Source organism: Canis lupus, chromosome 3 (assembly GCF_003254725.2).
Source record: "Canis lupus dingo isolate Sandy chromosome 3, ASM325472v2, whole genome shotgun sequence".
Lineage (NCBI taxonomy): Eukaryota > Metazoa > Chordata > Mammalia > Carnivora > Canidae > Canis > Canis lupus.
Window position 1 is genome coordinate 63,530,545 of NC_064245.1, and position 576,716 is coordinate 64,107,260.

General features: G+C 40.2%; 1 protein-coding gene and 3 long non-coding RNA genes across 15 annotated transcripts; 2 read left to right on the forward strand and 2 right to left on the reverse strand.

Moving 5' to 3' along the window:
* Positions 1–55,222: 55,222 nt before the first annotated feature.
* On the reverse strand, positions 55,223–61,745 carry LOC112653231 (uncharacterized). Its single transcript, XR_003131982.3, has 3 exons — positions 61,658–61,745; positions 61,269–61,440; positions 55,223–55,563 (listed from the first exon to the last, which is right to left on the reverse strand). It is a non-coding gene; the product is annotated as an uncharacterized LOC112653231 (long non-coding RNA).
* Positions 61,746–65,524: 3,779 nt separating this feature from the next.
* On the forward strand, positions 65,525–441,538 carry LDB2 (LIM domain binding 2). 11 transcript variants are annotated; one of them, XM_025437959.3, is made up of 9 exons: positions 65,525–66,051; positions 204,053–204,155; positions 358,110–358,282; positions 365,467–365,589; positions 368,246–368,329; positions 430,849–430,972; positions 434,363–434,514; positions 437,053–437,195; positions 440,054–440,191. In XM_025437959.3, the coding sequence occupies exons 1-8, from the start codon at positions 65,920–65,922 to the stop codon at positions 437,155–437,157; spliced, it is 996 nt and encodes a 331-aa protein (XP_025293744.1). In that variant the 5' UTR covers positions 65,525–65,919; the 3' UTR covers positions 437,158–437,195; positions 440,054–440,191. The 11 variants fall into 11 exon arrangements, with proteins under 11 accessions (XP_025293744.1, XP_025293743.1, XP_025293747.1 ...); XM_025437958.3 differs by lacking the exon at positions 440,054–440,191 and adding an exon at positions 439,791–440,047; XM_025437962.3 differs by lacking the exon at positions 440,054–440,191 and adding an exon at positions 439,791–440,047 and having other exon boundaries at positions 434,363–434,508.
* LOC112653690 (uncharacterized) lies at positions 86,611–103,377 on the reverse strand. 2 transcript variants are annotated; one of them, XR_003132378.3, is made up of 4 exons: positions 103,166–103,377; positions 97,717–98,126; positions 96,372–96,512; positions 86,611–86,739 (listed from the first exon to the last, which is right to left on the reverse strand). It is a non-coding gene; the product is annotated as an uncharacterized LOC112653690 (long non-coding RNA). The 2 variants fall into 2 exon arrangements; XR_003132377.3 differs by lacking the exon at positions 86,611–86,739 and adding an exon at positions 91,006–96,201.
* A 100,177-nt stretch (positions 441,539–541,715) lies between the features above and the next one.
* On the forward strand, positions 541,716–563,588 carry LOC112653846 (uncharacterized). Its single transcript, XR_003132573.2, has 2 exons — positions 541,716–541,860; positions 563,382–563,588. It is a non-coding gene; the product is annotated as an uncharacterized LOC112653846 (long non-coding RNA).
* The last annotated feature ends 13,128 nt before the right edge of the window (positions 563,589–576,716 follow it).

Genomic DNA, 576,716 nt, shown 5'->3' on the forward strand with positions numbered 1-576,716 from the left:
ACTGTTGTGCCGTTAGCTTTGCTGCTACCACATGCTGTGTCATGCAGGGCACTGAGGTTGTGTTTAAGAGCCCACAGACCTGGGTTCAAATCCCAGCTCTGCCCATATCTTGCCATGTGACCTTGGGCAAGCCATATAATCTCCCTGTGACTCAGTTTTTCTTTTTGTAAAGAAAAAGGGCTCCCAAAGCATAGGGCTGTTGGGAGAATTAGAGCAGTAGCAGGCACAGGGTTAGTGCAATAGGTAAGTTAGCTGGTGTTCCATCTGTCCCTGCCCCCAGGCAGGAAGGCCAGAGCTCAGAAAACTATTTCCAGGATTCAGATGTGGCAACTGAAGCTTACAGAGAACCGTGCCTATCCAAATGCAGAGCTCAGGAGCTGTGGGACTGGAGCAAGGACTCACAACATTCTGACCACTTTCAAGGTTCACTCTATACCTGTGACTTAGATGCTGATTTAAGTTTATATATCTTTGATGTAAATGAAGGTCCCAAATCAGACTTTGTATTGAACCAAAATTTCTACCAAGTTGGGCTTTTTTTGGCGAGGGGTGGGGGGGAATCTCCACTTTCAGAAGGATAGACTTTCCTAAGAGCCTAGGATGGTGAGAAAAAGGAATTTGGAGGTAGATAGATACATGGTAGGTGTTGTGTAGCAAATAGCCTTGGTGGCCTCAAGCACAATACCAGGCAGGCTACCCCATAGGTGGCAGAACAAGAAGGCTCATAGACCAAAGTGAGATACTTGAGTCCGTTTATTTGATCAATGTTAAAAACTTCTGCAAAATGCAATAGAAAGTAGAAGGTACAGTTTAGCACACTTAGGATAGGGTACAGTGGGGTAGATTCTGGGTTAGTCCATTTTCATATATCCTCCCTTTCCCCACCCATGCCCGCCCCTTCCACCAGTCTTCCCCACTGGCAGTGTGATGTGGGGAATTAGAACCGAGGTTTGGTGAGGGATGTGGCCGAAGGAAGCCCCTTGCTCTATTGGAGACATCTGGGGAGGGTGGCAAGTATGACTGGATACCAGCTGTAGGGGGCCCATCATCTGTTGAACACCTGCAGGTTTTATCTGTATTTCTTGGGCAGAGCCCACCCAGAACCAGAATGAAAACACAGTGGATACTGCCAGTGGGAGCAAGTGTGTGTGTGTGTCCTGGAGTGGGGTGGGGAGACATGAATTATCAGCCTACTGCTGCTGGTAGGTACCTTATGACTGGATCATTCCATCCAGAAACACTCTTGATTGTTCCCTTAATTTCATTTACATTTAACACACGTATATTCTAGTTGCTTTATCAACATGCCTCATGAGCTACTTGCTTCTGTACTTGGTTTCTATTTTTTATACCAAAAAAAAAAAACTTTTAAATAAATCAAGCAAGCATACTTTATATCAGATAAGTCACTTAGGTTTCCCAAATCACAGGATTGATGAGAGGAGCCAATGAAATAGACATAAAAGTGTCAATGAGAGAAAAGTGTTATACAAACACCGATTTTTAGACCTGTAGCCGTGGATGTGGTGTAGGACATTGGACAAGACGCTAGCACTTTCTGAGTGGCAGTTTTGCCATCTGTAAAATGTGGATATTCATGCCTCACAGATCATGGTGAGGATGAAGCTACCCGGTTGTGGGAGAAAGCTCCCAACCCACTGGGTGGCACAAGGAAGGAGACTAATGACCATTAGCGTTCATCCTTTCCTGCTTTCCTTTTGTCTCCTACAATTAAATCACGGGGTCAAAATTGAACAAAACGTTACTACACTGAAGTTCTTTTAAAAGGAATCAAGGGATCCCTGGGTGGCGCAGCGGTTTGGCGCCTGCCTTTGGCCCAGGGCGCGATCCTGGAGACCCGGATCGAATCCCACGTCGGGCTCCCGATGCATGGAGCCTGCTTCTCCCTCTGCCTGTGTCTCTGTCTCTCTCTCTCTGTGTGACTATCATAAATAAATAAAAAATTAAAAAAAAATAAAAAATAAAAGGAATCAAAAACAGGGGTGCCTGGGTGGCTTCATGGTTGAGCATCCAGCTGTTGGTATCGGTTCAGGTCATGATCTCAGGGTCCTGAGACTGAGTCAGGATTGCTCTGCGCTCAGCAAGGGGTCTGCTGGAGATGCTCTCTCTCTCTCCCCCCTGCCCTTCCCCCTCCACACACTCTCTCTCTCTAAAATAAATGAATAAAATATTAAAAAATAAAAATAGAAATAAATAAAAAGAAACAAAATATCCAATTCGACTCTTGGGATTGAGTTAATGTCAACCAGCAAACTCACACATTTTTATGGAGCACTTTCTGTGTCACTTCATAAGCTAGCAGCCTGCCAGTGTCCCATAGTTTGATTGCAGAGGAAGGGATCCCTATGCGTCTATTCATCTCTGTCTTTCTTTTTATCTATCTATCTATCTATCTATCTATCCATCCATCCATCTTCTATCTAGATATATCTTAGTTAAAATGTACACATTACTCATTGATTTATTCAATAAATATATTTTAAGCATTGTATTGCTTTGCTAGAGCTGCCATAAAAATACCCCAGAGCTGCCATAGCAAAATACCCCAAGTGATTTAAACAATAGAAATTTGTTCTCTCACAATTTTGAAGGCTAGAAGTCTAAGATCAAGGTGTCAGCAGGGTTTCTTCCTTCTAAGGTCTCTCTCTTTAGTGCCCAGGAAGCTTGCTACTCCCTGTGTCTTCACACAGTCTTCCCTCTATACATGTCTGTGTCCTAATCTCTTCCTATAAGGACCAGTCAGATTGTTTTAGAGCTTAATCTAATGAACTTAGTTTTCCTTAATTAATTCTTTAAAGACTATCTCCAAATACCAGTCACCTTCTGAGTGACTGGGGGTTAGGATTTCAATGTACAAATTTTGCAGGGGACACAATTCAGCCCATCACAAGCCTCTACTACATGTCAGACCACTGTCCTAAGATGCTAGAGACACAACAGTGAATGACAAAAGTGGGGAGAGGTGATTATTAGTAATAACTAACGATAAGAAGGGAGAGAGAAGGAGGGTTGCATTCTTGGAGGTCTCCTTGACTGACAGGAGACACTCTTGCCAGGTGTTACACCTCTGAGCCACGTGGTCCTGCAGCTGGCTTTCTTGTAGCCTGTCCTCCACCCTCTCAAGGGGCTATAAGTCCTCCCCTCTCTGCTTCCTGATAAAGCTTTATCATCTCATCTCATTGTGCTGTAATTTTTAAAAAATATATTTCTGACTCTCCTCCTGATTGTGTGTTCTCTAAGAATAGAAATGTAATTTTATTCCCCAAGCTGGTTCAGAGCCTAGCCCAGTGCCTGATGTATAGAAGATGCTCAATAAATGTTTGATGAATAAATGAATAAAATGGGAGCAGGCTCTGCTCGGCAGGCTTTGCAGTCAGGGGCCTGTGGGATCAGGCTATGGGTGAGACAGAATTTTAATCAGCAGCGGAAAATTCAAGAATCGGAGACATCTAAAGGCGGCTCGTCTGACTTCCCTGCCATCAGCTGCAGGGTTTCTGAAAGGCAAAGAAGGATAAAAAATTTTGTGGGTTGGTTAAAATAAAAATCCGAAGAGGGAAAGTTTTATTTTAGTTTTTAATTGTGAGCCTTTCTGCGAGAATTGTGGAAGGAAACCTCTGCTTACCTGCAAATGTAAGTCTGAAACTGTGATTTATCATTTTTTTAATCTTAAAAGTGCAAGGCAGGAGGTAAGCATGGTGGGGGAGAGGTTAAGATTGGGATATTGGGAGGATAATGAAAAGTAATATTTATTTTGCTCTGACATGCCTGGCACATTGCTCAACTTGTTACAAACATGATCCGATTTCATCCTCATGTCAACAGACAAGAAGCTTTCACTTCAAATATAGGAAAACTGCTCAGAGGGTGGAAGAAACCAGCTCCAGGACACACAGCATTTCTGTCTCAGTGTCAGGATGCACCCCGGGCCCTCCTGACCCTCCATGCCCCTGCTTTGGACCTCTCTACCTAGATCATCTTTCTCCTGAGAAGTCTCCGTTGCCTTCTCTCAACCCTTGAATTCTTTCCTCACCAAAATTCTGCAACTAGACTACTTCACTTGAGCTTTGCACTGTGATTCTGCATTTAAGTCAAACTCTGGTGCTCAGGGATTCTGAGTCAAATGAACAAACCTTGAAGCTCAGCAGTGGAGCTAAGAGGTAATTTTCATTTTGTTTCCCCAGTTTTTATCTTTGCAGAGCTTGGGATTCAGTACTGACGGAAAAAACCAAAGCAATTAACTCTCAAGAAATCACAGTGCCAAATTTTGCTACGTGAAAGGACAATGTAGAATCTTTCTCTGATAGTATGGTCCCCATCTCAGCCTCGGCTGCTATAACAAAATGCCATGGTTTGGGTGGCTCAAACAATGGACATTTCTTTCTAATTATTCTGGATGCTGAAAAGTCCAAGATCAATGTCCTGGATGATTTGGTTCCTGGTGACAACTCTCTTCCAGAAGGCTGCCTTCTTGCAGACTTTGGTCCTCACATGATGGAAAGAGAGAGCTGTGGTCTCTCTTCCTTGTCCATTAAGGACATTAATCACATCATGGGAGCCCCACCCACATGACCTCATCTAAACCTAATTACCTCCCAGAGGACCAGTCTTCAAATAACATCACAACGGGGATTAGGACTTCAACATTCCAATTGTGAGGAGACACAAACATTCAGTCCCCAACAATTCCTTCGGCTGATTTTAGATAACTTAATCTGGATCTTTGTTTACTGAAAAAGAAAAGAAAAAAAATAAATAAAAAGGAAAGAAAGAAAGAATGAAATAAAATAAAATCTGTCGTGATCCATAGAAAGCTCATCAAGGTGAACGGGAGACAGAGACGATCTGGGCCTGAGATGAAGAACTATTTTGATGGGTTTGCAATCTGATAGGAGGAAACACAAATTTGGTAGCTCAGTTTCACGAAAGGTTTTGACTACAAGCTGAATGCCTACTTCTCCTTGAGCAGCCTGATCTGTATTGATACCACCTCAGGAGCATCTTTCTTCTACTACATTATTTGTGTTGTGAGGTGAAAAAATAAATATTTGATGGAAGAGACTCACTTACCCAAGTTAGGTTTCCTAAAGTGATTTCTCTTCTTGAGGTGCTCCTTGGCATCCCAGTGAATGTAATCACTTGGAGTGTTTATGAAGGTTGGAGCACCCATCTGTAAAAAAAATGCCCAACTCTGTCACCCTATGTGTGAATCCTATCCATGTGCAATATTGCCAATAAAGGAAAATCATATTTTAAAAAAGAACATGCAGGGGCACTTGGGTGGCTCTGTAGGTTGAGCGTCTGATTCTTGATTTCTGCTCAGGTCATGATCTCAGGGTCATGAGATGGAACCCCAAGTCAGACTGTGTGCTCAATGGGAAGTCAGTTTGGGATTCTCTCTCTCCCTCTCCCTCTGCTCCCCCCGTCCCCATGCACTCTCTAAACATATAAATAAAACCTTAAAAAAATAAAATAAGAACATCTAAAGGCAGTTCTGATTAGAAATGTAGGGCTATTTTCTGTGCAGATATGGAAAAAAAGTGGTATTCGTTCGGCAATTATTTTTCACTTGGTTTAAAATTTTACCTTGTTCACAGAAGAGAACTACTTCCTAGTCTCATCCTCCCAAGTTTATACTCTGTGCTCCTTCAACAAATCCAATATGATGAGTGTCAGGAATGGTGACCTTATCAGGGAAATAGAGAGAGGGTGCTGCATGCACACAATAGAGCCACGTCCCTATGTAAGGTTTTTTTTTTTTTTTTTAAGATTTTATTTATTTATTCATGAGAGACACACACAGAGAGAAGCAGAGACACAGGCAGAGGGAGAAGCAGGCTCCCTGCAGGGAGCTGGATGTGGGACTCGATTATGGAACTCCAGGATCACACCCTGAGCCAAAGGCAGACGCTAACTGCTGAGCCACCCAGACATCCCCGTATGTAAGGTTTAAATATCACTGGATGTTGAGCTAGATATGGGTTGCTAAACTCTCAGCCACGATGCTGGAATCAGATTGTTTGTTTTGGATTTCAGAATTATTGAAGGTTTAGAAAGGTAACTCAGTGCATATACATTGGATATATCCAAGATACCCAAGGCAGAAGCTATGGGGGGCACTCAGTATTCCAGCATTATTATTTCTGAAGGAAAATATACTAGTAAACATACCAAGTGGGATAAAGACCATAAGTAACCGTTAGGTTTTGCAGCCTTCATGAATTTTGAAGAAACCTTCCTATTTCGGGTATTTTGGGTTTCAGAATTCCAAAGAAGGGATCATGAAGCTGTAGTGTATAGTTAAAAGAGGGTACAGGCTTTATAATCTCATTTTCAGGCCATCAACTGTCTTGGAGAAGAAAATCCTCCGGAGAAATCCTGGGTAAAGTCTTTCTAAGACTTCCTCTCCCCATCATAACTTGCCTCAATGAAGCACACCAGGAATTTGTTCAATTTTGATTCAGTGTTAGAGAAATCTCTCTTCTGCCTCCCCACTCCTTACCCTATTTCCTTCCTTGGTTTGGAATCATAGAGATTTTAGAGTGGGGGTGAGGTGGGGCAGATGAGTGGGTTTTCTGTTTTGTTTTGTTTTTAGCTTTATTGTTCTTTATTCCTTTTACAGAAGTCATATAAATGCCTGGAAAAATCGGATACAAAAACAAGAAAAAGGGTTTTAAGCTCCTGACCACCCAAAGATACTGTCAACAACTTGCTATGTATCTTTCCAGATTTTTATTTTTCTAAGTGTTTAGCAGTCTTTTTCAGCAAAATGAATAAATACTATGCACAATTCTGTAACAGAGGATGTTTAGAAAAAGCAACACTGTACACATGTGGTATCTATTTTCGGCAGGCAGAAATTAAGAACAGAAACATCTGTAATCCCACTGTTAATATTTTGGGATGGGGCTTTAAAAAAGTATTTTACATTTTGTTTAGGATTTGTGTTAACTTTGTGGGCTTCAGAACCCCACTCAGAACCTCAAAATGGAGCTGTGGATGCCCAGATCTTTGGCTTCTTCTTTTTTTATTTTTTTAAGATTTTTTTTTTTTTTAAGATTTTATTCCTTTATTCATGAGAGACACAGAGAGAGGCAGAGACATAGGCAGAGGGAGAAGCAGGCTTCCTGAGGGGAACCTGATATGGAACTTGATCTCAGGACCCCCGGAACACGACCTGGACCAAAGGCAGACACTCAACCACTGAGCCACCCAGGTGTCCCCAGCTTCCTCTTTATAATGTGACATGCAGACTAGAGAGAAAATATCATGAAATATTAGAGCTGGAAAGAAATGGAGAGATGAGGCTGAATGGGCAACCCTCTCATTTGACAAAATCCTTGGGGCCAGTGGGTGGTTCACTCCTAAAAGTCAGCAATGTTGGGTCCCAATGCTTGGGGTCTATGCCAGCTACCTTATTGGGTAAATCATTTACCTCCTCGGAGCTTCAGCTTCATGACCTGAAATGGGGTCATACCCACACCTACTTCATAGGGCATCGTAAGGGAGAAGTGAGCTGACACACTCGGAGGGCTAAGCATAGAGCATGGCGGCTGCTCATGAGAGCGTGGTGAGTTTAGCTCTGCTTGCTGATGGCAGAACTGGAAGAGGGACTCAGACTTCTTTACTCCCAGCCTAGGGCTCTTTCCCTAACACTATCCAGGGAGTCCTGGGGGAGTAGTCTCTGAGGGATGGGCTTCCTGAACCATGAGGTGGTGGGAAGGGGTGAAGATCAGGAGAGAACAAGCTGGTTATGCTCACCCTCTCTCTTCCTTTAGAATAATCATTGCTGGGGCGAGCTGCTGCGGGAACAACTTTCCTTTTATAACTGAAAGCTGAACCATAAGTGGAAGGCCATGTACCTCATGGCTGTCTCAATAGCAGAATGGAGAGGTGTGTGGCCGGTGATGCATGGTAATGGAGTATGGTTCTGGAAGGGAGTCATTGTGGAGGGTGCAAGGACATCCATGAGGCAGGTACCTGCCCCACAAAAACAGTCTTTCTGCCTAAATATGGCTAGACTTTTTATTAAATTAAAATGAAATCTGCAAAGTGTAGTCACATGCTAGGCAATAATGTATAGATTTCCTCATTAGTGCATGAACACTGGAGTTTAATATCAACTTGCTACTTGAAAGATGTAAAAAAACAACAAAATTTGGCTTAAGCTTGATTACCAAAGAAGTAGACATGGAACATTAACACAGATATGTCTGGCTGGAGGAAATATTAACTGCCCTTGGTGTTTCAAGCCACACACACTCACACATACACGCATGCCTATATGCACTCATGCACGTGCACACACACAGAGTTACGCATGTGCAAAACATACGCACACTCATACATAGGCACACACATGCACCCTTGCATGTACACATACACAAACACACACAGACACATATTCTCTTAAATTTCTTGGTGACCTGGTGAATTAGCAAATCGGTGGGCTCATGATATATGATTTATTGATCATGTGATCCCTTTTCTTTGCTGAAAATCCTTCCATTGTAAGATCCATCATCTTATTTCTATTATTTTTTAAAGAGAAGCTGTCACAAAAGACAAGCTGTGTTTGCGGCAATCAGCCCTGTCTCCTAATCATATTTACTATTAGATTTCAGGAAATCTTAAATGTTCTTTTAACTTGGAGGATTCAAAGCACCCAAGCCTCTTGGAAGACTATGATATATAACCTTAATTTACTTAAAAGAAAACCCTAATAGGGTCCAATAATTTGTGGCCTGATACTAATTTTTATGCAACACTGGGATGGCCATTCATCCTTTTCCCCAGGGAAGTTCTGGGGTGAAGGTGCCATGCCCCTCTAAATCACAAATGGAATTAGCCTGCAAGCTGGAATGGTATTTTTGAAAGAACAAAAATTCCACACCATTTCTCTTCATTGCAGTCGTTGTTCAGAGGAGCCTGCTTGGTGATCCCTGGGGAGTAGAGAAAAGAATTTGGGGTTTAAATATAGTTTGGCATCAGTAAAAAGAGCAAAAGGAATCTAAGACTCAACTTTGGTTTATTAAAGAATTGGGGAGGAGCTGGAAACAGAGGAAAGAAGGGAGAGACTGAACTTATTTACCTATTTGAAGAAATGCCATCCACATTTAAAGAATCAAACCTATTTTATCCCTTTTATAGGAATTAATCCATGAGGGCTTCAGGAATTCCCTTCTTGGGTGTGTCTTCTTGACACATTTGGAGTGCATGCTAGCACAAATGGATAATTTATGAGAAAACCCCAAAATGGAAAAATAGAAAAGCCCAGACCATGCAGCCTTAACAGTGTCTCAAACTTCCATGAATCAAATCTGAAATGGACATAGGAAAATATTTCTTTTCCCCTTTGAAAGAATGAACACACACACGCACACACACATACACACACACACACGCACAAACCTACTTTGTCCTTTACCAGGAGAGGAAGAAATCGCATTAAGACTAAATTTCAGGTCCTTCCAAATGGGAACCAGGAACCCAGACCCACGCCGTGTGCACTCCTGTGCTGTTGTTTTAAATGCCCCACTGTGCCTCCATGATCTGGGTTCACGCCTGCCTTTTGGAGACGTGCACGCACATCTAATCCAGCGGTACAAAGCTGCCCAAGCCCTACCCCCAGGAGGCTCTGAGCTTCTGGCAGAATTTCAGCTTCTCTGAATAAGATGGAAATTTATTAGGAGGAAATTATTCTGGTGTCTTCAGAAATACAACATTCCTGATAAAAATCTTGCTCCTGACAGCAGACTAACAAGATACATTTGTTAGCGGTTTCTGTTCCCAGGAATCCATGGTGAATGCACTGCCCTTTTATAGCACCGTTTGAGGGAGATGCATGCAGTGACAGACATGATTCAAGTTTTTCATTTCGCAAACATTTGAGTTGGATGTTACGTGCCATGCACTCTACTGAATGCACTCTACCTGCCCTGCACTCTTTGAAGAGAGGCAGTGTGGTGAAGCATGCTCATCTCATCAGCACCATTTCCTGAGCACCTACTAAGTGCCAGCAATTGTATCATTTACAGGCAATACTAGGTGGCCTAGTTCCTACAACAGGGGATCACTCCCTTATCAGTCTTGGATAGGTCACTCCATCTCTTGATCTCAAGGTCCATTTCTGTAAAATGAGGACTGGAATAACTATTTCACGTGTGTGTGTGTGTGTGTGTGTGTGTGTGTACGTATTAAATGAGATTTGTAAAGCATTTTACACAGTGCTGGCACATAGATAGGTACACAATTGTAGGTGCAGAACAAATAATCACTATTTTAAGTGTTTATTGTTAAGATACAACTTTCGGGGCAGCCCGGGTGGCTCAGTGGTTTAGCGCCGCCTTCAGCCCAGGGCCTGATCCTGGAGACCCGGGATCGAGTCACGTCGGGCTCCCTGCATGGAGCCTGCTTCTCCCTCTGCCTGTGTCTCTGCCTCTCTCTCTCTCTGTCTTTCATGAATAAATGAATAAAAATCTTAAAAAAAAATACAACTTTTGTCTTTAGAAAACTCAGAACCTAATAGAAAAAAAGATAGCTGCAGATACTGGAAATCAGGCCACAGGGCCTTTGCATAGGCTCTATGTCCCTGACTCATATACATGTCAAACTCACATAGAAGCATGTATGCACTTTACTTACCAGATCACCTCTTTGAAAGCTGAGCTCCTATTTATTTCAGGAAATGTTGTTATAAGTTACTTTTCTGATTTTCTAATTAATTGTGTATCAGAAGCAGCAATTAAGAAAGGCTAGAGCAAAAAAAAAAAAAGAAAGAAAGAAAGGCTAGAGCTTGCTAGAAGCAAGCACAGAAGCAGCAGCATGGAGGTGTCCTAAGTCATCTAGAGAGCAAAGAAAGAGATGGAACAATTATAATAATCTAGCTAAAGAGTTCAGATAGCATAGATGTGCAGGAGGGTGGGGATTGAAATAGAGATTGATAGTCTTATATTACACCTCAATACATTACCACATTTAAGAAATGGATGTTACTTTATACAGTTATTTATGACCCTCAGTTACCAAAAGAAGATGAAGAAGAAGAAGAAGAAGAAGAAGAAGAAGAAGAAGAAGAAGAAGAAGACAACTCAAATCTGTTTAGAGTGGTGTATTGAAGAAAACTGGGAATATATGATTTTCTAAGAAAAACCTAAGAGCAAATGATAAGATGTTGAACTTTTGGCACTTTACAAGGAAGCTTCGATATCTGGACAATTGGCTGATATGCTTTTCTCATTATCTACTCTGCAAGAAAAATAAGATCTCACGGCTTTTGAGGAAGAAATAGATCCCTGATTTGAGTAGAGTTTACCACATTGCATAATTGTCTTTCTTCTTTTTTTCTTTCTTTTTTTTTTTTTGAAGGGATACTTTGATTTATTAGTGAGTAAATAACCTACTATACTGAGTCTAAATTGTTTTAATTGGTTTTCAAAATACTTTAGTATCTGTCCTCTTCAAACTATATCTTTTCTTCCACAACACACTGAGTAATTGCAAGGAAGAGAAAGGATGTGTGCTTCTACTAAGTTAGAGTTAACAGAACCTTCTAAATAATTTCTGTAAATATGAAACATAGTTACTGAATTGTTTAGGATCATGTGTTGGTTTTCTGTTGCTGTTGTAACAGATGAATACAAACTTCCTGGTTAAAACAACACAAATTTATTGTCTGATAGTTCTGGAGGTCAGAAGTCTGAAATTAGTTTCACTGGCTAAAAGTCAAGATGTTGGTTGGGCTATTTCTGCATGAAGGTTCTGAGGGGAGGATCTGTTTCCTTGCCCATCCCTAGCGTCCAGCAGCCTTCTGCATTCCTTGTCTCTGGGCCTCTCCTTCCATCTTCAATGCCAGCAGCATGGCCTTATTACCTCTCTATTTCTCCTATTCCTTCCCTTGTCACATAATCTTTGCCTTTTCTGTAGTTAAATCTACCTCTACTTCCCTCTTACAAGGACTCTTGTGTGTGTGTGTGTGTGTGTGTGTGTGTGTGTGTTAATTTTAAAGAATTTATTTATTTATTTATTTATTTATTTATTTATTTATTTATTTATTTGACAGAGATTGAAAGAGAAAGAGAGGGATGCCTGGGTGGCTCAGTGGTTAAGAGTCTGCCTTTGGCTCCTGTCATGATCTTGGGGTTAGGGACCCTGCAGGGACCCTGCTTCTCCCTCTGCCTATGTCTGTCTCTCGCTCTGTGTCTCTCATGAATAAATAAATAAAAATCTTTAAAAGAGAAAGAGAGCGTGAACAAGCAGGGGGAGAAGCAGGTAGAGACAGAGAGAGAGAGAGAGAGAAGCAGGTTCCCCACTGAGCAAGGAGCCCGATGTAGGACTCAATCTCAGGACCTTGGGATCATGACCTGAGCCAAAGACAGGTGCTTAACTGACTGAGCCACACAGATGCCTTTTATAAGGACACTTGTGATGACATTTAGGGTCCACCTGAAAAATCCAGAATAATCTCCTGATATCAAGAGCCTCAACTTTATCATATCTGCAAAGTCCTTTTGCCATGTAAGATGATATTACCAAGTTCCAGGGATTAAGAATTTGTTATCTCTGGGGACCCTTGTTCAGCCTACCACCGATCATAAAGAATCATTGGTAGGGGGAAGACTTCTTCCCCACCTGATCTGACTTCCCCATATCACCTTGATCTCATTCTGCCCTCTATCCCCTTTCTAGCTGAAGAGGAGAAGTGATTTAATCTGGTTGGTAATTATGAAAGGACAAAGAGTCATCCTTGTATCAGCCTGCCCCATGCAGTAGTCTTAGCCTTAAAAGCTGTGTCCCAAGGCTGGGGGGTTGGGGGAGGCTGGAACCTCTAATATGAACTCCATTAGTAGTGATAATGTCATTTATGGCCTTAATTTCATTACTGTTTTGTCATATATCACAATTGATGTAGGCCTTAGGTAAAGAAGAGAGATGCTCTGTCCAGGAGAAACCCTATAGTAACACATGCTTCTTATTACAATTAGAATGATACACATTTCATAAAATAGATTTCATAATCTTTCTCCTTAGAGATAACAGCTATGAATACTTTGATGTACATAATTGAAAGTCTTATGTATATTTAAATAATTATATATACATTATCTTCCTTTTTCCACTGAATAATATATCATGATTATCTGTTCATGTCACTATATATATAGATCTGTTTCATACTTTTCAACAGAGGCATCCCATTGTGTAAATTAACCCTGATTTATTACACTAACCACTTGATCTGTAAGGATGCACCCAAGTGTCTACTATTATAAACAATGGTAGAGTCAGTTTGCTTTCATAGTTCCCAGGAAACTTTGGGGATGACAGCAATATCTATCTCAAAGCATTTTTTTTTTTTTTGGAATTCAAATAGTTAATGAGTGTAAAATGCTAATCACTGGTAGATAATTCAATAGATAGCTATTATTTACTATTGTTTTTATTATTATTTTCATTATGACTACGAAGCATCTATTCACATGATTTTATTGACCTCTTTGGATGATTTCTTAGAAATAAAATTACTAGATCAAAGACTATTCACATTTAAATTTTGATTCATATTGCCAAATCTCCCTCTGGTATGTGATATTGTGTCTCCATGCCCCTTCATGAATACTAGGCAATTTCCAATATTTGAAGTCTAATTAGGTAAGATATATATTGCATTGTTTTAATTTCTATTTACTTGATTAATACTGAGATGACATTCTTTTTATGACCTTTTTCATTTATTCACTTATTTAAGATAGGCATTTAAAAAAAAACGAAATCTCTTTTTTCTTGTTGATCTGTAGAAGCTTTTTATATATAAAATTTTTCTTATTCTTTCTAGCTCATCTATTTTACAAATATTTTCTCACACCTTTTCTTTAGTCATCAAACCTTGTTTATATTTTCAACACTTCTAAAGCATCAACACTCTATAATGGCACATTCCTAGAAATTGTATAGTAATAGGAATATTCTGAATAATATTTTAACAACCAGTAAGTAATTCAAGTAAATGTTGAGTTACTATACCTCCAAGAGTGAATGGATAGTCTCTTTTCATTCATAAACGATAAGAAACAAGTTAGGAGATAGATTTTCTTAATTTTTGATTAACCCACTAACTTATTGGCTAGTGAGAACTAGTAAACAACAAAATTAATGAAGAACAGGGCAGGCCTGGTGGCTCAGCGGTTTGAGCGCCACTTTCGGTCCAGGGAGTGATCCTGCAGATCCGGGATCGGGTCCCACATCGGGCTCCCTGCGTGGAGCTTGCTTCTCCCTCTGCCTGTGTCTCTGCCTCTCTCTCTCTCTGTGTCTCTCATGAATAAATAAATAAAATATAACAAAAACAAAATTAATGGAGTACAGCAAGCACATACTAAAGAGGAAATTTAGAAATAATCATACTTAGATAATAATTTTTTCTCATAGATATATGTGCTTATTGGAGTGTTTTTATTTGGGATATTTCAAGTAAATATCTTGAAATCTGTATCTGTCTATATCTAGCTAGCTTTCTTTAGAGCTCTTATATCCTTTTTATTTATTTAATTTATTTATTTATTTTAAAATATTTTGTTTATTTGAGAGAGAGAGCACAAGAAAGTTACAAGTGGGAGGAGCAGCAGAGGGAGAGGGAGAAGTAGGCTCCTCATGGAATAGGGGGCCTGATATGGGGCTCAATCCCAGGAACCTGAGGACCATGACCTGAGCTGAAGGCAGACACTTAACAGAGTCACCCAGGTGCCCCTCTTATATAATTTTTAATATTCGTATTATGAATTTATTCAGTTAGCATTTGTTAAGTTTATAAAACTAGGCTTATGAGGCAGCCCGGGTGGCTCAGTGGTTTAGCGCCACCTTCAGCCCAGGGCATGATCCTGGAGACCTGGGATCGAGTCCCACATCAGGCTCCCTGCATGGAGCCTGCTTCTTCCTCTTCCTGTGTCTCTGCCTCTCTGTGTGTGTGTCTCTCATGAATAAATAAATAAAATCTTTAAAAAATAAAATAAAACTAGCCTTATATTTGTAACATATAGTTTTTCACAGTGTAGTGGGTTGAATTGAGCCCTGGATTTCCCAGTTTCTTCAACCACAAATACCTTCCTTTCCCTGGTTCTCTCATGGTATGTCATTTCCTCCTCCACATCCCCCCACCAACACCCCGGCATTACGTGATTTTATTATCTTCTGTCATGCATCAGAGTGACTCCTAGTAGATTGCAAACTTCTTGAGGGCAGGTGGTTATCCTGTTCACTAAGTATCTCCACAAAGCCTAGGACAGTGATTTGCTCATGCAAAGGGCTCATTAAGATTGTTCTCATTGGAGGGGTGCCTGACTGATTCAGTTGGAAGAGCATGCAACTCGTGATCTTGAAGTTGTGAGTTTGAGCCCCACATGGGGTTTAGAGATCACTTAAATAAATAACAAACTTAAAAAAAGAGTATTCGTATTGGGTGAGCTGAAGATCATATGTCAGGTTCTGTTGTTAGCTGTGTGACTCTTCAAAAGTCACTTAATACTTAAGTTCTTGATCTGTGAAATAGATGGTTCAAGATAGAGGACAGATGGGCCAATGGTGTCATTTGTCCTGCCAAAGCCAATGATGTATAGTGGCTTCTTGGAGTGAAAGATGCAGAATAGACAAACACTGGCAGAGAAAGAGACTGTCATTGACTACCACTGTCTACCATGGGGACAGCTGAGGAAAACAACAAGCCATGGTTCCTCTTCAGTGGGCTAGAACAACTCTATGGTTCTTTCTAGCTGGATAAGTGTACATTTTAATGTATCTGCTTATTAATCACTCAACTCCTTCCCTTTTATTTGAAACATACCGAGCATATAGCATTATTCAAATTGAAAGTAGCTTTTTTCCCTCCTTACTATTCCGAAACTCAGAGGGATTTACAGCCTGTGGAAAGTTGCCCATTTAAAGCCAGTGACACCAGATGGTCCCCAACCAAATATATAATTACTTCTGACTTGAGCTAACAAACCAAGCAATGAGCTCATGAAAAGGTAATCGTGAGGCATTTGTGATTTTGACAACTTTAAAAATGACTTTGGTTTTTTAGCAAATAAATAACTTTGGAATTTTTATCAATAAAATGGGGCTATGATTTTGTTGTAGACTCAAAATGCATTTAATCTAAAAGAATATTTTAAAATACCCATAAATCTACCACCCAAAGATAACTTGCTATTAAGTGTTTCTGCTGCCATTTCAGACTTTTTTCTACCGTGAATGTTACATGTAAGTAAATGTAGGTGCTGAAACAAAACCGGAATCACAGCATACATTCTATTTCTTAATCTTTTTTTCCTAATGATATATAATGAACATCATTCTATCATTCCGTCAATAAAAATGTATCTTTTAAATTATTTTAAATGCATTGCACAGTATTCCATAGTATTATGTTGGAGCTTTGAGAATACCCATAAAATAGCCCCATCCTTGCTACCTGAGTTCTGAACTATTTGAGATATTACTCTCACCTCCATCCTCGATGAGGCTGATATTGGACATAGCAGCAAATAGCTGCAGACTGGTGAATTTTCTAACATGGAACCTTATAGTTATATAATCTCCTACCCAGCCCCAGGCAGTGTTGGGCAGGCAGGTCCTGCTCCTATGAAGGACCCCCTATGGGCATCTCATTCCCAAGAGACTGGAGAGAGGAACTGACTAAGCATGCCCAGTTTTCTCTTCCAAACTCACCCATTAGAAAAGTTAATCCTTCTTTCCTATGGAAGAGTAAGAAGGGTAGTGGAGACAGATAGAGATGACTGTGCTAGTGGACCTTCCTCCACATCAAAGGAAGCATCAGAAATGGAGAAGAAGCTCCCTCAAGGTATGGATGCAGCAGAATTTATGTACCGTCTTCGTGGGATATTTGGCTTATTTCCAATCATTCCATTAGATCACAGATGATTTTGTCTGGACATGATTATTGCTCCCCACAGGTACAGAAAGGGATGCTTGGTGAAGTTCCCTGCCTTACCTGGAAATACATGATCAAGGCTGGACCTGCACTTTAAATTCAAGTTCTCCTGACTACAAAGTCCAAAATCCCACAACTCCAAGCCGACTCTGAGATTACCCAGGCCAGTCCTCAGGCAGCTTTGGGAAAGTCTTGGTAGTAGTGTGGAACTTGCTGGGTCTTAACTACAGAGACAGAACAACCAGAAGATTACTCAAGGGTCTGTAAAACAAATGTGTGATGATCTGGTGCAGACCAAGTGTTTAAATGTGGCAGGTGAATGATCCCAGCGGAATGATATTAGGAAGGCAAGATTTTACGAAGAAGGAACTTGTGCTCTGTGCTGCCAACCTTTGTAAACACCCATGTCTGTCCTTGAAGCTTCTCTCTAAAGGACTGCCCCACTTCACTTCAACTGACAGTGACCATGCCTTACCTTCACTTCCTAGAATATGACAAGAGAAATTACAGACATGTGTCTTTAGAGCCCAAGTCCCAGAGGCTTTTTATTGGAGACTTTGTCATAAACTATAAAGTAGAGAAAGCAGCGCCCAGGTGTCAGTGATGAAATTCAAATGGCAGGGGTTGGCAGCCTTCTTCATATACCACAAGTCTGATCTGAAGATGGATGTTTCATTGACAGCAGGCACTTCTGGTGTGTCACATCCCACACTAACAGATCACTCTCGTTTTCTGGTTTCTGGCTTAATGGTCTGCCGTATGTAAGTAGTTTTTTCTTCTCTTTGTATCTCAAAGCCCTGCTATTCACTGTGCCTTGAGATATAGTCATGATCTTGCTTTTTTGTTAAACGTATGATGTACTTCCTTTAGCTGGGTCCTGCTAAGATTCTGTAGATAATATTTTGCCCAAGCATTGCTGCATTGCTTGAGCTGGTTTGTTTGGAAGCAAGTCTTTTTTTTTTTTTTTTTGTATTTATTTGACAGAAAGAGAGAGAGAGAGAGAGAGAGCAAGCACAAGCAAGGGAATTGGGAGAGAGAGAAGCAGGCTCCTGCTGAGTAGGGAGCCTGACTTGGGGCTCAATTCCAGGATACAAGGACCATGACCTGAGCCAAAGGCAGATGTTTAACCAACTGAGCCACCCAGGCCCCCCTGGTAACAAGTCTTGATTCAATGCTGACGGTTTGATTCAAGGAGAAAAACAAGACTGCCCAATAGAAACTGGAAGCAGATGGGTATGAATAGGCAGAGGGGAGCTCTGGTTCAGAAGAGACTGCAGGCAGACACAAAGGAGAAATGGAGCAGGGCCACAGGAGTGGAAATGCCAGAGAACTCATTCATCCCACTATTTATTCCTTCTAGCCTGTAGGCAAGGTGCTTAGCATGTGGGAGGCTCTGTATGAGGAACTGCTTTGTGTAATGTGCTTGGATGATGAAAAAAGGAACAAAACATATTCCCTGTTCTCAAAGGGCTTAAAAATGAGGCATGTATACAGCTATAAAGTGAAACAACCTGTGATACGCGTGTAAGGGGACCGCTTGTCTAGATGTGAATTTGTATCTTGTTTTCACTTTACTTTCCCTCCTCCCAGAGTTTCCTGAACCCTCTATATACTCTCTTGCCCCAGGGAAAGGTTCTATTGAAGAGAGAAAAGTAGCCTGCAGGCCATGTATTGGCCAATGCTGCCTTAGATGATCTGTGTCTTTGGGGATGAGTCTAAGCCTCGTTAACCTCTTAAATTATCTGACTCATGTTTAGTTTTAACAATATTTATTTAAGCCCCACCTTAAAGCCTCATTATTATTGCAGTAGTTGTCACTGGTGTTGCCCCCATTTAAGAGAGGAGTAAACTGAGGCCCAGAGTTTAAGAAACATGTCCCAGGTCTCACTGCTAAATTAGTAGCAGAAATGGGATTTAAATCCCATATTTATCTCCATTCCAACCACTTTCCTTGGATAAAAGTCTTGGATGATGGTACTGCAACCATTTCCTTGCATTTGCTCAAGAATCAGTCCAGCTACTGTTCAAAGTATGAGGACTCCATAACCTGAGGAATTGAGTAACTCACTGAGGGCTCAGCACTGAGCAAAGGGAAGGCCAGGCAGGTGTAGTGAAAATAAGATGATTAATTGGTCTGGAGTTGGGTCTCACCTCCATCTTTAATTACTGTGTAATTTTGGATCAGTAATATCCCCCTCTGGTCTCATGCTCTTCCCTTTTACGATGAGGACATTGATGTGACAAATTCAGATCTCTGCCTGGTGAAAGTGCATTGAAAAGAAAGTTTAAATCCATTCTATAAGAAGAAAGAAGAACTGCAATTCTTAAATGTAGACTTTTGAAGGCTGGATGAGCATAAGGCTTCAGGGTTACAAAGGACACATTCCTTTAAATATGTATTTGCTAATTTGTATTTTTTCGGGAGCCTGGTACCTAGAGCAGTGCCCAATATGTAACGCATTTCCTTACTGACTGACCACAGTTTGTATTGTAGGAGCTGAGATTTAAGTCACATTAAAAAAAAAAAAAGTGGCTCATATTAAACTTAAATATCAAATTAGATATTGGAGGAAAATCAGGAATCTCTGGTCTACTGATTCTAAAAATTAGACAAATGTTCATCCATTTTGATCACTAAAATAATTGTTTCCTGAAGTATATTTTATGATGTACTTGTCTTCAAGGTCTTATGTGATGAAAAGGTTTATGTTCATATAAGTTTAGTGAATATTCATTCATGTCATACCTCTTGTTAGAGATTCAGTATATACATTAACACATCAAAGGCCCTGAGAAGTCCTGCAATAAATAAATCCATTTAATTTCATCTAAAATTTCCCACCATCACCTGCTTTTCTCTAAAAAGGTGATATTTAAATGCAGATTAAGCTGCAGTTATTTTTTTTGTTCAAATGATCTTGATTACTGGAATGCACATTTTTAGAATATGTGAACAAAAATTTTAAAACCTGAGAAAATTAAAAAATCAAGTACTCTTTACACAAATGGAATAAAAAATAAAGTACTCTTTATTTACACAAATGGAATACATTTCTTGAAGCACTAAATTAAATATAGTTAATCCAGGAAAAAGAAAAATGGATTACATAATTCCCAAAAGTCCTATTTGTTGCTATAACATTTAGGCATTATAAGTGCAAGGCTACCCCTTCCTCTTAAATATTTTGAGATAAATCTGTCATTTTACTTGATTTTAATTTAATTTTTAATACTTGATTTTAATTTTTAAATGGTCAACATTTTAAAAACAATATTTGGAATTCTATTGTTAGGTTCAAAAATTTGTTTACTGCTCCTTTGCGGTCATTTTCCTGCTTTCATAGAGCAACTTTATAATCTAGGGACATCAAATTGCTTTTAAAGATATATTACTTCCTTCCTCTGGAAAAATAGTATTAGACAATGTTAAAGATAAAGGATTTAAGTCCATATATTCTCAGAAACTTCTACTTTCTAAGGAGGGTGATCTTTTGAGCTGAGAAAAATGAAGATAAATCTGTCTATAGATATATATAGTAATATTCTATAAATTGAAGTATTACCCAAATATTAAGATGAGTCACTGTTATATTAATCTAGAAAGTTGGTGGTCCTAGACATATATAAGATGAGATTCTTTCATGTATAATTTCTAAGCACTCAGAATAACAAAGCTTATGATTCCAAATTTCATGTTCTTTCAAACCTACTGAAACATTTCCCCTCCATATCATCTCAAATTTTTCTTTTCTTTTCTTTTCTTTTCTTTTCTTTTCTTTTCTTTTCTTTTCTTTTCTTTTCTTTTCTTTCTTTTCTTTTCTTTCTTTTCTTTTCTTTCTTTTCTTTTCTTTCTTTTTTAAGATTTTATTTATTTATTCATGAGAGACACAGAGAGTGAGAAGCAGAGACATAGGCAGAGGGAGAAGCAGGCTCCATGCTGGGAGCCTGATGCGGGACTCGATCCTGGGACTCCAGGAACACATCCTGGACTAAAGGCAGGTGCTAAACCACTGAGCCACCCAAGGATCCCTCAAATTTTGCTTAACTGCTGATGCTCTACCATCTAAGAAGTCCTGTCTTCCCCAATTCTCAAATTATACCCACAGTTGACTCTAAAGGGTTTTGATGTTAGCAAAAGTAGTATCTCCAGCTCCATGTCTAAAGCTGAACATATCATCTGTTCCAAGGAATTTGCTTCTTTATAAGTAAGTTGCACCACTATTCACCAGGAATTCGTTATTCACCCACTGTTTACCCAAGCCAGCTTTCTGAACAAATCTTTGATTCCTTTATAGCCCTTGCCAACCCCAATGAATCAGTTAGCTAGTAATATCTCCCAAATCTGTTTATTTGATTCCATTCATTTACAGATTGAAACATGTCTCCCTAAAAAACATGTGTTCAGATCTTAAACCTCAGTACTTGTGAATGTAAGCCTTTTCTTTGCAGATACAATCAATTAAGATGAAGTCATTTTGGATTACGGTGGGCCGTAATCCAATACTGGTGTTTTTATAAAAAGAGAGAAATTGGGATGCCTGGGTGGCTCAGTCAATTAAGCATCTGCCTTTGGCTCAGGTCATGAACCCAGGGTCCTGGGATCAAGTCCTGCATCAGGCTCCCTGATCAGCAAGGAGTCTGGTTCTCCTTCTCCCTCAGCCTTTCCCTCTACCAGCCAAGGAACACCGAAGATTGCAGCCAACCACTGAAAGCCAAGCAGAGGTAAGGAACATCCTCCCCTAGAGCCTTCAGAGAGACAGAAGAATGGCTTTGACAGTTTCTTATTTCATACACCTAGCCTCCAGAATTGTGAGAGAATATATTTCTGTTGTCTTAAGCCACAAAGCATGTGATGTGTTATGGCAGCCCTAGGAAACTAATACGCATGCCAGGATTATTTTCCTGGTTCAGGGTCCCATCAGCTCTTGCCCGGGTGGCTGACTACAAATGCTGCCTGTAGATCTGCTTGCTCCCACCCTGCCTCTCAGCTTCCCAACCAAGTTCCATTTTGTATTTGGCACCTGAATGATCCCACTAGGACCCATGCAGGTCCTGTTCCTTTCTGGGTTAAAATTCAGTGCTCTGGGGGATCCCTGGGTGGCGCAGCGGTTTGGCGCCTGCCTTTGACCCAGGGCGCGATCCTGGGGACCCGGGATTGAATCCCACGTCAGGCTCCCAGTGCATGGAGCCTGCTTCTCCCTCTGCCTGTCTCTGCTTCTCTCTCTCTCTCTCCCTCTCTGTGTGTGTGACTATCATAAATAAATAAAAATTAAAAAAAAAAATTCAGTGCTCTGAAGATAAAGCCTCCACACTTTTTGACAAAGCTTCTCAGCTTTCTGCCTCTCTAACTTAGCTCACTCTCCATCCTTGGCTTACGTGACCTGTCCACTCCCCTGATTGAGGGCAGTTGTCTTCTTGTGATATTAGAATCACCAATTTGCTTGTTTCTCTTCACTTAGACAAGAGACTCTGAAGAGAAGTCCTGGGTCAGTCTTTATCACTGCTGCTTTCCTGGTCACAGCACACGCAGACATGTAAATGCTCACTATATTAACTAATGCATCACTGCCTGGGTAGAGCTGTAGAAACGGAGGCTTGGTGTTTTGCACGAAGTCTCAGGGTAAATGTCATGGAATCACTAGCATTATACTAATCCTAGAGTAGCCTGTATTTGTTGCCAGGACTGGAACATCTTCACAACAGTTCTTCAAGGGGGATTCCTTTATTATTCACCTTTGCAGGTGGAGCAACTAAGGCACAAGAAGGTTAAAAGACCTGCCTCCTGTCATACCACTAGACAGTCATTGGACCCAGGTAGTCTGACTTCACACCTCACACTTGACTTAGCTCCATTTTCCCAAGATTCTTTGGGTCAAATATTCAAATCTGTTTTGGACCATGTTATTAGAAGGTTATGTGCCTTTATTTTTGTTTTCTGAGTATACAGTCACTATGCAGTGCAAAGAAACAGGCATTGTCCATATACCTTCTGCACAATGCTATACTGAAGCCTAGATAACAGAGTTCAAAGTCTGACTTTATCTTTACTCAGTATCATTAAGTATCTGCCATGCCCTCCAGCATTATGACAGAGACTGGACAAACAGACATGAGCACCACCAGGCTTGGGTTCAGGAGCTCACAGTTGGATAGGGGAGATAAGCAAATAAAAAATATTGTAGTTCAGTGTGATTAATACAGCTGGGGATTCATATCCATGGTAAAGAGGTAGTCCTGGGTGGGTGGGTGGGTGGGGCTAGGCTAGTTCAATCTGGGGAAAGGGAGCAGAGGAAAAGCTTCTGGCTGTTGAGTTGTGAAAGATGGAAGAATGTTTCCCACTGGGAAAGGGCAAAGACTTGGGAGATAGTACAATGTTTTCTTTTTCTTTTGTTACTATTCTAAGCAGTTTAGTAATATCAGGACAGAACAAAGAAGGTAGAGAACAAACCAAGGGAAAAAGGCTGGAGCCAGGAAATAATGAGATATCAATATTGTTCTATGAAACCTGGATTTGACCATGGCAGTGACATAAGTACTGAAAAATTTAATGAAGAGGAGATTCACAGAGATTTGCTTTAAAAAAAATCATGTAGGTAGTCTTTTCACATTATAAAAAGTGTGTTATATTTATATTACATGTACATATGTGTATTTTTTCTGTGCCTGCATTTTCATGTGGTTATTTATATGTATACACGTATACCTGTACCTCCACTATTATTCAGTTGAACTATATGGTATTGCCATTTTTATATATCAAAAAATGGTCCAATATCACAATCTCACAGTTGGACCTATGATTTATAGTGTGGTGGACAGATTGTACAGTCAAAAGCTTTAGGTATGGGGATCCCTGGGTGGCGCAGCGGTTTGGCGCCTGCCTTTGGCCCAGGGCATGATCCTGGAGATCCGGGATCGAATCCCACGTCGGGCTCCCGGTGCATGGAGCCTGCTTCTCCCTCTGCCTATGTCTCTGCCTCTCTCTCTCTCTGTGACTATCATAAGTAAATTTAAAAAAAAAAAATTAAAAAAAAAAAAAAAAAAAAAGCTTTAGGTATGAATCTCATTGTCTTGGTTTGAGTTCCCTAGAACCAGACCCTGATACATGACTCAAAGTCAAGGAGTTTATTCAGCAAGTGAAGGACATGCTAGCTGGGGGATGTGACACAGACATAAGAAGGCCAGCAAAGGGTATATTACCAAGCCAGCTACAGCCAAGGGCAGGAAAAGCTTGATCTCACTGTGGAAATGTGGAAATGTAGATACTCTTCTCAGAGGTTTTATACCCAAAGGCAAGGGGCTGAGGTATTTATATACCTACTCTCATCAGTAATTGGTTGAGGGCTGCTCCCCAGGTTGGTGGGGGATGGAGGTTGTTAATTTCAGGTACTTCTTGCGGAAAGACAGGTAAAGTGACTTTCCAAGCTTCAAAGAAAGCCCCCCCACCCCCACCAAGAATGAGGCTCAGATATTGGCAGTTGGAAGTCGGCCAGGCTGCATTAAAATGGAGAGGCCCAAGGGACGCGGTCCATCACGCCCATCCTTACCTGTTAACAGCTAAACAGCTCTGACCTGGTACCTTACCTTAATTTCTCAAGGCTCATTTTTCTTACGAGCAAAATGAGGATAATAACTATTTCACTTGGTTTTATAGGCTGAATTTTGTCCCCCCTCCCCCAATTCGTAATGTGACTGTATTTGGAAATAGGGTTTTTGAAGACGGAATTAAATTAAAATGAGAACACATGTGGAGGAGGTCTTTAATCTGATATGACTGCCATCCTTCTAAGAAGAGATTAGGAACTCAGACACACGCAGAGGAGTGACCACATGAAGGTACCAGGGGAAGACCGCCATCAACAAATCAGAAGAAAGACCTTAAAGAAATGAAACCTGCTGACACCTTGGTTTCAGACTTCCAGACTCGAGAATTATGAGAAATTTATTTCTGTTGTTTAAATCCTCTGGCCTGCGATACTTTGTTGTTGCAGCTCCTAGTGCGCCAGGGGATGATGAATATATTTTACTAATCATTTACTGTGATCTAGACAAATACTACTAATATGGTATATTTCAAGTTCATAAACACCAAAATATATAGCCATCTCAAAATTCAAGAAACAATTTCACTTCTCCCTTGGCCCTTCTCATGACTGAGCTTTCTACTCCCGGAGAAGTCTGATAGTTAAGTTGTGTGAACTGAGAACACTGAACTCCATGAGCTTTTAGAATTGGGAAGTAAGTTATGCCCATCCACAGTGTTCCTTCTAGTCAAATACAGCCCACTTATCGCTGATAATATTTCTGCTTCTTCATCCAAGGAGGAGGTCAGGGGCAGGGTCACTTGGGTGGCCTATAGAGAAAGCCAGCACTGTTTCCATGGTGTCGCACTAAGAATTCTGGATTGCTACCAAAGTAAGAGAAGTTCAGACCTCAAGGATGACTGACTGCTCTGCATTGATGCCTAAGCAAAGCCAAATTCAGGTTTCTCAGGGTGATCATAAAGATTCCTGAACCACAGGTTTACCACTGGCAGGAAGACCAGGTAGGTGTGTCCTTCCACCTTAAAATACCTCCCTTCCTAATGTCTGAAATCCCACCATTACCAACACAATCCTTTGTGTTAGGTATTTTCTCTCTTTCTTTAAATGGGAGTATAATTATATAGGGTAAAATACACAGATCTGAAGTAGAATTTGATGGGTTTTGACAAATGCATACACCTGGGTAATCAATAGCCCACGCAAAATAATAGAACAATTCTGCCCCCCCAGAAAGTTTCCTCCTACCTTTTTCCATTCATCTTCCCCCGACAACCATTGTTTTCATTTTTATACCTGCAGATCAATTTTGCCCAATCTCAGAATTCTTAACAAAACCATACAATATATATTCTTTAGTGTCAGGCTTTTTAAATTGAACACAGTGTTTTCAAGATTCATTGATGTTGCCATATGTCACAGTAGTTTGTTCTTTTTAATGCTGAGTAATATTCCATAGCCTCATATGTTAACCATTTCTCTGTTTTCCTGTTGGTGGACATTTGAAGTTTTTTCATTTCATTTTATTTTTTGCTATAATGTATAAAGCTGCCATGAACTTTCTTACACAAGTCCTTCTGTGGACACATGGTTTCATTTCCTCAGGGAAAGTTAATTGGAATGATGCTTTACAAAAGAAGGTATACAAATGCCCAATAAACACATATGAAGATGTTCAACATGGATAGTCATCAAAGAAATGCAAATTAAAATCACTGTGAGATACCACTACATTTTGTTAGCATGTCTACATTTTAGAAACACTGTTAGAATGGGCAAATTAACCTGGAAAGAGTGTTCTCTTAAGTTTGTAATGTTTTTATTATGAAAGTTTGAAATACACAATAGTAGAAAGATAGTGTAATGAACTATCATGTACCCATTCCACAGATTCAACAATTATCAAGAGTTTGCCGTAATTACTCTGTCATTTTTCAACAACAACCAAGTATCCAATTCTCCAACACCAACTGAGTGACTTACAACTCAATTCAATTCTAATACTAATTGGAGTAAGCACAGATGCCCAAAAGTCAAGGGCTCAGTCCCATAGGATTACCTTCACTTCAGATGCCAGAACAGATGGGGTCCCCAGGTTACCTGCACTTCTGCCTAGCTAACTACAAATCTGAGCATTCCCAGGCTACCTCCCCCAGATTTGATAACTCAATAGAATGGCAAACAGAACTGAAAAAAAAAAAAACAACCCTGCTATGTTTATGATTATCCTTTTAGGATAATGGATACAGCTCAGGAACAGCCAAAGGGAAGAGATGCACAGGATAAACTATGGTAGCAGGGTGGCTCAGAGTTTCCATATGGCCTCTCCAGGTGTACCACTCTCCTAACACAGCAATGTGTTCACCAATCCAGAAGATTCTCCGAACTCTGTTTCTTTAGGATTTTTATATGGGGTTTCATTCATCATACAGATGCAGTTGATTGAATCGTTAACCATTGGTGATTGAACTCAGTTTACAGTCCCTTTTCCCCTCTCTAAAGTTGGGAGTGGGGCTGAAAGTTCTAATCCTCTAATTCATATAGTTGGTTCTTCTGGTGACCAGCCCCCATCCTGAAGCTATCTAGGGATACCATCATGAAGCATCTCAGTAGCATAAACTCAGGTAAGGCTGATAGAGCTTTCTTTTGTGTAGAACAAAAGACAGTCCTATCACTCAGGAAATTCCCAGAATGTTAGAAGAACTTGTCCATAAATAGAAGACAAAGACCAAATATATATATATATATATATTTGTATATTTGTATATATATGTATATATTTGTATATAAATATACAAATAAGGCATAGTTGGAGTACACAGTACTATATATATATATATATATATATATATATTCCAACTATGCCTTATTTGTATATTTATCAATTGTTCTATTGATTTATTTTATTTTATTTTTAAGATTTTATTTATTTACTCATGACAGACACACAGAGAGAGAGAGAGAGAGAGAGAGAGAGATAGAGGCAGAGACACAGGCAGAGGGAGTAGCAGGCTCCATGCAAGGAGCCTGACGTAGGACTTGATCCCCGGTCTCCAGGATCACACCCCGGGCTGAAGGTGGCGCTAAACCTCTGGGCCACAAGGGCTGCCCATATTTATTTATTTTAAAGAGAATCCTTTTTATCACATAATTTTACCTTTAAGTAAGGACATTTCACATGCAACCAAAATATTTTCATACTTAGTGAACAATAATAACTAAATATCTCCCTACTCAATAATAACAATAACTTAATATCTCCCTACTCAGAATTCCTAACCATCACAAAATATCTTATAATAGGTTTACACATTGCATCTGGTTGCATTTTTAAACTTTTTTTTTTTTTTCTAGGAGAGTCCCCCTCCTAGCTTCCTTTTTATCCATGCCATTGACTTATTAAAGAAACCAGGTCAGCTGCCCAAAGAATCCACATTATGTTTGTTTCCTGATAGTATCATGTTACTTGTTTCTCAATCTCTGTTTTTTCTCCAAACAAGAAGTTTGATCTAAAAGACTCAGGATTTTGTGCAATACTTTTAAAGCAAGGATGTTTATAGATGGTATCATTTTTGGGGGAAAGCATTTTATTTTAATTTTAATTTTTTTTAGGGTTTACCATGCTTTTTAGTTCTGGAAATTGCAACAGTAAATACCATATGTCATAGCCTTGCCATTAGAGATCTTACAGCCTCTTGGGGGAGAAAGGTATTGTGGAAGAAGAAAAATAATTTCCCCTCTACCCTTCCAGGTTCTTAGCTGAGACATTTCTGCAATAAAAAGACAGATTAGCAGAAGAAAAACAAATAAGTTTCATAACTTGTTTACCTCCTATATACATGGAGATATGTAGGAAAAGCAGTAAGTGTCTGAAATAGTCCAAGGCATCACAGGTAAAAATTATCTTCAACTAAAGCAAAAGCAATATGTTTTGGATTGGGGCACCACTTATGAGAGGTTACCAGAAAGCACAGTAAACAAAGGTATGATTGTAATGAAGATTTAAGTCCTTGCATTCTGCATTGGTAAGAGTTTCTAGAGATTTGGCCACCCCCTCTTTCTGGTATAGTAAGGGAGGCAACCTACAAATGGAGATTTTCATAATACGTGTACATCTCTCTTAAAAAGGTAACTTTTTTTTTTGGTTATTGGAGTTTCCCGTGTCCATAGTTTCTTAAAAACAATCAGATTAGGAATCCCTGGGTGGCGCAGTGGTTTAGCGCCTGCTTTTGGCCCAGGGCGCGATCCTGGAGACACAGGACCGAATCCCACGTCGGGCTCCCGGTGCATGGAGCCTGCTTCTCCCTCTGCCTATGTCTCTGCCTCTCTCTCTCTCTCTCTCTCTCTGTGTGTGTGTGACTATCATAATAAATAAAAATTAAAAAAAAACAATCAGATTAAAATAATCCTTATCCCAAAATGGTGTATTTTGAGGTGACAAATTCTGATCCCCTCTAGCATGTAAACCAATCAATATAATAATAAAAGGGCCATAGAGGATTGGGTGTGGATATAAATTCTGAAGAGGCATCAAAGCTGCATGAGGAAGTGATAAATGAGCTGAATCTGGAGGGAAATGCAGGATTTGCTAGTCAAAGGAAAGAGTGTAGAGAAGTACCTTCTTTTTCCTGGACTGCTGAGTGATGTATCAGTCCCAGCTGCCTGATGTCCAGCCATGGATGACTTCCTCAAGCCTTTTTTGCATACTAATGATTGGAAGAGTAACTGTATCACATACATCAAGGGAATCAATAAATGAATGGCAGGTCCCCAGTTCTGGAAGACTATCAGAGTGATTCAAAGAAAGAAAGAAAAAAAATACTGGTTGGAAATGCTAGAGCAGAGAGAGGACAGCCAAATGTCACCTCACCTGATTCATCCTTGGCTGAAGATGGGAGTCCAGAGGCCAGATGTGAGACCATTGCAAAATATTGACTTCCACCTCTTATGCATACACAATCCCATCAAGGTGGCACTTAAGTACCTCTTTTTTTTTTTTTTAATTCCCAAGTAATTTTAATACAACTGAATTTGAAATGTAGAGGAAGGGGTAGAAAAACTGCCCAAACCAAGAACTTTTCCTCTTCTATTTTATGTTTGGTAGCTGAGGTCTGTGAATTAAACTAACAAAACATAGATTAATGGGAGAAAAGGTTAATTTTACATGCATGTGGAGACTTCACAGAACAGAAGTAAAACACCAAAGAAGTGGTTAGACCCAGGGGTTTTTATATACCATCTTAACAAAGAGTAATAAAACCTGGAGAAGACAATAGGTAAAGGAAAGTAGAGATTGGGACTAAGAAAGTAAGGTAAATAAGAGTTAATCAGTAAGATTTGTTATGCAGATTGAAGTCCTCCCAGATGGTAAGAACCATCTCCTGAGAGGAGAACACCTTTACAAATGAAGTTGTCTTTCATAAAAAGGAATTTTATGTTCTGCTTTTAGGCAGAAAGAGAGCAGAGAGCTCCTCCTGTGTTTGCTGTTTCTTCACTGCCTTTAGCTCAAAATAAGCCTAATGCTAAAGCCTAATATTTTGGGATGACATATTCTGATCCCTTTCACAAACAAGGGAGCGAACACAAGAAAGGAAAAATCAAGCTAGATGGGCAGATAAGGAGGGTGTGGGCCAAGGTTAAGACAGACAGAAAACTTCTCAGGAGCTTAGTAGGAGTTAGGGGAGGAGGCCTATCTATTTTTGAACAGAATTCGCTTCATAGGTCACACATGATTACAGAGATGTGACTGCTATGGCAGTGAAGAGATCCTAGATGGCCAAAGCAACTGAGAAAGAATCAGATTTGCTGCATGGTATTGGCCAGCATTGACCTAGAGACCAGACCAGGTGTCAATGTGAGTGTTCAGAAGCACCTAACTAAAGAGGAAGGCATTGAATTAGTCTCTTGGAGTCCTCTGTCATCAACAGTCCTGGTACCCCTTAGTGTAGAGCTCTGGCTGTACATTCAGAGTTTGCGTGGAATTTTTAGTAGGCAACAAAGAGCCTGTGTTCTGTAGGAAAGTAAATGATTAAAAACAAACAAATAAAAAAACAGCCTAAGCTTCAATCTTCCAGGAGTTTAGGACACTCAGTGAGGAAACATTTACCAAGTATGAAGTGGGAGTATGGCTTCTGTTGGACTCTACTGAAGCAAGAGGTGTGCTGTTTCCCTGAGAGACTGAGGATACCATATGTTGGTATTATGAACTCCAAAGGGTATTTTTCCAAGAACATAAACTTTTATCAGTAAACTAAGTGGGTGTTAGCAGAAACAATTGTGAAGTATAAGTTGTTCACAGACAACTATTTACAAAGGCCAGTAAAATCAAATACACACACACACACACACACACACACACACACACATATATATGTATATATATATTTGACTTTTACTGGCCTTTGTAAAGGAGATAAATATATATATTTATCTCCAGTGATATATATATATACACATATAGACTATATATATATATATACACATACATATAGACTATATATATATGACTATATATATATATATCACTGGAACTAGTTTCACTTCATTTGCAAAATCACTCAGGGAAACATTATGATCTTTGATTATTAGAATAACCAAATGTTATTAAACACCTCTTTTATGCTTCTCTACTCATTAATTTTTTCCACGCATATTTCACTAACATACTACATAACTTATTCCTTTAATGTGTATTGCTTACTATCTTTCTCCTCTTGCTAAAAGATGAGCTTAGTGTCTGTGTTTAGCAACTGTCCCAATTCCTAGCCCAGAGCCTTGCACCGAGTAGGTGGTAGAAATGACTTATTGAATGCATGAGTGAAGGGTGATGGATGCTGGGTTTCTGGGGATCAGAATTTATCCTTAATGTAATAGATCACATTACAAAATAGGGTAGAGGGATCCCTGGGTGGCGCAGCGGTTAAGCGCCTGCCTTTGGCCCAGGGCACGATCCTGGAGACCCGGGATCGAATCCCACATCAGGCTCTCGGTGCATGGAGCCTGCTTCTCCCTCTGCCTATGTCTCTGCCTCTCTCTTTCTCTCTGTGACTATCATAAAAAAAAAATTAATTAAAAAAATAAAAAATAAAAACAAAAACAAAAACAAAATAGGGTAGGGCAGGGAGTCTGGGTGGCCCAGTGGTTGAGCATCTGCTTTTGGATCAGGTTGTGATCCCGGGGTCCCAGGATGGAGTTCTGCATCAGGTTCCCCAGAGGGAGCCTGCTTCTCCTCCTGTCTATATCTCTGCCTCTCTCAATGGGTCTCTCATGAATAAGTAAATGAAATCTTAAAAAAAAAAAACACAAAAACAAAAACCACACACACCACACACAACAAAATGGGGTAAGGCTTGATTTAGAAGTCCAAATTGCAATTTATGAATTAATGCAATCCTTTCTGGGTAAGTAGAAAAGACCAGAAGTTTGTTGTACAGGGAGCAGTGGGTAGGTTCTTTCAGAGAACAAATCAACGCCAGAAGTCAACATGGTGAACAAAATCACAGAATAGTTCCATTCTTTTAGGCTATGTTCATCTAGCTGGGATACTGCAAACATAGATGTAGGGGCAAGGGATGGATTTTTCTATTTAGATCGTTGGAACTAGTTTCACTTCATTTGCAAAATCACTCAGGGAAACATTATGATCTTTGATTATTAGAATAACCATGTTAGAACTGAAGAAACAGATTTACTTGAGGCTATAGATTGTTACCATCTCAACAACAGTGACCTAGTTTCTCAGGGCTAGCACACAGAAGATGCTATGTTCTTTTTTTTTATTTTTTTTTTAATTTTTATTTATTTATGATAGTCACAGAGAGAGAGAGAGAGAGGCAGAGACATAGGCAGAGGGAGAAGCAGGCTCCATGCAGGGAGCCCGACGTGGGATTCGATCCCAGGTCTCCAGGATCGCGCCCTGGGCCAAAGGCAGGTGCCAAACCGCTGCGCCACCCAGGGATCCCAGAAGATGCTATGTTCTTAAGTGAAACCTAAGAACTTGTCCCTAGTTCATAAACAGAAGGGTCAAGATTTGAACTAGGTCCATTCTTTTTCCACTGCTCAGGCTGATGATAGTCATGATCATTGAAATTTCCTGAGTGTTATCTATGTGCCAGGTACTGTTTTAAGTACTTTGTATTTTATAACTGAAGTTCCAGATGAGAAGGCATTGAGTCCAGGCTGCTTTCTTCAACACAAGTCTGTGTGTTGTTACATTTGCATTTTAGTATCTCTCAGATTTGTGTTTGTACAGGGAAACACTATTCAGAAGTTTTATCTTGCCTTAAACAATTGGTATTCAATTTATTAAAGTTACAGATTCACAAAACTTAGGTCTTCCTTAGGATTTTAGTTTCATCTTGTAAATTTATGCTTCACTTATAAATCTGACAAATGTTAGCAATGATGATGTTGACTATTTTATTATTTTATTTTGGAAAGTATCAAATATACACAAAAATAGAGTGAATAATATAATAAATCCACATGTATTTTTCACTCAGTTTCAATGATTATCAACTAATGGCCAATTTATTTCATTTGTACTTCCACCCATTTGCTCTCTGTTATTATAATGATCTAATCTTCATTATCATATCATTTCAGCCATAAATACATCCATGTGTGTGTTAAAAAGGTAAGAACTCTTTTTAAAACATAACCCTATTTCATTACTATACATAAAAAAATAGCTATAAGCTAGCAATATCAAGTTTCTAGCCTTATTCAAATTTCCCATTGTCTCATAAATGCCCCCTTTTCAAAAACATTTTTTTGTTTGAATGAGAATTCAACAAGGTCTATCTATTGTGATTGTTCGATGGGTGTTTTAAGTTTATTTTAATTTACAGCTTGTTTCTCTCCCCCTTTTTCCTACAGTTTGTTTATATTGAAGAAAACAGATCATTTATTTCATAGTCCATCCTTCACTGTAATAAAATTGACATTTGACATAATTACTCAACTTCATTGTTTCTCAATGCAACTACAATAATCTCCAAATAATGTCATAAACAATATGATTACTTTAAAAAGTGTACACACATTTGTTGGGGGGCAGTTCTTTTTGTCCTTAAGGTAATATCCCACTAGGAATAAAATATCAACTCACTGTTGTTCATAATGGCTTGATTTTCTTTTTCTCTTGTGGATTTGACACAAACTGAACTCTCAGCGAAGTTCACCTGTTTTGTCTTACATTTTATTAAAAAATGAAAATTCAACTGAGTAAATCTGATGACCTAATTGGCTTTGTCCAGCAATTCATGAATTGGGCAGCATCCCATCTAGCAAGCAGAAAGAGACTGGGGAGCTGTACGGAATGAAAGACTTAGGCAGAAATGGGTTGAGACAAGGAAGTTACTAGTTAAAGAAAAGAATTGTTTCAGGCAAGGGTCTTTTCCTTTGTGGGGGGAAGGGCAGGAGTCTATCTTGCTGATCACCTCACTAATGCTAATGAGGAAATTCCAGATTGATTGGGTAAAAGGTCACATTCTTGCAATTAAGTCTTGGTTTGTTGTCATAGGGGCAAGTGACCCCATCATGGGCCTGTTGTTTCTTTTCTTTTTTAAACACTTTCTATTGTCAGTAATTGATAATTTAAAATTAAATTTTGTTTTAAAGTAGGTAAATAATTTGAATGATTTGAGAATCAAACCTATAAAACCAATGTCCCATAGGTACCCATTTTCTTTTGATTTTATGGTTTATCTTCTAAAGGGATTCAAAATGAGCTTCCCCAAAATGTGCCATTTGGCATGTGGATTACTTTGAACTGAAATTAATCAAAGTCCAAAACACTTAGGAAGATGTTTTACCTCCTCCTTAACTGCCCAAAAGAATTTAGATAGAGGGGCTGGTCTAGAAGAGAATTATCACTAGGGATAATTACAAAGAATATGGGTTAGGTGTGCTAAGGCAGGGGTAGGCTCAGCAGAACCTGGAGAGCCAATTCCTCTCTGTGTCCCATTGTCTCTGCATGACATAACAAGCATTTGTTTACCAAACCTCTGCTCTTCCTAGCTACTTATAAATTGTTTTTCTCTCCTTTAAAGTCGCAGACCCCTAATCCCTTCTCTTTACCTCAGAATGGCATATAAGCTTCAATCGCCTGATTATTTAAGGGACTCACATTCTTATAAGGCTCTGAGATTTATATAATTAAATTTGTTTTTCTTCTATTTATCTGTTTTTTGTCAATTTAATCCACAGACCAGGTAAAAGAATCTAGAAAGGGAGAGGACAATATTCTTTTCCCCTACACTTTTATCCTTTGCTTTTTATTAATTTAAGCAGGTATGAACTTCTACTCATACTCCCTTTACTTAAAAATAGCACATTGTTGAAGCACCTGGGTGGCTCAGTTGGTTAAGCATCTGACTCTTGATTTCAGCTTAGGTCATGACCTCAAGGTTGTGTAATACTCCACAGTTAGCAGGGAGTCTGCTTGAGGTTTGTCTCTCTCCCTATGCCCCTCCCTGCCATGCCCTCTCTCTCTCTCTCATAAATCCTTAAAAAAATAACACACTATTCACATTTTTCTTACCTTGCTTTTTTCATATCACATTTCCCAGATATCAATCTATAGTAGTATAGGTAGTGCTATTCCTTATTCTTCTACAGAGCCTCATGTTACAACATTGTGTGACTGTATCAGAATTTATTCACCAATCCCTTGTTGATGGGCATTTGGGTCATTTCCATGTTTTCGCTATTATAATTAACACTGAAGTTAATAATCTTGAAATTGTAGTCCTGTCTTCCTACCTTTCTTTCTGTCTTTTGCCAGTGTATCTTTAAGATGTATTCCTAGAAGTGGAATTGCTAACTCAAAGCTTAAATGAACATACGATTTTGTCAGGTATTGTCAAATTCCCTTCTATAAAAATTGTGCCATTTTTCACTTCATAAACTATATGAAACTACCACCTTGCTTAAAGAAGCCTTGTCCACAGGATTTTTGTCAAACTAATAAATTCAAATTTGCTCCCTAATAGATAAGAAATGACATCTCAATCTGAAGCAGATTACCTTATTATGACTAAAATTGAGCAACTATTCATATGATTAAGTTGTCTAAAATTTTTTTGTGTGTGAACCATTTGTTTATTCTCTGGTCTGCTTTCCATAAAATTGTAGTTATTTAAAAATTTTTTTGAAGCTTTATATGTGTTAAGGATATTTACTGACACAATTTATTGTTATATAAGGAGCTAAGGTTTTTGCCAGTTTGGCTTTTATCCTTTTTTGTTTATGATATCTTTTCCTATGCACAAGTTTCTTTTTTTATATATACAGTTTATTTTTTCTTATAGTTCTTCTGAATTTTGAATAATAAGGAAACATTTTCTAACACTAAGTTCTAGTATAAATTCACTCATGTTTTTTCTAGTACTTTGTTCTAATTTTTTTTACACTTAAATATCATCCATTTGGAATTTCTCCTGGAGTGTGGTATAAGAAATAGATATCTTTTTATCTTTTTCATATTACTACCCAGTTATCCCTATGTTACTTCTCAAAAAGTTGATTCTCCACTGATTTGAAAAGATACTTTTATTATATACTAAATTTGCTATTGTAATTTTATCTGTCTTTTTTGAGGAGGGGCAGAGGGAGAAGAGGAGGAATCTTAAATAGGCTCTCTCCCCAACATGGAACCAGACATGGGGCTCGATCCCACAACCCTGAGATCATGACCTGAGCCAAAATCAAGAGTCAGATACTTTACTGCATGAGTCATCCAAGTACCCTTTTAATTGTGTCTGTATTGTTTGATCTTCAGTTCCATTGGTTTGCCTGTCTTCAGGCATCAGTATTGCATGTTAGATTTACAAAAGCTTGGTAGTGTGTTTTAGTCTCTGAGGGGACTACACTCTCTCCAAATTCTTTTCTTCTAGGGTTTTTCTGGCTAAGCTTGCTTATTTAAACTTTCAAATGAATTTTGTAATCCACATGTTTAGCTTGGAAAAAAAACAAAACATCAGCTGTGATTCTCATTAGGATTGCACTATATTTATAAGTTAACTTAGGAAAAATTGGCATCTCTGTCCAAGAACATGGGTGACTTTCTTTTGTTTAAATCTACTTTTTGGGTCTTGCAGGAATTTTCTTTGACATATGAATATATATGGATTATAGAAAATTATGTTATAGTAGTTAATATTATATGCATTTTCTATTTTGTCATATTAACAAATATAAAACTTACATATACAACCTTAGCAACAGGGCCAGAGACTTCCACTAAAATAAGAAGCATGAAATCCACTGCTATGTAACATTTTGTTGGAAATGTATTAGTCATTGCAAATATTACATAGCAATGGATTCCATGAGCATCTGTGTATAAAAATGGTGGACGTCACTCTTCTCACTACTAATTTTGTGGCTTTGGTGTTAAGGTTATATATGTAACTTTTTATATGTCAAGGAAATATCCATCAGTTCTATTTTATTGTTTTATTTTTACATAAGGGTGTTAAATCCATAAATGGATTTTGGTAGATGCCCTTTTTGCATCTCTGGAAATAATCATCTAATTTTTCTCCTTAGGTCTATTAGTTTGATGAATTATATACATACAACTCCTAATATTGAAACACTTTTATATTCCTCAAAAAATGAACACTTTTTGTATTTAATTGAAGTACAGTCAATACGTAATGTTACATCAGTTTCAGGTGTGCAACCTAGAGATTTGACAATTATATACATTACTCAGTGCTCACTATGGTAAGTGTACTTACCCTCTGCCACCAAAGTTATTACAATGTTATTGACTATGTTCCCTATGCTGTGCTTTTCATCCCCATGACTTATTTATTTTGTAACTGGAATCTTATACCTCTTAATCTCCTTCTATTTTACTCATCCCCTAATCTCCCTCCTTTCTGACAACCACCAGTTCTCTGTATTTATGGATTTTTATTATTTTCTTTCTTTTGTTTTTTAGCTTCCAAATATAGGTGAATTCATATGATATTTGTCTTTCTCTGTTTAATTTATTTCACTTAGCATATTACTGCTTAGATTCATTGATATTTTTGTGAATAGTCAGTTTTCTTTCCTGTTTTTATGGTTGGGTAATATTCTATTGTGTATATATACCACATCTCCTTTATCCATTCATCTATCAATGAACACTTAGGATGTTTGAATATCTGGACCCTTTTTAAAAAAATTTTATGGGATCCCTGGGTGGCGCAGAGGTTTGGCACCTGCCTTTGGCCCAGGGCGCGATCCTGGAGACCTGGGATCAAATCCCACGTAGGGCTCCTGGTGCATGGAGCCTGCTTCTCCCTCTGCCTGTGTCTCTGCCTCTCTCTCTCTCTCACTGTGTGCCTATCATAAAGAAAAAAAGAAAAAAAAGAAAAAAAAAGAAGAAAAAAATTTTATTTATTTATTTGAGAGAGAGGGAGGGAGCTAGAGAGAAAGCACAAGCAAGAGAAAAGCAGAGGGAGAGGGAGAAGCAGACTTTCCACTGAGCAGGAAGCCTGATGTGGGGCTTGATTCCAGGACCCGGGATCATGACCTGAGCCAAGGGTAGATGCTTAAACAATGGCCACCCAGGAGCCCCTTGTACACATGGTTTTAATGTGTATGTTTTTAGTGGCCTTTTCGCTCTTTTTTATTTTTTTAGAGATAGAGAAGATGGAGTAAGAGGGGGAGCGGCAGAGGGAAGATTAAGAATCTTAAGCAGGCTCCATGCCCAGGGCAGAGCCTGATACAAGGCTTGATCTCATGACCCTGAGATCATGACCTGAGCTGAAATCAAGAATTGGATGGTCCACCAACTAAGCCCCCCAGAAACCCCTATTTGCTCATATTTTATTGAAGACTTTAATGTGATTAGTCCATAGTTTTCTTTTCCTGAGGGGTACAATTTTACCAACAGTTAGTATCAATATATTTACTTTATAAAATGCATTTAGGATTTTTCCTTATTTTTAGAATATTTAACCCTTAATATCACTACGATTGAAAAATATATATTTATTAAGAAGCACTTTTACTATTCCAACTGACTAAGTTTGCCTAGCCATTAAGGAAGGCAGATAGCATCTCAAGTTAACTATATAAGAGACTTTGCCTATGAGTGAGGGTTGAAGCTGTAGATAGCTATGTGTCAGACTTTCAGAGCTATTTTTTCTCATTTTAGAAGATTGGATAGCACATAATAAGTGCTCAAAACTGTTAGAAAATTTTTAAAAATTGTTAGACATTATAAGATGGACAAAGGAACATAAGTCTAATGAAAATCATGAATCTGAAAACAAAATCAGTACACAAATCTAAAATATTTGAAACTGGGATTCTGGAAAATCCTGGGTGTATAGTTATGGCATTAATAGACTCCCCAAAGTTTAATTGACTAACATTTGCCTCATAAGGAGAAAAGAAGCAAAAATAAATGAACTAACATTGAGAGTATTTACTAAGTGTGAAGCTCTGTGCCAAGAGCTTGATATTAGGAATTTAAACTAAAAATCTGTGGGGGTAGTTATAAGTTATTAACACTATTTTTAGGTGAAATACTAAGGCTTAGGGTTGCTAAGTAACTTAAAAACTAACTTTCTGGGATCCCTGGGTGGCTCAGCGGTTTAGCGCCTGCCTTTGGCCCAGGGCGAGATCCTGGAGGCCTGGGATCGAGTCCCATATCAGGCTCCCGGCATGGAGCCTGCTTCTCCCTCTGCCTGTGTCTCTGCCTCTCTCTGTGTGTCTTTCATGAATGAATAAATAAATAAAATCTTTTTTAAAAAAATTAAAAAGAAAACCTAACTTTCTAATTCATAAGTTTAGGAAGTGACCAAGAAAAAGTTGAAAGGGAACTGGACATTTGGTTACAGAGCCTAACTTATCAACTATTGCATAAGAAACTTCAGCAGTTCTAAAATTATTGGGGTAGTATATATCAGTGGAAAATTTAGAAAACAAAAATGAGAAGAAAGGAAATGAAAATCTGAAATCGCATCATTTAAGAAAATAAGTTTTGAATATATCCTTCTAGAACTTTTCCTGTGTAAATTCATTCATATAAATATGCATATACACATTTTTTTTAGCAAAAGTGGGAATGTTATACACAACATTTTATTAACTTTTTTTGGTTTAATAATATGTGGGGACTTTCTGAGTTTTCGAAATTCTGCCTTTTTCATTTTAATAACAGAATTTTCCTTCTGGCTCAGATGTGACCATGTGCATACTTGGGCATCTTTTTTGTAGACAGTGATGGTTGGGCTTGATTTCTCTGCCATTGCTTCTTAAGGGGTTGTACATATTTTATAAGTAAGAGCAAAAGGGTTGAGAACAGATGGCTAAAGCAGGACCTGGCAGATGTAGGTGGTCAATAAATGTTTGCTAATTGAATTAAAGAATTCATGATGAATTACATTAAAAAAATGTAAATGCAATCACTACATCCTTTCAGCAAATTATGAGGGATGCAGGTCATACACTGGCAAGTTCAAAATAAGAAAATATGGAGATGAGCAATTAACATGAAAAATACTTAATCTCACTCATATTCAAAGAAATGTCAATTATTATAAACACTTAAGTGCAAAATTGTTGTGTGTATGCAGTATACATTTTGTACAGATAAATTACCTCCCAAAAGGGCAGTACACATTTATATTCTCCTCCACTAACAATGGCTGTTTCTCCACATCCATGATCACTTTGGATCTTTTTTGTTTGTTTCATTAATGTAATAGTAAAAAAAAAAAAATCTACGTAGGGTTTCATCTTCTTGATTATAAGTGTGGGTGAATGTCTTTCTGCATTGTTGGGGATACATTTTTTCATTCTCCTCTTCTAGGTTCTTTGGCTGGTCTAATAATTAAACTGATCAAAGATTAACAGGGAAAAACAAATTTAATTTCATATGTATGAGAGCCCCAAACAAACATGAGATGCAAAGGCAGTCAGGCAATTGAAGCCTATATGCCACACTGAGCTAAGGAATAGGAAAAGGGCTGGGGCCTCCACGGGATGGAGGATAAATTACAGGAAGATAAAAAGAGTAGATGTTTGCCTAGTCCTGTAGGTAAGTCATATAGAAGTTATCTCCAGTAGTATCTCTCTTTCTGGGCCACGCCCTCTATCTAAATTCTCTTAGTCAGTTAAGAGAGAGGTAAAGTTTTTCTTGAGTCTGCTAGGTCTTTTTTTTGAGTCTGCTAGGTCTTGACTGCTTTCAACTCAAAAAAAAATTTCATATTATGAATTTAATTTAATTTATTAAATTAATTTAATTTATTTATGATAGTCACACAGAGAGAGAGAGAGAGGCAGAGACACAGGCAGAGGGAGAAGCAGGCTCCATGCACCGGGAGCCCGACGTGGGATTCGATCCCGGGTCTCCAGGATCGCGCCATGGGCCAAAGGCAGGCGCTAAACCGCTGCGCCATCCAGGGATCCCCCCCCCCAAATTTTTTTTTAAAGATTTTATTTATTTATTCACGAGAGACACACAGAGAGAGGCTGAGTCTCAGGAAGAGGGAGAAGCAAGCTCCATGCAAGGAGCCTGAAGTGGGACTTGATCCCTGTACTCTGGGATCACACCCTGCCTAATTGCTGAGCCACCCATACATCCCGCTTTCAACTCAAATTAATCCACATGCCAAAGTGGCACGTTTTGGCATGGTATATCCTGCTCCCCTTCAATACTCTTTGGTTATCCATACTGGTTGAATTGTTTGTGGATATCTCATGTTCATTTTCCGTGTCACTGTTTTCTTTTTCTTATTAGTTTGTACAATTAAAAAAGTTAAGGTTCTTAATCCTTAGTCATTTGTTTTGCAAATATTTCCACCAGATATTTCATTCATCTTTTATCTTGGTCTGCTGTGCCATAGGAACATCATGTTTTTATTGCCAGATTGTCACTCCTTTCTTAATTACCTTCTTGGCCTTGTGCTTAACTTTAAAATATCTTTTCCATTGAGATTATTCCCTTCCATTGTGGTATTATAAGAATATTCCCTTTAAATATTATCTCTAGGTTTCTTTACATGAAGCTCTTTACTCTGCCTGGAATTTTTTTTTTTTTTTTTTTTGCATATGGTGTCAATACAGGATCTCTAGCAAATTGTCCTCTCAGTGCTGGAATATAGAGTGAAAAGAACACCACAGTTAATTATATCTATCTGCTATGGATGTTGCATGGGAGAATGGGAGGATCGATTCATTTTTTTTAAAGATTTTTTTTTTAATTTTTATTTATTTATGATAGTCACAGAGAGAGAGAGAGAGGCAGAGACACAGGCAGAGGGAGTAGCAGGCTCCATGCACCGGGAGCCCGATGTGGGATTCGATCCTGAATCTCCAGGATCACGCCCTGGGCCAAAGGCAGGCGCCAAACCGCTGCGCCACCCAGGGATCCCGGATCGATTCATTAATAAATGCACATGGAGCCCCTTCCTACCCTTTGGCTCACATGTCTTCAAGCGCCAGGAATGCAGAACTGAACAATACAAGCATGGAGCTGCCATTGAAGTGGCAAAAGAAATAACTTCATATAATGATAAATACGAAAAAATGTGAAGTAGTGATGAGTGCCGTGAAAAACTAATGAAAAATAGGGCAATGTGATGAAAAGGGGTTTCCTTAGTTGGGGTAGTTAGGAAAGACTTTTTTTTTAATTAATTAATTAATTTATGATAGACATAGAGAGAGAGAGGCAGAGACACAGGAGGAGGGAGAAGCAGGCTCCATGCCGGGAGCCCGACGTGGGACTCGATCCCGGGACTCCAGGATCGCGTCTGGGGCCAAAGGCAGGCGCTAAACCACTGAGCCATCCAGGGATCCGCAGAAAAACTTCTCTGAAGAGGTTATATTTGAGCAGAAACCTGAGTGATGAGCAGAAGCTAGGTGTAAAGAATCTCAGGGAAGAAAACTTTGGAAAGTGAAAAGCAAGTACAAAGTATTCAATGTTGATACTAGCCAGGAATATTTGAAGTCAGAATGAAGGCGGAAGTATTGGGAGGAGGAAAAGAGAAGGTGGTCGAGGTAAGCAGAGTCCAAATGGTGCTTGGCTTTATAGAGCTTGGTAAAAAAAAAAGGGGGGGGTTATTCTAAATGATGGGGAGACACTGGAAGATTTTTAACAAGGGCACCCTCTGGTGTGATCTTCAATTTGCATCTGTATACCTGCCATCCTGGAAGCTGCCACTAGAGGGAGGCAGGGGGAGGTGGGGTAGTCACCACTCAAGCTCCCCAGTTCCCATCCTTCCCCATGGAAATTCACCTTCCATTAGGGCATTACCTACGTAGAGAGGAAGAAATGACCAGGAGGGGAACAGAGTGTGTGTGATTAGGAAAGAGGCCAAGAACTTTGTCTAATTAAAGAAAAAAATTTTGAGTTAAACAGATCTTTATAGATACATTTCTGAGATTGTTTTTTTCATAGCAACTAAAGAAAGATGCATCCTTGGGACTGACCAGATAGGTGGTTCCTGGTGGCCATGCAAACCTCACAAGGTGCCAGAGACTCTGGTGACTTTTTCAGGATGTAGGGCCCTTTAGCAAGTTTAGGAGTTTGATGTTTTATCAGTGCTCCCAAGGCAGTAGTGATAGAGGCTGAACTATTTCAGTCACTGTAGAGAGACTGGCATCTACAAACCAGGATAGTCTTATGCCAGATTACAACGAGGAACCCCCACCCCCGGCCAGGCAGGTATGCCCTTGTACATTGTTCCTCTAATAAAACAAAACTGGAAGTGAAACCTTTGCCAGCCACATTGTTTAGTGAACAGAGTATATATAAAAGAGTGTAGATATTTAATGGTATCTGCCTCTGATTTTCACAGGTAGCTGCTAGGTCAACATGAATTTGGCAGTGGTGCAGGGGGTGCTTTTCTGCTGGCAGTTCTTGAATGAGCATAACCAGCATTTGCCTTATTGGCTCTCTTGGTTGCAGGTGGCACTCAGCTTGGCACTTCTGAGAGCATATGTTGGCATAACACGAGTGAATTTTAATTGTGGTGCAGTTTCCCACTAACTCTGTGATCTTGGGCAAGTGATGAGCTATCTGAGCTTTACATCCCTATCTCTATAAGGGGATGATGGGATAATAGTGTCCACTTCCTAAAATTGTTGTAGGACTGACTAAATGAGAACAACGCAACACTTGTCACAGGGCCAGCTTGTGGCAAACACTGCAAAATGGTGGCTTTCATCCTGGGATCAATGCCCCTTTTTGATTTACAGTCTTTCCTTATATATACTCAACTAATCTGTTGGATTATGTTTTCATTGTTCAATTCTAAATGGTCAATCATATTCCAGATATGGGGTGGGTAGGTCACTTTCTCTTTAATAACTATATACTGATTATATACCATCCTACAGAGCCACCATCCCCTTCCCCTTGGTTCAACATCTAGCTTCCAAAGCAGGAACCCTTGGGCCACTACCACCATCATCTTCCAAAACTCCACATCCCCTGGATCTTGGGTATTTATTCAATTTCACCATTACCTTGAGCAGAATCCTATAAATAGCATAAATGGATGGGTCAAATTTTCTTACAGGAAATGCATTGGAAAGAAAAATGTGTAATCAAATTAGGTTCCAGTAGATGACATGCTTATTTTTAAAACTACTGAAACTCACGCATCACAATTCACATATAGCAAAATAATTAGGATTATGTCTTAGATTTTAACATAGCAGAAGGTCAAACAAAAGAGCTGATATGAAGACTTTAATGGCAAAAGAGATGTCTTCACCACATTAGGTTCAGAAGAAGGTTCCTTGCAAGAGAATGTGATCTAAGATCTGAGTCACTGACCACATTGACTACTGCAGCTTGACACATTGTGGAATTCTAAGACATTGTTGCCATTTATGTGGTGACTATATGAGGTATTGAAATTCTAACTTGTCTTTAAAAATATATAGTTATAATAAGTACTCTAAAGCCAAGATTAAAGTTACTCAGTGATTGGGAGACACATGGTAACCCATAACATCCTAGAACTGGAAAAGTGAAGATGACCACGAGTTTTCTTTTTAAATAAAGCAAAGACATGAGTCTCTGCCTGTGTCTGCCTCTTTCTCTCTCTGTGTCTGTCATGAATAAATAAATAAAATCTTTAAAAAACAAAACAAAACACCATAAGACAACTCTTAGCATTTTCCAGAAATAATCACTAGGAGATATACAGATGTAGATAATAGATATAGATCCCATTTACAACCCTGTCAGGCAAGAAGAGTGGATGTTGCAAATGAAGTCTGAAAGAAGTCTGTTGGATAATTTTCTCTCACCTCTGGAAGATCGAGTTTTTGTTCTATTTAGGCCTTCAACTGATTGGATGAGGCCCACCCACCTAATGAAAGACAATCTGCTTTATTCGAAGTCCACTAACTTAGTGATAATCTCATCCAAACACACCCTTGCAGAAACACCCAGAATAATGTTTGACCAAATATTTGGGTATCCCATGGCCTAGTCAAACTGACACATGAAGTTAATGATCACAGCAACCTACCTGTAGAGCGTGTCTTTAGGTGAGAACACACACTCAGCTTAGGCGACATGATGGTTTCATCAAAGAAAGATGTTTCTGTAAGCACTAAATTTAGGGATGTGCTGAATAGAAGGGCAAGAGCAAACGTCCCTTTAGGCCACAGCAGACATACTGAAAATCTTGGAATTTGTTTCTTCAACTGTAAAAGGAACATAAAGATATTGTGCCTGTCCTCCTTCTCTGGTTTTTGGCCAGATCAATTTGGAATCATTACACATCTGAGAGCACATTTTAGAAGGATGTTGGCAACCTAGAATGAAAGGTAGGTTGGTAATGATAGTGTTGAATTCAACCACTGCAGACATTACTTGTCTGTACACACAGTAGGACCTCAGATAACTGCAGAGTGAGTTTCTGTTGATGAGAATAGCTTACGCAAAAGCATAGGAACTGCAAGCACAGTTTGGAGCAGAAGGTATGGTTTGAGGACTCTACAGAGCAAGGTCTCTAACACAGACTTGGGCAAGAGGACCCAGTGGGCACAGGAAAATCATAGTACAAATTCTACTGGTAGATATAACTTTTTTTATATAGAAAACATTTTATACTTACAGAAAAGTTGCAAAGATAGTACAGAGACTTCTATGTGCTTCACCCAGCTTCACCTTCTATTGTATCTTACGTGATCATATTGCAATGATCTGAGCCAGGAAACTAACCCTGAGACAGTACCATCAACTAACCCACAGACTGAATTTGAATTTTGATTTTTTTAACATCTTTTTTCTAGTCCTGGATCTAATTTAGGATTCTACATTGATTTCATTGCCATGTTTACTTAGTCTTGTCCAATCTAGAAGAGTTCCTCAGTCTTTGTTTTTCATCTTTGAAGGTTACTGGTCACTTATTTTGTAGAATGGCCCTCAGTTTGGATTTGTCTGATGTTTTCTTATGATTTGACTGAGGTCATGCATTTTTGGCAAGAACTTCACAGGAGTGATGTGCCCTTCTCAGTACATCATATTGTATTGCATGTACATGATGCCAACATGTCTTGTTACTGGTGTTATGAACTCTGATCACCTGATTGAGATGGCATTTGTTAGGTCCACTGTAGAGTTATTAATTTTGTTTCAGCAATGATAAAGTTTAATGGAGAGAGAGTTTGAAACTATGCATATAGCATATTCTCATAGTACCTTAGCCCACTAAGATTAGCATGCACCAGTAGCCCCTTTCTGCAACAATAATTATTGTGGTATTTGCCTAATAGTGATTTTTTAATTTTATCAGAATATAAGAGAGGAGTTTAGGTTTATTAATATTTAATTGGATTTTCACTGTTGCTTTTGTTGGGTCTATAAATCAAGATACATATATAGGGTTTAAAAAGAATAAACTGCAGATCTGCCCAATTCCAAATTTGATATTATCAAGAAAGCTATTTAAAATATGAGTTTTTATGCCCATTATCAATAATCATAAACTTTTTCTTGGGTACATATTGCATGTATGAACTTTTTCTTTTTTTTTTTTTTTCTAATTTTTATTTATTTATGATAGTCACACACACAGAGAGAGAGAGAGAGGCAGAGACACAGGCAGAGGGAGAAGCAGGCTCCATGCACCGGGAGCCCGACGTGGGATTCGATCCCGGGTCTCCAGGATCGCGCCCTGGGTCAAAGGCAGGCGCCAAACCGCTGCGCCACCCAGGGATCCCGTATGAACTTTTTCAACGTAGTTTTTCAGTCCTGACAACTATGATAATCAACTATATAAATAAATTATACTTAAAACCTAGTTTTGGGGGTGCCTGGGTGGCTCAGTGGTTGAGCATCTGCCTTTGGCTCAGGGCATGATCCCAGGGTCCTGGGATTGAGTCCTGCATCTGCATCGGGCTCCCTGCAGGGAGCCTGCTTTTCCCTCTGCCTATGTCTCTGCCTCTCTGTCTGTGTCTCTCATGAATAAATAAAATCTTTAAAAAAAACCCACAAAAAACAAAAATCTAGTTTTTAAATACTATATCCCTGTGTTAAACTATGATTCACCAAAACCTATTGTTATTACTAAGCATTTATCTATGATAACTTTAGTAAGATTTCTCCCAAATTGTCATTCATAGTGTTTCATTTTTATCTAATCTTTTAAAACTCCTACACTGGGGGTAGGACATTTTTTGTAGTTATTCATGGAATTTGTTTTCCTAATTAGGATGTATAAGCAGATGATTTTAGAGTCTGTTTTTTTTGGTTTTTTTTGAATAAGTAAAATTTCAAAAATGTTTCCAAAAGTTGCTAGCTTTTTTCATTTTTTCCTTTAAAAATCCTATATTATTTACTGACACATCATTTACTAAAACAAAGATCATCTCAATACTGAAAAGATAAGAGGACATAATCTTAAAGTACAACCCTTAAATGGAATACATGTAGCTTCACTTAAAACATATGTGATAATCTTTCTTACTGTTCACTGGGGAAGCTTTCTAGAAGATCCTAATATTATAGTTGAATTGTATGCCTCCTTGAGAAAGATAAGTTGAAGTCCTAACCCCCAATACCTTAGAAAGTAACCTTAGAAATACTGTCATTACAAATATAATTAGTTAAATAAAGATGAGGTCCTTAATCCAATGTAATTGGATCCTTATAAGAGGACAGCCACAGGGAGACAGAGGCACAAGGGGAGAACACCATGTGAAGACAAAGATTAGAGAGATGCATTTACAAGCCAAACAACACCTGGGGTTATAGAAACTAGGAGAGAGACAGGAAGGAGACATATCTTCGAAGCTTCAGAGCACTCTGCACAGAAGCCAATATTGTCTATAACTTGCTTTTGGATTTCTAGCCTCCAGAATTCTGTGTGTGTGTAATATACTATAAATAGAATTTTTATATATTTATGTATAAATGCATGCACATATAGTATGCATCCCTAGGAAACAAATGTATTCAATAATTAGCAATATTTTGGGAGAATCTGGGTTATACTATATTGTGAAAATTCCATACAGGGTTTATATTTCTTTGACCCTTAGAAGATTTCTGAACAGAGATGTGGTCAGTCAGATTTGAGCTTTACCAAAATTATTTGGGCAGTGAAGTATAGATTAGATTACAAAATGAGGTACTTAAAAGTGGAGAGCGTGGTCAGAAGATGACTGCAAAAATTTGCATAGAAGGTGTCAACAACCCAGCCATGAAAAAGGTCCCTGAGAAGGAACAGATAGTCTCAAGATTAGAGAAATAATGGAGATTTTTTTTTAATAACAAAAATTTCATACTCATAATTGTCAGAATGTTTATTGAATAGGAAAGAAGTTTTAATATTGTTCAAAAGCCTTAAAATTGGTTCTGCCTTTAGAACTTAGAATCCCATTCATGGGAATCTCTCCCATGGTGGTCACAAAAGTGCATCTCTCAGGTCTCTGAATGCCAGGAGCATAATTGACTGACATCCCAGCTGCTGCTCTCTGAAATCCACCATTGCTGCCCAGCTGAGGCCACTGTTGCCATGGGCTGCTGCAGCCAATGGCTGAACTCAACAGGGATACGTAGGCAGGATGCTCCTGCAAGAAAATAAGGGACTCTTCTGATGGGTAACTTTGGTTTGACTACTCCCCATTAGACTTCTGCCATTTTCTTAAAAGTGCATGTCTGGTTAAGACTCTTCTACCCAACATTCCTCCCTTCCATTCTCTTTTGTAGGGGTTAGATCTGCATCATGATGCCAGCCTCTCCAGGTCCCTTCCCATTTTCCCTCAGGCACTTCCCCTAATAATTCTCTTGCATTTCTAATTCTGTCTTGTGTCTGCCTCTCAGAAAACCTGGCCTAAGCTATCTCTAAAGGAAGTATTAAGAGATGGTGCTGGAAACTTCAAATGAATATTCATCACAGTTTTTTTCAAAAGAGCAAAAAAATTGGAAATTTCCTAAAAATCTAACAACAGGAACATGGTCATATCAGTTGTGGTATATGACCCCCTAAACTAGAATATCATGCAGTTATTTAAAACTATGTTTTTAAGATTAATGATAAGAGAGAATTGTTTCATTTATATATATATATATGTAAAATATTAAGTAAAACTGTATAAAAAGTTAAATGTAATTTTATCACAATCATATTTAAAAATAGTCTATGTATGCATAAACTAGGAAGAAATATGCCAAAATGTTGGTGATTATTTTCCTGGGTGATAAAATTTCCTCTTAAAAAAAAAAAAGATTTTTTATTTATTCAGTTAAGACAGAGATACAGAGAGAGAAAGCTTGCACACAAGCAGGGGGACAGGTAGAAGGAGAAGTGGACTCCCACTGAGCTGGGAGCCCAACTCAGGCCTCCATCTTAGGACCTGGCGATCCTAGGACCTGACGTGAACCAAAGGCAGGCACTTAACCATCTAAGCCACCCAGGCACCTGAGAATTTCGCTTGTCTTTTAATTTTTAAAAATTTTATAACAATTATTACTATAATTATAAATGGAAAACCACTTCACAAATAGACTGTTCCTTCAGTTTTACTTAAATATGACAAATAAAATATATAGTATATCTATTTTATTGCTTCTCTGTTTCTCTATTTTATTGCTTACATTTTCAAGTGCTCTCTCACTTAATTCCTTTTTGCAACTCTTGACTAGTTCTTGTGTAGCTCTCTCAGGGAAAGGGTGTTGGCATTTCAGAAGAAACAAGTCAATAAAAGAGTGTGGTATGGTGATCCCAAGAAGAAATGACCCGTAGAGTCATGTTCACTGTTATGGGAAGACTTCCTAGTTCTCAGGGACTGAAATGAATTACTCTGCACTCCCAATGTCCTCAGCTTTCATCCTGACCACTCAGCAATCTTCACTGCAAATCACATTCTAGGTACACACATTATCTTGTAAGTACCTCGAGGGCGTGCATTTTGTGTCACTCTCAATACTTAGTATCAGGTTCCAACCATCTGACTATGGTCTGGATCATCGAATTGAATTATCTATCACCAATAAAGCAACCTACATTTTTTCTTAACCAATGGTACCAAAAATAGTATTTAAATGAAAAGATATATTGTTTTCACATCACTTCTGTTATTTCATACCAGAATCTGTATGTGGATAGTCTTTGATGTGAATATGCTTTGTAATTCTTCAGGATTCTGGAGTTTCTAATCACTTAATGGTGATCTATTCTTCTATGATTTTGCATATTCCACTCTCTTGGCCTTGAATGCTATACAACTTTCTTTCTTTCTTTCTTTCTTTCTTTCTTTCTTTCTTTCTTTCTTTCTTTCTTTCTTTCTTCTTTCTTTCTTTCTTTTTCTTTTTTTTCAACTTTCATGTTTACACCTGATGATGGACTACTGCTGTGCATGCCCAACTTTATGGTGTGGTGGGCCAGGTAAAACCCAGTTGATGATGGGTAGCTCAGGTCAGAAGAGAAAACTTGGTGGCCTATGGTTAAGCCTTCAGTTTCTATTAAGGTCCCATAGCAGGTCAAGAGCTGTTTTGCAAAAGGAGAGTAGTTATTCACAGAAGATGGCAAGGCTTGGTTTAATATTCCTAAGGCCTGTGCTATGATTCACCTACAGGAATGCCAAAGGCTCCAAATTGCATTCCTGTCTGCCACTGCCATTCCAAGCACCATTGGATCTGCTGATTACATGCCCCAAATGACAGAGCAGCTTGCATGGTATCTCTAAAGGAGGATCTATTGTAAAGCTCTCTTTTGTTCGGGGACCTAGTCAAAACTATCAGCTTTTAGAGTTACTTGGTAAAAAAAAAAAAAAAAAGAGTTACTTGGTAAATGGGCCAGAGTAAGAGTAATAAAGAATATGTTGCCTCCCAAATCCAAAGATCCCGCTAAGTACTGTGCCTCTTTTTTTTTTTTTTTTTAAAGGATTTTATTTATTTATTTGAGGAAGAGGGAGAAGCAGACTCCCAACTGAGCAGGGAGCCCAAGGTGGGGCTCTGAAGCCAAGACCCTGGGATTATGACCCAAACTGAAAACAGACACTTAACTGACTGAGCCACCCAGGCATCCCATTGTTCCTCTTTTTATAGCAGATGCAACAGTTTATCTTCACATGTCCTATACCATCGAACCCTTAGAAATCTAACTGTAATAGAAGGCCCCTGAATTTTTTGGATTTATTTCCCATCTTACATGAAAATGTTTTACCAATAAGTCTAACCTAGTTGTCACTTCTTATTCACTAGGACCAATCAGCATAATGTTATCAATATAATGGACCAATGTATGTGGTATAGAAGGGAAAGGTGATGGAGATCCCTATGAACTAAATTATGACACAGGAAAAAAAAATATGACACAGGGCTGGAGAGCTGATATACATCTGAGGTAGGACAGTGAAGGTGCCTTGCTGGCCATGTCACTTGACAGCAAACTGTTTCTGATGGTCTTTATTGATTGGTATAGAGAAAAAAACCATTTGCCAGATCAATAGTGCATAATTACCAGGCGATGTGTTAATTTGCTCAAGCAATGCAACTATATCTAATACAGCAGCTGCAATTGGAGTCACCACCTGATTAAACTTACAATAATCCACTGTCATTCTCCAAGATCCATCTGTCTTCTGCACAGGCCAAATATGCAAGTTGAATGGGGATGCACCATTGAAGACAGATGCACCATCCCTGCATCTTTCAAGTCCTTGATGGTGGCACCAATCTCTACACTCCCTCTAGGAATGCAGTTTTGCTTTTGTTTTTACTACTTTCCTAGATAGAGGCGGTTCTAGTGACTTCCACTTTACCTGTTCCACCACAATAGTCCTCACTCCACAGGTGAGGGAACCAATGTGGGGATTCAACCCGTTACTGAGTATGTCTGTTCCAGTTATGCATCAGAACTGGGGAACTAATCACAGAATGGCCCAGATGCCCAGTGGCCCACCATGAGAGGGACCCAAGCTAAACCTCCATTGATCACCTGTACTCCATAAACCCCCTGCTCTGACTGGTCAACCATGGTGATGTTTTGGGTCTCCTGGAATCAGTGTCAATTCAGAGCCAGGGGCCAGTAGTCCCCAAAAAGTCTGATTATTTTCTTTTCCCCAATGCACAGATAGATACAGACAGAAGGCCATTGTTTCCTTTGGGAGGAGGTTGAGAGAAAGATAAATGGTGTAAAATTTTGACAGGGTACTGTGATCCTTCTTCAAAGGGACCCAGCCTTCCTCTCATTCAAGGGCAACATTGGTGAGTAGGTCTTCAATGACAAATCCACTCCCGATCTCTTTACGCCTTTGAATTCCTCCATCTACAATGAAACAAGCAGGTCCAGCATTTTCAGCTTCTTCACTGTGGATTCCTTTTTGCTCCGTGTTTCACTAAGAAACCAAAATCTCTTTTGTTCCGGGACCTAGAGCCCTTTCTAACTCCTCAAGCAGCAGCCTTAAATGAAGAATCTCTTCTTAGTGAGCCCAGTTTGTTCTGATCCAATTTTCTGTTCCTTCCATCACTATCCCATACCCTTAATATCTATTCTTACACATGTTCCTCAGATTTCTGCCAGCATAAATTGGAAAACTTGAGCAATTCTTTTGCAGTTGAGTGTGTGTCCTCATCAGTCATGCTTTGTACCTCACTTTAAGGGCCTTCTGGGACCTGAGTCTAGTTATAGGTCTAGAAACAAAGAGGAGTAGTGAGTGGGTTGGTTTTAAGGAGAATCGGTGTTGTGCATAATAACTGACTCAAGGGAGGCCATTCCTATTTCCTTAGATGACACATATTAATCCCCCAGAACAAGGGAAAAGCAGCTCACATTGGGAGTGGAGATACCTATTTCACTAATAAAGAAGATTTATCCAGAATTTAGGGGCTCAATGTCCCCAGCCTCATCTGAGTTCTAGATATCTTTATTCCAACTTCCAGGATTCCATTCATCCCCAGTCAATGTCCTCACTTCAAAACAAACACACTACAAGCTGGGGCATTCACCCACGATACAACTCAACAGGTCACAGGATAAGATCCCAACTTTGGTTTGCAGCAGTCCCAGCCCTGTGGCTATAGAAAATCAAGAACACCCACAGAAGCTTTCAGGTCATTTATTCAGTGCTAGAGCTAAGAATTTGAATCTCTTAGCTCTTCCTTTTTTTCCCCCACTTTGATCAGTGACATTAGGAGCAACCAATCAACCCTATTGTTAGTTTGACAGAAATGTTTAATAGTATCATATACACAGTCATTTAGATCATTGCTTCTTATAAGTGGGTTATTAGGAGTATTCACTGATAATATTGTGTGTATCTCCATTGCAAAGTCATGCCTTGGATTGTCAGTGCTCTCTTTACTATCATAAATAGAGTCATTAACATATTTAAATCTAATCAGAGAACCTATTCTGGAAACCATAATTCAGGAACTTATCCTTAAAACTCTTCCTCTAGAACCACTCTCAGTTCCAAAATCTATGTTAGTCCCATTCTCCAGAGAAATAGAACCAGTAGGATATTTATTTCTATCTCTCTGTCTCTAACTCTATATGAAACTTATTAAAAGGAATTGACTCACATGATTACAGAGCTGACAAGTCCCGAGATCTATGGGTCATTCAGCAAGCTCAAGACCCAGAAAGCCATTGTTTTAGTTCCAGTCTGAAGCCTGACTTGAGATCTAGAAAGAGCCAATTCAGATCCAATTCAAAGGCAGGAAAAATTCTTCTTTAACTTGTGGGAGGGTCAAGTTTTTTTCTTTTTAGACCTTCAACTGATTAGATGAGGCCCATCCACACTGGGGAGGGCAATTTACTCTATTCAAGTGTTAATCTCATCCAGAAACACCTTCACAGCCATAACCAGAATAATACCTGACCAAATATCTGAGCATACTGCTGCTCAATCAAGTTGATACATGAAATTAACCATCACAGTCCCCAACTCTTGCCTAGTATCTGATACGTCATGATGCCAACAGATGTTTATTCAATTGAACTGAGCATACAGGGCATTGTGTGTATAAAATATTGATCCATTTTGAAATTAGGCTGTAACTAATAAGACATCTCACAACATATATGTTTTGAAATATTTGGTACTATCAGTAAACGCATCCAGACTTCGCTTGTCACGATGTGCTAAGTACAAGAGATCATGTGGGTGCTAGTTTCTATTCAGAGGTCTCAGGGCCTCTTGGTCCAGTTAATGAGTCAGAGAAAAGTTGAAATGTGGATTGGGGAGTTGGGGAAGGCTCCTTAAGAAAGTGACATTTCCATCCATGCCTGAAGAATGACTATTGGGCCATTGTTTTTCTGCAATTGTGAGAAATCGGAAACGAGCTAGGGATCTGTCAACTCCAAAACTATACATCACACAATGGATGCTCTTCTACCAGTTCCTAGTGGGGGTATGACAGCTGAGGGGCCTCACAGAGATGAGTTGCTGGGTCTTCTCATAGTGTATGCATGGAGAAAACCAGGTGTGTTTCACATTTTTCTTCATACTGTGAAGTATTATGTAAAACTTCTTTCACAGGTATGAATCTTGCTGGTGGACTAGATCCATCTAAGTCATTTATAGGGCAGTTTGGCAAAGTGCACAACTAAAGGTTTACCAAGCACATAACCTTTGCCTTAAAATGAGTTTACTTTTAGAATTCTGTTGTGATAAATGTGGATGTACCAAAAGATATAGATCGCCACACAAAAAAGGGTAACCGTGTGAGGTGATGGATGTGTTAATTAGCTTGATTGTGGGAAACATTTCACAGCATGTATATATATCAAATCATCACATTGTACACCCTAAGTAGATATGATTTTTATTGGTCAATTATCCTAAATAAATCTGGGGAAAAGGATAGGATAATATTCATTCAAGAATTGTTGTATTAGAAAAAAAAAGAATGGTATTAGAGAAAAATTGGAAATCATGCAAATATCAACTCTAGGGGACAGTTCAATCAGTTACGGTCGATTCATGGAAGGAAATCCTCCACAGGTCTTAAAAACGATGTGCAGAGAACATGGTAATGACAATCCACTTGGGAAATAAGCAGATAAAAGCAAAAAGTGGACTGATAAAGCAGTGGGTAAATGATAAGTCCTTAGCAAATGGTAGGAACACTAAGTGCAGTTTTCAGGAACATGGGAGTTTCTTTAAGTTACCTTAGCTATTAAATACTTCAAAGCCTATGGCAAATGACAGGGGGAACCTGGCCAGTTCTAGAAAATGTACCATTATGTGCAGTTATTTTCCAAAATAAATTGTTTGATCTTGGATTAGGATAGGGCTTTTATGAAAGAAACACACACACGCACATCCGATGTCAGTTTCAATAATAGAAGGACTCAGAAGTCAATTCCGAGCAGGCACAGGCGTCTGGGCTCCTTTGTTCGCGAATGATTGTCCAGGTCCGAGTTGTGCCATCGAAGTTCATCCTTGGCAGGCTTAGGAGACTGTGCAGCCCCGCAGTCTTTCCTCCAGCTTTCAGCCTGTCTGCTGGAGTCCTGAGGTCTGCAGCCTATCTGCACTGTGAAGCTCTGTGAAGCTCCCAGGGAAGGAGAGGGAGGCAGGGGACTGAAATCCAGATGAGTGAAGCTAGTTCCAGCAGGTTTGGGTGGGGGGAGGACAGCCCTGAAAGTAAGGTGGGGTGAAACAGAGCAGGAGAAAAAAGTGAGATCTCAGATCATAGCTTTCAGTATGTTAGAAAATAAAAAATTGTGTAACAGTGAGAGATTTAGCTAGCACAGGCTACCATTTATCCATTTGTGAAATATTTACCATCCATTTTATTTTGTACAAACACAGCTTGGTGGTGTGATACAGGTGCACATGTGTTTGTGATTTGGGGAGAGGGTGCCATATAAAGATTAGTAAGATACAGAACTGGCCTTCAGGGATCTTACCCATAATTTCAGAACGAGGACCATATTCTGTGTATGGTAGCTCCTTCATGCAGAGAAGGAAAGATATCTAACTCAGCAGGGGCATGGTGAAAGATAATTTTATGTAAAGCACCAAAGTCTACATTTGCATGGCAATTAGTAGGCAATCAGTAAACGATGCTATTATTATTATTGTTATTACTCTTATTAGTACAAGAAGAGACAACACACAGGGTCTCTTTGCACTGCCTTCCAGCTCACATTGTTTTGAGCTAAGCAGGCATCTTTTTTTTCTTTTTCTTTTTCTTTTTTTTTTTTTTGCAGGCATCTTTGTGCTTGGATATCAGTAGCTTTGCCTACCAGACCCATTTTCCGTCTATTAAAGTTCCGGGGCTACTGTACCACACACTGGGTGACTTAAATGATCAGAAATGCATTCTTTGAGAGTTCTAGAGGACAGGGTCATGCTCCCTCTGAAGGCTCTAGCAAAGAATCCTTTCTTGCTTCTTAGCTTCTGGTGGTTTCTGTCAGAATCCTTGGTGCTCCTTGGCCTAGAATGGCATCACTGCAGTTTCTGCCTCCCTCTTCACATGCCTTCCCTCTCTGCGTCTCTGTGTCTCCAGCCTAATCCAATAAGATCTCATTTTAACTTGACTATATCCATGAAGACTTCATTTACAAATAAGGTCACATTTACAGGTTTTGAGGATTAGGACTTGTTAGGGTTATACATTTTGGGTGGACATAGTTTAACCCAATATTCCTCCCTTCTGCTAAGGACCCAGCCATTCAGTCAGGCCCCCAGGTTTAGAAGGATGAACTCTGGCTCAGGCTGGAAAGGAACAGGTGACCTAAGACTGACCACTCTTTTGGCCACAACGATTGGTTTAGATGTGGGTATTTATGTCCAAACCAGGCAGTGAGAGTGAACACTGACGTTTTTATTGGTACTCTCATGGAGGAAACTTCTCTCTTGGCTAGGCTAATTTGGACAGATAAAGGCTCAGTCCTGCCTGTGGTCACATGTGGACAAAGCCTGTCTGTCATTGAATGAGGAAAGCTTGTGTAGTTTAATGTGGGCCCCTGGATCTTATTGTAACTGAACTCAGATCTTTCAACTTTTTTCAATGACGTAAGCCAATAAATTCACGTTTTTTTTCTTCTTTGCTTATGGCATTGAGAGTAAGTTTTCTTTTACTTGTAAACAAAAGAGTCACAAATGATACCTTGTATCCTCTCATTTATATTTTTGTTTCTTCATGACAATACGTGTTGCATGTCTATGTGGCCATATACTAGGAAAGGTCCGTTCTCTGTTCTTGAGCATCTCATGACCTAGTGTGGAGATAGACAAAGGTTGTGGACCATATTGGTTGGCAGCATCAACAGAGAGAAGTCGGACTGCCTGGGTCCAGCTCCCATCCCACCAATTACCAGCTGGGTAACCTGGGGCAAATTATGAAGCCTCTGTGTGCTTATGCTTCCTCATCTGTAAAATAGGAACAACAATAGTCTTTATCTAATGGGATTGTTGTAAGGATTAAATGAGTTAATCTTTACAAAGTGCTTAGAACAATGCCTGACATTTCATAACAGCTATATCAGAGATTAGTTATTGTTATTAAGTGTTCTTCCTTGATTCCCATAATGGCCCTATGACGTTAGGATTATTACCTCCATTTTACAAATAAAGAAACTAAAACTAACTTCAGTCCTACAGGAATTGTGTGGAATTCAGTTCACCCAATGGGAAAGTGACAAAACTAGATCCAGAGTGCAGTGTCTTTGACACTTGGCCACATGGTCTCTTGTGGGTTGGAAACCGATTACAGACATCTCAATAGCAGCTCTGAGATCTCTTGGACATTGAACTATTCATGACAACAAAGGCCCTGATAGATAACTTGATCCTGGGAAGGGGGTCTCTGAAGTCATAAAATTTGCCCATTGTTTTACTCAGTACTTAGCATGATACCTGACTTGTAATAAGTACTTAATACATAGTTTCTGGATGAATAAATGAATGAATGAGTAAGAGCTTTCATGCATCCTTATTAAATGGAGAGCCTGGCCTGGAATTAGGGAATGCAAATTGCTAGGATGGCTCTCTTGGGATTCATTCTGATAACTTTTCATCCATTTATTTTACAAAAATATACTGAACACCCACATGTGCCAGGCAGCGCATTAAATTCTGAGTGTGAATGGGTGGATAAAACTAACACATCATGCACACTCATAGAATTTACAAGCTCATAGTGAACAGGCAACATACAAGCAAATAGCAAATGCAGACCTGATTACAAATAGTGATCAGTGGTAAAGACTGAACCAACAGAATTCAGAGTTAGAAAGCAAGGGATCAGGGATGGGTTTTTAGATTGTTTGGCTATGGATGACCACTTCAGAGAGGTGACATCTTGAGCTGAGACTGAAGGCTAAGGAGGACATAGTCATGCTGAGGACAAAGAGAGAAGGGTTTCTAGAATCTAGAGGAATGAGTTTGATGTGTACTGGGAATGAAGTGGTAAGAGAGTCATGAGAAGAAATCAAGGTATGGATGTGGCTGGAAGGGTAGGGCCAGATCGTACAGAGTCTGAAGGGGGAGGGTCCAGCACACAGTAAGCCCTCAGCGAATACTTCTGGAGTGATGAAATAAATGTTGGATGGTCCAGGCTGTGGGCTGGATTTTACAGTTAATACTTGAGAAGTGAGTTGTTTTCAGTGGCTACTGCCTTCCTTAGTCATTACAATTACTTATTAGATTTGGTTTAGTCAAGAGGACATTAGAGAATGACAGTGAACACCACAAGAAAGGAAACCCAATATGTCTTCAAAACTGCAGGGTGGAGACAGATTTTCAAGCTCTTGGCACAGTCAGCAATGCCCTCCTCAACCACAGACTAACTCCATTTATAAGTTTTAAATGCCTGAGCCATGATGACTGGTACCAATGAGAAGATGGCCTTTAGGGATCCCACAAAGTCATCAGTCATTTTAATTCTAGGTGAGAGCCAAGAGCAACAAGAGCCTCTATTCTGGGTCTTCTGTCCGAGATGTTTCAGAGAGAAGTTTCTGAGCAAATGTATGTTAGGGATGCCTTTGAGTGAAACCAAGTTCCCAAAGCAGAGTTTAATCCTTGGGTCTAAGTCCGATCTATTGTCCTCATGTCTGCAAGTCATCTTGCTCAAACAAAGCACTTATCTTGTCGTTTTCTGACTCCCTGGTGCCCATGCAATAAACTGTACTTTCCTTAAAATGGTATTTCAGTCTTCCAGAATTGAGCTTCAACAGCTTCTTACTGTTTACTTTCTCAAAGTTTCTTGACTTTGCTTGATTTCAAACAGGTTCACTTCCATGGTGTCTCCTCGGCTTGGCAGGACCTTTCTCAGACTTTCATGTCTATCTCTCTGACAAATCTGTTGAGTTAAACACAAATGCCATCTCTCCTCTGAGAAGCCTTCCTTGGTTTAAGTATTTTGAATGAATCCCTCCTTCCTTGGAGGCTCTTTGTAGATTAGCATTTCATTTATAAGTTTGAAGATGTCTACCATATTATGCCTTAGGAAAGGCATGCCTTAGGTTTTTTTTCTTTCATACCTCTACTGTTAATTCCTTCTTCCTTATCCCAACCTGTCTATTAAGTTTCACAGTGTCGCTTTTACATTTATTTCTGAGATTGGGGAATCCCTGTCACCTCCTCTTATAATAACAGTATTGTGAACACTTACTAAATGCCAAACGTTCTTCCAGTCAATTGACATGTAATAACTTACTTAATTCTCAAAAGAACCAGAGGATTGTTATTTGCCTCATTTTACAGAATAGAAAACTGTGCCACAGAGAGGTTAAGGGCCCAAGGTCACACAGCTATATATGCAGAATTCAAGATTCAAGCCAAGTCAGTGAGGCTCCAAAGTTCATCCCCTAAAAGATTATTCAAGGCTGCTTCTCTAACATAAAGACACTGGAGTTGGGGATTGGTTCTGTGTTTATTGTTCTTGTAGCTATATGCTCGGCACCTGGCACAGTACTTAGTACAGTGTAAGAGTTGAATATATACTTGTCATCAAAGAAGGAAGCACACATTCATATATCTCTAAGTCACCTGAAAACAGAGATCATATCTATAGAAATCACTTCTATATCTTTGGTTGTCTTTATCCCCCTGCCACATCTCAGGTGTATTTTGCACATGTATGTTAGCTGGATACTTATAGGATGAAGGGGCAGAAAGAAATAGGGCACAGCAATAGGAAGGAGAGCCAAGAGGGGAACTGAAGAATGGTAAGAAAACTAGCCTTCTGAAGCAAACAGAGCTTGTAGAGAATTGGAGAGAGTGCAATTGAATAGATTTTAAAAAGGACAATGATTTTAATACCTGAAGGGATCAGTCAGGTAAATGGAAATTAGGGACATCGGCTGGAGAGGGCCATCGAGTGAGGAGGCACAAGTGCTAATTGTCAGGTCCCACTGCATGCCGCCGTGCAGGCGGGGATGCAGCCGAAGGTTGCCAGAGCTTATGATTTTTCAAGACAAGATGAAAATCTGGATTTTATTTATTTATTTATTTATTTATTTATTTATTTATTTATTTAGATTTTATTTACTTATTCATGAGAGACACAGAGAGAGGCAGAGACACAAGCAGGCTCCATGCACGGAGCCCGACATGGGACTCAATCCCGGGTCTCTAGGATTATGCCCTAGGCTGAAGGCAGCGCTAAATCGCTGAGCCACCAGGCTGCCTGAAAATCTGGATTTCATATGAACTTCTTTATTTTTGGAAACTGTTGGCAAGTATTTCAAATTAAAGGAAAAATAAACATTCTGTGGGTTAAGCCTAGTGTGACTATAGCAAGATGAGGTCCCAAGTGTAAAGGTCATGCCAACTTTAAGTCACCTCGAAAGTCTGTGTGAGGACTTTTGGAGCCTATTTAACACTCACCATACAAAATTATATGTAAACTCATGGCTCAGTCTTTGGGGGAAATAGAACTGTGACACCAGGGGTTAGGCTTGTACATTCTTCTATGGTATACAAACATTGCTTATTGAATTTCCCTATGGTTTCCCAAAGGAATTGATTTGCAGCCTTAAAATGAGCGTGTCATTTCTCTCACTTATCATCCTCAGCCCTGGGCCAGAATAAAATGAGTCATAGTTGGTCCCTCAAGAAATAGGGAAGTGACAAAACCAACCAGGTGACCTAATTGTGCAAAGCGTTAAAGACCTAACTGTGCAATTTTAGGAGTATGTTCTGGAAGATTTGGGACAGTAAGAAAAGTGGGAGTAACTTGGCAAGGCTTCAGGGAGAATGGGTAGAAATGGGGGCAGGGGACAATGAATGCCTGAAATTAAGAAGGACAAAGAATAAAATCCAGGTAATGGGACACACTTCATCCTCTTGTCTTCTCTTCCATTTAATTAGGTGTGTATGGTTTGAGCACCTACTGTGGGCTTGGTACCATGCTGGCCACTGGGGTCGAAGAACAGAGATGCCGCCAATGATGAAGATGGACCTGGGCTTCCAGCAGCAAAATGCATTAGAATCTTGTCCCTATCACTTATTAGTTGTATGCCCTTGAAGAAGTTTCATAGCATCTTGAAGCACCAGGTTCCATATCTGTAAAATGGGGAGAGTGGTTGAATCAATCACATAGGTTTATGGTGAGATCAGTAAAGAATATTTGTGTAAACCACTCAGCACAGTGCCTCCCACATAGGGCAGCAGCAGTTAGCACATTTACATGTAAATTCTCCAATGGAAGAATACAGAAGATATAGTGCTGACCCAAATGGGGACATTATTTTCCATCTCTTGCTTTTATTTGCAGCAGTACCTATGCACCTCTTCTCCCTGGATTTGCTTTCTGCAGTTTCAATTACGAGCCGTCAGCTGTGAGCCAGAAGCAGATGCTCCTCCTCCTGACGAATGGTCAGCACATCATGGTAGGCCAGCACTACGTCACAATGCCTATGTCATTCGCCTACTTTCCTCTCATCATACAGAGGCTTTATCATCTCACATCATCACAAGAGGTGTGAGTACAGTACAGTAAGATATTTTGAGAGGAGACCATAGTCACATGACTTTTATTACAGTATATTGTTATAATCGTTCTATTTTATTATTATTGTTGTTCATCTCTTACTGTGCCTAATTTATGAATTAAACTTTATCAGAGATATGTACATGTAGGAAAAAACATAGCATATATATATATATGTTTGGTACTACCGGCAGTTTCAGGCATCCCCTGGGGGGTCTTAGAACGTACCCCCTCGGATGAGGGGGAACTACTGTATTCCCTTCATAGCAGACACTACAAATTTTTTTAAAGATTTTATTTATTTATTCATGAGAGACACACAGAGAGAGGCAGACATAGGAAGAAGCAGGCTCCCTGTGTGGAGCCTAATGTGGAACTCGATCCCAGGCCCCTGGGACCACGACCTGAGCCAAAAGCAGACGCTCAACCATTGAGCCACCCAGGTGCCCCAGCACACACTACCATTTGAAATTATGTTTCCAGAGTCTTTTTAGTTCTCCTATGTGGTCTCCCCTCTTACTGTCAGTGACTTGCAAGGGGCAGAAAGGCAGGGAGCCTGTCTACTATCCACCTTCGCCTCCCAATGTTCCCTAGCACCCAAGCATATATTAGGTTACCAATAAACATGACATATATATATATTTTTTAAAGATTTTATTTATTTATTTATTTATTCATGAGAGACACACAGAGAGAGGCAGAGACATAGAGGGAGAAGCAGGCTCCCTGCAGGAAGCCCGATATGGGACTCCATCCCTGATCCCGGGATCACGCCCTGGGCCAAAGGCAGACGCTTAACCGCTGAGCCACCTAGGCATCCCTGATATATTTTTTTAAGATTTTATTTATTCAAGATATATATATATATATATATATATATAGAGAGAGAGAGAGAGAGAGAGAGAGGGGCAGAGACACAGGCAGAGGGAGAAGCAGGCTCCATGCAGGGAGCCTGATGTGGGGCTCCATCCGGGGTCTCCAGGATCACGCCCTGGGCTGAAGGCGGTGCTAAACCGCTGAGCCAACCGGGCTGCCAAGCATGATATTTTTTGAGAACTTATATGTGTGGGTTCTAATACATCATAGTGCGTTATCTCATCTAATCCTTTACAACAGTCTTTGGATTGTTACTCTCTTTGTCTCCAGTTTAAAAATGGGGTGGCCGAATTACAGAGAGGTGGAGTCACTGACTCAAGCTCTTAGGGCAGAAAAGTGGCAGAAGCAGGGTTGGAAAGTGCTCTGGCCAGTGATATGGTCCATGCCCCTTTCTACTGTGAATGGAATATCTGTGGAATAAATGAATTAGTGAAGGAAGAATGAAACGATTCAGAGGAGAGGAGACAATTTAATTGGATAGATAAATGAGTAGGAGTTGCAAGGAAACAAGGGATAAAAGTACAAATGTGTGCATGCATGAATCAAGATTGTAACTGTAGGAAGACCAGGTACAACAAACAAGCAAGCAAGTAAATGGTGTGTATGTGTGTGATAGAGACAGAGAGCGAGAACGAGAGCGAGAGTGTAGGTCTTAAGGAGCCCTGTGTGCCAAGCTAAGGAGCACGGACGTTTTTTTACTTGGGGCAGGGAAACACTGAAGGGAAAATATGGGGCAAGAGCAGGTTTTCTTTTCGGCAGTCAACATTCCGATTATAACAAGGATGAATCACAAGTTAGAAAAGAATTGTGGATCTGAGCAGGGAGGCCAGTTTGGAGACTCTGGAAGTAGCAGAGATGAAAAACTATGTGGCCCAAGCATTATAAACTTTCAGATATTTCTGAATTTGGAGTCTTTAGGTATGAACAGGAAGCAATATTTCCAATGATAACTTGGAATGGCCTGCAAGAATTAATGAGAGTAAAATTTAACCTTATTAGAAAGGAGTTCCCTAAATGGATTTTTGAGCTTTTCCTTTTTTTTTTGGATCAATATTGGGCTGTACATGCCTGCTAGGTGTTACTTTGCTTCTTCCGAAACAGCCACGTAAACACAAACTCGGGCAGGCACTAAACTCTTGGAGCGTCTTTTAGTTTGGGAATCTAAACACAAGGAGCCGTTAGATTTTGCAGTGGCCATCATTCCAAAACATAAATCAAGCCAAATTTGTTTGAAATGCTGTCTTTAGAAGGTTGTGTGTTTTGACAAACCTTGCAGCAAATTTAGTCCAGCTTTTGGATTTGTAATGAAACCTGAAACCAAGCATGCTGGCTTGCCCTGGGGTCTTCGTGAACAAGTTCCAAGCAGCCTTAGTGTAATGCCTCCCCTAATCTCATCCTGGCAAGGGACATTACTGTGTTGGGTTGCACTGGAAGTTTGGGGTGGACTCTGCAAACATTTCATACAATCACAGAATAGGACTGATCAAGACAACAATTTGGGGGTATTTCTCCTCCTGAGTATTCTTAAGAGTGTAAATTACAGAATTAGCAATACCTTATCCCCTGTTGGCTAGTGACTTGGAGATACCCCAAGCCATGATTGGGGCAGAAAGTTAATTAATCTGCTTATTAAAAAGAAGAAATGTCTCATTTGCATGCATTTACATTCAGGTCTTGCACGCAACACCCTTTTTGGTGGTCTCTGCTTCCTTTTCGTAATACCACAGACCTAGCTAGGTATTAGCTCAATACATTTACATTTTCCGTGTCTGGGCTTTGTTTAAGGGTATATGTCTGGTTATCATTGGTTCCAGTAGAATTTGATTGTCATATAGATCATTTAATTCCCTGTAGAGACCCTTACCCCTCCCTAAGCCTTGCAGATTTACTTCCCGTTATCATATACCTCAGTTGCAAAAAGATTTATGTTCTTGACCAATCTTGTAAAATAAAGACCTTGCCTCCATCAGAGTTGGACATGTTATTTGGGGATGAGCCATTCAATTATCTGCAATTTCCTACTCAACTGAATTTTCCATGGTCATTTTTGTGGGTGTTCTCTCCTTCTTGCTTTTCCTATCTCATTCGGAGGTTGGCTTTGGGAGTAGCTTTTTGCTTGTTTGTTTTTGTTTTTGTTTCTTTCCAAGAAGGAAAAAAAAACAAAAAACAACAACAACAAAAAGCCACTGCCCCATGGATGTAACTGAGGCATTCCACCTTCCAAATGATTGTTTTTACCTGAAAATGCTTCCGTAACCTGAACCCAGGCCCCCTTTAAACCTGCCCCAGTGAAGCCTTTGGAGAAGAGGGGGAGAGGCTGGGAAGAGGGTTGATGGGGAGGGGGTGAAATGCGAGGGTGAGGAGGGGGCGAAATGCAAAGGCTGGAACAAGCCCTTAGAACAACAGCAAGTAAAACCAAAACTATAGAGGGAGATGAGCGCTTGGGAAATCTTGGCATGCGAGTGAGTCGCCGGCTCTGATACGGGGGACCAGGGTGCGGTGTTGCTGTATTTTGTAGCAATCACATTTCTGATACATTACAACCGTGTGGCTGTCAGGGGTGAGTGGCTCAGGCAGCGGTTAAACCACCTATATGCTAACAAGCTCAGCAATCAGGTTGTGAGGGGTCCTGGCTGGAGGAAAAAAATTAAAACCAAGCCTTAGACTTCTGTCAGACTGTGAGGAGAATTGTATTTTTGAACTAGTCTACAGTGTGGACAGGAAATGACCTCTCCACAAACTGCTTCTTTAAAAACAAGCAGTGGTGCCTAAAGCTATCCAGCTTCTCTCTCTCTCTCTCTCTCTCTCTCTCCCCCTCTCATTCTCTCCCTCCCTCCCTCCTTCCCTCCCTTCCTCCCTACCAACCTCCCTCCCTCCCTCCCTGAAGCTCCTGCTCTCTCCCTCTCCCTCCTCTCCCGTGCTCCCTCCCTCCTCCCTCCCTCCCTCCCTCCCGCTCTCCCTCTCCTCTCCTGCTATAGAGGGCTCCAACAGCAGTTCCCAGCCAGTGTGTTCAGCCTGCCTGCCTGCCCGCCTCTGTGTGTGTGTGTGTGTGAGTGTGTGTGTGTGTGTGTGAGCGTGTGCGTGCGTCTACTTTGTACTGTGAGGAACACAGCCCATGTGCTCTGCATGGACGTTACTGATACTCTGTTTAGCTTGATTTTCGACAAGCAGGCAAGATGTCCAGCACACCACATGACCCCTTCTATTCTTCTCCTTTCGGCCCATTTTATAGGAGACATACACCCTACATGGTACAGCCAGAGTACCGAATCTATGAGATGAACAAGAGACTGCAGTCTCGCACAGAGGTAAGTACTCCAACCTCGGGTGTGTGTGTGTGTGTGTGTGTGTGTGTGTGTTTGTATTTTTTTTTTTTTTTTTAAACTGTGCATGGGCTTTTCCTGGGTCGCTGGCTGAATTCTGCGGGAAGTGTCCCACTAGATACTACCGCGGACGTGGAAACGAGCGCCAGGATGAATCCAGTAGTTTGGACGCTGGCTTTCCAGGCGCAGCAACTCTTGGAGCTGGGGACAGTTTCTGCCGGAATCTTGAAATAGACAGCCCGGCACTTGATTCGCCTGCCGGGTCTCCAGAAATGCTGGTTCTTCCCCAACTCTGGGGCTTGCAGGCTCGGAAGTCGGTCCCGCTGGCGTTTCGTGAGATACAATTCCAAGGGATCTGGGGGATCATTTGCATCTGGCAAAAGAGATTTTTTTTTTTTTTCCCACAAATCCCCGAGGAAGTCTGCTTTGACCTGCATTTGCTTTTCAAAGTCAGCAAAATCGAGGTGGAGGGGGCAGCGGGGTAACCCCATACACTTTTCAGAACTAGCCCTGGAGGGACACATTGTTTGTGTATTTCCGTGTGAAATTCAGAAACCAGTTGCTCGGGGCAAGGGGGTTCTCCACTTTCTCTGATCGCTGATGGGAGTGTCTCCCCAGAAGCTCTACCTTCCTTCGGAGCTGGCTCTGCATTCAAGTCAGCTCGAGTTTTGCATATTTGTAATCCTGTGCCTGAGAGAGGGAGCGAGCCTCTGCCTCCCCGGCCAGCAACTCTGGGAGCTGAGAGGAGAACAGGACTTTCAGAACTTTGTAAATGCAAAACTCCAGACTGCCTCCTGCAATTTAAATATTTAATGCCAGTTGACTTTTTCTCTGTGCTAGCTGGGCTGGCAGGTCTTGCTGCCGGGCTGTCCCTTTGCCTGCAAGTGGGGGCTTTGTGCTGAAGTGTTCTGAGCAGGAGTTAGTTGTAGGTGCACCAAAGTCACTTGAGGAAGTAGAAATCGCTGGGAATCCCGTCTCCTCTGCCAGAGTGCAAATACCCAGAGGGTTGATGGCAAAGAGCTTTGGGGAAATAGCTTTGCTGGAATTTTAGATTGGAGACTGACTCTCAGCTCTGGAAGGGGGACTCAAATCAATGTTGTATGATAAAATAAAACATACTTGCCTAAATTGTCAACAGAGCCAGGAGAATTCAGGACGCTTGATGTATTTAATACAGCTAACAAGATGTGACCTGCTTTCTGATTGGCTAACTGCTGGACAAGGACTGATTTTTCTTTTTTTTTAAACTGGGTTGTCTTTAGCACTGCTATTTTCTTTATATATTCATACATCATAGAAGTTAAATATCATTGATGATACCGTTGCTCTTCTCAGAAGCCCGTAGCTTTCACAGAAGTGTGAAACCCTGTTTTGCTTAGGGCGCTGACCTGTTGGCAGTAAACGATATTCCTGTGTTTTGTCGTGTGTGTTGCAAGGTTGTATATTTCATTCAGTGTTTTTGGAACTATCTGTTGGATTCTTAAATTCTTGCATAAACTATTGGTTGTCATAGCCTGCTTATCAGAATTAGGGAGATAGGAAATGTCTTGTACTTCAGATGCACATTAATTGCCATACAAATTTGGAGTTCAAGGGGTCTTAAAAATATACTTGGTTGAAAACTGGAGAACGAGGGCCATTAAGGCTTGGTTCTTGAGCAGGATTTAAAAATAACCTGCGTCCAGCTTAGGTTTTAGAAAGTTTCTGAGAAGTTGTGGAATGAGGTTTTGCTGCCATCCTCCTTGGTTAGGAGAACAGGCAGTTTTCCTTGATATCTGTGCTCCCTTGTGCTCCAAAATTATCACTTGGCCAGTTCAGAGCTAGGTTATCTGGGGCGCTTCCCTGTCCTGGCCCTTACGAAAATCTGCAGATGCAGAAAGATCCCACATTTGTTTCCCATTTGAGAGAAAAACCTTCGAAAAGTTCCTCATTTGTAGTATGTCTCTTAAAAAATGTCACATTATCTTTTGTGAGAGCTGAACTCAAGAACTCCTATCTTTTGGATTATGGGGTATTACTTTTAAAGATTTTCCTCTGAGTAGAAAAAAACAGCTTCATAGCCAAGAAACAGGAGAGGAAAGCTTGCTGTGACAAATCTTAAAGATTTTTTTAAAACCTCTCTGACCATGACAAAAAAGTACTGTGAACAGTTTTCTGGTATGTTCTAGAGTCAGCCCCGAACATTACCCCCCTTAATTAGATCTTTTTTACAATTATCCAAATAATTGCCCTGACACTTCTTTTCTCTTTGCCAAGCAGTAAAAGATGTCATGAACCCAAAGGCCATCAATTTGTTTTCATTTCATATGAAAAAAAGGAGAGAATAAAATAATTTCTCCTAAGATATTTAAATATAACATTAGGTATTACATTTTGGTCACAGTTTGTAATTGGAAAAGAAAATGTTTAGATAAAAAAAAAAAACTTTTCATGAGAAAGTTAGATTGTGCCTTCACCGAACTATGTTTATTGATGATGAAGTTGTTCTGAATCCTAGAGACGGTTGAAACAAAATATAATAATACCCAGCAAGAGTTACCAGGTTATTCACACACAAAATCAAATAGATTGTTGAGTGACTCTTGCAACTTAACCAATGCATTCAATCTTTTTGGCAAGAGAGACTCACCTTTTTCTCCTCTGTCTTCTGGTTGTTGATCCTATATTACATGGTATTATTTCATTGATTCCTAACAACACACACACACACACACACACACACACACACACACACACAATTTGAGTAAGACTCTCAAGTCCCCATTCCTTTTTTTTTTTTTTTTAAGATTTTATTTATTTATTCATGAGAGAGAGAAAGAGAAGCAGAGACACAGGCAGAGGGAGAAGCAGGCTCCATGTAGGGAGCCCTACGTGGGACTTGATCCTGGGTCTCTAGGATCATGACCTGGGCTGAAGCCACCCGAGCTGCCCCCCCCCCCCCATTCCTTTTTGAACATAGACTTGGCTAGGAAGAAATCATAGTAAATCAATGTTGATGAGTAAATTATAATCAAGTTCATTGAAATTTCCTAGAAACCTCATTCTTTATGGAAAGGAAAGAAAGTGGTAAAGAACCATGGGGTTTACCTATCCTTCCATAGCTAACCCTCCCTCCCCCAGGCATTCTGTCCTGTGATTGGTGCATTTCTTCTAATTAAATCAAATCAAAGTCCTTCCGAAACTGGGTAGTGAGAGTTTAAAGAGTTTTGGATTGGGAGGTAATCCTGTTCCTTTCTTGTTTCTGTCACTTCCTAAAACTATTTGGCATAGATCATGGTTCCTCATTTGAAAATGGTTCCTCATTTGAAAATTACCTTGTGGTACCCCTAAAATTCTCCAAAATTTCAAATGCTACAAAAGTCCTGGGTTTGGTTTTCTTTTGTACGAGAAAGTATTGTGAACCCAGCATGAAGAGCACAGACATTTATTTGCTCATGGTATTCAGTTCAAACTCACAAACAGTACTGAAAACAATGAAGTCATGGTGGAGAAAAAGCTGAAGGCAGAGACTCTGCCAATCTTGTTTTAAAGTAGTGCTCGGAGCTCCCAGTTCCTGGGACAAAATAGGTACTCAGTAAACATTTGTTAACTTGCCAGTCAATGAGTCAGTAGGTGGAAGAGGAGAGAGTTTGAGAACCATGTCACTGGAATTAGCACCTTTCCCCAGAAACACAATCCTAGTGCCTCTGGGGTCCTGCTATGCCCTGAAGCTGCTTTGGGAATCTGCCTCCCATTCCCCTAAAAGTGTTCATGTGGGGACATTCTCCACCTTTATTTTACCATGATGTGACTTAGGTGCCTAATCTTTGTGGCAAAGGAAACCAAATGTCTAAGAGATTATAGAGCCTTTTAAAAGGAATATGAATGTATCACAGAGCAAACCAAAACAACACAAAATATGTTTTAAATGCTATTGGGAAATAAAATTTATTTGCAACGTCAGAATCTCAGTGGAATTTCATAAAGAAATATGTGGGTGTACTCCCCCGCCTCCCCGGCTTTAAATGAAATTAAGAGAAACTCTTTGAGCTTTGCGTCACTGTTGGTCACTATAATTCCCAGGCAGTAGGAAGGGGGTGACATTTATGTTGTGTGTGTTACCATGATTTACCCGACGTCTTCCAAAATTCTCCTATTTGCATGGTCTTGCTGTCCCAGATGTATTTGGGAAGAACACAACTGCCCAATTATATAGTTAGTTTAGCATTGCTCACAGAGTGCAGTCGGATAGGCTAGAAAAAACATGGTCTGCAGATACCAGAATTTGTTCTGTAAAAAGCTTCAGTATTCACAAAAAGCAGTATTTTTTTCACTTCCTGAGGTCTGTGAAATGAAAATATAGGTAAAATATGGGACACATCATAGTGACCTCCGTTTTTAGTGAAAGGATTTCACTGATGTTGGATTACTATAGAATTTAAGAAAGTTTATCAAGTTGCAAAAAATCTTCATTCTCGTAGATTAACTTTCTGTACCTTTTTTTCTCAAGTGACCCAACATGTCTCCATTGCAATAAAGCTGTTTTAAAGTATATATATATTTTTTCTGCTGGTAATACACTAATTTTAATAAAGTACCACAAACTCCAGGAAAGTGTGGGTTCCATTATGCATTTCTTCTGTTTCGAGTTTTTTTTTTATTTTTTCCTTTTATCAACATTACACATCCCACTCCAAAAGAGAAAACTATGATTACAATTGGAAGCCACACACACAAGGTTTTTATTAGAATTACAGTTTTTGGTTTTGCAGGATTTAATATGAACGTGAAAAATGTTTGAAGACCTTGAAATTTAAATCTGCTGCTTGCACCCCTCCCTGCTCAACTCTCAAGCTCCCTGGGGAGGGCGTGGGAGGGGGTGGGGGGTTCTCATTCTTCTCTTTCAGTTACATTTTTATATACTTCAGGCCCAGGGTTTCACGTTGTAACATCATGTTTATTCATGGGTAGCTTAGTATCCTTGATGTTCAGACGGAGTCTAGTTAAAATGAGATTAGGTATTTTGGATAGGTGGAAAAACATGAGAAATGCTTTGTGATAACTTGGATTTTTTTTTTCCTAGAAATTTAGAAAGAAAAATGCTGCTGTTACTCTGCCTCATATGAATGATTTTCAGTGTTAAACCAGAACTTTCCAAGTTTTTCCGAAGGGGGTTGTGCGGAGTGGGGGGAGGGGGTATTGGTAGTGGTAAGGAAAGCTGTTTTGAAAATGTTAAATGAAACCAAAAGTGCAGTTTTAAAAATGAGAACTTCCAAACTCTTTTATTTTTCAAAATCTCTACATGACTTCAGAAAACAAATCGCAGGACTCTTGTACTGATTTTATTTTCCTGACATCTTTCTTCCCCACTATGTTCTTACTATGGGAACTGTTTTTAATTAAAAATTGCTGCAAACTAACTATTAGTAGGAGGCCAAGAAGGAAAAAAAAAAATCTCTCAACTCACAGTCAACACAGATTCTTATCAGTCTAAAATCAATGCACATTTAAATTTCACCCTTTCTGGTGTGTAAATTATGATATAGGATTTAAAACCGTATGCATTTTTTATGCATTTAGCTTTTTGTTTGGGTTTCAGAAAGAAATTAATTTAAATTGTATGGAGAACAGGGCTATAAATCTCCTTTTATTACATTTGTCCACATTAACTCATTTTTCATGAGGAACACAGAACACCTCCTTTCTGAACAAGCAAACAAAACATAAAACAAACAACCTCAAATATCCAACTTTATCCATTGTCAAGAACAAGAGTCATAAATTTATTTGGATTTGGTTGGTGGGTCTCAAAATACAATTGATCTGGGAAAACAGTCTCTTTTTAAAAGTGTCAGAAAACAGAGCTTTAACAAATGTTCAGTTGATGTAGATATTACATATACCTTTGTCATTATCTGACAAAGATATTGCTTGCCTGGTTTCTTTCCTTCTTTCCTTCTTTCTTTCTTTTTTTTCTTTCTTTCTCAGTTCAAGCCTAGAATTTTTTTTTAAACTTAAATTGTAGAAGCATGAACCTGGACATAGGCAACTATTAATACATAAAACAAAATCCAATTATTTCTTCAAGAATTGCCATATTTCAGGCAATGACAATACCAGAGGCTGGAAATACAGAGATGATTAGAACATTTTCTGTCCTCTAGAAGCTTACAATTTGGTAATGAAGGAAGACATACAAACTTGGTCTTACAATGAGGTGCCATGAGAGATTAATACGTGGTGTATTATGGGTGTGTCCACGTACTGAGGGGTAAATGCCCTTCTGAAAGGTGGTCAGAGACAGTAGCTCCATCTGTGGGCTGCTTACTATGTGTTGAGCACTGTGCTGAGTGCTTTCTGTACGTCAGCTCACGGAAGCCTCATAATCACCTCTGGAGGTGGGTGCTCTGATTGCAGTTTTACTGAGGAAACAAAGGGTTAAGGAAATTGTCCAAGGTCACACAACATGCTAGTTGAGTTTTAGTGGTTGTGCTGTTAATTTCTGTGCTCTAGCACCTCTCTTGAGAGAAGTACTAGCTAGGATTCTAGTTTCACCTGTGGAAACTTATTTGGTGAACAAATTCATTTTTTTTCTCCCTAAAACAGGTTGACTTTTGCAGTGGTTGGAAAGGTGACCTCATCTATCTGACTTGATTTGACTATTTGTCTCTCAGGTCTCTGACTGATTTTCAAAAGACACCATGTGAAATTTCTAAGGATGGTGCAAAGAGCTAGACAATATACCCTGGTTATTGAGAAAAGAACCGAAATGACACTCCCTCTAGAAGAATGAGTGTCTTCAATATTCACTGAAGTGATATTCTCTGAAGAGTCACTGGACTGATTGTAGGATACTATGCATAATCATCTAAAAGTTTACTTTTTTACTTAGAAATATTTAGGTTTCCATCCAGGGCTTGGCTCTTCTCAGGCATGCTCTGTGGAAGATGGTGTTTTGTCTTAAACAATGAAATATTAGGAGATTAAATTAGGATTAGGCTTTGGGATGACCTTGGCTTCCTTTGCAGGTACTCATTGAACAATCTTAGGGAAAATAGAGGCATACAGGGCTTCCTGCTCACCAGTTTGATCCTCTTCTAAGAGGCAATCTCCACCCTCTGTGTCTCTGCCTTTCTTTGTGGGAGGTGATGTCCCCTACCTACACGTGTAGCCTACTTCAGGTTCCAGTGAGGCCCTTGCCTTTATAGTAAATGCTTACCAATTTTTGAACATAGGATGGATTTCCTCATTTGATCTACCCCACACCTGAGATGCTTGCATTCTGGTTGTCCTTTAACAGATACCAGAAAAGTGAAGCCCAGAGACATGTAGACTGAGTCCATACCTGGGCATCTCTGGGGGCCACATCTTCTGACTCCCCACTTCAATGTTCTCTTCCAAAGCATGTGTGTGGTACAGGCCCCTTGCACTCCTTTAGAGGTCCTGACTTGCCCTCACTTTGCCACCACTTTTGACTTACCTAATTTGAAGTTTTAGTCTTCCAACTAAAAACAGAAGGCACAGGGTTAAAGATTTTTGACAGACCCCTCTGAAGAAGAGGGAGCTACTCTGTTCTGGTGACATCACAACCCCATCCTCTCTTTTCCGGGTTAGGATGGTTTCCTAACTGCCCTCCCTGTTCCCTCTCTTCATCTTAAAATCTATTCCCCATGAGCAGCCAAAGTGATATATTTTTTTTTTTCAAAGTGATATTTTTGAAGCATAAATTGGATCACATCACTTTTTAGTGTTCCCTTATGCCCAGAATAAGCTCCTTGCTTTAACTGTAAGAATGGATTGATCTGCTCCTTCCTGAGATCCAGTCTTATCTCCTTCCACATGTTCTGCAGACTCCAGCTACAAGGAGCATCTTTGGATCTAATAACTCTCCGAGCTTGTCCATATTTCAACACCTTTGCCCTCAGCGGTGGGATGGATATACAGATTCCTCTATAATAACCCATACAAGTATTAGAAGATCTAATTTGAATTAGAATTTGACATGGTGTCGGTTTTATTTGCAGGTAATCAATTAAATATCCCAAAGAAGGTAATGACAATGAAGGGTGAGAGTCCCAGCACTTAGGAGATCCTCTCCTGACCAGCTTAAATGTCCCCTTCACAGAGTAGTTTTCCTGGATCACCTCAATTAAAATGACCTTCCTTAATCCCATTCACTTTCTATCACATGTCCCGATAATTCCTGATAATTTTCTTCATAGAAACGGTAGCAAACTGATATTTTCTTGCTTCTAGTTTATTTCTTAAATATCTGCTTGTTCCCTGTGGAGTATGAGCTGTGTGGACACTGGATCTTGAATCTCACCAAAGAATCTGTGAGCCTAATAGCCCGGTGAGTGCTCACTGATAGAATGCTCAGCCAGACTTGCAGGGGGAAAAAAAAAAAAAAAAAAAAGAAGGCTGGAATGAGAAGAAAGGGTTGACCTGAGAATTTTGCTTTCTGGGTGTTATGAATCTGTTGGGAGTCTCCTGACTTCTGATTAAAAATATTTACACTTATCCTAGTGTTTTTTCTCACTTGATATATCTACCACTTCTCTCTCTTTGGGTATGCCAAGGGGCTCACAGCCATGAATTAGGATATGAATCGTGAGTGTAACTTATATTTCCTGGAGCACTTTGCACTTTGGGAAAGGGCTTTCAGGGCCATTAATTAGCTATTTGAAGTGATTTACACAACAGAAAATATGGAAATTTATGTTAGTACGTGATGTTGTGGTTTATAATAAATTTGTGTTTGCTAACTGTAGTGTGAGACAGAGATGCTCTCCCCAGTTGGATTGTGTTTGTGTATGTGTGCACCTTCTAGGTAGGAAATATGCACAGTATTTCCACCAGTGCTTTTTTCCTTTGGAGCAAAAAGAGTGACGTCCCTGGAACGTAAAGATCTGAACGGAAGTATGACCTATAACAAGTCAGATCTGGATCCAAACCCTGGCTTGCCTCTTGCTTGTTCTGTGATCTTAGGGAAGTTTCTTAACTTTTCTGTTTGTTTTCTTGGCTTGAGTTTTAGCTTGGGAGATGAATGGCTAATGGATGTAAAATGCCTGGTATAGGGGCGCCTGGGTGGCTCAGTTGGTTAAGCGTCTGCCTTCTGCTCAGGTTGTGATCCCAGGGTCCTGGGATGGAGCCTTGCACTGGGCTCCCTACTCTACCAGGAGCCTGCTTCTCTCTCTCCTTCTGTCTGCTGCTCCCCTTGCTTGTGTTCTCACTCTATCAAATAAATTCAAAAAGATCTTAAAAAAAAAAAAAACCTGGTACAGTAACCTCCCCACTCTCCCACTGCAGTTTTGCTTTGCTTAGTTTTGGTTCCATGCAGTCAACCGTAGTCCAGGAGCAGATGATCCTCCTTCTGCTATATTGTTAGAAGGTCAATAGCAGGCTAACGCTACATAGCAATGCCAGTGTCATTCACCTCACCTTGCCTCATCACATAGCCATTTTATCATCTTATATATCCCCGGAAGAAGGGTGACTGCAGTACAGCAGATATTTTAAGAGAGAGACTTCATTCACCTAACTTTTGTTATAGCGTATTGTTATAATTATTTTATTATTAGTTATTGTTGTTAATCCCTTACTGTGCCCAATTTATAACTTACACTTTATCCTAGGGGTGTATGATGGGAGAAAACATAGTACATATAGGGTTTGGTACTCTCCATGGTTTCAGGCATCCACTGGGGGTCTTGGAATGCATTTTTCACAGATAAGGGGGGATTTCTGTGTATAGTAAGTGCTCAATGAATGGGAACTAAGATGAGGATGGTGATGATGATTTGAGGCCCCTATTCTCTATCCTATCAGCAAATTAAGTCGCATAAGTAATGTAAGGCTGCTTGGTATCCTGAAAATATCTTTACAAATTAAAAAAAATTTTTTTTTACAAATACTTTTTACATAGTTTGTACTAGCACATTGCAATCTAATGGACAAAACTTGTAATGATGTTGTAAGACTTATCTATTCCATGTTCTTATATAAGATAATGCCATCAGGATTTTTCACTGTTATATAGTAGTGCTGACATAATAATCTTATACCTTCTTGTGGCCATGATCTCCCCGTACATCCAGGTTATAATGATCTCTGAGATATACCTATAGTTAAGGACTAAGAATTGACCAATGTGTGGGACACACGCACTCCATTCTGTTGGGAGAAAGCTGTGTTCAGGGTTTGCTCCTGCTAAGGTCAGCGGAGAGAACAGAACGTCGAAATATTCTCTGGTACTAGCAGCACCTTTGCAGGGCCACCTAATGGGGGCCCCAGGGAGGGCCGAGGAGCACACACCTGCTGTCCTTGACTGGCCATTTCGTCTAAAGAGGCGCACTTCTCAATATGTGGCTCTGCACAGACTTCTTCAAGGGAGCTGTGTCAGCACTGGTCGGAAGGAAGCCTGAAGCACCACCTGCGTGTCTGGACTGCTAACAGCCCTGCCAATTGATCCACTGTGACACCTTGTGGCTTACTCCTTAACACAGTGAAACTGCACTCGCGTGGAAGTGGTGGTGCCCTGAATGGTGCCATGCGGTATCGTGCTGGCCAGAGGGATCACGTTGATGGGTAGGAAAGCTGCCTCCTTCCGCTTTCCTTAGAGATGCACCTGGGTGTTAGTGTGCTCATTTGTCCCATTAATTTCAGTGTAGGGCTTCCTTGATTTTTCATTATTGAATTCTTTAAATTACACATACCTTCCTACACTTCATCTCTTTGACCAGGTCATTGGTGATTTTTATTTAGAGTTCCACGTTAATAATTTTTTTATCAGTCTTTCTAGTCAAGTATCTTGCGTCACTCAAACATTAAATAGTTTGCATATATATGTGTGTGTGTGTGTATATGTGTATATATATATATATTTTTTTTCTTTTTTGGAGAGGGTAGTGCTTGTTAAATTTTGCTCCCCAATATGGGTCATTTCTAAGGACTCATGAAGATTTTATCTTGAGACTGAAAATTATGTTGACAAGCAAAAGCTAGTCAACAAGGCGAACCATTCATTCGATGGTACACACATACACAAGTCTTCTTTTTTTTTTTTCACAAGTCTTCTTATACCTTCTAATTTTAGTCATGATTATGCTGCAATTGGTTAAAATTTCTTGCTTGAAATTGAAATTAGGCAGTTGGTACATATCTCCTACCTTTGAAAGGTTTTGATGGAGAATATTTAATGGAGCCTACCATTCTCAAATTGACTGAATCCTAGAATTTCAGAGCTGGAATAGACACGAGAGGTCATCAAGTCCAAGCTTCTGATTTTGGAAGTTCAGAAACCAGACACAGGTGGGACTTATCTGGACCTTGAAGTGCTGCTAAATGGTCTCAGGTTTTGTAAATCATAACACTTGTTGCCTGGTAATAACCAGGGATTGGCCAAATTAAACACTCTTACCAACCACTAATTTGTTCTTCAATCTTGCAAAAATGTCTGTTTCAAACCATTTTCTCCTTTTCCAGTTTTCTGGTTGCCCTAAAATAGTATCAGTCTTTAGTATCATGCTACTGATATTGAAAAACACAACACTAACCTACCTTGTTTTAGAATGTGTGATTGCTTTCTTTGCCAATTTATTTAAAATTAAATTGTGTGTGCTTTATAATATATATTTAAATTTTCTGATTTTAAAAACATGATACATCATCAATATGGAGTATTTATAAAATACAACAATGTGCAAAGAAGTAAATACAAATTTTCTCTAATTCTACTATGCAAAAAATTGCTTTTAACATATTAGTGTATAAATGTAATATACACAAGTATATACGTCAACTTTTTCATGTCTGGGAGCATTCTGAACACTCTTTTGAATGTAGCTCTTTTAACTAAAATTATGAGTGTTTCACCATGCTCTTAAGCCTTTTAAAAATATATTTTGAGTTGTCTGAATTCTTTATACTTATGCTTATGTTTTAAAAATTAATACCATATAAATATTTTAAAAATTATCTGGCTCCTTTGTACCATGATTTAAACTCAAAGAATTAGTATTTTTAATAATCAAGCTAATCTCCCAGTAAGATGGGATGCTGGTACTAAGGATTTAGCTATGGTGACTATTATGATTACTGTTAGCATCTAATACTAGGCAGAAATCTTCACCGAGGGTTCCCTGTCTCCTTTTAAGGATTTCCCCTCCCATTTGAGGACAGATGTTTTTCCCCCCTTGTTTTTCTTTCTCTTGTATTATTTCTGAGTCAAGAGGCAGCTGGCATGCAACCTTGTGCAAGGTCCATAAATCAAAAGATTTTTTGCACAATTTATACTGGGAAGAAGGAGCTTGAATTAATGTTAAGAGTTAGTGTTGATCTAGAACCAGTAGGTTGAGCTATAGCAAGTTAATTTATGACACTGTTTGAAGGACATATATTCGATTCAAGGAGAAAAGTGAAATCTCAAAAAGTGAGCTATGTCATGAGTTGTATGCAATGTTATCTTATTTTCTCCATTGGATCGAAGAGATCCTTGGGGTCAGGTACTATCTTATTCATGTTTGTATCCTTCGTGATAATTTACATTCTCTGTTCCAATAGTGGTCTTTTTTTTTTTTAAAGGCACATTTCACAGAGGCAGACATTTTGTAACTAGATTCTGAGTTCTCACTGTTTTAATATGGGTAATATGCATTTTATAGATAAGCTTCATACACATATGCTTCTATGAAAATGTTGTGGTGTGCAGTATTGTCCCCTACTACAGCACTAGCATTAAATGATTAACTTCTGGAGTCATGCAGATTTATTTTTCTTACTATTTGTATGACCTTGAGTGAATTAATTTACCCCTTCTTGTCTCAGTTGCCTTCTTGGGTAATGTAGGAGTGATGATAGAAACGAAGTCTTTGGGTTTTTATGAGGACTGAATGAGATCATTCTTATAAAGTAGTTAGCATAGTGCCTGTCCCCTAGAAGTGTTAACCACTGTTATCATGGCTTGTTTGTTCCGTGGATATTGAGCATCTACCTTATGTGGTCATACTGGTCTAGAGATGAAGAGGGTGTCATCCCCGTGGTGAAGGAGCTAGTGAGAGCACAGTAAGGATTTATGGGAAGGAGGGTGTTGAGGGATGAGTGTGGGGTCTGCCAGTCTGAGAAGGATGATGGGAAGGTGGTTTTTGGCAGAAGGAATGGCACATGCAAAGACACTGAGCCTTGAAATGTGTCTGTTTGATGAAGGTGAGGATTTTAGAATGACTGGGGCTTATGGTCTGGGGAGTCTGTTCATTATATGCAGGTGGGGTTGGCGAAGGTAGGAGATAAGCCTGGAGAGGAAGGGGGGAAACAGATGATGAAGGTTTTGGTATGCCACTCCAGGACCTTTGGTCTTCATCTTTCAGAGACTATCTATTGGACTTACCATGGTGACTACAAACAGGGCCCTGATGTGATTGGTTAGTTTCTCTGTGCTTTGGTTTCCTCATTTGGAAAATGATACAAAAGTAGTTCCCCTCTCACACGATTGTTTTGAGGAATTTAATGAGGTAAGGTTTGTAAGCCCTTAGACCAGCACCTCAGACATAGTAGGGATTAAATCAATATTAGCATCTACTGTACTGGACAAAGGGAATTGATAAAAGATAGTTTTTTGCCTGGGTGGGGTGTGTGTGTGTGTGTGTGTGTGTGTGTGTGTGTGTAACAATTTGATCTGCTTTTGGGCAAGATCACTCTGGTCACTTTGTGGAGAGGAACAAGCCGTCTGTCTTGGAGCATATTTGTCTGCTGAGAGAAAGGAATCGGTGAATGGGGAGATGCACAAAGGAAAAATCACACACAGTTACTGGCTGACTGAGCTATTTTTAGCCTAGTGTGTCTGAAGCAAAGGATGGATTTTCATGGCATTTTTTTTTAAAGATGCAAAATTACCGTAAGCCAGAGTTATGTAACTTGCCCAGGGACACTTTAATTGTCCACCAGTGAGGCCCATGATGTGGTTCATGAAACTTTTAGCAGTCATTTTTAGAGGATGGGTCCCCAGGGTCTCCAGCCTGACTTTTTTTCCTGCTTTGCCAGAAACGGGAAACCGGAAGTAATGGCCTATGCCTTCTGGGAAAAACCTCCTTACATGGTAGCCAGCCTGGCACCAGGACCCCATAGTGATGTGACAGTGAGTCAAGTGAAAAGGCAGAGTGGGGAGAAAGAAGACAGAGTTGAAATCCTACCCTATCCCGGACATGTAACGTGAGTCTCAGAGACTCAGTTTCCAAAGTGGCAGATTGAGAACAACACTACATCAACATCAGGGACATCTTGAACACTAAGTGGGACCATGGAGGTAAATTGGCAAGATTGGGATGGTATCTGGTAGCGACCCTTCCCTTCCCAACATGGTGCTTCATGTGATGTCACAGGTCCACAGGCTTGGTGTATTTTAGGGGTGGGTTTCCCATAACTCTTCTCTCTAAACATGAGCCTATGGCTTTGGATAAATCTTTCTTTTTTCCTGAGCCTGTATCCTCTCCCAACAGCTCCGGTGTAGATGAGATGTGAATGGCAAGGTTCTCTCATTGGTCCCAGAGTCTCTGATTCCCAATAGATGGACTGTTTGCTTCTGTTTTTAAGCTACCACATTAAAAATAAAATCAGGCTAAATAATGTGTTATTGACTCCCTGTCAAGTCTCCTGTTCTTTTTCTCCCATCCTCATTGGTGAAGGGAACTTGCTGAGTCACAGCGTCTTGCTTTTCCACACCAACTGGCTGGAGCTGGAGAGCCATGCTTCTCCCAATGCTCTGTGCACCATTGTCTTAAAACCTGCACATGAAAGAAGGTTCGGGGATTGTTTTTTCTGGTCATCGTAAAAGAACTTCGAAATGCAAATGCAGGATGTACTGAAATTACAGAGATCAGTGGGTGCCCTGTACTGTCAGGTTTTTTTTTTTTTTTAAGAAAGGTTAAAATTCATCTGAACCAAGACTAGAAAATAAGCTTAAGGTGTTAGGTTATTCTGAAAAGACTGTTAATGCCTGTTGGCTAAGTGCATTAAACTGCTTTGAAATGATCACTTGTGTGTACTATTTTAAAACCTGCTTGCTGGGATGGTGATTTAAACCTGTTTTTTTCTGGACTCAAAACTTCGCATTTGTCTGTTGAAAAAAATACTGTATTTGAGATAAATAAATATTAAAATATAGTTTATTATATTTCCAGGCATTTGTCTGTAAGGAAAATATGTCAAGACACTTATAGTTAGAAACTGAAATCTCTGCCTTAATTCACTCCATCGTATTTCCAAAGAGCCTAACCATATATATAGTATTACTAGGTCTCCAGAGACCTCCTTGAAGGGATACCAGATACTCATGGTATAACAGGAGAGTGGGAGGTGGGGAGAAAATGGTGGGGAATGGTTTCCAGTCCTAATTCTATATTTCCTGTGATTTTTTTTTTTTTTAATGGAAGCAGGGGAAAAGGAGAGACGAAAGAATGCTGTTACTTTTATGACAGCTTTGATTCTAGACTATTAAAGAAGTAGCATTTACTGTGGCACCCTGGAGTTTCTATGGTGGGATTGCATGGCTTATTCATATCTCAATAACTTATTGAGCTTTTTTATTATGTGCTTGGTGATGGGGGATGACAAGCAAGCCCTGCCCTCAGGATGCTCATCGCCTAGTGGGGAAGACAGCCGGCTAAATAGATACTTTTGGTGAAAGGTGACCAGAATTCTGATAGGCAAGACTAGGCTGTGGAGAGCAGTGAGGATGGACATCATCCTAGCAGAAAGTAGTATTGGGACACACACACACGTACATATGCACATGCACATAAGTGCACATACCCATACATGTGCACATTTCACACTCTAAGTTGCTTATCATATGTAGTAAATTGTGACCCAAATATTCATATTTTTAATCTAGGGCACTCCTAACTTTTTGACAATGCTGCTTATCTGGTGATCTTTAGAGGTATTAAGCTGCTTAAACATCCAAACCCAGGGAGATAAAGCCGTGAAGTATTAAAGTGATGGCTGCAGCATTAAAGTGATGGCTGCAGCATTAAAGTGATGATTGCAAGGAGGCCCTCTAAACCTCAGATGAGGGAGAGAAAGAAGGCAACCTCTCTAAGCCTACTTCAAAAGCCAAGATATAGCAAAAATAGTCCTTTTGTTTTTCCTTGGCCTTGAGATATTGTTTGTGTGTAGGGTAGAAAACTTCATCCTTACCACGATGCTGATTGTAGTAATTTTCATGAAACTTCTAAACTTCTAAGTTGTTACTTAATGAATCTAAAAAAACAAAAACAAAAACAAAAAAAACCTCTTCCAGCTATGTTATCTAGTTAGACAATGCTGAGAAAAATTGAGGAAGAAAAAGATCATGTGAAACCTTGAATGGTTAGGAATCCCTAAAACTGAAGGCAGGGATTTATTGTTTTTTCTTTTTTTCTTTTATTTATTTATTTATGATAGTCACACACAGAGAGAGAGAGAGAGAGAGGCAGAGACACAGGCAGAGGGAGAAGCAGGCTCCATGCACCGGGAGCCCGACATGGGATTCAATCCTGGGTCTCCAGGATCGCGCCCTGGGCCAAAGGCAGGCGCTAAACCACTGAGCCACCCAGGGATCCCAAGGCAGGGATTTAATAAGAGTAAAGCAGAATCTCAGAATGCAAGAGCAGGAACAATGGAAATCACAGTGAACATTTACTGAGTGTTTTGCTGCATGCCAATCTCATAGCTAAGTGTCTCAATTAAGTCACATACCAATAGTAGTATTGGTAATATTATTAGGTACTAATAACAGTACTACTAGGGAGTATTATTACCTCCATTTTTCCCGCAAGGACACAGAGGCTTTAAGAGGTTTAGTAATAAGCACAGGGTTTCACAGCAAGCAAGAATCCCACTGTGGCTGCACTCAAATTCAGGGTTAATCTTCACTCTTTAATTCTACTGACTCTCCAGATAGTGCTCCACTTTACAGATGAAGAAACTGAGGCCCAGAGAAGTTACACAGGCCTGTGGTCACACCGGGAAGAGCCTTTTTCATTGGTTGATGATTTTGTCTTCAGTTCCTAAGTGGGAACCAGCCTGTGTACACTGAGAATCCTCTGTGAGTGTCACATCACTATGAATGTCATATCACTGTGGCCTTCTTGAGGTCACGGACCACGCTTGGCTCATCTTTGTGTCAGTGCTATAGAATGCAGAGCCAAGTGCAGAAGAAATGCTTTAGACTGAATGAAGAATATGAGAGAAGTAGCAGGCTTGGAATTTTTTTTTTTTTTTTTTTTTTTCAGGCTTGGAATTTTGAACATAAGTAACTGTAGACTCCACCCAGCACAAGCTTGTCTGTCTTTCCAGGCATAGCAGCCTATAGGATATGTTTAAGTGAATTAGTAAAAGGTGCTCCCTCTAGGTGAGCCTACAAAGGGAAAGCTTTCTGGTTTTCCTGGCAGGGACAAGCTCCATAGGACTTTGTGAAATATTTTGGATTTCAGCCTCCTCTTCCTATTCTCTTGGCCAGCTGTCTTTTTGCAGTGTGAAAACTGCTCAACTGTACAAGGAGGCCTGTTTTTATTTAACTTAATCATTCAGAATCTAATACAGGACCTGGAATCTGTCTGATAGTCACTAAATATCGATTGAACACATGAAACATTTTAAAGAAGTGCTAAGTTGTCTTCTGGCCATATAATGCAATAACTACAGTAGAGTGTTTGGGCTGTGTGTTGTGGAGGAGGTTGGTGTTGAATTGGTTCTATAAGGAATTATAGGCTTGGGATTTGTTGGAGGAAGAAGAAGGGAATCCGATTTGGAAGGGACAGAGGACTAAGATGCCACCAGGCAAACAGATGAGGGGCTGGAATTGGATATGGGTGGCTGACCTCAGCTCAGAGAAGTCTCTGCAGGTGTGAAGGCAATTGCACATCTGAAAGCGGTACCAGTCTCATCCATCCCATGCTTGATCACCATGTCCCCAGAATGCAGTGTGAATGGGGCTTCATGGACTTGTTTAATTTACTTCTTGTTTCTGAGGGAGACACCCTACCTTCTCTGCCCACTCAAAGTTCTACGTAGAAACAGAACTACTAGGATGTCTCTCTCTCTGTCTCTGTCTTTATCTCTATCTATCTAGGAAGACATTAATTATTATAAAGTATTGGCTCATTTGATTATGGAGGCTGAGAAGTCCCATGATCTGTCATCTGCAAACTGGGGATTCAGGAAAGCTGGTGGTGTGGTTTGAAGACTGGAGAGCTGGAGGGCCGATGGCGTAGATTCCAGTTGGAGGTCTGAAGGCTTGGGAACCAGGAGCCCCGAAGGTGGGAGAAGGTCATTATTCTAGCTCAATGAGTCAGGCAGTCTATCAGGCCTTCCTCTGCCTTTTTGTTCTATTCAGGCTCTCAACCAATCGGATGATATCCACTCACACTGCAGAGGGCATCTGCTTTATTCGGTTTACCAATTGAAATGCCAGTTTTGGGGCCCCTGGGTGGCTCAGCGGTTGAGGGGCTGCCTTCGGCTCAGGGTGTGATCCCGGGATCCGGGTTGGAGTCCCACATCTGGCTCCCTGTGAGGAGCCTGCTTCTCCTTCTGCCTGTGTCTCTGCCTCTCTCTCTGCGTCTCTCATGAATAAATAAATAAAACCTTAAAAAAAAATGAAATGCCAGTCTTTTCTAGAAGTGCTTCACGAACACATCCAGAAATAATGTTTAACCAGATAATCTGGTATTCCATGGCCTGGTCAAGTTAACACATAGAATGAACCATCACACTTTTCTCTGCTAAATGTTTGTTTTTTCAGCTGTAAAACAGTGTGGTTTGGGAGGTACTTGAAAATTTAGCTGAAGAGTTTAGATTTGACTCTGTAATAATAGGAACCATAGCATGTTCTTGAGCAGATCCCTTAAAATCTTATTGATTCTCTCATTCAGTGCATTTATGTTGAGTAGGGGCCAAGTGTTTAGCATACAGTGATACAGAAAAACAGACATGGGCCTTTCTTGTAGGATACAACCAAGTAGGAAAGGTATATAGCAAGTACATAATCATATTAATTAACATATAGTTATAATGGATAAAATGCACTATATAACACAGTGTGATAAATGCACCAGAGAAATCAAGCATATTTCTGTAAAGCATAGCATAAAGAAATCTATGTTGGTGGAAGCAGAGATCAGGAAAGCCTTCTTTGAGAAAGTGAAGTTTTAGCTGTAATTTAAAGAACAAAAGAGATTTAACTAGAAAAATGGGATTTAGAGCACCAAGTTGGCATTTTAAAAGAGGAACAGCAGGTGCTAAGGTCCTGTGGTAGTTGAGGGCCAGGTTGTCTGGAGGAGATGTAAGATGCAATCTGAAGCTAAAGATACATGCTGGGGCCACTTCATTTTTGACTGTGATTGGACCATGTTAAGGAGTTTGGCTTAAAAAAAAAAACTTACTAATGGGAAGTGTACTCCTTTTGGTGGGGTTTAAAAGTGGATATAATATACATTACTCAGGCTGCTGAGTGGAGAATGTTTTGGAAGGACTTAATAGCAGATGCAAGAAGACAAGGAAAAGATGACAGTGCATTGGGTCACCTGGAGAGGGGACAGATGAGCATGGATGGGACAGTGCTTGGTGTGATGGATTGGCTGTGGATGGTGTGGAGTAGAAGAGGTCTCTAGGCTGGGATAGGAGTAGGAACTCTTCTCGGGTTTCATCTCTACCTAGTCTTATCAACAGTGTGTACTTATGTCCTCAAGCTCAAAATCAGTGTATAGTTTAATGTTTCCCAGAATCCACTTGAAATAGCTATACCAGCATCTTCTGTGTTTATCAGTTCTGCCAAACTCCTTTGTAGCCTTATCCACCTCCCCTGAGGATAAGCACAAGCTCCTTGCCCAACTTACTTTTGATTACCTTCTACTTTCACAATATCTTCATTACTTACCAGTTGGTTTGACATTCTTTACATTTTTTTTTTAAAGCAAAGATTGAGTTCATTCTCTTCTTCATTTTTGAGTCTCATTATTTCCCTGTTTCTTCCTGGTGATTAGTGGTCCTGTTTTCTTTCAAGTGCCTCTTATCTTTGAAAAGCTCTTGTGATTCTCTTAAACCCATTTGCCATTTTGTTGGCCTGTCTTCCTTTCCGCTATAAGCCTTAAGTATGGCATTACAGTTTTCTTTCATCCCCTTTCCTTCTTCAGGTACAACTATAGACACTTCACTACTCTAAGATTGCCAAGCAGTGTCTGACACAATATAGAAGCTCAATAAATATTGGTTAAATTTGTTCCTTTTATTGCATGCACAGACTTTGATGGAACCACTTAAAATGCTTCTTGTACCTGCTCTCTTTTATATTTAAATATGTATGTGTGTGGCTATCTGAATCCAGGCTTTCCCTGGGGACACTAACAAAAATCATTCATTTCTCTGTGACTTGGTAACAGGGAGGTAGATGTTTACCCATGCCTGCGAGAATGCCTCACAAGTGTTGGGTGAGCATCATAAATGTATGTCAGTTCGATCAATTCTTATCAATGCATTTGTTTTCCCAGTTAATTGCTAGATGACTTCTGATATCTTTGCATAATGATTATAGGGCTCAGTTTCTACATCTGTTAAGTGACAATAATCAAGGAATTAGAAAAATGTAGGGACATTTAGAGAGTATGTATTTATTTCACATGTGGAAATTTTACTAGATTCCAAAGATGCAAGGATGACTCAGACCTGGAATAAGAAAGAAAAGAGGATGATTTGTTTAGTGAGCCCCTTGAAGATCCAGATGAATATCAAAGGATTGTTTGCCCTGGATTTGAAGTATAGGTGACCTTTGAACCACATGGGGGATTAGGGATGCCAACCCCAGTGCAATTGAAAACCCATGTATAAATTTTGACTCCCCCAAAACTTAACTGCTCATTGCCTACTGTTGACTGGAAGCCTTATTGATAACATAAACAGTTGATTAGTGTATCTTGTATGGTATATGTATTACACAGTGTGTGTTTTTTGTTTTGAAAGAGAGAGAGCAAGAAAGAGCCAGCACATATTTACAGGGAGGAGCGGAAAAGAGGAATAGAAGGAAAGGAAGAGAGAGACTCTCAAACAGTCTCCACACCCAGCACAGAGCTCGATGAGGGGCTCGATCTCACGACCCTAAGATCCTGACCTGCGCCAAAATCAAGAGTTGGATGCTTAACTGACTAAGCCACCCAGTTGCCCCACACAGTATTCTTACAATGAAGTAAGCTAGAGAAAAAAAAAAGTTATTAAGAAGATCATAAGGAACAGAAAATACATTTACAGTACTGTACTGTATTTATTGAAAATAATCCATGCGTAAGAGGCCCCGAGCAGTTCAAACCTGTGTTGTTCAAGGGTCGATTATAGTCCCTAAAGTGAGGTCATTTCTTCCCACAAACCCCGTCTGGTTGTCTCTCTCACCAGATGAATGTTAAAGCTCAAATGAGGTAACAGATTTAAAAGTGTTTTGAATAAATAAAATTACAAATCTATGCTGGGCAATTATCACTGAATCGGTGGTTGGAAGGCTTCTACAATGGATGGGGCATTTGGTTAGTGGAAGGAGATTTTTGAGGATCAATGGAAATAGTTATTTCTGGAAATAGCCTGTTGTTTGCTGATACCTGTTAGTTGGCATCAGTTTAATGCCTTCCCCTAATGTACCTAGAGATTTGTGATGGAATTATCTATGCAAATTGAATACTTTAAAAAAACTCGCTACAAACCTTTATGTTATATTTATAAACTTTACATTGTACTAAAGTCAGCAAATGTCACAGAATTAAAATCAGTAAATGCAAAAGTGAAGGTTTCCATAGCAACAGTAACTAACCCATATTGCATGTAAAATGGAGTGTACATTAGGATTTACATCTGATCGTCTATTAGTAGAGAAAAATACTATATAGAACAGGTGCAATATGGACACATTCGGGTGACCTTAGCAGCTCTTTATCTTTTACACTTCAGACTTTAGCTGCTCTAACTCTTTTGTATCTACCAAGTTTAGACTCCTTCAAGGAAAATGAGGTAGGAAAAATTAGAGGCGACGTTAGGGCAGAGGTGCGTACCCCTAGATTTAAATGCAGCAGAACATCATTCTTGCATAAATTATCAATCAACTCGGTAGTTGTTTCAGAGAAAGAAATAGACCCAGAATACTAAATGTTTAAGAAATTGTTGCACGTCGGGTACTTAAGAATTTCTGTCTCCATAGTCAGTTTATCCAAACTAAAACATGGCAATGCAAGATGATCTTGTGGTTTTGAGCTGGCTGTGGAAAAGTCCAACAGGAGAGTGGCAGAGGCTACAAAGATGTGGGTCAATGCCCCAGATCTCCATTTCTATGTATCTGCATCTAGCCTCCCTCACTGAACCTCATTTTCCTCCTATAATGCATCCTTTGCCCACTACCAAAGGTTCTCAGTATCTCAAATCAGAATGGGGGGAGGAGGAAGAGGATATGGGGTACTTTCTAGATTCTAAAGCCCCCTATATGGATGATGGCATTGCTAGTGCGTGCACTGCCTCATAAGCAAACAACCTCCCTCCGCCCCCCCCCCCCCCCCCCCCCCCCCCCCGCCCCAAAGTTAGACTAGCTGTGACTCTCTTCCCTGGGGAGGGCCCGTCCTTGGCTGTGGCTTACGTAACAGGATGTCTCTTTGCTCTGCAGGCTTTCCCGGCCCTTCTGGTTGAGAGCTCTGAGTCATCGCCCAGAAACAGTTAGGCCTCCCTCTCTGTGAGTCTAGATTGGGAGATGGCTCTAGATAGATACTATTTTATTGGACAATTTCCTTTTATAAAATTGGAAGAAATGTTGGTACTGACTAAACATGATTCATTCTAAAATGCAGTTGATTTTTAAAAATAATTTTAAATAAAATCAATCATAAGTCCTCCCACCACATAAACTTGAATCGTCTTTAAGTATTCTTTGGCTCCACTCTTGAGCTCTCTGATATCGTAGTTCTGAAGTAGGGCTCAGGATCTGCTTTTCATCAAGTAACCATGGTAATTATTAAAAATTTATTTTTAAATCAATCAGTTAATTTCATATAGCTTAAATGGTTAGGATGAGGTTATCTGACTACCACCGAGATCAGAATTTTGTGGCCAGCCCGGAAGCCCTGTCCTAGCCACAACCCCTCCTTGTATAGTATCAGTGAACTTTTTTTGGTATTAACTTTCTGATGTTTTTCCTACCAGTTTCAGCTGCTATTTTCAAGTTGGCCTGCCTCACTTTCCAGTGAATACCTGTTGGCTATTTTGGTTCACTTATTTTCTGTTCCATAAGATGAGCCATAGCTTCCCTCTGCTCCTTCCTGCCCAGACTCTGGTAACATGCATGTCTTAGGGTTGTTGGTGATCTGTCCCACCTGCTTGTGTTTGGGGGCTCATGTCACATTTTCCTATTACATAGACTTTTTATTTTATACTTACTGAAAAAGCTCTTTCAGCCTTTGACTTTTTTTTTTAAATCCAACATCCCTCCTGTGCATACATAAACAGGAATATAAATAGGTTTGATATTCCTAAGATTGTTCATATTCAGGATCTAACTTTTCAGAATTGTTGACTCGTAGCTGTCCATGATTTTCCATGTACCATGATTTCTGTACATTAAACATGTTGGTGAGACAGCAGTCTTCAAAATAACACATTAAAAAAAATGGGGCTAGATTCTGACCACACTTTGCATTATGTAGAGCTTGCCTACTTTTGAATTCAGCTTTCAGGAATGTAGCTAATCTTGTTGGATGCACAATCTCCCTGACTCTTCCTTTGAAACATCGATTTTGAGTGGTTGAAGAGGGATCCATTTTTGTCTTGCATTTTCTTTTAAGTCATTCACACCTATTCTGCAAATACTGATGCTTCTGTTTTCAATATCTGCACATATGCAATGACAACAATGGCTTGACAGAAATGGTAAATTTTTTTTAAAAATTTTTATTTATTTATGATAGTCACACACACAGAGAGAGAGAGAGAGGCAGAGACACAGGCAGAGGGAGAAGCAGGCTCCATGCACCAGGAGCCCGACGTGGAACTCGATCCCGGGTCTCCAGGATCACGCCCTGGGCCAAAGGCAGGCGCCAAACCGCTGCGCCACGCAGGGATCCCCAGAAATGGTAAATTAAAGTCTACTTGGGAAACATGCGCTGAGAACTCAGAGCCCAGAGCCATTGATATTGGAAAATATGTGCATCTTTAGAATTAATGAAGTCATATACAGATATAAATAATTTTACTGCACTTATTATTTTATAACCTACTTCCCCACCTGAAAATATATCCTAAACATTTTTTTTCATTAAGTATGTTGTAAAATTGGACTTTAAGGTCTGAATACTTTCTACCCTATGTAGCACCATGGTATATATAATAAATATCTTTCTTCTTCCAATTTTGTTGTGTTTTCCATGGGTTCTTGATATTGCACAACTCTGTTTGGTTTGTGTGGGGAGTTGAAGGTATTTCAAATGATGCTATTCATAGTTTGTAACAGTCAAAAAGCAGAAATAATCCATATGTTTACTGACTGTTAAATGAATAAACAAAATGTGGTATATCCATTCAATGGAAGACTTTTAAGCCATCAAAAGGAATGAAGTCTAATACATGCTACAGCATGTACCTCAAAAATACGCTACATAAAAGAAGTCTGTCACAAAAGGCCACACACACATATTGTGTGATTATGTGAGTGGACATGGAGTGGGAACAGAGTTCCTGAAGTGGGCACAAGGAAAATATGCTGAAATGGGTAGTGATGAAGACTGTATCACTTGGTACATTTACTAAAAGTGAAAACACATGAATATTATAGTTTGAATATTATACCTCAAGAAAATCACTAAAAAAGCTATCTGCCACCACTTTTGTTTTCCTAGAATATAAAGTTTAAGACCAAGCATATACTAAAAATATAAAATATTAAAATGTCATTTGATTTAGAAAACTTTTTTAGAATTCAAGTAATTTAGTTTATTTTTTTCCAAGGTATAAGGTTAAAAGTGTAGAAAGCATAAGGACAAAGAGTATGTTTTGTCAGAAAATCTTCAGGTGAACAGACAATATTTCCTATTGTGTGAGATTTCCAATTGTTAGAATGAATATAAAAAATTAAACTCAAGTCAGTTTTTTCATCACTTTCAATCATAAGTCCTTTTCTGAGCTTGTACAGAACAAGTTCATTCTCTCTTCTGTAAGATCACCCTCTACTCTCTCAATATTGGGGGCTAATTAGCTCATGGCTCTAGGTCCTCTCATTGCTGGGTTCACTATTCTTAGGGGGTCAGCTAGTCCAGTGCTGTAGAGACACTGTGTAGGTACACAGGCCATCCTCCTTCATGACATTTTTGACATTTGGTCTCTTGTTTGACATCCCATTTGGACAGTGGCATCTCTGTTGCCTGGTTGCTTTCCTAGCCACTGAATTATTAATGGGACTCTTAGGATGTGTTAGAAGCAGGAAAGCCACCCCACAGGGGATGTGGCCAGTCTTAGTTCAAATATGGTGGCTTCCCTGCTTTGTTTACAGATGTCATAAGAAACTTACTTACAGATCTTATCACCTTTTACTGAACAATCTTGGAAGTATTATAACAATCTTGAAAGTATTACAATTTTTTAAAAAGATTTTATTTATTTATTCATGAGAGACACAGAAAGAGAGGCAGAGACATAGGCAGAGGGAGAAGCAGGCTCCTTGTGGGGAGCCCCATGCGGGACTTGACCCCAGGACCTCAGGATCATGATCTGAGCCGAAGGCAGACACTTAACCACGGAGCCACCCAGGTGCCCCAGTATTAAAAGAATATTGAAAGTATTACAACAATCTTGTAATTGTCAGAGGCTAGTTATACAACACTGATCAGAAGCTGTAAAATATTTTTTTTTCTTCCTCCCTTCTTATACTGATTTCTAGATTACTTGCAAATGTTCTTATTGAGTGTAACACAATGAGAGGGGTCTAGAGTCCTGCCAACATTGACTTATAACAAACGATCCAACAAATTTACCTAAGAATCTGAGAATGCCAGTTGTATTCATTCATTTTTCAAAAATATTTATTAAGTGCCTGATATGTACTGGGCTTCTATTTTCAACACAGGAGAAAAATAAGCAGTAATCCAAACAAGTTATTTTTATTTTTTTGTCAGTTTAAAAATTATAATTCAGTGGAGGAACCAGAAAACAGGTAAATAGATACATATATGATATAGCATTAAGTAATGATAAATACTATGAAGGCAAATAAAGTGGAATAAGAGGATAGAAAGCCATAATAAACCCCACTAATGTGGTCTGACAGGACTTCTCTGAGCTAATGGTGGTTAAGCAGAGACCCAGATAAAATGCAAGGGATGACAGGTATGTGGGTAACTAGCAACTGTTTCTCCAAAAAAACAAATAAATAAATAAACATATTATATATACATGGGTTTTAAAATGAATTTTACTGATAAAAAGATATATAGTTCATAGTATACATATAATAAACAAAACACAATACTCTTTATGTTAAACTCTATATGGCCAGTTAATTCTCCTAAAAGGCTTTCGTTGATTTTTGCTGAACTCGGTTGTAATTATAGCCAAACCATAATTTTAACTGATAAGAGTAGTTCTGACATGAATGCTAGCTGATATTTTCTTTCACCTTAATGAATAAGAAAAAGTGAAACAACAGAGATGAATATCTGAATTTCACCCATTCATCAATGTCATTAGGTTACTGCTCTTCTGAAAAGGACAAGAGTTTTCCAATACTGGGAGATGTCCTCAAATGCTGTGCTAGTCACATTGTAACGGCTATCAGCATGATACAATTTTATGCTTAATCTACATTACTAGTATTTTTTTTTCATTACTAGTATTTTTATCCATTACTTTTGTAAGTCTAGAAAAATAAGGAAAGCAAGCCCTGGTTTGTAGGATGTGCCAATTTCTGTAAATATGCCCACGATGGCTAGTTTTAAGCTACCAACACGAAGTCATGAATGTGGAGTTGTAGTCCCACCAAAAGGATACAATACACATAAATAACCTCAAGAGCACAGGTAAAAGTGGGATGCAGCAAAATAATTAGGAAGCACTGGGCATTTATTACCTTTGTCATAAAACAATTTTTTTTTAAAGATTTTATTTATTTGAGAGAGAGAGAGAAAGAGAAAGAGAAAGCACAAGCTAGGGGGAGGAGCAGAGGAAGGAGAAGCAGGTTCCCCACAGAGCAGTGAATCCAGATGTGGGCTGGATGATCCCAGGACCCTGAGATCATGACCTGAGCCACAGGCAGATGCTTAACTGACTGAGCCACCCAGATGCCCCACCTTTGTTTTTAATATAGTAACATTTAACCGTAAATTAACAACTGTCTCACAAAATTCCTGAAAATTTGACAATAATGGACCAGATCTGAGCTGGTTCCAGCACACTGCAGACTGAGATACATGGGTATTTGAGGAAAGAGCATTCCAGGCAGAGGAAGAGGTATGTGCAAAGGACCTCAGGCAGTAGCAGGCTTGCCAGGTTAAAGGAAAGCCAGGAGGTTGGGGTTGTAGGCACAGGATGGATGTGAGGAGGGAGGTGGGCAGCAGAAATAATGGAGCCAGATCAGAAAGGACTTTGCACCTTGCGGAGGGCCTTTTGAAGGGATGTGGGAGTGACCCACAGGGCCCCATACCCTCCAGGTAGGGCCACCCTCTATTCGTACACACCACCCACCCTCTACATAGATGCAGAGCCCTTAGTCAGCTATGTGACTTTGAGGGAGTCACTTACCTTCCTGGCCATCACTTTTCTTACTTGTAAAACAAGGAAGTGGACTAATATGGCATTTATGTTTCCTTCCAATTCTAACAATCTCTGAATCTAGACAAGGCTTCAAATCCTTTTCTTAAAATGAATTCATGGGTCCTGCTGCCTCTTCACTGTCTATGTGGAGACTCCCGGGCTTCCTCAGCACTTCTGCCATAGTAATATGGTTATTTTTTTTTCCCCAATCACTGTGAATCCCTGTCTCTTCTGCATCTCCTACTTGCCTCTGAATTTGGTGGCCTGTTTTTGCAGCTGTCTTGCAAAAAATACAGTGACTGGCTTTTTCCAGTGAAGCATTTGGGCTCAGTGGAGAGCAGCCTCATTCATTTTAAATGTTGCTGGCTAGCATGCAGCTTGGGCACCCACTCACATCAGCTCATGTCACTGTCACCCAGAATGACCAAGTCCCCAGAGACTGAGATGCCTGGCTGAGGAAAGGGGAATGGACTCAAGGAACTCACTGAGCGCTGCTCTTGGATCTCCACATTGTTCTTCTAGACCACTCCCAAATTAGGAACTGGCAACAGCTGGCTATTCTTTAGATTGTTAGGATGAAGGATGATTGAAGGCATCCTGGGGAGAGTGACTATCTACATATGATCAACTCCAAACTCAAGAGATGAAGTACATGAACTGTATCTTATGACCTAGGAACTTTCTGCTTCAAAAATAATCGTGATTTTTAGAAACACTCCTAGTGCAGTGGTTAAAATTTCAGGCAGTTGTACCAGACTGTTGCATTTGCATCCCAGGCCAACCATTCCTTGGCTAAGTTATTGGGCTGTGAGTCAGTTTTCTCATTTTTAAATGAAGGTGGTAGTAACAGTAACTACCTTGGGAAGTTATTAGAATTAGATGAATTAATGCTGTTACATCATGTTTATAGGATGTGGTAGTTTCAGAAGCCCCACCATAACCTATGATTTCATTTTTTCTTTAGAACAACCTCTGTCTTAGTGAGTTTGGGCTGCTATAACAATAATATCATAGACCAGAGGCTTAAACAACAAATACTTCTTTCTCACAGTTCTGAAGGCTGTGAAGCCCAAGATCAAGGCACAGGCAGATCTGGTATCTTGTGAGACATACTTCTTGCCTTGCAGGCAGCTGCCTTCTTGCTGTGTCTTCATGCGGCTGAGAGAACAGGCTCTAGTCTACTTTACTTCTTCCGAGGACATCAATCCCATCAGTGAGGCTCAACCTTCTTTACCTAATCACCTCCCTAAGGCCCCATCACCAAATACTATCACACTGGGGGTTTAAGATTTCAACACATGGGATGCCTGGGTGGCTTAGCAGGTGAGGTCTGCCTTCGGCTCAGTGTGTGATCCTAGGGTCCAGGGATCGAGTCCTACATCAGGCTCCCCACGGGGAGGCTGCTTCTCCCTCTGCTTTTGTCTCTGCCTCTCGCTGTGTGTCTCTCATAAATAAATAAAATGTTTTTTAAAAAAAGATTTTAATACATGAATTTTAGTGGTGTGAGGGGGAACAGATATGAAGCCCAAAACAAGTCTCTGAAGAAGGTTGGCCAATATCTCTACCTCCTTTTCAGAGGGGTCATCATAGCATGATCTACTTTTCCTGAACTTTAGGCATTTGCAAACTATTTGTTAGGATTTTTGCAACATGTGTACTGGAATTCCACTTCTGTAGCTGGCCTGCCTGAGTTTAACTTCTAATTTTAATCATTTTACTATTTGAGTATCTTTCGGGGAGTTAATTAACTTTTGTAGGCCTGTTCCTCGCCTGATAAAAGGGGATGGTAATAACAGTAATGATTACCATGCCCACCTCATAGTGGCATGGAAATTAAATGAAGTGATCTTTATGAAGCACTGAGGCACTCGGCATGGTGCCTGACAAAGGGTAGGACCAGCCATCATCATTAGTAACATTATTCTCATTAATATCATCATCATTGTTGCCAACATCACCACCACCACCACCACCACCATCGTCACTTTCCCAGGGGAGGAAACAGAACTTCAAAGAGGTTAAGCCACTGGGCTACAGAAGAGCACCAAGGTGAAGGGTCTCGGGCAGTGAGTGCCCCATGTGAACGAGAAATGTTTCTACGTTACACTCTGCGTATGCATGGTTAGGATTACTTTGGTTTTTATGCTTTGAAAGGATTTGTCCCTTCTCAAGAGACTCCTTTGTTTGACTAATGATGAAGCATGATGCAGTGGGGAAAACACTGGGGCCCGGAGTCCAAGTTCTGCTTTCTTATTCTGTCTCTCTTCATTGACTAACCTTGAGTGTGACCTTGGGCATTCACTTTCCTTTGAAGCTCAGCTTCTTCATCTGGCAAATGAGGGTGTGAGAGCCGACAGCCTCTATAGTCTTTGAGAATATTACAATAGTCTTTGGTTTATTTATTGGATTTAGTTGACTTACATACTTATGTACTTATTTATTAAATAAAATTCTTAAAATTAATACTGTTATAGAATAGAATTTCAAAAAATAAAGTATTATTACTTTTTATTCCATCACCTAAATTTCATACTTACCTATTTTATCTGCATAATTTCCAGTGTAGTTGCAAGTGAGTGTGCAGCTCTGTAACCCACATTTTTCATTAACCTTGTATCATGTGTACTTTCCATATTGAGGACTTTTTCTTTGCGTATTGATTGTTTTTAAACAGCACTCTGAAAGAAAAAAAAAAAACTCTGCACAATCACCTTCCTTTTCTCCAGCTCTTAGCACCCAGTTCTCTGTAGATATTGTTAGGCTAGAACAACAATTATTATACTTTTGCGTGGCAAGAAAGCTTTTGAAGGAAAATAAAATGGGACAAGGGGTTAGAGAGTGACTGGGGTCGGGACAACTGATTTCGAAATGGTGATGAAGGGAAGTCTTGCTGAGGGAACCCTGAAGCAGAGGTCACCTGTAGGAAGCAGAGACATGAACCATGTGAAGGTCTGGGGGAAGAATAGTCTAAGCAGAAAGAGAAGGGGATGAGTCTGGAATGTCTGTGAGGTAGTAAGACCACTGTGGTTGGAGTGGGAGTAGAAGATTCTATCCCTGAGCTCTCTGGGATGAATGACCTTTCTCTTCTCTTTTCTTTGGATCCTTCCCAGAGTGACCATAGACAGTCACGAGGCAGAGTACCAATCACATATTCTAACTCAGCTGCTCTGCTGATGTGAGGCTAACTTGGTTTAAAGAGAAAGGGAGGAGTTGGGAGATGCTTCCTCCTCCATCTCAAGGGTTGGCTTCACAGGTGAGGGCATATTAACCAGATGGAAAATGGTCCTGCTCTTCAAGGCTGTGCAGTATCCTATTGCTGGGGCTGCCTTGTGAAAACTTCCTGGATTAGTCTCCAGCGGGGCTTTTGAGAGTCCTGAGCCTCAAAACATCGGAAACATCAGACACACAGTTGAGAAGGCAGAGGCTTCTTGGCATAGGGTGGAGGGCAGCGGATTCTGAATACCTATTTGTGGAGCCCAAGGGGGTCTCAGAATGGCCCATGTGAAGTCTACGCATGGGCCCGTCTGGCTCCCTAGTTCTTGGCTTTCTGGCCGATTCTTTTGCATTCCTGGAGAAGGGCCTTTAATTCCCTGGGGATAATTACCTACATGTCTTTAGTCCTTGCTTTTTACTGAAGTCTAACACTTACTGAATTAGTTTGGCACCAAGACTGGTAGAGATATGAGGTGTAACCTGGGCTGCATAAAGGAAGTTCAAGAGACTTATTCTATTTTAAGCCATTTGCATTCTCATATCTGAGGATAGGATTGGGTTTTGATGTGATGAATCAACTTGGGCTTTCCTCTGTTTACCAATTTTGCCCTTAAAACATTTACCTTGAAAAAAAAAAACAAAAACAAAAAAAAAGAAAAAAAAATTTACCTTGGATCTTTAGAATGAAGATCTAATAAAATTGGAGAAGAGAGAAGAGTAATGTGTATTTGTCAGGTTAGACTAACCACGCTAAGAAAAATTCCAGAATCTGTGGCTTAATAAAATAAAGTTGTCGTTTCTCCCCCTCTCGCTCTTGTGACAGTCCAGTGGTGGCTTGGTGGGAGCAGGGATGGAAGTCCACTCCACTCATTCATTCAGGAACCTCTTCAGGCAGCAGCTATGCTGTCTCCTCTGCATCCAACCAGCCAACGACAGACAGTGTGAGGATGGTGCAGGACGTCTTTGAGCCAGGTCTAGAAGTGGTCCAAATTGCTTCTCACCACACTGAACAGAACTTGGGTCAACTGCCCCAGCTCCATGCAAGGGGGATGGAAAAATGTGTTCTGTTCTGGGAACAGCTGTCGAGTAAGAGAGAACACAGTTATCAGCCCTGGTGTGGTGTTTCTCAAAGTGGTTTGCTGCTCACCTGCATCACATCTAATTGGTGTGGGAGGTGAGTGGTAAGAAGCACATTTCCTGGCCCAAACCAAGATCTAAGGAAGCAGAAGAGTGGAGTGTGGGCCCAGGGACCAGCATTTTAAGAAGCTGCCCCAGCCTGTTTTCAACACCCTCATGTTTAAAATTCACAAGCTAAGAAGGTAGGGGGTGAACTTATATTGAAGTCAACATAATAAATGTTCCTCTTGTTCTGTTCTCTCTACCTTTGGCACCTTTTCAAAGAGGAATTAAATTAATAACTTGTTGATTTGTAACTCTTGCCCTTTAAACATGTAAGCTCTCAGCACGCTGGATGTCAGAATCATTAGTCAATACATCAATACTCTTAAGGAGTCTGTTCACTTAACTAATAAAGCAAAGCCAAGGTTGTTTTTTTCCTCTGTCCTTGGCCGGCCGGATCTGGTGCCCTCTGTGACTGGAAACGTGCAGGCTGCCCGGGAAGCGTTGGTGATGGATGGTTCCTTTGCTCAAGTGGCTGTGACCCTCGGTATCCTCTTCCTTTTCCTGGTGACCAATCTCTGCAGGGCTTGGCATCCTTATAAGCGTTACACAAAGAACTTCAAATTCACTGGACTTCAGGGGTGGAGGGCTGTGGCATTGTTCCTGTTTCTCTTATCGTTTGGTTTAATAATTCCAATTTCCTTATATTCCCGTGGGAAACTGGAAACCTTTTGAAAAACTACTGATGGTTGCAAACAGTGTGGGTTGCAGATAGCACTGTTTAGAGAGAACTCAGCCAGGGCCGGAGCTGGAGGGCTCTTTGATTCCCACAAGATAGGACTGTTTCTATAGTTACACTGGTATCAAACTTGTATTCTTGTCTCCGAATATTTAGGGGAAAAAAATCCAAAAACCAAAAATGGAAAAAACGGAATATTACTCAGGATTCAAGAGAAAGAGACTTGAAGGCTTTTGGTTCTATTTCTGTATGCCAAACGCATGAAGATCTTGTAGCCAAGAAAGTGAGCCCGTTCTTGTAAAACAATTTTCATGGATTAGTGAGAATAGCAGGATAAAAGAACTTTTCACTGAAAATGTTATTATGTGGCAGCCACTTGATGTTCTTTATTTCTCACAAAAATCTTGAGAGGAAGGTGTCAATAGTGCCCATCTTACAGATGAGGTAACTGAGGTCTGTAGTGGTTGGGTAGCTCTGATTGAGGTCAGGGGCTGGGACAACTGAAAATAAGTCATTTCCATTCGGTTCAATTCCAATAGCTCTTGAGCACCTGTGGAATGTACACAGCAGGTGCCTGGGTTCAGGAGGATGAATCACACTGAGATCAGTCCGGGAGGACAGGAACAACATTGTAGGCAGAGGGAAGAGTATGTGCAAAGGAAGAGTGGCAATGCATAGTGGTCTGGGGAATGTGTGGTGTGTGTGGCGGAGGTATCAGGGCTGGGGCTGAAATCAAGTCTAGAGGCCACACAAAGTTGTCTGCATGATTCTGTAGCCAATGAGGGAAAGGTGTGAGTTTTAAAGCAAGGGTTCAGCATGATACTACTAGGATTAGAAGGAGGGCTGGTATTGAGAAAGTTGGAAGGGAATCACCTGGGAAGGAGAGAGGAGGCCTGAGCCAGACCTCACTTCAGGGGAGCTGGAAACTTATTATCCATCCTGTCCTTCTTTGAACATCTGTAGCCTTGGCTTTCACTTGGGGTGATTTTGCCTCAGAACAGAACCCTTGTCAATATCTGGAGATAGTTTTGCCTATCAAAACCAGAGGGGAGAGCTACTGACATCTAATGGGCAGAAGTCACGGATGCTGCTAAATATCAGACAATGTACAAGACAGTCCTCTACAATCTACAATCCAGTCCAAAATATCAATGGTGCCATGGTTGAGAACCCTGAGCTACAGTGATTTGGGCAAAACTGGCTGGGTTAGGACTGAACATCACCATCTCCATGTTCTTTTTAAAAGATTTTTTTTTTTTTTTTACCTCTTTTGATTAACTTAATGAATCTGTTCTTGCATTTCCTCATCTGTAAAATAGATATAAGAAGATACTAGAAAGACTCCAGTGGTGAGACAAAAATTGTTCTGAATTCTCCAATGATTATTTTTAATAAATATGTTCTTTATAGGTTTACAGTCAAGCATGGGGAGAAGTTCTCCATACCTGAAGAAGTAAACTACTTGGTGGGGTGGTCCTTTTAGTTAATATGTCTGTTACTTTTAAGCTCCAGAATCCTTGTTTCAGGACTAATGCCCACCTTTTTGGCAAATTATTTTAGATTGATTTTTTTTTTGTAGCCATAGTTATGCCTCTGAGGTATTCAGTTTTTTCCCTGGGCAGATATGGATCCCTGTGGCAAAGAACCACAGTGTTGCTGAGATCAGTATATTGCTAGATATGAAATAAATTCTCCAACTGTGACTTAGTCCACAAATGTGGACCACTGCCAACATTGCTTCAGCATTATAGAGTCTCTCACTGAATAGGCTGGTCATGAAACAAGTGCTATTTGAATGAGATCATCTTAGAATATTTTGTCAAGGAGCCACAGAGCATTGGATGGGAAAGACCACTAATTTTGTTCAGGCCACATGTACTTTTATAGATGAACAAATTGGGGGTCAGAGACATCGAGTGATTTGTCTGGGGTCACACAGCTGATGGATGGCAGCCTTTGGGGCCTATTTATAAGGGCATGGACTTTCAAAAGCAGACCAATTGCACCATACTGGCATCCTATATTCATAGATGACCGGGCAGCATTTGTTTGTTTGAGCAAAGGTAGATCATTTAAATAGACACCTTTGGGTCTCCATGATATTCATTGAACTGAGAGGGTTGCACATCTGCTTATACAAGAGGACTACTTTGTTATCTTTGTGACGGGGGTCTGTCTGTATCTAAGCGATCAAGGCTTTGAAATGGTCTGGAAGTGCTTTTATAACACATTTTTTTAAAGTCCCATCAGTATTTAAATGGTACAGGAAAGTACAGGTAAAGGAAAGTGCCTGTGGGGCCAGCAGATAATATTACTTTCCAGGCTACCGAAACCCATCTATCTTTCTCAGTGTTTGTCTCAGCAGAAATCCATAGTTAGGAAGATCCATTTCAGCTAGGTTAAGGCATCAAACAGTGACGTTCTATGTGCATTCTCCCCGTGTATGCAGTAAAACCAGGGCCATCTTGTCAGAGAGGGCTGGGGCTTTGAATTCTTTCTCTATGACTGAGTTACCTCCCTGACAGGTTTTATCCTCTGTCAAATGGGAATAATAATAGTACCTGTCTCAAAGTTGGAGAGGATTATTTTTTTTAATTTGCGTTAAGCATTTTGCATAATGCCTGACAAATTATAAGAGCTCACTATATATTAGCTATTATAGTTTTTATTATTGCTATCATTATTTTATTATGAAATGTGTCACTGAATAAGAGGTTTTTTTTCTTTTTTTTTTTTTAAAAGATTATATTTATTTATTCATGAGAGACACAGACAGAGAGGCAGAGACACAGGCAGAGGGAGAAGCAGGCTCCCTTCTGGGAGCCCGATGTGGGACTTGATCCCAGGACCCTGGGATCATGCCCTGAGCTGATGGCAGATGCTCAACCACTGAGCCACCCAGGTGCCCTGCATAAGAGGTTTTCAACAAATGCTACTTCTTGAGTAACTCCTCTGCTAGCAAGTGAATGTGTGGCCTGGGAAAAAGCACCCTCCACTTGGGGCCTCGGCTTCCGATTTTGAACGAAATGAAGATGGCCACTCCCAGCTCTACATGGTCTCTGTTGGGAGTCTCTGAGTCTTGTGAATCTGGTCACACCACAGTTAAAGAATCCAAAGTGACAGTGTCAGGGAAAAAAGTGATGTGAAACTACTGTCAAAAAGGACGGTGGCTCACCATTGTTGATTCCATTGTGAGGGCTCGCCCCTATAAGCAAACAGAAATAATTAGGAGGGGAAAATAGGAATGAGACATTGTGGCAGCTTCAGTATTGCCATATTGCTTATGGCTTTCAAAATGCAGTTTAACTGGGTCCTATTAACTGGCACCCAGATGAATCACGCAGGCATACTACCAGTCTTGACACCACGAATGGGATCTGTGCTCTGCAGAACCATTACTCACCAAACTCAGGTGAACACAAGTTAAAGTGGGAAAATGCTTCAAGGAAAGTCATTCCTCTCATCTCTAGGGTAGAGGTCTGCGGGAAGGCTTCCGTAGACTAGCGTACCCACAGCTGTGACTGACTGAGAGTGCAACCTAACCCCTTTTCCTGACTCACACTTTTGTCATCTGTAAAATGGGAAACAGAATTAACAGTCATGGAGGAGGTAGTACTTTAGTGAGATGATGCACGGTATTGTGCTGGGCTCACTGTCATCTCAAGAAATGCTATTCCAGGGGCGCCTGGGTGGCTCAGTGGTTGAGTGTCTGCCTTTGGCTCAGGGCGTGACCCTGGGGTCCTGGGATCGAGTCCTGCATTGTGCTCCCCCTGCATGGAGCCTGCATCTCCCTCTGCCTGTGTCTCTGCCTCTCTCTCTGTGCCTCTCATGAATTAAAACAAAACAAAACAAAACAAAAAAAACTTAAAAAAGAGAGATATGTTATTCCATTATTATTATTATTAATTTAAATGTAGTGGTTGAGCAGTTTCTCGGAGGCTTCTTTTGGTTTAAAAACGTGTGATTTCGAGTGTGCAGCGTGGGCTGACCACATGGCCACGAGCACAGTCTTCTAACAAAATTTTAAAACATGCCCCCAAAGAGCGTGGGCAACAAACAGTACAGAAAGCACTCGATATTGACGCAGTTTGTAGAGTTCAATAAATATTGTATTGGGTCCAGGGTGGAAAAAGGATGTTGCCAAAATAATTGTGATGTGATCGTCTAAAAAAAAAAAAAAATAAATAAAGGCAACAATAGGCCAGGGTGCGGGCCAGCAGGAAGCGCCAACAATACCCCCACCTTTTTCCTGTACCTTACCCGGAGTTCCTTCCAGGGGACACAGATAACCGGCCGGTGATAACGTCGGACCCCGCTCGGTGCCAGCTGAAAATAGAAGAATTGGTGTCAGCTCGTTATCTGATCAGAAAGTGGTCTTAGCAAACACCCTTCCCGAGCCCTGTCTAAGAAAGTCCCGGGTGGGGGCAGAGGCTCCCTCTGCACCTGCCCGGCCCCCCTGCGCGCGCTGACGAGGCCGCTCACCCGGAAGTCAACGGGACGCACTTCCGGCTCCGGGGCCGGGGTCACATCCGGTCTAGAGCCCCGCCCGGAGCGCAAGTGCGAACGAACAGCGGCGCCCTGCCTCGCGGAGAGCTCCGTGCTTCCAGCGCGCTCGCCCGCCCGTTTGTTTTGGACTCTGGAGGCAGCTCCTGCTGTGACTCTACCCCCCACCCCTCGGAGCCTCAGTGACCTCCTCTGTAAAGTGGGAGATGGTGTTCCGGACACTGCCATTGGGGTCGTTGTAGAGATCTGGGGAGATCAGGCTGGGAAAGGGTGCAGCAGCCTGCCTGGCCTTGCTTGCTAAACTTTAACGATGAAAACATGATCTTTTTAAAGGTTTCATTTATTCATGAGAGATACCGAGAGAGAGCGAGAGAGAGAGAGAGAGGCAGAGACACAGGCAGAGGGAGAAGCAGGCTCCATGCAGGGAGCTCGTCGCAGGACTCGATCCCAGGACTCCGGGATGACCACCTGAGCCAAAGGCAGACGCTCGACCACTGAGCCACCCAGGCGCCCTGAAATAATAATTATTAACAAGAATCTTGTGAGGGGTAGTATTATGTCCGTTTTTAGATGCGAGGAGCCTGAGGCTCAAACCATCAGTATTTTATGGAGCAACGGTGCCCCGGGCACCGTCGCCGGTTGGGCCGAGGGGAGAGATGGTAAGCAAATGCACATATAAATACACAATATACTGCATTCTGGAAAGTGGCATGAAGATCTGTATCCCCGAGGAAGGGAAGAGAGACTAAAGGAGCTGGATGGCGTTGGTCGGCTCGTTTAGGTAGGGTAATCAGGGATAGCCTCCCTGGTGAGGGCACCTTTTTGCAAAGACCTTCCTGAGTCTTGCCAACATCTCAGGGAAGAACAACTGGGCAGAGGGAACGAACAGGGGGTGCAAAGGCTCTGTAGCAAGAGTGTCTCAGCCCTTCACAGGGAGGGACAGGGCAGGCACCCATTGCCTGGGTGCCCAGAGCAAGGCGAGCCAGGACAGCGCAAGGAAAGAGGTCAGGTGGAATGAAGTCCAGCTCTGGAGGCCATGGTGAAGATTGATGGTTTTACCCAAAGGAAAGCCATTTAGAGGCTTTCAGGGCTAATTTTTTTTTTTTTTTTTTTTTTTTTTTTGTCTGAATTGAACTTTGTATCAAGCTCACCCTGGATCCTGTGGAGGGAACAGTTTTGCAGGAAGGCAGTATGGGGTGGGGTGGGGGGATCAATCTCCATTGATCTGGAGATTTTTTTTTTTTTTACCAGTTTCAGACAAGCTAAGATGGTGACTTGGGCAGAGGTGGAGGAGTGGAGGCGGTACAGATGGTGACAGGCTAATGCATAAAAAAGGAGCATAAGATCCATTTATGCTCAATCCTTAAAGAATTGCTGGTTTGCCAGGGGATAGAAGACTATCGAGGCAATATTAAACTCCATACACTCCAGATCTAATGTTCTCTGAGGATTAAGAAGAGGGATCATTATGGGCTGGTGTGGCCAGCCAAAGCTTTAAGGAGACTGTGACACTTTGAATGTAACTCAGCAAATTTTAATAGGAAAAGAAATGAAGGCAGGAAACCGCTTAAAGAGATCTGTATGACGAAATACACCAACCAGAACAATGTGTAAAGTCTCTGAATATTTAAGTTATTCCTAGATATTTGCCATACAAAGTAATGCTTCATCCAACATCTGTGTATTAGCTATGTGGCTTTAGACAAGTTACTTCACAATTCTGGGCCTCCGTGTCTTTCTTCGTCTATAAAATGGAGAAACTGTCAGTATTTACCTCATAGGGCTCTTGTGAGAATTAAATGGGTTAATATTTGATGAGAACATTGCCCAGCACATATTAGATAGTGTATATAGTATATACATATATATATACACACACACCTATAGGTATGAGCATTTCTTTAGGGTAGGTACTTAAAAGCAGAACAATTGAATGTAGAGTATACATATTTTATAGTTTTTTTTTTTTTTTAAGATTTTATTTATTCATGAGAGACACAGAGAGAGAGGCAGAAACACAGGCAGAGGGAGAAGCAGGCTCCATGCAGGGAGCCCGATGGGGGACTCGATTCCGGGACTCCAGGATTATGACCTGGGCGGAAGGCAGGTGCTCAACTGCTGAGCCACCCAAGGGTCCCAATTTTATAGTTTTTATTTAAATTTAAGTTACTTAACATACAGTGTAACATGAGTTTCATGTGTACAATTTAGTGATTCAGCACTTACATACAGTACCCAGTGTTCATCACAACTGCACTCCTCAACACCCATCACGTTTCTTATTTTTGTTGTTTATTACAAATGTTGTCTTACATAAATAAGGCTTTAAATATAAATAAGGCTTTCCCCCCTTCTTTTAGTCTTCATACCAAAAGTTTGCCAACCCCTATAATAGATACAGTCTAATTATCCTTCAAAGTGACTGTACCAATTTATAATCCCTTAAGCAGAGTATGTACACTTACCAACACTTGATATTATTAATTTTGAAAATTTTAGCCAAGCTGATGGATTAAACCTAATATCTAAATTTAATTTACATTTCCTTGGCCAGAGGTTCTCAAAGATTTTGTCTCAGGACCGCCTGTCACTCTTAAAAATTTTGAGAACCCCTAAGAGCTTTTGCTTCTGTGGGTAATAGCTATCAAGAGTCACCATATTAGAAATTAAAGCTGAGAGATTAAAAACAAAGTTCCTACTCATTTAAAAATGGCAATATGAAACCTATTACATATTAACATAAATGACATTTTTTAAATTAAAAAATTATATTTTCTCAAACAAATTAGAAACTAAGTGAGAAGACTGGCATTGTTTTGTACCTTTGCAAATCTAATGTTTGCTTTACAGGAGATAGATGGAGGCTCATATCAGCTCCTGCATGCAATCTGCTGATATGTTGTTTTGGTTGAAGAAAGTCTGTAAAACATTGGCCTTGCATAGTCCCGTGGTTGGAAAAGGGAGGAATATTCTAAATGGCTTTTGAAATAATTCTTTGTTCCTCTACCAAAACTGTACAAGTATTAGTTTCTTGAAGATGAGCTTTAGTGTGGGCTATGAAACCGTATTATTGAACTTTTCATGCTTTGTAATATTAAAATTCATTAGTCTATCTTGCACTTAGAATGGATCTTTCACCCATTCATGAATTTGTAATACCATGTGTAGGTTATTTGGAAAATATTTGTTCATTGAATTTTGCCAGTCTTCCAAATCTGACATTTTTCATTATGCAAGAGCAAAAAAAAAAAAAAAAAATTACATTTGTTAATATCAGCACCAGTCTCATCAGAAAAGTCTTTAAATATTGGGAAGCTGTCAAGCTCAAAGTGGCGGATATAGGTCTACCATAATTTAATTTTTGCTTGAAAGCTCAAAATTTATTGTTGGCAACAAATACCACCAGTTGTTTTTCTTGAAGTGATCAGCTAACTTTGTTCATTTTTGCGAAAATGTCTGCCAAATATACATCTGAATAACTGTAGTTTGTCAGTCGTTCTTTCAGCTAAAATGGTATTGAATGAAATAAGCCACTGGTTAAACTTACAACAATCCCACAAATGCCTTCCCTAGAGGTAGCATTCATGCTCTTCTCATTTTGTCGCACAGAATAATAAAAAGGAAAATACTCAATGGTAGAGATATAACGCAACTTATAATTTTTACAGCTTCATCTTTTTAACTCCAAGTGCATGGTGGTGAAGAATACGATTACTCCTGTATGATTGGTACCAGTGCCATGATATGTGCTAAGGCTCCCTAGGTTTTTTTCCACCACTATTATGCACTGTCAGTACACATGTCAACATAGAGAAAAGAGCAAATAACATCAAGTTATGATAAAAATAGCTTTGATCTAATCTTTTTCCTGAAATGATTTTGAGGGCCACTTGAGATAATACTGAGGTTGAGTATGTTTTTGTCTGTACTTTCTTCTGCAACCTGGCTATCCATATTTTTTGCCAGTTTTTTTCATTTGGTTATCTGTCTTTTTCTTACTGATTTTCAGAAGTGAGGTATACATTGAGAGTAGAGCTCTTTTTTTAAAAAAAAATATTTTTATTTATTTATTCATGGGACACAGAGAGAGAGAGACAGAGGGAGAAGCAGGCTACTCCCAGGGAGCCCGATGCGGGACTTGATCCCCGGACTGGGATCACGCCCTGAGCTGAAATCGGATGCTCCACCACCAGCCACCCAGGCATCCTAAGAGTAGAGCTCTTTGATACATGTAATGCAAATATTTCTTTCCCAATAGGGCCAAAAGCCTAAATAATTATGTGCATCACATATATGTATATATATTTTATATACATAATAGTTCTGTGAGTGTATATGTGCATTTAAATGCACAGGAAAATAAACAATGTCTGGAAGGATAAACACCCAAATTATAATACACAATGATAATAATTCTTTTCTTTCTTTCTTTTCTTAAGGAGGCTCCATGCCTAGCATGGAGCCCAAGATGGGGCTTGAACTCACAACCCTGAGATCAAGACCCCAGTTGGAAGTGTCAGATACTTAACAGACTGAGCCACCCAGGCATTCTAATAATAGTTATTTTACAAGAAGGGAGAGGACCCACAACAGAGAGTTATATTGATTGTGACTTTGACTTATATGTTATTTTAATATATATTTTTTAAAGATTTTATTTATTTATGAGAGAGAGAGAGGCAGAGACACAGGCATAGGGAGAAGCAGGCTCCATGCAGGGAGCCTGATGTGGGACTTGATCCTGGGACTCCAGGACCACACCCTGGGCTGAAGGCAGGCATTAAACCGCTGAACCACCCAGGGATCCCCTATTTTAATATTTCTATAAGGAGGCTATATTTGTGAATTTATTGACTAAAATTCATAACTTTTAAAATTATAGAAAGATGGCTTTTTTTTTTTTTTGAAACATGGCTTCTTAATCTTTCTGGCATAATATCACATAAGGAATAGGTTTGCCGTATGCCATAGGAAGAATAAGAGTGCATGCATACTTGAAAAAATAGAAGTGGTTTTTGGAAATTCAAGGGTTTTTTATCACTTGTTTCCTACTGAGAAGTGATGCCTACCCATCCTGTTATGGAGATGTGAGCCACAGTTTTCACTAAACTTAGTGACCTTTCCTTTCTCCCTTTTCCAAATTTTGACCAACTAATATAAATAAGCCTAATTCAATATTTATATGAAATCCCTGGTACAGTAACCACTGTTATTTAAAATATTTGGATCAGTTGGATTTAAATATTAGTGACTGACTTTTACACTTTTGTAACCACCTAACTTTATGTTTAACATAGGAAAATAAAGTTTTCAGCCCCAAAGGAACCATTTAGAGATTTAAAACAAATGTTACTCTTGTATTGAGTTCGTATAAGAAATGAGGTCGTAAAACCCTAAAAATAACTCATGTCGAATTAGGAAAAGCTGGAGCAAGTTAATTTCGTAGGTATGATCTTTTGAAGCTATACATACTTCTTATCTTCCTATGGTTCATACCTTACAGAACATGTGATTGGTAATGATCCTCGATATTCATGTAACATCTTTTGTCCAGAAGATTCTTTAAGTGCTTTATGGGTGGATTTCTCTGCATGTGTCAGTACCTAGCTCAGCGCTAGGAGCATGTGTATAAAAATTTACCACTTCATTGTGCAACAGATGGGTGTGAGGAGGGGAGGAAAGATCCATCCTGTTTATCCCCTCATGCCCCGGGAGCTGCATGACTTACCAGGCAGAAGGAACATTTCCTTCCTCCCCAGTCATGGGTAGAACACAGGATACCTTTGTAATTTTAGTTTAAATGTCTTGATGCTCTTGGTAGGGGTGTTGCAGGGAAACTAAAACATACCTAGGGTCTGCCCTATGCCTGGCACTCTGATAGGTCCTTCACATGTTTCAGGCAGTCACATCTTCATTAAAACGTCATGAGGTGAAGTTGTTACTGCCTCTCATTTCCAGCTGAGGAAATGAGTCTTGCCTGAAATCACAAAGCTTGAATGTGACAGAATCAGGATTGCTCTGTCTTTGGCCTTAGAAAGCAAGCACGGTCATCATGATCTCTTTCCTGTCCGAGATGGTTAATATCAGAGCAAGTGGAGGAACGTTTCTCAATTTTTTTTTTCTCTAGTGTACGGTGGTGCTCCTGACCACCTGACCTGTTTCTTGTCCTGTTGACATGGTGGCCATTGTCCTCAGCCATGTTTTGGTTGCTATACTCTTCTTCATTTAGTGGCTCATGCCTTTCAGGTTATTGTCAAACTCTCCCTTGAGCCTGCATCCCATTGTGGCCAGTGCTTTATTTCTCTCCTAAGCCAGTGTTTTGAAAGGATGGTCCATGCTCTTCTCCACCTTTTTTCCCATTTGTTCCCTGTGAAGGCGAGGCAGCTTGACTTCCCCTCCCCTCCCTTTGGCGAGTCTCTCAGAAGCATCACTCACCTACATGTTGGCAAATCAAATGACGTGTTTTGTGTTTACTTACTGAGCTTTTCTGTTGTAATTGCACAGTCTCTACTGAGAAACTCAAGACTGTTGTTTTTCATGGTACTGTTGTTCCAGTTTTTTCTTCTATTTCCTTGACTATTTACTTTCTTCAGCCTTTCTTTTCTGCTATGTGTGGTATACTGGGTCTGGTTCCTAAATGCTTGAGAAGACCTATTGTTAATGTTTCTGAAACTCTGTGAGCTTGTTGATGTCATGTTGATAGCTTGAAATTGGCTACGGTGAAGTATTGACACATAGAAATGAGCAAATATTAAAAATCAGCCCCCCTTTAACTCCCAAGAGCATTACCATTCACCAGCATCCCACAGCTTCAACCACCCACCCCATAAAGGAGGGTATTTACTATTCTTTTTTTTTTTTTTTTAAGATTTTATTATTTATTTGAGAGAGAGGGAGAGAGAGAGAGCAGGAGGACAAACAGGGGGAGAGGCAGAAGGAGAGAGGAAGGGAGAAGCAGACTCTCTTCTGAGCAGGGAGCCTGACAGGGAGCTCGATCCCAGGACACTGGGATCACAACCTGAGCAGAAGGCAGACACCCAGCCGACTCAGCCAGCCAGGGGCTCCCATATTTCCTATTCTTAACAAGTTCCCCCTTCTTGAAACATTCTTTGTGGGTAATATCTTTCCCTCTCTAACACACACACACACACACACACACACTTGTGGTTTTGACTGTCACCTGACTGAACATCCATCAGGTCTTCAGGTAGACACCCAAGTATCTACCTGAAGACCTGAACTAATTCCACAGTTTCGGACCTGTATATCTAACCACTTCCTGAAAATGCTCATTTTGATGTTGAACAGACGTCATAAGTTCACCAAGTCCCAAATGGAACTCACCATCTTGTTCTTTTCCTATGTCCCTTACATAGCTCCACTGTCTACCTTCCTTCCATTCCAGAAATTTGGTATCATGTCTCTCTCCTGAGTCATGCTGAGCCCAGGAAGACATTATTACAAGGGGCTCTCGTTCTAGGAACTAGTTCTTGGGTTGGTAATGTGAAGGAAGCGGTGATATTGAATGATGGTTTTATTTCCCTTTCTTTTTGAATCTTAGAGTGTTCAAATTTCTGCAGTGTGGGAAATCTGACATCCTCAAGTCCCACAATATTTCTGCAGTGAAAACAGCATCCTCCTCTGTGCTCAGGAAAGGGAGGAAATAAGCTTATTTAAATTAAGCATCTACTAGATGCCAAGATTTTAGAAGTTTTTCCATACATAAGTTTACTTAATTTCTGAATATTTCTATGACATGGATGTTACCATAATACTTCTGCATGCAGGAGAAATTGAACTTCAGCTAAAATAAATAGCTTGGCCATGAAACACTGCTAGTAGATGGTAGAGCTGTGAGTTGGAGAAACCTGTTGGACACCAAAGCTTGTGACCCTTTCATTACCCCTGTTGTGTCTGGCTGGGTGTTTCAATGTGCAGGAAGCTGCCCTCTGGCAGCTTCAATAACAGACTCACAGAAAGGGCCTCTTACCGTCACCCTATGCAGGAGCTCTAAAGGCCCATGTTCTTTCTAGTGTTGCCTTCATGTTCTCCTGCATCCAAACCTTAATACCTCCAAAGGACCTATGTAGCATAGCACCGGTTGAAATACCTGGATGAATGGATGCAAAGTTCATTAATATTTTTTGGAGTTTTTGGGCTGAATGAGCTTTACTTTCTTGTGAACATTGATAAAGGCATGGTTTTTGCACTTTTAAAAAAGTCGGTCATCAGTATGGAAGTGCTTCCCATGAGAAGCACTGAGAAGGATCACATATAACAACATGTAACAAGGACCAGATGTAAAGCTGCCGTCAAGGTGCTGACTCTCTAATAGGGGACAGGATCTCCGTCCATGGCAGAGATGGTCAGAGATTGACAGGAGGGACAATGCAAGCCAGAGCTCATGTCGTCTTGATAGTCATAGTTCAATGGCTACCCTTCAAAGAACGTGCTATTTTTTGATAATCAGGAAACAGTCATGTCATGAAGTGTCACTTAAGACTCCATTAGTCACTATATTGTTAAATGACTCCCAAAGTGTTAATACATCAATTGGGTCAGAAGGATCTAAAGGAAATTACAGAACTCTCTAGGAATGCACCCCAGTGAGTCACTCGGCTCCTGAGATAGTGTCTTTGTGTTCTCCCTCTGTGGAATTTGGTCATGACACAGTATATCTAACGTGCATTCCATTTGTATTAATTAAACAACTGTTTCATGCCAGGCATAAAGGCAATTTTTGAATGAAGCAATGAACGAGGTTGATGCAGTTCCTCTCTCATGGAGCTTGCTTTAAACTAAATCAATTAAAAAAATAAGAAAATATCAGGTAGTGATCTAAGTAATACGAAGAAATAAGAGAGGGAGTGGTAGAGAATATGTTTGGGGCCACTTTAGATAGGACAATTAGAGAAGTCCCCCCCCCCCCCCCCCCCACAGAAGCTGTTATTGAAGCAAAAGCTTCTATGCAAGAATAAGCCAGCCCCATGAACATCTTGGGGCAGAACATTCTAAGTGCAAGCCAATGGCAAGCACAGAAGGAAAAGAGGAGAGAGAGAGCGAGAGAGAGAGAGCGCCAATATGACTGAAGCAAACAGCCTGAGATTTGATTTAAGAGGTAGTTGGGAGCTGAATTTTATTGGTCCCTGGAGAGCAGGAAAAAGAATTTCAATTTGGGATTTAATTGTGGTGCTCTGGGAAGCCTTTGGAAGGCGACAAGTAGGGGAGTGGTATGATCTGATTTGCTATCGATACATCATTCTGGCAGCCATGCAGAGAGTGAATCAGGGAGCAGAGAAAGAGTGTGGACAGTTGGGAGGCTCCTCCGGAGCTGCACTAGAGACAAGATCCTGGTGTGGAGGAGGGTGGAGGTGGTGAGGTTAGGGATAAGTGGATGAATTTGAGATATATTTTGCTGATGGACTGGATGTGGGTGGTAAAGGAAAGAGAAGATTCAAATATTTATCTTCAGTGAATTCATGGGTATTGGTGCCATTTGCCAAGATAGGAATTACTCACATGGATGCAGGAAAAAGTTTAGGGAGGGAATGATTGCTCCTAAATCTTAGCACACAGCCCTGCAGCCACTGCTAAATTCCCATCCTAAATTGAGGAAGGCTGCCCACTTTTTTGTTGGTGGTCTATAAAGGTGAAAATGTTTTCCACATACTAATCTAGGCTCTGCCTTCGTGCAGTTTCCATCCATGTGAACATTCTTGTTTCTCTGGAAACACATGGAACACATCTGTTGTCTCCTCTAGAAAATTGTGTTAAATATTTGAATACTGAGATTCTTGACAATATTTTAAAACATTAAAATTTCAAATTAGTTTGGGTAAAAATGCCATTAATTAAATTGTACTGTGTGGATGTGGGACTTCTCCAAACTGTGTATCTGTGTGGAACCATGTTATGTAGTACTAGTTTCTTCCTTCCTTCCTTCCTTCCTTCCTCCCTTCCTCCCTTCCTCCCTTCCTCCCTTCCTCCCTTCCTCCCTTCCTCTTTCTTTCTTTCCTTTTCTTTCTTTCTTTCTTTCTTTCTTTCTTTCTTTCTTTCTTTCTTTCTTTCTTTCTTTCTTTCTTTCTTTCTTTCTTCTTTCTTTTTAGATTTTATTTATTTATTTATTCGTGAGAGACACAGAAAGAGAGGCAGTGACATAGGCAGAGGGAGAAGCAGGCTCCATGCAGGGAGCCCAATGCAGGACTAGATCCCAGGACTCTGGAATCACACCCCCCACCTCCGCCAAAGGCAGATGCACCACCACTGAGCCACCCAGGCGTCCCTAGCCCTAGTTTCAAATGGAGCAAGAAGTGTGTATTTTGTTTCTTTTCCTTGTGAAGCTTAATGAGAGAATGCTCCTTGCTCTGCCTGGCGGTTGGTTGGAAGGTGCTTCCAGCAATGTTGGCACCACCTTGGTTCATTTCACTAGGCATCTGTTGTTGCACCTAGGGTGGTTTCTTTTCGCTTACTGGGTGAATATTTATTGGATTCCTGTCATGGCCATTTGCCCTGTGATCAATTAAACTGTGACCTGTGGTCAAGCGCTGTGTACACTATCTTTGGCCACTTTTTGGATGGAGGTTTTACGAGCATTCCTTCTCCTCCAAGCCATTTTCACTGAGCACCCCTCGTGGGGGAGCCCTGTGATGGGAGCACCCTATGCCATGCACTTCTAGGCCAGTACCCAGGTGAACCTTTGCTTGTGGCAGTGATGAGATATCAGGCAGCTCACAGCCCCATTGGGAGTAACATCTGCCTTTTCTTTGTCAAACCTGTTGAGTCTGATGGCTGTAGTCACCATCCGGTGACTCAGTAGCCCCAGGAGCTGCACTAGGATTTGGAGAAAATGACAAATGTTTAATGATGACTTGTCATCAAAATTCTTTTTGTAATTTTGTTTTCTGTTTTCTGCCTTTTATAATTCACTTTGCACTTAGTTTCAATGTATATATGCTTATGGTCTAGTATAATAAGAATAGAGAGAAGTAGATAGATTGAAAAAATAAATACCATCCAACCTCGCACCACCCAAAGACCTTGACAGTTAGTATTTGACTTACTTTTTTTTGTTGTATGTTTCTTTTACTTTGTTTTAAATTTTGTTTATTTATTTGAGAGAGAGAGAGAGAAAGAAAGAGAGAGAGCACACAAATGGAGTGTGGTAGGGGCAGAAGGAGAAATAGACTCCCCACTGAACAGGGAGCCTGACTAAGGTCTCAGTCCCAGGACTCTGGGATCATGACCTGAGCTGAAGGCAGATGCTTAACTAATTGAGTCACCCAAGCGCCCCTTCTTTTACTTTTTTCAGGAGAAATGGTGTTTGTGTTATACATTTATATTTTGCTTTTCTCAGTTGAATTATAACAGACATTTAAAAATACTACTTTTTTTTTTTTAAGATTTTATTTATTTATTCATGAGAGACACACAGAGAGAGGCAGAGACACAGGCACAGGGAGAAGCAGGCTCCATGCAGGAAGCCCAACATGGGACTTGATCCCAGGTCTCCAGGATCAGGCCCTGGGCTGAAGGCAGCGCTACACCGCTGAGCCACTGGGGCTGCCCCTAAAAATACTACTTTTAAGGAGTTTCTCAAAGAGTATTTCTTATAAACACTTCTTGAGTTTTTTTTTTTTTTTTAGTCAATAAGATGATTTAATTTATTGCTCAAGTTTTAATGATTATGGTTATTTTAATGCTATGGTGAACAGCTTTGATTATAAGGATTTTTCTATAATTTGGGTAACATCCTTAAGTTGGTCACAAATTCAGGGAGTATGGACGTTTCTGAGACTCTTCATACTAAGTATCACCACTGAATTTTTAACAAGGTTATACAATTGATTATTATGGATGTGCATTAGTATGGTCATTTGACCACACTCTGGCCTCTGCTGAATATCATTGCAAGAAACATTTGCTGATTTGATAGACAAAAACCTGTTTGGTGTTGATATTCTCATTTGTATTCTGTGGCTTACTCGTGAGGATAAATATTTTTCTATATGTTTATAAGTCATTAAATTTTGTTTCTGAATTGTCTGCTCTTGCTTTTTCCCATTTATCAGTTGAATCTCTGTTATTTTAAAGACACTTTTCTGCCCTCTACATTATTATTCCCTCGCTTGTTATAAAAGCATTTATGGGAGATTTTCATGAACTGGAGTCCAACTAACTTGAACATTAACTCTTAAAATTTTGGGTGAGAAGCAAATTAAAAAGAGAAAGATATGACACATACTCCAAAAGTAGAGAAATTCAAATAGAGCACAGTCTTTCTCTAGCTCTCAGTATAAAACTCATCAAAGCAAAAACTGTTTTATTTAGACATCTGGGAAATGTACTTTGACAAACATCCGCTTGATGACTGTCAGTGTCATAAAGAGACTTTGATATCAAAAATCCACAGAAACTGCTGAAATAAATTATATATTTTTATGACAAAGCTCTCTTTGCTGACTCATTTGCATTGTCCATGTGATGTGGCTTTAGCATCTTAATACAAAGGAAGGCCCATTTTCATGTAAATGCCATGGTAGAATTAATAAAGAGCTCTGGGGAGCCTACAAACTGAAAATGTGGCCTTGCCTTCTACCTGCTTTGAGCAATGCTTATACATGGTTGCTTTACGGTATTTTTAACATGTAAGTGTTTCCCAAATTTGCATATTCAGGGCTTTTATAGCTCTGGAATGATTCTCTCAAACTATCACAGAAGGTAACAACACATCCTTCAAAAGTCTGATTTCTATGCATGTAGGCCATAAAAAATGTATAGATAGAATCTTTAGCCCCATTTTCAATAAGTTAAAATGCAACTAGTTCTGTTGAGAGTTTGATCTTTTGCTTATCAACAGCCCCAGAAAGAACTTACTTTGCCTTCTATTTATAAAACCAGCGACTACTGGTCTATTCGTTGGTTGAAATGATTAAACCCGAGTCAGCCATGGTGCAGGGCTTCCATGTTACAGGTGAGGCTTCTCATCTGTTAACTAGCAACTACATGGCAAACCACGTGTATTAGGTAATATGAAGAATGTCAAGAATGGGCAAAAGTCTTAGAGACCGTGTGAAGTGTGGAAAAATAATGAGAGTTGAGATCAGAAAGACTTGGCCTGAAAACCAAGGCTTGCTGGTTACTAGCTCGTTTCTTCTTTGGCAAGCTGCTGGACTTATCTGGCACTTGGTTTCCTCATAAATGACCCCATAAGTCATGATTAATAATACCTACCCAGCCTGAACATTGAGGATTGAATGAGATAGTATATATAAGATGTGAATTCCATAAGTTGTTATGCTGAGTATTATTATCTACAACTACTGTGATTAAGGAATTTGTTTTGTTGCTGGAAGGAGCAGTGCATGTGGAATAATAGATAATGTTGTATTTTGTAAATAACTATATTATAACTAATATTAGCAATCATAACAAACATTTATTGAGCACCTAACAGGAACCCCATCCTTGGCCCTGCCAACAAAAGGCAAGAGAGGGGAATGAACCCTACTACACATCTGACTTCCTTTGATAGGAAAGCTGATACTGAGAGGGAGGGCTAACACGCTCTTATATGCTCAAAAGAAACAGGTATGACCATTGAATCTTCACATGACTGAGCTGAAAGGGGAACTCAGAGGCACCTGGTACATTGTGATTGTGGTTACCAGAGCTACTCTGTAACGTGAAGGCTCAATGTCAACTTGGGAGTAGGGAGATACGCTCCCACCTCCTACCTCACTACTCTTGGGCAAAGAACAAAGACTGCAGACCTGGTATTACCTCACCCCCAGCTTTAGCATGATGATGTTGAGACTCCAAATCTGAGGAAGTGGCCTCTAATCTGGGGCTGGGCTGAAATATTGACTCAACATGTCTACTGTATTGACTCTTAAAGAGCCAGAGTGAACTATCCTCCCCGTGGGCTGTGGATTTCACTGAATCTGCTTATGGATGTTTACTTCTGACCCACCATTAGCTGAAACCGGACATGATATAGTTTTCCCTCTTGTACCTTTTAACCGCAGACCACATTCCATTTGCTTTGAACGTTTAATACAGTATCAAGCTTGAAATCAAACAAATGTAGGTGGAAGAAAGCATTAGGCTGTGGAGGTCAGGGAAGAGTGATGTTTTCAGGGGCTCTGAAGAATGTGCTAATGTTGCGAAGAAGCTGGGCAATAAGATTAGGGAAGTAGCACTTTGAACCACTCTCTTTAGACGTCATTGAGAAAAAGATTCAAGGTGAGGAAAAAGCACAGGGAATGTTTTCTTGAATGCAAAAAGTCAATTATTTGATTCCTTAAAAATGAAAAACTTCTGTGCCTCAAGGACATATTCCAATTACATCATAAAAAGCAGAATTAGATAAAAAAAATACAAGAAAAATAAAAGACAAATCTTTAATATCTTTACTATTTAAAAGGCCTTGAGGGAGCCACAAGAGTTCTTGTGAAATAAAGTTTAAAAGTCCCTTTTCCAGATGTAGAACTGCTGAAATGTAAATAACACTTGATGGAAAGGATGTCTTTTAGTGAAAGGATGTCATTGGCCAAGGAATTTGAAATGAAGCACCCAGGGAAAGGAAGAGGAGTGAGAGATTTAGTTGTAATCTCTACACCTACTTGCTGACCCACCATTAATTGCTTCTAACAGGAAAAGCACACCTTAATTTTCAAAGGAACAAAAATTGAAAAAAACAATGTGGCTCCATTCTCTTTTTTTGTGGCACCATTCTTATGTCATTTGATAGCTTCAACAATTTATAGAGTAAGAGTAGAATAAAGGTATCCTATATTTTTTTTACCATTTGGCATTTACACTTTAATATAAGATCTATACATTTTCACCCAATAATTAACATATAAGAATCTGTTGAAGTGATTCATTCATTCATTCACCAACTATATCTGAACCAGACTTTCTACTAGTCTTTGGGGACTTAATAATAAAGAAGAAAGACATGGCCCTTAAGAAGCATATATGTATAAAATTCATTCTTAGAAAATTATCTAGTACACGGAAAATGCTAAATTCATGAAGATGTTTATTGCGGCATTATTTTTAACACTGAAATTGGAAGCAACCTCACTGTTTAAAAACTAAGGAGATGATTACTTATAATAAATTTTCTGAATGTAGATATTAAACATGGTGTTTGTGAGAAAAGTGTTTATGCTATATTAAGTAAACACAACAGAGCACAGATTTGTATATACTGGATGATGACAATTATGCTAACAATGAGGAAAGGAAAAAATACAGCAAAAAAAAATATGGTTGAGTGAGGAGATTATGGTGGACTTTCTTTTTCATTCTGTAGTGTTTCCTTTTTGTTTTAGTATAATGATAACAGTTTTCCTTTCCAGTAAACTAACTCTGCTAGGCTTTGTAAGCTTTATGTACATTCACTAATTTAATTTTCATTATAGCTCGATGTTACAGGTGAGGAAACTGGGCACTGATGCCTGCAGAGCTTGAGTTCCAACCAGAATCTCAAGTCCCCAAAACTGACCTCTTAACTATGTCCAGTTGCTCTTCAATGAGATAAATTGGTTGAGCTTTAAAAATACAAATCCAAGCCGTGGTCCCCAGAGTTCAAGTTCTTAAGTCTTGTTGGTAAGATGGAAGTCTTTATAATATCCACTGCCCAAAAGAAGTACCATACATGATGTGTATGGGTATCTTCTGTAAATTTTAAATTTCTGTTCAAATGTCAGTCATGGTGTGTATTCAAAATATTTTTGAGTGTCTTCATAAATGTGTATATCAAAAAAATTAATCACATTTTTGTTGAAATCTAGAAATGTAAGTTAGCTGGTTTATGTATTTTATTTTATTTTATTTTTAAAAGATTTTATTTATTTATGATAGACATAGAGAGAGAGAGGGGCAGAGACGCAGGCAGAGGGAGAAGCAGGCTCCATGCCAGGAGCCCGACGTGGGACTTGATCCCGGGACTCCAGGATCACGCCCTGGGCCAAAGGCAGGCACTGAACCACTGAGCCACCCAGGGATACCCTGGTTTATGTATTTTTAAATAACAGTTCAGAACATGAATTTTTAAAAAATTGATGAAAAACCATACTGATTAAAGTCTGTCTTGAAAATTAGTTTCTGCTGCTAGGTCAGCATCTCTTTGCTCTTTCTCCCTCTCTGATATCCTCAGTCCCACTCACTGAATGATTTTCTTGACTTTTTCCTTTCATTGAACGAGCTCCTTCAAGGTCAAGAAACCACTATAATCTGCACTTTGGAGGTATTTGGCAGCCAAAGTTTTAAATTCCCAACTGGCAATTGGGATTCCAGGCTTAGGTTGCTTTATTATGCTTTATATCTGTTGACTATGAGTCAAATATAATATGTGGGTAGAATTACAAAGGTGACTCTTGAAAGCATGTGGAAGGATTATAACCTTAAAATGTGCTCACCAAAGCCATGAAAATAGATGAGTTCCCCAAGAGGTACCCAGCAATATGCCTTTATAGACTTCTAGAATGAATATATGAATTCCACGTGGGCCTTGATGGCCTCCTGAAGAAAATGGGGAAGAGCTTTGTGTTCTAAGAGTTTATGATGTTTTAGGCTGCATCGTATGCAGTTGACATTTAATTTGAAAGTGGTCTGTTGAAAATGTCATCTGGTTTTCATTTGTAGGGGCCCACTTGAAAATGGGAGGTTGGACTTTTTGACCTCCTGGTTTCCTCCCAACTCTGGAGTTTTTGTAGTTGTTTGATTCTCAGATAAATGTAAAGTTTATTTTCCAGCACAACAACTGATGTTTGTGTAGGGTTTCCCAGTTTACTAACCATTTTTCATATACTCCATTCTAACTTAAAGGAGGGTAAAGGTAGGGGAGAAGTCCCCATTAAATCTGGGTTTGAATACATACTATATAACACAGTCCTGTATTTTTCTGTGTGTTGTTTGCTTTTGCGGTGGAAAGTAATGTTCTCGTTCAAAGGTAACTACGTGAGAATTAGAATCTTATTCACATGCAACGTCTTCTAAAGGATTATCAAACACCTGTTAAGTAGGTACACACATGATGTATAATGCCATTGAAAAAGTTGTTTCACCGAGTGGGAGAATTTGAATAAATCATGTCATCATCTAATTTAAATATTTGGTTCATCTGCTTTAGATATTTAAGGGAAAATATTGATTTTTCTGGGATATTGAGAATCCACTCACATTTTCTATGTTCTGAAATAGACCTTGGTATACTGGTTGCGTTAGCTATGCTTTCCCTGGAAATTCAGCTCTGTTCAGAAATGTCAAGGCTAGCTATGGTTATGCCTGCCCTGAATTTTAAAAAATGTAATAACTGAATCTTTTTCTACGGGGGCTAAGAAAAAAAAATGGTATTCTATAATTTTCCTTAGGGACTTGGGTAGATAAGGCTAGGCATATGTGGTGTACCCAATCAAAACACAATTTCACAGGTTATGAGTTTGCATGAGATGCAGTCTATCTCGTGGAACCTGGGTTTGGGTGTGCATGCAGAAACGAGGGGACACTGCAGCAACCAAGCAAATACCCTTGGATACTCTTAATAGAGGCTGTTACTGGCAGCAGTTGCTTCCTTGTAGGATCTCCTAGCGATAGGACCAAGGAGCTGTGAGCTGAGGATGGAACATCAGCCCAGTTGCTTCACATAGAAGAGAAGAAAATCTCTTTGTTCTTAGACAAGAATATGAGTGCTTTGTCGTATTAAGAGCTCTTGTTTTCTGAGCACTCTGTGCTTGTTATGCATACTGTGCCAAGTGCTAGAATACATTGATAGTATTTTGAGTTGAGTGTCTTGGTCTGGGACTGAGAGGTGCCAAATGTGTCATCGAGGGTCAGAATTCATGGTCTAGCCACTGAACTATTCTATCATGCACACAATCCCAAAAGCCTTCACATTGTTGATGTGGTGCTAAAGCCACATGGTACATATGGCTGCTTTCCCTCTTTCCGTCTTTCTTCTCCCCAGTGCTGACCTTCTGTTGAGTTTTCTTCTCTTATGGCTTCCAGATAAATGTTTAGTGGCTGGGAAAGATGAAACAGAAAATATTGGCATGCATTTTTGCATCTATTTGTAACTGGTTCATTCAAAAATAATGTGAGGTGTGTTATATATAGTTTACGTGGCTGTGATCATAGTATGTTGCACTTTGTCACTGAAAGTCCTGTCTTTGTCAAGTTTACCACTGGTGCTGAGGACCCACTGCATCCAGTGCCTGACTTTGCCATTATTGGGTCATGGATTTAGAATAAGTTACTCAACTTCTTACATCCTTAGCTCCTCATTTGTAGAGTGATTACATTTCCTTCTGGGCAGGGTTGTTGGAAGGATAAAACAAGATGATGATTCTGCAAGTGGTTTATAAACTAAAGAAGGCTATAGAAACAGAAGGTACTCATTACTAGCACAAAAGGATTTAGAAATCTCTTTCAACCCAAAGACTTAGTGAGCTCCATGAAAATTGTAGCCCCTTTCTAAAGGCCTACAAAGCACATGTGCACGTGTGTGTGTGCATGTGTGTGTGTACGATTAATAGGCCTGTTCACAAAAAGCCAGATTCCGGCAGAAATGATTCTTCGTCTACAAATCAAGGGTAATAATTTTCTCATAGTTTAAGTAAGATAACAGGTATGAAACTCATAGCCCACTGCCTGGTACATAGGCAACTCGCAATAATGGTATTTTTTTTCAGTTTAAAGTTTCTTATAAAGAATATAGACTGGATTACTTTTAAATATCTATTCTACCATTAATTAGCCGCCCACTTCCATCCTGATGAATCATGGCAAATTCCTTAACTTGGACAAATAAATTGTGACATATTACTCGACTTGGGAAGATTACAAATACTGTCAACCTCAGTGTCCTCTTACGTATAATGAAAATAATTCCCACCAAGCTGAGTCATAGTTAGGCCTAAATATAAGCATGTATGTTGAATGCCTGGAACATAAGAAGTTCAGAAAATGGTTCGTTCTCTCTTCCCTTCCTCCCCCATTGCTGGGATATTTGCATTCCTGCCTGTAGGATATTTGGGGAAGCTGCTCTTTGCTGTTGAAAACGGAACGCAATTCCAGCTCCTCATAGGTCCCAGGGAAGGAGATGTAACAAATGAAGACAATTGGAAGCTTTTGAGGCAGAGTCACTGATTCGACTATAGGCCCCATCAGACATTTAGAGTAATTTCTTCCAAAATGCACAGAACTATGTTTGCTTTTTCACAGAAGGCTGAGTCATTAATTAGCATGAACAGAAGAGAGGTTAATGTTTTTAGCCTCGTACTGGAAGTTTCTTGCTTTGCCAGGCAGATAAATGGTTGAACCAGAGTTTGTGATCTCATTGTACGTTGAGAACTCTGCAGTGACGTACTTCCCCCAGTGCATTCTCTGAAGGGTGACAGTCCACTCTGGGGTGTCCTTCTGTAAATACTCACCAAGGAGAAGTACACTAATATCCCAACAGCACCTCCTAAATCTTGGCGCTAAGTTCTTAGCTGTAGGTTTCACAGTCATGTATCTTCTGTCTTTAAAGGCCAAAAGGGAGCCACAAGTGTGCTTGTGAAATCAAGTTTAAAAGTTGCTTTTCCAGATGCAGAGCCACAGAAATGTCAATACAGCTATGGTGAAAAGTGCCCTTGTGGTCACACACTGAGGGATTTGCGGTAGGGGGCCTGGATGAAGGAAAGGCAGGTTAGTTTGATTCTCTGCATCTGTTGCTCCCTGATCTCCATTTCTAATTTCCTCTAATTAGGGAGAAGGTCAACTCCTTCCAGTTTTGGAGCTGGAATGTGCTTTTCAATGAAAAGTCTAGTTCACATACTTCTATGTCAGAAAAAGTCCAGGTTGTGGGAGAGGTCATTGCTCAAGAAGATGCTTAAAAATCCTACCTGTTCGTAATATCAAAGCTTTTGTTTTCTTTCTTTCTTTCTTTCTTTCTTTCTTCTTTCTTTCTTTCTTTCTTTCTTTTTATTTATCTATTCATGAGAGACACACAGAGAGAGAGAGAGAAAGAGAGAGAGAGGCAGAGACACAGGCAGAGGGAGAAGCAGGCTCCATGCAGGGAGCCCGATGTGGAACTCGATCCCAGGACTCCAAGATCATGCCCTGGGCTGAAGGCAGGCTCTAACCACTGAGCCACTCAGGCGTCCCGCTTTGATTTTCTTTAAATGCAAATGGAGTCAAGCTTGTTTTACCAAGGAAAACCTTATTTTGCGCCTTCTCTATGTCTGAGCTACGTGAGATGCCATGGAAGCATAGAGATCTCAGTTTTGTGCACAAGTTTCTCCTTTACAGAACTCACTGAATGTGCATCAAATGCCTTCCATGTATGAGCTAGAGTGCTAAGTGCTGGAGTGTTCAAATATGAAGGACACATTTCTGTCTAACACACTGCTCCAATATTTAGTGGCCTGAAACAACCACCATTTTATTCATTTAAAATCCTGGTCATAACAACTTTGGCTGCACTGGACTCAGTGGTCTTCTATTGGTCTTCTTGGAATCACTCACGTGATTGCAGTCTTCTTACAGCTCTCCTGGGGCTGGGTGTTTGCAGGTAGCCTGAAGTCCATGTCTGGCAGTTGGTGTTGGGTATTGGGCTAGGCTACATGTCTCCAGCAGGCAAGCCCAGGCTTTTTCATGGGGAGGGAGCATTCCAAGAAACCAATCCCAGTGTACAAGTGACTTTCAAGTCTCTAATTTCATTCTGTTTACTAATGTTCCATGGACCAAAGCCAAGCCCAGAATCACTGTGGGCTGTATTGAATGCCAAAGCATGGATACAGGAGGTATCATTTATTGGGGGTCATTACTGTAACTAACAACTATAAGCTCTGACCTAAATAATAATAGTGACCATTTCACTTATTTAGCCCCTTCCATGTGCCCAATATGGGACTTGGTGCTTCACATAGGCTATTTTATTAAATCTATAGAATAGTTCTTCAATAGGTATTATTATTCTAATTTTTCTGAGATTAGTTGTCTAAGGCCATACAGATATTAAATGGCCAGGATTTCTACACTAAAATAAATAATTCCGTAAACCAGGATTGACATGTTCCTAGTTCCTAGTTCTTAGGCCTGGCCTAGGAACTATGTGGGGTGCAAAAGATCAGGCATGGAATTGCCTTAGGCGGGTAACGGTGATGTAGCAGCTCTATGTATGTGAAAGGTTGATCTACTGTAAGGGCTAATAATTCAGGAACATCTTCAGTGAGTTCTAGGGATGTTAACTGGGCCTGTCTACAAAATGGGAAGGTTTTGGGCTTTGGTTATAAAAAGAGCTATGTTCAAAATCTAAGTTTGGTTATAAAAAGCGCTAAGAGCTACTTCTAGTGTGTCATGATTTAAACCTTATGAGCCTCAGTGATCTCATGTTTAAAATGAGGATACAGTTTTAAGGGTTAAATGATTCCATGTATGTAAAAGTCTGAGCATAATATTGGTACCTAGATGAAACTCAACAAATGGTAGGCAGGAATGATTTGGATGGGAAAATGGCAGAGCAAAGAAAAGGGTATTTTAGGTAAGAAGAGCAATGCTGGAAAGAGGGAAGAAATCTGATAGCAAAGATGACTTGGCTTCTGTCTGAGTTGTGAGAGTTGCCAGTTTATAGCAGGCATCAGTAGAAAGTAACAATGGTTAGGCAAGATGAAGCCCAAGTTTGTGAGGCCCAGGTAGAGGAGATAAATTTGCCAAGTTGGAAAATGGACCTATGGACTTCCTTGGGGCCTGGGAGTAATTACAGTGTATATTTGATTTCAAACTCAGCCATCCTCAAAGTCCAATGGGTTCTTTACTATCCAGGTTTTTCTTCCCAGGCAAGCTTTCCAATCAGTGCAAATGAGGTTTAGATTTTAGTCCCTGAAGTTCAATAATTTGAGTTTCTTCAAATGTTGGGAGTGTAGCCAATAGTGAGATGGAAAGCTTCCTGTTTCTTCTTTGTTAGTGACCCTGGTTCACACCATGGGCATGTTTATTCATATTCATTATCATTGGAAAATGCAGATTCTTTTCTTTTCTTTCTTTTTTTTTTTTTTTTAAAGATTTTATTTGAGAGATAGCAAGAGTGAGAGACATCACAGAGGGAGAGGAAGAAGGAGAAGCAGATTAGCCCCTGAGCAGGGAGCTTGATGCAGAACCCCATCCCAGGACCCTGAGATCATACCTGAGCTGAAGGCAAATGCTTAACTGACTGAGCCATCCAGGGGCCCCTGCAGATTGTTCTCTATTAATTGAATCTTACTGTGAAATACTGGACAGTAATGTGTTGGAGCAGGCTCACAAAAGCCCAGTGTGCACATTTCTTCTCAATTCTGTGTTTAGTGTTGGTAGCTTAAAATTGTCCTTAGTGGGTATGTTTATACCACAGAAATCAGCAAATGCTGTAAACAAGGGCTCTCCACCCCACCACCCCTGAAGTTCCAGTTGTTAAATATTTACCAGCACATCCCTGTGTACAACTAACGTTAAGTGTGAAATTGAGGAGGACAGCTATCTGGTGAAGCTGGGAGGAAAATCCTACCTCTGAAATTTGGTTTATTTTTTGAGTCACTTTAAAGCAAAGCACCACATGTACAAAATGACTAAAATCATAGAGACTGAAAACATCTCATGTTGGTGAGGATGGAGAGTAATTAGAATGCTCAGATATTGGTTTTAGGAGTATAAAATGGTACAACTGCAGTGGAAAACCCTTTGGCAGTTCTTCATTAAGTGAAACTTAAATCTATCGCTATGACCCAGTGATTTCATTCTTAGATATTTGCCCAAAAGAAATGAAAACTTATGTCAACAGAAAGACTCGTACAAAAATATTGTTAGCCACATTAGCAAAAAATAATGGACACAAATCAGGGTGGGAAAATAGATGAACATTTTGGGCTTGTCTGTGCTATGCAACACTACTCAACAATAAAAACGAATTGAGCACTGATTCATGCAATAACAGGGAAGAATCTCACAGTATTATGTTACAGGAAAGAAGCCAGAACAAAAGAGTTTATAGCAATAATTCTATTTATATGAACAGGGGAATGACCAGAACATTGGCTATCTCTGGTTATCTCTGGTAGAAAATGGCAAGGAACCCAAGAGAATTTCTTAGGGTTATAGAAATGTTTATATTTTGATAAGCATGGTGGTTACATAGGTATATACATTTTAAAAATTCAAATTGTGGACTTGAGATCCAAGCATTTTCTGGTACTTAAATGTGGCCTCAGTGAAAAAAATCAGGGCCCATATTCTGGAATATAGGACATGCCTGAAATGAATTTTTCCTTGATTATCTTTGTGAAACAGGCAACGAGCAATTGGAGTCAAGGGACCTAGTGTTTGAATTCCATCTACCAGCCTGGGATTTTGGGCAAGTTGCTTAGCCTCTCTGATTTTCAACTTCTGTTTTGAAATGTAGACACAGTGTAATCATTTGTTCTTTCAACCATTAATTCTTTGTACCAGTCATTGTGTAGATGCTAACAATAAGATGTGGACAAGGATTCTTCCAGTCGTTCATGGATCCTACCTTCTAAAGCTAGCGCCCCTAGGGTCACATTCTTATAGGGGTTAAGACAATAGTGGACTGATGGGATTCTATCATAAATGGGAGGATATGCTGAAGGTAAAGGGAACAGCCCCTACTCCACTTCAGTTAAACCATGTCATGGAGGTGTGATGACCCAGTCATGCCAGATCTGATTTCTTAAGAGAATCTGGAAATCTTGGTTGTGAAAGTTTGAGATTTCATTCACTTTTTTTCCAAAATACATTACAGGCCGAACAGGTTTATAATCTCTTGCAAAGTTTGCTCACTCACAATAATTATTTTTAAACCCCAATCGAGGTTTATCTAACCTTATCACTATCTCACTTTCCTTATGAGTAAGAATATTCAAATCAAGTTTGGAATCCTTAAGCAGGTGCTGGGTAGATGCTAAGTTTTCCTGAGTCCCTCAACTTATAGGTGTTTTTTTTTTCTCCCAAATTGTTCAGATGGTCCTGCAATTTAATTTTTAAGAATGTGAGAGCTTCTCAAAATTTCATCCCCAGCCAACTCGTATGTCATTTATGTTCCCATTTGTCAGCAGTATTGGTAGCACCTAGAGGGGTCCATTGAGTCTGATGATTCTAATCTGGGCAATAGCCTTTCTCAGGGCATTGTAGGTAGACTCAAAATGCTGCTCTAAGATTCAAAGGTAGCTATTGATCTCTATTTTAACCAATTTCCAAGACTTAGGGTGTGTAATTTTGTTCACTATGAGTTTTGAACTTATACTGTAGAAGTAGAGTTGGTGTCAATGTGCTTGGCAAATAACCAAAACATTTTCTTTAAAGAATTTTTTACCTTAAAAACTATTATTCTTTGATTCAGTTAGGATTGGGCTCAATTTTGAGTGACATGATATCCCAAATTACAGTGTTTTAAACAGTTGGAGGTTAGTTATTGTTCACAGGATGTTGGCAATCCAGGATTAGTAAGGGTACCTCAGGATCAGTGAGGACAAAGTCTTCTTTCCTTAGTGCTTGCACTTAATTAAGTCCAAGATGACTGCTCCCGCTCTGGTCTTGCCTGTATTATTAGCATGTAGAAAATAGGAAAAATGGGAAGGTAGCACTTGCTTCCCTTAATGGCATCTCCTGCTAGATGCATACAGTACTTTAATGGACATCCCATTGGCTAGAACATGGTCACATGGTCACGCTTGGTTGCTGGGGAGACTGAAGTATATAGATTTTTTTTCCCCCTGGACCATTGTGTTCAGTTAAAATCCAGGGTGTCCAATTACTGAGAAAGAAGGGAACAACTAGCATCTTTCCTTTGTCACATTCTTCATAGCAGAAGCCACATTCTTTTATGAAGTTGTCTTCAGCTACTTGGATTCTTCTTTTATTTCTTTCATCTGAGAGCATGTAGGAATACACCTTGGATATCCTGAGTCGGACTCTTCTCATCATGAGTACCATCACCATTGCTGTCCTTGTCTAGGCCACCATCCTCTGTCCCAGGATTGTTGTAGTGGCCACCAATGGAACTTCTGCTTCTGTGCCCACAGTCTTTTCCACACAATAGCCAAAGTGAGCTTTTGAAATGTAGGTCAGATCATGTCTCTGTTCTCTTCAGTATCCTCCAATGACTTATATTCTTCAGAAGAAAATCTAAAATCGTTGTCCTGTCCTGTGAGATCCATATGACCTGGCTCTCTGAGTTTCTCTCTCTTTCACTCCCCCTCACTATATCCTGGCCACACCAGCCTCCTCACTGCTCTTCCTATACTGCTAAGGAAAGTACAGTCTTTCCTTCTGTTCTTTGTGCTTCAGATAGAAGAACAAGCTCAGGGAAGCTGAGGAAGTTGCCCAAGGTCAGGTAGCTTAGAAGTAATGGAGCCAGGATCTAAAACCAGGTCAGTCCAACTACAAGTTCTATATCTTTGTTTTCTTCAACCCCATTACATAAATTCTTAATAAATGCTTGATTGCTCAGTAATAGATTCCACGGAGGCAGTAAGTCCTTTCTGAGAAAAGGCTGCTCCGCATTTCTATGAGATCCATGAGCATTTCTGTAAGAGAAAACAATGTCTTCTCAGGTTCTATCCCTGCCCTCGGCTAGAACCCTTTAGGAGCCCCCACTCTTAAACCCTGGAGCTAAAAATTATAAGCATCATCAGGCATGAGGTCAGCACAGGCTAATTGTATCAGCCATCTTCCTTTCTTTTTTTTTTTTTTTTTTTTTTTTAGCCATCTTCCTTTCATGGACCAAATGGAATGATGGGCTTTGGGAGTTAAAGTTGGACCTCCTCTGGTCTGTGGACTCTTCTGTTGTTTGTGCAGAGTGGTGTCTGTTTGGCACAGGCAAAGTTGAATACAGTTCCTACCCTGTTCACTGAGTTTTCTCTTTTGCTGAACATTGCAGTTGATTTAAAGGGAATGAAAGGGAACATCCTTGCCCTTAAGGACGTCTTTGTTTAGATCAGTTATTTAACCTGGGGAGTTCTTGTTAGGGCTTCAGAGAGTCTGAGATTCCTTTGAAATTATGTGCAAACTCTTGTCTGTGTACATACGTGTATTTGTTTTTCTAGTGCGAGGATACAGAGACTTTATCAAGTTCTCTGAGGGGTCTGCCACTCTAAAACATGGCGAGAACTACTGGTAATAAAAACTTCCCTAGAAGCCTACCATTTATTTAGCACAGAATATATATACTATGTTGCAGTTTTCCTTTTAATCCTCAAAACAACCCTATGAGTTAGTATATTATCATGGTAATTTTATAAATGCAAAAATTCAGGTCAGAGAGATTCAATTCCTTTTTAATATCACACATAGATTTTAAGCTTGGGAATCATATTTCAAATCCAAATCTGTTATAGTCCCAAAAATGTACTCTATTTTTATACTGGCATATATATATATATATATTTTTTTTTTTTTTTTTTACTGGCATATATTTTATCAAAGCGGCATATAGACACATGACTTTAAAAATCAAATGGTGATTTTTTTTTTTTAAGTTTTCTTCTGCTTCCTGCATTGTCTCTTTCCTTTGGGTTTATCCCTCCTTTTATTTGTGTCCATTTTTCTGTTTCATGTTGGAAACTTTGCTTAAATTTGGGGATCCTTGCTTATCCTTTTGTATTAAATACATGCTGTCAGAGAGCTAATTATAAGCTCTGAGGGTATGAGTAAAGCTTTTTGCTTCGTGGGTCACACCACTGGGGATTGGGTAGCCAGCTGGTGTTTTCACTAGAGGGACCCACATGAGTGTCTAGAGTTATTTTTCTGGGTCCTTTATGTTTGTACAAACAAGAACTTTCCAACTCTCTGCTTAGGGTGTGAGACATATGGTCTTGTGAGGAGGCAGTTAGGAGTTCTAGTTGGTAGGAGGAGGTTGGGGCCAGGGATCTATCAAAGCATGTACATGCTGTGTAAACAGAGCACCCCCCCCTTCTCAATCCCATGCTTCACACACCTTCTTCAGACACACATCCTGGTTCCGAGCCTTTCTGGGGTTCTGTAGGTTAAACTGGCTCATTTCTCATGGTATCCCTTTCTGCAGACTACTATGGTCTTGGTGTCTCTACTTTCCATATAAAAGGTTCTGCTACTTCTCCATTCAATTCTCATCTTCCAAAAATTGGTTGAGATATCCACTTCTCATCTTCCATTCCCGTTCACTCCCGAAGTTTCATCTTTTCTATTCCTTCCCCATCTCTTTCGATGGAACAAAAAAAAAAAAAGTATGTGGCCTTGCCACAATTCTAAAATGGAAGTTTCTAGGCTTGCTTCTTCTATCATTATAGTACCTCTGTCTCTGTCTGTCACATTCTGCCTAAACTCTGGGAGAGATGCAAGAAGAACCTTCTAGGGATTCTTCCCTCAAGTGTCTCATAATCTAGCTCCAATGAAATCACACCTGTAGATTTTGTACCTTGAATGTGGGCACACAATTGCACACCCAAGAACAAGTCTACAGATTAAGGGCTGGAATGAGGGACCCTTCCTACCCAGAGAGATCCGGAGAGATATACTTTATGAGGTGGAGGGAAGTGTATCTAAGACTAGGGGAACAATATGCACAAAATTCTCAAGGCAGGGAGGTTCAGGGGCAGAGAAGAAACAGTGACTCCATCTGCTTGAGAGAAGGAATGCATGAAAGGAAGTGTTAATATACCAACCTCCTGGGTGCCAAGTGGAGGTGGGTCTTGAATGTCTGATTAGAAATGTAGGTATTATTTTGTCCTAAGATGGTGGCTTGCCACTGACTTCCTACAAACAGCTGCAGTAAGGAGTGTGTGTAAGAGCTGGGGTGGGGCTCCTAGAGGGGAAGGATTGAAGAGCAGAGAGAGAGAGACAGAGACACACACACACACACACACACACACACACTGGCAAAGGGGAGGAAATGAATGCTGGGCTGGAAGGAAAGGCAGTGGTTTGGTGGAAGTGAGGGTGGGGCAAGAGAAAGAGTCCAGGAAGGGACCAGAAGTATAAAAGTGGCAACAACCAAGAGTCAAAGAGAGGAGAAAACCAGCTGTGCCTGCCTGCCTGGTGGGAGGAGTTTGTGTCAGGAGCATAGCGGCTGGAAAATCACCGAAGGGCCTTGAGGTCGGTGTGTTACGTGGATAGGGAGATATCCCAGATGCTGATAACCCTGGGGCTTTTCCATAAATCTGTGTGATTCCTCCTTGGATTCCTCCCATTTCCCCTTCATTCCTCCAGTTATTAAAGCACAGACATAGGTGCAAAATTTCGGAATAAGAAAAACAAGATAATGTTGATTTTTGCAGTTAGGGGAAAATCTGAATATTGAACTGTATGCAGACAATAGAATTTTATGATATATTCACATTCCAGATTACTTTTTTTTTTTTTTTACCATTTTCAAAAATAAGGACTCTTCAACACTAATCTGCTTAGCAAATCTTATGAACTAAATCGAAAGCCTTGCAAGCCTATTGCCAAGTATGTCAGAATTGTAGACTTTTCTTAACCTGTTATGCTTGTTCTCATCCTGTGTGTTTTTTTTTTTTTTTTTTAACTTCCCAAGTAGGGTAGGAAAATTCTGAATATATTTAAGGAGCAAATAATGAATGGTGTCTTTTAGATGCGTGTTAGTACTTAGTTCTTTCATTTTTCATGACTCCAAATTCTCTTTGAAAATATCAGCCTGCCTCCAGTCTCTCCACGTTGCCCCCATTCCCACGCGCTGTTCCTGAGCTGTCCCAGTAAGGCCACCCACCAGGGCACTGCCTCCTCTCCTGGTGGGGGGTCGGCAGTGTTGCCAGGAGATAGCCACAAAGCACAACTCTTGAGCTGGATTCATGTTTTCTGGTGGTGGTGGGGTACTGTTTTACTTTATGGGTGCTCCTTTAAGCATGGCAGGGTGTGATGATGAATAGCGCATGAGAATTCTCTAAATGCCTTTTCTGTGGAACTGGTTTGTGCTTTCTTCAGACTCGAGGTTCTCACGGGGAATCTTCCTCTCTCCCTTAGGTTCCGTCTCTGAATCATGATTATGATTGAACCTCTACACCAATCAAGCCTCGTTCAGTATTTAATCAATCTCGAATTACCCGCCAAGATATTGCAGTTCAAATGTTAGTCCAGGAGCCTCCCTGGGCTCTTTCCATTTGCATTTAGCATACTCTTTCTGTTCTGTTCTTTCTTTCTTTTCCTCTTTTTTTTTTTTTTATGTCCTTGGCCCTTCCCAAAATGTTTAAGCTAGTTGAAAAAAAGCAGGTTTTTCTCAAGCGCTTGCAGTCAAATGAATAAGCTAATAAATTATATATGGGCTTAGAAAGAGGATTTTCCCTTTTCACGGCATACATTAGAACCCAGCATTAGCAGTTGTTGGAAATGCTGCTGAAGAACTCTGTCTATCTTATAAAACCATCTGCGGGAGGAGCCTTGCTCACCAGAGTGAGGCAAAGGGAATTGCAATGCACCAGAGAGACAATGTCTTTTGCATAACAATTTAATCCATCCATTTGTTGGTGAATATTCATATTCTGGGGGTAGAAGTTTCAGTATTTACAAATTTGTGGAAGTAGGAAATGTAGATCAGCATCCTGTAAATGTAATATTTACTTCTTTGTTTTAAATGGCTAGGATCACAAAAACTGAGTTACATTTTTGTCCTCTTGCTTTTGTTTACACCGAAATAAAGCCTTGAAGGTTGTAGATACTGCACTATTGGGGCTAAATATGCTCTGATGACTTTCATTTTGTGTTAATTGTGTGATTTATTTATTTATTTTTAAATATTTTATTTATTTATTCATGAGAGACAACAGAGAGCGAGGTAGAGACACAGGCAGAGGGAGAAGCAGGCTCCACATAGGGAGCCTGACATGAGACTCGATCCCGGGACTCCAGGATTACACCCTGGGCCGAAGGCAGGTGCTAAACTGCTGAGCCACCCAGGGATCCCCTAATTGTGTAATTTAAAATCAGTTTTTCAAGTTATGATCTGAATATTGTTTTTGTCTTTTGTCTATCTGGCTCTATTATCTTTCTTTTCTTTTCTTTCTTTCTTTCTTTCTTTCTTTCTTTCTTTCTTTCTTTCTTTCTTTTCTTCTTTCTTTCTTTTCTTTCTTCTTTCTCTTTCATCTTCTACTGATATATTTCTCTATCTAATCTGTAATCCACAAATAGATGAGATTGAACATTAGAGCTAAACCAATATTACTGATATTGGTGATTTACATATGCAGAATGATTATATATGGTAATATATAATGAATATGTATGTGTGTGTTGTATATACACCTGTATATAAAAATTGGTTTTGAAAAAATAAGAGTGATTTATAAGTAAACCAAATTTGGAGTTCTTCAATTTTCTTAAGACTTTCTAGAGAAAATTTGGCCATGTATCACATCTCATATATCATCTAATTCTTATAATGACTCCAGGATGCAGATCTGAGATAACCAAATCATGGAGAATGAAATCCTTTGCCCAAAATTGTCCAGTTGGGTTCAGAGTGTTTTCTAGTTCACTGGAAAAGCCAATCAATTTCATCTCATGAGGTCCCTCCAATTGTTTTAGCTCTTGGAAGTGTAGAACCCTGGGCTCAGTATTAAACGAAAAAAAGAGTAGTGATTAATTCATTGGTGCCACAAATATTTATTGAGCACCTACAATGTGCTCAATGTTCTAGGAATTGGAAAATACAAAGGAAGAAATAGATGAGTTCACTCCCCTTAAGAGTTTATGTTCCAGGTGAGAGCAATAGATCAAGCAGTGATGTCTACCATGGGATAGGAAGAAAGACCATAGGAAGACATGCTAAGTTGTGGTCCCCCCCGCCCCCATCTGACTAAATGAACAGAATTGGTGCAAATTGTGTGTTAATTTAGGAAAGAACACCTTTCCTCTTTATCCTCAAGGTCTTGCATTATATATCATGGCATTACCCTCAAGATCTTGCATTGGTATTATTTTGGATATCATGCAGTCACCCAAAGACCCACATAGATCATGGATTGGATGTAGCTCATAGATGTTCAAAGTACCATGCTTGCTTTGGGATGTAGAGTCTCTGGAAAGGTCAGGGTCTTTGAGTGCTCCTCATGCTTTGGAATACTAATCTGGAAAACCTTAGCTCCTGTTTCAGAGTTATCATTTGTACTATTATTTGGTATTATTTGTTTGTTTTTTGGTCTCTTTATTTGATGAATAGTGACACATCTAAGATTCATATTTAGGAAAAATAATTAGAGCTGCTTATTTTAAGTCTTGAAATTTCATTATGCCATGAAACAGATCTCTTTCCTTTGCCTGAAGTGTACTTCCACATTACATGCCTGGTGAAATATTCATTTTTATAAGGGCTCTCTCTATAGCAACCTCCTTCAGGAAGCCTGCCTTCTCTGAATTGACATGACATAGTATCTCAGCTCCCACTGCACTGCAAATATTTCTGTTATTCCCCGTGTGTATTTTCTCAGCACCTGCCACATGCCAAGTACCATTTAGGTGCCATTAGCATGTATTATTCCATACTGTAAAGCTTCCATTTCTTTATGTCTCCCTTACATAGCCCTTAAGAGGACTGAGATGCCCACTGTCTTATTCACCTTTGTGTCCCCAGCACCCAGGCATGTACTGGTACATGGCTGGTGCTTGGCAACATCTGTTGAGTTAAGGGAATCTTCCTTCATTTTTAAAAGCATGGATGAACACTCATGCTATGTGTTAATGCTTCAGAAAGTGGTTGGATTAAAGATGCCCAAAACTTTGGTGTGTGAGAGAACAAGAAAAGTCAAATAGAGTTGTTGAACACGGACTTTGGGGCTCAGACAAAGTTGAGATCACACAGGTTTAGGTTCTCACATTCTACTTTGCCTCTTGGATAGAAATTCTTAATTTTACTCAGGTATAAATAATGATTTTGAGAACTTCCCACATAAGGTTGTTATGTGGGTTAAATAAGACACTGTCATGTGGATTAATTAAGACAGTTCTCGGCACATGGACTCATCACAGCCTTCCATGAGGTAACTTGACCAAGTCATGTGGATGGCATGTGGTGTGGCCAGTATTTGAACTCTAGTCTTCTATGTCCAGAAGTTAGCAGTGATTAACTGGTACCCTTCTGTTTTGTAAGAAAACACCTGCTCATGAGAGCACATGGGCATGTGTGTGTGCGCACACACATTCCCTCCCAGTAACTCTCATTAATCTTTCATTTGTGTCTAAAATCAAAAGACAGTAGTCCATCCTCCTTCTAATGATGTCCTAGGTGGTGAATGATGGTGTTACACTGGTTACATGTGGGGTGTTCCTTCACTCCTGTTTGCCTATCCTGTGGAACTTGAGTACAGCACAGCTTCACAGCGCCACACAGTCCCTGGTGTTGTGATGCCGTGTTTAAAAATAGATGTAAATAGTTAACACTTCTTTGAAAAGGAATCAAATCCTCACTTATAGCCTTTATCAACCAGCTGGTTCTTGTAAGCGTCTTCCCGGTCTGTGTGCAAACATTACTTTTAAGTGATCAGCTGGCATAATTAGGTAAGATTGTACACTAGAAGCACAATTCAGTTCTCTCTTCATCTCGGCTGGAAGAGGAAACAAACATCAGGGATGATGATACGAGGTAAGTTAGATGTGGGAGGTTTTTCCAGCAGCTGCAGTACCTTGCTAATCAGCAGAGCTAGTTATTTATTTATTTGTTTTTCTTTTTTAGTTCAAAGGTATGGTTTTGTGGCACCTCAGCGAGAGAGGTCGTTAGGAAACCTGGTACTGTGGGCACCGGTATCATCGCTGGCACAGATCGCAGCTCGTGGGGGCTAGGCTTCTATTTTTTCCTTTCTGGATGTTTTAGTATTAACACTTTTTTTGGATGCATTTAAAACTCTTATCGTATCATAGACAGAAATCAGGTTCAGGGAAACAGAATCTAAGACCTGGCTGGAGGTGGGATTGGGGCTGTGACTTCAGAGACAGTATGCTGTCAAATGAGTAGGAAGATGTTGGTGCAGAAAACCAGTGCAAGCTGTAGCTTGACGAAATGACTAGAAAGTGGTTGCAGAGCAAGGAGACCCACATTCTAAGATCAGCATTGTCCATTGGGCAGTTCACTAAACCTCTCCTGACCCCACTCTCTGATTGTGAAAATGAGGGATGGAAACCTCAAGTCTATTGAGCACTGTAATATATTGCATTCTGTCATGATTCTCACCTGGTGGAGCTCAGTTGCCCAGGAAAACAGATGTAGCGGGCATAGATCAAGGGTGCTAAGGATCTTATCAGAGGTGGGTGTGATAGGTTACTAGGACTGTGTAGTGTTATCTCCACAGAGTCTGGATGCTAAACTGTCTGGTGTTGTAGCCACATTGACATTACTAGCTCTGCGATCTTGAAAGAAATCACCAATACCCATTAATTGGGCTATTGTGAAATACACAGATTATTACCTGCAATATAGTACGTACTCAGTAAATATTAGTTGTTAGTATGGGAAACAGAGTACTAAGATTACCTAGAGGGTATGGGTAGATGCTGAGGGAAAATATTACACTGAGACCTGAAAAAAAATATAGTGGAAGATCTTAAGACATCTCCCCCTGTTAGCTGACAGGCTTCCTTCCTCTGTAGAATCTATTGGTCGTTGCCCGAAGCTCACGGCCTACTGGCCATGCTACCTCTGCTTTGACCAAAGCTCTATTAACCTACTAATTACCAGGCCTTCTGATTCCAGATTAAAGAGCATCTACTGCGAAAATAACTGTTAATATTCAGGGGGCAGATCCTAGGCATAGATGGCAGCTCAGCTGGACATGACAATTATACATAGATTATCTCATTTAACATTTCCTTTTTTTACAATCCTCATAAGTCATCTTTCATGCCCATTTTACAAATGAGCCCCAAAGTCCTAGGTAATTGCTGAAGTTTGAGTTTAGGTCTCTTTGGGGCCAAAGCCAATTAATCTGAAAGCTCTTTAAAGATGTGTCAGGTGAAGAGAGTGAGCCAGAATATTCTAGGGAGAAAGAACGAACGTCATGTCCAAAGCCACAGGAGAGATCGGTTCTAGGATTCTTTCCTTCCTGGTCTACCATTCCATTATTTGGTAATAGAGGCAGAGTTTCACTGTAGGAAGTGAGGATCAGAGAACTTGAGCAATTTGCCTGGTGATTTTTATCAATAAGTTCTCTATTAAAAAAAACAACAACACACACACACATTGAAATGGCTTCCATTTCAGGTACCAAGGATAGAATTCTTTCAAATATTCTATGTTAAAGGCCAGTGGCTTGAAAGGCTGTGGTCTATTTTTCAGCCTTTTTGAAAAACAAAAACAAAAACAGCACTTGGGATATCAAAGCTGTCCTGGAACCCTCAGGATGGCTCAGTGTCTCCTCCTCACGTGCCTCTCCAGTCACTTCCAGTCCTCAGAACCAGGGGGAGTGGTGATGGAGGAGAAGAGGGAAGGTGCCAAATGGGTGAAATATTTTGGGGAAAATCGACTCCAGCTTTGCACATTCACAAAAATAGTACTGTTTTTTTTCCTTTTGCAGCTGTAAAGCTTTTGGTGATTAGTCAGCCCATTTTTAAATTATCAAATGATGATTAAGAAGTAAAAAATGGTAAATATTTAGAATGTGGCAAGACCATGCTAATGGAAACTTGGCATTTGGAGAAATTGGACTCCAGGGAAAGAATAATATTCCTATACAATCTGACATTATCAGTCTGATCTTTGTCCTGAAGTGACTTTAAAAATAAGAGTTAAAAATTATCAGACTATTTTGAATGTGTACTGTGCCCCCAAAATTTTACTGTATTTTTTTCTCAATCCTCCCTCTTTTTTTCTTCAAACTATGAAATACCAGGGACTGAAGGATTAAGAACAAGCTTTTGAAATGTAGCATACTCTCGTGGAAAGCAAGTGTTGGGGATGTGAGATTCTTTACTCTCTGCCTTCCCATAGCTCAGCTCCAGCCTTTTTCCTCTGGAGGTTCTTTGCCCCAGCAAGTTCTCTGCCAGGAAAACTCTGCCCTCACGTTTGCATGGAGCTCACTCCTTCCTGCCTTTCAGATTGCAGCTCAAATGTCATTTCCTTAGAGGTTCCTTTGACCTGCAGATCTGAAGTCATCACTGATCAGCACGAGCTGTTTTTCTCTTTCATAACACTTACTGCAATTTGCAATGATCTGGTTCCTTTATTTGTTTTCTTGTTCCTTGACATCCCTCCTCTGCTGAGCCCTATACACTCCAGAGGACCCTGCCTGGCTCACCATTGCCAAGAGCGGTGCTTACTGCAAATTCCGTACCTATTGAATATTTTTGAATAAGTGAATGCAAAAAGTGCCTTAGGGATAGTGATGTGCCCCCTTAATATATTATTATGTGAAAACTAAAATCAGAAAAAAACCCATGAAGATGTTATTTGTGACATCATTTCTAAAGTTTTTGAGCAAAGGGCATTATATTTTTTTCCCCAAAGACCATTTCAACTTTACTCCTCAGGTACTGTTTACTAAGTGCCAATTTCTAAAAGTTTAGGAAATCAGTATTTTCCAAGATAAAGTGCTTTTGTATTTAGAGTAAAATATATATCTTGCTTGTTGGCCAAATACACAGGGAAGAGCTTGCTTTGAGAGAAAAAAATGACCAGGCCTCATCTTCTGGCCAACAGAATCCAGCAGATCAGAGAAACAAGGTCATCCACAATTCATGTTGTTGATTCTTAATGCTTCAGAATATGTGCCTGTCAACATTTGTAGAACTGTTGAATCATGGAATTTCAGCATAAAAGGAAACTTAAAGGTTCCTTTGCTTTGCCCAGCCCCCAAATTCGACACTTGTATCCCTAAGTCACTTCTTTAATTCTGCAGGTTGTATCCCTTGAATTAATTTAGTATCAATATGTTATTGCTCACACCTGTGTTATAAAAGATTCTCTTGAGATTTAATTTCTAGAGGTAGCAAATTTTCATTAAAAAAATACTGCTTGAAATAAATACAGAATGTGTGAGCTAAGGTTTGGGAATATTTGCTGGCAGAGATTTTTTTGCCTGGAGGGCAGGAAGTTTGGCTACAGTAAAAGCCTTTTCTTTTTTCTTTCTTTCTTGTTTTTTTTTTTTTTTTAATACAAAATTTGGCCTAAAGTGGAGGTTTTTTTGAGTTTGAATAATAATACCATGAGCTGATAAATATGTCAAATATATTCTAACAAATAGCATACTATCATAAATAAATAAAAATTAAAAAAAAAAGAATAAACTGTGAAGAGCATACTATCATAAATAAATAAAAATTAAAAAAAAGAACTAAACTGTGAAGAGCATACTATCATAAATAAATAAAAATTAAAAAAAAGAACTAAACTGTGAAGAGCATACTATCATAAATAAATAAAAATTAAAAAAAAAGAACTAAACTGTGAAGAGCATACTATCATAAATAAATAAAAATTAAAAAAAAACTAAACTGTGAAGAGCATACTATCATAAATAAATAAAAATAAAAAAAAAGAATATTCTAACAAATAGTCATTTTATTACGGGTCTTATTCAAAGCAAGTTAGATATAGTTAATGTTTTATACAAAATTATGGTTGAAATCATGACCATTGTCAGAATCCTAGCTTTCTTTTTTTTTTAAACATTTTTTTTAAATTTATTTATTTACAATAGTCACACTCAGAGAGAGAGAGAGAGAGAGGCAGAGACACAGGCAGAGAGAGAAGCAGGCTCCATGTACCGGGAGCCCGACGTGGGATTCGATCCCGGGTCTCCAGGATCGCGCCCTGAGCCAAAGGCAGGCGCCAAACCGCTGCACCACCCAGGGATCCCAGAATCCTAGCTTTTTGATCTGGGAAGGAATCGTAAAAGGTCACTTAACCCAGTAGCTTTCAAACTCTTCTATCATCTACAGTGAGAAATACATTTTTTGGTATGATCCAGTACACACACACAAATAGGCAACCACAACTGAAACTAAAGATTCACAGTTCTCTCCCTCCCTACATAAGATGTATTCTATTTTTTATTTCATATTGCTTCACTTAAAAAAAGTTCGTTTTGCTTTTACACACTGATTTTAAGACACATTCATTTTGGAAAACACTAATCTGGCTCAAGTCATTTGCTTTACAAACTCAGAAGCCAAAGGTGCTGGGAGGGGAAGTTACATCCTCTCACTTCATACCAAGTTCAAGGAACCCGGTCACTAAGTTGTGTACGTTGGTCCACAGACTGTGTCTTCTCTTTCATTCCAATCAATGATTCTATAAAATCATAAGAAGCGGCTACAGTTTAATTAAAAAGAAAAATACAACCTATTTCTTGAGTTTAAGTCCAAGTCCCCAGTGGGCAAGTTCCCTACCCTCTCAGAGCCTTGCTGTACTCACTTTTTATGCAGGGACTTAAACTCTTACCATAATGAGCCTCGACATAGCTCAGTGAGGTGCTTATTGAAACAACATGGATAAAAATGCCTGATAGGATTCTTGGCTCCTGCTTTTCTACCTTGCTTCCCTAAGAAGTAATGTTAATTTTAAAAAGAAAGAATAAAACATAAGAAATGAAATACACAATATTGTATTTTGGTTCAACTGTCTAAAAGTCCACCTTCTTTACGATTCTTGATGTGGCAGACTGAGCCAGCTACAGATGGGTTAGCAGTTCTGCTATCGAGATTTTCCCCTCTGATTTGTTTGTTTATTCATAAGAGACACAGAGAGAGGCAGAGACACAGGCAGAGGGAGAAACAGGCTCCCTGTAGGGAGGGAGGGGGGTTAGGCTCCAGCCCAGTACTCTGAGATCATGACCTGAGCCAAAAGCAGATGCTCAATCACTGAGCACCCCCAGGTGCTCCCATTTTCCCTCTTCTTGAGTTCAGGCTAGCCTGTGACTGTATTAGCCAGGGATCCACTGTGGAGGTGATGCCATGCGAGTTCTAGACCTGGTTGCTAAGTGGACCAACAGTTCTCACCTTGTTGCCTCAGAGCCCCCAGTCATCTTGGGAAGTGTGACTTCCCTGCTAAGAGACCATGCAGAGAGGTCTCATGACTCCGTGGAGAAGGAAGAGGAGCTCCACACAGACCTGCTTTCCATCTGTCCCCATCAAGGCACCAGGCAGGTGGTGGTCTCAGGGACCCTGCAGATCAGCCTGGCCTCCAGTTCAGTACCACCCAATTTGAACCCTTTTGATCCTATGTAGAGTAGAGATTCACATAGCTAAACCACAGACACACAATAGAGATATAATCAAATGGCAGTTGTTTTAAGCATCCTGTTTTAGGGTACTTTTGCAATGCAATAGTGGATAACCAGAACACTTGACTGGCTACAAAGAAGGAGTTCAAGTGAGCAGTTTCCTAGAGCCAGTGTAGCATGGCACAAATCCTGAAGCAAGACTGCCTCTGCTAAACCCTTGGGCTAGTTACTGAATCTCTTTGTGGCTTTAGTTTTCTCATCTTGAAATCCGATAAGAGTACTATCTACCTCATATGGTCACTCTGGGGATTAAAAAATGTTAGTACTAGAACATATAAAATTCTTAGAACAGGGCCCTATACACACAGAAAGTACTATGGAAATCTGTGTTATTATTCTAGAATAGGAAAATATACATTTGGTTTGATTTAGACTAGAGCTCAGGATCAGCTGGTACTGCTTTTGGATTGTGAACAGGCCTTTGTTCTGGGTCTTCAGGTATCTTGAAATCTGACTTGCAAAATTAATTCAAATTGGTCATAGAAATGAATATTCCCATGGAACCTAAAAGAGATGAAGAATTGTAAACAAGGGGCAGAGAGACATCCCATTTGCTGGGGTGGCACTTAGTAACAGGTCCAATGTTCTTTAACATTGTTATTAGTGGTGTGGGCAAGAGGTTGAGTAGCACATTAATCATATTTGTGACATCAAATCATGTAGAAGACAGGAGAAAACAGGGATTACATCTCTATATCCGGAGGGAGTAGGAAGGTGAGCTGGAAAGAAAATGAAACAGTAAGATTAAACGCAGTCAAGTTCAGGATTTTGAATTGGATCTGCTGATATAGCAATCCTTTCCAAAAAAATGATTTGAAGCATTTCAGTTGAACAAGTATTTACCTAAGGTGTGTCACACACCGGGCACTGTGCTAAAAAATGGGAATTACTAGGCAAATATGGCCTGTCCCTCCCTTTAAGGAGCTCACAGTCCTGTAGGCAATGCAGACCGAAGCCAACACAAATAATACAGGATGATGTGTGCAAGAATAAACGTATGTCTAGGGTACAGATGTCTGAGAGAGGACAAAGTCAATGGTTTTTTTGTTGTTGTTTTTGTTTGTTGTTTTTTAAAGATTTTATTTATTTATTCATGAGACACACAGAGAGAGGCAGAGACACAAGACACAAGCAGGCTCCATGCAGCGAGCCTGATGTCCCGCGTCTCCAGGATCAGCCCCTGGGCTGAAGGTGGCACTAAACCGCTGAGCCACCTGGGCTGCCCCAAAGTCAATGTTTCTACTTGGGATTGTGTGTACGACAGCGGGTATGGAAACAAAATCTATAAAAATTAGAGGTGGAAATCAGAAACTGAGTGCATACATAAAGAGAAAGAAAAATAGAAGCCTCTGAGAGTTGTACATTTGAGAATCAGATTGGGCTGTGCTCTTTCTGTGAAGGACAATAAAGACAAAACAGGATGACTTAACAAGCTGTCATTAGAGTTACAAATCTATTATAATTGAAGAAAAGTGATCCATGACAAAGATGTTTTTGAACTTGGGAAAAACACATTTCATAAAGGAAAACAGAATTCACTGATATCCACACATAAGGCGTTTGCATTGTCTTTGGAAGTAGTAGGATTTTAAGGCAAATATGTTAGAACTCTCTATTTGCTCATTTATTCATTCCTTGAGCAAAGCTGACACGATGGAATAACAACTCATAGTCACTGCTCTTCCAAATGTTTCAGTCCAGCTGGAAAGAATCATTAATCAAATAATTATGCCAATATATAATCATAACTTTCTCACTTTTGAGGGAAAAGCAAAGTGAGCTATGAGAGAGAGAGGCAACCAGGATCTAAAGTAATATTGAGGAGCTTCTGAAGGGGTTCTTCTCTAAAAAGGTGATGCTTGACTTGAGGCTTGAAGGATGGGTTACAGAGGTAGGAAGAGATGGCAGTTAGTTTTTTCAATTTTTTTTTTAAAGATTTACTTACCAAATGAATCAGTTAATTAATTTAATACATTTTTACTTAAATTCAATTAATTAACATATAGTGTATTATTAGTTTCAGAGGTAGAGGTCAGTGATTCATCAATTGTATATAACATCCAGTGCTCAAGACATCATATGCCCTCCTTCATACCCATCACCCAGTTACCCCCACCACCTCCCTTCCAGTGACCCTCAGTTTGTTTCCTATGATTGAGTCTCTTATGGTTTGTCTCCCTTTCGATTTCATCTTGTTTTATTTTCTCTCTCTTCCTCTATGATCCTCTGTTTTGTTTCTTCAGTTCCACATACTGAGTGAAATCATATGATAATGGTCTTTCTCTGACTGACTTATTTCACTTAGCATAATACCCTCTAGTTCTGCCATGTTTTTGCAAATGGAAGATTTCACTTTTTTGATAGCTGAGTAGTAGGCCATTGTATATATACACCACATCTTCTTTATCCATTCACCTGTCGATGGACATCTGGGCTCTTTCCATAGTTTGACTATTGTGGACATTGTAGCTATAGACATTGGGGTACATGTGCCCTTTCTAATCCCTACATCTGTGTCTTTGGGGTAAATACCTAGTAGTGCAATTGCTGGGTCATAGGGTAGCTCTATTTTTAACTTCTTGAGGAACCTCCATACTGTTTTCCAGAGTGGCTGTAGCAGCTTGCATTCCTACCAACAGTGTAAGAGAGTTCCCTTTTTTCTGCAACCTTGCCAAAATTTGTTGTTTTCTGACTTGTTAATTTTAGTTATTCTGACTGGTGTGAGGTGATATTTCATTGTGGTTTTGATTTGTATTTCCCTGATGCTGAGTGATATTGAACATTTTTTTTCATGTGTGGGTTGGCCATTTTTATGTCTTTGGAGAAATGTCATCTTGCCTGGATTATTTGTTCTTTGGGTGTTGAGTTTGATAAGTTCCTTATAGATTTTGGATTCTAGCCTATTATCTGATAAGATATTTGCAAATATCTTCTCCCTTCTCCCATTATATTGGTTGTCTTTTTTTTTTTTTAAAGATTTATTTATTCATGAGACACAGAGAGAGGCAGAGACATAGGCAGAGGGAGAAGCAGGCTCCCTGTTGGGGGCCTGATGCAGGACTCAATCCCAGGACCCCGGGATAACAGCCTGAGCCAAAGGCAGACGCTCAATCACTGAGCCACCCAGGTGCCCTGGTTGTCCTTTGGTTTTGTTGACTGTTTTCTTTGCTGTGCAAAACCTTTTTATCTTGATGAAGTCCCAATAGTTCATTTTTGCCTTTGTTTCCCTTGCCTTAGGAGACATGTCTAGCCAGAAGTGGCTGTGGCTGAGGTCAAAGAGGTTGCTCCCTGTGATCTGCAGGATTTTGATGGCTTCCTGTCTCACATTTAGGTCTTTCATCCACTTTGAATTTATTTCTGTGTATGGTGTAAGAAAGAGTCCAGTTTCAGTGTTCCACTACTTACCTATTTTAGAGAGAGACAGAGAGAGAGCAGGGAGGAGGGGCAGAGGGAGATGGAGAGAGAGAATCTCAAGCACACTCTCCAATGTTCAGGGAGCCTGATGCGGGGCTCAATCCCACAACTCTTAGATCATGACCTGAGCTGAAATCAAAAGCCAGATGCCTAACTGACTGAGCCATCCAGGTACCCCAAGAAGGGCAGTTTATACAGAAACTGCATCCTGTACAAAGGCCCTGTGGTAAGGGGATCTTACAAACTAGGCTTTGGGAAAAATAGGGATTTGCTGGGAGTAATAATAGATTTCAATAAATACCATAAAGCTTTTTTGGATTTATTCTATTTAACTTCAACAAAAATTCACGGGTACTTAAGACCTTAGTGACAATTTTTGGAGAGTAGAAACCCTTTTGAATGTAGGAAAAACAACTAAAGGAGGCTCTTTAATGTTTGTTTGCACTAAAAGATATCACTCATGTCAGGGATAATTTAGAGATGATTTTTGAATCTGAAGTATTTGGTTTGGTTAGAGTGCTGACCAATATAAGATTATTATAGCTTTTAGTTGGAAAATCTGGTTGCAAACCCAGTAGGATTTTATATTCATCCTGGTGATAAATCTGATGACGGCAATGAAAAACATAATACTTTGCTTTGGATTTGCAATTAGAAAAGTTTATTAAAGTTCTTGTTCTCCTGCTTTGTGATAATTTTCAATTTTGATGTGAACAAATGCTAAATAATACATTTTATTGATCCAAATATACAGAATTGTATTTCCCCAAATCTTTTTCTCCTCCATAAATCAGTCATTGCTTCTTAGAAGGAAAATAAATTTGCTTTTGAATGGAGCACCAATATTTTTTTTCTTCCCAGTAGTAGGTTCTGCATATTTGAATGTGTTGCAAATTCTGCTTATTTTTCAGGACACAGGTGAAGCTCCTCCTTGGAGGGAGCCCTCATTATTTCTCTAGTTAACTCCAATCTGCCTGTTTTCTGATGTCCATCACTTTATATTCCTGACTGTGGCACTTCGTCATATTTTATTATTATGTTTTGATTTAACTCACTTAGATGCTTACATTTTTTTTATTCTGATTATATTCCAGACCATAATTCCTACCATGGCAGCTGATAAATTCTCTGGTAGATTGATAAATTCTCAGTGTGTCTGTTGATGGAATGGATGAGAGAAAGGGATGGCACTGTTGCATCAGCTTGGGCTCTCACGTTGCAGAAAACAGGTTTCAACTCTTGTTAATCTAAGTGAGGAGATAATTTATTGGAGGATTGCAGGGGTTGCTCGGACCATGGTCAGGGAGACAGAAGAATCAAGCTTGGGAGAGCTGGACCAGTAGACTCCATCTGATATTAGTGGAAATGACGTCATGCTCATATCTGGTTGCAAGCACTGGATTGAAACCATTCTTTCTTCCAACTTTGTTTCTGGCTATTTAAAATTCAGAGTCATAGGAGAGAGCATTGGCCCACTTAAATCTAGGCCTCCTTACTGGCACATGGCTGTACTGGAGCAGGAAGAGAAGAGACCTGGAAGAGTAGCATGAAGGACTCTCTCAGCTTCCGTAGATGGTGTGGTTTACCATCAAACCAGGTGTGCTAATTTTCCAGAAGGAGATCTAAGTTCTGTGAGGAGGATCAGTATGTGTGTGTGTGTGTGTGGGTGGGGGGTGGGGGGAGAGGGAGGGAGAAGCCCAAAGACTCCACAGTAATGAAATTCATTTTGAATTTGTCTTTACTTACTGGCTGGTGACCTTGGGTGAGTCATTTATCCTTTCTTTGCTTTCTCACTTCCTAAATGTAATCACTTGGCTTCTCTAAAATCCTTGCAGGATGGTTGCAAAGGTCAGAGAAGAGAACATATCTAGAAGTACTTCGTAAATGATAAGTGCTATATAAGTGCCAAATACTCTTCTTATGGCTTTTTGGTGCATTCTGCAGTGCCATTGTTGAGTAGGTGGTCATAGAATGGAATTGAGAGGTTTATTCCTGTCTTGGGTGTTATGGCTCCAGAGGAACTGTGAAGGAGACTTTCTCTTGTTTGCATATCGTGCATTTTAATAGTAATAATGTCCCCTTCTATTTTACTGAATTTTCACTATGTGTTGGGATCTCATCTAAGCCTGTTCTCTGTTCTTATTCATGTAATCCTCACAATAATCCTCTGCATAAAATACTATGAATATTCTTATCTTACCAGTAGTAAACTGAGGCATATGGAAGAGCTAGAAGTATCTGCCATCAACATCATCATCTACACTCTATATCCCGTTGGTAACATTGAATGTTAATTTTTGCTTTTTAACCATCTTGCCAGATTATGAAGAAGATTAATGAGGAAATGTAGGCATAATATTTAGTGTTTCTAGGAAGAAAGCTTCTGGTGAATGCAATTATTGTTGTGCATTTTCATAATAATGAAATATGAAATATAGTATTTTTATGCTTTGTTTTCTTTAATTAATCTTTCCAATCCTAGCTCACAATCAACTTATTTTTCAAAACCAGAGACTTCAGAATATTGCCCTTTCTTAAGTTTTTCCTCTCTAATTTCATAAATATATATATCATTTATTGATTTCAGTCTTTAGTATTTATCATTTTTGCTTTTGTTTTTCCCTTGAGCATCAGAGGTGTAGGACTATAAGAGATTAAACCCTGGGTCAAAGAAGATTTGTAATTCCCCTGGTGGGCAGATCATCAGATTTGGATTTGGGGGAACCAAACAAGCAGTGTTATATTAAAACTTCAGCTGCAACCACAAAGTTAATGTCATGCTTCTTAGATCATAATAAGGAGCCCTTCCTGTGTTCAGAGGAAAGGAAAAGAGAGAGGGAGAGAAACTGATCTGGAAAGAATTTCCCCTTGATATTGTCACTCACCAAAATGGCTGGTGATAATTGGACATAGGAGACATTTGTAAGATCAGACAGGATATCACTTCCTTAAGAAGCTACATCTCTGACAATGGAGTGTCTGTCATTGTCTACAGACACACAGGGCTCTATGCCTTGCTAATGTCAATGTGCTAAACCTCAATTATCAGAACATACAGTGAGAAATTATTTATAATATGGGACAGAAGAGTTCATCTAGGTGATAGAGTTTCAGATTATTTGTGAAAATACCAAGTTTCCCTGTCAGCAAAATGGAGATTAAGGCATGATGGCCCATGATTGGGAACCTAAAAAAAAAGTGATTGATAGAATTAATTGGAAAGATTTCCATAAGCCTAGGGATGAGCTGATAATTTTGTTGACTAGGATAAAACAATATTTTTGGTGTCTTTACGGTCACTCTTCCAAGTTTAAAAAAAAGTACTTTCAAAGATTAAGTATGCATATACTGGCTTCACTCTTTCTACTTGCGCTTAACTAATTACGATTTTATAACACTCTTCCTCAATGGAGAACAAAATGTTTTATAGCAGACCTACATATAAGTTGGTATGTCTGCATTATAATGTATATGAAATGGTTATTCTAATTAAATTTACATGTTTAAGGGGGAGCAAGTATACATTTAGGGATGGAAAATTGTATTTAAAAGTATATCATTCCATAGTGGGGTGCGCGGGTGGCTCAGTCAGTTAAGTGTCTGCCTTCAGTTCAGTTCAGTTCATGGTCCCAGGGTCCTGGGGTTGAGCCAGGCATCAGGATCCCTGCACATTCCATAGAAATAACAGATTGGAAGATCACTGTAGAAAATATGGTATGATAAATGCCCTTTCTCTAAAAGATTTATTTCAAGTTTAATGAGTACACAATGGAAACTTAAAGTATTAAAAATTTACTCAATAGCAATGTTTGAATTCTTGATTAAAATAATATAGTAGAATGTATATAGTAGAATAATAACAGCTGTGCTATCCAGTGGTAAGGATCCCAATCAAGCTATTAAAAAGCATTAATTGAGCTGCTATGATAAGCATGGGGGCTTTGCTGGATTTGGATGGATCAGCCATGGGGCGTAGCAATTAGGTCCATACCTGACTCCTGATTAGTACTCAACAAATATTTATGATATGAAGGAAGAAATGAACTCAGGAACCTTCATTGAGGGGCACCTGGGTGGCTCAGTTGTGTAAGCGTTCAACTCGTGATTTAGGCTCAGGTCATGATATCAGGGTTGTAAGATTGAGCCCTGTTTTGGGCTCCATGCTCACTGAGAAGTCTGCTTGAGATTCTCACTCTCTCTTCCTCTCCCTTTGCCTGACTCTCCTCACATGTGCCCCCTCTCTCTTAAATAAATAAATGAATAAATAAGAAAAGAAATCTTCATTGATACCAGTAGTTTTTTTTTTTTTTTTGAGTAGATATTAGGTGCAAAACACATCCCATGGATCAGTCTACTTAATCCTTACAAGATACTGATGCTGTAACAGATTATTCTTATATTAAGGATGGGTAGACTGACAGATTAAGAGACTTCTTGGAGGTCAGATATCTGGGACATAACGGAGCTAGAATCTAATCCTGGGTTTGATTGTATTTGTTTTGGCGGTTCATGGACTCCTTAGATCTGTGAAAACTCTGAAAGCCTTTTTAAAATTCAACTGTAAATCTTTCCAGGGAAACCATTAATAGCCTCCATTGTCTTCTCATTGAGATCCACACTGAGATCCTGTATCTTCCTCCCAAATTTCAAGAGCTTGTATACAACTGAAGAAAAATAAGATTCAATCATAACACAAAAGATAAATTCAACATATGTAAATGAATAAAATTCCATGTAGATAACGTGGGATTAGTTGCCAGGGACAGTATAGGGTTGGAAGTGGTAGAAACCATATGCATGGTGTGATTTTTTGGAAGCTTTTTCCTGGGAAGCAGCATTTAAAATGGGCCTTGGAAGTGCCATGGAACTGGGTTCCAGCCTTGTGTACTCTGACCGGGCTCCCCCTGCCTCCCTTCTCTCCACATAGAGTGACACTTGACAGCAAGGAAGAATTAATTACCACACGTTTCCTTCTGCCTACAGCCGATTACCTGCAAGACTGCTTCAACATTAGGCTGAGAACAGCAAGGAAAACGCCATTTGGAAATGTTCTGCTCAGAACGGATGTCCAGCTGCTCATTTAGATCATGAACTGTTTGTCAATACTGACAATTAGTGGGCTAAAGATTGCATTGACCACATGACAAGAATCGATATGTGCAGTACTTGTTAGTTATTTACCGCCAAGTGTATTAAAGCCTGTAGATTTCTTATAAATCCTTCAAAGCTATCCTGCTATGATCCTCTCGACAACACGCATTGACACATCAATAAATCCTTTTGACAAGGGTGATCTGTGAAAATCAATACCAGTTTATCAGCGATTCCCATGTAGTTTTTTTTTTTTTGACAGGCCAGCAGAGGCTTAAGATCATTTCCCAAAGCAGGAGCATTGACATGGTCTAGGTGCAAGCCTTGTAAGTGTGCCTGTAGGCACTGACCTTGATTAAAGTCCTTTGCTCAAAGGCTCTTTGTAAATCCCTACAAGGGAGAGAGACCCACTCACAGATAGTGGTGATGGGCAGCCACCTTCAAAAGTCAAGTGGATACTTAAAAGTCTCAGTGCATAGTCATCTGTGCCAATGCCTGCCCAACGTTCAACCCTTCTCTATCTCAAAGAAAGCTTGAGAACTTGTCAGCAATTCTTCACCCTTATTCTAAGACAGCCCTTAACACTGGCACTCAATATCTGTTTGCTGAACAGGTTTGCTTTACAGTTTTTATTATATGAACTGAATTAAACCTTCAGGCTAAGGAAAAACACCTACAATTCAAGTTCATATACAAAAATAAGTGTATTAGTTAGAATAAGGATAGTTGCTGTAACAAACCAACTTCAAAATGTCAGTGTCTGCCGTGTAATTTATGGTTCAATGTAACCATTTCCGGACAGTGAGTGTTTTCCTTTACATAATGATTCAGGGACCCAAGCTCCTTCCATCTGTGGCTCTGCCATCCTTTAGCATCAGAGTGATCTGAAACTTTCAGTCTGTGGAAGTAGGAGAAGAGAAGAGAGAAAGAGAAAGCCACTTTTTAAAATCCTAAACTTAAAACAGGACCACAAGATGCAAAAAGGGATTTGTCAATTAGTCCTAGATAGGAAGCCACTTCCCAGTGATTTCTTCTCTCTCTCTCTCTCTCTCTCTCTCTCTGTTACTAATCTCCATGACAAAACTCCCTAAATGCTGAAAACTTTTATTTCTCTGGGCTTCCATGGACCTCTACTTTTGTCATAAAAGTTGTTACATCAAAACTGTGTCCTAAGTCTCTCCTTTGAGAGTTCTGTTATCAGCAACAGTTAAACGGTTTTAAGGGATACTGAAAAAGAGTTCATAATCATCTCACGTTCTCTTTTTCTTTTGAAAATATGACCTCAAAAGAGGCAATTGCACTAAACTTTCAGGCTCCCTAGTTCCACTGGTCATTAATAAAATCTAGCTGCAGTTCTATTTGTCTCAGGACTTTCTTGCTATCTGCCTTCCGTTTGCCTCTTGTGAAAGTCTTTGCTGAACAGCTATGTCTGTGTCTTGCTGAAACTAATAAAATTATATCTATCACTCTCTCGGGGGGCTCTATCCAGAGTTGCATTTGAGATCCAAAGACAAAGAGAAGTTCTTGCTAGTGTTTTGCTGTAATTAAAGATCCCAGAGTTTTCCAGAGAGGCGTATTTGAAGAAAGAGATGTCCACCAACTTCAGGATTGTTGATTTCCCTCCCTGTCTCTCTCTCTCTTTCTGTCCCTCTCTCCCTCTCCCTCCCTTCCTCCCTTCCTCTTTCTCCTCCTCCTCTTCCTCCTTCTTCATTTTTCTCTTTAAATGACTATACAAACTATATTGAATATTTAAAGGTATCTGTTTTCCAATACTTTTGTTTTTTTAGCATAGAAACTCCTTGACAACATATGGAGTTGGGAGAAGCCAAAAAAAAAAAATGCTTTGGAGAAACCCTACCTTCATCTTTTTCCGGTGAACCTAAATATTTAAATTCTGGAGGAAAATCCCCCATCAGCAAGAGAGAGACTTCCTATGTAGTTTTTATTTATTTATTTACTTAAGCCATGTTTTGATTTCTTTGGCAATTTCTCATTTGTTGGGACCAGCAGTTAAATGGATATTTGAAAGGACACAGGCAAACCCAAACCAAGATTGGATGAGGGAAATGAGGAAGCTGTGTCTTATATTTTAGCCATTTAGTTTGTGTCTCTAACTACAGTATTTCAAGAGGATACCAGTGGGGGGAGGGTTTGATTTCTCTACAGCTCACATGTCTATGAGCATCAGAATGAAAGATCTGGTGGGTTTTCTGCAGTGTAGCAAATGAAAGAGCTCATTAGCTGTAAGCAGCCAATAATCTTCTGTGATTCACCAATAGCAGCTATTCCTTGGGGAAATTTATGCTAGGCAAGGCTGGAATAGTAAGAAAGCAAGAAGAAAGGGGACGTGTAAAGCAAGGCAAGAATGAGTGAAAGCATGCTTCACATCCCTGCAGAAGTCAGTTCTGTTTCTGACATACTCAGAGAGTTTTCATTGTATTCCATCCTTGCATATGGGCTATTTTTAGCATCCAGCATTATTCCTGCTTGGAAGGATGACTTTGGTTATTAGCTATGATTAATTAAGGCCATATGGCTCTTGAAATGTTCTACTTGTGAATATAATAATAATAATAGGACCACAACTGTTTACATTTTTCAAAGCATGATCACATTCAGTTTTAACCTTGCAAAGTAAACAAGACAAGAATTTACAACCCATTCTACAGATGGGATGATGAGATGACACATATATTTTAGGTTTATATTTCAGGGGTGATAACTTAAAACAGAGCCACCGCCCCATGGAAGGACTTACAGTATGGGTTCAGAGTGGCACTGATCCAGGACAGCAGACAGTCTTCTTAACTTCCAATCCATGGCTCTTTCTGCCAAGGAGATTAGAAACAGAAAAATGCTAACAATAGCTAATACCTATATAGCCTTTTTGTTAAGTTTTTTTTTTTTTTCATATACTAACTCATTTAGTTTTCAAAGCAATGCTATGGGATAATTATTAGCATGATTTTATAGAGGAGAAAGTGGGGACAAGGTGAGATCCAGTAGTTTACATTTAGTTATGTAACTGGGGAGAGCAGGAGCCGGAAGCACAATCCAGGCAGTTTGTATGCAAAGCCTGTGTTGTGAACCTCCATGCAACACCTCCTCTCAACAGGAAACAGCTATAAATTCCAAAATCCATGAACAGTTCTTGAAGGTGTTCTATGGCCTTGAGGATTTAGAGTTCAGATTTAAGACTGATCAGTCTTCTTTCTTGAGTCCTGATGAACTTTTGCAGAAAGGTTGTGCAGATATGTGGAGACAAAAATCACCCAAAACGCAGGTCCTCTGCAACAGTCCCTTCCCGTAAGGGCTGGAGTGCATCTGTGTCCAGCTTCGCAGATTACATGTGTCCCATTGTCCCTCTCAGCACATAGAACTCAAACCAGCCTGATGGGCATTATTTATACATTCATCTGCCATGTACTGAGTCCTCACCATGAACCAGGCACTGAGCTAGGCATATGGAGGACGCAGAGATGAAGACATCCTGGTCTTTGCTCTCAAGGAGATTACAGACTCAAGGGGAGAGATAGAGATGTGGAATCGGGTAATTAAGGATAAGATATGCAATGCGTGCTATAACAGGTATGAGCAGTGATCTTCTTGAGCCAGAGAAAAGGGGCTAATTTGGGCTCAAGAAATAGAAGTCAGGACAGTGGGGTATTAATTGTCTGCTCAGGAACTGAAGCCAGAGAGATTTGGGTTCAAGTCATGGCTAAGTCAATTTATACCTGGGAGATGTTAGAAAAATTACTTTTTTTTCACTACAACTCCTGTTTCTTATCTTGGCAAATATAAATGATAATCCTGCCTCCCCAAGGCCACAGTGAGGATCATGGAAGAGATCTCTCTAAGAAACTGGTCACAGAGCGAGTGTTTGGGAGATGTAATGATAACACTCATAACCATCTTGAAAGCTTCATGGAGGTTGTGACACTTCACAGATGGCTTTGTGGTTGATGTGAGGCCAGCTGTCAGGCAGAGAAGAGAGGGTGGGTGAGAAGATGGAGGAAAATTGCCGTGCCAGAAATCGGTGCATACGAACCCACAGAATAATTTGTCCCTAGAGCACAGTCCAAAGAATACTGTCTGGCAATAGGCTCCACCTGCCTTTTCTCTCTGCAGGCTTTGCCTACTTGAGTTGATTCTACACACAGTCAGAGGAATCATCTTTCATTGCCATAATTGCTATCATAGCATTTTCTCTCCTGAGAAGTAGGTAGTGGCTCCCAATTGCCTCTTGAATCAGCGTGAATGAAATTGATCACAGACTTCAAGCCTTCCCTCATACCCAACAGCCTCATCTCACCTCCTGGTGTACCCTGGATTTTCTCTTCTCTTCAATCAAGGAAGCTGGTCCTGGCTTTGCACATAATTTTCCATCTCTCCCTCCCCAAGACAGGATGGACCCCTGAATAAACATTTGATAGAATTTCTAAAGCAAATGTGTTCATGTATGTGTGTATGTGCACACACACGTGTGTATGTTGTGATTTCAAAGTGATAAAACATGGTGAAGCATGGTGGGTAGGATCTATCTGATTGACCAAACAATGACTTGAGTTAATGAACACTTCTTGATATAGAGTGAATTTTGTTGGCCTACCAGTACTTTTAAATATTTGAACATAATGCTATGGACTAAATAATTGTACCCCCTCTCTGTGGCCAGCCCCAATTTGTAAGTTGAAGTTATAACTCTCAATGTGTAGGTATTTAGAAATGGTGCTTTAGGGAGGTAATTAGGGTTAGATGAGACTGTGACAGTAAGGGTATGGGGGCTTCATAGATAGGAGTAGTCTTTTTCTTCTTCTTCTTCTTCTTCTTCTTCTTCTTCTTCTTCTTCTTCTTTAGATTTTATTTATTTATTCATGAGAGACACAGAGAGATAGAGAGAGGCAGAGACATAGGCAGAGGGAGAAGCAGGCTCCCTGCAGGTAGCCTGATGTGGGACTGGATCCCAGGACCCTGGGATCATGACCTGAGCCAAAGGCAGACGCTCAACCACTGAGCCACCCAGGTGCCCCAGGACTAGTGTTCTTATAAGAAGAAATACCAGAGTTTGCCCTCTTTCTCTGCCATGTGAGGACATGTGAGAAGGTGGCTGTCTGCAAATCAGGAAGAGAGTTTTACCAGAATTAGCTGAACTAGCTGATGCTGGCATCCTGATCAAAGATTTCCAGCCTCCAGAGCTGTGAGAAAATACATTTTTGTTAAGCTACCAGTCCATGGTACTTTGTTATATTAGTCTGGGCAACCTAATAAATCCAGTTGTATAGCCACTAAACACAGAAAAAAGAATAAGTAAACAATAAACAAGCAAGAAAACAAAACAAAACAAGAAAGCTCAGTAAATACCTGGCTCTCCACATGGCAACACATTGCCTGGACTCAGTGCAGGTTCCTTTCATTCCACTGGAACAACCCGTTTGCCACAATTGTCAATAATTCCTATCGCCTCCCTCTGCTATACTTGGCAGACTGTACCTATACATTACCTGCAAGGTAAGTGTCACTCAAGCTTTGTGTTCCTGCTTTGAATTTTTTGTTGGGGATACACCTTCACTGAAGACTGACCTCTGCTTGTATTTGCATAAATCAAACACAATAAAGTCGCTTGGATGATTCACAACAAGTCTCAAAAAATCTGTTAATGATAAGGTGCAAAAGGCAACTTAGAAGAGTTAGTTCCTTTTTTCTTGTCATTTTGCATCCTGTTCACCCCTGGGCAGAGAGGCTCTTACAAAAGTCTATCTTTCTTTCCTTTGTTTCACTCTCTCATTCTGTGTGTGTGGGTGTGCATGCGTGTGTGTACTCAGGTGCCCATGTGTGTGTGTATAAATGCATATCTGTATGTATCTATACATACATATCTACATGCATATATTTATGTTTATTATGTATGTATGCATATATGTTATATACATAAAATCTAATTGTATAAAAACATTATTGTATAGGTTAAAAAAGACCCTGCAAACTTTCTCCAACAGGCAATTAATAATTATATTTTAAGGGTATTCAGTCAAGTGATGAAATCAGTTTATAGTCTTAAGGAATCTAATTGATTTCTGCAGTAACCTCAACAAATTTTAAAGGTAGAAGGCTGTAGGTTCTTTATTCCTAACACTTGGCTAATTTGGAAACTATTTCAGACCCATATTACTTAATAAGAAAAATTAAAAGACAGCAAGTTTTATTACCAACAAACATGCATTGCTTAAGCAATTACTTTGTGCTCCACACTGCTAAGAGCATTGCTCTCTTTGTCTCACTTGGAACATCAGTGAATCTGAAAGAAGTATGACTATTTCCATTTTACAGATGAGGAAATCAAGATGCAGTGAGGTTAAGCAACAACAACAAAAAAAGCACAGAGTTGTAACCTGATGTTAGCTCAGTTCTTACTTCATTTTTGCCCTATTTATCATGATTTACATGGTTGAAAAATTGTTGGTTATATGTGAAGGTGAGATAGATGCATTTTCTTCCTCATCACTTGTTAGCACTTTGGTGGGTCCACTGCCTAATGAGCTCTGATTTAATTTTAAAACAAAAATTTTGCCCCAAGGTCAGAAAATCCTCCTTTATAATTTGAACTCTAAACCATTTTTCTTCAGTGATATAAAATTATACTTGTTCTCTTCTCATTTCCAAACACTCCTACATAGTATTTATAACATTGCTGGTTTCTTGGGAAGTCAGCATTCTTCTGTGCTATTAAGAGTGGTAATATTTTTCTATCTGGTTCCCAAGAAATTGATGAATTCAGTAAGTTGACTCAATGCCTTGATACAGGCTTGGGAACTTTTAAACTGAAAAGGGGGTAGGAGATGAGTACACAGTGAATGGGCCTTACAAATTGGGGTCAGTGATTTCTGAATCGAAGCTAAGTGATATTTGCTCAATGCACAAAGAACTAGTGCTATTTCTGGTGAAGTCCAGGGAGGGTCCTTATGGTAGGATATATCTGCTTCTAACAATTTCCCTAGGACGCTAGCTAGCCCTGTGAAGTCTCTCCTGTAGTGGATGAGATGTGAAATGTATTTGTTCTCAAAGCCAGTGGTGGAGGGGACCTCTGGGTCCGATTCTGTCCCCGGAATGTCCTAATGACTCAGCTCACATCTCAAGGAAGCATATAATGTTGGGTTCTATTTCAGCTTCTTCCAGCTTAGAGGATTTCTCTCTTAAAACCTTGGCCTGAGCTCAGTGCTTCTGGTGGTCAGGAGCTAATACTAGCACTTAGAGCCTCTTACATGAAGTTGAGAGTTGAGGTCTCGCCCACGACCCACCCCATGCCCACAGCAGTTCCATTGACAGCTGACTACAGGCAGATCTCTCTCCAAAGCTGCTCCCCCATTTCCTAGCTGTGTGGTCTGGGACCAGTTCCCTACATTCCTTATGCTTTGTAAGGGAATCAGATGCTTCAGAGTATCATCGAGAGATAAATGAGATAACAGGAATAAAAACCCTAGCACCTAATTTCCAAACAAATGTATTCTAATTATGAGTTTGGGTCCTAACTTTTGATTTGTTTTAATTCTGTTGCTGCCACCACCATGTTATAAGACCTTGGGGATGTTTAATAACATCTTCAAGAGTCATTTTCTTCATTTCTCAGATGAGAATGGAAATACTTCTCCCACATAAACCCTGTAAGGGGTAGATGAGAGAATGCGGGGAAGGCACTCAGCACCAGTGCTTGGCACATGGTAAGCCTCAGTACATTTTAGCTCTTGATCTTTCTTAGAATTCTTTCATACCTGAATGTGTCTTTGCAGCCAGACCTAATTTGTTTCCTGAAATGTGGACATTCGAGCCAGCTATCCAGCAAGATGCATTGGTGGGGTCCTGCACCCACTCTACCTGCTACACCCACCCATCTGCCTCCTGGTGCACTATCCCGTGTTCTCCCTCCAGAAGGATCAAACCTACATCCTGAGTCTAGCCTGGCCTTTTTATATTTTTCTGGGATTTCTTTTGCCAGCAGGTTGTATTTTAAAGGAGGGACATTTAAAGGAAGGACAGGGAATAATGGGTGTTGAAGGACAAAAGAACGGTAGACATTCAGAAGTGGCTGCTATCCCTCTGAGGCAGGCTGGGCCTTGTTTGAAGAGAAGTATAGGTGGAATGAAGCTGGCAGCACTAGGCCTCAGATCTCCTTCTCCCAAGGAGGAATCAGCTTGTACCCACAGTGGAGATGGCGTGGTTGGCAAGGGGGGCAAGTGGGTGGTAGGGAAAGCACCACTCTTAATGCTCGCTGAGACTCAGCTCTGCAGTAAACACCATCTAGCTAATTCACCTGTGTGGGGCAATAAAGGGACCAGCTTTTAGAAATGGAAACCACAGCCTCCAGAGCGAGCACTTTGGAAAGAGAGGGCTGGAAATCAGGTTGCCGTTGGGGAATTGTGAGGAGTTATAGGATCCTGGAATTCTGTGGGAGCTTTTACTTGGTAATTGAAGGGAGCGATAGGAAAACCCATTAGAAGAGTTTGGGAGTCTCTCTTTTTCCTGGAAGCATCTTTCCTAAATGGATTGGCTTTTATCCAGATTGTGGGTCGGTGCAAAAAATATTCTTTTTTCTTTATCTAAACAGGGAGCTTTTTAAAATTTTTGAATTTCTTTAAGAAAGGCTATGAAACCGCATGAGTTTTTAGATGAACCTGCCTGGTATTATAATTTAATATTATATAAAGAGTGATGAAAATTGTTATGCTGCTCTCTTGAATAATATCTGTCCAGTTAGATGGGAGGAAATCATTGAATGAAGGTGAGTCAGTATCTGATGGTTGCAGGTAGCTTAGTGACTTGTCCCACAAAGTATTTTTATAAGAAAACATAGTTCATGTGAGTCTGCTTGCCTGGCTTCCCGTGCTGCTTATTCCCTTAGCTTCCCTCTCTCACGTGCGTAAGTGATCCTATTATGCTTCCAGATCCATTTATTCATTCCACACTTCTGTGTTTTGAGTCTCACTGTGAGCCAACACCCTCTGCTTAGAGTTGGGGATGCACAAGTAAACAAATCAAAGCAAGTTTTGGTCCCTGCCCTCCCAGAGAGCAGTCTAATGCAGGCTACAGACAATTAAACAATAATTGCAACACAATAAGGAAAGTGCTATGGCTCGTGAAACCCAAGGGGCTAATGGGAGCCACAGAATGGGCATCCATCTAAGCCAGACTGGGAACAGAAGGGGAGCTGGAGGGAACCCCAGGAAGCAGTGGTGAGAGAGGTGTTTTCAAGGTGCACAAGCCCAGGTGGACATGGAGCACTGCCTTGGTCCTCAGGGCCATGGCTGTGAAGTCCGGCAGGCCTAGCTTTCCCCAGGAAGTGCAGTGATCAGATTTGTATTTCAGAAATGCAGTCTCTTCCATTCCTCTTCATCCAGTGTGTGTCTTTTCATTTCATGACTCTATAACACCCCTGCGGCTGCTTAGGTACCATCTCCACTTAGACTTTCTTGCAGAGAAGAATGACAAATTGCCCAAAGGTAATTTTTTATAAAAGGTAAAAGAGTGAATCTTACAAACACAGGTCAGAGATTCATTTTAACTCATTAATTAATGAGGGAAATGGTACGACATTGCAACCAGCTAAAAGGAGGATTCAAAGAACACACACATGTCTATATGCACTAAGGGACACTGAAGTCAGTATATAAATAGATGCAGGAACCAGTCCATTTCTAGCACAGTGATCAATCTCACAAAACTGATAAGCATCCACTGACAAAAATCACTTACGTTATTATCAGTTTTCTACAATTTATGGAGCTGTAGGATAACCCAAAGACAATATAAGCTGAGGATAACCCAGATGGGCAGGAAACTCTGAATCTTTTGTGCCATTTCTGTTTTTCCCATTTTTTCCCTAATAGTAAAGAAACATATGTCTTGAGTTCTGGAAGCCTGTGTTCATTTCTGAGCTCTGTTGCTCTTGTTTGGACCCAACAGAGCTCAGTCACTTTCCCCTTCCAGATCTCAGTCTTGTCATCTTAATTTGTTCATGTTCTGGGCATCTGTGTGTGATACCATTTGAACAAAGCAATCTACTGAAAAAATAATTTGCACTCTGTATGGGGTGGCCAGATTTCACGAATAAAAATACAGGATGCCCAGTTAAATTTGAATTTCAGACAAACATCAAATACTGTTTTAGTATAAGTATATCTCAAATAGTGAATGGGACGTACTTACAGTAAAAAAAAAACAAAAAAACAAGTATTCTTAGTTTGTCTGGAATTCAAATTTAACTAAGCAACCTGTGTTTTATCTGTGTTTACAGTTTCATCTGTATTTAGTGTTTTACTCTACTTATATGCCAAATGTTAAGCAAATGGTGTAGACTATAGAATTAAGAAACTGGAAGAGAAGACAGTCAATTCAAGAAGACTCAGGAAGCTGGAGATGCCATTTAAAATTTTTTTGTTTTGGTTTTGATTGGTGTTTTATTTTGCTTAATCATAAGTCCTTGGTAGATGTGAGGGGAGAGATTGAGCTGAATATAAAACTAGGGCATAGGCTACAGGTTGGCACGAACCTACGTTCCTGGAAAGAAAGAAGAAAGTAGGAAAAAGGGAGAAGAAGCCAGTTGAGAGAATTTTTCATTCTTTCCCTCAGATTCAATGTTTCCAGGTGATGGGCTCTGACAGGTATTTGCTTGTTGTGGGAGAGGAAAGGGGGCATGTGTGTTATGTTACAGGGGTAGCTCTTTGCTGGTCTTAGGGAAGAGCTCCATCTCTAATACACCCAGCTCAACCTAGGACTTCCGGTTGCCATGTGTCTGCTGGAGGCCAGCAGGGGCCTCAGGCACCATGTTGAGTGGGGATTCACGAGCACTGTGTGTTGGAGGGATCCATTTCTGGTTCTTGCAGACTTTTATAGGATTTAATCATTCCTATTGAATAGCTTTGAATTTTCTTTTTGTTAATTGTGTGGTTGGCTGACAGATGAAAATCTCCATCTCATGATGTATCAACATGGTAAAATCTCTTGTCATTTAATTTCAAGCAACTGCAGATTTCAGAGTCCAGTTTCCCAGGCCAGAGGCAGAGAAAGAAAAGTGTGCGAGAAGCCTTCCATGTTTCATGGGCAAATTCTGTCCATACAGAGAGTGCCACATAGAGAAAGGTCCACTAGGCACTGGTCCTTAGGAGATGTGGGGAGAGGGAGATTGGGGTATTTGTGGCATCAGCAGAAGTGGTTTCTCTATCAAGATTTGGGAGCTGGAAACCAGGAAAGTGTTTATGAAATTGCAGAGTAGACCAAGATTAGTTTTGATGCTGTATGCTCATGCTTTTAGTTTCTCTCTCTTATCCCTTGGAACTTCCTCCCTATCCCGGGGTCAGGGTTCTATTGCTTCTTTCCAAGATCCTGAGTCTTGTAACTCAGCTTTGGGCTTCCTCCTAGAGGGTTCTGGGAGCTTTTCCTCCTAAGAACTATGGGTCTGACCCTACAGTTCTCTAACTGTGAGACCTAGGGCAAGTTATTTAAAATTTTTTCTCTCTTTATAAAATTGTAGCTGGTTACTACCTCCTATGATAATATTTGCTATGTAGAGAAACAACATACGGGAACCCCTCAAGAAGTCACAATGAGGGTGTCATGTTGAACAATTTACTATGTATTGACCACACATTCATCCAAATAAACACACTGAATTTTCACAGTAATCTTTTGAGACAGGTAGCATTATTAATCCCATTTTACAGCTAAGGAAACTGAGGCACAATTAAATGAATTTGCCTAAGATTGTGTAGCTTTTAAATGCTGATGCTAGGGCAGCCCTGGTGGCCTTGTGGTTTAGTGCCACCTTCAGCCCAGGGTGTGATCCTGGAGACCGGGGATCAAGTCCTGCATCAGGCTCCCAGCACGGAGCCTGTTTCTCTCTTTCTCTCTCTCTGTCATGAATAAATAAATAAAATCTTTAAAAAAATAAATAAATAAATGCTGATGCTAATATGTGAACAGGCAGTCTGGCTCATGGGACTACATTATTAGCCATGATGTCCAGAACCTTTCTAAAAATGTTAGTTATATTATTATTATTATTATTACTATTCCCAACTCTTCTAGTGAACACTAGGCAGGGCCCAAGAGAATATAACAGCTATTCAGTCCCTTAGTCATATTAATTTGGAAAGATTCATAATGTATCTCAGCATATTAAAGTATCTGAGAAGTCAGATAGTAAAGGCACTATTTAATTTTTAAAAATAGACTTATAAAAATTTTAGAATACTCTTAGATATACATAAAAGTTGCAAAGATAGTCCAGAGAATTCCCATGCACACTATGCCCATTTTTCTAGTTGTTAAGATCTTATGCTGCTGTGATACATTTGTCACAACTAATGAACCAATATTAATGCATTATTATTAGCTAAAGTCCATACTCTGCTCAGATTTATTCCGTTTTTATGTAATGTTCCCAGGCTCCCATCCAAGATCCTGCATTACAGTTAGTCATCACGTTTCCTTAAGCTCCTCTTGGCTGGGACAATTTCTTAGACTTTCCTTGTATTTGATGACCTTGACAGTTTTGAGAAGTATTGGGCAGGTAGGTGTCTGATGGAATGAATGCCTCTCAGATTGCACATGTCGATTATTTTCCTCGTGGCTACACAGGGGTATTTATTTTTGGGAGGAAGACCACAGGTGTGTATAATGCCACTCTCATTATATCATCTCAAAGATACATATTATCAAGGTTTATTAGTGTGAGTGTTAAGCTTGACCACCTGGCTGAAGTAGTATTTGTCTGGTTTCTCCATCCTGTTTTTTCTCTTTCTGTGCCATACTCTTTAAAAAGAAGACACTAGGCATAGCCCATGCTCAAGGGATAGGAAGTTATGCTCCACGTTCTTGCATGGGAAGTATCTACATAAATCATTTATAATTCTTCTGCATGGGAGATTTGTTTCTTCTCTCCTTTGTATTTATTCAACCATTTATTTATATCAATATGGATTCATGGATATTTGTTTTATACTTTGGGTTATAATCCAGCACTATGTTGTTCATCTTTTTTTTTTTTTTTTTTTTGTTGTTGTTCATCTTTTTATTCAGATTGTCCCACCAATGGCCATTAAAAGCTCTTCCAGTTGGTTCTTTTCTCCATTTTCCCATCAGAGTGTGTCTGTGTGGGTTTCCTTACTTTCTAATGCTACAAGGTACTCCAGGCTCATCTTTTATATTCACTGCACCAGCTCTAGAGTTGGTCTTTTTTTTTTTTTTTTCAAGGAGCCCTGGTTCCTGTTTATTGGAAGATCTGGGTGCTTGGTGTGCTATTGATTCTAGGCCCTCTCAGCAGAGAGAGTTTGGAAATAAATGTGTGTATACTAACCCCATTTCATGTTTTTAAGAAAATGTTTTTCAAACATTGAATATAGGTCTATCCCAAAATGGCCAAAACTTTGCTTGCCATTTCTCAGAAGATGAGTATTCCACGGAATCAGTTTACTACATGGCACCATAGCAAGAGCATTTGTGTATCTGGATTTTAGCAATAAGTATTAAAGAACAATAGTCATAATAATAATACTTACTATTTACTGATTGTACTATTCTGTATTAGGCACGGTGCTGGCTCTGGAGGTCGGGGTGGTAGGATAGACTCCTAAGTTCCTATTCTCGAGGGATTCAGTCTAGTGGAACATAAACAAATAAAGAAACAATTAAAAGTCCATATCACGAGTAATATGCTAGAGAGAAAGCCACTGTATTCTGGGCACCCATTAAAGGACCCCCCACTGCCTGAATAACTACCCCAGCTTTCTGCTCCTCATTTCCTTCCCTCCAGTTCATCAGCCAAGCTGAGCCCAAATGAGCTATCTAAAATACTGCTCAGAAGATATCTTTTTCCTTTTGAAATCCCTTCAAGGGCCTCCTATTGGCCTCAGGGTAAAGCCCATCAGGGGTAGCACTACTATGAGACTAGCAAGATATCCAAGGGGCAAATTTTAAGTAGGAACTTGCTCTCAAGTACAGCCTTGTATGGCCATGAGAGTAAGTGCCTCCTTAAATTTTGCCCCAAAGTCTTCAGGTGACTTTCAAGTCCTTTTACCAAGGGGGCTCTGGTACTTGTGGTCCCATTTCCTGCTCTCTCAGGGCAGACTGTCTCAAAAAGCCACAGCCAACACTCTTCTCATCCTCAGGCTCTCTCTTTCTCACTTCTGGACCTTGACAGAAAGGTCTAGATGTTTCTGGAGCAGTCTTTCTTCTCCTCTTCTTCTGACCAATCTCAATTCACTCTTCAGGTCTTGGGTAAAGATTACTTGTTCCAAGATTTCCCTGCTCTCAAACAATGCACTCCATTAGGATTCTGTTGTCAAGTACTTCTTTTCATAGTGCCCTCTACCTTCCTGGAGAGGCCCTTACTCCATTGGTTGTCAGAACTTGGTTGACTGTCTTGTCTGCATCTAAGCTCTTTGAGGGAAAGACCATATCGACCTTGCTCACTAGTGAATTCTCAGTTCCCGGTACTCAGCTGTGGTGCTTAAGACTCTGCTGTTGACTAAGTGAACACATATGTGTATGCGGAAATGAACCCAGACTAGGCCTCATGGGAGGCTTCCAGGAACTGGTGATGCTTGAGCTAAATCAAGAGAAGAAAAGATGAGGCTTTAGTAAAGCTGAGAACTTGAATGAGGGATTGAACCATATGAAACCATCATTGAAGTAAAAAATGGTTGACTATTCAAAAAGGTCAACCTAATAATAGCTAACATTTTTGAACACTTAGTATGTGTTTTAAGTTCTTTTCGTGTATTAATTCATTATGGATGTTATTGACTCCATTAGGGGAATACTCCAATTATTTACCTTTGATAATGAAGCATTGGAGGCACAGAGAAGCAACAGGCCCAAGGCCACACATCTTAGACACAAAGCCAGGGTTCCAGCCCAGGGTGTCTATTTCAGAACTCTGAACCTTAGCCTTTATTTTGAAAGAAAAGAGGAGGGGCACTTGGAGAGGCATTAAGGAGGGTGTATGGAGATGAGGCACATTTCATAGAGATCTGTTGGGCCAATTGAGGGTGAAGTGACTTCTTAGGAGAAGCTATAGCAACCTTCAGACGATCATCCTGAGATTATCGCACCTCTGCCCTTAGCCTTCTGCCCCCACCTTCTGTCAACCGAGTTGTCTTCAGGAGATATGGACCACAGCCTGGCATTCCAGGTGGTTTACAGCCAAATCATCCTAGCTCTGCCTCAGGGTATCAGCCCCCTACCACCTAACCCTCTGGAGGCCATGTATTTGTGCTGTTTGCAGTAAGATTCCAGGTCTTTTTTTTTTTTTTTTTTTTAGATTTTATTTATTTATTCATGAGAGACACACAGAGAGAGAGGCAGAGACATAGGCAGAGGGAGAAGCAGGCTCTCTGTAGGGAGCCTGATGTGGGACTTGATCCCAGGACCCCGAATCACGACCTGAGCCAAAGACAGATGCTCAACCATTGAGCCACCCAGGCATCCCAGGATTCTAGGTCTTTAGCAAATTCCAAAAGGCCCCTTTTCTGGCAAGACGGAGGATTGCTTCCTCCTTTTGCCAAGGCTCTTCTCCTGGAAGAAGGCAAATGGATTTTGGATATGGTAATATTTACTGTGACAGGCAATGTGGTTTCATGGCCTTTAGCTGTTAAATCTAAGATTTTACTGAAAAGCCGGGAAAAGAGCTTTAATTGCTCTAATGACTGTATGTAGTGTTTGAAGACGTTGGTTAGCTTTGATACCCATCAAGTACTGCCGGCTCTGTTTAGCTCCAGCCCCTCTGAACCTCCAGTCTGCAGGGTTTTTCTCACCACACCATGGTTCAGATCCCTCCCAGAAGCATATTGTATATGCCGCCCCAACAGAGTGACTTCGGCTGCAAACAGAGGTTTCAAATAAAATCATTACAAATCCCTTTATAATAATTTGTGAATTATTTACAGGACGGATTTAAATCGACTCAGATGTTTCTTTCTCTCTGTGAACAAAACACTTTGCTTTTTATGCGTATAAATGGCTGCTTATAAGACAAAAATTCCTTTAACTTGAGTAAAAACACATCTCGGGTAAAGACCCAAGTGATTAGAAATGAGAAGCTTGAAATGACAACCCCAGGAGCTGATGGCTCCAAGTCTCAGGCTTCAAATGAAATCCCACCTACCGAACCTTTAAATATAATTAAGCACAAAACGCCACCTCAAGGAACACGGAGGATTGGATATAAGCCCACGGAAGCCAGAAAAATTCAGAATTAAGGCCTCTAAGGTCACCAGACCCATCCTGCCTTGGTTAGAGGGTACTTTGATACTGTTCTCTTCCCCCCTCCGGGCGAGAGCTGCATGTAATCTCCTGAACTGTAAGGACCAGGAAAAGGGGCACAAAAGCTTAAATTAAAGGCAACACGTATGCCAATTTTCAGCGGCTTTTCTTTTGTCAGCAGAAGGAAGCCTATAGTTTCTATTGAGCACATTTAGAAATGAAGTTTCCTGATTTGGAAAATTAAATGCTTGAGCTGTACAAAGAAAATAGCCATTTTCAACCTCAACGTATATTACCCATAGTCCTATTACACCGCATTTCAACCCAGGGAAGAAGCAGTTGCTCTGGGATCCACTTTCTTTCCTTTTGGGTGTGAGGAAGGCTTGAGATTGTCTACCTTGTTACCCATTGTGGTAGAATCAGGACCTCCCAAACTGACATTTTTCCTCTTACACTTGGGACTATTTTCCTACTTTGCAAATGTAGGAGAAAAATAAATGCCAGCTTTTATTTTTAGAGGCAATAAAAATGGGGCAGAATTGGTGTTCTGGGTGGGAATCAGCCCACCCTGGAAAATTGATAAAATAGGAGCATTTCCTTCCCAGGATGTTGGGGTGAAAAGGGTCTTTTTTTCTGTTTAAACTTTCATGTGTTATTTATTGTCTGGTACTTGGGATAGCAGATTGCCCTGGAGAGACAAAATAGATTAATATACATGGAAGGAGAAGGAAATCAAGAGGGATCCAACATTTATGAAGTGACCACAATGGGCCATTATGCTTATATTGTATCACATAATTTAATTTTACTCAATTTTCTTAAAAATCTATGAAGTAGGTCTCCTATAGACAAGGCGACAGCTCAGAGACGTTAAATTACTTGCTCAAAGTCACAGAGTGAGCATGAAACAGAGCTGGGATCTGAACCCCCCAAATCCATGTTTATTTCTACCACGATATGCAGAAAATACTTTCAGAGCACATTAATAGAATGTATCACCACATGCTTTCTCTCCTTCCTCCTGTGAAAGCTTCTTGCAGGAGCTTTCCTAATTCCTGCCAGAAAGTCATTGAACAGAGAGAGCTATTTAATTTTAGAGATGGCCAGAGTAAAGAGAAGGGGAGCGGGACATGGACACCTGGGAGGAATGCCAGGTCTTCACATTTATCTGCCCAGATTGGCAGGGCAATGTCTTTGGGTTTGGTACTTTCCCCATAATCATGATGCATCTTTTGAAAGGACATGAGAAGTTTCCCAGAAAGAGTAATTAGTTAATTGGTTCTGGGGAAGAGGACTAACCACACCAGGAGCACTCGTCACCCCCATGATGCTTTCATCTGCTCTAGAATGTGAAATAGGCCTGAAATAATTATCCAGTGTGGTGTGATGGCTGTTTCTTTCCTATGCAGTAGAGAGGGATAGAATCTCATGGAGAAGACTCAGGTCAGATCAAATTTGAAGAATAAGAAAGCAAGGGGGCAAATCAGTTCCTATCTCACAGAGTTGTTATGAGGATTCAATATTTATAAAGCGCTTAGAACAGAGGCTGGCACATGGGAGGAATATAAGTATTTGCTAAGTACAAGTCAATGGGTGGCCCTGCTGTCTTTACTAGAACATGAGTTCCAAGGGTGGGCTATGTTCAGTTGTGTAGAGATGCTTAATGAAAGTGTAGTGAATGAAAAAGTTGAGGTGACTATATTGACCTCAAAATATGTGAAATTCTCAAATCTGTGCCCACTTTATTTCTTATTAAGTGCATATATGTTCAGGTGTTGGGAGTACAGTAGCCGTGCCTCCCATTCATAGTTTCTTTCTGTGGTTTCACTCCTCGGCAGTCAACCATGGCCTGGAGGCAGGCAGATGATCTTCCTTCCAAGGTGTCATCAGAAAATTAGTAGTAGCCTAACACTGCGTCACAATGCCTACGTTATTTGCCTCACTTCCTGTCACCACGTAGGCATTTTATCATCTCACGTCATCCCAAGGAGAAGGGTGAGTTCAGTACAGTAAGATATGTTGAGAAAGAGACCACATTAATATAATTTTTGTTACGGTATATTGTTATAATTGTTCTACTTTATTATTAGATATCGTTAATCCTCTTACGGTGCCTAACTTATAAATCACGTTTTGCCATAGGTATGTACGCATAGGAAAAAAAAATAGTATATATAGGATTTTTTTTTTACTATTGTTGGCTTCAGGCATCCACTGGGAATGTTGGAATGCATCCCTGCAGATAAGGGAGACTACTGTATAGAAAATTGCAAAATCAAGTTTGAGAGTGTTCAACTCTTCTTCAAAATTGGGAATTCATCCATATAAGTCTCTAAAAAGTTAGTAAGTTTAAAAAGAATTACTGCATATAAAAATGTGTGTAGCTTCAAGTTTTAACTGTATTAACATGTATCATTCCCTGTGAGTCACTGAAATGCTGAAGTTGGCAGTGAAATGAATGTATAGAAGTTATTGTGTTTCTGGAGATTATAGGTAAGCACTTCATGATACCTGAAGGGTCCATTTATAATCTTCAATAAAGTGTTAGTTTATCCGGATGCAGCTCCCAACCCCCTTTGCAACAGTGAAAACCAGAGAGGTGCTACAACAAATTACTTGATTAGCTATCTTTCAAAATTAAATTGGTTCTGATCTGGATGTTGTTAAAAAAAAAAAAATCTAAGGCCTGGGGAAGATTACAGTGTTTATAAATCAAAAGCAGCTGCTTCTAGTTGTAATGGCATTTTGTTTAAAAAAAAAAAATTCTGATTTGACAATCCCCCTTTCAGCTTTGAGTTCACTACAAATGTGAAAAACAGACATGGTATTAAAGAATAAAGAACAGGTTTTATTATGGAAATTCTAAAATGTCCTTAACTGTTGAGGTGGTGTGAGGTGTTGGCTGGGCTATGCATGGAGAAGCTAAGTCAGCAGTCGGTAAAGACAGCTAGTTATGTAAATAAATTTCCAGAGATGGGCAGTTGGACATAGAACATAGAGAGTCACTGATCAGAAAGGACGCTAAGGAAGGCCTGGTGTAAAGGTATAGACAGCTCTCATCTATACACAGTACTAAGTCCTCGGTTGCCTGTTTGTGTCTGTTTTTGAGGATACCACAGTTTAACAGGAGGCCCTTTTATAGCTGCCCCATGGCTTTGGATTCTAGGCATTTTTTCCTGTTTCTGGTTTATTCCTCAAAGTAAACTTTGCAAACGTGTTAAGCTGAAGTCCAGGCTAGTTACCTGGAACAGCAGCTAGACAGCTCAGAGGAAATGTTGGTCCAATGCAGCAGATCTCTGGACGCTGAATCCAGGACATTCTAACATCAGAATCTTTCCTTCTGGTTATCGAGGAAAAAATATATCCTTTTCATCAGACTGCTTTGTATTATGTTCTAGGGAGGCAACAAGGCTGAGAGGCCATAAGATGTGAGTCTCAATCCTGTCTTCACCCCTTCACCGATTTATCATGCTGGTTCAACTAATGAGGCTCTCCAGGTCTCAGTTTGTAAATTGTGTTTGATAAAAGGGCTGACGCTGAGGATGTGCTGCCAGGATTGTGTGTTGCAGTCAGTGGATGCTTTAATCATCGTTTACTATTATTGACTGCAGAACTCTGAAAGGCATAGGGGGAGCATTGCAGTTGAGGTCACCTGCTGTGTGTCCTCGAGCAGGTAGCTAAAACTCTCTGAGACTGTTTCCTCATCTGTAAAACAAGGACAACTATACCCATCTCAAGGTTGTAGTGAAGATGAAATGAAATGTTCGGTGAGTGTCTGCAATGTGGTAACCACTGAGTCCATGGATTTTCAGTGGTTGTGTTACTTTTGTTATTGCTGGCTGAGACAAAATAATGGACTCACCCTAGATAGTCCCTATCACTTTATTCTGTTCTATGGATTTCATGGCATCTGAAAGTTTTGCTTATCTTTTTGCTTATTTCTTGTCTCAGTTCCTTTCTAGAATATAAGTTCACAAGGCCAGAGAGCCTTTATTCGTCTGGTTCACTGCAATTCCCTGCACCTCCTAGTTCTACGTCTGACTCATCTTGGACACTCAATAAATATTTGTAGCGTGAATGAATGAATGACTAGAGGTTGAGGCAGAGCACTTTCTCCATCCCTTTGGGATCCCTGGACCACAGTGCAGTAGTTCTCCAGTGTCTGCCCGGGGCCTGATTGATCGTTCTGTCATGTGTATCATCCTCTGAGAAGATTCTCTCCACTTCTTGGCATCTTCTCCGGCCACCTCCTTTCCTGCCTACTCCCCCTCCCCCACCCCGTGTGTGCTCAGGGAATGCAAACTAATTTAGCCAAAGCCAAACATAATTAGGAGAGTAAATCTGCTGTTGCCGTTGCTGGAACAGCAGAAAAAAAAATCATAGAGTTCATTCCAAAATGAAATCCGGTCTGGCAGCTTTGTGAACCCCCTACCGTTCATGTAATGGCTGTGCTGCTGCTGGCTGCCCCTTTCCCCCACTAACCTGGACTGGAAAGAGTTAATTGCACAGAGGTGCCCCTTTGCTGCCAGTAGTGTCAAGACAACACTCACCCTACAAATTTGACCGTTCCTAAGGATTCACTGTTGTCATTTGAAAGAAGGCAGCTCCAAATCCTAAGCTGTTTCTTTCCTTTATTCATTTGTTCCTCAATTCATTCATTCATTTATTCATTTGTTTGTTTGTTCATCTGACACATCTAGTTTCCGCTCTTTGCCAGGCACTGTGCTTGTGTTAGAATTATAGCAGAGAAAAGAAGCTGGTCCTAGGGAGCTCTATTGGGGGTGGAGTGTCTTGAGATCCTCCAATTTTTGGAAGCCTGGTCTAGGATCTAAATTGCCTCTTGATTTCTCTTGCTTTCTGGTTAGACACCTGAATAGGTCCCGCCTTGTGGATCTTGCAGAGACAGGAAGGCTTTGTGTTTGAAGAATGATATAGCAAGGACCTTTTTGACTTTGTTTTTATGTTTATCTGGGCTGCCTGAGGTGGAGAAATGTGACATGGATAATGCAGCACCCTCTTCTACTTTTCCCATCACTACCCCAAAGTCCTTCAGCCAGCCCTGGGTGTCCTATTCCCATGGAAGTTACAGTCTCATGCTAATAGAATGATAAGGAGTGACCTGGCTACTCTTACCTACATAGGTGAAGGGCAAGTGAGGATCTTTCAGGACTGTCTTAGGGCCAGGTATCTAACATCTGCCTGGGTCTTGATGCCTAAATCCCACTTCAGTGCTCAAACTTCAATACTACACAGGGAGTTCCCATCAGACACAGAAGGAGGGAAGTACTTCTACAGCCAGGCAGGAGGAGAATAATGAGATCCATGTATCTCACATCCCGAGCTTTCACTCACACCCAAGTAGTGGGAAGCAAATCTGAAGTCAGGTCCTTACAACCCTATTTCTAATAACAATATTTACAATGTGATGAGTGCTTGCCTACTGTGGGCCAGGCACTTTGTTAAGCCGTTTATATATGGAAGTGCACTGAATCCTTACAGTAGTCCTACAAGACAGGAAAATGTTTCTATTTTTTATTTTTATTTTTTTAAAGATTTTATTTATTTATTCATGAGAATACACAGAGAGGAGAGAGAGAGGCAGAGACACAGGCAGAGGGAGAAGCAGGCTCCATGCAGGGAGCCTGATGTGGGACTGGATCCTGGGTCTCCAGGATCACGCCCTGAGCTGTAGGCGGCGCTAAACCGCTGAGCCTCCGGGGCTGCCCCTGTTTCTACTTTTTAAAAAATATTTTGTTTATTTGTATGAGAGAGAGCGCATGAGGAGGGGGAGTGATAGTGGGAGAGGAAGAGGGAGAAGCAGACTTCCTACTGAGCATGGAGCAGATCCTGAGACCCTGAGATCATGACCTGAGCTGAGGTCAGATACTGAACCAACTGAACCACCCAGGTACCGATGATGTTCCTACTTTTTGAGTACAAAATCAAGGCTGGACAGTAGGAAGTGACTTGCCAGTGTTTCATGCCTTCTAGATGGTAGAGCTACGGTTTGAGGGAAGTCTGCCCCTATTTTGCTGCTCTGGAACCCTGGGTTTCACCTACAATAAGTCTTGTCACCCCATATTTTCATTACCTATTTATTATTATGTATTCTCTCAGTCAGCCATAGGCCTTTTGAGGCAGGGCTGTGTCCTTACTGTTCTCTCTCTGTCCCCACCCTTAGTGTAATCCCTGGCATAGCATAGCTGGTCACCACACATGTACTGAATAAAAGAGAGAGGAAATGAATAAATCCCTCTTCATCACCTGGTACTTCTTCCCCTATTCCACAGCAGCCTTAAAAAAAATCAGCCTATATCAGAGGGAATATTTGACTTCCATTTTGTGACTTACTTTATTTATAAATATCAACAAATGAACCCCTTCCCTTTCAATGCTCATAAGGCAACACTACTTCTGAGGTAAGATGCCTGAGGGAAGAAAGGTGTGCTGAGTCATCACTCTGCCAGGAGCAAGGATGTCTTTATGAACAATTCAGGAGCAGAGTCTGCAGGACTTGGAATTCAATTTGGCATGGTAAGGAGAGGCAGGCGCCTCTGGTTTTTGGTGAGGCATGCGTAGTATTTTCCAAGAACAGGAAGGGTCAGCCATTTGAGGAGTTCCCAGTTGTTCTAAGTCTTATGTCAACACTCAGAGGGAGGAGAAAATGCAACAAGAGAACTTCCTGTCCTGACAGTGTGGTTTTTCCCCTTCTTAAGCCTTGATGTCTGTGCAGACCATTTGGCCCTTCCAATATGCTGCCATGATTTCTCTTTGAATGTGTGTTTCTGTGTGCATATTGCCATCCAGTCAGGGAGACTAAAAATTCATTTATGGTAGAATCTGTGTGCAGTACCCAGGCTCTGGTTTCTCAGTATATAAGAAATTTATAGCGTAGGGGAGGAAAAGAATCTTTTCTTCTTAGAATCTTAGATTTTCTGAGTGGGGCCTTATAAAATAGGCCATTGAAAGACAACTTTGCAAGAGAAAACTAAGCAGAAGTTTATTAGCATTTGCTATGGGAGCACTCAGTGATGAGTAACTCAAAGAGGTGGCTAGAACTTGGGCTTATTTAGCATCTTAATAAAAGAACAATAGATTTGTTGAGAAGTGACAAGACTTTGTATTTCTAGGTGTGGCAATTGTGGGTAGGTAAATACATGGGGGAACTGATGGGAAGATAAGCACTAGATGGCAAAGTTTATTATGTAGATTCCTCTGGTGCTGTCTCTGGCCTAAGACAGGTCTAGAGATGTCTCTGGTGATTCCTGGTGAAGGGGAGTCACCTTTACAAATGTACATCTTGCCTTTAGTCATATGGGGGAGGGCAGAGAGCTTTCTTGTACTTGCTTCTTCATAATTGTCTTCAGCTCAAAATTATCCTCATGCCAAAGTGGCATAATTTTGGGGTGGCCTATTCTAGTCCCCTTCAATAGTCAGCAGATATGTATCAGGTACCCCTGAGTGCCAGGTGGTGCATGGTTATGGTTAGTGAGCACGACAGATAAAAATGTCTGCCTCGTTGCACTCACATTCTAGTTGGGGTAAGACAGACAATAAACAAATAAACCTAGAGGAGAGCAGATGCTCCAAACTTTTGTGGTTGGTAATGATGCCGACTTCAGCATTTGCCAGCTCGGCTAATGAGTCTCCCTGGAAACTTGAGTGGTTGATAAGAGGATTAAGAACCTAGAAAAGTCATACTGGTAGATCGACCAACTTAGGAGTTACAGAAGCTCGTGGATCATGACGGATGGAGGATTCTGTCAATTACATTCTGGCTGGGAAGAAATTCAATTAAAATGTATATGTTTAAACTTTCTTCTTAAGGTATTTGTTCCAGAAATCAGAGCTCCCTTTTAGTGGTTGTTAATATCAGGAAATGAATATCTGATTACATTTTTCTAAGGCGAGTCCCTTAGCAGCAGGTGGAATCTCATCTTATCATATCTTCTGCATAATTCATTTTGGGGAAAGTCCCTTGAGTTTTGCTTTCAAAACTTGAGGAGAAAAATGAAGCTGGTTTGGGGTCACAAGAGTTTTTAACCTTTCTGGATAAGCAAAAATACCTAATGTGATTCCAGGAACAAACCTGAAATGTGGATTTCTTGAGAAACGACAGAGGTGCTAGGTCATTCTGTCATCTGGTGTGGGTGTATGGGGGGCAGACAGCAAGCCTGCAGCCAAGTGTGAGCCTGCAAGCCAGCCGGCAAATATGTTCTGCACGCTGCCCAGTTTATTCATCATGCATTTCGCATGCTTGGTTAGAGCTTATTATCACAGGAACATTATAGAACATTGTTTTCTCTGCTCTCACCTGATGCAGTGGCTGCCCTGTCATTGAAGCCACAGTAGATGATACTTACACATTGCATTTTGGCCTGTTTGTGGAACCAGAACAGGTACTTGTGACTGTGTATCCTGGGGATGTGTCTGTCCTCCACACCAAGCCCCTATGTATCTCAGCAGAGCACCAGGGATTCTCCTGGGAATTGACCCTGCCCTCTTCTGTTCTGGCCTTGCCTGCCCTGAAACTAGGCCCCTGGAAGCAACTGGGAAAAGGTTGGAATTGATTTGTGCTCTCTTAGGTCTCTGCTCTTTCTGAGCACTGGGGTAATTATGGCCTGGGGTCTTCGGGACTCCAGGATGGAGCCTGATTATCATGCCAACCAATGTTTTCTTTGTGTCACCTTTAACTTAACCATCCAGAGAATTTCTTCTAGACTTTTGAAAAATACATGCATATTTACAAAATTGGGGACATTAAATATACATCTGCGTGTATATATTTAACTTTATATGGCTCTTCTTTCTTCACTATTGGGTAAGCATCTTCCCATGTCGTTATTCATAATTGAAAAATGCCTCTTTTCTGCAATCATAAAGAAACAACCATTATCTTATTTCCTTTAGGCTTCTATAACATAATAGCAAATATACCGAAAAACCCCAGACATTTATTTCTCACAGTTCTGGAGGCTGGAGTCCAACATCAGGGTGCCAGCACTGCTAGGTTCTGGTGAGGAGCCCTCCCCCCACACACACACTCCCAGGTGCAGATCACCTTCTTCTTATTGTGACCCAACATGGCAGAGGGAAGGAAGGGGCTAGGGAGCACTCTGGAGTCTATTCTACAAGGGCACTAATCCTATTCCTGAGGGCTCCACCCCCTGACCTAAGCAAAGGCCTTACCTCCTACTACAGGCACAGTGGGCATTATGTTTCAATATATGAATCGGGGGTGGGGTGGGGAAGGACACAAGCATCCAGACCAGAGCAGCCACTTGTTGCAGAAAATCAGAAACTGTAGGGGACAGAGTATATTTAAGGGTGGGTGACAGTGCAAAGGGATGTGGCAGTCTATGCCCAGGGAGCCAGAACTTCCACCAAATGGATATGTTAGCACTTGCTAAATGGATATTTTCTGTCACTCCTTTAGGCAGAACGAAAAGAGGGCCAGGAGCTAATGGGGTCTGGATCAGGCTGGGGATAAAGTTGTGGGTGGAAGGTGGAAGGAAAGAGATCAATGAGCTAACATTGCAGGTTGAATTGGACCCCGGGGAGCCTTGATTGGTGTACTGAGAAATTTGAACTTTGTTTTCTAAGTAGGGAATTTCATTCAAGACTCTGACCAGTGGAGAGAAAAATTAGATGTGGGCTTCAGGAAAAGCACAGCATGCTGGGTTTCCAGCCTTTGGTCACCTGTGTCTGAAACTATTTCTGGGTTCTGAGCCATTCTTCATGAGGGGAAGAAGGAAATGAGCTGAGGTTGTTGGCCTAGACCTCTAGGCTTGGGACCAGTCTTTGAGACCCTGGAAAGGGATGGTGCTTTCTGTTCTTCTCAAGACTGGGTAGTGGTCTGGAAGTCTGGAATGCTGTGTCATATGTTCGTTTAGATATCACTTCACCTGGTGTATAACCTCATCATTTTGCATGTCCAAAAACTGAGATCCATAGAGTAGAGCAAATTAGAGGGATTTAGCAATGACTCTAAGAGTGCATCTTTGTGAGTGAGTTGCCTGTATGTCTAAGCCTCAGTGTCTTCATCTGTAGCATGGGACAATGGAGTACTTGCCTTGCAATGTTGTTGATGGGTTTAAATGGCACAAAGCATGTCAAGTATTTAGTGTTGGCACCTGTAGAAAGTGTCCAGGGAGCAGTGACTCATCACTTGTCATCAATATCATTATCATTATCATTGTTATTATCCCTGTAGTGGAGTTATTATAACGTTAGTGGTATTGACAAAATCTAATGTCAGATGGCTAGTAAAAGGCAGATCTTGAATCATCATTGCCATGAGCACTGGTCCAGGAAAAAGGCCTTAAGAATATCTCCCTGCCTGCTAGTAATCCTCCTAATTTAAAGTTTTCTATCACTAGGCCCTAGAAGATGATTTTTTAAGAAATAATTCAATTTTGCACCCATTACAGTGAGGGCCATGGGCACCCCGTGATTGGGTTATGATGAAGAAGCATTTATTCCTGCCCTGGCCTCTTTGATATTGCAGTGGATTTAGTCTATTGATTTCTTCCATCCCCCGGCAGAGAAACAGGACTTTTTGTATGTGGCTATGTTTCAAGTGGAATTAGGACGTGGGTTTGTTTAGAGGCTTCAGCTCTACCCCTAAGCATGTCTGTACCTTCTCCATCCTTCCACCTGGTCACCTGTGTGGATCATAAAACACTTCCCATGCAGAGATTACCTATAAGCTCAGGTCCCAGTGCAACCTGGCTTCCCATATGAGTACTCTGTGTGTCTGTGATTTACACATGCACACGTACAGGACTCTCTCATGTTCCACCTGGATCAGAGGGAATGGAGGTGATAGACACTTGGCCAGGGGAGGAAAGAAAAATAAGATCTAACACCATCAGGGATGTGCCATGCTCTTCACAGATACTCACTCATTGCAAGGTTGGGGGCTATATGAAGTTTGAGAGCATTTAAATCACTGAAGAAGTGCTTTCAGGTTTCTACCCACCGATTTATGAGATAGCCACTAGGCACTGTGGGTCCTGGAGGGGTCAAGCTGCCCTCCCCTGCTGCTCACTGTGGGAGTCTGCCCACTGTGCCTCTGCAGGGCAGGAAAGCCCAGGACTTTTCTAGCTCATGTGTGCTTACTGGACAACTAAGAAGATATAGGGCCCCTTTATGAAACTAAGGCCCAGAGGGACAGCATACAAATGTGTGCCCCTGGAAATCTCCTGTTTTAGTGACTGGAGCCTGGATCTGCTCTGTGAGAGTGTGAACAGATTTAGGATAGGTAAAGAGTCCCAAGACCTCTGGAGCCAGCCAGGCCTTCATCTGAGTCCTGGATGTGCTTTAATTGTTCTTGGCCTCAGTTTCCTTATCTGTAAATGGAGATGAGTGATACTTTACCTCAGAATAGCTGTGGGGATTAGATATGAGGTGTGCCAAGTGCTGGTACCATATGTCGGCTAGACATTCTAGCAGCTAGTAACTCTTCAATAAATTACATTTGTTCTTATTTCTTTTTTGCTCCTATAGAGAGCTTAACTTCTATGAGGTAGGTAATAGTGGTATCATTTTCATTTCACGGATGAGGAGATTAAAACACAGAGGTTTTAATCTTGGGCACGAGTAACTTGCCCAAGTCATACACTAAATAAGTAGCAGAGCTGGGATTCAAACCCACGGATCTGACCCTAAGGCCATGTTCTTAATCATTATGCTATCCTGCCTTATATAGGAGATGGCAAGTTCAAAGGCACCACGCTGGCCTCTACTTGGTTGTGCAGGCATAATGAGGTATGGCTGGAGTGGAATGTATGAGAGAAGGTGTAGAGGGATATGAGGACAGAGAAGTGATAGTGAGCATCTGGATTGATGAGGACTCATGGCTATTGCTATTCTAGAGACTTCTTTGTCTTCTACATCAATTGGAAAGCTACCAGGAGGATTTGCATAGAGAAGGGATATGATCTGTGTTGAATGCCCATGTTTACTCTCCTCTCTCCTTCCTAACAATAGCTGGCGATTATTGAAATTCGTGAGGTGGGAATTACCAGCCACCATCTACAGATGAGGAAACTGAGGCTTAACAGGCTTCAGTCATTGGTCAAAGGTCACATTAGCTTATAAAGAGTATAGTCAAGTTTGGGTTAAAACAAGGTGTGTTTGGTTCTAAAATCAGAGCTCTTCCATCCTGATCCACAGACTTTGTTCCAAATGGTCCTTGTCTCATGTAGTGAGGGCTCTCATAACTGAGTCCATAGCTGGCGCATCAAATATGAGGAGAGGAGTTCTAGTGATACCTGCCACGATAGCTCACTGAGCTCCCTTATAGTATGGATGAGGAAGGTGGGATGGATGACAGGAGCACTTGTGAAAATGAAGACCCTCTAAGCTGGTTGACCTGAATTCTAGTTTCAGAAATGTCCGCAGCTAGCTGTGTGATCTTAAGCACCAACACTTAGTGGGCTGTAATCAAGAGTGTCTATGAATTTGTGTTTTAATATCTGTCCTTGTGTACCCCTTCAGAAAGATAAGGTCAGCATTTGTCTCATTTCTGGCTGTGTCTTCATTACTTGGAGCAGTGTTTGACACATTGCAGAAGCCCAATAACTATTTGTTGAATGAAAAATAATAAGAGCTAGCCATTATGGAGTGCTTTTTCCCTCTGAGACACATAGCATGCATTGTCACATATAATTTAATCATCACAACTATGTAAGGGAAGACAACACTATCATCTCCATTTTACGGATTAGGAAATTGAGGCCAGCAAGTCTTAGCAACTTGCTCAAGATCACACAGATAAATACATAACGAAGGAGGCCTAAGTTTCAGTGTCCTCGAATATTAAGTGAGACACCTAAATTAGCTCATGTCTAAGGGTCCTTCCAGCTCTAAAATTAGACCTAAAGAACCTGACTCCCAGGCCAATGCTTTTTTATCTCAATCTCATTGTCTACCTATAACTCAGAGGAGGGAAATTTCAGGACAAATGCACGGTTTTTACAAAGCTCATATTCTATCTTTCTTATGTTCCCCTTTTCAGGGAAACGCAACAGGAAGAATGAGTTAGCGTGGCGATCTAGCTGTCGGGGGCAATGAGCTGGAGGGGAATCTCTTTGCAGAACTTGGCATAGGTGGCCCAGGGATTTGAACTTGTGCCGCTGCTGGCAGGACTTCTCACTGCTGCTCAGATGAGCAATGGTTGTGCGATTTGCTCTCCCTCCCTAAGTGCACCACAGGATGCCTGATCTTCTTGAAATCGCTCTCATTTAAGAATCTGTCGTTTTTGAAGCAAATGTGTCATCTGAAACCTTTTATGGCTTTATGGAAATCTAAATGCGCTTGCTAAGCACGGATGGCCTGGGTTTATGTGCCTGTCTTTTTTCCCCTCACACTGTTATCTACATAGGAAGGAGACTGGGTGGCAAGTTAAATGTCTGTTTCACTTTAGTGGTGCCATCTTGAATGATGAGAGAACATGAAAACCCAGTTACTGGAGAAAGAGTTGAAAGACCCAAGGATGATTAGCTCAAAGCAGAGGAAGGGTCATGGGAGCCATGACTATATCCTAAAATGTTTGAAGGCCTTTTTTTTTTTTTTTTTTTTAATGAGACTAATACTTAGGACCCTCAGATGGTGAACCAGTCCTAATGTCAAGTATCCTGCCAAGGGAAATGAGGGAATAGGGCAAACTAATTTCCCCCTTGTTCCCTTGATATCTTCCCTTCAATTTACTTGTCCAAGAATTTTAGGAATCTGTTGGATGCTTATTCTAGATTATATACTAGGTTCCTGACATTCTTAATTTGCTTTGATAATCCCACTAGCAGAAATTACTTTGACTTCTTTCATTTTCTTCTTCAAAATGCACAACCTTGTTCCATTTTTTAAAAAGAGTTAAAATGATAAAAATATGGCAGCTTCTCTATTTGCTGTGACAGGATTTATTGATTTCTTCAGATTTTCTTTTGACAAATTTTATTGGATATGTTGCTCTATGCCAGGCACTGGGATTAGAACAAGAGGAACTTAGTACTCTTACACTGCAAAAAGTGTAGAGCAGGAGGCAGACAATAAACACATGAACAAATAAAACAAATGAACAAAATAATTATTTGTATGAGTGGTGTGAGGAAAATGGACTGAGAATAAATAAAGGAGAGATATTGTCTTTGTAAAGGTTTGATAAGACCTCCCTGAGGAGTTGATATTTAAGTTACCTGAAGAACAAGAAGGTACAAGCCATGGAGGAACAAAATGTATTTGTATATAATGAAAATATATGTATTTCTTCCCAGACCTCAATCCAGTATATTTTTCCTCTCTCTTACAACTTTGTTAGCTCCATATTAGGTATTCCAATTTTCTTAGTGCAATTCAAAAATATTTATTGAATGTATCCCATGTGTCTTGAACTGTGCCAGATGCCTTATTTTTTTTTTAAATTTATGTATATTTTAATACTATACAGTAGGAATTGACATAAATGAGATAATGGCCACTACAAAGGTTAAGCAACTGGCCTACAGTGAGATGTCTAATAAAGATTAGAGCTCAGATTTGGACTCTGGGCTGTTTGATTTTTACTTCTGTCATATCTCCACTGAGGACACTTTGTGGATCTTCCTGGACATCTCTGGGGTTCGGGTTACCCAGAGGTGGCTGAGAAGCCCTTCACTGAGGGAACCAGTGGGCTGTCTCAATGACTGGCCCTTAATATGGATTTCGGGAACCTTAGCTCCCATCACAGACAGGGGCTAAGAATGTGCCATGGAAGGAAGCCCTGAAAGAATGGACTAGAAGTGATAGGAGAGCAAAAGACCAGGAATCACCTATAAACCAAGAATGGGCAGCAGAGGGCATGGCCAGGATTTCAGGGGCCTCACAAAAGTGGCTATAATTTGTGGCAGTTTCTTTAGCTCCTCTGTGTGCTTCAGACTGAGTCTCCCTGTAGAGGATCTCCAAGAGAGAGCACTACACTGGGCTTGCACGGCTGCCTTGGTTGAACACAGACTGCTGAGTTCGAGAATAAAGCTAAAGTATGGAGCCTGAGCCCTCAGCTGGAGAGGCTGGAGGAGAGAAAGCATGGCAGTAAGTAGAGTCGGCAGCCTGCCACTGACCTAGTTTGCTCCTCATCCCCTCTGGTACATCGGATAGATCAGGGGGAGAAGTATGTGGGTCACTCCTCACACTTTGGCATATCCATGTGTTCAGCGGAGAGTAAAATTCTGTCATGCTAAATCCATCAGACTACCAGTGCTTGTGAAAGTAAATATATTTTCCGGAATCAAAGACTAAGGTGTAGCCAACTGTACTGGGTTGAAGAGTGTTATCCTCACCCCCTACCCACCTCTGTTACCACAGTTGCTGGAATCTCTGAACAAGTGACCTTATTAGGAAACAAGGTCCTAATAACTAATAATTAACAATTAATAATTAATAACTTATTAATAAATAAGTGCAAGATGCACTTAGTTAAAATAAGGTCCTACTAGATTAGGATGGGCTCGAATCCACTGTTCCATGCCCTTAGATGATAACAGAGACACAGAGACAGATGTACAGAAAGAAGCTCATGTGAAGATGGAAGCAGAGATTGGAGGGATGGAGCTACAAGCCGAGGGATGCCAAGGATGGTCAGCCACCACCAGAAATGAGAAGGGAAGCATGGAAGATTCTTCTTCCCAGCCCCCAGAAGGAACCAGCTTCTATGGACACTTTGATTTCAGACTTCCGGATGCCAGAGCCATGAAAGAATAAGTTTCTATGGTTTTAAGCCACCAAATATGTGGCAATTTGTCCAGTAGCAGCCATGGAAATGAATACACCCACCTACGAACCAGTGAGGACTTCTACAGTTATATTCCTCAGGCCAGGAAGAATTGCCAACTGTCACGTGCTGTGACAGTTCCTGTGTGCCCTGACCCATCCTTCATCTCACATCTTACTATGATGGGGTCTGTCCTTCTCTTTCTCTCTACCTATATTCTGATTTCCTTATGGGCAGAGATACAGGTTTAATTCATCACTCTATCCCCAGCTCCTGGAACATACTTGACACTCAACAATATTAAATGAATGAATGAATAAAATAAAGCAGTCTTTCCAAAGACTCAAACTCTAAGCAACTCGCCATTTTATATATTCATTCTATTGATGTTATTAAATGTCTTTTTGGTGCCAGGAGTTGTGAAAGACGTAATGATAAACAAATAAAAGGTCAACATTTCTGCTTTTCAAGGGCTCATTATCTAGGAAGGGGACAGGTTGAGCCTGGAAATAAACACACAGTTGTATTAATAGTGCAGCTAGTTTGGAATGGTGGTAAGTGCTCAGAAGATCAAATATGATAATGGGTAGAGTCAGTGGAGTTTCCTCAGATAGCACTAGGAAAGCCCTCTCTCCAGGAGATGTGTGAGCTGAGACCTAAATCATAAGGAGGATTCAGTTCTTCGAAGGCATGGAAGACAAGCCTTACAGGCAGAGGAAACAACAAGATGCTGCTACCTGGAAAAAGAAGTTACCACATGGTGTTTGGAGAACAGACAGAAAGCTGGTGAGCAAGGTGTAGGGGCCAAGGGGCAGGGGATCACATCAGGAGACATTTTTGTCTCCTGCATCTTCCTCTGAACCCCAAAGAGTTCCTGTCATAGGAGAATGACTTGCATGTTCCTGCAGGGAAGTTGCTTCAAATGAAAATTATATTTTATTTTTTAAAAATCAAAATTACATTTGAGGTTTATGGCTGACAAAAGAGAGTCCCAAGGATCTCTTGCCTAAGAGATGGGGCTAGGGTTTGACCAAGGCCAAAGAGAGGAGAAGCCAGGCCTTGCATTTTCTCCTCATGAGATCACAGTCTGAATGGCCACCCACGGAGGCCGTCCTCACTTGCTGTGGTGTTTATGCCTGGACTTGGCTTTGTTTAAGGCTTCATTTCCTTTGTCTTCTGGCAAAAGGCAAGGCAGACCTGACTTTTGGGGGATCATGCATCTGATGCTAGCTGATATTAGCTGTGAGTCTCTGGTACAAGCTTTTCAGCTCTTCTATGTCTTCTAGTTTGGTGGCAGGGATTCGAGAAGTGGCCTCTTGTTACACAGTTGTTTTGTTTGTCCTTGGCTTTTTCATTTTCATTAAATCATAGATGTCTCTAATTGCTTCCAAGGAGCCAACATGCTCCTTGATTGGAATTCTATGGAAAATAGAGTTTGCTTTATTAAATAGCGTTTCTTAAGGGATTTGAGTGGTCTTTGGTTTCCTCCCCCCGCCCCCCTTTTTTTTGAGTTTTTAATTTGTTGCAATGTATAATCGCTTGCTTCTGTGCTGGAATTGCTCTCCAAGCTTCTACAATTGTGTATTATAATTCCCTTTATTACTGCAGAATCATTTTTAGCCTTCAGTTAAGATGACTGGACAAGAATCAGATTAAATAGAATTAGCATCTACTTTTCATGGTGCACTGCTTCTGAAGCCAATGGTTCCCCTTGCTTACTAACTTTTTTGTGGTTCGGGGAAGGATAAAATAGAAAAATAATCAATATCTGATCTCATCTAAGCCTCACGGCACCCTGGGACACATAGCTGTAAGTATTCCACATTTTACTTCCTTGGAGAGGTGAAATGACTCGTCTAAGGTCATCTGTGCAAAGTGTCAGAAGCACAATGTCAGCCAAGCTCCTGGAAATCCAAAGCCATCTCTCTGTTTCCATCCATAGTATGTTTTCCTGAAATATAAGTGAGCAGAGAGAAAAAAGCTGCTTCCAAGATGTTAGAACAAAACAAATTACATCTAATGAAGTCTTTTAGTGAGTTCCTTCCTGCATACTATTGATAATTATTTTTTTTTAAATATTTTTTTTTAAATTTTTTTATTTATTTATGATAGTCACAGAGAGAGAGAGAGAGGCAGAGACACAGGCAGAGGGAGAAGCAGGCTCCATGCACCGGGAGCCCGACGTGGGATTCGATCACCGGGTCTCCAGGATCGCGCCCTGGGCCAAAGGCAGGCGCCAAACCGCTGCAGCCACCCAGGGATCCCTACTATTGATAATTAATGCTTCTTCTCTACCTGGAGTAAAAGGAATTCTATTGTTAATTAATACAGAGAATGGTAACATACTAGAGCTTAGGGGTATACCAACCACTATATTAGTCAGGGTTCTGCAGGAATACAGAACTAATTGGATGTATGTGTATATATAAGGAAATGGCTCATATAGTTATGTGTATCTTATAAGGAATTGGTTCATGTAGTTATGGAGGCTGACAGTTCTGAAGAACTCCAGGGTAAGGTGACAAGCTGGAGATTCAGAACAGCTGATTATGTAGTTCTGGTCTGAGTCCTAAGGCCTGAGAAGCAGGATAGCCAAAGGTCTGAGTTCCAGCTTGAGGGCAGAAGAAGATCAATGTCTCAGCACAATGAGTCAGGCTGATGGAGGTTTCACTTATTTAGTCTTTTTGTTCTATTCATGTCTTCAATTGATTAGGTGGGGCCCACCCACACAAAGGAGGGCAGTCTGCTTCACTCAGCCTCTCAGTTTGAATCTCATCCAGAAACACCCTCATGGACATATCTGGAATGATGTTTAACCAAATATTTGTACATCTTGTGACCCAGCCAAGTCGACACATAAAATTAACCATCACAACTGCCTAGATTTGAATTTTGCCTTTATCATTTACTTAGTTAAGTGGCGTTGGTCAGATTACTTAACTTCTCTGAGCCTTATTTTCTTCATCTGTAAATTGGACATGGTCATATCTACCTCATGGGAATGTTTGCAAGAATTAAATGAGAGTTCTATAAAGGGCCCAGTATACTGCCTGGCCCAAAGAAAATATTTGATAATTGTTAGTTATTTAATTTGTTACTCTCGCTACATTACTGTGATAATGCTAAGTCCAGGAACATAGAGGCGATGTTTCTGTGTATACATGTATGTTGCATATTTTGAATCTAAAATGTATTTTAAAGTTTTGGCAAATGGCACTTATATTCAAACTAGAAGTCTTGCCACTGAAAGTTATAAGATTCCTATGTGGTTAATGGCTTTGATGTTTGCTTCCTGGGTAACCTTGAACAAGTTGTTCAACCTTTCTGAACCTTGGTTGTCTGTGCTGCTGATTTTGCTAGCGTGGTGTAAGGATGAGCTAGGATGTGGTGTGACATTACTGTGCATGCATCGACCCTCACATGAATATTGACTGGGTGGAGGGGGGCACTGCTTAGTGCCAGGCCCTGAGCCAGAAGCTGGCATTCCCAGTTAGGCAGGATGGAAGTACTGCTACTAAAGGTGGTGGGGGAAAGGGATTGGGAGGAGAGGGAAGGGAAGCTCTGACACGTGTTGACTAGCAGAAATTCTCTGGACCACAGACTAGGAAGAAAGGCAATACATGTAGGGGAATTGGATGGGCATTAGATGGCTTTTAAGAACATGGTACAATGTCTTTTGTGTTAAGTAGATGGGGTGTGGTTATATGACCCTCAGTGATGATAGTTGATTGTTTTAGAAGATATTCCCAAGACAGGACAGAGAATTAACATATACATGTAGGGTTCTAAAGTATTTAAGCAAGAAGGAGGCCTCTTTGACAGTAGTACTCAAGTAGAAGTATTTGTCTCCAATAAAAACTATTGATAAATAATATGAAGACCAGGTGTGCAAAGAAGCTAGCAGGCAGGTGGTGCTGTAGAAGTAGGAAACCAGGGCCCTGAGAGCAGAAGCATGGGCTGGCCTTGGACATGGCTGGGGGACAGGAGACAGAGCAGGGACGAGGAAGGTAGGTATGAAAGCTACCCTAGCAATAATTGTCAGTTGGGCATTGGTAAGCTTCCAAAAGAGAAGGAAAAATAGCTAACGTTTGTTTATGAAGAGTGATATTCATCAAGATTAAGAGTTTCCTGAGCGTGTTCTGTGTTCCCGGCACAAGGTTGAAGTGCTTTACACACATTTGATCCTCACCAGAAACCTATGAAGTCGATTCTGTTGTTATCCTCATCCCCAGTTTTATAGGTTAGAAAACTGAGGCCCAGCGTGGCAGAGGAATTTGCCCAATGTCACACAGCTATTCAGGAGTGGTGGCTACTTGGCCTTGTCATAGAAGGTCCCTAGGACCTAGAACACTACATTGACCACAACACCTTCCCTGCTTAAAACCTCCCTGTGAAGTCTCATTGCTTGTAACGAGTTACCCTCTGTCCTCACCAGCCTCATGTTTGGCTTCTGTCTCCTGGGTCCCAATATTTGGCTCAGATGCCCTCTTCTCATTTCCTTAAATACATCATAGTTTTCCATCCCTGGGGTGGGGCACTTACTGTTTTCTTGCTCCAACTGGCCAAGCCCCCATCTTGTGGCAAATATACTTGAAAAGATATTTGTGTGATGTAAGTTGCCTATGGGAGTGGGGGGCCGAGGCCAGCTTTGTTCACCCTCTGCCTCCACTACCTGCCCAGGATCCTTCTAGATCTCTGTGTTCCACCTGGAAGCCACCTGGCAATGTCTGGAGAAATTTATGTTTGTTACAACTGAGGGAGGTGCTATTGGCATCCCATGGGTAGAGGCCAGGGATGCTGCCACAATCCTGCAGAGCACAGGGCAGCCCCCACAGCAGAGAACTATCTAGCCTCCAATCTCAGTAATAATGAGGTTGAGAAATCTTGTTCGAAAGTGACATTCCCATCAAGGCCATTCTTGGTCACCCTATCTAAAATTTCACTGCCTCTCTACCCCACCATACTTTCTTTTAAAAGATTATTTATTTATTTGAGGCAGAAAGAGAAAATGAGTGGGGAGGGGGGAGGACAGAGGGAAAGGGAGAAGCAGACTCCCCACTGAGCTGGGAACCCCCTCCCCATGTGGGGCTTGATCCCAGGACCCTGAGATCATGACCTGAGCCAGACAGATGCTTAACCCACTGAGCCCCCCGGGAGCCCCTCCAAACTTCAATTATTGTTCTCATTTTCTACTCTACTGTTTTTCTCCTGTGAGCCTGCCACTTTCTAATAAATGTTGTATTTCACTTACTTATTTATTATTTGTCATTCACGAGTATATATGCTTTATGAGAACAGAAATTTGTGCCGTTTTTGTTCACTGCTTTATCATTGATGCCTAGAACATTGTCTAGCACATAGTAGGTGCTCCATACATATTTGTTGCAGGTATGAATGAATTCAGAGTCCTAGGTAACAATTGCCAATTCATTAGAGCATCTGCTTGATTTTTTTTTTTTTAAAGTGATTTATACTGCAAGCCTATTCTACTTTTTTATGTGTGTGGCTTTTTTTTTTTTAATTTTTATTTATTTATGATAGTCACACAGAGAGAGAGAGAGAGAGAGGCAGAGGTGCACACAGGCAGAGGGAGAAGCAGGCTCCATGCCCCGGGAGCCCGACGTGGGATTCGATCCCGGGTCTCCAGGATCGCGCCCTGGGCCAAAGGCAGGCGCCAAACCGCTGCGCCACCCAGGGATCCCCCATCTGCTTGATTTGAAATCCACTTGCTCTCCCTATGGATACTATTCTTGAACCCTAGAAGGTGATGGCATGAGAAATCTTCCCTTTTACCTCATTTGGTGGTGATGCTGCCTCCATTTTAGTCCTGACCAAGATCCCCCAAAATATTTTCCCTAAAGGCAAGAGTGGGGATGGTGGCAGGTAGGTCCTCTTGGTAAGCAATAAATTCCTGAAGAAATTAGTGTTCTGGAAGGATGCCTTTGAAAGCACCCTTAGAATCGTCATTATATTTGACAGATAGAGAAACTGAGGCAAAAGCACATCCTCTAAGGACATTTTGTAAGATTGTTTGATTTGTTTTTGCTTGAAATCACCCAGCAAAGTATCAGGATTAGAATTAGAACTCAGTTTCATGCCTTCCATGGAGATGGAAGGGGGAAAGTGAAAAATCCTGCCGGACCAAATATGGGAGCTGGCAGGCAAACCATAGTTTTCTAAAGCTCTCTTTGCCTTACAAGTTGTGATCTCTAGTTGACAAGGAAGCAAATCGAATAGCTAAATGCAGAGCTTTCTGAGATGCTGAGATGCAAATTAGCCCCAACCACATGCAACTGTGTATTTGAGGTTGGCGTGCAAAATAGAGACTTTGCTTCCATCAGGCTGCATGAAAACTCACTTTGATCAATGGGCACTCTCACTCTTCCCAGGCAGGCATTGTGTAAGGCACAAGGGACCCAGTGAAAAATGAATCAGTGGTCCTGCCCTCAAGGGGTTATCAGTCTCCTGAGGGAGATACACAGACGAGGGCACCTTGTTGGTAATCCACAGTTAGTGGTGATACTGCACCAACTGGCTAATTGGATTATAAATTTTCTGAGAATTGGAAACATTATCTTGGGTGTCTTTTATACCAGCTAACACTGATGGCCAGAATTGTAATGATGAATAATAACTCATCAGTGCTTATTCTGTGCCAGTCACTGTGCTAAGCACCTGAACGTATCAGTTCATTTAAACCTTGTAACAACTCTACAATTACCTACCATTATTGTTCCCATCTTCACAGTGAAGGCCACTGAGACTGAGTAACTTGCCGAGAATCACAGAGCCAAAAAGTGCTGGCATTGGTGTCTAGATCCAGGCTGTCTGATTGCAGAATGGAGGCTGTACCATGAAGTACATTACTGATAAATACTATTTAATATTCTTGGCAGCCCTGGCCTTGAGACTTTTTCTACCATTTAATGACAGTGCTCTTTAGTTGATGTTTACTCTGTTCCAGTCACTGGTCCATGCATTATCTAGTTTAATCCTCATGATGAAAGTGAGGTACCTTTACACACAGTGAATAGACATGGAGAGTTTAAGTAATTTGCCTGAGATTACACAGCTACTAAGTGATGCAACCAGGATTCTGGATACTATATATATTGTATGGAGTCATATATATGACTGAATATATGTATTCTGATATCCAGAATCATGTAATACATGACATTGTATAATGCATACCATATACGGAATCATGCAATATATAGAATTTTGTGTCTGCCTTCTTTCACTTAGCATAATGCTTTCCGGGTATCTGTTATAGCATTCATCAACATTTCTTTCCTTTCTTTGCCAACAGTACTCTCTTACATAAAGATACCACATTTGGTTTATTTATTTATTCATCAGGTGATGGGCATTTGGACTCTTTCTTATTTCTTGCCTACTGTGGATAATGAAGCCATGAACATCCACATACAAGTCTTATATATGACCTCTTATTACTAATATTTTCCCACAGTCCTTTCTCTCTCTCCCATCAGTTCAAAGGGACAGGTTCTGGAATCAGATGACACAAATTTGAATGCTGTCTCCAACATGTATCAGATGTGTGATTACAAGGATTAAGTTGCCTTTCTGAGCTTTGGTTTTTCCACTTGTAAAATGAGGATAATAACAGTAGCTTGCCTGGAAATGCTCAAATGCCTGAAGTAGATAGTGCACAGTGCTCAGTTCATAATTAAACATGCAATAAATGTGTGCCAGGTAAGCAATGGAAATACAAAGAGCAACCCAAAGGAGATAATGTATCCGCCCATGGAGTTTGGAGTCTAATTGCTAAGACGTGAAAAATATAATAATGAGACATAATGCAAAATAAAATAAAAATATAGTACTAGAGGAGTAGTCAGTATGAAGTTCTTTTTAGTAGAAAAAAATTTTTAAAAAATCGATCTCAGTCTATAAAATAGAGACTTTTCAGTAGGTTAGAAGGCCTGGGGGGCTTTCAGCTGGAGGCAACTCTTGGGTGGAAGTCCTAATGAATGAACACAGGTGGTTGGGAAACAGTAAGAGAATGTGGGGTGAGGAGGGTATTGCAGGTGGAGGAACAGAAGGGGTAAAGGTAAAGCTTGTCAAGTTTCAATGTCCTCGGGGAGGGCGGTAGGTGATGAGTTGGTGAACATGCTGGAATCCTCCCACTTTGTGCGCTGGGGCTCTTGGATCACTAAGAGAAGTGATCACCATCCACAAGTTCCCGTATCTCTACCTCTCCAGCACCATATGGCAAGGAACACACCATGTGTGTTCAAATTTTTTTATTTTTTGACAATGACCTGGGTGTGCAATGGCTATTTTACCTTTTCTTGATTACAGATGAAATAGAAAATCTTTTCATGGCTTTATTGACCATTTTCTAGGAATGATACTTTCTCATCCTTTACTCTTTTGCATTTGATTGATTTCTGATTTTTTAAAGTTTTTATTTTAATGTCAGTTGGTTAATGTATGGTTTATTTATTTATTTATTTATTTATTTATTTTTAATGTATGGTTTAATATTAGTTTCAGGTGTACAGTATAGTGATTCAACATGATTTTTGATTTTTACAGTTCATTATATACTCTAGTTACTAACTCTCTGCCAGCCTGTTGCTTAGACTGTAGCATTGTTTATGGTGTCTTTTGTTATGTGGTGTGTTTATATGTTGATATATTCAAATGGATGGCTTGTTTCTTATATGATTTGTCCTTGTAGTATGTTGTTGACAAAAGTTTCCCCTTGCTGATCACACATGATATTCTCCTATTTTCAAAGAGCTTGAAAATTTCTTCTTCATTTATATATTTAATCCATCTGGGATTTATATTGGGTTATGTGAGGTAGAATCAAACTTACTTATTTTTTCCATGTGAAAAGCCGTGTTTATCAAATAGTTTCAACCGTGCTTATCAAAGAGTCCATCTTCCCCTGTGCCATTTTGACCATACATTTGGTTTCTGTCTGCTTTCCAGGCCACCATGCTGTCCTGCTCTGTGTTCTATTTGCTTTCTTCCTTTTACATTATAACATAAGAATGCCTTTGTGTCATTATAAACCATGGGGACACGTTATTTTTAAAGATTCCTCTTTTTTTTTTTCTAGTGGACTTATCATCGCTTCTTGAATCATTCCTCTCTTGTAGGGCAGCACATTGTTGTAGTTTTTATGCTGTTATGAATGCTCTTATGGTGAATATTTTTGTGTATAAAGCATTTACATATTTTTGGATTATGTCCTTTGGATGGATTCCCAGAAATAGAATTACTGAGTCAAAGGGCATAAATATTTTTAATGCTTTTAATTCATGGCATATATTTATTTAAAAAATTAAAGTGCATAAAGATTCTGGTAAGTTCCTGGTACTCATTATGTAGTTGCAGTCAACTGGGCTATGACAAGTCTGAGTCTGGGAATGGCTGCCCAGTGGAAGCAATTAATGCGGTCTCCTCAATAGATTTATCTTGTCTTTTTTCTTGTTTGTTTAGCACATTTTTTTGTATATTCATTTATTCTGTCATTTACTAAGCACCCATTATGTGCCTGGTTCCACCCTAAAGGAGGCAGCAGGATCCCATGCTCCCAGTGAATTTTTCCAGGTGGTGGGAAGACAATAAACAAATTTAAAAGTCTAGTGATAAGTACTTCCTGGAGGAAAAGCATTGACTGATGTGATAGTGAGTTGGATCCTATAGATGACATGGTCACAAGTGATGGGGAAGCTGAGATCTGAATGACAAGGGAGAGAAAGCCAGGTCAAGTAGAGGAAAGTCATTCATCGCTGGTGGCATAGCTTATGCAAAGGGCTCCATGGCAGAGTGGAGGATGGCCCTGCAGCAGAAACAAGGTCCTTGTGGCAAGGGCCTGGATTTACAATCTGTGTGGACAGTGAAGTTAACTGAAGCCAGAGAGGAGGACCAAGTCCTGACCACAGAGGGCAGTGTATGCCCTGGCGAGAACAGCAATGAGAAACCACCAGAGGGCTCTAACAGGAGTGATGCAACCGGTAGGCATTGTTTAAAGGTCACACAAGCTTCTCTGCAGAGCACATGCTTCCAGGGAACCAGGGTCCTGGTGGACAGAAGGATGGGGAAGTGGTTATGTTGTCCAGGCTGGAGTTACTAGAGGCCCAGACAAGGGGTGATGGCAGAGAGAGAAGATGGTGGATGGGTTCCATTAAATGTTGAAAGTAGATTGATGGTAGTTACTGACAGAGTAGAAAAGAGTGGGGTTAAGAAGAGAGGAATCAAGAATGTGTCCCGTAAGTTTGGCCTAGGGGACTGGGAAACTGGCATTACATTGTTGGGAGGGAAAAGACTGGAGAGAAGAAGCCTGGGATGGGGTGGAAATGGGAGTGGGTCTGGCTTCAGCCATGTTCCGTCTTGACACCTCCCTGGTTCGTAGGTGGGGCCGTCAATGAGGTGGCTGGTGCCACAGTTCTGGAGTCCCAGGGAGATGCTGAGAGATGTGGTACAGGGGTCACTGGCAAATCACAGAGAATCTAAGTCCTCTAGTAAACAGATATGTAAATAGAGAAGAAAATGGAAACCTTCAATCATGGTCAAGATAAACCTATCTTCTGAATATGCTCGTTTTCTTGTATTTAGCTTTGTGAACAAAAATCTTTTAAAAATTTTTTCCCAAGTAGAAAGAAGGAAAAGTTTTCCTCGAGTTTTCTCTTCTAAGTGGGTCCCTGATGCCTCAGTCCTGGCCCAGTCTCTTCCAATTTTTAGTGATGACTCCAGGAAATGTTCCTTCATTTGATTCTGGTGCGATTGGGTGGGTCACAAAAACAAGCTTTTGCATCTTGTGAGTGTTTCCAGAAATGTATTCCTGCCTGCTGTGTTTATGTTGGAACAGAAAATTTGTACCTGATTTTATGATGAGCTTTTCTCAAGATAACTTGAGACTTGGTGCCTTATCACATCATGTTGCATCTCAGGACCTGTGGCACCCAGGTGCTGTGATGTAATATGAGATACAGTGCTTACCGCTGCAGAAGGGCTACCAACAAGACCTCTGCTTTTTTTTTTTTTAATTTAAAGATTTTAGGCATGAGCAGGAGGAGAGGCAGAGGCAGAGAGAGAGGGTGAAATAGGCTCCTTGCTGAGCAGGGAACCCAAGGTGGGGCTCTATCCCAGGACCTTTAGATCATAACCTGAGCCAAAGGCAGACGCTGAACTGACTGAGCCACCCAGGCACCCCAAGACCCCTCCTTCTAGAATAATGCCTTGCTGTGTCATTTTCAAAGGGGATTTGCATGGGGTCCCTAATATATTATTTTTGATATGTTAGAGTCTATGTCTCCATGTTGGAGTGGAAAACAGGAAGTTTAATTATGAAGAAAACATTAGTTCTCCTTCACCAGAGGAAAACTACCAGAATGATACAGATCAGAATTGGCACTGAAGCTCTGTGTATAGAACTGAATGTTCAGGGATCAAAATGATTAGGAATCAAATTCCAGGGTTGCCTCTTACTTGGTCTGTGACCACCTGAGGCATCAGTTTCCTCACATAAATTGTACCAGTTTGATCGGGATACTGTAAAGTCTAGGAAATAAGTCATTGCAGAACTCTTAGCATTTTCATTGATTCATATAGTAAATAGGTAATACCGCTATGTACCAGGCATGTGAACAGAGAAGAGAGTGGAAGTGTTCAACCGTAATGAAAATACAACTATTGTTTTTCTTCAGAATTTCAAAAATATGCTTGGGTTTCATTAAATAAATATTTATTTTGTTAATTATATAATTATAATAATCAAGAAACCAAATACTTATCTGTTGCATTTTGGCTAGCTATTTTGTGCTGTATATGCCAAATGTATGGATATAGAGCCTACCCTCATAAAGCTTACAGGAATAAAAAAATTATTCTTTTATCATAGTTATGAAAAGTCCAGTGGCAAAAAGCTCAGCTTTGGATGCATAAAACATGTATACATCTTAGTCATTATTTTTAGATTATCATAAATAACATTTCTCTCCAGAATGCTCACAATTAATTAATGGTTTATTGGGTCAAGAATGAAGATTGAAATACATGAATTTTCCTGGTGTATGGGGGAAAAGGCACTGATGTATCTTTTGCTCAAGAACCATACCTGCCAGATGCCAAGACTTGTCTTTCTGCCTGTTTTAATGCACTTCTTTCCCAAGGCAGCGTTGATGAACACTAAAGAGTGAAATATAGTGAGCACTTTCTGAAGGGAAGCCTTGGATTGTGAGTTGAACCCTGAGATGTTCTATCAAGACACATAATTTACTAGTTGATACCATGCGGTTTAAAATTTCTGTTAAAATGATAGCTAATGTTTATTGCTAAATAAAATGCAATTTAAGCGAGAATGAGCAAAATCATAGATGACAAGGAGAGAAGAAAAATGCAATCCCTGGGACATGAGCATTAAAAAAAAAAATCCCATGATAAATGAAAAGAGGGGATTTAGAATGCTCTGCCTGTGTCCATCAAATGCTCTTGCAAATACTGGTTGGTTAGAGCAACTGAGGCTACCATATTACTTTTATTCCTGTGTCTTGATGTAGAATTTCACAGATGTGCTTTGGGCTATATGTTCAAGGGGGGGAACCCCAAACATTTGGTGCACTCAGGGCTATTGGATGTTGAAACAAGTAAGAAGACCATAGATACCTGGAAGATTACTGTTCTGGATGAAAGAACATCATGATAGAGTGGTTTTAAGAGCTCAAACTCAAGAGCCAGGGTCCTTGTGTTTGAACCCCCTGCAGCTTGATTGCTACGTGATCTTAAGCAAATACTGAACTTCTCTGTCCCTTGATCCTCACATTTATGAAATGGGGTTCTTAGAAGGACTTATCCTATAGGATCTCTGTGAAATTTCAAGAGTTTGTATTATTCAACGCATTAGGAATGGTGGCTGGCACTAGTAAGTGCTCTGTGATGGTTGACTACGATTATTAAATGTGGCTAATTTGGAATAAACCCGGTTTGATACAAGGCTTTCTGGTTGGAAGAAAAAGTGACTGGGGATTAAGGAAGTGAAAAGGCTTTTGTAGTTGGAGAAAATAAGTGACCCGCACTCCCTTAGTACAAGGGGGCTTCCACGAAGGGAAAGGCACGAGGCTGGGGGTTTTTATTGTCTCCTGTCTCAATATAGGAGTGTGATTGGCAAAGAAATTTTGGGAAAGCAAGTCTGATCCAATGTGCTTCTTCCCGTGTCCTTGAGCGCGTTCATTTTTTCTTCAGTGTCTTCTGAGGGAGGTTAGCTGACATGTGCAAAATGGGAGTGACCGAACTGGTAAGATACAAATTAATAGAGTGCTGTCCATGTGTGAGTACAAGGAGGTAGCGTTGTAAGATGTTATTTTCTAGAACCACAAGATACTAAAGAAAGGCAGTGCTCTTCTCATCTTCCTGTTTCCAGACCCCTTCACACACTCTCTCCACTTTGACCTGTTTAAGTTTATTTTCATAAAAAACACATTTTTTCAAGAAATAGATGCTTTATGTATGGTTTCATTCTTTAGAGGGGGTGTATGTGTGCCACGTGACAAGTGGTTGCCATGGTAATTTCTCATTATTGTTGAATTGAAAAATAATTACTCTGGCAAAAATCCCACATAACCTGTCAGTACTTAAGTTACAGATGCCGGGGGGCAGCCCTAGCACCAGGATCCTGGTTTTGGTGGAGAGGGACAGAGATGGGAAGAGGAGAGAATCTGGGATGGAAAGAAAATGCTTTTGTGGATTTTTAAATGTAATTAAGCCTCTTTTCTGCTCTTTGACCTGAGTGTATCTCTCATCCTGATATATGATTTGGCTGCCAGGGATACTCGGACTCACCTGTGAGATGGACGAGAGGACCAAGGATTTTAATCACAGAAATGCATACAGGAGTTTATTTGGAGTGGAGAGGCTTCTGTGGCATTTTTGCCTAATTAAAATATACGAGAATTGTCGACATCACACCCCCTGCCTGTGTTTAGGTTGAGTTAATTTCATCTTTATTTACCTGGAGGCTGCTCTCTGCTATTGTTACTTTCCAGCTTTGGGAAAAGAATCCACTTTCTTACTTATTAATATTCACTAAACACTAAATATGTGCTGTTCAGATACCAAACAATAGCAAGGATTGGAAGGATCTGTCTGTTTGGAAAATGCATGGCCTCGATCAGGAGCCTTGTGGCTGGCAGGGTGTACAGAGTGGGATCACCACCTCCTCCCACGTGGATTCTGTTTCATGAGTTATTTTGAAGGACCACGAAGAGCCTAGGCTTTCGTTCTTGTGTCAGCATCAAGAAATAATCCTCCTTTTGGTGAATGAAGCCCCGGAGATACCCTCTGCCTTAAGAGAATAATAGGAAAACTGTTTAATTTCATTTTTTAATTTAATAGTTTGTTATTATTCCATTATTGTGTCTTCTTTGGACTCTTAGATGCTCATCCTTCTCCTGGCAGGCTGGACTTTGTTTTGTAATTAGGTTGATCCTTTTATTGGATACTGCTTGGAAAAAGACATTGCTTAGAAATGCACCTTGTTTCATCTTTACCCATGCATCAGTCCAACCAGAAGTATTCAATTTGGAAGCACAGAGACCTCCTTATATAAGAGTTAAAATATAGACAAGTACATACCCCATACCTAGGTACGGGCAAATTAGATAAAGGCCCCAAAGAACTTCTTACACATGTGCACAAAGGGACACTATAAAGATACTTATCTCAGCATTGTTGTAATAGCAAAAAATTAGAAACTATCTAAAGATCATTAGTAGCAAAATGCTTAAATAAAATACATTACATTCATTCAGTGCACTGCCATGTAGCTTATACAGGGAAGAAGAGGCCCTAATATATAAAACAGATATGTCTCCAAAAAGCAATGTTGAATGAAAAAAAAAAAAAGGCAAGTTTAAGGAAAGAAACATAATGTACAATATCATTTAAATAAAATATTAAAAACAAAATAAGACTGTATATGAATGGAGTCATGCATGTGTATAAATATAAAAGATGGGGTAGGGAGAGCCATATGAATTCCACGAGACAGTTGCTTATGGGAGCCTGGGGAAGGGGAGAAGAAAACAGAGCAGGATATGGGGACCCAGGACATTTATTTTTATTTATAATTTTTAACTCCTTTTAAAAAGGAAAATAAGATATCATTTTAATAATTGTTAATTCTGGATAATGGGCCCATGGGTCTTCACATATCTTCTATTCTCTATTTTAAAAAATTGATAAAGTAAAACCTCACTTACTTAAGTTACAGTCAGTACAGTGTATTCATTTAACCAACATTTTGCTGAAAAGCACAAGAAAAATACCCCAAAGGTGGCTCAATAGAGTGGCGATGTGGGTATGAGATCATTTTGAAAATTTCGGTCTCCATGTGAACTTCTCACATGCACGGGTGGTGCATCTGCTCACACAAAGTGAAAGAGACAACTTAGCTTGAATGCCATCCTGGTTCCCTGGCCACTGAGTTTAGACTCTCAAGACTCCCAGGGTACTAGCTGGAGAGTTTGTGTGGATATAGCCTTTCCATTTGCTCATTCCATTTTCCTGTTCCTTATTGGGTCATCTATAGGTGGGAGCTCTATTGAGGATGGAGCCGTGCCTAATATCTCATCCCTTCCTTCCTTAAGTATTTCCCAGTTTACTACAGGATTATAAGACAGTGATTCAATTATACTTTGATTCATGTGCTAATGGGGATAGAGTTTTCAAGGTTTCTCAGCATAGGAGACAGTGAAAAAGGAGTGCAAAGACTGGGGCTTGGCCTATGCTGTGCATCGCAGGCCAAAAGAGCAACATACGCAAAGATAGGGAGGCAGGCAATGGTTAACCAGGAACCCTTGGTTCATAAAGATAAGTTGTGTGAGGTCCTTTGGCTAAACACAGGAAAATTGGCTGTGTCTGGTGCCTTTTTAGTGTGATAATGTGATAAGAATGGCTTTTCCCTTAATATCTTTTACCATGTACATAGCAAATGTCATATCTATTATAACTACTAGTAACTGATGTGCACACCCCTTCCATACATCTAGCAATATGATTGGTTGGGCCCTTGGTTTGTTTTTGAGGTAATTTACCATAACCTTTACTTGGAAGTACCAAAACGTTGAATTTGGCCTACTTGTCAGTCTCAAGGCACCTCTTGGCTAATCTCCAAGTTTGATTTGAAGGGATTAAACTGCACCTCATCCCCTTCAAACTTCAGATTTGGTGAGCTTCTCTGTAATCCTTGCTTCAAAACACCTTGGAAACTTTACTCATGCAGCCTCCGACTGGTCAACTTGCTGAGCTTGGCCACGTTGTCCACTTTGCAAGGAGAACTGGGAATTTTGTGGTTCTTCCATTTCTCCAAAGATGGAGGTTTACAGTCAAGAGGTGAGAATACAGCCTGTAGATACAACTGCAGAATGTTAACCAGTCATTTTTTCTTATATTCCCTCAGTCCTTTGCTCTTCTTCACATGTGGCCAAGCAGAACACCTGTGGCCTTTGCAAGACTCATATCATTCTAGATGACTGAAGTTGAATGACAGAGGGACTGATTTGTTATCATTGCCCACAGCTCATGAAGTGGCTGTGAGCTAAGAACTGAGCTTCTACCACTCAAGACTGTCTGATTTCTGCCAGAGGTTTCTTACTTGGTTCCATAGAAGCCTTTGTAGCTGCATTTCAGCTAGCCTGGACACCTAGCCTTGTTATTATGCAAATGTCTTCCACCAATTGTCTAACTGATCCCAGAAACTATAGGAGGCAGCAAAATAGAAGGAAGGGGTATATAAAGAAGAAGCTGATTTCCAGGGCAAGCATATGAATTTGAGGGAAAGGGGACAAAAATCTGAAAACATCCAAGTCAGAGACCTGCTCTAGCAGAAATTTCTTCTAGGCAATGCTGGCCACTTCTTCTTCTTTTTTTTTTTTTAAAGATTTTTTATTTATTCATTCATGACAGACACACACACACACACAGAGAGAGAGAGAGAGAGAGAGAGAGAGAGGCAGAGACAGAAGCAGGCTCCATGCAGGGAGCCCGACATGGGACTCGATCCTGGGTCTCCAGGGCTGAAGGCAGGCGCTAAACTGCTGAGCCACCAGGGCTGCCCTGGCCACTTCTTCTACACATGTGAACCACCTTCATCCTCAACCTAAGTTGAAAAATCACTTTTTAAGCAGAATTATTTGAAGAAAATCATGGACTGGTGGGTTCATCAATCAAAACAAATATATTGCTCCTGTGGAGGATATTGATAATGTGGGAGGCTGTGCATGTGTCGGGGCAGGGGATAGAACAGAAATCTGTGTCCTCTCTCACAATTTTACTATGAACCTAAAACTGCTCTAAAAGATAAAATCAATTTTAAAAACCGGACTGGAGTCAGGCAGACTTGTAAGTGAACTTTAGATTGACCACTTTCTAGCTGTGTGATCTTTACTGAATAGTTGAATGTTTCTGAAGTTTGGATTCTCTATTTTAGGGTCAAATGAAACAATAATGAATAATAATAGCTGCTATTGATTGAACATATTTATTATGTGCTAAGTGGTTACTTTTTAGCCTCAGTGGGCACTGAAATTATTATTCCCATTTTACACATGAGCAAATAGATGCAAAGAAGTCAGGTGATGTGACTAAGGTCCTCCAGCTATTAAGAGGCAGGGCTTGCATGTTGAAGTCAATGTGACATAGAGGTTAGAGATATTAATTCTCTATGAGGCTGCCTGCCCGGCCCCTTGGTAGCAATTTGAAGAGCTGTGAATATAAGAGGGTACAACTCATGTAAAGCCCTTAGAACATACTGGGCTATGGTACTACTATTACCCCAGCTCCCCCTCAGCCTCCACAACATTCCTTCCATAATCTGCTTCCCTCACACACAGTCAACACAAGACTGGTCTATACTTGACATTTAGCAATTTTTTGTCAAAGCTTTACTCCTTTTATTTCCTTTCTTACATAAACACCTGTCCTCTTATAAATAAGGACTAAATTGAAAAGTTTCTATTTGTGTGCTGGGGGCAGTTGTCAATTATAATTTAAAAATTTATCAAAAATTTTATATGCCATTCTGGAAATATCTGTCAAGAGACAAAGAAGGGTCTCAACAATCAAGATCTTTTTATTTTTTTCTTGAGATTTTTATTTACTTATTCATGAGAGACACAGAAAGAGGCAGAGACATAGGCAGAGGGAGAAGCAGGCTTCCTCTAGGGAGCCTGATGTGGTACTTGATTCCAGGACCCCAGGATCATGATCTGAGCCAAAGGCAGACGCTCAACCACTGAGCCACCCAGGTGCCCCAACAATCAAGATCTCTTGAAAACTTTGTAGAGTAAGTTTCTCGGAGTTGGGTCTGTGATGGTATACACTAAAGGATTTCATTCATTCATTCATTCACTCATTCACTCATTCAATCAGCCACCCCCCCCCCCAAATATATATATTTTGTAACTATTCTGTATCTGGCATAATTTACATGTTTGAAAATGTTCTTCTAACCAAAGCCAATTGACTTTTGTGTGTGTGTATAATTACCCGATGTAACCTTCTCTTACCGCACCTGTCCTAACACTTCCTGAGACACTGACTCATCTTGTTACATTGCAGTTGGTTGAATTGAAGAGCATATCCCCTTCCTGGATCGTTATGTCTTTCTTAGCACCCGCCAACACTTGCATGTCTAGGTGGAATGGACCCCGAGCCACTGCTCCTAGGCAATTGTTACACCTCACTTCAACCCAAGTCCTCCTTCAGCCTGGGTTCTCCCTGGGCTTTTCCTTTTCACTGCTCCATTTCCTAGTGGGAATGCCTGCCAGAAACCCAGAGTTAGGTTCCAGGTAAACGCAGGTGCAGGATCTGATCTAGTCACGGGGCTATGAGTAGTCACCAGGGCAAAAGAGAGTTGATACATCTCTGTTCTGAGTTTTAATTCTGTTGTAGGCAGGTGCCTTTGCCAGGTAAATGCATTATGAGTAGTGAGATGAGAAGAAACATGCTTGATTCATCAACAGGCTGCTTTACAAAGTGCATTTTTGATGCGGTTCTTTACAGCATGCAATGTTTCATCACTTACAAATGATGTTAAAGATGGCAAGTAGAGGCAGGAAAGGAGCATTTTATTGATCTTCACTGTGTCCTGGGCATTCTGTTGGGCACTTAAGGCCCACTCATTTATTTAATCCTCACGTCAATCCTGAGAGATAATTATTATTGTTGTTATTGTCACATGTACTCTGCAAGAAAATTACTGTTGTTGTGTTCTTATAATTTTCCTCAACTTGCAAGTCAGGATACAGGCTCAAGGAGGTAAAATAAATTGTCCATGCTCACATGGCTGGGAAAAGACAGTGTTGGGACGAAGCCTGAGTCTGAAGATTGCCCATGGGAGTGAGTTCTGCCACTGATGTCGTATCACTGATGGTACTGCATGGTGCTAGATGGGATGCTGTGGCATTCTCCTGGGTGTGAGTCCTGGCAGCATGGCAGCACCGTGAAGCAAGGAGCTGGACAAAGAAACCAATCTGAGACAAAATACTCCCTTTCCACTCTCCTTTCTTTCCAAGTCTTTTTTAAAAAATATTTTATTTATTTATTCATGAAAGACACAGAGAGAGAGAGAGAGAGAGAGAGGCAGAGACAGAGATAGAGACAGAGGGAGAAGCAGGCTCCATGCAGGGAGCCCGATGTGGAACTTGATCCGGGGACTGTGGAATCACGACCCTAGCCAAAGGCAGACGCTCAACCACTGAGCCACCCAGGCGTCCCCCTTTCTTTCCAACTCTTAACCTCTGCCTTTGCAAAGACTGCCAGTGAAATGAGTCAGGTAGAGGCTGGGGTCTGAAGTCAGAGGGTCTGAGTTGAAATCCCAGATCCACTATTTATTGGCTGAGTGTACTTTACATTTGTGGCAAATTACCTTTACCACCTGTGCTTTGGTTTCTGCAGTTGTAAAGTAGGGATAATACATAATGTGAGTGGCTTCATTCATTCACTGAACAACTTCTGTTGAGTAATACTTATGGGCTCGACACCTTTAGGAGCCTGGGAGACGAGTAAAACAGAGCCGCTGCTCAGAAAGAAAGTTATACAGGAGAGAAAGGACAAAAAACCAACAAACCAAACAAACAGCAAAACCACCCCAAAACAGCACCAAACAAGAAACTGGGAAGTAGTAAGGAGTGAGAGGGAAAAATACACATCAAGTACTTCGAATAATGCTTGGCATGTGGTAAGCACTCAATAAATGTTAACTATTATTCTTTTTCCATCTGTGTAGCAATTTGAAATAAAATAAACCAGGATACCAAGGCTCTCAGTTGGGGTTTCTTTCCACAGCTGCTTCTTCCACTTCCAAGCCCACTGATTTTTCTAGAAACTCTGACAGCTTCCATGACACCCAGGCTTCATGCTGTGGTCTTGGGTCTGGAGGGAGGCTGCCTGTTGGTTGCTCACTTGGCTGTCTCCTGCTAGTGGGTTTGAGCCCTTTGAGGGTAGGGACCAGCCTTTCAACCAGCTGTGTGCTCTGAGGGCCTGCACGTAATAAGTGCTCAATAAATATTTGTTTTTGAGGAAAAAAAAGGGGAGGTAGTTTGTATGTGGAGCCATGAATCGCCCCTGGGTGCTTTTATATTTACTGTGTTTTACCAAGAAAAGTGTTGGCTTTCGGTGTGGTGATTGGGAGGAAGCCAGGAAAAAAAAAAAAAAAAAAAAAAAGAGTGACCAAAAAATTCATTTGCTTGAGCTGTTGCTCTCTGAAATGAGAACAGACAGCATCAATCTTCAGTGGTCCTTTAATTATTCTTGCCAGGACTGAAGGCTCATTCCTGACGCCTGCCAGTGACAACAACTTAATGTTGTCATAAGCAGAGCAGCTTCACGGGAAGAAGAGAGGCTTGCAGTATCTCGGCCAGGGCCAGGGCCGTGGGGGCCCCTGAGTGGGGAGCTGCCCTTCCCTCATCTGACAGGCAGCTGCAGAACATCTCCTCCCAAAGTCTGACACTAACCAGCAATTCTCTGGGAAAAGATTGTGCTTAAGAATTTGGGGGTGCAGGGGGCAAGATGCAGAGCACAAGGCCAGGTATGATTCCCAATTTTGAATATGGCACTCAATGTAACCTTCCTAATTCACTGTTTGTAGGAGCCCCTGTCCCCCTCAATGATTAAGAGTGATTTTAACTGCCTTAAATTGGGTCAGTTTCAAAGTGTTTTCTGGATGAGCAAAAGGAGCTCAACCCAAGACAAACAGAGTTCATTCACATGGATAGTTTGCATTCTGCTGAACTGTTCTATTTTTAATAAGCATGTTAATAGCAAGGCAACAAGATTGCCTATAATCTTAAAACAATCCTCCAGAACAATCTATATGTGTGTGATGGGTGTTTGTGCACCGAGTACCCCAAATATTATCTATCTTTGTATACCCATGTGACAATACGTGTTTCTCATAGGATATTTGTATAGGGCAGGGCTACCAATCACACACACCCCTTTTTGCATTAATTGTCTTAAAAAGTTGCGATATGACAGTTTCTGTTTGTAAAATCATATTCTTAAAAGAGCAAAGAGAAAGAGAGACCAAAAAGAAGTTGAAATGTGTTTTACATTGAATGTAAACCCTGTTGTTAAAAAAATGTCACACTGTGTTCCAGAGTCTCCCCAAATATGTCCTGGAGAATTAATTTTCATTCAGTTTACATTAACTAATTTATTGAATTGGAATTCAGTCCCCATTTGAGGCAATTAATTTGAGGAGTGACCACATGCTCACCCACCCGCCTTCTAGAACACCCACACACATATATGCTAAATAACAAGCAAGTGGTGACGGGGTTTGTCTTTGTTTTTCCTTTTCTTTTCCCCTTTTGAGGTATTTTCTGTTCTTTCCTGTTAAATAAATTATCTGTCTCTTTGCAGGATAGTGACAACCTTTGGTGGGACGCATTTGCCACCGAGTTTTTTGAAGACGATGCCACATTAACCCTTTCATTTTGTTTGGAAGATGGACCAAAGCGATACAGTAAGAAAGAAGTTTATTTTTCTAATATTCCTTCTTTTTGCGCCTGTAAGAAAACCACAGGGGTCTTCGGAGAATAGCACAGGGCTGACAGCCTGACAATAACACCTCCACTCCTGACGAGGTTCTTGCTTTCGATCAAGGCATTGTCACCGGGTGGCAGCCTGAGTCGGCTGTGAGAGCTTTCCTTCGAGGCTGAGAATGTTTGGGCACCTGTCTGTTTAGAGAGCGAGGCAAATATGAACCAAGTCACCCAATGATAAGTGGGAGCTGGATTGCGGGGTTTGCATCTGTCTCTTTCCTGTGACCCTCCTTTATCCTTGACAGCTGACACTTAACACCCAATGTTCTGCTTCTGAAGGTTCCTTTAAAAAAAGAAATTCTCACAGTCACTGTATCAGCCACAGCCTCCTAATTTCTTCTTATCAATTATCTCAGGTATTTATTTGACAAGTGCTATCTTTTCTTCGGAGTGGAGGGGGCCATCGCTGCTTTGAACATACAGTTTTGGATTAGTGTTGACAGAATTATAGTTCCTTGTCTTTCTGGCAAGTGATAACTCTGTAAAGATCCTCAAATTACTGCCTGTGGCACGTTGGGTAGCAGCTGATCTGTCCTGATTAGGTTCAGCCAACTTGTCAGAGATCAGATTTGCTAGTTGTGCTATAAGACCAAGAGGCAGAGAAACATCAGCACAAAAGCAATTAATGTCTGGTTAGATCAGAAAGAGATGTGTTTTCAGAAATCAGCATTGCACGTATGAAAGGATCTGTCAGAGGATAAAACATCCCAAATGTCACAAACACGGAGATGATGATGGAACCAGCCACTGTATGTATGAAAAAGTCAATCCAGAGCATTGGGCAATTGATAGATAATAGGGCTCATGATAAACATGATTAAAAGCTGTTTGTTGCTAAATGTATTTGAAAGACACTAGAGGGTTTTTTTTAAACTTTAGAGTACTTTGGACAACTTAGTAGTATTTTGATCTATTGTATGATGAGCTGATTAATTATGCTACTATGTGCCTGGTGATGTCGCCCAAGTGGCGAACTGGGGAGAGCAGGACAACTTGAGTTTGCTGCCCAATTGGAACTCATTGCCAGGAGCAGCTCTTTAGATTTCTTTGTTGTGAGCTTTTAAGGGCATGGGACATTTCTAATAAGTATTATGGGTGAGGGGGGCTGCTGGTGTGCTGTTTTAGAGTGTCTTTGCATTCAACATAAAGACTCCTACTGTAAGCACTGGCACGCCCAGCTCATGGGGGTCCTGAAGAGTTAACCTGCTCTCCTGTGTGTGGGGGGTGCCTCCTAGCAGCCTCATGCCCTGGAGAGGAGGAGAGTCGGGTGCAGAAGCTGCTGTTTCAGAAGTCCCGGGAGATAAATGAACTCAGCAATCCAACAATTACTCTCTCCCCAAAAGCCCGCCTGATCAATGGTGAATAATTCCAAACCATGCAGTCATCCATCCTCTGAGCCTTCTTATTTTCTTTTGAGGCATAAGCTCAGATAACTTCAAGTTATTATTGTTTTATGTTCCTGTGGGTTTTTGTTTTGTTTTGTCTTTTTGGTTTTTGGTTTGCGAATCCATCCGGGTCTGCTCAGAGAACTAGAATGACAGTTTTAAAGCCTGTACTAATACAGAGAGTCTCGATCTTCCCCCCTGTCCCCTCCCCCTCCCCCAACACCAGGGTAAGGCACGATCGGTACCCATTTAAGATCTTACTTATACACATACATGCACAGGAGTAAACGCCTGACTATAAGCCATTGTTGTCCAGGTTTCTTTGTTTCCGTGAGCCAAAATATTTCCCGAGCAGAGAAGAGAAACAAAGATGATTGACAGTTTGGAGCCGAGTCTCATCAGCTGCTTTGCTGACAGCCTGGTGATGTGCACATGCTGCTGATGTGCGGGCAAGTGACAGCTGATTGACAGCCCAGGACGGGGAGACAGGGAAGATGAAGCATGCTTAGAACGCCTGACGCACACTGTTTATGCGGCGCTCCAAGCTCTGGCGCGGCCACCTTAACCCATTCACGGTCCAGGCAGTCTGGGCCAGGCAGGGAAAACACCTGCCGGCCCTGGACTGGATGCTTCAGCTCTTCCTTGAGACCTCCTGGGGAGCTGACAGCCCTGGATTTCTGAGAAAGAAAACAAGACTTCGCTATTATATTTCTATATGTAAAGAATTTCCCAAAATTACATTTATCTTAGGTACTGAGAAATATGCCAGATGGGGCTTATTTAGCCCTTACCAGAATTTTTTTTTTCCTCTTCTCTCCCCATGACTCTGTGTTTACAGGGTCCGTCTGGCTCTAGGATATCTTATCTCTAAGCTACAGTAAATCCCATAATATGTGTTGGCTTATTTATTTGGTGTCTGTCACCATCCTATTAGAATGTCATCTCTGTGTGAACACAAGCTTTATATTCTGTATTGCTGAATTCTCAGATTAATACAGGAGCTTGTATGTAATAGATGCTCAATAAATAATTGTTGAATGAATGAATGAATGAATGAATGATTGAATGAATAAAGGACATTTGGGGAAAAGTTTATAACACCAAACAGAATGTTGGCAAAACAGTTCCTTGACCTAGATCACTAGACTTTCTAAAACAGGAAGAATGTAATCCACAGTACTCTGCTGGTGTTTTCAGATAAGCTCTAGGATATGGTCTGATCTACTTTAAGCTATTGAGGGGTGGGTGGGTTGGGGGTGGACCAGCGATATAATAATTCAGGAAATAATTATGCTTTCGGAAATAGCATACAGTTTTTTTTTTCCAGAAAACTCCTCCGTATTGATCATGTTCCTCCCACCACTCCAGTCCTCAAGCCCTTTCCTCTCCTGATGGGGGTGGAGCTCCTTCCTCAGGTGGGATATAATTGGGCCAGATGGAGACTGCTGATGTCTTCCTGGAAGACTAGGGGTGAGGTTGGTGTCGAGAGGTGCCAGGGGGACAAGGTTACCAGGCCATGAAATTGAGCTGTGCATCCCTGCCTGGTGGAAACATCAGGAAGGTGTTTCTTCAGCAGCTGGAGAAGTGGGCAGGTCTATGAGGTGGTTTTGTCCCAGGGTGACATTGAATCTCAAGTGGAGAAGAGAGCAGGGGCAAATAATTCTCTCTTTGACAGCGGATCAGTAGTTAAAGACTGTTGGAGTTGAAAAGCATCTTTTCTGAAAATAGAAACTTTGTCTAGTGAGCCCCAGCTGGTGAGTCATTGGACCTTAGGTCGGCTGAGTCCAAAGTCCAAGCCAGGGCACCCTCCCTTCCCTACCCCCATCTCACATCTATATCATCCCATTGCTAAAGGGGAAGGAATGGATTTGTCAATTCACACATTTCCTGGAACATAAGTCACAAATGATTACCAAGGCTTAGTTGACACAGAAGGCCAGGGAAGCAGAGGAATGGGATTCTTATGCCCTCTCTTCACTTACTTTATAGTGCTAAGTCCAGCATGGGATGTTGTTTCCCTTCCCCATCTTTTACAAAAGTGATCATTCTCAGTTTGATCAGTTACTGTGAGCCTCAAGAAAGTACTTCTAGTTCTCTGTGCCTTTTTGAGCACGTAGTAGAATTGTGTCCCATACCATCCTATCTCTCTGTGACCATCACAAGCACCCTCTGGGTGATGGGACTGGGAAGCCCCTCAGGAGACTTAGGCTGTGTCCAGGTCCACGTTGGCTATGTTCTTCGTCTGTAGGGAATATGTGGTTCCTAGTGCATTCATGAGATCTCTCTTAACTGGGAGAGGTGCAAGGAGAAAGTTCTGATTCTCATGACATTGGGGAGGGTGGGACATTGCACCATGTAGCATACATTTTGGGATGTTAATTCGTGCTTTGATTGGTAAACAAAACTTCCATTTCCTCATCTGCAAGATGTAATACTACCGTCACTGGCTTGGGGTGAAAAATCAAGTGAGATAATACAAAGAGCCTCAGACCACTTGAAGCATGCTGGAGGCAGCACTGATTATTACTACTGATAATAATGCATAGTCTTGACATTCACATAGCTTCTGTGAGGGTGAGAAGCTTACCATCTGGCAGGGGCTTTTCTAGTGTGCTCAATGGGTAGAGCTTGCTGCAGAGACTCGCTAGTCAGCTGGGAACCACATGACCATGCACATGACCACGCATTTCTACTGAAATGCAACATTGAAGAGACTACGTCCTCCCAGGCTTTCCACAGAAACTCAGTTATTTCTGGTATGTAGGTTATGTTCAGGAGGAGGGGAATAGACAGGGAAAGGGTGATTGAAAATGTGTGGAGCTTTGCACTCAGAGGGACTGAAGATTCCAAACACTAAACACTAAACCTGTTTAGGTTGGCGTTGCCTAGGAAATTAGGGTAAGAAGTGATATAACTACTAAAATGCCATCTTGTTTCAGGGCTCTGCCCATTGGCCTGCTTTTCAGGAATAAGGGTTCAGGTGGGGCTTTGCTTCTGAGACCTGAGCTCCAACCCAGCTTTGTCTTTTTTTTTTTTTTTTAAGATTTTATTTATTTATTCATGACAGACACACACACACAGAGAGAGAGAGAGAGAGAGAGAGAGAGAGAGAGCCAGAGACACAGGCAGAGGGAGAAGCAGGCGCCATGCAGGGAGCCTGATGTGGGACTCATCCTGGATCTCCAGGATTACACCCCGGGCTGAAGGTGGCGCTAAACCGCTGGGCCACCGGGGCTGCCCTAGCTTTGTCTTTTACTACTTGTGTGATTTGGTATGCATCACTTTCTGAGCATCAGTGGCCTCATCTGAAAAGTGAGAGCTTGTTGAAATGATGTATATAAAGTTCTCAGCAGAGTTTTTAGCACCTTGAAAATGCTACTTAGAGGATCCCTGGGTGGCTCAGTGGTTTAGTGCCTGCCTTTGGCCCAGGGTGCCATCCTGGGATCGAGTCCCGCATCGGGCTCCCGGCATGGAGCCTGCCTCTCCCTCCTCCTGTGTCTCTGCCTCTCTCTCTCTATCATAAATGAATAAATATATTAAAATAAATAAATTAATTTAAAAAAAGAAAATGCTACTTAAATAGCTATGTTTGATTGAATTCTACTGTGTGCATCGGTGACTCTAGATTGAGATCCAGGACAATTCAGATAAAATTGTCATTAAATTTTTAAAAATTAAAAAAAAAATCTTTTTAGAGAGAGAGTGCATGAGTGAGCACAAGCATGAAGAGGGTAGGATGAAAGAAAGAGAGAGAGAGAAAGAGAATCTTGAGCAGACTTCCTTCTGAGTGTGGAGCCCAGCTAGGAGCTCGATCTCACACGCCCCAGATATCATGACCTCAGCTCAATTCAAGAGTTGGACAATTAACCGACTGAGCTACCCAGGTGCCCTATCATGAATCCTTTAACTACTATTTGTAATTTTGGGTTGGTGCGCCCAGTAGTTTTCGATCATATACTTATTTCATCTTGACTTCCATATTCTGTCTGGACTAAAGATTTCTTGAAAGACTACATGTTTACACAGTCACATTAGCCAAAGACTATTGTTTTTCCTCTCTGTGGCTGCTGGGGGGACATTTCACTCAACAACAACAAAAAAGAAAATTGTTTTAGGACATATCATCCCCCATGCTATTATTTCCTTCTGTTGTCCTCAGTCATCCGGTCCCATTAGATATTGTGAAGAACTGCACATCAACCCCTCAGTGGAGCCATTTCTATACTTGCTGTTTCTCCTTAACATTTGCTTCCTCACATCCCTTTTTTCCTGAAAGCTCTGATAACATTGCGATATTGACGAAGTTCTTCAATTTTGTCTTGTAATATGTGTTTTTATGTGTTGTGTATTTGGATGTGTCCCCCTAAGGTAGAGAAATTCTACGAGGCTCAAGTAGCTTCGCTATCTCTGGTTACTATTTTTCTCCTGCTTTTTATTGGTTCACCTCGTCCAACTGTGTTTTTATTGTGCTTGCTATATAGGAATTCTGAAAGCATTTCTCCTCTCTCCCCACCTTTTCCTTTCTCTAATAGCATATTGCATGATTAAAAATGTATTTGTGGGAAAAATCACTCCTTGAATATATGCATAGGTGTTTTGACATGACATTTAATAACTACTGTGGCACAAACATGGCCATTTAGAAAAGTTACATGCAAAAAGTGTGCAGTGGCACATAGGAAAAAGGGATTTGCAAGGCTAGAATCTGTGCATGTGTCTTTTCTATGAAGAATGTCTCTATAGAATTCACCTGAGATCTGAAAAGGCATAGGTTTGTGTCGCTGGTGCTTAAAGACCCTATGCTTTCTCAAGAGACAAGTGCCAGCTGGTCCTTGGGATCTTCTTCAGTAAAGTAATTTGCTTACTCTGAAAACTCCTCATTTTTCAAAAATTTGTAGAGGTAGAGATCACAATTATGGCCTTTGGTTCCATGTAGATGCATTTAGTTCTTTGTCCCACTACAGCTATGTGATGTCAGCATGTGACAGGATGTTAGGCATGTTGCTTACACTATCTTAACCTCAATTTCTTCATATGCAGCATTAAGATTATAATAATGCCAACATCAGAGAGTACTGGTGAAGATTAAGTTTAAGTAAGATTAAATAACATGTAACTTTAGCCTAGTGCTGCCCATGGAAAATACTTATTACATGAATAAATAAATGGAATTAAAATAGAGGATAATTCCTGTTACTCATTCAGTCATTTGGCACATAGCAGGGAGAACTTGAGATTTGGGCAAGTCGTACCTGTCTTCTTCTTATATGGCAACCTTAAGAATTTAAAGATCAATTGGAAGAAAAACTTATATTAACAGAAGATGGTGATATATATATATATATATATATATATATTTAATTTTAAACCATTTTAAAATTTATTTATTCATGAGAGACACAGAGAGAGGCAGAGACATAGGCAGAGGGAGAAGCAGGCTCCATGCGGAGAGCCCGATGTGAGACTTGATCCCAGGGCCCCAGGATCATGACCTGAGCTGAAGGCAGATGCTCAACTACTGTGCCATCCAGGGGTTCCAAGATGGCCATTTAAACAAGCTAGTACCAAACTATTACAATTATGACCTGTCCAAAAAAGGGTGAGATTTCCATTCTCTAGTTTGCTTAGGGAACAAGGAGCTATTGAACACTTATTGAGTATCAGCCACTATGCTAGGCACCTGTGGGCTCCATATTTTGTTTACTGATGACCAGACAAAAGGAAATGGACTTTGCATTAACAAGTGTATCTTAGAGGAAAGAATGCACTTCCTGAGAGTAAGCCTTGATGGTTAGTTACTGGGTGATTGTGGTGTTTTCGTTACATACTGACATAGATGTCTTTGTCTCAGATGACTCTGAAAAAATGCTTTCCTTTGCATGGAGCTGCACTAAATGGTTTCTGGGCAGCTCTAGCCTGTGAAGTTGTGATTTTAGTGTGTGACCCTTTTAAATAAAGATTTTACTTATTTATTTAATTTATTTAAGAGAGAGAGAGAGAGCACAAGCAGAGAGCAGAGGGAGAGGAAGAAACAGACTCTCTGCTGAGCAGGGAGCCAAATGTGGTGCTCCATCCCTGGGTCCCAGGATCATGACCTGAAGGCAGATGCTTAACTGCTAAGCCACCCAGAAGCCCAGTATGTGACCCTTTTAAATGGCAGTCTGCATTAGGCTGGCAAGACTTGGAGTACATTAAGTTAGGATGAAAGCAGACTTTCATTTGAAGTTCATTTGCACCTGTACTCATTCCTTGATTCATTCATTCAGAACTCAACAAATTTCTGCTATTTGCCAGACAGTTTTTGAAAGGAAGACAGTTCATCACAAATTTTTTCATTTACTTTTGACTTCATTCTATTTAAAACCCTTACCTTGAGTTAACATAATCAACTAAGTAGTTCAAAAAGAAAATATTCTGTGACATTAATACAAAATCTAGGACTAGCTATAAAAAAGACACGAGAGAAAGCTCATAACTGATAGATGAACGGACAGACTTCTGAAATGGAAAAAAGAGACTGAATGTCTTCCTATTTGTGGTTTCAAATTGATTATATCAAAAGTTGCAAATTGGCTGTAACAATAGATTGAGCAGACATTCCATTCTCTCATGACTAATAGATTCCACACTAATGGTCACATGAGATAATGGACAGAATAGTGCTTTGGATAAATTTAAAGCTCCAGACAAGTTAAAGATATAATTATCATATTTATTTATTTATTTTTAAATTATTTATTTATTTATTTATTCATGATAGACAGAGGGAGAAGCAGGCTCCTCACGGGGAGCCTGTTGTGGGACTCTATCCCCAGACTAGGATAATGCCGTGAGCCGAAGGCAGAATCTCAACCCCTGAGCCACCCAGGCATCTCAATTATCATATTTATAATTGATCTTTAGGATTTGATGACTTTTAATTTTCCCTTTAAATGTTAAACTATTAAGAAATCTAGGATGACTTTTGGATCTTTTCTCAGGGGTTAAAATCCATTGTCAAAAAAAAAAATTCATTGTCAAATACACAGACTTGAGCATGCCAGGCCTCTGCCTTTAAGAATTTAGTTGGGAGGTTTGAATGAGATATTAACCAGGAAGTGGACATTATGTAGTTGTTTTTGAGACTCTGTGTGATTAAGATAACTGTGGGATCCTGGCACACGCATTTCCTGACTCCTGTTTTATGGAATACATTCCTATTCCTATGTTCTTATGGTTCTCAAACCAAGATGGTAATATACTATAGTGAGTAACAGGATGAATGTGCCATTTTTTTCATTATCACAATGGCAGGGGGTGCTAGTGGTATTTATTGTCTGGGGGCTAAGGAAAATATATGTTTTGCCCAATAAAAAATTATCGAGAAACATCTTACTTTCTTTACTTCCAATATACTCATCATCTTAAAGATAGGGTTGCTAGATAAAATGTAAGTATACAAATGCAATTCTTGGGACATATTTATGCTACAAAATTGTTTGTTGTTCATCTAAAATTCAAAATTAACTAAGCATCGTGTGTTTTTCTTTCTTAAATCTGGGAGCCCTATTTGAAGGAACCAGTTCATTCTCCAATATGAAATCTTGATAATTCCAGAGCAGCTAAAATGGGATGTGAGCATGACCTATCTTATGAAAAAAAATCTCTAAGAGATTTGCCTGGTCCTGTTATTCACAGTGGTCTTGCCTCTGTTTATGTTTGGCAACAGTGCTCATCAGCCCCACCTAAAAAATGAAACAGCTTAATAGAGGGTGGGACTGCAGATTGAAGCCTGCCTGAATTTAAATCCAAAGTCCACATTGCAGGCATTCCACCAGCATTTGTGCAAGTGCTGAGCACATACACATGAGTGTGATAATTGCTAATTGCTTGCCTTAAAGGAGCTTACAGTTTAATAAGGGAGAGACACATAAACAACTAACTAATGCAATAACATCAACACTGGAAGAGTAGGGGAGGCAAAGTGCCATGAGGCATTGAGAAGGGAGTGCTTAAATATACTTTTAGAGAGGAAAGACTCAGGCTGGCAAAGATTTCTTTCTAACCTTCTAAGACCCTTTGTTTCCTACAGCCATGACAGGAAACACCTTGCCACAACACCTTGCAAATAAAAGGCTTTCAGAAATTTTTGTGGGTTGAATGAATGATGCAGTACTTGTTAATAGTGCAAATATTACTCAAGAGGTTTGATTATTTAGTTTTTAAATATTTTATTTATTTATTTGAGGGAGAGAGAGAGAGAGAGAGAACAAGCACAAATAGGGGGAAAGGCAGAGGGAGCTGGAGAAGCAGACTCCCCACTGACCTGGGGGCCCAATGGGGGGCTCAATCCCAGGACCTGGAGATTATGATCTGAGCTGAAGGTAGGCGCTTAACCATCTGAGCCACTCAGGTGCTCCAAGGGGTTTGGTTATTTAGACAGACACATCATTGCATATATGCTTTCCCCCCAGTTTTAATGAGTTTCCACCATCATAATCTCAAATTGTAGCAATTCCTTTTGTATTATGGAGAAACAGAAATGTCACAGAGCAATTTGGAAATATATCCACAAACAGAACCAGTATTTGAGACTCACATTTTAAACACCAAATTAAGATCATATCTACTGAACTCACAATATCAGGAGTGATTTTTTTTTTCCCTTTGTGCTTTGGCCCATGGGTTGGTAATTTCATGATTTACTTAGTCTGCTGATCTCCTATTAAGTCCAATTGTGCCACCAGATTTCAGAGAATAAGTAGTCCTCAGCAATGGTTGACTAGGTACATGAATCTTATTGAATGAATCTTAATGGATGCAATTTCAGTTGGAACACCTATTTATCTATTTAACATTTTTCAAGGACTTTCCATGTGTCATCTTTCTGTGCCCTGGCAATAAGAAGATGAATGAACAAAATCTCTTCCTTGGAGGAGCTAAAGTTCTAGTGAACTACAGTTTCTAGGACTTGACTATTTGCAGGTCTTAGCCAGATCTTTTTAAATAGATGTCATCTGCTCTTGTTTATGAACTTGTTCTTAATAATGGTCACCACTATATTACATTTAGACTCTATATCCGAATGCAATATTGGTATCATTTTTTAACAAAGCATTGTGAAAAAACAGTGCTAAGCTGAGATGTATGCAGTATTTCCTTTGTATAATTCTGATTTTTTTAAAAAAAGATTTTATTTATTCATGAGAGATAGAGAGAGAGGCAGAGACTTAGGCAGAGGGAGAAGCAGGCTCCCTGCAGGGAATCTGATGTGGGACTCGATCCCAGGACCCCAGGATCATGGCCTGAGCCAAAGGCAAATGCTCAACCACTGAGCCACCCAGGTGCCCCTATAGTTCTGATTTTTGATGTTCTTACTTGGTGGGGTGAGCTTATTTGAGGCATTGTCCCCACAAGTCAATCTATATCTTCATCTTCACCTTTGTGCTATGTTTTCAGGCTGTGGATGCCCCTTATTTAGGTAAATGAGGTTAAAATACAGCATTTGTTGTAGTCGGGTTAAATTAGCATTCTTTACAATTGTATTAAGCAATGGTCAAGTGGATTTCATTAAGAAAGGCTCCATGATGAAATCACCCATCATGGTGTATTTCATTATTTATTGCTTAATCAAGGTAGTCATGTTGGAGTATCTGAATTGAGGAGTTTATGGAACTTAGTGCCTTCATGTATTTTGCTTTTATTATTCATTCCAAGAGAATCAGCTTCACACAACCATCATGATATACTTGTTTCCTTTTATGAAGTGAGTCCTTTCCTAATTGAGGCTGTCTTTAATCTACTCTTTGATGATAACTTCCCTGGTGCAACATGTATCTTTAGCTTTTCAATAAGTCAGGAGGACTTCAAATTGACAACAATGGAGGCTCATAATCATTTTGAAGATCGGTAGAAGGAGGAAGGAAGGTCACTTGGGAGCCATGGTAATAAAGCTACTCCCTTTTTATGAGACAAGTTCTTCATCATATCTAGAGCAAATAGAGCATTGCATTATTTTTACAAACTTTTTTGAAACTACATATATCTTACTTTGTCCTGCCTTTGAATAATCTTATTTACAATTTGATTCTTTGTGTTTTACTTTTAAAAATACGTTATTTGCTATGCTAGGATAGGTTAGTTACATTGAGAACAATAAAGAAACAAAAACAAAAGAGTCTTCCAGAATCAAATTAGGAGGCAAGCCTAGTCAGTAATGTTTGGGAGGGGTTTTCCTCAAAGATGTACGTGGTATCTCTGTGCCACTCTCACATTCCAGGTAAAAATCAATCAGTTCAGATAGTTCTCAGTGAAAGAATGAATATTTGTGTCTGTGTTTCAGAATTAAGGCAAGCTTTGAAAATCATTCCAAAATTGAAGTTTGTTAAATAAAAGATACATTTGTCAATGTAAAATTTCCTCTGGAAATGTTTTGTCATGTCATATGCATGAAGGGGTACAAGTATTTGATAAAGTCAAATGCTACGCTGACTCACTTTATAGTTGAGATATTTAGGAAAGTCCAGCTTTGAAGCTTTAAAAAAATTAGTAACAATCAACTTTTCTAAGGTTGCCTGCCTGTAAAACAGCTTAATGTCCCTATGCTTATTTGCTTCTCTTCAATAGAACTATAAGAGAAATGATAAATGGTGTTTGACGGATTATGTAAATAAACTGCTAATTATATCCTTAATAGTTCTCTGTACTTCTAGACACTGTACCCAACTGTATTTCCTATAAAATGCTTTAGGACTTAGAGATCTATTATTTTTTTAAAGGAGATGGGCCCAAAAATCAGTAATTATGAGAGTTATTATTCAGGTTCACAGCGGTGCGGCAGCTATTTTTCACTTGATAATTACCTTGTTAAACTAATGTCAGACCAGCGCCATGCCTTATTTAAGAAAATGGTCCACCAGCCCCGTGCAGGCAGACCCAGCTGTGGAAATACTAAAAGATTTATTAAATCCAGGCTTGTCTTCAGCATTGCCTCATGGACATTAGTTACAGAAGTTCTAAAAAGTTGTGTATTTCTCATTAGATGTTTGTAGTATCTTTCCTGAGGTCCCTTTGCATCTTTTGACAGTTGGCATTTCCACTGTCTTCTTCTCATTCTTAGCTCTGGGCTTTGCTACCAACCAGGGCACCATCTAATTGGCACCATCTGCATTTAGAGCCTTCAGGAAGAGAAGGAAAGATGACCCATCCCTAAGGAAACATGGAGTGCATATGATACCTTTTCTTTCACTACTTTCCCTGGTTTTGTATATAATTTTATTTATTGCATCTTTTTTTTTTTTTGGAAAGGAAATAACAACAACAAAAACGAGACTTTCTAATGTTAGCTGTGGTTTTGGAAAGGCGATAGATTCCAGTTTTTAGTCCCAAAAAAGTAATTTTTGCTATGATATAATTTGAAAAAAAAAAAAAAAAGTGAGTCGTCAGATACTTAGTGGATTCTTGTGTTGGTGTTTTTCAAATGTGTCCGACAGCAGTCTCTTGGATTGGTTAATGAGTTAAAATGACTGACAAGCATTTGGATAATGCTTTGCAGTTTATAAAATTCTTTCATAAATCAGGGCCATTGTGGCTCGTGGAGGGAGAGGACAGTGTTTTACTCTTCTCTGTAGCCTCCCTCTGTGCCTGCCGCTATAAGGGACAGTGAGGAGGTGCGTGGTTAATATTGGCTGAGCAAGACTGGATGGAAGTGTCTCATTCCATCCTCTATGAGCCCATATGCAGGTGTTGTGCTGAACATTCATTCTCAGAGATGAAGAAAATGAGGCTCCTTAAGACTCACTCAGCTCTACCACCATAGACGCTCATGTTGTGGTCCTCACCATCCTGCTTCTCAGAGACTTTCTAAAGCACTAGAGAATCTTTAAATGTTATCTGTTGGATGAAAAAAAAAAATCTAATTTCTTGCTCTGGATTCTGGAGCCTTCTCTCTCTCTTCATCTGCTCCTCCCAGAAACAGCACAGGTTAAGAATAATTAGTTCTTAATGGCAAATGCGTACCCCCAGCATATTTTTCTCATCATAGTTAAGTGTAGATTGCTTAAATCCTTCCAAGATTGCTGCTACGAAGCTGACATTTATAAATTTTCTTTTTCAACGCAGTATGGGATCCTCCATATGTCTTCCATAATAACTATCTATGTTTTCAGGGAATCTAAAGATTTATTTCCTTCCAAGTCCTTGTTGCTGGCATTTTCTCCAAGCCTTCAAAACTGCCAAGAGATGAACTTCAATTTAGAGGAACTGTTACATTTGTCATTGTGAATTTGCTAAACTTTGGATAAATTTGAAGATTTATGCTTATTCCCAATGGGCCTTGAGAATATCTTTGAAGCTCAGAAGTTCACGCTTGACTTCCTTTTCCACTGTTCTAAGTAAACGAGTTCTTAAATCCATGCAATCTCCTGGCCTGGGCTCTGGGTCTCTGTCATTGTCTCAGCCTGCACACATTTGGAGTGCCAGGAACTCAGATGTGACTCACTTCTGCCGTATAGGGGAGCAGGGCTCTCCCTTTGCTTTATGCTGTGCAAATTGCACACTCAGGCTGTGTTTCTGGGATGATCTGATTAGAGAGGACTTTAAAATAACAAGTAACCCTTCACTTTAAAGGAAAATAGCCCAGGTTGCAGACAGACAAGCTTCAAGTATTAACCTTGTCCTGCAATAACTGCATTACCTTGATTGTTCTCCCTTGAGGCCTCTGAGCTTCACTTTGAGCCTCCTATTTTCATCTGTAAAATGAACATAATGCCTATCTGGCAGTGATATAAGGCATTTGCAAACAATATATATGCAGTCCCCAATACATGGAAGTTTATCAAGAAGTAGCTATTATAATGATTATTTATAGATAACATACCAAGAAATTGACTTGGCTTTGACTTGTTCAAGGGAATCCAGCTGGTTAGTGATAGAGCCAGGAATCAAATTCATGTCTCTCCATTCTTTATGAAACACAAGACTCTACTTAGTGACTAGTTAAAAGTTTACCCTCCTTTTTTTAGTGGATATAGCCTAGAAGTCACATGGTTTCTAGGGACCATATGTTTTTAAATTTTGTTCTTTGAATCATTGTTGAGATCTCTCAGAGTCAAGTGTAATAGGAAGGTGCAGTGAATTCATCAAATTCAATGATGTACAAAAAATTGGAGACAACCTAACTGATAGGTGTTTTAGTTTTCTATTGTAGCATATCAAATTACCACAAATAATGCAGCTTAAAACAACACACACTTATTATTTCACATTTTCTGTGGGCTAAGAGTCTAGGCACTGGTTAAGTGAATCCTCTGTCCAGGGTTTCACAGGGCTCAAATCAAGGTGCCAGTTGGGCTAATGATCCCAACTAAGGCTAGGGTAGCTGGCAAAATTCAGTTTCTTGTAGTTGTAGGATAGAAGTTCCTACCTTCTTGTTTGCTATTAACTAGAGAATGTTTTCAGCTCCTAGGAGCCTCCCACTCTTTCCTGGCATGTGGTCTCCTGCACAACATGGCAGCTTGTTCTTGCAGGGTTAACAGAATTACTCTCTACCTTCAAATCTCTCTGACATTAAGGGCTTACTTGATCAGGTCAGGCCCACGATGACAGCAATCTCCCTTTTGATGAACGCAAACTCATCTGCTTAGGTACCTTATTTCCATTTGCACAATTCCTCTACCATTTAATGTAACATATCATGAAGTGAAATCTCATCCTAGTCATAGGTCTCACTCACGCTCTAGGGGAGGGAATTCTGTAGAGTGTATACAACAATGAGTGGGAACCTTGGGGGCCATCCTAGCATTCTGCCTACCAGGCATATGGACAAGTACATAGTTATGATATAAGATTTCCTGACAAGTGTCATCAAACAAGTATAAAGTGCCCAGTGAAGCCCAAGGAGAGAGGTTATTTCCTGTTGGCAGAGGAAGGGGTTGGTAGGCATGGCAGAGACAATGTATAGAATTTGGGTGGGCAGAGGTAAAGGCAAGTGGGGTCAATGAGGAAAGAACAGAGTGAAAGAAGTCCATCCCAAAGTAGGCAAAGAAGGTATTTTGGAGAAATGATTAATGGTTTGGTTTGGCTTCAAGGAACTTCTCCATGGTTTTCAAGGAACTATTGGGTTTTGAACACATGAGACCTATAAAAAATGGGATGAAGACTGTCAAATTCCATGAGTGTCCTTTACTTTTTGATGTACTGACTCGTCAACAAGGGAGGAGTGGACCTGACCATGTGTCCCTTGTTCATGGAGCTAGGAATCTTCCTTCTGTGGTGACCAGCCTTTAGGGCCTTGGGACAGTTGTTTTTCCTCCACTCTTTCTGACAAAGTATTTAAAATTCTGAAGCATCTATGGTTTATAAAATGCCATTCTCCAGAGGACTCTCTCCTGTATCTAGAAGCAGGATGGACAGGTCTGTAAACATAAGTTCAGTTCTGTAAACTACATATTAAACCAGCTGGAGCTTGTTGTAGTAAAAGAATTCTGAATAAAAAAAAAAAAAAGGAATTCTGAATCATGTTGTATAAGAAGTAGTGCACTTGGGGATCCCTTGGTGGCTCAGCGGTTTGGCGCCTGCCTTGGGCCCAGGGCGTGATCCTGGGGTCCTGGGATCAAGTCCTTCGTCAGGGTCCCTTCATGGAACCTGCTTCTCCCTCTGCCTCTGTCTCTGCCACTCTCTCTCTGCGTTTCTTGTGAATAAATAAATAAATTAAAAAAAAAGAAATAGTGCACTTAATTGTTCATGTGTTCCCTCAACATTGTGCACAGTATCCCTCTGTGCCCTTCAATCTGCTTTTCCTCTGAAGTTACCATCGGTCAATGAGACAGCCAGGGTCCCTGCTTTCATGGACTCTAGAATCTGGATATTTTTAGATGATTTAGACTTTAGAGTCTCAAGGGATAGATGGCTAACAAAATGGAGATACATTCATTAGTCATTAATTTCAGTGGTGATAAATAGTATGTGTGAAATATACAGGATACCATGAGAGCAAATGGGAGGCTTAAACCAATCTGTAGGAGTTGCAATAGAAGGCAGGTTAAGCTAAACTTCTCTGAGGAAGTTATAAAGGGTGAGCAAAATCTAGGAAAATAAATATACTGGGGAGAAGAGACAAATTAAAGTGAACACAAGGGTTGCCATGCATCTATCAGGTAGACAAGGTGAAGAAATTTTAGACTGGGGATAAAATGAACCAGTTCTCATTTTTCACCTCCCACCTCTCTCCCTAGTTCTCCCCAGAGAACTGATTGCTCTCTTCTCTCTGTGCTTGCGACATGTGGCACATGCATCTGTCATGGCGTAGCTCCAGTAGTTCTCGGTTATTTGTTTACGAGAGGCTCAGGTGAGACCTCATTGCCCTTGTCTTCAGACAGTGATTACAGTCTTTTCATCTCTCCTCTCCAATACCTAACACTTCATCGGACATCACAGTGGGCACTGAATAGTATTTGTTGAATGAATAAACCAGAACTAGTTGGGAGTGATGGAAGTAACATGCTGATAAGCTGTCATGCTTAAAAGGAAGATCTTTCAGAAAACCGGTGGTCCAACATGAAATGGTCTGCCTCAGAATGAGAGGCAGAGCTCACCATCTCTGGATGTGATGAAAGTCCCATAATTTTGTGTATCTAAATCAGAACTAAAATAGAATTTGTAAAACTTGATTATATAACTACTATCAATTATCAAATTATGTTTTTGATCCTGATTACTTGAGAAAGTTTGTGCGTTTTTTTTTTTTTTAAAGGCTTGACTTAGTTCCACAAGTATATTTTTGTTTGGGAGAGTCTTTCCTGGCCATGTATTTCTGAGTTGAGCTATGCATTTTGGTCTCATTTCTGAAAGTTACATTTATTATATGGGAGATAAAATTTTTTTAAGTATACCTAAGATTTCATGGATTACATTAAGGAAATAGTCCAAGTAGTCATTAGAGCTGAAAAGTCTGTCAAACTGTGAATGAAAATATGCCTGTAGGGCAGAGTAAGGAATCAAGACAGACAGAATAATTGTGTCACTTAGTATAGAAGAAAAATACGTATTCATACATACTGATAAAAAGTCATCCAGTGCACAGTTCTCCAGTGGCAAAGAGGAGCTCAAGGAGTGGGTATGCCCCAGAAGTCCATGAATTATATTAGACAGGTATCACATTAGCATGAGACAAAAAGTCAGAACGACGCAGAAAGTTCGTGAGTTAGTACCTGACGTGCTGATTTTAGCAGCAGGAAGGGCAAAAGGATATGGAGGGACAATCAAAAGAATAGCTCACACTATTGGAGGCCTGGTGGGATTGATCCATGGGCAAAGAACAAAAGATCTTCCATGTAGCTAAGCAACTGTTACCAGAGAATGCATCCGAATAGACACCTATAGACCTCCAAGGCTCGCAAGTGGCCTGTTTAGGGCAGCGTCAGCTGGGAACATAAGCAATGCAACAACATGAAAGAAGAATTTAAATGGTTAGGCATCTACAGGGAAGAAGTGTTGGAAGCTGTCTCTTAAGAATCAAAAACAAAATTGATTTCTTTCAAATGGAGATGTCCTGGTTGAGTGTTAATACAACAAAACCAAGAAATAGTCATTGAGGTCTTGCAGTAAAATCTGCAGTATCTTTTTCTGTCTCCAAGTCTAAGTTTTAAATGTTTTATTGCCATTTATCATATGAATTGAACCATGCTATTGTGTGATTCCTTTACTTCATATTTGAGGAACCTTCCTTATATCCTCTAACAGGTGAACACATGCTTTTACAAGACATTTTAATTATAATTTTTAAAAGTACAGACATTTGAGTTCTGATATAAAATATAATCTCCATTAAAAAAAGAAGTTACTTTTGAGTATTTTAAAACTGTAACAACTAAAAATAAAATAAAATAAAACCATAACTTACTCTTTTCCCTCTTCTGTATTGTATTCACTACCCACTCCTCCAAAAAGTTATGTGCAAAGGAAAATTTAAAGTATCTAGATCATCAAAAGGAGTTACAGAAATTGATGGGGAGGAGGGTCAAGATTCAAGTTTCTGAAGGAAGATGATTTTGAGGGTCCCCTTGGTTTAGTTAAAGAAAAGCCTCACTGAAAATTCCACTTGGAAAAATTGGAAGGCAGTCTCTTTCTTTCAATCTTTTCTCTTCATCTCCAGTTTTTAAAATTAATTTTTTATTTCTTCTATCACAAAGATTTTTGGACAGATATTTAAAATGATAGAGATTTTCCAATTTGGAAGAATTGGGTTCATAGTTTTCAGCTGCCCCCTACATCAAAGGACCCCAAATTACAAGAAATATCAGCCAGCGGGAGTTGGGAAGATTTGCATAAACTACAGATAAACAATCCACGATAAGAATTTATTCAATATGGGACTGCAAATGTTATTTCATCTATTCGCATATTCATTCATTCTACACTTAACACTCCTAACATTTGTTCAATAATTTGCCAAATGTTCTCTGTCTCCTTGTACTTAATACATATGAACCAGATTTTCATGTCCCGCTGAGGACACCTCTGGTAGCCTTAAAAACCTTCATAGACAGTGTGAAAGCAAAAGCATGTCTTTCCATTTGACATAAGTAAATCTGGATTTGTGTGTGTGTGTGTGTGTGTGTGTGTGTGTGTGTAGCAAAATACAAAATAATTTTATGTACTGTGGGAATAAACTCTAAAAATTATCGAGGCTTGGTGATTGCTTTGAGTTTTGGGCCATGGATCATATGAAGGCTGTGGAAAAATAATTTCCAGTGCGCAACGGTCTTTGTATGTTTTATCATTAAGGATTCCTCTTTTTCTTCATCTTCGTCCTCCTCCTCCTTCTTCATTTTTAGAAACATTACAACATTGTCATTATTTTGGTCTCCCAATGACAAAAGTTTTGGTGGACAGGAGGTTGGCGAGGAATAGTGGTATACAAAGACATAGCTAGCAGAATTCTGAAACTTTATTCTCCTCTGATATTCTATTGGAACAACATGTCCTATTTACAGATCCCTCCTGAACAACTAATGGCACCAGAGAGTGATATCACTTTTGGGTATTCTAAATGGAGCCCGTAAATCTAGTATTTTTGACTGTATGCCCATCAGCTTAACTATGGAACTTAATTATTAAACTAAATTCAATGTAATTTGGGATTAAAACAAACTCAAAATGACTTTAGGAACCAGATGTCTATAAGTGTTATTGAATGACCATAAGAGGTAAATCCTATTTTTTTTTTTTTTTTGGTAAATCCTATTTGAAAAGTCCCTTCCTCAAGAAATTTAAATTTGTTTAAAAAAAATCAGTGATATATGCTCTTTGAAGACAATTTAAAAATACAAAAAGGAAAATAGATTTTTCCATAGCTCACAGACAAATAATGTAATATTTGGCTTATATACTTCTGATCTTTGTTTCCTATCTTCCAATTTTTTTTTTTTTTCAAAACTGGGACCATCCTGCATGTATTCTGTAAGTTGCTCGTTGCTCTTATCTTTGCTCAATATATAATCAGCATCTTTTGTCATAAAATTTTCTTTTATGATATCATTTTAAGTGCCTGTATACTATTCTATTTCATGATTGAACTTTATATAATTAGCTGATCTTTTGAATATTTGGTTTAATTTTTTTGTACTACTATTTACTGAATTAACATCCCCTCACTAAATCTTTGTGAACAAATGTATTCTTTCCCTTGGAATAAATTCACAAAAACTACTGGATAAAATAGTGTAGATTTTAAAAATGTTTTTGTATTTAAGACTCTTAATAGATATGGCCAAATTTATTCCTTAAAGTTCGTTATCAATTTGAACACCTGTCAAAAATGTATAAGGAAAATATATACAGTTTCTTGTACACCCAATAATACTAGTTATTATTACAGAAAAAATATTTTTAATTTCTATTCTCATTCATTATATTTATATATATAAAATATCCATATTGCCAATATTTAGATTTAAAACTAAGTATAAATTGGTAAACGGAATTTTTATGGGAGATTAAATAAAAATTAATATCTCAGAGAAACACCTGAAATTTTTGTCTTTTGCTTTTCCTTTTTATTTAAATATTTGATAGTAGATCTTTTTGTGTAGAGGTCTCTATTGGAGATGAATTTCTGCCCACATTTAATGTTACTTCACAAAAACAAAAAGAGTTTTGTTTGTTTGTTTGCTTAATAAAGTGAAGAATAAACAGTCAACACGTCAGAATCTGAAGGTCCAAAGATAGGATATAGATTATATTTTCAAATCTGCATAGGTTGATATTATGTACTCAAGAAGATTCTGTGACTCACCCAGGCTCCTCCTCTACTTAGGATAATATGTTACTCCATTGTTTTCTTTTTTTTTTTTAATATTTTATTTATTTATTCATAGAGATGCAGAGAGAGAGAGAGAGGCAGAGACACAGGCAGAGGGAGAAGCAGGCTCCATGCAGAGAGCCTGACGTGGGACTCGATTCAGGGTCTCCAGGATCATGCCCTGGGCTGCAGGCGGCGCTAAACCACTGCGCCACAGGGGCTGCCCCCCCCCCTTTTTTTTTTTAAAGATTTTATAACTCCGTTGTTTTCTACTAAAGGTATTAACATTCCCTCCTGTCATTCAAAGAGCTACAGAAATGTTAGATTAGGTATTGGATAAAGAAGAGTCAAAGTTGAGGGTGGAAAGAACCTTTAAGAAATGTGGGCAAATAGATAATATAAAGATTGGACTATTGGACTCTTGTTTTTTAAGGGGGCAAACTCAGGAATTTTATGTGGTGAGGATTAATTTTTCTATTTGGAAAGTTTTTTAATTTATTGCTTTTTTTTTTTCTTGGTAGTCCTCTGGGAGGGATGGAAGTTTAGAGAGGAATGCATGCTGGTGAATGAGGCAGGGGAGCTGAAGTCTGTGAAATGTGTGTGATTGAGAGCCAGAAGGAGCAGGTGGGTAGAGGGGCTATTGTTGCCTACAGCTGAGGTTCAGGGGCCCAGAGAGTGGGAGGAAATAAGGAGCTGAGGACGAGAAGCAGGAGGCTGGGGCTGGCCTCCATCTGCTATGGTTGGTGTTGTTGGACACACACACAGGCTGTTACTCAGTGGCTAGGACACTGTGCCTGGGTACAGGACCAGTTCTATGGATGAGAACTCTTCTCTGTACAGGCCCTCCGGGACCCTCTAGATGTCCCCCCTCCCCATCTTCCACCATGTCTGTGTCTGGAGACCATGGGCAGAGTGGTGCAGGAGAGGAAGGTGAGCTGGAATACAAAATACTAGGGTCCCTGGTATGAAACAGGCACTCATGGTTTGGTGTCCCACCTAGATACATAATCAGCCCCCCAATATGAGGAATGTTGGTTGTTTGCATTTTTTTTTTGTACCCAAGTTATGGCATTTTTGCCCTACAACTTATGTCCTTAAAAAAGACAGGAACTAGTTTTTCCTCAGCTTTGGTGAAAAATCGAAAGTCAGGGCCTCTCGGGTGTGGGCAGGAGCCCAAGGGAAATTGGTAGAGGAGGGGTACCTGTGATGGTAGAGAGAGAAGGGAGTTGGTCAGGAGAGGGCCTTGTGCAGATGAACACTTTCAGGTAGTATGAGGTGAAGGTGGAAGGCCAGGTAGTGGTGGCCATTGGTGCAACAATGTGCATTTGAGAATTTTGTTTGATAAGGTTCCATTTCATTCACTACCACAAATGCTGAACACCAGGCACTGTTCTAGGGATCGGGCCTCAACTTCTGAAGTTTTTAGTGATTAGTACTGTTGGCATGCTTCTTAAATTTTCATTCATTCATTCTCTCATTCACTCATTTACTTACTGATCAACAGAATTAAATATGTCGCTGTTGAATGAATTGCCTCAGTGTGTGGGCTTTGAAACATTGTGCTGCAAAGGTCAGACACACAAGCTATTGATTGATTGATTCCCATCACGAGTATTATAGCCATTTAAGGAGAGCTACTATGAGTCTTAGGAGATTATTATTATTTTATTTATCAGATGAGTGTCCCCTGACAATGACATAGTGGGAATATGCGGAAGGGGAGATCTGAAGGGTCCTGGAGGGTTTGTAAAGAGAAATTTTGAGTCAGAATTTGAACTTGGATTGTTGAATTTTGTTTCTTCCAAATCCAAAACCCTCTTCTCTTTCACTGTGCCAGGATGCCTCTCTAAAGAAATACCTTGTCTTCTGCAGCTTTATGTCTGCCAGATAGCTTTCCCAACTGAGATTTTTATTTATTTTATCTGTTACCGCTAATAACAATGTTTTTAAAAAATAAGACAATATGTGATGATAATGTGAAGAGTAAACATGGTAATTAGGCAACATCAAAATGAAGTTAATTATTGCCTTGATGACTAGGGTAGTTTGTGTACAGTAGTTAAGACAGAGGAAAACATCATATCAGAAGGCGGTACTTCTCCAATGCCTGCCATACCACAAGGCGATGTTCATCCTATTAGTGGATTACTGGAAAATGAACGAACTCTGGATTCACTGGTGCCACACATGTAATTTTTACCCAGGACTGCTATCCCCACAGGGCTTTCTCTTCCATTATTTCATCATATACCAAAGCTTCCCTTGGAGGCAGACATAGCAAACCCCAAACTATAGATGTTTGGTTTTAGAACCCAGGGTCCTTTGCCTACTCTGTCAGCAGCCAGATTCCTGATCCCAAGGCCAATTCCAAGACAACATTTGGGCATGTTGTATTTGTCAAGAACTTCCAGACTCCTCAAGAATCCGATGCCAAGTGTTCTTGTACCATAATTGGGGATTTGTTAAAATTCGTCTGAATTATGCTGCCCACAGCATCTTCCCCAGGTTGAAATTTTATGCCATGTCAATTCACTCTTTAATCATGTGTGACTAGATTAGATCCTTTTTTATTCCTACCTTGCATTATTGTTAAAGATGGGGAAATATGCACATCAAGGTAACAAGCAGCCTCTTCTGATTTTGGACCATGTCTTCTGTTGTGCTGATCTGTCATCTGAACGCTTCATCTGTTGAGGGGCCTGGATTTGGTGCTTGTCCTAGGCAGTTTTCTTCTTTTTGTTCTGGTCAGTTTTTAAAAAATGTGTGCCCGGTTCCAGTCAAGTGTAGTTTTCCAGCTGTGATTTGTGTAACCACAGCCGCTACCCCAGAGGATTATGAACACCCCCCTATGCTGTTCTTCCCAACCTTACAAAGTCAGCCAGTGCAGGAAAACAGAAACTAGGTGGACAGTGCATGGATTTGCATAATCTGTTTCCTAAGTGCAGAGTGTTCATTTTTAGCTTACACTGGCTTTGCTTTGTTGCCAAACTCCTTTTCAGGCAAGAATGCATCCCACTTCCCGCCCCCACCCCCCCATCCTTGTCCCTAATAGCTGATACTTCAGATGTGTGTATTTGTCCAAACAGATGAGAAACCATCTTGGCTTTCTCTATCAAAATACAACTTTCTGTATTAGGCAATTTCTCACATTTTCCAATTTGACTTTTGTATAGAACTATAGCCGGAGATGGTAATGAGTTTGCCATGGCAATTTCAGGCTTCTGAACTATATAAATCCTATTCTATCCATGCATAATAATTAAAGTTATTAATGAGGGACTGAATTGGGAGGAAAAACAGTATACTGAGCCACTGTGATTTGCTTGATGTAGGTTAATAATCATACATTATCCAGCATTTGCAGCTTCCTTGGGCTCTGGAATACACGCTATGGTGGCAAAGAGCATTGTGATCAAATCCACACTAATGAAGTAACGTTTGGAGCTCGGCAGGGGATAAAAAGGAAGGTATTGTTATTGTGAGTGCCGTAGTATTGTCCTTTACCTTTTTAGGATGTATTGAAATGCATAAGTAATAATTGTATTTCATTTCTAAAAGAAAGCTCCAACCAAGTCCTAAGCGCCTTTGAAAAGGCAGAGCTGGGAGGTGAAAATCATAAAACTGGGTGTTTGAAATAATGGTTCTTTAGGGAGGGAAACTTTTTTTTCTCTGTGCAGCAGGTTCGAATCCATAACAAGACAGATTGGAATCTGAGCAATTTGAGATTGATAGGCTAAATTGTTTACACAAAATTGCTTTGAAGGAACAGATCTACTTGTCAAGGCAAGGCTTCTGAATTCCTGTTGGGACATTCTCAGAATCTCACCCACAACTAGAAAGGCCAACTGGGTGGGTTTTGAAAAAGGAGTTGGATTTGCCTCAGATGGCTTTGGATTTGTACTGGTTTGCTTTCCTGAAGTGACTGCTTTAGGATGTAAACGGGCAGACCAGATGCGCAGAAAAAATTCCCCAGGAATGTTACTACTAAGCTGAAGACAGTTTAGGTTACATCAAGGAATTTAGAAACTGAAGCAGGCTGAAGAGGACCCCAAAGACATTTTAGGAAAGTATGAATACTTAGTAAGCTCAGGCCACCATAATAAAATGCTATTTACTGGTGCCTTGAACAACAGAAATTGATATTCTCACAGTTCTGGAGGCTGGAAAGTCTAAGATCAAGGGTCTGGCCAATTTGCTACCTGGTGAGAACATTCCTCCTCGCTTGTAGGTGGCTACTGTCTTGCTCTGTGCTCATATGACCTCCGCTTTGTATGCACACAGTAGGAGGGGAGGGGCAAGCAAACTGGTGCCTCTTCCTATAAGGGCACTAATCCCATTATGAGGACTCCAAACTCATGACCTCTTCTAATCCTAATTACTTCCCTGGAACCCCATCTCCAAATATCATCACATTGATGATGACAAAGCCCTGGGTAGGGCTAGATGAATATAAATTCAGTCTGTGACAATGAATAAACCTATATGCCAGAAATTGGAAGAGGCCTGCGGTGAGTGCAAAGTTGGCCATGTGCTTTAATTCCATTCCATTCCATTCCATTCCACTCTAGTGCAACAAATGCCTCCTTGATTCTCTGCTACCATCCCAGCACACTGTTTTGTTTGACTTCCTTTTCCATCTCCTATGCATATCTTTTCCTTATTTCTATTTGATTACTTTTGGTGGCCAAGAGTAATTCCTTTACTTTCTCCCCACTTTTTTTCCCTTCTAATTCCAACTCCTCTGGGGAAGCACTGGGAAAACTTGGTCTAACAAACATGAGTTTTGTTGTTGTTGTTGTTGTTATTCATTCATGAGAGATACACAGAGAGAGGCAGAGACGCAGGCTCCCCACGAGGAACCTGATGTGGGACTTGATCCTAGGATCCCAGGATCATGCCCTTAGCCAAAGGCAGACGCTCAAACACTGAGCCATCCAGGTGCCCTGTAAACATGAGTTTATACCAAACTCTGTTTCTTATGTTTCATACCCTCGAGAATTCACTTGAAGTCTGCATGGCAGTGGTCTTGACAGTCAGTAGGGATAACAATATAATATTTAGTAGAACAAGGTTGTTGCATGTACTAGACATGTGTTAGAACAAGGAGCTTAGTACCTGGTCCTAAATTACAGGGAATTACAATGAGAGTGAGACATGCTGGTCTTAACCTGATCATTGCTTGGCCCAATGAGGGAGCAACCATGAGAGTAGATTAATCTATTTTTTGTTTTTAGATTAATCTATTGGGTCAGCTCTTGTCCAGAGTCAGCCAATGTGAATTTAAACCCTGATTCTGGATGCCTAGGTGGCTCAGTCTGTTAAGCGTATGCCCTTGGCTCAGATCATGATCCCTGGGTCTTGGGATCAAGCTCTGAGTTGGGCTCCCTACTCAGTGGGGAGTCTGTTTCTCCCTGTCCCTCTGCCTCTCCTCCCCACTTGTGTTCTCTCTGTCTGTCTCAAATAAATAAAATCTTTTTAAAAATTTTTATTTATTTTATTATTTTATTTATTTATTTATGATAGTCACACACAGAGAGAGAGAGGCAGAGACATAGGCAGAGGGAGAAGCAGGCTCCATGCACCGGGAGCCTGACGTGGGACTCGATCCCGGGTCTCCAGGATCGTGCCCTGGGCCAAAGGCAGGCGCTAAACCACGCCACCACCCAGGGATCCCTCAAATAAATAAAATCTTAAAAAAAAAAAAAAAAAACAAAAATGATTCTATCCCATGATTTAAAATCTGGGCAAATGACTTAGCCTCCCTAACCCTATATTTCTCATCTAAAAGACAAGAATATGATACTACTAGCCACCTTACAGAGTTTGAGGGAGGAATATGTGAGAGGGTGGATGTGAAGTGCTTGGTCTATAGCATAGACTCTGTAAATATTAGCTGATATTATTATTACAAAAAATTTGTACTGTGGTAAGTGGTGTGGTTATTGAGTGTTTATCATGCCTAGCTCACCGAGCCGGGCATGGAGGATTCAAAGATGGATAACAATCTCTCCCCTTGCAGAATTCCCAGGGTCACAGGTGGGATACACATCAGTCAAAAAGTAGACAATATGTATTTGTCCCTGAGTGACTGCTAGCCAAGATATCTAGTGCTGTGGGGCTGGGCCAAGGGGTACTGAGGCTTGGGCTGGGGACCTGTAAAGTGACGCTAGGACAGAGATGGACGCTGAGCATTTCAGGGTCTCCCACTAGGCTAGTGATGAGGAGGAAAGCCATGACAAAAAAGCTGTATGGGGATCCCTGGGTGGCGCAGCCTTTGGTGCCTGCCTTTGGCCCAGGGCGCGATCCTGGAGACCCAGGATTGAATCCCACGTCGGGCTCCCAGTGTATGGATGGAGCCTGCTTCTCCCTCTGCCTATGTCTCTGCCTCTCTCTCTCTCTCTCTCTCTCTCTCTCTGAGTATCATTAAAAAAAAAAAAAAAGCTGTATGTTTCTGACGTTGCTGGCTAGCATTGAGAGTTTACTATAAATAAAAATGCAAGCAAAATGAGACAGTACAGACCTAAGTACCTGGAAGGTGCAGACCAGCGCTGTTGTCAACATTAAGAAGAATGCACTTCTCTGGGAAAAACTGGATCTTGAGAGCAAATGCTAGGAGGTGGTCCTGGTTATGCCCTGACGTTAAACAGTTACACTGCAACTGTTCACTTCCCTCCCGAGGTGCTAAAAATCGATGCTAATGATGAAACACTTTGTGTGGTGGCGATTTTCGAACATTCAAAACAAATGCAGGGGCAAAGTGTGTTCAGTGCCAGAGTTTTGTGTGCTCCTCCGAAAGATGCTCTGGTCCCCGGAGAGAAAGGAAAGAATTAGAAATAATAACCACTTTTTAAACACATCAGCTTGCTCATGTGTTGGGTGGTGTGTGTGTGTGTGTGTGTGTGTGTGTGTGAGTGTGTGTGAGTGTGTGTGTGTGTGTGTTTATCAGCTTTTCAGGCAAGGCTTCATTTGATTTGTGCAGGGAGGTGTATAATATGGGAGGCCAGTGAGCTGATTTTTATGGAGTCCGTTTGTAGCTTAAACAAAGATGGGGGATTTGGAGGATAAAAGGAGGCTGAAATATAGCAGATTATGCAGCTTTATTTTTCAGAGATTTGCTAATTCCCCTCCTCCCCCTCCTGCTCCCTGGCTGAGCTGGTGTGTGTTGTATTTTTTCTTTCGGTTGCCATTCAAAGAGAAAATGGTTAGTTTTAAACTTGAATTTTGGACCGAATTTCACATAAGCCAGCTCTGTTACTTTGGCCGATCCTCTGTAAGCAAATATATCTTATCCTTAAACAGTGCGGCCTTATGATAAATAATGGAGTAAATAAAGGCTGAACTTATAAAGCCTCTTTTAATATGAGAAGCATAATTTGCAGCATGAGCAGAAAGGGCTAGAGGGCTTGTGTTTTTCATGTGAAGGATGAAGTTTGCATTGAAATCTGAAATAATCGGAAATACAATAAGAAAAAGGAGGCTCTTGAATGTTTAGTGAGGCAAAGACTCTTTCCCTTTCTGTGTAATTCTGGGGCTTGTCATCCATATTTTCAGGATCTGGCTGATAATGACATGGACCATCTTTCACGCATTAGCAGACCGTAGATCCAGACCCAACTCCTTCCAGTAAAAAAGGATCTCATTTGATTTTTAAATGTGGCTTTGATTTCTTGAGGAGAGTTTAGCACTTTATTTGCATGCAGGCTGCTGGGGCAAACAGTCCTGCAGCGCCTCACTTTAGCCTCTGCTCCTCCTTTATTTGTTAGTGAGATCATTAGTTTCTCTCACTGAGTCATTTAGCAAATGTTTATTGTGTTTTCATCTTGCACAAAGCCTTGGCTGCACCTGTTGAAGGATACAGAGATGCACAGGGTATGGCCCCTGCCCTCAAAAGGAGGCTATTCTGGTGGCAATCCCTGGAGACGGAGGTCCTGGGATATTTTCATGCTGTGTCTGCTAGAAATCACATCCATATGAAGGGTAGACACATTATGTTAGTTATTTTGCTGTGTGATAATAAGGTTCAAATTGTAAACGTATCATTGATTATTAATCATATGGTCAATGTATATATTGTCTATACATTAAAACTAATAATTACATACATATATCATTGCCTGTCATTAACATATTTATAGAAGCAACATGAAATCATGGTTTTTCCTTTTTCCCCTTGCTAATTTTTGAGTCCTTAAATATTTTTCAGCTTAATATTAATGCTTTGCCTGATACTTAAAACTGTAGTGTCCTGTTTAATTTTCATGCATTCTCTCCTCTCACATACTAAAAAGCAAAATTTCTGGAAAAGCTGACTTCTGTAAGCCTCATGAGGGTAGGCTTTACTTCTGATAGTTCTTGCATGGAAGGATTTGCCCTGTCTTTGCCTCCAAGTTTTTCCCTGCTTTTCTATTCAAGCAGATTTTATCGATTATTCCTTCTCTCCCCTTATGATCCCCATATTATGCTTCTTTTCTTTTTCTTCCATTCCCATCCCATCTCCTTAATCCTTTAATTAGGTTCTTTCATTCTTACAAGCAGAATGAAACAACAAACACAGCTTTCAGAAATCCCTGGAGCACTCAGTGCCCCCAGGGGAAATCTTTTCTCAACTCTCCCACAGGATAATAGGAAGATGAGTGCAGTCTGTCAATGGCTGGCTGATCCTATGGCCTTGAGAATGTTTGGAAAGTAAACCTTCCTGAATTTGCATTTATTTATCTGTAAAACTTGGGCCAGATAACAACCAAGGCTCCTTTCCACGTTAACATTCTATCATATGTCCATTCATTTAACTAAATCGGATCTGCCGCCACTTTATTAATTATTATTATTATTATTTTAAAGATTTTATTTATTTATTCATGAGAGACAGAGAGAAGCAGAGACACAGGCAGAGGGAGAAGCAGGCTCCTCGCAGGGAGCCCAATATGGGAATCAATCCCCGGACCCGGGATCATGCCCTGACCTGAAGGCAGACCCTCAACCGATGAGCCACCCAGGCATCCCTATTAATATTATTACTATTAATTATTTGATCTGCCTCCACTTTAAAAAGAAAAACAAAGAAATGAGAGGTGAAGACTTAACCACACTTTGGAAATTAGTAGGTTTAGTGTTAGCATAGAAAGAAAGGGCTGCTGGATAAAAGTTACCTTGAGGGAGATACTAGGCCATAGAGATGCTTACTGATAGGGTGAAACAAAGCTTTTTGTGAGTGGCTGGAAGGTAACTCTTTATTTTTTTTTTTATTTTTATTTTTTTTTATTGGTGTTCAATTTACTAACATACAGAATAACCCCCAGGTAACTCTTTAAAAGCAAGATAATATCTTTTGTGTTTGAGGAACAATACAGAATAGAGGAGAAAAATCAGGTGAGGCATGCCCTGGACTGAAGGTTTTTTTTTTTTTTTTTTTTTTTAATTAAAGATTTTATTTACTCATGAGAGACACACAGAGAGAGGCAGAGACATAAGCAGAGGGAGAAGCAGGCTCCCTGCGGGGAGCTAGATGCATGACTCTATCCCAGGACCCTGGGTTCATGACCTGAGCCAAAGGCAGATGCTCAACTGCTGAGCCACCCAGGTGTCCCTGGACGAAGAGTTTCTGAGCCACATCTCGACAGCTTTTCTCAGGCCCTAGTCCTCCTGGTTTATGGAGAGCGGGTGTGCAATGTGCCTCCATATAGACTCAGGCTCCTTAGAGACAGTTTCTGGCTTTGCTTTATATCACCGCTGGCACATCAGCATGGACATTGCCAGTGTAGTTTGTTCTATCTGCAGAATAGAACCTTTCCTGCTCCTGTCCTGGGGGCACCACCTGGTAACACTGCTCTTTTTCTTCCATCTTCTGGAGCCTGGCATTTTGCATTCTCTTTGGGCCCACGAATCAGCAATCTGTGCCTCTGGGAGCATCTACCTTACTAATAGGTTCTGCTTCCAGTTTTCAGTGAAAACTGAGGCCCTTTGCCCATCATTTATTAAATTAAAATTCATTTATTAATCTGCGCGATTGTTTATGAAATAACTTGCTGCAAACCACCTTAATGATGCCATTTTTCTAAAGCCACCTGACCTGCACTTGTGCAAACATTAAAAAAATAATTATACACAGACACCTGTAATGTACATATGTAATTTCCACGTTCCAGATTTCTTGCTGTTAAAGTCCACTTAAGGCTTTCAAGAGAGACCCAGTCTTTTCTGGAATATGTGCAAAGATGGATTCTAGTCTGTTTTGTCATCAGCTGCATTTTTTTCTCTTTCTTTGATTTAATTCTGATCAATGCTCAAAGACGCGTTAAGTGGCCATTGAACACAGGTTATAGGGTAAGGACTGGTTGTAAATGACCACAGGCTGATCCTCCCTCCCCTGAAAGCCTTCCTTATGGAAAATGTTGTGATTCAGCTAGGGTGGTTTAAATAGCTTTTCACTGTCAGCACTTAATGTGGATGAACATTTCCTGGCTGTTGTGCAGCTGACCCATAGTGGATGGCAGAAACTCATCTGGGTTTGAACAAACTCAAGCAACTTCATTCTAATGGCTATACTTCTTTTCTCATCCTTCTTGCTCTCTTTTATGTTGTATTTGTTAAAATATAAGTGTATTTCTTGAGCACCTGCCTATACCTGGTGCATTCATAAGTACTACTGAATTTCATCTTCACCATAACCTTTTGGGATGATCATGGGCATCCATCAGGTTGAGGACTCAAAACTCAGAGAGGTTGCATCACTTGTCTGAGACCACATAGGTGAGGAGAAGAGTTGAGTTCAAACACAGGGTTTTATTCCTATGCTCAGCATTTGCCTAACTAAATTGCACACACTAAATACTGGTAGTATGTGAAGGGTAGGTGGTAACTGAAGCAAGAGATTTAATTTAATAAGCATTGTTTTTAGTGCATATTAGAAAATTACTATTGTTCTATTTAAGATGGCAATGCAAAAATTAATTTTAAAATAAAGTTTAAAGACTTTTTTCTTTTCAAGATTTTATTTATTTATTCATGAGAGACACAGATAGAGAGAGAGAGAGAGAGGCAGAGACATAGGCAGAGGGAGAAGCAGGCTCCATGCAGGAGCCTGACATGGGACTCGATCCCAGGTCTCTAGGATCATGCCCTGGGCTGAAGGCAGGCACTAAACCACTGAGCCACCTGGGCTGCCCAAAATTTAAAGACTTTTATAAGGAATATATGTAAAGAGAAATATTAAAGAAACAATAATTCATTGGTTTTATGGGATATATACGCACATGTAAATTATGTATATATGATTTATATATGTGTGTGTATACAGATAGATATTTTACATACTAATTACATATCTATAAATAAACCAATACCAACCATATGAGAAAAGCAAAGGCTGTTTATTTAGAGACTGCTCCAGTAAGGGAGTGAGCCACCATCATTTGGGTTTTAGCAGAGACTCAAAGGCAGGGAGAGGAGTGGGAAAGCTTTATAGTGAAAAATAGGAAGGCTTCAGGCATGCCCTGATCGGGTGTTGTGGTCATGGGGAAGCTGGAGGTAGGCTGACTAGAAATGGCATGTCTCATGTAATTGGTTAGCAGTGCATAGTTGGCTTTCTTTAATCGGTCCTAAGTTCGGAAGTGGAGAAAAAATTGAGGGAAGCTCAGTTACTTATTAATCAAGACCTGGACAGTTTAGGCTGATTATTAGAGAAGCTACTGTTTCACTTTCTGGATTGTCACTAGAGATAGAAATCTGGCTTCCTGCAGGTCTGATTTAAACCACCTTCTGTGTGGTTTATTGTTGATAAGCCTGGGAAGGTTGCTATAAGTTGTGGCTCAAGGTTCTATTTTTCTATATGGTATGGCCATTGTCCATTTGTATATTCTCTCTCTCTCCCTTTCTGTTTATATTATATGGATATCTATCTATCTATCTATCTATCTATCTATCTATCTATCATCTATCTATCTATCTATCTCTTCCATCCAGAGAGATAGACATTTAGACATCTTATGTACTAATGGCTTACCATTACTAATAACTCAAGTCCATGCCAGTGAATGAGTAGCAGTAAACTAGGAGCTGTTCTGCTTCTCCTGTATGTGGATAAGCAATTGCAAAAAGAGAGAACAGGGCCAAGCCTTATTAAAATCACTTTCTGATTTCTGAAGCAGAGTAAACAGACCTCAGACTTCTCCTGCTTCTACTAATGACATGTGGTGCCACCATCTGCAAATCATTTTGTATCTCTGGGCTTCTCTTCCTATGCCTCTAAAATAAAAATCCCAATACCTACAAGTAAGCTGACTGACAAGAACAGCATATACATGCATTAGGAAGTCTCTCCTAAGGGCTCACCGACCTCTTAGGGAAGCTTTTCTATGAAATTGTATTCACTTACGTAACATTTTCGAGTCTCAAAACCCAAATTTTGTGGGGTGAATGAACTCAGATTTGTATACAGTCCCTCGTCATCATAATTTTGGTTTGCTAAATATTGAGATGGACGTATTTGAAAAGTATTGATCTGGCAAGGTGCCTGGGTGGTTCGGTTGGTTAAACATTTGCCTTTGGCTCAGGTCTTGATCTCTCAGGTTCCTGGGATCAAACCTGGCATCAGACTCCCTATTCAGTGGGATGTCAGTGTCTCCCTCTCCTTTTGCCCCTCTCCCTGCTTGTGCTCTCTAGCATTCTTTCCCTTTCTCTTTCAAATAAGTAAATAAATGAAAAAATATTTTAAGAGGTGTCATGAGGATCCAAGTGAGGGCCTTTCAAACAAGAGAAAAGAAAATTCAAGGTCCTGAGGATAAGGCCAAGAAGACATTTTGTGGAAGTAAGATGAGGTGACTTCATGGGTGTCAGGGAAAGAAGGCCAGTTGTTATAATACTGTATTCTTAAATATTTTTTGTCTCAAATTTTGATCACAGTTGGTTTCTTAATACCTGTGTAGCTTATATGCTATGAAATTAATACTTATAAATGGAATATTTATTGAGCATCTATTATGTTATAGCTTCTGGGGTCACACAAAGATGATCAAGTCATGATGTTGTCCTAGAAGAGAAGCTAATGGTAGTACCATCTGGTATAGTATGTGCCAAAGCCAAGATTGAAGGCATTACTTATCTCTCTTAGGATATACTGGCATATATGCCTAGGGTATAGAGGAGGTGACATTTGATCTGGATATTAAAGGATGAGTATTTCTTCAAATAGACATTCCTTCTGAGGCTAGCTCTTTCACATTATCTATTTAATAGATATTTTTACTGTCTCACAGAACCATGGAACACAAGAGCTCAAGGATCCTGAGAGAACATATAATTCAATTCTGTTTTCTAGCTGAGAGGCACTAGAATATGATGGTTCAGTATAAGTTGGAATCGTATTTGACCCCATTATATAGCACTGCTTTTGGCAAGTGATTTTCTGAGCCTCTCTTTTGCCCTCTGTAAAATGGGGTTACCAATGACACCTAGCTTATAAGGTCATTGGGAGGATTCTGTGAGTTGAAATGCAAAAGCGCTCTTAGAAAAGTAGCTGTGACATAGTAAGAAAGCTTTCAACAAAGAAGAAGTGTTGTTGTCATGAGCAAATGGAGGCCCAGAAGGTAAATAATTGCTGTTCTTCTTCTAGGTAATTATTGGCAGATCTGTATTTTATATCTAGAACCCATTTCTTCTACTTTCTGGTCCAGAGGTCTCTCCTGAACATGGTGTTTCATTTTGCCTTGGAATACTTTATGGTGTTTTAGATTTTTATTTAAACAAAACAGAAATGAAGTTGAAGCTTTTTTTCACTTTGCCATGGTTCATAGTTTAGAAAATGAACTTGGTTGATTCATACTTTATTTCTGGCACCCTAAAATTCTCTGAAACCACCTGCAAAGGTCACTGTGCTGGCATTCTCTAGCCTTTTGGCTTAGACCGTCTAGAAACTGACTGGCTGCAGCCCAACCTTATCAAGAGACCAAAGACAGTGTTTACAGGTCAAGATAAGACTACCACTGGGAGAAGATTTAGTATGAACATTTTTGGTGCAAAGAACTTTTTTTTTTTTTTTTAAATTTTTATTTGTTTATGATAGTCACAGAGAGAGAGAGAGAGAGAGGCAGAGACACAGGTAGAGGGAGAAGCAGGCTCCATGCTCCGGGAGCCCGACATGGGATTCGATCCTGGGTCTCCAGGATCACGCCCTGGGCCAAAGGCAGGCACCAAACCGCTGCGCCACCCAGGGATCCCGCAAAGAACTTTTTATCTATGACAAAGTAGCTTCACCATTTTAGGTTTTCTAACCCACATACTATGGAAACATTTGTATGCAATCATTTTGCCCTTTCCTACCTCAAATTTTCAGTTGAATGGTTTGAACTTAAGAGAATTGAGGAGAAAAAGATTGGTGCTCATTCTTATTAATGATTTAATTTAAAATTCTAATAAATTTAACCTACAGATTTAAAAATAGGAGGAACTAGAAGTCTTCTAAGGTAGTACATAGTTTTTGAGCCGTGTTGCCTTTTGATCATGGAGCAGGCAAGGTGCAGAATTTAAAGGCCAAATGTAAACATTTTCAGCACTGCACTGCTACTTTGGATTATCTGTCCATTTGCTTCCATTATCAATGTGGATAATTGAAAATTCACATTGCTTTGAGTGTCTGTTTATAGATCTTTGTAGTTACTCTTGTGGGAGACCACAAAAGAAAAGGTTCATCGATTTATTTATAATTTTGCAAAAAAAAAAAAAAATCCAAGCATGTACACATTTAGTCATTTGAGGACAGTTTTATTAGTGGTTTAAAAATGAAGTGTTATGGATTACATATATAAATTGCCAGAGGACAGTGTTTTGGAATAAGGGAATTTGGCGTTTGCAATGTTTAGCTACCATCCAATGCTGAATTCCCTCCTTAAATTCACTGTCAGTGACTTGAACTTGGGCTTGAATATCTTCACAGATGGAGAGTTTTCCATCTCCTGGAGTGGCTCAGCCAATCTTTGGATTGTTCTCATGCTTAGGGAATTCTTCCTTGTGTTGAGAAGAATCTTACCTCTTTATGGTTTACACCTATTAAACAAGATAATGAATTCAAAGGTCTTGGCCCTTGGCTGGAACATGGTAATTCATTAGTAAATGTTAATTATTATTAGTTATTGTCTTAGCAATAATGCAAGAAAGGTAGTGTTACATAAATAAAAGAACATTTGCATTGCTTATTCATAGTGTATATGCTTAAAGCTGCTTAGTGGAGTCAATGGGGACCTGATAAAGCCAAGATCCATTTGACCTAAATGAGTTGAGTTTTGGTGGTTACCATGACATTAGCAGTTGAGAGCTAACTTTGTCTCTGAACACAGAGATTCAGGTCTGAATCCAGGTATATCAGTCAAGGTTTCAACCAGAGAAACAAAACCAGTAGCAGATATATATATAGGAAATGTATTGCAAGGAATGTCTAGGAGGCTGGCTGGCAAATTAAAAAATTACAGGGCAGACCCAGTGGGAAGGGCAGGATGGAACACCCAAGCATGAACTGATATTGCAGTCCATAGGTGAATTTCCTTTTCCTCAGGGGAGCATCAGCTCTGCTTTTAAGGCCTTTCAACTAATAGAATCAGATCCATCTGACTATCTAGAATAATTTCCTTTCCTTAAAGTCAACTGATTATGGACTTCACTCACATCTATAAGATCCTCCCCAAGGCCTCCTAGATTAGTATTTGAATTATGGGAAATTAGAACCAAGCCAAATTAATACATAAAACTGACCATCCTGCCAGGTATCTGGGTGGCTCAGTGGTTGAGTGTCTGCCTTTGGCTCAAGTCATGATCCTGGGGTCCTGGGATCGAATCCCACATCAGGCTCACTGGAGGGAGCCTGCTTCTCCTTATGCCTATGTCTCTGCCTCTCTCTCTGGGTCTCTCATAAATAAATAAATGAAATCTTAAAAAAAATAATAAAGTTTTGTGAATTACATGAAGCTAGGGCTTTAGGGGCGCCTGGTTGACTCAGTTGATTGAATGTCCAACTCTTGATCTGGGCTCAGATCATAATCTCAGGGTCATGAGATTGAGCCTCAAGTTGGGCTCCATGCTTGGCAGGGAGTCTGCTGGAGAATTCTCTCTTCCTCTCCCTCTGGTCCTTCCCTCAGCCCTCGTGTGCGCTCTCTTTCTCTCTCTTTCTCTTCCCTTAAATAAATAGATAAATCTTAGAAAAAGAAAAAAAAGAAGCTAGGTTTTTATTTTTATTTTTTTATTTTATTTTTTAAAAAATATTTTATTTATTCACTTATGGTAGACACATAAGAGACAGAGAGAGACAGAGGCAGAGGGAGAAGCAGGCTCCATGCCGAGAACCCGATGCGGGACTTGATCCTGGGACTCCAGGATCACACCCTGGGCCAAAGGCAGGCACTAAACCCCTGAGCCACCCAGGGATCCCCAGAAGCTAGGTTTTTAAATTGGCCTTTGATTATGCTTAAAATTATCCCCAGGATCCTTAACTGGTTGGTTTTTGCTTCAAGTTGCATACTGTCACTGAACTTCAGTCTCCTCTTCTATAAGATGGGGAGAATGATAATATCTACCTAATAGTGTTGCTGAGTAATGAAGAAGAGATTGAATTTCAAATTACTGGCAAATAGTAATAATGGCCAACAGTTAGACAGTATTTATTCCGGGCAGATGCTATTGCAGATGTATCACCTACATTACCTCATGTAAGAGCCTCAGTTAACATTACTCTTAGTAACATTAATAACTACACTGTAAATATGATTATTTTACAGAGAAAACTTAGCTAGAACCTCCATGGGCCAGGAGCAAGAAGAGTGGGGTTCTAGGACACTAGCATTTTCAAACAAATCAATGGGATAGAGGGTAAAGTAACTTTTAGTGTATATTTTATTTTATTTTGTTTTTTACATCAGTCTATTTCTTTTTAAAGGCCACTTTATTTAGGAATAATTGACATAGAGGAAGCTGTGCATAATTAATATGTACAGTTTGACAAGTTTAGAGGTAAGAACGTACCCATGAAACCATCACCACAATCTATGCCATAAATATATCCTTGCTTCCAAAAATTTCCTCCTTTCCGCTATATTTATTATTGTTATTATTTATTATTATTATTTGATAAGACATTTTACATGAGATTTGCCTTCTTAGCAAGCTTCTAAGTATACAGTACAGTATTGTTAACTGTTGGCTCTATGCTGTACAGTCGATCTCTGGGGCTTGTTCATCTTGCATTACTGAAACCCATATCCTTTGAGAATGAGGTCTATTTTTAAGTGGTTTTTGATGCTATAGAAGGCCTCATCAAAGAACAAAGGTCTAAAGGGATACTCATTCTGTATAGAACCAAGAAATAATGGAAATAAAATTATTTGACTTACTTCATTGATCTTATAAATATATTCTGTTAAGCTAATGAACTCCCCATGGCTTTCTGTAGGCATTTTCTTTAAGAGCAAAGAACATGACTACTTTTGCTGACCATATCTTTTGCTGAGGTATCTTAGCCTTCTCCGAAGGAGTAATCTACAATGTGAGGCTAAAACGTGATCATGTAGAAATTGATTCAAACAGGTGAATCACGTTTATGTCAAGAAGAAAGAGATAAGGTAAACCAAGTTGATCATAAAGGTTGTTTAACAACAGATTGGTTGCTCTGTGTAAAAACTATTTTCTTATGCATTTGGTCATAACCTTTCATATTTTACATTATTCCTGCTTATGTACCTACTTATTTTGAATTTCAGTTTGCACAATTTGCTTCATATATAAACATTAGGTTCTGGAAATGTGCACAGCAGGGTTTAGCAGTTTTCTCTTTGTGAAATGTCCCTGGGGGTCAAGAGTACAAGTGGTCTACAAGTATTCTTTTAAGAGCAATAGATGTATGTTTATTATCTAAGACTGTAGCATTTCCAAGAGAATGTTCTGGGGAGCAATCGTCCTGTGGAATGTCAATAAGTGCTACCCTCAAATTCCATCCATGATGAAGTAGGTTTGGGCAAGACCTAATTTCATAAATTAAATGAGATTCCTTAATGCAATACCTCACACAGCTTTTAAAATGTGAAGATTTGTCATGAATCTCTCAGATGGAGTGAAAGTATTCAGTGATTCCCACCCTCTGGTTTGTTTTCTCAAGGGATGATAATCTGCAGGATACACTTTGAGAAATGATAGAGCAGCCATTAGGTCAATGACTATGCATACACAGATTGGCTGTCTCAAATATGCAGATCTCAATTTTGCCCATTTGTCTTATGCCTAAAGATAGCAGCAGGAGTAAAAGTTGTCAGAATAACATTTGGTTTACAGCCACTAAAAATTCATAAACTCAATCTTATCTTGAAAATTCTTTCAAACTATTTTCATTTTCTTCTTTCATTGCCTTAGACTGAGCTTATTCAATGGATTAAAGAATATATGCACACAGTCACATTTATTTACTTATTTACATATTAAAACTCTTTCCCTTCTAGATCGGCAATTCCTTGAGGATAGGACCCATGTCCTAGTTCTCTCTATCTCTTTTATTTCCCTGTCACTGGTACAATGCCCAGCACCCAGAAGAATCTGAATACATAATTCTCCAGTACATAAATGAAAATGCACCACTACCAATATCCTCTCCTTGCCAATAAAACTCACCTTTATCATTTTTTTTCTCCCCAAAGGGAACAATGCTTCTTATTTATTTGCATTTTTAAACTTACACTGGTATCTTTTATTAATCCTCCCTGGGCTTCACATTTTGAAAGATTTTTGTCTACTGAATGGCATTTATTACATAGCATTGAACTTATTTTCCAATTATTTGCTATTGAAAGATAGAGCTTCTGATTGCAGGAGATAAACACTCTTATCACACTGAGTTTCTAAAATTCCTGCCTAAGGCAAAGAAAGTTAATATTTTTAGTTAATTGTGGTAGCCATATTTGGGGAAGTAATGATGTGTTTTAAGCACCTTGAGCCTTGGAGGCCCCCTTTGCCACTTTCAGGAATACTTAAAGGGGATCAATGCACATGGGAGTAGCTGACTTGACAATTTGGGCAAAATACCAGGCAACATAATCAGGTCCATCCAAGGTGGGGTGTTCAGCAAATGAGAGATTTGGATATAATAGAAACAGAGCAGTAAATGAGTGTAAGATGATCCTATGGATTACACTGTTCACTTGCAGGGCTGTGGTGTAGCTAAATGCTCATGCACTAAGAAATACAGAAGGCTTTTTGATATGATTATTAAGATTCTTAAAGTATGAGTTTTAATCATAGTTTGGGATCATTTTTCTTCCTCTGGGAAAACTTCCCTGCCAGTGTAAGTCAGTCATTGAATAATGACTCCATATGCAGTTATTTGCATTACCCATGACTTCTCCAGAATGCACCTAATATGCTTGGAGGTGGGGGTGGGGCGAGGGGAGATGCTTTGTATTCAGAGTAACAATCCAGTCTTCTCCAGCTAACACCCAATTAATGAGGCCTGCTTTTTCTGGCTTGTAAAAAAATCCAGAGCTATTGTTCCTTCTGCTGAATCATCTGCTATTCACCTATTGGTAGTCCTTGTAGAATGGTAACAGGAGAGAGAGAGAGAATAAGAGAGATAGAGAGACGGAGAGAGAGAGAGAAATGAATCTAGGCATCATTATCACCATTATTATCATTATTATTTTCCATCAGCTTTGGCAAAATAGTAAAGAAACTATAAAATTATTGAATTATTGACTATGGTCAATCTTTCCTTTTCTCCACATTAGTCTATTACTTTGAATATGTATATACTTTTAGATAAATAGGGAGAATGTAAATACATCTGCTTTTTCTTAATAAATAATCCTTATGTGTAAGTGGCTGTTTGGGGTAGCATATTCTGCTACCTTTCAAATGTTACTACCAAGGAAGAAGAGGGACCCAGCCATTAACTCTGCCTTCAAAGAGCTAAGGGAGCTGTGAGTGTATACCATGCCTGCCACTCAGAGGTTGCCCATAAGAGATTATAAAAAGGTCTAGAACCACCTCTACCCCATTCCCGTGCATCATTGTCCTGGCAGCAGATCCTTGCTTGTGAGTGGAAACTTAGTGATTGCCCCCAACTCACAGAAGAATAAAGTTGAGGTGATTCTCCTAATATGAGAGAGAATGAGATAAAGAGGGAGAAACTTCACAGATGGCTGAAACCCATGTGAAAAACCCATATGTCATGGTCACATGATGTTTATGTTTTGATATCATTTTATTATTAGAGCCAAAAATGGATAGAGAGGGTTATTCTCTCTGGTGTCATATCTCTGATTCTGAGAACATTGAATATTTGCCTTATTGCTAGTTTTAATCCAACTCCAAATTAGGCCCAGTTAGAAAAAAGTCATTTCTGATTTTTGACCAGGACCTGTTAGAACCTTGTTGACATCTGTACCCCAATGTCCAGTACAGAGCCTGTGGCACTGTAGGCATTTATCTGTTCAATAAATACATGTTGAGAGCCCACTGTGTTATTTGTTAATGAAGGAAAGACTGAAATCTGAGAGCACCTGTAACCTGCATGAAGCTGGCACTCTGTGTGCTTCTGCCTGCATGGGAGGCAGCACGGAATCCTTTTGTGATGAGACATGAGAAGCATTCTGCATGCCTGGCTTAGTAGCCCAGTAGCATGGGTTAGTCACCCCAACCTCTTGGTCTCTTCATTTATAAAAATGCATACAACACAAGTTTTTACCACATAGGGTTGTTGTGCAAATAAATGTGCTAATACACTTGAAGCACCTGAAAACATGCCAGGTACATGTTAAATCTAATTAATGTTAGCTGTTTGTTAGCAGGTTGATGGTGTCCCCTCAAAAGATATTCCCAAGCCTTCATCCCAGTACCTGTGCATGTGACCTTATTTGGAAATAGAATCTTTGCAGATGTTGTTAAAGACCTTGAGATGCCATCTTCATCTCGAGACGGAAGGAGGAGATTTGAGAAACAGAGAGGAACACCATGGGGAAGCCATGTGCAGACAGAGGAACAGGTCAGGGTCATGTGTGTAGACAGAGGAACAGGTCAGAGTGACGTGTCTAGAAGTCAAGAGGCATCAAGGATTGTCAGCAGCCTCCAGAAGCAGGAGAAAGACATTCTCCCTGAGAGTCTCCAAAAGGAATTCACCCTGCCAAAATTGTTGATTCTGAACTTTTGGCCTCTACAACTGAGCAAACACATTTCAAACACTTTGTGGTGGTGATATGTTACCATATATTAGGGAACTTCTAACTATCATGGGTCAGATTGGAGGCCTAGCTGTTTCACAGACTAAAATAGAAGAGAAGAATATTTAAGCCAGAAGAGACCTTGGAACCCATCTCCTCCAGCCTTCTCATTTTCTGCCCAGAGAGGCAGTGAGGTCTGCCTGAGGCCACAAAAGTGGCACAGCACTGCAAGGGCCCTAGTGCAAAGAAGGCCTCTGGGTGGTCAGCTAATGTCTTTTGAATACTGCCCACACCATGCCGCTCTCCCCAGGAGAAATGTGCCTGGTCAGGGTAGCAGAGTCTTGATTGAGCAGGCTTTCTCACAACTACCTGAGGTGGTCAGGGATGCAATAATGCTCACCTGTTCCTTTCCTTCCTTCCTTCCTTCCTTCCTTCCTTCCTTCCTTCCTTCCTTCCTTCCTTCCTTCCTTCCTTCCTTCCTTTCTTTTTCTTTCTTTCTTTCTCTTTGATATTTTATCTATTTGTCAGATTGAGAGAGAGAGTGAGAGAGAGAGCAAGTGTGCACAATGGGGAGCAACAGGCATAGGGAAAGGCAGACTCCCTGCTGAGAAAGGAGCCTGATGCAGGATTCGATCCCAGAACCCCGGGATCATGACCTGAGCTAAAGGCAGATGCTTAACTGACTGAGCCACCCAGGTGTCCCTTGCCTGTTTATTTCTTGAGCAGGTAAAATAAACATGTACTTATTATTTTTCCATATCATCTTCCAAAACAATAGTAGCCTGGTTTGAATGATAGTTAAAAAACAAAAACCAAAAAACTGTTTCTCAAGATAAACTTCTTAGCACAAAACAGATTTTAAATGGCTTTCCAGTTCCTGGAGGAAGTGGATTTCCACCCCCTGAGTTTTCCATGGCTACTTCCAACTGCTTGTCATAAGGAAGCTAATTGTCTTTTAAATATCTTCTCACTAATGAGTGAGCCCTACTACTTTTAATTTCTTTCTGGTTATTGTCCTTGACCGACCATTTGGCAACCTTGATGGTCTTGGGCAAAAATAACCAAGATGTCATGAATGTTCTTGCAGAAGGTGATGGCCAAAGTCAGAATCAACTTGCTCGGACCAGGGTCTACAACAAGAAGAGATGTGAATGTTTTCCCACCTGGGTGGATCAAGATGGGCTGTGTGAAGGTCAGAGAAAGAGAGGATTGTCAAACATTTTGATGGAGTGGCAAGGCAGCTTATGAAATTCATCTCTCCCCTTGTCCTATTTATTCCACAAATGGCTTTGTTTGATCTCCACGTACTGTGTAACCTTCAGAAAAAATTTTAACCTCTCTGTGCCTCAGCAGAGTTTGCTCACATGTAAAACATGGATGATGATACCATAACTCCTAATAAGGTTTCTACGAAAACTTTACACTAATTTGTATTAGGTGAATAATAGTATCCACATAATGGCTGTTCAGTGAAGATTAGCCATCAGTATCGTCCTTGTAGAATTCTTTTATCCTTTTGGTTCACATGTTCTGTGGATGGTATTTTCTTATTGTTGGTTCATATCACTTCCTTCCATTCCTTATCTTTTTCCCCCAAAAGCTTCATTGTTTTTTATGCATACCATAAAATTCACCCATGTTAAGTGTATACAATTCAATATTTTTAAAATCATACTTACAAAACCATATAACTAGCACCACAATAGGTTTTAGAACATTTCTATCATACAAATAAGACCTCTGGTGCCTATTTGCCCACTTCTCACTCCCACTCCTAACTCCAGGCAACCACTACTTTCTGCCTTTATTTTCGCTTTTTTTCTGAACATTTCTATAAATAGAATCATACAATATGTGGTCTTTTGTGTCTGACTTCCCTCAATTAGCATAATATTTTGGGGTTCAGACATGCTATCACATGTATCAGTACTAACTTCCTATATATTGCCAAATAGTCATCCATGGCGTGGATATGTGTTCATTTGTTTATTCATTACCAGTTACGGACATTTGAGTCACTTCTACTTTTTGGCTATTATAAACAATGCTGCTATGAACATTTGTATATAAGTCTTTGTGTAGAAAATCTGTTTTTATTTTTCTTAAATAGATACCTAAGAGTAGAATTGCTGGGTCACATGGTAATTTTGTGTTTAACATTTTGAGAAACTGCCAAACTGTTTTCTAAAGCATCTGTACCATTTTACATTTCCACCAGCAGTGTGTGGGGGTTACAATCGCTCCACATTGTCTCCAACGCTGGGGATTCTCTTTTTGATTGTAGTGGTCCTAGTGGGTATGGAAAGGCATCTCGTTGTGAATCGGATTTGTGTTTCCCTAGTGACTGATGACGTTGAACATGTGCTTTTTGGCCACTCACAAATCTTTGGGGACACGTGCACTCACTCTGCCCATTTTCAAATTGGGTCATTCATCTTTTTTTTTTTCATTCATCTTTTTATTGCTTGTTTATTATCTTCTTATTATTTTCTTATAAGAGAGTTATTAATATAGTCTAAGTCCTTTAGTGTATATATTATTTAAAAATATTTTCTCCCTTTCTGTGGGTTTTCTTTTCACCTTCTTAATAAAATCCTTTGAAGCACAAAAATTTTTAATTTTGATGAGTGCAAATTCATCATTTTTTTCTTATTTATTTATTTGACAGAGCACACATGAGCAGTGGGGAGGGGCAGACAGAAAAAATCTCAAGCAGGCTCCACACTCAACACAGAGCCTGACACAGGGCTCAATCTCATGACCCTGAAATCATGATCTGAACCAAGAACAAGAGTTAGAGACTTAATCTGACTGAGCTACCCAGGTGTCCCTTGATTTTCTTTTTTTTCCTTTTCTGGACTGTACTTTGATATTATACCTGAGAAATTTTTGTCCACTCCAAAGTCTATGCTAGCATCTGAAAGTTTTATTGTTTTAGCTTCTACATTTAGATCTATGACTTGTTTTGAGTTCATTATTATGTTTGATGTGATATAGGGGCTCAAGTTAATTATTTTGTGTCTGAGTATCCAGTTACCCCAGCACATCTGTTGAAAAGATTTTCTTTTCCTATTGAGTTGTCTTGACATCATTGTTTAAATCTATTGACTGCAAATATAAAGATTTATTTCTATACTTTTATTTGATACCATTTATCTATATGCCTATTCTTATGTTGAAAGCATACTGTCTCTATTCTAATAGCTTTGTAGTAATATTTTAAAGATTTTACTTATTTATTTATTTGTGAGAGAGAAAGAGTGAGCAGAAGGAAAGGGCAAAGGGAGAGAGAGAGAGAGAGAGAATCTCAAGCCAACTTCACACTGAATGCGGAGCCCAACGTGGGGCTCCATCTCATGACCCTGAAATTATGACCTGAGCAGGAACCAAGAGTTGGATGCTCAAGCGACTGAGCTGCCCAGGTGCCCTGCTTTGTAATAATTTTGAAATAAAAAAAAGTTTTTTTTTGAAGTCAGGCCTTTCTGTGCTATTCCCTTGATTATTAGGCCATCCTCCCCACTAGTCCCTGTCTCCACTCTTTGCCTTTTGTAGTTTGTTTTTTACACAGCCTCAGTGGAGATCTTTCTAAAACCCATATCTGACCTGTCATGTTTATGTAAAGACTTTCATTTGCTCTGGTTTTAATGAAAAGTCTAAACCTTACTGTGGTAATGTCGCCCTGCCTATCCATTCCTCCTTCTCTCTTTCTTTTTTAAAAAATTTTTATTTTATTAAAAAATTTTTTTTGGAGATTTTATTTTTATATTCTTGAGAGACATAGAGAGAGAGGCAGAGACACAGGCAGAGGGAGAAGCAGGCTCCATGCAGGGAGCCGATGCAGGACTCAATCCCTGATCCCAGGATCACGACCTGAAGTGAAGGCAGCTGCCTGACCACTGAGCCACCCACGTGTCCCTCCTTCTCTCTTTCTACCTCATTCACGCTTCATTCCTGTATGATTGGGCTATTCAGGTTTCCTAATGGTGCCATATGCTTTAGCATCTTTAAATGCCAGAACCCAGCACACTGGCCTGGAGCCAAGCACAGTGCCTAGAGCAAGGTAGATATCCATAGATATCCATTGTATAAGGTAAACTATGAATACTGTAGCCATTGCCTGGCCACCATCTTTTCTTTCTTTCTTTCTTTCTTTCTTTCTTTCTTTCTTTCTTTCTTTCTTTCTTTCTTTCTTTCTTCTTTCTTTCTTTCTTTCTTCTTTCTTTCTTTCTCTCTCTCTCTCTTTCTCTTTCTTTCTTTCTTTCTTTCTTTCTTTCTTTCTTTCTTTCTTTTTCTTTTTCTTCTTTCTTTTTCTTTCCTTTTAGCTGGTTAACTCCTACCAGAAGTTTTTCTATGACCAAATCTTTTCCTGTAGCTATATGCTTTAAGGTGCCCTAAACATATTGGTACCCTATTCTTTGCCATATTACATTATAATTACGTGTATCCCTCCCCCTAGATTGTAAGAGCTTCCACATTGGTCCTAATGATGCTCATGCTCAGTAACATTGTTGAATGAACAAATGGTTAAATGTATGTTTTAAAATGTATCTTCCAGAGCTTTTCAGAAACAGCCTACTTATCCAAGGATACCTCAAGATCTGGGAAGTCTGGATCCATTGCTGATTGCAATAAAATTGTTTTACAGCCTTAGGCAGTAAGGGCAGAGCCAGTTGTGTTTTGGCCCTTTCTGGAGCCCATTGCTCTCCACCCTCAGTTTTGCATCTTTCCCTGTTGACTCAACATATTATTCTGAAATGGTTCTGAGCCAATAAACAATGGACTTGAAACAAGAAGAGTAAAAAAAATTAAACAAGAACAGCTCTTGGCATCATGGTAGAGCTCAGTCTGAATACTGCTTAAGAATAAATTGCTGAGTTTTATGTCCCAATGCAAATAAAATGTATATTCTTGGAGACATACGTTTTCTTCTTCTTCCTCTTCCTCCTCTTCTTCTTCTTCTTTTCCTTCTCTCCTTCTTCTTCTTCTTCTTCTTCTTCTTCTTCTTCTTCTTCTTCTTCCTTCCTTCCTTCCTTCCTTCCTTCCTTTCCTTCCTTCCTTCCTTCCTTCCTTCTTCTTCTTTTTACTTATTTCCTAAATAAGGCCCTCAGGAAAACCTTCCTGTCAGCTATTCGGGAGATGGTTTCTAAGGTTGCTTTCCACTTGGAGAGTCTATTTTATCCCATCTCAATAGCTATTATTTGTCTTTTGTGTCACCTTCTAGGGTTTTGCCCACACATAAATGACTCCAGATTTCTCAGGAAGTCTGGATCCTCCACAGACTCTCATAATTTTCGCTTCATTATGTTACTGATGAGGGTAACCCAAGAAAAAATAATTTGACTGTCAGATACCAGACTCTGAATGCAACCACACTCTTTAAAGGTGCCAGTTGATCTCACTGTCAAACAAGGCATTCTTCTAGCATTTTCTAGGCTGTGTGTTTTCACGATCATCCCTTCTCTTCCTCACAGGCCAGCAGAGAAGACGTGGAGAATAAGTTAGCTAACCCCACCCTGCTCTTTTCGGCTTGCTTGGCTAGTTTGGGAGTATTTCTAGTTTTATTTAAAAAGGCAGAAATATGTTTTAAGCTGCTTTTCTTCCCCATCCCATCACTCTGTATTTTAATTTTTTTTTGTGAAAAATCAAGCAAAGGTTTTAAACTATAATTGTTATGAACTCAAGAGAGCCTTGGAGCTTCTGATTTCAAATAGTCTCTCTTGCTTCTTAATATGTTTATCAAGGTCAAGGTCACAAAGCCAAATATCTATAGGGGTATATGCATGCATGAGGTTGACTGGGTAGGGACCATTGGTAAGTAGACAGTTCATGCCCTATCTGAACAAGAGAGCCCCACTAAGTTCCAAGCAAATTCCCTATTGTCATTATTCCCATTTATGCTATTTCTAGGTCCTTTGATATATCAAAGAAATGTGAAAGTCAAAATTTTTTAAAATGTCAGATGTTCTAATACTAAAATTTTTTATGTTGTTAAAAAATTCAAAATTAAAAAATACAAAACCAACATGTGGATCAAACAAAATACTTCTGCAGGCCACTAGATGAATTCTTATACAGAAATCCTGAACATAAAAATGTCAAGTGAGGGATCCCTGGGTGGCGCAGCGGTTTGGCACCTGCCTTTGGCCCAGGGTGCGATCCTGGAGACCCGGGATCGAATCCCACGTCGGGCTCCCGGTGCATGGAGCCTGCTTCTCCCTCTGCCTGTGTCTCTGCCTCATTCTCTCTCTCTCTCTGTGACTATCACAAATAAATAAAAATTAAAAATAAATGTCAAGTGAGCTAGCAGCTTATCTTATTAGCTCATCCTTTCAGTATAGTCAACAAATGTTAATTGAGCACCTTTTTGTGCGAAAGCTGTGTGCTACGTAGTGGGGCTGAGTATTGGATGAGGTAGACCCCTTGTACTCATGGACCTGGCAGTTTTAGGTGTTTGGGACTCAAGGCCCCTTTGTCATAGGCATTTGGTATACAAAGGATAGACTGAGTTTCCCACTGGGCTTTGAAGCGGACTCATGATAGTTTCAACCTTCTTTAGGTTATCCTACCCTGCAGAATAATTTTGTGTGGTCACGCTTTTCTTCTCAAACATCATCCACTGTATTTGACTAGATCATGATTCTTAAAATAATTCATTAATGAGTATTTATTCATTGACCTTATCCAAGAAATATTAGTCACCTGTTTTGAATGGGGCATTGGGCAAAATGCCCAATGGTAATGGGTAGAGTAGACAGCTTACATAACATGGGGAGAACTATCCCCATGGGTCTGAATACTGAGCATGTCAGGAGAGGGAGAGCTGCCATTGGACCCAAACCTCTAGCCAAAAAGAATTAATTAGCTCTAACCTCCAAAGTGTTGGAGGGCCCAGGGGAGGAGGAGTACATCATTGTAGTCAACTTTTACCTCCCAGTGAAAGCCAAGGTGTTGGCCCTCCCCTCTGCTGTTAGGAAGAAACACAGGTATGCCAGGGAGAGGCAGCTTCCAGAGAGAACATAAAAACTTGAAAAGGGTGAAGAGACATTCCCCTGTTCTTTTTTTTTTTTAATTTATTTATTTTTTTACATTCCCCTGTTCTTATAGGTCTCTACACTCTCTCAAATGTAGAATGTCTGTGCCCTTCTTATAACTATTATCTTTCCTTTTGACTCTAAGCTACGTGATGCAATGACCATTTGCACTTTGTCTGAGAATGCATCCTCAGCACCAACAGGCCCAGAGTCTGGCACATAGTAGGTGCATAATCAATGATGCTGACTGAGACCACATCTGCAGGGGAGAAAAGTGGTAGGTGGTAGATGGCAGGTGAATTCTCACAAGAGTGAGGTCATGAGGAGGAAGGAGTATCTGTGGGGAGATAGGGAAGTGTGCATGGGACCATGTAGGTGGGGAGAAGGAGGAGGTGTCTTGGATGGCTATGATCCTGGGTGGTGATAAGACAGGTGGGAAGTGGGTCCTGAAGTGGGCTGACTGAAGTGGGCTGACTGTTCTATAAGAGATGTTCTTTCTAAAGTTGGGTGTAAGTCAAGGGAACCTTTGGTGAGCTTCTCGGTGAAAGATGAGTTACCGCCAATAAGGCAGGGTTAAAAGAACAGAGTCTCTAAATTAGATAAAACTCACTTTATTAAGCACAAATGTTACCGGAGCCATCCAAGGTCACTGCGTGTCAGTTTGAACACTGGAAATCGCTCATTTGAGGAACATGCTGGAACCTTTCTCATTCTGCATTATCTAAGTTTGCATGTCGAGTTCCTTGCTTCCCAGCCGTGAGTCATGTGGGCCTCTGTAAAAGGTCAGTGTATAATGATACAACATCTTGCATGATGACATTTTTCACGATGTATTTTTCTACCCGAGATTTCTGAAAATCAATCACCCAGTTTTTAAGCCTTTTCTTTTTCTTTTTCTTTTTTTTTTTTTTTTTTTTTGAGCAGAGGCTGAGCAGCTGGATGTTGGAATTTGCCATCAAACCATTCACCCATTCCTAACCTTTAAATGTTTGGAGAGGAAAAAAAAAAGACCAGTGTAAAATAATTTAGTAACCCACAGATTTTATTTAGTTTAATTTATGCTAATCATGGCGTATTGGTGTACTGGCAGATAAAAATAAAGCCGGTGGAGAAGATTGCATTGAATAAACTGCAACAATTAACTCTCGAAATTATCACGTGAAATGATTTTAGCTTGCTACTGAAAATAACAGGCCCAACCAATTGTCTTAACTAGTGATGATTAAAAATCTCATTAAATTCTGGGATTTATTTTACATTACCCTTGCGTCCATTTGGTCACTTTGTATAATATTTTAATTATAGGATTTTTTTTCTTCTCTAAAAGGTTAGAGCACAAAATTAGAATTGTGTTTCATTATTAAACTCAGTTATTTGCCAAAATGTATATAATAGAAAGATAGCAGTTGAGTTTGTGTCACAGGTGGTAAGGGGCAATTCTCAGTGACATAAAATGACCCAAAACATTGTCTTTTGTGTTGTGAAATAATTCACAAATTATTAGATTCATTGAAGTATTCTCTAGACTTCATATGCAGCTTCTGTCCCTCATATGAAGTACAATAGGATTATGATTAATTTTATTATAGAGGTCAAATAAATTGAAACTATGAATATTTTGTCTAAAAGTGTCACAGACTTTGCCTTATTCTGGATTACTTGCCAAAATGGAAAATAAGCATTTTCCTAGAGGATGGGAGGTTTTGGGAAAGAACTGTGGCCAGTAAATATATACAGAACAAACACCATGCTTAAGCACTGAATACTGCAATCATAAAATACTTCCTAATTGAGAGATAGTTATTAGCCTATCAGCCACGATGTCTCTGAGAAGAGTTGCTGTAGATGCTATTTTATTTTTCTCAGTTTTATTATTTACTCAGACTTTACTAAGTCTCCTACTTATCATTTAAAGTGTAGCCAGCTAGGGGCTGGGTGGCTTAGTTGGTTAAGCATCTGACTTTCAGTTTCAGCTTGGGTCATGATCTCAGGGTCATGAGATTGAGTCCCTGGTCAGGCTCCCCACTGATTTCGAAGTCTGCTTGAGATTCTTTCCTGCTCCTGTTCCCTCCCTCCCTGCTCCTTCCCCTATACACATGAAGTCTCTCTCTCTAGGAATTAAATAAATAAAATTCGAATGAATGAATGAATGAATGAATGAATTGAATGAAGCCAGCTATCTATCATCTGCTCAGAGAGGTTTGGCCTTGATTCCTCCCAGGTCTGAGTCGGTTATTTCTTTTATGCTTCTATAGGAAGAACCCACTTTCTATCTGTCCAAACGATGCAGCAAACTTCAAATGTCTGTGGAATTGTGTTTCCCACCATAACATAAATGACTTAAGGCCAGCAGCCATCAGCTTACTCTCCATAGCTCAAAGGCCTAATATGGGGTTTAACACAAAATAGATTCGCTGTCAAAAGGCTTGTTCAGTGAATATACATACACAATCTCAGAATTATTTTTACCAACATCATTGGAGCCACCACCAGTCAAAGAATTAGTAAGTATTTTCTCCAACATTTTTAAAGTGACATCTGAGCTATTGTCCCCAAGATTTGCCTTGTTTATTTTGCTTTCTTAAAAACAAAGCATTATACAGTTACTGGGAAAAGTGAAAGATAGTCTCATGTATTTTGTGGGTATCATTCTTAAAAAAGGATTGCTTATTTCTCTTAAATTCACAGCTTATTAGTGAGAGAGGATTGGACTAATCTCAGGGACCCATGCAGTAGATTCAGAGGCTGTGAAATATCATGTGCTATGAACCATCTTAAAGAGTGCAGAAAACAACAGTGTGCCAGATGGATCTTGACCCTCCCTGGCTTTTCAGAGTTTAAAATCACTCAAAGGATGATATAATGTGTGATAAGATCTAATATATTGCTCCACTTTTGTTGCAATCTTGCTGCGTAAAACCAAAGCAGAGTGACTTAAAACAACAAGCATTTTATTATTATTATTTATTTTATTTTATTCATTTTAAAATTTATTTATATTTAAAAAATTTTTTTAGCTTCATGGTCTAGGAAGGCTGGGGCAGCTGTGTATTAGGCTACAGGCAACTAGGCTGGGCTCCAGAACACTGGTTGAGTTTAATGCATGTCATTCCCCTTGGGGCAGCTTTGGGTCAGGACCTTACAGCAAATTCCCCAAGGGAAAGTGGAACTTCTATCCCCCAGAGACTTTGGCACAGAACAGGCACATTGTCTCTTTCGCTCACTTTCCAATGGCCAAAGCTTGTCATGTGGTCGCACTCACCCGCCATGGGCGGGAATATATGCCAACTCACCCTAACAGGAGGAATCGCAAAGTTGGAAGCCAGAGGGAGTGTAATTCTAATACAGCGAGGGCTTGAGAAGTGTTTCAGTACGATTGCTACGGGGGTGAGCCAGGACAGACGGGGAATGCTTTTACTCTTTACAGCAACTTTGTAAATTATACTTGATGGTATTTATATAAATGATGAAAGGAGCATACATAATTAATTTGCAACTCATAACAGGAGTCGTATTATACCCATGATAGAGGTAAGGAACGTGAGCACATTAGAGATTATAGTGTATGTAGTGAAATTTCCTCCTAAACCAATGATCTTCATGCACACACACACACACACACACACACAAATCAATAAAAATCAATAAAATTATTGATAAACTGGCAGAGTCACAGACCTAGAGAAAACACACAGGACTCCTCTAGATCCTCTGGAATGCTACTTGTTCATCTTTATTTTCCACCTCCCTGCCTTAGTGTTTCATTAGAGTCACTTGTGACAGCTGTCCAGAGCTTTACATGTGGGGGACACTTGATTCTATGTTCTCCTGTCCTCCCTACAGAGAGCCTGGCCTAGCAAGCATCATTTACTACTAATATTTGATCAGAGCTTTTCTTTATGGGCCTACATCACTGACCTTGAGAATAGACACAAAACCAGCAGCCTATCATGTGTAATTTTTTTTTTGCTTTGAACATTAGCCAGTATTTAGTCTTTAACTACAAATCATACAAGCCATGTGAGTAGATACGTGTAAAGAGCAGGTGTGGGCATAAATGTAAAAGCAAGTAAAGATTTATGTCTCTTGCTTTTGATTTTATGATCTACTCCCAATTTAGGCAGGAAATTTGTGGGCAGGGTTATAAGTCCCCCCCCCCATAAAAACGTAATAAACAATAATAATGTTAAACTTTCCTTCCTAATAGGACTAATAATAATAACAAGAACAAGAATATAGCTATATGGATTGATTACAGTTTGAGGTTGCAAGCAAAATAACATAACCTTGGTTATTGTAAGCAAAAAGAACAGTCCTTACAAGAGACCAGAGGAAACAGAAATCACAACAACGGTCTTTTACAGGAAGAGACTTACTTGAGGACCATTGCCACAATGAATGAATGCCACCCCTTTTCAGTCTGACTGCTCTAAACTCAGATTCCAGAGAAAAAGTATCTTCTTGGCTTCTGTGGGTCACTGGCTGGGGAAATGGGAGAGCACCCAACTAACAGTCTCATTAAATATATCCCATTGGAAGAAGTCTTTCCCAAAGGAACTCTTGGTGCTGGTAGATGGGGGAATGATTGCAGAACAGATACAAAGCAGGAACCATCCACCGCTCAAACATGGTAAATTCTTACTGAAGTTTGGGCACTGTACATAAATTATATCTAATTTTTGAAAGACCTGAGTTGGTGGTATTATTCCTTTCACACAAATAAGTAACAACAACAATGATAATATGCACAATGTATTGACCATATCCTAAATGCCAGGTTTATATATGTGATATACTTTGCATATAAGAAACATGAGCTTCAGAAAAGTTAAATATTTTGCCACTCGATTATCAAAGTAGCAGTTGTCTAACTGTAAAGTCTGCTTTTAAGAACTGTCATATGGGATCTCTGGGTGGCGCAGCGGTTTGGCGCCTGCCTTTGGCCCAGGGCGCGATGCTGGAGACCCGGGATCGAATCCCACATCGGGCTCCCGGTGCATGGAGCCTGCTTCTCCCTCTGCCTGTGTCTCTGCCTCTCTCTCTCTCTCTCTCTCTCTCTCTGTGTGTGTGACTATCATAAATAAATAAAAATTAAAAAAAAAAAGAACTGTCATATGCTGGTGAAGCTGATGATCAGAGTGGCTAAGTAACTTGCTCAAGGACACGCAGCCAATAAGCAGTGGAGATGACTGTCTTATTCTAAAGTTCTGCTCATATGTACAGTCACTTTCTGCCTATAGGATGATCAGTGAACGTAAACTTGACCATGATGATGATTCTACTGACATGCCAATATACTACTAGTATTCTCCCCAGGAAGCTCTCTGTCCCTCCCACACACCAAACTCATTTCTGCCTTAGCATCTTTGCATAGCTCCTTCTAGCTAGAACATTCTGCCCCAGATCCTTCCATGGGTGCTTGTTTCTCAGACTTCAAGACTCAGCTAAAATATTAGTTCCTTCTTTAGAAAATCTGGTTTTCCAATTTTGTGGAGTTGCCTCCACCTAGTTTTCATCACATCATCTTGTGATAGCTATTATAGACCTTATTCCTACCTGAAATTGCCTTACTTATGTGGCTATTTCTTTCCCCATGTTGACTTGTTCAACACTTATTTTCTGCATTGTTTAGAGCTGGGCTTAGCACATTGAATATGCTAACACTTGGGATATAGACATACATATAAAAGACAACTCCTTCTGGTGATCAGGAGTGGCTTTCTAGAGGATGCTACATTTACATTTAGCCATTCAGAGTGAGTAAAGGTGTGCAAAGGGGGGAAAGGAGTTTTCCATATAGAAGAATTATTCGTAAGAGACATGGATGAGGGGAGGGATTGCACATCAGGCATTCAAAGGCTGGGAGGAATCCAGTGTGGGTAAGCAGGAGGGTTAAGACATGAAGGTCATCATGCGCACTCAGTGGCAGCCCCATACATCGCAGTAAGGAATGAAGCTCCAGGGATGCCTGGGTGGCTCAGCAGTTAAGGGTCTGCCTTCAGCTCAGGGTGTGATCCTGGAGTCCCGGGATTGAGTCCCATGTCAAGCTCCCTGCATGGAGCCTGCTTCTCTTCTGCCTATGTCTCTGCCTGTCTCTCTCTCTCTCTCTGCCTCTCATGAATAAATAAATAAAATCTTAAAAAAAAAAAAAAGAAAAAGGAATGAAGCTTCAGCCATGATGCCAGTGCTCCTCTAAACACATGCTGCTGAAAACTGGGACCACTCCCCCATCCCATGCAGAAAATGCTCCTTGACCTCTAAGAATTATCAGTTCCCTCTCCTTCTGAATGAGGTAGATAAAAAGAGAAGAGCACTAACCCACATTACAGGGTCTATAGGGGAGTGGCACTTGAGCATGGAAACTAAAGGCTAATAAAGCCTAAAAGCCAAGAGCAGCTTCTTTCACCTTTATTTCATGCTTACCTGCCCTTGGAAACTACACTGGAAGAGAGAATGCCTTATGTCTTTCCCGGGTAGAGGAACCAAGAAGACGTGCCCGTGGAACCTTCAGTGCTGACTTTTAAAACAGTCTATGTTCAGGTGATTCAGGGTGGTGTGCCTGTTAGGTGAAGGGGTGAAGAGAAGGGGAGCATGCAGGGCATGCCGTTTGGATTTTTCATTTCATGGCTGCTTCCTAACAAATACATTGATAACCAAGGAGAGAACTTCTGATTGCGAGCGTTGTGTTGGCACTTCAAGATCGCAAAGCAAATGGGAATAAAATATTTGAAACTCAAAGGATTGGGTATTTCAGATCTTTTCTCTTTTTGATCTTTTCCCAGTAGCCATTCATAAAGATTTCTTTCCTCCTAAAGGAATTTTGGTCTTTGTCTCATTTTTTTTTTTTTCATTTTCTTTTCCTCCTCTCACTTCCAGATTTCTAGAACTTCAGGAATTACAGACCTTGTGAGCTATAAATCATTCCTTCTATAAGACAGAGACAATGTGCTGAAACAGGAAGGGCATAGTAATAGTTGGCCTGTGTAGAATAGATGTAAAGGGGTCTGATTACAGTGTTCTTAGTGCTGTGCCTGCTAAATACCTGGCCTTGTGCTTGACAACTAATAAGAACTTACTCTAGGCTGACCGCCCTTATCATTTTATCAGTTTCCATTCTGGTGAGGAAACTACCACAATATTGAGGCCTGTGACCTGTCCAAAGTCACATGGCTTCCACGCAGGTCACATTCAATCCACTCTGCTCTTTTGTCATCACTTTGCTTCACTTCTGGGACCATAATGAGTGGTGAGGCTGATCAGTAGACTAAAACTATGCTTGTCAGCTAAAAGGATATCTCATGAGCCTTTAGGTTTTTGTTGTGGAGACAGGCTACCCAGTAAGGATTCTGTTGGAGTTAGAAAGAACCTTCTGGAGAGGCCACTGGATGTTCTCTGCATGGATAGTGAGAACATTTTATTTTGCCTTTTGTCTGTCCGATAATCTGAGGAGCAAGTGTCTTCATAGAAAGGAAACATCATATTCCTTGCCTTGGTTTGAATTCCAACTTGGTTCCTTCCTAGGAGTGTAACCTTGGGGCATTATTTAATTCTTCCATGATTTAGTCTTCTCAGCAGTAGTCTGAAAATCAAATGAGTTAATATATATAAAACACACTTAATGCAAAATGAGAGCTATTTGTATTCGTATTCTTCGATACACACTGTGATTTGCTCGCTCATTTGTCCCTTTATTTGTGTTAGCTGATGAGAACATTTATTTGTATCTATTCAGTAAGGGGCTTTAACTTTCTTTATGAAGTCATTACCTAAACTGCTTTTATATTCGGACTGGTCTAGGAAATGTCAAAAGTGACTGCTTTTATTTAGAATCTGATGAGATTTTGTTTTCATCTCAAGTCTTCCATTTCATATATTTACAAGGAGACATTGCTATGAGGATTCCATAGGCTTTTCACTACAGAGTCTGGCTTCTGCCACCATAACTTGTCTCATTCTAATTCAAAATATTATTTGCGGGTATTATGTGATTGAAAATGAAACATCACTTGAAATACAACAAATTGGGTGATTTAATTCTTTTATTTTATTTTATTTTTAGCCATTGGAAGTTTCCAGTGGGAAACCAAGTGGTAATTGTTTCTCAGGTCAGAATGTGTTTATGTATAAGTGAAATATGTGGTTGGGTTTTTTTTTTTCTAAGATGTTTGGAAGTTTTCAGGACAAGGATGTCTTCTTACATGATAACCAAACATATTTAACACATATTTTAAAGAGTTTGTATGTTCTGGGTTACTTCAGAGTCATTTTCATGGAGTTTGGAATTTCCAAGGGAAATATATATACTGCAAATTATTTACTGTTTATCTGAAATTTAAATTCATCTGGGTGTTTTGTATTTTTATTTGCTAAAACTGGCAACGCTACCGTCCATGTATTCTAAGTGAATGCAGTGGCAGCCATCTTGGGCATCTTAGCCTCTCAGGCACTTCTATCCATTCCCTCCCACAGAGAAGAGAAGTGAGCAATGAAGGGCTGATGTTTTTTTGGAGTAATGATCATTTTAAGCTATAAATCTATCTCTGGCCTTTTCTTCCCTATTTCTCTTCTCTATAGTTTTTATTTTTGAAGGTTGGAGTTATTGCCTTATTTGTCTCACAATTCTTAGTGCAGTTTCTTTATTTTTCTAGGTATTCTATATACTTCTTCATCTCAAGTATTCTCCATGGGAACATATCTCTATTTGCATAATGGATGTTGATACAACACCATCATATACCTAATTACATAATAAAAGTCAGTGGAAATGGTATTGATATACAGAACTTATTTTACAGGGAAACTCACAGAAGTACATCCTATTCCCATGAACTAGAAAGAAGTACTTATTACTTGATAATATCACCAGAGAGTGAAATCTGTGCCAGGATTTACTACGTAATTAGTTAGTGATGATCCTTATCATGCAGTGTTGGTTTGATTTTTGCAGCATGGATAGAAAAGATTGGTGGAATCTTTTATTTCAAATATGTTCACTTTATTACAAAGCCATGAGAAAACACTAGGAGGCAGGTTTTGGCTTTATATTCAGAGGAACTAGGTCACATTAAAAGTGAAGAATGTGTAGCCCCTTAAGATAAACCTCTGCGTATGCTACCCTCTTGCCTGGACCACAGCTCCTCTACCTCCTATTGAACAAATGAATAAAAAGTTGTTTAACAGTATAAAGGGCTGTCTCTTAAAAATGGCACACTCAGTTCCTGAGGAAGCTGAAGGAGAAGCTGGCTAATCTTCCTTCAGAGATATTAGGGAAGAGATTGTCGTTGATTGTTTTCCTGGGTTTTCTTTAAGAGTGTTTTTATTACCACGACTCTAGGAATTCTTTTTTCTATATAATTGCTATAGACTGAATGTCTGTGTTCAATTGTTTCCGTTGACTTGTGTTCAGATGTTCCATTGTGTGAATGTTTCCCCCAAAGTCTCATGTTGAAAATTCATCCCTCATGTGATGGTATTAGGAGGTGGAACTTATGGGAGGTGATTAGATTATGAGAATGGGGTCTTACGAATGAGATCAGAGCTTTTATAAAAGAGATGGAAGAGAGCCTCCTCACTCTTCTACCATGTGAGGACACAACAAGATGTCTATGAACCAGGAAGCAGGCTGTCACCAGACACCGAATCTGCCCGCAACTTGATCCACAACTATGAGAAAATACACTTCTGTTTTCAAGCCACCCAGTCTGTGGTATTTTGTTATAGCAGTCCAGATGGATTAAGACAATTACTTTGTTTCTGATGAGACACTTATTACATGAAAAATAAATCACTGCCTATGAACCATAAAAGGAAATATGTTTTGCATTTATACAAATTAAAAACTTCTCTGTAGTCCCAATAAAAATACACTAATAAATAAATATAGAATAAAGAAATAAAAAGAAAAAATGACAAGCCAGGAAGAAATATTTGCAATATGAATCATAAAGCAAATTTCCTTAATTGACAAAGAACCCACAGGAAAGAATAAGGAAAAAAGATGAACAACCCAACAGAATAAAGGGCAAAGGATATGAAAAAGGCAGTTCAGAAAGGAATGCAAATGGCCAATAAACATATGAAAAGATGCTCAACCTCATTCATAATTAAAGCAATGCAAATCAAACAGAACAAGGAGACATTATCAGATCCAGGAACTGCAAGTCTGTAACAGGGACACCTGTGAGATGTACAGAGACCCTGTTACCATCCACTGGGGGCATAAGGGACTTCAAACAGCGCCTTCATTTTTTGAGGGTAATTTGGCAATATTTATGAAAATTGTATTACTCGTATTCTTTTGACCCAATAATTTTACCCCAGGAATTTTCTACACTAATGCGGTGCCTAATGTATCAGGATATACTTTCAAGAATGTTCTTGAAGTGTTGTTGGGAATTACAAAAAAAATGAGGAAAAACAAAACTGGAAACACTCTGTCACCAGGAAACTTGATAAATAAAAATAAACTATTTGTGCAATTCAGTTGGAGAAAAACAATAAATAACAGAATAGGTCTCTATGTGATTATGTAGAAAACTCTCCAAGATATATTATTAACAGAAGAAGAAAGTAGTGCAGAGGATGGTGCATAAATTATGATCCATTTTGTTTAAATATAAAGAAAGAATATACATCCATAAAGGGGAATTTATTTCTCAGTAAATACTTATGCAATGCCTACAGTGTTTGGGGTATTTTATAGTGTCTGGCACCACAATGGTGACCACATTTCTATCACATCATCTTGTTTCAATTTCCTTTACATTACTTACCACTGCCCAAGCCAGTCTTACATATATTTCTTGTTTTCTGTCTGTCCTCTCTCACTGAAGTGGCAAATTGAAGAGAGTGGGAACTTTGTCTCTCTCCTGCCCACCATCCTATTGCCATCACTTGGCCTGGGATTGAGGAAGGCTCCCTCCCCAGGCCTCCCCCTCTAGCAGCTCCTCCCCCCAACTCCCCTTCCCCTTCTCTACCTGCCTCCCGTCACCTATACCCCTCATGTCCCCCCAAGGCATACAGGGTCAGGGAATGAAAAAGAGCCATCTCTTGTCAGGATTGGAGAGTAGAGGTAGAGAGAAGGGAAATGCCAAGTCCCTAAGGCAGGAGCACAGGTGAGCAGATTTGAGGAGAGCAGGGTGGCTGGCGAGGGTGGAGGAGGAATAATAGCAAAGGAGACACGGGGAGGGTCAGGTGTAGGTGCACAGGCCAGACCCCAAGGGGCCTCAGAGGCCAAGGCTGGAAGTTGGCTTCATCCTCCAATTTTTTTTTAATAATAATAAATTTATTTTTTATTGGTGTTCAATTTGCCAACATACAGAATAACACCCAGTGCTCATCCTGTCAAGTGCCCCCCTCAGTGCCCGCCACCCAGTCACCCCCACCCCCCGCCCTCCTCCCTTTCCACCACCCCTAGTTGTTTCCCAGAGTTAAGAGTCTTCCATGTTCTGTCTCCCTTTCTGATATTTCCTACCCATTTCTTCTCCCTTCCCCTCTATTCCCTTTCATTATTATTTATATTCCCCAAATGAATGAGCCCATATAATGTTTCTCCAATTGACTTATTTCACTCAGCATAATACCCTCCAGTTCCATCCACGTCGAAGCAAATGGTGGGTATTTGTCGTTTCTAATGGCTGAGGAATATTCCATTGTATACATAAACCACACCTTCTTTATCCATTCATCTTTCGATGGACACCGAGGTTCCTTCCACAGTTTGGATATTGTGGACATTGGTGCTAGAAACATCGGGGTGCAGGTGTCCCGGCATTTCATCCTCCAATTTGATAGGAAGTCATAGAAGCGTTTTAAGCAGGGGTGCAACTTGATTAGATTTATATTTTTCAAAAGTCTTTGCAGCTGCTGGGTGCAGAATGTACTGAAGGAGGCCAGAGGGGCAGCAGAAAGCAGGTGGAGGCTATCCCAGGGGTCCAGGTGAGAGACCAGGAGGGCAGGGAGAGCTTCCCGGCAGATGCGGTACGTAGTTCAGCTGATTTGGAAGGACAGGTAGTGGTTAGTTATCTGCCAACGGAGGAGTACGTAATCCATCTAGGCAGAGGGAGCCGTGTGTTTCTCGCCTTGAGGTGCAAGGTGTAATTAGGCACTTTTGCTTGACAGCAAGCGATTATGAACGTGGAGAATAGCACCTGAGGTCACCTGCAAAGGCCACAGGTAACTGTCAGTAGTGCATATAGTTCATGCTTAACAAATGCTTTTTGGTAGTTGAATTGAAAGTGATATATTTAGGAAAAAATTGTGAATAAATGAATATATTTTGGAAGGGTATAGTTCTACTGGGGCAGACACATGGTGTGGTGGATTTAGCAAAGACAAGATTTTTGAAGAACTTATAATTCAGTGTTACTAAAGACAGAAATAGAGCACTTGGCAGTCCTTGAAGCTCATTCTGTTCTTGGCCACTGTGATGTCCATGGCGACTCTAAGCTACTATTTCCATACTCCTTCCCCTCCCCAACTAGCTTACATAGTCTGTTAACTAGAGAAGTGAGCTCTGAACTGAGCTGATGTTAAAACGACCGGGGTGACTTTTTTATTATGTTTTTCAAATACATATCCCCTGGCATCCCATGAGACCTTCTGAATCAGAATGAATCTTATTGGACCCGAGAATCTATCTTCTTTAAAGCCCTGTAAGTGAGTAGGATACAGATGCCTTGGACCGGGGAGTTGGGGGGGGAACCCCTGTTGACAGCATGGCGGTAACAGTCACTTAGACCCATTCTGGAATGAGCTTTGTAGTCTCTCTTAAAAAACAAAACAAACTTTTCACAACTACAGAATGTATAAAACGACATAATACGCAGAAACAGGTAATATGCCTTCTTCCATGGCCAGCTTACAACAGAGAGAAATGGAATCTTGTTGCCATTGTGGTGAGTTCACACGTCTTTGGTGCATTCCCACATCTGAGCTCTTCCTCAGCCCAGAGACCCTCAAGCATCAAAACCGGGCTGTGGAGAGACAACCCATTCTGATTCTTGGGGCTGACTTTTCTTTTTCATATCTATTAACTCTTTCAAGAAAAGTTTCTTAATATAAGTGGCAACTTTGATGATTTTTGTTCAATTTTGTCAGTGATCATTAATTCGTTACTAAAACACCCGCTGTCCGCAGAGTGTGAACTGCCATGGTTAGATGGACAAGGATAAGCCTGCTATTCGGCTCTGCAGCATCCCACCACGTAAAGAACCTGTTCTTCATCAGAGCCATTCACTGCCCTGCTAGGAGCCAGGATGGTGGTATGAAAAAATGTTTCCTTTCCCCCTCGGAGCCAAAAACAATTCAGAGGTTTTATTCCACATCGGAATTCTCCTAATGTCCCTCGGCCATGAAGAAGGGCTGAGATGTCCCTCTGCTCTGAGGCAAGTCCCACTGTCCCTTCCTTCTCCTTTGCTCCAAGGCCTCTGGTGCCCTGGAGTCATCCTAGAACCGGCTGAGAGTCATTCAGGGATCCCATTGTTCTGATACTGCTCTGTCGTAATCCACGGGTGGGCAAACAAGAATTCAAAGCAGGCCCAATCTCTGTGTATGGCTTGCAAGCTAAGAATGGTTTTTACGTTTTAAATATTTGCAAAAAAAAAAAAAAATTGAATGTGAATGTGTCTCATGACACATGAAAGTCATACGAAACTCGAGTTTCAGTGTCCATAAGTTTTTATGGGCGTACATACACCCATGTACACATGGCTGCCTTTCCCTCTGTGAGGGCAGATTGGGGTAGTCTTCACAGAGACCTTATGGACCTCAAAGGCTAAAATATTTACTATTTGGCTCCTTATAGAAAAAGTTTGGCAATCTGTGATTCAATCCATTCTGATTAGATGGTGTTCATGCTAAAAACTATTAAGATATATTTTAAAGCATCACACTTTGGGGAGTATAATTTCTTTTTTGCAAGTTTTATTGGGCTTTGCATTCTCTTAAAGGCTTTGCAGATGTCTTCATTTCTCTGACAAATCCTGATCACTGCAGAGATCTGGGAGAGGAAGGGGCAAAGCTAGGCTGAGAACCACTGATCCTTAGTGTGTTCGTGTCCCCATGGAATGTGAATGCAGCAGTTCTCATTTTTTTTTTTTTTCCTTTCTGCTGAGGCACGTGTTCCCATGCTGATACTAACCAGGGCAAGGTACAGTTAATGACCTGACATACTAGCCTTTTTTCTCCTCTTCTAGAGGAATTCAACTGGGATGCAAATTTATGGGTGTAAGCTTAATAAACCCACTTCAATATTTACACAAAATGAATTGCTCAGACTTTGAACAGTGCAAGTTACCTGTTGTTGCCTCTCTTGCCTGGTCACATCATTCCACTGGGTCTGAGTGAAAGCTGCAAAGCACAGCTCCAATGGACCACTTCTGGGACCCGCAATGCAATCTGGGGCGGCTTTTATTTACTTCTACCCTAAAGCTGCAGAGCGGAGCTGAATGCCCACCCAGAGAGGAAGCTTCTTCAGCTAGGATTTGGTCTCTACATTTGGGATAACTTAGTGGAACAATTTTAATGGATTCCTGACCCTGTTAGTTGCTTGTGAGACAGCATTGCACAAACATGTTGCCATATTTACTTGCACGTTAACACTTTCCTCTGATTTTGAGAAGAAACTCAGAAGAGGTTTCCTCTACATCCTCCGCCCCCTGCTCTCTACATTTCTTTCCCCTGTTTTAAGCACATTGAACTGTCACAGCTGGTGGTAGAACATATGACTGAGAGAATACTCACTGCATGAAAGAAAAGTAGTTCATGTTTATTTTAATGAAGAGTGTTTCTATGAAAAAAAGCAAAACACTGAATCAGGCATCCAAGCTATCCACATCTGTGGAAGATCTATCATGTTGGCTTGTGTACCACCTCCTGCAAGTCATTTTCCCCTTCTAGCTCTCCCAAATCTTGGCAGGCCTCACCTGGATTGCAACTTCCAACAGGGTGGGTTTTGCAGGCTCTGCCACGATAACAAAAAAAACAGTGGCGTCTTATTCATCATGGCGTCTCTGGCATCGTATGGCTTAGATTCATGGCTTTATTCTCTCTGTGCCACAGCTTACTTGTCTGCTTTGTGTGGACACCTGCTGGAGTCACTGTGCAAATTTAAAGCTAACATGGTTAGGACAATGCCAGCCTATAATCATTAGTTGACAAACACTAGAACTATTATTATAACTCTTGCTTTTTATCAATGCAAGAATTTCACGGCTTTTTGGCACCAGTTTGGATGAAAGAATAAAAACTCTGGGTACAGGAATTTCTGTACTCACCTTTCCTTTTAATCTGTCTTCCCTGTCCTGACTCTCTTCTTCTTCTTAATTATTAATTATTATTTTGCAAGTTTGATGAATAGTGAGTTTTGATTATTTCATAGGTTCCTGTAGCATGGATTCATAACTTGAGGTCTGAGAAACCTTCAAAGGCCTTTCAGTACCCTGAAAACATATACAAATTTTTTAATATACTTGTGTTTGCTCATTTTTCTAGGAACAGTGTTTATAGATTTTTGTCAGAGTCTCAAAAGGGATGTAGGCCACAAAAAAGAATCATTGCTCTAGGGAGGAAGTACCCCATGGTGCAAAGGGACCCCTACCAGGAGATTCTAGGCTGCCTGGATCTCTTCTCTAAAGATTCTTAGGTACCAGAATTGATGAGGCTCATATAAAATCATGATTCATAAGTATACAGGCCTTTGATGCTCTTTCTCTGGGACTCACTCCCTGCACGTCTCATGACATGGTGTCCTAGTTGCCAACATCCTCCATGAAGCCAAGCCAACATCTCTGAATCTCATTTTATTTGCTTGCTTTTTATGAGAATTACAGGGGGCCTGGTCCAGATAATTACCTAATTCTCACTCTAAAAATAAATGGGGCTGGGAGGTGGGGAAAAAGGAAATTTGGGGAGTAAGTACTTTTATACTGTTTTCTACTCAAAGGAAGACAGGAATTAATGCAAACACTCTCAGTGAGGAACAAATTGCCTTGAGTTTCTGTAGCAGACGTCAGCCTTGTGCTTTGCATGTGTACATATGGGCCACTATGTGGATCCATAAAGAATGCGAACGTGAATCAGGCATAACCACCAACTTAGCAAAGGTGAAATCATCCGTGGGGACCATGAAGCATTTCTGAAACTCACCGACAAATCCTGTCTGTGCCCTTCTTCCTGGCTCTGTATCCCCTGCAACATTCACCTACCTAGACTGATGGGGGTGGTGGAAATTCCAAACTGAGGAGGTTCTTTTTTTTCTTCCCCCTGCAGTGCTGAGCTTTAACAAAATAGAAAAAAAAAAAAAAAAAAAAAAAGAGAGAGAGAGAGAAGTATTCTCTCTTTCCACAGCAAAGAAGAAAAAATTAAATTTGTATGACTGTTATAAATATTACATGCTTGGGGCACCAGAACCGGTATATCTCTGCGTTCCAAGGCTAGGTTGGAAGTAACCCCTTTCCTGCTGCTATAGAATTTTAGGCTTGATGCATTTCTAGTGACAAGTTTGTTCCTAACTTTTTGTTTGTTAGTATACGAGCAAGAAGCTTGATAGGAAGACCTCAATTATATTTATTTTTAAGGCCCTGGCAATTAATGGAACATTGTTTTCTGCCTTGTATCCTCCAGGCATGAGACAGTGTACTTACATTTAACTTTTACTTTATCAAATTAGGATGTATAACCACGTAAGTTTCTATACATTTATATATTTTGATGTTTTGATGCTTGAATGATACTTCTTTTCCTACAGGACCATGTATGCTCCATGTATGAGTTTTTGCCTCTTGGATGAAACAAATAGTGCTACTGTCATGTTGTATTTATGATACTTTAATACTGTGAATCTTAGGATGTCACCAATGCCACAAAAAAAGTCACTGGAATATCAAAGAGAAAAGGTCAGGAACTCAACTTCTTGAAACCACAGTGTTGGTAATTAGCAGGCAGAGAAAGGATGTAAATGAAGTTCAGGACAGGAAGCAGCTATTCGAAAGATCATTATTTTTTTTTTATTGCTTATTTATGTATTTATTTTATTATTTATTTTTATGAAAGTATAATTAACATACAGTGTTATATTAATTTTAGATGTACAATATAGTGACTCAACAATTCTATATATTACTCTGTGCTCATCATGTTGTGTCCTCAGTGCTCATCATGTTGTGTTCTTCTTGTATTTCACCCATCCTCTCACCCACCTCCCCTCTGGCAGCAACCCATTTGCTTCTCAGTATCTAAAAGTCTGTTTTTTTTTTGTTGTTGTTCTTGTTTATCTTTTGTTTTGTTTCTTAAATTCTACCAATGAGTGAAATTATATGGTATTTGTCTTTTTCTGACTTATTCCACTTAGCTTTATGTCCTGTAGATCTGTTTAGGTTGTTGCAAAGGGCAAGATTTTATTCTTTTTATGGCTGAGTAATATTCCATTATATATATATATAAATATAAATACATATTTATAAATTAATTTATAAATTTTAAATTTTATATATTTATGTATATATATATAATTTCTTCTTTATCCATTCATCTATTGATGGACTCTTGGGTTGCTTTTGTACATTGGTTATTATAAATAATGCTAGAGAAAACATAGGTATGCATGTATCTTTTCAAATTCATATTTTTATTTTCTTGGGTAAATACCCAGTAGCAGAATAACTGGATTATATGATAATTCTATTTTTGACTTTTTGAAGAACCTCCATAATATTTTCCACAGTGGCTACATCAGCTTGCATTCTTACCAACAGTGCATGCAGATTCCTTTTATTCAACTTTCTAGCCAACACTTTTATTTCTTGTCTTTTGGACTCTAGTCATTCTGACAGGTATAAGGTGATACCTCATTGTAATTATGAATTGTATTTCCCTGATGATGAATTATGTTGAAAAAGAAGAACAAAGCTGTAGGTATCCCAATCCCTGATTTAAAGTTATACCGCAGAGCAATAATAATCAAAATAGTATGGTACTGGCACAAAAATGGACATATATATAAGTGGAACAGAATAGAGAGCCCAGAAATAAGCCCATATTTATATGGCCAATTAATCTTTGACAAAGGAGGTGTGAATATACAATGGGGAAAAGTCTCTTCAACCAATGGTGTTGGGAAAACTGGACAGCTACATGCAAAAGAATGAAACTGGACCACTTTCTTACACCATACACAAAAATAAACTCAAAATGGATTAAAGACCTAAATGTGAGACCTGGAGCTATAAAACTCCTAGAAGAAAACTTAGTAATTTCTTTGACATCAGCCACAGAAACATCTTCCTAGGTATGTTTCCTCAGGGAGGGGAAACAAAAGCAAAAATAAACTATTGGGACTACACCAGAATAAAAAGCTTTTTCATACTGAAAGAAATCATCAACAAAATAAAAGGGCAACCTGCTGAATAAGAGAAGATATTTGCAAATACAATAAGGGGTTAATATCCAAAATATATAAAGAACTTATGCAACTAAACACCAAAAATCCAAGTAATTCAATTAAAAATGTATGGAGGACCTGACTAGAGATTTTTCCAAAGAAGACATACAGATGGCCAACAAACACATGAAAAGAGGCTTGAAGAATCATTTATTTAAGCAAAGAAGTGGGTCCCTGACAGAGGCATTGAAAACCCATGTGCCTTATGCACCTAAACTCGTTTTGATGATCATCACAAGAGAAAATATGTTGAATTTTTCCTTTCTTTTTTTTTTTTTAATTTTTACTTATTTATGATAGTCACAGAGAGAGAGAGAGAGAGAGAGAGAGAGAGGCAGAGACACAGGCAGAGGGAGAAGCAGGCTCCATGCAGGGAGCCTGATGTGGGATTCGATCCCGGGTCTCCAGGATCACGCCCTGGGCCAAAGGCAGACGCCAAACCGCTGCGCCACCCAGGGATCCCCTTCCCTTCCCTTCCCTTCCCTTCCCTTCCCTTCCCTTCCCTTCCCTTCCCTTCCCTTCCCTTCCCTTCCCTTCCCTTCCCTTCCCTTCCCTTCCCTTCCCTTCCCTTCCCTTCCCTTCCCTTCCCTTCCCTTCCCTTCCCTTCCCTTCCCTTCCCTTCCCTTCCCTTCCCTTCCCTTCCTTTCCTTCTTTCCTTTCCTAATATTTTACTTATTTATTTTAGAGAGAGAGAGAGAGAGAGAGGGAGTATGTGAGCAGGGGGAGGGATAGAGGAAGAAGGAGGACAGAGAAAAACTCAAGTAGACTCCATGTTGAGTGCAGAGCCCAATGTGGGGCTTGATCCCAGACACCTGAGATCATGACCCAAGCCAAAATCAAGAGTTAACTGCTTAACCAACTGAGAAACCTAGATGCCTCTTTCCTCTCATTTTAGAATGAGAAAATGGTAGAATCAGAGTTTAGAAAATGTTGAACTATCTCTATTCCCCAACGAAGGCTTAAAACAAAAGCCACCAAAGCTGATAGGCCATATTGATTGATCCTCAGATGTGCTAGCCAGACTTCTTACCTTGAAGTTGGATATTGCATTGTTTGTACTCACGAGAAACAATGGTGTTGGGTCTTTTACTTCTGATTCCATCTCCTTCTTTCTGTCTCGTGGTTAACAAGTCTCATCTGCTTAATAGATAGCATTGTATAAATGCCTATAATAGCACATGCAGTTCTTATTTACAGAATGACCTATTTCCCTTCAGGGCAGAGAACTTTACAGTTACTGTGAATAATTCGTATTTGCAAAGCTGCTCTGTGCCATGTTTATTCTTGTGGTTTCAGAACCTGGTACAGTTACATGCACATGCTGAGCCCTCATTAACTATTTGTTGAACGAATGACAGCATGAATGAATGAATAATATCATCTCACATAAGCGACCTGGCTAGCGTGATCCAGCTGGAAAAGGAAAGACCGCAGAGCCTAAAGGCAAGGGGAACTGGATTGGAATCCCACTGCCACTCCCTGGAACCTGCTTGACTTTGGGGGACCTACCTAACCTCTCTTATCATGGTTTCCTCATCTCGTAAGTTTGGATAATGAAGCATACCTTGCCGTTATGCAAGAAGACGTAGGAATCATTAATGAACATAGTTTGTCTGGGCTACAATATATGATTAGTAAATGGTAGTGGTGGGTGCTTATTGTTAAGAGGTGGGAGAAGAAACCTGAGATGCCTTTTTTGAAACCCAGGAAAAACTATCCATCTGACTTGAATTTGTTTCTCTCTGATCAGTTACAGAGAGGTTTTAACTATATTTAAAACATCTCTAGAATCCCATTATTTTAAACTTCAGGAAGTGTACACCAGTATGAACTTAAGTTACTAAAGCATAATTTTGTCTCTCTCTCCCATAAGTCTCTCATGTTTCAAATCTCAAATTGAAGATTCTAACCAAATATGGCTGTCAGGATTTACATTTCTCTTTACCCTCTTTCCCCTGAGCCTGAAGGCTGGCTATTGGTTTAGGAAGACCAATCCTAGCTCCCATGATGATCATTGCAGATATAAAAAACCACCAATATTCTAAATATATATTGGTATTTGATTGGAAAATCTTGATGGTACCTGGTGTGGCATTGTTTATATCACATATTCTTGTGATAAACCTCTCCATGATTTAGTGAAGACAGTGTACTCTCTCTCTCTCTGTCTGCCACCTCTTCTGTTTATTCCCTATACTTACTTTTCATCTCCTGACTTATTCATTCCTTAACTGGGGCCTGAATCTCTCACTCCCCTTCACCCATTTTACACATCTCTCCACCCTTCTGACAACCCACCAGCTTGTTCTTGTTATTTGTGGGTCTGTTTCTGCTTTTTTGCTATTATTTGCTCATTTTGTGTTGTTGTTGTTTTTAGATTCCACATATAAGTGAAAACATATGGCATTTGTTTTTCTCTGTCTGAAAACCCTCTATGTCCATCCATATTGTTATGGGTGGCAAGGTCTCATTCTTTTTTAGGGTTGAGTCATACTCTATTTTGTGTGTATATGTGTATATATATATATACACACACACACACACACACACAAATATACCACATCTTCTTTATCCACCTATCAGTAACACATAGGTTGCTTTCATATTAATTGTAAATAATGCTATTGTAAACCTAGGGGTGCATATGTTTTTTCAAATTAGTGTTTTTGTTGACTTTGGTAAACACACAATAGTGGCATTACCAGATCATATGATATCTCTATTCGTATTTTTTTGAGGGACCTCCACACTGTTTTCCACAGTGGCTACACCAATTTACATTCCCACCAACAGTGCACAAGTATTCCTTTTTCTCCATATCCTCACCAGTACTTGTTGTTTCTTGTCTTTTTGATGCTGGCCATTTTTACAGGCATAAGTGATGTTTTATTGTGATTTTTATTTGCATTTCTCTGATGATTAATGATGGTAAGCATCTTTTCATGTGTCTCCTGGCCATTTGTATGTCTTCTTTGGAACAATGTCTATTCAGGTCCTCTGCCCACTTCTTAATTGGATTTCTTATTTTCTTTTTCGGTGCTGAGTTGTGTAAGTTCTTTATATATTTTGGATATTAACTCTTTATCAGATATATCATTTGCAAATATCATCTCCCATTCAGTAGGATGTCTTTTTGTTTTGTTGATGGTTTTCTTCACTATGCTGAAGCTTTTTATTTTATTTTTATAGTTCCAATAGTTTATTTTTGCTTTTGTTTCCCTTGCTTTCTGTTTAAAGAACATTGTGGCCAATGGAACGTGGCCCAGCCATTTCTGTGTATCTGTTTGGCTAGCTAAAGTTGACTAAATGCACAGGTGGGTTTTATCCAATTTGGACTGACTCTTTCTGCAGCCTCCTTCTGAAGCTGCTTTCTACTGCAATTTTCTCATTAGAGATGATGTTAAGGAAGGTAGAGCTCTGCAAACAGATTTTTACATTTACAGCTTCCAGGCCTGTTCTTAGAACTTTCTAGCCAGATATAGTACACCTCCATTAGGTTATATAGTATACAATGAGTGATTTAGGGAGATGAACCAGCAGAAAATATTAGCTCTCCAAATGTATCATAATTCAATTGCAATCCAGGAAGACTGCATGACAGTAAGAATATCTTCATTTCCAGAGCTATGTGCCATATTATTTAATCCTCACACTGGCTCTAAGTGGATGAGTTTATCCCCCCCCCCCCTTTATTTATAGATGAGAAAATGGAGGCAGGCAGATTTAGTAACGTAACAAGAGTCAGAAATATTTTAAGTGGGAGAGTCAGGATTTGAACCCAGGTCTATCAGGCTTGTCTCTGATATACCTAAGGCCTGGGAATACTTCAAAGACTCCTCTGTAGTGCTTATCTTTGGGAACCTCACAGCTGTTATTCATATACAACTATCATGGATGGTCCATGTGGCATCATGAGAAAGTTTATGTAAAAGGATGGAGAGCTCCAAAGACGAGAGTTCAGAGAGGAAGTAGTTTGTGAACCACACATGAAGGAATCAGTTGGAATTTCCCCTTTCTGTTTTCCCTGGTACCAGGCAAGCCTAGCCATAGGTAGGTACTGGTGGGAAACTGGAAAGAGCAGGGAAGAAGGTAGCATGTCCCCTGCCCTCTGTTTTAGGCATTGTCTCCAGCTGAGGCTGCATGTCCTCTGATCCAGTTCTCATGGGAGCCCTTCTCTCCATGTCCCAGCTCCTGTTGGTTTCCAGCTCCTACCAAATGACTTTAGATCCTGAACTCCTGTCTTCCCCTTGGCTCCAAGAATCAGAGTAACTTCCTGCTGTAGGTAATTTCTGTATTGCTCAGTGTCCCCTATGTGTGGTCTCAGCTCTTCCAGCATCTGTGAAAACAGTTCCCTGCATTATATTCTCTCTGCTTGAAATACCTAAGCTGGTTTTTGTTTATTTGATTGTACCCTGCCTGATGCAGAATCCCAAACTATAAAACTGGCATATTGTTTCATATTTTTAAACACTGTTTTGAAAAAGAATGTATTAAGACTGGGACAAACGACTTAGGAGAGAACAAGGACTGCTGGGAACAAGAATAGAAAGCAGATGGGATCCCTGGGTGGCGCAGCGGTTTAGCGCCTGCCTTTGGCCCAGGGCGCGATCCTGGAGACCCGGGATCGAATCCCACGTCAGGCTCCCGGTGCATGGAGCCTGCTTCTCCCTCTGCCTATGTCTCTGCCTCTCTCTCTCTCTGTGTGACTATCATAAATAAATGAAAAAAAAAAAAAAAAAAGAATAGAAAGCAGAGGTTCTGAATTTAGGCTATGGATCCTGTTTGGTCTTGACATTGAGCCTGCAGATTTGTTGTGGAGAACTTTATATTGTGTGAATACCTTATTGAAATTCAACCCATTCTCTGTTTTAAACACAGCCAAATTGAAACAGCCCCAAACTAGGTCTCCTGGACGAATCACTCAAGATATGAAGAGAAGCAAAGCTATATTATAACATTTTAAGAAAATCATTATCAGAGCCCATATTATAATCTAATGTGGGAGCGATAATTATAGAGCAAAATGCCATTCTGTGCTTTTTTAAGAAAAGGGAATAAAAGGGAAAGCAAGACCCTATAATTTCATATCTGTCCAGTGGGTGGGCAGTGGCAGCAGCTGCTGTGGCCTCTGTCAGTCTCTGGCATATAGGCAGCTTTAAACACTTAAATGTCTCTTAAGTACAAGTGGGGTCTCCTTAGTTGCACCACCTATCCTCCAGCTACAGCACCTTTCCAAACTCCCTGCAGGTGATAGAGAAGCATCTTTTCCCCCCTTGCTCAGAAGAGACTAGAATTTACTTGATTTTCTCTTTTGGATTTAAAGAGATTTCTTCTTTCCTCATAACTTCTTCAGGAACTACTAAGATGTCCTCCTCATGCTGCTTTCCTCTTCTCATCTGTCTTTCCTTCTCTTCCCCAGAGAAATACCTACATACCAGATTAATCCAGATCCCAGCCCATGGCGTCCAGAGTAGGTGACCTGTGCAGTTTGGAATAGACTCCACAATGGACTTTGAATTGTTCCCCAGCAAACAAATTAGTGTGATGTTCATGCTTGCTTTTCTTTGCCAGAGTAAACGTGGCTAACCTGTCAGATGCTCTGTCCCAGGCCATACACACCACCTTATCAATATCTGAATGGGTTCTTTTAAACTTAGAGCTTTATAGACATGAAAAAGATTAGTAGAGGAAGACTATACCTAAATCTCTATGCAGTGTGTGTGTGTGTGTGTGTGTGTGTGTGTGTGTGTATGTGTGGGTGTGTGTCTTTGTGTGGTTGATAGCAAAAGCCACAATAATATTCCATGGATGTGGTGTGTGCATTAACTACCAATCCTTTCTTACAAATTGCTGTGGTATCTCCTCTCTCTGGCCCTGTCTGCACCATCTTTGGCAGCTAGCTCTTCTGTCCTCTGTGAGTTGCATTCTGCATCCTATTCCAGCTCATATCCCACAGAAAATTCTGTGCACTAAAGTCACACATATCACCGGTGAACATCTGGGCTGATGTGTGATTTGCATATAGTTACCAGGTTTCAGTATATATAATTGTTTCATGAATGGAAAGATTAAGATTTAAGATTAAGCGCACAGATTTTAGTGTGGGGCAAAGATAGGGTTCAGTTCTAGCTTTGCTACCAACTAAATTGTGGGCTCTGGAAAAGCAAACTCTTAAGCAACAGGTTCCTCAGTTAATAACAATGAATGAATGAATGAATGAATGAATGAATGCATGAATAAATATACCTCCTCCAAGGGTTACACAGGTCAAATGGAATTACATATGCAAAGTGCTTAATAAAACTCATCCTGACTGGTCCATGCTAAACACTAAATGGGAGCTGTCCTACTATTTGGTTAAAATCAAGAAGTGTGCTAATCCTCTCACCAGTTAGGCAAGTCCCTGCTGCCCTATGATCCCTCCTATGAGTGCTACAGTGCTGCCAGAGACTCACACAGCTGCTCGGTGTCTGAGACCTGCCTCCTCTGCTGTGCATGGGTGGGAGGCTGCAGGAGCACCTGCCTGAATTTGGTGGGATCAGTAATACTTTATTCAGCTGATGTTTATTTCATGGGCATTTCCTTCGTCTGCTTACCAAGTTCCTACATCCATCTGTTGTGGATCATCTCTATTCCTGCTGGGTAGAGACCACTCATAGGTGCAGAGTGGTTGCAAAAGCAGTAAGGGCTTCAGGGTCCAACAGACTTGAGTTCAAATCCTCATCAGGTACTTACATATTTTGTAATTTAGAGTAATTTACTTAAGTCTTTATGGCTCTTTTTAAAAATCTGACTCATAAAACTAAAATTTAATGTAAAAAAATCTAGTTGGTGCCTGACACTTACTAGGAACTGGACAAGTGTGAAACTCTAACCTAGCATTTATATAGATAATGTGTGTTGAATTGAATAAAACTCCTTCTCAACCAGTTACTCCCCTCGTTTTTGTTTATAATAAGTAGGTTAATCCCAGTTCCAGAGCATGCTAACTTCTCCATCCTGAAAACTCATAAGACAGCTCCTAGAATCACATATTCTCACATTTTAACTTTCTTCCTGGAGTCCTTTCTGATCCAGGTCTAGCACAGCACTCTGCACAGACAAAACACAGGGGGAAAGTGATTCCTGGAATGAACACTAGTTGGTACGAGTAGATACATCTCCCAGTATGGTCTGGTATTATTTAGCTTCTAACAAAATCCAAATTTAGTTTATGTGTTTCTTAAATTGTCCTCTTATTATTATTTCCAGGATTAAGAATAAGATTCTTAACACGAAGTACTTGGCATTGCATTAATGGTCTCAAGTTAATGCTGCCCTTTTTTTTAAGTTTACAGAAGAAAGTTTTACAATCTAAATGTATATAAAAATGGGAAGTCTTACCCTTTCATTCCATATTCTGCTAGTGAAAAAAGAAAAAGATAATTTGTACTCAGGGTTTCTGGAAGCATTTGGGATACAGATGAAGGAGGGTGAAAGGCAGAAACAAAGGGAGAAAAAGCAAAGAAAACAGATCAGAATTTGAAAGGAAAAATGCTGGATGAATAAGGACAAGAATGTGATTTGCAGCAAGAGCAAGGGCATACGTTAGAAATAAAAACAAAAAAACACCAAAACAATAGTCATTTTTATCCATGGACTGTGCAGTACTGGCAACCTGCATATAGGCCAATCCTTCACTGATTCATTCATTCAAAAACACATGGAGTTCACCCGCAATGTACAAGACTCTCTTCCAATGTCAAGAACAATCTGGTACTACTCCAGACTTGGCTTCTGATTGTCCCTCTACCTTATCCATCTTCTGGGAGTCCTGTGGTTTGGCAGGGACTGTCTCTGATTTGTAGGTTTATGGGGAAGTTTGGTTTCAGAGTTTGTTTCTTCAGTTTGTCACCATTTCTACTCAGAGTCTACCTTCTCTTGAGATTTATTCCCCCAAAACAAGAGCACAATCTGTGGAATCAAATAGTTCTCTTGCATGTTTTATCTGGGCAAGTTGTGTAAGTCTGTGTAGCCTTAGCTCATCAGTGAAAATGGGAATTATAATGCAAAGTGCAGGCAGGTCAAGATTGTAAAGTTACAGTGAGAAGAAATGTCCTAAGATGCCAGCATGGTGACTGCCACAATGGAGGCAACAAACTTTATCCTAATTGTGCATTCTTCAGCCTTCTCTTAAGACATGGATGTTTGGCTCAGTCTGTGATAGAGGAAGAGTCATAAGGAAGAGAAAAGTTGAACAACAGTTCTATGAGCATCTACTAAAGGGTTTTGGGGAAATCCCCATTCATGGCCATTCCCTTCCTTGGAACTTCCTTCTCTTGAGACCTTGTGACTAGCCTTGATCTGCCATAGTTGTATATTTTTTACTTACTTTTATTTAGTTTTTTGATGATCACTTGCTAGAAGATGCGCCCAGATTTTAAGGGGCCAGGGAGCAGCAGCTTTGACTGTATTATCAGGGTACGCGGAGTGAAGTTTTTTTTTAAATTAGTCATGGAAACTGCATCTAGATTGGATTCACACTGGAACATCCAATCTGCTTCTGGCCCCCTGCCACTTACTCTCACATACATTATTTCATTTAATCCTGTCAGGTGGGGAGTACTGGATCCTTTGGACAGTCAAAGAATTGGAAGCTTGGAGGATTTAAGTAGCTCATCCGTGGTGACATGTGTAGCAAGCTGTAGAGCTGTGAGTCCAAATCTGAAGTCTTCCTAGCACAGTTAGCTTTCCAGTCTAAAAAGAACTTGAGAGATGTAAAGGATGTTTGAGGTAATCTTGTCTAACTCCCTGATTTTAGGGAAGCAGAAACAAAGATCTATTTTTCCCCCCAAAGATTTATTTATTCATGAGAGACAGAGATGGGGATAGAGAGAGAGAGGCAGAGACACAGGCAGAGGGAGAAGCAGGCTCTTCGCAGGAGCTCGATGGGGGACTTGATCCCAGATCCCAGGATCATGACCCGAGCCGAAGGCAGCTGCCCCACCACTGAACCACCCAGGCGTCCCAGAAACAAAGACCTATTGAAGTTAAATGAGGCAAGCAACATCCCATCCTCCATCCTGACAGAATCAGAATTAGAACTTGGTTTCCTGGGTCTCAAACTCTGTTCATTAGGAGCTGATACATATTCTTCCCCTTCGTCACCTGTTGATAATGGAAATATTTATTTTATAAAGAAAGATCCAAATAAACCTGGAAGATTCACCTCCAAAACAAAAGAGGAAAACTGAGGTCCTCTCTCAGTCAAGGCCAAGGAAGTTTTCCATTAGGGTTTTCTGCCATCTTGTTTCTAGTTTATGGATCAGTAAACTAGAACTGATGGGTCAGATCCAGTTCATTGCCTGTTTTTACAAATAAAGTTTTATCGGAACACAGCCATGCCCTTTTGCTTACCCATCAACTATGTCTGCTCTCTGCTTTCGTGTTACAAAGTGTTGGGATAGAGACTACATTGGCCCATAAAAACCTAAAATATTTACTGTTTACCCTTTACAGAAAGTTTCCTTACCCATGCTATAGTTGATACTTGTTTGTTTAAAGGTCTAAATTTATAATTTTAATCAGTTTTTTTTCACTGGTAGGTGATACTGTATGGTGGAGATGTGACCAGATCTCAAATCCAAAGGTCCAAATATTTCTACTCGGCACAAACCTGCATTTTTAAATCTAGGCCTTTCTAAATCGCCTTAGAGAGCAAATTTAAAACAAGGCTCAGCTATCCAGATAATAGCATGACACTTTTTCAAAGTATTTTCCCCCCACAAAACAAGTAATATAACTCTGTCAGCAGCTCAATAAGCCAAAATATGATGAATGAGCAATCAAGGAATATATACATATTTTGTAAAATATTCTTGATGAGTTGAAGTCTACCTGAATCCAGCCATTCTTCATGTGTTCATTCTTATTACAGTTGGGCTGAAGTAGCTGCTGTCACGTTTCTTCTTATAGTCATCTGGCATGTATTTCTGCTTACATACATTAAAAACAAAAAGAAGCAAAACATACGCTAGATTTCAGCTGACTTTAGCCTGACCGTAGTCATGAATGGTGCTGTTTTACTTGGCACCCTTATGTCACATAATTAAAACCAGATAAAGCAGAAATCGGTTGCTAATGTGGAAGTTGCCATAGAAAATAGGAAGTTCATATCTGTGAGGAGCACATCACATTAACTGGGGGAAATGTGGCTCTTGCTCTCCAAAGACTGACTGCCATTTTCCACAGAGGGAAGTGGAAGTTACTGTTGTTAAGTGGATGCCCAGCCAGGAACCAGAATTCCATACCCTCTTTTTTGACCTTTTATATCAAGACAAGGTCTTATGACTGATTACTGCCAGTGGATTGTGACAGAAGTGATGTGTGTTTCTTTCTAGTTGAGTAGTTATGAAGGAGTGCCTTCTTCACTCTGTGTTTCCATACTGGATGGAATTGAAGGATTAGAAACCCTTAGGGTGAGGGAGCCACAAGACAGAAGGAGTTGGGGTCCTCAAGTCACTGCTGAACCTTCCCATCAGAGAGTCAGTAAACCAGAAACAAATTTTTGTTGTGCTAAACCACTGAGACTTGGGGGTTTTTCTGCCACAGCAGCTAGTATTACTTTAATACTCTAATCCATAATTTTGTTTTTTTCTATCATGGCACCTCCCTAGTGTGAACAATTTCCAGTGACCATGGTACTCACCACAGAAGCTAACCCCCTTCTGGACAGACACTTCCCCACCTTTCTGATAAGTTCTACTCCTATGTTCTTGGTTAATAGGCTCTAAGGAAGGACACAATTTTAGAGCTGGAAGGAACTTTGGAAATCACAGTCCAACAAATTCTTTTACAGATAGTTAACTAAAGTTTATAAGTGATGTCTAGCAATATGATCAAGGTCCCATTGCTAATCACTGGCAACACTGGATCTAGATCTCAGGCATCCTAATCTCCCTCCCCCCACAAATTAAATTTAGTTTAGGTTCTCTTTTTTTAATATTAGTAGTACCATTTAAAGTCTATTTTAGTTTATACTTGAAATTATGTTAGCTCTGGGAATGGGTAAAACATAATATTAGTATTAAGACAGGAAGTAGGCCTATGTGACAGCTTCCAGCTGTACAGTTACCTCCAAGTGGGATTTTCCAAAACAGAAATATATTTGGAGATAAATACATTTACTTGTTTTGTAATGGATTGTATAGGGTGCTATATTATTATCTTCTAAATCTCATATGCACAATTAAGTTTACTTCTCATTTATTTCTGGGATAAAATACTCCTAGTTTGGGGGAGTTGTCAGGTGGAAAAACTACTTAATGTAATATGTCAGAGAGATTTGTAAATAAGAAGGAATATTCACCAAGTGACATGTCTTAGAATCAGAGACTCTGCTTTTGGTAGCCCAATCATGTACTTCAAAATAAAACAGAGATGAGTTATAGTTTCTTAGAAATGTTGGGAGCTCAGGATAGAAATCCCGATAATTAGAACTCCGTTTCCCATGTTGGTTCTAAACATGTAGAAAAATAGAACAGAGCATTGAAAATTAGACTGAAATATTACCTTACTGTTGAAAGCCAGATTGGAGGATGTGGTACGAAAGCTCCTCATTCTGAATCCTAGAACGGAGTGCAGGCAAAGCTGTTTTTCAGTAAACCTCCTTCTATGGAGCTGAATTGGATTTTGGAAGAAGAGCTGACTTCTTGAAGGAGGAAGGGAAGCATGTAACTGAGCATGCCAAGGGTCTTAAATTAATTGATCTGGTGTCACAGGAAGGAAACGTTAGGAGCAGAGAACCCATCGCAGGAGCAGAGAAGTGGTGCTCCTATGATGGGTAGTCCAGAGGGGTAAGAATGAACATTCCCTGGGTATCTACCGATACTTTCATTATTGTAAGTGCTTTATAAAATAACACTGATTGTCCTCTTAGCCATCTTGTGGTGATGCTCAATGGTCAGTGGGCAAATGAAGGGGAAAGCCCCTTGGCAGAGCCTGGTTCTTCTCTTCTTTTGTTGGGTATTATTGTACTTATTTCTCTAGCTCTTACTCTCCTCCGCAGAAAAACAAAATAACCTGCTTTTCAGGACTAGCAGAATCTAAACTATGATCTTTTTCTATAATCTGGTTCCTTTTTGACTTGTTTCTCAGGCTTTGCTTTTTTTCTGGCAGATTAAAAACATAACAATGCGGGAGCACACACTTTTTCTTATTTAAGACTCAGATCCTGTCAACTATCTTGCACAATTGTCTTCTCTCCGTCTATATAAAATAAACATGTTGATGAGCAATGTTCAAAATGACATTAAAACTTTTTTAAAAAGGTACATACTCGCCTGGAAAATCAGGCAGTTCTGCATATTATTGTAAATCTTCATTTATAAATAGGCTCCCATCTCCTATGTCTCCGGATGGTTAAACTTAATGCCGCTGAAAGTATAAAAGATTTCCCCAGCTCTTAAGTTTGCAGAACGGGGATGCATACATTTTATTAAAATGAGAAATAGAGTGTGTTTCAATAATTCACACTCTCACAGTGAAGTTCTTACATTCATTTTTATTGCTGTTTAACAGATTACAACAACCTTAATGGTGTAATATAACACTCATTTATAATCTAGGTTTTGTAAGTTGGACGTCCAGATGGGCCTGGGTTATGCTCTTCAGGGCCCAAGTCAAGGTATCAACTATGTTGGGCCCCAAGCTCATTCAGGCTGTTAGAAGAATTCAGTTTCTGTGGTTGTAGGACTAAGGTGCCCCTTTTCTTGCTTGCTGTTGGCCAAGAAGAGCTCTCAGCTCCCAGGGATCTTGCATCCTCTCCATGTCATCCTCTCCTGCATCTCAAGTCCTTCTCCCACTTTGAATGTTTCTGACTTCCTCTTCTATGACCAGCCAGAGAAAATTCTCTGCTTTTAAAGAGCTCACGTGATTGGATTAAACCCCTTGGATAATCACATTTTAGGGCAATTGATTTGGGACTTCAATGACATCTGCAAAACCCTTTTGCAGGGGCACTGAGATTGCTATTGTATTGAATAACCAGGAGCCAGGATCCTCCAGTGCAATCCTAGAATTGTGCCTACCACCATTCTATTTCCTTGTGGCTTTTTCTCTGAATGGTAAATTCCCGAGTTTATGATTATGTCAATTGGGTGTGGATGTTTCTGCCTTTTGTTAGTTGTGTAAGCACTGGGGGCTGTGGATTCTAAACAGTAAACTAGGGAGGGTGTGGATATGTTGGATTGCATAAAGGTTCTTTGTTTTTCTTTTGTTTTCATTTGCATTTGTCCTCCATTCTATATGCTCTGCCACTTATTGAAAAGGTAGAAAAAGGTTAAGTGTGCAGCAATGGGTAAGAGCATGGTTTTGAGGCAGGATAGGACAGGAATCAAAGCCCTGTTTTTTTTTTGTATATATTTTTTTATTGGAGTTCGATATGCCAACATATAGTATAACATCCAGTGCTCAGCCGGTCAAATGCCCCCTCAGTGCCCATCAATAGTCACCCCCACCCCCTGCCCACCTCCCTTTCCATCACCCCTTGTTTGTTTCCCAGAGTTAGGAGTCTCTCATGTTTTGTCACCCTCACTGATAATTCCCACTCATTTTCTCTCCTTTCCCCTTTATTCCCTTTCATTATTTTTATATTACCCAAATGAATGAGACCATATAATGTTTGTCCTTCTCCGATTGACTGGCATCACTGCACATAATACCCTCCAGTTCCATCCACATTGAAGCAAATGGTGGGTATTTGTCGTTTCTAATGGCTGAGGAATATTCCATTGTATACATAGACCACATCTTCTTTATCCATTCATCTTTCGATGGACACCGAGGATCCTTCCACAGTTTGGCTATTCAAAGCCCTGTTTCTCTACTTACTCGCTCTGTGGCATGGGGCATGCTACTTAACTTTCTTGAGCCTCAATTTCCTATCCCTAAACTAGGGACAGTGTCTTCCTGGGTGAACTTCCTATGCAGTAAATGGAGAAAGTCCTTAGGGCAGTTCTCTGTGTATTGTAAGGATCCCATAAATGGTGGTTATTTAAATCACTCACATAGTACATTTTAAGAAGACAAGTACTGGTACCCATTCCCAGAGGTGGTCTTTAAATGCAGTTGGTAAAAGAAAGCTAAGACAGGAGCAGATGGCATTTCTCAGCTTCCATGTCAGAGTCTAGAGGGAGGTGGAAGTTGAAATTAGCTTTGATTGAGGAGAAGGAAAAAGAAAGAGAAAAATATTCCAAGCAGAACAAGGATGATCTGTGTCCTCTCTCCCAGCACAGACCTCTACTCCCATCAGGCTGGCTGGCAGGTGTCCTGCAGAAGGTCCTTTGGCTGCCCTCCTCTGACCCTTAATTCACATTAGCTCCTCCTTCTGGAACACTCTTCTGCCCCTCCTTCACCCATTTCCTCCCCACTTTCTCTCAGTGACCCATCATCAGTGGCCATAGAGCTTAAAGGTTAGGAGCAACATGGCCTGAAGGCAGCTCATGGGCACCCACATCCTGTCCTGCCCCTTACTGGTCCCGTGACTGCAAACAAGTCATCTGACTTCTGTTTGCCACATGTTCCTCATCTTTGAAATGGGCATGAGAAACAAGAGTGTCTATCTTGTTGCTGTGAGGATGAAAGGTGTTCATGAAGGTGGAAGACTAGTGCCTGGCCCGCAGTAAATGCTTGGCAGACATTAGCGCTTATCATTATTATTGTGATTGCTTTTATTGCCATCTGTCCTCGAAAAGTTCCCCTTCCTTCCTCTTCCTTCTGTTCTTTTCTTCCCTCCTTTCTTCCTTCCCTCACTCTTGGTTATTCCTTTTCTTTACTACCCAAAATTTCATAGCATCGATAATTAGAAGTACCATTCATCCATGGTCACTCTACTAAAATTTTTTTTTATTTTTTGCATTGCCTTTCAGTTCTTGATCATATGAATGAAAAGGATGAGATCTTAAGCTTAAGACAATCACCTTAGTACAACTTACATTATTACAAGGTGTTGAGAAGATGGGCTTTTGTATTTAAGATCTTGTCAACTTTCTTAATTTGTGCAGATGTATTTATATATGTGTTTTTATATAAATATATATTTTGTTTCTACAACCTGGCAATCAGATCAGAGATTGTGCTTTGTATTTTTCGTGCTTTCTACTGTTGAGAAAGCCTAGCAATAGGACCCCCCGTCCCTATACTTGTTTAAAAATAAAAGAAAATACAAACAGATAAACATATAAAAAACTATTTCTATAAAGACAAAGGCTGCATTAGAAAATGGATCTTTAGCCCCTGAATCAAGGGGGCTTTCCTATAGGGGACCCCAGAGAAGACACATTTATTCACCATGAATGGGCAGTGCTAACAACCCATAATCCTTGCATCTATCTTCCTTCCAGGTCCTGCCCTGAAAAGCACAGAGGAGCTGAGACTGAATCCTTTCTGTACATCTGTCCCATAGAAAGGATAGGATGAGGCCAAGCTGGATTTTCTCAGTAACTTCCAGAACTTACCAAATAGTCCATTCCACATTTTCTGAGAGAGAGAGTGTGTGGAAAGGTCCCAAGAGAGGCCCAGGGCACTGCTCTAGTTCACTCCATTTAGAGACCTGAAGCCCAGGGCAAGGTGCCTCCCAGACCCCACCAATGCCCAACATTATATTTTCCACACTCTATGTTTGTGGCACATGTAGATTGGATACCTTGTGACCAAATGAAAATAAGAACACCTCCAAATCAATAATGTGTTCAGTGTATTGTATGTCAATTACACTTCAGTACAGTTATTAAAAAAGAAAATCTACCAGGGGGCCTGGCACAAAATAATTGCTCAACACATGTTAACTCTTGAGTTGACCTTTGCTGTGTTGCTATTGAGAAGATGAATGTCATAACAGTTCATCCTTAATATGCCCCATAGAGCTACAGAACCAAGAAGTGACTCACTGGGTCTCTGGGTACCATTGTTTGGCTGGCTTGGCCATCCTGCCTAGGGACTTCTGATTTGGGGCTGAGCTCTGAAAACACTGTTTGCATTCTCTATTCACTGCTGGTCCTAATACAATGGCTTATCTCTCCTACATGGAAGTTCCCAGAACCTCTCATAATCATTTCAGATGCTGGTGGAAATGTCTGTCTACATCTACGAGGTATTTTCCAGGTCCCTTATATAAACTTTCAGAGATCCATATTCTAATTCAGACAGTTCCAAATATACCCCCCAAACATGGTAAAATATGTCCAGCCATTTCCTAGTGCTTCTAGAATAGACTGAAAACAGAAATTTAATATTATTTTTGTGGGTTGTATGCAATTCAAGCACATGTTCTGGTTTGGCTTGACAGTTCCAATTTATCCCCATTTTCCTGACATTTTATTTGGTTTAACATTTGTCAGAACAAAATCCTCCCAGTTTGGGTAATAAACTATGAACATCCTAATTATATGGAAGAGGATATTTGGTCTAAAAACAAAACATGTTTTGGAAGTATATGGAGTCAAATAGAACCTCAGATTAAGTAAGCTATCAGAACTTTCCCGAGGCTGGGTCTTGTCTCATAGGGACTAGTTTAGCTGTGTTGCTGAGTTGAAGTTTTGAAGTTGGGTGATGTTGGTGTTCAACCTCGTTCTCTCTCCAGTTATCTCTCAGCGTTGGTCATCGCTCTCATCCAATTCAGCCATCCTCCTCCCTGTTTATCTTTTGTGATCCTTACCCACATACTTCAGTGCTTTTCTCCATTCTGTTTTGTTGGCTGTGAATGTTTAATTTGTTCGCCTGTTTTATGCACGTACATTTATTTATTTTGGTTCAGTTAGGTTAACTCAGGAGACCTTTTGCAGCTTGGGGAAGAAGCTCAATTCTTCTGCCTGGCTTCAGGTTACCTTTGAACATGGTTTATCCTTTTGTTCTTCTTCTATCCTGTTTCTCTTCTTTCTCGCCCACTCCCATACCTGTCTTCCTCCAGAACTTAGTGACTATGTTAATTGCCTCACAGGTATTAACACACTCAGACCACAATACAACCCTATCATGTAGGTACTATCCTATCCCCACTTACAGATGAAACTGAGTCTCAGAGAGGTTAAGGAACTTTCTCAAACTCATTGTTAATAAATTAGGGGCCAAAAAATAAAATTCAGCTTGTCTGATTCAAATTCTGAAAGGTAGGATCTTTGTTTTGGCCTCTTCTGGCACTTGGCACTACCCCCGGACAACTCTAGGTGCACACTCCACCTCCTTACTCTGTTCTTCTTGCTGTTGTTACAGTTTATAGCTTAGACCATATGTTTTTTAAAAATCAAATATTATGTCATTCTTATATACCTTTGAAATGTTTCTAGTTTCTGGCTTCGTATGTACACTGTATACTTCTCCAAGGCAGAGATGATGTCTTAGAGCTGGTTGTATCTTTGGAAACTAGCACTGTGCTAGATATGCCATAGGTGGTAATAATGCTTTCTGATTGATAGATTTTTTTTTTCTCTTTAAAGTCCCCCACAGTACTTATCACTATGCCTTGTATAAGGCAGGAACCGTAGGAGTACAGGCTCTAATTCCAGCCAGGTCACCAATGTGTGATGCAACCCCTTCCAGAGGCTGTGCCTTTGGGTACCTTAGATCCCTCCTAGTTAAAACACCCCTAGATTAGCTCTCCACCCTCTATCAGTAATGAGGACAAAGTGGAAAAGATGTGAAATGTCCTGCAGTCCTGTCTTATCCCCTTATGACAACATCTCCCAGGATTTCCCATGCCTCTTGAACACTAAATTGGGAACAGACTCCAAGAGAGAGTGGACTAACTGTAGTAACAAAGAAAAAAGTACATTTGGATTTGGTGGTAGGTGAGGCAATTTAACATAAAAACACACCTCGTTAAGCATGCAGATACACACCCCATGATGGGAAGCTGAGTGTGTCAGGTATGCAGACATGATGTTAACTCAGTTATAAAACACTTTTCGTCTGGCTTCTCCCAAAAGAGGCTTTCATGTGAGTATGAAATACTGTTTTTCTTGCCATTATTTATAAATGCTTAAAGAGCACTTGTCAATATGCCAAATATTCCCTTCTCATCTGACAACCATCTTTGTTTAATGAAGCGCAGACAGATATATGTATTTTATGGAATTCTAAATAATCTTATGATAAAGAAATGGGGAAGTCTATGCATGAATAAATCAAATCTGGAGTTGATTTATTTTTATGTTTCAACATATTGAATTGAATTGTTGCAATGGGAAAAGATACACAGACACCATATTGATAGATCATTAGAGCTAATATTTTAAAATATTAAACATATGTTGCATGAACGCTTGCAATATATTAAGACATGTATAGTGTTAAAGGTCTAAGTAACTTTGGGATCAAGGCCAGTATAATAACCCACCAACATATATAATTTATTCATCTTGATTATTTTTGCAACTAATTGAAAGGCTTCTTTCATTTTGCATTCATCAGGTCCTGTGATTATCTATGTTTCTTCCTCTCTCAGGAGACGACAAGTTCCATGTTTTCTTTCTCTTCATATCTAGTATTTTTTATAAAAAAATTATTTTAGAGAGAGAGGGAGATAGTACATGAGTGGGGGGGCACTGGAGGAGAGAGAGAGAGAATCTCAAGCAGACTCCTTGTTGAACATGGAGCATAATTTGGAGCTCCATCCCAGAACCATGAGACTATGACCTGAGCCCAAATCACAAGTCAGATGCTTCACTTACTGAGCCACCCAGGAGCCCCACGTCTAGTATTTTTTCTTATAAAAGTAACTGGCACAGTGGCACAGAGAATGTCTTCAATGAACCAATTGAACTACTCTCTCTGCATTAGAAATGTACCTCATGGGGATCCCTGGGTGGCTCAGCGGTTTAGCGCTTGCCTTCGGCTCGGCATGATCCTGGAGTCCCGGGATCGAGTCCCACATCAGGCTCCTGGCATGGAGCCTGCCTATCCCTCTGCTTTTGTCTATGCCTCTCTCTCTCTCTCTCTCTCTCTCTCTCTCTCCCCTCTGTGTGTGTGTGTCTTTCATGAATAAATAAATAAAATATTTTTTAAAAAAGAAATGTACCTCATCATTGTTCTGTGCTATTGATTTGTATTGAAGTTATACAGAGTTACTTATGCCGTGGAACAAAATAAGTGTACATGTGATAAAATTCCATAAAACTAAACATGAAAATACACGGACACACACACATGAGTGTATATAAAAGTGATGAGATCTGAGCAAGGTGGGGCTACTGTGTCAGTGCCAGCCATAGTTCTCTGGTTGTCATATTGTAGTAGAGTTATGCTAGATGATACCATTGGGGAAAACTGAGTGAAAAATATTTGAGATGTCTCTATTATTTCTTACAACAGAACCTACAATTATTTCAAAATAAAAGTTTAAAAAGTAAGTATATCCAAGTGACAGAGGAAGTACAGTGATAATATTTAGAATTACAGACAGTTAGTAACCAGAATACCCCATTGTTTGTTGAGTTTCCATATATGTAAACATGAGAGCAGTGAGAGATTCATTTTCAGATTGGTGGCTAATAAATCAGATATTTTGGTATCATAGTACTGAGTAAGAATAGAAGCCATATGCTACTCCTTTACCACTGACAAAGAGTTCACCAAAGAAGGGAGGAGGGGTGTGTATATGCCTTAAATAGATGCTATTTTCCTTCCTTCTTGATTTTTCCCTGGGAAAATGGCAGTAGCAACAAATCCTGATTCAGTTCCTCTGTGGACTAGGTTCCAAGTATTTGCCAATCCCAAGTGATGTACTAGATAATACATGCAAAGGTGGAGGGCAGACAGACAAAGGTGCAAATCCTGGCTCCCAGGCTTGCTTTCTTGTGTGCTCTGAGCAGTTGTCAAACTTCTCAGTTTATTTACCAAATATATGTGAGTGACACTTCTTACCTTGTGAAAATACGGTGCTCAGGAATGAAATGACAGCACATAGGTATCCACCCCCGGCCCAGTCCAGCCCAGTATGTGGTATGTGGGTATGCAGCAGAAGACAGGTGCTTCAGGCGATTCAGGAATTGCCACTGAGAAAAGTTACATCCCCTCTTCTATCACCTCTGCCATGGTGACTGCTCTTACCTGGGCGTCTCAAAGGAGACGGAAAAGCAGTCTACCTGTAGTTGTGCATTCAGCGGCAGAGGCTGGCAGAAACTGCAGCCAGCATTGGGATGCGGAAAGCAGATGCCTGTGATGGATTATTACAATTTCCTATCATGTAATTGCTTTTCTGTTTGACCAAAGGTACTTCGTTTAATCTATTTCTAATTTGTTTTAAACCGTTAATTCTGGAAACACATAAAATGGGAAATATTCTTAGGGAAATCTTTCCAACTTCCTTCCCCAGCGTAACTCCAGTTGAGTTAATGTTGAGAGAGTACTTGGTAAACAGTAAAGCAATATACAAATGTGAGTAGTTACTGTTATTATTATTATTGATCTTTGCTCTAATTTCCCTAGGGACTCTGCACTCTGGGTACAGATATCCCATGAATTTAATGGGCATTATGAAAGTAAGGAAGAAATGCAAAAAAGGGAGAGACGTTCTCATCATGATATGCACAGCTCACCTCCTTTTCTAGGAGACCCTCTTGCCAGGGTAATCCAGTTTCTTAACCTCAGCACCACAGCATTCTGGGTTGAGTGATTTTATGTTTCAGGGTTGAGGGGAACGGGCTGTCCTAGGCATTGTAGGATGTTCAGCAGCATCCCTGGCCTCCCCCCAATTAGATGCCAATTATACTCCACCACCTCAGCAACCAAAAGCGTGTCCAGGCATTGCCAGATGTTGCATGGAGTAAGTCACTCACCCCAGGACTTACTTATTATAATAACAGCAAAGAGAAAGAGCACTCAGCAGAGTAAGGAAACCCAAACCCTCTGCAAGAATCTGATGGTTCCAAAAAGCCAATGGAACAATTTTCAGAGCTTGCTAAAATGTATCCTTAAACAGAGGGTATGTGTGGCAAGACGCAGGTTGTGAGAACCTTTCCCTTGGTACTTATTTTAAAGGTGACACATAATCCCAGCTCCAAGATCCAACACTAGAGCTGTAGGAATAACCTGGATTTGGGAGTTCTCCTACTTCTAGTATTCATGTATTCACTCAACAATTATTAAGTATCCACAAGTGTTTTCAACACAGTCTCTTAGTGGAATCTGTGTGTGCTGACGCTCTGGGGACTGAGAAACTCTTAAAGGTAAGAAATTGGACTGGTGTTTTCAGCAGATCTCATCAAATAAAAACTTGGTATTTATAGATTTTGGGTGAAAGTATTTCCTATGAGGCAGATCCAATGCCTTTTTTGCTGAAAAGGAAAAGAATGGTAATAACCTGTTTCCTTTGGAATCCCAAACCCCTTGGTCACAAACCAGAATCTTTGATGATAAGTTGGGGATGGAAGGAAGGAAGGAAGGAAGGAAGGAAGGAAGGAAGGAAGGGAGGGAGGGAGGGAGGGAGGGAGGGAGGGAGGGAGGGAAGAAGGAGGGGAGCAGGGAGGGCAGGAGGGAGGCAGTAGTTCTTTTCTTTCCTTGAAGGAACATTGCCTCTCTGTCACTCTGGGGTATGAGAATTGCCATTGTTTCTCATTTTCCTGACCCTCGAGAGAGGTTGAATATTTAATTAGAGATCCTCAGGTCTGTTGACAGGCTGATGCCAAGCTCCTTCTGCTTTGATGCTGTCCGGCCCATAGCTTGGTTCCCTTTTGCCTGTAATATATCTATCTGCCGTCGTGCTGTAGCTGCTGCATAAACAGATTTTCTGTTTTTAATAAGGAGCGGGAAAGTCTTGTAGTCCTTCCCAGTAGTATAGTTGAAAAAAGAAACTAGAACACAAGTAAACAAGGGCACAGTTCCATTACTTTAACTCTTGCCTCTCTGGTAGTGAGCCCAGGGCTCAGGCACCACAACCCAGCTTCCAGCAGGGCTCCCCCTTCCACTCCCTGGACATTTCCCCCCTTGTATTCACCTCCTTTTCTGACCTGGCCAGAGAATGTCTTATTGGACGCATGTTTATCCTGAGAGCCATTAATGTTAGGGATTAGGTTTATAGTATTTGAACCAAACTGAATTGGCTTCTCATAGATTTCTGATACTCATGAGCTGTGTGACCCCAAGCTAGTTGGTTAACGTCTCTGGGCCTTGGTTTTCTCAGCCATAAAAATGGGGATAATAATAGTACCTTCCTCAGAGGGGCTATCTCTGACTGATGAAGGAAGAAATATCTCTAAGGTACCCAGTAAGTGTTTAGTAAATGGTCATGGTTGCTGATGTCGCTATCAGGTGGGCTGTGTCACCAGAGTCTTGTTTTTTTCCATGATCTTGGCCAGGGAGCTGGGAGGTGGCTCTGTAAACTTCATCCAGGGACCCCAGGCAGCATTTTTCCTGCTCAAACTAAGAAAATGGTGAATCGTTAAAACAAGGGCCAGCCAGCTGCAGCCCACTTTTGTGCCATGCAGAAAACAACTATTATTTCTTGAACCTGGTGTGTGTAATTGAATTACAGTCCCAATCACCTTGCTGCTGTGGAGGGGTTCTATACAGATGGTTTAGGGAATGTGGTAGCATCTTTGTGCTTTGCTACGTATGTCCCCTGAGCTCCTACGTGGTTCTCAGTGGCATGGATGCAGCCTATAGTGAGGGAGATGTTGAACTCCATGATTCATCCACCAGGCCCGTCCAACTCAAGAGTCTGGGATTCTGGCCTTCTGAGTTCCCAGACAGTGTTGGCATGGAATGCTCATCCGTTTGCATGCTGTAAGCCCAGAGTTCTAATTGTAGGTTTATTTCCTTTTCTGGTGGGACTGGCTGAGCTCCAGGGATGGGAATGTGCTTAGTCTCAGGCTGCTGAGGAAGCCTACAACTGATGGGACAGTGGCAGGTGAGCTGAGATTTCTGGTGGGTGACGATAGCCCGTGTGTCAGTAGCCAGGGGCTGCGTGAAGCAGGTTTTACCTGGAGAATCTCATTTCTTCTTCACAATGAACTTGGGAGCCTTTTTACAGATGAAGGAACTCATGACGGGCTGAAAGGGAATGTGTTTCTAAGTACCCCAGAATAGAGATTTGCAAGAATTTTCCTTGCAAGATACGCTTGACAGATGATGTTCACATGGTTGATATACTCTCCGGGATATATCTGTGATTTTAATAAGCCCTCCTCCAAAATTTTTAAGAGGAAGTTAAGAAAATTGGGTTTAAGCTCTAAGCTCTTGTTTCTGTGTATGTGGTATTTTAAAAATAAATTTTCCAAGCATTTGAGTAATGATATCATCCGGTTAAAGATCTATTTCTGAATGTGGTATAGATAACACAGGCTGTGGGTGCCGTGCAGTTCCCCACACACCAGCTGTAACGAATTCCTTCTTTCTCTGTGGAAGTGTCTCATAAATCAGGTGACAGAGGCAGGGCTACAGGTTCAAGACCATCCATGCAGAGCTCTTAGCATACAGCTGCATATTATAAACACTCAGTAAGTAACGAAAGCTAAATCTACATACAGCCCTTACAATATGTTGAATGTTCTCTTATAGGGGAAACTCCTATTGTAACTAATTTAATCTCCGCAGAAACCTTTTTGGGATAAGACCTATTATTATTCCCATTTTACAGTGAGGATGTTGTGGCATAGAGACAGTTAAGTAATTTGCCCAAAGCTATGGAAGTAGAAAGCTGTGGAGTTGGGATTTAAACTGAGGCAGATTTGATTTAACTCATGGTCTGCAGTCTTCAACTGTTTCTATGGGCTAGGTCACGTTTTCGTTTGCATTTGAACTGGCTATGATTTTTGTTTATTTGTTTGTTTTAATAGTCAGGACTCAGGATTTAGCTATCCTTAATAAGAAGTTAATTGTAGACACTTCACAGATCACTGTGAGGCCACTGTGCTGTGACTTCACCCTTGAGATCTGCTCTGGATGATGCCCAACAAAGAGCCCAGGGGTAGGGACAGAGTATTTGTTGTGTGAACACACATGGCAGTCAGCCTCCAAAGTAAGAGATTTGCAGAATGGAGGAAATAAATGTCTTCCAAAAAGAAAGAAGGTGATAGACATTTGGAAATGCTGTTCAGGGTCATTTGGCTTATGTTAATGGAAAACACACTATTGAATGGATTAACAGGATTGTTTTATCTGGGGTTGCCATTTTGCTTCAACTGGCTCACATCAGTAAACGGTTCTTGTCCTATCTCTGGACAAGACTGAGTATAAGGAGTGCTAATCACTGGCCCCTGGGGGAGATTTCCAGTGCTAGGCAGCTGAGCAGATCTTTGGCTAGGTACAGTTCAGCTTTTTCATCAGTGACTTTGATTAGAAAAACTTTTCTGGGGGCTCCTGAGTGGCTCAGTTAAATGTCTGCCATTGGCTCATGTTATGATCCCAGAGTCCTGGGATAGAGCCTTGTGCCAGAGCTCCCTGCTCTGTGGGGGTCTGCTTCTTTTTTTCCCTCTGCCCCTCCTCCTGCTCATGCTCTCTCTCTCCCTTGCTCTCTCTCTCTTTCAAATAAATAAATAAAATTAAATAAAAGAAAAGAAAAAGAAAACCTTTCCTGTCAAGGGCCAGATTATAAATATTTTAGGCTTTGCAGACCATTAGGTCTCTCTCACAACTGCTCAGTTCTAGCAATATAGCATAAAAGTAACCATACAAGATAATAAATGATTGTGCATAGCTATGTTCCAATAAAACTTTATTTATAAGAACAGGCAATGGGCCAGTCCAGTGAGTTGGATTTCTGACCCATGGTTTGTTGACCTCAGATTTAGGTCAAGATACAAAAGGCAGAGTTATTACACTAGTAATGGCAAGCATCTAGGAGAGAGGGCTGGTGAAATGTGGGTGAGGAAAATGAAGATCATAAAATTCTCAATGGTCCAGGACAATGGCAGGTATTAAACATTGGAAATTATGTGAGTAGCTGGATTGGAACTCTGCCTCTGTCATTAATTAGGTCTACATTAATTAGGCCTGTCTAGCTTTGACAAATCACTCAAGTCACTTAATCTCTCTGAATCACACATAAGGTCTTTTGTAAAACAGAGAACATTAGGCTTCCTCTCTGTGGATCTGTGTAAAGCTCAACGATATCACTGTATTTATCAATATCTGTAAACATATTTTTTTAATTACAGAAGGATGAATGTAGATTTATCAATTTATCTTCAGAAGATAATTAATCGAGAGAGGTATAGACTGGAAGAGCTTGACTGAAATCCAGGGTCCAGATTTTCATTGACTGAAGGCATGAGACGGACCAGCCCTGGGCCCAAGGGAAGCTGCAGCTCTCCCTGCACATTTGGGTTGGGGAGTGGGGATGAAGAGAACTGGTAGTCCATTGGCCAGAACTGACATCAGTGTGGCCAGAGAAGCATGGTGGAGAGTGAAGAACAAGAATTGGGAATTCAGGCGAGAGTCCCAGTTCTGTTACCTCTTGGCAGGAGATCTTAGTCAAATCACGGAACCACCCTGACCTTCATTTCCACACGTAAAAATAACATCTTGCTTGTAGAATTGTGAGGACCCTGGTAGGTGGCTCTTTTGTGTCTCCACATTCATTCCCCCATTCTTGGCAACAACTTCCTTCCTCTCGGTTTTCTTCTGAACACCTTCCGAGCCTAAGCTCGGCCTAGGAATGATCCATTGAATTGACCCCATAGTAACCCAAGCAAGTCAATGAGAACTGTAACTGGGGCTTCACCTGTAGCTCTTGGGAAAGAGAAGCCCCTCTCCTTGTCTGCTAGAGGAGATAGGTGTTGGTCCTGGGCTGCTGGCACTATGTGGAAAGTCGGCCTGTGAGGGAGGTCAGCATAAAGCCAAGCAGAGATGGCATGGGATGAAGGAAGCAAAGTTATAATCACTTTCTTTGCATCTTACTACACCTGAATCTCTTGAGTTTTCAGTCACATGAGCAAATATTGTCTTTGCTTAAGCCATTTTGATTTGTCTTTCTGTCACTGGCACTAAAGGATGCAGGCTGATAGAATATGTAAAGCAACTTGTACAGGGTCTGACAAGTAGGAGGGGTGAAAAATACTATAGACTTTATGATTCTTATTTGTGAGACTACTTTGCAAAAAGATACTGAAGGGATATTAAAAAACAGTAGTGACCCTGGTGACACCTGAACAGGAGATTGGGGTCCAGAAATGCCATCAGAGGAAGAGAATGTGAAAGAAGGAAAGGCACTTGGCTTGGGAGAGAGAAGAATTGGAAGGGCCTAAGGTCTGTCCGGGGGGAGAAGGATTCGCTCCGTGATCTATTCCTCCAGAAGGCAGAGCTCAGTCCAGACGATGAGAGGAGTTGCCTCAGGACAAGCTCCTCAGCCAGGAGGGAACAGACACTGTCTGAGGCAACATCATGCCCTTCCAGGGTCTGGGTCTTTCTGGCACTAGCACTTTGCCTAGCATTGTTTTTCAAGCCATTTTGACCATGACTTAGTTGTAAACATATTTTACATGTGATCCAGTACATGAATGAATGCATGCATATATGAAAAAAAAAAAGTTCATGAAACTAATCATTATATGAAATGCATTTTGATAACTTTCTATTCCACTTTTATTTGTTCTATTCCATTTTGTTTTCAAGGTGCTGGTCTTGACTCCGTAATTTGATTTCATGAACTCTAATGGATTCTGACTTAGCTTTGAAAAATAGTATTATATACAATATTCCATTCTGGGATGGGAGGTGGTGATGAGGAGGGTGGTGGTGATAAAGTGGGTGGTGGTGACAATGAAGAGAAGGATTGCTGTGATTATGGTTATTGTGATTATTACTAACATTACATTGGTAACTTGCTGTGTGGCAGGGTCTGTTCTAAGCTCTTCACACATAAAGACTATTTTTAAACTTCTCTTATGTTATCTACCATTTCTTTCTTCATACAGCCTTGTAATGGTTTAGCATTTGTAACCATAATTGAGAATTACCTTAACTAAATTCCTATGTCCACCTGTCTTAGTTCAGGCTGCTGTAATGAACTAGCATACACGGGGGGTGGCTCATGAAAAACAGAAATTTATTTCTCACAGTTCTGGAGGCTGGAGGCTTTGAGATCAAGGTGCTGACAGGTCTGATGACTGGTGAGAGCCCCTTCTATCTGTAGACAGCCACCTTCTCGCTATGTCCTCCCAAGGCTGAAGGAGAGCTCTGGCCTCTTCATCCCCTTCTGCGGACACTAATCTTATTTACATAACATGACCTAATCACTTCCAAAGGTCCTACCTCCTAATACCATTACATTGGGGGTTAGGATGTCAACATACGAATTTGGGAGGGAAGACAAATCATCCATAACACCTTTTGTATAGTGGTTCGTTTGTTTGTTTTTAAGGATCCAGGCTGACAATGGGCAATATCTGTCTATATCCTTGCAGTGGTGATCAGAGAGAAGCTGGGAAATAGTAGGCATGGATGCATGGCTAGGGTTTCATGGACCTCAGAGAGCCATGGGTTGCAAGAAGGGACCTGGAAGCATGTCTGGGAGCAGTGAAGACAGAGCTGGGCTGGGATCCCAGGCTCAGTGCTGGCTTTCATGATGATTGCAGGGCAACATTAACGAGTCAGCTTCCTGAATCCCAGTGTGTCCTTTCTTACAAATTGAGTGGGTTGGATAGGGTTATCTGTTCAGACCTGTCCCAGCAGTGAGGCTTCCAGCAAAGCCAGTCTCATCCTTCTCATCTTCACATCCCAGAATGAGGATCCAGGTTTTCTGTGCCTTTCCCATGCCTTTCCCATCGTGCCTGCCCACGATGACTCTCCATGGGCTACATGATCTCACAAATACTTTAAATGAGTTGAATCTTCTTTGCCCTGACCATTTTACTCTTCTGCTGATGTCTCATGTGAGTCTGGCCCTGAAATGATTTTTATTACCATGTTTTCTTGTTGTTTTTGCAATTTTCAAAGTGTTGTGAAACCACCCTCTGATGTACATCCATTGTTACTGAATAACATTTTTTAAAGATATTATTTATTTATTCATGATAGACATAGAGAGAGAGAGAGGCAGAGACACAGGCAGAGAGAGAAGCAGGCTCCATTCAGAGAGCCCTGCGACTCCAGGATCGCGCCCTGGACCAAAGGCAGGCACCAAACCGCTGAGCCACCCAGGGATCCCTGAATAACATTTTTGAGCACCTACTCTATGCTAGCGATGTGCAAAGTTTCTTTGCATTGTAATTTTTCTTAATCATCTGCAGAATCCAGTGTGGCTTATATTATTACCCCATTTATAGGTGAGGAAAACAAACTCACAGGAGCTATGAGACATGCCCTGTGTTGCAGAGCTCATAAATAAAAAAGGGCAAAATTCATACCCAAATCTTTCTGAGTACAAAGTTCCTTCTGCTACACCATTTACATAAACCCATATGGAGGAAGCCTGAAATAACCACAAACACAAGACGTATCGTATGCTAGCATATGACAGGCTCAGATGCAAGGAATAGGACCGAACTTTCAGAGGGGAGTGATGTCTTGATGGTCTTGAATGGTTTCACAAAGCACAAAAGCATTGAAGGGTGGGTGAAAAGGCGAGAAACAGGTAAATAAAGAAAGGCACGAAGTCTGGGAATGATGAGGTTCCAATGTGCTCAAATCTCAGGCACTTTTAGAAAAACGAAGGGAGAAAAGATACCCTTCCTGGACACTGTGGCCACTACTACATTCATCTTCTTTAATGTCTGAATGGATGAACCTCAATAAGAAGTAAATTACTCTTTGCTACCCCAGTGTTTGGGGCCATTGTCCTTCGTGAGGCCAGATGGTTCCTCCTTTCGACCCCAGTACCCTGAACCCTAAGACAAGATGCTAGCGTGCACGTTATCTGTAGGGTTGTTGGGAGGACAGTGCAAAGCACTGACCCCAGGCCTTGCCCACTGTAGATGCTCAACAAATGCTAGGAGACCATTGGCAGCAAGTTGGGAGACCCTGTGGCACCATGGGAATGCCTCTTCTTGGCTCTGTGGGCTATTCATTCAAGGTCATCCTGAAACACTCAGCAGGGCCAGGCCTAGAAACGGAAGAGTCCTGGGCTGTGACATGGGTCCTCTCCCTGTCTCTGTGTGTCATTTGGCTTATCAGTTTGTGCTTCACTTTACTCCTCTACAAACAAAATTAAAATGGGATTGGGTGATCTCGATCTGACAGAGGGACATAGTTTAGTGCTCAGGGGCCCGACCAACCTTTGGCATAGGCCCACCCCCGCTCCTTTCAAAAGGCAAGTCCCTGGCCCACCAATGTGGATGGAATAAGGTCTTTTTCTTTGCCTTTTTCCCCCCGTTTTTTAAAAAACACAATGAGGCTCTGTCGGGAAACAAACTACCGCCTGTTCTGTCAAAATCGAGTCAAGGGGGAGAGATTATGGCACTGTTTTCGGACTGGCCCATGTCCAATTTGTCGCTGTTTAAAACCCCCCGAGTCTTTCCATTTCTTAGATTTTGCAAAATATTGTGGATTTTCTCTCTAACGGCCTAGCTCCATAAACCCGTCACCTAACAGTAGGTAACTGGAGTGAAGCCACAGACAGCACAAAAGCCAAGCTTCGGGAGACGTCTCCACAGTGCAGACCTGGGGGAACCTTGATTGTCTTGAACATGGAGCAAGACCCAGAGAACCAGCAGAGAAGTAGCTCATTCTGACAGCAGGAAGCTGCCTTCATCGGCACTAATTTGATATAGGGCAGCAACTTGCTTGCTTCCAGAGGTTAGAAAAAGGGGCTTTGGGGGAAAAGTCATGACTTTCCAGCCCTTGACCTTCCATAGGGTTGCAAATCAGAAGACAGCCCAAGGTACAGGGGCTTCTTTCCTTCTTGATGCTGCCCGTTTGCCCCGGATTCTGCCTTGAGCAGCATTGCAGGACAACAGCCGAGGTTCAGTTCTCAATTACTGCCCCATGTGAGCCAGAGCATGGAAAATAAAAAACCCTGTACTTTGTGTATGGCCCACGCTTGTCCTGTGGATTGTGATACAACATGACCTTATTTTGTGTTCCCAGCATCTCTTCAAATTTATGTTAGGTTGCATCTGTTTCCTGTGGTTGCTCTCCCAAATGACCACAAACCTTGTTGCTTCACATCACAGAAAGTTACTCTGTCATAATTCTGGAGGCCAAAAGTCTGAAATCAAGGTGTCTGCAGGGTTGGAGGTCTGGGGGACAATCTGCCCCATGCCTCTGCCTTAGCTTCTGCTGGCTCCCGGCACATTTGCATTCCTTAGCTTGGAGACACACCTCTCCGATGTCTGCCTCTGTGTCCACATGGCCTTCTTCCCTGGGTCCTGTGTCTCTTTTCCCTTCTTGCCTCTTCTTTCCCTTCTTCCTTGTCATTGGACTCAGGGTCCACCCTAATCCAGGATGATCTTATATCAAGATCCTTATCTTGATTCCATCTGAAACACCCCCGTTTTTTCCCTATAAGGTCACACTTCCAGGTTCCAGGTAGATGCATTCTTGGGGGGCTAATATTCTACCTACGATGGCGGATTTTCTCCCATGTCCCTGGAGCGTGCTAGCCACATCTTTTCTGTTTGTTCTCAAGTAGGATTCCATCACTATGAGATTCAAGCATGGTCTCAATTTAGTAACTAGAATATCTAATGTGAAGCAACAGCCAAAGTTTGAACTTGAGTTAGATCCTCTCTTCGCTGCAGCTCAGACCTGATTCAAACTGGAAGGCAAGTGTGGAAGGAAAGCACTGTGTTGCTTTCTACTCTTTTCTGCTTGCTTCTCTCCTTCCCCCTACATATATCTGCTGTTTTGCTCTTTTTCAGGGTCTGAGGTGGGTGAGGTGGGCGTGCTGGGATAGTTCCTGTTTGGCTGAGTGGCTTTGTGTTATCTGGGTCTAGCAAATGTTTAAAGAGGAGACCTGCATAGGCCTACCTAATGATCAAAGTAGATTTGTTCTCTCATGGGGGCTTTGGAGGTGCCTGTGTGTTCCCCATTCGTCCCCTCTTTCCAGCAAGACCCAGGTTGATTCTGCAACTGATTCTGAGACCTAGCATTCAGCCAGTGCCTGCAAAATGGCTTTCCTGGACATGCACTCACTCTCTTTGCACTTCTGGCTCAGGGGAAGCATATACCTGACACTTGCCCCTATAGCTTCTCGGATGTGGGTTCAGCTCAGCCCAGCTGAGCAGTCTTCTCCTGGCTGGCCTCCCAGCAGCCACTCCTCAGGGTTCACACTCCTGTCCCCAACTCCCTCTAACTTTCTCAGGTGAGGGTCAGACTCAGTGCACTGCGGCTTCCAACTGCCAGAAATGTACTTCATGAACCTCAGCATATCCCCGAAGCCTCTTTTGGAGGCTCGGGATTGAAAGGCGTCCAGTCCCACAACCTGGAGAAAAGGGTGGTCCTCTCCAAAGAAATCTCTTCACTAGTTTCCTGTGCTTCAGTTATGGTCTCTTTTTATCTGGTGGCTCTGCTTCTGGGTCTGTCTGCACATAGCTCTGTCCTGCCATCTCCCACATGCATTGCTCTTGGTTATTGCTTTAGCTGCTTTGTGGCAATGGAAAAAAGGAAGTGCCTACTCTAGTTGCATGGACTGTTCTTTTCACAAAGGCATTCCCACTATTCTAATTTTCATCTACTGAAAAGAAAGGGAACACAGCATAGGACATTGGGAGTCTCTGTCGAAAAACAAGTCAGAAGTTTCTGGAATCACGCAAAAGTATAAGTGTGTGTCTGTTCTGTATCCATTTGGAACAGGAATGTGAGGAATGCACACTTAAATAGCAGGGATTTTTTCAAATCACATCTATGAAGCTGACGAAATACTGGGTGGTCTCTCCTAATTTTATTTTTTTAAAAAAGCACCTCATTGGTAGCAGAAGAAATAAAACTTAAAAACTCTTTTCTGAGTTCCTATCTAACAATGGGGCTCTTGGTTTCCACCTAGCTCTCCATATCTGTGTTTCTGACTCTTTCAAATGCCCCAGCACCCTTGCTGTCATGCCCCTGCCCAATTTTCTGTTCCTCGTCTTTTCCAATTCTTGTTTTCCCTCCTGGTTTTATCACACCTTAACACTGCTTTGCCCTCCAACTCCTGCCTATTTGCCAAGAGCACTGGAGGAAACTGTGACTTGTGCACTTTTGTCCATGTTAATACCGTGGTCATTGCTTTGACTGCCTTTCCCAAGGTGATAGCTGTCACTTGGGGAAACAGTGTCATCTTTAAGGAAAGATTTTGCTCCTTGGGGTTGCCTGAAAATCGGCTCCTATCAACATGACAATCTGGGAAGTTTAGATTGTATATTGGGACAAAGCAGTGTAAATCAGAACATATCTAAGTAAGCATGATAATGAGGACTTTTTTCGGCATGACATGTTTCATTCTAAAGGATCTTAAATTACAAATATGTATGAATGATCCTTAGAAGCAGTTGTTTATTGACTAGCCACATGGTACCCAATACCAGAAATACAGAGGGCTGCCGTCTCGCCTTCAAAGAGCTTCATAGAAACATGAACTGTGCTTTGAAATATAACAGCTTCAAAAACTCTATTTGTCCTTAGCATGAAGGTGGTGTGGAGAGGGTGGAAGTCACCACCCTCGGACATCTGTGAGAGTGGTACTGGGTTGGGAAGTCTGATAGCAGTGCACTGGGGCCAGCTGTCAACAGTTCACAGCAGCCAATCTTCCCAACTCTGTTCTCAGTTATGTCCAGTTCATAGCTTGAAAGCAGCCACAGTGGGAATATTTACACCACAGAAATTGGTGAGCACAGCAAACCAGACTTTTTTTGTTTCCAGAGAGCCATTGTTAAACATTTACCAGCATACCACCATACCTTCCTTCATTTTGACTTGTAATTCACTTTGGAGCAAACCATTTAGCATCTCTGTGGCTCAGTGAGAAGAATCACACATGCTTTTAGGGGAAACTGTGAGGACCAAAGAAAGTAGACAAAAGAAAGAGCTTTTAGCTCCCTGGAAGAAAAGCTTTATTTTCTTTATTGACTCCAGGAAACAAATGCTTGGAATAGTTCGCTTTCTTTTCCAGGGCCCAGAAAGTCAATAGGGGGAGGAGGTTCTTTTTTCTGTTTGTTATTATAATGTTCCAAATCATCATCTTATCCATGAAAAAAATAAAACTATGTAACATTAAGTATAATTTAAAAATATTCCTTGCCATTTGTTATGATCAGGTGACATATTTTCACCACATATTAATTTATGCAAAACTTTGTGTGGGAGATGGTGGGCTTTACAAAAAGGAGGAATAGACAGGCAGGGAGTTCAGAAGTCTCTGTCCAATGCTTATTGTTGAGCTGCCATTAGCACAAGCTTCATCAGGGTTATTTTCATCGTTCAACAAATGATTACAGAACATCTCCTGTGTTTGGGCAAAGACTAGTAAGATGCTAATTTCCAGGACTAGGTGGGATGTGGTAAGGGCTACAGTCCAATGTGTATTGAGCATAGTGGTGAAGGATGGCCTGAGTTGGGTGTCAACCAACTATTGCAGGGCAAAATGTGAACAGGAAGATATGTACAAAGAGAGTTTGCATGGAATTAATCCAGAGTTTTCTAGGAGTCAGTTACCTTCTCCTCTTCTACCTGTGTTTGTGTCTAATAGAAAGGAGAAATAAATAATTGCAAGGCTGGAAGGGGACCAAGAGTTCATCAAGGGTTTCCTTTGGCTCTAGGCTAGAATCTGTGTGGAAACCTTCCAAGAATGAAACGTTACCTGCCCCACTAATTAAAGTTCCCAGAGAAGAAGATTCCATGAACTCTTTGGCCAATGTCCTACAGAGCCTGACTTCTTCCTGGCAAGAGATCCCTCTGGCTCCCATTCTTTCCTGACTCACTCTATGCTCTAGGTCTTCTGTGGTATGTTGTCTTCATTTCATTCAATTGCTTGTTTATTTTCTAATCACTATGAAGTGTCTTCTGCATGCTAAGTCAGTAGTTTTCAACCTTGGGGAGCCCTTCAAATGCATTGATGTCTAGGCCTTAATTCCTTGAAACTAATGGGACCCATTTGGGCCAGTGCCAAGGGCTTCTGTGATGAAGATGATGATGATGATGATGACCATGACAACAATAAGTCCAGTAACAGCTACAGCAAACATTTATTGGGGGAAGCACTGTTCTGTTTTGCATACATTACCTCCTATAATCCTTGAAGAACCCTATGATGTAGATGTTTATCATCCCCATCAAAGAGCAGGAAACTGTCACCTGAAGAGGTTAAGGTCCATATCTAGTAAGTAGAAGTTGGCCCTAGACCCCATTCAGTCCATTTCTTGGTCACCATGCTATGCAGCCTCCATATTTCTAGAACACTTCCCCAGAAGTTCTGATGTATTTCTGAAATTGAAAACTATTGCCATGGTGATAGTATCTGACATATAGTAGGTCATTTGTCCAGAACTGTTTAGTCTTTTTTCTTTTTTTTTTTCCTCGATTTTACTGTGCAGCAGTGGAGACAGATATGCTAAATATGCAAATGTGTGTGTGCACAGACACACCATGTGATGAGTCTAGTGCAAAGCATTGTGATGGGGCTGTGAGTGTGGGAAGATAAAGGGGAGCAGCTCTTCCTGGGTGTTGGAAGGAAGGTTGGAAAGGACAGAATGTAATTTGGCTTTAAAATCAGAAATCTATGTGCCAAATCCTCAAGGGAATCAAATTTGAATCCTGGAGATCCTTGCACTTTTGTGAAGGTATTCTCCATAATCCTATGTAGGACACTGGCTATCTTCCTAGTGCTTCTGGAGTGGGGTGAGCCTGTGTTGGATCTGATTGGGCAGAACTTCAGCTGATACATATCTCCAGCCATTTGCAATCTCACTTGTGTCCTTCTTTGAGGATCACTGGTTAGGAAAGGGACTCTGCAATAAGGAATGTAGGACTCTCTGTATCCTCTCTTCTCATATTTGTTTCTCTTAACTCTATCAGGTACTTATAACAAGACATGGAGAATAGGAATCAGTAAGGGAAAAAAAAAAAAAAAAGGAATCAGTAAGGGGATAAAGTGTTGATGTCTCATATGTATAATCCCAGAACCTACCAGGATGCCTGGTATGTAGCAGGTGCACAGTAAATGTTTGTTGAATAAACGAATGGAAGAAATGAATGACTGAAAATGGAAACTAGGTTACTTCCATATGGACATCTTTAATTCCTCTGGATAATGTTGGTGATGGTGGCGGTGGTGTTGATGTCTGATAATGCCTGAGAGGCATTATCTCTCTTAGTATCCTGTGAGATAAGGTGAGAAGGTTTCATCATCTTCAGCCTCTTTTTTTTTTTTTTTTCAACCTCATTTATAAGTAAGAGAGTTGAGTTCCAATGAGTTAAAAATCTTGTCTGAGATTGCATGCACAATTTGGGTCTTAGGCTTAGCCTTCTCAAATTTTATGCATTCTCTACATCTGTGGGAAGCATTGCCAATATACAACTAAAAAATAAGATTTTTATTCTAGAGAAAGTAGAAAAATATACACCTTCTTTTCCTGCTGAGATGAACAATGCCTGCATAATCTGTTCAGGACATTCCTCGTGTCATACTTTCTCTATGTATTATAGACTGTATCTACCTACCTGATACCAGTATGACTCCCCCAAATCATGTCAACCAGAAATACCTCCAGATGTCACTAATTGTCCCTTGGGGAGCAAAATCATCCCTTGTTGAGAGGCAATGATTTTATCCAAACAATAACTTTTCAATTAACTGAGTTCTGGTCACATTATTTACTTTAATTAATTAATTTATTTAGTTATTTTTAAGGAGAACACTGAGCTACATAGGTACTATAAGTCTGGAAAGGGTTACAGAACAAGAGGTCAAGAGTCAGGAGACAATGTCAAATATAATCACCAGGGTCACATGACTCATAATCACAGTTAAATGATTCTATTTTCTTTTTTGTATTGAACTTTGAACTTATGTCCACTTATCTTTATCAGAAGGCTGATTACATTGGACTTTGTTGTATGTATATATATATAATATATACTTTATATATAATATATATGAGTTTTCTCCTTCATAAGTATTTGTAACTCTCTCCTTCCTGCCTACTTGAAATTTGAATTAGCCAAATAAATTAATTAAAAATAAATTAAAGTTAGAAAACTTTGGTCTTTAAGTCAGATGAACATTGAAATTCAGGAAAAGTATGGAATTAAAGCCTAATAAAATGTTATATAAACTCTTAAGTCATGTTGACTTAAGTGGTGAGATCATGCCAAGAAAGTTAATGGAGCTGGCTCTGGGGCCGCTGATCCAGTGATTTATCCACCTCTGCGCATTTCTAAGCAAAAACATATGTCTGCAAAATGAGCTTTTGCAAGCCAAAGACAGAAAGATCAAACTGCCAAGGGTATCTCAGACCTTTTTCATATATGCAGCTTGCATATTTAAAAGGAGGTTTGGTCTTTACAAACTTGAAGAAAGTACAGCAGAACCTGGATATATTGTCTTCCGTTGGAGAGCATTTCCCGCATGGTGCTCCTGTTGTTTCAAAGATAACCCCATCCTAAATTTCATGCCCATTTGGTAGGACTATTAGTAAGAAACCTATTGTTGTCATTTTGTTTTTTTTCTCTCTCTCTGTTTAAGAACTGGTCTTGTATCTGTAATTAGAAGGCAGCCCAGGGATCCCTGGGTGGCGCAGCGGTTTAGCGCCTGCCTTCGGCCCAGGGCGCGATCCTGGAGACCCGGGATCGAATCCCACATCGGGCTCCCGGTGCATGGAGCCTGCTTCTCCCTCTGCCTATGTCTCTGCCTCTCTCTCTCTCTCTCTGTGACTATCATAAGTAAATAAATAAAAATTAAAAAAAAAAATAGAAGGCAGCCCAACGTATTGGAAAGATCATGGCTTTCACTTTCAGACCCTACCACACTAGCTTACTGGTTTGTGCGACCTTGGGTGAACTCCTTATCCCTTTTGTGCTCTATTGTTCTCTCCAATAAATGGAGCTAATGTTGCAAGCTACCCTGGAAGTTTGGAGGATATAAGGAAGTGTGGAACAGAAGTAGAATGGATAGTACAGTACCTATTACATGAATGGTTGCTTAAAAGGTGTTTACTTCTGCCCCTTTTTCTTAACACTAAGGGTTATGGTACGACCACACAGTAGACCAAACTGGCCTGCATTTGTATTTATCTGCAAAGTACTTTCAAATATTCTGATAGAATTGCTGTTTACAGAGTGGAAATTTCTTTCTTCTTTCTTCTTTCTTTCTTTCTTTCTTTCTTTCTTTCTTTCTTCTTTCTTTCTCTTTCTTCTTTCTTTCTTTCTTTCTTTCTTTCTTTCTTTCTTTTTTCTTTCTTAAGGGTTTTATTTATTTATTCATGAGAGACACAGAGAGGCAGAGAATAGGCAGAGGGAGAAGCAGGCTTCTTGCAGGGAGCCTGATGCAGGACTCGATCCCAGGACCCTGGGATCACAACCTGAGCTGAAGGCAGATGTTCAACCACTGAGCCACCCAGGTGCCCCCATATTGAAGATTTCAAGTAAGAATCTATATTATAGGATTTTGAATAAAAAGTCTAAAGATCTGGCAACATTGGACCCCTATAGATGGGGCACATTCTCCCCCAGCCACCCAATATCCATCCCTCTCTGATGCCTCATACCAACCTGCTTCACACATTTATGTCATGTGCCTTATATGTTTAGGACTTAAAGAGTTAGCCACAATGCACATCAACAATTATGGAGACCCTGATACCAGGGAGGCCTCATGGATGTGGACACCTACTGCCCTAGACCTGCCTGTAAGGAATTCACAGTCTTATTAAGGGCTTATTGTAAGTGATGATTTCAATCTAGCAGGAATTTATTGAATTCCTACTGCAGACCTGGCAGCGAGGATGCAAAACTTAATAAGATATGGCCCCTGCCCAAGAGAAACCTGCTCTGCTGACCTCTTCTGGATTGGAGTTTCTGTTTTCTGTTTCCAACCCTGGTTGAGATTCGTAACATCATTAACTTTTTATGTTCCGCTTAGGACATCATTCAGTCCAGGCCTCGTTTTTGTTTTGCCTTTTTGTTTTTTCAATATACTGACAGCATAAAATTATTGCAGTGACTTAGCTGTAGATAAGTTCAGTCTTCCTAAAATTTGGAGAACAGGAAACACAAATAGAAACCATTTTCCCCTTTATTTCCAATAAAGGGAAGGTTTTTAAAACATCTGGCTTCTCAACTTCTAGCCTAGTGCCTGGTAGTATGAGACTAAGTAACGTTCGTTTGCTAAAATAAATGGATGAATGGATAAAACATTGAATGGATGGATGAAACTTCAACATCTAATCTAATTCACCCTCCTCCCTCTTCACATCCATTTATGTATTTAATCATCAAATATGTACAGAGCTGGGGAAAGAGTCTTCCAGACGCAGGCACAGAGTCCAAAGGGTCTGAGATGGGGAAAAGTTGGACACGTTCTAAGAAACAGAAGGAAGGCCAAGGTGTTTGGGGGAGAGGAGAGAACAGTGATGAGAAATGGCAACAGTGGCTGGTTTATGCAGGGCCCATAGGCCTTGTTGCAGGCTTTCCATATTTTATAAGTATAGAGGGAATGAGAAATCTTATTTCGATTTTTAAAAGATTCCATTGGCCACTATATACAGTGTGGGTTACAAGAGGGAAGAATTGGAAGCCAGGAGTCCAGATAGGTGGTTGCTTGGAACAAACCAGGGGCAGAGGGTGATGCCTACACTATGACGGTAGCTGTGCGACCAGGGTTGGGACAGATTTTGACGTTTCAACATCGTGTACTGACACCATAACACTGTCTAATGGTTGTATAATGCCAGCCACATGTATAACTTTAAATTTTCTACTACTTCCAGGAACCGCATTTTCTAGTAGCAACATTTTGGGCTTGAAAATTGAGGAAAAAACTTGTAATTTATTATGTTTACCAAAAAATATCTCCTTATTGTTCACTTTATTACCTTTAAACTTCTTTCATGTAACAAACAACTTTGTTTTGTTCCGCTGCGGCAAATGGCAATTGGCATTCCTCCTAAAAGCTGTGATATTCCTTCTTCTGATCGTTTTTTTTCTTAACTTTTCTCGTCGCAGGAGCAATTTATTGTCTGCTCCTCCATTTTGCACAGGTATTATCTTTCTACTTTGCAAAATCTGTCTATACTTCTTTGTTTTCAGTAGAAACTAATTGAATCATTTATAATTAGAACAATTATTTTTACTTAATTCCGAATTCCGAATTACGTAGGTATCCCTATAACTCATGCTGCCTGCATAAAATGTTTAGATAAACACACTATAATGTTACACGGTGCAGATAAAAAAATTCCAGCTAAATCAACCCATTGACAGGAACCAACACACATTGCCCAGTGACTATGGTTAATAGCAGAAACGACTTATGTACCTGACAGTCTCACTACAAAATGATGGTATTATCTTATGTGATGCAATAGTGAAGCAGAAATATAATCCTGGCAACATCATAATCGTGTTTGATGGAAAAGTACTTTGCATTGCTTCAATGTTTAAATTTAACTTGATATCAATTCAAATTACTACAATTCAAATTCATCTCCTCAATCTGCTTACTAACCAGCTGTGGCTGATGGCCACCGTATTGGACAGTGCGGCTCCAGTAAGGTTCCAAGCTGGGTGGCCCTGTTCTCCCCTCTCCTATCCTGTGCCTCAGAGAGCAGAGAAGAGGGTCTAAATGCCGACTGTCTTGCTTATGCCCTGCTCTTCCATCCTGTGGTACTCAAAACTGAACTATCAGGGTGTGCTTATGGTATTTGGTTAACAAACAAGTCAAGGCAATATGAAACCAAGCTCTTAGGAACCAGATTACATTTTTTAAGAATGTTTTCCTCCCAGGACAGTGGCCATTTTCTTTAAAAGAGAAACAATCCATTTGACATAAAAAAAAATTGAGTCATGCACAGGAATGTAATTTTTCTTTTTTACCTGTTACATTTTAAATATGCATGTCCACAAACCCAGTAACACTGAGTATGCCAGGACTGGCTACCAGCCATTATGGCTGGTGTCCATATTATGGCTTTAAGGAGTGGCTGCCACAAGTTTGCTGAATATGTGCATTTTTGTTAAACGCCAAATATGGGGCTGTTCAACAGCTGTCACACTTCATCAAACAAACAAAGCCAATAAATGCCATCAGTATTCAGTAGACTGAAACGTTTCTCAAGTCTGTTGTGCAAATTACACTCATTTTAAAATTTGTGTAACTGTGGATTGACACTTATTCATGTGTTTGTGCGATAGGTGGAGTTATTGCTGGCTGTCACACACACACAGCCTTGTACTTACCTATATTCACAAGCATTTTCTTCTCCAGAAGCACTACCCTGCTTCAACTTTGATCCTGCCAAGCCCCCCTAACGGGTCTCTAGACCTGCCGTCAATGTGCCTTGTCTTTGGGTAATACTTTGAAGCAAGAGCAGACCCCTTAATGTCTGTGAGACTCTGGATTTCAAGAAGGATCAACTTTGACTTCCCGCTGCTGTTGCAAGACCCTCTTTGCCCCCCTGTCCCCCATGGCTAGTGTCACAAATATTAATGCCACGCTTCTACATGCTGGGCTCAGAATGGCCCCTTTTAATTAAAATATGGATCTATTTTTTCAAATGCATTTTCACATTTCTGCATGGGGAGAAGTGCTGCTCCTGCCGAGTGCAATTTCAGATTGGGCAAAATAGGTGCAGATTTCATTCGAATCTCTTTGAAGTTTCAGAACGTCCTTAAACCCTAGGATGATTTTTTGCTGCTTTTATATTCTCAATGGTTTCCTGGACATTAGGGAAGAGCTTTCATGTATTCACATCTTTGGGATTCTGAAACATTATTGGATAAATATTAAAGAGAACCAAATTGAATCAAAGTGAAAATGAATCAAATAGGCCCTAAATAAAATTTAAAAAGCAACACTTAAAATATATTGTTATTAACCACGACTTTTGGGGAAGTTACAGGCTAAATGTGATTCTCATTCCAATGAATCAAGGGTTTCTTATGGGGGAAAAAAAAATACCCTCTCTTTATACATATCAGTGTGTCCACATGGAAATAAAGCTCAGAATTTATCTCTCCTAGACAGCTAGGATCAGATATCAAGAAAAGAACTTTCTTTGGACAAGTTTCCTAAACTTTCTGAATGGATCATGTCTTCCTTTGCATCCTGCAATACATTTTCAAGCCTCATTTTTGGCATTTATGTGATACTTTATTGGCACTTCGATCATATTTTATATTGTTTTGTCACACACACACATCTCCTGCTCCTGCTCAGTTATTAAACTCCATGAGGACAGGGATGATGCTGGGTGTTGCATATCACCCAGCTCCTTCCCATTGCCCTTTAGACCCTTCATCACTTTGTCCCTTGACTTAATGTAAATTTCTTGGGATATGGCTGGGGGTAGGGCAGTTTACAATGACCTAGTCTGCAAATAAATAGATGAGACAGGGATTTGGAGGGAAGGAATCATGTTGATAACAGAATTCTAATCTTGTTTTCACTAGTGTACAGAGAGACTCAAGAGAGGTTCATAGCTTCCTGTCCCCTGTATTGTCCACAATTTCCTTATACTGGTCAGTGTTTTCATACTCAAAAGCTGTCTGCTTAAATTTTCAGGCAAGTTCTCTGCATTAATATTTGGACCTTGAGAATATACAGTTGATTATAGATTTTTAGTCTTGCTATCTATCATTAATTTAGACAAATTCATTCAAAACAGTGGTGAAGGGGTTGTAGAGCTTGTCTGAGGCTTTCCAGAATTTATACTGCAAAGTTCAGTAAAGGAATCTGAATTTCATCTCTTTTTAGCAACTTAGTTACCCCAGTGAAATAACTTGCTGACAAGGAGCAGATCTGAGAAGGAGCAATTGTAACCTATTTCATAGACTCTCAAATCACAGCCTGCGAGGTCTGTGATGGAGCAGTCTGGCTCCACCATGACTCAGCTCTGAAATGAGCCCAATGCCTCCATGGGCACTGCTACCTTGACTTGATTATGTTGTTTGGTTTTGTTTTTCTTACCGAACTTGAGCTCTATTTGCAAAGTCTACCAAATACGTTTTCTCCAAATATCTTTCTTTTTATTCCTCAATGGCTCAGCTGGAGTTAGCCACCCTATTGTCCCGATTTTAAATACTTTGAGAAGAGGGGGGTTTGGTCTTTGTGAGGGTGCCTGCATTTCAAAGACAGGTGAGCACGTTTGCAGTTCCCCCTTTATTTGGAAATTTAACACTATACTTTTGCCATTTGCCATTCAGAAAGCTTTATTTATAGGAAATACTTTGTTTTAGTGTAATTTATTTTTTTTTTAAATCCCCAATAACCAGTTGTCAGCACATTACCACTGTGTGTAAAACTCATCACGGTTTGCCTATCCTACCCCACCTGCGTGTACCTGACAGTGTATGTTTGGTGGCAGGGACAGTGGGCGCCAGCAGCGATCAGCAGACCTCTCAACACGAAAGGGAGGGTGTGAGGTGGGAAAGGTGCTGTGCACCTGATATGTGAGGGCTCTGCTGGGCGGGGCCCCTGGAAGGCGAGGCGGGTTCAGTCCATGCGGGGCCCTGGGAACAACTTACTCAAGCTGTGTTTCACAGCCACTCACAACAGTCAACTTCAAGCACATTTTCACACTGTTTGGCTCAAGCTCCTGGCAGCGTTCCTAAACACTCTGAGGAAATAATTCCACAAAGTGGCATAAATTAATGTGACTAATTAACATGATGTTAATTATTTGTAAATTGTATGTTTGGATACACATTACTTGAGAGGCATATGTTACATTCAGTGTTTACTGAAACAAGTGACTGCTAATAGCTCCTCCTGAGTGTTCCCTTCACGACAGTCAGCAAATGGAGGCTCCTCTAAAAATAAAAACCGTGTCCTCAGGGGAGCTGTGTGAACGATTGAATATAATCAAGTGCCACTGAAGTAGCCCCCTTCCCTTGAAGAGTGGGAGTTCCTGATACTTCCTGCTTCACACCTGCTGTATTTTGGATATGGCTTCATTAAAGCTGTTTTGTCTCTCCCTGTGCCCACAGACAGGTGGAGGTGGGGACACTCCTGAGGTGTCCAGCGTCTCAGCATCTCAGCATCTCCTTCCAGATCTGTGTCTCTGTAGACTGGCCCCACCCTCCACCCCCAAGGAGGGACAGAAGCTTCTGCTGGGACCAGGGCAGTTTAAAAATGTATCAGCCTGGCCATATCATAAGCTCAGAATTGTTCAGGGGTTCCCATTCGGCAACAAAGCATCCTCTTTGGCCTCACACTTGACATTCTAGTTCTAGGTCCTGAGGTAAACCAATCTGTTTAAGTGGCTTTTAAGTTCTGAAGGAGGTATTTTGTTTCTTTAAGGTTCATTAATTTCAGGTGTTTTGGATATGTGTTGCTAACAGGCAAAATAAAGTACTCTTTTTACTCGAAAAAGAAAGCACAGCCTTGATAGCATTCTTTCGATATTGTGGCTAATGAGGAGGTTTCTCAAGGAGCAAGTATCCTAACGGCATCTTTTTGACTATGGCTTGCCATCTCTAGCAAAGTAAAGCCGTGTGTTTTGCTAATACTCCTTGGTCAGGATAGAGTGACCGAGTCCATCGGGGAAATCATCTGGATCCCTTGGCAAAGAGAAAGAGAGCTGTAACTGGCCATAGTTAGATCCAGTTATGGCAAAGCCAAGGGAAGACCACATTCTTATCCTAATTTCTATTAGTTGGGGTAAATATCTTCAGCTTTCATATTATTGTTATAGGTCTAGACATTTCTTTGAAAAGGCAATTGGGACACAACCCTATGCTCCAAGAGGGTCAGCTGAGGGAGTAAAGCAGCTCAGTCTGGTGCTCCTGTGTTAGCTCCAGAACAGACTCAGCTCCTCCCCAGACCACTGTTCTCTGGGGGGAATACTGACTGGAATTTGGCTCCTGGGGCATGTGAAAATAATAATGGAAATTCTAAAGCATTTTAATTTATTTTAATTTATTATTTATGACTTAAGGAAAAACAAAGAATTGTACTTAATATACATACTTGATTGGCTCAACAGTGGAGGTACAACAAAGTCCTCACAAGTCCTGTCCTAATCACTGGCCTCTCTGACAGTCACCTCACCCATTATGACCCCGTCAGGCAAGTGCCTGGACAGAGCAAAGCTACAGCCACACCAGTGAATAAATAACTGATTCCTGAAGCAGAACTGGACACGACATGTAGATTCTCCTCAAACCATCATCCTCCAAACTATATAAAACACAGAGAGAAACATCCACCCAAAGTCTCCAGACAAAAGTTGATTTTATTTCAGTTGTAGTGACAAAAATGAACGTTTGACACTCTGGGGATGAACGGACCTAGGAAGAAAGTGGGAGGAAGCTTGGCAAAAAAACTGAATTGCTCGTGAATGTCATAACCCATATGTGCTGGGAGTTAGGAGACTATGATTCTAGAAGGGATTATACATTTCAGTTTGGGAAGCAGAACCTGGACTTGAGAGGGACGTGTTGTCTCTTCTAGGAGAGAAGAACGATCGCTGATCCGACCATACTATAGAAGCACATGAATTAAAATAACTGGAGGAGCCACATTTGAAATGGCTCTGATAATCTTGGGGGTGTCTTTCAATGTGTTCACTTGAAGAGATGTCACAATCCAGTTGCTACGAGGAAGATACCAACTGTTGCTACACATTGCAAGACTGGTTATTTCAAAATACAGACACAAATCTGTTTAGAGTATTAAATGGTGTAAGCTGAGTTTCAGGACATATTGTTTTTAAGTTGTATAAATGACTACAGGAAAGAAATGGAACAGTTGTTCTTCCTTTCAACCTATATCTTAGAGAAATTGTCCTGAATTTAGATTCTTTGTAATCTCAATACACAACATGAACCTCAACTCAACTAGTGAACCCTCGAGGAATGAAAAAATTTACTGGATGGATGAAAAAATTATAATAAGTGAACTGACAAGACATGGAGAATATGTATAATAATAGTAGCAAATGTGCTGTTTAGAGTTTACTAGGTTACTGGCCCAGTTCCAAGTACTTTGCATATGTTAACTCACTGAGCCCCTACATCACTCTCAAGTCCTGTCACTATCTCCATTTTACAGATGAAGAAACCTGGCACAGAGAGGTCAATGACCTTACCCAGGGTCACACAGCTTGGAAGTGGTAGTACCAGGATTAGAAATTAAGCATACCAGTTCCAGAACTGGGCTTCTAGCCACTCCTTCACTTGATTAAATAGCAGAAGAGCCTTCTTTCAAGGGGAGCATGCTTTCTCCTGTGTAAATGAGCAGGTTAAAAAGATCCAGGACATGGGCCACACTTAGGAGGATAATTGGGAGAAAATTTCCTCACCACTACCACCACCACCACTAGGCATCTACAGGGTAAAGGGAAAAGATAAATATTCTTTGAAACAGATTGTTTTCTCTGTGACAGTCACCCGCTATGTAAATTCCTTAACATACTGTTCCAAAGAGCCTACACTTCTGAGGTGCTTTGGGTAGCATGGCTTTCATTATTAATTTTCAGTAATTTGTTCTAGTCTCTAAGTTCTGATGATAATAATAATAATAATAATAATAATAATAATTAATAATGAGTTAATGTTGATTTCCTGTTTTCTGTATGCCATCCACTGCTCAAAGTGCTTTGTATAGACTTGTGCAGTAGGCACAATTCTCCACATCCTCATTTTACAAAAAAGGAAATCCAGACATGGAGGTTAAGAGCTAGTGAGTGGTAGATCTGAGATCCAGGCAGTCTGGATCTACATCCACTCCCAGGACTCCTGGTAGGTCTTTTTTTTTTTTTTTTTAAGATTTTATTATTATTATTATTATTTATTCATAAAAGACACAGAAAGAGAGGCAGAGACCTAGGCAGAGGGAGAAGCAGGCTCCCCAGAGGGAGCCTGATGTGGAATTCGATCTCAGGACCCAGGGATCTTGCCCGAGCCAAAGGCAGATGCTTTACCACTGAGCCATCCAGGTGCCCTCCTAGTAGGTCTTAATGTACATGAAATGAAGGAAAGTAAAGAAAAGCACCCCTTACACTAATTTACTCTACCAAAATGGAGAGGATAGATTATAGTTTTGCAATTCTTTGTATAAGAGAAATCTGTTAAACTTTCTTTTTTTCCAAACCTACGCCAATCTGCCTGTGTGTTCAGAAACCTAAGGAAAGTGAAAAGTTTATAACACATTGGAGCAATTAGATTTTGGTCATATATTTTATAGGGAACATTTTGGATAAACTTATACTTCATCATGAGGAATGGAAGTATTTCATTCCCAGGATAAACCCAGCTAGCCCTGCAAGACTTAATTCAGCTTACCCTGAAGGCCAAATATTGTAGTCCCTTCTTGATGGTAGAGGGTTCTGGGTAAAACTCCTACTAGGCATTTGCCAAGAGAAGATATAAAGAAATGAAGTTTGAAGCTGAGATTTGGCTTCATGCCACCACCTAGTTAACATAGGATTAATATTTTACTTTTCTACATAAAAAAGTAGTTTTCTAAGGGGTCATAAATTTTTAAACCAGAGACTGTCTGTGATTTCTGATTTTTTTTTTTTATAAATTCAAATTATTGGCTTCAGCTACCATTTCTAAACTCTGCCCTGCTTTGTACTTACTCAGAACATTCAAACTTCAGAGCCCTTCATCTGTGAATTAATCATGTGCGGAGTATATGCAGTTGGAATTTAGCTATAAATATAAATGAAATTGCTCCAGCCATGGCTGGGTTCAAAAAAAAAAAAAAAAAACAGACCGATTTGGAGTTTTCAGTTAAAAAAAAATAGAGAAATTTTAAGGAAGGAAAAAGGAGTTAAGTTGAAAGGAGCGATTAAATACGATACAGTCTTTTTGTATTAAAATATTGTGCTTGTATGGTATATATACTTTATTCCTAAGATTCTGCAAATCAGCTTATAAGCTTTACTGTCAAGGTGGAAAGAATTGAATGGTGTTTACCAGACTCCGGAGTAGCTCTCTCACTCCACCTGCGGACTTGTGAAAGGAAGCTGTGGCCATTAATCACTGCAAAGGATGAACGCATGATAGGCTGTAGAGCTTTTCCTGGGACCAGTTGGTGGGAAGGTTCACCAGGTTGGGGAACTGAGAAAGAGGAGACACGGAGGGACAAAGATGGATGAGCAGCGCCTGCTTGCCTAAGAGCACATACCTTAGACTATGATTTCCTCCCAGAAAAGTCTGTGTTTTGAATAGCTGAAAGGCACTTCCATGTACTATGGAATTCTCATCAGATCTAGCTGAAAAGTCTTCATTTCTGATGAGGGAGTGGAAAGAACTGGAATCTGAGGTTGCAGCTCTGAGCTTCAGTCCTGGTTATAACATTCAATAGCTTTGGAGTTCCAGCAAGTTACCTAATGCTCTCTGCTCCCTGCCTTTCGACCCCTTCCTGTATAAGACAAGAACAACCACTTTTAAAGGCTACTGTGTCTCCACAGCTGAGATCAACTACTTTAATTCCAGACTTATATTGAATGCTTGCTATGTGCTGTGTTGCTGTATGAAGGGCTAGGGATACAAGAAACAGTTACTTCCCTGTAACTGGAAATACATAAGTCATGGGAATGAAAAGCACAGCATAGGGAATATAGTCAATAATATTGTAATAACTATGTGTGGTGACAGATGGTGACCACACTTATGTGGTGAGCATGAGCATTTTGCAATGTATATAATTGTTGAATCACCAAGGTGTATGCTTGAAACTATGTAATCTTATATGTCAACTATACTTTCATGAGAAAAAAACTTTAAATAATAAAGTAACATTTATTAATTCAGGCACTAACAAAAGAAAGCAACTTAAGGAATTTATCTTTGACTAAGGAAGATAGACTAGTGAGCAATAAGAGGATATTGTGAGAACTAAAACAATAGAGATATGTTGAGAGGGTAAGGTTAGGGTAGGACAAAGCTAAGTAAGCCTACAAGGCATACTAACTCCAGCTGCAAATATACTAAACATTGGATGCATTCCCCCTCTCTCAGGGTGGGTCTAAGAGTCAACAAAGACTCACAGAGAGGGTCTGAGCACAGTATTTTTTTTTTTAGATTTATTTATTTATTTATGATAGACACAGAGAGAGAGAGAGAGAGGGAGAGAGAGAGAGAGGCAGAGACACAGGAGGAGGAAGAAGCAGGCTCCATGCTGGGAGCCCAACGTGGGACTCCATCCCGGGACTCCAGGATCGCGCCCTGGGCCAAAGGCAGGTGCTAAACTGCTGAGCCACCCAGGGATCCCCCAGTATTGGTTTTTGAATCAAGTCACTCAGGTGGATGTCAGAAAGAAGGCTTGTCATGAGCAAAGGCCCTGGAACAATCAGAACGGAATGACTGGGTTGCCCCACTGAAGCAGAGTCTGATGGGGGAAACTTGATTGCCTTTCCAGGAGCAGGGGTCCCATCCCGGAGACCCTGAAAAAGGAAAATATAGAGTCAGATGGAGCCTGGGTCCTGTTGCTCAGCAGAAAAAAAGATCAATTGCCAGGGCCTGCACATCTCTTACTGTGCACTCTTCGGGAGCGATTTTTCTCTTTTCTTTTAGTTTTTCAATCTTTCTTATATATCAGTTGTATTGAGATATAACTCACATATCACAATTCACCTATGGAAAGTACACAGTTCTTTGGTTTTTATTATATTCATTGATCTGTGCAACCATAACCACGATCTAATTTTAGAACATTTTCTTCACCCCTCAAAAGAAAGCCAATTTCCATTAGCAGTCACTTCCCTTTCTTCCTTCCCCCCATCCTTGGACAATCACTAATCTACTTTCTATCTCTATGGCTCTGACTTTTCTGGATATTTCATAAATAGAATTATGCTATATGGGGTCTTTTATAAGAGAATATCTTTTTTTTTAATTTTTATTTATTTATGATATCCACACACACACAGAGAGAGAGAGAGAGAGAGGCAGAGACACAGGCAGAGGGAGAAGCAGGCTCCATGCACTGGGAGCCCGATGTGGGATTCGATCCCGGGTCTCCAGGATCGCGCCCTGGGCCAAAGGCAGGCGCCAAACCACTGCGCCACCCAGGGATCCCCTATATGGGGTCTTTTATAATTGACTTATTTCACTTAGCATGATGTCCTCAAGGTTCATTCATGTTTATAGTATGTATCAGTGCTACATTCCTTTTTATGACCAAATACTATTCCATTATGTGGATATGCCCCATCTTATTGATCTATTCCTCAATTGATGGATATTTGGGATGTTTCCACTTTTGGCCACTCTGAATAATACTGTTATGAATATCCATGTACAAGTTTGTGTGTAGACATAAGTTTTCATTTCTCTTGTGTAGATGAGAGTAGTAGTATGGCTGAATTATATGGTGAATCTTTTTTTTTTTTTTTTTTTTTAAGAGGCAGAGCATGTGCACAAGTGGGGATGAGCAGAGGGGGAGGGACAGAGGGAGAGAGAGGAGAGAGAATCTTAAGCAGGCTCCACACCCAGTGGAACTGAAATCAAGAATGAGCCCCTTAACTGACTGAGCCACCCAGGCACCCCTATGGTGATTCTATTTTTAAGCCCCAGAGTTGATGCTATAGGGAAATTATGCTCTCATTTTTTTCTGGAAAGTTCTACAGTGTCACATAGCAAACTGTGTGTTTACATAATCCTCTTATAAGGATGGAGTAAAGAGTTGGGAAGAATGCTCTGATATTCCAGTCAGTACAGGATATACAGTACTCTAAATCTGAAATTTTCTAAGTCAAAATGGTAAGCAGAAAAATAACGAGGAAGAGAGATTCCAAGTTATAACCTATTTTTAAAAAATTAAAATGTGAGAAAGTCATAATAACTTAGAAGCCATTCTTTGGAGATGTGCTTTCTTTTTTCTTTTTTAAAAGATTTCATTTATTTATTCATGATACACATAGAGAGAGAGAGAGAAAGAGACGGAGAGACAGAGACACAGGCAGAGGGAGAAGCAGGCTCCATGCCGGGAGCCTGATATGGGACTCCATCCTGGGTCTCCAGGGATGACGCCCTGGGCCAAAGGCAGGTGCTGAACTGCTGAGCCACCCAGGGATTCCCATGGAGATGTGCTTTCATGAAAAGGTGAAGATATTTGTAATTAGCCCATTGATTTTACATACTCCATTTCAGCACTCAAGGAGTCCTCAAATGCTTGGTTACTTCATAGAATAATGAAATTTAGGGGTGAAAAGAGCCTTAAGGTATATCTTATTTTGTCTGTTGAATCACTAAAAAATGCTGAGAGAAGCCCCAGCTCCAGAGTGAATGATATCCACTTCCTGAGGCAGCTTGGTTCTCTGCAAGCCACCCCGGTGATCCTCGTAATAATTAGTTACATTCTACTTATTTTCAAGACAACCCTTGAAGTAGATGATATTATCATTCTATTGTACAAATAAGGCAACAGACCAGAAGATCAAGCCCAAAATCACAGCTATGGAAGGGGCAGGTCACAGATGTGATCTTGGGTTTCTCTGACTCCAGTGCACACAGATCAGCCACGACCCAAATGTTCCTGGATAGAAAAAGTCCTGCTGCTATTGGTTCTGAATCTGCCTCTCTTAACCCAGATCCACCCTTTAAAAAAATTCATTTATCCTAGTTTTTCTTTGTTTATTTTTAAGTAGGCAAGACATTTAGGTTTTTACCCATTACTCCTACAATCTGACTTCTAGTTTGAATCTACCTAATTGATCCTTTTTTTTTTTTTATCACAGCTGTTATTTAAAAAAACAAAACAAAACAAAACCTGAACTGCCACTTAGGTTCTGAATTGCTGTAGTCTAAATTATTGGGGTTTGACCTACTGCCTATGAGATTTTGTACTTTATCAGTGCGTTTCAGTAGTCCTTGCTTCTCTCCTTTAGCTGGAGCCTAAAGAGAACCCAGGTGACACATACAGCAGAAAGTTGTTTTATTTCAACATAAGTAAGAATTTTTCTTTTTCCAAATTAAGTGCTTGTTCTTGTGTTTTTATATCAGTGCGCCCCTGGGAGCAATTGGGATTATGGGAAGGTAGCTAGAATGGTAAAGGAGTGATGGTAGGGAAGAAAGAAGGAAAAAGCAAGGATGTGTGGAAGGTTAATTGGCCTGAATATGTATCTGCTATGGAAGGTGAAGAGAAACGATGGAGTTAACAAGAGAGGATTACTGGGACCGAAAAGGTGGAATTATGAGAGAGAGGAGTCTTATCAGAAAGTCTAAGGCAGAAATTGGTTTGTGTGAAATACCTAATGATGAGGCTAGTAGTGAAAAATGGATATCTTGCTGGAGGTAGGAGCTAATGGCATTAGATCAACCATTCCTTAAGGAAACACCTGGAGCTTGGAATGAAGTATTGAAGCCCAGACACCATTCATTTGTGTCTCTACATTGGTTGGCATTCAGTATTCAAAGAAATTCTGTCAAAATCAGAATTTGCCAAAATGGCAGCAATAAATTTCCTGTGAACTCTTTCTCTCTTCTTAGATGTAAACAGTACTTACTCAAACAGGGCTGCCATATTTGATGGCGTTCCAAAGGGATGAGCTTCTCTGTCAGACTGTAGACAGCTGTGCTACGATAGTGTTCATAAACTGTGTGTGAGCAATTGACAAGTTGACAAAACATTGACAAACAACAATTACTCAAAAACAGCACTTGGAAAAGTTGTTTGTTTAAGAGCTACCAAAGAAACAGGAAGAACAAGTCAAAGTGCTATTTTTGCTGTTGCACTAAAACATTATTTCTCAGAATGCATTTCAAAACTATCTCTGTAAGAAAAAGTCAGTAAATGAAATAATACACTATAAATTTATTCTTTACACTTTATTTGTGAGATGCACTGAATTACTGAATAACTTTTTTTTGAGATCACTAATTACTCTCCATCAAAGACCAAAATGTAGAAGTTATTTTAAAATGTCTATATGCAAATGCAAAAGATTTTAATGTGCTTAAAACATAAAATGTGGGATCCCTGGGTGGCGCAGCGGTTTAGCGCCTGCCTTTGGCCCAGGGCGGGATCCTGGAGACCCGGGATCGAATCCCACGTTGGGCTCCCGGTGCATGGAGCCTGCTTCTCCCTCTGCCTATGTCTCTGCGCCTCTCTCTCTCTCTCTCTCTCTCTCTGTGACTATCATAAATAAATAAAAATTAAAAAAAAAAACATAAAATGTGTCTTATTAGTTTGAAATAGTTACTATATATTTTTTTTAATTTTTATTTATTTACTTATGATAGTCACAGAGAGAGAGAGAGAGAGGCAGAGACACAGGCAGAGGGAGAAGCAGGCTCCATGCACCGGGAGCCCGATGTGGGATTCGATCCCGGGTCTCCAGGATCGCGCCCTGGGCCAAAGGCAGGCGCCAAACCGCTGCGCCACCCAGGGATCCCGAAATAGTTACTATATTTTCAGCCATGATCTTCACACTCGTTTTGAGTATGGAAAATGCAAAAGAATTAAGGTTTTAGCACCATTTAACAATAATGCTAATATAATAATAGTGCTAAGAGTAATAATAATGATATCAAGTAGCATTTTTTAAAAAGATTTATTTATTTATTTATGATAGACATAGAGAGAGGGAGAGAGAGAAGCAGGCTCCACGCCAGGAGCCTGACGTGGGACTCGATCCCAGGACTCCAGGATCGCGCCCTGGGCCAAAGGCAGGCACCAAACCATTGAGCCACCCAGGGATCCCCTGATATCAAGTAGCATTTAGGTCTTATTTTGTGACAAGAAGCCATGCTAAATATTTTTCTTGTTTGTCTTAATGACTTCTTGGTATCTCTCTAGGAGAAAGGAAATTTGTCAAACTTTTTAATAAGGAATCTGAATCTCGAAGCAGTTATGTTACTTTTCCAAGATCATACATACTTTTCCAAGATCATACCAGTGGAATGAGGATTTGAATATAGTTATGTCTGAATCCTTGCCCTGGGCATTGTTGCAATTAGCACATATGGAGTCTCTATGGGAATTAGGAAAAAGTCTCCCTCAAGATACTTTTATCCCCATCTGTTAGAAAAGTTGTTATAACAAACTAATTGTGTAGACAGCCTACTGCCATCTACCGGAAAAAAATATTGTAATAAATACACAAATCTATGATGTTGGTGATGCAAAAGATATTCTCATAGAGGTGTCTTCATCAGCACCAAAGGTGAGGTCCAGTATCTTAAACAACTCTCCAATTCAGGCAGGAGAACATTTTTCTTTCCTTAGAAAAAATAAAGAAGAAGAAGTTCTCTCATCTGCACCCCCCTCTGTTTTTTCCATTTTAGTCTACCTTAAGTCTTCATGGAAACAGTTCATTAGTCTTGATACTAATTATCTGTCTGTTTATTCAACATCTACTCACTAAGTGTTTGCGCTCACTCATGGGGATGTAATGAATAGTAAGAGATAATGTTTGCTTTCCAGGAGCACACAGTCTAGGTGGGGCAATAATTAGACACATAAGGACAATATGGAATAAAGGTACATGGGTTTCCTTACGAGACCTACATTAGGTGGTTGATCATGGCCACCTGAAAGAGAATCATCGGCAGTGAGGACGAAATGGGCCTTCGATCTGGTCCATGAAAAATAAACTTAATGGATTGTTATTAGTTCAGCAGTAATACTATACTATTCCTTAGTGTATTTTATTAGATTTCATTTTTAACTTTCAATGTATCTCCTAGTATTTTTTCAACCTGTTTCTACGTTTTTGGTTTGCTGAATTCATGCTCTTGTCAAATCATTCTGTATCATGAAGGTTTTATGGGTCATTTTCTGTTTTTTTTTTTTTCATTTATTTTTTTCTCAGAAGTGGGTTCCTGTGTTTTTATCTTGTGTGTTCTTTTTCTTTTCTTTTTTAAGTATTATTTTCCTATAGTATATTCCTATAATTACTATATGGCTTTTTGTCATAATAATCACAGTAGGAAGTTCAGCCTCCTAGTTGGCCTGATATTGGAGGCATGAGCATTTTACTCTCCTATACTGTCAGAAACTGCTTTGACTTCCTCTCTAAGAGATTCTCTTTTCTGAGGCAATGATTTTCGGGAGATGAGACCAGCTTTGGAAGTCATGCTATCTTTCAACTCTCCATTCCATATCAGAATGCTTATTTTTCTTCCTTGGCTACTAGTTCTTGAATTTCATTACACTAAGTCACTCTCTTTTACTTCTTTGATTACTCTGAGTAATTGTGCAGTGTTTTGTTTTTTTGTTTTTTGTTTTTTTTTTTCTGTCATTTGCTTTTCTTTGTTAATATAATTTCATATTAACACCTGCACTCTTCCCTGTCCCCACCGCTCTGACTTTTCTTTCTATGGGATTGTTATGTGTCCTTTTGGTTTCTAAACTGCCTACTTTCCCAGCATAGTTACCCATAAGACCCTGGGCTCTCACACTACAAACTTTATCTTTTCTTTCTTTCTTATTGAACGTCACTTCTTCTTCAGAGGCTCATTTTCCACTCCTTTTAGTGATACTAAAAGGTAAGCCCCTTTATTGGAAAACTATTGGCTACTCTAGACACTCCTCAGATACCAACTCCCTGTTTCCCACCTGTCATCTCCTGAAATGAAGTCTGCTTCTCTCGCAATGCCCTTCCTGTTTCTTTCCCTTAAAATGCTGTTCACACATCAGAGAAATATCATCACCCTCTTCTCCACCTCCAGCCCTCTGAGTAAAACCCAAATTCAAAATGTTTCCATCTCCTTAGCCTTATTTGTGTCTTTATAGTTTTCAACTTTGCACTATCATTGGAACAGGTATCCTATGTCTTAAACTTGCAGTTCTGAGATAGGAAGTAATTAAATGCATGTGTCTGTGTCTGTGCTCACACACACACACTTAAAGGGTATGGTGTAAGCTGTACTCTCCTAATTGCCTGATATTGAGAACTAAAGCGAGGCTGAATCTGCCAGGACAACAAGAACAGTGAAACTTTAGTTTGCTTCACTGCATCAAGCAGACAAGAATTCTCAGTCTTAAGTGAAAATGGGCTAAACTTAAATGAAGTGTCATCTAGAAATCAGGGTTGAATTTGAACTAAAAATGACAATATTTCCTAATAAGGACCAGTTCCAAATATAAATCTTATGTTAGATCCAAGATAATAAAGAAACAGATAACTAGGAGTCCTTTAGAATAGAATTTGCCTTTTCTAAAGAAAAGTTCGGAGCAAGACAATTCGGGTTTGATTCCTGTGTATGTCAATTACCACTTTAAGATCTGGGCCAGGTGACCACACCTGTCTATTGGTCAGTTTTCTCATATGTAGATGGGAGATAAGTAATACCCAGTGTATGGATTCTGTTGTGAGAATTAAATTAGTTTACAAGTAGCAACTGATTTTAATAGTACCTGGCTGGCAGTAACTGGTCAAAAACTATTAGCTGTTACTATTATTTTCCTTTATCCCATGGACCTGGGAAACAAAGGAGGGGCTCAGTAGACATCCCTAACATTGTCCTGGTGGCGTGTTCTCCTTAAAGTCAGGACCATCTCTGAAGCTTCTCTAATGGCCTAGCACACTTAGGTAGTCCTTTATATTTCAGTTAAGCTTGTGTAATCCATCAGCTATTTAGAAAATTTCTGTAACTCCGCTTCCCAGGCCATATAACTGTTCTCCATTTACCCCTCCCTTGCTTTACGTGTCTACTAGTTCACTTGTTTTTTTATTCTATAAATCATTTGCAGACCTACAAGGTATCTTGTATTCCTTACCAACGAAAGGGATAATAAGACTCGTAAGTAGTATATTCTAAAGAGAAGTACTAAAAAGAAAATCTGTGGGGCGCTCAGTTGGGTTAGCCTCTGACTCTCGATTTCGGCTCAGGTCATGATCCTCCTCTCTAAAAAAAGTAAAGAAAAGTCTGGGATGTTACAACAATATATAAAACAGGGTGGCACATACTAGCAGCTTAACAAATAGTGGATGAATGGACAATGGATAAATGGTTGGATGAAAATTTGGGAATTAACCACCTTGACAAAGTGAGACTACCCTGAAGTCATTTGGAAATAGGCGGGTAATGGATGAGGTTTGTGATCTTTGTCTTCTCTGGCTGTTTACATGACTGTGAGTGCCTTTAAGGCAGAGTCCCGTCTGCTCCACCCGCTCCGTGTCTCCTGCTCATTGCACAGCCAGGTCTCTGGTTACATATTCGTCGAAGGAATAAATTTAAGTGAAATGGGAGCTACGTTCAACATTTGAAAAAATTCTTTGGTTCCAGCTTCCTCTATACTTATTTTCTTTCATCATAATTGCTATCCTTTTCTCATTAAAAGATTTGTTTTTGCCAGGTATGTGTTTAGCATGTTATACCTATCTTTGGGTTTTGTTTTATAGCTCTCTCTGAAGCCAAGTCATGCCCATGCCAAATTTCTGTAGACCCAATTTAGCACAATTAGCTTTTTAACCTTTAAATTATTTCACATGGCAACAGAAATTTGCGAGTTTTTTCCCCCCAGACAATGTTAGAAACACTTTGTCTAGAATTAATTCTACATGTAATTATTCAGGAGGAGAAATGTGAAACCAAGTAAGGATTATAATTCTTATTTAGTTTGTTTTCCTCCTGCAAACGTTATCCATTTTTTTTCAAAGCTCTAAAACTCTTCTCTGAAACTTTATTTCAAAGTTGAAGAATCCGAGCCTGAGTTTACTGTTGTCTTTTGCATCATGAGGGAATAAAACATTTAAACAGTATTTTGCAAATTCCAAATGGGAGATGGTCTTCTGTTCCCATAAAATCTTGTGCTCACTTCTATCACAGAACACTTGTTTTTATCTTACTGTAACAATCTTCCCTTATTTCTGTTGAGTACCAGATGATAAACCTGGATGTAGGAAATGTAAGGTGCCTACCTTTATACCCTAAAAACATTGCTTGGCAGGTACAAGTAATTCACTGGATAAATATTTGCCCAATGAATAAATAAATGAAAGAAGATGTAGGCTGTACTTACAGTGTGAAAAAGGTTGGCAAAAACAGAAGCAGCAGAAGTCAACTTGAAAGTAGAGGAAAAGATGGACACATTGGGTATCATTAAAGTTGTGCTCATTTCCCTTTCATTTAGAAAATTATTTTCTTTTTTTTAAATTTTATTTATTTATTCATGAGAGACACAGAGAGGCAGAGATATAGGCAAAGGGAGAAGCAGGCTCCCTATGGGGACCCTGATATGGCACTTAATCCCAGGACCCCAGGATCATACCTGGAGCCAAAGGCAGACACTCCACCACTGAGCCACCCATGTGCCCCTATTTAGAAAATTCTTTAAGTTTTGTTTGCAATACTCATTCTTCTTTTTCATGGATTTCCTGCTCTCCAAGCAAGCCTGAGTTGGATCTGACTGAGCTGGGCCAGGCAACTTCCCAGAGCTCTCCTCTTGCTTTGTGTGTTCATTCAGCAAATGTTTGTGAAGTGTGCTTCCTCCAGGTCACCTCTTAAACTACTACATAGAGAAGGCTCCTGTGGTCATGTCCTTTGGCTATGGCAATCCAGGAGGCGGTCATGCCCATTACACAGATATAGCAAATGAAAGCAGAAGATGTTAAATCAAAGAACAGAGCTCTCAGCTTGCTCTAATGTATTTCTTTCTGCAATGCTGAGCCTTTTTAAATTATTAATTAAAAAAAAGATTTTATTTATTTGAGAGTAAGAGAGAGAAGGGGCATGAACAGGGGAGAGGGAGGGGCAGAGGGAGAAATAGACTCCCCACTCAGCAGGGAGCCTGATGTGAGGCTCAATCCCAGGCCCTTGGAATCATGACCTGAGCCAAAAGCAGACGCTTAACCAGCTGAGCCACCCAGATGCCCCTCAGCCTTTTTTTTTATTTCTAGCAGAATCAATTGTTCTCTTCTTTGCATAGACATGATGCTTGGGTCATAAAGCCCTTTTGCTCAGTTAGGTTGTAGTTAGATATGTAATTGTTCCTTCCCTGGAGGTTGCAAACTCCCAAACTCCATATATAGTTGCAAACACACACACACACACTCACAGGGTTAACAAAGACCTTGTGTGCCAGGGCCTATTTTAAATACTTCATGAATATTAATTTATTGAATTCTTAGAACTGTATAATCCAATGAGGTGAATGCTGTTAACATTCCATTTTTAAAAAGAGGAAAGGAAGAAGAGATTGGTGAAGTCACCTGCACAAGGTATGTAGCCAGTAAGTAGCAGAGTCAGGATTTGAACCCTGGCACTGACTACAGAGCCCAGTATGCTCAGCTCCCACTCCTTGGACAGAGGGCATGGCTAGTTCAATTTTTATCTCAACATCTGCCTTGCCTACTACCTCGCCAACTCTCAGTAGACTGGAAGAAGAAAGCTCCAGAATTAAGAAACTGAAGAATAATTAATTCTTGTGCCCCTGTTTCCACTGTCTTATTCCCAGACTTCTTTCCATGGCCTGTCCTAACGCCCTTATCTTAACTAAGTCCACCCATTATACTCTCACTGAGCATCCAGGCTTCTTTTTTAAGACAATTTGTTACTATACATTCACTTGAACAATCATCTGCTTATTGTTGCGTAGATTTTAAGCTCCATCAGGACAGATGGGGACCTTCCTTTGATCATGTAGCCAATGCGGCACCTGCCACAGAGTAGGCACTCCAGAAATATTTGTGGAATTCATGAATAAAGCATTGTTAACTTTGTTAACTTGGTAGTCACAGTGTATATCATTTAAGCACCCACACGGTTGCTTACATGAGTCCCAGCCCTCTTTGAAAAGCCACCATCTCTATAAGGGAAGGGGATGCAGGGAAAAAAAAAAAAAAAAAAAAACAACAACAGCCCCCGGAAAAGGATTTCCTTGGAGCATTCAAACCTCTCTGGAAGAGAATTGGGAGTCCTTATGTGAGGTTGAGAAAAAACAACCCAGGTTTTGTGTCTAAAACCTCATTCATTTAGCCTCCACAAATGTAGACTCTGTGAATATTTTACCTGGGTTGGGCTGGGCTGGGCTGAAGAACATGTTTCTGAAGCCAATGATTTACTAGACAGAAAAGTACGAGCTTTTGTTTTTCCTACTGCAAAATGGTTTTGAGGAATCTTAGCACCTAAACTGCTTGCGATCAGATGGGGGTTTCTGATTTCAATTAAAGCAGATCCAACCAGACTCCTATCTGGAAATTCTTTGTTATCAGGGAGTGCAAATTGCAGAGTAAACTTGAATGCTGCACAGATAGTGCTTTCTAAAGTCTTAGGGCAATTATATTGCTTTTCCTTCTAAATGGCTTCTAAGCTCTCCTTTGTGCAAATTCATGTTTGAACTGCTTTGACGTATATGAGCTCTAATACACCAAGCTGCTTCGGAGCTTTTTGTTCTTCTTATTTTAGCTGGCAGATAAATTATAAATTTAAAAAACATGTCATCTCTCTAAAATCATTATATGGTTTAGGTTTCTCACCAATTCAGACTGCCCTCTTTTCTCCCTTACCCCGCCCCCTGCATTCCCTTGTCCAAATGTAAGAGGATTTACTGTAATAAAATGATTCGTCTTATTAACCTCAAAGAATAAAGATGCAGAGATGAAAACAAAGTACAAAAATAGAAGTTGTCATACAGCAGGAAGGATCTTCAGGTAAATTACAGAATCTTACTGTCTAGGGATCAGCTTACCTCCTAAAATATCAGAGCCCTATCAGAAACACAACGTTCCTGTAGACTCCCGCAGACCCACATCAAGGTCTGCTGCCTTCTGCCTTCTGCCTGTTAAGCGTGATCTCTGAGCACCCTTGGGTCCAGTTTCTTTGGTCTGATGACTTTAGGAGAAGACGAGCAAGCACAGGCAGCCTGGGGCAGCAGAGAATGATACAGGCTTTTCTACGTTGGTGTGACGTCGCCCATGGATCCAGGCAGACTGGAATCTTGGCTCTGCCTCTGACATGCATGGTGGTATGCCCCTAAGCCTGCTGCTTTACCTTCCTGGGCCTTGGTGTTCTCATCCATGAAATGGAGACAACATAATCATGACTTTCAGGATTTGACCCTCAGTGGAACTCAATTGTGGCTTTAGTAATTTGTGATGGTATTTTATGCTGCAAACACCCATATATAAAATAATCCTAAGCCCTGAAAAAATTCTAGATGGTGAACCATCTATATAATCACACTTCTTCCAGTCTTTAGGGATCATTCTCAGTGAGAACCTCTGCTTATATGGAACATGTCTGAGAAACTAGGATATAAAAAATGACCAAAGCCTCCCCTCCCTAAATGATTGATGCCATGCAGCAAAGCTCCTGTATTTTATTCATACTGGAGTCCACGAGCCCTGATTTGAAACTGTATTTATTCTTTGTACACATTTTCAGAAGGCTTGGTTGCTTGGTTTTCTAATTAATGGGAGATTAGAAACAACAAATAAAAGAGAGGATTGCTACCAATGGCAATCCAACACAAAAGTCAAGTGATGGCATAAAAAAGAAGACACGGAACAGATGTCTTCCCCTTCCCTCCACCCACCCCAACACAAATTCAAAAACATAAATGCCATGATGGCTTGATATAGATATAAACTTCCCCACATACCTTTCAATAGCCCTCAAGAGCCTGACTGCCTTCTAGCATGATCCATAGACAATGAATACATAGCATGCATCCCATCACTCCTTCCACCTGTGTCCAAAGAAATCAGACATTGGAAATCAACCTTGATACTCTTTTAATTGATGCTAATACAAGACACCCTTGTACTAGCTCCAGAATCTTTCCCAGCACAGCATTCAGGCACTAATTCCCAATCCTTTGAACTGAATCCAGGAACCAAAATCTCTTCCCTATTTCCATGTAAATGATGACTGTTTAAAAGGACAAGGACGGGGCAGCCTGGCCTGGTTTAGTGCGGCCTTCGGCCCAGGGCGTGATCCTGGAGACCTGGGATTGAGTCCCACATTGGGCTTCTTGCATGGAGCTTGCTTCTCCCTCTGCTTGTGTCTCTGCCTCTCTCTCTCTCTCTCTCTCTCTCTCTCTCTCTCTCTCTCTGTTTCTCATGAATAAATAAATAAAATCTTTAAAAAAAAAAAAGACAAGGACATGGCTAACCACATTTTTAAGTTAGGTTTTCCCTAATGGTGATGGTGGTAGGGGCAGTGGTAAAAAAGATAAGACTTACTGAAGGATGAATAGGATTTTATCAAGTAAGAAAGTTAAGAAAAGCCTTCCCAATAATTATTTTTCTTGTCCTAAAATCATTAAGAAGACAGAGCAGGGCAAATTGATCTCACTGGCTGTCAGTTTGGGGGTAGAATCAGGTACTTTGGGCCAGGGCTTCCATGGGAGCCAAAGGCATTGTGAGATTCTGGAGAGATTCTAAGTCATATGGCATCCTCCCATGTTTGGGGGACTATTTGGAACTTTAGAGCCATGAGATAAAGGAATGCCATTTTTCAAGGGTTCTCTGGAACTCACATAATCCTTACAAAACAACATTTTAATGAGTTGAGTCAGAGGCATGCAACTTGTATGTTTCTGATTCACAGAGTTTATGAGGGTTTAGAAGTCAGGGGAAGAAGTGCTAGGCAAGATGCATCATCCAATTTCACTAAACCCAAAACATTTGCAGCAGAGACAACTTTTCCTTTCCTGGTGTTTAACCCAAAGCTCAGGGACTTTCTGGCCCATTTAGGAAACTTTCTCATCTTCTCTGGGTTTTTATTACCCATGCAGGGATCAGGATGTGTTTCCCTAGTGGTGTATGCACAGTGAGAAGGAGCAGATCAGCTTGTAAATGGCTGGGTCATTTCACTTGAGCTGCTTGGCCTTCCATGCCTGCAGTGGCTGGGTGGTCAGGCCAGTCTTAAGAAGTCAGTTTCTCCCACTCTTCAGTGGAATGTTTATTAATTCGCTGAAAGGGACAGAGCATCGTGCCTCTTTGTGGGGCCACATCCTAGGGGCAAAGCATTCAGTCTTCTTGGATGGGGGGCTTTGCCTTGCCTGGTCCCCCCCTCACATTTATTTATGCATTTCAAAAATATTTTTGACCTCCTCCAGAGTGCATTTGGGATACAGACATGCATACTGTAGGCTCTGCCCTCCAGACACTCAGTTAATAGGGAAGAAGACATACATACAGATAATTATAATAGTGCAATGTATATTACATTAGAAGAAATGTCTGGTTTTATGGGAGGCCATATGTGGCTCCTCTAACCCAGCCTGGGATCCTTAGGTGAGGGCAGGTCACCAGATGTCAGTAAAGACTTTCTGAAAGAAATGGTCTTTGAACTGGATTTTGTAGTATATGTAGGAGTTCAGCAGAAAGATTATAATGTGGGAAGGAAGGAAAAAAGGTTCATGGCAGGCAATAGCAGGTCATGATGGAAGGTGTTGCACAGGTAAAGCACTGAGGCCTATGGAAGTATGGGATGCTTGGTGGTACTGATAGGCAGGCAGTGTTGTTCAGATCATGCAGCACCTCCCATATGCCACACTAGGGCAATGAGATAGAGATTCCTGAGCTCTAATACTTGTAGACTCATTACTTCCAATTCTCAACCTTGTCCTCAGGGCCTAGTGATGGTAGATAGTAGAATGTTCAATCTTTGGAACTTCTTAACCAACTTCCTTTGCTCTTTCTTCTTTCCTTCCCAGACGCTAGTCTTGCTGCATTATATCCCATTGTGGACCATCATTGAGATGAGGTCCCCAGATCACAGACTTGCAGCATTATAAAGTAAAGGCGAGTGTCCCAAGGTTATCATGCCATGTAGAAAGAGCCCAACACCCAGACTATAGAGTCAACCACACTGGGTCAGTGTATTAGTTAAATAGTGTTATGTACCAAGTTACCCCAAAATGTGGCAGTTTAAAAAAATAAACATTTATTATCCCATAATAAATGGTTTCTGTGGTTTAGGAATCTGGTACATCTTTGCTGGGAGCCTCTGGATCAATGTCTCTCACAAAGCTGTAATCAAGATGTCAGCTGGAATTGCATTCATCTCAAGACTCACCTGGGTGGTTCTGATTCCAAGCTCACCCTGAGACTGTTAGCAGGTTTAGGTCCTTGGTGTCTGTGAATCAGAAACATCCATTCCGTAGTGCTCCTCACAACATGGTAACTGGCTTCCCTCAAGATGTGCAAGTAAGACAGCGCAGCCATGATGGAAGCCACAGCCTTTTTGTAACCAAATCCTGAGAGTGATATCCCATTACCTCTTCCACATTCTATTTTATTTCTAGAAGCAAGTCACTAAATCAAGCGCATACTCAAAGGGAAGGGATTACATAAGGGAATGAAAACTAGAAAGCAAAGATATTTGGGGGCCATCTTAGAAGCTGCCTATCACACCAGGAATCCCACTTCTTTGTCATTTAGCAGAGTGTGAACTTGGCCAAATAATCTAATTATTCTAAGCCTTGATTTCTCCACCCACAAATTGGAGACAGTCATTGCAAAGGATCTGATACTTAATAAATGGCAGTCAAAAGTAACCATGATGATGATGATGATAATGATGATGATGATGATGATGAATATTAGTTTTTCTTTGCTTCTTGCTGGAGATAGAGGTCCTCATGAGCACCTACAGAAGTGATCATTTGTATGGGAAGGTAGACTGAGTGGGTGAATCTAATAGTTTTAACATTCACTACTCATTTTCTACTGAGCTAGAAGAGAATAGAAGCACACTGCCCCAGTAGTATGGGCCATGCAATAATCACCACATACATTTCTAGTATTCTCAATAATGAGTTTCTTTACAGAAGCTTCAAGCACATAAAGGAGAGAATGCAAAATGGAATTGCGGTGTGTTAGGCATGACATTGAAGGGAAACATTCTTTAGTCACTGGTCTTTCAGTGTGACTCATGGATTGTGTCTCACTGCCAAGAAGTTCTGACTATGGATACATAGCCAACAGGGAAGTAGTTAAAGAGTGGGTGCTTTTTCTTATAGCCTCCCCAAGATTTCTTTACATAGAAGCAGCAGCAGCCTTTAAAATGGCAGCAATGCAGCTGTCTGTGCTCAGCCCTGTCTAATACTTGGAGAATCCTGTCTATAGCTCAGGCCTCACTTTATAGCATCTGAACAGATTTGTTTGCGGCAGCATTTCCATCCAGGTGTTAGCATCCCTTCAGAGGAGCGAGCAGGAGAAGTTTTCTCCTGGTGCTCATGTGTTAAATACAAGGTTAGCTGACCTACCCTGAGAGTCACTCTAACGAGGACATTATATAAGCTATCTTGTCTAAAACTCACAGCAGCCACTTGAGGTAGGGTCTATTGTCATTCTGTTTTATAGATGATGAAATGAGACATGGCGAAGATTAGCAACTTGTACAAGGTCACACAGCTAGTAAATGAAAACATGTTTGTGATGACTAACAATAAAGTGAAGCTTTGGCTAGAGAACTGACCACTGGAAAAGGGTACAAGTTGTACTTACCTGACTTTTCTGAGAACCTGGTTAGGTTTCAAGTGTATGGGATTGGGATGTAGAGACAGTAGGATTTAGGAATAAGGTCTTTTCGAAGTTGTCAACATATGCTGCTTACTCATGACCAATTTCATACTTTAGGCTTCTTGATGACACACCTCCCAGGGCAGTACACTGAGAGCGAGTATGATGATATCTGGCATTGTTCAACTGCCAAACAGTGAGAGAAAGAATAAGACGCAGCAAATAAAACTCAGGGATTAGATTGGTAATGAAGGTCCAATCTCACCTGCTCTAGGGAGTCCAAGAACTGATATGTATTCCAACTAGAATGCAATGGTTGGGAATAGTGGATGGGCTAATAGGACACTAGGCATTCTGGCTACTTTGTGACTTTGGACAACCCACTTACTTTTTAAGCCTTACCTCCCTCATTTGTACAAATGAGTTAATGGTGGTTCTTACCTCATAAGGTTGTGCTACCAACAAGGTAAGATAATACACAAAAGCCTGGTTCAAGTATGCAGTGTTCTGCTCACTACCTGGGGTTCTTTCAGGATTTCAGTGACTTGTCCTATATCAACTGATGCTAGAATGACAGTGTTGGACAAGATGATCTTCACAGAGCCTTCTTATTGAACCATTCTGTGATTCCAGGGCAAAGCAGAAGAGAATGAAGAGTGTGTGTAGGTATAGTGGGAAGCAGGAGTGACTTGCCTCCCTAAAAATCTTCGAGGCATCCATTACAATGAAGGATGTGATTAATCATAGGTAAAAGAGTGTGCCCGGATCAAGAAGCACTTCCCATTGCTGAAAGAAGCCACAGAAACTGGCAGTCTTCAGGACTGTGGTTAATAGTCTGTGAGTTTTAAGGGTGGCTCAAGCGGCTTCCCACATGAAAACTACCCTCAGTATTCAGAACACTGTACTGCGCAAAAACTTTATTGTCTTTGTGTTTTTCCCAATTGAGAAATTGATATATTCATGGATGAGAACTCAGCGGGCATCGGAAATCCTGGCCTCTGGGTCTTCCTCATTCATCCACCAAATATATATCCAGCCTGATACTGCCAGGCTACAGCAGTGAGATTGAGGGTTGTAGACCTACCTTTAGAGAGCTTATAATCTCATGGGGATCAAGTACACAGTTTAAGTTAGCGTGAGACATGCTCTGTTGCTGGAGAGCAGAGAGTACGGCAGAAACACTGCTAAGAGACACTTGCCCCAAATTTCCTGGAAGTGGTTCTTAAAGGATAAATTAACCAGAGGAAGGTAACAGCATTCCAAGCAGGTAGACCCTCATGAACTAACATGCAGGAGTAAAATAGAGCTATGGGGTTCAGAGAAGCTCTCAGAAGTTCCAGGCAGTTAGAACCAAGAGTGTGTGTCTGTCTGTGATGGGGTGGGTGTGGGGGTAGGGACATAGAGAGAAGCAGAAAAGAATGAGGAGAAACAGAGAGGCAGGTAAGTGGCAAGCAATAAGGTGGAAGAGGTAAGCAGGGACCAACCAGCGCAAGAAAGATCCTTGCAAATTATACTCAAGAGTCTGAACTTCCTTCCTGAAGGCAATGGGGGCACCACTGAAAGATTTCAGAGACACTGACCTTGGCTGGATACTTTTGGCAGATTGGTTAGACCATCTGGTCTTTAAGGTCCCTGTATATTTAACACATCCCAAACAGATACTATTGTATTCTGTTTGAAATGTTCTCCAGAGAAAGAAATTATTTAATATATTTTTTTAAATAGCCAATTGCATTTTTGTAGCCTTTATTCGCATAATGCATCAATCTAGCATTGTTCGTCTTTTATTGTCTATGGCGTGGCTGATACCATACTGAGTATATTGGGGATTCCACTGTGCACAAAATTAAGGAAGACTGCAAGAGACTCATAATTGTGTCCTGCACAATAAAAGGAGATGACAAAAGATAGATGATTGATTGATTGATTTTGGAATCAGGTGTTCTAGATGTGTGACCTTGATCCGTCTGAGCCTCAATGTCTTTATCTATAAAATTGGGATAATAACAATACTACCCTGTTAAGTCATTGAGAATATTGGAGAAGATAGTACAGGTGAAAAACCTAATCTAATGATTGGCACATAAGAATTTACGGGTAGCTAGCTGTTAGCATCAATCTCAATAGTAGTAGTAGTGATAGTAGTTGTATTGGTATCTTCTGAAATTGGCAGAAAAAGTTTTTTGTAACAGCAGTGAGAAGCTGTTACTGCTATTATATTACCAGTTGCAATAAAATCTCTTCTATTTGGACACCTGAAATTCAAAATCATGACAATTTGGTTTAGTTATGAAATTCTTTTCTCCATGGGACCAGAACCAGTTTGCTTCATGAATGAATAATAGAAACTCTGGAGATGGCAGAGGAGATGAGGATTGGAGGAGTGGGTGTGGAACTCTTTGAACTATCTATATATATATTTCTAGTACTTTAAGCTACTTCCTTGGTATATATGCCATATAATCATTAAAAATGTAGCCATATTGGTTTATTCAAGTGTCTCCCAAGATCACTTAAATTGGTAGCACTTGATGGTCATTGATTGTAAAGAACATGTTTAAAAGCAATAAAATAGCATTTCTTTGCAGAACATTTTGTCCTTGCTGGTTATTCTGCATGACCTTTCTTCCCCCTTGCTTTCCTCCAGTTACACTCAATGAGTGTAATTTTACTAAATTCATAGCAGTCACCATTTATTTATTTATTCATTCAACAAATAGCTGTTGAATGCTGCTATGTGCTAGGTATGCAGGCTGGGTGCTGGAGATGGAGGAATGAGCAAAAAGACAAAGGCCCTCCCTCTTGCAACTGACATCCTAATCATAGGTTTGGCTTCGGAATGGAGCAGTGATAATCTGTTGGAGTTGTATAGAGGTATATAGAGGTACTTATAGAAAAATAAACGTGATAAAATGCAGCATCGATAGAATGATAAATTCATCAGAATTAGGCCATTATAAAGGATGCCAGACCTTAGGACAAAGCTTTTTTGTGATATTGCCTTTATAGAGGTTTTCATTGAAATTACACAAATGACTCTGCACATAGAGATTTGTGTGTTTTCCCCATTAACTCATGCTTTCACCCCACCCCAGATCCATAAAATTCCTTCTTAGTTCCTCAGTAATTTGATAAAAATATTAACAGAGAAAACTGTCATACTGGGCTGTTACCCCCCCCCCCAAAAAAAGGTCATAGAAATATGAAGCTGAGAAATATTTAAATCCAGATCTGCTCCTGCCTTGCTCAAGCCCCTTAATAACTTGTGTCTGTGGAGTAAAAGATGAACTCTAAAGCTTTCATTCAAAACTGCCTTATGAAGTTAGCCAAAGCTATTGTTCTTTTTGATATTTTATCCTTAATCCCCAAGGCCTCCTGAAGACCCAGGGGCTTTGGTGTGGAGGGAAAATCATACAAAAGCCATTGCCATAACTTGAAGCACTGCCTCATCTCAGTGATTGTGATTTGTACCCATCCTGGCTTTCCTCTTTAAACATATGGCTATTTCATGTATGTCATTCAACCAATACTCATTGAATGCCTCCCGTGTGCCAGACATTTGTACTTTTTGTTTTTATCTTTATTTGTTCCCCCTTGAAATGTATAATCCAATCTGTGGTTTCTCTGAGTCTAAATAAGCATTCACCGTGGGTTCTCCAACTGGTCCTGGCCCATTCATCTAGAAAATCAAAGTAGCTTTCCCTATCAAAAAGCTAGTTTCACTGTTCCACCGATTATTTCCTAGCTGTATGACCAAAAGAAAAGAATCATAGTAGGAAGAGGCAGGAGCTCTTTATATAGATTTATTATCCACCTGCCTAGCAGACATCATCTGTCTTTACTTCAAAGCACCTACATTTGTACTGTTGAAATATGGTTCTTAATCTGGGAAAAATCCCTACTATATTAATTTTGAAAATACTGTCCTAAATTTACATAATGTATTTAGAAGTGAAATTGTTAGGAGACCTGAAATCCTTTCTATGATCATTTGAGGTGGAGATGATTTTTATTTTCTTCTCAAAACACATCTTCCGATATCCAGCAGGACTCCTCTGTCCATTCAGCTAGCCAATCATTTGTCTTGGACCAGGACTAAGACTCAGACAAGAGTGCTTGCTCTCAAGGAGCTCCTGTTACAAGGTGCATTTGGGACTGCAGAAGTCTCAGGTCCACTCAAGAGTTTGGATATCTGAACCTGGACATTGGACAGTGACATTTGTCATTGAATCATTTTTCATGACATTGGAGACCTACTCCTCTGTCTTGAGTCTGGAACATTATGGAGGTACCCTGGCCTGTCTCCATACTCCTATAATCACTCTGAAATGCAACACGGCGCTGTACACCTACTAGGTGAGTAAAAGCATTTGTGAAATTCAGTTGGGTTGGAATTTGTTTGCTACCTTCCACCTGTCAGTGATTTGAGGTTATAGTAAATGACATATTGTTTAACCTTTAAGCTCTGAACCAATTGGGAAACAAGACAAAAGAGATGGCAGATGTAAAAGACACCATCCACATTCTGGTACAAACAGCTGTTGGAGAACATGGCTTATATCTACAGCTCTACATGGCTTTCCTAATATTAAATCCAAGAACATGGAGACCCTCCAACCCAGTCATCAATGTTGCCTGCTTACCGAATAGGACAGGGTCTGCCTCAGAGAAGCCGAGCAGAACACGCGTTCCCTATAGAGCTTGTATACAAGAAAAGGAAGAGGATAGTGCTGGACTACACATGCCCAATTTCTCCTTTTGAACTTGAAACTCTGATAAGATTTCTCACCTCCTTGCTTCCCCCAGGCAGAAGGTATGAAGAGGCAGAGACAGGGGAGGAATATCACTTATGGGAATTCCTCCATGAGAGAGAACCTTCTAGAGTCTGGAAAAACATTCCTTGGCAACACTAATGAACACATTAGTCCTATGGAAACTGTGGCAAGATCTGCTTTGGACATTCAAGATATAGAAGTGATCGAGATAAATATGATCCTTTCCTTCATGGAACGTTTGGACAACCAGGGGTTGGAGAGAGGTAGTAGATGATAACATCCCAACCCTGACAATTCTTCAGGAAGAGAAAGCTGTGCATTTGACATAGAGACAATCCTTCCCACATTGGCTATAGATATTAAAATGTGCCTTTAAAATCCTTTCAATGGTGTTTAAAGTGCTGATGAAATGCTTATTCTTGATATTTTTTATCTACTATCTTGATTTTTTATCTTTCATAATTTTCTCTACTATTCACTTCTCTGGTAAAAGGAGAAAAAAGAATAAAATCTTCTCAGAGTTCTATGCAGCCAGAAAAAAAAAAATCAAAGATATCCACCAGCAGCTTGCAAAAACAAGAGGTAGTTCTGGAGGTTATAAAACATATGCTTGACAACTGATATTATCCACTAGCGAGATATTGTTCATATCTGCACAGCCTGAAATTGCACGAATGATCACCCTGGTTATCAATTCATACATGCTCACAATGGCCTGGTGGCTCTGGGAATTACCTTCTTGGATTACTGCAAATCCCTCATCTCCAACAAATTCATCATGCAAAGTCCCCACTATAATGAACCTTGGGTAAAGCTCAGCATTCAATTGTATTTTAACATGTTAAGTGGAGTGTGGGTAGTCTCAGAAAGAGAACAATTTGGGGATGTTAGAAAAGAGACTTCACCTTTCAGATCTGTTTCCCACAATTATCTTGCCACTCAGGGCCCACTGCAGTCTCGGTTATTTAATATTGAAGTATCCACCCTCTCTGCAGAAGTGCCACAAGGGGAGGCTCTCACTTGGTGGTATTTAGTTCCCTTGTCAGGACCTGCACCCTGGAGTAGTCGGCAGGGTAAACTGTGCAGAGTTTCTGGCAGCATGGACGTGGCCAGCATGTTACCTAGTTGTTAGTAACAGCATGAGGGAACTTTTGCTTTTGTTTTGTTTTCTAGGAACCCCATCCATTCTCTTGGTAACCCATTGTGGAGGGATCCGTGATAACTGGAGGCTATGAGAGACCACACTCTAGTACTTTACGCCATGGTCATTTTCATCCCTGTTGAACAGAGCAAACTATAACATACCAAACACAACTTCATGTCACATTCACTCAACTGAATGTGTGTGTACATGTGTGCATATACATGTATCATATACAAACACATACACACCCATACACACACACACACACACATATATTTATGGAGGCGGCTGTTATTGCATGCTGGGTGCTCTAATAAGTCCTACGGATACAACTGTAAAATGTGGCACATGTGGCATCTATTCTCATGGAGCCTGCATACTAAAAGGACAAAAAGACAATTCCTATCAGGCGAAGGGTCTCAGGGTATGGTTTGGGGATCGTTGGCATTTAAAGCACCTCAGATATACTCATTACAAATTCCAGACCTTGATCTCATCCCAGTCCTACTGTGGAGATCGGAGAAGGCACCTGGGAAGAGGTACTTCCCAAGTTGGGAGTTGAAGAAGAGAAGAAGTTATCAAGAAAGGAATAAAGGAAGGAAGAAGAACCAGAAAGACTGCGCAGCAGAGGAAAGCCAGAGAGACTATGGGGAGATTTTTCAAAACATACAGCCCTTAGTAACTAAGAGACTCCATAAATAGAGACCAGTGTGGTGCTTCCTCCATTTGTAATGCTTCTAGAGCAAAGGAAGACAAGGTTTTCCTTGGCAACCTGATAAACTACATACATTAGTTCCATTTCCTCTTCCAGTGCTTACTACTTTCCAATAGTGACAAGACCATAGAAACCTGAACAGTTGTTTGGACATTTTGCAAGATCCAGACATCGGATCTGGAACCTTCCTGGTACTCTTAGGAACAGAATCTCTGATTTTATGCCAGTCACTACAGTTACCACCAGTGAAGTGGATGGCTTCATATTTCCTATACAGAACCAAGGATGTCTCCAGAGAGTGAAATTTCAAACACCTCCAAACCGATGGCCCATTTCTCCACTGGGTGTTACCTTCTTCTTAATTTTATGTTTGTTCAGGATCCAGGTTACTGAGGTCAATTAAAGTCAGGAGGCGATGTCGGCTTGATTTAGTAAAATTGGATTCTTTGTCTGCCTTGGGTTTATCTCCTTGGGCTGGGTTGTCGTTTGAATTTTATGTTTTTGTCCTTATTTCTTCCAACCATTTTTTTTTTCCTCAGGAAGGGTTTTCAGTGCTAGGCTCGCTCTATCTGTTTGCAGGGAAGGTGTTTGTTTCTATAAAGTGCCTGTCCCGTCTGATCTCCATCATCTTTATGGTCTTCATTCTGTCACTGCGGCTCATGTCTGGCCGTGGTTTGTTATGTTTTGACAGGAGTTTGTTATAAAGCTGGGGATCACGTCTCCAGCTTTTGCCTTTCAAACTTTCTTCTTTACGGTAGCCATAAACCCATGCTGCTAAAATGTTCCCTCTAAGAAGGGGGTGAAATTCTGATAACAAAAGCCTTGGGGGTAAAGAAGGGGGGGGAGGGTGAGAGGGAGGGAGAAATATTTTGAAGAGATGTTAAAGTAGCAAGGTACATACTGGCAGTCATTCAAATGCAAACAAAGAGAATTCATACAAATTCCAGAGGTTTGAGAAAACAGAGAAAGGCAGGAGCAATGTACCTGGGTTAACCTGCCCTGCTGTTTTTAATCTTTGGAATCTTGGACAAGTCAGGAACTGCGGACTAGTAAATGAAATTAGTCCTGGGTTTGCTAGAAAGGAAGAAAGCACAGTGTGAGGACCATGCACTGACATCTGTAAATCTTCTAGCAGCCATCTTGCACATTCATTTTTTAAAATGCTTCAAATTATCGTGTTTTTCGGTGTATAGATGGTGGAATGTAGACAAGATGTATGTGATCTTTGATATGGTGTCTGTATTTTAACCTTTGTTCTCTACCTCAGAAAATAGTTATTGAATACTTGCTGTATGCAAAGCCCTAAATGTGCATCTCCAGCTGGTAAAGTCTATTGAGCATGGCTATGTCTTAGGAGCTTGGCTAGACACTCAGTGTACTTCTTCTGTTCCAATGAATCCTCAAGGTTATTGAGAAAGAAAAGAATATTATTCCTATGGAACTAGCATATGACCAGCCATCTAGGTACATAGTGCATGTGTATTTATGTGGGGGCTCTGGGTGAGAGGTTGCAGATTTAAAGGACAAGTAGGTTCATTCCCATTAACTGTCCTAAACCATGGCTCCCTATAACAGCAGAAGTGGGATTTGGCTCCTGTTTGTCTGATTCCAAGCCTGTGTTTCTTGCACTATCCCAGGCTGATTCCTCTCTAGCCACCTAATGGGTAAGAGGGTGGAAGAGAGCAGAGCCAGCTCATTTTATAGGGAAGTCTGGGGACCTTTTACTTGAGCAGTCAGCAAGGTCTGTATCCCTGATTTCCTAGCCCTGGGAAATAGCAAAAGGCACCATCTCTGGCATAGGAGATGCCTCCAAATCCCAATTGCAACCATCATGCAGCTCCAATGCAGCAGCAAGTCACTCACCAAATGATTTCTGGTAGCCTTGTCTCCCTGACCCACGAGCTTCACTCATGCACAGGAGCTTGGCCAAGGATTTACATGGTCCTGGCTCTTCTCCCCCCTTCCTTGCACTGCCCACCACTCACCCTCAGTGCCTCCCCATACATTAAGTTGGTTCTTCTCCTGCACCTCTGCTTGGGAATATGCCTACCTTTCCTTCCTTCCATTTGCCCTCTGTCTTCCATACTTTCTTCCTCTCTTTCTAGATTTTATTCACTCTGTGTTGAGCACACACTCAATACTCAGGTATGCTCATGTTATTTAATTCTTATGGCAAGCTAATAAGAATAATAATAAAGGTAAAATAATATAATAACTACTATCAATGTCTTAATGTGCCCCCATGCAAAGTGCAGCCAGTCAATAACTATTTGCTAAGTGCCTACTACATGTTCCACATTGCTTTTGGTCCTGAGAATATGGCCAGGAGCAAACAGACACCATTCCTCCCTTCTTTGAGCTTGTATTCTTGTGAAGAAGCAGGTAACATACCAAAATAACATCATATGAGGAGTGATGATTGTTATGAAGAAAAATTAATTAGAATATGGGTATAGAGTTTAGCCAGAGGCAAGAGCATTTTGTGGATGATTCTGTGTTGTCTGTAGGACCTCCCTATGAGGCTGACACAGTTCTCATCCTCATTTGACAGAAGGGAAATCTGAGGCTTGAGTAATTAAGCAATCTGCCCAAAGTCACACAGTTGCTGTGGGACAGAGTTTGGATTTGAGTCCAGGTGGGAGTGGCTCCAATTCCACACTCTTGACCCTGGGGCCCTTCTCCTGGGAGGAGGTCAGGCCTAGTGAGGCCTGGGAAGAGCAAGGCCAGAAGCATCCCTGGACCTTTTCTATCAGTTCTTAATAGTGACAGAGGAGAAAGGGGGAACAGAGAGAAGCCAGAGCCATGCCCATCCAGATGCATGTGGTTCAGTAGATGTAGGACACTTCTTATCTCCAAAAAAGAGGACCACCTCTCCTCCCAAAGGCAATGGAGTACAGAGGCCATAAGTGTCATTTCATATTGGGGAAAGGAGCCACAGTCCTCTCACTGAAAGGAAACGGGAGTTTCAGAGAAGAGACTGCCACATAGTGGTGGATCCTGATGGGGGTTCTTGATGCTGTTAGACCCAGGAGGAATGTTACAGGTGTGTGCAAGCGCTGGAAACCAGGCTGGCACCAAGGCTCAGGCAAACCAGACCCATTCCAGAACCCAGAGAATTCCCAGAGGCTTCCTTCTCTTGCCTAAGTTTTTCTGAAAATCTGCACACAGCATGTGAGACTCCAACAGCTGGCGCCCATGCGGCTTTATCAAACTTGGGTGGGTGCGTTTTGGCTGTTAAGTCCTGCTGCCAGAAAGACTATGCAACATTTAATTCACTGTCAGAATGGTTGTTCCTTTTCTTGTAGACACAATCTGAGGGTCAGAAGCACAGCCCCCAGTGGACTTCTGTGGAATGTGAAGCTGACCCTCTTTTACTATTTCTCGTTTCCAAGGATTTTACTTCCTTGTAAAGTGCCCCTGGAATGCTGACTTGGCGTGCAAATGGAGTCAGTCTCTTTCTCTCTCTCTCTCTCTCTCTCTCTCTCTCTTTCTTTCTTTCTTTCTTGCTCTTTCTCTCTCTCCTTAAAGAAGTGTCCTTTTTTATGGACTTCAGATGTTTATAAATTGTACACACAGATAAAATAAGGAAGAAGCCCCTTCAAACTAAGTAGTCTCCTCAGATGGGGCACTTTTTTTTTTTTTTTTTTTACCTGCAAAACTCAAAATTAACCTTAATCCCAAGATGAGTCTTTTGAAATGATTAGTTTCTAATCTTTAATTATCAGGATTAGAGCATTCAGATGTGAACATTCCAGATATGGGGCCCCAAAACCTCATTTTCTCCTTCTTGTGGTTTTGATTCTCTGGCCCAAAACTCTGAAAAGTGGCTTTGCCTCTGCATTAGAAACCCGCATGTGTGCATAACCAGCTTGAGCTTGGCAGATTGTCTAAACAGAGATGCCAAGTCCACGTTCATCCATGTGCCAAACATCTCTTAAGTAGCTGTTTACATCATGAATGTGCTATGGTACTGAAATGATCAGGGAATGTTCCCTGCCTTCAGGGAACTGCAGTCACTGAAGGAAAGACAATAAAATTGGTGATTCCAGTGCAGCAGGGTAAGTCACATGGAATATGCAGAAAGAAATGTTATGAGAGTGATGACTTTCACTCGTGCTTAGCAACATCGGCCTCTGCTCAGCACTTCACACGCATGATGATGTTATGATTACTTGTAGCTGCTCGCTGAATTAGTGACTTTTCTATTACTGTTTGACAAAGAAACTGGTGTATAAAAGAGCATAAATCATTTGTCCAAGGTCACCCAGTGAGTAAATGACACAGCCAGTAAATAAATCCAGAAGTTTCACTGTGGACCCAAGTTTGTAATCAGTTGCTCAGCCAGAGGACAGGTGCTTTAGATGAGGTATGAGGATGCCTAAGATACGAGATGAAGTAGAAGATGGGGGGTCTAGGACCTGTGAGACAGAGGATGCTTCAGGGGCAAAAGTTTTGAGGAGCCCAGTGGAGGAAACACTGTGGAAGTGGATCAGATTGAAGTGGAGTCAAGAGAAAGATGGTAGAGAAAGCCCATTTGTTATTTTAATTCTACAAACCTTTCCCTTGACTTCAAAATCCACTTTAAAAGGTTATATTTTATTAGCTTCTATTTTAGTGACCACTTAACACCGTAGAGGAAACGTCTTGTGCAGTATCTAGCCCAGAGAAAGGGCCCCATTCTGCACAAGTCTGCGTCTCTCTGTAGGGAGGAAGTCATCTCTTGCCGTTCATTGCTAAGGATGGCCAAGCCCTGCTTTCTATTAAGTTTGGAATCACACACATTTGTCTGTTTCTCTGGCAACATTTCTCTCACTCCATTGAATTGTGCGGATATTAAAACACAAAATGAAATGACTTGCGGTATCCCTGTGGGTTTGGGTTTGAGAAGGCCCAATAAATCATATTGAAATAATTTTGTAAGAATTCTTGAAGTTTGGTACCTTTGAAAAATCAAGGAATGAAGTCTTTCTCAATTCTCTTTCCTGGAGCCATTTTTTTCCTTTAGGTGAGTGAATGGGTTTGGGGTGAAAAAAAAATAAACAAAAACAAAAACAAAACCCCTGCAAACCACCTGAAAACATCAAATGTGGATGATTCACCCAGAGTAATAACCACATGAGGTGGATCAACTGTTTAATTTCACCATCAGCATGTAGATAAAGCTTTGAGGACTTGAATACTGTCATTGTCCCTTTGTAAGGGGCATACTTTGTGACCTGAATGGCAAAATAAAATAAAATAAATAAATAAATGTAAAACTTGACAATATTCAGTGTTGGTGAAGTCGTGAGTCAAACATGTACTATATATATCTTTTCCTCTTTCAGCATCTACCCTGTGGGACGTGCTGAAAAATAATCCCTGCATCCCTCACCATGAGAATGTCTAAATAACCTGTAAAATAGCTATCCTCTGGAATATGATGCAGGGTTTAAAATCAATCAATTAACCATAGAGCTCAAAAATATATCATTGAGTGAAAAAAGACAAATTCCATATAGATACATTTATTATGATAACTTCTGTGTAAAACAAGACAGAAAGTACTCACACAAAATGATATGTGTTTTCTATGGGTACAAATATATGAAGATAAATGTATAATTTAAAAATCTAGAAGGCTATGCAACATACCGATAACAAAGGTAACCTAGGAAGGGGTGAAGTCACTGACATTGGTGGGTGCAAGGAAGGTGCTCACGGAAACTTTAGACTTAGCAATTGTATTAATCAACCCTGGCAGCTCAGACAAATTAATTTTGAAATTTCAATGGCCTAACACAATAGAAAAGTGGATTTTGCTTCAAAGTCCAAAAGGGTTTTCCCAATATGTAGCAGCTGTCCTTCTGGTAGCAATTCAGTGACCCAAAGCTCCTCCTGTCTCCTGGCTCTTCCATCCATGAGGTTCCATGGAATCCCTTGCAGTCTGCAGCATCTGGTCACTGGGAAGAGTGTGCCAGTTACACACAGAATGATTTTACTTGTCATGTCCAGACATTTAATTTTCCTTCTTGATGTCTTCTTGGTTGGAAAAAATGAAAACAATGGAAATGTCCCCGGACACTGGCTACCACTCACCACATGGCAGCACCTAACCAAAAGGGAATTTAGAAAGTGAGATCTGACTCTGCCTAGAAAAAGATATCAGAGCTAGTAAACTGTGAGTTTCTGCAACAGTCATATGTTAATTTTTGCATGTGTATCACTTGTGTAATTTAAAAATTAATAAAAATCAAATGTGGGCATAAAAATAAACCAATGTTGGTTGATTAAAAACAACAAGCATTCTATTTTATCCCACCCTGGCTCCAGGTAGCTATGCAGTTTTACTTCTCTGGCTATCACATTCCTCCACAGTAAAATGAGGGTGTGGAATATAATCATGAACAACCTAATTACATTTATTAAATAATTGTTAGTATTTTGTATTATATTTTTTCCACATATGTTAAGTGCTATTCATAATTACTAATCAGGAGCTAATCAGTATCATCATGAGTTGAGTTCATTCCTACTCAAATCACAGAAACACAAGCGTAGTCTTTGTTTTAATGGTATTCTTGAAATATGGAACTTATCTAGGGTACATTTTAAAATCTAAAGAAGCCCATTGGAACTGGAAAATGCTACTGGGAATCACCAGACACTAAACCTGAGGTCTTCTCTGACTCTAACATTTCAATTTTGTAGCTAAGATAGTGCCTTATAGAGGACATCACTTACATGGATATTTGTTAAAGGAATGAATAAATCCATCAGTTGAATTTATGCAAAATTTTATACAAAAATGTATGTTTGTACGTGTGCATAAGAGAGAGCAAGATTTATACTGAGTAAAAGCATTATTCAATAATTGAAAATATACTAATAAATAGCTTTCTAAGGGAAATTAGACCACCAATTCAGTAGTAACTGAGAAGGCATTTAATCAAATTAAATATCCATCAGTATATAAAAAAAGGAAAATCATAAAAACAAAGATTAGAAAAATAATTTGATTTTCTTTCCATTATAAGTAAAATGATCTGATCTCAAATCAACATATAGTACTTCCCCTAATCTGAGAGGCATTCCCTAAAAAATTGAGGGGGAAAAAAGAAATCCTACTATTTCCCTCATTATTTAGTACTTTTTCCTAGAAGTTCTCTTCTAACTATTGCAATAGGATGGAAAGTAATGATATAAATATATTGGAAAAAAAGAAAGGAACAAAACTATCCGTATTTGGGAATGATAGATTTCTTCACCTAGAAAACTTGCAAAATTCTTCCAAAAAACTATTAAAATTAATAAGAGCATCCTATTAAATGTCTGTGTTCCCAAGTAGAAATATAATGAAAAAATTGCATTATCCATTCAGCATACCTAAAATATTTAAGAATTATCTTAACAAGGAAGTTAGCTACTTAAATATAGAAAACTACAGAATTATTTTATGGTTGAGATATAGACTTAAATGGATAAACATTTCATGTTCCTGTATGGGAAGATTGGGTATTTTAAAGCTGCCAACTCTTTCTTAGTAAATCAAATTGAATTTAAATTAACCTTCTTCCAACTTTGGAGTCAGAGAGAGGGGGGAATTTGACAAAATTATCCTAAGGTTCATCTTGAAGAATAGAATATCATTATAAAAATGTTTTTTTATATATATATTTATTTTTTATTGGTGTTCAATTTGAAAAATGTTGAAATAAAAATCATACAGAGGAAAGAAGCAAATCTATTTGGATGTAAACTGCATGCTATGGTTTGGATAACTAAAAGAATATCGTACTATCACAGGAAGATAGTGAGACAAGTCTATGTAATGGCGTAGTTCATCCAGACAAGACTGTCGAAGGTATAAATATATAATAGTTGGCCTAGGCAGCAGCCCAAATCATGGGAAGTGTGTTACACTCCCTAATACAATTCTGTTCCCTTGGTCCCCTGTGCCTGACTGACGTCTGTTCATCCTTTAGCTTAGATCTTACTCTTATACCTTACTGACCTGACACCAGCCATAAGGCATCAGTAACTAGAGCATGGCCTTCTTCTGTGAATCAGTAAAGGATTTCAATTTCATACCCAAAATATGTTGACTCATGGCAAGAGGTCCAGCCATGGCTGTGGACCATTCTCGCTCTATGCTATGGTCAGTACCTTGGATAAAGGATGAAAGAATTTTCCTCACAATGAAAGGCATACATCTTAGAGAAATACCCTGTTGTATGGCTGACAGAATCAGAACCCAATATTCCCTGAATATGCCAAAGTACTTGCTGAATTAAATGAGATGAAATGAGACACACTCACCTGGAAATTTCTACAATTTGATCCAAAGCTCCCTAAGAGCAAGATGGGTTCAACCATAGTCCTCAGTATCTTTCTAGCACCTAGTGCAAGGTGGTAGGGCTAAAGTGTTAGTTCATCATTAAAATGTTTGATAGGTAGAAAATGGAAGACAAAAACACCAATTAGATTTCGTGAAGGATCAAATATTTTTTTATGGAGTTTTGGGATTTTCTTGGCAGATGGATAACACGTTTAAGAAGAATAGGATATGGAGCACCTATGTGGCTTAGTGGGTCAAGCTTCTGACTTTGGCTCAGATCATGATCCCAAGGTCTTGGGATTGAGCCCCGAGGTGAGCTCCTGGCTCATCAGCAGAGTCTGCTTCTCCCTCTTTCTCTGTCCCTCCCCTGGCTGGTGTTTACACACTCTCTCTCAAATAAATAAATAAATAAAATATTTTTAAAAATATATTCATAGGATCTTAAACTTGGCTAAAAATGTCCAGTGAGATCTCTTGCACTAAAGAATAGATCACAAAAAAAAAAAAAAAAAAAAGAAAAGAATAGATCACAAGCCATTTGCCATAGAAATGTGGCCTAGAAAGCTCCACATCATCTGGTCTTGCCTCTTTTTTTCTGAGCTCATCTGTTATCTCATTCTCTTGGCTGTGCACCTGCCACACTGCCTTCTTCCTGATACTATGAGACACCAAGCTCATTCAACCTAAACTCATTCCTATCCTAGGGCTTTTGCCCTTGCTAGTGCCTTCGCCAGGACCACTTTTTTCCCTGATCTTCACATGGCCCTTTGCAGTCAGGATCAGCTCCATTACCACCTCCTACTGCAGCCTTCCAGGCCAGCCAGTCGAAACCAGCTTGCCCTCCCGACCACCAAGTTTATTCTTTCTCCATCGCCTGCTGTTAATGTCCAGCCCCTAGAACAATGTCTGGCTCCTAGTTGGTACTTAATAATCATATATTAAGTGAATGAATCTTTGAAATAGTAAAAGAGGTAATCAGAAAGAAGATATTTATTTATTTATTTTAAAGATTTTATTTATTTATTCATGAAAAACACAGAAAGAGAGAGAGAGAGGCAGAGACACAGGCAGAGGGAGAAGCAGGCTCCATGCAGGGAGCCTGACGTAGGACTCGATCCCAGATCTCCAGGATCAGGCCTGGAGCTGAAGGCAGGCACTAAACCGCTGAGCCACCTGGGCTGCCCAGAAAGAAGATATTTAAATCAAATTGTTTTGGTTGCAAAAAGAAGTAAACGGTGTTGGCATTAAAAGATATGTTAATAAAAGATTTCAAATGTCAACTTATGAAAGTAAAGTACGTTTGTTTGACCTGCTTTCTCTTCAGGGCAAAAGAATTTGCTTTGAACCTCTAACACTCCCATTTAATTTTAAGCATGTTTTATTTACTTTGTTTTGGCTATTTATAATGGTTATTTACTATAAATGAAATCTCCAGTATTGTTTATTTCACTACTAGGAGCACCTCCATTTACATGTTAGTATAATGCATTCACTGATTTCTGAATACATGTAAGGTTAAGTTTAATGAATCTTTGTGTTAATTATTTACCTCAGTAGTAGAATTTCCCTGTGGATTTCTGAGGTACTGCAGCCTTAGAACAACTATATAAAACAATCCAGATTCAGACAACCAATTTATCCTTATCATATTTATCAAAAAGTTTTTTAAGACTAGAGTAATTGACGATTTTATTATAATTAACTTTGCCTAATTAAAAACACAAACGTGTGGTTATATACTTTTCTCTTTCCAATGAAGAGAAAAATCATTAGTTAAGGAATTGCCAAATGTTAAGTGGCACTAATACTAATACATCTTCTTATTCCACATTTTAATTATGGTTCTCAACTCTTTTCAATTTTTTGAAGTGAATTGTCTTTGGAAGATAGAAATTACAGGCATTTAGAATAGCAAATGATCACCCCAAAATAAAAAAGTCATAACATTAGACAGTATTTTCTCAAAAGACTTGGAGAAATTCAGAGTACTTGAGATCTACATATTAGATTCTGCAGTTTGGCAAGGGTATTTACACCTAATAAGCTATTAGAGAATTAGAGAGTCTCAAGATAAGGAGTAATTGCTATGTTGATTTGCCTAGAAGTGTTCAAGTATGTTTGTTTCACCACAAGCTTACCAGGTTTTTGTTTTAATCTTTTTATTATTATTGTATTTTGTAATTTGATTACTGGTTTGAACATTTTCCCATATGATTATTTTCTACTGATAATCTCTTTCATCTGAACTGCCTATACACATTCTTGAGAGCTTAAGAAAAACATTTCATAATGATTAATAGACATGAAATGCTCAAAAAAACCCAGATGTACAGTAGTGTATATCTTCTCAATGATTAAGAGTACTCAGCATGTACCATTTGGTTTCTAAATGGGGGGAAATTAGTTAATATCTACAAATATCCTATAGACATTCTGATATCCACAAGTAATAACCACGAGAAAAGATGGGCATTAGATACTGCTCCCCAGCACCATCAGCCTACCAACACCAATAGTAAGAACTTCTGGAAAATGGGGGTTGATGGTTTGGAACAAAACAAAACAGCAACAAACCTCGCAAGAAACTGGAATTTAGAGCTTAATATCTAAATTAACTATGAGTAAACTTTTAGCTATCTCTAAATGTTTACCTATAATGTAGAATATAATTTAGGCATTCTTTATACACCTTTCAAGCTCTTGAATAATTTAATTTGTCATTTTCTTGTCTTTCAAAAAAATACACACATATATATATATATATATATATCATATGCTGTATTACACTTCCCTATATTTCACTCACAGAAAATCTTCTTGTGCTATCATGCTCCCATACTTCCTCTTCCCAACTTTTGGAACTTTGACCTAAATGTGTAAGAAAAATGGGATTTCTTTTATAATCTACTATAGTTTTAATCTATTTGAGAATATTTGAAGATGTAATCCTTTTCATGGGAGCACAATGTAGATTTAGGTATATCAATATTTAAATTGTTTTTAATTCCAAGGATTAACATATAAATGTAAAGTGTAAATGTGGCATGTGAATATGACAGTATAAAATGTGAATAGATTCAGAATTGGTGTGCCTGATGCATTAAGGGACCACTGAATCTAACCCTGAAGTAGTCACTGTAAAGTCATGTATATTAGGCTGTGCAGTGTGGTTGCATGATTTACTAAATTAAAAGGACACTTTAATCTTCTTGTGCTTCAAAAATAATAAAGTTGTATGTTAAAATCAGGATTCAGAAGAAACTGGACAAGAAAGAGTTCAATATCACAAATTCATTTTTCTATTATCACATTGTATTATAGATACATATTTGTTAACTCTCTTATTAGAAGTGAGTTTGAAAGACAGGGACAAAAATCCAGCGCCTATCACGGAGCTTTATGCCTACTCTGGGCTCAGTAGATGTTTATAGAAGAAATCAATGAATGAGTTATAGAGTGATTTCCTTAACTTAAGTACATGTGATTTTTTTTTTCTGGTTATTTGTCCCCTTCACTACACATTATCTATATATTGCTTGTCATGTGTGTATTATATTTTGTAAATACTCCCCTGTAGAACAAAAACTCTTTGGCAAAGATTGCCTCTGTGGAATAATGATGCCCAAAAATGTCCAGTCCTAATCCTTGGCACCTGTGAATATGTTATCTTGTGATGGTAGATTATCCTGGATTATTTGGGTGAGTCCAGTGCAATCACAAATGTCCTGAAGAGTGGAAGGGGGAGGCAGACGAGGAAGTCTTCAACAGCTATCGCTGGCTTGGGTGATATAGGAAGGGGACATAGCCAAGGGAAGCAGCCAGTCTCTAAATGCTAGAAAAAGCAAAGAAACAGATTCTCCCTTAGAGCCTTTAGAAAGAAACACAGCCCCACTGACACCTTGATTTTAGCTCAGCAAGACCCATGTCAGATTGTCAGGAACTATGGGATAATCAATAAAGAGAGTTTAAGCCATTAAGTTTGTAGTAATTTGTTACAGCAGGAATAGAAAAATTAATACAGTCTCTGACACACCCTTTGTATCCCCTTCAGTGACACAGGATGTTGCACAAAAAGACTCAGGTATCTCTTGTAGTTCATTTTTCTCATCGCTTCTTTTTTCACATTACTGTTTGTTACCCCATTCCATGCCAGAGTGGGACAGCCTCAATCAGGATTTGTCTGTTTGCAAATGACAGAAAGCTAACACAAACTCTCTTAAGCAAAAGAGGCACAAGATGTACATCTCAAATAAGCGGGAACTCTAAGGGATGGAACTGGGATTCAGTCCTAACTATGCTGAGGTCCTAAATCAGTCCACAAAGATTCTCTGTCTCTCTAATCTGCTTTCCTTTCTATGCAAGCTTCCATGTTTCTATAATTCACATTTTTAGTGGAAAGATTGTCCTCTTTGGCTTTCAGGAAAGGATTCTTATTTACCCATCTTAGTAGCATAGGAGGATGGAAGGGTACTATGATTATCCATTGTTGCATTAAAAACTTGCTGGCTAAAAGTACAAACATTTATTCTATTTACTCATGATTCTGCAATTTGAGCAAAGCTTATAGGAGACAGCTCCTTTCCACTTCACTTGACACCAGCCCGAGCCAGCTAACTGGAGGGCAAGGATTCACTTCCAAGATGGCCTCACTCCTGCAAGTTGGTGCTGGCTGTTTGCTGGTAGCTCAGCTGAGGTTATCAGCTGGGAAGACTTAAGTTCTTCATGTGTCTGTTCCAGATGTCTGCTTCTCACAGTATGGCAGTCTTAGAGTAGTTGAACTTTATACACACTGGCTTCCCACCCAAGTGCAAAGTGGAAGTTTCTTTAGTCCTTTTTAACATTTAGCCCCAAACTGACACAAGGTCACTTGTGCCACATTTTGTGGATTAAAGTGGATCACAGAGCCCTGTCCAGATTTGAGGAGAGGGGACTGCATCCACAAAGATGTGAATGCTGTTGTTATGGTTCACTGGGGCCACCAGTAACTGTCTACCACAGTAGATAGTGGAGCTTTTGAGTGATAATCCCCACAAGACCATGGGGGAAATAAATTGTAAGGGCTATCCCACAAAGCAAAGGGGCTGAACACAAACCTCCCTCAGGTAGCTCTCACAATTAGTTCCAAGAGTGGTAGAAAATATTAAATAAAGCAAAGCTGCATTTCCCTCTAAATATATTTACTATATAGTTTGTACATTTTCTGGGGTTGGAGAGGTAATTAAAAATTTAGGTTTACAGTTAAGAAGTTGCAAACTTTTTCCCTGTTCAATTTGTTTATTCTATGAATGAAAATGATGATAATATATAGCAGATACTACTACAAAGGAATTAAATGGTGCAGGATTCATGATGAATAAACTATAATGTGGCTAATCCAGTGGTGTTTATTTGCAGTAACCTTTTTAATGTGACAATTCCTTGGAAATCATAGTGAAATATTTTCACCCTACATCTACATTTTTATGGTTTGTATTTATTCTTCACAGTACAGATCCCAAAATGTCAAATTACTAGAGCTGTTTTATGGAAATTAGTTTTAGGTTAGAATATTTGAAATGCATTAAATTAATTTTATCTGTTTAGCAAAGTACAATAAGGTTTTTCGCATTAACAAAGTTTTCTTTATGATATCGGCTGTGTGTATGTTTAAAGACATGGTGGACTCAAATCTTGTTTGAATTTTATATTTAGCAAATGAACATGCACTGTTGGGGATTAAACAGTATTTGGAAAATGTATGCATAAGGATTATTTAGAATGGAATTGCCAAAAATCCTGGAATATTTAATACACACTTGTTGATTGATTTTACTGCAATAAATATGAAGCAATAACAACTATATAAATTATTCAGAAACTAGTCATCCACAGCAGGATTCTTTAGAGATTACTTCAGAAAACAGTTTGGCAGGATATTCTTTTTATAGTTTTTTCTTTTTTTTTTTTTCCAAATCCATGTACAAAAGAGATATAGATCCATATGGAATGGATTAACATTGATTCTTTTAAAATGAAATTAAACATTTTAAAATGTTCAAGTGAAGATTGTATGATCTTTCCTACTAAAGCTCTCTTTGGTAATTTATTTATCTTAAATATTATTTTTGTCTTTCAGGAGGCATTATATAGCGAATGTAAGAGATTTATTAAAAACCTTGGATCGCTTGAGAGTGCTTTAGTACTTTGCCTCAAAATCTGCACATAGGCAAAATTCCTGATATTATGAGTTGGGATTTTCAGTTTAAGAGGATTTAAAATCTCTGCTAAAGCAAGGGCTTGTTAGGTGTTTCTAAGCATCATATATCAGAGAGACACAGCTACTTACCAATCGTTCAAACTAAAATGGGGCAGGACAGGACACATGGAATCAAAGAGACCAATTTAGACCAAATAGAAGGTATCAGGTTCTCTTAAAATTGGTCTTTTGTTCTAGAAAGATATCCTGCTCCAGAAGCAGATAGAATAATCAATATTTACTTAGGTATGGACCTCTTTGTATATGCAGATCCAGATCACTTTTTAAAGATTCTCAAGCAGTAAAGCAGTTGGAGACATAGTATTGAAAAGAGTAAATGTTTGCACATTTGGAGTTAGAGATCCCAATTATCTACTTATAAGTCGTGTGACTTTGACAAAGTCTTAATGACCTTTTTTGTTTTTTGCATAATAATCCTTTTGGGTTCCAGTTCCCTACTATCTTGAGGTTGTTCTGAAGATCCAATTAAAGAATGCCAAAGTACTTTACACATTGCAAAGCATTACATTATGAAAATTTAGATTATGACTATTATTACTAATAAAACATGATTAGATGACTGGCCTATAAGCAATTCACTGAAAAATCCAAGTAGATTGGATGTGTTTTATTTTTTAAAAAATATATTCATTTAAAGGACACTTGAGATCCAAAGTAGTTAATACTTTTGTTCCCTTTTTTAACGTGGTTATCCTTACATCACTGACTTTCAATGGAAACAAAATCTGGAGAGATGAATGTACAAATTTTTGCTGACCAGCTAGGGGTTTTATTTTACTAACTGTAACCTAGGGGTCATGGCAGTTAATAAAAGAAAGAAATTTGCCTCCTGGTATGATTAGTTTCTTGAGATGACTCGTATCCAGTTGGAGGTCTGACAATGGTGTGGGGTCCATGGGGCCGATGGATATTTTTGTTAATTGTTTATTTCTCTGTGTTTCTCTCCCAGCTATCGGCAGGACCCTTATCCCTCGTTATTTTAGCACTGTGTTTGAAGGAGGGGTGACCGACCTGTATTACATCCTCAAACACTCTAAAGAGTCATACCACAACTCATCCATCACAGTGGACTGCGACCAGTGTGCTATGGTCACCCAGCATGGGAAGCCCATGTTTACCAAGGTACAGGACATACTCAGCAATATGACTTGTTCTTCTGTGGGTGTATTAAAGGATAATAATTATGATTTTCTTCTGGAACTTTGAACTGATTTCTCACTTCTCAGATACTTGCATTGCTATGAGATAATCTCTTCTGTTTGTGACATGGCTAGACTTTTGGTGAACACTGTTCTAAGATGTGTGTGTGTGTGTGTGTGTGTGTGATACAGAGCATATGAATGTCAAATATGATAGATCCTCAAAACTAAGAGTTTTGGCTCCCTGTTAAGCTCAGGTTGCTAAATTAGAATTTTGATTGTTATACAAAGACTTCTACAGCTAAAAGAACATTTTCTTGTTGTTATGTGGTTAGTATTTGTGCTTTGTTTCTAAAATTAAATACTTTTTAAAGCTAAATTCAAATGTTAACAAACGGGAAAAAGCAACCAACTACAAATTAGTTGTAATCTTTAAGGGACATAGAAACATAAAAATATAAATGAAACTAGGGAATTCAGAGTTTCAAATCGATTTCCCCAAATTCTGAAAAGTTCTGTGGTTGGTCAGTCACCAAGTGAACACAGTAGAGCCAAAAGTTGGTTATGAGAAAATGGGGAGGATAGTGGGTAGAGGACCCTGTAACATGACCTTTGAGGCAGAATTCAAGTCCCTATGAAGGATGTAAAGTGAAAGAGAAGAGATAGAGGATCAACATGTTTTCTCTACATTCTACACCTATGACTCTTCCCATCCACTGACAATCAACATGTGGAATATTCCTCTGAGCAAAGACTTTTCTAGAACACTATAGACGATCCCTTTATGTCCTCTCTCAAGTAGCAAACTTAGTAAGAACAAAAATTTAGCAGAAGAATCTGACAAACAGAAGTTTATTTTAATGCACATTCGTTCATTGCATTTTGATGAAGTCTCAACATGAAACTAATTTGTAATATTAATGACAGCAGCTATCTCTTTTAGTTGAAAACACACATGATGATCCTCTATAGTTGAGAAGTTGAATGATCAGGGTTAATTGCAAAAGCCCAAATTACAAGAGTGGGGATGTGTTTGTTACTTGTGTATAGTTTTGCTGAAAGAATAAAAATAAATGTTTATCATTTAAAGTACCCATTGATCTTGTTGGTATAGCTTCATCTTCCCAGTACTCACGAGGATGTAAAAAACCAAAGGCAAAGCAAATGGTGATAAAATGCAAAAGCAAATCACAAATGCCATTGATTTCATGGTATCTTGATTGTGTCAATAGACATTTTAAATGTGGGGCAGGAGTTGGGTTTTTCTTTTTCTGACTTTTTAACAGTTGAACAGAGAAGGAAGGTTGCCTATCAAGGACAAAGAACATTCCCATAATGCGCAGAAGTCCATACTGGGAAGAGAGTTTTGTTACATGGAAAGGAATGATCACCTGGATGATTTCATCTGCGATGTCTCAGTTCATTTTGGAGACCTAAAATATTTACATAATCTTGCATATCAAATGGATAACACAACCTGTTTCAAATGTTATGAAGTCAGAGCCCCATAGAGAAAAGCTTTCTCTGCTAACTCATTATTATTTTGTTTGTTTTGTTTTTTGTCGAAGTTTAGCATTGTTTAGGTAATCAAGAAAAACACACCAATTCCTTATGCCTTAAGGGAAAAAAGAAATCCATGAGAATTAAATAAAATGGCTATAATGAAGAAGCTACTTCCAAAGCCTATAGCCACTGGAAATAAAATGCATTTTGTGGCAACCCTTTTATAAAATGTAAAATATTTTATATAAACATATTTTATAATAAATAATTTTAAAATAACATATATAACATTTTATGTGCATGGAAATATATGATAAAAGGTAGTCCTTTATATTTTCTCAATTTCTTTCTTTTCAGGCCAAAGTTTTTTCATTAATGTGCATAGTCAGCTGCTTTGAAGATAAAAATGCCATATATTCAGGATGAGTTTTTAAATTAAAAAAAAAAAATCCCATTCTTCTGATGAATCAATAAAGTGCCTTTTTTTAATTCGAATCAAGCAAAAGTTTTCCTCTGTTGCAATTTTTCCTTATACAGGAATGCTCCCCTCTTAGATGGAGCAATGGTTGGCTCAGGCATCCAGGGTGGCCACCAGGAAGACCAGAGCAACCTCTTCCTGAACTCAGCTCTTTCAGCCTGAAACTTCCAATTATTCAGGTCACCTCTCACTCTACTCCATGGCAATACATTTCCTAACTCTTATAATGAATATTTCCATACGCTGATGAAAAATACCACTTTCTGGGAAATGCAACTTAACTATGTGGACTTAGTCCAGATGCTAATTATGCACATTTATTTTTAGAAAATTCTAAAAAGTTAATTTCTTCTTCTTCTTCTTTTTTTTTTTTTTTTTTTTGCCCCTTGGTTATTATGATACTACCCAAAGAATCCTTCCAGTTTTTCTTTTGTTCTTATATTAATTAAAAATAACCCATCTTCATGTAATAAAAAAATGTGACTATTTAGTATAAAGCAGTAAGCTAATGACCTTACACTATCACAAAGAAAAATATAGTCTGGAAGCTGCTGCTTTATTTTTAAAGGGGAGCCCACTGTACATGGAATTACTTTTTAGCACATTATATGAAGGCAGTATCACGTTGTTCTAATTTAGACTATCAATACACTCTAATTCCCCAAATAGCATTTGACCCAGTGGTTCTGAGTTGCTTTTATGAAAATTTGGTCAACTGGTGAATCAAAAATCAGCCACAGTCCTAATCAACAGTAATATTTAATATTCCTCAGGAGTATCGTGCACATTTTGCAATTTCCTGATCCTAGGAACATTATAGATTATGGATAAATATGTAATTAGAGTTTTAAAACACACATTATGAAGCCTTTCTTTTCTGTATTCAATTTTGAATCAAACTGAAAACAAGGCTTAATAAGCTAAAGAGGAATCACCAAGGTTTTCAGAATCAAAGGCCCTTGAATTATATTTGAGGGTGTGAATACTGGCAGATGCTGAGAGGAGGCCTCTCTGGGGTACACATCGGCTACTTTTAGATTTCCAAACTGTAGTAATAGTTACAGCCATTAATTACCAAACACCCTTATTACTCTATAAACATAGCTAATTCTCTGATCTCGATTATTTATTATGCAATTATTTATTACTGTAGAAAAATACTCTGGAAGTGCCCCAGCCACTTTTCCTATATGAACACTCTTTCATGTCTTTGACATCATTCCTATCCTAGCCTGTCTAAAGCATTATACAACAGGATTTATACATTTCTACCCTTATTCCAACTCCAGTTGAATTAGCATAATATCAATGATCATATTGCTCTAATATATGTATATCTATGCATTTACATCTGCAGTATCTCTACATAAAATACAATGAGCTTTATGCAATTGTTAATTTGAAAGCAGTATTTCATGCATAAAGACCAAGAAAACTAAGTAAACACTTCTACCTAAAAAACACATTTTCTTTCATAACAGCTCTATGAAAATCATTTGTATTATACAACAGCATGGTCAACATTGGTTTACAATTAGTCAAAGAAAGAAAAGGGTTAAAAAGCTACCGGTTAGTTTGAGAAATGTTCTTTTTTAGTTCTCTTGTTCCTGGCCTAGTCTCAAGCTAGCACGTGATCCGCTGAATGCCTGCCAGCCTCTTTCTTGTTGATCCTCCGGAGACCATCTGTGCTGGGGGCATTGATTAGAGTGTGTCTGCTGGGATTACATCTTTTCTGTTGCCATGCCAACTAATCAGCTGATTTTGGTTACCACAGAAACAAAATGTCAGAGCTCACAGTACGGTAACATGAATTCAGCACAACAGAAAATGTTTTCTTAATTGGGGACCCTTTTGATTTTGGATTCCAAGTGAAAGGCAGCTTTTAAAAAAAGGCCAACTTTAGATAAAAGCTACATTAATTGTATTGATTAAGAGGAATGCACAGAATTTTTCTGAAAAGAGAGAATATTAATTCTCCTTTATAAGCTATGTCTGTTTTTTACCATTTCCAGACAAGGAATATATATATATATATATATATATATATTTTTTTTTTTCCCCCCCCTTAGGCACCTCTATTCCATTTGCTGATTGTTGCATGTAAAATAAATCACAAAGCTTTCAGTTTCCTTTAACTTCCATGATGCAGGCAGGAGTCAGGGAGGCCAAATAAGGCTTGGGAGAAGGCCATGGGTTTAACTACCCTGGGGGAGACCAAGGGTGACCGAATTCTCCTCCATTCTTCTGTTTGAGGAAGTCATTTAATTTTCCTTAAAGAAAACACCCAACACAGTCAACTCAGATTCAATTTTAAGGATTCCTCTCTTGCATGTGATATGCTCTGGATAAAGCTGATTTCTTGATTTTGGCTGACAAAGGAGGAGCCCAAGGCTTGTTGCAGCTCTCCCTTTTGTAGACTCACTACAGTTTGATGGCAAGAAGGGTCTTCAACTGGTTTGCTATGTCATGGTAAACAGAGAATGCAATTTAACTTGACATTACAGATCCTCCAATTGAGTAATTCATCAGAAGGACTACATCTATACCTTCTCATTATGAAATTCTATTCCAGTAGAAGTAAACCAGAACCTCCATCTGCCCTGGGTTTGTGGTTCATAAACACAAAACAAATAGATTAGATTTTTTTAAAAAAGCATGACATTTAACTGGGCTAATATTTGTTTAAACATCTAATAATCCCCTTTCCTTAAAAAAAAAAAAAAAAAAAAAAAGGATTATAGCATCCAAATATCCCTCTACTGTCAAGATATTTCAGCTGTCACTGGCTGACTGCAGTCACCACCCTTTTGTCTGAGCTTTCACTGCAGGTGGCTTCTATCATACTAACACCCCCAGGAGGAATTGTGTGGCTTAATCTCCATGCAACCCTTTTGAATTAATTCACCTTGGTGAATTAATTGCCCTAGTAGGGATGTTCTAGAGGAGTGGTTTGGGGACAAGAAAGTCTTCCCCATTTCAGAGTGCACAACTCTCATGACTAAGATGCCAGAAAAGAAGCTCTGAAGACCACTCAACTGAGGAGTTTAGGGGCATGGTGTCTAAATGCCTAAAATTACCCATGGATTCTGTCTGCAAGTGGGGTCTGAGCTGGAGGTCTTCACCCAGATTTTCTATCATTATCCTACAGTGCTTCTGAGACCTTTGAAAAAAAGAAAATGGTAGACATCAATAGCATCTTTCTTAAGTAATGTCCTATCAACACATTACTAACTCTACTTGTGCTGGTATTTGGGTTGTTTAAAGAAAATATTATCAGAGCATGTGGTGGCTCAATTAGTTAAGCATCCAACTCTCTCTCTCTCTCTCTTTTTTAAGCATCCAACTCTTGATTTCAGCTCAGGTCATGATCTCAGGATCGTGATGTTGAACCTTCCGTTGGGCTCCACACTGGGTAGCTCCACTCACAAATTTTCTCTCTCTAAAAAAAGTTTAAAAAAAGAAAAATAGTAAAGAAAATACCCTTAAATTAGAGTAAATAGAAAGCACCTAACCCAGTGTCTGGGACATAGTTGGAACTCAATAAATGGTAGCCTTTTGTACTAAATTCCCAAAGAGAGAAATGGTAATATCTCATAAAAGGTTGAAATGAATTGCTAATTATTTTCATGGACTATAGTTTTAGAAATGAGTATACCCCCTATTGAGTTAATTGTTATTTATGATTTTTAAAAATTGTGTAGTTCATTGATTTCCAAAATTTTATAATTTGTTTTTAGCATAGGAAACCTTTCTCCAGGAAAGTTTGATCAGAAGTCCAATATATCAAAACGATGAACCTGAAGCTGCTCTGGTCAAATTGAGAAAATAGGTGGGGATCACATGGTCTGGATGGAGGCTGAACTCTTCCCAGAGCACCTGAGACACATCCCTGGATCCTTAGATGTCAGAGAACACTTTATGACAACCACTAGTCTGGGGTTCTGCATTCACTAGTTACATTTCTTTTATCTTTAGAGCTATCATTTACCGCCATCCTACTATGTGCTAGGTACATACCAGGCACTCTACACATGCATTCTCAGTCATATATTTCCCTAGCAACCCCATACAAGGTTAGTATTATCCTCATTTTAAAGATGAGTAAACTGGGACTTAGGGAATTTATTTGGTTTCCTCAAGTCTCAAAATAAGTAAAAAATAGAGTTAGGATGAATCTAGTACTTTCTGATGTAAAAGCCTCTGTCTACTCTAAAGCAAACATGGACTGAATAATCAATTGTAACTATTTAAAATAGACCAATATGCTACCACTACTTCCTATTTTTTAATTGAAGTAGGATCAGTAGTGTCCAATTGCTTAGCGTTTTCTCCCATTTCAAAGTCATTAACAGTGAAATAAAATAGGTAAATTAAATAGAAACTACATGCTGAAAATGATCTGAATATCAAAAGAAGAAAAAAAATGATCATCCTGTCAAGGAAAAGAGCCTTGCAAATTCTGTTTCATTAATAATACATATTTTTCTGAGAAAGATACCGCCCCCTCCCCCAAAGACTGGCCTTTTATGCAAGCAGAAACTGAGACTGCTGATAGGATGTGATTGAAGGAATATATCCTAAGCATGCCTCCATTTTCCACATGCCAGTAAATGATCCCGGTAGCCTTGGGTTTTAAACATTGTCCCTCTAGAATTTGTCCCTGAAAATGAAAACTTACTCTGGTTGAGTAAACTTGTAGTAAGACACACTTAAGCATGAACTATTTTATTAGGTACTTTCTCCAGGAGGAGGGCAACCATGATTAGAACAAGATTTCAAACTACGATGGTAGAAGGATGATGAAAGCAGAGATAAAAGGGGTGGGAGAGTTTTGCAGAGACACATCATGTGCAAGGAGCTTTTGACATAATACTGCAATAATATAGGTTTTGTTCCCATATTTGCAGTTGAAGGAACAGAGGCTTACAGAATTTTGGCAGCAACCAGTCAAGTTACTATTAGCTCACAGCCAGTAAGCAGCTGTGCTGTCTTTTGAACCCATGGATTCTAGAGCTCATGGTTGTCTCAGTGTGCCATGGGTAAAGCATTTGTGTCACATCCTTGCGAGGATCCAGCGCTGCCCAAAGACAGTCAGGGAGACCATGCTGAGCAGCTGACGTGTGAGTTACAAAAATGTGGCGTTCACAAAGTGCACAGCAAATGAGTGTGTTGTTTGTCGCTTCTAGGTATGTACAGAAGGCAGACTGATCTTGGAGTTCACCTTTGATGATCTCATGAGAATAAAAACATGGCACTTTACCATTAGACAATACAGAGAGTTAGTCCCAAGGAGCATTCTAGCCATGCATGTAAGTAATTTCAACACTATTTTACTCTCTTTTATTCTCCCCCATCATTTACTCAAGGAGGAAAAGTCTGGTTCTCTCTCTGAAAGAATACCAGCAGTCCTCACCTGTTGGGTAATGAACTCTCAATTTTGAGTTTTCCCCTCAGCCATTTTATTCCACAGGCCTTTCCCTCCCACCTTGTTTCTGAGTTTGGTGCATTGTGAGATTTTTTTCTGATACTTTATTATTTTAAACTCCAAACTGAGGTTACCTCAATAAACAGTTTGTACTTTTCTTAAATTCCACTGAGTCATTATCAAGTACTGCTCTGCTGGGCTATTAAACCTCTTATGTAAAACCAGGGAAAAAAATGAAACAAGAAGTAAGAAAAACAGTTTTCAGTTTTGATTAGGACCATCTGACAAGACATGGGGCTCACATAATTCAGATCTGTGTCAATATCCTTCCTAACCATGGTGCTGGAATGAAGCGGATGATTTGGGGTTCTCTCAGTTTCATTTGACCATAAATCACATCAAATTTATTGAACACCTACTAGGTGTATGGCCAGATCTGATGCCAATCTGGAGATATGTTTTAGAGGTAAGACTTGGTAGGAGCTAGTTCAGTGCAGTCCCTGAAGGCGTCAAAGACACTGACGTAAATAAATCCCTCTTCCATAATGCATGATGCAGCAGTTTCTGTAAAAAAAAAAGCTTTGGAGCAAAATCAGACTTAATGAGCCTGATTTTTAAGACTCTGTACAGTCAAAAAAGAATACAATAAGAGTTGCTAATATTTAATGGGTGTTTGCTACACTAGGTCTTGTGCTAAGCATACATACACATTCAATTTAACCCTCCCAGTAATCCAGAGAGGTATGGGATCATTATCCCTGCTTTAGAAGTAGGAAAACCAAGGCTTGGGCTTGATACGTTGTTCCATGTTTCTCAGCCCGAAAGTGGCAAATCAAGATTTCCACTCAGCTGGTAAGGACTCCAAAACCCAAGCTGATGAGCCATCTGTCTCCTGACTATCCAATTCCAGTCTGTCTCCTCAGGATTTTGTCCTCGACCCTCTCCGCCCTACTGGTTAAGCCAATCTCTCCCTTTTCTATTGACCTTGTACTTTGTGCTGTGACACCCCACTCCCTTGGTCCAATCTTTCTGCCTCTCCATATCCCCAAGTTCTTCTTCACTTTCGAAGCCCATTTCACATCCTCCTCTCCCCTGGAAGCAGCCTGGAGTATTGTTCTCAAAATAGAGACAGCAGAGGGTAGTGATCAGGAGCCTGGGCCCTGGAATGAGACCACATACCTTTGTATCCCTGTCCCTGTGTGACCTTGGGTGAGTGACATGGCATCTCTGGGCTTCCAGTTCTTCATCTATAAAATAGGTACAGTAGTAGAGCCTGCCTCAGAGGACTGGTTTGAGGATTAAGAGTTAATGCATGTAAAGGTTGTAAAACAGTGCCTGGCACGTAGTTGGTCCTCTTAAGTAGTGGTGACCAGCTTTTAGCAGCTTCAGCAGTGGTAACATCTTTCTTTCTGTTTATTATTATCCTGTCCTCTGTCTGCAGAGTTGATGCGTATGATGTTGGCCATAACTACTGGATGTGTATCTATAGAACCAGCTGTTCCTGGCATGTGGAAGGGGTCCCATAAACACTGATTCCATGTCCATACAAGACCCCTTTCCCATAAACTGACACAAGAAATGACAAGTTCTGACTCTTTTCTCTGAAACTCAGTTTTTTATTGATATACCACAGCCAATTGGTTGCATGACTATGAGGAAAATTAAATACAGGAAAGAATAAATTAAAGTGTTAGAATAACCTAGATAGTCCTGTGACTGCAGACATGAAGACAAAAGGATGTTTACAGAGTCTTTCTCTGTTTAGCTCCAATATGTTTTTACCAGTTCAGAAAGAAGGAAAGACAAACAGAAAAAAAGAGCATCAACCAAGATATTCACCTCACAATGAAATCCAGAAAGAATTTTCTTTTTTTTTTTTTTTTGGTAGCCCAACAGAACATCTGGGGTAGCCCATGGAACATTACATCCCCCTTTTAAATGTGGCAGATATTTTGGAAAATGTGATGCTTACCCTAACAGTCCTGCAGGATGAAAATTGTTGAGAACATCTATTTATATATATATATATATATATATATTTCTATGAAATATATGTAATTTCATAGAAGTGGCAAAGTTTTCAAATACAGTCTTGGACTCCAAGCTGTCAAACACAACAGTATTACAACAGGAAACAAAGGCCAGTACTAAAGCCTGGCCCTACCAAGTCCACAGGCTCTGCCTTTTCTGCTGAGTGCCTGAGACTTGGAAGTGTCCTGGCAGGGCTTAATGACTCCCCTCCTGAAGATATGGGGGCCGCTCATGGAGGAAGTAAAGTTGTTTCTCCCAAGAACTGTAAGCATGCCTGCCTCATTTTGGTTCAACCTGGCAACAGATCTTGCAGCATTGATCCAAAAATGTCCTTGAGCCATTATATGCAAGTGTCTTCAAAATGTAAATTAAATTATCTCCAGCAACCTCCCCTCTGAGAAAAATCAACAGTGTCGAGATTGCATTTCTTAGCAACTGTAGCCCAGTCTGAGACTTTCTTGGCACCATCTTGCAGAGATAAGATATGTGATTTTTTTTTTCCTGTTTAGGCACAAGATCCTCAGGTCCTGGATCAGCTGTCCAAAAACATCACCAGGATGGGACTAACAAATTTCACCCTCAACTACCTCAGGGTAAGACCAATGGGATAATCACATTTCCTGGTGAGTTTGAAAAGTACTTTAGAGGTGTATATGTATCTTGAATGAAGGAGTTAAAATGAGGTAATATAGCACAATATGTGTATCTTACACTACAATGTGTGTGTGTGTGTGTGTGTGTGTGTGTGTGTGTGTGTTTTCAATGGAGGTTGGAGTTTAATTAACAAAGCAGCAAACCTAGACTTTGTCAGGGTTGAACTTTCTCTCTCTGTTTGTATGACTCTTAGAATTAATTATTCAAAGGCCAGCAATGTCTGCTCATACAATGTTTTGGCGCTATGCCCCTTGTAGTTGTCTCGTTTTTGATGTACTGTTGTTGAGTTTACTGCCTCTACATCTCCACCCAGGGAGTGTCCCAGAGAAGACTCAGTGTGCCCTCCAGAGAGGGTCCCCCAAAGTTCATTCCAATGGTGGAATACTCTCTGTGTAACATGTAATAGATTTTCTGTGTTGGATATAAAGTCAGTTTTGTTTTGTTTGTTTGTTTTTAAATAAAGAGTTAGGCAAAATTCTCTGTCTGCATGATAACTATAGCTTCTCTATTTGGTCTAAAAGGGAAGCACTTGACACACCAGTTTGCAGTGTAGAACTGTAGTCACTATGTTGCAGGTAGAGGATATGGTTTCCTTGATAAAGCAAGCATCATCTGCCAGACTCCGTAAGAAAGTCAGTGGTCATGTTCCACATCCTTTTGCCTCTGAGTCGTTGAGCTCCCTCATTGTCATTGTGTGGCCACTTCTCTGGTCCATTTCGTAATGGAGTTCGTGCTGTTATTTCTTTATCGCTAAGTGCTGTGCTAGTTTGTGATTTTGTTTTGTGTTTCCAACCTTCTGTATACAATCATTTTGCATATGTCGAAATGCTGAAATGCTTTGGTCAGACTTTTTCTTCTGTGAATTAAGAAGGATTTGAACAAAGGCTTCCAAGTCATGCACTTATTGCCATGTGCCAGGCCCTAGGCTAGACAGTCAAGATTCAAAGACAAAACTCATGGTACCTGCTATCAAGAATCTCATTCTTCTGAGGGTGAGACCCATAGAGAGAACATTATATACAAAATCCTAAATAACAATGATTGAAGTTTCCAACTGGAATTATGAGAGTACAAAATGGAGACCTCCCAGAAGAATACATCACAGAAGCTTTGTGGAGGAGATGGTTCCTGACTTGAATGTGAAAGAATGAATAAAGGTAAACCAGGGGAAGGAGGCAGGAAGGTCATTCCTGTTAGAGGGAAAAGAGGGGGTCTAGATTAGGGGATGGAACTCCAAGCAGGCTACTGATCCGGAACATGGAGTGAGAAGCCAGGAGAGGCAGGTGGGAGAGTAACTTGGGAGCCAGGTCTTGGAGCAACTGCCTGGCCAGGCTACCAGGCCAGAAGCCTCTAAAAGGATTAAACATAAGCATAGTAGTGTGCCCCTCTTGAGTACAGGGAGAAGAGCTGTTTTCCATCCAGCCTAGATGTCCTAGATCCAAATCCAGGTATGGTAAAAGCCAGAGTCAGTTTTGCTCCCCACTCCTACCTTGCCCCAACACTACCACCATTTTGGTAGCCCTGAACCAGATTGTTCTCTGGTAAATGGTCCTGTGGTCCCTGCTCAGAGAGAAACCAGAGTTTGCCCAGGAGGGTGGGTGGACAGGTGAGAGCTCCCGTTAGGGTAGCTGGAGCTAGGTTCATTCAAACAAGCTCTGCATTTAGAACTAGGTTCATTCAAACAATTTCTGCATTTAGAACTGCCCCCATAGGGCCGTGGGCACAGTGGAAGTGGGTGGCAAGGCCTGAGAGGTGGGGTCTATGGCATGCTTTAGCCATGGGAATTCAGAAGGCTGCTGTCTCCTGCTAGGCATTTCATCTTGTGAGAGACCATGAATGGTTTAGTTTAAGCTATCTGAAGATGCCTTTCCTCAGATAGAGAGGTTCTATACTATATGTCCTCAGTTGACCCTACATAGGAATCTGGGACTCTGGATTCTATCCTAGACTTGGTCACTGACCCTCTGGTAAAATCTGGACAGATGCTCTATTACATCTTTTAGCTGCACTTAACACAGATCAATAAATGCTAAATTTCCTTCCTCCCCTTTCCCTAGCTCCTCTTATTATCATCAGGAAAATGGTGACCTTCTCCTTTGGGTCAACAAGGTGGTTCCACCTGGTTCCCATGTTCTGTAATTCTCTGATTTTAACCCACAAAGACTGAGAAGATCATATCTGCAAAAGTGGAGAAAGGCAAGGATTGGTACCAACCCATCTCCCAACAGTGATATGTAAGGAAGATGTGTGTGGGTTTGGGCAATATGGAGTAGTGTTTCAAAGGCTATCACTTAAGTGGCATTTACAGCATGTCCTGAATTCACTAGTCTTCGCAATGGTCCACGTGCATTAACACCATTCATGTAAGAGAGCCAGGCATGGAGAGTTCAAGTAAGTGAACTCAGTCACCCAGCCTCACACCACCATGTGACTGGACTGGGATTTGAACTCAGGCATTCTGGCTCTAGAATCTGTGCTTCATACAGACCTCTGCTGCCTTCCTAATAAGAAGGGAAGACAATGATATTGACAGGAATCAGATCGTGTCTTTCCTGCCTTGACAGGGGAGGCAGCACCATCTATCACTGGGTCCTTAATCCACTTTGCCAAAAGTAATGACAGCTGCTTGTAAGGTTTCGCATACAGATTAATCCATGTAAATGGCTTAGCACAGGGTCTGAGGACAGAAGGCACTCTGTTGTGTTCATTTTCATAATTTATTGAGCACCTACTATGTGCCCACCATTGCTGTTCATACTGGAACCATCGAGAGCAACATGGCATCTGGCTCTCTTTCACTCTGGGTCCACCTAACACTCCTTTACTTTGTCTGCTCACGCATCCTGGGTCAGCAGCTGTTTGTCCTTCCTGCCTCCATTATTCTTCCTTTTGTCTACTCCCTCCGTCACTTATTCCTCTGTCAATTGGTTCAGTACTCTTTCAATGAGCCCACTCTGTCTTCCTGGCCTTATGCCAAGTGCTGGGCCTTCAATGTGGAGAAGATGTGGCCCCTTCCTGGGCTGGGTGAGGCCAGTGGAATACGGTCAGCCACAGTTCCAGTGAGGTGTACTGACAAGGAAAGACCTACAGGGCTTGGGGGAGTCTGGGGAGCTGGTCATCTGGTCTCCAGATAGAAGCCACCTTTTCCAGCAATAACTCAAACAGTTGTGAGCCACTTAGCAGGTCAAGTCTGAACAGAACCCTACACTCAGTTCCCAAAACCGGGCACATGGGCTTCCATGAGGAGACCTGGCCTTCTTAGTGGTTACTAAGAATGACAAACAAGGATTTTCTTTTTGGATTAGAACTGTGATCAAAGATTTCCTTAATGCTCTTTTCATCTGATATTCATAAGACAGCTGAGCAATCACCAAATCCATTAATTTATAAAACTTCTTTAAGACCTGGATCTTTAAGATCTTTCTGAGGAGCCAGGCCTTTGCCTGAAGACTCAGGGCTTTATCTGAGGTATTGTTTAAATAGTTCATGAGGAGCTCCAAAACCACACCCAGATCAGGAAAAGAGGTCAGAAATGTGTGTTGGCAAGTATTAATCCAAGGTCTTCTAAAACAGCAGACAATTTTTTTTTTAATTGATTCATCCTTCTTTGGAAAGGAGGGCTAGAGATTTTAAATGCTACAGACATCTGAAATTTCAATATGCTGTGTCTTCCATGTAACACAGTTAAGCACTACAGAAAGTAAGCAATTACAGTCATCTAGCTTCGCCAATACAGGTTCATTCACTGCCATGAAATTCCGAATCATTCTCATGAAGGTCTTGCAGTCAGGGGCGCTGCAGAGCTGACAGAGGGGCTCTGGTCATTGGAAGAAGGAGTAAGTGAAGCACTATGCATGTGGTTTGAGATTGCAAGTGCTGATGATGGCACCGTACTTGGACACTCGCCTGGCAGCACTTTGGAAGGAACTTTGGTGACCTGATGCTTTTGAAGTGACAACAGAACAGATGTGATTTGAGTTGTCAAATTGCCAGGCATTGCCTCCTGTCTCCTCCCAGCATAACAAGGCTGGAGGTGCTCTGTGTTAAGAAGTGTGATGACGCCTGGCTCTCTGGTCCCAGTGGAACAGCAGCTGGTGGTTGCCGAATAGGGATGGGACTCTGATGAGATGTCACATTTCCTGCCTCAGTGACCTCTGGTATAGGCCAGGGATTACTGTTCCTGTGGTAGTTACCTAAGCTGGGGCTGGGAACAAGCCTGCAGAGTGAGGAGTCATTGCCTCCTCCACATTTCACAAAACATGTCCATCGAATCCTGGAGAGGGAGATTGTTTCCCAATGTAGGATGATGGCACCGCTCAGTGCATTCTAGTGAGGAAACGAGAGAATTAAGGGCTAGGAATTCAGGAACACATCCTTTGCCATGTTTGCTAGAAAGCAGCAAGTCCTGCTATCTGCCTGGCACGGTCAGGAAAAGATCCAGTTCAGCAACCACAGGAAGACAGGGTGCAGTTTGATAGTATTGGGGCATCTGAGTCAACAAGACCTGGTTGTGCAACCTTGTCATTCCCGACAGATCCACTGTTCATTGTTTGCTATTCATTGTTCACTCCATAAGCATCTATTAGACAGGCCTCCTTTGTGTCAGGTCTCCATAGCTTTCAAGGAGGTCATTGTAGATCGGTTACAAAAGAAAACCAAATCTACTGGGAGAGAAATCTGCCCAGGATACAGTGATCAATAGAGTAGCTAATATTTATTGAGCACTTACTATGTGCCAGGTACTGTTGCTAGGTACTGTGTACCAAGTACTGTTGCTAGGTACTTTGCTGGAATGCTGTTGCTTTTTTTTTTTTTTTTTTTTTTAATACTCATGACAACTTTATGAGTAAGGGATTCTTTTCAGTCCTATTTTTCAGGGGAGAAAACTGAGACACAGAGATGTAACTGTGACTGAGTCACAGACCAGATAAGTGGCAGAGTTAGGATTTAATCCCACAGCCTAGGTCCAGCTAAGCACAAAGCAGGGAGAGGTTGTTAGAGGTTGGACATGGGAGGCTCAGAACCTTTAAGCAGGAGATGGCCCTTGAATTGATTCTGAAAGGTGAGTAGGTGGTCCCAGGTACACTAAACAGAAAGTTCACCACAAGTGGTGACAGAGAAGGATGGAGAAAGTTGTGGGTTTGGGGAACTCGAGACAGTTTCACATGGCTGGAATGTAAGTTTTAAGTTTGTTTTAGGTGCCAACACAAAGTAGGTGTTATCACCCAAAATGTATGACTGAACTGAGTGCCACAGTTCTAGAGAGAGTTTTGCTCCAGTAAGAATACAGCATAACAAGGGAAAGCACTTCATGCTGGCACTTGAGTTTGGGGGCCAGACAGACAGGAGGATGTGTTTGTACTCAGAGACTTGTTAGCTGTGTGACCCTGGACAACGTACTTGACCTCTCTGAGCCTCAATTCCCTAATCTGGAAAATGGGTTATTATACCACCTTTATTGAATTCTAGTGAGATGGAGGCATGCGGAGGTCCTATTTCTCATTTGCCAAGTGTGCTTTTTGTGAGGGTCACTGGGAAAAGTCAAATCGTTCATTGGATTCCCTTGCACTCAGAGCTTATGAGAAGAGCTGACAATGTACTCAGCAGCCGTGTCCTTCTTCCTAAATTATTGGCTTTTATTTCATCAGAGTGAAAGCCCTTTCTCACTCAGGGTTTGAAATTGCCATCACTTCAAATTTCCTATAAGCACTTCTTGCATGTGAATGTTTACTGAATGCAGTTAACTGTTTTCTAAATTTAACTAGCTTTAACGAATTTGATTTTCAAACTGAAAAAGAAATAATTGATGTCAATTTCATTTCAATTCCACAAAGAGAATGGGGGGTGGGCAATGCAGAAATCATGTCCTGAAGCATTTACTTTTATTTTTTAATTTTTTAAAGATTTGTTTATTTGAGAGACAGAGAGAGGGAGTACATTCAAGCAGGGGGAGGGGCAGAAGGAGAGGGAGAGAGAGATTCTCAAGCAGACTCTACACTGAGTGCAGAGCCTTATGTGGGGCTCAATCTCATGACCCCGAGATCATGACCTGAGGTGAAATCAAGAGTTGGACGCTTAACCAACTGAGCCACCCAGGCACTCTATGTCCTTAAGCATTTAAAGAAAACCTGCAGGATGCAAATTTCCAGGATACCATGAGTGGAATGTGGTATTTTCAATCATCTCACATCAACAATAGAGGAGATGGTCCTTGCATGCTCTCAATACACTGCAGGGAGACATTGGCTTGTACAGTTGTCTCCATCCTCAAGAATCTAAGGTACTCTGGTTTTGTTTTCAAGGTTTTTTTGTTTTGTTTTTTTTGTTTGTTTGTTTAAGTTTTGAGTCAACTGTTTAACCAAGAGCTCTATTGTGGTGGCATCTACTATGTGCCAGGAACAAAAGGTGGCATCTACTATGTGTCAACAATAAGGGTGTTGACAAGAATGGATAAGATATACTCTATCTCTCTAGGAGTTGAAGTTACTGGAACAAGTAGATCCCATTTACAGTTCATAGTCCCCCCTCAGCTGGAACTTGAGTCATCCCAGAACTTCTTCCTCTCCTAATATCCTTGAGGATACGCTTCCTTGTTGGTCTCAGCATATGACTTATATTGGACTGTTTACAGTTTCTAGTGCATGAGTAGAGTGCTCTACTTCACCATGCTTGTCTAAGGCCCTCCATGCTTAGACCGCTGCTGCTTTCCAGCCTTGCCCCGCATCCCTTCCCCATCTCACATGTCACCCTGTAGTCACACAACCACTGGCAGTTTTTCAAATGTGTTGTGTGTCTGTTGCCTCCATGCATTGGCATAGCACAACTTGACTTGTCTCACTTCCTAGAACACTGTTCCCACTTTTCTCTCCCCATCCAGTATTCCCAGGCCATCTCCTTCTCATCCTTCAGGACTCATTTGTGCCTCATCTCCTCCAAGACTTTCTCTCTGACTCTCACCCAGGGCAGCTGCCCCTCCCCACTACTCCTGGAGCTCTGTGCACATGGTCTCTTGCTTAGCTCTTGATAGGTCCTGCATAAAAACTATCTCTCCACTCATCTATCTCCTCCATACATAGCAACAGATTGATTATCTTGTGTTTCCAGAGCCTCACAAGCTGTAGATCACAATAAGCACCCAGTAAATGTCTCCTGAATGGATGGTTGCTAGATGGGAGTTTGGTAAATGGAAACTAGATTTTGAATGACACTCTCCCCCCTACCCCCCCACACCCCCGCCAAACACAATAGAATTCAGATGAATTCACTTGCCCAAGTGTCTAAGGGGGAAAAATGTGTGATTGATTTTCAAAATCACTACCTAGAACCTCACCATGAAATCTAAAGAGCAGAAAATTTGAATACATTGAGAAAATGAAAGGAAAACCTGGCATGGGCCTCCAGATCTCTAGTGTGCAAAATTCCCCCTGAAATTCTCATAGTTCCCAATGTGAAATTTTTACTCTAATATCACAACTTCCACTTGCTCTGAATCACTATTTAATTTTTACTCTAAATGCCATTATACCCTTTTCATTATTTTGGAAATAGTGTTCTTTCAAATCTCGAAGACAAATTCCCTAATGGGTGATTATTTTTGTCTGTTTTCTTTGGCCAGATTTTCCTGAAGCTGAGATCCATAGACTTTTTTTTCTGCATTGTGCTTAACGTGACTTTAAAACATCTTATTATCCTGTACCCCAGCCAAAAGATGTTTTCTTTGTGTTTCTTCTTACTATTTATCCATTCATATGCATAATTTCTGCATAAATGTAATCAGTATACATATGATTTCCTAATGTTATTTGGTAAATACTTTTGCATGTTTCTACGTAGTCATCATATTATTGGTTTATAATAGGCAAATATTCCAGTGTGGTGCTAGGATAGTGTTTATTTAATCATTTCTCTAAATATCGAGCACTGAATTCATGTTCAAGTTGCCACTGTCATTAATACCATTCCTCTGAACACCTTTGCTGTGTCCTGCTCTGGGCAGTGCTGTCTGCAAGCAGAGGCTGGACCGTGGAGTCCATGTGCTAAGAAAAATAAATGTGCTTCGGATTCAGAGAAATGTGGGTTCAAATCCTCTCCCCCTTGTATCTGTATTGGCCTTGAACAAGTTGTTTCAGTTCTCCAAGCCCCACTTTCCTTATCTGGAAATCAGAAAGAATAATGTCTCACAGGTTGGCACCAGTTATAAGATCAGATGACTTATGGTTTATAAAAGTCTGGCTCTCAGAAGGAGCATAATAAATACCAGTCCCTTCTTTTACTATCTGAGAGCAGTGGATCAGGATTTAGCTTTCACTTTTGCTTCTTACTTCTTGTATCATATTCATTAGCTGCCTTAATTCTTTGGGGCCCCAGTTTTGTGATTAGGTATTGTGAATCATAGTAACTGCATCACAGGTGAGGGTTGAAATGATAATGCATGTAAAAAGCACATTTAACTCTAAACTATGACACCAGAAAGCCAAGGGAGCCTCATCCCATTTATCATCTCCTGTGTGTTGGTCATGGCCTTGAATTCTACACCTACATTCTGAAGTCATGTGATAGATCAGAAAACACAGAAGCGATTGATTAATACCTACCGAGGAAGGAGGCAAGAAGGACTCTGAGACGTGTGCCCTATTACTGGCACGCCCCCTTTCCAGTACAAATGTTATTACAAGGGTGTAATGTCACTGGGTGTTTTCAATACCATTTATAACCTTCTGGTTGGTATTGTTGAATAAGTCTAACCTTTCATATAAGCACCAGCATCAGCTAGGTGTGAAAGCAGCTGGGGTTCACAGTAATGCTTTTGACCCCATATCTTTAATTTCCTGAGTGAAGACTTTTGTTGTTATTACTATACTATAAGAACATTGGTCCCGCATGTAATCTCTACCGGTAGCAAAGAAGTAGAATCCATGCCTGGAAGAATTGGGTGGTTGGCTTTGGAAAATGATCCCCAAAAGAATGACATGAAGTGGCCTCTAGGGGAGTGAGTGTGGCTGGAGTCAACACTTGGAATCTTGTCAAGGTTTTTTGTTTTTTGTTTGTAAGGCTTTGAATGCCAACCATGTTATTTTCCTTGGTCTTATAACATGAGAAGGGACAACAGTCCAATCTTGTTTCCTGCCTAAATGCCAAGCCAAGCCCAAGGAACAGGAATCCCTGCTCAGCAATTGAGATGAACCATGGTTATTAGTGCTCAGAACAGGCTTATTAAACACTAAAGTTTGGAAGAGGAGGTTGCATGAACCATACCAGCAGATCTTCCCTCTGTACCTTCCACAGTGTTTGCACATTTTAGACTCTCCAAAGGCTCGTAACCCAGAGTGTGCTATTCAAGATGCGGTCCATGGCTCATTGTGGGTTTGCAAACTGTTACCAGTCTGTGATTAAGTATGGAAAATGAGAGTAAGAACTTTAACACTACAATAGCAATTTGACGTTGCGAGGACATCCAAGAGCATGCCCAATAGACTCATCCCACTGATTAGGTTATAGAGCTGTGCTGGTGTTATCAAACTTGCATGGCACTGATGGTCACTGATCAAAGGCTGGAGGAACACATGTCACAGACAGTTGGATGGACACTTGCATGTAGAGCATTGTGACATGAACCGATTCAGAGATAAGCTCCAGCTTTTCCAAGGACCATCCAGAATAACAATTATCATCATAATACCATCAGTTTTGAACAACTACTGTATGTTCTCAGTAAAACACTGGGATAGCTATTGTTATTCTCATTTTACAGATAAAAATCAGTCATTGCCTAAAGTGACAAAGCCAGCCAGCAGTGTTTTCCTGGCTCAGGTCTGGCTTGTCCCCCCAGACTGCTACACATGGCCACTGCTATAGTGAGAACTGGTTTCTTGGCGCTGGCCAATGCAGGAGAGCCAATGCTTTAAAAAGTGAGGAATTTGTCATCTGAAACAAAGCTGTCACACCTCATTCTGATTCTTCCACTCTTCTTCCTCCTCCTCAGAGAAAGGCTCCATCTGAGAGGAGGCAGAGAAAGCCCTTCTGAGCCATGGGAATGCTCCACACACAGAATGATTAAAACTTGGAACACCCGAAGGGCACTTTTAATTGCATTTGGAGGTAGAAAAGTAGTACATATGACTGTATGATAAGGGAATTAAAGTAGTTAACTCTTAAGTGAAATAATTGTAACATAGAGACATCCCAGTGTCTAGAAAAACAGTGATTTCTAAAGTCAAGGCAGAGGGAATGGCTATCAGAACATTAAAAGAAAAATACACACACACACACACACACACACAGCAACACTATTTTCACAGAACAATACTAACTGAAAACAATTTCAGGGCCACAAATGCTTCTAAAATTCTTGGGCTTAAAAGTACAAATAGGGCTCAAATTAAAGAAAGTTATTTCCCAGTCTCAGGCACGGAGGAAGAGAAAGAAATTTTTGTTCAACGAGACACAGAAAATCAAGGGAGATGGTAAGGTGGGCAATTGGCAGTCTGGGGGAAGAAAAGCTGAGGGATTGCAGTTAAGTGCAAGATGGAGTCCAGAGTTAATTCTCCTGGAAAATAGTCTTCCTAATTGTCTAGAATGGGTAAAAAAAAAAAAAAAAAAAAAAAAAGTGTGTCAGGAAAATGCAGGGAAGGGGGCAAGAGGAGAACTGTTTCAATTTTAGAGCATAGGCAGGGAAGTAGCCTGAAATATGAAGAGGGGCTGGGAGGTCACACTGCTTAGAGATAAGGCCCAAGACCTTTCTATGTCTGGTTTCAGGCTGCTCTCCACCTTGGCTAGGTACCATCTTACTGCACACAGAAAGCTCAAATTATTTAAATAAAGTGACAGTTCTTAGATTGAATGGCCTCATCATCTGTCCCTAGCAGAGTTCAAGAAACACATAAGGGGTGAAAGGGAGGTCGAAGTCCCTGGTGTTGATGTACATAACGAGCTTGGAAATGGCTATAAAAATGTGTGCTATAATTAAGATAAAACAAGTTAGATTTGCAATGTCTGGATATGCCACTCAAAGGAAAAGAGAAGGCATTGACTGGGTATTGTTGAGTACCTACTATGTGCAAGACACAGACTTGGTTTTATTGAATCCCCACAACAAGTTTGGGAGGTAGGTGTTAATGGCTTCATTTTACAGAAGTAGAAACTGAGACTCATAAGGGGTTCTGGGACTCACTGAACGTCATTCAGTGGGTAAACTGCCAGGCTGGGACTGGATCCCATGTTGGCCTGATGCCCTCACCACTCTGTCATGCTGCAGAAATGTCACCTCCTAATGAGAGCTGAGTTGAAGAGCTGGATGAGGTCAGTCATTTCCACTGAGATGACCAAGCTATTCTGCCAAATTGTCAACAGGCAATTGTCAACAGATGCAATGGATAGAGAACTCGGAACACTTATGCAGAATGGGGTCAAAGCCCAGCATGGACTCATTTCACGATGTCTTACATCCTTCTTTGTCTCAGACCTCTTCCAAATCTCAGGCCTCAAGCTATTACCCATCGCCCAGATTTTCCCCCTAACTCCTAGACTACTATCCCCAGTACCTAAACATATATTTTAAAACCACAGATCAGGTTGTCATTCCTCTGAGGTAGACCTTAAAATCATCTGCTTAAAAAGCATCCAGTGAAAATCCAAAATCCTTAGTTTTGCCCAAAAGGCCTTATGGAATATGATCCCCATCTCCCTTTCCCCCCAATCTTCATTCCATAGCAGTGTCCAGTTCCCCAGCCTGAGTTTTGCTTTTCCAGCATACCAAGTTCCTCCCTGTGGCAGAGCCTCTAGCTCTAGAACCTTGGGCAATGGCCTACTTGTTCAATGCCTCAATTTCTTCATCAATAGTCCCTTACCTCGGAGCACCTGGGTGGCTCAGCGGTTGAGCATCTGCCTTTGGCTCAGGTTGTGATCCCAGGGTCCTGGGATCAAGTCCCACCTCAGGCTCCCAGCAGGGATAATGCTTTTCTCTCTGCGTATGTCTCTGACTCTCTGTGTCTCATGAATAAATAAATAAAATCTTTTTAAAAAAAAAATCCCTTAACTCATTGAGAGGCTTAAATGGAATAGTACTGGTAAAGGGCTTGAAATAGAGCCTGGTACATAGTAAATGCTCAGTAAACTCTCCCTATATCATCGTCATTATTCTCATTGCCTGAGATACTCTGGCCAGATTTTTGCATGACTGGCTCACCATTATTCAGGTCCCTGGACACATCGTCTTTTCCATCTCAAGTGACCTAGCCACCCCCAGCTACTTTCTACCATACCTCATTATGAATTTTATTTTCTCTGTAGCATCTTCATCAGTTGAATTATCTTACATAATCATCAGTTTGCCCTTCTGTTGTTTACCCTTCTGACCTTTCATGCCTGCCACTGGAATATAGTTTGAAAGCGGGAACCCTGTCTCTTCTTCTCTGATGTCTGCAACACAACCTGATATTCAGTGATTAGAATGTCAATAATTTTAATTCTACTCAGCTCCAGATGCACTCGTTGACAAGCTGGAAGTTTTTAAAGAGGGAACCATTTATAAAATCTCAAACCAAAATATAGCCTTGGAATACTTGAGAATGCTATGGAAAGGCTGTTAGCCATCCTTGACCTCATAGACTGAACACCTGGAGTGCTTTCCTTTAAGGATTTGATATTCTTTGCAATTCATAAACAGCCTTGTCTGTGAGGGTAGGTGAGGGATTCATTTTATTTCATAAATGTGCCTCATCCGCAAGACAAAGGAGATAAGCGTGACTTCTAAGCACATCTACTTAAGCATTCTAAAAAGAAGAAATGCAAAGCAGAAATATTAGCAAATTCTACAAATAAAATATTAATAAACCCCATGCTGGAAATGAGGAAACTGAAATCAAGTGGTTTGAGGCTGACCCAAGTCTATCTGCTTGTTAGTGTAGGATGGTTTCTGGTTTTCTTTTTGTCTTATACTTTGTTTGCAGGATCCATTCACACTCATTCAGTCTACAGATGTTTACTAAACACTTACTCTATGTCTGGATCTGCTCTAGGCTCTAGGTATCAATTTCTCTATTATTGCTAAATATTTCTGGGCTCATGAGAATCTCACATACGTTGCCTCTGATATCCTTAAAATCTTTTATACGCCCATCATAGCATAAGACTGGAAGTCTCCCCAAGAAGGCTACTATTTTCTCCCTCTTCTCTCTTTGCCTATTTCTCAGGCTTTGTGAAATAAGGTAAGGGAGTTACCCCTTTTTAGGTCAATAGCCAAGGATCATCATGGAAACTTTTGTCCTAAGAGAAGAACTCAACTCCAGAAACCTCACCACATGGATTTCTTTAAAAAGTATCTGTCGCCTTAGGAACTAATCAATGAAGCCATTGCTCTTCCTTCCTTTCTCAGCACCCTCTTTTGATTCTGTCAGCCTTTATCAAAGATAAAATTTGTGCCCACCTATCATATATTTTTTAAACAGTTTTACCATGAGTGGGAAGCTTAAGGGGAAAACTGAAAGTTTTTGTGATGTTGATGAACAGAATTTATAAACATGTGAAGTGATAGCAACCCTACCATTTACACTCAACTTCTGAGCTTCAGGACGTCGGGTATCTCACTAACAGATAAGAGGCAGGAAGGACCAGACTTTGCTTTAGAATAAGAAATGTAGGCTGAGTATTGAAAATGGTCATGCCCTGGCAGTGGTCTAGTCCTCTGGCAATTTCCTCAACACCAATTGTGTTGCATCTGTTCTGGCTTGCCATTAAAAGCAGAAACCAAAAAAAATAAAAAAATAAAAAAATAAAATAAAAAAAAATAAAAGCAGAAACCATTCCTCTTCTGTATATTTGGGTGGAGGGTGGGCTAATACTTACCTCCATTAATTCAAAGATATATGAGACCTCTTATACTAAAATGCTCTGTAAGCTGTAAGGTTCTCCTGTGAAAACAGACCTCCTCACACACTCTTCAAGTCTTCAGTGTCCAAATTCCTGCTATCTTAACTCAGAAATCAAGAAGTTGTAAATGAAATTTTAATATATATCTTTCGTTATGCAATTCAAGCTACTCACTACCCAAAACACGGGAGCCAAATTGATTCATATAGTTCAGGAACCTCATCATTCAGCACACTTGCTCTCCAAATCGGGAAGCTATGTGGGTTTAGGTGGCCAGAAATAATTGAACCAGCAGCCACCAATCATGGCCACTAGCACAGTCTAGTTTATACAGGAGAAAATAATTGGGGTTGAATGATACAAAATTACTATTTTTGCAGGTCAAACACTGCCAAATATTGGCTATTTCATATGGGTCATCCTAATGTTTGAGAAACACAACCCTGTATCAAAGGGAAACAATCATTTGATTCCATGATTTTTATGTTTCCACTATTATCATCCAGTTCCTACTCAGCATCATAATTATAAACACAACAGCCATTTATTGCCTGGTGACTTTGTACCAGGCACTCAGGTGACTTAACTAACCTTGATCATCTCCTTTTAAAACTTAATTATTTATATTTTGAATAGATAATGTACTCATATACTAGTGCAAAACTCAAAAAGTGTAAAAACTTTTAAAATATATGCCTTCACACCTGGCCCCAACCTCTCAGTTTCCCTCCCTAGAAGCACTCAACATTGTCAGGTTCTTGCATTTTCTTCCTGGAACACTCTATACAAATGCAAGCATATATTGCTTTAAGCACACACATATATACACACTTGCAAATCAATGGTAATATACCGTGCATTCAGTTCTAAGTATTGAACAGTGGCATTCTTAATAAAAACAGCAGAGAGGGGCACCTGGGTGGCCCAGTGGTTGAGCGTCTGCCTTTGTCTCAGGTCATGATCCCGGGGTCCTGGGATCTAGTCCCTGCAGGGAGCCTGCTTCTCCTCTGCCTATGTCTCTCCCTCTCTCTGTGACTCTCATAAATAAATAAATAAAATATCTTAAAATAAATAAATAAATAAAATAAAATAAAATAAAATAAAATAAAAGCACCTGAGTTATATCCTGAGGAAGTGTATCATTCTAGAGATAGACCATATTTTATTTCACCAAGTGCTTTATTGACAGACACTTGGTTTGATTCTTCTAAACTTTTTCTACTCTTAACAGTGATTTGCAAATATCTTTTTATATTTGAAAACATAGGAGCAACTAAAAACCTAAATTTGTAGGAGTAATAAAATCGCCAAGTCAAAAAACACGTACATTTTGTAATTTTGGTAACTATTGTCAAGTTGGTCAACTTAAAGATTATACCAGGTTTCAGCTTCACCAGCAACATATAAAGTGACTATTTCCACACTTTTTAACAACTAGAAGCTATCAAAATTTTCTCCTATTTTCCAATATTATAGGTGAAAAGTGATATCTCATTTTCATTATAATATGCATTTTTCTTATTACAAGAGGGATTTATTATCTCCTCCTATACTTAAGAGCCATTTATATTTCCTTTCTTGTGAGTTATTTGCTCATAATTTATCCATTTTTCTATTGAATTGTTATTCTTTTCTTATAGATATGTAGGGCTTTATATTTTAAAGAAGCACACACTTCATTGTGATATAATTGGAATTACATTGCACATTTGTAGTTTTATTTTTTAAAAATGTGTATAAAGTTGCTTTGCTCATTGAATTTGGTCTTGCTGTGTGTGTGTGTGTTAAATGAAGCAATTTCCCCCCATGTCTTCTGTTTTGTGTTTTGTATTTAGCGTTAACCCTCTTTGAGTTATGATAATAAAAATTCATTTCTCTTTGTTTTTTAATGCCACTTCTAAAATTTGGGGGGGAATTTTACTTTTTATGTTTAGATAATTGATCCACATGGAGTTTGGGCAGCATAAAGTGTGGAGAACCTACTCAATTGTGCAATTGTTCAAACAGAATTTGTTGATTAATACATAGTGTTTTCACTGATTCGAAATACTACTCTGGCATATTTTAAATTGCCATAGGTATTTGTGTCTGTTTCTGGGCTCCAATTCCTGTTCTGTTAATTTCTTTTTATATTCTTTTTTTTTTCTCTCTTTTTATATTCTTTATCAATACTACACTTTAAAACAAATTGCTGTTGCTTCATAATATACTTTAGTATCTAGTAGAATTGGCATCACATCATTATTCTTCTTCATAGGACTCTTAGATCTTTGTTTATTTTTCCGTCTAAACTTTAGAATTAGATTATCTAATTTTAAAATAAGTTTATTGGTATCCCATTGAAATTCTATTACATTTGCAAATTAATGTTGGGGGAATTGCTATCATTATGATGTTGGTTCTTTCTATCCAAAATTCTGGATAGCTTTTCCAGGAGTGAGGTCTTTTTGGTATTCTTTGGTAATATTTTTAGGTTTTTCTTTGTCTGTCTGTATTGTAAGTGCATGTGTGTGTATTGTTTTATATACAGATATAGATATGTATATATTTTCCATTTCTTGGAAACTTTGGACCTGGAGAATCTATTTTTTGTTTAGAGTCATAAACATGATCTTTTCTTCCATTTTATACTTTCATTGGTTTTGTTTATAGTTATGAAAGTTATTGACTTCTGTGTTTTAATTTTATTCCCAAGAACCTTACAGAATCTTCTTAGTATTTATAATAGTTTTTTTTTTTTTTTTTTAAGTTTATCCTCTTGGGTGTTCTAGCTAAGTTATATCATTTGCAAATAATGAGACTTTAACCAAGTCTTTTCCAACTTTTATATTTTATTTCTAATTACATTGGCTAGTATCATCAGAAAAGTGTTAAATAATAGTGAGGATAATTAACATCCTTATCTTGTGTCTGACTTTAATGGGAATGCTTCTGGATTTTTTCATTAAGCAGGATGATGGCTTATGATTTGAGATAGATATATTTCTCATGTTAAGGTAATATCTATCTATTCTTATTTTATTAAGAGCTATTTAAAGTTAAAAAAATGGATGTTGAATTTTATCCCATGTATTTCTGGTGTGCAAGGAGATGGTATTATTTTTTCTTTTTATTATTATGATTAAGATTATTAATAAGCATAATTGATCCTTATTTGGTGCAATTGATACCTAAGGCAGTATCTAATTGCTTGCCCAATCTAGAACTCATTACTATTCTTATTTTCATTCCAAATTTTTAAGAAAACTGAAATTTGTGAAAGTCAAGTAACTTGAACAAGATCAGACAACCTGTAAGTGGCAGAGCTGAGATTGGACCCAGGCCAATGCCTTGGGTATAAACACTGTACAAAATTCCATCTTGATAGATTTCTTGATAGCAAGTCATCATTCCATTCCTAGAAGCAGCCCTATGTTGTTCAGTTTGTATCCTCCTTTTATTGGGTCACAGATTCCATTTGCTAATATTAATTTACAATTTCTGCATCATCATTCAAAGGGAAATTTAACTAAAATTGTCTTTTTTATAATATCTTTGCCAGTGTTGAGTTTATTGATAACTCCATGAACATTTTGGAAACATTCCTCTTTTTGTTTTAAATTTTTCCAGAATAATGTGAATGACATTTAAATTTGCCTTTAAATATTTGTAGAATCCCCTTATGAAACTACCTCAAACTAATTTTCCTGTGAAACCATCTCGTCCTGGCCTTTTGTGTGTGTGTGTGTGTGTGTGGAAAGGGACTTCCTGATAACTTTTCTTTATTCACTCTAGGTAATTGGTCTATTTGGACCCTGCCTTCACTATACCTTTTGTTCTAGTGGCATACAGCACTGTATAAGTTTAGAGTATACAGCATAATGATTTGACTTACATATATGGTGAAATGACTGCCACGATAAGTTTAGTTGACATTTGTCACCTCATATAGACACAAAATATGTAAAAAGAAAAAAATAGGGCAGCCCGGGTGTCTCAGCGGCTTGGCACCTGCCTTTGGCCCAGGGTGTGATCCTGGAATCATAGGATCGAGTCCCGCATCAGGCTCCCTGCATGGAGCCTGCTTCTCCCTCTGCCTGTGTCTCTGTATCTCTCTCTCTCTTTCGGTCTCTCATGAATAAATAAATATTTTTTTAAAAAATATAAATATGTATGCATATAAGGGCACCTGGGTAGCTCAGTGGTTGAGCATCTGCCTTTGGCTCAGGTCATGATCCTGGGGTCCTGGAATGGAGTCCCACATCAGGCTCCCCGCGGGGAGCCTGCTTCTCCCTCTGCCTATGTCTCTACTTCTCTTTCCGTGTGTCTCCCATGAATAAATAAAACCTTTAAAAATATGTATATATATATATATGTGATAAGAACTCTTAGGATTTACCCTCTTAACAACTTTCATATACATCTTACAGCAATGTTAACTATAGTCATCATGTTGTACATTACATCCCTAGTATTTATTTATCCTGTAACTGGAAGTTTGTACCTTTTGATCATTTTCCTTCAATTTCCCTCTCCTTACTCTCCACCTTCTATAACTATAAATCTGATTTATTTTTTATGGATTTATTATTATTATTTTTAGATTCCACATACAAATGAGATAATACAATATTTGTCTTTTTCTCTCTGATTTATTTCACTTAGCATAATGCCCTCAAGATCTATCTATTTTGTTTCAAATAGCTTGATTTCCTCATGTTTTTTGTTTTGTTTTGTTGTTTGCTTATGGCTGAAGAATATTTTACTATGTATGCATATTTACATCCATTCATCTGTCAGTGGGTGCTTAGATTGTTTCCACGTCTTTATTATTGTGAATAATACTGGTATGAGCATTGGGGTACAGATATCTCTTCAACATAGTGTTTTCACTTTCTTCAGCTCTATTCCCAAAAGTGGGATTGCTTAGATCATAGGGTAGTTCTATTTTTAACTTTTTGAGGAACTTCCATACTGTTTCCCATTATGACTGCACCAATTTGCATTCCTACCAACAGGGGCACAGGAGTTCCCTTATGTCCACATCCTTGCCAGCATGTATCTCTTGTCCTCTTGATGCTAACTAACCATTGTAACAATATGAAGTGATGTCTCATTGTAGTTTTCATCTGCATTTCCCTAATGATTAGTGATGCTGAGCATCTTTTCATGGACCTGTTGGCTAGTCATATATCTTCTTTCATACAAATGTCTTTTCAGGTCCTTTGCCCATTTTTTAGTTGGATTATTATTATTTTTTACTGTCAGTATAGGTTAACATATGAGAGTTAGACCCATGAAATGAGCAAAGTTTAGAAATGTAAAATTATAATCACACTAAGTTCCAGGAAGGAAAGAAGCACATATTGTACAAGAGAAAGTAAAAGTCATGGAGGTCAGTGTTTGAAGGGAGGTGGAGGAGAAACTCTTCCAAAATGAATATAGGCTCTGCAGGGATGGGGGATTTTTATATGTTTAAGGAACCAAAAGAAGGCTAATGTGGCTAGACTGAAAACAGGAAGATGGGGAGCATTATTCAACCTGAGGCTGGAGTGGAGGCACCTGTGTGGTTCAGTGTTGAGCATCTGCCTTTGGCTCAGGTCATGATCCTGGAGTCCTGGGATTGAGTCCTGCAATTGAGTCCTGCATTGGGTTCCCCGCAGGGAGCCTGCTTCTCCCTCTGCCTATGTCTCTGCCTCTCTCTGTGTCCCTCATGAATAAATAAATAAAATCTTAAAAAACAAACAAAACAAAACAAAAGCCCTGAAGCTGGGAATATCAGGCCCATCTAGTATTAAAAAATTTACCCTAAAGCAATGGAAAACTGTTGAAGGAAACCTCACTCAGAGAAGTGGGTGCCTTTGAAAGGTTTCAGGAATGAAAAGTTAGTACATTTTGGTGATTAGATTGTATTAGGTGTGTGACATAGATGGAGTTATCGACTATGTCTCATTTCTAGTTTATCAAACAGGCTGGATGCTGCTTCCCTTCAATGATAGGATGAAGATTTTGTGTAAGGTGGGCATAGGGTGGTCAACTTTAGGGAGACACTGAGTTGATTTCTATGTATGTGTGTGTGTGTGTTTTGATATGTTGTCTTTGAAGGCATTTGAGACATCTAGAATTGACCTCAAAAGTGATTGGATATAAGCTGGAGGTCTTCTGAATATCCAGTAATTAAAACCTTGAGGATCATTATGAAGGATGAAGCCCAGGAACAAAGGAAGAGGAGAAAGATGAAGAGAGCCTGAGGCCCAGCCAAAGCCCTGCAAGAGTGCTATTTTTGACAATCCCATCAGTTGAGAACTTGATCTGTCTTGCTATCCACTGAGATTCCTTGTCAGGGCTTCTGGGGATTTGAAGAGGAATAATATGGAGAGCCTCCAAAAGAGCAGCTCTGACTGGGAGACTTGGGGGGCTCTTGGTTTCTCTTCTTAAGGAGATATTTCATGTCCAGAGTTGTAGCAAAAGTGATGTGACTGCCTTCTAGTCTTTGTGTTATGCTCTTTTAGAATCTCTGAGTGGATGTTTTAAATGTTTTTAGTAACATGGTGCCTTATAATTTGGTTCATGTACCCAAAGATCCCCTTGTACAAGACATATAGGTCTTTTAATACAAAGAAGTTCTACCATTAAGATGCACATATAGAAGCCAATGCCTGGAATCTTGAGGGAGATTTGCCCACTTATGAAAATCCCACAAATTATTTATGGAAGTAGTGTTCCATAGTTTTAATATAACTCTTTGGAATAATCTCTGGATATGATAATATTAACACATGGAGTTACTTTTTAAAAATCTATTTAATAAAGGTTAACTTCGGCTTTCTGGACATAGAGCTTTCCGGAAAACTCTAGAATCTGCCTTCCCCCAACTATGAGTCTAAGTAATGTTCCTATGTTATTTCTTTTTTCTAAAAAAAAATATTTGGTGGACTGACTTTATTAGGTTTAACTATAAATTGGTAAAGAGACTGCCTCATTTAAATAAAGGTAGCTATAACCATGTTTTCTGTAATTATATTTACATGTTTTTTTTTTATTTTTTATTTATTTATGATAGTCACACACAGAGAGAGAGGCAGAGACATAGGCAGAGGGAGAAGCAGGCTCCATGCACCGGGAGCCCGATGTGGGATTCGATCCCGGGTCTCCAGGATCGCGCCCTGGGCCAAAGGCAGGCGCTAAACCGCTGCGCCACCCAGGGATCCCTATATTTACATGTTGATTCAACTTTTAACTACATATGTTTACTTAAGTTTTCTCTTATTAGAGGTCTTTCACCCCTTTGAAAACCATTATCTCCTTACTAATTTCCCAGTGGCTTTAGGCAATATTTAGCTGTGGCAATGACTATGCAAATATACAATTTTTATTGTCCCTGGCTTTATGATAGAAAAAAAACACTTTTGAAAAAAAAAAAAAAAAAAAAAAAAAAAAAAAAAAAAACACTTTTGATATACTTAAAATGCTGATTATTAGATGAAGTGGAAGTAATAATCATTAGGTTTGATAATACACGAAATAATCTCTTATTGAGTGCCACTATATTCTAAAACCCGAGGATTATAAAAATGAAGATGTGTTGCTTCTCTTACCATGCTTAGCAATAATAACCAAAAGATACTGAGCACTTACTGTGTACCTGGCATTCACTCTCTCTTGTAGCAAATGTTTATAGGACACCTATTAGGTGCCAGACATAGCGCTAGGTCCTGGAAATATAAAGATGAGCAAGAATACCTATATTTCTGCTCTCATATGTTTATGATCGAGTGGAGAGGCATCTACCAAATAATCACAAACAAATGTGTGTATAATTTCTAAGTCAATTCCACCTTGGAACATGATTTTCTGAGTGAATAGAACAAAGGAAATTCATCTCTAGTGTAGGAAAGATCTTGGAAGATTTCCCTGAGGAGGTGATGCTTGGACTGAACTAAGGACAAGTTGGTTTGAACTGAAGGGAGCTGGAGAGGGGCATTACAGAGTCAGGCTTCAATCCTGACAAAGGCTCCCTGGCAGGAAGAGGAGGAGGGATAATGGCTGGAAGTGGAGTGAGTTGGAAAGTGATGTGAGAAGATTAGGGGTGGTGGGAGTGGTTGATAGCAGATAATACAGAGCCTCTAAGCCATGTTCACAAGGACTTGACAGTAAAAAAGATACTGTAACCTAAGCAATTGCTTATACATCAGGCATGTTGTAGTAAAACCATGTGCTGACTATTCTGTGAGCTCAGCAAGGAGAACCATTCTGTTGGAGATCAGGGAAAGCTTCCTGGTAGAGGGAAATAAAAGTAGGTTTTTGAAAATGAACAGGAGCTTAGCAGTGAAGAAAAGAGAGAATGACTGTTCCATGCAGAGAGAACAGAATATGCAAAGGCCTGGTGCTATGTTCTGAATGTTTGTGTCCCCTCCCAAATTTATTTGTTGAGATCCTAACTCTCAAAGGTGAGGCCTTGAGAAGTGTTTAAATCATGAGGCTGGAGCCCCATGAATGAGAATAGTGCTCTTATGAAAGATATTCCAGACAGATCCCTGGCCCTTCTGTTATGTGAGGACACAGCAAAAAGTCAGCAGTCTGCAATCCAGAAGAGGGCCCTCAGCAGATCACACTGGCACACTAATCTTGAACTTCTAGCCTCAAAAACTGTGAGAAATAAATTTCTGTTGTTTATAAACTACCTGGGTTGTGTAATTTTGTTACAGCAGTCCAAACAGATTAGGACAACTAGAAACATAAAAGAACATGGTGTGCTCAGAAGGCATGTGTTGTTAGTGTACATAGTGTGTATATGTGAGTTTATGTGTGTGTGTGTACGTGAATGCACACGTGCACACATACAGAAGGATTGGGTTCAAAAGTCTTAAAAGACGGTTTTAGAAATTCAGATTGTGAGGGGCACTCGGGTGGCTCAGTTGGTTGAGCAACTGACTCTTGATTTTAGCTCAGGTCATGATCTCGGTGATGAGATCAACCCCCACATTCAGCTCCATGCTCAGCAGGGAGTCTGTTTAAGATTCTCTCTCTGTGTCTCCCTCTCCTCCTGCCCCTCCCCCCTAAAATAAATAAATATATATTTTTCTTTTTTTAAGAAATTCAGCTTGGGTCATTAGCAAAGCAGCACCACCTGCCATGCTAAGAAATTTGGACCATCCCATAGTCATTGTGGTCTTTTAATAGGTAAAGGGCCATTTATAGCTCATATTTATGAGTTTGGATCAGTATTTCCAGCTCCACTGAATATCATATTCACTTGCTGGTGGAGTGCGGTGAGGGGGAGGAGGGTCTGTTTAAACTCCTGATACTCAGGTATGTCCCAGACCAACAGAATCAGAACCTCTGGATGCACCCAGACATTTTACACTTCCCAAGTGATTCCAATTGTAAGCAAGCTTAAGGTTTAGAGAAAGAGAGAGAGAGAGAGACTCCTCTGCTGCTTGTCAGAGATTAGAAGCCAGGAAGGAGTTGGGAGAGTTCCATAATAGTTCTTGAAGGAGGCAGCACCCAATGAGAACAGAAAGGAGAGGTCAGGTGTCAAAGATATTCAGACCACTGAATTACAGTAATGATTCCAGTCGTCTAATTGGGGTTGATGGGAGAACAAGAGACACAGGGGACTAACTCCCACTTTCTGATAGTGGTGTCATAATCCAGACAGCAGTGGCTAAATGCTTGAGGGTGTAGTTAAGAATCCTTATTCAGGGGCACCTGGGTGGCTCAATGAATTGAGCATCAGACTCTTTATTTCAACTCAGGTCATGATCTCAGGGTCATGAAATGAAGCCCAGAGTTGGGCTCAGAGTTCAGCAGGGAGTCCACTTGAGATTTTCCCTCCCTCTTTCCCTCTGTCCCTCCCCCAGCTCTCTCTCTCTCTCTCTCTCTCAAATAAATAAAATCTTAAAAAAAAAAAAATCCCTGCTCAGCCAATTTACTAGTGGGGTGACTTTAGGCAAATCAATTACTTTCTTAGACCTCAGTTTGCCCAGGTATAAAATGGGATAGTAGGGGGACCTTGCTTGTCATGAATACTAAATGAGCTAATTCACGCAAAGGGCCTACAACAGAAACTTGCATCAGATGCCCTTTATAAATGCCAGTTCTTTACTGTGAAGAGCAGCTGAGGCCGGGGCAGGGCAGGGCACTTTTCACAAAAGAATTTAAGCCTAAGGCAATCAATAAGAAAAAGACCTTGTTTACACTCTCAGTTTCAGGAGTACCAGATTCATCTGTACCTCTGCTGGCCATGCAGTCTGGTCCCAAGCAAATCCAGAAGTGAGAACACTTCTCTGTGCCTCAATTTCCTCACCTGTGAAATGCCAATCATAAAAATACTCTGTATTCAGTTTACCAGGAATGTTAAATATGCCAAAGAAAAATTCCTTTTTGTTTGCCTAATGCCTGAAAAGGGCTATTTCCTCCTTTGACATGGTTCCTCAGGATGCATGAGGCTTGGAGGAGTGAGGTTAGTTTATGCTAAATGTGTGAGAGTGATTGATGTTCTGGGGTTTGACCCCATTTCAGGCCAACGAAGGAGGCTGCCCTGGGCAGAGTTGGTTTTGTCCACCTCCTGGACCCTGCCTGGCTGAGTCTGTCTTAGAGCTGATGCTGCAAAGTTAGAGAGATCCTTTCTCAGCCTGAGGGACATCACCTGCCTATAAAGACCCCGTCCTTGTAACTGTTCATGTTTTATGCTTTTTGGCTTGTTTGTTCTCAGTCATCCAAGTGCGGAGAATATCAAAATAAGATGTTTGAAGAAATATTTGTTGAGCTGTGATACAAAGATCAATGAGAGTGATTGGCCTGTGTCTTTGCTTGGATTGGGTACTCAAGCAGTTAGTTCCTGGGAACTTTGTGTTTCAGGAACGGTCATCTCAGGAATGGGGAAAATGGTAATATTGGGGTAAGTAGCGTGGACAAAGAGGGAAGGACAATGAGCATTGTTTCAGAACCATCTCTGAAGATGTTTTCGGTCCTATGGATATCCTTTATTTTACAGATATGCCCTAGCAAAGAGCAAAGAGAGCTGAGTCCTAAGTAGCTGGACTTGTTGAACACCTAGAAAGGGAAAGGCTTGGTTATTTTTAATTTGTTAGATATTTTTTAAGGAAAAAAAACACGTTTATTAATAAAATTTTAATTGAGGACATTAGCTAAGAGATGGAGAAATTCTCAGTAAGACAAACTTCAAAGGAATTTGAGTAGTAAAGGCTGAGACTTTTTAATGCTTTGAACACATTTGTAAGTCAGCACCATCGGTTAATATACTTAATTAGTATTTATGTTTACTGAGCATCCACTCTGTATTGGGCACAAGAGTGAGAAGTTCTCCATTGCTGCTTTCAAGGAACTGAAACAGATTCAAGAACTATAATACAAGTTAGCAAGGACAAACTCTGAATCAAATTGAAGATCTCTTTTTCAACAATTTACCCTCAGGACCTGGAAATGGGTGTAAGTAGTTTTACTTCAGCAAATACCTATTGGACAGGTAAATGAATGAATGAACAAATGCAATATATACATAAGACTTATTAAAGCAGGGAGAAACAGAAAATGACTCTGTGAAGAATACAGTGTAGGTATTTAAAACTATGAACTTTGCATTATCTTTAAGAAACTCAAATGTATTATGCCCTTCAAAATATTTCCATTAAAAAAATACAAGGAAAAAATAAATAGTGGAAAGGAATGAACAAATACATACAGAAGACTTTTTCATGCAGCCAGTCCATTTTGAGACTTGTTCAGTGGAGTTTATATCCTAGATAAACATATGAAGGCTGTCTCACAGGAGCCTTGAAAATAATTAGTGGACGTGCCATTTCCATAGTTGAGATTAGATTTTTGTTTAACTCTTAAAAATTTTTATGAAAAAATTTTTATGGAATGTTTAAAGATGAACTACCATGTATCTACCACACAATTTTTAAAAAATGTTAGCCTTCTGGGGGTTCCCGGTGGCTTAGTCAGTTAAGTATCGGACTCTTGATTCTGGCTCAGGTCCTGTTCTCAGGGTCATGAGATTGAGCCCCACTTTGAGCCCCATGCTGGCATAGAGACTGCCTGAGATTCTCTCTCATTCTCCCTCTGCCCCTCCTCCACTCCTTCCCTCTCTCTCTTAAAAAATAATAGCCTTCTGGCATATTTTCTCTGAGTCTTTTGATTTTTGAAATAATCACATTATAATTGCACTAGGAGACTCATCCTAAACTCCATTTTACTCTTCCCAACCCCCACCATCCAAATTTGGTGATTACCATTTCTTGCATGATTTAGTACTTTATCACATATATATGTAACTAGAAATGATATATGGCTTTATTTTCTGTTTTCAAACTTAATATAAATGGTGTACAGTATAGTATACATCTTTTTGCAGCTTGTTTTTTTTCTTAGCAATATGATTTTGAGATTTATTTATGCAAATCAGCATAGTTCTCGTTTATTGATTTTAACTATTGTAAGGAGTTGTGTGGTAGGAATATGCCACAATTTATATCTATTTTGCTGTGGGTGAGAATTTGGATAGTCTCCAATTTTATTGCTCTTATAAACTGTGCCACTATGAATAGCCTGTATAAATTTCCTTGTTTATGTGTGCACAATTTCTCAGGAGCATATCTCCAGGAGTAGAATTGTTGGTGAAATGACATGTGCATCTGAAGCTTTGTTTTCCAAACGGGTTGAACCAATTTACACTCCTGCCAAGAGTGTGTGGGAGGTTCCATCACTCCCATCCTGTCAATAGTTGGCATTGGGATTTTCACCAGTCTTACTCATATAAAATGGTTTCTTGTTGTTTTCCATCTCTCTTCATATACAACAGTTCCTTTTCTTCCACTACACCGATATAATTTACCAGTATAAAGGAAAAGATCTCTTGGAAATACAAAAATCATGACTAACTTTCAAGAAATATACCTTCCAATTAGTCCTGAGAGCTCATTCATGTATTCATTCAACAAATGTTGCCAGTTTGAGAATACAAAAATGAATAAGACACCTCCTTGCTAATCTGGGAACTCATGGTCTTGAGGACAGAGCGGACATTCAGAACAAATATGAAGGGATGATAAACACTTTGATAATTTAATAAATTAGAGCAGAAAGGGAAATTACAGAAGGAGACTGATTCTATTATAGGCCTAAGGAGGCCTCCTGCACAAAGTGGCATCTCAGCAGAATTCAAGATAAACAGGGTTGATGCATCTAATCCTCTAAAGTATTATTATTACCCCACCTTACCAGTGCAGAGAGTAAGGCCTTGGGGGTTTACAACAACACAGTTGGGTAAAGGAAGTCATTACACTTGGATTTTAGTCTCTAATGCCAGTGCACAGCCAAAGACAGCACATTGCTTAAGAAATCCCAGAGTCTCCATTGATACGAAAGTCCTGTGGGCACAGGTTGGGTAAGCTCTGAAAAGAGCAAAAAAAAGTGCCTCACAGAAGATGGCTCACCCAGATATCTGATTTGACTCACACACATCATTTGAATTTTCATTTGGCTTCAGCCCCTCTGCCAGAGTCATTAATTTTTTGCTTCCTGTCAGCAAAATATTTTGTGATTGTCGCAGGGAGAACTGCTGTGTCAGCAAGAATCTGCCATATTCCTCCTTCAGATCTGAGCTTAATGGCACTGAGGCTACAAAGAAGTAGCTTTACTAATCCTTCCCTGAGGCAGGTCAGAGAAGTCCCTGCGGACTGCAGAGACAACTGGGCCTTGACTCTGGGTGATGCTGCGGGACTTCAGCATAGGAGCGTCATGGTCTGACTTAGTTTCAGCAGGAAACTGCTGAGCAAGAATAGATGGGAAGTGGACAAGGGAGGAAACAGGGAGACAGGTTAGGAGGTTGTTGCAGAAATCCAGATGAAGATGGCCAGCGGGGGTTTGGAGCTGAGTCATGGCTGTGGCGATGGCTCTCTGTAAAGCCAACAGTGTTCCCTGATAAACAGCTTGTGGATTTGAGGAGAAAAAGGGGTAGCCCTTCCTGGTTTCCTGCACTTTCCTCAGCAAAGTGTAGTGTTGAAACAAGTGGGGGCTTCCTTAAGAGTAGACACCTGACACAAGTTCTCTCCTCTTGGGGACACTTACTTTGCCTTGACCATCAATTTGTCATCAAAATGAAGACCACTGAGCTCCTATAAAGGCCGTGGCCTGAGCAACTAGATGAAACTAGAGAAACTTTGAAAAAACACTCAGGTTGCAAGATACTCTTAGAAGTTGTTTTCTCATTGGCTCCATGGTATCCAGAAAAAGCTCTGAATAGGAGAATGGCTGGTATCAAATTCCTGCATCAGTTCTAGGTCACAGCTAAATAAAATCGGTTTCAAGACCCATAGAGATCTTGATACTGCAATACCTCCTACTCACATAGGATGTCAAGCTTATATTTCCTTCATTTGCTTCCAGGCACAAGTTTCTGGGGTCTTGCTCTATGTCCTTAATCTTCTAGAAATCCTATTCCTTGCCATTAATCTCCATAGTATCACATCTCTGCCACTGGCACACTTTGCTGCACTCTCCGTAAAGTGCACTCTGCATATAATCAGTCAGGAGACTATAGGGTGTTGTACTTTGTAGGAATCTAAATAGTAACTATTACATTTCCCCAAAGGCTTTCAGCTCTAATTGTTAAAATAGAGGATTTTAGGGCTATAATTTGGTAGCCAAGATCCTTTTTCAGGCCTACCCTGACATTCACCACCTGGAGGGATGCAGAAGCTGCTAAACAAATGGTTATTCACTTGACAAAGATTGCCTGCATCTCCACTATATGCAGGCAGTGTTGCAAGCGGTGGAGGTACAGATAGGAATAAAACATAGTTCCTGCTTTGGAAGAGCTGACAGCCAAATAAAAGAGACAGATTAATAAATGGATCATTATACTTCAGCCCATGGGGTCAGTGGACAGTGTCTGGAAGAGGTTGCATCTAAGCTGAGTCCAATTCAAGGACAAAGGTAGGGGTAATGGGAAAGAGTAGAGGGGGGAAAGGAAGATCATTTCAGGGGACAGAAATGGATTGGGAGTTAGAAGCCTTGGAACCCCCTGGAGGAAAATGGACTACATTAGAGTCACATGGTAAACTATGGAATTGGGCTTCTGACCTCAGACACGGATGGACACAGATATATGTTTCAGAGCCATCTGGTCAATGCAGTCTTCATGGATGAGGATGAGAACTTGCTGACCTTGAGTTTGAGTCAAGAACCAAGAAAGTTTGAGGTGTTTGTAAAATGTTTACTTACTTAAAAACAAATAATACTTTCTGTGGGGTGGGCAGTATTCTAAGCATTTTACCAACAGCAATTATTTCAATTCTCATAATGCTTGTTGGGGTAAATACTATTATTATTCTGTGCTATGGGTGAGGAGACAGGTAACAAGAAATGAACTTGCCCAGGTAGAAACAGTGAGCAAGTGCCTGAACAAGAATTCAAGCCCAACTCAAGCTCCAGAGTCCATGATCTTAGCACCTGTGTCTTGCTTCTGCCTCTATCATCGGGGTGCAGTTTGGTTGTGTAGATAGTTCTCGAATAATAGTTTAAGTCTTGAGTGTCTAGCTGCAGCAGCAGAATCAAAGAGCAGGCAAGACCTTTAAGCTGGAGGCGCATCTCGATAGGGAAATATTTTTTTAAGACAACTGGACAGACAGGTGCCAAGCATCAGAGGATCAGAAACTCAGGTGAGAGTTCTGGGCTGGAGCTGCAAAAACTTATGACACACTTGAAGGCATAAACCAACTGAAATTTATTCTCTCAAAGTTACAGAAGCCAAAAGTATGTAATCAAAGAGAAGGCAGGGCCATGTTCCTTCTCAAGTTTCTGGGGAATAATCCTCTTCTCTTCCAGCTTTTGTGGTCCCAAGCATTCCTTCGCTTGTGGCTGCACATCTCTATCCTCTGCGTCCATCTTTATATGGCCACCTACCCCTTGTGTGCTTCTGTATCCCCTTCTTTTCTCATAAGCACATTAGTCATTAGATTTAAGATCTGACCTAAATCCACTGTGGTATCATCTCAAGATCCGTCATTCATCTGTAAAGACTCTATTTTCAAATGGTTTGCATACACTTAGATGTATCTTTTTGACAAACACTATTTAACTCACTAACCATGGATGAGCTCATTCTGAGGAGGTCTTGAGCCAGGAGGCAAACAGACATGGAGCATAATAGTGAGAGAGGATCAACTCTGGGGGCGGGGGGGGGGGGGGAACACATGGAGAATGCTGACAGGAGACCAAAAAGAAGCCCTCAGAGCTAGAAACACAAGGAGAGTGTATTCTATATAAAAAGCAGGGCCTGAGCAACAAGGTCAAGTACCCCAAGAAGAGTGGAACATACACAGGGGGTTAGCAGAGAGGAGGTTTTGGCAAGAACAGTTTGTTTTGTTGGTTTGTTGGTTGGTTTGGGTTTGTTTTGTTTTGTTTTTCAGCTTGGCAGTGCTGATGGGAGTAGGAACAGCCTGGAGCTGGAATTTCTGGTAACCAGTGCCGTCATACCATTTGCAAGCTGTTAACTGGCATTATACACATTAGCAGCCTTAGAAAAACCCCAATGAGGACATTCTCATGTTCTTACACTCCATCTCTTATGCATACATAAGAGTGTGCTTTACATTAATACTCTCTCATAAAATATATTGAAGTGCAGATAAATGAATGACTTTGTCTATATAAGGTAATTATTTTAGATGACAATATTTTGACTTTCCATTTCCTCTAAATTAGTTTTACGTGGTAGGGGGCCAATTCACATTTTAGAGTTTGCTCAGAAGCTGTTTTAATTGTGCCTTCAAACATAGATACCCGTGCTCCTGAGATGTCAAAACTCGGCTCCATTTCTGATAGCATTAAATGATATTTCTTATAGATGAAATTTCTCTAGCATGATTGCAGGAGCGTTGATTGTGAAGTAGCAGTTCATGGAGTTGATCCCAAGTTTGGAGGCTTAAAAAATTATCTTCTTTTATCTGCTAGTCTAAAATAAGAATGTAACTTTTCTTACAGTTACCAGAGTTCATTTCAATTAAATCTTAATGAGCAAAAATGTGACAAATGGGTCCATGAGCATTACCTCTCAGACCTTTTAATTTTTATAAATTCACTTGCAGAGTTAGACTTACCCTGTTGCAATTATTTCATTTGGCTCTTGGAAATTTCACCCGAATTGCATACGGCGGGTGCCAGGGGCAATCATCTGCTTTGGGGCCTAACTCTTGTGGTCATGTTATCCATCTAAATCTATAATCGGAGAAGGGGCACGGTAGAAAGGTGAAAAGTATCATTTGTCACAGCATTCTTGCGTAAAGATGGCTGGGGATTTGGGAATAAGGCGGTAGGGGCAGTTTTTCTTCTCATTAGCTGCTTTATTTGTAACTGCAGGGGCTGTCAGAAGCATGGACTTAATAACCTTCAAGTTTTTCTGCATTAATATAAAAAAGGTTGCATGAATTTTTGGCAAATCATTGTCCCCACGAGGGTATCGGAAATACTTTTGCTGGTGAATACAGAATAACCCTTCTTTGGGGACCTCTCAGCTGAATTAAATATATAATTGAAGTGGATTCATCTAGAATGAGACATTTATGCTGATCGTGTACACATTTTGATGATTCTGAACCTTCACTTGGAGTGCCTTTTCAATTCTCCATGGGTAAAAGTTGGAAGGAAAGTACCAGCGGTGCTTTTAATATAATAACAGAGTGCAAGGGATGCATTTTGTACTTAGATATGATTTTATCTATTTGGTACTTAGATATCTGTATCTGCTATATCTTTGCATGCATGGGGCGGGGTGGGGGGGATCAGGAGGAAAGCTACAGTCCTCTGTTCTGTGATGAGGACCAGAGGAAAAAAAAATATATATATATAGCACGTGGGATCTCAGAATAAAAGGAGGAGAGAGGGAAGGAAGGAAGGAAGGAAGGAAGGAAGGAAGGAAGGAAGGAAGGAAGGAAGGAAGAAGGAAGGAATGAATTTAAAAAGAAATCTAAGTATCCTTTCCCTTGATATAGTTCATGTTGGTTCTTTTGTCTCTTGATTTATGCTCTTTTGGTTTTCCTTCTACACAGGCTACCTTATCTCAATCCATTGCCCCAAGGCTCAGTACATAGGTTTCTTCTTGGCCCTTTTTTTACCCCCATTGCTGAGGAGACCTTATCCAGCCCCATGACTTTCCATGCACTAAGTTGATGATTCCTTTGTTTATACTTCCTGGCTCACTTTCCTTTAAAGCCCAGCCCCACAGACCCAATTGCCAACTCAACACTTGTAAGTCTAACAGATAGGTCAAACTCCCCTTGTTCACAATCAAGGAGAATTACTCCACCCTTTCCCTAACTTGCCTTTTCTATTTACCCTCATCCAATACCGGGGGCATCTCCTCAACTCCCCTCTTTATTCTCTAGCCCCCAGCCATCCTACTGAGGAACGCTGCTGGTTCATCTTCAAACTATGTGTTGAGTCGAATGACTCTACACACCTCCTATGGCCAAACCAATCCAACTAGTCTCCCTGTTTCCACTCAATCTGTTTTCCACTCAGCAACCAGATTTTATCATTTTAAGCTTAAATTGAATAATGCTGCAACACCTCAGTCAAAATTATCCAATGTTTTCTCATCCCAGAGTCAAGGTCCTTACCTGGGCCAAGGAAGACCTACATGGTCTGAACTCCAGCTGCCCCCACAAGCCTTCCCTGCCACTGTCTTCCTCCATCCCTCCAGCCACCCACTCTTTCTCAGCTGTGTCTGCTTTTTTTTGAACTTGCAGTCCCCAGTTCCTTGACTGTTTCCCCCTCAGGTATTCACAGTACTTTCTCCAATTGCTCCATCAAACAAGTCCTCCATGATCCCCAATCAAAAGCAGCCAGTATGCACCTATATACATGCATGGCACTATTTTCCCTTATGATCTTCTGTTTTTTTTTTTTTTTTTCATAAAGCTTAACATTTCCTAAAACATTGTATATATATATATATTTTTTTTTAAATTTATTTATGATAGGCACACAATGAGAGAGAGAGAGAGAGAGAGAGAGAGAGAGAGAGGCAGAGACACAGGCAGAGGGAGAAGCAGGCTCCATGCACCGGGAGCCCGATGTGGGATTCGATCCCGGGTCTCCAGGATCGCGCCCTGGGCCAAAGGCAGGCGCCAAACCGCTGCGCCACCCAGGGATCCCTGTATATATTTTTTAATTGTTTATCTCTCTACTCTAGATTATAAAACCCACAAGAGTAGGAACTTAGTTTTTGTGTACTGTTTGTACTGTTGAGCACAGTATTTGGTATAGAATGGGTTCCCAATACTGTTGGGAAATAAAAAGAGAATGATTGAGAGAGAAGGAAAGGAAAAAAAAAAGTCTTTCTCAAAACATTGCCTAAAGTGTAATAAGGAAGGTAGACCAATAAATAGGATGGTCTTTTGAGACTCAATGCCTTAATAATAATTTACAAAAAGAACACTCTAATAGCTTCCCTTGGTACTTATAGAAAGATCCAAATATGTTTATATAGATTATAGTGATTAGCATCACGTGGCCTCTGCCTCTCATCCCCTCCCCCCACTACTCTCCCAGTCTACTGCAGTTGTCCTAGCCTACTGGGATGACCTGGCTGGGCCCTGCCCAAATATTATCTCAGAAAGATCTTCACCATTCCTACTATCTTCTTCTCTACCTGTTTCCTATGATATAGCTCTGTTTTATTAGATTCATGGCATTTATCGATATCTAAAGTGTCTTATTTATTTCCTTACTTTTCTGTCTCTCCTTCTTGAGATTATGATCTTTGTCTGGGCAGAGGCCCTCTCTGTCTGTCTTGCTCAGTGGTGAATGCCAAGGTCCTATACCTCTGCCTGAAACATGGTGGGAGTTCTGTCATCATTCACTTAGTGAATGAGTAAATAAGGCTGCCTTCTAGGGTGCTGACTGACCTTCTTTGTGTTCTCCTGCCCTGTCCGGATAACATCGCAGATGAGAGATGCTTGCAGATTTGCTATTAGGTGCATGGTAATGAGTTAGGTACCTGCTACGGTTCTTGCGAGAAAGTACTCTAGGAAGTAGAAAGACTGAGGCATAATACAGTTTGGAAAGGTAACACCCACACCAAACCTCACTAGGTGAAACTTCATTCCTTTAGGAAGAAATTTTTTTTAATTTTTTTATTTAAATTTAATTACCCAACATATAGTACATCATTAGTTTCAGATGTAGAGCTCAGTAATTTATCAGTTGCATATAACACCCAGTTCTTATCACACCACATGCCCTCCTTAGTACCCATCCCCCAGTTACCCCATCCTCCTACCCAAATACATGCCCCTCACATATTCCCTGAAATAACAGTTCCCAGCGCCTGTGTATCACAGTCCATTATGAGTAATTCCATATGTGGGAGCTGAATTACCAAATTTTGGGTGTTATTTATGTTTTATGTCCTAGATCAAATGAAATTCTTGTTGAGCAAAGATAAGGTACTTCTCTGTACACCTTTTTATATTCTTAATGTTAGATAAAGGTATAAAAGTTGTCCAAGACTGAAAAACCTAGCCAGAGAATCATCTGACATTAAATGGTATCATTACTGAAATCCACTAAACTGCCTTGGGTATCTATAAGTGTCCCAAGAAAAATGGTCCTTTCCCATAGTTCCTTTTATCTTTAAATTCAATTTAGTTAGCATATACCGTATTATTATTTTCAGAGGTAGAATTTAGTGATTCGTCAGTTGCATATAACACCCAGTGCTTATTACATCAAGTGTCCTCCTTAATGCCCATTACCCAACTACCCCACCCCCCATTCACCTCCCCTCCAGCAATCCTCAGTTTGTTTCTTATAGTTAAGAGTTTCTTATGGTTTGCCTCCTTCTCTGTTTTCATTTTATTTTACTTTTACTTTCCTTCCCCTATGTTCATGTTTTGTTTCTTAAATTCCACATATGAGTGAAATCATATGGTATTTGCCTTTCTCTGACTTATTTATCTTAGAATAATACCCTCTAGTTCCATCTACATCATTGCAAATGGCAAAATTTCATTCTTTTTAATGGGCGAATAATATTCCATTACATATCTATCTATCTATCCCACATCTTCTTTATCCATTTATCTGTTGATGGACATCTAGGCTTTTTCCATAGTTTGGCTATTGTAGACATTGCTGCTATAAACATTGGGGTGCAGCTGCCCCTTCAAATCCCTATGTTTGTATCCTTTGGATAAATACCTGGTACTGCAATTTCTGGGTCATAGGGTAGCTCTATTTTTAACTTTTTGAGAAACCTCCATGCTGTTTTCCAGAGTGGCTATACCAGTTCGGATTCCCACCAGCAGTATAAGAGGACCTCTCCTTCTCCACAACCTCACCAACATCTGTTGTTTCCTGAGTTGTTCATTTTAGCCATTCTGACTGGTGTACAGTGGTATCTTATTGTGGTTTTGATTTGTATTTCCCTGATGACAAGTGATGTGGAACATTTTTTCATGTGTGTGTTGGCAATTTGTATGTCTTCCTTGGAGAAATATCTGTTCATGGAGAAACTTCTCATTTCTTGACTGGATGTTTTGTTTTATGGGAGTTGAGTTTGATAAATTCTTTATAGATTTTGTATACTAGCCCTTTATCTCATATGTCATTTGCAAATATCTTCTCCCATTCTGTAGGTTGCCTTTTAGCTTTGTTGACTGTTTCCTTTGCTGTGCAAAAGCTTTTTATCTTGATGAAGTCCCAATAGTTCATTTTTGCTTTTGTTTCCCTTGCCTTTGAAGATATGTCTAGCTAGAAGTTGCTGCGGCTGAGGTCAAAGAGGTTGCTGCCTATGCTCTTCTATAGGATTTTGATGGATTCCTGTCTCACATTTAGATCTTTCATCCATTTTGAGTTTATCTTTGTGTATGGTATAAGAAGGTGGTCCAGTTTCATTCTTCTGCATGTGGCTGTCCTATTTTCCCAATTTTACCATTTGTTGAAGAGACTGTCTTTTTTCCAGTGGATAGTCTTTCCTACTTTGTTGAAGATTAGCTGACCATAGAGTTGAGGATCCATTTCTGGGTTCTCTATTCTGTTCCATTGATCTAAGTGTCTGTTCTTGTGTCAGTACCATACTGTCTTGATGATTATAGCTTTGTAATACATCTTAAAGTCTGGAATTGTCATGGCTCCAGCTTTGGTTTTCTTTTTCAACATTACTTTGGCTATTCAGAGTCTGTTCTGGTTCCATATGCATTTTAGGATTGTTTGTTCCAGTTTTGTGAAGAATGCTGATGATATTTTGATAGCGATTGCATTGAGTGTGTAGATTGCTTTCAGTAGTATAGACATTTTATTTTTTTATTTTAAAATATTTTATTTATTTATTCATGACGGGTGTGGGGGGGTGGGCAGGAAGAGAGACAGGCTCCGTGCAGGGAGCCTGACTGTGGGACTCCATCCTGGGTCTCCAGGATCACACCTCGGGCTGAAGGTGGCGCTAAACCACTGGGCCACCGGGGCTGCCCATAGACATTTTAACAACATTTATTCTTCCAATCCATTAGCATGGAATGTTTTCCCTTTTCTTTGTGTCTTTCTTAATTTGTTTCATAAGTGTTTTATAGTTTTTAAAGTAGAGATCCTTTACCTCTTTGGTTAGGTTTATTCCTAGGTATCTTATGGTTTTTGGTGCAATTGTAAATGGAATTGATTCCCTGACTTCTTTTTCTCTTGCTTCATTGTTAGTATATAAAAATGCAACTAGCTTCTGTGCATTGATTTTATATCCTGTGACTGCTGAATTCCTGTATCAGTTCCAGTGATTTTTTTTGGTAGTCTCTGGGTTTTCTACATAGATTATCCTGTCACCTGTGAAGAGGGAAAGTTTGACTTCTTCTTTGCTAATTTGGATGCCTTTTATTTCTTTTTGTTGTCTCATAGTTCCTTTTTATCAATGAAATTTGGTTCTATGAACATTATTTTTTGGTGTGTGCCAGGCTCTTCCTGTGAATAATTTTTTTTCCAAATGATTGTTACAGCTTTGCTCTCAAGGAATTTATAATCAAGTAGGGGAAGAGGAGACTAGAATAAAGCTCTCTCTCTCATATATATATATATATATATATATATATATATATATTTTTTTTTTTTTTTTTTTTTTTTTTTTTTTGGCGGGCATATCCAGGGAATGTAGGTAGTCCAGTGAAGAAAAAAAAAGTACATTGGAGAGGAAATGCTAGTGGAAAATAAAATATAAAGGAAGATAGATTAGGGCACCTGAGTGGCTCATTCAGTTAAGCATCTGACTCTTGATTTCAGCTCAGATCATGGTCTCAGGGCTGTGAGATTGAACCCTACATTGGGGTCTGTGCTGAATGTGGAGCCTACTTGGGATTCTCTCTCTTCCTCTGCCCCCCGACCCTTGCTTGCATGTCCATGCTCACTCTCAAAAAATAAAACAAAACAAAAAGTAGATCACTAAATGTCATACATGCCAGGCACAGTAATTCAGAAACTATCTGCTGAAGCAGTGAAGTATCTTTGAGGACTTTTGAGCAAGAAATAGAAGTGATCTCAGCTGTTCTTCTGGAGTATGAGATTAGTAGTACCATGTTTTCTACAGCATTTCCTGGAATATTTCTATTTCTTACTATTCTCCAGAAGGCATTTGTCAACTTGAGGTAAAGACTGAGAGAAAGTAAGGAACAAATGCCAACATTTTGAAAGCCGTAGTAGTCAGGATAGGCTAGGGTATGCTCGCGTAAACACAAGACCCTAAATTGCAGTTGGCTTAACCCAGTAAAGACTTGTTTCTTATTCTGAAAGTCCAGTTTGAGTTGGCCACCCTTCTTCATCTTAAGACATGCTGCCCAAAGTTGCTGTGTCAGAGGAAAAGCATTTAGGAGAAAGCAATGAACTACTTTAGCCTGATGTGACACTTCAGTTCCACTCCCAGCCTGTTGGTTACAATTAGTCGTGTGACTTCATCTCACCTGCAGGCAAGGCTAGAGGATGCAGGGGACCACATGGATATTTGGTGAGCACTAACTCTGCCAGAGTAATGGTGAGCCTTTAGTGAATCTGATTAGTTGTTTTGTTTGTTTGTTTCTTAACTAGATAAAAGAAATTTCAGTGAACTCCTGGACTCCAAATTGGAAAAAAAAAAAAAAAAAAGCAAAAACAAAAACAAAAAACCCTTTGTTTGACCATGCCTTTTGGAGTAGTGGAGTAAATTTGGCACAAATTCATGTAAGCAATTGGAAGTTAAACTATTTTTGTGTAATATGGGGATAAAAATACTCCCTGTCTTGCCTTCTTCACAGGATCAAATGATACACTGTAATGTAGGTGATTGTGTTTTATAAACTGCTAGGTGTTGTGCAAATCTAATCTATTATCAGCATCGCCACTATCATCACCATGGTTACCCTAGTGGAGGAGGGCAGAGACTGCTGAGGTCTGTGTATGTGACCAGAGAGAATTAAAGCCCCTGCTTATCTTTCCAGCTTTGTTTCTTTTCTGTCTCTTCTAAGTATCCTGCACTACAACCCTTCTGTACTCCCAACAATTTTCCAACATGCTGATCTTTTCTCTGCCTTTGTATACCCTTTACCCTCTACTTGGAATGCCTTCACTCTCCTTCCCTCCTCTCCTTCATCCAGAAAATACCTGTCGGTCCCTCCAGGCTTAACTCAAAATCCCCTGATCTATAAAGCTTTCCTTGCCCCCAACCCTAAGAGAGATTAGAGTTCCTCCTTATGCCATGTCTATTGTGAAACTTTGTCTACTTGTCACTTAACCATTTCTATATGTCTCCCCTACGGGGCTGTGAGCATCTTCAGATCAGGGACTGAGTCTTACGCTTTATTCACCAGAGCAGGCTCAGGACTAAGACTAATTCTGATCTCAAATCAACCACTTATAGGATGTGTGACCCCAGATGGGTAATTCCACCTGTCTTTGCCTCAGTTTTCCCATCTGTAACATGAGGAGAACAAAAGGGATTACCTCAGGGTTGTCATAATGGTAACCAAAAATACGTATAGAGTACTTAATAATAATACCTGACACATAGTAAGTGTCCAGTAACTATTTGGCAAATGAAGGAATGATTAACTGACTCAGCTTCATGAGGTGGTATTCACAGGTGAAGAAACTAAAGCTTCAGGGAGGTTTTTTGCTCAAGGTCACCCAGCTAGTGGGAGCTGGCTGACTCTAAAATCTCCTTCTTTAAAACTATATGTGGACATAGCAGGTGCTCAATAAATGGGTGAAATAAACATCAAAATTGATCAACCAGATCAGAATGGTGGGAAGGGAAAAGGACGTGTTGAATGAAGCCTCAGGAGAGCCCTCCTCGTCTTCTGCTGAATCTTTACTATTGTGATATTTTTTGCTCATTGGACTTTTCTGGTTTCCTTCCAGCAGATATAAAAGGAAAACAGCCCATGCAGTGGGATTGGAAGGCTCTGGGCGAAGAGCAGGGATTTTTCATTTCACAGGTCATACACAACGCTCTGCAGCCCTGCTCACAAAGTCAGTCTTTATTCTTAATGCCTCCTTGATGCTGGGAGAAAGCAAAACAGGGTTTGTTGTTAGCAGTTTGGTCAGGCCCATCAGAGAGTGATTACACTTTCTTCTTTTGCTGCATTAAGGAGTGGGGGGGGGGGGTGTTAAGTAGTCCCAGTACACAAGCCAAACAAGTGCAAGATTTGAGTGTAATGCACAAAAGCAGGAGGGACCTTGAGCATTACCTCTGTGAGTAGACACCCTCAGAGCCACTTTCACAATCCAGCTCTTCGGTCACCAAGGTGCCAAGTCACCTGTAACCAAGTCCTTTGCCCCAAACCCTGATGTTTAAAGAGACAAAGTAACATGATATAAATCAAAGGAGCTCCCATCTTTGACAGTTTGGCTTCCTTTCTTACCCTCGGAGGTAACTTCTGTAAGTAATAAGTGACTGCCTTGTCCTATATTCTAGGCAACCAAGTGGAATGAAGGTGCTTTCAGAAACCAATAGCAGCCAGGGACAGACAGCAGAAAATTCAGATTCTAGCCCCATTCCAGCATTGATCAGCTAGGGAGTCAGGGGGCATTGCACATAACATCTGCATTGCTTTGAGGACCTGTAAAAAGGATGAAGGGACCCCCTTATTGACCCTTCTCTCGGGATTTTTAGGAGGACATTAGGAACAATAAACCATCCTCCATGAAAGCTCTTTGTAAGCTGTTATGATCCGTGCCCACATAAAACCACAGGAGAGAGACAAGTGTTGACCTCAGACACTGTTATGCCGAGTTCCCAATACCTTACTGTGCTCTCATTCAGAAACTAAGGTCTTCTCAGTAAAGAAGAGAAGAATGGAAGACTTACCAGGCTGTTGTGGATTTTTAAAAGTGTTTTTGCTTGGAATATGTTTCACACATATATCATTTTTTCCTGAATTATCTTTTCCTGTGAAGCAAAATCTCTATGCCTATGCCTTTACATAGAAGGAAGAAATCAAAGAAATCTACATAGTTCTTTCCAAAAGAAGGGAGGTCAAGGGAAACTCACTGTTACTTAGTGAAAACTAACCCATATTTGCCTATCAAATTCTCCCATAGTTTTCCTGCTTTGTCACTCAGGGTGAGGGGAGGAGGGGGAGAGAATTGATGTTTCTGAGAGTCTTGAGTTTTTAAAACAATAATTCCAAGGAATAAGGGAGAATCTAAAGGGAAAGAAAGTCCCTCTCTCCAAAACAAAACACAGACACATAGCTACACACATGCATATGACAGTGAAACAAATATTGACTTTTTAAAAACCTCTGAAAAGGCAATATATAAATATAATTTCAGGAAAAAAAAAACAACTTCACATGAGTCATATTGTGATTGATGACAGAGCACCTGCCATGTGCCAGCATAATATGGGGCATGGCACATTACATACATCATCTTGCTTAATTTTCAGAGCATCCCTGAGAAAGGTGCTTTATTTTGAGCACAGAGAGACTGAATAACTGGCCTCAGGCTGCACAGTCCTTAAATGGGGAAGTCGGATTAACCACCTGAAATGTGTGGCTTCTAACCTGCGCTCATCTCTCTAGGCCTTCTTCCCTGCCCCTTGAACCTTCTAAAGGTTTGCAGCAGCCTTGCCACCTCCTTCTCTGGCCATTCTCTCTCCCCTGAGCCATCCAAGTCATGTGATTTGTGAGGATTACAGAACCAGGGTTCTTCACCGCAGGACAACTCCCTGTTAAGTAAGAACCAATGTTCTCAACCCAGGTGGATACGAGTTAACACGGTGCCCATTCATCACACCTCTGGCTTCTTCTCCTAACCCAGGTGTCATGGTTTTTTGTGTCACCTGAGACAAAAGCATCCCAAAGAAGCACCAACTTCTCTGGACAGTGGCTGAGTGCCATGGACATTTGACCTACTAGCTAGTACCCCTGAGCATACAGCGAGGGCTTCCAGTGGACCCTCTTCTCTGTTTTGCATATTATATCCTTACTATATAAAGATTGTGCTAGAAACATTTCAGCTGTGTGTAGGTCTTCTTGTCCTATAGAAAAGTCTATTACATTTTGTCTGTTTTTAAAAATTTTTATTGAACAACCATCAGTCTGGAAATGGGGGTGGCATACAAGGAAAATATGACAGCCATTTCCTCCTCAAAGGGCATTACGTTCTGGTTTGGTAAAATATTTATATTTCCATTCTATACACTGGTCTCCAAAACAGAAGTCCCTGGTCAAATAGCTTGATAGCAAAATGTTAGGTTGAATCATATACAATTACCACTATTTGGCCATTATTATCTACAAAAATGACAATTTTGATTCACCAAAAACTGTTCCAACCTAGTAAGTAGTAAGATTTAGAAATCCTGTGTCCTCCTCTTGGAAATTGAGCTGAAGGCGCTGCCAAGTTCTACAGTGAGGAAAAACTTCCTTGATTTTAATTCACTCAGAATATTTTCCCAAATTTCCTCAACCTGGGATTTTTTAAAATTGTTTTGCCTAACACTTTTAATATCTGCAAAATACATTATAGGAAATATTGATAATATGCATTTTATGAACCCAGGCTTCATTTCCTACAGATCTTTCTCCCAACAATACCAGACACCCCCCCAAATATATCACAGCACTGTGTCCTTCTATACATCTGCACATGATTGTCCCTCCTTTCTGCCTGACAAATTTCCTTTTCACACTCGAAACCTCATTCAGTGGATCTCCGTATTTGGAGACTCCTTTCTGACCCTCACCCAGGAAAGAGAACAATTCTTTTCTCGAGCCAAGGGATCCCTGCCAAGCCATTTCTGAGTGATAAAAGGGACCAGAGCCTCACTGAAGTTTCACTCAGTTTGTAAGACCTCAACCAAGATGCTCCTCTTTACTCTGGCTCTAATCATAAATTTATAGTGAAGACCGTTGACATCTTCTGAATACACTCATGCTTTGTAACTCAGGTTGGGTGAGATAGAATAAGTACTTTATGACTTCTACCTGGATCTTTTTTATTTTTTTTTTTTGTCTTCCATGCTGAAGTATAATTTAGTCTTTACTTATCCATCTTCCTCACTAGGCTATGAGCACCTCTGGGTTAAAGAACAGAGCCTATTTATTTGGATATCTCCAGACTATCCTAATAGCTAGTAGATCCTTGAAAAACACTCTTTCTTTCTTTCATTATTTATTTGAATTTAACATAAAGAGTAAGAAAACAATGAAGTGCTACATTCTGGTGGAGAAGTACTTGCAATGGCTGTCCTGGGCTGAGAGTCCTCAAGTAACCAGGAAGTTCAGAAAGGTCTTATGGGGGAGGCAGTGCCACATGGGGATAGGAGGGTGACAAGGGAGATTCCTCCAGAAGCTTCATCCGAGTCTGTCCTCAGGCAATCTGGCTCTAATATCCTTCTTGTTGAGATCTCCACCGAGCTGTGCTCTTCAAAATTCACATTGGAAAACGAAAATACCAATTCCATAGCATTTGTCATCTATCAAATTGGCAAAGATATCTTATAAATGGTAATACTTAGTGTTTGGGAAGATACATGAAAAGGAATTTCCTTTTAAGCTGCTTGAGGAATGTAAATTAGCACAACTATGTGTTTCCACATTTTGTTTCCTTACTCAGGACTAGCCTAAGCCTTTAGTGGAAGTATCGATGATAAAACTTCCCTTACCCCCGTGCTTCCCAGGACTATGGGCAAAAACTCCTACAAAGCCAGTCTGGAGTGTTCAAGGAGGGGAGACAGAAGTTGCAGGGCAAGCCCCACTGGGATGAGACTCCATCTCTAAGATCCAAACCGAGACACTTTGTCTCATTCACATAAAAGTATCATAATGTCCAGGGGGTTTTAAGATAGAGTCTGAAGTAGAATAAGCACTGCTAGGACATTAATCTTGTTTTGCCACATAGAAAATTTGGGAGTGCAGCCAAATTCACTCAGGCTTGGACTTTAAAACGGGTGTCATCCCCAAAGGCATTGTGAACAGAGCGTTCATCATTATTTAGGGATCACCAGAGAGACATGGACCATGCTGGGGCATCACTCTCTGCAAGGTTCCCCCACCCCCAAGTTTAGGATCGTTTACCTTGAAAGCTAAAATTAGAGCCTTGGTGCTCAGCACAAAGGCTCTGTTGGCATAATTAATAATGCAGAGTCCTCGTGTGCTGTGTGATATGAATTGTGTTGCTAATTATATTGTTATGAATGTGGTTTAGAGTATTATTAATGCAGGAAATATCAATACTTAAAAGCTTTGCTGGCAGTGAGATTTTTGCTTTAGCAGGGCATGAGCTGGCCTATAAGCATTAAATACTCTCTTGCTTAGAGGCATTAATCTGTACTCCCTTTGAATACATTTAATTAAAAATTTTGACTTCCCAGTAATTGTTGTTTTTATGTAACCCCAAAATGGAATTTTATTGGAGGTCAGGCTCTTTTATATAAGGACCCATCTGTCCAGCCAGGTGACGTCCCTCAGACAAGGCCTCCTCCGGTGGTGTCAGGGAGATGGTGAAGGAAGCTAGCCTTCTCTTTGGGAGTCTTGCACTCCTGGGAAAAGTTTCAGCTTTATGGATAGGAATAAAACCAAGTTCAGAGTCAAAAGGAGGAGAACACCATAGAGGGTATGATTTGACTCTGTCCTTTGCTGTTGCTTTTTAGTACTCACTCATGAGAGTCCATTTCAAACTACTTTGGAGCCTACTGACTTGGGTTCTGAAGTTCGCTATTTCTTGAATGAACAAATACATTTACATACATGATTTTGCCTTGTCTCCTCAGATTTGTGGCCTAGCTGCTCCTATTTCCTTTTTATATACATGAATGGTTTTTTAAGAAATGTTGTGCAGATGGGCAGGAGGGAGGGCACTGTGTTCTATAGCTTAAATACTTATCTTATGGAAACCTCATAACAATCTAAGACTACGTATCGTTGCCCCATTTTGGTCACACTGAAGCTTGAGGACATCAAAGCCTCACCAGGGTAACACAGTTGGTGGGCCCCAACTAGGATTTGAATTTGGGTATGACTCAAGCCCAAGCCCCTTCCTGGCTTCTCCTAGGGTTAAGTTGGTGACTCTTTGATCTAGGGTAACCAAATGTCCCATCTGAATGAGACTGGGGGCTTTCCTGGGAAGTGAGATTTCCAGTTTTAAAATCTGGAATAGTCCCAGGCAAACTGAAACAGCCTAGTCACCCTAATTCCATCCCATAATTCCTCATTTTACTCCATCTTCTCAGATGACTAAGATTCAGAGTTTATTCCAGAGAGGGGATTGGAGTCTGTTGACTGGCTCCCTCTGTAGGAAGTGGTTGACATCTAAGAAATGTCAAACACATGGAGGGAGCAGTATTGCCACCACAAAGGGCAGAACTCTCCAACAACAAACATGACCCAGAAAGTCAAACCAACTGGCCTGCAGACCAGCTACCACCAGATGCTAATCCCTCTGTCTGGGATTAGATTCTCTGCTGGAGAAGATTTCCTCCAGCATTGGGTTTGGGGAAGCATAACAGTTATTGTTCAGTGCAAGGTGTCATGGAGAGAAACAGACCTGGTCTATAGGGTGACAGTGTGTGTGTGTGGGGGGGGGGCGGTAGGGGAGCAATGTTTATCAAATGTTCACCTGTCTAGACAATTTGCAGCTGATTTAAGAAGCCCTCCGTGTACACACCAAAGAATTCTAGGCTTCAAGACTTTACTAATAAAGTTGAAAATATGCTAGTATTAATATAGCTGGCACTAAAAAATAGGAAATAAATGCCTGGAAGTTTGTCAGCTTATTAATCATTCCTTTGTAAGCGGTGTTTTTACTTTCATGGCTGCAACATCTAATCACAGTTCATTGGCGAAAGGCCAACCTAGCTTTTGCATTGGCATATTACCATGCACTGTGGTTCTGTGCTTCTTGTCCACTTATTAATGTTGCAGACTTCCTACAATTTAGTCTAAAAATAGCATCAGTTCTGCGAAAAACACTGCATTTCTGTTTTAGCCATGGTAGAGAAATATGGAAGAGAGAGAGTGTGTGTGTGTGTGTGTGTGTGTGTGTGTATACCTGGAGAAAATATTGTGATGCCTAATACCCATAATTTGTTATTCTCATGAAGCCTTCTTTTGGGGCATACTGAAAATTAAAAGAGAAAAAGTAAAAGGAAGAGTGAAGAGAGAAGCAGATTTTTTCCCCCCAGAACCCTAGCTATGCATAATCTCTGTTTATTTTTAGTGCATGAAATGATCATGCCAAGCTAGAATGAAACCCCAGAAAAAGGCTGTTCTGGCCTTTTATTAGAGCCTTTTTTTCCCTAAATGAAAACTGTGTTGCACTCCTACTAGGTCCTATTCTGCTTTCCTTCATCAGTTTGAACTGCACAGTGGATGTGGAAAAATGATTGATTGGCATATTTCCTTATATGATGCCTTATATAATTACATCCTTTTTGGGTGCTTTTGGACAGAACATTCCTAGATAAAAATTATTCCAACAGTAAGGTTTTCCTCAACCACATCCCTGTTTGAATGTCTGTCTGTCTATTAGCCATGCCAGCGCTCAAGCATGGATGACACAGTGATGATTTCTCTAAATCCATGATTTATTTTGCACCCAGAAGAACTTGAACAAGACAAATAGCCTTTGAGAAGCCATGTGAACCTGAGGGAGCTGCCAAGGACACAGGTGAAGAGTGATAGAGGATGCATTTCATAATCACAAGGAAAAGCAGCAAAAGCGATAAGGCCTCATTGCTGCACAAACAGAAAAAGTGAACAGTTTGCATATCAGACGTATCAGGTGTTCGGATTTGACGCAGAACTCCTGAATAATGTGTTGTTTGCCTTTTGGAGAAATTAAGAGGAAGGAAATGTCATTCTGCAGCTTCACACAAGATAGCAAAGAAAGATGGTAGACTGGGAAATTGTCATTTCCTAGGCTGCTTCCGAAAGATATCGCTGGGAGCAGAGTTCCAGGGAGGTAATGGAGGACCTGGGCAGCCCAGAGCTGGCCCCAGAAACAAGGACTTGGCCAAATGCTATTTAATCAGCCTTGGTTTCAAAACCATGTGCCAAAGGAAGAGGTAAAAACTTTACAATAGTCGAGAGTAGTGGAGACAAGGTGAGCTTTGGAATAATTCACCTCTTTAATTGATGTTTATTGAGCACCTGCTATGCGTTGAGCCCCTTTGTGGCTATAGGATTAAAAGGAGTTAAGCTCAAATCTGGCTCCATTAACTTCTAGCTGTGGGTCTGGGGACAAAGCACTTAGCTTCTCTAAAACTCTGGTGGTAGCCTCTTGGACGTGGGGGATAATTGGTCCTAACCCACTGGTTGTGAAGATAAGATGAGATAAGTTATGAGTGGTAAGTCACTTAGACCTCTCCAAGCCTCAGATTGCTCATTTGCAAAGTTAAGATACTAATACCTAAGTCATAGAGCTATTGTGAAGTTTAAGTGGGCTGACAGAGCAACTAGTTGTGTGCCAGACCTCTCAAAACAGTAGATGGCCTTTTTAGGAGTTTTTGGTACTGGCTCAGGTAAGTAAAATTCAGGAAAGAACAAACTTTGAGAGCGTTTCTACGGGGAAAATGGGGACTTGTCACATTGGGAAGCTTCTCTAAGCTTTAAAAACCAGCTTTTAGGACAGCCCGGGTGGCTCAGGGGTTTAGCGTGGCCTTCTGCCCAGGGTGTGATCCGGAAGTCTCAGAATCGAGTCCCACACCATGCTCCTTGCATGGAGCCTGCTTCTCTTCTCTGCCTGTGTCTCTGCCTCTGCGTGTGTGTGTGTGTGTGTGTGTGTCTCATAAATAAATAAATAAATAAATAAATAAATAAATAAAATCTTTAAAAAAAAGCACAAACTTTTATCATGCAAAAAAAAAAATCCAGAAGAAAGGAAGAATATGGTGACCCCCTCATTCTATGTTCATACCAAATAAATATTGCTTTTAAACCAAGATGACCTGGCACCCCTTCAGGACTTAGGACATTAGGTTCTGCCTCAGATCATGAAGGAGGTACTCGCAAGGTACTGCTGAGGAACATACTTTTCCCAGTGGCCAAACTGAGTTTTGCCCAGACATAACAGTGGAGCAAAACAGAAAGTCCTGGATGCCAGGGGAGAATTTCAGGTTCAAGAGTTTTCCAAGTGCTAGTTAAGAGTGCTGAAACCAGACTCTCCAAAGGAAAGGAAATGTCTTATTTACTAAGGGGAACACCCTAGAAAGTGTCACAGTGTGTAGAAAAGATAGACCTCAAGCAAGCAGAGCAAAGATCACAGTCCAGACAACTCTTGAACCCTATGAGCTTCAGTTTCCATGACTGTAAAAATGTCCAAGAGATTTCCAGCTTCCAAAAGTCTGTTTAGGAGCCTTGTGCTATCTGTTTTATATATAATTTGAGAATCTGTGGCTTCATCCAAATGTGGTAGCCTAGAGTGAACTTGTAGTTATGTTTTCTTATTTCTTTCTGGAAGGCCGCCATGTTAGTTCTGCTAATTGGTCCCGCCAGCTCCCACGAAGATGCCCACCTGAGCTCCTCACGGTGCTCAGAGGGCCTGAGGAATCTATTCATTCTCATATCTAAGATTCAGTGCCAAAGAGGGCAAGTCCAGGCAGATGTCCAGCATAAAACTCTTAAATGCACATGCGCACACACATGAGGAAAGGATGGAGGCTGAAGCTCCAGCATGCTGGATCGATTTAATGACTAGACGAGGAACAGATTTTCAATCATCCTGTACAGATCTTCTGTCAAGGGCCCAGGGCCCAGGGATGCTTTCAGAGCACAGAAGTGAAAGGGAAACAATTAGACAAATACATGAAGAAAGATAAGGAAGAGGAGCTTCCAATGTGCATAACTATAGATAGATGAAAGAAAAATAAAAACAGGCCCTACAACCTGTGATCCCTCTTGAGACTTTTAATACTCTCTGTAGGAAAACAAGCACAGTGAAATTAGAGGCAATGCATATTCAAGTTTTTTTTTTAATTTTTATTTATTTATGATAGTCACACACAGAGAGAGAGGCTGAGACACAGGCAGAGGGAGATGCAGGCTCCATGCTCCGGGAGCCCGACGCGGGACTCAATCCCGGGTCTCCAGGATCGTGCCCTGGGCCAAAGGCAGGCGCCAAACCGCTGCACCACCCAAGGATCCCCATATTCAAGTTTTCACGTAACCCTAGAGAAAAAGTAGCAAAGGGGTGGGACCTTGAGTGCCTAACTGCTCTGCTGAGGATGAAGGAATAGGTGCCCTGCTCAACCTGCAGCTGGGCCTTATCAATCTTTTCACTGAAATGTCTGCTTTGAGCCTTAGAGGACATTGCCCTCTCATTCATTCATTCACTCATTCATTCAGAATTAATTTGTTTGTATGCTTGCCTAATAAGTGTCAATATCTGATGATGTAAAGGTGGACAACTCTCCTCACCACCAGGATCCCAATCTTATTGGGGAAGCAGCTCATTACAATGCAGGATGATAGTGATCTGTTCATAAGCATGAGCATAAAAGTTAAGAGAGGTAGGAACTGCTTAGTTTGGGGGCTAAGTGCGACGAAATCAAAGCTAAGGGGTCCCTGAAAGCTCTGTGACTTTGGGCCAGTTACCCACTCTCTCTGGTCTTTCTTTTCTCATCTGTATGTCTATGTAGTTAATGTGCTGGAAGATGAAGTGAGAAAACCCAGAGGAGGCACTAAACCAGCTGCCGGGTACCTAGTGAACACCGAGCTCCAGTCATGATTAGAAGTAGTGAGTGATTCATTAGCAAGCTACTGAAAAAAAAGTTTTACAATCACAGTTTTCTTTCCTCTTGCAACTTTCTCAAGGAAACCTTCATGTGTTTGAAGAGTTGAAATATGGCCTCCTCAGGTCTTGGTTTAGACTCTGCTGCTCTGAATTAACTGGAGTAGATAGTGGACATGACACTCTTTCCTGAGGTTCCTAACTCTGGATTCCAGAATAAAATCTGGCTTTCTGCATAATGTCTTGACTTTTGAGCAGCTCCGGTGGCGCAGCGGTTTGGCGCCGCCTGCAGCGTGGGGTGTGATCCTGGAGACCCGGGATCGAGTCCCACATCGGGCTTCCTGCATGGAGCCTGCTTCTCTCTCTGCCTGTGTCTCTGCCTCTTTCTCTCTGTGTCTATGAATAAATAAATAAAATATTTAAAAAAATAATAATGTCTTGACTTTCTTGAGATTCCCCACACATCTATTCTTTCTCCATCCTTACAGATCTCCTTACAGACTTCAGATTTCTCTTCATGAGCCACTTCTTTTTTTTTTTTAAATTACTACTTCTATTGGTAAACATGACATTCAACTCTTCAGAAAAGGCAGTCACACACACACACACACACACTCACACACACCCTTTTAAACAGAAACCACATGGAGTCACAAGCACCAAAGATACCACAACACAGAGAGAAGGCAAAGTGGCTGGAGTAAGGTGTTTGCAGATTCAACTTTAGGATTGAAAGAACGGGTACACAGAAAGGCACCACATGGGGGTTCGGAGACCCGGGTCAGCACTGACACACGTGTCCAGAGGCCCAGAGGCCCACAGGAGCCCAGGCTTAGCCCGTGGGGCTTCGGGGAGCTGCTGTAGGCCTGGCTCTGCAGCCTCTAAGGCAGAAGGGGAGTCGCAAAACCTGGCCGCCTGGTGGGGGCAGCCCAGAGGAGCCCCCATTCCACTGCCAGGGTGCTTCTGGGTGTCTAGAACTGGACGGGGAGCCGGTGTCTATGGCCCAGTGTGCTGGGTGCCTTCTTCTAGACTGTGCAGTGAACTGCGATCATGAGCCACTTCTTTCCTCTTAAATCTTCCCTTTTCCAACCATGCACAGCTCTCCATACCTTTTCTGATTCCAGTATCAGGTGGCACAGCACTGACTTGTACCAACTAAAAGGCCTGCTACCCTTCCAGCACCTGTGTGCTTGAATACCTATCTCTGTGCTAACTCCAGGGCCATGCAAAAATAGATTAGACCTTGTCCTCAAGTTATTTACAGTCAGCATCTTTCCACTCTCAGGAGACCCCAAACATTGGCACTCCCTGGTCCCAAACCCTCCAATGTCTTCCTGTCCCCCTCAGACCAAAGGCCAATGTCCTCCTGATGGTTTTCATGATCTAGTACCTCACAGCCTCTCTGAAATCACCTTCTCTTCCACCTCATTCTCTCCATGGCCACTCTGCTCCTCTGTGAGATGTTTCTCAGAGCTCCCAGGCCTTTGCCCTTGCTCTTCCCTCTGCTCAGAATGCTGTACCTTCCACCTGAAATGTTTTTCCCCAAATGCCTGAGATTAGGATTGCCAGATAAAATATAGCATTCCTGGTTGAATTTAAATATCAGATAAATAATTAATAAATGACTATTATATTTATTAATTATTATAATAAATTATTGTTTATTATCTGAAATTCAAACATAACTGGGCATTCCTATACTTTTATTTGCCAAAAATGATAACCTCACCATCTGATCTTTACTCAGATGTCACCTTCTGAGTGATTGTAGTCCTTTTCTATTGCTGCTGAGACAAATGATCACAGATTTATTATCTCACGGTAGATTAGAAGTCTTGGCATGGATCTCAGCACATTAAACTCAGGGTGCTGGCAGAGTTCTACTCCTTTCTGGAGGCTCTAGGGCAGAACCTGTCCTCACCTTGTCCAACTTCTAGAGGGTGTCCACATCCCTTGGCTCATGACCCCCTCCCATCCTCAAAGTCAGCAACGTCACATCAGGTCCTTCTCATGCTGCCATCTTTCTGACTCTCTGATACCCTTTTCTACTTTTAGATGCGCTTATGATTATGCTGGGTTTGCCTAGATAATCCACTCTAATCTCTCCATCTCAAGGTCAGCTCATCAGCAACTTTAATTCCCTTTGTCGCATAGCCTGACACATTCCCAGACTCAAGGGATTAGGGCACGGGCACCCCTAGGGAGCCACTCTTCCAAGCAGTGATTTTAGCCAGAGTATCCAGACTCTCAACCCTCTGAACTTCAACGCGTCCTGCCTCCTTTCCCTCCTTGCTTTCCCTGCTTGCTTATCACCAACATATATTTTGTGCTTATTTATCGTCTCCTTCACTTATGTAGCTCCATAAGAGCAGTAATTTCCTTTATTTCTGTTAACCACACCCCCAGCACCTAGGACATACATGGCGCACATAGTACAAGTTCAATTAGTATGTGTTGAATGAATGAGTGAATAAATGAATGAATCCCAATCTCTGCCAACTCCATTTTCATACGTACAGTGTCGCCATTGTCAACATGAATCCTGCTTTTCACCAATCTCACTTCTATCCCTGGGAGGAGAACTGGCTGCTGATACAAGGCTCCACAGGCTCACAGTGATCGCGGCCGGCGGGAGCAATTGAGCAGCTGAGCGCTACATTACTGAGAAATTGCTCCTTCCTTTGTGTCAGAGTGGAGCTGGAGGGCTGTTGCTGGCAGAAGCCCCCAAGAAGGCAGGCAGGCAGGCAGGCACTCCTAACAGAGCTGTGTGCTGGGGTGCTCGGGGCCAGGAGAGAGAAGTCCCTGTCCCCACATACTGACCATGGCCCAGAAATCCTCCCGAACAGCGGCCGTGGGGATGCTGGCCCAAACCCCAGAGCATAACGCTGTCTTTAACAGTCTTGTGGGTGTTTACACCAGGGCAGGAGGCAGGCGTAACCATGCAGTTAATGTTCAGGAGGGATTATAACTGCACGAACAAGATAGCCATGTGCCTTGGAAACTGTCACTGACAGCTCCCAAGGACCATCTCCAAATTCCCTTACTCACAGGACGAAGATTATCAGGCCCCATTTATACATGCTAGTGTTTAAATGCTACCTCACTGCGGGTGCACAGTCTCTTAGCTCCTTGGGAGAAATAACCAGCATGCTACATACGCTACCTGTTTCCGGTGAGGTACAGCATGGACGGGTGCAAATGCCCCCAGTGCTGTGATCAACAGCACTTAGGGGGCCAGTCTCTACTGCTTGAGACTCTCCAAGCAGCCAGTATTTGCCTTTGGGGATATTTGGTACTTTTGTTTAGCCCACCACATCAAAATACTGCTGATGCTTTTCTCATGCTTAGAAAACATGGATGGAAGAAACAACAGTATGATATGCACCGTGTTGCAGTCCAGTGTCCACGCTGATGGCACTGGTGGGAGCACTTCATGCCCAGGATGCTTTTGCCTACATCAGTCGCACCCCTCAGCTCTGCTGTGGGCCAGAAACTGAGGCCCTGACGGTGCCTGCCTCGCCACTGTAGCTGGCTCTCTGATTCCATTATGGGCGGTGTCCAACACCATATTCTTGCTTGCATTCACATCTGTATACCCTCTGCCCAAGATGTCCACCCAACCTATGTCCTAGCCGCCTCTTTTCACCTGGCTGACTCCCAAGTCATCTTTTTAGGTCTCAAATATCAGTTCTTCCTGGCAACCTTTCCTGACACCTCTTATCCTTCTCCTTTATAATTGCCAGCCCACTTGGGAGTCTCGTTTATCCCATCTCCTTTCTGGAAGGAGGCTTCAAGGGAGGGAGGCTGTGCAATGTTCACCATTGCATCCCTGGTACCCAAGTAACTATAGTTACAATGTGCATGAAGCAAGAACTGTTCTATTTTCTGATGTCTAATCACCTATTTGTTTTTGTTGTCCAGTCTGTCATATTCATGTATTCAAGCATTCATTTGTTCCACAAACATCAGATCCATTGCCGGGTGCTAGGTAATATAATAAATAATGATAATAATAAAACAATAGGACATAATCCAGCTTTCTAGTTCTTTACACTGTAGTGGGGAGACTGGCAGTTTTATGTGTCAATTTAGCTAGGCTATGGTCTTCCTTTGTTCAGGCAAAAAAATCTAATTTTTAGGCTATGTACGTATACATATACGTATATATACATAGGGCAGGAAACATACAAAATTTTAGTAAGTAGGTCTTGACAAGTTTCAAAATATCTTCTATGAGGCCCTTGCCTACCCCTCGATTTGACTATACCCCCATCATAATAGGCATGCATATGTTAGGACCTAGATACATATTTTAGGTGGATTTTCTTGTTTTCCTAACAACCTGATTAGATAAGACCTATGGTTATCCTGACTTGTTCTGTTGGGGAAACTGAAACACCAAGAGATTGGATAGTTCATCCAAGGTCACTCAACTATTAAGTAGCTGGGATTTGAACCCATCCTAAGCATGCTTAACTCCACTAAACATGATTCTTCCTTATACCCGAAGTTCTTCATCTTTTATATATTGCCTAATTTCTTACAAACCACATTGTCAATCAGAATTTATCAAAACCACCCACCAGGTAATTTAGTAGAGGAAATTTTATATGGTAAATTATGTACAAAGATGTTGAAGCTAGAAAAGCAACCAGAGGGGGGCACCTGCGTGGCCCAGTGGTTGAGCATCTGCCTTTGGCTCAGGTCATGATCCTGGGGTCCCTACAGGGAGCCTGCTTCTCCCTCTGCCTATGTCTCTGCCTCTCTCTCTCTCTCTGTCATAAATAAATGAAATCTTTAAAAAAGAAAAAAGAAAAGAAAAGCAACCAGAGGAAGAAGAGACAACCCTAAGATTAGCACCGCCACTCCAAGGTACAAAGGCAGGAGGTGCTACTATCAGGTCACCAGGTAGAAACTGGAACCATAGTGGACCTATAGTGACAGTTGTTGGAGAAGCCATCTAAAGCAGAAAGGACAAGAAATACCCTCACTTGGTTCTTTACCCATGTTGTAGATTGAAGACTATCCCTCAAAAATTTATGTTCACCTGGAACCTCATGGTGTGACCTTATTTAGAAATCTAATGACCAGGCAGCCCAGGTGGCTCAGCGGTTTAGCACCGCCTTCAGCCCAGGGTGTGATCCTGGAGACCCAAGATAGAGTCCCATGTCGGGCTCCCTGCATGGAGCCTGCTTCTCCCTCTGCCTGTGTCTCTGCCTCTCTCTCTCTCTCTCTCTCTCTCTCTCTCTCTCTCATTCTCCCTCTCTCTCTCTCATGAATAAATAAATAAAATCTTTAAAAAAAAATCTAATGACCAAGGTCATTATAAGAAGAGAAGACACAGAGACATAGGGGAGAAGGCCATGTGAAGATAGAGATCGGAGTGAAGTGGTTACAAGCCAAGAAACACCAAGGTTTTGCCAGAGCCAACAGAAGCTGGGAGAAGCAAGGAAGGATTCAACCCTAAAGCCTTTGGAGGGAATATAGCCCTGCTAACACCTTGATTTCAGACTGCTAGCCTCCAGAACTGAATTTGTGGTACTTTGTTATGGTAGCCCTAGGAAACTAACCCAACCCAATTCCCTCCAATCTCTGAAGCAGGTTGGAAAAGAGCTAGTAAATTGTGTGCAGGAGTCTGTCCTGTGCAATACAGAGACTGAAGGAAGGGGGTGAGTCTAAGAGCAAATAGGCAAATAGCCAGGGCACTAATGGAAGGGGATGCTCACACCAAATGACACGGTGGAAAAATGAAGTGCATAGGGTCAGAAGGAAAGAGAATGTACTTCCAAGGCCTTGAACTGTGTTCATTGGCCTGACAGGTACCGCAGAAACATTGAGCCTGGCGAGTCTGATGGCACCTCTGTAGGTCAAGACAAAAGCCCCAGCACTTCTGTCCTGGGGCTGGCCAGAAAAGCAGCCAGTGGTCACATATGGGAGTCCTTTCTGGTAGCCTCAAAATTGAGGTCAAGGCATAGATATTGAAATGCGCATGCTTGGCCTGCTCCTTCCCCCAGAAGGACTGTTCCTGAAGTGGCAGCTGCCGCTATGGCAAAGCCAGCTCCTCAGCACCACCCACCCCCCCTCCCAGAACAGAAGAGGGCTGTCTGTCTCCAGGGTTAGATGTGATAACTTTCCCCAGTAATCAATTTGCAAAACAATTGAGAAAAGGCAAAGGCTCCCCTGGTTGAATCTTCAGATAAAAAAAGAGGATGTTTTGAATTTGACAACCAATCTACCTTTAATCCTATCAGGAAATAAACCCAAATCATAATCTGATGTTTTAGAATTGCATAGCTTCTAAAGGAAAGCATTTCCTTCTCTCTTGTTTTTCATCCTCTGAGGCAAAGTAGGTTTTACTCCTGTGGATGTCTGTTATTCATTCTTATCTGTTTCTAGGTGTGATTATCTATTTATTTTGCTTTGTTTTGTTTTGTTTTCCTTTTAGATTCTGTGTATCTTTCTCTTGTTTTAATGTAAAATCTCTTTCTGTGAGGTGTTTCTTAATTAGGAGATACTCCTTCACCTTAGAGAAGAGTTTGGTTTTTAATCACCCCACACTCTGATATCTTTTTAATCCAGATTCAGCCAGAGGAGTAACTCGTGGGGGAGAAAAAAAGAGAAAGAACTCTGGTTTGTGGATTTAAACATTTTGTATTTATCACTGAATTCTAAAAATAGATTTTTATTAGAGATGTTAGCCACTAAAATGCAATGTAACTATTGGTCCACTTACCATTGGAGTCTAGTGACCTCCTAAGTCTCAAGGAGACCAAATGATTTACTCCCCGGTAGCTAACCAATCACATCACACATGGATCTCCTGGCTCAGTGGAGAGCTATTGGTGCAACCAGTATTTATCATAATACCAATTTCAGTCCTTTGAGCATTGACTTTGTTCCAAGCATTGCATTAAGTATTTCCATATGTTGTTTCAAAGTACCAGAGATAAGTGTCATTATCCCCATTTTGCAGATGAGGAGATTCAGAGAGGCTGCAATTCTTGGCCAAGAACACACAATTTGTAAATGGCAGACTTGGGGGTTTGAGTCCACGTGAATCTGGTTCCAAAGCCTGCACCACTCATGTGGTGGTGAATCCTGTGTATACAAAGCAATATAAAGACATTGAGAGCTTTTGAACTTGGTATCTCAGCAGTGATTTAAGCCACTCCTATTTAGAGAGATTAGACAACAGAGCAGTTAGTTGTTAAGAACACAGCATTGGAATCTGGCAGACTTGACAATAAACCTCTTCTTTGCCCTTCAAATGCTTCTAAAACCTTGGATACATTATAAGAATCACACTCTTTACTCTCAGCTCTAGGTGATTTAATAGCTTTGAGTTTGAGTTTCCTCACCTGTAAAAGTGAGCCAGAAGCTGGTGAGGGTTAATGATATATGTCAGGGACATACTCCAGGGACAGGCATAGGTTAGATACTCCATGGTGATTATTAAATTACAACTCAGCAAATATTTGAGTATGCCTAATACGGTGTTAAATAGGAGGGAGAGAAAAGTAAAATATGGCTTGCTATAGATAAGGAGATGAAACAAGTCCACAAGAAAGGAACCAATGCAAATATCAACACTGGGCTGAACCTGCTATAGTAGCAGGGGTCTCTTGCGAGCAGGGATTGTCAGAGACAGATGTGGGCTTTGAGCTGGACCTTGGAGGGCATTAATGGTCTATTGGTGGGATTCCAATATAGTTTGCAGGCCAGTGCCAGACTATAAATTCTTAGTGGTCCACGATCAGATGAGGAAGCTTGCTCTGGAATGTAAATTGACTACATTATTGAACACATTGTTTAGTTTCTCTGACTTCTTTTTTTTTTTTTTTTTGACATAAGACTTTCTCAGTGGAGGAAGCAATGAACTGAATTATACTCTGCCTCAAGCTGCTTCTCCTGTCACAGAAACACAACAAATAGTTTGCAGACCACCTACTTTGAACAGCACTGGTTTAGAATAGAGGTCAGCAACCTTTCTGTGAAAGGCCAGATAGTAAATATTTTCAGGTTTGTGGGCTATATGAACTCTGTCACAACTATTCAACTGTGGTGTCATATCACAAAAGCAGCTACCAACATTATGTAAGCATGGCCGTATTCAGCCCACAGGCCATAGCTTGTCAACCTCTGGCTAAAAGGACTGGGAAAGGGGACGTCTTCTAGGCAAGAAGAACAACATGAACAAAAGCCTGAGCTGGTATTGAATAGTAACCTCGGGCAAGCTTTATATGCAAAGAGTAAGTGGCTCAAGCTCAGAGGATGTCATCCATCATCCAGAAAAGATTGGATCAAAATGTTGGCAGTAGGCAGGACCTAGGTTTGGGAGTAAGCCAAATGCCAGCCCAGGGCATCAGCTTTTTCATAGGCCAGAGCCAACTCTGACAAGCATCACCTATTTCTGGAACTGGGTTTGGGCAAGGAGCTGAGCAAGAAGAATAAGTGTGAACACATAACTAAAGAGAATCAAATTTCTCCAGGATTACTGTGAGATGAAAACAAAGCAAAACACAATACTGTCTGTCTACATTTGCTAGGCCCTTTGTTACAATGAAAAGTCCCAGGATGAGTTGAGATCTTCCTGCCTGGCCTGGACATACAGTAATTTGGTACATGTGTGTGCATTTGTACAAAGCCTTCTGTACAGAGGAAGCAATCAGTTATTTATCACGTGGACAAACCACCTCTAGGCCCCCAAGACAATTTGGTTTGTCTGCTATTAGTAGATGACTCTTGGCCATATATCTGGCTAATCTGTTTATTATCCACCCATCCATCCATCCATCCACCCACTCATCCACCCATCCATCCACCCACTCATCCATCCATCCACCCACCCATCCACCACTCATCCATCCATCATCCATCCATCCATCCATCCATCCACCCACTCATCCACCCATCCATCCATCCATCCATCCATCCATCCATCCACCCATCCATCCATCTATCCTTTTATTCACCCAGCAAGTTGCTATTGTAGTTACAGGTTTTTTGATTCCATACTCCAGGGTCAGTGCTGGGGCCAGAATCCCAGAAAATGAAGTCAGAAGCGTCGGGGCACCAAGCCTAGCTTAAAACTCTTGCTAAATCTGCAGAAAGGTGTGCTTGCAGCTTTGTTGGGATGGGCAATAGCTTTCTTTGGGATCCTACATGGACCTGGCAGGGATTATACATTTCAGAGCTTCATACTCAAAATGAGATCTCAGGCCTTGCTGACTCCTGCCCCTTTCACAGTGTTCTAGAATTCCTCCTGGTGTCCCCCCAACCCCACCACAGGAGGAAGCAAAACTAAGTGGCAGCTCTGCATGTAGGCTGCTGCAGATGTTGCAGAAATGCTGTGGTCTTCCTTTTCAGGCAAAAGGACTGGTCTGCTGAGACCTTTGTAGAAGGCCCAACTCTGCAGATACAATTGTTCCTCTAAATCAGAAGACTGTGTTATTATGCTTAGCTCCATTAATATGCATTTGACTGATGTGTGCATGCACGCTGTGTGTCTGTGTGTGTGTGAATGTGTGTGTGTGTGTGTGTAGCATGGAAGAGAAGAAATGTAGCCTGGTTTATACTTATTACAAACAGGGAACTCTTTACTCCGAGTCAACGCATGGGGATATAAGAGGGTTCGTAAACATCCAGATATTTTGTACAAACTTTGCAAGACAGGCTGTGTAGCCTTCCTCAGATTCTCAAGGGGGCCCAAGACCCTAGGGACAGTAGGAATCCCGGCTCCAGAAGGAACTGGCTAGTGACTGCGGGAACCCATTCCCCAACCGTCTTCCTGATCTCATTTCATAATGCCCCTGGCCTTTGCTGTTGCCAAAATGTACTGGCTTGCTGCCTGAGAAGGCAGGCTTTTGTCTGAGTTAGTTCTGCCACCTACAGCCCAGCAAAGCCAGCACAGCTCCACAGCAGGCTCGTTTGCACGCGTGAATAAAGGGGAAGGCTGCCTTTCTGGGCTGGGAACCCTCACTGGAAGAAAAATGGCTTTGGGGATTCCTGATTAGTATTCAGAGATACGAACTCCTTTGGGGTGGGTTACAGTGATGGGAAGATATTTTTACATTAAAGGGAAAGGAATAAATCCTGAGGATTAGCACCTGAAAAAAGTACTGCCCAAAACCCAGGGAGGAAAGGCAACCCCGCAAGAAAGAAGTAGATAATGAGCTCGCAGGTTCTCACGATAAATGCAGCTCTCCCATGTGCTGGTATGTTCCATGGCCCCTGCCCTTCTGTGTCCACAGAGGTCACTTTTGCCATCTAACTTGTCGTGTAATGAAAAGACTTGCTTCATAAAGATGTGATTCCCAAAGATGCTCGATGTATAAACCAGAGTAGTTTTCTTAATATGCTTAAATCATTCTGAAGGGGACCTGAGACCGAGGCAGAGATGGTGTTATCCTCCTCATTATGTCCCTAGCACCAAAGTAGAGTGCCTGACACATAGGAAGAAGCTCAACAAATGCTTGTTGATTCGAAGTAATAGAAATGTCATTTGTTTCACAATCTGTGCTGTTCTTGCTAATACAGAATTGTAATATCTACTGTTTGTTGAACTCTGATGTGTCAGACATATTATCTCAAATTCTAACGATGATACACAATATGGGTATTGTTTTACAGGTGAAACTGAGACCCAGCACTATCAAAGGGCTCACCCAAGGATGTACACCTAGTGACAGAATGAATACAGGACAGACATCCATACCTACACCTCTTGAGTTTTAAGTCCATGCTTGTTCCACTCCGTTCCATGTATTTTACATCCACTGTAAGCCCATTTCTCAAAAATGGGGAATGGGCCAAGAGGAAACGGTTGAAAACCTAACTTTGTTATTTTAGTTTTAAAAGGAAACAGTGCTTTTCTAGTCCTTAGAATTTCCCTGAAATCATTTCTTACTAACGTAGCTTAATAATGGATGCAAACATCTTCTGACCCTGTCTGAATCTAGCAGTGGTTTTCCTTTGATGGATAATCCACTGTTATCTCTGTAGAGATGACTGTGGAATTCTTCACTCCGTTTGGACTGGTGAGCATCAGTGGCTGGTGGAGACTCAAGGCTGTCTATAGCCTGCACAGACTTTGATTTCAGCAAGGAATTCTTAATGTAGTCTTCATAGTGTGGGAATGTGGAGTTAATTGCAGAGGAATTCCCTCTCTTTCATGGGTTCTTCCTTACTAAAATTTAAGTTTCAGAAAGGACTCCAAAATAAGTAAGTAAGAAGATATACAAGATTGAAGATGCCCCATAACTAATCCAGGTCTCATTACTTGACAGCCTGATTCAGTAGGATTGAGTAGCTTTGTCTCTTTGGCTCACACTGTACTTGAGTCATTCAGGCTTCGAAATATTGCTCTCTTCCTCTGAGAAACTGCAATGGGGAAGAGATTACAATTGTCCTTTTCAATGGAGTTAGAGGTTTGGGCCAATCTTAGATCATCAACAGGTAAAAAGGGCAGAGAAATTTTTCTAGATGAAGGTAATCTTGATATATCATGCTTAGGCTTGAGAAGAGAGGAAGAGCATGGGCAAGTGAGGTTAACTGAAAAAAAAAAAAAAAACAAAGTAGAATTCAAATGGAAACCATGGGGAATTTGCACATCTTACTGTTCATATGTATCTATCCTAAAGCCCAGCATATGTAGGGCAGCAGACCTCAAACTTTAGTAATATGTATCCGAGTCAGACAGGAGCATGCTTTTCCAAAAGGCAGATTCAGGACCTCAGGTCCAGACCCAGTGAAACAGAAGGGGAAGAGCCTGGAAGTCTGCATTTTTAATAGTCAACTCATTTGGTTCTTTTTTTAAGATTTTATTTATTTATTCATGAGAGACAGAGAGAGAGACAGAGAGAGAGAAGCAGAGACACAGGCAGAGGGAGAAGCAGGCTCCATGCAGGGAGCCCGATGTGAGACTCGATCCCAGGACCCCGGGATCACGCCCTGGGCCAAAGGCAGGCACTTAACCCCTGAGCCACCCAGGGATCCCCATGATTCTGATGGAAGTATTCCTTAGACCATACTTTCAGGAACAATGAAAAGGAGAAATCCTCCATTCCTTCTAAGGACACCTTAAATGCATCCATTCACTTGAGCCAAACCTAGGAAAACAGAAAGAAAAGGCACAGTCTGGGCATTCAAAGAGCTCAAGGTCAAGTAGAAAAGAGACTTGGAGATGCAGATGGTAGCAAAGCATGGATGAATAAGTTCATAGAGCAGAAAGGGTTGGGTGCATGGGAGAACCATAGAGAGGCACCCAATTCAGCCTGCATAGGAGAAGTGCACGAAGTGGAGTTGAAGGTGTTAACAGAAGAAGTAACCTTGTCTTCAAGGATGAGTGGGCATTAGCCAAGAGAAGAGGGAAGAATTGCAGGTAGAGGGAACCCAGTGGACAAAAAGCAGCATGTCCTCTGAGTAATGACAGAGGGAAGTAGAAAAATAGATGAGTGACGCACGTGGAGACTGCACATCTGCCTTTCATAAATGAAATGCTGTTTCTCCACGTGGAAGAGTGCTTTGCCACTATGTATATGGCTGTGTTGTGGTCTTTGTCTTCTTAGATCCAGTACTCTCAATGCAGCAGTATTCTGATGAGCTTCCAACTGAGAAAGAATTCAGAAAAGTTCAAGGCAATCCTAAATGGATTTACCTTCCTGTTTCATTCATTAATCTTTGTCATCAGATGTCTTGAACCAAAGTAAATCCGAAAAATCTAACCAAAGGAGGGAAAAAAGCAATCATGTACGGAGCCACAGAAAAAGCTCCCACTCTGAACTAATGTTGGCATATGTTACTGACATTATCATTATGTGTAAAATACAAATGAGTACATGAATAAAAATAAAATAGTGTTTGTCGTGGGCCTTGATAAGAATTAGGATCAAAAAAGTACTTGTAGTTGCCACTTTGTTCTCCCCAGTTTAAAAGATGGCTTTCACTGCCACATAATCTACATAAACTAGCATTGTAACTCACAGTGTGTGGTTATACAAACAGGAACAACAGCAGAAACCAGAGTAGAAATCAGAGCATGCTGTGCACCATGGAAGAGAGCTTTTTTCTTTAACCAGAAAGAATCATTTGAATTCAGAATAGAGCTTACATATATCCACCCAACAGTTTGTACAGAATGTGTCTCTGGATGTGTGTGTGTGTGTGTGTAAATCACATTCAGCTCTAATATGCTATTATAAATAATAGTAAATAAAGTGGGCATTATCAAGTGTTGGTAATATTTCTTTTCCTCCAAACTTGCATGGACAAAATCAAAACCAGGGGGGAAGAAAGAAAAGTACCTTTGAGCTTTCTAATTGTTTCCAGCTGTTAACATTATTTATTGCAAATAATATTATCAACTAGTGAAACACCGATGTCTTTGAACTTTTTGCAGTTGTGTGTAATACTGGAGCCAATGCAGGAACTGATGTCGAGACATAAAACTTACAACCTCAGTCCACGAGACTGCCTGAAGACCTGCTTGTTTCAGAAGTGGCAGCGGATGGTGGCGCCGCCAGGTACGACCTCGTTCTTCACTCTTGTTCCAAATACACTTTCTGAGGCCTCTTTGGGGGATAAAGTGATGTGAAAAGGAAGGAAGGAATCGTAAATTTGTCAGGAAATGTAGTTTCTTACGGATATTTGGACTTGGGGACGTTGAATTTGTGAAGTACAAGCATCCTTAGGAATCATCTACAATCTCACTTAGGACCTGAAACCCAGAAGTCTGTTGATTTATTTAATGTTACAAAGCCGAAGTCAGAAGCAAGGTTCCTTGCCTTCCAGTCCACTGGCTGTTCCATTGGACGAGACTGATGTCTTCTTGTGGCCTACTGTTATTTTGCTTGTGTGGTTTTTTTTTTAAAAGAATGATAGAAATTATGGGAAGGACGGAAAGGAGGGAGGATGGAAAGAAAGAAAAAAATAAATAAATTTGCTCCTGTTTTTAAAGACAGATCTAGTATCAAAGGTGCTCTGATCATGAAGAGAATACATAAAAGATTCCATTTTCCACACTTCCTTAGAATGCAGTTTAGATACTATAGTCTCCTGCTGGGGCTCTGAAATTACTGCTTCCAGTTATCATTAATTGTCATTCTATCTAATACATTTTTACTCCCAGGCGTATGTCGAGCCTCATTGATCATAAAAGCAAAATGTATCCGTTTGCTAAAAATTATTTTTATAAAGAGTAATTATTAACACGAAGCACATAGCTTTCTGAATCACAAAATAGAATGGTCACCTTCTACTGATAATGGCCCAGGCATTTTGTATGAAATGAATATAGTAGACTTCACCAAGTACCTATTTAGAAATCCGAGAAAGCGAGCATCATCTTACATAGAATAGTTACATCCCAGTCTTAAAGGAATTTTAGACATTTGGAACATGATTTTTCAATGTTGTTAAATGTGCTTAAATTATTTTCTCTTTCAATATCAATAAGGCTTTCTGGGAAAAAATATTTTACTCAATAAATGCCTTGAGAACCCATGTTTTCCAACATTTGCATATATAATTTCTATATTATTCATTAATCACTCATTCAGTAGTTATTGACTGAACCCGTACTAGGTGTCAGGTGCTGTTCCGGTCACTGAGAGTACAGCACCGAATGGAACAGTGAGAGAAATCCCAGCGCTCCCAGATCTTCTGTTCTCTTATTGAATCCTCAAAATAACCTTATAAGGCATTTCATGTTACTTCCATTTTAAATGTACAGGGCCTGAGATTTAAGTAATAATTTGCTTAATATTAGTAATAATATTATAGTAATAGTACTGAAGGAGTTCTGTGTCACAATAGGTTTTTACATCTCCAGAGTTCATGACTCTATTACCTCAGTTACCTGCTGCCCATGGGAGTAATCCAGAGTATGCAATTTATGCATATTCCCCCAAATTTCATAAAGGAAGCACAGATATAAAAAAAAAGTAGCTGAGTTTAATTTTTGAGGTAAAGGACGAAGTTTGTCAGAAGAACTAAGTACTTGCTTGACTTTGAATGTGTCACTCAGCTCCTTCTAAGTGCCATGAGCTGGAACAATTCTATTTCCTATTTCCCCAACCTTCAGGACAAGCACCCGTAACTCTCTATGGATAGACATGTTAGGCCCTTTGATGAAAAATCTTTGAACATAAGAGACAAAATATTGTATTGACATATTGGTTAAGCATCATCAATATTGACAAAATATTAAAAGGAAAAAAATGGTGTATAAATAGGAACATAATCCCCTTCTTCCTCAACAGCCAGAGATAATTTGGTGGACTAGGCTGTCTTTGAAACAAGCCTTAAAGGAGATCCTGCCCCCTGCCCATCAAAAGAAGGAGGCAGGATCTCTCTCTCTCTCACTTGGATCCAGTATGGCCCTGGCTCATCTTCTCTCCATCAGAGTTGGGTCAAGACTAGGGTTAGCAAAAAGGATGCTCTTGCATGCCATTTCCAACTTAGTGACTGCCTGGAAAAAGGTTCTGAAGATTCCTCATTTACAAATCACAGGTCAGAATAGTATTTAATTAATAGAGTTGCTGTGAATATGAAATAGTCATGACAAAGAAACCATGAAGAACATGAAAACATTGAGTAACACTCACTACATAATATATAAATAAATACTATTCATCTGACTGCACATCACCACGGGTCCCTATGTTTTCATGAAAACATTGCCCATCCATCCAGTCCAAAATATTTTCCTCTGTTTCTAAACAGGACTTTCTTTTTTCTTTTTTTTTTTTTAAGATTTTATTTATTTATTCATGAGACAGAGAGAGAGAGAGAGAGAGAGAGAGAGGCAGAGACACAGGCAGAGGGAGAAGCAGGCTCCATGCAGGGAGCCCGACATGGGACTCGATCCTGGTCTCCAGGATCACGCCCTGGGCTGAAGGTGGCGCTAAACCGCTGAGCCACGGGGATGCCCTAAACAGGACTTTCTTGAAAAGATCTAGTCCCTCTTCGTGAATATGCCGGCTGTGGCACACTAAGACATCTTAACACCCAGGGACTTTGAAATTAGTAGCATTCTTTAAACATCGGTGTCCAAACCATGCAACCTGAGGACCATACTGAGCTTGGGACCCTACGTTCTACATTCATGGCTGACAGAACTCATGCCTCCCTTTCTTTGTACTTAAGCATCTCTAGGTGTGATGGCACTGGGGTGCAACAGGGCGCTACCAGGAGACGCTGCTACTACACTGGTCCACCACCTTAGCTTGGTTTCAGTCCTTTCTCTTACACCTCAGAGGCCCCTTACCCCGGAGGGAACCCAGGGCCCTCCTTTTGCTCTAAAGAAACAATAGTCCAGGGGTGCCTCGGTGGCTCAGTTGGTTAAGCATCTGCCTTCAGCTCAGGTCATGATCCCAGAGTCCCAGGATCAAGCCCCCCCATGGGGCTCCCTGCTCAGTGGGGAGCCTGTTTCTCCCTCTCCCTCTTCTCCTTCCCTCGCTTGCGCTCTCTCGCTCTCTTTTTCTCTCTCTCAAATAAACAAATAAAATCTTTTTTTTTAATTTTTAATTTTTAATTTTTTTTAATCTTTTTTTTTAAAGGAAACAACAGCCCAGAGAAAAATGCTTTACCCAATTCTGTAACGATAATATTTTTAACTCCAGTATAAAAGTGGTATTTGAGGCTGCCCCCTAAGGTATATTAATAGATTCCAGACACATATATAACACAATGAAACACAAATCATTTTATCTAGATACCAAAGAAGAGAATTGCACGCATTTTGTGCTACAGATAAAACAAGGGCTTCCTCCCTTCCCTCTGTGTCAAGTTAAAAGAAATGGAAACAATTTCCAGTCGACCCTTTTCAGGGTACCAGCAAGGCGTCCTTGGAGGGACACTATTCTGACCGTCGCCCTGGAACTGATCCTCCGTGTCCATTTTTCATTGTGCAGCAGAACCCACAAGGCAGCCGACAACCAAACGGAGAAAAAGGAAAAACTCTACCAGCAGCACTTCCAACAGCAGCGCCGGAAACAACGCCAACAGCACCGGCAGCAAGAAGAAGACGCCGGCCGCCAACCTGAGTCTGTCCAGTCAGGTACCTGTAAGTCTCGCTTTCCTTTTAGGCCTGAAATCCTGCCTTGCCCGCCTTCCACCTGCAGGGGCCCACGTGAAAGCCTCCTTGAGCCCCAAACGCCGGTTGAGGGCGGGGGAGGGCCGGGTGGGGGTCCGGGGTGGGATGGGGGGGAGGAGCTCTGCCTTGGAAACCTTCCCTTGCAACCTGGGAATCAGGGAGGAATATTAAGAGTCTGTGCTGCGCAGGGACCTGAATTAAAAAGCCGTCAGAGTCACAGACAGGAGATATGTCACTTAAGGTTTAATTAAAATATCACTTAGCGGCAATGCCTGGTGGCACAGAAGGGGCTCTCAGCACCATCACTGGAGACCCTGTGCTCCACTGGAAACTTGCTCCTGGCGTTCAGGCTCCGTATTGTAATTGGATTGGGCCTTCCCGACATGGGTGTCCCTTCGTATTTTAAGACTCAGGTAATTAACTCCTGGCCACTAAAAATGCAGCTCAGTGGATTCCACTTTACCCATTTCATGAGCTCAGGGGGAGGGTCGGCCCCTGGTTTGGTCTCAACTCTCTTGACCTCTTGACCCTTTCTTTCATTTCTGGGTCTTGACCAAGGAAATGGGCCACGTAAAAGGGGGCTTCTTTGAACTCCAAGGCTGACAGCTGATGGGTGTCCCCAGATAGTACACCGTGTGGGCCCTTTCTTCGTCTTTCTCCATCTCCTATTACTTTTAATTTCAAGTTCTGTCCTGTCTGCTCAATTACTTCCTAACTCCAAATCCCTCAGCCCAGTGTCATTTATTGCTTTTAAATTCTCTCACTCCTCTAAGCATTTCTTGTCGCACGTCCCCTCCACGATTACTTGTGGGCACTCCTTCTCTGCTGCCCTTGTCATACCACCCCGTCACCCGGCGTTTGACTGTCGTATGAGCCCTGACACTTCCGTGGTGCTTCATGGATATCCTCTAGATACCATGTCTTGGGAAATGTGCTCTATTTCTTATTACTTCCCTCCACCAATGCAATTTGACTTTTCCCCCTGTTTCTCACCTTTTCCCCCTCTTGGTCTGTTGTCCTCACATCTCTCTCCATGTGAGAGTGGACCCTTCTTTCATGGGGATTCTCCACTGACTTCTAAATGTGTCTTTCAAACCTGTCCCCAACCCACTTTTACCCACTTTCCATCAGTCCGTTTTCTTTGGCTAAAACCAACCCCATCGGTACCTGAGAACCCCCTGGGCCACTTTTCTCCTGTCTTCCATAGACAGAGGGTATGGTTTTCATCCTTATTGCACTAGAAAGAAAGGGTCATGGAGAGAGTGGCCAGCCTGTGGGGAAGGTACCATTTAATTTTAAGGCTGCTAGGAATTATAGTCTTTAAATAATGCCAGACTCACCTCTGTTTTCTGAACTGGGCTAAAGAGTCAGACCAAAAAAAAAAAAAAAAAATCAAAGAAGAAAAAGAGTCTTTTTATTAAAATACCAATAAGTTAGGCCCATTCCTGGTTAAATTGGAAAATGCATAGAGAAAATGGCCTGGTATAAATAAATCAACCCCAAAGTGCTCAGAAGTAGCCCATTATTCATCTACTCCTAGAATTTTAGAAACTAACATTTGTCAGTTTCCCCTAGCGAATGAGAGTACATTCCAGAGAGTTCAGGAACTGTGACATCGGTACTTAAAAGGCACAATGGCTGCAAGAATTTAGTTCAGTTCAACAAATGTCTCCTGACCTCCTACTATGTGCCCCACACTTTACCAAGAATCAAGAAACGACAACAAAAACCCAGCCTGTTATTGAGGAGCTCAGCATCTACTTAAGGGATGGCCAAGAGGTTTCCTCTTTCCTGCCAGCTCAGTCTCCTGGTATCAGCTAACAGGGTCCAGCACCGAGTAGGATTCTGAGGCCTAGCCTGAGTTTGGTGGGCCTTCCATTAGTGATGTCTTCCTCAGGAGTAGAATAGTGGCATAAGTGTCATGTATTTTGACATACCTGGCCTAGTTGGAAACATCTCAATTTTATTTTAAAGGGCACATAGTTTGTTCTACTCCCTTATGCTCTTATTCTCCAGCCCAGCACTTGCATCTTAGTGGATACCTGTGTCCAGAAGGGTTCTTAATGGATTGAGACCCTTTGGATTTGGTAAGAAGGCACCATTAGAAAGCGAGAGCAGAATTTCAGCACGATCCCCGCACCATGCAATTAAAGAGGTTTTAATCAAGTAAAACTTACAGATGGCCAAGAGGGGCAGGGAAAGGCAACTAGGTTAGGAAAAATGTGCACATTTCTGTGTGCGCTCCAGTTGAATGAACATTAAATGATAAACATTGTCTGGCTTGTAGTGGCCACATCTTTTAACCCTGTGTACTGAATTACCAACAAGATTTTACTGTTAAAATAGAACGTGATCTGTAGCCACGGCTGCCTCGTTCACAGGCACGACCAGATTTTATGTGCCACCGTGACCACAGCTGTGGTCCGCCTAGCTGCCATGGCAGCAACGTGTGTGTCTGGCGAGGACTAGGGTTTAATCCTTGGATTCTGCTTCTCACTCCATGAGCAGGGGCTAGGAGCGATCCCGAACTGCAGCCTCAACCCTGGGAGGGATGGAGACCTGTGTCATTCAACAGCAGTGACCCCTTCTGGCCAATTTAAGGAGAAGCATTGAGGGGCCCTGAAAGGAGTCACTTCCAGTCCTCCTCAGAGGTTGGTGGTCCTTGCACGGGGGATTAGTGAGAAGATGTGACATGGGCAAGAGCTGGTGGCACCTCCAGGCCTCCAGCGAGGAGCAGAGGTCTGCCTCATGGGGAGCCGAGGGCATCTGGGTCACTCTCAGACAGACCAGCCCTGCCTCCTGTGGGACACACGAGATAGCAGACATGGGAAGGAAATGCACCTCTCTCTCACTACCGATGTTGAATGTTGGGGGGATTTTTTAAATGTGGGGGTGGGGTAAATGGAGCCAACATCCACTAGTGAGAGGCAGCCCAGAACGTGCACTATGTCTCCATTCATTTTGTGTAAGGATAACAAACCTGAGAGCACCTGAGCAGAGAACCACTCGTCTCGTCCGCAGGTTTAGTAGAGCCAGGTAGAGCCCTGTGCATACTTGTGTAAGTGGCCTCAAGTATCTATGTGCATAGGAAGCCCTTAGCACACGCCTCTTTCATAGCTTGCCATCTATCAATCACTCACACTCGTAAACACAGGATTATGTATCTGGCTAAGGATTTTCTGTCATAATCAGGAAGGCGAATGTGGCACCTCTCTGAAATCTCTGATGCTGCCAAGGATCTATGCCTGGGCATCTTTTCCGGCTATTCCAAACATTACCAACCTATCTCAGCCCCATTTGGAATGATTCAAATCACTATTTTCATAGTACGTTTCTTGAATGACTGTTATTTTTCTGATGCGATGAAGGCACCTGGAGTGTTGAGAACCTTTTTCTAATGTCACGCTTAAGCTGCCTTCTTATTTTTCTCCTCTGTTTCCAAATGATGCTTACCTCCCCACACTGTCCCAGCCTCTCTCGATGACCTTGGACTCACAATACTAACGCAGACCCACGTGGTCGGTCCCCACGCCCTTCTCCTGCCCTGTGATACCTCACGCATGTGTTTTCTAACCCCTCCAAAATGTGCTGCACAAAAGTCACAAAATGAGATTAACTCATGTCACCCTCTCCCCAAACTTGCCCTACTCTTTCTCCCTACCTTTGTTGGCTAACCCGATAACATCCTCTCCTCTCTGGAGAGCACATTCCATCTCCAGTCCTGTCCGTATTCTTGCCAATCAGAGTCCTGTCTATGTTGTACCTCACCTCGAGTCCTTGTGAGTCCTCCTTCCGTGTCCGTGTCACGTCTGGCTCTTTGCTGCATAATCAATACGTTCTTCGAAGCACACTGCTGATTTTCCTGCCAGTACCTATATTGCTGAGTTTACCCAATTTGTACTTGAGGCATTTACTTAATGCTCTTTAAAGTCATGTGTGTCAAATCACAAGAGTGACTAGTCAGAAAACACAGTTTGGAAATCTATTGATTATCTCCCCCATAATTCTCAGGGAATCAATCAATCAAGCCAACAAGGTTTTCCACTCTGAAATCGACCAGGTGGCAATTAAGGGTTCTATTCAATTGGCACCTTCAGAATTCTAGAAGGAACTGGAGGGCCTGCTGGACCTCCTCCTGACCAAAGGCAGTGTTCTACTGTACTGTCCCAGGAAAGCCTCTCCTGCTCCAGTGTGGACAATTTTTGCCCATTTACCAAAGCATTTTGTCCAATTAGCCTCCCTGTCAGGACACGCACCCTTAATAACATCTCCAAAAGCATGTGCCTCAGCCCTGCTCTTTCTGGCAGGGGTAGAAGCTGATAGCACCGGGCACTCTCCTGGAGTCAGTGCACTTTTGAGTAGACTATTGCTCACAGGCTGCCCAGCAGTATCACCTGACAGGTGTCCTGCCCCGTGCCCAGGTCACCCATCACCCCCATATGGCCCCCTTTGAACAAAGAGGCCAGAGTTGTGCCCTGTGTATGCATCCTTCTCTCCCATCCCCCGTCCCTCATCCCCCATCCCCCAGTGCCTCTCCAGCAGTGGCCTCCAGGATGCTCCTGGCTACAGTAGGTGGCTTCCTTGTTTGCATGGAAGGACAATTTGTACTTAAAGGAGTGATTAGATGGATTCTTCTCGCACGCTTCCATTTCTGATGACTACCAGCTTCATCAATGTAATTATAATTAGCGCTCTTCATCTTCCTTTTATGGCACCAGCTGGACAGACTGGTTCTCTTTACCGCCCAGATTGGTGGCAGGGTTGCCTGTGCGGGGATAGGTGACAGGCACCATGAAATAACAGATGGTAAATTCAGGGCTTGTTGGCAATCAGCAGGTTTTTGCTAATGACTTAATTAGCTATGCAAATTGTCAAATCAGTGTGAACATTGTTTTTATCGAAAACTTTACCTAAATTAATTACCATAATTAAGTAGCAGAATGTCAAGGATATTGGCTGCATAAAAGGGCCTGGCTGAGTAGAAAAAAGAGAGATTCTGTCTTCAATTAAAATGTATACCGTCCTTGGGACAGAGAGAAAGCCATTTGGAATGAGTCGCGTGAATACTGTAGACCTGCATCCTCCCCGTGCTGGCTGCTGGTTTCCAAAGCCATTCAGAGGCTTTTTGGAGGTATTGGAAGGCGCCCAGCAGAAGGTTCCACAGCCCTCTCTGAAGTCCCCAATGTCGGCAAGTTCAAAGCGTGGATTTTTTTAATTTTGAAAAATCCATTTTTTTATTTCTGCAGATTGCTAGCATTGCTCGTTCTCCGGTGTCAGGCTGCGCAGTAAGGACATAAACTCGCGTGGTTGTTCCACGTCAGGAGGCAATGTTTATTTCCTGTAGAAATCAAATATGCGTCTCGGCCCCGCCCCCCGACTTTGAGACTTGACCCCGGGGCACAGCACGCGAGCGCGTCGGTCCCAGACCCCCCAGCTCCTCCCACTAGTGTTTTAAGCTGAGCTTCTTGTCCCAAGGTTTCCCTGTAATAATGTCAGCTGCTGTTCACAGGATGTGATGGTGGTAGGAGAGCCAACTCTGATGGGAGGTGAGTTTGGGGACGAGGACGAAAGGCTAATCACTAGATTAGAAAACACGCAGTATGACGCGGCCAACGGCGTGGACGACGAGGAAGACTTCAACAGCCCCCCCGCCCTGGGGAACAGCAGCCCTTGGAGCAGTAAACCCCCCGCCGCTCAGGAGACCAAATCAGAAAGCGCCCCGCCCCAGGCTCCCCAGTGAGACTGACCCGCACCCGCACCCGGACCCGCACCCGCACCCGCACCCGCACCCCGTGGGCCGTGGGCCGTGGGCCGTGGGCCGTGGGCTGCACCCACGCTTGCAGATCCCTGCTTACAGGAGAGGAAGGAGGCGAAATGAAAACTTTTCCACGCAAAAACCTGTTTCTAAACCACAATGACCTGAGTTTTGAGTTTCTTTTCTTTCTTTCTTTCTTTTCCTTTTTTTGTTTTTTGGGTTTTTTTTTTTTTTTTTTTTTTTTTGGTCTTTTTTGAATGGAGAGGATTATTCCAATAAACTTCCATGACCCTTCCCTGGAGGCCTTCACAGGTAACGCAGAGACTGGCACTGATCGTAATTAAATCAAGAGGGCAGGCTCGCGCTTCTCCTGGCTCGGTGTTTAACCACATGTTTGTTAACGACCCCCCCTAACCCCCCACCCCCACCCCCACCCCCACCCACCCCCATCCAATGGAAGGCCATATTGTCAATACGCCCTCAGTGCTCAGGGCCTCATTATATGCCGACCCTAACTACAGATGACTTTTTAATATTGTAAAATATTTTCTGCTTTTTGACTTGCATCTGAGAGTTTCTTGTTTCAGTAAAAAAAGAAAAGAAAAAAAATCAGCTTTTGGACAGTAATTTAAGTGTATTCCTTATTATTATTATTATTATTAATTTTCCTTCTTTTCTTTCATTGGGTAACAGCTAAGAGGGCCTAGCAGGGTAGTTGATGGGGGAGCTAATATCAATTTGTTCTCCAACCCGAGTTGGTTCAGTTGAGCCCAAGTGCTGAAACAAGAAATGTCTTTTTTGTCATCGAAGACACCAAGGCGCATTTTTATGTAAAGAAAGACACCTGGCCCGTTGAGAACTTAGGCGTTTGTAAAATTGCTGTTGATCTAAATCTTTTCAAGCCATGTAATCCATTAATTTTGTGGGCAGTTTAATAAACCTGAAACTTTTTTGTGTTTTTTATTGTATCTGAGTTGACTGTTGCTTCTTTTCATAGTATATTTCTTGTATGATATTTTGTAAAGCCCTCACTTGATTCTTTTATGGCGATTTTTCTTTTGGGGCAATTCCAGTGTATTTATGTGAAACTTTATAAGAGAACTAATTTTTTCCATTTGCATATTAATATGTTCTTCCACACATGTAAAGACACAGTGGCTCCGTGTGTTATAAAACAGCTGTATTTTATGTATGCTTTACTGATAAGTGTGCCAATAATAAACTGTGTTAACGACCAAAGCAAGCGAGTCTGGTTGTTTGTGAGCATGGGTGGAGAAATCTGCCCACGATTATGAGAAGTCTGGAGCTTGGATTTATCACCTGACTACAAATGGAGTGGAATTGTGAAAGCTGTGCAGTCCTTTGTAAAGTCTGATTCCTTTCCCTACTCATTGCAGTTCGCTTGGGCAGATGTGGGGGTGCCTGCACTGTGCTGGGCACGTACTGGCTGAGGACACAACAATGAGCAAGGAAAATATCGCCTGTGCTTCTGGGGCTTGGCAAAGGCAAGAGCGGTGACTTCCACTCGCTGAGTGTTTATTCTGCACCAAACAACCCTACTTAAGGTCCACAGATATTATGTCAGCTAATCCTCAGAAGTTCACAAAGTTGGCATTAATGTCTTCATTTTTAAAAATCAATGCCTTGCTTGCCTATTTTTCTCAAAAGTTGCTATACAAGACTATGGCAAATTCACTTGAGGACTTTTTTGTTTAAAGAAATTCCCTCTTGTTTTTCCACTGTTTTCCACCAGTGAGGAATAGGAGAGATGAAATCTGTTAGCATTTGTTGGATGCGTATTAAGTTGGCACTTAATTAAATTGGTGATTTTAACTTATCATCTTGGCAAATTCTGGAAAAGGGAATTTGAAAAAGAGACGCTAAGGGAGGCCACATGTCTTCGGGTGGGATTCCTAGAAATGGAGCCTGAGATCAGGATCTGGAGGCACAAGATTACTGACAGAGTGTTCGTTGGGTAAAATAAAGGGAATCTTTCTCCAGGAAGTGGGAGGTATAGAATAGGGAAGGGGAAGGAGTTTATAAAAGCTATGGACTCATGTAGTCTACTTTCTGGACCTGGTCCATGAAGGGAGGACTCAGAACATAGACCCCACTGCAGAACTGTCTTTTCCTGAGCTAGCTAAGCTGCCAGACTTTTGCATATTTGTACCAGTCAGTCATTGGCTGGAGCCATCCCCAGGCTATAGGAGACTGTACCCTTTGGAACAAGGTGGTCCCCATCAGTTCAGAGCAGTTCTGCAGAGAAGAGGGCCATCTAGAAGGCAATAGTCATAGTGTCCTGGCATAGGTGTGCTGGTCTCAGAAAGGGCATCTTGGCAGGTCACAGTCTACTCCATTAAGTGACTGGTCTCATCTCATAATGCATGGGTGACATAGTTGGGATTTGAATCTGGATGTCCCTTGACTACAGAGCCTGCATCCTTTCTACAACATCTATACTTCTCTAGAATATTAGCATTTTGAGGAAAATGTTCAGTACAATAGCAAAAGAGCCAAAGGACATATAGGAAACCACTACTTTATTGCTTCTTATTGCCTCTTGAGTACTGCTAAGAGAACTTCTAGTTTATCCCACACCCAAGTCTTTTAAGTCATTACAGCTGATGCCTTGGACAAATTATTTGACACCTGTTCTAGTTTTCTATTGCTGCATAGCAAATCAACCCAAAACTTAAGAGACTCAAGAGGACGATCTATTATTATCAGTTACCCTTTTGAGAGCTCATCGGCCTCCGCTGGGTGGTCTGCACTTAAAGGCTCATACATACTGGGGCTGGAGTCATCGGAGCCTTGACCTGGTTGAACAGACAAGATGGTGCACTCACACTGCTGGCTATGAAGTAGGAGCTTAGCCAGGTCTGGTGACTGGAGTGCCTTCATGTAATCTCTCCACAGAGTTCTCACAGAATGTGGGTTCTGAGAGGGGATGTTCCAAGAGCTGGCATCCCAAATGAGGATAAACATAAATTGCCAGGGCTGGAACTGACGAAACATCACTTCTTCTCTGTGCTATACATCAAAGCCGCCCAGATCCAAGGCCTGGAGGCATGGCCTCTACTCTTCAAGGGATAAGTGGTGTGTGCGTACAGAAGGGGAGAGACTGATGGCAGCCATCCTCTGAAGCAAACACCGACATCATCCAGTGCAGTTCACACCCTGATCCTCGCTTACCTTGCTGTTGTGCTTTTAGCCCCTCCCCACTTGCACTTGATTCGCCATCCAGCTAGGCTCCTCCCAATTTTCTGATTACAGCAGTTCCTCATGTCACAAGTGACTTTGCCTGTTCTTCCTCCTTAGAACGCCGTCCCCCACCTTCTTACGTTACCAAAGTTCTTCATCTTTAAAAGCCCAGCTTGATTTTCATATCTGCAGAGCTGCCTCTCCTGTTCTGGTCAGGGTCTCCTGGTCCCTCTGAGGTCCAAGACACACTTGGTCCTTGCTTCCACCACAGCACTTTCCTTACAAGCTTTTGTTGATGCTGCTGAACACACCTCACTGTCCCATTAGACTTTCCCAGGTCTGAGCAGTTGAATAATTTCCACCTGAATTCTTAATATGTAGTTCTAGCATACATGTTAATGAAACAGATACAGTTAGAACTCCCAAGCAAGAAATTATGAAACCACTGTGCAAAACTTAACAGGATAATGGCTGTTAAGTTTCACACAGTCTGTAATCATAAGGCACGATGTAGGGTGACAGTTATCTCTGCAGGTATATAAGATGGTAATAGATGGGTGTGTTCAAGTTTCTCAGGGGTCAAATCAACACACACACACACACACACACACAGATACACAAAGCATTTCACAAGGCATTGGCCTAAGCCTAACTTCTATTATAGGAACCCCAACAGATTTGTCATGCCCCAAATAATCCTAAGGGCAACCATTATTAAGTACACATTACATGTCAGTCACTTGCTAGGTGCTTTACTTGGGTGGTCTCAACCTGGGAATCCAAGAGTAGTGCATGAGTTAGGTTTTGCTTTGTAGTAATATCCTAACCTCAGCAGTTTACAACAACAAACATCTTATTTTTCTCACTCATGGCGCTGTGGGTCACCTAGGGCAATTCTGTATCACGTCAGCTCCTCAGATCTCTTTTTGGGACAGTGGGTTCCCAGAGCATGCTCCCATCTTGGTGGATTCTGGAAAAAGTGAAAAGATAAGCCAAATCATCTACACTTATCTATTCTCCCTGTATCCGCTGGTCAAAGCAAGTCACAAAGACAAGCCCAACATCAGTTGGGTGGGGAGATCTACTCTGCCTCCTGCAAAGTCCCATGGCGAAGGGTGTGAATAAACAAGTGGGAATCTCATCTACCACTGGTGACCTACACATTGCCTGAAAAACTTCTAATTATATGCTAACATTTAAAAACTGATTTTCAAATTAAAATTTTCATGCCTCTCTTAACAAATCAAACCTAACAACAATTCAATTTCTGAATCCCTGGATGGTAACAGTTGGCTGGTGCCCAGTCATGGAGACCCTGCTTGGAGGCTCTTCAGTTTGTCACACTCAATCCATCTCACTAATTCACTTCACCTGCCTGGCTTCCACAGGCTATCGTAGCTATTACACTCATGCTCTCTACTCCTTAAAACCACATTTGAAAGTTAGCATTATGGGCTCCACTTTACAGATGTGATGACTAATGTTCAACCAGGTTAGTTGATCCAATTTGTCACACAGCTAGTAAGTGGTGAAGTGGGCTTGCAGGGACAAAGCCAGTGCTGCTTTCACCAAATCACACTGGTTTGATAGGATCTACAGTGGTGGTTATCCTCCGTGTGTTCGGTTAGGAATGTGACAAGCATGATAGCATTGAATCTTCGCAATTTCCCTGTGGATGAGGTCAGGTTATCACCCCTCCTTTTGCAGATGATACTCAGAGCAGTTAAACAGTTTACCCAAGGTCACAGAGCTCACAGTGACAATATCATGTCACCTTGACCCTGAACCACTTTATCAGACTTACTCTCAGGTACACAGTCTAAGGGTTGGGTGTTTGGAGGTGCTTTCTGACCTGGGACACCTTTCTACCTTTAGCTATGTATTTTCAGAGGTTGTCAAAGAGGATGCCAGAGATCAAGAATTGCCACTTACCTGGTAATGGAACGAAGCAGAGAGGCCCCCATTTAAGACCCTGAAATCTCAAGGGCATCTGACAAGAGATTTAGAAATAAGTGACCAAGTCCCTGCAAGAATTTTTTTTTCCCTTTCCATTTCTTCTTAACCTCGAGGTGAGCATTTAATGCAATAAGATAACACAAACTGCACTGATACTACATGGGGTGGGCTGTGATGGGAACAAGGCCAACAATTTCAGTGTCCCCAGATCGGGATTGGCAGGATCCTTGGGAAATTCATTTTATAATGGGGTACCCCTCCTTCTCCATTAAAAAAATTACCCATTTTTTTTCTGAATAAATAATGCATGTTCATTGTAGATCATTTGAACAAACATGAACGAGAAGAAAAAAAAAGTAATTCCACTACCCGGATGTAAGCATTGCTAATATTGTGATACATATCTTACCAGTTTTTTCTTCTTGGCTCATATACATTGCAGTGTTGATAAGATACAGAATAGACAATAATGTGTCCTGCCCTTTTCATATAATATCGGCTCATGGGCCACCTCTGTTAACTTTTCTTTAAAAGCATGATTTTAATTTCCATATAATGATCCACTAATGGAATATACCATAATGTATTAAGCCATTTATTTATGGCTGGTCAACTCCCTTTTTCACATCACATTAGAATTTCATCATCATTAATAAGCTGGTCCAAGGTTGATAAGAGTTTGTTAAATAAAAATTCACTTATTGGGTATTTGCCGTGTGCCCAGCACCATGCTGAACATTACACGACATTCCTGTACCTGGTCCCACCCTCAGGGTACTTAGAATTCCCTTGGGATAGAGCACAAGTACACAAAATGTTGTCTAAGAATATAAAGCTGAATATATTCAGAGTGTCAGTGATGCACAGAGGATCAAAGCTCTGGGAGTTTAAAGGTATTTAATTTACATTCATCATGAATGTATCTAGGGGATGCGAGTGTTTTGTATATGAAGCTCAGAGAGGACGCATAACTCACCCAAGTTCACACAGATAGAAAATAGCAAGGTCAAGTTTAAAGCAGCACATGACTCCAAACTCTGTTCTTTGGCTGGTAAGCCATAGGAAATCCCTGGGGAAACAGCAAATGCTGTGACTAGGCGTTGGAAGGAATGACTTCAGGTCACAGCGAGAGGGGACAATGCATTGATACAAGCACCCGCATCCGAGTGTCTGGCTGCCTCTTCTCTCTCAGTATGCTCTCTGGTTTCATTTTTGTCCATCACTACTGTCAAGACAATAGCTCTGATTATTGGGAATATTGAGGAGTTTGAATTTTGAACAAAACCTAATACATCAGCACTGTTGGTGTTTACATGAAGGTATTTTCAGCACTTGAAGCCATTGGGCTGGAAAAGGCATTGAAAGGTTATTAAAACTATAAATTAAGGGAACTGATGAAGTAATGTCTATGGCCCCACCCAGCCCTATCCTTTTCTCTGTTCGTTTTCCTTCTAGAACATCATCATCCTGGACAAAGAAAATGTGTCTTATTTCCCAATGACTTTCAAAGAATTTCTGGAAAATATTCCTGAGTTAAGCAAACCTGTTTGGAAGGAAGTTCTTTGTATCTCTTCCAGAGCTGGCATGATGTAACTTGAGCCCTTCCCCAATACTGAGCCATTCTTTCTCTTTTAATTCTTAATTTGTTAAAAGTAGTATTCACTCTGCGGGGCTGTCGATTCTCCTGTCATGAAAGTGTTAACACTTCCAGAGAAATCTGCAAAAATTCTCAAATGAGTGTGAACCAGCTTCAACTTCTGAAAGCCTCGCTGAAGTCCATTGTCACAAAAGTAAAAACCTAACGTTTTGTAGAAAGAGTGAATTTCAGAAAACCTGGGCACTAAGAAATCAAATAGGTTTCACTTCCTCTAGCCAGTACTGACCAACACTCTCAATTCCAGTGCTCACTGCGGTAGGGGGAGGTGTGAATATTGGCAAAGCCTACTATGGTATGGAGAGCCCAGATTCCCTGCTTTTGTCTTCTCCACTGTAAATCACAAGCATTTCAAAGGCAGAGGCCTCTGGAATTCTCGTTTCCCTACTTTAGGGTGACTGACACCACTTTCCTAAAACTGTCACAGTATTAACACTAATTGTTTTTCATTCTGGGAAATTCCTCACTTTCAGGCAAACCCGCCCATATTTGCAGCAAAACAGATGAATCCTAATCAACATCCACTACTTCCAGAGCATCTTTTGCATTCCAGGCACTTATCATCACATGGGGACTGTAAACCCCAAACCCACTCTGGGAAGGAGGGGGCAGGCAATAAAGTTATCATTTTACTGGTAAGGGAACTGAAACAAAGAAACATTAAGGGAGACATCCAAGGACCTCCAGTTAATGAACAAGACAGAGCTGAGATCTGATCTCAGGTGTGACCGGCTTACAGCCTGTGCTTTCTCGGCTACATTGATGGCTTTGAACTTTTATTCTAAATAAGACCAAGGTAAGTACAATATGTAAAGTTGACTAAGAGATGGCAAAACTCAGAAAAATTCCCAAGGAACCAGAGCCTTGGTTGTATGCTCCCACTGTCACTCAGCTACAGGGGAATTCCACTGACTCCGTCATGCTAATGATTTAAGAAGCTACTGTGCACTATTACATTAGGCCAAGGAGAAAGTATCCAGACAAATGACATCAGGAACCTACCACAGACAACCAAGGATTATCCCAGGGGCCCATTTCCGTTGCAACGGAGGCTAATCCAGCCTGTGGTGATGATTGGCCTGTAGTTTTGCTCAAGGCAAGAGGGTAGGCAACAACATCTGTGAAACTCAGTCCAGTTAGTTCTTCGACTGGGTTTGGGGAGTTTGGGGAGTTTGCGTTTGCCAAGTGCATCTTGGGAGATTCTTCACAACTAATTAGAAAGGAAAGTTGTCTTCTGGGGTGAAAGGAAGATTCTCCAGGGTGGGATCTTCCCAAACTCAACCACTAGATCTACCCTTTATCCACCACCCAAGGGTGTCAGAATTTTGCTTACCTCTCACTGCAGAGCTCAGATAATGAGATGGCCTAATCCCCAGGCTGTAATTTCTTTTTTCTAAGTAGGTTCTATGCCCAGTGTGGAGCCCAACACAGGGCTTGAACTTGTGACCCTGAGATCAAGACCTGAGCTAAGATCAAGAGTTGGATGCTCAACCAACAGACACCCAGGTGCCCTACACATAGGCTGTAATTTTTAATGGGAGGACACGGTATTTTTTAGAAGAAAGCAAATTGTCTATGTTAGCAAATTTAATCTAGCTAGCCGTTGAGACCAACAACATTCTTAATTCTTTTTTTTTTCAATATGTGCACAAAGTTGGCTCCGTATTTTAAAGAACCAGATGAATTATTGCTTCATGTTCCTTGAAAGGAGGTTCACGAATAACTTCCAACTTAAAATGACGCCCAATTTAACGTGGTTTCTAGCCACTGCCCTTGAAACAGGGGACAATTGATGTCACAGTCATCAAAATCACATATGGAAGCCACTGCCCAAAACATTTTTGAAAATGAAGAATAATGAGGGGAATCTGACCTCAAGACCCACCAAAGTGGAGTGCAAATGATGCAACAGGGCCCAGAAGTGGATGCACCAGGAGAGAAATTCACCAATATATGTATCTCGATTTAGGGTATTTTTCATCTATCAGAAAAGGATAGGATTAAATAACATTTAATTAATTGGCTATACATTTCAAAATTATTATTTTTTAGATTTTATTTATTTATTTATTTATTGAGAGAGAGAGAGAGAGAGAGATAGCAGCAGAAAGAACAAGTGAGGAGGAAAGGGAGAAGCAGCCCAACACGCGGCTCGATCCTGGGATCCCAGGATCATGACCCCAGCCAGGCGCAGATGCTCAACTGACTGAGCCACTTAGGCTCAGTCATCCCTCAAAATGATTGTCTTTTATCCTTACCTTAATCTATGTGTAAACATTTCAGATGAATTAAAGACTGAATCATTAAAAAAACAACAACAAAAGTACTAGAGCAAAAAAGAAAATTATTAAAATAGGAATTTAAAAATGACCTCTCTTCTCTAAACACCAAGACCAGAACGTTTTTTTTTCCTTTTTTTTTTTTTTTTAAGATTTATTTATTTATGATAGACAGAGAGAGGGAGAGAGAGAGAGAGAGGCAGAGACACAGGAGGAGGGAGAAGCAGGCTCCATGCCAGGAGCCTGATGCGGGACTCGATCCGAGGGCTCCAGGATCGGGCCCTGGACCAAAGGCAGGCGCCAAACCGCTGAGCCACCCAGGGATCCCTGCTTTTTTTTTTTTTTTTTTTTTTAAGATTTTATTTATTATTTATTCATGAGAGACACACACAGAGAGAGAAGCAGAGACACAGGCAGAGAGAAGCAGGCTCCATGTAGGAAGCCCAATGTGGGACTCGATCCTAGGAACCCAGGATCACGCCCTGAGTGGAAGGGAGGCACTCAACCACTGAGCCACCCAGGCATCCCTGCTTTTTGCTTTTTGTTTTAAATAACCTATTTGGTAGACACTATTGAATTGTGAAACAACTGAACTAATAAGAAAGTATGATCTTGGTCCACACCTGACCTTGACACATACTGGCTGTGTGATCTGGGACAAATTAATCAACTTCTCTGATAGACTTTGATTTGGCTTCTCTGTAAAACAAATATGTTTTGGGGCTCCTGGCTGGCTCAGTCAGTTAAGTGTCTGCCTTCAGCTCAGGGTCTGAGGATGGAGCCCCACCTCACCTACTTCTCCCTCTCCCTCTGCCCCTCCCCCCACTCGTGTTCTCTCACATGCACGCGTGGTCTCTCACTCAAATAAGTAAAAATAAAATATTTAAAAAAAAATAAAAAACAAAACCAAATATGTTTAATAGTTCCTACTCAAAAAATTGTATTTCAAACTAAATGTGATATGCTATGTAAAACATGTAACACATTGTAAGAAACCAATTAACATTATGAATTATTTGTATTAATATTTTTATAGTAAAAGACAGTAGACTTCAAGTACATATAAAAATTAGAAAATACAAGACAATACAAATAAGGTCAGTGTAAGAGCTATGATAGTAAGCTTAACTGATTTAAGCTCCTCTCTTAAAAGGCAAACTACAAGAGAGACCAAGACAGAAAGAATTGATACTCAACAATTAAGAAAAGATGCATGAAACAAAAGTGACCTGCAATGACAATTTAAAGGATGGGAAATCATTTATCAGTTATACATAAACAAAGAGAAATCAGGCTTTAAAAATATTAATTTTAGCAGCACCTAGCTGGCTCAGTCAGTGGAGTATGCAGCTCTTGATCTCAGGGTTGCAGGTTTAAGCCCCAACTTTGGATGTAGAGATTACTTAAAAAATTTTTTAAAATATTAAAAAATATTAATTTTAGCGGTACCTGGAAGGCTCAGTCTGATAAGTGGACGACTCTCGTTTTTCATCTCAGGTCATGATCTTAGGGTCCTGGGATCAAGCCCTGAGTTAGGCTCCATGCTCAGCAGGGAGTCTGCTTCTCTCCCTCTTCCTCTACTCCTCCCCCAATCATGCATTTTCTCTCTCTCTAAAGCAAATAAATCTTTAAAATATATTAATTTTAAATAAGTTAAAATTTGTCTTAAAAATATTAAATTTTATATTGATGAAAAGAGCTGCTATATTCCAACCAATGTAACATCACGATATAGACTGTTAGAACTCAGGAATTTGACTACAGCATAATAGAATATTAAATAATATAATTAGATGGAATTAATAGATACATATTTATCTTTAGAGAATTAAGAAGTATGCCATATTATATTTTAATGTAACATATACAAAAACTTACCAATAATAAATCCAAAAAAAAGCCTTAAAACATTTTGCCAATGCAGAATTATATAGATCCCATATTTTAATCACAATATAATGACACAAAAATGTTTAGCAGAAATGTTGACAAATATTCTTAACCAGACATTCAAAAATTTAAGACAAAAAAAAATTAAGACATTCTCCTAAATAACAATTGGGTTAAAGAAAAAATAAAATTAATATGTACATGCTATTTTTTTTGTACATGCTATTTTGAAATAAGAAAATGAAAGTTGCTCATAAAAACCTGTGGTATTTTCTCCCATTCTATTCTCTGGTTATTTCTGTGATTTTTGGACACTGATGTCTTCACTGGACAACTTGACTGAATTTTCTCATTAATTCTAATAGTTTTTTATTCCATTCTCTTGTGCTTTTTAAAGTATATAATCAATTTGCCTGTGAATAAAATTGAAAATTTTCTCTCCGTCTTTCCAATAGATGTATCTTCTGTTTTCATTACTTAAGCACTGGCTAAAATTTAAACTGTCTTAAATAGTGATGGTGATAACAGCATTTTTGTAATAATCTTGGTTTCAGTGAAATTGATTCTTGTGTGTTTCTTCATTTAATATGAGGCTGTCAATTCTATGATATGTAAAGGAGACAATTTTTTAAGATTTTCTTTTTTTAAGATTTTCTAATGCTTTCTACTCAATCATCAATAGACGTTAAATTTTAGCAAATTCCGTTTTATCAACTAAGGACATCATCAAGTTTACTTTTCCCTTTTGTGCTATTAGTGAGATATATGTTGTTGATTTATGTCCCTACTTCACTAGGTTACACTCCACTTGGTCATGGTAAATTATTCCCTTAATATACTGTTACATTATATTTGTTATTATTTCATTTATGCTGCATACATTTGTGCTCAGAGAGAAAGTAGGCTATTGCTTTCTTCCTTTGTTCTATTTTTGCTCTATTATGCTACCAGAATTATGCTATCTGCATAGAATTAGCTTGGAAGGATCCTGTCTTTTCTGGGTTTTGTAATAGTTTATACGGTTTAAGTATAACTATATGACCCCAGAGTGCTTTTAAAAGCAGTATTATGATTTTTCTTCTGAGATTTAAGTTCACCTCAAACTGATATAAAAATTAATTAATTTCTGTTGTTATTTTTAGGAGTATTTTCTATTTTGTTTTTCTTACCTTTATTTCACTGGGCTTTAGGGATTCACTGAGTTGAAGCTTGACTTTTTAATTTCCATTCTTTGTTGCTTGAGAATGATACAATTTGAAACTTATAATTTCCATCTAGTGAGAGTGTTTGAGGGTCCCTCAAATTTTTATAAGGACTAACAGTCCCACTGTATTCTTACCACCATGTTTATTTAATATTTTAAAATTTACTTATGTATTAAAATGAGGATAATGGTTGAGAAATTGAATGAAGTAATACAGGTAAAAGAAAATACTTGGAAAGGTAAGAGGCACATAAGAAGACAATAAATTTAGTCATTTTTAAAGTTTTGGCTAATCAAACAAAATGGCACCCCAGATCCACTGAGTCTGGCAGGATCCAAGCCTAGAAGGTTACCTGGAAGGTTATCATTAAGTGACCAGACCCAACATCCTTGAAAGTATGTTTCCCTGTGTGACATTTGTCCTGTCTTTCATAATGAAACAGGAAATAATAGGTGTATCTATCAGAAAGAATACAGAATTATTTTTTACAGCAGCTTTACTGATACAATTCATGTAATATGTAATTTATCTATTTAAAATGTATAATTCTAGGGTGCCTGGCTGGCTTAGTCCATTAAGCATCTGACTCTTGATTTTGGCTCAGGTCATGAACTCAGGGCTGTGAGATAGAGCCCTGGGTTGGGCTGAGCAGCTAACATGGAAGCTGCTTAAGACTCTCTCTCTTTCCCTTTGCCCCTCTGCCCTCCTCATCCCCCCACCCTAGCTTGCACGTGTGTACATGCATGCATTCTCTCTCTCAAAAAAATAAAAAATAAAAATAAAAACAAAACAGAGTAAAATAAAATAAGCTATCCTTTGAAAAATTAAAAAAATAAAATATACAATTCAGTATTTATTAGTGCATTTATAGAATTGTGCAACCATAACCACAATCAATTTTAGAATATTTTCATCATGCTCCCCCCCCCAAACCCATATCCATTAACAATCATTCCTCTTTTCCCACAACCATCCCATCACCAGTCCTAGGCAACCACTAATCTATTTTCTATCTCTATAGACCTGTCTCCTCTGGATATTTCATACAATTGGAATCATGTAACATGTGGCTTTTTGTGACTGGTTTCTTTCACATAGTATAATGTCTTCAAGGTTCATGCATGTTGTAGCATATATCAGTACTTTATTTCTTCTTATTGCTAACTAATATTCTATTTTATGCATGTACATATACATAAACCATTTATTAACTGATAAACTTTGGGCTATTTCCACTTTGGGCTTTTTGAATAATCTACTATACCCATATGTGTACAAGGTTTTCAGGTAGATATAGTTTCAATTTCTGTCAGTTAAATACTTAGAAGTGGAATCCCTGGGTATATATGGTAATGCTATGTTTAATCTTTGAGAAACTTCTAGGCTGTTTTCTGAAATGGCTACACCATTTTACATTGCCACTAGCAAAGTATGAGGGTTCCAATTTCTCTAAATCCTCATCAGCAGTTGTTATTGTCTTTTTTATTTTAGTCATCCTTGTGAGTAGAAAGTGTATCTCATTGTGGTTTGAGTTCCTCTAGATTGAGCTATTCATTAGCTTATGATCATTTGTAGAAATCAGGATAAATAAAATAAATCACAAAGATTTATGCCTATGTTTTCTTCTAAGAGTTTTATAATTCTGGCCCTTACATTTAGGACAGTCATCTATTTTGAATAAACTGCTATAAACATTATGAGGTAAAAGTCCAACTTCATTCTTTTGCATGTGGATATCCAGTTATCCCAGCACCATTTGTTAGGAAGAGCATTCTTTCCCCGTTGAATTATTTGGGTGTCCTTGTTGAAAATTAATTGACATTCCTGTTGAAAATCAATTAGCCATAAATGTAAGAGATGTTTTTTTTTTTTTCTTCTGAACTCTCAATTCTTTACCATTAATCTGAATTCCTGTTTTTCTGCCAGCAACACACTGTCTTGATTACTGCAGCTTTATAATAAGTTTTGATATCAGGGAACATGATTTCTCCAGCTTTTTTTTCCTTTCATACTTTGGCTATTCTGGGCCCTTTGCATTTCCATATGAATTTTAGGATTAAGTGCCAATTTCTGCAAAGAAACCAGCTGGAATTTTGTTGGGGATTGTGTTGAATCTGTGGATCAATTTACAGAGAGTCACCATCTTATTAAAATTATCATTTTTTGCTGGTGAAAATCCAAGACAATCAACTAAAAGCATTTTTTTTTTTAAGAGACAAGGAGAGAGGAGGAGGGAAGAACAATGGAAGAAGGAGAGAGAGAATCTTAAGCAGGCTCCATGTCCAGCATGTGGAGCCCTACACAGGGCTCAATCTCACAACCCTGAAATCATTACCTGAGCCAAAATCAAGAGTTGCACACTTAACTGACTGAGCCATTGAGGCACCCCTTGGGAGCATTTTTAACAGATTACTAAGTTGCAAAATATAAAAATGAACATTATTTATATATGTCACAAATAACCATAGAGAAATAGAATAAATAAAAGTGAAAGTATATATAAAATATCTAGAAATAATCTTAATTTTATTTTCTAATAATCTTAATTTTATTTATTTATTTATTTTAAAGATTTTTATTTGTTTATTCATGAGAGACACACAGAGAGAGAAAGGCAGAGACACAGGCAGACGGAGAAGCAGGCTCCATGCAGGGAACCCGATGTGGGACTGGATCCGGGTCTCCAGGATCACGCCCTGTGCTGAAGGTAGGCGCTAAACTGCTGAGCCACCCAGGCTGCCCTAATCTTAATTTTAAAAGCACAGAATATCTATGGACAAAACAATAAAACTTTCCTAAGATAAAGAAAACACACACACAAAGCAATTGGAGGGCTCTCTCATATACAGATATTAGAGACAGACCTGAGCCTAAGCCCTGACTCTGCCTCCAATGAGCTATGTGATTTTGGGAAAGAGAAATAATTTCTCTAAATCTCATTTGTCAGATAATCCCATAATAGTACTTATTCTATGAGATTATTTTGAGAATTAAATGAGATAATATTTATATAGCACTTTTGGACATCAAAAGCCTTCATTAAATACCAACTTCTGTTATGATTATTTTCCCACAAAGATGTAAGTTCATCTCTAACACAAATATTCCATCGAAATTCCAAAATAAATTTTTGTGAGAAACATCAGCCTAACTTTCTTTAAGAAATAGAATATCAGAAACAATTACTTAAAAAGTTTTTTCTGAAAAATTAGAGCAATTGATATGGAGAGGTGTTTTTCTTATTTAAATGAATTACAAAGCATCAATAATTCAAAAATACTGTATTTATGACAGTTTATAGATTGTGAAACCAGAATACATAGCTGAGAAATAAACTCTAGTATATTTAAGGATTTCATTAATGACACAAATGGCATCACAAATCCATTCATGAGGAAAAATTATTTGATAAATATTTACTCAATTAGCTATGAGAGGAGGACATACTTGTAGATACTTAGCACTCAGAAAAAAATTCCATATGTAACAAGGAGCTAAATGAGTAAAACAAAAGCATAAAAGGGATGCCTGGTGGCTTAGTTGGTTGAGTGTCTACCTTCAGCTCAGGTCATGATCTCAGGATCCTGGGATAGAACCCTGCATCTGGGGTCCTTGCTCAATGGGGAGCCTGCTTCTCCCTCTCCTTCTGCCCCTCCCCCTGCTTGTGCTCTCTTGCTCTCTCAAATAAATAAATTACAAATATATTTTCCTAAATATAAATTAAGAAGAAATTATAGCTGTATTATTTTTCTGATCTAAGAGACTAACTTTCCTGGTATAAAAACAATAGAGAACATTTCATGAAAATTAATTTGATTTTATGCTGTAAAAATTTAAAACTTCTCCACAACATGAAGATCAAAAGGAAATCATTAACTGGGAAAATTAAATGTAACATATATACTACACAAACGGTTACCATTGCTATTTAAATCAAAAGCATTTGCAAAAATGATAAAACTCTTAGAGGAAAAATAAGCAGAATATGACAAAATTTGTAAAACTATTATTATCAATAAATATATGACCAATGGTCAACCTATCAGTAATCAAAAAATACAACCGCCATTTACCTGTATCTTAGATGTCAGGTGCACTCAACTCACTAAACTCATTCTCCCAGTTTTACAGCCAGAGGAATTCCAATGCACTCCCCACTATTTCCATGAACTATTGCTTCCCTGTGTCATGGCTCAACGTGGTCATTCTGCCTCTGCATGTTCTCTCTTTCTCTCTCTCTCATTCTGTAACTGACATGAATTGTCTTCTGATCGTAGCACCCATTCTTCTTCCTTCTAGTAACGACAGTCTATTTCCTTTACTTCTTTATTGAGTGAAATACTGGTAGGACTGGAAATCAAGGTATTGTACTTTCCAATAGCCAAGGAGGTGGGCTTGTGATCCAGATAGATCATTCAGATATTGCTCCCAGGAAATCTAGTTGGGGAAGAAAGAAAATATGTAAGTAATTTCAGATGGTGATGGAGCTACAAAGAACACAAACAAGAAAGTGGGCTAGAACTACCTGCAGCTACTCTGTGTCCTTCCTGAGGTCACAGTAGGACAGGCTTGACCTGGGTCCCCTCTATCATAAAAATATGGATGGCATCACAGTACCACTGAAATCTGGCAGGACCTGATCCTAGGTAGTATTTGTTAAGTGACAAAATTTCAAAATGCTTCAAAATGAAAGTTGATGTTCCTTTGTGTGATAAATGCTTGTCTCTGGATTTCATGATTTTCGTATTCAGAAGCCCCCAAAAAATGTTTAGAGGAGTGGCCTCTTCCTTTCTACTTCTGTTCAGCAACTGGACCTCATAATTTGTTGTAAGAATTCAGATTGTTCCTAATACAATCTTTATTGTTGTTGTATTGTTCAGAGAGTAATGAGTGATTGTCTATTTTGAGTATTAATCCTCAGTTGTTTCCATGGATACCTGATTCACTTAGAGAGGAAGAAAGGGGAAATAAGGGACTCGAGGCCATAGAACATATATTTGGTTCCTCATGGTTGAAAAATCTGAGGCTCTGGGAGGTGAAGCTGTAAACCCCATTACCATGGGCACGAAGTAGTTAAACAATAAAACTCCAGCTGCTGGCTTGGGAAAGAGGGAAACATGTTTAATCATTTTTATAGCCGATGTAATAGCGTCTGAGTTTCTGCTCAAAGGAGGAATCCATTTTCAGATCAGACCCCAATCAAAGGGTTGCTCTTATTGCCGAGAGGAGTGGAATATAAACACACTGCCAGCCAGACTTGAAAGAAAGAAAGGCAGATGTAGAGGACTATTGAGAGACAGAGATGGGGAGGGCCATGTGAAAGCACAGGGCATCCATCCTGGGACAATACCTTTTCAGAAATAGTTTTCATTAAGTGCTCATATTTAAAATTTGAGTTTTGAACAAAGGTATGCAGAAACCAAGATTTTGGTCTGCAGTCTCACATCATGTCAGTAATCAAGGAAAAACAGACACCTTGATGACTGACCTAGGACCAAAGTTATAGGGGATAAACTGGTGAAAACCAGCAGAATCTGGGCAACAAATAAAGAGAAATTGGGACAATGACAAATATAAACAGTTCTTTTATTCACAACTGGCCAAGCGATTTCACTAGTTCCTCGTATAAGAAAAGTAGAAAAGTTATATCAAAAATCCCTTCTCATTTTATTTACATCTGGCTATATATTAATAAACTAAAGTTGACCACTTAATCTCTTGGGGTCTGGATTTCCTAAGACAATGTTGGAATTATGAATGATGATTTTTATGTGTCGGAGTGGGAGCGATCCCAAAGGAACCACTTTCCTGACCAAGGTTTCAATCATTTTAGAATTAAATATGGGTTAAGTTATGTGGATACCAAAATACTTGCCTTGCTATAGTAAATGCTGCTATGGAGAATATGGCTTATATCTGCAGGTACGCAGCTTTCTGGAGTGAATTAGAGAGACTTAGTCAGCCAGCCAGAGGTGGCCCTGCAGACCTGAAGACCTCCCCAAGAGGCCTGCTTCTCCACATGACAGGAAGCCAAGCCAGTGGAATGTGTGCTTCTTTCCCAAAAGCAAGGAGAGGGCAGAAGGCTGTATCTAGTTTCCCTTCTCAAAATCATGGATCCAGTAGGACACTTCACTGCCCAGGAAGGAGGGTTGAGAGAGGTCAAGAGTACTAAGCCAGTGGTTCTCCTTCCATAAAGAATAGGGCACACATGCCCCACTGTCCCCTACTCCAGCATTAGGATCCAAAGATTAAACAGTTTCTTAGAAAGCAAATATTCCTGGTGCTAAAACTTGAATTTCTGGTGCTATAATCCAAACTTCCTTTTCAAAGCAATGTACCCCTTCCATGTCCTCCAAGACCAATGCTTTTATACTGATAACAGCAGCAAAAATGATCTTTGGGATTCATTCATAGGATCTGAATGGTTATTCCCCACAGGGGAGAGAATGTCTTTTAATACAGAACTGTGTTAGTCACAAAGGAATGAACTACTAATAGTGAATTTTCAGAGGGTTATGGTATTGGGGAGGAATAGAGAAGAGGAACAAGAAGAAGGCTCAAAGGCATGTTGTATTTTGCCATTTGAGTTCATCTATTAGATTCCAATTCTTCAGATTTGTGAGATAATAGTAAGAACTGAACTAACATTTATTGAGTGCACACTCTTCACCACACTCCATTATAATAGCCCTTGACCTCTTCTTGTAAGAGTCACCTAAGACGCTGACCCAGGAAAGTAGTCCTTGTGACAGCATCACAGCAGGAAATACAGGTCACAGAACAGAACAGATTTTAACTCTCCAAAGCTCAGGTCCTTTGTAATAGATGTCATGTGGAGCTCCAGCCAAGTTTTGGGAGAAATGTGCGTGTTAAAATTTCAAATTCTCTCTAACATTCTTTTCATCTGTAGATACCATTCTAACCAAATACTGGTAAGCATAAAAACTATTCTTAAAAAAAAAAAAAAACTATTCTTAAACCAAATTATCTGTCCAAAGGATGGCGGGTGTCATTTAAGGCAAATTCAACACAACAATTCATTTAAAAAAATTGTTTTTGAGATTCCTATGATGTGCAAGTACTTGAAAAAAGGTGGGTCTTGCTTTCCAGGGGTATTCAAACTACTCAGGGTTTCAGAGACACCCATAGGCCATTCCCACCTGCCCCCCAACAGAAAGCTATGATGTTAGAGAACAGAGAACATGCACTATGGAAATACAGGAGGAAAGAAGTATATATTCCACCTGGAGAAGAGGAGTGTTGAATTAGGTTTTCATGTCAGGGCAGGAATTGAATAGAATTGAAGTTGGGGTTCACCTTGTACCTAATTGCACAGCTAGTAAAGGGCAGGGTTAATTTATTTTTGGGAGGGGGCAGGGTTAATTTAGAAAGAATTGTTAAACTTCTGGGTCATGTCACTTTCTTTTCCATAATGAAGATCTAATGTTTCCCTGAAGTTCTGTTCATACAGGTCAGAAAGGAGCCCTAGCTACCCACTGTCTTTTTCTGAATTCCCTGCAATGACTTCCTATGGGTGCTCCACCACACTTTCCAATCATGTCCAACACGTAAGCTGGAGGCAGGGTAGGAAGCTGGGATCAGAGTTTATATCAAAGATTTGTCTATTAAGGCCACTAAGCTCCAAACTTTGTACTAATCAACTAGGGAAAAATTCCTTAGAGACCCAAGATCATATACAGGTGACCTTCAGAAGTGGAGATTTATTGCAAGAAACTTGGGCTAGTATAGAAAGACCCACCATCACATGGCTATCATGGCTATGTTACATGTAGATAGCTCAGTGCTTCGTCCAGAAGCTTCCCTGACACCCTCAAACTAGGTATATTGCCTTCTCTATGCTTCCACATCATTGGGTGCTTACTTCCATCTCAGAATGTATGTAATGTCTTACCATTTTCTTCTTACTGTCTTCCCTCACTGGTAGGGAATATGTTCTATGATAGTAAAGACTGTTTTGTGACTGGTCATATGCCCAGTGTCTAGCAAAGTGATTGTCCTACATTAGACATTTTAATAAATATATGAGTGAAACAATGAATCAACCATTCAATTGCATTCCAGCAACTTTGACATTGGAGTATGTACAAAAGTCAACAGAAAGTCAAAGAAAACACCCATTTCTTTGGAAAGAAATCTTGAATGAGGTATCTTCTCTATTTTTTTTTAATTACTTATTTATTCATGAGAGACATACAGAGAGAGAGAGAGGCAGAGACATAGGCAGAGGGAGAAACAGGTTCCCTGCTGAGCAGGGAGCCTAATTCGGGCCTCAATCCCAGGACCCCGGGATCAAGACCTGAGCCAAAGGCAGACACTCAACCACTGAGTCTCCCAGGCACCCCTTATCTTGAATTTATATTTCTACAAAAATAGGAATTGGTTGGTTGATATTGCCACCACTCAGTATAGAGAATCCCTGTTAGCTCAAGTTTGTTCCAAGTCACCCTGGAAGTAGCTGGCCACATCATAGCCAATCTTCTGGGTTGGTCACCTTTTGTTCACATGTTAAGCATTGTGCACAGCTGGAGCTTGTGCAATAGACCTGATTTCATCTGAAAATCACAAGTCTCAACAGCTTATCTAAAAGAGAAGTGTTTAAAAGCACTTTCCTGAGAAAAGTCCAGTGAATGTACAGATGCTTTACAGATGCCACCATCAGCTAATCCCAACCAGATTCAGAAGTAGCCTCCAACTAGCTGCACAGACACAGAGTATGAACTAAAACACACACGCAGAAGACTGCCAAGTTCCAAGCCCCCAGGGGCTGTAGCAATTTGTTAAAGCGGAGCATTAACATTGGATCAGTGGGATCCAATGAAGATGGCTGAATGAACAGGACATCCAGGAGAGCGACACTCCCGCAAGACACAGGAGCCAAAATCAGCGGTTAATCAATCAGAGAGTGTACCTGCAACTACTTTTTCCTACAAACAATGGCATGCATATTGTTTTCCCTTAGAGAAAAGCCTGGCCTGGACAACATTATGATCCAGGCTATAATTTTCAGAATTTTAAAATGCAAATAATCATTCTGTATTAGATTTTCATAAGCACACTTAAAGTGTCTTCCTTATTAAACTTTTAAGATTAACATTAGCATTTTAATTTCTGAAAGATTTATTACATATTATTCCTCCCTTATCAGTAAACAAACACAAACAGCTGGAAATGGAAACACTCCTACTTTTGAGATTCACCTCCTTTTGATATGAACAACAACAAAAATACCTCAATAGAGAAGAGCCACCGTATCTGAGCAGTTTCAAAATGCCCCCTCATTCCTTACCCCTGGTTTGAAAGTCACCACTTGTTTCTAAGGCATTTTGAAGGTTTTCAGTGGGCTTCCTATTTGGGCCTCTATCTGAAACTCAGCTTGTGATCGGGTAAATCTCACCCTCAGGTATAAAAAATGTTGGGACCAGTATTTGCAGTCTCATGGAGGTAAGCAGATGAAAAGCTACAAATGATTGACCAGGGACATTGTAAGAGGGTCTTTTTATAAGAAAGAGTATCCAAGTCCCTAGTCTAGGCCTCCCCAACTCCAGGAAGCCTTCCCAGATCACAGCCTACAGTGCTCTTTCTCCAGAGAACTTCTATCATCTTTATTACACTCAGTTAAATGCTCATTGAAGCATAGATACTCAGAGCTGGAGGGGATCTCAGGACATCTAGACTACAGTCCTCAGATGATTGCCCACAGGCAATGTGATCTGTAGATGCCCTTTGTTTAGATGCATAATGTTTTGGAAAATATTTAGTCATCAGCATTTAGAACTAGGAAATTTTCTCATAAAAAATAATTTAGAGCTGCTTCTCTTGAAAAATAAGTAACTCTTATGAAGCCAGCATGCTGGTTGTTTAACCATAGGCTCCTTGCCCCAAACCCATCTTTTCATTGTCTGGTCTATGATGCTAGCACTAGGACATCTTTTGTGTCATCTGGCTCCCTGTTAGGTTCTCCAATAGGAAGGTGTTAGGAGACAGAATCTGAAAGGCTGGAGGAGGAAGAAAGAGCCAATACCTTCCCAATACCTTCCTGGGTTCTTTTTTCTGTCATTGACACCCCAGCAACAATTCCTGAACCAGGCAGGGCAGAGGTTCTGGTCTGTGGCTTTTCCACATCTCCCAACTAGTGCAGTAGTACCCCTCACCGAGATTCAGGCACCAGCCAGCTGGGATTCCCTCTCAGATGCCTGGGTCTCAACTCCATGGGTCCCTTACTCTAAGCTTCTAGGTTAGTGCTGTCCAAAAGGAGGAAAATGAGAGCCACAAATGCAAGTCACTGAAGTAATTTGAATTTTCTAGTAGCCACTTGAAAAATGATTTTTAAAAAAAGAAGCTGGAGAAACTAATTTTAGTAATAAATTTTACTAATCTCAATCTATCCAAACCATGATCTCAACATGTAATCAAATCAATATTAAAAAAAAAATCATTAGGAAGATAGCTTGCATTCTTTTTTACATACTGAGTCTTTGAAATTCAGTATATATTTTACACACAGAGCATTTCACAACTCAGACTTGCTACATTTCAATGTTTGAGAGCCAAATGGAGCTGGTGGCTACCATACTGGATGTCAGAGCTCCCGTTCTAGGAAGCCCACTCCCTCTGCCGCTCATACCCCAGCACCAGCAGCATGGCGGCCTCTTGCAGATATCAGCTCAGCATTATCTCAGCGTGCTCCTTATGTCTTTTCAGTCCTCTAATCTCTGCTTACCCATTCCTTATTAGTCTCCAGGTTAAAATGATTAATGTGTTTGGCTTTCCTGATAGATACTCATCAATATAGGGTACTTGTACCAACAATCACTGAATAGGAGCTCCCTCTCTGCTAAGTCCAGAGCTCACTCTTTTACCCCAAGTCCCATCTCCCTCCCATTCCAAGGCTGGGTAGCAAATGGGTTATATATCATTCCACTTTTGAGAGAATTATGAAGAAAGTGAGATTTCCAATATTCTCTCTTTCAAGAGTTGAAAAATAAAGGAAGAAGTGACTGTATGAAAAGAAAAATGTGAGCAGCCTTTTTTTTTTTTTTGAAATAAAAACTATTCCTCTAGTTTTTAGTTTGTAAACAATAGCTATGTTTCTTACCTAACACCTTCACTCAATCACATTGTTTCCCTGGCCCCATGGGCATTTGGGTCTGCGTCCCAGTTCCAGACTGTTCTGGTTATGAGCTGTCAGTGGACAGAGTCTGCATCCTAGGGACAGCTACTAAGTCTTTCTGACTGATAATCAGTTTGGCAGACTATTGTTGGCCATGTCATAGGTGAGGCTAAGGATGGGCAGTAGTAACCATGATTGTGCTTTAGACTTTACAACATACCTTTGCCTGCATTATCTCATTAGCCAGATATGTACACATTGCTTTCCTCTGGGAACTACCCTACAGCCGTGCTTTCTACCTCACAGCCCAGCCCACAAGGCTTTGCAAAAATAGGCTGCCCCACAGAGTTCAGAGTGGGGTCACAAAACCAAAGTGCCTGGGCTGGAATTCTGATCTACTATTTATCAGCTATGGGACAAATTCCTTAACTTCCTGTCTGTACCTTAGCAGTCACATCTAAAAACAATGGGCATAATGATAGTGCTAACCTCATTGGGTTGGTATGAAGGTTAAATGTGTTAATTCATATTCAAAACCATGCTTGGCATATAATAAATGCTCAATAAGCATTTGTTGGAGTCATTACCACCATCACCATCATCACTTTCTGGCCTGATTGGACCAGGTGAAAAAGGTAGATATTAAGAACATGCATTTGAATTCCAGCAAAGAATTTTGGTTGGAATTTTCATATTTTGGTTCTTCCACTTACCAATTGTGTTAACTTAGACAAATCACTTAACCTTTCTATGTCTCAGTTTTCTCATATATAAAATCACAATGTATGCCTCGAAGGGTTTTGTGGAGGATAAAATGAGGTAAAAAAGAAGTATAATCCTGGATATGTGATAAGGGCTGAGAAGAATGCCTATTATTATCATCATTATTATCATCAACATCATCATCATCATCATTTTCATCATCATTCTTCAAGGCAAAATATAGCAGGGAAAAGTACTTGATCTATTTAGATTCACTGTATTCAAGGCCAGGGAACCTACACAAGTTAGTGTGGTATTCCCACTAAATCGTGAAACACTGCCTAGGTTACTCAACTCTTTTCACAAGTTAATTAAGAGATATGGACTTGAAGTCCATATCTTGAGAAAATCCTCAAGATCTTCCTGGGTTTAAAATGTTCTATTGTTTAAGTCTATAAATATTCCCATGAATTGGTTTCTCTGATAAATTTCAGATGCCTGGAGAGCTTTCAGGATAGAACACAGGAAAAATAAGTTTGGAGTGGTAGAAAAAAGGAAGAAGGAATGGTCAAAATATGGATAGATGGATGGTTAGATGGATGGATGGAGATATGGATGGAAAGGTAAATAGGTGAATAGATGATAGATAGATAGATAGATAGATAGATAGATAGATAGATAAACAGATGACTAAATGCAGTAGGTTCAAAGGTTCATCTGGTACAGCAGAATCCTGGAAGGAAGATTCCATAAAAGGAAAAGAAGAGAAATTAAAAATTTATTGGGCATCCTCTCCAGAGGTCAACTTAAACTTGCTATTTTATTTTATTGTCCCCATCTTATAGTTTAGTCCCAGAGATGAGGTACACAAAGTCACAGCACTTGTAAGTGGTAGAACCTGGACTTGAACCAAGGAATATTGAACTCCAGAGCCCCAAGTCCTATTCCTAAGCAGTTGAGTCTGCTGGTTTGGAGTGAACCTGGCTGAAAGGACAGCCAAACCTGAATACTTCATTAGAAAAGCAAAGACAGAATAAGAAATAGCCTTTTGTTAATTTCATAGAAACCCTTCTCCTGTTCCAAGTATGGGCAAGATGAATTTAAATGAAACTATCATCGTGGAAATAAAATTCACTCCAGGTAGCCCACTGCATCTATGCAAAATATATTTGTGATTGGCTCTTTGGACCTTTAAGTTGGGTCTGGTGGTGTTGACCTTCTTAACCAATTTTAAATTCAGGGGATATTTAAAGCATTTTACTGTGGAAAAAAAACTTTCTTTTTCATAAAGCAATTAAAGAAACTGACCAAGAAATAGGATGCCTTTTCTAGGGATAAAGGATGGGATTGCCTATCCTGCATTTTCATCATTTGTGTACTCAAGATTTTTCCCATAACAAACAGTTCACACTGCAGAGAATTCCCCAGCATCCAACTTAATCAACTGCTGTGCTCCACAGAAACCCTTTCAGCTCAAGCTAATCCTCTCATCAGTTAGATAAATAATATCTTAGACCTTTCTAAGGGTGGTCCAATTGGCTTTGTTACTGTTATAAGCTTGTTACTTTCATTACCACCATTGTGCTTGCTACTCAGACCTCAGCAAGAGCTCACCTGGCTTAGGTCAGGGCTTAGTGTCAGAAAGCACTAGAAAAAGAAAGGTTTCAATGGAAGTTCAAAGTGTTGGCCGAGAGCATCCAACAACATCGAGACACTTGGCAAAAGGGGACCAATTGAGATTGTTTATTATATGGTCATGGAAACTGTCATGAAAGTAAGGAAATGGCTTTCCCAGACACTGGCTAGTGAGTGACAGTGTTTTGACTCATAGCCAGAGCTTCTTCTCCGTCACTTTGCTTCTTCAGACAGTCATGTTCTCTTCCTTCAATGAACCAGCACGTGTGTCTTACAATTTTTCACTCTCCATAGCTCACTTTCCAATCCATACACATGCGTGACATGTATTATGAAAAAATCCAAGAGATGGACTTTGTTATGGGTCAAACCGTGTCCCCTGAAAAGATGTTCAAGTCTTAACCACCAGTCCCTGTGAATGTGACCTTATGCAGAAATAAGGTTTTTACAGATGATCTACTTTTGCAGATGAAAGATTTTTGCAGATGCAGATGGTTGAGAATGCCCCCCAGTCCAGTATGATGGTGTACTTGTGAAAAGGGAAAATTTGGACACAGAGACAAACACCTACCAAGAAGGTGATGTGAAGACACAGGGAGAATACTGGCAACAAGTTGAGGAATATCTGAGGCCCCCAGAAGCTAGGAGACGAGCCTGGAACAATTTGTCCCTTGCAACTCTCAGAAGTAACCAACCCTGCCAACACCTTGATGTCAGACTTTCAACTTCCAGACTCTGAGACAATATTAGTAGACTCAGGGCGCAGTTCCTTGTGATGGCAGGGCCCAGGAAACTAATATAGATATCCATGGCATGTTATAGTTAAACAAACTGAGGTCCAGAGTTGTGATTTTTTTCCAGCTTGTAGTTAATATAGTTGGATCTAGAATGAAGATCTAGAAGTAAGGCTCCTAGATGAGTTTGATAATAGTGGAAGAAGGGTTAAGTATAGTCTAGTTGATTAAACAGGAGTCACAACGAAGACTAGATAGGACCAGGTCCTAAATCCAAGAAGCCCTACCTTCCAAACTGTTCCACTCCATTGTCTACAGATAAAACCTGCACCTGCTGGTCCATTCTACAAGGCCTTTTGGGATGTGGCCCTTAAAGGCATTTGAAGCATCATCTCCTGCTCCCCCAAACTTCACCCTATAGGTCAAGCCCAGGGCTCCCCAAAACATATGTATCAGTGGGATTGTGTTTGGCTGCATCTAACACTCTCCTGTAATGGCTTAATTGAAAATAGAGCTGCAGTTAGTGTAGCTGCTGAAGGAAAGCAACAGGCTCCTGCTAGTTTCCTGCTCTGCAGTCCTCAGCATATACCTTTCATTTTCATAGGCCCATGGTGGCTGCTACACTTTTAGGCACTGAATCTATGCCCCAGAAAAGAAGGGAAGATGAAATAGGGTCATAAAATGCAAAAGGCACCTGCCAGCTAAATCTGTTTTTTTTCCATTAGGAAAACAATAGCCTTCCCCAAAGCACCACCCAGTGGATTCACATTTCTTTGGCTAGAACTGGGTCATGTGGGCACCCAGGGGATGTTTGCAAAGGAGTGTGGAGAGGTGAACATTTTTAGTCAGGCCCAGTGTCACTTCCAATGAAACGGTGTTCTGCCCCTAGATAGAAAGGACAAAGGGATATTTTGTAGAACACAACACTGCGCACACAACATTGGCGGTATATGGAAAACCAATGTATTAATTTTTTAAGCATTTAATTACTTATTAGAAAAAAATGACTATATAACAAACTTGAGATTTTAGAAAAATTTTTTCTTTATAATGATACTAAGGAAGGGAGCAAGGCAGGGAAGTAAATGGATTTGAACAGAAATTTTAAGTAAAATTATACTAGTGGCTTGCAGATATAACATGAGATATATTACTACAACTTGGGAAACGCTGGGGTGACCCATTGAATTTCCCAGAACTTAGTTGACCACTTCACTCCTCTGTGAAGTCTATTCATCCTGAAATAGACTTACCTGTGTTTTTCTACCTGGATAAAACCTAAATGCATACAAAACGTTTCACCAAGTTCATTTCCTTTGCTATGCCTTCCCTGGGGTCTCCGCACCTTATTCCCTACACTGGGTTTCCTCTAGCACTTGGTATATACCTGTATCTTTCTGTATCAGCAGTCAGCTTTGTCTTGCAACAACAGTGTATAACAATCTCTCCATCTCAAAGAATTGCAAATACAAATACATATTTCTTGCTCATGTTGCACGCATTTTAGGAGCAGTGGGCCAACTGCTGTGGCTCTGCTAGGTTGTGATTGAATCTGGATCTGATCCACATGTTTTTCTCATTCAAGTATCCAGGCTGAAGAAAAATCCCTAATTAGGGATGTTAAATTCTCATGGTAGAGGGTGGGAACACAAAATAAAAGTTGGAGAAAATGTGTGAAAATTTTTAAGACCTCTACTTGGATATAGCCAGCCATTGTTTCCACTCAAAATTCCATAAACAAAAACAAGCCTCGCGGCCAAGTATCACATCACGCAGAATGAATCTGAGTATTTCCTGAATAGTAATACAAGCATCCATGCTCCCAATATCATAACCATTTATTCATTTCTCTGATTTTGGCACTAGAATGAGTTCCTGGAAGGCAGAGACTAGGTCCAATGGATGTTTGTAGTGGCTTTTGGGGAATCTAACTCCAAGTTAAAAATCTAGAACACACATTGCCAGATTCCCTGCAGCTTGGGCAGCTAAGCATGTGAGCTAGGCTCTTCCAATCAGCAGAACTCATGAGAAATTTCAGTTCAGATATAGTATCCTAAAGAAGGGGAGAGCATGTGGAAGCCATTCCAGCAAGGTGGACATTTGCCTTTCAGTAACAGCTGCGGACTGAGAAGCCTTTTCCTGGTGACAAGAGCTGCTGGTCCACCAGAGCAGTCCTCTGGAAGAAACTGACATTATGGCTGTCAGTAGTAGGCAATAGCAGCCCTCCCAGAGATTCTGTGAGCTACCACATATTCTGTTGTTTTCCAACTACAAACCCAACTAATACACTATGACGTCCCACAACACCAAGCACATAGTAGGTGCTGCAAGTTTGATGGAAGAAAGTAATTAATAAGATTAAAATAGCTAATTTTTTGAGTACTTACTATAGGTCGGGCACCATTCTAAGATATTTTAATGAATTTTCTCATTCAATCTTCATAACAACCTTTTGAGGTGAATATTATTATTGTTCCCTCTGTACAGATCAAGACACTGCAACACAGAGAAGAACGCATAATATCACATCTTCAAAGGACTAGCAACAGCTCCTCTGAAGACACTGTTTCTCTTGCACTGCTTTAACTTAAAAGTGTGGCTTTCAAAACTTTGTCCAAATCTGATCCAGTCAGGAACCCCTCTCTTGAATGGCCATGTGGACTTTCAGTGGCTTCTCTTCTGTCAATGCACTCAGAAGATTTTTGGCAAACACTCGATTTGATGTCGTCATCAGATACTTCTTATCATATTCTCCTTCAGTGCTCATTTCATCACATAAAGTTTTATTCTTCTCCTTAAATGATCTCTGGGGGGTTGAAGGACTGAGAAAGCTTTTAACAACATTGTTCAGGAGCTCCACCAGCCTCTTTAGGAAAATGGCTCTGAAATAACTCAGGTGTTATTTTTAAACCTTTATTTTACTTAGTGAATTAACCCTTCAGCTACTTTCAGGGATGAACAGTATTACCAATTCCATTTGCTAATTTTCTGCTCCAGGATCAAATACTCAGAGTAAAGTTAGAATGAATTCTATCATAGCCTGGAATATTATCACTTGGGGCAGGCTTTTTTTTTTTTTTTGGCAGCACCTTAAAAAATAAAAAGTAAAAATTTTATTTCAGCTGAGTTTATTGATGTAGGGTAGCTTTTGGCAGAGAAAAAAAAAAAGAGAGATACAGAGCAGTTTACAATCATGCAGAAAAAGAAAATCGGCTCTGTCACATGGACTGCCAGCCCCTTCTCTCTCCTCTTTGTCCTGGTCTTGGGTCTCCTCCTTGCTTATTCTTTAGGAAGGACGGAAGCGAACGATGGGAAGAGACAGATGTGTAGGTACTGAGTAGGAAACGTAATCTCATTCAATTTGCACAACCACCATTGTGAACCCATTTGAAAAGAGATGAAGCTGAGATTCAGAATAGCTAAGTGTCTGGCTAATAAGCAACAGATTTGAGATTTGAACTCCTAGTGTAGTATTCATCGCATCAGACCATGTAGTCACAAGCCCAAACATACCAACCCAGTGAGGGACATCTGCACTTTAAAACTCAAGGATGGGGATCCCTGAGTGGCTTAGCGGTTTAGTGCCTGCCTTCAGCCCAAGGTGTGATCCTAGAGTCCCAGGATCGAGCCCCACGTCGGGCTCCCTGCATGGAGTCTGCTTCTCCCTCTGCCTTTGTCTCTGTCTCTGTCTCTCTCTCTCTTTCTCTCTCTCTCTCATAAATAAATAAATAAAATCTTTAAATAAATAAATAAATAAATAAATAAATAAATAAATAAATAAATAAATAAAAAACTCAAGGATGGGGCAGCCCGGGTGGCCCAGCGGTTTAGCACCACCTTCGGCCCAGGGTGTGATCCTGGAGACCTGGGATTGAGTCCCATGTCAGACTCCCTGCATGGAGGCTGCTTCTTCCCCTGCCTGTGTCTCTGCCTCTCTCTCTCTCTCTCTCTCTGCCTGCCTCATTTATAAATAAATAAATAAATAAATAAATAAATAAATAAATAAAGTCAATCAATCAATCAAATAAAACTCAAGGATGAAAATTCTTGAAAGTACAAGGAAATGAAGCAAAAGGCAGGACCAGAGGCAGAGGGGCCTCCACCAAGCATGTTAACCTGCAGGCCAGGTGTAGGGAACCTGCTACTTTGGCCACATGTAAGACCAACTCTATACACTTTGTGAATTGCTCAAAGGTAGAGCTTTGACATTAGTGTTTCATCTAAGAAAGAAATTCATCCAGAGACTAAGCCTAGGACCATGTCAACTTCTGTATCTTTTGCAAGAGTGAGCCCCTTTCCCTTTCTGGGAGAATGATGGCCTCACAAGATGGAGAATTTTACCTGGTCTTAAAACTCTTGTATAACTGACATCTCCTCCAAGCCTTCTCCCTGGGAAAGAAAGAGCATCTTTGAAAGTCAGAGAAGACTTGTACTCAGTACTCACTGGATTCATTCTGAATAGGTCCATTGTGCCCGTCCATCCAGTGACACAGTGAAATGTCCTGATGGCCACCACGTACAGGCCAGCTCGGTGTAAAGATGGAGGGTAAGGGCTCTGGTGTGGGACTGCCTGGGTTTGAATCCTGCCTCTTTTATTTCTTAACATCCTCAAATCTTTAGCATCTTTATGGGTCTTCTGCCTCATTTTTCTGTCAATTATGGAAAGACACATGTTGCAATCTCCAGCTGTAATCCTGGATTGTCCTGATCCTTCAGTTTTATCAGTTACTGCTTCATGTATTTTGATGCTCTGTTATTGGTGGCATAAAACTTCAAAATTGTCATGTTCTTGTGATGAATGTAGCCCTTTACCATTGTGAAATGACCTTCTTCAACTCTGGAAAGAGTCTTTCCTCTGAAATCCACTTTGTCTAAAGTTAGTATAGACACTCCAGACTTCCTTTCCTTAGTGTCAGCCTTTTATCTCTTTTCCCATCTTTTTGTTTTTAATCTATTTGTGCCTTTATATTTAAAGTGTATTTATTGTACTCAGGGTATTAAGGGATCTTACTTTTTTATTCATTCTGATAACCTGTGCTAAAATTATTCTTAACATAACTACATCTAAATCTATCACCTTTCTGTTTGCTTTCTATGCATCCCATCTGTTGTTGGCTCCATTTTTTCCTCCTTCTTTTTGTCTGCTTTTGGACGAAATGTTTTTATGACTCCATTGTAGCTCCTTTTTGGTTTACAAGCTATAGTTCTTTGTTGTGTTAATGTAGTGGTTGCTTTAGGGTTGACTGTGTATGTTTTTAACTTATCAATCTACCTTCAAGTGATAGTATATAATCCATGTACAGTATAAGAAACTTACAATGGTATACCTCAATGTTTCCCCTTCCACCTTGGTGCCATTATTTTTATACCTTTTACTCTTATATAATGTTACAGATTACATACTACTTTTGTTTAAACAGTAAACTATCTTTTATTAATTAAACTTTTCACTTTGAGAAAATTGTAGACTAAGAAATAATATAGAGGTTCCATGTATCTTTTACCCAATTTCCTTCAATGGCAATATACTTCAAAACTGTGGCACAATATCATAAGCAGGATATAGACATTTATACAAATTACCAATCTTACTCAAATTTCCTCAGTTTTCCTTGTACTGATGTGTACCTGTGTGTATTTAGTTCTGTACAATTTTATTACATGTGTAGGTTCACGGATCCATTACCACAATCATGTTTTAAAGACATTGCTATAGATCGAACTGTGTCTCCCCCAAATTCATATGCCAAAGTCCAAATTCCACTATGATGGTATTTGGAAAGGGTAATCTTTGGGAGGCAGTTAGGATGAATGGGGTTCACATAATGGGATTAGTGCCCTTCTAAGAAGAGACAGTTAAAAGCTTTCTCTCTCTCTCTTTTCTCTCTCTTTCTCTATCTCTGCCATTCGAGGACATGGCTAGAAGGCAGCCATGTGGAAGACATATTATAGACTGAATATTCCCTTTCCTTCTCCCACTCCCAATCCATATGTCAAAGTTCTAACCTCTAATCTCTCAAAATGTGACTGTTTGGATATAGAGTCTTTAAAGAAGTACTTGAGTTAACATGAAGTCATTAGGGTGAGCCCTAATCCAATATGACTAATGTCCTTATAAGAAGAGGAGATTAGGACCCAGACAGACACAGAGGGAGAACCATGTGAAGACATAGGATGGAGAAGACAAGGAGAGAGGTCAAGGAAGAAACTAATCCTACTAACATCTTGATCTTATACTTCTAGCCTCCAGAATGACCAGAAGATAAATTTCTGTTAAATAACCACCTAGTCTGTGGTACTTTGTTATGGCAGCCATGGCAAAACTAATACACTTATCATTGGTTGTGGTGGAAGGGTGGCTAAGATTCAATCTTACCCAAATCATTGTACTATTCTTATTTTTCACTTGCATCCAGAAAGTAACCTATGAGATATTTCTTTGGCACTATTCAATTGTCTGATTCTCCAGCAAACATTCATCTATTGTTTTAGTACCAGCAGACAATCTTTTCTTCAATCAATATTTCCAGAGGGTTTATAAAATGAGATTTGTTATTTTTATCACTCCTTGTATTTATTAATTAATGTTGTCTTACAAAATAGAGATTTCTTTCATCAACTAAGGCTATTTGGTACAACAAAACATAGGTTCTACTGAAAAGGTAGGATAAATGTTTATCACTGCCCATATAATTACCGGTTTTCAGGGCAATCACTTATTTTAAAAATTGTCTCAGGTGATAATAAATGAGGTTTTCCTTTCCCTTCTTAAACTATTATTACAGACTCATGGATTTTTTTATTGATTAAATGTTTAAATCTACTATAATAATTATTATTTTCTTGTTCAAATCTCATAACATTTTATGACAATTTTTAATCTGACTCCTGGGTCTTTTTTACATTACACTATTAAACTTTGAAGGTTTTCTTGCATTTTGACACAAGATATTTCTAGTTCATCTTGGCCCCCAGAGCTGGAATTTGCCATTTTTCCAGGAATCTCCAGCGCCTTCTAGAGAGCAATTAAATTAGAAGCCATAATCTGGATGCTAGAGAGATGCTTATTGCTACCATTTGCATAGGTAGAGCTAGGAAACACTATGTATTTGTGCGTGTGCAAATACATAATACATACATATATATGTATATATATATGTAAAATCAGGTATTCTTATTGATATTTCTATTTTTTAACATTTCATTTGACTTTATAATTGTTTCTTCCACTGAAAACAATGACTTCTTAAAGCATTAACACAATTATTCATTTACTTCAACCAACATTATAAATAATTTCAGAATACCAATGCTTAAATTGCTGTAAAATTTATGAAAGTTTAAAATTTCTTTGTACTTCTTTTCATTCTTTGAATATTTCCCCTTAAGGATTACAGTGTTCTAAAGTTCCATGAAATAAATTTGTTCACTGTGTGGCTATGCTGCCAATTTGACATATGGTTAGGTTCTTTTGTTTATTTTCAGTTTAAGAAGAGTTTTTTCTTTAATTTCTTAAATGGCAATGTATTTACATGATTTAAAGGTCAAAACTATACAGAAAGGTCCATTCAGACAAAGCTTGTTTCTACTCCTTATCCCTCCACCTTCTCTCTTCCATCACAGTTAACTATTTTGTGTGCATTTTTATCTTTTCAGTATGTTTGCCAATATCAATGGTGTAAATATTTCTGGGGTGGTCAATTGCAAGTTCCCATGGAGATGTCAACTGGTGGACAAATTCCTGACAACTTAACAATCAGCCCTTACAAATTGGTACAAGTTCCCTCTAGTATGCCTCTGTCTCCTCCACCCCCCATTTAAACAAGACTCTGAACTTTGGTCTTTTTTTTCTTTTTTTCTTTTTTCATTTTGACACTTGGTTAGATGCCATGCAGTGGTTGCCATATATATCGTTAGGAGACTTCTTCTATTCTTATTTCATTTCATGTCAGATGCCCTATCACTTTTTTGCTAAGTATAGGCTTATGGGGAGTTTGAGATTAGAGTCAAAAAGATTTGGGTTCTAACCCTGAATCAGTCCTTTCATATGTGTGATCTTTGTCTGGTATCCTTCCCTCTCTTAACCTCCATATCCTCATTTATTAAATGGGGAGAATAATAAAAGTTTGTGGTATAATCAAATGAAATAAAATGCTCAAGTGTAATATTAACGATAATATTAATAGCCAGTACATTTTTTCTTATTGTCTTAATGATTTCATTTATTCAGATTTCACAGCTTAATATCCATAGTTAATATAGATACAGATACACTCTATAATTAAATCTATCCTATAAAAATATATCATTCTAGAGCATCATTATCCTTCTATCATTAGTTATAGGAATTCTAATTCACCATTCTGGTAGAATTTCACCTTGTTATGAATCTCTAAATACAGTGACACTGGATTTCTTGCTGCAGGATTTTTGACATCCAGTATATCCATAGGTTTTCATTCCTAGATGTGTTGATGAAACCTTCTCTCTCACTTTATCTACACATGTCCTCCCTGGTGTGAATTCTATGTTGCTAATTAGACTTGCATTCTGGGAGAATGTTTCCCACAATTAGAACATTCATAGGATTCCTTTCCTTCAAAATGTAATTTTTTTCCAGACACTGTTCTGAGTTCTCCTACTTAACCCCAATTAATTCATTTAATTCTTACAATGTCAAAATGTGGTGTATATGATTGTTATGCCCATTTTACAAATGAAAAAGGTGAGTCACACAGAGGTTACTGATATTTTCCCTAGCTCACACAGCTAGTTAGGGATGGAGCCAGGATCACTTCCAGATTATCTGCCTCCAGGGCAACCCTTGTTTCACCACTGCCCTCTGATACCACCTGGCCCAGAGTGGCCACTCAGTGGCTTTCTTCACTTCCCTCTAGTTCCATGGTTTCAACTGCAACTGCCTCTTAGTTATTCAAGGAAAAGTCTTCCCAATTTGTAGGTCTCCCAATCTACTCTCTGCAACTTTCCAACTTCCTTTCCTTGTTGCATCCTCTGACACTCTATACCCACTCCAAGTTCATGGCCATAGTCCATTTGTGGGGAATCTGAAATATGGAGAGGAAAGGCTCAACTGGCAGCCCTACCTTGACCTCTCCCGAGACCCCCTGAACTGCTCCCACCTCGTTATCCAGTACAGCTGGGGACTTCCATGGAGACTCCATACTGATAGGTTGGTGTCTTTGCTGGACTAATTGTTAAGTATCTTATGTACTTAACAAGATAGGTTCTACTGTATATGTCCTCATTGTTTCAGTGGGGAAACTGGCTCACAGAGCTTAAACTATTTGCCCGAATCTTGAGAGAATCAACCCTAGGATTCAATCTCAGGCCAATGTAACTACCAAACCCTTAACCTTTGAAGTTGGCCTGGTGGTTTGGAAGGAGATAGAAACCATCATTTCTAAGAGTACTACAGGTAGAGCTGATTTCAGTCAGGGAGGGTTTGACTGTCGAATTAGAAGGCTTTGACTTCAGTGCTTCCCTAAATTGGACTTAACAATCTCCATCACTGGCATTTGGCTTGAGTTCAGGACCCTGGGGCTGGTATTTAGACTTAATAACTTACCACATACTTGGTGATGATTTAACGGGGATCCTGCTCCTTTAAGAGTAGATGAAATTAGATGGTGCAGCCATGATTCATCCCCAGCACTGTTGCAAGGATTAAATGAGATAATGCATGAGGTCTGCGCACAGTCAGCACTGAGGAAATGCTGTCAATTCTATTATTCCGCAGGAAACTGTACATGAGGGAAGGTCTAGATTTTAAACTCGGGACTGACACTAAGCCACCCTAAGCAAGTGCTTCATTTCCCTGAGTGTTCTCATTTTTCACTGCTGTGGGGAGTAAATGAAATACTATCCATAAGGCACCTAGCACACAGTAGGCACTGAGTATAAAGATGCCATTTGACTCCGTATTTGCATAGCTGCAAAGAGTTAATGAAGGGTCTTAGTTAGGCTCTTATCATCTGCTATTCTTAGGAATATTGGGCTGTCTTCCTTCCACTGCTGTAAGGCCGCAGTAGGCATTGTACTCATGATACAGATGAGAAGACCAAGACTCAGAATGCCAGGGACTCTGAATCATAGACTTTTAGGATCATAAAGATCCTTAGAGAATGTATTGCCAGTGATTCTTGACCTCTGAAATTCTTTATTTGCAACCCTGTCTTCAATTCTACTCCCTCTTATAAGGGAGTGGGTGGGAGTTGATCCCTCTTAGGTCACATCAAGAGGCTGATAGAGAAAACTAGGTGGCCAGCCTGTCACAGTGGCCAGTGACCCAGAAAATGGGTTTGGCCATCAGGCACAATGGAGATGTGGTGAGAAACAGAATAGGACAGGGTGAAGATTCAGGAATTCATGGTTTATTTTCCCTAGTCACAGCCACACCAGCAGGAGGGACAAGTTTAGAGGCTCAGTAAAGCCACCTGTCCATTACATGGTGTGCCCACAGATGGGGTTAGTTTCTGTCATCTGCCCAGACTCTATCCTAGTTCTTTTTGCTATAGTTTTAGGAATATTAAATCTGCTTAATCTCCTTTCTCTAGTTCCATAATTTTCTACATTCTGTTTGACATGCAGATTGCCTCTAAACATACAGGCTATATTAAAACTCCCTACTTAGTATATGTTCCATAATAAAACTTATCTCTGATTTAACATAAAAAATTTTACCTATCTTTTTTGGAAGTTCCACAAACATGTTTGATGAGTTGGCCAAAAGGACTCATCAGCTTTAGAGGTGGTTGTATTCACGTCTCTGTTTTGTAACAGTGAAGAAATACACAGCAGGATCATCATGAAAAAAACACTATTGAGGGAGTCTGAGTTCAAACACAGGCTTTCAATGTTCCCCTTCAAGAGAATGATCATGGAGAAAGTGCTCCTTCCTGCAGCAAAGAAATGCTGTGCTGAATGCACACCATCTCTGTGCAAGGAAGAATCCTTTAGACCCAGTGTCCAGGGTTTTTATTGGAGGCTGGCTACCCAGGTAGCTGGTCACTTCCAGAAGAAAGGTAGGCATTTACTGTTCATAGTTTATAGTTTAAGCAAGTTCTATAGCATCTCAGTGCCCTAAGCATACAAAACAGCCTTACCGATTAGTAACATAGGGAAGCCTCCAAAAGCTCAGTTCGTGTATACCAAAAGCAGACTCATCTAATGAACGACATCAAGCCTACTACATGAACTCTATCTTGCACACCATGATCCATGCCTCCTAGGGTCTGACATACAAATCCCATGCATTTATTTAATTTTTAAAATTTCATAATGGTTTAAATATTAAGACTGCGTTAAAAATAAGTTTCAGGGATCTCTGGGTGGCTCAGTGGTTTAGCGCCTGCCTTCAGCCCAGGGTGTGATCCTGGAGTCCCGGGATCAAGTCCCATGTCAGACTCTCTGCATGAAGCTTGCTTCTTCCTCTGCCTGTGTCTCTGCCTCTCTCTCTCTCTCTCTTTCTCTCTCTCTCTCTCTGTCTCTCATGAATAAATAAATAGAATCTTTAAAAAAATAAGTTTCATGTTTGTTCATGAAGAGTTATGCAATGTTACAACACTTCCTTCTTCCATGTTGGAGAATCTCTGATGTAATCCACTAACACTCCCTCAATCCTGCATGGACCTTGATCCCAGGTCTTCTAAACTGCCAAGTTACTTCTTATACTTGGTTGCACATTATAATCACCTGGAGAGCTTTAAAAACTACCAAACTTTGGGATCCCTGGGTGGCGCAGCGGTTTGGCGCCTGCCTTTGGCCCAGGGCGCGATCCTGGAGACCCAGGATCGAATCCCACATCGGGCTCCCGGTGCATGGAGCCTGCTTCTCCCTCTGCCTATGTCTCTGCCTCTCTCTCTGTGACTATCATAAATAAATTTAAAAAAAATTTAAAAAAAACTACTAAACTTTAATCCTACCCTGAGTGAGTCAGATTAAATTGGTCTGGGGTAGTCTGGGATTTGAAATTATTTAAGCTTCCCTAGGTGATCCTAATGTACAGCCAATGTTAAGAACCATTCACTCCCTAAATTCAATGGTTCTCAAAGTGTGCTTCCCAGACCAAAAGCATCAGCATTACCTGGGAACATGTCAGAAATACAGATTCACAGGTTAATGGGCCCCACCCTAGGCCTACTGAATCAGAAACTCTGGATGGGAATCCCAGAAATCTGCTTTAATAAGTCTTCCGGGTGATTCTGATGCACATTCAAATTTGAGAAATTTTGCTCTAGACCAAGGTGTAAGTCATCTACCAGCCCCTGAAGCTGTTGGTCAGTGCTGCTTTCAGACACAGAAAGATGTCCTGAGCACCAGAGTTTCTGGTTTCTAAAAGCCACTTACACTGCTTTGCTTCTCATCCCTTTTCTTCCCAAATGTCCCATCACTGGCTTTGGCTGTCAGGGTGTGAGACCCAACTCATAAAATTCATGGCCAAGTACAGAGAGATAAATATGTGAACAAAATTTTCATACTTTTACAAAGGACAAAGGAGAGGGTACAGACTCTGAATAGTCAAGCAGCAGTGCCTGCTACCATTGGCAGAGTCAAAAAGCAGCAGATAAGGACACTATGAATTCTACTTTCTGCTGTAACTCTCCCCATACCTACACATTGTGTCTCAGTTTCATCTTCTGTGAAAGAGAGATAATAATTCCTCCCCAATCTAATCCTGAAAGCTTCTTTGAGGGTTACACGTAATAATGTATAGAAACATGTCCGGAGTCTGACAAAGACATTGTTCTCTAGTTTGTAGGGTTAGAGGCAGGGCTGGGAGTATGTGTTGCCTGAGAGTATGTGTTGCCACTGGAGAGCTCATTGACCCTACCCTTCTTTTAAGATTTATAATCATCAAATACACCATCTGGAAAGTAAAAATACTACCCAGTTCTTATATTGATGTCATGTCAATTCACAAAACTAATTCACTAACCGTGTTAGTAATTTCAACCTTTCTTTTCTCTATTTTTTTCTCTAATTTAGTGAAATTGCTGACACCCATGCAAATGTAGCTCTGGTCACCTGGCATTGGTATGGTTAGGGGACTCCGGGAGGGTTGGGTGATGGGAGGAAGGGAAGGAAACTATCACTTTCCCAGAACCTGTTATGCACATTTGCCTTCTTTTTCTTATCACTTACTCCTTTCTATAAGCCATAGAAAGTTATCATCATCTACGTGTAATAGATAAAGAAACAGAAGGTCAGAGAGTTTAAGGAACATGTGTAGAAGCACACAGGCAGTTGGAGGTAGAACTGGTATTGTGCCCAGGTCGCTGAGCAGTAATCAGAAAGACCAGGATTCTAAGCCATATGTGGTTAGTCTGGGACTATGAACCACTCCCAATGCACTGTCCAAGCCAGGTAACAAGAGAGAACCTCACAAAGAACAGAGGTCCCCCTCTGAAACTATGTTTTCCAGTCGAAATATCCCTTGGGCACCACAAAAATCAAACTCTTTCGTACATGGACAAAGATCAGTATAAATCCCTTGTTGTTGGGAATCACTCAACCTAGGGAAAGGTATTTTGGAGCCTAAACAACCTTCCTCAGGAAAGCAAGGAACTCATCTATCTTCAAAGAAAATACTTGGGCAGCCCAGGTGGCTCAGTGGTCAAGCACCTCCTTCAGCCCGGGGCGTGATCCTGGAGACCCGGGATGGAGTCCCACGTCGGGCTCCCTGTATGGAGCCTGCTTCTCCCTCTGCCTGTGTCTCTGCCTCTTTTTCTCTGTGTCTCTCATGAATAAATAAATAAAATCTTAAAAAAAAAAGGAAAATACTCTCTCTCCTGAGATGTCCAGCTGTCTGATTGCACATCCAGGGCAGACCACTGGTGTGGCTGAAAAGCATGGCTAGAACACCTAAATTTCCTCCTCTCCAATGCACATGCCTGTGGGCTCTTGGCTATCTGAGTCTTCCCCTCTCTGAAGGTCAGAGGGGTTTCTGTAGGCCCCCCACACCTGCTTCCACAAGCTGGTGGGGAGAAGTCCTTCCTCAATCTTTTACGTTCAGTAGTCAGGATGTCTTAGCAATGGTGTTTCATTCATTCTTTCTTTCCTTTTTAAAAATTTACTTGTGAGAGACACACACAGAGAGAGGAAGAGACATAGGCAGAGGGAGAAGCAGGCTCCTTGCAGAGAGCCCGATGCGGGACTTGATCCCAGGATCCAGGATCACGCCCTGAACCAAAGGCAGATGCTCAACCACTGAGCTACCCAGGCATTCCTATTTCATTCTTTCAGGGTTATTTCAAAGTCCTTCCTGCTCATTCAACTTCGAGGTTAAAAATAATATTGCGTTAGATTTACCCATGGTATATAACTTACGTGGCCTCATTCATAAAGGTCATTTTACACTTACTATGTCCATTACACAGGACTATACTTTGCCCTGAATATAAAGCAGCAGAATATCTGGATCCAACTTCAGCTTACAGAACCTATAGGGGAATCAAATCTAATTGAGTAAATCACTGCAAAGCAGCTTGTTAGTGGTATAATTTATTGGTGGCTCCCACCTGCTCTGGTACCTCTCCTCATCCTCCCACACAGCCCCATTTCCCTTTGGGGCACTTAGCACATCATGTTGTGCTGATGGCTTACTCTCCCGTGTGTCCTACAAATGCTCACAGCTTTTTGAGGGCTGGAGCAGCATGTCTGGAGCACCAATGCATTGCCAGCAACTATCAGATAATAAGCACTCATTAAAAAAATGTGGGAGGAATAAGTGGGTATAAGGAGTTGCTTGTGAGTTAAATGTTTATAAATTCAAATCTACTTTTAGTTTATTTAGTTGAACCTTTTTGAAGTAACCTTACAGCAAACTTTTTAAAAGTGATTCACTCAGTCCATGTTAGCAGTGAGAGAGTGAGTAGGCTGAGGAAAGCAGAAAGACCCTGCCCTGAGGAATGAGGGACTGTCATGCACCAGGTAGGGGTTGAGTCAGCAAAAGGTCCTGAAGTCACAACAGACTATGTGGGCAGGCAGAGGACAATGCAGAGTGCAACCCCGTGGTCTGGGCTGGTATACTAGCAGTGCCATCGTGATACATGGTCAGGGTCTCCAGCTCCCCAGACCACATGGGAACACAGCCATGGTTTACAGTGGAACACTTGTAGCCTTTCCATCCGTCTATCTGGCAATGAGGGTGAGGAATGTTAGAGTAGGAGCTGCATTGTGATGGAGCATGTGGGTAACAGTTCCACACGTGGGAGTTGCGTGAGCTCAGAGAGAAAAGACGTGCTCATAAGCAGGATACATCCTTGAGAAGGAAGCTTTGGGCCAGCTCCTCAAGGAAAGAGGTACAAAGCAGGTAGTACAAACAGGGACAGAGAGGGAGAGCCAGCAAGCAATAGCCCAGGGCATCATCGTGGGGACTGTTCTCAAACGTTCTAGTGAATTCACATACCTTCACATCACCATTGAGAATCCATTTCTAACATGCCTCATTCTAACAAACACACTAATGACACAAGTAAAAACTATTTCAGACATTCAATAGTTTACTCAGCAAAACCAGGTGATTAATCCAGTATGGGGAGCAGACATTTGTGTCTATATCCATCAGAGTATGGGGCTCCTGTTTGGTACCAGTAGAATTCTTCAGGAGGGAGGGTGGTCTCCTAGTTAGGAGGTGAGCAGCATGTGAGTAATAATCTAACACACACATGTGCACACCCATACACACAATCATACTCACATATACACATAGTCACATGTTATATTCTGAAGTACATAAATTCCAGATGTCATAACTAATAGTGGCAAAGCCTCAGATTGGCTTGATTGCATGGTTGCCTGAGATCTTGCCTTTATTCCCAGGTCTTTGAGAGCTGAAGCAAACAGCTTCATAGCTAAGTATGCTCATAAGTAGGAAGGGGATACTCTCAGCAGAGCTCCGCACCATGTGGTCCTGGGCAAGACAAATCTCAGAAAAATGTTGCCTGCCTGAGAAACTCCTATAGCCATTCATCCAACTCATAATGACCCTATGAAGGAGTCATTAAAAAGTTGGAATTTTTTTTCACCCAACTCTGGTATGTATTGGTTGATTTGATTTGGCTTAGAAAAAAAATTAAAGCAACATTCCTTACACCCTGACTATGATGAAGCAAAAGTCTATTCATTATACATACATTATCTAATTTAATTCCCAAAGCCAGAGTACAGAGCTGATACTAAATTCTAAAGGAGAGAAAAACCGAGATTCTGGAGGCTTAGAGACTGCAAAGCTAGTAAGGCAGGATTCAAATGTAGACAGGTCTCTAATTCATCTGTTTGTTTTCTCCACTCCATGGGATGATTTTTACATCAAGGGGCAAAAAGCTGGTTAAGCGAGGAGAGAAAAGATGTACAGTCCACCAAGAGTTAAAAGGCACAAGACAGTCAAGGGAAAATATTTCCATTTTTATTGCCATTTCTGTCCATTTAAAAATCTCTTTTCTTTTAGGTTCTAGGCTTTTGACCTCATCTTCACTAAAGTAATGATCACAGAGCCTTGATTGTTTAATTAGGAAATACGGCACCATTATTCAAAGAGTTGTCATTACCTAAGCTGTAATGGTCAGAGGACAGTCTTAATAAGAAAAAAACTACTTGACACATCTCTCTAATTTAATTGTATTTATTTTCACATTTCTAAAAATACCCTCTCTGCAAACAGCTTCTGGGCACAAATTCAAAACTATAAATTGGCCAAGCTGACAGCACTCTCCTCTTCAGCATCCTCATTTAGGAAATGCCTCCATAGTCATTTGTAGCTTCTATTTTTTTTTTTAATACTATACCCATCTAAAATTTCCAGCTGTCACCTGGCATGGTCAATATTTGAGGGACACCTGCTATGGGCTGCAAGTGGAAGAGGATCTGGAATTCACAGGTGACTCAGACATAATCTTTCTCCCAAGAGATTGTGTCCAGACTGGGCTTCTCAGACCTGAGACCACCTCAGATCCATCCCACTGTTGATGGCACCAATTCTGGTGGTCACCTGACCATGCTTTCAGAAACCATGGTCTAGGCAGAGGAAACAATAGCTTCCAGACCACCTGTTGGGAGAAGATTTGCTCAAATAACAACTAACAGTTATTAAACTCTGTGTCAAGTGCTACTCCATGAACTTAGTTCATTTATTCCTTAAAACATTTCTCTTTGCTCCATTTCACAGGTGAGGACACTGAGGCAGAGTTACTAAGGAGACAGAGAAAAGGATTCCTGAGGGTGGAGACGATGAAGAAAGGCTTCTGGAAAGGATTCCTGAGTGAGTGTTGCCAGGCAACCAGGGTGGGAGTGGGGGTTAGGGGGAGGTTACAGGCAGACACATTGAAAGTAGAAGAAAAAGCTGCATGTCAATAAGTCTATTGGAAGTCTCTTTAGCTTATCCAGGGGGTAGAGATGTAAGCCCAAACTAGGACAGGTGCTGTTAAAAAAAAAAAAAAGAGAGAGAGAGAGAGGAGAGACAGATAAGAGTATTGTAAAAGAGAAAAAAAATCAGCAGGATATGATTGATTGGGTGCAGAGATAGGACAAAGAGGAGTTCAAATGCCTCACAGAGGGTCTGGCTGGGCTCCACCCCCCAAAGCCAGAAATGCTGGAAAAGGGGCAGCACTGGGAAACAAAAATGAGGAGTTCAGTTAGGGGATGCTGTTGGCTATTCCCATAGGATGTCTTAGAGATGCTCAACAGGCAGCTACCCCCATGAGTAGAGATTAGTTAGAAGTCTGGAGGCTAGAGATAAGAGGTTGACAGGTAACCTATCCACAGTGGGAGCCCCAACATCAATAGAACATGCTTTCTATACTTTGATGGGCACAGAAATCCCCTGGGGATCTTGCTAGAAATCTAGATAACAATTCAGTGGATCTAAGATGGGTCCTGAAAGTCAGCATTTCTAACAAGCTCCAGGTGATACTGATGTGGCTGGTCTGCAGACTACACTTTAAGTAGCAAAGTATTTGAATGTTTGAGGCCCCAGGGAAGAATATTTAGAGAAAAAGCAATGGATTGACAACATACACCTATAGGAACACCAGTATTTCAAGGTTGGACATAGGGCCTGTTCATGAGTTTTAGAGATGAAATGGTCAGAGGGGTAAAAGAATAACTAGGCCTGAATAAACTTTGCCTATTAGCCAAGAATGGACAGAGTTCGACAAACAGGTGCTTTCAGCATTGCCAAATGGGAAAAGTCAGGTTCTAGTATCTAGTGGATCATGGAACATGGAAACATTGCTGTGATTTTCAGTAGCCAATTTCACTGACTGGCTGAGACTGAGATCTCAAGAGCAGTGACTGGGTCTGGTTTACATTGCACCCCAACTGCTAAACCAACACCTAACATATAGCAGGTATAATGGGCTGGATTCCAACCGCCCCAATCCGTAAGCCAAAGTCCTATCTCCTAGCACCTCAGAATGTGACTGCATTTGGAGACGAAACCTTTGAAGGGGTAATCAAAGTAAAATGAAGTCATCGAGGTGGGCCCTAATCCCGTGTAACTGTTGTCCTTAGAAGAAGAGGACATTTGAACACAGGCATGTGGACACACAGAGGAAAGACCATGTGAGGACGCAGCAAGGAGGCCATCTACAAGTCAAAGAGAGAGGTCTCCAAAGAAACACCAGCATTGTGATCTTGGACTTTCAGCCTCTAGAACTGTGAGCAAATAAATGTCTATTGTTTAAGCCCCGCTATCTATGGTATTCTGTTACAAAAGCCCTAGCAAATGAATGCAGTAGATGTTCAAAAATAACTCACTGAAGTGGCATGGGATAGAGTTACAGACCTGGAGCCCTTAAAGGAGTCAGGTCCCACACCTCGCTTCCCTGGCATTCTCTGGTTCTGGTATGGCGAGAAATTTTAGGTATCCACATGGCCACCTTTCCCATGCCTCTGTGACTCCTCTGTAAAAAATGCATTGGACATGGCACAGAATACAAGTAGCCAAAAGCAGAGCTGTAGGTAACTATAGGGAGAGGATGAGGGAAGGCAGCCGGGGGACCACTGTTCAGAGGGTGTTCACTCCCCCTGAACAGACTGTCTGAGAAGTCTCATGGCAGAGGAGACACTGGGCCTCTGCCTTTCTGCCCAAGGTGACTGGTTTATTTATTCAAGACCATGTCTTTTTCACAATGACTATCAGGTAGCAATGACTTATCTGTATGTTGTGGTCAGATGGCAACTGACTAGTGTTATGAGGTCTTGCCTGAAGAACCAACAAAATCACACACTCCAGATTCACAACTAACAGAATTTAAATAGTTCAAATGCTACATAATCTCTGTTCAGCTAATATTTCTAAAACTGACCACTAGTGGCTATATGTTTTGCCTATATGGCAATAACCTCTACAACTCCCCAAAAGCTCAAACACCTTAATTTAAACAAATGAAATGATTGCATTTAATTGTTCAGACACGTTCTATCAGAACACAATTCAAAAAATCACTTTGAGGGATCCCTGGGTGGCTCAGTGGTTTAGCGCCTGCCTTCGGTCCGGGGAGTGATCCTGGAGTCCTGGGATCAGATTCTGCATCAGGCTCCCTGCATGGAGCCTGCTTCTCCCTCTGCCTATGTCTCTGCCTCTCTCTCTCTCTCTCTCTGTGTGTGTGTGTGTGTGTGTGTATGTGTGTCTCATGAATAAATAAATAAAATCTTTAAAAAAAATCACTTTGAAACAATTTGCTTGGGAACATTGGGTATCTTATTAAGGTAACAGTTGCATGCATCGAAAACATCACTAAACTTCCCCTCCACAGTGCACAGTGTAGGGATACAATAGGAGAACTTTCCAGTCCTGCTTTAAGACATATTTTCTTCTTCTCCAAAATGCCTGGCACCTAGAAGGGCTCCCTTCTCAAAAGGCACATTGTTAAACCCTAAAAATAACCATTGAAGCATTTATGTCTGATTTGTATAGATGAAGATATTTAGGCACAGAAGGAACCACATGATAAATGGAAAGGCAAGGAATTTATCTGGGATTCTCCTGACTCCAAAGCCTGCAAGTTTTCTACTCTTCCAAGCCCCTTCGTTTTAATGAGTTACTCTTTCCTTCAGGGCTACCTGTGATGCTCATTTTAATACCGATTTGCCTGAACTCCATGCAGGCCCCACAGAAAGGTCCACGCAGGACCTGGAAGTCCAGCCACAAAGGACCAAGCTGGTGGCCTCTTGATGTACCTTCCACCCTGGGGACTAAAGTCACTGATGCCCTTTGCTATGTTAATCAATAGGTCCCTAAATCTAGTTCAAAGAAGACCATTGTCTGGGATCTGAATTGCTCATTCCACAATCCATTCAAATGATCCCTCTGTTTACCTGCAAATTTCAGGAAGAGACCAGGCTCTTTTATGAACTGTTGTCTCCATGATCAAAGCAAATCACTCAGCCTAGTGATCAAAGAGAGGCTAACTCCCAGCTGGCCTCCTTTCCCAAACTGCACAACTCCCCCTACCTAAACCATAATTAAAAAATGGCTCAGCTCAAGAATTCCGATTACAATGTATAAATGACCTTCTCACCAGCAGGCTTGGAACAAAGCCGCAGAGAGGCCAGGATAAGCCTCAATATTATGAGAAATTATGGTGACAGTTAATACTGTGATTTCGTAGGTCAATATGCCTTGACAGTTTCTAACCTGCTAATTGGCCTTAGAATCTTGAGGGCGCACAGCACAACCCACATAGAAAGGGGAAGGAGGAGGCAAGGTGGAGGGAAACCAAGGGGCTGAGAAACATGCCCCAAGCCTTTGAAACCCTCCCAGCTTCCAGTTAGCACTATTTGCCAACAGGACCTCTAAGAGATTGTAAATTGAAGTGTCACTTGGTGACATCCTGTGTCTGGGGTAGTTTAGTGAATTATGTCTGCAGCTGACACAATATGCATAACAAACTTCTTGTTTCCCAGGCTGACACCATCCAGCAGCTCAGGAGATCTAAATTACCCATGGTGGAGGAGGGAGGGAGGGTGGGACTTCTGAGATGTGACTTATTAGAAAGGATTGGAACAGAGGCCTAGGAGACAAGACAACTTAGCTAAGCTTCTTCAAAGGTGCGGAGGTTGGAACAATAAGTCATTTTTGCAAAATAAAATAAATCATCACAATCACAAGGATGAACAGCTGGTCATCCTTGGTGATACTGATGGAGCATGTGCAGTGCAGAGGGTGCTTGTTTACTGGCGGTGGAGGCCAAGGCCTCTGAAACCGAGCCTGTGAGAGAAGATATCAGGACAGCACTGGGCAAGGTGAAGCCATCAGAATGTTCTGAATTTTCCTTGCAGCTGAGGTTGCTGATGTGTGCTGAAACAGCCAGGTGAGAGCATCCTTGGAAGTGAGTGCTCACGGTACTGACCTGGTACTACATTTATTATTATTTTTTAACATTTTATTTATTTATTCATGAGAGACACAGAGAAAGAGGCAGAGACAGACAGAGGGAGAAACAGGCTCCCTGTAGGGAGCCTGATGCGGAACTTGATCCCAGGACTCTGGGATCATGACCTGAGCCAAAAGATGCTCAACCACTGAGCCACCCAGGTGCCCACTGGTACACTATTTAACAGAAAACTGCCATCAGGATAGTCACCTCAACTTTCCCTACCAAGAGATCATCAGATTTCGTGGCACAAGTGACCTGGCTATGGGGCTGTGCTTCTATAATTCTCAAACTAGTCTAGTTCTTCTTCTTTTTTTTCTTAAAATATTTTATTTATTCATGAGAGACACACAGAGAGGCAGAAACACAGGCAGAAGGAGAAGCAGCCTCCCCGTGGGGAATTGGATGCGGGACTCAATCCCAGGACCCCAGGATCATGACCTGAGCCAAAGGCAGTTGCTCAACCACTGAGCCACCCAGGAGTCCCTCAAACTGGTCTAATTCTTAATCAGTGGACTTGACATGGGGGGGTGGAGAAGGGGGGTGGGCTATGGGGAATAGGTGTGCCAATTTGAGGAATAAGAAGGGAGGTGGACTGGAATTACAGAGATCCAGAGCAACATGCAAGTCAGGGAAGTGGAGGCTTGGGAAGGACAGAGTGAACAGCAAGTACCTCATAACCTTGGTTGCCCACCACATGGGCTCAGACCTACTCGTGTTTGTCTCCAGGATGTAATCATAACATTGCAATAGCGTGTATGAAGATTGTGTGTGCAGATGCTAAGAGCTCTACAGATACTATTTTTGAATGCCTTCTCAGGTGGGTGCTACTTATTATCCTGCCTTGCAGGTGAGTGAACTCGAGGCTTTGCAAGGTTAGGTAACCTGCTCAAGTTCACACAGCCAGGAAATAACAGAGCCAGGATGTGAACTCAAGTCTCTCTGGTGGCAGAGACTGAGCTTGGAACTTTCAGTTCTGTTGAGCCTAGGAATTGCTCAGAAAATATTTGTGAATTCACATCAAAGGGATACATGAGTGCCAAGTTGGTGAATAAATAAATAAGTAGTATCTTCATCTTGGAGTGGTTCCATGTTCTTTCACCAGACTAATTCTCTGGGTTATAAAATTATTTTATATAAGTTGAGGTCTATGTGACAAAAATAAACAATTGCTGCTATTCTATTAGTAATGAATGATAAGCAAACCCATTGTTAATAATTAATAAAATGAAATATTAAGTGCATTCAACTGTATTTTTTAAAGCCTACTAGGACCAGAGCTATGCAAGATATAATGTAAGACTTAATGCTTTGCAAATAATAAAGCTACTACTGTCGCATATTACAGCAGTAGGTCAAAGCAAAAACAAATTATGTCATTTGGATAAATGGTGCAGGGTATTTTACAAAATTTGTAACCAATTTCTACTTTAAAAATTCCAGTATGAAAATAAGAAAGGCCACTTTAGCATAAAAAGGAAATGTTTCACTGTAATAGTTGGCAGTCACTTAAAGGTAAAATATCAAAGTCAAGAACCAAGAAAGCAAGCTTCTTCGCATTATATTTTACATGGTTTGAGGAATTCTGACTCAAGGAAAAAGAAATTAAAAAACAGAAATAGTACAAAGAGAATATTTTTCTTTATAGATCGTGTACTTATCTATCTAGAAACTAAAGGAACATGGTAGAAAGTATCAAAATTTGATGACATTTAGAAGTTTGAATCCAAGATAAACAAAGATTACCAATAATAACATGTAAAATAATCTTTTAAAAGCCTATTCCTAGTAGCAATGAGAATGAGGTATCATAAATAATGCTTATAAAAACTCTGTGACCTATATAAAGAAAAACTTTGAGGAGAGATGTAAAAGAAGCCTTGAATGCAAGAAGAGAGACAGAACACATGGTGATGAGGAGTGTTGCAAAGGTTTACATTCTTAAATTACTGCATGGCTTGCTATAGTGTAATAAAAGTCCCAACCTGACTTTGACAAAATGCTTCAGAGCTTAACCTATAAAAAATAAACAGGATATTTAAGAAATTTTTTAAGGGGCAGTAGCCTGTATTTTATAAAGCTATTAAATTTTAAATAATGTGACAATGGTGCAAAAATAGCATCAGGAACAATAACCCAGAAAAATGGTCCTGCTGTATATCATATTCTAATATATGATAAAGAATTCATCACAAGTCAATTCCCAGAAAAGCTAAGATTTTTTTCAATAAACAAGCCTGGGACAGTCGGCTAACAATCTGGAGCACAATACATTTAAATAATTACCTTGTTCCGTATACTAAGAGACACCTCTGATTAATTATAATAATATAGAAATTACAGAAATTAGAGAAATATAGAAATAAAATGTATATAAGTAAAACTTAAAAGAGAACTCAGTTCATTGCTTTGGGAGGGAGAAAGTTTTCTATTCTAATAATTATTTTTGGATTAATTCACAGAGGGAAAGACAGACAGACACATCCTGGTGCAGTGTACAGACAGCACCCAACCTGATGGATTCTTGCTTACATTATACTTGCTTACATTTCAAAAATCACTCTTGTAGATGATTACATATCAGTTAAAATGTTTGCAAAGTGAAAACAAAAATGTAGTGCTAACTAGCAAACTAAGAAAAATAATTTAACAAATGTGAAAACAGATAAGAAAAGCATGAAGACTTCCACAGACGAGTCAGCAAAGGAAAGAAAAATCTGCCAAGAAGGGAGTTGTAGTTAGTAAATAAAATATGAGAAAATGTTCAACCTCAATGATCATTATGGGAAACTATTTTTTGCTGATCAGCCATTTTATCTGTGTATGTGTTAAAAAAAATAAAAAAAGACAAATAATGGCAAAAGTGAGGTGAGACAGACTCTATCATGTATTACTAATGGCAATTTAATGGATAGTTTTGGAAAGGAACAAAGCAATTTGTAGAAATTTAAAATGCTCATTTGCATACTTTGACCCACCAATTCCACTTTTGGGAATCTCCTTAAGTCAATAATTCTATGTAGAGAAAACACTCTATGAATAAAGATGTTAAATACTGTGGTATGTAGAATAGTGAAAAATTTTAAGAGTTCTTCAGCTTCAAAAGAATGGCATGATAGGTTGCATTCTATCTCCCAAAAAGGTATGTTCGAGTCCTAACCTCCACTACCTGTGAAGGTTACCTTGGACGTCATCAAGTTCAGATGATGTCACAATGAAGTAGAGAGGGCCCAAATCCAATGACTCGTGTCTGTTTGAGAAGAGAAGAGACATACAGACACTCAGAGAAAAGGCCACATGTACATAGAGGGTTGCAAAGAAGCATCTATAAGCCAAGGAATGCCAAGGATTGCTAGCAACCACAGGAAGCTAGGAAGAACCCATGGGACAGATTCTCCCCTAGAGCCTTCAGAGAAAGCATGACCCCACTGACACCTTGATTTCAGACTTTTAGCCTCCAGAACTATGAGCACATAAATTCCCATTATTTTAAGCCACCCAGTATGTGGTAATTTGTTATCTCAGCCCTAAGAAACCAATGCAAATCATAACACATTTGTGTTCTTTGAAAAACAAGTTCTCAATGGAATATTCAACGACTGAAAATAAATCTGCATAATTATTTAGAAAAAGGGTTACAGTGTTTTATAGGTAAATAGAGCACAAAAATCTATAAAATTATGAACGTTATATGCTTAAACAATTCTCTGATGCACAGAAAAAAAGATTGGAAGGGATTTCAACAAAATGCTCAAAATGGCTGTGTTTGTACAGTAAAATATCAGTGTGTTTTCAACTTTCTCAGAGTCCTCAATTGTCTAAAATATATCCTTAATTAACTGTCATGGTTAGTTAAGAGTAATCAAGACTCGCCCCCAGGACTGAGACTTTAGCTGCCCCTTATAAGGCCGTTGGCCCCGAAATTGAAAGGCCTGAACAAAATTGGGCTTCTATCAGAAAGAAAGAGGGTAGGATTTAGATTGGCAGTTAAAAATGCCTGGTGCCACCTCCCCAGAGGTACTCCAAGTTTTGATAGAAGCTGTGAAGAGGGGGAGAGTAAAGAAACTATAGTTAATGGAGAGAAGGAAGACTGTATTTCATGAAAAGTGCTACAAGGCCATTTAATTCATTGGTAAAGCTCAATGCTAGGATGACAAAACTGATCACCTAGAATAATGTCTTAGAATAATGGACAAACTAATTTTCCTATTTTTGGTAAACCAAATGCTAGAAAATTCCCTACAGCTCTTTTTTCATGATTATGTAGGATTCAATCAATTACGAAAGTTAAGGCCATGAAATCCAGTGGTATACATTCATGATTTGGTTGTCTGTACTCTGATGGATCTGTTTATTTAAACATATTCATTCATATTTCTCGAACATCTATCATATGCTCAACACTGGGTTATGAGTTCACGATACAGCACTGGACAAAACGTCACAGTTCCAGCCCTCAAATATCTTGCAGTCACATTTGAGACAAACATTAAACAAAGTATAGCATACAGTGTATAATTATGAGTGTGATTAAGTGTACAAAGGAGAGACAACAGCCACCATAGGAGTGTATAAGATTGAAGCCCATTCTGGCCTGGGGAGATAGGGATGTAGCATTTATGCTGGCATATTTAAGATGAAAATAAACTGATTCCTCAAGAGAAAGGAGAAATTTGCCCAGCAAGTTGGAGAAAGGGAGTAACATGAGCATCCTGCACAGAAGGAGCAGCTTGTATAAGGGTCCCAAGGCTAGAACTATTCGGATTGGCTGGAAGAACTAAGGGAAGATAAGTGTGATTGGCATGCACTCAATGCGGATAGCAGTACAAGATGAGGCTGGGAGTGTGTGCAGGGTCCTGTAGACAATGTCACAGATAAGGAACTTCATCCTGAGTGCAAGGGGAAGCCACTGAAGCATTTTAAAAAAGAAAGACAGTGACTTACACCTTAAATAGATCATGATGGGGCAGCAGTTTGATGAGGGGAGACAAGGAAGCAATGATGGTAGGACAAAGACAATGGTGGCTTGCACTGGGAACAGATTTGGGATGCTTTGATATAAAACTGAGTGAATTTGGTCACAGTAGAACACTGACACATGTTGAACACTAGCAAACATTGTACTGCATGATCTCCTAAAGTTCCCTTTTGATCTACTCATTCAAGCATTCATCCAGTATTCACTTACTACCTGAAAACCCTATATTCAAGCTCACAAATTCATTATTCAGCTGCATCCATCCTGTTGAGTGCATCTTCTGAGTTTTCCATTCCAACAGTTACATTTTTTCATCTTTAAAATCTTTAATTATGTTTGTTATCTGCTTAATGTTTTTTCATCATACACATTTTTTGATTTATTACTACATTCCTCCTCTTTATCTCTCAAATAATATTGAATGCATTTTGTAGGGCACCTGCATGGCTCTGTCAGTTAAATGCCTGCCTTTGGCTCAGGTCATGACCGCAGGGTCCTGGGATGGAGTCCCCACATTAGGCCCCAGCTCAATGGGGAGTCTGCTTCTCCCTCTACCCCTCCCCCCTACTTGTGCTCTCTCTTTCACACTCTCTCAAATAAGTTTTAGAAATCTTTGAATGCACTTTTAAAAGTTTAATTCTGCTTATTCTTGATTTTTCACTCTATCTCCTTATGTATACAGTTTTATCGTTCTAAGGTTTGCTGTCTGTTTCATAATCTGGGCCTTCCTCAGATATTTCGTGAGTCTTCTGTTCTCCTTATGTGAGTTTGGCTGGGTGATAACCTTCACTAACAGCTATGATGTCCTGTGGTATTACATCATTATTCAAAGAATAATACTTCCCACACACCCAACATCCACAGAATGAGTATGCACCCATGAACCTTTGATATTAGGCCCAGTCATGTGACTCCCCAGCCGATGAGTTGTTAGCAAGCCTAATATGAGTAGTGACCTGTTTTCCTGGTTAATCGTGCTTCTTAAACTTTTCCCATCTTCTTTAGAGGAACATTTCTGCACAGCTGCTGGTCCTAGAAAAATGAGAAACTTGGGAAAAAAGATCTGAACCAAACCCATGGCCTGGAGCCAAGAAAAAACTAAGCCCAGCTTAAATCAGCTAGATGTCAGCCCACTCACATCCCATCACTTAAAACAATACCACCCAGCTGGCCCTCAGGTTCATGAGTGAGAAGTAAATTTTCATTACATGATGTCACTGATACTTTTGTGGTGGTTTGTTATACAGCAATAGCTGATTGACACATCTTGTTCCTTCTACTAAGGATTTTTCACAGTTTCTGGTCCATGAAGAGTTTTCTCTTATTTTCAGGTGTTAGTGTTATTTATTTATTTATCATTTTTCAACATAGATTCATTTATGATTTTATATTTTTTCTACCATTCGTAGGTCTTTGATGGGGAAGGGGGACATTGCAAAACTTTTTCAGGCTACCATCTCTGAAATTAGAAATATGAGCAAGGCATGGAATCAGTAATAGATTTATTCTAACTGGTTTAATTAGAAATCTCTAGGAAATTTTAGGTGGACCAGAGAATAGCACCTGAAGGCTCCTACAGATCTAGTAAGAACTTTCAAATTACAGCAAAGAGTTGCTCCATATGTAACACCACCACCACCATGTCTGAGCACAGATACATGGATGGCATTGCTGGCTCTGGAAGGCACCACTGGAACCTCTGCCTCTGCTACCTTTGCATGTTGGGTCCTGTCACTGGCCTCACCAACGTAGATTCTGACCAGCATCTGCATCTTCTCTTTGCTAGTGCCTGGACTGAAATCTCATACCTAAGTCACATTCCAGCAAGGGAAGTTGGAAAGGTGAATTTCTGGCTCCATGTGGGGGAAAAGTGAACCCATCATGTAGGAAAGTTCTCAAATTTAAGAGGGCAGCTACAAAGGTTGACGGCCATGCCTCATGATCACTGCTTAGTTATGTTAGAGATGAAGTCAAAAGAAATGAAACAAGCCTACACATTTATAAAGGTCATGGACTACGGCTTTCAATTACAGGTAATCGCAATGATACTCACAGATGCTCATGGCAGAGAAGCCGTCACACAGCAGGCACTCAACAAATGATAAATCAGTCAATCTATAAATAAAACCACAAACTACTTCTATAATACAAAGCACAATTATTCCTTTATCCTAAAGTCTGAGTCTTGCTGGTGAGTCATTTTGCTCCTCTGTTCACATCTCCATCCTTTACTTTCCATTTATCACTTTTGATCTTCGGGTGGGATGATTTCATTTTATAGTACACGCTTGTCAGAGCCTCACCAGCTGTACCTCCTTATGCCTTCCCACCTCCTAGTCCCCTGGCTAACAGTTTCTCCTGGAAAAACGTTCATTCTAAGTTGTTGGTCTGGATCAAGAATTTAAAGAGATAAAAACATCAGTGGACCAGTGATCCTCAAAATTGTAATTTGAGGGACATTGACAAGGAGAAAAAAGTTCTGGTGTTGCAAAATTGATATATCATAACATATCTCTCCTCATTTCTTATCCTCCTGAACTATTGAAATCCCACATGTGAAGTGAAACAGAGAATGTCAATTGTGAATTAATGATTTTTGCTATGAAAAGTAAGAAAAATATCCATAATTTTCTCACTTTGTTAATGTAAAAATAACCTTTGTACTTTATGTTTCTGGTAGATTGGGCAATGTTAGGTTAACCACACTGGTGAAAATTTTTTAAATAAACATTTATTGAACACTGTCCATGTGCCAGACTGTTTGGCTGTGGGCTCAGAGATGAACAATACCAGTGAGGTACCTGCTCCAAATCTGCTGCATTTTAAAAAAGATTGTATTTATTCATTTGACAGAGAAAGAGAGAGAGAGAGCACACAAGCAGGGGGAGCTGCAGAGGGAGGAGAAGCAGGCTTCGTACTGAGCAGGGAGCCTGACACAGCTGGATCCCAGGACCCCAAGATCATGACCTGAGCTGTAAGCATACACTTAACCAACTGAGCCACCCAGGTGCCCCTAAATCTGCTACATTTGAACTTGGTCTTTCAACCAGATGACTCCTACGATCAAAATATTTCTTTATCTGAGAAAACAAATCAACATCACTCAAAAATCAGAAAGAAGGAAGAACAGGGAGGATGGGAAGGAAAGATAGAGATTCTTAGCCTGGGTTCTTCTGCAAGCAAAGTCAAAGGCAAGGGCTTATGTGTGAGAAAGTTATTTTGGAAGTGTGAGCTCAGGGAGCAGAAGTGAGGGAAGGGGAAGTGAAATAGAAAAGAGAGCCTGCCTGCCTCCTGCCTGCCTTCTATTTTTCATTGGTGGAAAATAAGGTGACTGGATACTTGATCTCACCGAGAAGATTTCTGGAATGTGGAAGGAATGGAGGAGGGAAGGAAGGAAGAAAAAGAGGGCAGAAGAGAAGGAAAAAAAATATAAGTCCTTGGCATTCTGATTTTTGAATCAAAAGCAATAACAAAGAGGTGTCTGGGTGGCTCAGTCAGTTGAGCATCTGACTCTTGGTTTTGCCTAGGTCCTCATCTCAGGATTATGAGATTGAGCCCCGTCTCTGGCTCTGCACTCATCGAGGAATCTGCTTGAAATTCTTTCCACCTCCTTCTCCCTCTACTCCTCCCCTGGCTCATGCTCTCTCTCTCTCAAATAAAATAAATGAATAAACTCTTTTAAAAAGATTTATTTATTTTAGAGAGGAGACAGTACATGAGCAGAGAGAGAGGGAGAGAGAGTCCATAGCAGACTCCATGCCCAGTGTGAAGCCTGACTTGAGGCTCAATCTCATGACCCTGAGATCATGACCTGAGTCAAAACCAAGCCTTGGAAGCTTAACTGACTGAGCCACCCAGGCACCCCATAGATAAAATCTTTAACAAAAAAAGAAGTATTAATAGAAACACTACTCAAATATTTGAAGTTCTCCTATATTAAGTTATTAGAGCTCACACTTACTAATAATTCTATTTGGTGAGAACAACTCTTGGAAGTAGGCATTATTTCTCATATGGCTATGTTCTTAAAAGTGTGGACTCTGGAGTTAGCTTAGGATGAAACAAGGTCTCCATCGCTTATTAGTTATGTGACCTTGGGCAAATTACTTACCATTTTTTTCATCTGTAAAATAGGAATAATAAATGCACATACCTCAAAGGACTGTTTGTCGTGAGGATTAAATAAGTAAATATTTTTTATGAGCTCAGAATGGGTCTGGCATATCTAGTAAGTTAGCTTTTATAAATGCCTGTTTTTCCTGATGCTCTTAACTGTGGCTAAAGACAGATTTCAAAAGCCTTCTGATCCATAAGATAGGAGAAGCTCCTGCATTAGCAGAATTACTTTGAAACTCTTCAAAGTAAAATCCTTTACAAACTGTCCTAAACATGGCTACGGGGCAGCCAAATGAGCAGGACCCAGCCAGGAAGATCTGGAATGGAGGGGTGGGACTCAGCAGGGAAAGTGTGTTTTGAGCAAATGCACATTTCACTGATCAACAGTTTCTCGCGGGATGTCCTCCCTAAATTGTTTCTCTAAAATGAAAAATCCCCATTCCAGGCAGGGTGCCAGGTTTTCTCTCCTCTGCACCCGATGAGAGAGTGTTCCCTTCTCCCTGGCCATTGGGAACGAAAGTGAAGCCAAGATCTTGTTTTAGTCCAAATGCTCAACATTTATGGAAACGTGTTTGGATGGTTGACAAAGGATAACCCTCCTCTTGTACTCCAATTGAAAGACATTAGCAATTCAAGGGGTTCTTTTCACTGCTTCCCACTCTAATTCTTTGTAGACTGATACAGAAGTTCCTCTCCCTCACTTCTCAGCACCCCATTGGAGTCTACAATATCTGTGAGCCCATCAGTGTTTAAACAACAACAACAAAAACAACAACAAAACAACAACAAAAATTGTCCCCAGCTGAAACCTTGGAGGCCCTTTTTAGCACAATCAGAGATAGGGAGTCGTTTAGTGAACAAGTACTTATTTTTTTTATGTGGGGAGGAGTGTCTCAGCTGACTAATTAAGCCTTCAGCCCCGATGGGGGAGAGGATCTGGGGAGACAGCAGGGCAGGCGAGATGGTGAGAGAATATGAGCCATTTTCCCAACTTGGGAGGTATATTAAATATTAGCAGAAAGCAATCGTTGCAAAATGTGTATGTGTTTATTTATTTATTGGAATGGATGTGCCCAGTCATTATTTCTTCCCTCTGGGGACAACTGGAAGAATCATAGAAAATGAGACTGACTCATATCTTTCTTTTACAGCTTCAGCTACTCCTATCCGATCCCATAAACACAAGTTGTCTACTATATTCTCACCAGTTCTTACACCTACCCTCGGATCACAATCCAAATTCCATTTATATCCTCAAACCCTAAAACCAAAATGGACTCATGTGTTTCCTAGCAGCTGTAGCAAGGAGACCAGAGGCTCACTTTTTGGCTCATCCCCTATCAGTTTTGCCTATGTACACACACACACACACACACACACACAAACACGCATGCACACACACACACACGGCATTCTGTCTATATTTCTGAGTCAAATAATTTCACTCCTCTTTATTCAAAAACCATTTAAGCTTCTTGATAGTTGTGGAGAATCTTCTAGATGAAACCCCCAACAACACAAATCTTTCCTGTGTCCCCACCCATCCTGGTCTTCCTCTTCCTCCCCACCCACATGACAAGTCAGTTTTCCTATCTGCCAAACTCCAGTCACTTTCCTATTCCTGTCCTTATTTCTAGTGATCCAAACATGATTTTTTCTTCCCAATGAAATATCTCTGCCTTTTGTGTTCCACTGAATGTTAGAGCCAGAAGGTTCTTTTTTTTTTTTTTATACTTTATTTTATTTTATTTTATTTTTTTTTAATTTATGATAGGCACATAGTGAGAGAGAGAGGCAGAGACATAGGCAGAGGGAGAAGCAGGCTCCATGCACTGGGAGCCCGACGTGGGATTCGATCCCAGGTCTCCAGGATCGCGCCCTGGACCAAAGGCAGGCGCTAAACCGCTGCGCCACCCAGGGATCCCCAGAAGGTTCTTTCTTCAGAGGTCAACCCCCTTGTTTTTCAGGCAGGACACTGAAGCCTGGAGAAAAAAAGTGATTTGTCTGCTCCCAGACAACTGTTCAAGTAGTTATTGCATTTTGATCCAGCATGGCACACCACTGAAGAGTGCAGAAATACATCTTAAATTATATTTGTGAGTCTCTCTCTCTACTATCTTGGAAGAAAATGGCAGTTGGCAATTTTTCAAATTTACACATTTAGCATGTTTGTGCTGGTTATAGAATATAATTTACCAACAATCCATGTTAGTGGAATCAGTGATTGGCCTGGGAACATGCATTCAAAATCCAGCTCTGCCTCTTTGTGACCAAGGGCAATCTTATGCTCTCCAAGACTCCACTGCCTTGGTTTCTTCATCTGTGAAATGGGGTTATTGATACAGTACTCACAAAATTGTTGTAGGATTAAAAGAGATTCAGAATTAAAATAATAGTCAAAACACTATTGGCCCATTGGGTCCTGGGCCACATGTTTTAAAATCTATTTTCTAGTAGAAAAACACTGAACCTTGGAAAGGTTAAGTAACTTGCCTAAGGTAACACACATATTATGTGATACAGGCAGGATTCAAATCTCGTCTGTTGACAGCAACTTCCATGCTTTCCTACTCTGTTATGTGCTCAACATGGCCCTAGATATTGCCCCCATCCCAGGTCCCCAGGATATAAAATATAAGGACATTTTAATATTGTTTTTTTTTAATTCCAGCATACTTAACATCATGTTATATTAGCTTCAGGTGTATAATATAGCAATTCAATAATTCTGTAATTTATTCAGTGCTTACCACAATAAGTGTGCTTTTAATCCCCTTTGTCTATTTCATCCATATTCCCCCATTTTCTATCTGATAACCATCAGTTTGTTCTCTAGTCTTTTTTTTTTTTTTTTAGTTTGTCTCTATTTTAATTTGTTTTCTTTCTTAAATTCCACATAGTAGTGAAATCATATGTCATTTGTCTTTCTCTAACTGGCTTATTTTCCTCAGCATTATACCCTCTAGATCCATCCATATTGTTGCAAATGACAAGATTTCATTCTTTTTTTACAGCTGAACAATATTTCATAGTATATACTACTTCTTATCTATTCATCTATTGATGGACATTTGGGTTGCTTCCGTAATTTGGCTATTGTAAATAATGCTGCAATAAATATAGGGATACATATATCATTTTGAATTAGTATTTTTGTATTTGGGGGGTAAATGCCCAATAATGTGAATACTGGATTATAGGATAGTTCTATTTTTAACTTTTTGAGGAATCTCCATACTGTCTTCCATATTGGCTGTGCCAATTTGAATTCCCACCACCAATTCCCAAAGGCTCCTTTTTCTCCAGAACCTCACCAACACTTGTTGCTTCTTGTGGTTTTGATTTCATCCATTCTCACAAGTGTGATGTGATATCTCATTGTGGGTTTGGCTTGCATTTTCCTGATAGTGAGTGATGTCGAGCATCTTTTCATGTTTCTGTTGTCCATTTGTACATCTTCTTTAGAGAAATGTCTGTCCTGTCCTCTGCTCATTTTTTAATTGGATTATTTTGGTGTTGGGTTGTACAAATTTTTTACATATTTGGATACTAACCTTTTATTGGACATGTCATTTGCAAATATCCTCTCCTTTCAGTAGGTTGCTGTTTAATTTTGTTGGTTGTTTCCTTCACTTTGCACAAGCTTTTTATTTTGATGAGGTCCTAATAGTTTGTTTCTGCTTGTATTTCCCTTGCCTCAGGAGACAAGGGAGACCTAGAAAGATGTTGCTATGGCCAAAGTCAGAGAAATTACTGTCTATGATCTCTTCTAGGATTTTTATGGTTCTTTGTCTCACATTTAGGACCTTAATCGATTTCAAGTTTATTTTTGTGCATAGTATAAGAAAGTGGTCTAGTTTCATTCTTTTGCATGTAGGTGTCCATGAAGTCACTGTCGTCCCCCCCCCCCCCCCCCCCCGTGGATATTCTTTCCTCCTTTGTCAAAGATTGACCACATAATTGTGGATTTACTTCCAGGTTTTCTATTCTGTTCCATTGATCTACTTGTGTATTTTTATGCCAATACCATACTGTTTTGATTACTATAGCTTTGTAATATAACTTGATGTCTGGAATTGTGATTCCCTTCTGTTTTGTCTTTCTTTTTCAAGATTTCCTTGGCTAGGGGCACCTGGGTGGCTCAGTTGGGTAAGCATCTGCCTTTGGCTCAGGTTCTGATCTCAGGGTCCTGGGATTAAGCCCCATGTTGGGCTCTGCAGGGAGCCTGCTTCTCCCTCTCCCTCTTCCTGCTAATCCCCTTGCTTGTGTTCTCTCTCTCTCTGCCAAATAAATAAATAAAATCTTTAAAAAATTATCGCTTTGGCTATTTGGGGTTCATATAAATTTTAGGGTTGTTTTTTCTAGTTCTGTGAAAAATACTGTTAGCATTTTGATAGGTATGACATTAAATGTGTAGATTTGGGGGGGTATTATAGACATTTTAACAATATTTGTTCTTCCAATCCATGGGTATGGAATATCTTTCTATTTTTGTGTGTTCTCTTCAATGTCTTTCTTTTTTTTTTTAAAAAAGATTTATTTATTTATTCATTCAGAGAGAGCGAGAGGGAGGCAGGGACACAGGCAGAGGGAGAAGCAGGCTCCAGGCAGGAAGCCCGATGTGGGACTCGATCCCAGGTCTCCAGGATCACACCCTGGGCTGCAGGCAGCGCTAAACCACTGTGCCACCAGGGCTGCCCTTCAATGTCTTTCATCAGTGTTTTACAGTTTTCAGAGTACAGGTCTTTCACATCTTTTGTTAAGTTTGTGTCTCTATATATTGTTTGATTTCCTCTTTAATTTCTTGGTTGACCCATTCATTGTTTAGTAGCATGTTATTTAACCTCCATGTATTTGTGTTCTTTTCAGAGTTTTTCTTGTTTGATTTCTAGTTTCATAGTATTATAGTTGGAAAAGATACATGGTGGGATGCCTGGCTGGCTCAGTGGTTGAGTGTCTGCCTTTGGCTCAGGGCATGATCCCAGGGTCCTGGGATCGAGTTCTGTATTGGGCTCCCCACAGCAAGCCTACTTCTCCCTTTTCTTGTGTCTCTGCCTCTCTCTGTGTGTCTCTCATGAACAAGTAATTAAAATCTTTAAAAGAAAAAGAAAGAAAGAAAAGATACACAGCATGACTTAAGTCTTTTTTAATCTGTTGAGACTTATTTTATGGCCTAATATGTAATCTATTTTGGGGAATGTTTTGTGCACATTTGAAAAGAATATGTGTTCTGCTGTTTTAGGATGGAATGTTCTGAACATAACTGTTAGGACATCTAGTCCTATGTGCCATTCAAAGCCACTGTCTCCTTATTGAGTTTCTGTTTGGATGATCTATCCATTGCTGTAAGTGGGGTGTTGATGTCTCCTACTATTATTGTATTACTATTGATTACTTCCTTTATGTTTGTTATTAGTTGCTTTATGCACTGGGTGTCCCCATGCTGGGTGCATAAATATTTACAATTGTTAAATCTTCTTGCTAGATTGTTCTCTTTATGATTTATGATTATATAGTGTCCTTCTTTGTCTCTTGTTATAGTCTTTGTTTTAAAGTCTTTTGTCTGATATAAGTATTTCTATCTTGGCTTTCTTTTCACTCCATTTGCATAACAAATGCTTTTCCATCTCTTTACTTTCAATCTGCATATGTCTTTAGGTCTGAAATGAGTCTCTTTTAGGCAGATGAGTCTTGCTTTCTTATCCATTCTGTCACCCTATAGTTTTTGATTGGAGTATTTAGTCCATTAGCATTCAAAATAATTATTGCAAGGTACGTACTTATTGACATTTTGTTTTATGGTTGTTTTTGTAGTTCATCTCTGTTCCTTTCTTCTCTTGCTCTTTTCTCTCATGGTTTGATGGCTTTCTTCTTTTTTAAAAATATTTTATTCATTTATTTTAGAAATAGTGAGTGGGGGAGAAGCAGAGGGAAAGGGGCAAGGAGATTCCATGCTGAGAGCAGAGCTCTATGTGGGGCTTGATTTCATGACCACAAGATCATAAGCTGACCCAAAATCAAGAGGCAAACACCCAATCAACTAAGCCACTCAGGTGCCCCAGTTTGACCACTTTCTTTAGTGGTATGTTTGGATTCCTTTCTCTATATTTTTTATATATCTTTTTTTTAAGGTTTTGTTTATTTATTCATGAGAGATACAGAGAAAGAGGCAGATACACAGTCAGAGGGAGAATCAGGCTGCCTGCAGGGAGCCTGATGTGGGACTCAATTCCAGGACCCTGTGATCACGGCCTGAGCCAAAGGCAGACACTCAACCACTGAACGACCCACGTGCCCCTATTGTTTGTATATCTATTACTGATTTTTTATTTGTGGTTACTATTAGGTTTATATATAATATCTTATGTATACAGCAGTCTATATTAAGTTGATGGTCATTTAAGTTTGAACACATTCTTTATTCCCCTCCCTGCCATGTTCTAGATATATAGTGTCATACTTTATATCCTTTAATTTTGTGAATCCCTTGACTAATTTTTATAGATATACTGCATTTTACTGCCTTTGTACTTCCTGCTTTTCTTACTCCTGCTTATGGTCTTTCCTTTCCCTCAAAAAAACCCCCTTTAACATTTCTTGTAGGAATAGTTTAGTGGCCATGAGTTCCTTTAACTTTAGTTTGTCTGGGAAACTCTATCTCTCCTATTGTGAATGATAGCCTTGATAGATAGTATATACTTGGTTGCAGGGTTTGTTTTTTTTTTTCTTTCAGCTTTTTGAATAGATCATGCCCCTCCCTTCTGGGCTGCAAGTATATCATGCTCCCTTCTCCTGAAAAATCAGCTTATAGACTTATGAGGTTTCCCTTGTATGTAATTGTCCTCTCCCCCTCCTGTTTTTAAAATTCTCTCTTTATCACTACTTTTTGCCATTTTAATTACTGTGCCTTGATGTGGACCTACTTGGGTTGATTTTGTTGGGGGCTCTCTGTGCCTCCTGGGATTTTTATTTCCTTCTCCATAGAAAGTTTTCAGTTATCATTCCTTTAAACAAATTCTCTGCCCTCTTTTCTCTATCTACTTCTTCTGGAATTCCTATGATGTGAATATCATTACACTTGATGAGGTTGCTGAGTTCTCTATTTTTATTATTATTATTTTCTCTCCTTTTAGTTCAGCTTGATTGTTTTCTATTACTCTGTCCTCCAGGTAGCTGATCCCTTCTTCTACTTTTCTAGTCTACTATTTATTCCCTCTAGTGTATTTGCAATTTCCATTATTGAGTTCTTCATCTCTTATTAGTTCTTTTGCATGTTTTCTATTTTTGTTGAGGTTCTCATTGAGGTCCTCCACTTTTTTCCCAAGTCCATTGAGTTCTTTTATGATTATTACTTTAAATTCTCTAACTGGGACACCTGGGTGGCTCAGCGGTTGAGTGTCTGCCTTTGGCTCAGGGCATGATCCTGGAGTCCCAGGATTGAGTCCCATATCAGGCTCCCTGCATGGAGCCTGCTTCTCCCTCTGCCTGTGTCTCTGCCTCTCTCTGTGTGTCTCTCGTGAATAAATAAATAAAATCTTTTAAAAATAAATAAATAAATAAATAAATAAATAAATAAATAAATAAGTAAATTCTCTAACAGACATATTACTTATCTCCATTTTGTTTAGCTTTGTTGCTGTGCTTTTGTCCGGTTCATTTTTTGGGGGGCGGGGAGGAAGACATATTCCTCTGTCTCTTTACTTTGTCTAACTTTCTGTGTCTATTTTTCTGTTAAGAAAGTAAATTTTGTCTTCTGCTCTTGAAAGTAGTAACCTTCTGAAGAAGTTCTTTAGTGCCGGCTGTGTCTTCTGTTCACCAGAACCAGGAATTCAGGAATGTCTCCTATGTGTGTTGCATGCACCCTACTGTTGTGGCTGAGCCATTTTTACCTTTAGTCCAGTCATCTATAATGGCTTTTTTTTTTTTTTTTTTTTTTTTTTGCTGTTGTGGGCAGGGTTTGGTTTGGTCCCTATATTGTTAGTCAAGAAGTATGAGGCTACCTTGAGCCTGAGTTAAGTCAGAACAGGCAATTGCCAAAGATACCATAGCACTGAACTGCAGAACATGTTCTTCACATTGTCCCCTGAGGAGTTTCCCTTGGCAGGCAGGGCCTGTAGTCAGACCAGATGTTTGCCCCTAGACCATTGCTAGGCCACAGTCAAGCTGGTATGTGTGGGTATCTTCTCCTCTCCTTGGGGCAGGAGTCACTTTGGTATGGTGCTGATCCCTCTCAGGGCTACTTGCACACTGCAAACTTATGGCACCACTTTGGATAGGCTCTAACTGTACTGGATGGGGTAGGTCCATAGGAGAACTAGAAAGCATGGCACACAATGTTAGCAAGGTTTGCACAGGTCTGCTGCAGGAGGGGACCTGGAGCCAGGCCTGCCTGGAGGAGGCATGTCTGCAGGAGAACATGGGAGTAGGAGACATTATTAACAAGTTATGTGAACAGAGTTGATGCTTTGCTGGTTCCTATAGGTGTTTGTATGTCTAGGATGGCGGTCAAGGAAGGGAAATGGTGCCCTCTTGTTTGGTCCTGGAGAAGTCTCCTAAAGATCTCTGCACATGCTCTAAGATTAGTAAATAAATCTTCCTGTATAACACTGGCAATCTTCAAACTGCTGCTTCTATACTGTATCCCTGCAGGGCTGTTTGTTGTGCTGTCTCTTTAAGAGTGAGAACTCCATTTCCTCGTGTCCTCTAGGCTCTCCCAGAGCTGAGCCCCCTGATTTTTAAAGTTCCTGGTATTAAGCCATGCTAATTGTAAGAACTTGCAAAATTGGGCCCCTCTGGTTTTCAAAGCCAAATGTCATGGGGATTCATCTTCCCCATGCTGGTCCCCCATGTCTGGGGTGGTTGGTATGAGAGTCTGTTTCTCTCCCTTCTCCATATCTGTGGTGTCCCTACTTCCCAGGGGCAGTCCTATAGGTCCACTTAGTTCCCAACCATTTCTTTGCCCTTCCTACCCTCTTTGATGCAGCCTCTTCTCTACATTTAGTTGTGGAGAGTCTACTCTGCCAGTCTCAGGTCATTTTCAGGGTTACTTACACTGACATGGGTGTTATCTAATTGTATCCATGGGATAAGGTGAGCTTCGGATTTTCCTACACTGCCATGTTCCCAGGAAGTCTAAAATTTAATGATTTTGTTGTCTGTTTCTTTTCTGACTGCTCAAGCAATATACACTTGAGCACCTGTTCTTCTACCTGGTTCCTTTGGCTACTTGTTACCTTGTAAACAAACCCTCTAGATTTTACAAAAGTTGCAGAGATGTGAAAACTGTTATCACCTATGATCCTAATTCAAAAGGGTAGGGGCATGTCAAAGGTGAACAAGAACATAGGGTGTTTCTTGGTGTATCTTTAGAGACAATTTAACTTGTCCCCAGAATAATCAGCACATTTCACTTATGATCATGCAGCAGTAAGACAAACCTTGAATATAGAACAGCCAAGTGTATTTGGGATTTCCTTCTCCACTTAGCCAGCAGTAACCAGCTGTGAAGTGCTCAACAAATGTTGTCTCAGAGCTAGCTGGGCACATTTGTCTCCTGGGCAGTTCTGTGGCCACATGGCCCTATGCTGCTGAGTTTGGCACTATCTCTGAACTTCTTCCCTTTTCTTCAATTCCATTCCAAATTTTTCTGCATCACTATTCCACACAAAGCACTGATCAGGTGTGCAGAGATGAGCATAGAATGGCTTACAAAAAACATAATTAGCAAGTGTATTCACCCAAAGAGTTGTCCAGCTAATGAGATACAGGAAATGAAAGAACAAAAAGCAGAGACAGAGAGAAGATATGATTAGGAAAGACCTGATGGAGGAGGTAATATTGAGATAGGTTTTAGAGTTTATTTATCCAACTTTTTCCCAAAGGCAAGATCTTGGGAGAAGACAGATTCTAGCATCAACTGAATACTGTATCCAGAAGCTGCCCACCTGAACAAATCCACTCCATATTCCTCTCTGTTATTTTTCTAGCACTAAGGACAGTCTCCATGGTCAAGCCAAAATAAGCACCAGTCAGCTGTACATTTTCCAAGCTCTGAATTTATAGTGTAAATTCACCCCTTAGCAAAGGACTCCTTCCTTTCCTCAGAGACACAGTTGAGATAAAGATATACTCAATTTACATTCATAAATAGAACACTGAATTCTATAGCTGGCAGCTAATTTATAGTTAACTCAACATTTCTCTGTTTCCTCTATACTTTGCTACTTCTTCTCCCACATGCAGGAAGAACTGGCCTACCTGAGGTCAGGCCCCATGGCCACCTCCCCTGACATAGCCAGTGTAGAAAGGCCTGGCACAGGACCCCAGTCAGACTTGCTCTAGGGCTCTTGCATATTCTTCTGTTTCTCCACAGTAGAAGTAGCTCCTCTTCAAGTTGGAGTAGTAAAATCTAAGTCTCAAATTTGTGCTTTATGTAGGCAAGTAGAGGGAGCGAGTCTCTTGAGTTCACTTTGTGAACAGCATGTCATGCTGGCCAAACTTAAGAAAAGGAGATATTTGCTCTTCTAACATCCAGCACCTCCCCTTTTTCATACAGTGATCCTGTGGTCACCTCCTTTCCTTGTGGGCAGAAGCTGACTGTCTAGCTGCTGAGAATATAGCTGATGGTAAAGAATGCTATTTTAGGCCCTGAAAGAATCGTCTCCCAAATAGTTTATACTCTTTGCTATATTCATACACTACTTGTACCATTATTTTCTTAACATATTTTAATTGAGCAAAAATAGGTTCACTTTTAAAGCTTAGCATGGTCCTAGGCAGTAATATCTATGTAACCACAGCTTGATGTTCCAAATCTATGTTTTAATATTCATTAAAATAAACACATGACTTTTAAAATAAGAAAAGGTAATTGACTCTCCATCACCTATGATCACCTGGCTTGCCATCAAGGATGTGAAGACCACACTTTGGAGATTGCCTTCTGATGCTACAGTTCTGTGATTATCACAGAAGAGGTTTGAACCTGTAAGAAGGAAGGGAGATGCAACGCTAGCTCGATGAAGAAAACATAGCATAGCAAGAGAGATGCAATTAAAAAATGCAAGAGAACAGCAGGAAGCATAAATTCAAAGATTTTTAAATAGAGATAAAAGAGCTAAGCTGATCCCTGGAGAAGCAAATGTGTCCATTCTGGGCTTGTTTTTTCAGAGCCAGTGAGTAAATTTCTGTTTGTATTTGAAGAGGAATATTGGTTTTTCTTTCACTCAAAAAAATGAAAAGATTTTACGTGTGTCTTCTATTTCAACAGGATAGAAAGGGCATTCCCCTTTAATTTCCATCAACATCTTTTCATTTGTAGTTTTGGGTTGTCGGTAAAGAGAATTGACTGTGTTTCCTCATACATATCAGAATGTATACAAGTGGCATAGGTTTTAGTGTCACCTGCATCAATCCATAAAGAAAAAGCCATGGAACACTACAAACTTGCTAAATTCCAAACTCGGTCTTACATGTGTGGGAGAAAAAAAAAATCTTCAATGAAGTTTTCCCAATATGCTTAGCATAACCACTTACATCATAAATGGTATTTTGTTGAAGTATTGCATCAGAACACCTATGATTCCCCAGAAGAGCATCTGTATCATCTATGTTAATATTTTCTCCACCTTAAAGAGAGCATTAAATCTGGGTAAAATAAAAGATGTGGGCAATATTGGTTTTCAGTGATCCAACTCTGCTGTTGGACACCTTTTTCTCCTTTGAAATACTGTCTCTGATCCTCATGATTCATTTCCCACATTCTCGAGGTTGTTGGAGAATCTCTCTACCACTTTGACAAAGATATCCAAAGGAAAGGCTCTGATATCCCTGACCTCTCCAAGAGGGTTTGCTAGTGCTCCTCCTCCCAAGTATGTCTGCAAGCTGTCCTCACATAAAGAGCAGATAAGAGTATGGTACATTAGAGTGTTATCTTTGCAGAGTTCAAATCCCAGGTTATACACTGGAAATGGTTTGTCTTAGTGGAAACTAACTTTCCTCTCCAACACAGCCAATTCACCTGGTATGCTCTGCTAGTTATCAAGATACTTTTGTACTTATTATAGTCACTGTCTCAAGCTTCCTTGGGGCACCACCCACTGCCGCAGTCATCCCGACACTTTCGTGGGTAATTCCAGGACCACGGCCAGTGTGCTTCTAAATTGTTGCTGTCTGAGCTTTTCTGGGTGTTAAATATTTTGAATATTCTTCTTGCCCTCAAGCCTCTGTGTCCCAATCTGTATAATGGGGCAATAATATCAATTTAAGGGGTCATTATGGGGATTAAAAGAAAAACCTGAACACTTTTAACATTTATTAAATGATCAACATATCAAGTACCTTGCCCTTTCACTTCAAAGTGATTCAGGCTTAAATCAAAGAAAACTTTCTTTCTCAATATTTAGAATAAGTATTTCCAAGCCCCAGACCCAAAAGATACCCTCGAACACACACACACACACACACACACACACACACACACACTTTAGGGTCCTTGTCACAATTATTTTGTAGCCCAAAGATCAGAAGGCCCTGCTAATGTCACAGTCCCTGACATTAGGCAAATCCTTGAAAATACAGAATTCCACATTACCGAAGTCAGTTCTCCCCTGTGCTTCCCTCCCTGCCTCCAAACTCCCTTTCATGGGCTGTCAGATCGATTTTGCAGCCTGTTTGAGTAAGTTGATTAGGGCCTGAGGGAGCAGCCCCGGCTCTGCAGTGGACTAATGAGGAGGGGAAAGCCAACTGCTCATTCCTCTTCAAAATATGTGCTGAAAAAAAGACCATTTTTGCTCAGTTTTGCAGTTTTTTTTTAATGTCCCCCAGTCATTTGGGCTCAAAAGTATAAATCCAAGCTTATGCCTGCCACGCATTTTTTCAATCAGCCTATTTTAATTGCATAAATGTTCTTTTTTTGTCTAGAAGGGAAAAATATAATGCATAGTTCACTGTAAAAGGATGTGGCCTTGATTGGCATAATTAAGATTTTCTGTTCAAAAGCACCGTATAAAGACCAGAACTGGATAGGACTTCTCCTTTCAAATCACCTCCAAAATTTAAAGAGTTCTCAACCTAATCTGGATTTGTATTTTTTTCTTGCTAATGGAAAAAATAAAGTATAGGTGGAGACAAAACAAAAACAAAAATCTATTTATATTGTTATCCTTCAATATTTTCTTCAAACACTAAGATGAGTTTTCATATTGTTTGCATGTACTGAAACGCTGAAGGAGACTTTTGGATTGGGCTGGTAGAGACCTTTTCTCCTGAGAAGGGACCAGCACTGTCAAGAACCTGGGAGCCATCTTGTACATCCAAAGTTGCCACTGGGTAACAAGGGCTTTTAATTTATTTTAAGGAAATGTGCTTTAGCTTTTATCTATTAAAAAATATTGTTTAGACCCTGATGTGTATTGAATTGTGTCCCCAACAAAGATATGTTCAAGTCCAACCCCGGCATCTGTGAATGTGAGCTTATTTGGAAATCAGGCCTTCGCAGATGTAATTAAGTTAATTAGGTCTTACTGGATTGTGACGAGCCATAATCCAATGGTTCCAATAGTTGGTGTCTTCTGGAGAAGGCCATGTGGAGAATCAGAGATGTGGAGAGCAGACAAACAGAAGACACTGTGTGAAGACAGAGACACAGATCAGAGTCATGCTGTCTGTAGCCAAGGGAAGCCAAGCATTGCTGGCAGCCACTAGAAACTAGAAGAGGCAGAGATAGATTCTCCTCTCCAGCTTTAGGATACCTTCAGGTGTCCTGCTGACACCTTCATTTTGGACTCCTGGCCTCCACAACTGTGAGAGAATAAATTTCTTTTAAAGCACCAAGTTATGATAGCCCTAAGAAACTAATACAGATGCTAATTCCCAGGACTAAACCAAAACAAAGGTGATAAGGCTCACCACTGTATTGTGGGCAAGATCATATGGCCAAGGCTCCTAAACAGATGGGAGTAAAAGCTGCCTTTTTAAGCCTGGCCTGAGGTAAAAGTGAGTCTGTATTGATGTCCACTTGTTTGCCTGTGTCTACGTCTTTCTCCCCACCTCAGTTCTCCCAATTATCCTCAGGGCATTTTAGTCCCCAGATTCCTTCTACCTTCCTAGTCTTTCCACATTATAGGACTGGAGGGGCCAAATTTGAAAGCTGTGTGCAAGTCTTGGGGTCAAACACATTTGACTTTCCATCTTCACACACCCACTAATTAATTCTGCTGTCATGATAATGTCAGATTTCCCTGAGACTCACTGGCCCATTTGGAAATTGGAGACAGTAATAGCAACCTCACACAGCTTTGGAGAGGTTTACATAAAATGATTTATGTTGAAATCTTGCCATCTACCAGTTCCTCAATAAAATTTAATTTTCCTCATTTCCCTTCCCAAGAGACATATGTGCTGTGAATCAGATATTGTAAGAACACAAGCCTAGACAAGTCAGGCCAAGCAAAGAGATTAAAGGTCTCTGAGGACAGAGGTTGTCTGGAACCTACCACGGACCAAGCATTCTGCTATATCTTTTACAAGTGCTAGTCCAGTGAATCTTCACACATATGCTGTGAAGCAGATCTTGTCATCACCCCAGTTTTCTGGAAAGAACTTAAAGCTTAGAGCAAGGCTTATCAACCTCAGCACTAATAACACTTTGAACCAGATCATTCTTTTTACTGTAGCATTGCCCTGTGCATCGTAGTTTATTTAACAGGATCCCTGGCATCTACCCACTAGATATCAATAGTACTGCTTCCCCTAGTTAGGACAATCAAAAATGTCTCCAGACATTGACAAATGTCCCCTGAGGTGCAAAATTATCTCATATGGGAACCATTGGTTTAGGGAGATTTTGTTATTAGTCCAACATCATGAAGCCAGTATAACCTAGAGTTTCAAAACCCAAGTGGGTAATAAGAAAGAGGTAGAAAAGCTGCATGTTTACCCTAAGCAGAGACAAGTGGCTTTTACTGTGGCTCCAGTAACATTGACTTTTGATGAGAGCAGTAAGGGGTGCTCTTTATACTCAAGTCGCATCACAGCACAGAATGAGGTAATGGTAGAGGGCTTGAATCAAGAAGATTCTCACAGGTGTCCGGTTAGGAGCAGAAGATTCACTAGTCTCTCCTTCACAGGAGCTGAATTTTTAGATGATCTCAGAGTCAATTGCACTAGAGACATCCATGTCCAGCCTTCCTTGCAGCTCCCATGTGACTCCGAGCTGGCCAGTGGATGTGAATACAAGTGACAGGAGCATTTTTTAGGACATGTGCTTAAAAGGGAGGCATATGCTTTCCCTGTAGTCTCTCCTCTGTGCTGATGTTTGGCAGATGGATCCATGGTGAACCATGGCGAGACCATGAAGACAAAGAGATGTCAAGCAATGAGAGAGAAGTTATCTGGGCCATGACAACTTTCAGAGCAGAGCCATCTGATCACCCTGGACTTCACACAAGAGAAAACTAAGCTTTCATGTTTCTCTAAGCCACTTTCATTTTGGGTCTCTGCCATAGGCAGCTGAGGCGGTAACTATATCTCTCTCTACAAGGTGTAAGTGCCTTCAGAATGATACATTAGACCTTCTGACATTTGCATTTAATAGGGGCCAGACCTTAACCCAAGCAATCATTCAATTGTTGAATCTCAGCCATCGATGGAAATGGCTGGATTTCTGAGTTGGCAGAGCAATAGTGTGGAGTAGCGTAGGCTTCAATGCTAAGTTGATCGAGTTCAAATTTCTACCTTCTACTCGCAAGCTATGTGACTTTACTTGATCTTTTTATATTTCAACTTCTTTTTTTTAAAAAAAAATAGGGATTATAACTCTATCTATTTCAGGAATTTTTATATGGGATAAATAAGTTGTGTGTGTGAAGCACTTACAACAATTTTTGGCACATATAGTAACCATTCAACGAATACTACCTACCATTATCACTCACATATTGTGGTCTAAAGAAAACCTTTTCCACACATTTTCTATCCACTTTCAACAAAAGTGGAACCTGAGACAAGGACTTACAAATAGGCAGTTTATCTGGTAGAAGAGTCCATGAAGCCCAAGTGAGGAGAAAGGGAAATTGAGGCATATAAGAAAGAAAGAGTAAGGGATGCATTAGATAGTAGATAAACACTTTGGACAAGCGGGGCTCAACCTCACTGGGGTACCTCTGAGGAACCATATAGAATAACCCTCAGTATTGTCCCACTAGGAGCAGAAGATCTGGGGTAACTATCCACTGTCTTTGCCTCCACTGGTTCCCTTATTTCTGGATTGTGTCTGACTACTGGGAGCAAGCCCCAGAGGTACAGAGAAAGTCTTTAGGTAGAAAAGATGAAAGACAAAGCTCCCTGAGGTGGGAAGTTGACGCTGCATTGACAAGTCTTCCAGGATTGCTAGTTAGCTCAGGTGGGGCAACAGAGCATGTGGGCAAAATATCAAGTTTCTGCTGCTCAGAGACTGCTTCCTGGACATTATTTAGAACGCCAAGGCAAAGACACAAAATTAGTCTTTCTTCGTCTAAGGAAAGAGATTCTAATTAAATATCATCCCAATTTGTCAAGTGATTTGTCTTTTGAATTTATAAGGTCTATATTCTTACATCAAGGTTTCTTAGAAAACTTGAGAAAGGCTGGAAAAGCTTGTGCTTAATTATGTTTTAGCAAAATTAATCAAGACCGTTGGCAGCCATGTGTCTAACAAGCCATTTAGGGCCATTCAACTCCCTGAGTGCTTCCTGAAACAAGTTTGCAGAAACCACCCTTGGCTTTAATACGTATGGAGAACGACTCGTGAATCCAGGACTAGTCTGACAAAAGCAAAATTTACATAAACAGAGGTGAAAATGTAACACACAAGGCAAAGTGAAGAAAATCTGTTTGATGGGCTTTCCCAAACACTGGATTCTCCAATGGAAGAAAGGACATGATCATTAACCCAGTATCCCCTGTGTGCAAGTGCAGTGCTATAGACATTTTAAAACTATTATCTCATTTGGTCCTCACAACATTCCTATCAGGAAGAACTATAGTTTTCACTTTACCAATGAGATAGCCAAGTCTCAGTGAAATGATTAGTCCATGGTCACGCAGTAAGACTGAGTCAGCATCCATGTCTTATTCATCCCATTTCCAATTTCCATGTGCTTCCATGGGGTTTCTCGAGCCTGTCTGTGCAGCAGAATAATTTACATAAGAACAAGTTTCCCAGGCTGTATTCAGACCTACTGAATCACAATCTCTGGGAACAGGCCCAGAAATTTCTAATGTAAATGTTCCCCCAAGCAATTCTAACAAGTCACCTTTGGAAACTTCTGTTCGTGATACCTTTTTTCTCTGGATGTGTCTATGGTCACAGAAGTGAATTGAAAAAAGACTGTAGAAAAAGCTAATTTAAAATCACTCAATATTAGAGGAGCACCCATATTCTACCACAAGATATCATGCTCTAATGCAAGGATTGGCAAACATCTGTCAAGGACCAGATATTAATTTTAGTTCCAGCCATAACTACTCAACTCTGCCATTTGTGAACATAGTCATGGACAATATGTAAAAGAATGAGTGCTCCAGTGAAACTTTATTTACAAAAAACAGGGTATAGGTTAAAATTGGTTCATGAGTCATAGTTTAGTTTTGTGAGCCTTGCTCTAATGGCAGATGCTTCTTGGAGGTGTTCTGGGCAACCAGATATCCTCCAATAATAGAATACCACTCAAAAAGGAAAATATTCAGGGCACCTGGGTGACTCAGTAGTTGAGCATCTGCCCTTGGCTCAGGTCATGATCTCAGGGTCCTGGGATTGAGTCCTGTATCAGGGTCCCCGCAGAGAGCCTACTTCTCTCTGCCTGTCTCTGCCTCTCTTTGTTTGTCTCTCATGAATAAATAAGTCTTTTTAAAAAAAGGAAAATTTTCCTCATTCATGTTTATGGCCACAAGATTGACCGTACATTTATGCACATAAAATAGACTACTACATAGATTATCTAGTTTTTTAAATTTACTTAATATTTGATGTGAATCATACACAACCATGGCAATAGTTTATTGGATAAATTTGTAATGACTGAATAAATCGAAGTCAAAGAATGTTTTCAGACTTGAGTTTTGGAGGCACCAGAGCTTCATGGCAAAAAAATTGCCTATTTTGAGCCATAGGAATCTTCACAATTTGAAGAATAGAATAGGAAACGAAACACTTTGTTCTGGCAGCTGTGGATGACCATGAACACCTAAACCTTCCGTAAAAAACACCTTATTCCTTCCTTTTCTCAATGGTAAAATGAGGAGTTTGATGAGATTTTTTCAATTCTCTTCTTGATGGCCCTAACATAGGTGATGCTAAACAGAAACCTTTAAGGGGACTTTACTACAGGTCAGGAAATCCACACAAAAGGAAAATATGGATCTAGATCATCTGCTTTATAGAATAACTTTCAGCTGTCCTCCATTAAAGAAGCCTTTTTAAAAGTACATCCATTCCTCAGACACCTGGACTCAAGTCTGTGCTGTGAGACAAAGAAGAGAATGTCAAAGTGAAGTGACCAAGGTCCTATTCTCACAATTCAAGTTCCTATTTGACAATCTAGAGCTAATTGTCCAGGTCATAGGATCAATCTTGTACACAATGAGTTCCAGTGGGGAGACTTATGGTATAGTTGCTTGAGGTATACATACAAAATATTCTAATAAGTGCTAAATGGAGCTGTTACCCCATTTGAAGCCTAGTCAGACCGGGAAGAAGACTCTAAGGTCATGTGATTCCGGAACCCACAGTGAAGACACTATATTTCCAACTCTGACAAAGATAAGAGCTAAATTGTTAGAATTCCTGGCTTCCTTTTGGCTGTCAAATTTAAAAGATAGGAGGACATGCAGAGAGTTCACCTTTCTGAATCTATCCTAAGGAAAGGTATTCTAAACATCTTCAATCCCTTCTCAAAATACACATCTATAGAACTATCACCTATTCATTTATCTGAACTCTTCTTGATGCTATTTCTATTTTCACCCTATGGTACTTCATGGAGTAACACTGACATCCTCCAGTCTTTGAAGATTGTTCTTTTCCAAGCTGAGGCTCACAGTTTTGTGTATAAAGCATTTGACTCTGAAAGCTGGATTGGGCTCTACCTTCCTGCCTCCGCAGTGCTCTTTGCTTCATCTATCACAGCCCTCACCACTAGGTATTACAATTATGTTTTTTAGAAGGTGTGATTTCCATTATAATACTGAGGTTCATAAAATATTTTATTGCCTTTTTTGCATATCAAATAAAAATATAATCAGAACTTTTCTTGTATATAGTGTTGAAAAAGTCCATTGCAGTCATCATCTGGATGCTTTCCCCCCACAATCTCCAGGCCTTAAGCTATTTAGAATATTCAAGAAGGTCCTTCTGGTCTTTTCTTTACAGGCTGTCATATGTTCATCATCTAAGACCACAAGATTCTTTGGGCAGGACCCTGCAGCTTCTATACCAGCCCTGAGCTCTGAATCTTTACAGATGCAAATTTGATAAATTCACAATGGAAAACTGATATTGGAGGACAAACAGCAGTCTCCCATAATGTTCAATCAATTATTTCTTAATTTTCAGTTTTAGACATTATCTTCCTTCTAGGAATTTAGCTTGCATTTCCCTGCACACACACACACACACACACACACACACACACACACTCACTGACCGTTCCCTCTCCACATCTCTCCGGGGTAGTAATATTCAGTGTTCAATATTTATCAGACTGATTTGTGTACATGTTACCTATACATTATTAGGTTTCCCTTCTGAAACATTTTATTCTCCCTCAAGTTAATAATTGCCTTAAATTTAATTTGCTAAATTTTCTGTTTACCCATCACAAACTCCTTTCCAAACCCTCCGAGAACCCCTCTCAACCCATCCATCATTCATATCTCTATCAGAAACCCTCTTCCATTTCTCTCTGGACTTCAGCTTCTCTGGCACCTGGTGCCCTTGAAGGCTGCTACAAAACAGCATTCCCATTCGTCCTGTGAATCCTTTCCTTACTCAGGTTTCAAATTTACCCTCCAGAATTCCATACTGCTCAGCTTCTAATATTACTCCATTTTTATTGTGAATCATAGTCTTCTGAGAAAGGGAGTATGAAAAGGAAGATTCTTTTGAGATCACAAATGGCTGAAAATGTCTTTATTCCAGCATCACGTTGGAATAATCACTTGTTGGACACAGAACCTGTTGGACCTGGCCATTGTGTGGGACCTCTCTCTAAAACTAACAGTTCCTGCAGATTTTTTTTCCCCAGGTTTGCTAGTTTCTACCCAGAGAATCCCCAACCTTCTGTGAGGAGCTATAGGTTTGTCTGCTAGCATTCTTAACACTTAGGAAAAGGAGACAGGGAATTTCACAGCTGAATATGTAGACAGCCTCTTGATCCACTTTTTTTTTTTTTGTTATAGTGCATCTATCTTTTTTTTAACCTATGTTTCAGGCCCCAGAGTCCAGAGTCTATCTGGTTTAACCTCTGCTGAGAGTAAACCCCCAGTTTTCTACCAGGTGAGGAAGGATAGTTAGTTGCCTACTTGGGGAAATGATCCAGGGTCTTATTGCTCCCCTAAGAACTTTCAAGCAAGCTTCTTGCTTTCAGCTCATCACATTCCCTGCCTCCAATGCTACCTGATGCCACGAGTCCCTGACCTTTCCAGGATTCTGTAGCTCATATCTGTTTCCTTCTTATCTTTACCCCAATGGGCACTTACAGTTCAGCTTTCTCAGCCACAGAACCCAGTTACCAGCAGTAAATCTGCTTTTAAGCTTTTAGAAATGTGTTGATATCTCCCATCTGCTTTAGTCTCCTGTCTCATTATCTTGGACTCTATGGTTTTGGTTTTATTCTCTTTTTTTTTCCCCTTTACTGTCACTTTAGTTAGATCTGGAGACAAAATATTGTAAATACATATATTTGATTTGTCACATTAAAGTTGAAATGTACATAAACATCATTTTTAGTGGTTCCATCATGTTTATTAGTGGATGCATTAATGTTCACATAACCATCATTCAGTTGTTGGGTAGTCAAATTATTGCCTATTTTTTTTTATCACTGTTAGAAACAACACACTAATGAATCTTTTTATGCATGACGTTCTTTTTATCTTTGAGATTACTGTTTTTAAGATATATTTCTGGAAATATAATTAGTAACTAAGTTCAGAGGTTTTCACAATTCCTTTGCAAAATAGTTTTATTGGTTAACAGACCTACCAACAGAGCATGGGAGTGTACAGAGTCTCTCCAAGCTCAGGAGCATGTGCCCTGCAAATTGCTCTTCATATCTTAAATCAAGACCATGTTGGAATAGAGAGAGGATTTTGTTTGTTTGTTTGTTTTTGTATCTTTAGATGCAAGACTTCTCTCTGTGGATAGAATCAAAATGGAATCCTGAAGAGGAACAGCTGGAAGAACTCCATGAGCAGCAAGGATGCCTTTAAGGGAGTGCTATGAAATCAACACTACAGAAAACAAATGCTGTTCTGTAAGGAAGACTGCGCAAAAACTTTTTGCACAGTTAAGTGTGCTGGTTGTACCTGATTTCTTCATTTCCCAGTCAAGCTGAGATGCTGGTTAGCAATGTAAATGCACTACTTGGAAATCTATTACTGAATGTTGAAGGATTGTCCAGAGGGGCCAAAAAGAAGACTGCACCACAAGTACCAGAAAGGCAAGGGAGGAGCTGGGCAGAGCAGCATGATGATGTGTTTGAAAGCCAAAGATATTTACATATGTGACAATATATTCCACCTCTGCTTCCTGGGTATTGACCTCCTCATCCATACAATGGGAATAGCAATACCTTCACACAGGGTTGTTACAAAACACAGGAAAAGGAAATGTCGGTGAAGGCTTCTTGAAGCTAAGGATTTTCCTTGTGAAGCTGAATGATTACCTAACTCCTTCCCATTCCTCCTCAAGGATGCTTGGATTTGCAAGGAAAAAAGCCAAGAGTCCCATTTGTTGTGGTTTTACATCACAGCTTAGTAAAGAAATATCATGGATCCGGTGATTTCTTCAATTTTTAGAAATCACTGACTCTAATAAGCTAATATCTTAAAGAGTTTGTGTTTTCTTTCCCTTCTCCTGCTAAGTAACTCCAACATTTTACCTATAAAAGAAGATTTGCTACCCCCCCAAAAAAAGATGTGTCCCCAGTTTAGACACTCTCTAGTTGTTTATCATGTCAATGAGATTATTACTAGGCTACCCCAGTTTGGTTTTTTGTTTTGTTTTGCCTTGTTTTGATATATAGTTAATAAAGTAACAAGGCACAACACAATGGCAAGCTGGTGTTTCCTCTCAATAGCTCAGAAAATCCCAAGATTGATGTGCCAAGAGTGTTCTTAAAAGCTAGAACTTACACGGCTTAAATCAGATGTGACTTTAAAACCTCCTATTAAATTTCAAGTGAGTTATTTTAAAAGTAAACTATAAGTCTACTATAGCAGAGAAGGCAGTATTTTATCAAGAAGCTCGTAGACATCCGGATCACTCAAACAGGGCTAGGAACGCCTGAAATATATATGGCCAGATTAGATACTAACATGTCCATAAAGATAACAGTGCATTTCCAACACTGGCAACATGCTATGGGCACCCAGGGGTTAACAAAGTTGGATGTGAAGGAAAATATTGATAAAGACAATTTATATGAGCAATAAAAGACACTGAATAACTCCTGGCATGAGATATAATAAATGGGTTAGTTGAAAGATTTATATGACCAATCCTGAGCTGAGGTATAACATTCAACCGCTTTGCTGTCTATGGTACTTAACAATGACTAAAACTTTTTGCACAATTAAGATAAAATATATATGTGCATTTCATATACATACTAAGTTGTATGGTGCTATATCTTGTATTGAGGTTTCCTACCTGAAATTATGTTCATGATAGAAAACTTCAAAAGCATTTGTAATGCATAGAGTAGGCTCTCCCTATCCACTGTCTCCCTTCACCTCTTCATCCTCTTAGCAGGCAAAATTCTCTAAAATGGGTTTTATAAAATCTTTCTCAACCTACTCATAGCTTTACATGCAGATTCTTGTATACAGGCTTAAGATGAGAGAGAACAGAGAGAAGAGAGAGGGAAAAAAATTATCCAATAACATATAACTAGAAATTTCTGCTATCTCCCAGACTCCTGAAATCTTGATAGGATTAGAACCTTTATTTTATGATCTGTAAAAATCCCAAAGCTTTCTGCCAATATTTAAAAAAAAAAAAAAAAAGGAAGGGGTGGTGACAATTATATTCTTGTGGCTTCTCTGCCTTTGAGATCTTGCTTTTGCTGAAACAGTGTTCTACATCTTAATCCAAAGGTGAAGTTCAAACCCTTCCTCAACTTTACCAGCAATGACAAAAAAAAAAAAAAAAAAAAAAAAAGCATCTCGTGTCAATGATCTGTGAGTGCACGTGCATAGCACACTTCTGTGAATATTTGGAGAGGAGCAGGGGGAGAGGGAGAATGGGTTTACATCATGGAAAAGCAAGCAATTTTAAATTGAACGTTACAATAGGTTGTTTTTAAAATCTACTTTGGCTGTTTCAACACCATGGAATTTCCACAGCTCACTCCACCCCCCCAACACCCCCACCCCCACCCCCGGCTGAGGCTCTCACAAATTTCTCTCCCACTTTCCCCCTCCTCTCCTCTTCCCCCCCCCCCCCGCCCCGTTTATATTTGGGAATTCCTCTCTCACATTTGTGTTTATGACAACTCTGTTCTCTCCATCCCTGACTTCCAAAAGCAGCCCCAGGCAAATGTTACATATCCAAACCCACCCTACAGGACAAAGTCCTTGCTTCCCTGGAGGCAGGTGCCCCACAAAAGGTTATCCTCATTCTCGCCAAGTGAGAGGTCTGGCCCAGCCAGCTGACATCTAGTCTCAGAAAAGCCAGCAAGCCACACACAAAAGGCCACGCCAACTAAGAAAGCCCAGGGGCAGGCGGTTCATGTGGCTTCTCTAGAATTCATGCTTTCTTGTCCTGCCTTTTTCCGTGGGCTGCAGCTCATGGCCATGGTTTTCCTCCTGCAAGCAGATGCAGATTTCACGACCCCAAGCAGCTTAGTCTCAGTGTCCCACAGAAACATCCCAGCCACAAAAGCAGCCAGGTGGAATTGGCAATCACACGCCTCTCAAAGGTCTTTAAAGATGATCGGATTGGCAGCCCATTTCCATGCTTCTTAAAAGTATTCTCCCTTCTTTTTCTCCTCTCTGCTACCCTTGTGCCCCAACCTGCCATATATGTATCTGCAATCTCCAATGCCAACTCTCTGTTCAAATCCTTTCAAAGCGCAGGACTCATAGTCTTGTTCTTGCCTTTATTCCCCACTGTGGTCTTAGACTTCTTTCTTTCTGGCTCTTTGTCTATCTCTATAGCACAAAATTCCAGCAACTCAGCAAGAATGAGGACTCTTCCAAAACAGTGAAGAAAAGGAGACATGGGGGCATTGCCCATTCCGCACTTGAGTTTCTGCTCATACCTGCTTTATCTCCTAGTCTCAGAGATATGGCCTATCTCGTAGGGCAGAAGGAATGGAGTACTGTATGGAGGGAGAAAGCAAGATGCTCATGTATGTGCTTTCCCACTGTGAATGGCCCTCACGTTTGGTAGAATGGGACCTCCTACAAGTGCTCTGAATCCTTGGGCAGGGACTTCCCAACAATTCCAATTTGCTTTGTTGGGTGTGTCCCGCTCCAAGGGCAGGCCAGAAAATGAAAGCATGCTTTAGAAGCTTAGCAATGGAAGGATGAAGTCTTCCTAGGGAGGCAAAGGGATGAGAAAGAGACAAAAAAGACACTATAGAAGAAGAAGCATGGAGCTGGTTATTGAAGGATCAGATTACCAAGTGCACAAATGGAGCCAGGTTACTGCATGGAGGTTTTTTGGAGGAGCTGTATGAGGAGGAAGAGATCCCACAAGGGAACTCACTGGTCCTATAAGTACCCACTCAGACAAGGGATTGGACTTTGTGTGCTTAATATTTCCCTGGACATTTGTCTGCTTTCAAGAGGAGGGCCCTTCAGAAAGGCTGCTCAGGAACCAGACTTCTCTCTACCCTCATGGTTCTCTCTACTTATTTTTAGCCATGACATTCCCATTTGATGAAAATATGGAGAAATGTGATGGAAAAAGCATGTCAATGGAATGTGTTTCATCAAGTTTGCTTTTGCAAATCATATTAAGGTCCGCAGTGATAATTTTAGAACTGAAGGGGCTTCAGCATGCTTCTGGTCCTACTCCAAGTCATAACCTGGCTTCGAAGGTGGGCAGACCTGGCTTGAAACCTTACATTTCCACATCTAGCCATGCAACGTGAGGCAGGTCATCATCTCCCTGAGCTCCAGTTTCTTTATCTGTAATAGGGGAACAATAATACCAAATCCACAGAGTGCCATGAAGATTCAATAAGATAATGAACCTCAGTGGCTTAGCACAAAGTAGATGATCCATGATGATGCTTTGGCCTTTTAAAAGATGAGATAACTGAGTCCCCATGAGATAATTCACCTGCCTTCTAACGAATATCTATTTAACCCATTCTTCCTTTAAAATTCTCCTTAAAGATGTGTTCTGAGAAAGGGCTGATACAGTGAGAATCAACTCTCTGTAATCAGACTATTCGGTGATGGGCTGTCTACTCAGCAAGCGCTAGCAAGGAGGGCCCAGGGCTCCTCCTTCCAACTCCTATGCTGTGGTAGTGTTCAGGAAATAACAGTGTGAGCTAGAACTTTCAAGGATTTTTATTACAGCCTAAAAAGACATGCTGGTCTGCCCTCAAAAATCTCTGTTCTTGCTTTCAGATAAGAACAAGGGTAAAGTTCCTCAGAGAAATACAACCTTCTTCTCCTAGAGTTTCTCATGCAGAAAAGCAGTGCTATCCCCCAAGGAGTGGGGAAGGGGGAAGAAACTGAAGTTGTAATGGGAGATTTCAGGGAATTTAACATGATCCTGTGTCTTTCAACTTCTCTCCAGGCCTACCAAGGGCTCTCTAACAACCTTTCACCCTGTGGCTGTTCTGTACTTTATTAAAGGAAACATACCCATCATTCCACTTCCCCTGGATGTATGCAGCTGTGTAACCGATTCTTCAGCCTTCTTCCATGGAGATCCTTTATAAGGCAACACCAGAGGTGATGCACAGAAATCACTGTGATTTGTGTTTTATTTGGCTGTTTGCACCCTGCCTTGTTCCACAAGGGATTTGAAACAACTTTCAATAAAAATCATTAAGATAAATGAGCAAACAGAGAAACAAACTACTGTGACCAAAATAGTTTCTACAGAAATAATAATGGAAAATGGAGGCCAGTAAAAGTTTAAAGATGGGAGAGGGGAGGAGTCATATCAGCCATAATTACCACCTGTCACCCACCAGCATCCTCACAACTCATGTTTTGTGGTCACCTCTTCTCACGGGCACTCCCCTTCCTCTCTGACTTTTCCTGCTGCTTTCTCTTGCCTTTGGGAAAGACGGCAGATACTGCAGTGTGGACAAGGGCCCTGTATGCTCTGTCCTCTTATAAGTCACTGTGTGGCTTGAAGTAAGTCACTTGCTCTCTCTGGGCTTCAGCCTCTTCCTCCAAAAAAGGGGAGAGAAGATTACAAATAACAGAGACCAAACTACTCACATTTGCTCACAATTTTGTAATCTTGTTCCCCTCCTGACAGACACATGATAGAAAAATGGAAGGGCCTCCCCACTGCTTCTCCCCTACTCCTCAGGGGTCGCCAGGACAACAGGTTCCTTTGTGTGGAGTTCCAGGATTCCAGGATAAGGTGGACCAGGAATGAGCATGGGCTGACTGAGTTAGTGGCTTTAGGTCCTGTTTTTTTATTCTAAAGAGAGCAGGGCAAACTGGCAGAGAGCAGCGCTATCATAGAAACACAATTGACACTTGAGCAACATGGGGATTGGGGCACCTACCCACAGTCAAAAATCCACATTTAACTATTGACTCCCAAAAACTTAAATACTGATAGCCTACTGTTGACCGGAAGCCTTACCTATAACATAATCAATTAACAAATAGTTTATATGCTATACATATTCTATTCTATATTCTTAAAATAAAGCAAGCTACAGAAAAGAAAATGTTATTAAAATCACAAGGGGGGCATCTGAGTGACTCAGTTGGTTAGGCATCTGAGTCTTGGTTTCGGCTCAGGTCATGATCTCCCAGGAGTGAGAGCAAGCACTGCATAGGGCTTCACGCTCAGCATGGAGTCTGCTTCAGGTTCTTTCTCCCTCTCCTTCCCCATCTGCACCTCCTCATTCACACATGCTTTCTCTCTCTCTCTAAAATAAATAAATAAAATCTTAAAAAAAAGAAAGAAAATCGCAAGAAACAGAAAATACATCTGCAGTGCCATACCGTATTTATTGGAAAAAGCCCATGTGTAAATGGACCCGCACAGTTCAAACCTATGTTGTTCAAGTGTCACCTGTAATGTGGCCCAAGCATGAATTCTCACTTTTCTAATAAACACTTTAAAGATTAAAAAAGTGATTTTAATTATGTTTACTTATTCAATATATCTAAAATATTATTTCATCATCAGATCAATATAAAAATTATTGATCTCTTTTACATTTCTTTTGTACCAAGTCTTCATATTGCAGTGTGCATTTTACACTTACAACACCACAGTATGCCCTGACCACAGTTCAGGTGCTCAGTAGAGGAGCTACCTGGGCAAGGGGCCACCATCTTAGATGGAAGCTTTTGTCCTCTGAGGAGAAAAGAAGTGGCTCATTACTAGAGGGTTAGAGCCCGCACAACAAAGGGAGGAGACAGGGTGTGAGGATTCACCAGGGGTGGAGGCTGAGGCTTCACCTTCCAATAGTACTCCAGGGACAGCAGAACTTTGGATGGAAGTTGTGTGGGAGCTCACAGAGAGAGAGCAGACACTAAGCACAGGGATTCTGAGGACAAGTGAGGGTCCTTGAGGCATGGTGTTGATCTGGTTGAGGCATGTCTCTGAGGTAGCTGGCAGTAGAGATGCCTAGATGGACATTTTAGGACTAGCTTCTGACCCCTGAATTGTGCAGCAGAAGGAGCATGATCTACATGGCCTGACAGGTGACTTAAACTCACTCCGTACATTATAGTGTACAGAAGCCCCAGTGCAAGCCCCATAGAATGGCTGTTTTGGGCTTCTTGTGGACCTTGGTAAGGTGGGAATCTGAGCTAGAGTTGGTTCAGTTTAGACAAATTCAGAAGTATGACATTATGTCCACCTCAAAAGTTGCAGACTACTTTATACCTGTTTTCTAAGTCCTAAAGTCCCACCTCACATCTTTTTTTCCCCTTTTTATCACAAAACAGAAAGCTTGCTAGTGAAACAGATCCAGGAATAAGATGCACACAGACTCACTCCCATCCTACCATCATCTAGTCATGTTCCATCTTCTCACAGGAAATCTTGGCCTTACATTTGTCTAGACACTAAAAACATCAAGGACACCTGCCACTCAGAGATCTTCTTTTCAGAGGCTACAAATTCTTCTTACTGTTTTTGTTCCATATAGTGTGAGGGGCATTGAGCCGGCCATAGAACAAGTAGTCCTCAAAGACTAAAAGAGAAATCATCACAGTCTCAAATTCTCCACCCTCTACTAGTCACTTGCCATGGTTGCCATCATGTATCCAGAGATACTTCAGGGAAACCATCCCATTGTGGTAACTGGAGATCTGATCCTAAAACCTTATAGGGAATTCTCCACTGCAACGTGAAGAACCTCCAGGGAACACTGAAAATCCTTTACCTTAAACACTTTAAGGCCTGGATTTATGGTTTTCAAATCTGGACCTAAACCAAAAGTAGGGGCTCTGGGGGCTGCTTCCTTTTGTTCTTTCCCTTCCTGCTCCCCTTTCTCAGAAGGAGAGGGTTACTCCACCCTCCTCCAAGTGGGTGAGTCCCAGATCCAGTGTACATCAGTGACTACACAGCCTACAAATGAGGGCAGCGCTTATCAAATTTAATGTTTCTACAGGTCACTCATCTTATTAAAAAGCAGCAGGCCTAGGGTGGGCCTAGAGTTTGTATTTCTAACACTGTCCTTACTAGCACTGCTGGGCCACATTTTCAAGAACAAGGCATTCAAGTGCATGGGATAAAGAATTGTAATGTCATCTCTCTTCACCGCCAAAGCTTTACCGCTTCACACCATGACCCAGTTATGCCTGTGGCCCTGAATGTGTCAGAGTGATTCTACCCAGGGATGTGGCTGGAGAAGCTCTGTGTATTCAGTAACTTTACTGAAGACTTTGATGGATCACAGCTGGAGGCCACACCCACAGAACACTGCATTTGCCATCCCACTGGGTCCATCCACCAGCTTTTCTTACCATCTTCCTTTTTGTTTTGCTTTTTTTTTTTTTTTTTTTTTTTAAGATTTTATTTATTTATTTATTTATTCATGAGAGAGAGAGGCAGAGACACAGGCAGAGGAAGAAGCAGGTTCCACGCAGGGAACCCGATGTGGGACTTGATCCCGGGTCTCCAGGATCACACCCTGGGCTGAAGGTGGTGCTAAACCGCTGAGCTACCCAGGCTGCCCTCTTACCATCTTCTTGCTCCACCTCCCCTGACTACAGACACACACTCCTGAGTCGTGGTCAAGGTCTTCCCTGCTCTGGTCCCAAACAGTCCCATCCATGTTCAGCCCTGCTTTGAAGTCTGCCTTTCTAACCCATGAAGTCTGCTGAAGTCCTTCCTAAAAGAAGGTCTGATCGGGGTAGTGTATTCTCTACCTTGCTGCATATGAAGCAGAAGAGTTCTCATGGAAAGAGGGCAGAGGGTGGAATGTGTGAGTGCACTGGGCCTCTCCCAACCCCAGTGACTCTGAGTTAACTCTGCAGAGCCCTCTAGAGGTGGAAATGCTTAATACCGATCCTGGATGGTGCCAGACTCTGGTCTAAATACTTCCTCCCAACCAATAAATAAATAAATAAATAAATAAATAAATAAATAAATAAATAAATAAATACTTCCTCCCAGGATGGCATTATACCTTCCATGAATGCCAGATATTTTGCCTTCGTGGGTCCCTTCCTCCATGAAAATAATAATAATAGTATAATAATGTAAAATTGCATTTTATGACTACACTGTTATAAAGAGGAGTGTATTAATATCAAATAATAAAAACACTTTCTTCCACCTAAAAATTCATTTTTTCTCTTCTGGCTCTACAAAAAAATTAGAACATTTTACTGGGCCCCTAAAATTTAGTTTTGTGACCCCTAGCCATGTGCCTACAATGTCTAATGGAAAAGTTGGGCTTGCTTCAGACACATTCATCCATTTAATACTTACAATAACCCAACTGACAGATGAGAAATCAGAGCAGAGAGAGAGATTGTGATCTAAGTCGCATTGTAAGTGGTGGATCTGGATTTGAACCCAGACCATCTGGCTCCTTGAGGTAGTCATAATACTTCGATATTACCTCTATCCTTCAAGTATTTGGGGCGACTCTCATGTACTCACTCTTACTACAATAAATGCTCCCAATACTTTACATATTAATAACAATAAGCATTAACAGTGGGAGCTGCTGGTTGTGAAGCACCTACTATGAGCCCTGCATGAAATTGCCCATATGACCACTGTTCTCTCTTTAAATCCTCACAACTGCCAAATCAGGTATCCATATCACCTCAACATCCCTAGTGTCACAATGAGGAAGCCAATTCAGAGAGGTTAAGGAAAGCTTATTCAAGGATACACAGTCAACAGCACATCCAAAACTTAAGTGCAAGCCTCTTGTCTCAGATTCCTTCATTAACAACACTGTATTGAATTAGGACAGTATTGTCATTTCATAGAGTTGCCATCATGTTGTTACTTATAACTTCTGTGTAGAGCCTGTCAAGCACAGCTCTATGTGCTTTATGAATTAACTCACACCAACCTAGGGGCAAAGTCCTATTACCATGCCCAAAACAGGGAAAGGAAAGCACAGACATTGAAGGCACTTGCTGTCTTTGGTCAGGCTCTCCAACAACAGACCCTTTGAGGAAGATTCATGGGCAAGTGATTTCTTAAGGAATTGCCTTTCAGAGAAGCAGAACAGGGCAGGGGAAGTGGGGCAGGGCAGGAGAGGAAGACAAGCAAAAGGTAAGAAATGAGGCAGTCTGCCAAGTGGTGTCAGCCTCATCTTGCACTTACACTCTGAGTATAAGTGATCTCAGCTGTGTGAACCCAAGAGTGCGGAGCCCTTTATATACCTACGCTCCACAGTCATTAGTTAGGGATCATCCTAGGGGCTCTACCATGAAGGGAATCAAGGGAATGGGAATTAAGCACCAACATTCACCCTATTCCTGGCCAAGACGCAGCCTTAAGTATGGAGCTGGGGTCTAAACCCAGTCAGTGTAGCTCCAGTATCCACTATTATAGCCACTATTAAATTACTCTTTAATGAATAAAGGAAGATAGAAAAGAAGAACTAATACTGACAACTCTGTACCATGGGCTATCCTGCCTCCACACACTAGCACCTGCTTAGCCTGTTATTCTAAGCTCATTAAATTTTTTAAAAAATGTTGAATTAATTTAATCCTACAAAACTAAAGAGCTATGAAGGGGAAAAAAAGACTTCTAATTTATTTATGCAGATTATATGTTTCTGCATCTGCTAGTGTAGAGCCAGCAGACGTAAGCATTTATTCAAATAGGCCCACATTTTAGAGTTGTTACAATACCTGCAACTTACAAGATGAGCATAATTATCCTATTTTTACAAACTCTAAAATGATTTCAATTGATGTCAGTAAGTTTTGATTGAATTTACTGCTGATTAGAGTTGATCATCTCTTTGAACAACAAGAAATTATGTCTCATTCAGTTCGTTAGCAAGACTAGTGTTCAGCTTATGAGCCATAGCACCAATGGTAATTATCAAGGATAATTGATTTCTAATGTGGACATATTAATTATGTAGATATAGGAAAATTAAAATATTCTACCCTGCCAATTATTATTATGAAAAATAAACAAGCCATAGACCATGGACAAGAAAGTTTAGTTTACTCTGCCAACTTACCTCTCCTCTCCCCGGGGAAACTGTACATCCCAATAATGTGGTCATGACATGGACATACCACAAAGAGAGGCTCCAGAAAACCCCAGGGGGATCCAAAGTGACACTTCATAGTAAGGGGAGGAAGAAAATGTACATGGGAAGAGAAAATTATGACCTCTGTCTCATCTGAAAACTGGAAAGAATGTGCCTCATGGAGATTGTACATGGGAGAACTCATTCAATCATGCATTCACACAACAAATATTTACTGAGCACCTGCTATGTTTGGACACTGGGGTTAAAGTAGTGACACATGGCTCCCCTGATGAGCCTACAACTTAAAGGGGATGTTGGCATCACCCATGAAAATTTCTAAATACCTCCATAAATCTAAGTACTATAAACAAAAATTATATGCTGATAAGAGAGGGGCTAACAGTGGGACTTTGTTAGACTAGAGGCAGGGTCATGGAAGGCTTCTCTGCGGGAAGGGTCATTTAGCCTGAAATTATAGCTAGAGAGGTAGAAAGGGGAGAGGACAGAAGTGTGAGTGACAGTGGAGAGAGTGGGATGTGTTGGAGAAAATAAGAAAGAGTCTGAAATGCAAGACCCCTGGTGATGATGTGAAGTAGTCAGGGTTAGGCTATGCAGAGCAGCACCAACCAACAGAATTTTCTGGGATAATGGCATTGTTCTATATCTGCACTGCTCATTACAAATCTGGCTATATCACTGAAAATGAAGCCAGTGCAATTAAAAAACTCAACTTGAAATTTTAATTTTAATTAAATTAAATCATGACACATGGTTAGTGGACACCATATTAGGCAGATTAGGAGCCTTTTAAGGATTTATTTATTTATTTATTTATTTATTTATGAAAGAGAGAAAAAGAATGCATGAGTGGGAAACGGGCAGAGGGAAAGAATCTCAAGCAGATTCCCCATTAAGCACAGAGTCTGCAGTAGGCTTGATCTCAAGACCCTGAGATAATGACCTGAGTTGAAATCAAGAGTACCCCACTCAGCCAACTGGGCTACCCAGGCGATTAGGAGCCTTTTAGGCACTAATAAGGACTGCAAATTTTATTTTAAGACCCACGAGAAGCACTGAAAATTTTGTAAGTTCAGGAGTGCCCCAGTTCCATATATATTTTTAAAGACTACATAGTCCTTAGAGCCAGGAGACTCATTCACAAGGCCAGTCACTCCGGGAAAATAGAAATGGAATTTGTCAGATGTCTTTGTCAACCAAGGGTACCATGTAATATTGTGTGCTATTGATTCAACCTGTTCTTCCAATTCTATCTATAGTGTTTGTACGGAGTGAATATGACTTAAGTCTAACTATAGTGATCCTAAGAGTTTGTATCAGATTCCCGAGTCAGACACAAACTGCACAAAGCAGAATATTTTTGTGATGTTCTTAATTTTAACTCTTTAGACCAAAGACAGAAGACAAGAAGGTCTTACACATTCTGCATTAATGCATCATTCTGGAGAATAAAGAACTGCTTTTCAACCCAATGTTGCATTTTTGAGTCAACAATTGCAAAAGCATGTAATGAACGGAGAAGACTCTTGACTTCCCATGAGGATATGGCCCCACACACCAAGCCTGATCCGAGTTAGAAAGATTAAAAATACCCTAGTAAAATGGTTCAGATGACCCAGAATTGAGTCCTTCTGAATTTAAATCTGGTCAGTGTTGGTGGGATCAAGTGGCATGCAAATGAGCGCAAGAGAGAAGGCTACCCATCCAGGCCATAATTTCAGCACTGTAATTAGGAGAAATAGCCAAGGTCACACAGCAACCCAAGCCCCCTACTTCTTTTGGAGAACCATTCCTCCCAGCTCTGCTCTAGTTCATAGCTAATAAGTCATCACATCTATGTAACAAGTACCATGTGTTAGGCACTGTTCTAAGCAGCAAGAGTGATAATAGTGCGGACATTGTGACAAAATGAGAAAAAATGAACATTTTATTTATGTATTTATTTATTTATTTATTTATTTATTTATTTATTTTAAGATTTTATTTATTTATTCATGAGAGACACACAGGAAGAGGAAGAGACATAGGCTGAGGGAGAAGCAGGCTCCCATGGGGAGCCCAATGTAGGACTCGATCCCAGGACCCTGGGATCATGACCTGAGCCAAAGGCAGACACTCAAAGGCTAACCTACCCAAGTCCTGAATGAATATTTTATAGATATACATGCATACATATAGACATGGATATATAGATATATACAGAGATACATATGTAGAGAAAGTATTTAGTGCTTTTCTATATTACATATACATCTTTTCACACTTATTCTATATACATTTATATTTAGTTCTCCCCCCTTAGGCTTTTTTTTTATTCAATTTGCCAACATATATTTAGTTTTAATAGTATCTGTATTATTATTTTTATCTTCAATCATCTCCATTATCCTCAATAATAATACTGATATTGTGAAAACAAGTGACCAGTTTACATACACACAGAGTGTTTAGTACTTATATGTATGAAATGTACATATATAATACATATAGATAATGTATACATGAATGTAGTGTATCACAATATCCGTATTATTATCATTATCATCACAAATGATAATTGATAATTGTCATCTCTATTTTCAAATATGTAACAGATTGGGCACAATGGGTTAAATAACTTATCTAGGATCATGCAGCTAAAAAGTAGCTCCAGGATCTGTGGTCACCTCCCCAGATGGCCTCTCCCACAGGTGATGCAGAAGTTGATGCATGAATGTAGCACACTGGACACAGTACTTTGAGGGTAGATCACTAACCCAAACTGGCCTGATAATTGGATCTTCACCCATGACCACTAATAGATCCAGATTGCATGGCTATCACCCAAGTTTGGGCCAATCAGAGTATTTCCTGAGAGTTTTTGTCTCTCCAGAGACCAGCCTGAGAAGATGAAAAGCAAGGAGCTGTGGAGACCCTGATACCAGTCCCATATAGAAAACAATGGGAGAAAATGATGCCCAAAAGCAGAGAGAAGGAAAATCAAGAGGGAGAAAAAGTAAATCACAGTGGAATCAAAGTCATGTGTCTAGTTGTTGAGTGTCCCTTTCACACCTGGGTTTCAACTCTTCCTCTGACTCTGAGAGCGACTTCAGAATGGTAGGCTGGTTCTGATCAGATTCATGTCTCTTATAACACTTTTATGGAAAGTGACTCACTAGAAGAGATTTGCACATATTGTCTATATCACCACCATTCGGCAGGCCCAGGGCATGATGCAGAGTGCCGAAAGTAATATTAATTAAATCTAAATGTTTTTGTCCCCTGAGGGACCTCAAATACAGTGATTAAAGTTCCCAGGAATCATTCACTCAACAGTTTTAGAACATTTGGCTATGATCTGAACTCAGTGAGTTCTGCCTTCAGCATTTAATTTGAGTGATTGCCATCAACAGCACCCAGCAAAGGTGGAAACCATACCTCCATATGCTTTTCATTAGCAGTCCATCAGTCTGCATTTTTAGTGGCACTCATTGTCCTCTGAACCTTTGTTCAGTGGGTACCTACTTAATTTTAATTACTGATGATGACATTTCTACAATTAAGAGGACAGAAATCATCTGGAATAACAAAGGTCAAGATTGGCTAGGGAGGTAGGGAAGAGAGTGCTGAGAAGGATACATTGTTTTTTTGAGTTTGGGCCAAAGTATGACTTTTCTCTGAAGGTTGTCTTCCAACTAACTAAATTATATTTTAACTTTATTGTAATTCAGTTCTTCAGCATATTTATACTGAATACCTACTATATATTAGGCATTGTGCCCAATGTTGGGAGTAAAAAAGATGAAAGAAGCAACATCACACATCACTGTCTTCAAGGCGATCCACTTAATAGTGGATTCAAGCACAGCGCAGAACGGTGTTGATGGCTTATTCAGCATCTGTAGCCCCTTCCTCCTTCCTAACAGACCCCTGCTATTGTTCAGTTACTCATGGGCCCCAGAACAAGCTGGCTCCATCCTTGGTTTGAGGACTGGGCATGGTGGTTCTAAAAGAACCCCCTTGCCTTGCCAGGGAGTGAACGGTACAGGAATGCAGGCCTGACCCAGTCAGCACATAGCTTTCTGAATTAGCAAGAATGATTCAGAAGCAGACACAGGACCTCAAAGAAGTCAATGAGTTAGAGGGAAAGTTTGCTATCTCTCACCATTGTTTGCAGTGAAACCATTACAGCCATCATGTGTCCAACTTGAATATGAAGCCAGCATCCAGAGGACAGAAGAATCACAGAGAAATTGAGCAGAATCTCCAGATTAGGTCATCCCTGAAGCCTGATCAGCCCCATCTTCCCAGCAGTGAGGGTCTATATATTTCCTCATGATTCCAATCACTTTGAATTGGTCTCATCCTAATTAATAGAGACAAATGAACAGAAATGTGGGATGTAGCAGATGAATATATGCAGAAAGTATGAAAGGAAAACCAAGGAGCAGTGGCAGGAGATCCCAGGGGGACACTGGTTGCACGGGCAGGTCAGGGAAGAGACACCCAGTGGAGCCTTGAAGGATGAATAGGAGCCAAATGAATGACAGTAGGGGCTAGGGAAGAACAACATTTCAGGTAGACGGAACAGCCAGAAAGAAAAATAGGAGGAAAATAGCATGAGGTTCAATATTCCTAACATAGTATAGAAAGTCTAAGGTGAGGCTGGAGCCAGATCATGAAAGATTTGGATACCATGAAAGGAATTTGGACTTAAACTTGACTGAGAGAGCTGCTGTTACAAGCGAGGCAGGCTTTTTATAGTCAGACTTACACTTTAGACAGGTTTCCTTGGTGCCCATTGAGAGATGAGTACTTCATGGCTCATACAGTCCCTGTTGCAACTACTCTATCCTTGTAGTACAAAAACAGCCAGAGACTATCTAAATTAATGGGTGTGGCCCTATTCCAATAAAACTTTATTTATAAAAATAGGCTGTGGGCTGACTGATTCTCAGCACCTCTTAATCTCATAAGAAGCACAAATCAAGCAGGATAAGCCCCCAGCTCGTATCAGTACTATGACCTCTCATCACATATGAAGGAACTCAATCTTTCTCTACCTCCCAGCTCTGAGCAGCCCTGCTTCCCTTACTGACTTCACTTCCTGCCACTTCATCCCTTGCTGACTTTGCTCAATCTGTACTGGCCTTCTGGTGCTTTTGGGGTACTCCTAGGTTACTCTCACAGGAGGACATCAGCACTGGCTGCACCTCCTGTGTGGAATGCTCTTCCCCTAGAACTTGGCATAGCTCACTCCTTTATGTTATATATGTTTCTGCTCAAATGTCACTCCCCAGAGACACCTTTGCTGATCACTCTCTTCAAAATAGCTCCCGCTCCTCTTCCAACAATCTCCATCTTCTATCTTCTAACCCTGATAATTTTTTTTCTTCACAGCACTTACTACTACCAGACATTATATTATTTATTTGTTTGTTTACTGGTTTCTTATCTGTTTCTCTCACTGAAATGTAGCTCCATTAGAGCAAGTAATTTCGTCTTGCTCACTGTTACATCCTCAGCACCTAGATTATTGCCTGGCACATCACAGACAATAAGTATTCATTAAATGGATGAATGAATAAATTTCTGTCCCCTGACATCAGAACAACCCATACTATTGGGGCTTTATCAGGAGAGACCAAAGCCAAATTTTGAAACTGTGACCCTCATTTACTATACAAAGATATTCATGTTCCCCAATTAGTAACCTCAGCTCTACTCATGGACTCTTAACACCCTAGGATAATTCCTATGCAATCATCTTGGAAAAAATCTGGAATGCTTTTATATCAGGATTATCAGTTGCAATATCCAGAAATATCAGGCATACAAAATCACCAAATAAGACTGCAATTACTTGAAGATCAAAGGGAATTCAGGATGTTATTGTGATAGAAATGTGACATGCAGAGACAGAGACAAGAAGGATGGAGGTCAGGAATGGGTAGCGTACAGACTTTAAAAGACAAGTCCAGTGTAGATTGGCCTAATGAGGTTTAAGAATCCCAGCATCACCACCAACTGCTTGAGATGAAGGAAAGCACTCTGAGATCATCCAGTCCCTTTGTAACTTTATGTGTGGTTCCCGGACCAGCATCACTGCATCACCTGGGAGCTTGTTAGCATCCCACAATCTCAGGTCTCAGGTTCCAGACCTCCTGGATCAGAGTCTGCCTGTCAGCAAATCCCCAGGCAATTTATGTACACATTCCAAAATGTCATGGTAGCCCATTTGCCTGGCAGCTCAACATTCAAGGTCTTTGTTTTGTCCACCAAACTTTATCTAATTCAGGTTACCATAAAATGTGATTTTTCCCACATATAAGAAACAAGAAATGTCACAAAGAAATCAGATCCCTAACTTTTTTGGAAAAATCTAAAACCTGGCAGCACTCCTGGTGTGCATTCCACATGGTGTCAATTGGTGAGGGGTAAACAGTGATTCCCCTTTATCAAACCCTACAGTTCTCACCAGGCCTGCTGTAATCATCAGAGATACTTGTCCAGACACCACAGATATTTCAGTTTCCAACCCCTCATCTAGTCCAACAATCTATTTACGGAAAAGGAGAACATGCTCAGAAGGGTTAAACATTTGGGCTAAAGATTCATAGCTAGTTTCATACTCATTCACTTATATTATCCTCCCTGAAAAATAGGTAGCATTATTGCTCCCTTGAAGATGAGAGAACTAAAGTACTTTAAAGAAACTCACTGGCTCTCTTAAAATAAAGAAATAACAAAAATATCCTGATTCTCCAAGGCTGGTGGGTGAGGAAAGAGTCTGCCGTTGATGGAGAAGGGAGACTGGAGGTAACCTGCACAACTGTACATCCAAGCAAGGGATGGTCCTTTGCTCAGTGATCCACCAGGGACCACCTCACCACTTCTCAGGCAAAGGGAAATCTTGGGAGGCAGAGAAATCTCCTCTGCAAATGGAATTTACCCTTTCTCTGACAAGGAGAGTAGATTATGGTGTGACACAGAAATAAGTTGGTGGGTCCAGAGCATCAATGATTGACCCAGGCTCATCCAAGTGCCAGAGGTAAAAGCCAGGGATGGAATTCCAAATTCCAAGCCCAAATTAAGCTGCTGCAGCCTAGATCCATGGGTGATTCTCTACTTCTGGATTTATCAAGCTTCCAATTCTCTGATTTTCCACTCTCAAAATTAATGACAACAGTAAGAAAGATAGTAACAAAATAACAGTAAGAGAAACAAATCATTTGGAATAACAAGACAAGTATCTGTGATGGGTATTGCACTTCAGAGTTTATCACAGACGTTATCTTCTCTGAACATCACAAGAAGTATGATCACTCTTCCATTTCACATGTTCAAAAATAACCTGTCCAGGCCCACTGAGTTAGTAGGTCCTCAGACTGATACTCTAACGTACACCACGTGACTCTTTTTAAGGCACACATTTCCTCAGTCATTTAAAAACAAAATAACTGAAAAACAGATTATGGTGTCATATAGATAGTCTAACAAGAATCAATGGAAAGACCATGTGCAATGGCCATATTTGAAGGGAGTAGAGAGGAGCAATTATGAGTTCATACTTAAGACCAGAATGCAAGACACAACTCTGCTGCTAACAAGCTATGTGAACTTTCAGGTGTTACTTAACCTCTCTGGGCTTTAGTTTCTTTTTGGATTAAATAGGGTTAACAAGACCCCTTTCCTCATTCTAAGAGTCAAACGAAATAATGTGTGCAAAAATGCTTAGTCCACTGCCTAGCACATAAAGGAAATAGTCAACAATTGAAAGCAATTATTTTTAGATCAGTCTGGAAAGAAAAATATCTAAATACAGCACCTAGAAAGACCTTAGAGGTTTGTAAACCAAAAATTTAGGTACAGAGAAAAAATGGAGAGAGAGAAATCTTATTCCTCTAATCTAGCAAAAAGAGACTCCAGGGAAGCAGAAATTGTGATGTATAAACAGCTTTGAGATTACAATATAAATTAATCAAGGGAATTATTCTTCCTTTCAGAGGATTTAGACTAAGGAGCAATGGCCTGAAGCCACAGAAAGGGAAATTTGGGTTAGATACAGCAAGACAAGAATGTTCTCAGCAGGGAAAGTAATTAGGAAATGAAATAGACTCCCAGGGGTTAGGATGGAGGAATCTGCCCTGGCAGTAATCAAGGAGAAAGAAGGGAGAAAACAAGCAGGCAAGAACTGCAAAATATCCATTGACTAGGGGTTGGGGGGAAAAGGGAGTTTCTGCCCCCTTTAAGGAATCCATCAAAAGGGCAGCGGCAGTCATTTATGACCACCTATGTACCTGGTGCCCCACGAGGTCTTAAAGGGGATGCATAAGAACAACAGGAAGGATACTGACCTCAGGAAGCTTGCCATCCAGTACAGAGAGCAGAGTTCTCAGACTCAGAGGGGAAGAGGGAGGGAGTAGTACCATCTAACCTGGTGGACCATTTTTTTCCCCTTGGATAACACTCAACTGTTTCTACACTGTTGCAGAACAAAAGGCATGAGTTAGGTTTAACAATTGATAATATTGGAGATCCCTGGATAGCTCAGTGGTTTAGTACCTGTCTTCGGCCCAGGCGTGATCCTGGAGTCCCAGGATCAAGTCCCACATTGGGCTCCCTGCATGGAGCCTGCTTCTCCCTCTGCCTGTGTTTCTCTCTCTCTCTCCCTCTCTCTGTCTCTCTGTCTGTCTCTCTCTCTTTCTCTCTGTCTTTTATGGATAAATAAATAAAATCTTTTAAAAAATTGATAATATTGATTTTATGTAGACAATTAGAAAATCCTTTTCTCCTGTGGGTCACGATGATGTTACATATTGAGTTGTCATAATAAGACCTTATTCTGGTAGGGGCAATGTGGTGAGATAATAATGAGTCTCTTATATACAAGAGAAAAATTCGAAAAGTCACAATACAAAGCTGAGACTGATGCCTAATTCTACCATAAAGAAACTTGGCTAAGAAGAAAATCATGGTAGGCTAGAGTCGGCAAAGATATCTCTTGGATTGAGCTGAGATTGAAGTTAAGTCTTGGCCTGAATCAAAATGCATTTAAGACAGTAGACAGCCATCGATAGCTATCTATTGCCATAACACTGCTGCTTAACAAAAATCCACCCAAAACCCAGTGGCTTAAAGCAATAACTGTATATTGATTCTCACAATTCTGTGGGGGCACCTGAGTGGTTCTGTTGACCTGAACCAGGTTCGGCTGACCTTCCCTGGGTTGGCTCATGGTCTGTGATCAGTGGTGTGTATACTGCAGCCTGGCTGGTCACGAGTGGCCTCTGTGCCTCACACTCTCACTCTCCCCAGGGCATCTTGACCTGTTCCTATGACATTGTCCTAAGAAAGCACAGAAGCAGCAAGACCTCATGAGACCTGGGCTGAGAACTCAGAACTTCTCCTGACCGTGTTGGCATGGTCTTGTTGAAGGAGGAAGGTTCTGATGACATTCACTCCTGGCTCTTCTTTGGCTCCATCCAGATACTGAGGAGTGGGGAATGATTTTGATTGACCTGATAAATAATCTGCAAAAGGAAAATGGAGGAAAGAAAAGAGTGAGAATTTTTGGTACTCCCACTGAAAGAGAGTTGTATGGGGGAGTTTAGAGAGAAACAGAGTTTGGAGATGGAATATTCTAGCGAAGTCTATATAGCAAAGATGGCAAAAGTAGATTTCAAAATATGTTACTGGGAGTGAGACTGAGATGTTATTTAAAATCTTGTCAAAGCTTTGGTAGAGGTTGAATTGCCCTGCACTTATCCTTGGTTTGGGACTGGCATTGCTTAGAGTGCACCTTGGTACAGGGTGGCAGCAGCTTGGTGTGGGGACCAGACAGGGGGCCCACTGGGAGCAGGTATACCATGAGGCTCATGCTACAGTCTAATCAACATCTCACATACACCCTGGTTTGGGATCGACTGTGTGGCACTTAACCAAGGGGATAAATCAATCCCAATTTTAAATGAAGACTGGAAATGAAATGGCCTTTTCTAGCAAGAGATGACCAATTCACCCGATGGCACATAAATATTGCCTTTATTTGAATTGGAAGAAATCTTGCCGCTCCTTCCTCCTGATTAAGAATGTCATAAATCCCAGGGATCAGAGGGAGAACCAAATTCTCTGGCTGGAGGAGTCTAACACATTCCAGAACGACATTGACCCTACTCACAGAAGTCTGCTCATATTTTGTTCAAGACCTCAGAAAGTTCATATAGAAAATCAGAACTTGCTAACCCAAAAATGTTTCCAAATTATTTCTGAAAACAAAGCCTCATCCTGAGACTATTTTCTATGTCTTTATTATCTGCAAGCAAGAATTTATAGACACTCAAAGCCCTGTATATTTGTTATCTAATCACATGAGGAAAATGCTAGCCCCAGGGTCTGTTAGCCACAGCAACACCTGAAGAACAAGTTCATGAATTAGCAGTTGTCCCAATCCTAACACAAAGTCCTCGAAGATCTCTATCATGGAGGGAAAAAGATGGATGAAGGACACAGGATTGCATCTGAGGAGTGGCCTTTTTTCATGGCAGCCAGGGTTAGACAGAAAGCAGAACCTGTTACATGGGATCAGACTTGTAGCTGGAAGGCTTCTTAAGTCTTGAAACCCCACAGTTGTCAGATCATGTCAAACCTCTGCTTAAAATCCTTCCATGCTGCCTGTATCTTTAGAGAAAGGTTCTATTCCTATGGACCAAAAAAGCTACCCATACCCGAGACCCTACTTATGCCCCCCAGCATCACCTTCATCTAGCTACCCACCTGCTACTCTCTCACAAACATGTGAAATCTTTGAGTAGTCAGTAAGGTCTGGTGAATAAAATGGTCTCAGAAGCTGCCTGTGATTCTAAAAATTCTACAAAACCATTCTAGTTTATGTCTTTGGACATTTTGTTTCTACTGCTTGCAAAGCTCTTTCTGCTTTGCTCTTTCTGCTGTTCCAGATGGAAAAGGAACCCCCCCCCATCCGAGAAGTCATCCCCTCTGAAACCTTACTTGACCACCCCAGGCAGCTGTATGCTCCTGCCCCCCACCTCCTTGGAGCTCTGTACACTCTTTGTCCCTAACACTTCTTTGCCTCCTTATGCAGGATTTTTCCAGACGTCCACCAGGGAGCGCTGATATAAAGATAATGAGCACAGTAGAAATGGATGGGACTATTTATGTTAGCCCCACAGACTCAGATAAGGGATTATCAAGTACATACCATTGACGGGGCATCTACAACAGATAATCTACAGGTCTTTAGAGGGGAAACCAGTTTGTTTCATTTACTCATCATTCATTCATCAATATGTAATATCTAAGGGCCACCATATTAATTATCTGTTGCTGCTTAACAAATCATTTAAAAGCTTAGTGGATTAAAGTTAAAAATGAGGCTTCAATATCCACAACCATTTAATTGATCACCATTTTACAATTTTGGCAGGTCTAATTGTAATTAGAACAGCTGTGTCTATGATGTCGACTGGGACAGCCCAGTCAGGCCTGTAGGACTCAAGATCATTCCACATCCCCATCTGGAGCTCACATGACCAGATCGGCTGTGGTCTGGCTGGATCTCTCTCTTGGTTCATGATCTCTCATCCTCCAGTTTCTGTCTTTCTATGTGGGCTCTCTAGTAAGATAATTTGAACGTGGCTTCTCAGGCCTCCAAGAGGGGGAAGTGGAGGCAGAAGCTACAAGGCTACTTAAGTCCTAAACTCTAAAACTCTCATGATGTTGCTTCTGCCACATTCTGTTGGCCAAACAAGTCACACAGTCAGCCCAAATTCAAGGAGTGAAGAAAACAGACAACATTTCTTGACGAGAGTGCAAAAGGGTAGGACGCAGGGGAGCAGTGGGCGCCAAGGACACCCAGGAAGTGTTCAGGGTAGATACTAGGAAACGCTGGTGAGTTAAGACCACAGTTGCTGTCCTCAGAGAGCTCCACTGAGGGTAACAATAAATAGATTCGTAGATAATTACAAAATGCTAAATCAAGTGCCTCAAAGATCCGCAGGTTGGGAAACATGCCACCCGTAGCAGTCAAATGATGTGAAGCACGTTTGTAAGAGAATACTAGGATTCCTCCTGCCCGGAAAGGGGTGATTGAGGTGGGGAAACCATAGGCACTTTTTCTTCCCAGAATATTTGCAGACTCCTCAGAACCGTTAAGACACAGATTCTCCATGCGGATTTCCCTCTCCATAGGTTCATCCTCTTCTCACTGCACAAAATGTTTGTGTTCACCTAACTATTACCAGGCACCAGATTAGCACCCCAGGAGAAATCGCTGCTGGTCGCATCTGGCTGCTGTCACACTGACTATCTTTGGCTGCCCCCCTGAGATTGATATTTTCACCAGCACATCCCACCACCCCCCCCCACCAACACAGAATAGACTCATACATTCTACCCTTTATGACAAAAGCCTTTACAACTGATCTTTCCCATGAGTTAGCAGCTCTTAAACTTTTGAGAACCTGATCAAAGCTATATGTTCTCTCCTGGATAAATGCACATTAGCATAGGCATGCATTTTGATTACAAGATCCGGCGTTCATAGACCTCTACAGTCTAGGTAAGGAACCATGGTACTGATTTCATTGTTTAATCTCTGCTTCTCCATTGCCTTACACAAAGCCTGATACATGAATGAATGAATGAATTCCACCAGTATTATAGGGCAATGCCTCATATCTCATTTTTCTTGCTTAGAGCAGAGTGAGGGTCACTTCTCCCAGAGATGTAGATTGTCCTCTCAATAGTTAATCAAGAACAAGGAAGGGAGGATTCCAGAAGTATTCACAGTCAAATCCTTCAAGCCTGCAGTGAGAGCCAGAGAGTCTGAGCATTTAGAAGAGGCTTTCTCTTTACAGTAATTCACCAATCCCTGTCTCAGGCCGGATCACTGCGTAAGCCTGTGTCAAGGATGGAAGCTTAGCTGTTGGTCACATGATTGCACTTGCTCGGCCTCCATGTTCGCGTCCCACAGATCACTGTCAGGTTTGGTGTAGGAAAATATGAGAGCTGCCAGAAGGAAGACAAAACTGTCAATCACTTTCAAATTCTTTCATGGTGCAGGGGGAAGCAGAGGGAGCCTCTGAGTCCTTTTGTAAATAAGCAAACAGGCTAGATTCAAGAATGTTACCCTAGTGTGGCCAGACCTGATAATTTCATCTTTTCTCTTCTCTTCCCTCCGTCTCCCTGTTCTCCAAGGAACAGAGAAGGCTTTGTGGACTTGATTTCATTAATCTTCAGAAAATCCTGGGGACAGCCTGCGGGCAAAATGCTGAATCCTCTTGTGCCTGCGGAAAATGTGTCCAGGGAGAGGGAGAGGCTTGCCAAGGTCACAAGGTGCAGGTCTTTAAAAGCTGAGAGCTAGGCTTTAAGCCTAGACCAACACTGTTCAAACTGCTTGCCAGGCTGTATGGGGTTTTGCAAAGGGTCTCCATGATAAAGGTGGCACCATGTGGGTACCTGGGTGAAGGAAACTTTAATCAGCCCATATGCTAACCAGTTACCTCAAACACAATAACCTATAGTCTAATAAAATCCTGTGTCTAATAAAATCTATAAAATAACCTGTATCTAATAAAGGCCTATAATACTAATAATCATAATAATCTATAACTTGTAATATAATAGATAGTATTTACAATTATAACATATAACCTACAATAATAATAATAATGTTATATCTAATAAAACCTTGCTATTTAATCGTAGCCAGGTCGCTGGTACCTTTTAATTTTTTTTAAGATTTTTTTAAAATTTATTTATGAGAGACACAGACATAAGTAGAGGGAGAAGCAGGCTCCCCATGGGGAGCCCGATTCAGAACTCCATCCCATAACCCCGGGATCACGACCTGAGCCAAAGGCAGACGCTCAACCACTGAGCCACCCAGACACCCGCTGTTACCTTTTAAAACCAGAGTAATGGTTCTACTCTCCTTCTATATTGATATGCTGGAACCACCACTGCCAAGGCCAAGGAGAGGCTAAAGAGAAGGGGCCTAGAGGTTCCTCCCAGAGCTGTTATGTATCAGATATCTGTGCCCTACTTCAGCAGAAGAAGGGTTAGGTACTGCTTTTTTTAAAAGATAGGAAACCGCTGCTCTTGACTGCCAAAAAGAGCCCAAATTTGGCTACAAAGAATATTTGGCCAAAATCACAAAATCCTTAAATCACAGCACTGCTGAGGTGGTGGGAATTGTCAAAGACTCATAAATCAGTTGACAGGGAGGTTTGAGCAGTACTTGCTTAGCTCAAGTCATCATTTGGGCATCACCATTATTTGTAAAGTTTGCTGATTCAAGTAGTATAAAACCTTCTTGCTTAAGTATGCAGCCTGTATCAAGTATCTTGTATTTTTCTCTCAGATTTAACCTCACAGTGTAAATGATCCTGGAAAAGTTGAATGTCTCCTAGTCTTAGGTTCCACGTTTGCAAAATGAAGATAATAATGTCGACCGAATAAATGCCCGAGGAATAGGAAAAGGCCCTATGGCTCCACTTTGCATGCAGGAGGCTCACTCTTTTCAAAATTTCTGTTAAGGAAGTGAAATTGGTTTTGTTCTGTTCTCCATTTCTCTGACTTAACATGGAACTATGATCTCAGTATGTTTCTAATGTTTATTGAAAGAATGAACACTCTCTAAGATTACATATAAATGATTTAAACACTGTGCAATGTTTTGGAATGTCTACCTTATATTCAATTGTAAAGCATCAATAACCGAGAACTAGTTATGTGATCAGTAGGCAAAATGTCACCAGAATGACAGAAGTTGCCAATTAAGTAATTTATCATGGAAATATGGTGAAAGATTCTAAAACTATGTGCAAAGGGACCATTCTATTATTTAGATCTACATTTTTACTGGTAAATTTATGTCAATAAAATGACAAATTCATTCTCATTAGGCATAATGAGTTCATCCAACTCAACTAATAATGTAGAACATCTGTCAGAGTGACCTTCTAACATGCTTTTTTCAGTGATGTCACAGAGCTTGTTGATTTGTGCCTCCTTAAGTGCACCAGGAGGTCAAGGTCAGCTGCTGGTCAGCATACAATGGCTATGAGACCCATCTCTCACTTGCAATTGTGGATTGGTCCGCGTTTATAAAGCTGCATTACCCAAAGTATATTCTAAACAAATCCAAGCCTTCAGAGCATGAGGAGAAATAAAGAAAGGCAGAGAGGAAGGAGAGGAGGAAGGGGAAGAAGAATGAAGGGAGGAAGAGAGAAAGACAGGAAGAGTTTTCATGATCTTTTATGTTTGGCAAACACAGAGTTAAATGATCTTTATTGCAAGACTTCTCAGAGCCATTATGACTTTCCAAGTAGAGGATCAGATGTTCAGTGTTTTGTATTTTCTCTGCATGGCATATTGGAAGGAATAATGTTCCATGAACATCACTTAGGGGAATACTGGAGAAAATATTGTAGGCCTGCATTCCCTTTTCACTGAGTATGACTCAGTTCAATGTTCTTTGCTCAGGTTCCATCAAAGCCCTTAGCTATCCTCACATTAGACTCTTTAGCATCATGAGGAGAACATTGCACAGTGTGGATTTATTGCCAATCCTTGCTTTCTCAGTGCTCTTCAGAATCAGCATGCAGAGTCCCTTCAGGACACTGTAATAAGTTGGCACCAGCCTTGAGTTCCTAGCCGGAGCCCTCAAGTGGAGAAAGAGCTGGAATGAGACCAGAGACCATATAAGTCCTATTTTTAGGCTGGGCTGAGGTTAAACTAGGGTGTCTCTTACTCAGACATCAGTTTCCAAGTCCAAGGAGTAGGCACAGTAAGAAAAGCCAACAATTTCAAGCTTATAGATCCACTAAAGAAACAAAAACAAAAACAAAATTTCTAGAAGCAAAAGGAATGAGCCCAAGGCACTGAGGAAGATGGACCTGGGGACATAGTAAATAAAGTGGTCAACTTGCTTCAAAATTCTAGGGTGCACACTAACAAGCAAGGTCCTGAGTGGACTCTAAACAAGGCAGACTATGTGTCAGGGAACCCAGGCTTGCAGGCTGGTGGCATCTAAAATTCCTCTTGCTGTCATAGTCTTGGAATCCGAGAAGTTTGGGGGGAGTCTTTTGCCCTTGCAAGCCCCCTGAAACCTAACCACCACTGTGTCTGCCTTAATTATCAGTTGGAAATCTGATAAGCACTTCAGTTCCCCACTTCCTGCCAGACCCTCTTGCTAATCATGACTTTGCTTCATGTTCCAGCCACCAGAAAATGTCTTGTGTCAAGACAGAAAACCATGCAGAACAAGAACATTGCTACCCTCATGAATCCAATATCCCAGCTGCCTGGAAGTTTCTGAGTAGGGATGGGGACAAGAAAAGACCCCAACAAGAAAATAAGAGGTCACAGTCTGGAGGAGTTTTCAGCTCCTTCTTATTCATTTTGCCTTCTACTTTTATCCCTTGACAGTAGTGTTGAGCCTAAGATACTCTTTAGTTTCCTTTCCCCTTTCTTCTAAAAATGTTTATAATGTATACTGGAGAATTGTTTAAACATAAAAATACAATACATATTTATAATTTTAATAATAATAATGACCCATTATCTACCTTGAAGTTTAACAAATTGAAGCTAGAACATCACAGTGCCTCTGAAGTCCCCACACAAGACTAATGGGCTGCTTCAACCTCTTCACCACCTCCATAAGAAACTACTATCCTAAATTTTATGTTTATCATTCCCTTGGGCTTTGTGTGTGTGTGTGTGAGATTTTGGCATGATAAACCCTAAACAATACAGTACTCGGTCTTGCTGGGGTTTGAACTTTGTCTTACAAAACTCATAGTGATATATTCTTTTGTAACTTGTTCTTTTCACTCAGCTTTGAAAACCATGAAGATAAATATAACTTTCATTTCTTAAATATTATTGCTGTATGGTATTCCATTGTTTGAAGGTATTATAGATTATTTAACCCTATTTTAAATGGGCATTTGATTATTTCTAGGATTTTGCTTTTAGGAACAAAAGAGATTCCTATATATGAGCCCTATTACATATGTGCAAGAATTTCCCTAAAGCAATGCTCCTCAAATTTTTATTTTTGCCCATCTGATAAAAACTGAAAAGATAAATATCCCCTCAATAGTTTTAAATAAATATCTAGAAATAAAATAAAATAAGCAAAATTTTTCAATAGAGGCTTAAATAGTTGCAAAGACTATGATATTTGTCATGCTGTAAATATGGTGAAACTTGCTGATGAGGCCAATTCAAATAGGAAGACGTTGTAGTTGGCATTTTGTTCCACACGTTCCTGTTCTCAAATGAGCTTTTACCTCCTGCAGTAGTGAGACACAGAGGGGATGTAAAGGAGAGAATGAAGCCGGATGAGGAAATAACAGGCAACCTTGTTTCAGGGAAACTAAGACGGAAGATGAGTTCCTGTGTCTCTAGGTATCTCCTAGCCCAGACTCCCCAGATCAGGCTGACAAAATGGGCATCCACTAACAGAGATTCCTGCAATTGCTGCCACTTTTCTGGACATTCTGGACAATTTCAAGACACAGAAGTATTCCCATTGATATTAAAGCTGAAAATGGAAGGAATATTATTACAGAAAAGTCTCCCAATTTCTTGAATTCTTTCAAGTTTTATGCAAAAAGTCACTTGGTAACCTAGCATTTTTAAACATTATTTTTAATGATCCATCAGCTGACAACTTGATTGGATCCTTTGTCAACTTGGTTGAAAGTAAAGAATTGCAAACTCTTTGACTTGTAAAAACACACACACACACACACACACACAAAACACAAAAACAACAACAAAACCCTGTTCAGTCATTTAGTATTATTTTTTTCAGTTTCTCAGAAATATAACCAAAGGCTTCATCATATAGCTAATCAAGAAAGATTTATCAAATAACTATTCATCATATATATAATTTCTTCACTTAGAATAACCTTGTTTAACCTAATGTGGTTGGAAAGGGTTGAGGAAAAATAAATACTGTATATTTTCATCAAATTTTGCTCAAATAATTTTTTATAAGATGCTTTTTATCTTATCAAGGTCTCTTAAAACACTTTCATCTAAATCTTGGAAGTAAGAATATAACTCAAACAATCTAAGGAAAATATCCAGTTTATAACTGAACAAGCAAACTAGTCTTTAGTTTTAATCAGTCAGCTAGGCCAGACTTACTTTGTGTCAGAAGAAAATCTGATTTCAATCCTAAATTAATGTGTTACTATGAAGCCCTGACAAACATTTTACTTTTATAATATAACTTAAGATTGATAAACGTATGGACAGATGGATGGATGGATAGATAAGTGATTGAGATAGAACCTTGCTCTAAATTTGTTACCCGGTTGAAATAAGGTGCTTCCATTTTTTGATATTCACAGGGCTGATGTATTTTGGATAGCAGTCACAGATTTCAAGAAGTAAGGTCATTAAATGAAAATTGTCACCACTCATGCTGGATTCAGGACATCCTAATAGGAGCCAAACTATTCCATTTCTAATACAATACTTTGCTCTTAGAAAAATTTACTGGATCAGAAAAATCACAAAGCTCTACCACAGGAATATGGAATCTTGATTGAAGGAGGCTTCAAGGTAATAATATCTTGCATTACCTCAGTGGTGCCCCCACTTTCAAGGGTCTTTATATTCCAGAGTGATACATCAGAGTAAGAGAAGATTGGCGAGAGGTTTTCATTCATAACAACAAGACAAGGGTGATTGTAAAAGGGGAGTTAGGAAAAGGGGAACCAACATGATGTTTTTTATCCAAAACATATTGTCAGAACAATTTTAGTAAAGAGTATAGATAGATACTGACAGTATAAAAATTAATTCATTTAAAATCACCAGTGTTTGCAAACCCCCTGGAAATCTTTATGACGTTCCAGGAAATACATGCTCCCAGTTTGAAGGCCACTGCCACAGGATATTTACTTAGGAGCAGAACTAAGGGTCACAGAATCCGGGCATCTTTGACTTTATTAGATAATCTCAAACTGATTTTCAAAGTGATAAAGTCAATGTATGCTTTCACCTGCAGAGCATAAGACTTCCCATTATTCTACATTCTTGCCAACAGCCTTGTCAAGGTTTTTGCTTTCCAGTATACTTGTGAAATTTTATCTCATATTTTAATTAGCATTTCTTTCATTACTAAGGAGATCAAGCACCATTCCTGTGTTTATTGACCAAATATGTTTCCCTTTTGTGAAATTCTTATTCATGTCGCTAGTTCATTTATCCATTAGGATCATTTGGCTTTTCACTTCTTAATTCTCAAGGGTTTTTTTTTTTTAAAGCATATTGTACGTAACAGTAATCTGTAGATTATAGGTATTAAAATATCTTCTCTTGGTTTATGGGTTACATTTTTACTCTGCTTATAATGTATTTAGATGAACCAAAGTTGTCAATATTAGTGTGGCTGAATTTATCAATATTTCCCTTTATGGTACATGCTTTTTTGTATCTTAAGAAATTCTTCCTATCTCAAGATCATAAAGGAATTCTCTCACATTTTCTTCTAAAAGTTTTAAAGTTTTGCTATTCACATTAATAGTCAATCCATCTGGAATTGATTTTTGTGTCTGAGATAGAGTGAGGATCCATTTTCATTTCTTACCATCTAGATAAAGAATTGTCTTGGCACCATTTATAGAATCTTCCATTCTTTTTCCAGTGATCTGCAGGGCCAGCGCAGTCATCAAACAGGTTTCTGAATGTGTGTAGATCTGATGCTGAACTCTGTTTTTTCATTCACCTGCCTAACTATTCTTAAATCAAAATCACGATACCTTAATTAATATAGCTTTAGTATAATACAGTCTTGATGTCAAGAAGCGCAAGTATCTTTTTTTTGTATTTTTTTTATTGGAGTTCGATTTGCCAACATACAGCATAACACCCAGTGCTCATCCCAAGTGTCCCCCTCAGTGCCCATCACCCAGTCACCCCAACCTCCCGCCCACCTCCCTTTCCACTACCCCTTGTTTGTTTCCGAGAATTAGGAGTCTCTCATGTGCGGTCACCCTCTTTGATATTTCCCACTCATTTTCTCTCCTTTCCCCTTTATTCCCTTTCACTATTTTTTTATATTCCCCAAATGAATGAGACCATATAATGTTTGTCCTTCTCCGATTGATTTACTTCACTCAGCATAATACTCTCCAGTTCTATCCACATTGAAGCAAATGGTGGGTATTTATCATTTCTAATGGCTGAATAATATTTCATTATATACAGAGACCACATCTTCTTTATCCATTCATCTTTTGATGGACACCGAGGCTCCTTTCACAGTTCGGCTATTGTGGACATTGCTGCTAGAAACATCGGGGTGCAGGTGTCCTGCCGTTTCACTGCATCTGTATCTTTGGGGTAAATCCCCAACAGTGCAATTGCTGGGTCGTATGGCAGGTCTATTTTCAACTCTTTGAGGAACCTCCACACAGTTTTCCAGAGTGGCTGCTGCACCAGTTCACATTCCCACCAACAGTGTAAGAGGGTTCCCTTTTCTCCGCATCCCCTCCAACATTTGTTGTTTCCTGTCTTGTTAATTTTCCCCATTCTCACTGGGGTGAGTTGGTATCTCATTGTGGTTTTGATTTGTATTTCCCTGATGGCCAGTGATGCGGAGCATATTTTCTCATGTGCTTGTCGGCTATGTCTATGTCTTCTTTGGTGAAATTTCTGTTCGTGTCTTTTGCCCATTTCATGATTGGATTGTTTGTTTCTTTGCTGTTGAGTTTAATAAGTTCTTTATAGATCTTGGATACTAGCCCTTTATCTGATCCGTCATTTTCAAATGTCTTCTCCCATTTTGTAGGTTGTTTTTTAGTTTTGTTGACTGTTTCTTTTGCTGTGCAGAAGCTTTTTATTTTGATTAAGTCCCAATAATTCATTTTTGCTTTTGTTTCCCTTGCCTTCATAGATGTATCTTGCAAGAAGTTACTGTGGCCAAGTTCAAAAAGGCTGTTGCCTGTGTTCTCCTCTAGGATTTTGATGGATTCTTGTCTCACATTTAGATCTTTCCTCCATTTTGAGTTTATCTTTGTGTATGGTGTAAGAGAGTGGTCTAGTTTCATTCTTCTGCATGTGGCTGTCCAATTTTCCCAGCACCATTTATTGAAGAAACTGTCCTTTTTCCAGTGGATAGTCTTTCCTCTTTGTCGAATATTAGTTGACCATAGAGTTGAGGGTTCATTTCTGGGTTCTCTGTTCTGTTCCACTGATCTATGTGTCTGTTTTTTGTGCCAGTACCACACTGTCTTGATGATCACAGCTTTGTAGTACAACCTGAAATCTGGCATTGTGATGCCCCCGGCTCTGGTTTTCTTTTTCAATATTCCCCTGGCTATTCAGGGTCTTTTCTGATTCCACACAAATCTTAAGATTATATGTTCCAACTCTCTGAAGAAAGTCCATGGTATTTTGATAGGGATTGCATTGAATGTGTAAATTGGAAGGGCAAGTATCTTGATCAGTTTTAGCACTTTTCCTTTTGTGGCAACCATAAAAGCACACTACTTAGACCTCCCTTCCAAAAGAGAACCTGCCATGGGGAGTGCAGTCAGCCAACAGTCTCCAGCTGTAGGTGCCTTCAATATCTGCTTCAGCTTAAACCTGAATCCATGCACTCCACAGACAGGTCTCAGATGATAACTGAGCATAGTGGTGGTTGAGCAAAGGTTCACCATATCTGGCCAGAGTAGGACTCTTCTATGAGCAATCATTCACCCAAGCTCCCCACTGGTCTAGTGGAGCTATCCCCACAGCTGCACTGCCCACTGACACTCCTCCTGCTTCATTCTCCTTTCTTTCTCTCTTCTTTTTACAGGGGTTAGATCGACGTAGCAGTATGAAGGCTTTGCCTGCCCACTGCTGCTCCCTCTTCTCTTTATCTTTCACAGGCATCATACCCCAAAAAACCTCTTACACCTCTAACTCCATCTTGGCTACTGCTTCCCAGAATCCTACGAATGCACTCTCATGAGCATTTTAGAATTTTTTTTTATCATGTTCCACAGGAAAGTTTGTTAAGATATAGCTTGGAACTGCATTGAATCTATTGATCAGATTAGGAAGAATTAACATCTTTACAACATGAATATTTTCTACACATATACATATTATGTCTATTTATTAAAGTCTTCTTAATGTCTCCCAATAGATTTTTTATTTGTTACCAAAAATTATGTGCATGTCATTGTCAAATTTTTTTCAATTCCAGTATAGTTAACTTGCAATGTTATATTAGCTTCAGGGGTACAGTGTGGTGATTCAGCAATTCTATACATTACTCAGTGCTCCTCATAAGTGTATTTTTAATCCCCTTCATCAATTTCACCCATCCCCTCTCCTTCCTCCCCTCTGGTACCCATCAGTTTGTTTTCTATTTTTATTTTTATTTTATTTTATTTTATTTTATTTATTTATGATAGTCACAGAGAGAGAGAGAGAGGTAGAGACACAGGCAGAGGGAGAAGCAGGCTCCATGCACCGGGAGCCCGATGTGGGATTCGATCCCGGGTCTCCAGGATCGCGCCCTGGGCCAAAGGCAGGCGCCAAAACGCTGCGCCACCCAGGGATCCCTGTTTTCTATAGTTAATAATCTATTTTTTGGTTTATCTCTTTTTTCTTTTGTTTTGTTTTGTTTCTTAAAATCCACATAGGGGTTAAATCATATAGTATTTGTCTCCATTTCACTTAGGATTTTACTCTCTAGATCCATCGATGTTGTTGCAATTGGCAAAATTTCATTATTTTTTATGGCTGAGTAATATTCAGTTATATGTAGGGGTGCCTGGGTGGCTCAGTTGGTTAAGTATCCGACTCAGTTTTGGCTCAGGTCATGATCTCAGGGTTGTGAGATCAAGCCCCACATCAGGTTTTGCACTGAGCATGGAGCCTCCTTAAGAATTTCTCTCTCTCCCTCTTCTGCCCCTTCCCTGCTTGTGCTCTCTCATTCTCTCTCTTCCTCTCTCTCTCTCTCTCTTTCAAATAAAGATAAAAACAAAAACCAAAAGTAAATAAATAAAAATATTCCAACTTCTTTATTCATACATCTATCAATGGACACTTGAGCTGTTTCAAGGGCTATTATAAATAATGCTGCAGTAAACATAGGAGTGCTTATTATTTATTTATTTATTTATTTATTTATTTATTTATTTATTTATTTAAGAGAGAGAGAGGCAGAGATACAGGCAGAGGGAGAAGAGGCTCCATGCAGGGACCCCAACGTGGGACTCAATCCCAGGACTCCAGGATCCTCCCCTGGGCAGAAGGCGGCGCTAAACTGCTGAGCCACCTGGGCTGCCCCATATTATCTTTTTGAATTAGTGTTTTTGTATTCTTTGGGTAAATAACCAGTAGTGGAATTACTGGATCATACCGCAATCCTATTTTTAATTTTTATAAGAAACTCCATACTATTTCCCACGGCAGTTACACCAATTTGCATTCCTACTAACAGCACACAAGTGTTCTTTTTTTCTCCGCTTCCTAGTCAACATATATTTCTTTCTTGTCTTTCTGATTCTAAGCATTTTGACAGGTATGAGGTGATATCGCGTTGTGATTTTGCTTTGCATTTCTCTGATGATGAGTAATGTGGAGCATCTTCTCATGTGTCTGTTGGCCATCTATATACCTTCTTTGGAGAAATATCTGTTCATATCTTCTGCTCTTTTTTTAATTAGATTATTTGTATTTTGGGTGTTGAGTTGTATAAGTTCTTTACACATTTTGGATAAAAACTCTTTATCAGATACGACATTTGCAAATATCTTCTTCTATTCAGTAGGTTGTCTTTTAGTTTTGTTGGTTGTTTCTTTTGCTGTGTAGAAAATTTTATTTTGATTACTTCCAATAGATTATTTTTGCTTTTGTTTCTCTTGACTGAGGAGACATATCTAGAAAAATGTTGCTATGGCTAAGTCAGAGAAATTACTGCCGGTGCTCCTTTCTAGGATTTTTATGGTTTCAGGTGTCACATTTAGGTCCTTAATCCATACTGAGTTTATTTTTATGTAGGGCATGAGAAAGTCATCCAGTTTCATTCTTTTGCATGTAGCTCCCCAGTTTTCCCAACACAATTTGCTGAAGAGGCTGTTTTTTTTTCCCCATTGCATATTCTTGCCTCCTTTATCAAAGATTAATTGACCATGTAATCATGGGTTTATTTCTGGGCTCTCTGTTCTGTTCTATTGATCTATGTGTCTATTTTTGTGCCAGTATCATACTGTTTTGATTACTACAGCTTTGTGGTATATCTTTTTTTAAGATTTTATTTATTTATTTATTTACTTATTTATTTATTTGAGAGAGAGTGGGCACAAGCAGGGGGTAAGAACAGAGGGAGAGGGAGAAGTAGACTCCCTGCTGAGCAGGGAGCCCAATGTGGGGCTCCATCGTAGGACTCCAATTATGATCTGAACCAAAAGCTTAACTGAGCCACCCATGTGCCCAAGCTTTGTAGTATATCCTGAAATATGAGATTGTAATACCTCTTGTTTTGTTCTTTTTCAAGATTGCTTTGTCTATTCAGGATCTTTTGTGGTTTCATACAAATTTTAGCATTATTTCTTCCAGTTCTGTGAAGAATGCTGTTGGTATTTTGATAAGGATTACATTAAATCTGTAGATTGCTTTGGGTAGTGCAGACATTTTAACAATATTTGTTCTCCCAATCCATGGATATGGAATATCTTTCCATTTGTTTATGTTATCTTCAATTTCTTTCATCAATGTTTTATAGTTTTCAGAGTACAGATCTTTCACCTCCCTAGTTAAGTTTATTTCTAAGTATTTTATTATTTTTGGTACAATTGTAAATGGGATTGTTTCCTTAATTTATCTTTCTGGTGCTTCATTATTAGTGTTTAGAAATACAATGGATTTTTGTATATTGATTTTGTATGCTGTAACCTTACTGCATTCATTTATCAATTCTAGTATATTTTTGGTAGTATCTTTAGAATTCTCTATATATAAATAGTATGTCATCTGCAAATAGTGAAAGTTTTACTGCTTTCTTCTAATTTCGATGACTTTTGTTGTTGTTGTTGTTGTTGGGTTTCTGTGGCTAGGGCTTGCAGTACTATGTTGAATAAAATGATGGTAGTGCACATCTTTGTCTTGTTTCTGATATTAGGGGGGAATTCTCAGTCTTTCACTATTGAGGAGGATATTAACTATGGGTTTTTCATGTATGGCCTTTATTATGTTCAGATATCTTTCCTCTAAACCTACTTTGTTGAGGGTTTTTGTTTGTTTTGGTTTTGGTTTTGGGTTTTTTTTTTTAAGATGTTATTTATTTATTCATGAGAGACACACAAAGAGAGAAAGACAGAGACATAGGCAAAGGGAGAAGCAGGGTCCATGTAGGGAGCCTGATGTGGGACTCGATCCTAGGACTCCGGGATCACACCCTGAGCCGAAGGCAGACGCTCAACCACTGAGTCACTCAGGCATCCCTGTAGAGGGTTTCTTTTTTATCATGAATGGATGTTGTGCTTTGTCAAGTGCTTTTTCTGCATCTATGGAAATGATCATATGATTTTATCCTTTCTCTTGCTAATGTGATGTATAATGTTCATTGATTTATGAATATTGAACCACATTTGTATCCCAGAAACTGTGGTGAATGATTTTTTTAATGTATTGTTGGATCCAGTTTGCTAATATTTTGTTGAGGATTTTTGCATCTATGTTTATCAGAGATATAAGCCTGTAATTCTCTTTTTTTGTAATGTCTTTATCTGGTTTTGGTTTATATATATCTGATATATATATGTGAGATATATATCTTTTTTATCCTTTCATCTGTCAAAGGACATCTCAGCTCATTTCATAGTTTGGCTATTGTGGACATTGCTGCTATGAACATTGGGGTGCAGGAGTCTCTTTGTTTCACTATATCAGTGAAATACCCAGTAGTGCAAGTGCTGGGTCATAGGGTAGTAGCTTTATTTTTAACTTCTTAAGGAACTTCCACACAATTTTCCAGAGTGGCTGCACCAGCTTGAATTCCCCAAAACAGTGCAAGATGGTTTCCCTTTCTCCACATCCTTGCCAACATTTATTGTTAACTGTATTTGTTAATTTTAGCCATTCTAACTGGTGTAAAGTTTTTCATTGTGGTTTTGATTTATATTTCCATGATGACAAGTGATGTGGAGCATTTTTTCATGTTTCTGTTGGTCATTTATATGTCTTCTTTGGAGAACTGTCTGCTCATATCTTTTGCCCATTTCTTGACTGGATTATTTGGTTTTCTGAGTGTAGAGTTTGATAAATTCTTAATAGATCTTGGATACTAGCCCTTAATCTGATATGTCATTTGCAAATATCTTCTCCCATTCCCTAGGTTGCCTTTCTTGTCAAATCTTTAAACTCGCAATTTTTGCCTGACTATATGATCATGGCTTCTAGAAAAAGGTTGAATAAGAGAAGTTTCAAGGACCACCCTGGTCTTTTATTGAACTTAATGAGAATCTTTTCAATTTTCTTTGAGTATGCTTTTTTATTTATTCTATTTATTTATCCTATTTATCATTTCTTACTGTTTTTTCCCCTCCTTTTCACCTGCTGAATTAATTGAATTTCTCTCCCTCATCCACACACACTTCCATTTTTTCTCCTTTTACTACTTGGAAATTATATGCTCTATTTCTATTCTTTTGTAGGTTTTCCTAGAAATTTTAAAATGCATACTAAGCTTGTCAAAATCAAGAGATACTTAATATTTTTATCTTCCTCTTCATCAACATGTCTTTTTAATGAGTTTAGCTTCAAATACCCCTCTGATTTATACATATAAATATTCAGAATTTTCTTTCTACTTTAAATTTTCTGGGATCCCTGGGTGGCTCAGCGGTTTAGCGCCTGCCTTCGGCCCAGGACATGATCCTGGAAACCCGGATCGAGTCCCACATCAGGCTCCCTGCATGAAGCCTGCTTCTCCCTCTGCCTGTGTCTCTGCCTCTCTCTCTCTGTGTATTTCTCATGAATAAATAAATAAAAATCTTTTAAAATTAATTAATTAATTAATTAATTTTCTATTGCCATATGTTAGACACTGTTGATATTGCCTTTTTATACTCAATGTATGTTTAGATTTACCCACAGGCTTACCATTATCTTTATTCACTTTTCATCTTTCATATCAGATCTTCTAGGATTATTTTTCAACTGTCTGAAGTGCGTTTCTTTAGAAATTTCTTTAGTGAAAGCTTAATGGAAATAAATTGACTCAGATTTTGTTTGTCTGATATACTTTCATTCCAAAGTTATTTTTAAAAAAGATAATTATGCTTGCATCAAATCATAATTTGGAAGCTATTTTCTCTTGGCACTTTGAAGAAACTTTTACCAGTCCTCCAATTTCCTTTGTTACTATTGAGAAATCAGTTTCCAGCCTAATTTTAGTTTCTTTACACATTTTTATCTTTTATCACTTACTGATTTTAAGATCTCTGTTTTTACTAATCTTTAATTCACTATGTGTCTAGGTATAGCTTACATTTTATGTATCTTGGCTGGAGGTTATTGGGCCTCATAAGAAATGGCTTATTACATTAGTACTAGAAATTCTTAGACATTATATAATTTTTATTTTTATTTATTTATTTATTTATACTTTTTTTTTATTTAAATTCAATTTGCCAACATATAGTATAACACTCAGTGCTCTTCCCATCAAGTGGCCTCCTCAATGCCCGTCATCTATTTACCCCATCCTCCCAACAACCATTTGTTTCCCAGAGTTAGGAGTCTCTCATGGTTTGTCTCCCTCTCTAATTTTTCCCCCTCAGGTCCTCTCCTTACCCTTTCAATCCCTTTCATGATTTCTTATATTCCCTATATGAGTAAAACCATATGATGATTGTCCTTCTCTGATTGACTTATTTCACTCAGCATAATACAGCATAATACCTACCCTCCAGGTCCATCCACGTTGAAGCAAATGGTGGATATTTGTCTTTTCTGATGGCTGAGTAATATTCCATTTATATTTTTATGTAAATTCTCCCTCTTCTCTCCTTCATCTCTTTCTGGAACTCCCAGTAGACTTATGTTCAACTTTCTAATTCCTTATATTCTATTATTTTCATTCATATTTTCCTTCTCTTGTCTCTGAGATGCATCCTATGTAATTTCCTCATATCTATCTTCCAGCTTACTTATTCTGTTTTGCTATATCTAATCTACATTAATCTTTCCACTGAGTTTTAATATTAGCTTTTACTTTTTAAATTCTAGATATTGTATATGTTTTCTCCAATTATGATGAATTAATTATATATGTTTCAATATGTATGAAAGTATTATATAATACATTCTTATATTTTTACCATATTTTTAATACTCAGATTTTTAACATTTGAACATGTTTATCTTGTATTTTATATCTGAAAATTCTAGTTTGAGGATCTGGCTCCACATTTTTTTCTATCTGCTGACTTGTTTAAGACAGCTTCTTTTGTTTGTGCTTTAGGTGATGTGTGTGTATGTGTTGTATATCTGTGTGTGTGTGTGTGTGTGTGTGTGTGAGCTCATCTTCCATGGAATTTTACTTCTGATTATTATTTGATGTCTGAGTTTAAAGTCTTTTCAACCAGAAATAATTGGAATTTGCCTGTACCAGGTTAATGGAGACTCTTTCAATCCAGAGTAAGAATATGTGAATTAGAAGGTAGATATGAGGAAGTTACAGTTAATACACAGTCAGGGAGATGTTTTTAAAGGATAGAAAATATGACTGAGAATTAAATGACTTTTCATCTGGAGATTTTGGTTAGTATAGCCACTCAGATAATGTGAATTCTTGCCCATACTTATAAGAATTTGAGTTATTATTAGAATTCTTAGCAGAGACTTTATTCTACCTCTGCTCATTCTTACCCCTCCCCATCCTCATACATCCATCCAGACACTTGGAAAAACAAATTATTTTTGCTACTTCCTCTGCAAAGCAAGTTTTTTTTTTTTTTTTGCTTTGTTTTGCTTTTTTATTTGGTTGGTTAGACTTTTTTTCTTTTTTCATTTGTTGCAACTTCTGTTTGATGGCTGGGCTGGGGATTAATCTTCCATACGACCACCCATTATTTAGGCTCTAGCCTTTCTCTTCCATTCTCCATTGATTGCATTACACATTAATACTTCCAGGTACTGACAAAAATCCCCAGAGAAAACACTGGTTCCAGAATTTGCTTACCCATGGAATTATATTTTCTTGACATTTCAGAATTTTCAGAATTTCCTTTCTTCCTTCCTGCAAGTTTATCATGCATTTAAAAAGTTAAGACTCAACAATAAGAAAACCAAAAGCCAAATAAAATAGGCAAAGAATATGAGCAGACAGCTCATCAAAGAAGATACATAGATGACAAATAAGCACATAAAAAGCTGCTTAAATAGTTTGTGCTGTAAACTGAATATTTGTGTTCCCCCCAAATCCATATGTTGAAATCTAGTCCCCATTATGATAGTTTAAAGAGGTGGTATCTTTGGAAGGTGATTAGGTCATTCATAGAGCCCTCTTGAATAGGATTAGTGCCTTTATAAAAGAGAACTCAGAGAGCTCCCTTGCCACTTCTGCTATGTGAAGACACAGAGAGAAGATGGCCATGTCTGAGCCAGAAAGTGTATTCTCACCAGACACTGAATCTGCCAGAGTCTTTTTATTTATTTTTTTTTATTTTTATTTTTTTATTGGAGTTCAATTTGCCAACATATAGCATATATGCCGGAGCCTTGATCTTGGACTTCCCAGCCTCTAGGACTGTGAGAAATAAGTAAGCCCCCAGTGTATGGTATATTTATCATAGCAGCCCAAATGGACTAACACAATTTATTATAAGGAAATTACAAAGTGAGATAAGATACCACCACACACTTATTAGAATACCTAAAAAAAATTTTTTTAACTGACAATACCAATTTTTGGTGAATATTCTCATCAGTAGAAACTCTCATTGTTCATGAAAATGCAAAATTATATTGCCACTTGGAAGATGGTTTGGCAGTTTCTTACAAAGCTAAATATAATCTGACAATTGCACTCCTAGGTATTTACCCAACGTATTTGAAAAGTTATGTCCACACAAAACATGCATATGAATATATATGGCAACTTTTTCATGATTGCCACAAACTGGGAACAATCAAGATACCTTTCAATGGATAAATGGATAAGGAAACTCTGGTACATTAGTACAATAAAAATTATTCAGCAATAAAAAAGAGTGATAATTCCATGAAAATCTTTTTTTAAAAGATTGTATTTATTTATTCATGAGATATACAGAGAGAGAGAGGCAGAGACACAGGCAGAGGGAGAAGCAGGCTCCATGCAGGGAGCCCTACGTGGACTCAATCCTGGGTCTCTAGGATCAGGCCCTGGGCTGAAGGCGGCGCTAAACTGCTGAGCTACCCAGGCTGTCCCTGGATTAATCTTAAATGCATATTACTAAGTGAAAGAAATTAATGTATAAAGGCTTATGATTCCACTTTTATGACATTCTAAAAAAATTATAGACACAGTAAAAGATCAGTGATTGCCATGAGTTTCAAAGGAAAGAAGAGGGAGTTGAATGGGTAAAGCAGATATTTTCTAGGGAGGTAAAGCTATTAAGTATGATACAGTATGATACTGTGGATACATTATATAGGCATCTATTGAACTCTGTTATGCAAGAATTCATCTTAACGTGCACAAAGAAAAACTCTTTAAGTCCTCAGAAGAATCCCAGGATGGAACGCAGAATATGGCAATCTAGCTGTATTTGAAGGGATTAGAAGAACGGGTACTCACCTGAGTAATGTGGAAATGAGTAGAGTCCATAAAACTAAAGCCAATGTAAATTATATATAAGCAAAATTAAATTGTTTATAAATTAAACAATTAAATAAATGGACAGCAAATGGTAGTTTCTCACTGTTGGGGTGGAAGGTTACAGATATGCCAGGGGAAGTGCTAGAATTAATCTTATGATAATAGATTACAGTTGGGCACATCAGTAGGAATGCATATTTGGCTTAATATTTATACATATGGTCAAATAGAGAAATATTTATAGATACCTGTGTATACATTAATTAATATACATGCATAGGTTTCCCTGTTTTGTCAGCTGAGAAGACCTAAAAGTAACAACACTGCAATAGCAATAAACACACCTAAGCATATGGATCTTGGTTTCTAACATCAGTCTTCAAGAAAATGAAATGACTCATTGGAGAATGTGAGCTGGATATAGTGACTTTCTCCCAAATGGCAGAGTATATAAAAAGAAGATGAAGGAGTTGAAGTGGAGAAACCTGAAAACGCTACGTTTTCTAGGTTAATCAAGTCAACTTCAAATAATAAAGTCATGCTGTGGCAAAGTCATATTGTTAGTGTGTATCCTTGACAGGATTTCATGAAAATGGCATTGTACCTTTATGAACTTTCTTCCAAAACTTCTGCCCCAATCTAAACATAAGAACAATAGACAAATGTAATTGAGGAGCAATTTTACAAAATATCTGACAGATAATCCTCAAAAGCATCAAAGTAACCAAAAACAAAATCTGAGAAACTATTACCACCAAAGGAGCTCTCAGAAAACTTAACTAAGTGTGATATTGTATCTCAGATGGAACCCTAGAACAGAAAAAGGATATTAGGTAAAAATTAAGGAAGTCTGAATAAAGTACGAATTTCAATTAGTAATAATGTAATCAATATTTGGTTAATTAGTTGTAGCAAATATTCTATATCAATGTACGATTATTTTTTTAAGATTTATTTATTTATTTATTTAAAATAGAGACAGAGAGAGAGAGAGGCAGAGACACAGGCAGAGGGAGAAGCAGGCTCCATGCCGGGAGCCCGACACGGGACTTTATCCCGGGACTCCAGGATTGCGCCCTGGGCCAAAGGCAGGCGCCAAATCGCTGAGCCACCCAGGGATCCCCCCAGTGTAAGATGTTAAGTAACAGGAGAAACTGGATATGGAGTATATGGGAACTCTGGAATATTGCTATCTGCAATATTTTTTATAGGTCTGAAAAAATTGTCCTAAAACTTAACATTCATTAATAAAATACTTTAAAGTACTTTATCCAGCATTTTTAGATGTGCTATCATGGCAGGAGTTTTACTTAACATCTAATCTTCCATATTGCCATAAAACCTGGAGGCTGAAAACCAGGAGAGCCAACCATGTAAATTCCAGTTCAGAAGCCAGCAGGCTCAAGTCTCAAGAAGAGCCAGTGTCCTAGCTCAAAGCAGTCAGGGGGGTGGAGTTCACTCTTACCCTGTCTTTTTGCTCTATTCAGGTCTTCAGTTTTTTGACTGAGGCCCACTCACATTAGGGAGGGCAATCTACTTTACTCAGTCTACTACTTCAAATGTGATTTCATCCAGAAATATCTACACAGATACACATAGAATAACATTTGACCATATGTCTGGGCACCTGGTGGCCTAGTCAAGTCCACACTTCAAATTAACCATCTGAGTTGGTTTCAACAAGACAGAAGACCTCTAAGCCCTGGAAACTGTTCCTCTGTTCCACTTTCTGAACAGAGAATTCAGTTATATGGTCTATTCCTACTCCCATGGAGCCCTTCCTTCCAGAGGGGAATCCTCAGGGGCACAGCTCACTGCAATGATGAAGGCACTTGAACATTCACTGCTTGGGCCTGTTGTGAGGACTGACAGTGTTTGGGAAACACACTTTGTAAGCCATTGGTTCTACAGAGGTGAAAAATTGTCATTATTTTTATTTTCCTGGGCATTAGCAGCATTCACGTTATCTTTATGTGTTCTCAGCAGAAATGAAAATATAACAAATCTGAAAAGCTTAGCTCCTAAGAACTCACAAAGAGAAGACAGCTGGTATTGCCCACATCAAAGAGAACACTAGCAGCTCAAATTTGCGTGTTGCTTTTAGCACATGAACCACCTCCTAACCCACTATTTCATGTAATCCTACCAAAATCCTGTACAATAAAGGATGTTATTATTCTGCTTGTATAGATGTGGAGAAAGAATGAAAGAGGCAAATGACTCCTCCAAGATAACACTGCTAGGAAGAAAACAAATTATCCTTTAACATCAGTCTTCAAATTCTAAATCCATGTTTTTCCATGCCATCATTATCCCTCTCCAGGCAGGAAACAGGGAATTCAGCACTCAGCAGCACAATCACTAAAGAAAGACAAGACCACTTTGTTAATAACTGAATAACAGGTTTTGGGTTCTTTACATTTAAAAGAGCATATCCACATGAGGGGTAACAGTATCTGAGGATTCTAGTTTCGTGATATCCATTGATTTATGCATTCCACCTCCATCCATGCAACCAATCAACAAATTAAAGATCTACTGTTATATCTACCACATTATAGGCACTGAGAATACACATGGCAGCCTTCAGCCTCACCATCACCATCATCAACAACATTTTCATCCCAATAACTTTGGATATATGCATGTTATGTGAAATGAGACTAGGTGAAATGTCCAGAAGTCCAAGATGAGAGAATATGATGTTTATAGTGTGTTAACCACTAACATGGCACACACTCAACAAGGCAGACTTCAGAAGATATTATACCAGAGACACAATCACCTCAACAAAATAAAGAAATGCACAATTAATACATGATGTACATAGGAACCAATGAACTGTGAAGGGGTGTATGGGGAAGGAAATGTACTATTTGAATTAATAGAATTGTAAAGAACTCTTGTTCCTGAGTAGGTAGCTTGATGAAAGCTCTTCAGGTCATAAAATGGGGCTGTGTCTCTTAACTGTTGTGATTTCCAGTAGAAAGAAGTCCCAGTAGGAAAGTGAGCATTCTGTACCCAATGGAATGGGTTTGTCTTGCTATGCTGGCACGTAGTAGGTCTTGACTAAATATTGATTTCTTTTGTTTCCCTTGATTCAGGAGAATATTTGTGGGGTATTTTCCAGAGGAGCAGGTTTCATTTGGAAAGTAATAAAAATTCCTCAGATGAAAGAACCATAAAATATATACTCTTATCTCTTCTTTATCTGAATAATGTTTCTTACTCCTCCCTAAATGCAGACCAAACATGGCTTCTGTCAAGAAGACTTCTTCCATTCTGACAAGCACCACTCAGAGTTGATGCATCTGCTTGGGAACCTCATGGAACACATTCCTGGAGAGCTGAACAAACTGGACGATAGCCCTTACAAAAACTTCTTCTCTGTCTGTTGTTATTGTGGATAAAATGCCATGCTTCTATCTTAGATAAACCCATTCACTTTTAAACTGGATCCGATCTCCACTTATGCACTCAGCTACAGCAATTCTCCTCTCTCATTTATCTTTACATTCTCACTTTTTACATGGTCATCCCCAACAGCAAATATGTTGTTATTTCATCTAGCTTAACAAAACAACAACGAACAACAACAAAACATCCCCGTTAACTGCAACTCCCCTCCATCTATTCCACATTTACCTGTCACATGTGTGCTGCATCTTTCATAGAATTTTCCTCAGCCAACAAAGCCAGCCCTTCTTCTCAGGAGCAGATCACAGCCAATGACTGCCTGGCACATAGGTACAAAAATTCTGGTCCACTGCCTTGAGGTAAAGCTAACTTAGGAGTGCAAACTGTTTTCCAGAGCTTCCCTACAAGATGGAACTGAAACTAGTTGTCAGTTGAGACTCTACTCCTGCTTGGCATTTTTTCTGCCCTATATTTCTTCCCATACTTCACCTTTTCTGGAAAGTATTTCCCCAATAAATTATCTGGTTCTAGGGGACCCAGCCTAAGGCAGTTGGCACCAGAAGTGTTGGAACTCAGTTGGGGATGCTCCTTAGAAGCTCGAAGGATGGGATTCTCAAACTGGATTACTTGCAAGGTGAATGGCAATGAAGACCCCATCACTGGTATTAGATGTAATGTAGACCATTCCTGATAATTCAAGTATTGTAATGGTGAAAACTCTTACCTTAAAGAGTTAGAAAGAGGTACACTAGCTGGTACACATCTTTGGTCCTTAAAAGATATAGAAAAAATAATCATTATAAGAACTGTGGAATCAGGTAGCTGTTTCTAAGCAACATTGATTTACTAAAAAGAGAAAATGACAGGGTTGGATCTATTAATCAACAATCTACAACAAAATGTGAGAGCCATAGGGTATTTGCGACAATATTTAAAGACCTTTACCTCTGATAGCTACAAGACAGACATTGCTTAAGATCAGGCATGAGACTAAAATTTTAAAATGAGACAATGAGAAGTCTGAATCATCAGCTTAGGCAAGTATCCAATAAAAAAGTAATTGGATACAAAAATAGTAGCACTCTGAGGCTTGGAATGGAGATATCTGGACAGATGTATGTGAGAACACTGACTTCCAAATTCCCTTGGACTTCCTAGGCCTGCAGAAGTGGTCTACTCTTCCTTTTTGAAAGATAGACACCTCCCTTGCTTGAAAACCATGCAGTAGTCTAAAATGAAGCAGGTACTCTACAGTATAGTACTTTCCCCTATCAGAATCTCTTTCCACCTTTCCTGCTGGCCACCAATCCATAATTAGAGTTAACTCTCAGCTGTATGTAACTAAAGAAATGCAAATCCTGCTAAGCAAAGAAAGAGATTATGTGCTAAAGGAACTGTAGGACCAAGGCAACATGTACTGTCAGGGCCAGAGAATATTACTGGGACTGTATCCTGAGCATGCTGGATCAAGGCAGAGGAATATAAAGCTGGATAATGGAAAGCTCCATATGGTATTCTTCTCTGTGACACAGCATTTAATATCTTGACAAAGTCTCCAGGTGATGGTTGTAACACATCACTGGAGTAACTATTGGGAACTTGGCAAAGAAGGCCCCACCTTATGTGAAGGAAGGGTCCCAGAAATCATGGAGGAAGGAATTATGATCCTTAGAGACATGGGGATGCTAAGATACACCTACTGTTTGAGACCAGAAAATGTACCAACTAGACATGTTTCTTGGGATCGCTCAGAGGACACGTTGTTTACCAAGATGATGAAGGATGCTCTAGTGAGAGAGTCACAAGATGTGAAAAACTGAGGGGTAATTTTCTTCTGTAGGCCAGGACTAATGATAGCAGATCCTGCTATGGACTTGGGCTCCCTAATAGCAATGAGGATGATAAGATCCTGGAATGGAAGAGGCCAGGTGGTAACCAACCAGAAATAGAAGTAGCAATCAGAAATAAAGTGAATCTATTTGGACACCAAGATTGAAATGGCAGCCAGGAGCATAGGCTCTATAAGGATCTTCGAAATGGCTCATAATACTTCGCATTCTTAGGGACAGTACAATACAGATGGACAATGAGCAAAATACATAACCAGAGAAGTTCAGAAATGATGATCAGAAAGTTACAGTCAGCTCCTCCAGTGGAAAGTCATGATTGACCAGTTTACAGACCAGAGGCATTCTCAGATCCAGAGTGCACTGACTGAAGGAAAGACCAGATCAAGAAGAAACAAAAAATCCTACAACAATACAACAAATGTACATAACAATGGTTTCCCAATCCTTTGCCCAAAAGAAGCAAATAGGAGCAACAATAAAAATAAGAAATGGCTTACTGCTACAAACTGGGGAAAGGAGCATAACCAGATTTTTCAAGGTTTTTAGGATATAGGGTATGAATAGTCACTACTACCTAGGAATCCAAAGTGCCACTGTTGCACTGTTAGGGTAGGGAACAGAGCAGTGAAACAGTAAATGAAGTCCTGGTTCAGGATCCATTGGATCCATAAACTCACTCATTGCTATTTTTCTGATTTTTGAAAGTAAATATGAAATTGTCATACTCAGCAGTTTGGCAAAACTCTTACATTGACCTATAGAGTAAGAGCTCTCCTACTAATAAAGGTTATGTGGAATCTTCTCAAACTGCTCCTCCCTCCAAAGACAGAAAATCAAAAACCATATCTCATCTCAGAGTCTATGGCAGATATTTGTGCCATCTTTAAATCCTTAAAAGACGGTCATGTCCCATTTACTTTACTAGTGCAAGAACTAGATGGATCATAATAGATGTTCATGGATTATCACAAACTTAACCAGGTATAGTCTTATTTGTAGCTTTTCTGGCAGATATGGTGTCTTTACTAGAGGAGACTGACATGGACTGAGATACATAGTAGTATATGGCTATTGATCTGATGAATGTTTTCTTTTCCAAACCTCTACAAAAGGAAGATCAGAAGCAGTTAGTATTCTCATGGGATATAAAATAGTATATATTCACAGTGTGCAGAAGGGCTATGTTAATTTTCCCACTTCCTGTCATTATACACTCCAAAAGGATCTTGACCATTTGGACATCTTGAAAATGGTAGTGGGTACTTAACTGTGGAATCCATTAGTACCAACATAGAGCAAACCAACTGGAAGTTGCTGGCCTGATAAAGTGATGGAATAATCTTGAGGGTCCAACTGAGGGGCCAGATTGAAGATAATACCCCTTGGGATGGGGTGATATTAAGATGTGGTATACCCTTTAAACCAATGGCCAATACATGGTGATGTGTGTCCAGTAGATAGAACACATGGGTGAGAGAACTAGGGATGGAAGCAGGGTGAGCCATTTAGGATATTGGGTTCCCTTTACCTGTAATTTCAGACTCTGAAGAATAAAGGTTCTGGTCTCCAGAAAAGGGGATACTTCCACCAAGGGACCCAGAAGAATGTTACCTGGTCATTTTGGAGATCTTTGTGAAATAAGCCAACAGTCACAGGAAGCAGTTTCTATACCACCAGGGGCAATAGATCCTAATTCTCATGAGGTTATAAAACTCCTGCTATATAGTGGAACAAGGAAAAAGTAAGTTAGTCATGGAGGTGACTCTCCAGAGTGTCTCTTGTGGGTCCTATGTCCTACAAATGGACAAGCACAATGACTTCAGTCCTATGAGATTATATCCTATATTCTTCTTGGAGACAGACTTCAGCCAATGACTGATTGAGATGGAGGTTCAAAAGCCTAGTCTCTTTTGTCTCAAGGTGGGACTAACTCTATAAAATCAAACTAAGGCTAGTTTCCAGTTAAGAGCACATTCTTGTCTAGCTTTATTCCCCTATCCTGCTTCCCTCACTCCTCTTGTCCCATGAGCACTTCCTGGGTGACTCACTAGAACAAGAAAACCCATTTCAGTCTCTGCCTCCAGTGAATCTCACCAAAGATACAGAGACTTTTGACATTTTTGCTCAGTGATGTATCAAAGTTTCTAGAAAAAAAAAAGTAGGGCACACAACAGGCACTATATTTGCCTATATATATGTATACATATATATATATATATGTATATACATATCAAATAAAATTTTAATCATCACATTGAATTAACATGCTTGGTTTACTTACTATTGTTTATTTATTTCATGATTTATTTTATTTATCTAACAAGACTTTATCCAGTGCCTCCTATGTTTAGGCTGTATGCCAATTGTTGGAGATACAGAAAAATGTAAGTCAGTAACCCTGCCCTGAAGAAGCTCTCAGCCTTGTCAGGTGGACATGTCAATAAACCAGCTCATTTGAGTATAATGTAATAAACATCATGATACAGAGAGGGTTCTGGAACTTCCTTTTTTTTTTTTTTTTTTAAACCCTCAACAAGAAACACAGACACTAGCGCACACTAGCCACTCAATAAATAATGAATAATTTGAAGTAATTCTTTAAAGCCTTATGAAGTGTAAACTCTGGTTAGATCTTACTAAGCACAGCCTCTGTTGCATCTCAACAACCCAGCAACTCAGAATGCTCAGCCCTCCATGTGGCTGCTTATATTAGAAAAGTCATCCCATTTTAACACCTGCTCACCATATCAGACTCAGCTCTGACATCACTCCTCTCTATTCCCTGACCCTACTCCTCCTTGAGACCAGATTAGGTGCGTCTTCCAAATATTGTGCAGCCTCTTCCACTGCACTTAACATTTTATGCCCTGCTTTTCTGGCCATGTGTCTAGCTCTCCTCGACTTATTTATCAGTCACGGACTGTGTTCCCAAAACCTATCAATTGATAAATCTTTCAATTGATTTAATTTTTGTTGTTTGTTTGTTAAATTGGTTTTTTAATGTCCAAGAAAGAATATGTGTGTGAAAAAAAAATATTTACCATAGCTTGGGTTTTCACTAATAATCATTTTCTTCAATTTTTTAATTAAAATTTATCTTTCCTTAAGCCTTTAAATTCACTTTTCAAGTTCAGTATATTTGCTTATAAATTTAGTAATTGGATGTGAAAATGTAAAACCCTTTTTTGTTCTATTTTTTATTTCTACTAATTTATCTGATAATTTTACAGATTAATTTTCCCTAAGCATGTGAACATTAGTTTTAAAGTTTATCAGATTTTCTCAAACATATCATATAAAAGTCACAAAAAGTTATAAGCTTAACAAATTAAAATCTCCCATATTATCTAAAACATTGTTAATTAAATTTCCTTAAACATGTCAAACTATGATCATATATCAAAAATATTTTATTAAGTACTTCAAACAGCCGATAAGACAGATGTATAACCCTAACAACAAAAATCATTCTAACTCTTCCAAGATCTTCTGAATTTTAGTAAATAGGAACTTATAAAATGAGTAAATCAGATAGTTAAATATTTCGGTATCTCTGAAAGCAATGTATAAATTCAGTAACTTAGATTCTCCTAAGCTTTTAAACAATGTAATTAGATAAAAGCTCTTGACATTTTAAATTATAACCTCAAGTCTAAATTCTCCAAAATGTTCAGATTCTCTTAAATATTTCAAACATCTTACAAAGTATATCCAAACAGTGCAATGGATGCAAAATTTTCTGTCACACTGGCATAATCACAATTTACACAAAGGTTTAAATACCAAGTTTATATCTTCATTATTCATATACTTACGTTTTATACTTTCTAGAGTTACAAAGTCACTTATCCAACCAAAGATAATAGAATTACCACCTTGGGCCCTCCTGCAGCAACCGAAATGACAGATCCAAGGCTGTCAGAGATTGGAGTCCTCAGTTGCAAAGTCAAGGAACTGGTCAAAGAGTTGTGACTGCATAACCTTAATCACATCATGAGAAAACAATGGGACAAGACCAAATTAAGAAACATTCTACAAAAAAAAAAGAAACATTCTACAAAACAAAAGATTGTGCTCTTCAAAAATGTCAATGTTGTTTTAAAAAAATGGAGAGAAAGAGAGACAGAAAGACAAAAAAGAAGATCAAATAGACATGACAACTGAATACAAGGCAAGATCCTGGCTTAAGGAAGAAAAATGGCATCATTAAGAATATTACCAAAGTGGAATATGGACTATATATTAGATAGTAGTTTGTATTAAATTTAAATTTCCTGGGGCACTTTGGTGGCTCAGCAGTTGAACATCTGCCTTTGGCTCAGGTTGTGATCCTGGGGTCCGAGGATTGAATCATGCATTGGGCTCCCTGCAGGGGGTTTGCTTCTCCCTCTGCCTGTGTCTCTGCCTCTCTCTGTGTGTCTCTCATGAATAAATAAATAAAACCTTTAAAAAAAAGTTTAACTTCCTGAGTTTGAGGGATGCCTGTGTGGCTCAGTTGGTTAAACATCCGACTCTTGATTTCAGCTCAAGTCATGATCTCAGGGTCCTGGGATTGAGCCCAGAGTCTGGATCCATGCTCAACAGGGAGTCTGTTTGAGTTTCTGTCTCCATCTCCCTCCACACTCTTTCTCTTTCTCTAAAATAAGTAAATAAATCTTTTAAAATTTTTTTCTCAGTTTGTGATCTCACTGTGATTAGAGAATGCCACTATTTTTAGAAGAATCATGTTGAATTATTTGGGGGAGAAGTGTCAGATCTCTATAACTGTTCAGCAAATTAATAATAATAGTGAGAATAACAGAAAGAAGAATGTGTGTGTTTGCGTAGAAAGAGAGAAAGCAAAAATAAGGCAAAAATATCAATAATAGATGAATTTGAAGTCAAGAGTAGGTTGAGTGGATTATTGCAAGTTTTTTGTAGTATTTTTTACAAAAAGGAAGGTGTAATTTAAAATTTTAAATAAAAATATTAAAAATAAGATTTGCAATGAGTTCATATGAATCTGTATGTATCTTTGAAGAAAATCAAACTTTACCAATAGACTATCAAAACAATAGAAAACAACTAGAAAATTTAAACGCACAAACAAAAAGGAGCTGAAGGAAGGTTATAAGCCTAGTTTCTAAGACTGTGCTTCCAGAAGATTCCCTAAAATTTTATTTCCTTTCAAGGATGACATTGCCTCCATTGTTCCACTGTACTGAAGGCACTGGACCCTTACAATGCCATTGGCAGAATGGCCACTAGTCCTCTAGAAGCTAGATGCTCTTGTCATAGCTATTCCACTGGCCATGAGAACACACATTATCCACTGTCTCTGTTCTTTATATCAACTACTTGTCATCCAAAGCCAAAAGCATTTGTATCTGATTAGCTGAGCTTAAGACACAGCCAACAAACTAGCTGCAAGGGGAACCCCGGAAAAGGCACAGCTGACCTCCAGCTCTTACAACAGCAGATGGCCTATGCCTGTTATCATCAAGTGTCCTAGTGATGGGCTTCCTCAATCAGAGGAAGTGAGTTCTTATGATGGGGTGAGAAAAAGAAAAGGACACCAGTCTATAGCACACAGTGCAACCCTTTTAGATTCTGCATGCCATATCAAAGGGGCTCCAAGGCCCAGTTTTCCGGCTGGGATCTACTTTTGCAATCCCCATTCTTAAGGTAACTACTCTTTCAACTCATCACTGATTTGAGTAGACAGAAGTCTGTCTACCTCACCCCTACTTCTTTCAACTAAATATTTTGTTGCCTAATCACTTTATGGAATTCTGTGACCCTCCACACCTCCTCTCCCTTCTACCCCCCAATCAAGGTGGTAACTAATGACTCTTGATTATTAATTCCAGTGGGACCCTCTCCAGCCTCTTTTTAGCTTTCATATAGATCTTCCCAATCAGCATTTTGTGATGATCTATCATCAGGCTCAGCCCAGGGCCTAGAAGACAGTAGGCACTTGGGAAGAAGGACTTCCCATAAGTGAACACATGAAGAAATGAGTAATGAACAAGTGGATGAATAAACTGATGGGTACTGTGAAAAGTTTCCTCTCTAGCTAGCAGTGACATAGGGAACACACATATTCTGACTGAAATCACAGCAACATAGAAGTAGTTTCAATCCATTCCTTGGAAACTTGTATTCAAACATAAGATTTGATTTCCTAAGGCTGCTAGGTCCACAGAGAGTGGGAGAGCATTCCTTGGTTCTGGCTGTGTGGGGGAGGAGAGGGCAGGGGTCTCCTTTCTGCCCTAGAAGATGGCAGGTCCATCTGAAGATCTTCCTCTTACAGCAGCACTGATAACTTCTTTCCATCCCGTCCGTGGCTAATACCACCTTAAAAGGGACAAAAAGTGACTAACCTTACCCTTAGTCGGACACACTAGCCAGACACAGAGAACTAGAGAACTAGAATAGTTTGGTTCATTCCCAGATCCAGATTTCTTTAAGGGAGCTGGGGAGAACCCAAAAGGTTAATTAGCGTTCAGAATCAGCACAATGAAGCTAGTCACAGGGCAAGACTTTCCAACTTTCTTCTCTCTCTCTCTCTCTCTCTGGCCTTCCCTCTGGCCGGGGACCTTAAAACATAAATGCTGAAAAACTCATTAGCACCGGGTAGAAATGTAAGTAAATAAAGCATTACAATAATGAATTCTACAGCAAAAGACAGGAACAGAGGCAACGAATCTTTCCTGCAAAGGACTGGACTGAAACTGGGCCATTTTCCTGCTACGACAAGAAGGCTTTTGTCAATTTCCAGACATGTAAATCAAAAGGGACACTTCAAGACAGAAATGGAAGGGAGAAACAGTTTCTTCACCATTGACCCTCAACCTGCATTCCAAAACTGGCTTTAAGGCTAAGAAGCTCTAATCCCTCAGCCAAACAGAGGGAGCTAAAAAGATTGGATTTGAAAAGGCCACAGGAAATGAGATTGGCAATAGCTGTCGACACAGCCCTAGTCACACGGCTTGGGGAAGTTAAAAGAAGATGAAAAGGAAGAGTCGAAAAATTATCTGCAGCATATACATAAAACACGAGGCTGGAACCAGCTCAACTGTCTCCCCTAATTTCTCTACCTCTCTGTGGATGCGTTAAGTGCTAAATCCTGGGTTCCAGTGGCTGGAGTTGATGTGAATAGAAATGCAAGTGCCTCTGTTCTTGAATTTCTAGTCTAAATTGTATTAGCGTAAGTGACAGGGACTCTGTCACGATTTGATTCGCAGGAGCCGACTGTTTCTGATGTTTTACTAACAATTTGGGTAAATATGCCGAAACCAATATGTTCAGCCAGGTGCTGGGCAAATTTAGCCCAGCGTGGAACAGGGCCTGCACAAATCTGTATCCCCAGATGGAGGACGCGGAGTTACAAATTAGTGCAATTCAAACAGAAGAGGTTTGACCAAGGGAAAGCTTAAAGAGATCAAAGGGAAAGCAGTGCGGAAATTGGATACACTTGCATGAGGTTCATTAGAAGGCAAAGGGTACGTAATTATTTTATTCCAGTTTTTTCTTCTTCTTGAAGAACGAGGTTAATGCTTTCACTATTCTAGTTTGGTCCTATGCTTTCCCAATTTACAAGAAAGCTGTGTGTCACAGTGATATGTTAAATAGGAAAGAATTTTCCTGCGTTATTAATCTGAGACCAGGCATGGAATTCCAAACATATTCAAAATTTGAGTTCAAAATCAGAACTCTACCTTTAAAAGGACTGATTTTACACACAAGTGTCTTCAGAGAGTTATTTATGTGGGGTGCCATAATTTCCCTACATTCCCACCTATTTATTAATTATTTCCCCTTCCAACAATAAATCATTTTAAAAACCTTAATTAACCGGGCAGCCCCGGTGGCTCAGCGGTTTAGCGCCGCCTTCAGCCCAGAGCCTGATCCTGGAGACCTGGGATCGAGTCCCACATCGGGCTCCCTGCATGGAGCCTGCTTCTCTCTCTGCCTCCCTATCTCTCTCTCTCTCTCTCTCTCTCTCTCTGTGTGTCTCTAATAAATAAGTAAAATCTTAAAAAAAAACTTTAATTAACCAACATAATAGCTTTTCAGTTATTATCATGTTATACTGTCTTATCTCTCTGTAGGCATGTAAAATCACAGTGATTTAGTTGTTTACCTCCCAGGTTGGGGGTCTCACTCAGAAATATGAATAATAATTATATCTTTAAAGAATTGGAATTGTGCACTCTGCCCATAGTGAGTTGTTGGCTAAAATCACTGTATAAAAGATAAAGACAAGAATGCCAGGAGGTATGTTAACATTTACAGTGTCCCTAGAATTCAATTTGTAACCAAACAGCATGGCACTAAACTCCTTTGAAGATTCTGGAAGGGAGGGGTGGGCAGGAGACAGGAACAGCGTGACACTAGAACTGATTAAAAGTATGGAAGCGGACTCAGGGTGAAGTCGTGGCACACTGGAGCGGGACCCCTAGAGAAAGACCTAAGCCATGAGCTGGCTGCAAACTGAGAGATATTAGGAGGGTGGGAAAATCCATGAAGCTTGTTTGCAGAGTGCTCCAATGAGTCCTATAAGGGAAAAAAAAAAAAAAAAAAACTCATGCTAAGGAAGTAATACTCTGACACCAATCACAATGTGTAGTAGGTATTTTCCCCACACTACCAATTCTCAGACCCCAGCTGGGTGTCCTACAATCTAACTCAGGTCTGACCTCATCTACCAGGCAGATTCAACAAGATAAGGGCTCAGTCCCACAAGACCGTGCCCACTTCAGATGCCAGTCATATGTCCAGGTTGTCACCCATGCTTCTGACTGATCAGATCCCCATAACCCTTCCTTGGGTTTGATTAATCTGCTAGAGCAGCTCACAAAACTTAGGAAACCCACTTACTCACTAGATTTCCACTTTATTGAAAGGATGTTAAAGGATATGAATCAATAGGCAGATAAAGAAAAACATAAGGCAAGATCTCATAGAAAGGAACGTCTGTCCTCCTGGTGTTTGAGGTCTGGCATGGTGGCTCACGGAAATGTTTTCTCCTCCAGAAGCTGTCCTCATGCCATACTTTGGGGTTTTTATAGAGGCTTCATTACACGGGCATGATTGATAAAATCATTGACTATTGGTGCTTGAACTCACCAGCCCCTCCACCCTCCCCTGGAAGTCAGGGGCAGGAGGGCTGTAAGTTTCAACTATCTAATCAACATGGTTAGTTCCACTGGTAACCAGCCCCTGATCCTTTTCAAGAGTCACTCTGTTAACATAACAAAAGATACCTTTATCGTTTTCACCACCAAGGGTTTTAGGAGCTGTGGGCCAGAAACTGGGACAATATATACAATATAAATCACAATATTACAGGAAGAAGCCCCATGAGGGAAGAAGAGAGAGGATAGCGACAGGGTCAGAGAGGCAGGAATGAGGTCACATCCACCTTGTAGGATGAAGCAAGGAGTCTGGATCTTATTCTAACAGCATTAGAGTGCCTGCTTGTACATGTGTGTGTTTGTGTGAGATTACAATTCGGCATTTATTTATTGAAAGCTACCACGTGCTGCACATAGAGCAGGAACATGGCCTCTGCTCTCTTGAAGCTCATATTCTCAGAGGAAGAAGCAATGCAGAAATAAACAAGATGATGCTATGGGTCCTGTGAAGAACTAAAACAGACAAATATGATAGTGACTTAGGGCTACTTTTTTTTGACTGAGTAGTCTAGAGAAGTTTCTCCAAGACAGTGATGTTTCAGCTAAAACAATAGTAATAACTAATATTTGCATATTATTTAAATATGTAAGACTGTACTCAGTACCCAACACATCTTAAAGCTGTTAAGATAGGATGTATTGGTATCACATCCCTTCATAAATATACTGGCGCAAAGACCCTTTCAGTAACTTCCCTAATATGTCTCTGCTAATAAGTGATGGATTTTAACCAGTAAGTCTCGCTGAGGATCCCTCATTGTTTACCACTTCACTCTCTTGGTGACATTATCTGGATGAGAAGAGATGTGAATTTTGAGAAGGAGCTGGTCCTGTGAGACACCATGGGAAGAGCTTTCTAGGTAGAGGGGACAGCCAGGAACAGCAGGAAGGAAAAGAGGCCTTAACTATTGCAAACAAAGGAGGAAGGGAAAGGAGAAGCCAAAGAGGTGAGGAGAAACCAGAACACATAGGACTTTGAAAACCAGGATAAGGGTTTTGCTCTAAATGTGATGGGAAATTTTAAATATAAAAAGGGTATAATCTGTTTTAGGTTTTAAAATATGACTTTAGCACTGGATAAAGAATGGAATGGGGAATTCTAACCCCCAATATGATATATTAGGAGTTGGGGCCCCTGGGGGGTGATTGATTAGGTCATGAGGATGGAGACTCATGAATGGGATCAGCACACTTATAAGAGAGTTCAGAGAGCTCCCTGCTGCTCCCACCATGTGAGAACACGTGGAGGAGAGGGTCATCTATAACCAGGAAGTGAGATCTCACAAGATACTGAATCTGCGAGCACCCTGATCTGAGAATCTCCAGGCTCCAGGACTGTGAAAATATAAACCACCCAGTCTATGGGATTATTGTCACAGCCGCCTGAATGGACTAAGAGAGAGAGTGGGGGGAGAGTGTCAGCAGAGGGGCCAGTTAGTTGAATGGTGATGTCAGAAGTGCTAGTGAGAACCCCTCTGGCTTCAACTAGCTTGACCATAACTAATTTGAAAAGAGGTAGTGAGGCTATAACTTGGAGGTAGAGTTGACAAGGTGTGCTATTGACCTAAAAGTAGGGAACTTTGGAAAGAAAACAAATAAGAATGAGTACTATACTTCTAGTGTGGGTAACTAGGTGAATAAATGATGGTTCCCTTTGTTGAGACTGGGTAGCTAGGGAAGGTGATGGAAGGAGAGGAGGGATAAATGTCATGATAAGGAAAGTAGAAATGTAGCAAGGTGACCCGAGTTGGGCATGTGGGTCAGAGAAGATGACTTAAGGAAGAACCTAAAGGTGATTTAGGAAAGGTAGGTTATTCCTTCTTGCTTGAATGCCTCTTTCATGGTATCTGTAGCCAAAACTACTCATCCTTCAGGACCCAGTTCAGTCACCCCTTCCACTGTGAAACTTCCCCAACAGCCAAATATGATCAAAGAGAGCAGGTGCTATGCTGAGGGTACAAAGATAATAGCACATTGGTCCATCCTCAAGGAGGTTACTGTCTAGGGAAGGAAAAAGACTTTAAAAAATATAACACCTTCTGGGATAGAAGCATGCGCAAGTTATAATGTGTGTTAGTCTCCTAGGGCTGCTATAACAAAAAACCACAGGCTGAGTGATTTAAAGAACAGGAAT

Bases quoted from the DNA above. Each gene is read 5' to 3' on its own strand.
- LDB2 (XM_025437952.3), top strand. From the start codon at position 65,920: ATGTCCAGCACACCACATGACCCCTTCTATTCTTCTCCTTTCGGCCCA. The intron at 430,973-434,362 runs GTACGACCTCGT...TTCATTGTGCAG, and splicing joins GCGGATGGTGGCGCCGCCAG to CAGAACCCACAAGGCAGCCG. The intron at 434,515-440,053 runs GTAAGTCTCGCT...TGCTGTTCACAG, and splicing joins GTCTGTCCAGTCAGGTACCT to GATGTGATGGTGGTAGGAGA.